At 38.6% G+C, this 472,091-nt stretch overlaps 11 protein-coding genes across 15 annotated transcripts; 4 read left to right on the top strand and 7 right to left on the bottom strand.

Moving 5' to 3' along the window:
* Nucleotides 1-10,083: 10,083 nt before the first annotated feature.
* prkd1 (protein kinase D1) lies at nt 10,084-59,075 on the top strand. 5 transcript variants are annotated; one of them, XM_056767644.1, is made up of 20 exons: nt 10,084-10,256; nt 14,568-14,670; nt 38,248-38,386; nt 44,757-44,888; nt 45,048-45,208; nt 46,146-46,169; nt 47,672-47,879; nt 49,716-49,793; nt 50,281-50,470; nt 50,884-51,007; nt 51,154-51,231; nt 51,430-51,715; nt 53,706-53,758; nt 54,373-54,445; nt 54,628-54,734; nt 54,835-54,996; nt 55,111-55,209; nt 55,868-56,135; nt 57,738-57,823; nt 58,048-59,075. In XM_056767644.1, exons 1-20 carry the CDS (start codon nt 10,192-10,194, stop codon nt 58,264-58,266), a joined length of 2,655 nt encoding a protein of 884 aa, XP_056623622.1. In that variant the 5' UTR covers nt 10,084-10,191; the 3' UTR covers nt 58,267-59,075. The 5 variants fall into 5 exon arrangements, with proteins under 5 accessions (XP_056623622.1, XP_056623626.1, XP_056623624.1 ...); XM_056767648.1 differs by lacking the exon at nt 49,716-49,793; XM_056767646.1 differs by lacking the exon at nt 46,146-46,169.
* Nucleotides 59,076-135,137: 76,062 nt separating this feature from the next.
* On the bottom strand, nt 135,138-136,476 carry foxg1a (forkhead box G1a). Its single transcript, XM_056768405.1, has one exon. The coding sequence runs from the start codon at nt 136,386-136,388 to the stop codon at nt 135,138-135,140; it is 1,251 nt and encodes a 416-aa protein (XP_056624383.1). The 5' UTR covers nt 136,389-136,476.
* A 3,441-nt stretch (nt 136,477-139,917) lies between these two features.
* On the bottom strand, nt 139,918-175,286 carry sptbn5 (spectrin, beta, non-erythrocytic 5). The gene is given in 72 exon segments (XM_056768383.1): nt 139,918-140,837; nt 141,070-141,177; nt 141,278-141,366; nt 141,512-141,625; nt 141,734-141,825; nt 142,557-142,640; nt 142,785-142,850; nt 142,920-143,666; nt 144,931-145,038; nt 145,144-145,320; nt 145,793-145,982; nt 146,071-146,288; nt 146,822-146,977; nt 147,077-147,253; nt 147,714-147,918; nt 148,104-148,300; nt 148,491-148,703; nt 149,502-149,688; nt 149,913-150,169; nt 150,315-150,452; nt 150,536-150,682; nt 151,069-151,159; nt 151,242-151,414; nt 151,819-151,896; nt 151,981-152,169; nt 152,777-152,939; nt 153,150-153,271; nt 153,530-153,643; nt 153,870-153,984; nt 154,088-154,206; nt 154,300-154,395; nt 154,492-154,683; nt 154,792-154,947; nt 155,028-155,219; nt 155,312-155,416; nt 156,128-156,277; nt 156,586-156,789; nt 156,964-157,143; nt 157,806-157,916; nt 157,985-158,099; nt 158,250-158,395; nt 159,054-159,186; nt 159,275-159,432; nt 159,509-159,622; nt 159,701-159,901; nt 160,003-160,189; nt 160,337-160,563; nt 160,848-161,012; nt 161,235-161,405; nt 161,557-161,656; nt 161,741-161,880; nt 161,954-162,197; nt 162,279-162,566; nt 162,763-163,014; nt 163,117-163,247; nt 163,393-163,545; nt 163,650-163,853; nt 163,942-164,078; nt 164,174-164,312; nt 164,452-164,658; nt 164,746-164,946; nt 165,159-165,312; nt 166,248-166,471; nt 166,725-166,863; nt 167,186-167,307; nt 167,309-167,821; nt 169,013-169,241; nt 169,622-169,779; nt 171,679-171,789; nt 172,000-172,167; nt 174,100-174,238; nt 175,014-175,286. Coding segments are annotated over 71 exon segments (12,117 nt in total). The 5' UTR covers nt 174,223-174,238; nt 175,014-175,286; the 3' UTR covers nt 139,918-140,694.
* Nucleotides 175,287-175,396: 110 nt separating this feature from the next.
* Nucleotides 175,397-187,366, bottom strand: ehd4 (EH-domain containing 4). Its single transcript, XM_056767561.1, has 6 exons — nt 186,969-187,366; nt 185,077-185,253; nt 183,856-183,953; nt 181,010-181,422; nt 178,940-179,104; nt 175,397-177,400 (listed from the first exon to the last, which is right to left on the bottom strand). The coding sequence occupies exons 1-6, from the start codon at nt 187,196-187,198 to the stop codon at nt 176,843-176,845; spliced, it is 1,641 nt and encodes a 546-aa protein (XP_056623539.1). The 5' UTR covers nt 187,199-187,366; the 3' UTR covers nt 175,397-176,842.
* Nucleotides 187,367-188,731: 1,365 nt separating this feature from the next.
* Nucleotides 188,732-201,922, bottom strand: traf3 (TNF receptor-associated factor 3). The gene is made up of 11 exons (XM_056767560.1): nt 201,507-201,922; nt 195,066-195,322; nt 193,860-193,911; nt 193,595-193,699; nt 193,178-193,342; nt 192,724-192,804; nt 192,530-192,604; nt 191,933-192,025; nt 191,623-191,763; nt 190,977-191,157; nt 188,732-190,381 (listed from the first exon to the last, which is right to left on the bottom strand). The coding sequence occupies exons 1-11, from the start codon at nt 201,582-201,584 to the stop codon at nt 189,810-189,812; spliced, it is 1,800 nt and encodes a 599-aa protein (XP_056623538.1). The 5' UTR covers nt 201,585-201,922; the 3' UTR covers nt 188,732-189,809.
* Nucleotides 201,923-203,734: 1,812 nt separating this feature from the next.
* Nucleotides 203,735-213,155, bottom strand: rcor1 (REST corepressor 1). Its single transcript, XM_056767562.1, has 13 exons — nt 212,495-213,155; nt 212,338-212,397; nt 211,725-211,805; nt 210,615-210,667; nt 209,807-209,968; nt 209,449-209,567; nt 209,226-209,304; nt 208,980-209,030; nt 206,397-206,600; nt 206,202-206,279; nt 206,027-206,084; nt 205,703-205,938; nt 203,735-205,254 (listed from the first exon to the last, which is right to left on the bottom strand). Exons 1-13 carry the CDS (start codon nt 212,649-212,651, stop codon nt 205,213-205,215), a joined length of 1,380 nt encoding a protein of 459 aa, XP_056623540.1. The 5' UTR covers nt 212,652-213,155; the 3' UTR covers nt 203,735-205,212.
* A 1,410-nt stretch (nt 213,156-214,565) lies between these two features.
* Nucleotides 214,566-216,475, top strand: ankrd9 (ankyrin repeat domain 9). Its single transcript, XM_056767563.1, has one exon. It carries the CDS (start codon nt 215,453-215,455, stop codon nt 216,317-216,319), a length of 867 nt encoding a protein of 288 aa, XP_056623541.1. The 5' UTR covers nt 214,566-215,452; the 3' UTR covers nt 216,320-216,475.
* Nucleotides 216,476-216,934: 459 nt separating this feature from the next.
* Nucleotides 216,935-237,253, bottom strand: tecpr2 (tectonin beta-propeller repeat containing 2). Its single transcript, XM_056767559.1, has 20 exons — nt 237,127-237,253; nt 236,166-236,420; nt 235,951-236,079; nt 235,258-235,389; nt 235,019-235,176; nt 234,621-234,927; nt 234,322-234,454; nt 232,145-232,612; nt 231,358-232,058; nt 231,050-231,233; nt 230,370-230,543; nt 229,006-229,186; nt 228,592-228,733; nt 226,065-226,305; nt 225,895-225,984; nt 225,522-225,755; nt 219,166-219,314; nt 218,587-218,728; nt 218,349-218,498; nt 216,935-218,253 (listed from the first exon to the last, which is right to left on the bottom strand). The coding sequence occupies exons 2-20, from the start codon at nt 236,382-236,384 to the stop codon at nt 218,102-218,104; spliced, it is 4,086 nt and encodes a 1,361-aa protein (XP_056623537.1). The 5' UTR covers nt 236,385-236,420; nt 237,127-237,253; the 3' UTR covers nt 216,935-218,101.
* Nucleotides 237,254-238,646: 1,393 nt separating this feature from the next.
* Nucleotides 238,647-260,148, top strand: ptpreb (protein tyrosine phosphatase receptor type Eb). Its single transcript, XM_056768314.1, has 22 exons — nt 238,647-238,667; nt 249,941-250,024; nt 250,149-250,344; nt 251,284-251,355; nt 251,993-252,089; nt 252,841-252,914; nt 253,068-253,201; nt 253,313-253,403; nt 253,645-253,721; nt 253,940-253,976; nt 254,096-254,193; nt 254,271-254,390; nt 254,554-254,717; nt 256,475-256,610; nt 256,702-256,851; nt 256,982-257,075; nt 257,229-257,305; nt 257,690-257,824; nt 257,943-258,068; nt 258,155-258,306; nt 258,739-258,874; nt 259,032-260,148. The coding sequence occupies exons 4-22, from the start codon at nt 251,286-251,288 to the stop codon at nt 259,104-259,106; spliced, it is 2,043 nt and encodes a 680-aa protein (XP_056624292.1). The 5' UTR covers nt 238,647-238,667; nt 249,941-250,024; nt 250,149-250,344; nt 251,284-251,285; the 3' UTR covers nt 259,107-260,148.
* A 538-nt stretch (nt 260,149-260,686) lies between these two features.
* Nucleotides 260,687-269,263, top strand: kctd3 (potassium channel tetramerization domain containing 3). The gene is made up of 18 exons (XM_056768672.1): nt 260,687-261,049; nt 261,818-261,871; nt 262,209-262,254; nt 262,443-262,516; nt 262,623-262,681; nt 262,872-262,952; nt 263,064-263,219; nt 264,133-264,223; nt 264,289-264,479; nt 264,569-264,684; nt 264,825-264,912; nt 264,994-265,110; nt 265,187-265,357; nt 265,445-265,600; nt 265,728-265,824; nt 266,314-266,510; nt 266,594-266,732; nt 266,853-269,263. The coding sequence occupies exons 1-18, from the start codon at nt 260,979-260,981 to the stop codon at nt 267,424-267,426; spliced, it is 2,478 nt and encodes an 825-aa protein (XP_056624650.1). The 5' UTR covers nt 260,687-260,978; the 3' UTR covers nt 267,427-269,263.
* Nucleotides 269,264-269,304: 41 nt separating this feature from the next.
* ush2a (Usher syndrome 2A (autosomal recessive, mild)) lies at nt 269,305-471,371 on the bottom strand. The gene is made up of 74 exons (XM_056768674.1): nt 471,165-471,371; nt 469,860-470,500; nt 468,340-468,505; nt 455,318-455,453; nt 454,138-454,201; nt 453,513-453,807; nt 452,736-452,920; nt 451,222-451,443; nt 448,357-448,450; nt 445,263-445,458; nt 443,431-443,561; nt 441,376-441,571; nt 436,483-437,130; nt 434,158-434,341; nt 432,051-432,214; nt 430,877-431,035; nt 430,030-430,527; nt 428,951-429,226; nt 426,984-427,153; nt 423,230-423,374; nt 416,689-416,919; nt 408,644-408,774; nt 404,170-404,296; nt 403,654-403,755; nt 403,319-403,507; nt 403,000-403,130; nt 402,611-402,887; nt 402,048-402,251; nt 401,540-401,620; nt 399,874-400,059; nt 397,100-397,213; nt 395,044-395,205; nt 387,206-387,365; nt 381,485-381,647; nt 381,012-381,159; nt 378,796-378,947; nt 378,162-378,309; nt 372,815-373,003; nt 364,421-364,568; nt 362,165-362,307; nt 351,564-352,192; nt 349,256-349,584; nt 348,099-348,221; nt 346,951-347,114; nt 346,650-346,859; nt 343,116-343,318; nt 342,617-342,729; nt 339,783-339,981; nt 336,217-336,385; nt 335,893-336,114; nt 327,058-327,281; nt 325,060-325,324; nt 322,926-323,123; nt 322,117-322,271; nt 319,582-319,780; nt 313,448-313,555; nt 312,890-313,073; nt 309,326-309,483; nt 304,931-305,089; nt 304,331-304,493; nt 300,209-300,563; nt 284,280-284,507; nt 282,687-284,206; nt 280,215-280,536; nt 274,985-275,191; nt 274,668-274,906; nt 274,322-274,539; nt 274,061-274,237; nt 273,704-273,787; nt 272,612-272,847; nt 271,867-271,932; nt 270,951-271,175; nt 270,719-270,850; nt 269,305-270,249 (listed from the first exon to the last, which is right to left on the bottom strand). The coding sequence occupies exons 2-73, from the start codon at nt 470,378-470,380 to the stop codon at nt 270,761-270,763; spliced, it is 15,777 nt and encodes a 5,258-aa protein (XP_056624652.1). The 5' UTR covers nt 470,381-470,500; nt 471,165-471,371; the 3' UTR covers nt 269,305-270,249; nt 270,719-270,760.
* Nucleotides 471,372-472,091: the final 720 nt, after the last annotated feature.

A 472,091-nucleotide genomic window follows, 5' to 3' on the forward strand; every position in this document is an offset into this window, starting at 1 on the left:
TTGGTTGCAACATTACACTTGCTACTATACTAAATTGTATCATTTTCTCTATGGCTGAATTGCAGTTATGTACATATTCAATACATTTGAATTGTACCTTCTAGAATGCCGAATGTAAAGACTCCTTCCTGATGACTCTTGATGGCACTTTTCTTATTTTAATATTAGTTTTGAAAGGTGTGCGGGACATTTTTAAAAACTCCTCATTAATGTATCTTCCACGATGGTCTCTGTCAAGACGGAGAGTCTTAGCGAGGCAGGGGGGCCTGCAGGTGAATTAATTTGTTCTGCCAGGTTCCTCAGGCCTCATGCTAATGAAGAGAAGAACACGGATCAGAGCTAAGGCCAGTGGAGAGCTGTCCAACTCCTCTGAAGCCCTGCTGGAATTCCTGCCTGGATTAACCAATGACTTCCCTACTTCAAGCCCTTATTAGGCAGTGTTGGTATATGCCATGGGAGCTAACCAGGGTGAGCAGGTCGGTGAACAGTTTGGGTTACGGAGTAATGAAGCATGGGCCTTGCTCCCAACAACTCGGTCTCCCCCTATTCCCTGAACACCCCTCCCTCCCTTTCTGTTTTCCCGAATCGGATGTGTTTATAATACAACACGCTCCAGAGAACAAACACAGAACGTGGAGGGCATGTGGATCTCTCCTATCATTTTTTTTCTCTGCTTCATTGTTGATGCAAGGGAGTCTGTCAAACACAGTTCCCGTCAGCACAGTCGTGAGGAGTTGTACGGCTTGCATCTGGCTAAGTGTGAAACTCCATCGTCTCTTTCCATTTCCGACAGCCACTGTTAAATCACGCCTTTTGTTTGTCGCCAAACCTTTGCTCAAAAAATCAAACGCAACGTGATGTTAAATCATTTGTATATTCTACTCAGATATCACACAGTTAGTACCCTTGACCCTTTGTACAATAATAAAAGATTTGCAAAGGATGGATAAGCTGGGTTACAATTAAAGTGTCAGATGTTTTGCAGTTTTTTTTGCACCAGCGCTATGGTTACGGAACATTCTTTTTACACCTATGATATTAAAGTTTTCACTTGATTTAATTGTTGAAGACAACATGTATTTACGTTGCGTATATGCATGATTTCAAGATGATTGACAGCTGGGACAAGAGCAACCAGCGGTCTTCAGATTTACTGATGTACTGAAGATTATTGGCAATATACAACAACTTATTGTTGTAAATCACTTGTTATTGATACGTTAGAGTTGATGGTCTTAAAATTGGAATATTTCGTATTCATGAGGAAAATGTCAAATTCAATTTGTATTTATTGTAAAGTGTTGATTTGATCTACCTGCAAGCTCTTCTGCACTTCCTTAAGAGTAATAAAGAGCGTAAAAAAGTCTCCACCGCATGGTTTTGTACATGTACCCTCGGGATATGCTGTTTGTGTTGGATCATGGGAATGTGTTGATACAGTTAGTGTGGTAACAAGCAGACATCAGCAAACTGACATTTGGAGTATCAGGGGTGTGGTATCCCTCTATCTCCCACTCACATCAGCCCTTGGGGGAGAGCGGGGGGTATGAGGCTGGGGGAAGGATGACGTGACAAGGGCTCAGATCTTTCCTCCATCACTGGGATTTAATGTAATCTATATAGCCATTGGTCTGTTTACGTATAGGCCAATGATACGCCTGTGATCCATTTCTATTGCCAGACATAATGTATACACAAAGCACTGATTCTGTGTACACAAGACAGCAAGATCGCTGGGAGCTGTGTGCTGTCCGTGCTTTCACAGCACACTGTCGCTTTAATAAATAAAGCACTCGCTCCAGTTAGCCGCTCAGTGAGGGCCCCAGCAATGCCACATTGCGTGCAAACCCGGCTCACTGCTCGAGCGGAGGAGCGCTTGAGCCTAATCCAGGCTGACATGTTACAGTAAAAGTACTTTATAAAATCAATATTAAATTCACAGCCTTTGACATCCTGGGACATCTAAGATAAAGGGGAAATAAGGCGTAGGGTAAATAGTCCTGCAGCTGTGTCACTCGCTCAAGGAGGAAGCCTAGGGTAGACGCAGGGGACCGCAGGGAGAATTAGTGCAGTGCTAGTCATGTTTTATACCAAGGTCTTGACATCAATGAAAACATTATAAAACGGCACGCAAACTCTGACGGGACAAAAAAAAGAGAAGGAGCCACGCAGAGGCCGACGTGCAGTGCAGGGCAAGTCTCCGCCCATTCAGGAGGGATCAAAATGAGGCTGGATATGATGGTGTGGATACCATGGGATGAAAATGTTTTAATGCACGCAATGACACAGCAGTGTGTGTTTATCCTCGGAAGTTAATCCGTGTCTGATCATATTGTTGGACAATTACAATGTCACACACACTGATTGCAAACAAATAGAAGTTTCTGGAGCGTAAGAAATTAACGGGGCTTTATTTGCATTATGCATTTGGTGGGAATTATTAGGGTTCATTTGCCGTTAAGGGGGGTTTCTTCAAAGATACAAATCCGACCCCAAAATAAAAACATTTAATGTAAATTTAAAGCAAATGTTTTTTTACTTTTTAAAATAAAAGTTTGTGATGTTATGTTTGCCACGCAACGGAGTGTCAAAAATATTTGTACCATCAAATACAATACAATGTGCACTCTAACTGTAATTTTACAAAAATGTGTTATTAATTTTTTTATTGTTCAAATATTTATTAAATGCATTAAAAATGTTACATTACAGAAATAAACCGCAAATGTACAAGTTTGATGTAAAATTACTTTTCTTTTTTTCTATACAGTTTGTTTACAGGATTTTATTACAGTCATACAAAATATTGTGGTTAGTAATATTATATTTATATAATTTATAATAATAATAATCAAATGTTCTAATAAAAATACAAAACATTTTGGTCATTTTACTTATTTATTAAAAAAGCAGCACATTATTAAAAAAAAAAAACAGAAAAAAAATATAAAAATGAGTAGTGATTAGTTTTGGTTGAACAGTATTTTCATATTTTCCTCTCAAAAACCAAATAAATAGAAAATTCTGATAAGCCACAGATTTGTGTGTTTGTGCAACACTTTTTAGAGATTTAGTTTATTTATGTATCCAGCAGGCTGGCATGTTGAGATACAGCACGGAAGGATTATGAGTGTCCTAGTTTGGCTACAGTAATTTAGTGTCCACAGAGGCGAACATGCTGACAGCAGCGCTGTCCGCACGCAGCTGAATGACTGAGACTCTGGGAGTTTAATAGGTCATCAGCAAGAGAAGATATGTTGTGACAAGGACGCAAGTTGTAAAAGGTCAGAGGAGAGAGAGCAAGCCCCACCCGCTGCTCTCCCTAACTCAACAAGCTATCCAAAACAAACACAACAAACAAAAAGTGCAAAAGGGTCTTTTGTTAACCCTTCACATCATCATTATTTAACAAGTTTAGTCAAAACTTGTGCTTAAAATATAAATTCTGATGTGTTTTAATTGGATGTGCTGGTGGATAATTGCATATTGGCTACTCAAAGGCCATATCTGAGAAAATTGGATATTTGTGAATTGGTGCACATTTCAATTTAAGCTTTAATTTTGGAGTATAATTTCACACCCGACTGCAAATGAAAACTCCTCGAGTGACTTGGTCAATGATTTCAATTTTAAAAGCACAAATGGCTAATTAATTTTTCCAAGTTAAAAAACAACACAGTGTTGCCCTCGTGTAATATAACAGGCAGCTTGAAAACCGTACAGGGAGGTGAACGAGGGAGGTGGATTGTATGTTTAGACACATTAAGACTCTGGAACATGAAGATCTCCCCAGTGTTTCTAGGGAGCTGTTTTCCTTTATTTTGATTCTTGTTCTTCCATGCGATAAGCATAGCACTACATTTAATCCTTAGAAAGCAAGACAAACTACATGTTTTATGGGTCCTAATGTAGCCTAAAAGAGGAGGTCTATTGCCCCGTAAATGAACTCAGTGGATGTTTAAAGTTTAAAGTTATTAAATAATATTATAGCAGATCACATTACATGTTGTTAAGTGAAAATCGGAATTTCTGATTAATTTAATTGATAAATAATCAATTAGTTGAAATTCGGTGAATGAATTTTACTTACCGTGTACAATAGGAATTTGTCATACCACTATTCTTGTTGCTTAACTTCACAGTGGGGGAGGCAGATTTCTCTGAATGCACAAATGACCTGACCTTAAAATCCATGCACATGCACACTGTTGTCCTGTGTAAGAACTATATGATTTATAGCTTAGCTGTTTTTACCGAACTGACTTTACTTTTGTTATATTGATAATATGGAAAGTTTTATATATTTTTTTATTTAGTATATAGCATGTTCAATGTATTTTTTATACTACGCAGATGTCTATAGCTTTCATGTAGCTCAGTGGTAACGCATTGCGTTAACAAGTTTGTGGGTTCGATCCCAGGGGATTGCAAATACCTATGTAAGATGTATAGGATAAAGCAGTGTAAGTCGCTTTGGATAAAAGCGTCTGCCAAATGCCTAAATGTATGTAAATGTCTTCTTTATTACCTTAGAATTAGCTATTTTTACCCAGACACAGCGGGTCCCCTTTGAATAGAATTTGCCATATTGTATTTACATTAGCCCTAAACGTACAAACTGCTCTACAGAGCATGTTTCGTGAATACGTTATCTCCTTCGGGTAAGAAGCGAAAACGTGTCGACATCTTAGCCCTGTGTCAGCCATCGTATACTGCTTCGAAAGGGAGGGCTGTAGTGAGCCGTTGGTTGCAATTCGCAGCCTCACCACTGTATGCCGCTAAATTATATACCCTAAATGTTCTGAGACTCCTAGGTGGTCCACAGAGGTAGGGAGTCTTTGACTATTGTTTGAGCTCAAACTATTTTTGTAAAAACATTTGCCAACTGTTCAAATTAAGTATATTACCCTGTGCATTACCTGTTTTCTTGGTTGTGCAATGTAGTCCTCATAAATCATATAAATACATTTTTATAATGGTACCAAGTTGATAAACTGTATTTTAATACATTATTATATTTATTATAAGTTTACACACAGCTTCAATTTAAAACAATATAAACTGATTATTTTTATATTTATTGAAAAAATGAATTGGCTGAACATGCAGCTGACATCGCTATATTTGCATTGATGCCAATCGGCAACAACGCCACAGCCCACAGTGACACTACCTTTACTTCAACTGTGACCTCAGGGAGGTCTGTGTCATACTCCATCTTTACACTAGACACTCTTGGCTACAGAGCCCCCAAATTCTTGTTTCCATAATTCATACGAACAGAGCACAAAAACCATTAACTCTTAAGGCAGAGCATCTTAAGCTACATTTCTGAATCACAGCTCGTCCGTGCTCTTTTCTTTTCACTCTTAGGAACCAATCAGCACTTAAGCATGTGCAGTATTCTTATGTATTTAAACAATATTCAACCTGGCTGCATTATTAATGGTATTTACCTAAGCTGTGATCGTACTGGTACAGTCCCATCGCCGGTTACCCCAAATCCTTATGCTTTTTTATAAATTACACTTTGCGTTAGGCAATATCCTTTAGAATCCTGCCCGAACGCACTGAACTCATTTGACACAGAATTCTACACCCAACATCAGTGGATTTTGAGGCTCTTGTTAGCACCGGGACTCTCCCTGCCTCTGCTCCTTTCTGTACGGATGTGTGTGTGCGCGTGTGTACGCGATTGTAGAGTGACAGACAGCTTGTTACCCTCAACCTCGAGGCGGCGCCTCGTTAACACAACTCTTGGAATATGGACATAATGAAAGAACCTGGCAACACATCTCACTCGCTCTATTAGCCTCTCAGTTTCCTCTCTGGGAAACTGCTCAGGGCCTCCATTCAGAGTGGCCGCACAAAAGGCCTGATTCTTTAAATGCTAGACAGGCCCACGGACAGCTGGGTAGAAAATGTCACACAGTGCGTGGAATGCCCATTATCAGACACACTCATTTGTTATCCGGGCCCTCCAAACCTTGTCAATCTCCACATCCCCCTCCCCGTCAGCCACACACACAACCCGATACCGAATTGACAAATCAAGCCTTGCGTGTGTGACAGAATATAATAAACCCGGGAAAGGGGGAGCGTCGGGTCCACTCCGTTCTGCCCAATCTAATTGGTTTCGACATCAAAGATGTCAGTCAACTCTAGCCTCCCCTTTTAGACAGATTCGCTCACTCTCTCGCTTTCTCATTATGCCAATGGTCCCATTAAAGGAGCCGTCAGTTCCCTGCGCAGGGATTTGGTGGAAGTCATAATTAGTGATTTCGTTTGACAGAGCAGTTCTGTCTCCATTTAGTTTTTAACACCCCCAGGCCACATTTTTCACATGCGGTTGTCTCAGCCGTGCCGATCGGCATAGGTGCACCTGGTCCGAGTCCAAGCTGTCACACTTTCGCTATTGTCTTTTGTACACTGTGTTCATGGATAGCCTTGGGGGTTGAGTGCGTTCGGCTGACGGTTTTAACGTTTCATTCAGAGCTGGTTAATAAAGATGTTTGCTTAAATCAGATCGGTGAATATTACTCCGGACACTACATACGATATAAACAGCACGATTTTAAAACAACAGAAGACTGTATAAATCATACCGGATGTTGCATTGGAAAAAAGATTAAAGTAGAAAACAGAAAACAGATTATGATATTAACAATAATGACGATAACAAGCAAAAAGTGACATTTTATACATGCTAGCACATAGCCAGTTAAATGCCAACTGTAAAAAATCTCGACAGAGTCTAACCATCAAGATTTCCTCTCTTACATCACATGCATTGAGCAATGAGAGATTAATTGACTCGTAGATTAATGTGCTACAGTAAAAACAATGGACTCTGAATACCACAATTTATCATGTCAATATTTTGCATTTGACAGTATGCTGCTTAAAGAATCCATTAAGGTGAGTAAACTCTTTGGGTTTGAGGCTATCACTCATATCAATCTGTATGTGATACCGCCTCAAAGTCATTTCGCTCCAGGGTGAAAATTAATATTAGTGAAAGCCAAACTCAATATTTTACCACCATGAAATGATGAAGGTCCGTCTAAGCTTTCCCATTTCTTTAACTGTGCAACATGCCTGAGGTTAAAAGGATAAGTTACGGCCCGCGTCGATGGCTTCAGCCCCTCTATGAAATGATTCTGTCTCAAAGTTTAAACACTCTGCGCACTGCACAAACCTCGCTTGATTGGCAGTTTGCATCTCTATAGCACAGTGTCTATCCTAGAAGCATCACCACCTGCTGTTGCAAGACCGCTTCAGCTCCAGCATCATACAATTTGACATTCACAGTGACGACGGAAAACATCAATAAATAAATAACCCAGACAAATAAATCCATAGAAATACTCATTTGAAGGTTCAATGAAGCGCTTTGTGAATGTAATATGCTGTGGATGCATTTCAAATGTAAATTATGGTATTCTGACACATTCGGTTTTCCATCTTTTCCGTCTTCATTTAGACGCTGCTTCTACAGGCTCACAGCTGGACTTTTGTTTGCCACTCCACTCACCCTCTCTGCCGCTCCGTTTTTTTTAAGTTGCCGTTCAGACGATATTCATGCGGCAGGTTGGGAGGAATCAGCGTGTTAGGCCCCAAGTTCATGTGGCAGCACTCAATGGCATAAGCCATCCAAACACTATTACATCAATTGGTTAAGTCATTCGGTTCTGATGTTGGCTACGTTTGTGTGATTGGACGTTAGACGCTATCTGTTTCCTGATACATAATACATTATGTCTTATGAGATGTGTCATCCATTATCCAGGCCTTGATGTTTAATCCAGAGCGTTGGATTGAATCACAGCTCATTGTCATATATGAAGCCCATAAAATAGCATTAGACAGACACGATTAAATTGTGGTTCTGGCTAGATATTTATGCACTGTAATACTTTAATACTGATTTATTCTATAATCATAATAAATAATAGTTTGATTGTGATTTTTAAAATCCTTCAATCCACTTTATGGACTAAACAACGAAAAAATATAGTGCTATAAAATTCACATTTTGTTAGCAAAGGATGCATTTTTACACATGATCTACTTTATTTATGCATAGATACATCCATAGGCAGGGAATAAGACTTTTTTTTGAAAAACAAACACTACAGTATGTTTTCCTATGTCTGGCTACTGTATATCTAAAAGCCACCATCTCTGGGTTGACCGGCCTCTGACACCTTCTGTCAATCACAAGTGCTATATTAAGTGCCATAGTGACAAATGGCAATGTAACACTTTACAGCATCTCTATTTACACTGGTACTGTACTTTAGGACCGGCAGGCTTTCACATACAATGTCAAATACCAACATGTTTATAAATATTTGGTGAACACGATGACCACAAACAACAAATCCTTAGCTTATGTCCTCAAAATTAACTGATTTATTTACAAGATTTATGGATTACCTTGAAACAAGGTTTATGTAAACTGTTCACATACAGGTGACAGATCATCGCTCATTAATTTAATCCATGCATTTCTTTGGTTCATAAAGAGATTCAGCCAATCCAAACACTGATTTACAGTCTAAATATCATTCATACCATCTAATTGGATCAAACACAATGACCTACGACATTGCGTAGACCACTTTCCACTAGGTAATAACTGACCATTAAGCTAATTTATTTTCAAACAAGAGCTCGAGCCATGAGATATATCCGATCACTAGTGGGCATTTGCTTTGCTTAGATATCATGTCCACTTTATCCACGTCCGCTCATCCAGCAAACCTCAGTCACGCAATTGTACTTGCCATAGGGAAGAAATCCCAAGGGCTGCTAACACGTACAAATAGTTTTTCCACTTTTCATTCCACATGAATACATATCAGAGCACTCACCTCAATAACACACATTCAAATGTCCACTCGTACATTGTTGTGATGTAAGCATTTTCACATGTGAATTGTTTTCAATGTGTACATGCCCAGGTGTGAATTACAATTCCCATTTGACTTTGCAGATATTGATTGTTCTTTACTCATCTGTGTTATAAGTGCGAACAGAGGAACAGAGTTTAACAGACAGAGTGATCTGTCAAAATGAGGTTCCGGCACTTTGACAAAGACTATATTCTTTGAAATGTGAAGCTTTGAACGCCAAAGCACTATTTTACCCAAAAATATTTAGCAGTCTATGAGCTGGATTACGATCTCTTTTAATTACACATTTTCAGTGGTCATGAGTCGAGATCAGATGTCAAATCAAAAGCATCCCTCTCTGAAATTGGGGTTGAGACAAAAAATACACAACTTAGGTATACAGCGCCTCCTAGCAGACAGTTTGGTGGCATAAAGAAATGTGTATCCTCTATGCAACACAAATCTTTCAAATTTTTCTTTTTTAATCATTACATCACTTCACAACTGATAAAACTGTTAATGCAGTATCTTTTATGATTTCAGTCACTGATTTCAAGAGGATAGATTTTCCATCAACGCATGCTATGCCTCATTTCGTCTGTAGATGGCAGTGCTCAATAAAGTTTCATCCCCTTCACCGATTTCAGTCTTTTTTTGCAGGAGAAACCTAATTATACACATTCCTTTTGAAACCACAGCTCTTGACACATTAATATATCATCAAAATATTTTTCGCTCATTAATATGACTTGTTTGTGCTACTGCTTACTAATATCTTGTGTTGTTAACATGCCTATTAGAAAAGGCATTTGGATTAAATTTGATTTTACATAAGGCAAAACTCACTTGTCAATTAGCCTGTGACTGCATAGGTGTTTTAGACAAATAAAAACAAGTTAACAAACACGCCGCCGTGGCATTTGAGGCTAATTCAGACCAGACATTCACTTCTCTTGCAGTTTGACTGTATTTATGCATCAAGGTGGTGAAATTAATGTTTTAGAGGCCTTTTTACAGCATCAATTCTTCCCCGGGGGGTTTATTTTCTTACCTTTTATCGTACCCGAACGGCGACCCCGCGCATGAGGCCAACGAATGTCATTAAACGTGGTAAAGAAAGAGCGGGAAAAAGCGAGCGTGAGAAGGGCGGAAACTGTGAGGGGAAACGAGAATTGCTGTGAACTAGCTGTTGAGAATAACGTTAAATAAATTCTTTATTGTTGACTTTCAGAGACATTGCACATGTGAAACGGCGTAACGTGTAAGATTCATACTTTAATTTCACAGTCATTTTATGGATGAATGGCGCATTAGCTTCAGCAATTATTTTGTTCTAAGTAGTTCACCTAGGCCTGTTTGGTAAGTTAACCTCACGACTACAATGTCTCTGTCTTGACTTTCAAGGTGTATTTTGTTTATAGATTTATTTATAGGTAATTATTATTGTTATGGACTAAGCTAAAGCTAGGCTATAGACCTTTATTATTGTATGTCAAAGAAAGCATCACCATAGCAACATCGCAAAACATCAACTACTGCTGTCTGCAAAGTAATAGAGACAGTGATGATTGCACGCACACACATCCCGCAAAGGTTTGTTTCTGTCGAGATTTGTTGTTGGTCCTCTCCTGTGTTGTTTGGCAGTTGCACTGTACATTTTACGGCATTGTTTGTCTCACTCATTGTCTTCATCACACTCACAGATGCTGCGCGGTGTGTTCGTGTGTGTGCACGAGCGTGAGTGTGTGTTACTTGCGGTTTTTAAACTGTTTTAAAAACGTGTGATTTGATGGACAGTTGTTTGTCCACATCAGAAAATAACACTGCTTGTTTTGCATGATCTCCACATCAGATTTTAAACGTCTGCCTTCATTGCGTGAAGCCCAGGGGAAAAAATCTCTTGTGTTTACTGATTTACATTATACGCCTAAGCCAACAACGACCAAATAGCTGCTGGTAAAGATGTTTCTTTTAAAGTACATTTTTGCGAGGCGAGAAAGGTACAGAAAGATTGATGCATGGCATTGAGTATTTACAGCGACGTGAGTGTATGTTTGTGTGTACGATCTGTGTGTGTGTGTGTGTGCTGTTTTGGAACAGAGATCCCACTGTGCTAAATGACCTGTGACTGAAGTCTTTCATGTCAACCCATGATTCACACTGAGCCCCCACGTCACGGCGAACACACATGCTCAAAATGTAGACTTCCTACTGACGCCATACTACGGCCTACGAGGGCATACGCTTACTCCTACACCCGCACGCAAGCTGAGCGCACATCAAAAATATTGTGATTCAGTATTGCTCGCACACATTTCCCTCAATGCATACAATTCATTGCGTTTAGGAAGTGATGTGTCGTGCGAAATGATTACTATTTTGTTCCACCTCTCCGTTGTTTTGTTTTATTGGTACAGAAAGTGAAGGCGGACTCCAAACAAACAAACAGCAAAAGAGAAAAAAGCTTATTGTGCCAGCAAGTCTCCCAGAGATGCAGTAAATGAGACATGTGACTGGTTAATCCTCGCTGACACTACAAACCTGAATAAAAACACAACATCCCAAAATCTCTGTCCTCTCGTTTACATCAAACAGAGTAGTGTTGCCAAATTCTACGCTCTTCTACTACATTAAACAGCAACATGGTTTTTTTATTAAGTCCCCTTTCCTTTTCTCTCACCATCTGTTAAATCATGGGGGAAAGGGGGAAAAGTTGGGAATTAACAAGTTTCCACATGTTGCAGGTGAAAGTGGCACAATTTTTAATTATACCTGGACTCGTCTAATTCCAAATACTTAATATAACAAATGGCAAATCAGCTCCTGGCTGCTCCCCGGATAATTGGGACTCGTTGTACTCCGAGTTTCTTTAGCGTCTGCTACATTAATTAACGCTGCAATGAACTCAGCCACAATATGTTCTGTATTTGTTCAAATTGATTCCCCTGGTAGCGTCTGTGAAAGGTGGGAAAGCGCAGGACTACGAGGCACCAACCTGAGCTTCATTAGTTCAGCTCACAACCCACTCGGCCTGCCACTTCTCCTGTTGAGCTCTCTAGCTCACATATACACAGTTTATGTTTGTGCTCTGGTGGTGGTGTAGTGCTGACCAAGCTCTGCTTTCTCAACTGTCTTAGTGGATAAAGTGGCATAGCTAATGTGCGGGTAAAAGAAATGGCCTCTAGGAAGTCACTGATTTAAAAAAAAACCATCTAGAGTGTAATCTAAGAGCAGTATGCTGGAGAAGCAGATATTGCAAGTTTTTTTTCAATCCAATTGTTTTTGTTTTTATCCAATTAAATTCTATAATGAATTACATGCAGTGTGTTAAATGATCTAGTAAGGCTTATTAAATATTTCTCCTTTGTGGTAAAACCCAAGATACATGCTTATCTTTGTATGTAATAGGCCTTAATGAAAATAAAAACTGAAGTACTTGCCTTTGCAGAATAAAGGATTTATTAAAGGCATAGTTCACCCCAAAATGAAAATTCTATCATAATTTACAGTCTCCAGTCATTTTATTGTTTCGCTGAATCTTTCTGCTTTAAGAGAAGATATTTGGTAGAATGTTTGTAACCAAACAGTTCTAGGGCACCATTGACTTCCAAAGTAGGAAACAAAACTAGTATTGTAGTCAATGGTGCCCCAGAATTTGGTTTCTTGCATTATTCTAAATATCTTATGAATTTATAGAATTGTTCGCTGGTCATTACAAGAATGTATTATCTTACAGTTATTTATTGCATACTACTAAGGCAGAAAAATGAAATTGTTAGTTGGATATAACCCATCCCCCATTTTCTTTTTCTTTTCTCGTCAATTTCTCTCTCTCTATCTCACCACACACCTAGAATAATTATCCTGATCTGTGGTTGAGATTGTCCTTCAGTCTACCAGCAATGTCTGCATTAATGGCCTCTCTTTCCCTCCTCTGAAGCCTCTCTACCTTTTTTGGATTAATTTCAGCGATCCATTCTTTCTCGTTCTCCCTCTAAGAGGATTGCAGAGAGAAGGCTGATGTACGCCCACACGCAAATCTCCTGTCTCCTCCCTTACGCTTTACAATGAGAGATAATGGTTAAGAGACAGGATTTTGAAAATGAATGGCTTTATATTCCATAAACACATTAAAATTAGTTCTCTTTTTGTGTGTGTGTGTGTGTGTGTTAGTGTGTCTAGTGTGACGACAGGGTATGTGAAACAGAAAATAAAGAGAATGAGAGAGAAAGAAAGAAGATCTACTGTGTCTGAGTGTTTTATTAATGTTTGTTTTTTTAAAAGCCCAAATCCCAAAATATACAGAAAGGCACCTATAGCACTCCTTCATTTTTACATTTATACACACCATTATAACACCAATGTTTCGCAGAGATTTTATTTTTGTTTGTGTCAAGAAAAATGTTATAGTCTCATAATTTTCTAAAACAAAATATCATCACTGTATTGAATAGACACTTCTGCGACATTTGTCTCAACTAATTTCCAGCATTGGCTGAATTTTAAAACACGATTATTGCATAATCGATACAGCAAGAACATTATAAACCTATGAGTAAGATTTTATAAATAGAACAGTGTTTTTATTACTAATCTTTCACACATGTATAATTAAGAATTAAAGATGTCTCTGTTTTGATAAAATATGCGCTATACAAACAAATGTGAACTGATCTAAATTACATTCCGTTGGATCGAATGTAATTTATGAATTAAAGTTATGCTATTTTATTTGCTAATGAAATGGACTCTGCATTATGCATTATGCGACTCTGCGACTTGCATTATGATTGTTTCCAATGATGTTTTTTCATTTGATCACAATCTTATTTGGAAAGAAGTTTTGTAGTTATCAAAACTTGTGGTTGTCATGGAGTGCTTTATGAATTTTTCAAAACGCAATCAACTTCAGGAAAATTTTATGAAGATGGAGCAGCTGCATATCTGACACAATATTTGTATGCTAATTTGCTTTGATATAATCCATTCTGTAACTGAAAATGTGTCTGTTGGTTGTGCACTACTTTTAAAACAACTCACGTAACAGACAAAACTATCTGTAAATCAGTAAAACAGAATCCTCTAAGGAAGGAAGGAATTCGCTAACAATTATCTACAGTACAGGATATACAAATCAAATCACAACATATTCTGTAAACTGTAAAAATGTATTTATTATTTTATTTTCATCATGTTCTACATTCTTTTGATTTTCCAATTTCAACTTTGTGGTGACAAAAAAAGATTAACGACCTTATTGCATGTTACAGCATCCATTAACATAAGCTTCCAGTTTTAGTATTATGACTTTTTAACTGTGCAGATTCGTTGTGGCAGCTTAAATATCCTGTAATTTGATTTTAATAATCATTTTTGTATTTGCTTTGAGTCAAGCTTCGAATATCTATTTCTTGTATTTATCTCTAAGCATTATTTTGGTAACCATGCCATTGTTTATTGGTTTAAACAGCTTGTGACAGTAATTCTACTTTGTTTGGAGAACAAGCAAACCAATGAATACTTGTAGTTAGTTGACCCCCCAACACCAGATGTTAGGTGAATTTTAATATTTGATCGATTCACATGTTTTTAACTGATGAAGTGAAGTTGACGCCATTGTTACTGTTTATTGCTAAAAGCCAAAGTTTATGAATACATGTGCACTGACAGGGGGACCGACCAATCACAACAGCCTGAGAAGCAGAAGCTTGCTGATTTGGTATGGGTGGGACATCTTCACACTCTAAGCGGCGAACCAATCACGACAGACAAGGTCAGCTTTACCAATCAGAGCGTTTCAGAACGCGTTAGGCGTTTCTCTTTAAAGAGATTTGAAGAAATCCAGTTGTTTTGTCAAAAGAGGGACAGCGGTGAACAGTAAATTTGAAATATGTGAAATATAAAGCGTTTTTATCTAATTAGAAACATGAACATCCATTGTTAAACACCCAAAAATAAATAATCAACGCCTCAAAAACAGCAAAGAAATGCTCCTTTTTGTGGGAGTGGCCTGATTAAGACAGCGAGACTCCACCCTGATGGTGTTTGCACATTTGTATATATAAATATAAGTAAATGAAGCTGGACGAGGTGACGAAATTTGCGTGAAAGTGTATAAGTAGTGCAGGGGTGTCTGTGAGGACATGACAGAAGATGAATAATCAAAATATAAGAACTGTGTTAAAATAAATATATCTTTGAGCTGTTTTTCTGTCTCTGCCACTATCACATCCACACGCACGCAGTCTCCTCAGCTAGTTGTAGGGATGCTTTTCTGACGACGTGCAGTATGTGTGAGGCACATGTTACGCAAACATTGCCAGCATACCACCATTTTATTGGTAAACAACAAAACTCAGTTTGGTCAATAAATGATCCGTGGGCGCAGCACCGAACTCAGGAAAGCCTCAGTGCTCCCTCAGGAGTGCTCTGCTGCTTTTGCGTCTTTTGTTCAACATTTCTCCAATAAATAACTACTCTTTAATGAGCCTCTTTTTTGGCGGCCATGCGTTTCCAGACATTCGCAGCCAAATGTCTTTTGTTATTTACAGCAGCTATTTTCATGCACGCCTGGCGTCGTCGATGTAAAATAACAGTAATTGCTGGATCGTTTGCAGGTTGTTTAGCTTGTGTACCGAGCCAGATGAGAACAGTTAATGAGCACAGCTTCCAGCGGCAATTAGTGAAGCAGTCGTGTACATCACAGATGATTTGCAATTAGCTAGCTACATATTATATACACTATGCCGGGAGTGCGCCAGGCGCTTTGGTGTGTGTTTGTTACTAAGGGGGGTTCGATTGGCAGGGTAGAAAGCTGTATGGAGACATGAAGGGGCCAAAGGACGATATGGTGGCGAATATTCACACCTATTCCTCATGGGAGACCTGTGCTTGAGGACATTTGGCCCCGCCCACTTTATTCCTCTTTACATTGTTAATTGCCATAATGGACTGATTCAGAGACCAAAATTATTCTTATTTGTGTTACATTTGGATATGAAGCTCGTTACAACAATATTGCATGTGTGCTAATGCCAAGTCACCGTGTGTGGTGCACAACGGAGAATAAACATGTCCTGTGGTATCAAGTACTTATGCTGTTCTTATAGTTGGGTCATTATAATAGCAATCTAGTAGAATCTAGAAAAATGACTCCATACGGGTAACATAATAACACGTCTACTCATTCTTTAGCAGAACGCTAGTTTGTGTAGAAGAGTGGCGGCATGGATTGTGCACAACGCGGTGTGTTATTATGGGTTCTTATTTGAAGGCAATTTGTTCTGTGATAAAACATGGAGATGAATTCAGTCTCCTATAGAAGGAGCATATATGTAAAGAGAGCCAGCATGTTCACGGTTTTTAATAGTGTCGTGCATAGGAGGGGCGGGAAATCACTTTTGAGGTTTCTTGTGTGACATCATACAGCACCCTCTGTGATATTTGGTAAGACTGTCAGGTCCTCTGACAGACACGCCAGATGGCTATGTGTGTGTTTGACGGAGTGTCTGTATGTGTGTGGGGATTATTTCATTGTTGTTGCACTCCAGGATAGCAGAAACGTTGACACCTTTTAGCTGCTAGAGTTCAATCTTTAAAACATTAACATATTACGAGAAATGCAGAAACAAAATATCAGTGTGAAGACCGACATCTCTGGTGTGCGCAGATTTTAATTTATCTAATGGTTGTCTTTTTTAGCAGATCGTTTTGTCATCCGGGTTGAAATAATGCAAGTGCAACTTTTATATTTGATCTCACTACAACGTATTGTTGAGGAACATTCTTTGTTATGTTTATATCACTGTGATCTGACCTCATAGGGGTTTATTATTTATAAACTGAAACATACATTCTGAGCAATCTGCAGAAGTCTTCAACTACTTTGTATATGGTGTCCTATATACATCTCAAGAGCTAACACTGACAGTGAGAGATATATAATGTTAAAGTCAAAATCTGTTTTCTCCACTAAGGCATCTACCATCTATTGGACTTTTTTTACTACAGTAAATGGGAATATATGATGTGTATTTACTGCATATTTTCCGATATCTGACAGAAAACGTGCTGATGTTTGTTTCCCAGCTGGGGCAGAGGAAGGGAGAAATTGAAAACAGTGGGTTGTGTTGGGCATGTGAATACGGTTTCATATCTCCATGACAGGACATGTAAAAATGGCCACTGGGTGACAGATTTAGCAAATTCAGATTAATTAAACCACTAAATATGACACTGCAATGAGCATACTGCTGAACCAAAGATGCATTTTCAAAAGCTAATACATCAGATGCAAAAGTATTTGGAAAAAAAGGAAAAGAACTTTGGTACACCATTCTATTTTCCCTAAACACATATTGCGCTTCAAAGTTTTATATAACCCACTCATAAACAGCTCATTATATAGCAAAAACAGACACATGGGCCACTTTCTCTGCCCTCAAACAGCTAGTTTTCTTCCCACAAACATTATCTTTAGCGTGTGACATCAACAAAGGTTTCATTCTCTAGCATCTGAGTACATCAGCAAGAAAATATAATTGTTTATGAAACGACTGTAAATCTCAATTATGTTTGACATAGATGAATGAAAAGCGTGGAGTACTACATATATTTATATATAATAATCGTAACCAGTTTTCTTTTTTCTCATTTGCATGCATCACAAAAATAATAATAATAATTGTTTATAAAAAAGACTATTAAATAAAACATCCTGAAAGAGTAACAAAACAATGCAAACATTAAAAAAGGGTAAGTAGACGGTTTCAGCAGCAACAACATAAACAAACATTAAGTGTCCCAAACAAACCTCTGGTAGACCTCCGCAAAGATTTAATAACTTTTGAGTAGTTTTAATTAAACTCATTTAATAAAAAAAAAGAATGATAGAATAAATTAAATAGAAAATATATTGTTCTGTGTCTAATTTAACAACGACAGAAAGTAAACTTCGGGCCAGGCGTGTGTACCTGATGAAAGCGTCAAGTATTTGGATGTCCCTGCAGGCACAGTCGGTTTAATTATCAAGAGATGTATACTCCATTACAGGAAAACTACACTTAAGGGAAAAATAAAATTTGTGCCTCAAAACTTGTGATAGAAACCCCAAAGAGCCCAGCAATCACTTGAAAGAACTACTGTATAGAGTTTAGAAGCTGAGAATGGAGTAAATATGCAGCAGTCCACCATATTAAGTGCTTTGCCTACCGTGTAGCTTTTACAGCAGTGTGTCACAAAAGAAGCCATTATTGAAAAAGTGGTTTTTAAAGCACAAACACTGACCAAGTTGTGATCTGCTTTTTAGCCAAATTCAAAGTGATACATAAGGTGCAAATACAACACTAGACTGGTCACACCTCGAAAAAAAAAAAAACATACAATGAAGTAGCATCAAGAAGCTACTTGTCCTTAGTACAGACTGAGCCTCTTATTGAAACGATATATTGATGCCGTAAAATACACAGAAATAGAACCTAAAAAGAGAACCTGATTTAAAAACAAAATGCTTGAGAGACATTTCCGTACAAGATAATACTGCTAGTGATAGGGCTTGTTGTTCAAAGAATGAAAAAGTGAAATTCCCTTGGCACTATTTAAATTCAAAGTGTGCAAACGTCACTCAACTAGTATGAATAAACTGACTAATCTTCTTAGAAGAATGACCTTAAATGTTATTTCAAAAGACGTGACAACCTTGAAAAAGCGGCTCAATGAAATGTTAAAATGTATGTGGTCATTTTTTATGCTATATGTGACATTTTTGAGCTTTGAAACAGAAATATCACATGGTAAAAAAAAATTAATCTAAGAATTATAATTCAGTACATTGAGAGAATTACTAAGCATACTTTTGCGGGGCACTTCATGTGGCCTATAGACATTCCTTGACAAAATATTATGACAGAAACGCCTCTGGAGAGCAGGTACAAATGAAACACTTTTAAAATATGCTTCTTTTATATTCATGCATTTTTATTAGAGCCACCCGCAAGTTACTGGCTAAAGGTCTGAACGGTTTTACAAGACATAATTACAAAATCCACGGTCTGACATTTAGTCAATAGAGCTGTTTTGTTACGCCAGACCAAAGCATGACCAACACGTAACCTAAACAAACAACTCCACTCATTTGTAGAAAAGCGGACGACTTGTCAGGGGACCGCCAATAGAAAGGCCAGATCCTGGGTGTTCAATTTACAGGTTTGAAACTGTAGATTAATGCAGTCTCCCGGGAGTCTATTATCAAGTGTACTCATACATGCAACAGTGACCGCCATCCGCCCTAAATCCAGCCACACCCTGTACCCAATTAGGACTGTCCCTGGTGATTGGGCAAGGGGAGGGCCTGCTGAGGTCTGCCCCGTGCTAACAAGATGGGTGACAACCGAGTCATTAGCGGCCTGTGACTGTAGAACTAGTGATATGAGCCATTAGGGCACGATATCAGTCCCCTTCAAGTCCCAACTGAACGCAGGCTTTGCTTCCAGAGTCCCTGCCTGCCTCCGCAAGCCAATTAAAGTTGTTATTGGGAGACACAAAATAATTAAAGGTGCACTTTGTTGTTTTTTATTTGGGGTGCTGAGGGACCGCCCCTGGCAGTGTTGCAATATGTTTTCTGATGTTTGCTTTTCAATTTCCCAGTTAAGTATCAAAAATAAGCCCTGGCCAGCATAACGAAGAAGCCGTTCCTCATATGAGGCTGTTGTAATCACGTCAACTATTTGCATACTGCCACAGTTGTGTTTCGTCATGATGTTCTAAAGAAATGCCGATTGTTGAAAAAATCATGAGAAATGGAGGCGCAAAAGGCTCCATCTTATGCACATATTAATTATTCATCGACAGTTGAAATCACTATTGTATATTTAATATAGCATGACACATTTCATGCATATGTGCATTTGAATACTTTGTAGATACAGTATATGACTGTATATAGTGATTTTCTGTGGAATCTTTTATTACAAAACAGTTAAATAAAGGCTTTACTTTTTTAATCATAGTAATATTTATTTAATTTGTATGATAAGAAAAATAGAAAGGACAAATAAATGTAACATGCTTTTTTGAATAAACATATTTTTGTGAACATTTTGTAAACAAAATATTCAACACACAGGTGTACTCTGTTTTTATATTTACAGTTGTTTTGCTGTCATGTTTAGTATACAATAGAGTGATTCTGGTGCATTTAAATATATCTTATATTCTTTTATGCAACTATATTTTAATCTAAGCACCCATTGGGTTTATCATGCATGTATTATAATTCTTATAGATTTATGATTGCTCTGCAGAGGGCTCTGTGACTCTACATCTGTGTCACACAGCAAACTTGTTTGTGAGCACACTTTTACCATCAGACGATTCCCAGGGCCTCAAATTAAATGTCCCGTAGGCTCCATATGTAGACATGAGACAGAACAACAAGAAAATACACAACATATGCAAAACACATACAGTGCACACAAACAAACATGCCTAAAAATAGACAAATACATTACAAACAATGTGCCACATCATTATGCTTAAAACAATGGCACACCTAAACAAATACAAACAAACATTAAAGCACGTTTTACATTAACAATAAATAAATAAAATAGCTCAATAAGCTCAACTAGTCGAGCATGGTGCTACAGCAACATCAACATGTAGGCTTTGATTTCCATAAATGGAAAGAAACCTTCAATTCCCATTAAATTTTAATGTAATTTAATTGAATTTACTGTCAGTTGCTTTGGTTAAAGCATTTGCCAATGGCAGAAATGACAAATTTACACATAAAAAAGCAATAGTTTTGTTGAACTTTAAAGGCATATTGGTTCTCTAAACATAAAAATAACAACATTTCAAGGGCATGAATTTCCCTCACCTATATCTTTTCTACCAATCAACATCTCAGTTAAACGCTTCACAACACAATAGACTGAATATGTGCAGGCCCAACCCAAAACACTTTACTTCACACATCTATCGGGGTATTGGCATTTACATACCCTGTTATATATGCTTCCTATTGTTATTTGAATTTCACCCAGCAAAACTACAACATTCTAAACAGGACCTTTTTACAAAGTCCTCAGACGTGTCATTACAGAAAAGGCGTCTTCGCTGTGGGGATTTAAATCGCTGCCAAAGTCACAATCACAATGAATATAAAACAAACGGAATCAGCCAAAAGCATGAAGACTTTTTGCTCAAGGAGCTCTCCAGATATTTAATATGTGTCCCTGTTGACCACACACTAAATAAACAAAAAAGTTTGTTCTGGAACGAGTTCTTATTGCCAATCTCATTCACAATATTATCACCCCAAAACCAAGAACTCCTAATGGTGTATTAAATGAAATCCATTTAATCCTGTAGCTCAACCGAGACTATGGGTTTGATTCACATTGAATTCTTATAGCCATTGAAGGAATAGTTCACCTTTAAAATGAAAATCTGTCATTATTTACCACACCCTCTTGTCTTTTCAAACCTTTATGACATTCTTTCTTCTGCAGAACATAGAAAAGTATATTTAGAAAAATGTTGGTAAACGGTTGGTCCCAATTGACTGGCATTGGCTTTAGGTCAATACTATAGAAGTCAATGGGGATCAACGGTTTTGGGTTACCTACCTTCTTTTGTTTTTTGCAAAAGAAAGAAAATCACACAGGTTTAAAAAAGACAACGTGGTGAGTAAATGATGACAGAATTGTTATTTTAACTATTCCTTTAAACAGCTCGAATTTACTATAGCTTTGGTTAAAGGCGTCTGCCAAATACAGAAATATAATTGAAATTAATGTTGCATTTCCCTGCAAATCTTACACACTTTTATGGAATAAACATACATCTAATTCCAAATCATTCAAACTGTACGATTTTTTTGGCTTTTTAGATGGAAAGCTAATGAATAAGAACAATTGGTCAGTGAATGAACAGCTGAATGAAATTGATCACTCTTAGAGGATGCAGTGGCTGAAGAGGTCCACAAAAGATGGGTGATGGGTGGTTCTTGTTAAACAACAACTTTGCATCAGATGTGCTTATTTTCCTTTTATGCACCCACTTCAACCCTTTAATTTCCAAAATGGGTTAATTCGGGATCTCTGTTTTGTATGTTTACAGGGTATAACATGATAAGGCTTTTCTTGAATGTTATTTCACGGCAGATACAATTCAGAGATTAAATACAGACCTGGTTCTGGTCACATGATCAACGCAAAAAGACTTGCCATGTTCATAGAAGAAACAATATTTGTAAAACATACAATTTCGATCGTTGCTAGAAATGTACTCATGTTTAAAGCTGTATTGTGCACAGCACATACCTAACAGAACCCAAACCACAACATCTAATACCCCAAGATGCTCCATCTGACATTACCAGTATCAGTCAAAACCTCCATGTTACAAAAAGGCTTGATGGAGCAGCCACTCCACTCTCCGTAATTATAAATATAGATATTTTACCCATCAGTCACATGAGCACTGAGGATGTAATGGGCGTTGAGTTAATTGCTGAGTGAGCCACAGCAAGAGAAAGAGAGAGAGAGAGAGAGAGGGAGAGAGAGAGACACTAAACGGGGTACTAAACTGAAAACTGTCATTTCTGCCAAGCCCCTAATCATTTATTCTCCATTTTCAACCATGTTACTAAAACTCTTTCCCACTTATTACATAAATTGCAATTAGAAATTATCATGACATGTTGCTGGGGGTCCTGACCTGTAATGACTCCTAACACAGAGAAACCTTATTATCTGTCAAGAGGTGCTTTGGCATATGCCATTGACTGGCAGCGTTTCCCGCTTTTTCTGTTTGACATGCTCAGATAATCTTTTGACTTTCTGTCTTCTGTAATTTAGACTTATTTCAGAAAGATTATTTTACAGACTTATGGGTGGAATAATTTTAGTCCCCTTTGTCAAATGAGAAATTGCACATTGGGAAGAGTTTCGGCATCAAACAAGAACCGATGCGAACGGAAAGGTCAGTCACCTGAAACGCAGGCAGTGTGAGGGATGTTTGTGTCACTTTAACAAAATCCTGTGCTGCGGTTGATACTTGTTTGTCTTTCGAAGTCCCAAAGGGGGCAGAATTAAATGTAAAACAGAGAAATAATTAAAAAGGACTAGACTAATAATAGGTCTTGGAAAGAAAGAAACTTTTCTTTTAGTACATGCAAATACTTAACTCTGGTGACAAAAAATTTATATTCAGGACGATAATCATGCACCAGATTTTTAAGAGGACATTTTAATCAACTGCAAAAAGGAATCTTCAAACATGTGGCACAGCACAGTTATCATGGAAATGCCACTTACTCTCGAGTGCCCATTCAAACTATTACAGTTAAGAAAAAACACTACTGCCTCCAGTGTTCGTTTGAAGAACTGTTTTATGTACTGTTGAGTTTAGCATTTAAATAAATGCATAAAACAAAAAAAGACATTGTTACCTGAACCAACAGTACTAATTCCAACGATTCAACTGATTTTTTCAAGACACAACCATATCATCCTCATAAAATTGACTGTGTTGGAGTAAGTTGACAATACAAATTCTGCCACAATGCATGTCAATATTTGGGGGTAAAATTTCAGTGTGGATCTGCTTCGACCTAAAACCAGCAGTCTTAGTAGTGATCCGTCTGATTGAACAGAATGATATTAGTGGCCTTCTGTCTCTTACTACAGCAGTGTTCAGCACACAGTTGCACTATGCGTGGGAGGCGAGCATCAGCTGGCCTCTCTCCTAGCAACTACAAGTCCTTGAGCCCTTCTGTTTACGAAATGCCGGCACAAATAGAGGTACAGTATACATGAACACAGTTGGCCCACTCAAACCTGGTCACATATTTTCATCCTTGTGTGTACATTTCAATAGGTTTGAGGTTTGGGTCTGTCCTAATGCGCATCTTTCTGCACTATTATAGTATAAATAGTGTGAGTGTTAGTACGAAATGTCTGACACGTTTGATTTCTGTTTAGATGTTGGTAATGGTGGTAACATGTGAAATTAAGTAGCTGTTTATATAGTATACATTAAAAATCATGTTAAAATCATTGAACATCATGTTACAGCTTCAGTCCCTTAAACTATATATACATATATATATATATATATATATACAGGTACTGATGCTAATGTAAGCTTTTTAAAATGTTTAAAAAAAACTGTTTTTGATTCCTATGAAAACCTTTTGTTGTTTAAAACAACATCTTTTGGGATGTTAAAACTGAATACCTTAAAAACACTGATACAAAGACTATTCAAAAACTATATACTGTATATCATATTTCGGTCTAGAGGAAAGGTTTAGACTCTATTGCAGCTTTTATTGGTCGAGAACCACCCAAGAGGCCATCTGATTGACATTTAAAGCAACAATCACAGTTCAGCTTAGTTTGGTGGAGTGCTAAGAAACGCAACTCTCAATTCACTTAATCAAATCAACTTCAACGACTGTTTCCAGTTTTGTGTGCCATAAAGAAGGTTTCATCAGATGCTCGCGTCTAGCCCGAAGTGAACTTCCTGTCTGTGTTTGGTTATAATACAACCATCTATTTCATATTTAATTTACACTAATATTAAATTGTAATCATAATTTATTGTATATGAATTGCATTAAATTACATTAAAACTACTCAACAGTTATTGATCCTTTGGGGAGCTCTAGCGGAAGTTAAGTTTGTGCCACTAATGTTTGTTTATGTTGTTGCCGCTGAAACCGTCTATACATCAGACATTCAGACATCAGTATGACATCTGAGACTTAGGATCACCCCCTTGACCACCGAGGATAGTTCCTCAATAATTTAAGGTCCAGTTTGACTTGTGTGTCCTCATTAGTGTGAATACTGTACTCCACTGGAGACAAAAGCTTTCATAAAATAAAGTTAAGATTACAAGGAATATCTGCATTATCACCTACAGCAGACTGCCAACACCTGGCACCTACAGCTCTTCTAAAAATGAATCATAACCACAATTGTCTCATAATATTATATTTTTATAATATTAGTGGTCACTATTACCATTGCTTGCAATTGACCAGTGACTTTAATAACCATATGGGGACCAGAATAATGGGGAGGGCTCTTTTAACTTGGGACAGTAAAGCTCTGAACACCTTAGCAACAGCAAACCAACCCTGTGCCAACACTGCCAACCATGAACATAGGGTTTATGGTGCCAACTACAAACCACCTACAACATGACTGCACATGTGTTCAAAAGAAAAGGTAACAGTCTAGTTGTTACAATATAGGCTAAACATCTTTGCTACATTGTTTAAGGAAAATACTGAAATAAATCTATTAGGATTTACACAAAGTACGTTCATTTCAATTTACTGTATATTTTCTAATGGAAATAAATAAAGCAAAAACAAATACGCTATATTGCAAAGTCAAAAGTATTAATCCATAGCATAGAAACTTTATCATTCGTATCTCCGTTCGCCATTGCAGCATCATTTGTGCCTCCGTGATGAAAGAAACAGCCAGGAGGCGGTGTTTTATCAGAGCCCAACATTAAACATATCTGACGTCTATATCTCCATCATCATCATCGCCTCTTAATGTCCAAATAACTCTTTGCGTTCCCGCGTCTCTATCGTTTTCCTTCAAATTCGTGCCTTTCGTCTTTTCCCCCATTAACGTCTTTAGGGACCTGAAGTTTGGCTCAGCTCGCGCAACCGGTGTGTGAACTCGTCGCGGCGCGCTGACCGATCAAACAGCCTCATTCGACCGCTGTCCAGACGTGATCGTTGTGACACCAGGGGATTCATATGAGCGTGCCTCCGGTAATCCGACCGCCGAGCCCCCTCCCGGGGTCGCAAGGCATTTCCTTCCAGATCCAGATCGGGTTGAGCCGGGAACCCGTCCTGCTGGACTCCGGCGAGTTCAGCCTGGCGCAGGTCCGAGAGATGGCATGCTCCATCGTGGACCAGAAGGTAACACTTTCCATAATCCTCATGTTTCATTCAGTGCCATTCACGTTATGAATGCCATGGCTGTAATTATGTCTTAAATAAGTTAATGTCGGAAGTTGAGATATAACTTTTACTTGACGCGTTTTAAAATAGCCTGATCGTGTTGCTCTGAATGTCAAGTTATAATGAACATGATTCTTGATCTAAATGTTGACTTTTGTGAATTTATAGATTTATATATGAGATATTTAAATGACACCCAACGATAGCACAGCTTTTTATATGGCCATTATTGATTCGGGAAAATCGAGTTTGTAGAACTCTGATAAAAAATCTAAAATGAGCATCAAACTTCCAACGCATTTTTCAATGAGATCAAACAATGGTAAAATGAATTAAAAATGAATTCTTGTCAGACTATATGATAATTCAGTAATAAAACACACTGGATTCATGAAGGCTTCTGCATTGTATTTTCCATTGACAGCGATGACGCCATGCTGACGTCAGGTTCTTATTCAACTAGTGCAGGGTTTGTAGCACACAGCACTGCGGGCCTGTTTATTATACAGTTTTGCCTTATTTTAATGGTGTCCAGATATCATGCCCAGAGGTTTGTTGTTTTCTTTTGTTTATACGTAGAAACACTTCACAGATCATATCTAATATAAATCATTATTTTGCATCACGTGATAACTTTTCGCCTGGTGTGGCCTTGTTTTAAACCTGAAAATTTTTATTGACATCAATGAACTAGCACAAATATGAGCAGTGAGCAGTGACGACAAGACTATATTTAGATGACAAAATACTCTTCACATTCATATTAAGGCCAACAGTATAAGTTACAAATTGATTTAAAGCAGCTGATTATAAATCAGAATAGTCTGTCGCCAGAGGTGAACTTTACCGATAACTATACTGGTTTCCACACCAAGATTGCAAATTTTAAATGTGCGACCAACATCAATGAATTTTTAAACATTGACCCAAAACTACTCAGCTGTTGTCCACTCACAACGCTGAAATGTCTTTCATGTTGTTTTTACGTTTAAAGAAAAAATGAATGCTAGACCTATCAAACAGACTATGTTATTTCTAAATATACACTGTTACATTGTTCCAGCTGGCTCATATTGTCGAAATTCTTGAAAATGCTCCTTGTTTATAACCAATTGTGTACCAGCAATAAAAAATATCTACCATATTTTAAGTTAATGTTGAGTAAAGAGTTTGGGTGAAGGATGGGGATCACCACATCGACTTATCTCATTTCAGCCCCAGTGACAGAAAGCCCCACCTAACCGTCTTTCCATATACATCTAATGTAATAGACCAGCGTGTGAACTCACAAGTACTTCATAAAGTTTTGCAAGTGTTCTGTGTGGCTTCATGTTCTCACAACAGCATAACACTATGATAACACAATAGACACATTGTCACCAACCCTTGACAAGCAACTTAGATGGCATCACCACACAGTTATAAATATATTTTAGCAAAAAGGCAGTTTTGTTTTATAAGCACCTGTGCTGTGACACATCACCAGAACGATAGCAGTACTTTTCCCTAAATATTACCCATTGTGCGTGTCTTGCAAAGTTTGCGACGAGGCACGAGGCGTTGACAACAACACAATTTGTCACCATTATCAAATCTTTTTACAATTTTTTTTCTCTCCCTCGCGACATTCCGGTTTATTTGGTGACACAAAGTGCACAGGTTGCAGTTTGTAGTGTTAAAATACGGAGCAGTATTTTGATAAGCATAATAACAACAAGCGTCATGTGACGCTTAACAAGAAACACCTTTTCTCTGGCTTGAAGTTGTCAGTATGTGTTTTTGTAAAACAAAAGTATGTGTTTAAAGTTGCTTAGAAGAAAAAAATCAGAATGAGAACAAATCTGTCTTTCAACGCCTTGCATACAGTATGTGTTCTCAGATAGAGAGGCTCTCCTGAGTTTAAGCACTCACAGCATTTAACACTTTAAATAGTTAATGTGAGATGTTGAACAAGTGTGTATGAAATAAAGGTGACTTTTTGCTGTGCAGGCATTCTGTGCTTGTATTGTTAAGTTGTATTTTTTGGAATGGGGTAGTGGTATGGGGAATACGTTTTGTTTAGCTTTTTGCGTAATTTATGCATTAAAATCAGTGTGAAACGGAAGTAGCGATTGTCTTTTTTCTGTATCGTGACGTATGTCAGAGTGAAACAACTTCTGAAATGAGTAAAAATGTCTGGCAGGACTTGATTTGTTCATCGAGTACTGAATGGATCGTTGAAAGTTTGCAATCAGTCAGTCATTGAACCCGCCTGAGACTCCATTGACTTTAGTTATTAAATTAAAGTTTTTGGTTAAAGATTACAAGAGCAAATGAATTAAAAAGTAATACAGATGTGCACAGATAAATAATTTATAATAAATACTGCAACACTGTGTAAAACAATTAGAATTATCATTTTTTAATGTCATGCTGATGTAATATTTCAATGTTTAAAAAAAATGACACATGTTAGCTTTAAAGTCTCAGCCAGTGAGTTGTTCAATCGCACAAGAGAAGACATGTCTCTTGAGATTGGAGGATCAAGAACAACCCTCACTCAGATCTCAGACAGGCCATGGAAGGTAGAGCAGGACTGCTTGACCATGAGCAAACTAAAGAGACTATTAGATAGTTACACCGTAATTCAATCCTCAAATATTTTAAAACACAGTGATGCTTAGTTTAACAGTGCGGAGAATAATAGATTTATATTTGAGGATGTGTTTGTATATGTTTTTTATGGAGGATCAAGAAATGAGGATATTTGCTACAGTGCAAACTGTTGCTCCACTTTGAGCAAGTTGTAACAGCAACCACATTGGGATTACAGGGTCAGACTGAGGGGGAAATGATTTAGCAGAGAGTGACATAAAATGGCATGTAGATTTGATAGCATTAGTGGCAAAAGGTCTTCACTAAATGGAGACATGTCCAAATGCTCCCTAGTCAAATTCTGAGAGACTTTCTGTCCTGACTTGGATTACTGCCTGATCTTCTATGATAAAATAACATATGGCAGGGGGTACTGTAGAACTATTCTGACTTAGAAATGGAAGGACTACACATCATTTACAACAGAAATATTGACGGATAAGTTCTCAGCTAAACTATATTTAAAAAAAAGATTAAATTACAAACTGTAATAAAATTATAGCTTTTTACAATCTAATTATTATTATAACTTTACCATCTTCTGAAACAACCTTCCTTTCCACATGCATTTAAAAACCAAAAATACAGATTTATATTCAACTATTGTCAGCATAACGCATGCGTGACCCCGGGTGCCCTGTAAATGCTCGGAAACTAACACTTTAGTCAGGAATATAGTTAAATAAAGTCTGTATTTATGGTAGTTTGCGCACAAAATGTATCGTCGTTGCTTTATATAATTAAAGCTGAACCACTGGAGTGACATCGACTATTTCAACGATGTCTTAACTCACTTTCAGCGCTTTGAAGTTTGGTTGCGTTGCAGTCTATGAGTCAGAAAGCTCCCGGACCGCTTTGAAACTATCTTAATTTACGTTCTAATGATAAATGGAGGTCCTAGAGTTGACGAAACGATTTTAGATTTTTAGGAGGAATGTCGCTTTAAGACATAAAAATGGGAGCTGGTATGATACTGTTGTTTCATTAATACGTAACAACTCCCTATAGCTAATAGAATGTTTGGGCATACCAACATGGCACTGCGGTGGCTTCAGTGTAATGACGTCATGAGCAATCCAGTCATTTTTATAGATCAGTGGGTGTATAGCAGACCATCCAGTCCATTTCAGTGGATAAAAATCAAGTGCTGCCCAAATGTTTTGTTATGTCTTGATTTATTTGGAAGTGTTTTTTTTTAAACACTAATTCTCTCCCCAGTCAGAACCTGTAATATATCCTACGCTAATACATAAGATGAATTTCTCACAACATTTGTGTAGCTTAATCAGCAGAGCAATGCAAAGGTTGTGGGTTCGAGTCCCAGTGAACTCATCAACTCAAAATTATACTTCGAGTGCCTTTTGGTGTAATTCTATATATGCATACAAAAAGAAGTGTGTAGAGAAAACTATTTTCACAGACACACTGTAAGACTGTAAAAACAAAACAAGCAACAAAGGGCAGAATTATGACCTGATCTTATAGGCAGTGAAAAGAAATAAAAACTCTTTACCATCTTCATTTCTTTCTCACATTGACAAAAGTCCTTAGTGCTATCAAGGGGCTGCCTAATAGACTGTGAATCCATTAGTGCTCTGGATTATCAGGCTTAATTAAAGTGATAGCGCCTTTGTTTGAAGTTTGCACCTTTTTGCATTACCGCTCTTCAAAGTGTTCTTATTAATCAGCGGGGCTGCCGCACTCTTCATGCTAAGCGCTAACCGATCCATTGCTCAGTCCATAACATAGACGTGGCTGGCAGATGAGCATGAGCTGATGAAGACTGCGCCAAAGAGCTGCTCGCGTTTGATGAGCGATTTCACGTCAGCCTAATGCATCCATCATAGGTCTGAAACGAGTAAAAAATTGATCGTTGTTGTCGCGTGGCTCTGTTTAATGGCACAGATCTTTGGCTTGGTTTACAATGGAGTCTTAAAAGACACCCGTATTTTTGCTATTCAGGTTGTTGAGATGAAATAGGCTCCATCTCGCGTGGAACTCCAAAAGATGTAGATATTAACGCAATTATGCATTTTAATGGTTTTGATATTATACAGGAATTATTGATATTAGCTTATATGGTCATCTCGGCGCTGGTCTTTCTGTGCGAGTCTTTCTTGTTGCTTGGCAACTGATTATGATTGCCTGTGAAGTACTTATCTGAGTGCCATTATGATGACGAGAGCCATGTGCGATGGGGTCACGCACTTGCAGACACACACACAGATGTACACACCCACACTTTGGTAAGAGATGAGAGCTACACACAGCCATTGTCGAGCAGCTGTTTTTGGAGAGTATTCAAAGAGCTGCTTTCATTACCATGAGAGACATCACGGTGTGTACGCGTGCATATGTGCGTGTGTGTCTTCTTTTGAAGGACCATGGCTTCATAGCCTCCCATTCATCTCAATTTTGCAACAACATGTGACAGCGCCACGAAGCACCCAGCCAATCGGCTCGCAAGGTAGCTAAACGTAGAAAGTGGATTTTTGTTGTTGTGTATGATTCTATGGCTCTAGGTAAATCAGGGCAAGTGTGTCTTGGGTAAGGTGGAGCTTCATATTTCATGGCATTGAGACGTGGACTTATGCTCTCCAGTGACGTGGCAACAGAACTAACAAAGAGTGATAACAAAGAAACATGTTAATTGCTTCCAGTAATGAAACAAAAACACTGGATGTTGTAATTGAAATGAATAAAAATATGTAGCGTTTGTCAGTTTACTGCAAGGTTACCTCATTTTCAGGGGCGTTGGTGGAGGGTTTGGAAAACACAATTATCTCCTCGGGAGAACGGTGCCAGGGTCTCACCGAGCGCAAACACAGTTATAGGGTTTGTTTGGGCTCTGATCACTATAGCTTTTCATTAATAGGCATCTATGCACTTGCAAAGGTAAATAGATGTCTAGCATACGTGCAGAACAACCAGGGATAAGCTTAGGTTAAACCTTAAAGAAACGATTAACTAAAAATAAACATTCTGTCATTATTTGTGACATTATTTTCTTAAATAGAAAAGGTGATATTTTGCTGAATGAAAGTGGATAGTGACCACAGTGGTTGTATTGTATGGAAAAAGAGATATTTTGGGCTATTTCCATTTGTAATATGGGTATGAAAGGACAAGAAGGTCAAATTTCACAAAATGGTTTTATTTTTTAACAATTGGTTAATGCATCAGCTAACATGAACTAACAATACTTCCACAGCATTATTAATCTCAGTTCATGTGAATTTTCATATTTACTAATTCATTTTTAAAATCAAAGATATAACTGTTAGCATTATTTAATGCACCATGAAGTAAATTGAATTTTTGTATTTACATGAACTAACATTAGCATTGTCACTTCATGTTTGTTAATGCATTTACTAATGTTAGCAAACACAACCTTATTGTTGAGTCTTACCATTATTTATTTGTGGTTTGAAATCATATGTGGGTGAAGGAGGCTACTAAATTGTTTTTTTATTATGTCTTTTAAAAAAGCACTTAGCTCTTATTTATTTTTAACAACTAAAACAACCTTTGACTTATGCTTTTAAAATGAACTGAAAGGTGTGTATAAAGATTTGAACAGAAAAAATATTCATTTCATAAACCAAATACCAAACAAACATTACCTTCATTTATCTCTCCCAGTAAATATATTCTATTGAGTAATAACTATAGTATTTATTAGAAACAACAGAAATTAGTTTAACGACTACAGAAAGAATACAAATCTCAGCTAACTTGTTGTTTTGCGCTGGTTGCGGCGCGATTTGTGCGCGGGAGTCCAGCTCACCTTACCATAGGCAAAAAATATCGAAAATTATGAAGTCAATTTAGAGATGTACCACCCGCTAAGCCTGTCATGTTATTTTAATGATCTGCTGTAGCACCTCAAAGCCCAACAGAACTTGCGCTGTCTCCAGCCGAGTGCACTTTGCCAGGGGTTAGTTAGTGGGCATGCGGTATTGAGGAAGAGAGCTGCAAAATACTCACTAATAAAGTGTGAACATACAGCTATTAAGGTGACAATGAGAAACTTAGCAGTCATAAAAGTGAGCTGTAATTAGATACAGTGTGCAGTACGTTACAGAGCTGCTCACACAGACGATCTTTCATACTTCATGATTAGGTACATGTACAGTAAACGTATGGGAATGAGATCTAGCATTTACCAGACGCTTTTATCCAAAGCAACTTACATTGCATTATATTACACATTTGTTTCTATTTATGTGCAATCCCTGGGATCGAACCCATGACCTTGGCATTGCTAGCGCCATGCTCTAACCAATGAGCCATAGGGAAGATCTTAATGTCAAGCTCTGAACTGCATCGGATATACCGTTGTGGAATTATAAAGTTTAAAATCTTGCTTAAGTGTAAATCTAATATACAGTAAACAGGTTGATTTTTCAACATTACCTTTAATTAGTCAAATTTTGAGGTGACAAACATTTTTTACCACATGAGTACATCTCATTGTTTTTATTTTAAAATATAAGAAAGAATAGAAAACAGATCAACATTTACTTTTTTTAATATATCTGTATACAGCAGCCATATTTTTGGCAGAACATGCTTCCTCGTGTGTGTATGGGGTGTAAAAATGGAAGAGAAATGCTCCAATAGAATTGATCAGTGGTTGTTACAGCACAGCTAGGAGCTGCTAACCTGCAGAATACACATGGCTTGGGCAGACTGATTGACCGATGGTGGTTTGAGTTCATGCTGTCTAGGGGCATTGACTCTCTGAATTGTTCTTTATTTGAGGTTGTGGTAGATGTGCAATGACAGGCACAATATATGTTCTGCACAGATCATTCTCACGAAACCACTAAAACATGATGGCAGTAAAATTTTTACATATGAAACATAATTTACTGACCCAAAAAATGATCATACTAAAGATTTCTCTTTCTTTTAACACATACATTTTTGCATTTTATTGCAATTGTTCTGAAATTGTAATTACCATAATGCATCCAGCTATGTCTGAGTGCATGATACTGTATGTTGTGCATAAACTTGCCTCATTTAAACAAAACAGAATTGAAAATAACAACTTGATAATCTCAAATGATCTTAGATGTTCTCAAATGATAAAGGAACATTGACAGAATATTAATGCCTTATAAATATTTACATTGAGCTTGATTTAGTTTGTTACATCTTCCAGTACCTTTCAAATAGTTAACAGATTTATTTTTATTTCTCTAGTTAAACGTTTTATATTATCTTGCCGTACTGTCTACACAACATTATTGATATTTTTTACCAATACAGGTAGTTTTCTACATTTAAAAAGATGTTACATTTATAATTTTCTATACTTCATTAATGCCTAATTATGTATGAGCAAAAAAGCTTGCTTAGGCATCAGCTTCTCTTCTTTTTGTTGACTTTGTTAGACAATTACATTTTGATGTTTTGAAGATATTGTTAAATTGATTAAATTGCCAATAAAAGTATATCAATTAATGCTTTAAACATGTCTGATCTTGGTTTTAACACCTAAGAAGAAAAGGATTTTTTTTAAATCATGTTGAAATCTTGAAAACCAAGATATTATGACAATCACCCTTATATACAGATACTCAGATTGTTATGTATTGTTTGACAGCACAGTATATAGAAAAGGTGCTTTTTGTTTTGAATACATGGGTACATACTGTATGTGACGTGTTAATGGACTAATTTTTGTAAACTTAGGAAACAATAAACTGACATTTTCAACTAGGCACACATGAGCGTCGAAACTAAATCACACATACCACAAACTAATATTGACACATAAGTAGATGAGTTCTGAAAAATCACCATAACAAATAACTGAGAGTGACAACAAACTCAAGAAGAACAGTGTAAGAAAAAGCAGCAAACAACAAAACAAAAACTAATGAGCATAATTCATTCATGCTACAAGACAAACACTCTTAAAACAAATAATATGCAGGTATTCTGATTACAGCAAGACAACACTGCTTATAGCATCATTTACCTTAATACACTACACATATCATTTCCAAGCTGATTTGTTTTTGTCTTTGAAGTATGCAGGACTCACTCATGCTTTGCACTAAATAACTACAGTACATTCCATGAGAAGACACACCATTGCTACACAATATATTGCTACACAGGTTTGCAATAATGTAGTCAGATTTGCTTTTCTGTACCACATTATTTTTCCCTTTTCTTTTTCAGCTTTTAAATATTGATTTAGTGTGGAGCTTAAATGGAGTTGAATACCTTAAAGGATTATCATATCACATATTGTATATTGCATTATTTATTTATTTATTGCTTTTGATCTTACTGTATGTTTATTTACATAATCTATTTATTGTCCATAAAAGTCAAAACGGACATAATCACTGGTCTCTCCATTTCATGGCATTGATTTTGGTATCATCTCCTACCACACTACATGCCTGTTTTGTTTTTGGGATTTAATTTGTTTTGGCTGAATTCTTTTCTCAGGTCAGGTGTATTGGCAAGAGAATATTTTATTGTTATGTGAAGTGTCACGTTAATTTGGTAAAAGGGTCCAATAATTTCACATCGAATGTATATCAGCTAGAGCTTCCCGCCCACTCCGCTGCCCCGTATAACAGAACACATTGTCTGACATCGCAGGGCAGTCATGTAGCATATATCAATACGCGCAGTTCTGAGTGCATTATTACAAAGACTGCAGATTAACAATTTCCATGTAAATTATTAAAAATAATTCTTAAACATTGCATACACACACAGTAACATATTTTTTAGGTAAGCTAGAATAGAAACAAGAATGCATTGATATGAAAATGTATTCATACAAGCTGTTGTACTGTAATTGCAATAGAATGTACATTATGAATATATGTTATGTAATGCATGTATAACAATATGACAACACGTTTATATCATTAGTTTAAGTAATTAAAGGGCTTAGGAGTATTAAGATGTCAAAATGGTTCTGGTAGGAAGGAACCGTAGCGTGGCTTTGCTTTAAAAGCAGGGCATTGAGCCTGGTTCGGCGTGGGCGAGAGGGGGTTGACAGTTAATACCGATGATTCACTCCTCACAAGCTCTGAGTGCTTGGTCTCTCTCTCTCTCTTTCTATCCCCTTCCATTTTTCCCAACATACCTGCCTCTTTCCGCACGCACAAGTGCTCGCTCCACCCTGACAACCAGCTTCAGCAACCAGTTGTTTAAAGGGAAGACAACATCTAAATTGATGTTCCTCTCACCGTCCTAGCCTGTCATCTGTAAAACACATACAGCGAGATGGCAGAAAATGACAGTCATGAAAGACCATCAAGCATGGAGGTCTGGGCAGCCCTCTAAGTGGCAATAACATAGAGTTATTGTCAGCGGATTCCACTGATCGGAGCCAGACATCTCCCAAGGGGTTAATGACAAGGATCGGTGTGTCTCCAGCTTTGATGGTTCAGACATGCAGCAGATATATGTGCATCCATTTGTGCCAAACAAACGAATGGTGCTCAATCAGGAAAGAGCCTTGGGTGTCCGCTGCCATGACAACCCGCACTGTTACAGTGAGGCTGCTGTCATGGTGACCTCAAAAGCACACTTGCTTCTGTGGCTCTTCATTGTGTAGCACTCATTGATACAAGAGGGGGAGAATCTGTGCAATTAACTAGCGAAAAGGGGGAAAGAAAAGCAAAAACAGATATACTTTGTCCAGCTAATAGCGTAGATTTCTATCTAATACACAGTATGATGCCATGTGAATATTGGAGAAGTCTGAATCACATGTTTGTTAAATCTGCATCGCTTTGCTTTTCAAATGCGAGTCTGTCACCTTGCTGAATCGTACTCGGTAACTGAATGATAAGCTTACACGTTTTGGTGCAGTGTACATCTCGCGTGGGCGTTCGGAGGTGAGCACTTCTGCTGGGTTGTTAAACAATGCTATGTTGAAATAAACCAATGTTCTAGTCAGAAGCAAGCTCAAAACTTTGCCCTCTTTGAGCTTCAGACTGTATCCAGAAGCTTGAAATTGTGCAAAAATGTGCATACTGTCAATGTGACATGAGTATTCGACTGGGTTGGGAACAAGGCAAGCGATTAGCAGTCATTTAACCTGTAGCCTGATAATCATCGTATGCTATCACAGTCTGTTAGCATCCAGATACATTTTTAATCCCACAGTCGCTTTCTAAGCACACAGATCCTATGTGAGTCACTGGTGTTCAGTGTCTCTATTTAGAAATTGGATTCACTCCAAATTCGTTTACTCACTGTGCCATACTTTCCTCGCTGTGTCTCTTTATGTCTTATTGGAAAAGGCAGAAATTGCAGAATGAAAGGGATAGTTCACCCAAAAATGAAAATTCTGTCTTTATTTACTCATCCTCGAGTTGTCCAATAACTGTTTGGTTACAAGCATTCTTCCAAATTCTTTCTCTATGTTCATCAGAACAAAGAAATGTATACAGATTTAAAACAACTTGAGGTTGAGTAAATAAAGACAGAATTTTCATTTTTGGGTGAACTGTTCCTTTAAATACATATCCGATGGTTTACATGGTTGCACGTTTTATGAAATGTGAAAATCATAAAGAGGCAAGCAGAATTCAGAATGTAGGAATTGTATAGTTGGCTCTCTTTTATTTTATGAATTCACAGTATAGTTCACCACAAAAACAAAATGTGTAGAAAACAGAAGGTTATTTTAGGTTATTTATACCTCCTTTTGAAGAATTTAATGTAAATTTAAGCATTTTAGAAAATTCAAGGGATTATCTGTCATTATTTATTCACCCTCATGTCATTTAAAACCAGCACAACCTTTTCGTCTGTCAACACTAAAGGAAATATTTAGAGAAATGTCTCAACGGTTTTGTGTCAATACAATGGAAGTCAATTGGAGCCAGTATGTTCTTCTAAATATCTTCTTTTGTACTCTGTAGGAAAACGAAAGGTTTGAAATGACACTAGGGTGAAAACAGATTTTTTGTTTTTAAGTGAGTATTTCTTCAGGAGCCCTACTATCATATAAAAAACTGAATAAGGTGGCATTGTAACTTTGATCACAACATTCCATGCATTCATTTTGTCAGTTCTATTTTACATTATACCCGGAACAGTATAACACCAATAATATTTACATGTAACATGTAATTTACATCTTATAATTTGAATGCAAATGCAATGTTCCGAAACAAATGAGCTGTGACAGTCGGAGTAGTTTTCATTTGCGTTCTCGTTGTTTGTGGTGTAATAAAACTCAAACGGCTTTGATGCGAGTTCCCTTTGTGAATTGGGTAGGTTTGAATTGCCGTTACATGCAGGCCGTCTCTGTAGTGTTGCTGCAACTCAACCCAGCAGGGATCAATAGGGAACGAGGCGAGTGAGCCATTTCCCCAGCGGTCTACACGGGGCAGTCAATATGTTGCTCTTTCTTTTGACATTGAATTGATTGTGAGGCTGCTGTTCGTAAAACTGTTTAGGAGCAGCCAAGAAAAAGGAAAAAACATTTAGTTCTATAAATGTGTTGTTTGTATGAGTAAGCCTTTTGAAGTACTTTTAAAAAACTGGATGCATCAGGTATGAGATGTTTCCTGTCAGTTAAACGTGGGTAGGGCTCTGGGATTATTTTCGTCCGAGGAGATGAGCAATCGTTTCATGTAGGCTAACATCACAAACTGCACAGCACAATGCCAGAAAAGTCTTCATTAACACCTGACAGACATCGATTTTTCTCTGTCACAGTTCCCAGAATGTGGCTTCTATGGAATGTATGACAAGATTCTTCTTTTCCGTCACGATCCGAACTCCGACAACATCCTGCAGTTGGTGAGGTGCGCGGCGGAAATCATGGAGGGAGACCTGGTGGAAGTCATCTTGTCTGGTAAGCTCAAAGCTCAACATATTTCTCTCGACATGCCATCGTGCCCCCAAGATGCAAATGTATACCAACAATCTTCTTATTTGTGATGTATGGATCAGTTAAAGATAAGACGCCGTGACTTTGTTGCGACTGAGTTCTGCGTGCTTTTATTTTTGTCTCATAATCTTCCCATTTCCCACTCTGGAAAAGTTGATGCGCATCCAAGTTTTTATGCCGCACCCGGTGTGAAAACTGGAGTTGCTTTGCTGAGGAAGCGATGGAGTTATCGTGTTTGACACCGCTAAAGTGTTTCTCCAAACACTTGGCAGGCCTTCCTTCTTCCCTGCTTCTCTTCCCTTCTGCCTGTGCTATGGCAGGTAATTGAGTGAAGTCTATACTAAAGAAATGTGGGAGACTGACACCCCCCGCCTCCCCAGCCATTCTGCCAGGTCTTGTGTGTTTCTCTATGTGAGTGTATCTGTCACAAGACGTATCAGGTGATTAACACACCCAGATGCACACATTCTCTTTGACGGGCCTTTGGGAGCCCAGAGTAACACTTCTCAATGACACACTTGACAGCTGATTGTGCTGTAAAGTAACAGTTGAGTTCTGACAACTGACACAAAAGTAAGGTCAATGGTTATTAATTATGACACCTCGTGAGGGAGATAAGACATCCATTTGATTATCACATCACTTTTCTCTGAGGGCATAGTTTTTATCAGGTAAAAAAGTACATTGCAAAAGGTTTTTGAAGCAATCACTGGTACAGTGTATTGGCAAAAAACGTGATATATATATATATATATATAAAAAAAATCATAATTATATCGATATCGTGTTAACGTAAATATTGTAAATGATTCAGCATCCATTTAATATTTTGCCTTAAGTGCCGCAATGGCTCCCTACACTTCACAGGGACAGTTCACACACACACACACAAAAAAACATAAAATAAGGTCCCGGCATACTTGACATCCGCGTCTGTGTCCGTCTCTAGCACAAACGCGTCCGCACAGCTTCCTTTGCATGCTCATTACGTAATAAGCACGGATGTCCGAGTCTAAAACAAATGAGTATGTGTGCTCTGCCAGACCGTCAGAGGGTAGCGCTGAGTCGCGTCATTTACAGACCCAGTGCAAATGAATGATTGAGGAAGTGTTTTTTTGCCATTGGAAACAATCCAACTAAACAGCAAGACAACAAGAACAACAACCAAACAGTATGGAGAAGGGTACGCTTTTAAAGGAACACTGCCCTGTTTTTGGAAATAGGCTCATTCACTGATATGATTGGAAGTTTGCTGCAGTAACATGGCCGCAGCAGGCGCAGATGTTACAGCAGCAAACTTCCTTGATTATCACACCGGAATGGGGGTATAGTTCCTAATCATATCGGCCTAGAAAACTTTTCATTTTTCGCCAGTCTTAGCACACGATATAAGTACATGATCAAGTTTTAAATAGGAAAGATATTGAAACTCTTTGGTCACTTTTGAACGTGATGCTACTGGTCTAATTGGGTTCAATGATCTATGCTAAGCTATGCTAAAATTGCTATCGCCAGGCCCGGAGATCGGCTGAATAGACTACAAAACGGCAAAACTTAACCTATTAACTCTGGAATATGCCTATTTCCAAAAAAAGTTGAGTGTTCCTTTAAGCTTACCATTCTTGGTTTCAATTGTGTCCCAATTTAGGGGCTGCAACCTTTAAGGTTGCAGACTTAAAAACGAGTACTTGGTTTTCAAAGTACGCAGCCTCAAAAGTCCAAGAAGCAAACTGAGATGAGACATTGGGATGTATCAGCAGGACACAGCAGAGACGTTTCTGACTTTTATAAAAAAAACAGAGACATAAAAATTATATTTTATTTTCGAGAACATGAAACGTTTATGTAAATTAAAACAGCCCTACAGTATATTAAATGAACCAACCTTACAAATTCATTAAAAACAATAATGCACCAATAATGTTGATTACCAACATCACATATAATATTTAAACACTGAAATTGACCGTTTTTGTGAATTACATACTTTTATTTAAATAAAGTCTTTATAGATTATTTAAAAAATTCTAGCTGTTGCCGGCGCACAATGAATCCTGGGATAGCCAAAGCTGTGAAGGATACATCCCTAAAAACCTGCGGAAAAAAGGTCGCATTTTGGGGCTGCTTTTTAAGCAATCTTTGGATAGGCCTTACCAGCGTTCAGTCGCGCTGCTGTGATGCAATCTGTCTTAAAATTCAGCCTTCAAAGAAGGCAGCCCATGAATTGGGACACAGCCAGCGTTTTGGTTTTGTATCATTCTTCTTCGACAACGACACACTGCACACTTTCTGTGTGTCTATTGACCCCTAGTGGACTAGTGCACTTTTTCGCACACGTGCTGTTGTACGCAGCACGTCTGTGCGGTCTCAAAAAATGGGCAGAAGGAGTGTGCCCACGACCGCGGACCCTTCTGATGACGAAAATTTCGTCATGCAGACGCCGCGCAGATGCAGACGGAGGGACCATACTTCCGCCTTTACACCCTATCAAGTTGTATCAAACATGTATAAATGTCTTTGTTCTGATGAACACAAAGAAGTACAGTATATTTGGAAAAATGTTAGTTACTGACTTTTCTGGGGCATCATTGAATACCAATTATTGTAGCCTGTCATTTTTAAGAATTTAGGAAAGCAACAGTTTTAGGGCACATTCGACTACCATTTAAAAAGTTCCTGGTAGTCAATGATGTCCGAGAAATGTCAGTTGCAAACTTTTCCAAAATATCTTACTTTGTGTTCAACAGAACCGATACATTTATACAGTTTTGGAACCAATTGGGGGGGAATAATTCATGACAGAATTTTTGGGTGAACTGTCCCTTTAAGTGTGATTCATAACAAAGATGAATTTGATTGTTACTACTGTATTATTTATGATTTTAATTTTCAATATTGAAAATATATAATTGTTGCTAATACTGCCACTATAACCGTGTGGTAATAAAAAACTGATATTGTGATAGCCCTATTGTAACCCATATTTCTTTTTTGAAAAGAAGAACAAATTTTCTTTGTGCACTTAAAAGAAAATAATGTCCTTAATGTTGGTCTGTTCATTTCATGCATAATATGACTTAAAATATAGAGCATGATTCATAAATTGTCGCTGTCCTTCCGAAACCAAATGCGCCTTTTCAGGAAATAGATTAATGCTTTGTTGTCAAAGCACGTTTTAATACTTTTTAATGCTTCTATTTGCAAAACCCAGTGATAAACATAAAGGTTGACTAATAATAATGATTCATGGCCAAATAAATAAATCGTAAAACATATACAAGGTTTCAGGAGGAAAGCATAGAAATAATACTTTTATTGTGTAGTACAAGAAAGTTAACTGGTGTAGAACAAGAGGGCAGGTGAACTGTCCCCTTTTTTTTTGCTATATGGTTTTCTAACTACATGGAGCTGATACCTTCTGTGGTTCGTAATTGGAATATTAGAGAGAAAAACAGAATGAACAGGCCAATAAATGTTGATCTCAGATTATCTCATATAGTAATTAAAAAGAGCAGCGTTTTGTAAAAATATGACCTACGCTTTTCTCTGCTGGGTCTCGCTTAGTCTGCTGCATCTTTAAAGTCTGCTTGAAATCAGTTTTTTTATGCTGGATAAATTTAGAGTAACCACGGGTTGGCTCCAGTGAAGCACACTGACAGGATGTTTGGCTGTGCCTGGATCAACGTAATTGCAATAGAGTAAGTAGATAAAAATACAAGAGGTACGCTGAAGAGTAATAAGCGTGGGATTAATAATTGTGCGTGAATTTTAAGCAGAACGCACAACTTTTTGTGTTCGCCAAGGTGATAATGATTGGGTCATTCCTGTTATGCAGCACCTTTCAACTTTGTAACTTTAAAAACTAAAGATGCTTTTGTTGCCATTTAAAACTCTATTTTATCAAAAGTTTATTCCAGACTTTTACAAATATGCTCTGGTCAAGCGCAGACACTTTCCATTTCCATTTTCTACCGCTTATCCGAACTACCTCGGGTCACGGGGAGCCGCGCAGACACTTTATTAATTATAATTTAATATTTACAAAAAATGAACAGGATAGACCCTAACATCAATTACCTTGGTAGGTTTGAACTCCAGCCCTGTTTCTGCTGAATCTCAAATTTCATTGCAGACTTTTTCTGTTGAGTCTTTCACAACCTTGGAGTGTGTGCAGATTAAACTGAGAAGGTTTGATTTTATAACATTTTAAAATGTATGTACTGTAACAAACTTGTATTGCAGTCTGGTATATTATTGTTTTATTGATTTATTGTTTTCCTCACTCTTGTCAGTTGCTTTGGATAAAAGTGCCTGCTAAATCCCTAAATATAATTGTAAATAACAATAAATATGAAATCAATATAACAGAAAATAGCTCAAATTGAAATCACCGAACAACGGTGACTTGATTTTGTGTCTTTACAATAGAGGTGCATGGGTACCATTGTTCTTCTGTTACCAACATTCTTCAAACTTTCTTTTGTCTGTGTTGTGATATAGTCATATAGTTTTGAACAAGACAAGAGGGTGAGTAAATGATGACAGAATTTACATTTTTGGAGGAACTATCCCTTTATGGAACATATAGCCTTTAGGGCCGTTCACATTATATTAATAACAATAACGTTAACTGTAACTACATCTATATTTGCCTCCACAACAGCGGATGATAAAGTTATATTTATTTTAAGCTTGCACGCTACATTGTTCCCAATCACTAAAATGAATGTACTGTACATGACCTGCTTATAATGCTTTGGTTTTGATTCTCCACCAGCAGAAAAGGGAAAATACAACAGCAGAAACAGTTTGCATTAAGTCAACTTAACATCCTTTTTCAGCATCGTGCTCATTTCCCTCAAGCATTTAATGACAGTTTACAGGTAGTTCAACTTGCAAACATATCTTGGCCTTTAAACAAAAGGCAAAACAATAATTTGAATGAATTGAGGTAATTTAGCTGCAGAATGGCTAATCAGAATGTATTCTGCTTGAGCGTGCTAGGGGAAGCCATGTTGGAGAGGCGGCATCATGCTCGTGTCGAGGCAGGCAGTTCTCCCGCTGTGCTCGCCACTCAACCGCTATTGGTCCTGTCAACATGAATCCAACAAGAGCCAATCAAAACACTCCAACCACCCCAAAAGCTTCCCTTTCACAGTACAATTTACAAATATAAATAAAGCTGGGTTTGTTTAGAAGATTTGGGATGCCAATTAAAATTCTTCATCTTTCCTGAATTCGATTTGCTCTGATGTTTTGATGTACAGGTTATGTATTTATTTGGTGTGTTCTTTCTTTTTTAAAGATCATGCTTCAAAATAACATCTCCACTTAAAATAGGGACCGCTGCCATGTACTCCACAATTTTCCACTTTGACAAATGTTAGAGCACTCTGGAAAATACATCCTAAATGGAGCCTTAATTAATTAGCGCTGACCACCAGACCCTCAAGAGGGACCACTGTCTCTAGTCCATTAACCCTGACAGACACACGGTCTGCCCATCTGATCAGAAGTAGTGAAGGCCTGCTGCCCAGGCCTTGTGGCAGTTCTGTGAAGAAGGCCAGAGCGTTCCAGACTGTGCCATTGATAGATCGGGTTTGGCCCACCCTCTCATCCATCTGTACCCCAAGGATACGCATGTCTTGTGGTAGCTCGAGAAAGGACAGTTCATAAAATAAAAATCAAACTCCCTCTGCGACATTTGTTTGCTTTTTTAATCATGACATGTTTACTTAGTGGCACTGGGATTTCGAAAAATGCTAAATCCCTCATGAAGCTGAACGTCCAAATAATGCATATGAAAAATGAGGTTATTTATTCGGGTTGTTGTGAGAAAACAACTTTAATTATGATTTTAAGTCGTAAATTGGGAATTAAGTACTTGCAAGGATCAGTGACTTACTTCAGTATAACAACAACATTCACACACAAATAACAGATGTCTGGGAGTTTAAGGTTGTCAAAACTTGACACTTCTTTTCTTGTATTGCATGTCCTTAAATTAAATTCTAAGGACGAATGTTTATGTTTTTAACAGATGCTTTTTCATCAAAGCAATTTGCAAAAATGCGAAAATCGTGTTAATTGCATCAGTATCCGAACAGGTAGCCGATTTAATGCCATGTTAGAGATATTATTGGTTCTCTGCATTTACTTTCCAGAGAATATTGTGAAAATAATTCATTCACCGGAAAAAAAAACTTGAAATACTATGAAAACTATTACTTGAAGTACAATCTTGCTTTAATATTATAATCAGTGCAATTGATCGGCTGAATTTTTTTTAATGTAATTGACATTTTGGTCTGTGTGTTATGTTTCAAACTTTCAGCCTCAGCTACTGTCGAGGATTTCCAGATCAGACCTCATGCTCTGTTTGTTCACTCATATCGAGCGCCGGCGTTCTGTGATCACTGTGGAGAAATGCTGTGGGGTTTAGTGAGACAGGGTCTGAAGTGTGAAGGTAATAATATTAAAAGTTTTAAGATTTACAATGATAAAGTATTTACAAAAAAATCGCTGCAATATTTCATGAAAAAATTAGGCATTGTAATTTTTTATTTTACTGGGGGGACTTTAAACATTACATTGAAGGCCAACATATGTTTTGTTGCTATCACAGGCTGTGGGCTGAACTACCATAAACGCTGTGCCTTTAAAATTCCAAACAACTGCAGCGGGATCCGTAAACGGAGACTGTCTAACGTGTCCCTCACTGGCCTGACCAACACTCGCTCTGTGTCTGCTGATCCATCTCCCAGCACCTCTGATGAAGCTTTACTGGTGAGTTTTATATTGTGCATTCAGAAAAAAATATTTCAAACTAAAATGGCAAAACAGTGCAACCAATAAATACCCAGGTAAAAAAAATTGTGCACAAAATACACTTGATACACTCTATAAGTGTACCTTAATTTGTATTTCATATACTTAAATATATATATAAATATATAGTCTTTACTATTTCTTTTCATGGTGTCTCAGAACAGCACAGTTGAAGATACTTAGATCGCCTTCAGTTTGAAAAAGTAATCTGAAAAAGTACTAAAGACTAATTTTTTTGTATATCAAGTACAAAATTCGAGTGTGAAAATAAATCACTTTAAATACAGAATACTGAAATATTACCTTAAATATAAATATAAATGACAGATTTTCTGTAGCTCAGTGGTTAGAGCATGTCACTAGCAATGCAAAGGTCATGGGTTTGATCCCAGGGACTGCACATACTCCGAAACAAATGTATAGTGTCATGCAGTGTAAATCGCTTTGGATGAAAGCGTCTGTCAAGTGTGTAAATGTACAGATTGTAGGAGTTTCTAACAAGACCTTGTAGCGCTAATGATCTCAGGTGGTATTTATATTCATCATAGATGTATTTATTTATAATGACAGCATATTGCGCAAAGATGTCTTGAAGCTATACACATCCACACACACTGTTGGCCATTTTACCCTATTCACCATTAAACACTGTTGTGCCGTTGTTTGAACTATTTTAATTATGTCCTCTTTTATTTTGGTGTAATCTCTTTCAGATGAGTAACCAAACAAACAAACAGTGCCATAACCTTGTCAGTGAAATACTATCTACTGCCTAATTGTTTAACCTTTGTGGTTTAGTCAATGTTGTGGCTTTGTGTGACTGACTAGTTGCATGCATTTCCTGTTTATTAACAATACTTTCTCTCTCTCTCTCCATCCTTTCATTCCTGCCCAGTCTCCCGTCAGTCCTAGCATGGAGGTAGGAACTAATTCAGCTTTAACTTACCAACCCAAGGGTCGTTCAATATATGGACGATGATGATGAGTATAAACATTAGCATATTAGCATCCACACCCGCTGATGATGTTATGTTTATTCTAAGCTTGCAAGCTTTAATCATAAAGCATTTCCTGTAGTTTATTGGTAAGAGCATTGGGTTAACAACGCAAGGTCATGGGTTCGATCCCAGGGGATTTCATATACCTAAGTATAAATGTATAGGATAATGCAACGTAATCGCTTTGGATAAAAGTGTCTGCCAAATCTATAAATGTAAATGTATTGAAGTAGATGACCTGCTGTTGCTTTACACTTCACAAAGAAACAAAAGGAAAACTAAAATTTTTAAGGCAAGTTATTCATACTTCCATATCAGTTAAAGGCATCCTAAATATTGTAAAAGAGGACATCAGTGAGAGGCAAACAAAATTAAGGAATTTGTTCAGTGCCAGAGATCGATTGACAATGTCTTCTTGTTCAAAAATGTTGCTGTGCAACAGCGTTGTCCTCTGTATCTTTATTCTTATAGTTATGGTGTGGACTTAAATTTAGAACAAAAAATTAAACTTTATCTTTATAGCTATCGTCCATAGTATGAACGACTCTTGTGATATTTTTCTCAAAACCCATCTGTTTTTTCCAATCTGACACAATGGGGAGAAATTATTTTATAAGAGCGGTAATGGGTACAATATGTGTTTCCAAATATATGTTTCTTAATATATCTACATATTATCTGTAGAATTCAGACACACGTTGTCTTAAATTAATTTAGCAAAGCCTGCAGTTCTTGTCTTTATTGTCTTGAGGTTGAGAGACTTTTTAACCCCACACCAGAGATGTTGTGGTACACATAGAGTTTGTTTGAAGAAAACTGTTAATCAACTGTTGACTGCAGAATCAAACATCTGTTAACTGCTCTCTAATCTGTTCTCTACACCTAAGACAGGTAACAGCAAATGAACAGCATCTGTACTTTAGCTGCACGGAAAACTGAGAGATTACCATACCTTCCACGTCAGTTTACCCGAAGCCATTGACAAAGCATGCAACATGACGATGGGAAGCTATTGATCTTTTTCTTTCTTTAGAGCACATTGAATAGTTGATTAGGCACACCTGCGTGATGTCAGATCCATTCACAACAGGTGGTACGACATCTGCATCTTTGCCAATCAGCAGCACATTAAAGATCAGCTTGATGAGAAAGTTGTTGTTCTGAGGCAGTGCAAATTTATCACAGCTCAGCATATACAACAATCTCCCACAGCGTGACCCTCGGAGGACCGTTGTGTTTTTCTTCGGCTAATCGAGAGCAATGTGCTGCTGACTTTGGGTAATGCCTCTTGTGCTTCAAATCGATCCTTTTGATTGTTTTTCGTGTTTTCACTTTCATTCAGATTGAAAAAAGCACAGGTCTGATTCAGAGGGGTTTGTTAAGTGATGTCACATTTTGATTTTTGTACGTTACTTGTCCACAGCAAAAAACACCATGTGACATCTTTCCTGGAAGAGGCCGTTCCAACTCTCAATCCTATATAGGTCGACCGATAGAGTTAGACAAAATCCTGCTCTCTAAAGTGAAGGTGCCACATACTTTTGTCATCCATTCCTACACACGCCCCACAGTTTGCCAACACTGCAAGAAGCTTCTCAAGGGCTTGTTCCGTCAGGGACTGCAGTGCAAAGGTAGGCTACTACCATCCCCAATATGTCTACAAACGCTTGCAATATTGCTTACTGCTTTTCATAATGAACTTTCTCTAACAATTGTTGTTAATTTGTATTAGCCTTTGTTTAAAATTGTTATCATTTATGTATTGCTTCTTCAATGTCATTGATACAGTGGCAGACAATCTAGAGAAACATTTTACAGGGACAGTTTACCCAAAAATTCGGGGGTCTTCATTCATTCATTTCCGTTCTGATGAACACAATAAAATTTGGAAGATTGTTTGTAACCAAAGTTATTGGCCACCATTGAGTACCATAGTAAGAAAAATTGCTTAATACATTTCCTTGTTGGTTGAACACCAAAGATATATTGAAGAATGTAGGAAAGCAAACCGTTCTAGGGCACTTTTGACTACTCATTTTTCCTACTATGGTAGTCAATGGGGGCAAAGAACTGTTTGGTGTAAAGCATTCTTCCAGATACTTTTCTCTGTGTTCATCAGAACAAAGAAATTTGTACGGATTTGGAACAACTTGAGGATGAGGAAACGATGAGAGACATTTTATTTTTGAGAGAACTGTCCCTTAAATGAATGGTATGTAACCTGTGACGTGACTAACTATTCTGCATGTTTACTTGCATGCTACAAATACATTAGGTAATTTTGCGTTCTTAATTCATTTGGTAATGAAACTTCCTAACTTTGGGCACAAAGTGGATATCCAAAATCGTGGTTGCCTTTTGATATATCCTAATTAGCATACTCAGGGGCAGATTTACTAAACAGGGCAAAATAGCAAGCAAATGCAATTTTAAAAAATCGCAGATGGGAGTGCGAATTTCTTTGGTTGATTTACTAACAAGGTGCACATTAAAAAAAGCAGGCGTAATATTCCCATACAGACCAATGCAATCTTCTACGAGCCGTGCAAATTAGTGTTTAATAGGTTTTAGGTTAGGTTTTGGGCGTTAAATAAAGCAACGTATACCAGTGTAATGACCAACGAAATCTTTGTAAAAAGAGTTGCGTGATTCGTTTAAATACTCTCCTCCCATAAAGTTTGGGCCTGAAGAGAAAACTCCTACAAATAAATATGGAATAAGGTCAATGGCACGCCTTTTCAGCGCTGAATTTCACTGAATTTCTTTAGTAAGTACCGACAGTAGTTTTTACGCCAAAGGGGCGTTTTAACTGCCGCAAGCTGTTAGTAAATCTTGACCTTGGTGCACCTGCATAATTTATTGTACATAATACATAAATTAACTGCATACTGAATTTTTTATGCATTGTGGGATGTGCCACACAGCTCAGAATTCTATTATTTTACAGTAGCCTAGTGTTTACTGCACAGATGACATGTTTTAATTAAAGCTAGTATTAGATCATGCAGAACATACACTTTTGTATACTTTTGCATTCTACAAAAATAGTTTGATTCTGCTGCATTCCAGCCGTAGCCTATTCTAAGCCTATTACTTGCAAATATACTAATGTATACATTTTGATAACACTGCAACTCTCAGTTTAACGGATCGTGGCATTTGTTGATTCGTTTTTGATAACTAGGAGCACGGATATAAAATGACACAACAGCTGTTTATATATATATGTGTGTGTCTGAGTGTGTTGTGTAAGAGGAATGTATGCCATGTGCCAAGCAGTAAAGAGTGCAGTTGGCTGGGCCGTTACAAACAGCTTTAATGTTCATGTGTTCAATGTGCGAGGTCTCAGCCTGTCAGCCACCAGCACAACAGGAACTCGTATGTTTATGTGCCAGATTGGTAGTAAACTCTTCTTGCTCGCTCTCTCTTCCCTTTTCCTTTACTCTCTTCCCTTCACACTGTCTCAGACTGCAAATTCAACTGCCATAAACGATGTGCACCCAAAGTGCCAAACAACTGCCTCGGAGAGGTGTCAAGAAATGGAGGCAAGTCTAACTTTAGCATCTCTATGTGATTCAACGATCAACGCTGCATTTTCTTGACAAAAACAACAATATTAATCTGAACGAGCGTTAGAACACCACCTGAACATCAAACGCTCTAGCGCACTTGCATGAAAACACTGGGTTAATGTTGTAGGATTCAACTTGTTTGTTATTGTTTAGGAATACTGATTAAGCTAGAATTTATGTCCGGTTATTCAAACCAGTGAACTGAACGTGCACTTTCTTTACATTTAGAGTAAAAGGATAGAACCTCCCGCAAAATACTAGTATTGTCACAACTCCAAGTCTCTGTTTTAATATATAGTATGTCCATTATAATATTTTATCCCTAACTTTTCGGAAAGGAAGGTTCTTCTCTCTATTGTCGATGGTGCTAAAATGTCAGCTTTTCGGCACATTTTAAACCATGTCACTTCTTCATAACCTTCCTTCTCTCCAAAAACCTTTTTATATTCTTGCCTCATAGATTTGTTGAGTCCTGGCGCTGAATCAGATGTGGTCATGGAGGAAGGCTGTGATGATCATGATGGTGAAAGACACGGTTCACTTATCGATGATATGGAAGAATCCCTTGTGGTAGACTCTGCGGCACTTTTGGAGGCTGGACTTGGAGATTTTCAGGATCATGACCTAGATGAATCCAACAGAATCATCAGGTAGCTCCTCATCATCTTCAGAAAAAAAACACCCAAAATTAACAAACAACTCTGCGTGGAACATAAACACAACTAACCACTGAGAAAAACCAGAGGACAACAAAATACATTTTGAATCTCTCCATCCCTTTACTACGTTCACTGTGAATATCCAGCATAGTCATTAAAATAAGAAAAGCAAGCATTTTGGTTCTTAATAGCTCATATTATAGATAAACACATTGACAACCAAGAACTGAATTTATTTTCGTTGGTATGTTTTGGTTAAAACGTATTGAAATAATACTGTGCGGTCAAGTAGATGTCTAGTAGACTAGGAAATAAATAGTATGAACATTCTTATGCTATGAGTAAACATTTGACCTGCTATTGACATTTCTTTGACTGTTTTGAAATGTCATTGTGTTTCTTAGTCCTTCAACTAGCAACAACATCCCACTTATGCGGGTGGTTCAGTCTATCAAACACACCAAAAGGAAAAGCAGCAATGTTATGAAAGAAGGATGGCTTGTGCATTTCACCAGCAAAGACACATTGGTTAGTTCTATAGATTTCTATTAGAAACAATCAATAATATGTAAATTACCAAAGAACTTGCAACTGTGAACTATGCCTGGAGTCAAGAAGGTATTCTAAATAATATGACATGTACAGTAAGCAATATTTTTCTTTCTTAACACTAGCGTAAGAGACATTACTGGAGACTGGACAGCAAGTGTATCACACTTTTTCAAAATGATACTGGGAGCAAATACTATAAGGTAAGTTAAAGTTATCTATCAAGAAATCTGCCAAAAGTGAGCTGGTTTTATTAATTATATCCCACGGGTTTTCGATAATGTTGATATCTTGTCCTCATTGTTTTCGTAATGACCACACACACCAAATCTTCATGCATGTCTCTGCGATATAATTTACGTTTCAGTTTTCAGATAAAACCTCTTAACATTATCCAACAGGAAATCCCTCTGTCTGAGATATTGTCTCTTGAACCAGCTAAAACCTTCAACCTTCTCCCTGAGGGTGCCAACTCGCATTGCTTTGAGATTGCCACGACGTCTCTGGTGTATTATGTAGGAGAGAACCTGGCTCGAGTTGAGGGGGGAACACCTGGCTACGGAAGCAACTTGCTGGTCAGCGGGGTGGGACCGGACGTGGCCCGCATGTGGGAGATGGCCATCCAGCATGCGCTTATGCCAGTTATCGCCAAGGGCATGTCTCATGGAGGCCATCACAGCTTTCACAGTATGAACTTCTTGGTGAAACATATAGGGGCTCATACAAGATCCTGGGGGGAAACAAATAAATAAAGTAATGCAAAATTCTTGCTTTAATATTAAGTTTACTCGTTTTATCATAACTGTATAATTTTACAATGTGGGTCCAGTGGGAAAGATTTGGTGCAGCATGACCTAATGTGACTTTCAAAGATGTGATTTTATGGTATTTAATCAATAAGGTACAAGAGGCTGTATTTAATATAGCATGGCCATTGACCAATCAGCATACAGGACCAAAACTAATATTAAAAGAGAGAATTTCCCTCGAAAATGAAATTTCTTTAAGCCTTTACTCACCAACATGTCATTCAAAACCTGACTCTTTAACATGCAGAACATATTTTGAATGACATTGTTAAACAACATTGGTCCCAGTTTGTTTCCATTGTATGGACACAAAACCACTGAGACATTTCTCAAAATTTCATCGTTTGTGTTCTACAGAAGCAAGAGTCTTATACAGGTTTTACATTTCATTTTATTCTAGGAGATTTATACCCAATGCGTAATAGTCCCTTGGATTTAGAACCGAAGGTTTATGGTCATAAATGAATCCAAAATTAAATGATTGGGTAGCCCTTTACAATTAGATTCTATTTGTTAACATTAGTTAAAGGTCCAGTCTATGACATTTAGCAGGATCTAACGGTGAGGTTGTGAATTGCAACCAACGGCTCCACCCCTCCCCATCCTTTTCAAAGCACTACGGCGGTTCACACAGGGCTCAGTAAAGTTGTCACGTTTTTGCTTCTTAATAGTCTCAGCGTCAATCCCACGGACTGTTGAATAAACATTTGATGCACTTTTCTGGAAAACCATTCAGCACGTTTGAAGTCGTCATCTGATTGGTTGAATTTTACAGGATTTTCGCGAGATGTGCATGTCGTGTTCTTTAACCGTAGCCCGTTCCGTATACAGGACACCTAAGTTTGCATCAATATTGTGCACGTAATTTCTAATCAAATCATGACAAACTATATATCATTGGAAAGGTCTAAGACTCTAGAATACAAATTTCTTTGGTGTTTTTTTAAATAATTTATGTAAGGAGAGTAATTGATTCTTTTTTATAAAGAGCGTGCCTAGATTTTTTGTTATCCTTTTGCGACCCGTATTTTTTTAATTTATTTTTTTAATAAAAGAAAAACCAACTTTTTTTTATTTATTTTTTTAGAATAAATGACAAACATACCTTTCATTTTTTTGTTGCAATAATCAGCTACTTTTCTTTTTTCAAACGAGACCAGCCGTAAGTCTGTATTCCAAAGAATTCATGAGTTACCGCCATTTTAGTTCTAACATGCGACCTGCGGTGTATGTAGATACAAACAGCTAATATTAAGGTAATAAAAACATAACGCTTTATTATGTAAGGTCTTTATACACCTCTGAAGACAGTTATGTAAATTATACTTCATTTCTGTCAGTAGATCGTACTAAATATTACACACTGGACCTTCAATGCAGTAGCTAACATGAACTAACAACGAACAATACTTTGACTGCATTAATTAAAGAGGTCACTGTAAACATTAGTCAATGCACAGAAAATTAACATGAACAGTTGTATTGGGATTAATGAACATTAATAAAGATGAATAAATGCTGAAAAATTATAATGCTCATTGTTAGTTAAAGCATGGACTAATGTTAACAAATACAACATTATTGTAAAGTGTTACCAATATTTGATGTAGGCTATAGTATTTTGGTGGCTTTATCAAGACAGGCACATGAGAAACTTTTCACAACATCAATATTGTAGGTTAAATATCAAATGTGGTTTAGAGTTTTCTTTGCCAAGTTTTTAAAATGTAATGTTTATATCCAAACATGTATTCCAGTAGTTCAAATTTGTTCAGGTAGATGAAATTAGCAAAGGTGTAAATATGTGGATATAGCATTTGATATGAATACGCTTTAATGAGTCACACTTCTGTTTTATTAACCAACAGAGGAGGTCTCCATTAGCATCTCTGTATCCAACTGCCAGATCCAAGAGAACGTGGTAAACATCTATGCAATTTGATTATAAGATTTATATATATATATATATATATATATATAGTTCACGAATAAATGTGTCCTAAGGTGTGACAGCAAAACATCAGAAAAAACCTAACAATGAAGATAAATCTCTTTTATGCCCTTTTATATTATCGGCTAGATATAAATATTAATAATATAAAATAATATATTATTAGCAGCTTGTTTTCTAAATTTTTGCTGTGACACCATACATACAACAGTATATTTGTCAACTACTCATATATATTTCCTTATCTTTATTGTTACAATATTTTACATGTTAGCTCTTACTGATCCTACCTGCTTGCCTATACCTGCAGCCTTGAGTTTCAACGTGATATAAACACACAATGCCTCTATTGGAGATTATTTTGATTACCTGCTCGGCCATGGGGTTGCCATGGTTACCAGAGTCTTTCTGACACAGTCCTAGTGAGATGTGGAAATAGCTCCTTAGGCTTCTGCACTGAAATCAGGCATTGTTACAGTACATAATAAAAAGACCACATCATCCATGTATCAAGCAATTCTTATGAGCTTACGGAACAGCCCGTATTGGCACAAACACGTACATTTGTTCTGTTTTTCTTACAGGATATTAGCACAGTGTATCAGATATTCCCTGATGAAGTACTTGGATCGGGGCAATTTGGCATTGTCTACGGAGGTAATGTAGCAGACTATTTACAGCAAGTTTTTTCACATGCAGACCGGGCGAGGAAATGTGTTTGGAATGGTTGAATGTATAATGCTTATTTTAACGTATTGATATAGTATGTTTCAATATAAGGTTCTTTTGACCGTACAATCATTAAATAAATGAATATAGATATTTCTGATATGTTGCAGGGAAACACAGAAAAACAGGCAGAGACGTTGCCATCAAGATCATAGATAAACTGCGTTTCCCTACCAAGCAGGAGAGTCAACTGCGCAACGAGGTTGCCATTCTTCAGGTAAACACACAATAGCTACACAATAAAAATATTATTATGATCCTTAAGAGAGGGATTTATTTTGCATACTAAATGCAGACATCACATCCATCTCTTGCAGAACCTCCACCATCCTGGAATTGTCAACCTCGAGTGCATGTTTGAGACACCGGAGCGTGTCTTTGTTGTCATGGAAAAGCTCCATGGCGACATGTTAGAGATGATACTGTCAAGTGAGAAGGGGAGGCTGCCAGAACGCATCACCAAATTTCTTGTTACGCAGGTACGTCTCGCAGGCTCTGCGTCTTGGCAAGCACAGCTATAAAGTCAGATCGGGTGTATACATAATAAAGAAATTGTAAAGTTGTAATTCACGTGTTACATTTTACGTTTCTAGATTCTCGTGGCACTCCGCCACCTTCACTTCAAAAACATCGTTCACTGTGACCTGAAGCCCGAGAATGTTTTGTTAGCCTCAGCTGACTCTTTTCCACAAGTGAGTAAAAACCCAACAAAAAGAGACGCGGCGACAAAAGAAAGGAAATATGTGAATGAAGAGAGGCCACACCAAAATTAACATAAATGGATCTGTTTTTGTAGATGCACAAGAATAAAAGATGGTAATTATAGCGTTCTGGTGGCGCGCTGAAGGCAAAGGGTTGTGTGTGTCTCTACATTCTAATGAAAGATTTCTAAATTATCCTCCCATTGTTTCTCACGCCTGCCGAGAGAGATGTCTTTGGACGCTCTCGAGCAGAAGGATGACTCACTGTTTGAGACAAACATTTTGGAAGAATGTTAAACAAATCACTGCGTGTCATTTACAAATATTTCCCAGAAAGGATGCAGAGGTTAAGGCAGAACTTCAGTCACGTTTCTTACGCGCTCAGGGGCTTGTTGCTGTTCTTGAGCAAATGTTTAAAAGGTAGAAATGTAGATCAGCAGGAGATACATTGTAACCACATCCAACTGGGTGATAATTTCACTTGACTTTCGTTCAGACCTTGACAACTAATTATTACGGCGTCTGTGGTGTTAAAAGCTAGCAAGAGGAAAAGCATGTTATTGCGTCTCAGTCCTAGTCGAGTTAAATAGCCAGTTTCTCCAGGTGTCTGGTTTTTGAAATGCCCATTGTTCATCTGTGTGACTTGCAGGTGAAGCTGTGCGATTTCGGTTTTGCACGCATTATTGGCGAGAAGTCTTTCAGGCGTTCAGTAGTTGGCACGCCTGCGTATCTCGCCCCGGAGGTGCTTCGCAACAAGGGCTATAACCGCTCGCTGGACATGTGGTCTGTGGGTGTCATCATCTATGTTAGTCTCAGTGGAACTTTCCCCTTTAATGAGGATGAAGACATCCACGACCAAATTCAGAATGCTGCTTTCATGTACCCACCCAACCCGTGGAAAACAGTGACCCCAGAAGGTAGGTTTTGGGTTAAACTGAGATATTTTGTAAGCTTTAATACACTGTGTAATTCACATAGGGCACAGAAAACAAAGAATGTGTATAGGTCAGGATTTATTGAAGCCAGACTTTCATTGCAAGGCAAATGAGAGGTAGAATTGCATTAAAGCCACATAATTTACCCTCTCTTATTTTATTCCAAACCTGTATTACTTTCTTTCTTCGGCTTAACACTAAGAAGATATTTTGAAGAACATACGTATTCAAACAACATAGACGCCCATTGACTTTCACAGTATGGACACTAAAAAGTAATCGGGTGTTGAATGACATGAGTATAAATACATGACGACAGAATCATGACTGATTTATGCCATCATGACACATACTTCTGGCCAAATAGTTTATATCCACACTTTTAGTCTAGTTAAGGGTAGCTTGCTTAGTTTTTGAAGTCTCTTCATCCTTCTTTGAATACTGTACACGCCTCTTAATATTCATATTTGAAGTCCGGTGTTTGTAATTATCTCTGCCCTGTGACTACACAGAGATGACCTTAACCCGCCAAACATCCTTTTTTACTTGGCTCATGAAAATATAGTCCGCATTAAGGTTAAGGTCTGAGATTGTGGCGTAGAATAGGTTATATTTACGTGCAAGTCATATGCAATCTGTATGAAAAGTAATGACCATCATCTCATTATCTTAAGTAGATTTTTGATGGCATCACCTTTGACCCTGTTTATTTGCTAAGGTCTTCTTTCTTCCTCATTAAAATATTTCGAAAACCAGAGCATGTTTTATCTAAGAACACGGGCAGCTTGAACAAATTAATCGCATACTTTTATTTATTTATATAGTTTAGTTGCTATCAAGTATAGCATATTTTTAACAATTACATTCTGTTTTTAAAAAGGTTTTAATTGAATTTGGATTTGGTGTAGTGAAGTAATTAAGTTCCATGATAGTGTGCAAGACTCAAAAAGTGCTTTTGATAAATGTATTGAGAAATTACAGAATAAATTAAGTTTGTAACTACGTTTCATAGCAACAAATATTTTGTCCCATATATACAATTTTATATGATATAATATAATTCATTAATTGTGTGTGTATTTATGTATATATTTCTATAAAATTGCTCTGTTTTATTAATAATTAGAAATAATAATGTACCCTTGAATAATTAGTACATTGTCCTTATGCAACATGTATTCTCGTTCAGGATTCTTTTCAAAATTCAAACTTGAAAGAAAATCTTCAATTAAATGAAGAACTCGTAGTCGTCTTTGCGTGACTACCCCAATATGTTAATGCAGAAGAAAGAACTGAAAGAGACATAAAGGGGAAGCAGAAGATAAAGAGAAGAGAGGCAGAGGGTTAAATAAAGAGATCCTGCTCAATTTTTGTTACGATCCACTCATGTGAGTAATGCCGAACGAGCCCTTAGACTAAAGCACGGGGGCCCCAAGGTTCAGAAACTTTGGAGTGTCTCAGAAATCTCTGACCCCTGAAATAATGTTAACATGATGTTGGTTTTGCTCATTATCCCTCTGGACAGAAAATCCTTAAGGTTTTCCGCCACGGTCTGCTCGCTGACAACCTGTTTTGTTGTTGCAGCAATTGACCTCATTAATAACCTGCTGCAAGTCAAAATGAGGAAGCGTTACAGCGTGGACAAGTCTCTCAGCCATCCCTGGTTACAGGTTAGAAAGATCATTATTTTTATATTCTTTGTCTAAAACTGATGTTACGATATCAACATTACTGTACCATTAACTATCCTGATCCTGGATTACAGTCCTGAGTTTAGCTCCAACCACAATTAAAACCGATTTGCATTTCAAGTAATTGTGTGTTTTAGGGTTGGAGTCAAACTAAGGTTGTCCATGGAATTATTTAGATCACTAAAGATATATCTTTATGACAGGACTACCAGATGTGGCTGGACCTGCGAACTTTGGAGGGCAAAATGAAAGAGCGATATATCACCCACGAAAGTGATGATTTACGCTGGGAGAATTTCGCCGAACAAAATGGCCTTCAGTACCCAGTCCACTTAATCAACCCTCATGCTAATGTACGCGAAGAGGCGGAGTCTGAAGAGGATGTGATGGGCATGCTCAGTGACAGAGTCAGTGTGCTGTAAATTGCTGCCTGTCCCTTTAAGGGCACGATGGAGCTCAAGCCAAACTGTTTACAGATAAATCAACACTTCAACTAACTGCCTTGACAATTCCAAACGAAAGTACTTGTTAACACAATTTTAACACTACACTATAGATTAAGCACAAATTTCACTAAACTCGCAGTGCCTGAACCACACAAGCCAAAATAGCCATATTTTGTGGAACAAACAATCACAATCAAGCTTATAAAAAGACATAACCAAACACAACTACACTCAGACTTTATATTTAACTTTTGCAGGCTTGTTATTTTGTTCATTACTATTGTCTGGTTTCGGAGCTTTAGAATAAAATTCTGAGTATGTTATTTGACATTACTCAGCAGTTCACAGTGACAAAACACTGTAGCAGCAGTATTGTTTGTACATGATAACTCACTAAAAAGAAAAACACTAACTTATATGGTTAATTTATTCTGCTTTGAAAGTTGGTTAATGCCACTGTAATTTTGTGATGACCATTGCATCAGTGGAAATAACTTGAGAATTGATCAACAGAGAGCGTTTTTAGCTTTCGTGGTATTGTGTTTGTGTGCTTTTGAATGTATGTGTGTATGGGTGAGTGCGTGTATGTGCACTTTGAGGGCTGCTTTTGTTAGGTTCTGTGCAATTCAAGACTGCTGAGCAACATTGTCTGTGCACTAGACGACTTTCCATTTGCTTCTTCAGAGATGGAACAATACAGGTGGTAAGCAAGCCGTATTATGACAGAGTTTCAGTGTTTCCCTTCAAGCGAAGATGTCAAAGGTAAAACTCCTCTCTGTAAAATTATTTACTCACCAGCAGCTCTGTATAAAAAGGCTGATTAAATGTTTTTACCAAAATGTGTCTCTGTTTTGGTACTTGTTTAATTATGGGCTGGAATGTGTGCAAGCCGCAGGCTGGTGTTTTGGAAAGTGCAGAGGTGAGTATTGAAGGGACAGGCGGGGTATGCACATACTGTACATGTACTTTGAACTGAATGTCTCTGTATTTTTGGCATTCTGCTTGTTTATGGTCATATCCAGTGCAGGTTTTCTGGCGTCTGGCCCCCTGAAGAGGAGTTCCTAATCAACAGATGGCGCTATATGCTTATGCAGTGTTAAAGCCTAATAGTTGGGTTGGTGGGACAATCCAAACGCCTCTCTAATAAAACACCGTTTGCAGAAGGCTAGAAGAGATTAACGTTCTTAACCAAAACAGTGACGCTGTTTTGGAACATTTTGCATATTTAGGTTGTATTATTATGAGTATCATGAAGGAGACTTTCAAAAGAATAGGAGGTCTAAATAATTGATTTGCGAAATCATTTGCTAACATTTTATATTGGTAATAACAATAACGTAGTAAAATATAACAATACAGTTTATAAATATTTTTAACCCCTGGTTGTGTTTTAGCTGATCCTTTAACACATTTGTCACGACAACGTGAAAACACGTTGTGACATTTAGCTTATACAATTACACGCTTGTTCTCCATCACTTTCCCTGCTTCATTTGCAAATATTCCATTCTGAAACACCAGCCGGTCTTTATGAATCATTTGCACAACGCCATTAGCCTATTCCTGGACAAGATGACGAGCTCATACTGAAAGAAAGGGACAAATCTTACAGATGGGCTGTCTATCGAGTTACGCATGATTTGAGTCTGTTTTCTCTCCTCCAAACTCCTCCCCACAATAGATGGAGAATACGGCCAGCAGTGCAGGTGTTACTCTTGACCGACAACCACTTAAATCATAACAATAAAAAAAGAAAAGTTTTACACGGAAAAGCGGTGGTATCTTTATAAACCCAAATTTAATTATTGTTACAGCAACAACAACAACAATAATAATAATAATAAATGTAACGGATCATTATCATTCATTTATTATCAATAATTTTCATTATCATGTTATTATTGTCTTTGTCATTTTAAATGATCTGATATTATTATTATATTATATTATTATCAGATAATAATATCTGATATTATTATTAATATCAGATACAGTTTACATCCGAGAAATAAAAGCTCTTATACTCACATGACTGTGACTTAACTTTTAATCTAATATAACAATGAAATTGAATAAACAAATGTTCCAGTCTGATGACAAAATGTTCACTCTCGGAAGATATGTAATTACATGTCTTTAAAATAAACTCGCTATAGTAACGCTTTTCCCTTAACAAATGTTAACTAATATGCTTATGCACGAATTTCTCAAACAAATAAATAACCTAATCAAAAGCAAATACATCACAACCAAAAATTTCTGAGACAATCTTCAAAATTATAAATCAAGTAATATCAAAGAAACAAATATATTAAGTCATGCCTTAGTAAATTTCTTATTAACACATTTTCCTTTTTTGCTCCCCGTATAGGCTACGATGTAACTGCTGGAGTTGCACATGTTTCAGAGGGAATGCGTACTTGGAAAATAGTTAGTATGCAAATGAATAATCACAGCTTTGACAGTGAGTAACCATATGTTCTGCAATTGCATATTTTGAAAAAAAGGAGAGAGACAGAGATATATCCTGAAAGGATTGTTGCCGTAGTAACTCCGTTTTTTCTTCATCCTGGCTGCGTTGGCACAGACAATTTCACCAAAAGGAAAACAAATATAATAGTTTCGCACGTCTGAATTATTTGGTTCTGTCAGACAAAACACGCAAATATTTTCCCCGATTCCGTGTTGAGCAACAAACATGAAAGCACACGGTGCAAAAATGAGAAAGATTATTATTTCACGAGTTAAGCAGCTACACTGTTTCCACGTATAGCCCATAGAAGGATTTATGTTTCTTTAAAACAGAAATAAAGGGCAGAATGTAATTATTGTAATGAAACTATTTATTTAACGTGTAGATTTTCAATTTAGTGAGCTATTTATCTATACGTTAACATTTATAATATTAATAATTCCATGTATCTTGAATCAACATGTCAAATTGTGGGACCGACTCAAGCGATTTATCTGGTGGCTGCTGCACGGGAGTTGTGGGCTGCCGCGCGCGCGACAGCTTTCCTATCGATATCAACATGCTGCTCCTTCAACAGAAAAATACACTACAGATGAACCATTCCTGACGTTTTTGTTGTCATTTTTAAATTCTTAAAAGCATAAAGATGCGGCACAAAAATGCTGTTCTAATATAGACAAAATTGTACTGTAATAAGAAATAATGTTTTTCATATTGTAGCCTATCATATAAAATGTCGTTTAGCCTATATTCGTTAGCATTAACACAAATAAGGACAGATTAAAATGCGAATAAATAAATATAGATAAAATTTTCTAAATAGAAAGGGGTATATTATAAAGTAGGCTAGCCTATCTCACATCTCGATATGTAAAATCAGCCTTCGTTTAATTCACATTTGAAGAACATAGGCCACGTCAAATCATAAACAATATTAAAAATGTGAACAGTTTGATTTAATTTTTGCACAGATGGGATTTTATCTCAAAATTACAAAATAGGTGCACAATATTTAAGAAGGGCACTAGAGGACGCTAAAACAGAAATTGAAAAAGATCAGATGCAAGACAAACAGGGCGTAGACTGAGTATAGTTAAGTTAACATATCAATGACACAAAAATATAAATGAAACGAGATTTAAAGAGGAAGGTGTGAAAAAACATTAGACATCTGTATTCATTCATTCACATGGTAAGATTGTCTTTATTGTGTTTACTCATACGCAACAATTCTTGACTTTTGAGTGGTCCAAACATTTTTGAGTAAATCAATCGAAACTAAAAACTAAACCCTCAGTTTTAACCGAAGCTAAAAACTTTTGTCACCAAACTTGGACTGACTGTTGGAATAACTTCAGTGTATCATTTCTGTCATATAACTTAAATTATCTCTCAAAATATGTTCCTGTTCTGAATTTCTACACTAGGAAGTTGTTCAGCTGACAAATTAGACTAGCTAAATATTATGATAACCTTTTCCATCCTAATTTGTAGTGCAGTCTGTACACATGCTAAGATCAACATCAATTATAGAGCAACATTTCAAGTGCAGAGAATGTCAGGGAGTTGGGGAAGAGGAATGTGGGTTTTGGGGTGGAGTGGGGGCTTTGAGGGGCATGGAGGGTAGGCATTCATTTCCATCAAACCCCGATATGTCACTCTGTTTTCGCATTACGTCATCAAACAACTTCTGTCCAAGCATTATTGTATAATCAGTGGCTAAACACGTTGAGGATTTTGCTTAAAACCTGCTTATATGCTTTCATTTGTTTGTCATTTCAGGCAGAGTTGTTGGGCAACACTGTAGATAAGAGGCTCATGCAAATTGTAGCACAGATCGGTCATCAGGCTGGGTAAAATGATTTCGCTTTCCTAGCGAAGAAACCGAAATAGCCCTTTTTATTTCACCACACCAAAAGTGACAATAAATTAGGTTATTCTAGGTTGAGAGACCACTGAGATGTCCCTCTGTGGTTGGAACTCAATAGTTGGCACACTTGTCTTGCACGCAAAGGCTTTACGGCGGAAGTGATGGTCGGATCTATTTCCGCCCACTGAAACCCATCCCCCAAACAAATTACCAACCCTTCATACTAACAGAGGCAATAGCTATCGGCTGGACCTCGGTCTGCTGGGATTGGGCAGAATGGATGTGCAGCGATTCTCTGTATGTTTGCGTGCGATGTGGTGCAGATTAGAGGGATTACAGGTTTGGCAGAGGGTTGTGGTGGGGAGATTAGAAGCCTTCCTTCACACACCAGGGCAATTTTAATACAGCTGCATCAGATGACCGCCCTATAATAGACTGCTATTCTATATGATATATAAAACATATCCAAAAGCATAATATTAGCATTAACAGTTAACAACAAACTAATTGCACGAGTAATGGTACAAAAGGCAGGTCAATGGCCACTATAACAATTTCAATGCATTCTTTGATATTTTATGTATATGTACATTTAGTGTTTTATCAGACACTTTAATCCAAAGCGATTCACAAGTAAGGAACACAAAGTTTGTCAAATAAGAACCTCAAAATCTGGATCAGGATCACCCTGACAAGTTCTAAGAGCCCAAGTTCCATACGTCACGTGAACTTACTTCACTGTGGATCTACCTCAACAATGCAAAGCTGCAGCTGAACACATTTAAAGAAAACTTAACATGCATTCCTTTACTTAAACATGTGCGTCTGCTTACTGTGACAAGCTTCTTAGACCAGCTGTAAGCATGTTATTATGTAATCTTGTTGGGTCTTAATGTGGACGTAACTGTGGCACCAGCCACAAGCATATATTTGGATATGCCTCATTTGAAAAAGTCATGCTAATAGTATTCACAAAGCATTTCTTTATTGCTTGCTCACAATTTTGCATTTGAAACAACACAATTGAGAATGCTTATCATTTTTTTTACTTGAAGTCCCAAGTGCTGCAATTTTCTTATAAGTGGTCCACACAAAACTTGCATTTATGAGATATTACACCCCAAAATGTTTTAGCGAGACCATTGTTGACTCACATACACTATAGATTCATGGCGGATTTAACAAAACTTTAAGTTTTACAGTCACCTTTATGAGCAATTAAAATAACACATTTTGATAGTTCAGTCATCATGTTTCTATTAACATCGGAGCACATCGGAGCACATCATTCATCGACTGATTTTTAATAGTTTATAATAAGGTTAAATAGCAAGAATAACTACAATATTATTGTAAAAAAATTGGATAAAAAAATATTCTGTGTCAGTCTATATGCTTTGCTTGTAAGCTAATTACATTTAATGGAGGTTGCGGTAAAGCTGGGCTTTATAAAATAAATAAAATTGACTAATTTACCAATGTTGTATTTTGACACTAATCACTACAATTTAGCGACTGTGTAATCTGTGAGAATGTTTGTCTGCAGAGGGAACAGGGCTTCCAAAATGAATTTGCAAATTAAACAGAATGCAGATGATTTAATGCAATACAAGATCATTTATGAAACAAGTGCAAATAAATTGTTTGTTTTTGGCACACATTGATAAATGAATGTACTTGTAATGTATTATGCAACCTAAACATAACCTTTCGTACGCATCTTGGATAAAAGCAGACAGTTAATGATCAGTAAATAATTTAGAGGATGTTTAAAATGAAAAACATGTCATTGATTTGACAGATGCTCTCACATATAAAAGATAACTTCTTGATTTTTGCAGGTATCATGTGACAGTTCCAGAAGCTGGATGCCATTTGTCTTTCTATTTGTACTAGCTACTTTCAGTCTTATGTGGTGACTGACAGCTAGTCTTTAATGCCCCTTTTTGTTCAGTCAGTTTTGTCTAAGGTCTAAAAGTTCTTAAACCTCTATTTGATAATTTGTCACATAAAGGATTTGGGTTTTGGAGGTAGTATTTCGTTTCCTTTCTACACTGTACAATTTTCTCTCAGTGCCCCATTGTTTTGTCATTCACTGGCCACAGTTAAAATGACGCACCTGACAAGCAATCCAACCACTCGGACCGAATTAGACATCATTTCTACGAGACAAAAAGCCTGTCTTTCTAGGCTCAAAATGTTCCCTTCAATTTTTAGTTTCTGATGGTTTGGTCAGTGTGTGTTTTCCAATCCAATGCCTCATAGACTAAAGTGTTTACACTTCTTAAAACCACACAAACTTGTTGCACAGCATATATTGTATAAATTGCACTACTGCATCTCATTTCTTGCAATAGATTCTTTGAGGATCATGTCAATGTGAATCAAAACAAAGTTATTTTATATTTAGTGCAAATGTACAATCAGGGTCTTTCCACAACAATCTCAACCTAACTAATGTTGTGACTGCATGTAAACAGCATTAAACTCAGTAAACAGCCATCAAGTCCGCCTCCTAATACTTTAAGTACAATAAAACACAAATAAAACAGATTTTGCTCAAGCTATAAACAACATGACTGCACTGAGTTTCAATTAAGCATATCTTCTCAAGAGGACAAAGAACACTGAGGTCATAATGAAGGGTATGTGCAGCAGTTGATTGGAAAAATTAGTAATTGTGCAAGCATCTTTCAAGCCACTGGCTGTTTTAATGAGTAAATATTAACAGTAATGGTATGCAATTTCCCGCGGTGGTGCTCACCTTGCTCTGGTTATTCGCTCCGGTGACACTGGCTTTGTTTAGACGAGGCTGCGCCTTACATCACCTTGGTAACCATAATCATAAAAGCCCCCCTAAGTGCGAAGGAGAAAATTAGAGTCCAAGCTTTAATAAGGGGTCTTATGATAAACCAATGTTCTAAGGGATAAAAATGAGAGGACATTTTTTGTCCTTTCTCTGTCTCCGCACATATGAACATCATTTCAATGGTAGTCAGAAAAATTCAATAACCGTCCATTAGTGAGATCCAAGGATAGCTCAAACTTAATAGGAAAGGAAAATAATAAAGTCTGTTGATTGTTTTCTTTCTCTCTCTCTCTCTCTCTCTCTCTCTCTCTCTCTCTCTCTCTGTCTCTCAGAACAAAAGTTTTAGGCCAAATTTTTTAATTCAAAAGATGATTTCTATCATCAACACACCTGCAGGGGTGAGTAATTTGGCAGAAATGCTGGTAGTTGGTGGATGGGTGGTTGGGGGGATTATCTTTGCTCTCTGTCATATTAAATAAGGTGAGAAAATTTGAGTTTTTGCATCTGTCCTCTTAACATGCAAAGGCCTCTCCGGTGAAATTCGACATGACAGCGCGCCAACTTAATCCTAAAGCGAATTAGGAGCAAATGGCGTAATGTCTGTTATGTCTTTAAAGGTGTTTTACTGAATTTTTTCCTGTATCTCGGTCCTAAGCAACCGTCTTATTTTGATATGTTCCAAAGGTCAACAGCCTACACTTACAGAGCCATGCATGGACAGCAAAGGTTAATTGAAATGATTTGAAATTATTTTTGGTTACTTAATACCATGCCTGTCAGTGCCCATAGATTTTTACTTTAATTGTCATTCTAACGAGTCTCCAGTAGATGAGACTGTCATCCAGTAACACAGTTCTCACAGAGGGTTCTTCTAAAGCTGTGCGGGAGGAGCTCAGCGTGTGTGCAGAATGCTTCTGAAACCCATCGCTGTCTCCAAAAGTATGTGTTTTATTCCCTAACTTCATCCTCTCTACACAGTGTGGGGCCAAATGAGGCAGAAGAGAGCAAAGTTTACTGTCCACTTCAGTAACTCTGTAAAGGGCTGAAGATGAAAGATGATGTTCGGTTAGCGGGACAAACTGAACCTGGATTCTGCTTTGAATAGATCTCTATCTAGATCTATTTCTGGATCTATCTATATAAGTAGACCTAGCTATCTGGATCCATCTATCTAGATCTATCAAACTATATCTATCTATCTTGCCCTAAAGTGTGCTTTGTATGTAGCCTACATGAAACGCGTTCTTTTTCCAGCATCTCAAACAGTTTGCCTTCCTGACATCAGTCTTGGCATAAAGACTCTAATTAGAAAGTCACATGAAGCGAGTCACTGTATTTCAAGCTATAAGCACTGTCACATGGCTCAAAAATAGCTGCTGTTTGCGCAGTGTGACTTGGGATATTTTACCTGTATTTCAGCATATCAAACACCCTTTCACACCCTTGCTTTGACAAGTTCCCTTACTGTTGCCCTGGCTGAAGTGGCCATGGCAGTTGTTGTGTTTATAAACAGGGTTCCCGGTTGGTAAATATTTGTTTCAACACACATTTGAGTTTGAGGACTCAGATGCTGGAAGGCTCAATATAAATAAATAAAAGAGTTAAGCCCTAATAGCTTTCTATTTTTACATGTTCTCTTTCTTTTGGTCTCACACGTTTGTGTACATAAGATGAATGCACCTTAAGTGGATAGTTAACTCAGAAAAGATATCCCCCCATCTCTATACAGTCTGTCCCTACCTGGGTCTGTACCATTCTGAAACAAATCTGCCTGACAATTCACCTAATATCTTGCATCGAACAACATGTGACATGTCATGCATTTACTGCCTGTTTACAAATATGCCAGTGGTTAAGGATGCTTCGCTCAACATTGTTTACACAGGAGATCCAAGAGTATTTCTCTCCCGTCACTGAAAGGAATCTGAACAGACAGCTTGCATGAAGGAAAGCATAAACAAACAAACCTACAGTGGACTCATGCTTTTACAATAAGACCTGAGGACAGGAGCTGTCAGACACTATCTGGGCCTGTATTGAATCGTGGGACTGTCTCGACTGTTTTTTGAGACCTTGGTGCTCGTGTTTTTTTTTTATTTACTGCAAAACTTACTGTGAATAGTAATGAAAATATTTAGGTCATGGGTGGGTCATTCTTGTTACATGATACATTATAAATAATTATAATAAATATTCAATGTATGCAGCCGCTTATACAATTTAAATAACATTAACCAAAACATTTATAGACCTTTGTAAAAATTTCAAGGGAGTTTTTGTTGCTTACTAGAAATATGCTCTTAGTTTGTTTAGAAATTGCTAAATAAAATAAATAAAAATGTGATATTGATAATAAAGTTATAAAATCATTATAAAATAAAACAATATTCATCAGAAAACATGTTTTTATAAAACATTGTTTAAAAGAGCTAGAATATTTTTGTAATTATATAAACATGACAAAAATATAAGACGCAAAGTAATAATACAACTATTCCAAATGTACTGTTGTTTATTTACTTCAATTGTGATACTGTAATAAAGAAAAATGTGTAAATGCATGTATTTTATTCAACATGATGTGGATCAGAAAATAAATAGCATAACCGGTAAGACCCACGTGATCTACCTTTTTATCACATTTTATACTTATCACAATTCCCTGAAATACAGTTTTACACATCTTGGAATATGGAATTGTCTACTGATGGTAAACCTCTCATGTTGCTTTTCTTCAGTGTAAGAAACAAACAGCATCAAATTTCAGGACTTTTCGTTTCATAAACTTTGTAGACATTGAATATGATTGCAAATGGTTATATGCCTTTTTAATATTTCACAGTCTCTTTGTCTTTCAGGTTTTAGCCAATCAGGGGCAATCATAGCTCATCAATGTAGTGCTTCAGAGAGACTGACCAGTGATTACACTCTTATAAGACAAGTGTATGTGTGAATGTGTGTGTCTGTGAGGGCCTGGGAACTGGCCAACCATTGGCCAACTCAACTAACTTTTTTAAATAACTTTTTTATTTGTTGAAATTATGCCAAAATGCACATTTTTGCATAAACTGTTTCTATTCTTGTTTCCCATAAGTATTTATATATAAAAACATCACGTCCTAAAGGAATAATTCACCTTCAAAATGAAAATTATATCATAATTATAAACCTGCTTGATTTTTTTCTTCTGCCAAACACAAAAGGTATTTAAAAAAATGTACCAAAACCTTTGGTTCCCATTGACTTCTAATGTATCGACACAAAACCAATGGAAGTCGATGCTGACCAACGGTTTTCTGTTACCAATTTTTTGTAAATATCTTTTTTTGTCATATAGGTTTGAAATGACAAGAAGGTGAGTAAATAATGACATAAACTTCATTTTAAAGGTAACTATTCCTTAAACAGAATACCTATTTTTGACTAAAAGTTAAAGGGATAGTTTAACAAATAAAAAAAATCTGTCATCAGTTCTGTTGTTGTCCAGTTAATGGGGGTCAATCTTGTTTGGTCACCAACATTCTTAAAAATATCTTCTTTTGAGTTGTCAGAAGACAAAGTCATACAGGTTTGAAATGACATGAGGGTGAATGAATGATGAGAGATTTTTTGGGGGGAGAATCAAAACAAAAATGTTACATACTGCTCACTCACACAAGTTAACAACCTCAAGGATTCCACTTAAAATAAAGATTGCAAAAATGATATAAGGTAAGAGAGCAAACTCAGATAAACTCACATGACATATATAATTTAAAGTTTTTATTATAATTTCTTCTGAGCATTTTCCACACTGTGTGAGGATATCTACAGTTAACCCATCAGCTCCTCTATGCTATTAACAACATGGACTCTTCTACATAGACCTGTGAAATGTATTTCTTAGGAAAAAAACTTTTATGCATAAATAAACAAATAAAAACAGCACTCATACACTATGTAATTTTTTAATAAATAATAACCAACAATTTTTGACTATTATTATTATTATCGTAATGTAACTAATAATGATACATCACATATTGATACATGAAATGTGCTATAGTCATGAAATTTCCTCTTTTGAATGTTTTTTATGATTCTTAAGCTAACTCACAGTGCACACACAATAAACACAATTTCAAACCTGTCATATTAACCTGATCAAACACCTGAACAACAATAAACAAATCTGACAGATCAGAAATTGTTAGCTAGTGAAGCACAATGCTAGGTTGTACACAAAGCATGACTTCAGAGAAAAGTTTATTTTTCAAGACTTTATTAATACCTTTTGAAGGGACAGTTCTCTGCCTTCTGTTGTTACTCATTTTCAGTATTTCAGTTTGTTAAGAATATAAAACTGAATATAAAACAGCACCTATGTGTCAATGCAGCACCAGTCCCTCCTCTCTTCTCTATGTTTGCTTAGGGGCTGCTTTGTGGCCATTTGCAGCAGACTGCATAACCGTTATTTGTGTTTGTGTTCCACAACTCTCTGCAACTGCATTTTGGAACCAACAGGTATTTACGGTTCATATTAACCCGACGTGCGCAACAGTGTTTGTACCCTGGGAAAGGCCCATCTCCCCGAGGGCTTGCTGGGCCAATCTGGTGGTGTTGTTCTTAACCCTGGGAATCCTTGTCCACATTGTGCACACAGTGAGAAAGGTAATCCGGACGGATGGTCTCCATGAATCAGCGGCACATTAAGAGCCCCAGCCCCCTCATTATCCCGCACCACATTTCCCCCAGGGGGCCGGTACCGTGCCTGAGCCTCGAAACATACAGGCGCTCATTACCAATCTGCCAGCCGAGACCAGGTTCGACCAGAGTCCCTGGTCTTGCACAGGTAAGGGGCCTGGTTCTTTTCTCCACCTCAATACAACATCCACAGACTCAAGGGTGAACAGAAACAGCATGCCTTTCAAAGGCGCTGCAGGTGTCACTATCCCAGAATGCACCGGCACGACCCCTCCCCTTAAATTTGCTGTCAAGAAACTCAGAGGCTGATGGGAGAGAGCTGGGAGAGGCTGGAATAATGGTTCGGTAAGTGTTTGCCTCGCTCGCACATATTCCCTCAAGAGAATTTATATTCCCACAATTCGGAGATACTGATATTGGTGGGAGAGCTTGGGCTAAACGGCCCTCTACCAATTAGTCTTTTTTTCCCAAGGATGTTTCCCAAGGCAGAGATAACTGTCGTAGCATGAGCAAATATATACTCTTGGAAAATAACAAAACGAAAAGCATTTTTAATCGTTTTTCTGAGCGTGCGTTTGAATTTGGTGAAAGTTTATAAATCGCCTCGACTGTGATTAGGTAGCAGACACTAAACCCAATGAGAAAAAATGAGAAAATGGTTCAGCAGGAAATTTTGCTAGGATTTATTAGCAGATGCCATGAAGGGACCTGTTTGTTTTTGCTCTTATTTGCTTGTTATTAGCAAACAATACTGTTTTTTAAACAAGCAGTAAGCATACATTCAACGTACCTAAGCTAGCAATGATAAATAAATGCATGCTTGTAATCAATCATCCTTTTATGTTTGTGAATAAACATGAGCCCATAAATATTGCTATTATAAACAAAATGTCAACAAGCAGCGGTCTCAAAAATAACTGATTATTATTTTTTATTTGTTTATTTATTGTATAAAACCACGAAGGACGCACAACTTTAATTTATCTAATACTGTTATGGATTCAATATTGTGTGTTCCCCACAGATTCAGCAAACATGGTTGGGAGTCATGTTTGTTTCCAAACACATGGCATTGTTCGAGGGAAACTCGACACCAGCATGCCAGTTGAGTAAATGTGTGGGTTTTACAGCGGCCACTAATCCGATGTCTTCTCTTCCAAAGCCGAGTTTACCTGCACGGCCACCGCTTATTGTCTAGAGCCTCAGCTCAAACATCACTTCACCTGACAAGCAGGCATGCTCGACTTTCCCAGGCTCTCGCCGCACCAATCCAACACTCCGCTGAGTGCCGTTTACAAAGTTCCCTTAAGCTTTCTCACTTCTGTGCACTGCATTACTCAGGAGGACATGAAAGGGGACACTCAAGCTAAATGAAATATCCCTCACAATCTAGCCCCGAAGAGACAACAGCAATGCCAAACCAACACGGTTTTATTAGATCTGGGAAATTCCAAATTGGATTTAATCAAGAAACTTTATTGAGTGAAGCGCTGAGGCAAGCGTCACCAGCCATCCGACGGGCAGAAAATCCTTATAATTACATTACGACAAGTGATTACGCAAACGTTTCCCATGACATCTGCACAAGTGGCCAGTGCTCCGTGTCGGTTATTCTCATCGAACAGAACTGAGTATATTGGTCACCCCTCCAGAAATTAGGATAACTCGTGACAGGCTCGCCCATGACAATCTCTCATCAGCTTATTATGTCAATAATTTTGATGAATAAACTGTCTGATGAAGACACTTATGCTACTGTTAAACACTCACTTCTCAGGGTCTAGTGGTCTCGGGGGGTCTGACCTCAACAGAGTGGACTGTTGATGTGTCTGAGCCAGCTGCTTACATGCTACGTGAATTTCAGGGTGTCTTATGCTTATAAATAAGACAAGTTAATGTTTTAGCATTAATAAGCTGGCTAAAAATGATCAACCTTAAAATGTAGGTACAGCATTTGTCTTTTTACTGAACCACCTCCTGTAAAACCACCTCTTTATCTTCAAGGTGCATGAAATTGGTCTTTTCAAATATCGAACTAACAATAAGTAATGATATGAACTTTTCTCTGCAGAAATATATACATATTTAGTATGTTATGTAAATGAAAACTGTGATAAAATTACAAGATAAAACGTTCTCTATAAACATGTACAAATAAAGAATACGAACTTCTTTGCAGTATTTGAGGTCTAAAAAAATACAGAGCATCTTTTCTGATATTCTGTCTAGTTTTCATTATCTGCAGATAGATGCATATAGAAACAATACTTTTATTTGAGATTTAAGAGAAATTTGACAGAATTAAATCAAAATTATAATTTTACCTAAACGCATAAACAATAAATTCTGAAAACCTGAAAATAACTGTAAAATATTTTTTTCTGCGGCTGTTTGGTGTGTGGTGGAAATATTTTAACATTGACAAAATGACACACTTGCCACAAGTTCACACATATTCTGATTATTTCTAAAGTGAAGATTAGGCTTTTCCTTCTTTTTTCCATAAATGGCCATTTTTAATTCTGTCAAATAGCATCACATTAGCACTGATAAACATGTATCGAGGCCAAACAAGTATCTCAATTCTTTGACGGACAGATGGCTGTCAAATCAGATGAGAGTGATAAGTGCCTTGTCCTTAAAAAAAAAAACTTCCTCTTCACGACCCTCTGACCCTTGACCTTTAACCTGACTCTTGTTCCGTTTTCTTAGCTCACAGAGGGGATTCTCCACAGGTGCAGGACCAAGAGGTCACCGAATGTGTAGCAAGTGACCACCAATTGATGCCCCTCCCAAACAACCAGGAAGCAACAGGGATCTGACCCACAGGCTTTGTCTCTGTTCAATGTCACAGGGAGCAAGAAAGCTGATGAGATCGAGTGACTACAAGAAAGAAAGAAAATATTTCAAGCCCAAGCAAACATGCCGGTGAAATAACACCAACACTAAACCAAATGTGAAATAACTTATTTCATGGAGAAAAAAACTATTTCAGCATTGCATATAATGACTGCCCGTTTACTTCAGAACGTGTAGGATTATTTAATTTACAACATTATCTTCATAGTTTTTAATTTAGTTTTAACTGCATTCGTTATTCTCATCCATAATTTACGGAGGTGTGTGGAAATCCTTACTTTGTTTTTGTCGTAGACTCTCTGCTAATGCATGCATCTACTTACTCTGTCTCTCACCCACTTACACGCTCACTCAGGCATGCATGCATGTGTCTGTCAAGATGCTAAGACACATCATCTTTATAACCCTCTTGTGTCCGAACTGCCAACCTGTCAAATGATAGCTACAGTAAAATGTTATGCATACATTCTCAAGCTGGTCTATTTTAAACTGCCAAACTTGTTTACTGCCACATTTTCCTCTGTATGTCCCTACCTGTGACCTGTGCTTTGCCAAAAACAGAATAATATACATACAGTAACATATTTACAGCCAAATCATTCCTAGAAAGTTGACTGTTGCTTTACAAACGCAATCACTCATTTCGTTCAATTGGAGGTGACAACCAGGTAGCTTGGCAACTCCGAGGTCCATATCCTTATAATAGTCTGTTCTGACAAGTTTACAATTAAATCTCGAGTTTTAGGTTATTTCACTGCATCTTTCAACTTGCAGCGCTCGCAGAACGTGGCAAATTGGGCGATTGGGTTCCTTACGAATGATTCTCGGCCAGATTGGTAGAGGGCCTCTTGGTTTAACTTGCTTTTTCACGTTATTTGTCGGTGCTCAATCAAGGCGTCGCTTACCTGCTCAAGTGATTTCTAAGGCTCCGTCCTCCTTCAGTGAGACAAATGAGTGAGCGCATGTTAAAACAGTCATGTTGGAGCCTTTAAGATGTGTGAGCCACACTTCAAGCATATCAAAGCAAATAACAACAATTATTTCTCTCCTTCAAACCCCGGCGATTATTTGTACTTATAGAGGTGTAATGAATAATAGCAGTTTACTACGGTAGGGGAGGGCGCTCTCTCCCACCGGAGAGAGGAAGAATGAATTAATAGGCATCACAGCACTCAGCACAGTGCGTGGTGGAGGAACAGCATGATTACAGTATGCTATCAAGAAAATTAGTTGTTTCAATTGAGTATATCCCCAGCATGCCGAAGCAACATAACAACTTGCTTTTGTTTACAGAATGCTTCATTATGTAAAGACAAGCTCAAGATTCCAAACACCTGCTACCACCAAATCACATATTCAATTATTGTGCTTGCTTAAGATCATCCAAATATTTTGTCCACTTACCAAGAGCAAAAACAGTACTAAAGTGATTATGGCTGCGGAGTCAAATTTCTGCTCCGAAGCAGCAGGGCTTGGGAGCAGCGTGGCAGCAAACCTTTGTGAAATCGACTCGCCCATATCTCCAGAGGTCGTCTAGCGGGGTCAGAGGTCACAACCTGTGGTCATTATTCACCCATAAAGTACTTTGATGAGTAATGTGACACTTTGTCGACAAGGTTTTTGGATAATTCTGCCGACAAAACACCGTGATTGAGTTACTCCCGGACAGCACGACATTTTGATAGAGTCATGAAAACTAGCATTTTTATTGACTGGATTTTATTCGTGGAAGTAATTTGGCGTCCGTTCGATAGGCGTCGATAGGGACGAAGCTTTGACCTGCTGTGGGGGGCTCGAGAACGCTGGGGTCACGAGTCGCTGCTCCCGCACGAATTGTAAATTTACAAATGTAGCATTGTTAAATGCGATCCATTTAACGGAGAGTCTCGGCGTGTACCGGCATATAGCACGCAGAGTCAAGACGGCGACTGCACGAAGACTCCATACTCACGAGTATTGCAGAGGCCAGGTTTTTCACTGCGCTATTGTGTGAAGATGGAGGGCACCATCGAATGATCTGCCAAAGTTGCCTTGTGCGGTTTTTGACTGACAGGAGGCCTGCGGAAACAGGGCGAGATTGGGGGAAAGGCATTGGAATGGGAACTACACTTGAGATTTGAATTGCCTTCTCCACTCCAATCAGCTTGGTGCAAGTTAAATGAAGTGCCTTTGCCGCTCCCCCTCCGCCCCTCTCACTCCCCATCTGCAGAAAGAGCCCATGCAGGAGGCTGACAGCGCCACAATCAGTTTGCCATTCACGGCTGCCCCTATTTTAACTTGTATGTGTGGAAATGGCATTGATTGTTAACTCCGACCTAAGCAATTAGAGCCAAGAGAAATATTTGAAATCGTCAAAGAGTTCAAATAGAGCCACGCGAGGAAAGATCAGTTAAGCATTAAAGCCGTATTTGTTTTCAGGCACATCGGCGAAGACGGAAAGCGCACGGAGGCCGTGCATTGTTTTCAAATTCGATGATGAAGTCTCACCAAAAATAAGCCGGGGGTGTCTTCGAAGCGGCGAAACGTGTGTCTCGCTTGCGTCGAGATGGTTTGTGTGGGAGCTTGCGAGTGAGTCTGGTATTAAAAGATGCACAAGGAAAATACTTCCCCTCGGTTGCACACACAAACACATGCAAATGCATTGACGTGCACAATAGATAACTCGGGCTCGGTGTAGGAACAGGAGGTGCTGACTGAAGTATTTGTTTAAATGAATCGCCGCTATGAAAAAACAGATGCAGCAATTAGGAGCCCCATTGGCGCACACCGGAGACATGACAAGAGTGCATGACAGTGGCTTTCACCCCAGCTCCCCCTTGTCTTCAACATGAGTCCTCTAACAATCCCTGTCAGGAAAACTCTTTGAGAAGTGCTTGCACCAGACAATGGCTCTTCACCCCTATTTTGTGCTCTAAGTAGTGCTGCAGAATGCTGGAAAGAGCTGAAAACAGGGAGTAATGTGAGAAAGACGGGCAGCCATTGTGGGAAGTGTGAAAACCAGAAGGGCCCTTTTCAGAGGCTTGCCTGAAAGTGCTATGAAGACCTTTGGTCCTTTGCTCTCTCCGAATCCCCAATTAGACAAACATTAACATCAATTAAGCCTTTATAGGACACAGGTTCCATATAATTACCTTAATGGGTTGACGCTTTCTTTAGCAGCAAATTCTTAAACAAACTTGAGCCTTTGTGTGACGGGCTAAGAAAATTTTCAGCAGGGAGTATTTGCTTTTGTCAGACTTTCTAAAGAGACAGACGAATTGTTCTATTTAACAACAAACACCTTCAGAGAAGAGCCAAAAGCAGGCCCTGTTCCCACCACTTCTGACTTGAACGGTCCAAGCTGATTATCCAGCGGAGACAAAAAATCTGACCAGCCGGGGAAGCGAGGACACATGCGGTGAGGGGCAGCACACAAAAGGGCCCAGTGAGCCCAGCCCGGCTATGTGAGCAGAGCACCAGAGAAAGAGCCCCTCCACTTGAATTAGCTCTCTATTTAACGTCCCAAAGAGCCAGATCCGTTCCCTGTCTGAGAAACAAAGGGGAAGAATTAGAAAAACAGGAGCTCTCTTCATAAAACAAGGCAAATTCTTGCTGGCGAATCGCAAAGGAGGCGCAGTTAATTAAACCGGACCCCGTTTTGTTTCTTCCCCCTTCCTCTCCTGCTGCCCATTATCTTATCTTATCTGCGATCTGTAAAGAGGATAGAAAAAACGCGTTTCATGTGTCACGGCACCCATCATAACCTGTCAAACTGCCGATTGAATACAATTTACTGTAGAAAAGCTCACAAGGACATTTATTATAAATATGATAGAAAACACGTATGATGACTGCAAGTAGCCAACTTGAAAATACATTTTTGGAACAAGTTGTTCAAGAATCAGTAGTGCACTTTATTTACAAATAGTTTTATTGTACTGACACTCAGGGCCCCTAGAAAGTGAACATTTAGATGGTCCATTAGCATCTGTTTTTGAATCTCAAAATCGTCACTACTCTTTACTGTGGTCATTTCATAAATGTAAAAATCATACTTTATTTTGGACACAAGAACAGGTGTGACTCTATGATTCGTCAGAGACCAGAGAGGTGGCACTTGGCCTCTAGAGGGCAATGGTTCCATAGCCCACACCAGTAAGCCATCACCAGCCATCACATGTATCTGCTCCTTATGTGTCAAGGTCTTAATATGTAAATCACATTATTTGAATCTATAAATGGACAGGCCCTAAAAAAATCTAAATATGGAAAGCTGCATAAGCACTAAATAAAAATGAGCATATATTTTGCATGACATTAGGATATAGATATTAAAAACAAGTGAATAATATAGTCTTCATTGAAACTAAACTGCAAGCCTTTATGCTAATCGTAACGTGTGTGAAATCTTGCTAATGGGAAGCGATTTATTATATCGCCTCCAGTCTTCAAAAATCACAGTCCAGAGGGTGGTATTGTTATTTGTCTCGCACCCTAACAGTTGATGAAGTTGCAGAATGAAACACAAAACTGCTAGTATGGTGAACATGTTTAAAGCTAGCTCTTTTCGACACTTAACCCTTGACGATAAACAAAATTTTGACATTCACAAACAGACAACGTTCAAGTCTCTAAACTATTATACGTATACGGAAAAGCTTGACAAAACAACAGACCGAAGCCAAAAAATCCTGCAATGCTTCTGCCATCGGTTCGGTTAACATACTGGGCTTTGTCTGTGATCAGCACTGTGTCTGAGATCTAACACAAGTTTGGACACAATCTGAGGAACATTTAACAGACAATAACGTCTCAAGGCAGTGCCGTTGCTGTGACTGTGAGAACTTCTTATTTCAAAACAAAAGCTTTTCAGCCCAAATTGTGTTGCTGCCAGCCAATAAAAATGAAAATATTTGGAGACTGGGCTACTACAAAGTTATATAAACAATTATAATCTAAAACTGTTGTATTAAATAGATGTTTAAAAAATACTGCTGGCCTATCTAGGCATAGTATATTAAAATAAAAATATGATATTAAATTATATCTTTGTTCATGTGTCCGAAAAAATATTTCAGTTGTAATGATTTTTTTTAGCTTTATAGCCATGGACACATAGCATTACAGCCTAAAGCAGAAAATGTCACAATAGTTAACATTTCTTTTCGTAAGTGAACGAGTTTTACAACCAATAGGAGTTCATATTCCTTCCACTAATGAGTTATTTCCAGCTTTTTTTTAAGAAATATCACTCACATTATGTCAAAATCACGTAGCAATTAATGTATATTTAGATTATATTAATGACTGTACTACTTCCCGAGTGGTAAAGCTGGTGGTACCAGGCGAGGTGAATTGACAGTTCAATTGAAAATCCCAGCATGATTAGTCTTATGACTGACAAAAAAGAAATAAAGAATATTACAGCTCTTTGTTGAGGCTCCATGTTTTCTATTAACCTCCAATCAATTGGAAATTGATTGCTTAATAACAATTTATTCAGTCTCATAGTAAATAGCATTTTTAGAACTGTAAGGGAGGGTCCTAATAATTACCCACTGCCATATTCTCTCGACTAATCTGAGTGATTTTATGTCTTAATTCAATATGCACTTTTGTTCTTGCCAGTAAAATGAGGTTTATTAGCTCCGGCTCATGCAGTAAGCATTTATTACTTCAATAATTCTACCCAGAGAATAATCAGGCACTTTAATAGCTTTATCTAATGGATTTTTGTGGTTACACGTGTTCTTCTGCGTTTGCATGAGGCACCCCGGCGCCCCCGCCCACCCCACAGATAAGAGTCTCGCTGTAGCCCTGCTCTAAATCACAGCTTGCCCAATCAAATCTACTCTACGCTTTCAATACTGTTAGTCTAACAAACCGACACATCGATTACAAACACACTTTCATTCATGTTAAAACCTCTCGGACATTATTAATTTTGCAAGCCATCTCCCTCCCAGTCGGAGTGATAATAGCCACCACCTTTAAAAGTCATGCTTCAAGGCTTAATCTTCACCAGCAGTAAGTGGCTACATGTCCTACAAATGCGCTGAGGTGATTTTTATCTAGGAGAAGAATGCCACTTGTGTTCAGGTGGTAAAGTAGTTACAGAGACTGGAATTACACGGTGAAACAAGCCTGAGCTCTGTGTCTGTGCTTCTCCACTCACCGTGACGCAGTGGCAAAGCCTGTCGCTAAAACCATTTAATACATGCATTTTAAATACATTAAACAGTTTAATGACAAATTTCATGGTATTAACACAGCAGTGGCTAAAAGTGGTGTGCAGCTTTGGAAAATTGACATCTTTCTTGAAATGTTATTCAAAATGTATTAAAAATCTTGCACGCTTATTGCATAGCTGTGCTTGGAGTGTAAACTGAGACTCGGCTTTAAGAAGAATTTAGCAAAGATTACTCAGTCAAGGCCTCGGAGAACAGCTACCAAATATTACAAGAAAGCCTAAATGTTTGCTTTATTTTCTCTGAAATTGTAATTTTTGCTGCATCGCCTTTTAATAAAATATTTATTCAAATGAAGCCTGTTCTTGAATTTGAATACATTTTGTACTACACACTTTATATTTGATGGTCTAATCTAACCTGAGTGGGCTTAAAAGCAAATATTGTATTTAAATATGCCATCTGCACATCTATTCTGTATATATACACGATTTATACGAATATGTCTTTTTCATTATGACACGTTTATTTCAGAAATGTTGTGCCATGAAAATTTGAAGAAATAAAATATATAAACCAGCAGTTGATATATTTTCCATCAGCTCAATAGAACGTAAAGATATCGATGGGTACCCGATGACAAAATGACATTTTCAAGCGTCCCTCCCTTCATATCAAGTCAAAAGGATGATTGATGTTGCCTCATTTCTGTTGGTGACCGAGTTAATACGCGACATAAATAAAGCTTGAAAACAGCTCCAGTCCAGATTTGCTCAACTAAATAAACACATCAGCACAATCTGTCAAGTCCTCAAATAGTCATCATGCTTGACTTGCCAAAAAAGGCCTGGAAGAAGGAGGCCTTTTTTTTGCCGAGTATCAGGCTTTAGGAAGTGTTCAAACATGGCACCTCTCTATCTCCATTCACACCCTCTCCTCCTCATCACCTGAACTGTCTGATGCCTGTCAATCTGGAGCCGTGGGAGGATATGAAAGACGGCTTTGAGTTGTGGTGGCGTTGATGGGGAAGGGATGGAGAATAGCACACCAGTGGTGCCAGCAAGAGAAATGGTGCGGATTCCTCATTCCTTCCCATCAGCACCCAGGGCACTGTGAGGCTCTTTTTAAAAGAGCAGATTGACTCCCTCTGCCCCCGTCTTGAATGAAACCCCAACCCTGAGCAGATGTCAGAGATGGCAGCCAGAGATGGGCCGCTGAGTCGGCCGCGAGGTGTGAGGCTTTGTGACAGGTCCACTGCTAAAGGACCAGACACAGCAGGGTTTATAGCACATCCATTGGATATCTGAAGTCCCTCAGAAATGGATGGAAGAGCTTTCGGGAGGGGGGGAGACCGTGTACGTGTGTGGGGGTGTTTCATTGTGAGAACCCCACCGGCCTCATTTAGCCAATGTTTACAGATGTATCCCAGGCCGCAGGAGAGCAGTTCAGCGTCGTGTCAAAACTATGATCGTTTTCAGAATTGGTGCTTCTGCGATGGCAGGACGGGGGGAGTTTGACGGAGGTTAAGCAAACTCTGTTCCTGTGGACAAACAGAACAGGTTTGGCCAAAACTTGTACCATCTCGTATATCCTTATTAAAACAAAGTATTGAAGTATTTGTCGCTGTGTTGACCTAAATGCGAGCATGCATGCCCCGCCAGAGGTCTCCTAGGAGCTGGTGGGAGGAACTCACGAGCAGAAAACATTTCAACATGGCACCCAACCGATGGCAGGGACAGAATGTCTGTTATCATTTATGTATTCACGGTTGGTTCTGTGAATGCAAGGGATGAGAGCGAGCGCTACGCTGCGTGTGTACCAACCGAGTGGGAAACTGATGATCATTTGCTTTGATATCAGAGTTTACTAATCACTTGAGGTGATGGGACTCAGAATTTCTTCGCTCCATCTGGAGAGCAACAACAGCAGATTTCGCTACCCGCATGTTCGTATTACTATCCTTAAGGAAGGAGGCATTTCAAATCTTTGTGAATGTGTGCGTGTTTGTATGTGTGTTTTGTGAGCGTGTGTGTGGAAAAACGTACCCCCCGAGGTGCTCGATCAGACAATACCTATCCATATCTCTTTTCTGGCGCATGTAGAAGCCCAGATGGTTTAGTATTCACTTGTGTGCCAAGCAGATGGACCTGAAATGTACTTCAATGGTCTCAATTATATATGCACACGACTACTGAGAAGGAAACCAGAACCAGCGCCGTTTAGGACCATGAGTTCTCGTGTTGGCCCCCCACCAAGCTACGAGACCTCAGAAATGTCAATGTGTTCTAATGTTATGTGTAATTAATAGAAAAATGTACATCCCACAGGTGCTGCGTTTCTTCATTCAAACGGCACAAAAAACGCTTGCCGTGGCAGTTGCCAACAGAGATATTTTGTAAATATCAAGAATGCTTGGGGGTTTTGGGGGGGACAAATCAGGAACGGGGCTCGTGCTGTAACAGTATGTAGACTTGTTCAGAAATGACCCCAAAAAACAACAAGCCATTCTACAGTAAGCATTACCAAAAGGAAAAAAGAGGTGAAATCCCCAACCTCATAAAACAGAAATGCTGTTAGCTTTTCATTGCCAAAACAAAACGATCTGTGTGTTACTTCACAACCGTTGCAGAATGTATCACATTTTGGACAGACTCGCTATTGCCTTTTGGACATAAAAGAGGGTATCTATGTTTCTGTTATGTTTGGTTCTCAGCATCTTCAAGTGTAAACACTGGCCAAACTGATGTAAACACTTTCTGTTTTAATAGAGACTGGACAGGCTCTGTCTAATTGGACACTGTTGATGGACAAACCCCAAACGGAGAAACCTGAGAGGCCCGGGGAAGATTTTCTCACCCTCGCATTCAGACACTATGCGTTTTTCTAATTGTTGAGGTAAATTTTTGTGCAATGATGCACATTTCTAATAAATTAGGCATTTGTTCTTTAAAAAAAAATGATTATTTTCTTTAGTCCTGTTAAAACCTCACATGTCATTTTGACCTTTAGAGTTTTATCTTGATAATAAGACCACAGTGGGAGCTTTTTAAACACATAATTAAATGATATATTGTGTGCACTCCCTTGCACATGGCAAGCAGTTGTTCCATTTAAATGAGCTTAGTAATAAAACCATGTCACATTAAAAATACAGGCATACAGTAATTCTGCAAAGCTGACAGCCTGTTTGAGACAAATAAGTGTTAGCATTGCAACTCATTGTTACATTTGTGTAGACACGTCAAGGCTTGTTTTGTCCTAGGCTTGAAATTTCAACGTACCACCCTGTCAAATGGAATTCGAGTATTTTTGGTTAAACAAATTCTCAGTTAAGCTTGACATGTACAACACGGTTTCTTGCTGAAGCTAGTTGCATGCTCCATAAAGACAAAAAATATTCTATTGTAGATTAATGTTAAGAATGTTATACCGTCTATACTGTAGTCAACTACTCTGTCTTTTATATAAATATATTATTCTCCTGAAAACAGCAGTTCAGCAGTTTCCAAAAGCAGCTTTGGTTGTAGCTGCAATTGCAAACCGTTGACGGGTCAGTGGACGTTCTGCGCTAAACTCTTGAAGGCAGGCATCAGACACTGTGTAATTAGATGGCTGTAATTACCACTATGCCATTTCAAATGTCCAGCTTTTCTGCATTAAAATAAAAAAAGAAACAAACTCCCAAAGCCACCTGGAGAGGTCAGTTGTGCAATAATTAAAAAGGGAAGAACTTCCTCGAATGACAACTTAAATGTTTTTCTAGACTTTCGTTATCAGGAAAGTATAAATTCTAAGTTCGATGAGTTCAGCTGATCCGCTAAAAATCTGTAATGCCTAATACCCTCAGAGTTATGAATTCCTATGTACTGTACCATACTGGACTTATTTGAATGATGGAATCTAAAAAGTTTAAGACAATTTTATCTTAGATCTCTTTTCATATATATTTCTTGTATGTAGCATGAGTGAGAAAATATTTTTAAGGGAATTCCTCTTTTAACAAAAACATTTTTCTATGGTGTTAAGTCCTCTTACCTAAAAAACAATCTTAGCACCTAAAAAAAATGGGCACCAAAAATGAGCAAAAATAGGATTATAAATTATCAACAACCTCAAGGTTAATGCCATGTATGATCTCTCAGTAGCTAATTCTTGAGGTAAATGTCAAATCTACACTGCTTGTCAAAAATTGAGGGTCACTTGACTGATACAGTATGTTTAGATTTAAGGGGTTTATGCATGTTTGAAATTGTTTACAGAATAAACATTATAGTGCCAAAATATTATTTTTTTAAATACAAAAGTTACATTTTCCAAATAATTTGACCAAGGAAAGGGTAGCCAATGAGAGCCCAGGAAAGCGTTCCACACTTGCAAACAGGATGTGTTAATTATTAACACACTGTATGTTATACTTTTGACCTAGTTTATTTTATCGCATTCTGTGTTGTTTTTGTGTTAAATAAGAAAGGAACTGCACAAGTTGAGTTAAAAGTAACATAAAATGTGTTGCCTTTAACTGACCACAAAATGTTTGTTTTAATGGCGGATACCTCAAGAACTGAAAAATGCCAACATGTTTTTTTCATATACTAGGGTAAAGGATGCCTACAAATCAAATCAATTTTACATCACAACAATGAATCTCACTGTAAAAAAGTCTTAAAAGGATTTACAAGTGATTTCAACCTATATTTTATGTTTTGACCAATAGTGAGTTTAGTTAACTTGAAATTCAGTTTATCGCTTATAATATATTAACATTACTTTTATCCAATGCGACTTACAAATGAGGTAAACAATAAAAGCAATTGGAACAACAAAAGGACAACAAAAGGCATAAGTGCAGTAAAAATACTGTTAATGTGTTGTTTCGAAAAACAGATGCGATTCCTTGTAAAGAAAGCCAATTTGATTGTACTTAAAAAGTTAATTTAGCACATTTTAAGCAGCAAAGAATTTTTACAGTGTAGTTACATTGTCTCATCATCAATCCAAATTATAAAGTTAGGCACACTTTTCAGATGCAAGCATTATTAAGCTTTTAGACTCGAAAAGCAAGTTAAATCTCAGTCATTCATGTGACTGCATGGTAGTTACGTCTGCACCCTCTTCACAAGTGCTTTCTGCATGAGCTCCTGTGTCTGATTCCAGCTATGACTTCCTTGTCAAGCGTCTGCTTCAGCACACACATCAGCACCCTGCTGTACCATTGTAGCCTGTATTCTCACTTCCACACTGGGCATTCCATCTACATTCGGACCATTACAATGGCGGCCCAGCATGTTTTCTCCCCAATTCAGCTTAGCCTCTTTAGAATCGTCCATTCCTGTCCCTACATATTTTCTTTGACATGACATCTCTAGCTACCTTTGAGCATTTCAAGACAATCGTAATATCTCAATCTCTGGCTGAATGACCAGAAACATGTCATCGCATCTCTCTTAGCTTTACGCAAATTATTGTTCTTGAAGTTAGCTGGAACGGACGCGATTCATGACGAACATCTTGCAGGAATTTTGACCTCAAAATGTGTCATCGAAACATGGGAACGACCTCGGTTTCACAGAGGATGGATTTGAATGGGCCTTCATGTATTCATGGTCTAGGACAGAGTCGCCTCAGTTCAATGGCAGCCGTGGAGTGGGACTCTGTGGGAGTTAGCAGCGGGAACAACACACCAGGCCCTCAGATAATGGATTCGCTGAATGTCTACCATCTGGTGTTTGTTTAATACACAGAGAAGGTCAAACGGCCAACGATCCTTTTCTCCTCTCCTGCATTCACTTCTTAGATTGGGGAAATCATTGATTTTGCCCCTCAACCGGATGATCTTTGTGTGTTGAAGCTCAGTATGACAGTGACAACAACCTTATTGCTTAAAACAGCTCTCCGTAGGTCTGAAACAACCTGAATTCAGCTCGGGGAGTGAAGGCTCAGTGGTGCGCCTCTGCTTTTGATTGAGCCCCCGAACACAAATTCACCTAACGTCTTTATGCATTTCCACAGGCTTGAACGAAACTCTCATTTGCTTGTCTATAGCGGCCGAGTGCTTTACAGCTCGGAGTGAATTCCACCTTTCATATCTCTACCTGGCGTATCGTATAGTACATTTTATTGGACATCAGCAGGCGCATGCACTCCTAGCCGACACCTTATAAGACCTCACAGTTGTGAAGGACTGAATGAACGCTCACTGCTTCTTTCAGCTTTATTCATGAGACACTCAGTTGCATCATGTACTCGGGCGTGTTTGGCGCCGTCCTCATCGGTGGAAGTTACACATGCTAATGATCTCTTAAGTGCTAGACTGGAGAGTAAACCATGACTAACTGCATAGCTCAGAGAGAACAGGACACGTGCGCAGTCTCATTTGGCAGCAAGGCAGGCTTTCCTCTCAGATGTAAGGCAACTGAATACACTTAATTGAGAGTGAGTGGACGCGGAGGACAGGGGTGAGGAATACAAGCTGTAACTTGGATTTACTTGATTACCAAAACAAATTTAAGGACCGTACTCTTCGCGCTTGTTAATGGGAGACTTCATTTCACGCTAATGAGCGTGAGATATGGTGTTACAACAGAACTTGTGTAGCTATGAATTAAATGCATCTTCTTGCTATACGTGGCGGTCTGAATCTGGGAGGTTGGAAAAAAACTTTTACTTCATAAGAAAGAAATAAGATGATATAAACACTGGCCACTCAGATTAGGGCCATGCATCCGCTCTCTATTCTAAGAACCTAAGCTGCTTCATAGCACCGGCCTCCTCAGGAGGGAAACAATGGAGCTCATTAGGTTGGGCAGGGCTCCTCGGAAGCTCATAATGCTTACAAGCTTCACAAGCAGGAAACACGTTTGAGCCCAGTCCCAGGAGGTCAGTCGAGAAAGTGGCAAAATCATTTAAATCTCCTTAATGAACTGTTAATAGGTCAGGTGTCGGTTTGGCCAGCCTATTTGTGCCCAGGCTGAGCCCGCCTTCCCCCTCGAGTTCCTGTGTCAGTCCAGCCAGTTCTCAGATAGGAAGTGGGGTGGAACAGGTCAGGAGGTGCAACCTGTTACCATGGAGATAAATGCTGGTAGACATTTTTATACGCTGAAAGTGCATTGTGTGAAAGTGTTTGAAGGTGTAGGTGAGAAAATTACAGTTACACAATTTCATGTGAACTTCAAACTAAAAGCTTTAACATCGTGATAAATATGGAGGGCATATGCATTTCGATTTATGATTTGCTTTCTTTTGTTTGACACTAAGGGACACATGTCGTTTATACATATCACAGATTGTGACTGTGTGTTTATACTGTATATAATCACGGATTTTGACTGTGTGTTTCGTAACTTGATTGTTCTGGTCAGGCTATTATCAATAGCACAGTAAAATACCACTTTTCTGCTATATAAGCTTGAGACTTTACAAGAGACCACCAAACAAAGTTTTGCGCAAGTACAATGCAAAAAAAGTTTCAAGTCTTTAGCCGACTTTAACATAATATGGATTTTAATTTTAGAATCGTGTGAAATTCAAATGAAGCCTTCTGGGGATTTCATTATTTAATCAAGCAAGTTTTGTCTAGAATCTTTGGACTCTTTTCCTCAAAGCTTCTTCACATTCATTATGATTCAGTTGATGAATTTCTTACTGCTGTATTGTGTGTCATGGGATCTCGCACATAATTCCCAAATGCGCTGATTTCATAAATATTGTTTACGACCTTATGCTTAAGATAAGATGGGTGTTAGCGGCCAAATGTGAATCAAGTTCTCCCTTTTTTAATTGGCAAACAAAAATGCATGGCTGTGTTATTTTTTAATGTAAAGAAATATAAAGCCACATCTACCCACTATATTTAAAAAAATAACATAAATTAACGAAACATAACGTAATTCGAGCATTATCCTTGCATAACTCGTTTTCAAAATCCCAAATGGGCAAACAAAAACTAAGATCTCAGCCAAAGGGTTTTTAAAATTCAACTTCAAGCTCTCCATCAACTAATTATTCAAACACTTTAACATTTTTACAATGTAACAGAAGAAACCATTAGCCCTTTTTAAATTATTTTTTTATTTCAATTTGCACTGCAGAAACATTTGATGAATTTGATGAGTGCTGTGGATTTAATGTTGCCCCACTGGGAGGAATTATTTGATTCCAAAAAGAAACATCATAATGGAAAATGTGGAATGAAGGAGATTGCAATAGATTGCTGTAATTCAGACTCTTTGGCAACGTCTTAAATCATTGCAAGCTCTAGTCCCAACTTTCAAAGAAACGCTTGACTACAGTGAAAACCACTGTACCACTTTTCACCGCAGGTAGCGATATAATGCAGCCAATGATTAATTTTAATTAAACACATTTTGGAAAATGATATTGAATGTTTGAACCCCTGGTGCTTTAATTACTTTATTGCCTCTCAGCTCTAACTCTGAAATGCTTTGGCTGGATGACATACTGGAATATATCCTAAAAAAACCTCACAGCTGGCATGCAGAGAGCTTCTTCTAATTTTCTATAGTGCATTTGCTATAAGCGTGATACAATCTAAGTATGTTGAAAATTAATGCCACTGTGATTGCTAATTTGAAAGCACCCGAAAGCTGTTTTACATTCGCTGTTAAATTGAAACGCACATCTAAACCGCTGAACAGCTGTGGACGCGCTTTGTTTTCAAATAATGAGAAGAGGTACGCATGACCATCAACGCTTGACCTCAGAAAAGGCCCTTAACTTTGCTCAGTCCGGTCACACCACCGCTCCCATTACATCTGGTGGAAAGCTGGAGAAAGTAAGCTAAGATACCTTAAGTGTGGTTAAGGAGGTAAAGAGGGGCCAGCACTCCAAAAGCTTGAGTCTGGTCCTCATGAGCTCTAATGACCTGACAAAAGTCAGGATTATTGGATGTGCGGAGAGACAAATGGCATCTACAAAGCCTTTGGTCTTAAGCCTCTTGAAGATCCTCTACATAAACAAGACAATTCCAGCAAGCTCTTTACCCATCCTTTGTCTATGGCCAGAGAAGTTGAAACAGTTCAATGGGAGGATTACCCCCACTTGAGCTGGTCTGAGAGAGATGAATTGATAAGTTCCTGTTGGGGTTAAACCAGGAGGGAAGAGCTGTGCTGATGTTTTTTTGTAAGCAGTTCCTCTGTGGTCAAAGAGGAAGTTGTTTTACCACGGGGGAGCTGTTTGTAGTCTTTAACTGGGAAGTATGGCATGTAACGACAGTTAAAAATGTCTTCTTGAAAATCAGCAGGTGAAACAGTATGAAGCATTTTCGAAATTATTCTTGATAATGGGAATAAATGTAGATGGATTATGCTGGTGAAACACTTTTCTTCAGTGGAACAGATCTAAGTAGTACCATACATTATCTGGATGTCACATATGAATGTCCATGCCTCGGTCGGAACGACATTTTCCTATTGCACACTGACACGCCGGCGTGCATCAAAAGAGATTTCCGTAAACCAAGTCGTTCTGGTCTGAAAAGGCCAGAGGCAATGGAACCAGGGCCTGATAAGATCTTCATACTTGGCTAGAGCTGGAGAGCTAGTGAAGAGTTAGACAGGGAAGGCAATACATCAAACCTCGCTCCATAGCTACTGTTGAGTATAAATTGACAGGTTCTCAGGGTGCCTCTTGAAGGAAAATTAGACAGACTTGCACTTAATACCTAAAATTGACTTGCTTTTTTGAGGGGGTTCTTTATCAACATTAGTATGTATTTTACAAACCCAAACAATGGTTGATGAATTTTTTGAAAGGCTTTTGGCCAGATATGCTGGCAAACATGCTAGTATTTGAAAACTTCAGATTAAAACAATGATAGGACGTCTACACCAAACTTTTGTTTAGATGTTTATGCAAAATCTTAATTTCCTGATCTCTACCTTCATTTCCTTATCCCTCTGAAAATAGCAACTGTAAATATGTATATTTACTAAACATATTATTCCTTGTAAATAATTATTAAAATTTGAAGAGACAATTTTTGTTTAACTATTAATTACTAGTTTAATGTGTCTTCATGTTGTGTTTGGATGTCTGCACTGGAAACTACAAGTACAAACGAAATGGGATGATGAAGCTCTTTCTGATTCTAAAATGTGTACAATACCTGCAGTCTACTATATTTATTGTATTGAGGCCATTCCAGTCCAGTGTGTGTTTAATTCCAAAAAAAATCAAACATCAGGAGTCAAAGTCATTCAACAGCAATGTGACAGATTGACAAGACACATGAAAACTGTGATTTTATTTTTACTTTTCTTATAAACATATACAAATATGACTGTTGTATTGCTTAAAAGTGAATATGAATTTATTTACTTTGCAGTAATCTTTGCATCTTTGCATTGCATTGTTTGACCTGTTTCTCGAATTTTAATAAATACAAATTTACTTGAAATTTAAGAGAATACTCTCGTCACAGCATGAAACATAAATGTTCATATTACTTAAACAGATATCTAAATAGTAAATTCAGAACAACTGATTAAAAAAAATGGTCTCTTCATTTTCCTGCGGCTGTATGTACATGAATACAGTATATATGACAAACTCTTTTGGTCTTATTTTTAATTTATTATTATTTGTTTCGTTTTTTTGTATTGTTTTTATGACCTTAAACTAAAAGACTAAATATTTTTTAAGTGCACACCATTAAAACCAGTTAAACGAATGAACTATTATCTAAACTAACAAACTCATTTAAACAAACAATAACAAGTAAATCTAGGAAAAACACAAAATGTCATTTTTTTAATGTAGTTTAAAAACAAAATAGAAAATCCTTTATAAATGCACAACTTCCATGAACATCCATGAGATATCCATGAAAATGTTAATGTGTCAACTGCCCACAAACAAACAAGCTTGTTAAAAGGCTTTGTGAAGAATTTTTTCACACAAGGCAATATAGAGCCATTCTTCTCTTCAACAGCCGAAGGCAGAGATTGAACGTATTGATCGACGTAAATGGCCCTGTCTTTAATAAATACTACATTATGACGGTGAGGTTCAGTCAGCGCGTTGGCTGATGAAGGCATGCCCCTCAAAGTCGGTAATCAGAGGAAGTTTGGGGGAAAGATAATCTTTCGCTCCTAGCATCCTCTGAGACGCAGGCCAAGCAATCAGGGGATAGCAGTGATTGCTTGGGTTGCACTTGTGAAATCACAGCCTGCATTGGTCCCAGACCTGAAGGAGATGCTAAAATCGACCTCTTCTGAGTTTCTCTTTTCAAGAAAATACTGATTGGGGCCTCCATAAACCATGTACCACCTTCTTCTCCTTAGACATTCGGGGGGATTTCGCATACAATCCGTCACATACACAACAATAGGGGTAATTTATTGTACTTCAAATACAAATGTATGGAGACTGATAATGGCCTTTCCGAAGCACGGGGAGGAAAATACAAACAAGCTCCCTGACAGAAGGTAAAATTAACGTAAAATCTATCGGAGCACAAATTAAATATAAATTCTTGATATTTAACACCATCGCGGAAAGAGGGGAAAGTATGTTAAGCGTGTTCCATGTGTAGGTGGCACTTTGGCAAGAACACAAGGAGAAATGCGAGGACCTGCTCCAAGATGGGTTGCATTAAGATTTCACACATGCAGAAAAAGCCAATAAACAAATAGCCATCCCTTGATGGCCTGAAATCAGATGCCAAACGAAGTCACTTGGGATGGAGCCGACAAATGTAGCCAAGGCTCAGAGAGCATCTTAGACTCTGTTGTCTTCTTCTGACCCGACCCCCTAAAAAGCCTTTCTCTGTTTCATACTTCTATGATTCAATTCAGTGGGATCAAGTATCCCAAAGAAAAGGCAATTAGTAGATGACACTGAAATGGCAAAGGAAACAAGCTCTAAACACGGCAGAAGACAGCTGTCCAGATATTACCCGTCGCTCGAGCAAACTGCACCCGATTAAAGTTTAATGCGGCTTTTAAGCGAGGATTTTGCTTATCAGCGCGACCGGGTCCGAGGGAAAATATTGTTATTGATTCCATCGTTTTAGAAGTAACCGATCCTTTAAGTAATTTCTCTGGGTTCCTGTGTGTCAGTTTTTGAGTGTGTGCTTTGCTTGGATCACAGAAGCCCGAGTTCATTTAGTATTCAGGGCTTAATGCACAAAGTGTTCCCAATACGATTTCAGTCACATCTGTTGGAGGAGGACGCTCTTATTCCATTGGACGGCCCACGAAAACATTAACTTCAGTTCAAGTCAGGGCAGTCGAATTATGAAAATTAAATGCTGTTCAGAGGCGTCTTTAATTGATCATTCCAGAGGAGAACATTTTAAAATATTGATCCTGCACCATCTTAAAAGAAAGCTAGCGTCATTTACATTCATTTGTTTTACCAGCTCGTGAATAATGAAGTGAACTGATGCGAAGCATTCAGTTTCATTTAAATGCATCTCTTTTGTTTGTTTTTTACATATTTGTTTTAAATGAGGGCCCCCGGTTATTATTGGCAATCGATTATACATAAAAGCTGTTGGGATGGGGAAAAGAATAATAATATGTGTTTGCCGTTGTAGACTTGCTATTTCCTCTTGATTTGCACCACGTGCAAAAGTATTGAACGTGTACATGTCCGCATATTAAATTTAGGTGAACTTGAAAGTTTATCAGAAGCAATTATAGTCGACCTCAAAAAGAAAAACACATTAACGTTCGAGGTTAAAATTCGAGTGAGAGAGAGACTTTGCGGAAACAAAGTTTGGCTCATTGTGCATGTCCCTCCAATCGGTGAACAGACTGCGGCGATATACAATAGCCCTGCTCAGGAATGGAGGTGTGGGCTAATTTGTCCATCTCCTGCAGTAACTCTCCACTGCTGTAAGAGAAGAAAGACCACATTCAGACCTCAACTGGATTACGCAGGCCAAAAAGAGCAGGATGTTGAAAGAATGGGAAGCTTTTGTTACATTCCCTTTCACATCATATAAGATTTTGATTAAAGAACAGTGGTTTTAATGCATATTGGTCGATTCAAATCCAATCTGAACTTTTTAGACATTAACGTACAAACCAACAACAGTAACCCGAGCCTAAGTAGTACATCTTTGGCACATTAAAGGTTCTTCAAGAAAGGAAACCAAAGACAGAAAATATCGGTTCAAGTTTCAGCCTTCAGCCAGTGTGAAAATATCGTCAATTTGATCAAAAATTTATAATGCAACTTTCCAAGTCTTAAATTTCCTCGGCTGCACTTGAAATGGGCACTTGTTTCCCCATTATGGCTTTTTTAATCCACTTATGTCCGAGTTGTCTTGCTTAAAGATCACTCCAACGTATTGGATGTTCAGTATCTAAGGTATGTGTTCCTCAGCCGTGCCTGATGAAATAACACAACAGTTTACATATTTCTAAACCCGATCTGCAGACCGATTGAAAAATCCATACCGACAATCAAATTTCCTTGAAAATATATACATACAAGTCTGCTTTGAGGTGACTGAAATGAGGCAAATTTGGTTTCAGGAGACAGGAAGAGAGAAAGTCCTAAGGAGCACAGATCGGGCGGTAAATGGCTACTCATCGCGACCAGGAACGAAACTCATCCATCCCAGGAGACACTTAGAGGAGGGTGAGAGAGGCAAGTGGTGAGGAAGGAAGAATATGCGCTGCTCTGTCTTCCTTGCAGCTGGTATGAATTATTCAGCTGGGGCGGGATCGCCTTACATTAGCCATCTTGTTTCTTGTGCCTTTAATGACAGTTGTTGTAAACATACATAGACAAACACCGTTCGCACTCCTACACGGCCCGTCTCTCGTCTCATTGAGAGAAATATCTCAATTCCTTCAACTCTATGACTTCTGTTCCTCCCAAGAGATCGACAAGCTGGCACGATGGCTTGTGTCGCCACAATGCATCTCCGCCCCGTTCTCGTCTAAGTTTAGAGCCCATTGCTTTCGTGTGGCTTGCGACTCTATAAGGTTTCAATGTGTGTTTTCAAAAGCTGGATGGGAGGGAGGGTCTTCGTACGAAACTGTCAACACTACCATTTTCCATCAGGCATAAAATCAGGGTGGCGAATGACACGCAAGTGTTTGTGTGCTCCCCCTGCTCGAAATCGCAAGGTCAAGGGGAGACATTTGGCCCCTGCTAAGAACTAAAGCCCTCGGTATTCAAAACATTTACCCATTCATGTTTAAGAGATGTCCTGCTAAATAAATGATGACTGTTTACGTTAAGGCTAAAGTGTCAAGCTTTTCATAGAAGGAAAAACATTTGGTCTCGCTTGGGTTCTTGTGGCCATGAGGGTAGCACAGATTTCCCGTGAAGCTAAGTAAAGGTATACAGCGAGAGACTGCGTGGAGAGTTAAAACACAGGCTGTGAAGGGGTCGCGCAGGGGGACGTATGTTTTATTTCCTATCTTCACCTTTGGTTTCCTATGTGGGTTAATTGTTAATGCTTATTTCAAGATCCAAGATGACAATGGATATTTGAGAGTGCTGAGATATTCATCTTGTCCACAGCACATTTCAACAACGCTGACTGCTGGACTAAAGATTCATCACAAACGAAAACACCACCTCAAGTTCTTTCAAGTGCCTTAAACTAATACAGACTGTTTAATACTACTACATTTACAAAACAAAAACTTATGGGAATATATAAGAAAATATGATGCAATTATGAAAATAATATACTGTATTTCCATATATTGAAACCAAGTGATACAATTTTTCAATATATGAACGGTTGCAATTCCTTATGTATTATTGAATATATTGTTATATTGTGATATATTAACAATGCATTATTCTACATATTTTAAAAAATAAAAATTGAGGAAAATATACTTTCTTTTCTTAAGGGTAATGCTAGTAAAACAAACATACATATAGTAAATGTTTACAAAAATAAAAGTTTACTGCTTATTTGATCACTTTATCGATAATAATTAAAAAGGTAAAGTTAAAGTTAAAAAATGAAGAGATTGTAATTGATAAATAATAAAAATGTATTATTGTTTGTAGTATATAGTGTGTACTACGTAAATGTTTGTTTACTTTTAAAATAGACCATTTTGCAAGATGCGGGTCTAGCTGGTCTGTTTATTTATTGCTACAAAAACAAAAAAATGTAAAACAAACATCTTTAAGACTTATTTATCAAAGTTAAATTAAATAAACTATAAACATTTAAACAGGAAGTGCTTCTAAAACATGCAGCTTTGTTCACATCTTTCAGATTAATCTAAAAGTTTTCACATTATGTTGTTAATGCCTTGCATTCTCACGAAGAGAAATTTGAAAAAACTTCCAGGCATTTGGTCTGCAGGCGCTTGAGGTAGAGCTGTCTGTCATCGGCCGGACTTCAGGCGCTACCGGCTGAAAAAGAGCACTGAGTTTGCTTTGTCCCAATCTGCCCTTCGCACTCAAGCAGACCAGAGGAATGTCAGGTCTCCGAGGTGAGATTGTGTGGATAGCTTCAGCTGATCACTTGAGGAAGTCCCACGTGTTAAAGTGAGCCTCAGAGGCACCTCGTAGCGGCTTAGGTAAATTGTCATATTGATACACGATGAAAACCAGGGGCCCGACAAGCCCTCCTTAATCCTATAATGCAACGCTGCACCATGGATTTGGTTATCGGACGGTTCTCCAGTGTCGCCTGCAGAGGCGTATCTGCGTGACCTGACATGGTGACCACGATCGCTGACTGCCTATTCAGCTCGACTCAATTCGCTCTCTCAGATCTAGAGTTTCCCTTTTCTCAGCTCGCGTTTTCTCTCTCTCCCGTTTCTATCTGAGAGATCTGAGAGCAATGTTACAGCACCGCATCTCGATTTGTTTGCGTCGTGTGTTTGAGGAACCACAGAGGAAACAGAAGCAAAGAGCCTGAAATTATCTTGCATTATTCGAAACGCTTTGCCAACTAGCACAAGCTATTTTATCTCTATTTACTCCCTGACCCGAGATCAGAAGCTAAGTGGCATATGTATGTCCATTAGCCGCAGGATTGAAGCTCGCGCTCACCCGTCGCCCTGTTTTCATAATTAGCCCTTCTCTGCTAAATGTCAGCATCTACTGCCGCACATCCATCCGACAGGCCCTTGGCAGCATATGCTAACTCCTAAACAACACTGATATGGCTAAGTGTTTCAGGAAGCGAGGCCTCGGTTCCAAGGGGTTACGTAATGGAGCCGGCTTCTTCATTAAAGGCTTCCTGCCTACAGTTGAGTGTGCCTCGGGTCCCTTGGCTCCTTGCATTGCCATTCACGCTGCCCACATGCAAACAAATATTAATTTTACCACAGCACAAACAATAACAAAAGCAGATGTCAGTCAAACACTCTCGATGCCGGCGTTGACCTGCAGTCTAAGGGAGGATCGGGTGGGCGGGACGTGGGAGGCCGGCTTTGCAGAGGCTTGCTTATGTGTTAGAAAGCGGTAGGCGGAGATTCTCAGGAGAACTCAGGGCTTCGTTTTGCTGTTTGCCATCTTAACCATTAGATGGAGTGCTTGCTGTCAGTGGGAACAACTGTTGTCTGTCTGTTTTCAGCTTGCCTCTCACATCATCACAATGAAGTCAGAGGAAAATGATTAGATAATTAGCATCACCATTGATTATGATCATATTATTCAAATGATAATGCACACATACACGAGCAAGATGATTAGCTGATATGTGTGCCCTAAACGGTTGTCTTAATAAAAAATCTATAAGCACGTCCTAATAGGAACAGAAAAGTTTCATTTAAGTATGCTGCATGATTTTAATGTTACATAATTGTGGGAGAGGCGTTCTCTTGAATCACAATCTGTATGATGAAACGAACAATGAAAAATATGATCCAAGAATTTTTTTTTTTTAAATAGGTGACAAACAACAAGTTGCTTTTATAGTGATTGTTATACACACTTGTTTTCCTAAAGGTGTGTATAAAGATATCAGAGGGAGTTCGGTATGTCCAATATCTTAAGCACGGGACAGAAATTAACCACTGTTCAGAAGACAAATACAGATATTTAAAATATAAAGTAAAAAATCTAATATATTGACATATATTTGTCACACTATTTACCTAAAGTATTGCCCTAAAGTGGAAAATGAAAGTTATATTATAATATAGATGGGTAGTTGACAAAAATACCATGAGTCCTGTTGTGTGACGGCAAAAAACTAATAAAGAATGATCTTTTATGCCATTTTATATAATAAATATAAATAATATATTATTACGATTTATTTGTCAACTATCCATACATTGTGTGCATATACATATACAGCCATGAAAAAAATTAAAGGACCATTTCAAAATATTTTTTTTAATTGACTTTCTGATTTCTTCGTATGTGTTTAAGTGAAATTATCATTTTTGTGAACTACTAAAAATATTTTCCCCAAATTTCATTAAAAATATTTTTTCTATTAGTATTTATCTGCAGAAACTAAAACTGGAGAAAAGGTCAAAATAACAAAAAGATGCTCTGTATTTTTTCAGACTTCAATAACTGCAAGGAAAGTTCATCACATTCACTTTTGAGCAATACAACAGTAATATCTGTACATGTCGTACATCTGAAAAAGTAAAAAAATAACCTTGATTTTATCACAGTTTTCATGCGTCTTGTTATACTGCAAGTCTTTCACATTGCTGTTGGACAACTCCTAAGGAATATCCGTTCTTCGTTAGCAAACAAACTCCGTCTGAAACCAACTCAAGTAAGCAAATATTGACCTTTAATAAAGAAGTTTATATCTGTCACTGATGCCCTCCGCTGACTCCAAATAGAAAACATCACCACCGTGGCGAGTTTGCTGATAGATCTCCAAGGTGCTGATGCAGAGAGTGGGGACTCAGCGCACTGACGCTTGACAAAATATTTTGGTAGGAAATAAGTCATTACCAGAACCAATGACAGGCGGACGATGAGTCTGGCATTGATCGGTGTGTGTGTGGGGGGGGTGACGATTTGATCTGTCCGTGCTTGTGAGTAACTCCATAGGGCACAACTCTCTCAGATTTCATCGCCCTGTACCCATATCCAAGAGGTGGCCAGTGTAGAAACAAGCATAAAAAAAATCACTTCATCTCCCCGCTCGCCCCCATAACAGCACGACCCCCCCCCCTTCCAGGGTAAGGCACGAGCTTCTCGGTCTTTGTGCAATTAAACACTCCATCTGTCTGAGGAGCCCACATTCTCCCGGAGAATTCGCAGCCTCTTCTAATTGCAATTCTTATTAGAAATCAAGAGCCGCACCGAAGACACAATGCATGCATTTCGACATCCCCTCTGCGAACGAAAAGTAGACAAAAAAAAAATCAAGCTAATTAATGATTATCCATAAGCTGCTGATCTGCATAACTGCGGCCATCCCTCTAGGGTTCAATTTGAGCTTGATTGTGATGCCATACATCAGCTTACATTGTGCATCATCAGACAAAAGGTGAGCAAACTCATTCGGAAAAAAATGCACACGCTTGCATACTCGATGTATAATACATGTGACAATGTTTCTCTGCAGCACAAAGAGCGTGCATCTTTTGATGTGTTCTTTGGGTGAAGTGTGAATTGAGAAAGGCTGGCGGCCAGATGGGACTGCTGGATCAGGTTACCTGTTAAAACTGCGCATCTGCCCCTACAGTCAATCTCGCTGATGTCTGTGACAGGTCGATGGAGCCCGTGCAGGAAAAGCTGAAGCACAGGATGGGAAGAGCGAACTAGGATGGGCCTGACCAATAACCACCCCCCTCTCTCTGGGGTTTCGCTGGACTCGGCAGGAATTCTGTCAGGCCACTTGGTGCAGTGGAGTCAATGGGACAGAGGGACAGTCGCAGAGTTCAGTTACACAGGGGCCACAGGGCTGTGGCACCCAGTCAATACAAAATAGATTTACAGAGTCTCTTACATAAGTTTTTGAAATGTCACAGGCTCCTCTGCTCCCCTTTGTCTGCAAACATGGTGTTGAGTATTATCGCACGTTCTCTCGTTGAATCGCCTTGGGGAAGATGAGACCATTCTTAGACCAATATCATTTGGGCATGTTATATAATGTTTCTATAATGTTTCTGTGTCTCTCTGTTTGGGGTCCCACAGCCATTAATATCTCAAATACCTACTTATCATAACAGACTTTTAGTGATCTTAGGAGAAAAGATTATTAAAGGGATAGTTCACCAAAAAGGCAAAATTCAGTCATCATTTACTCTTGTGTGGCTTTCTTTCATCTGCAGAACACAAAATAAGATATTTAGAAAAATGCTGGTATCCGAACAACGGCATGCACCCATTGACTTGCATTGGCAAAAAACCCTTATGAATTTCGTTGTTATTACCTACAATATCTACAATGTGACACAACAGACATGTTAAATGTTAAATACTGTCCGTCTGCCTAGTTTTGATCAAGTTGTCGAAAATGTATTTAAAAACGATGCACATTTTGATCTTTCAACAGTCAATTTCAATAAAACACAAGAATTAAAATGAATTTTTTATATGTGATCATTACTGTATAAATACCTCTGCATCTACGAGATCTCAATAGCCATGTGGAATTATCCATAAAACACTTCAGCTGTCAGTCACTTAAAGGTAAAAGTTTGATCTTTAGTCTTTGAATGTCTCAGGCGAGAAAGGGTCCCTAACCCCTTCACTTGCCTTCCTCGTCTATTTTTGATATTCCACTTAAAAGTGATTTGAAAGTTGATTGTGAGTAGACGGTCTGAAACTTTCCTGTCAGCTACTTTAAGGGCAAATAGATAGCCTCATGAATTATGCATCAGAGACAATTTTCTCTCAGCCACTGAGTCATCAATCAGAAGCTTTCCGAGGACCCCAGAATCAGCCAGCCCAGCTACATTCAAAGCCTCTAATATACAGGGGGTGGTTTGGTCGGCATTTGCGAATTCTTCGCTTAAGTCGCCGGCAAGGCGAATTTATTTCCTCGCCATTGCAGACCGTCGCGAGCCAGCTTTACGCTTCTTGTGTTGTTTGAAATGTACAAAGCGCAGATGCAGCATGACTCCATTTTTCAAACAAAGATGTATTTTCATAAGGAAAATACATGCAAATATTTGCACGGTTTGTCTTCTTTTTGTTGTTGCTAGCAGAGACGCATGGCTAAAAGGACCCTCCAGAGCAGCAATTTGATCCATGATTGCATGCATTTACCCATGTAATTGAAATAATGAGTGATGATTGCTTTGAGCTATTAGTCATAAGTTCCTGATCTTTTTGTTTAATCCTGGCATCAGCTGTCAGTGTGCACGTAGGAGCTTTGGGGAAGAGACACTAAGGATATCATTTGCATCACCTCAGACTGTAATTTTTCCCCCCTCTTTCTCTCTCTCTCTCTCTCTCTCTCTCTTTCTCTCCTTGCCTATCTATCTGTCTCTCTGAGTTGATGTTCTTAATTTTCAAAAGCTCTCTAAGGTGCACAAGAGATCTTGTGATGTTTTGATGGGAACAAAGTAAGACAGAGCCCAAATATTCATGGTACTCATAGCCAGGATGTTGTCAGCCGTATGCAAAATAAAAGTCTTGGCAGCAGGTGCAAGGAAGGTGTAATTCTTCCACAGAGGCCATTTTGCCCTAATGGGGACACGCTCTATAAAACACACTGTTACACAAGGCGTTATGTATCGCTCCACCAATGACAAAACCTCACAGCGTTTTACAAATGAAGTAATAATTCCCCATTGTATCGGGACCAGCTGTCTGTGACGATCAAAACAACAATGGAAAAAAAACTGGAAAAAAGACAGAACAGCAATTAATCACAACCATTATCTTCAAGACAAATCAAAAGGTGTCAAGCTGTTTTCTAAATATTACTGTGCCAGCATTATTTGATTATGAATTTGACACAAGACAAGACAGCTACAGCAGGTATCATAAACATCTGGTAATTACACAGAGACAAAACATTCACCTTGTTTATGTCAGCTGCGGCAGGCAGAATGGTTTAATTGACTTGCGTTTTATTTGTTTGGCTCCAACTTGTTTAAAACACATATGTGCATCAGGTGGTTGCAAAACTGTGTTAAAAAACAAAATCATTATGAATTCAGATTTTTTTATTGACACATTCTGTTGAGAAGACGCATCGATAAGCATTGGATAATATTTTTGCATATTTGTTTGTTGGTGGTGATCTGCCACTATTTTAATAACTAATCTGAACTTTCTCTAATATTAGTTGTTGCATAAAGCTATATTACGAAACAAAATTGCACATGACTTTATCTTGTCTGATATTTCGACATCGACCTGATATTTCCCACAAAATCATACACACAGCTCAAGTTATAAATCATATTATAGGCAATTCCATGCAAATGTCAATATTTGGTGGTTCAAATACTCATGTGAAGTCTCAAAGTTTTTAAAGCATAATGAACTGTCACAACCATAAATGTCAATACTTCTCATGCATCGGCACATGAAATTAAAATGACTATTTTGATGTCTATGAGGAGCCATTCATTCTCCATTTGTTAGGTATAAACGCATGTGGTTTGTACATTTCAATTCACAGAAATCCTGCAGAGTAGACTATGTTGTGTCTCAAAATCAGGCACCCTTTTTTGTCACATTCATAACGCATGAATTTTTCTCTCTTTTAAAATAGAAAACTTGTCTATAGACTGATATTTTTCTGATTTCTGTACTCTGGGGGGTTGGGAAAATATAAACAGATGATTCAAACTAATAAATACTAAATATGTATATTTAGTATACATATTTAGTATACTAATATATTTACTAAATAAATACTGGTAATAAATACATTCTCTGAGAATTTATATTTCACGCTTTGGATAAAAAATGTCATATCCTTAATACTGAACTTGCCCCATAAATTCACTGGTGCAAACTGGGGTAACTAGACAGTCACTTTAACGTAATTGCTAAATAATTTTTAGGGAAAAGCTAATCATATCTAAACATAAACATTGAACTTAACTTTGTCTTAAAAAAAAATCCAAAGTGAAGTGAAGTTAGCACATGTCTAATCATAATACGGAGACACTGCCGGCCTCCTAACAACAGACATAAGATCTCTACTTTTACAGCTTATGAAAGCTCTTCCTGGTAGTTGCGAGCACTCTCGTATGTTCGAGTGAGAGAGACAGTGTATTAGACAGAGTGACAACTCCTGCAGGTGAATGTGTGTCAATTCTCCGATGAATGCTCGTGTGCCTCCCTATACTCTCAAAGGTAACAGGTATTAGTAAGAGATCTCTACATATTCCCCTGTAGGCTTTCCTTTAAAGAGCATCCTCTTCAAACGCCTTTCCCATTCAGCCAAATCTTTCATCTAAAGCATCCACTGCAGGCTATTATGAACCCTGACACTTACAAAAGCTTTTTCTAGTTTTTTTATCACATCCACCTGCGTGTCAAAGAAATGATGTGACACACACATTAGGCACTGTATCTCTCTCCGAATCCGGGTTCCCGTCTCAAAGAGGAAGGCGATTCTTTTTTTTTTCAAAGATGGTTCAGTGCTATTCTAAAAGTGCCGCTGTTTGTCTGAGGGTTCGTTTCTGTTCCATGCAAGCTCTATTCCTTCTGTCAGCACGTCCACGAGTGTAGGCAGGTATACATGCGCCAAACAACCAAGGTCACCCGAATACTCTCTGAATGTATGAAATCTCGATACTTTCTGGCAATTTAGTGTTCTTTTCTTTTTTTTGTGGGAGAGAGTGTGAGATCCATAACACGATATGGAATACAGTCTGCGGTCACTTGCCTGAACTCTCGCATTCCAGGTGGCCCCGGTGTGCTTTTCTGCTCAGCGGTATGAGGCTTTTTAGAAGCATCGTCTTCCCCCAGACACAATTTCAATGTTCAAAGCATTATGAAAAGTGATGAGAGAGATCTCACTGTTATCGCCTAACACTCCTGCTACCGTAATTAAATAGAAGCGCAAAGCACAGAGCAATTTGGGCCCCGGCGAAGGCTGGATATTTCTTTTAACAGTTACAATTTAATTGGACCATATCAATTTATTTCACATTTTTAAAATGTCATGGCTTTGCAAGAACTAACAAAATTTGCATCCTGCACAGAATGTTATTGCACAAGAGTGAAATAAATATATAAGTCTAAATGCCAGTGTAAATGCCAAGTATTTCGAAAGCCGCTAAAGTAGGCTTGTAAAAGCACAGCGTCCTCTCTCCTGTGTCTGCTCGTCGCAAAGTTTGCCAAATGCTTTCAGTGCAGGCAGTCGAGCTGGCTTAAAAGGATAGCAAACCGTGTCATGCCATTGTTAGTGTTTTGACATCTGTTTTCAAACTCAAAGAATTACTCATCCTCACAACCAAGGAGCTATAACTCTGACACGCAGCCAATGAGGACAAAGGACTACCAATTTGTCCCATAACAAATTATAAAATACACCAGAAGCCACACTGTAAATTAGCCAAGGTCTTTCCATGGCTCTCCAATAATGAGATAAAATGTGCCGGCGTAATTTAAAGAGGATTTTATATCATATGCTTTCCGTTGCTGTCATTACACTATGACCCCCGAGTGTGTGTTTAAACAGAATTCTCAATTGCAAAGTGTTAAACTAATTTAAATACGAACGATTCGGCAATAACGTAATCTCCATTTACAAAACAAACAGCGACGTGTTACGTTAAGACTGTGGGTGTCATTTTCAAGTACAATTCGGTCTCCGCTTGCTATTTTTATACCTCTAGTACAACAGCATCGGTATTACATTACAGCAATTTTTTTTATAATTCGGTAAATACTGTAACATCAAGGCCTCTAATCAATACACAATAAACAAAACCTCAACATTTTTAACCAAAGTTGTGCCTTCAACTTTTCCTTCACATGACAAAAAGGATCTTTGCCCTTTAAAGTGATACTTTCCCCAAATGAATATTTACTCAACTTGGAGTTGTTCAAAATGTGTATTTCTTAGAAAACGATATTTGGAATAATGCTAATAACCAAACAGATCTCAACAACCATTGACTACCATAGTAAGAAAATTTTCTTTATCGTTTTTATTTTTGTTCTGTTAAACACAAAAGCTAAATAATATGCTAGTTTTGCCTTTATTCCCCTTTGGTTTTATTTTTGCTGCATTCAGTCTGTAGCAAATAAAACTTTGCATTCAATTAGAAATTAGAAATCCTTTGCCATTTTGAATGGGTTAAAAGTTGAAAGATGAGCAAACTGTCACATCGGCATGCTGCACTGGGGCGGCCGAGGAGACAAACCTGCCCGGCATAAAAAACCTGCCTGTTCAATGAGGCCTCAAATTCCAAAACAATTTATCACCAGATTAAATATCCCCGAAGAGGAGTATGACTTGTCCATGGGCTGTTTGTAATTCAATGCGGCAGCAACATTGTCAAGTGCCAAGGCTAAACTAAGAGACTTATTACTCCTCCGTGACAAGTTTAGCCCCCGGGTGTCTGCAGAAAGCCTCTCGTTTCACGTAAAAAGTACCCCCTCCTTATAAACGTGTTGTCCGTGAGTATTTAAAGTCATTATCGCACAGTATTTACAAAACAGCCCATCAAAACAGTTTGACATTTGACCAGCTATTTCACCGATTGTGTACAATAGAGGTGTCACGGTTCTCAAAAAAGCTCTTTGGAATGTGTACAAACTTTAGCCAAAGTTTAGGTTATCATGTAGCACTCAGACGAAATGAAGACGTGCTAAAGGAGAGATAAGAAAGTACAAGGGAACGCTCTCGCCCACATTCCTTACCTGCACGCTGTGGTAAGGAACTAGTTCACTGACACATGATGAATTAGCAAACTCATTACTGAAGATGGGAGTTTTTCTTTCTAAACAGAGGAAAGGGCTCAGAGCTTCGGCTTTTGTCACTGGCTAATGACTTTGTTGAAATGTGGAAGTTTCTTCTTGTAAAACAAATAAGCTAGCACAGGTAACAAAGTGCTAATAAAAACGATTTCTATGTGTACACACACAATTTAAAGGGATCGGTCAGCCGAAAATAAAAGATCTTCGACTATCTTCGGTGGAACACAAAATAATATATCTTGAGAAAAAATGCCAAGTCAATGGGAACCAATGTTGTTGGTTACAAACATTCTTTGAATTATCTTCTTTGTGATCTGCAGAAGAAAGTCATGCATTTTTTAAATGACATATGGATGACAAAATAATGAAAAACTGTTAATTCACAGTGAACTATCCCTATAAATACAGACATAAATCAGCTTTATCAGATTTGGTGGTTATCGTTTTGCAACGACGGCATGTCAAGATCAGGCAAGAGAAGAAGAAGCAGACCAAATATGCCCTGAATCTGTGATATCCATCTGTTTAGAATTAGGTTAAGGATTTAGGAGGCAGTCAGTCATAATATTTGGCTATCTTGGACCTTTCTCGCTGAAAGACCTCCCCCATTCCGTCCTGGGAATCGCCCTCCATTTGCTACTTCAAATAAACTTTGGATTCATTCACCAAGTTTGTTGACAATTGGACGTAAACTGTTTTCATCACTTTAAAAGAGAGATTTGCCTTCTTGCTCTCCAGTGAAAACATCTTTTGACTCGAGCGCACCGCGCAAGTTGTCGAAGAAAAACAAACAATCTGCGAGGGAGCAGACCTCTTTGTTCCGCCCATGGATATGGATGAAAAGCCCATGTTTTGGTGGATAAAGGCATGCGGTCGTGGACACGGTGTACACACCTGTTATTCGTCTCTTTTCTATTATGAACGACTTCAAAACAACAAAGCTGCTCCGAGCAAAAGACACCACCCATTCTTTGGTCCACTGTACTGTTTTCTCCACAAGACTGAATAAACCCCATTAGCACCTTTAGGGTAATTATATCCTCTCAGGTGTCGTTTAATGCCTCGACTTGACAGGTTTTCAAATCTCTCTGTCATGTTCTGGAAGGTCAAAACCTTTCAGCCGACGTCAAAGATGGGAAATTTACATTTGGACAAAAAATACATCAAACTCTGAGTGACAGTCATAATAATTTCAGTGTTTTAAAGCTTTGTGAAACGGGTGTGGCGAAAGGACACATGTATCACCATACACACACACACACACACATTGTTAACCTGATCCTGGTCCTTGTTATCGTCTTTGTTTCCCCTCCTCTGACAAAGAGCCCCAACAAACCGTGTTTCACCTGCAGAAACACAATGTAAACAAGTGACTGATGGCTTCTAATAATGAATGTAAAGAGCCATTGTTCCGTTTGGAGTCATTGCCTCATGTAAAGATTTAGTGTCAAGCCTCAGGGTAGCTACCTAATGCTTGTCTCACTTTTCCTCATAAACATCAAAGAGAAGTTGTCTTCAAAAGTCACAATAAAGCACATAGGCAGACCCTCCCGAGTTTGAGGAGCGCTCATTCAGCAGACTCACACCCATGTCATTCTGCCGACGGGGAGATATCTTAGACGTCAGGGGATGCCCTGCATGGCTTGCTTGAAATGAACTCTTCAGCAGAGGTTTTCTGCCAAATCCCTAAAGGAAAGAAACAGGTTGTGTGTTTGTTGATGCAAAGAGGGCTTGTCTTTTGTGAAGGTAATCATCCAGTGAACAAACACGGGCTTTCGGTTCCGGTGCGAGTACTGATGTGTGTTTTGTTTGTCTTATTTGTGAATGGTAATAAAATAAACCACATGCTTCAAGTTAAGAAGTTCAGAAGGGCTCTTTATAACGTGTGATTATGTGGCTTAAATTGCTGTTTATGTGATGTTTACTGAAACCTTACACCTTTGCTTTTCAGTCAGGATTTTTATAACTAAGTAAATAAATAAATAAACCATTCGATCGTACCGGTTAAATTTGGCTCATATCTGGTGGACTATATTGAAAAAAATTCTCTCCCTCTGTGGAAAAAGGGGCGGGCACTCCAAATTCTGTCAAGGTAAAAATTGAGGTCGTGAGAGCTCACCTCTAATATGTGCTTTGCAGGACAGTTGGCTGTGGGGGCTACTGGTATCCATGGCAACCCTGATAAGGATCATTAGTGGGGTCACTGGTTACTAAGGAAACCCATGAGGCTGTCAGCAGGCGGGGGGGCAATTGGTCAGATTCGTGCTTCAAGAGCACAGCACATCCTGTGAGAAGCAGACTAGAGGCTAACCATAGCAGGGAATGTGGTTGTTGGGGGTCAGAGAGTCTGTCAGTGGTGAATCAGCACCCCTCCTACCAACTTGGCCAAAAGCAGAGCTCCGATAAGTAAGTCCCAACAAGCAGCACACTTGATACCACGCTTTGAGGTGGTCCGTACCCGTCCAGGCATGCAGGTGAATACAGGGGTCTGATACTAGCTCATGAGCAACCCTAGGAAACATCTATGTTATTAGACTATAAAATATAAGCATGGGAAAGCATCTTGTGTAAGAGACAGATATTTTGTATATCATTTATTTACATAATTTTTTCATATATAATTATTATTTGCATTGACTGTTGACCTGGTCTTCAAGTAACAAGTTTTCATCCAGCATTTGTGGCGGCCCATTTTTTTTACATTAACATCATCTGAATTTATTTGTTTGGTAATGAAACTACTCATTTATTAAAAAAATGATTTAACTGATTTGATATAATATCGCTGTCTATGTAAATATAGCAATATAATACTATATAAATGTATATGAATGTTATATATATATAAATATAATATTTATATTTCATTGTTCGAAAGTTTATAGATGTTTGGATCTTCACAACCAAGATCAAATTTAGGGAGGCCTCTGCACATTCTGCATACTATCTCAACATACTCCAGTCTTACAATCACATATGCTAAAGCCCTACTGTTTTTTTTGTACTGTTGCAAAGCATCCATCAACCACGCTAGACCTTTTTTCTATTAATTTGAACCCTAAATGTTTTTTTCATGACACAGAGCATGCAAAGTTTCCATGGCGACGGAAACCGCTGCTCAGCATCTCCTCAATAAAAAGCAGCAGTGATTGACGTTGGGTGAATACTAGCGAAAGAACGCGAGGAGGAAATGTGCACATTAGAATATGCACATAGCATTTACCCTGTGACAACTCCCTGATGTGTTAAACCACAATTTGTCTCGAGTTGGAAAAGAAACAGACTATGTTTTTAAAACACGCACCCACCAAACTAGCCGTATACGTGATAGGAAAACTGATTAAACGCAGCCAAGCCCCTGTTTAGAATAACCACAATCTGCCAAATGAATTGAAACCTTTCAGAGTCACAGATTATAGTTGCACGCCTCACAATAATTCTTCTTGATTCTTTACGATTACATGTAAAGAACAGTCAGCATTGCTGTGTATGTTTGACACCTCCTTTAAGAACATAAACCGGTTGCATTGTTTGTAGAATGATATCCTATAGGTTTTAGTGAGAAATGCAGGTCGATCGGTGAATGTACAATATTCTGTGACCTTTATATATAATATAACTCCTAATTGCCATGCTATACAATGGGTACTTGAGACTTATTGATCATGTGAAAAAGAGTAAGAAAAAGTTAGGAAACGCTGTGCTATACCATAGATGTAAATACTGGAGCTCTGTGCAATCACTATCACGACAACACCAGAGCCTATGGCCATGTCGAAGAAATGACCCCTGCTGACTACCATCCTATCTTTTTTTTCCTGGGGGACAAAGACTGTTGTACCTTTCAAGGGTGATTCTAGGTGTATCCTATTTCACCCCTCACTCTCTCCCGCCCATTTGTAAAGCCAAAGATCATTAGCCTCTTAAATTACGTTCCACCTCTGCTACTTTTTCCAACAGCCCAGATCTTCTCCTCTCTATGACACCTAGACAAATTAAAACAAGCTGCAAATACGATGCTGTCGCACCATCTCATAGTGTTTATTTTCATTCAATAGCAGGGGTTATTCTGAGGTCTCTTTCTCAGCTAATCTTTTAAACGCTCGCTTGTCTTTTAAATCCGGTTTGATGTGACCCACTGAAATGCCACCCACGTAAGGAAACAATATTGGCGTTTGAGTGATCTGCATGACTTGTAAACAGTGTTGCATGGAGATTTGTGTAAGAACGATTTCGATTAATAGATTAAATGTTTGCTATACACTCCTAAAGGACAGTGTAGCCAAGGTAGCCAAAGTAAGAGATATCCAATGCTACTGATGTGTTTGTTTGAGTGCGTGTATATACAGGTTTGGCTATAGATTATTAAAAATGTCACAAAAACAGTAAACTGTAAAAAAAAACTTGTGTGATAAAACATTTTAGATCAGGGATATTCAATATAAGTTCCAAGAGGTTCATATTTTCTTCCAAACAGTGGTCCGGACAGTACGTTTTTCCGAAAATACATAAATATTCAATCAATCAATTTTTAGCCCAGTTTTATCTATAAGATATGATAGTATAGAAGGCCTTTTATATCTACAGTAGGCTATGTATTTCATCTATTCATCAATTATTTGTAAATAAAAATACTATTGACAACATACAGACAGCAAATGTAATGTAGAAATTTAAGAGCTCTCATCATAAAGAGTAAACAAATGTTCTTACTAAATTAGCCTTTCCATGCCATTCATACCAGAACTATCTTTAAAAAAATCCCAATTAGAACATTGCTCATAATAAAATGCGAACCTGCTTGTGAAAACCCAGCAAAAGTCTTTTTACTGTTTCTATATAAAATCACCCTAAAGAATATTCTGTGAAAAAAAAACTATATCTTCAATATTGACTGAATAATGCCCTTTCAAAGATTGAAATCTTTGTGAAATTAATCTTTGATGCTTGTTATCTAATAATTAATTAGATTATGATACTTTAGCCAGGGGTCACAAATGTTTACATGCTGATCAATAATGCTAATGGCTAACGTAGATAAAAACGTAATCGTTCATAAAATATCACAAATCTGATTTGTTTGGTTGGAGACATATAACAAACAGTAAACAGACTGATAGAAACAAATACTTTAACATTAGTGCATTTTGTTTACTGTTGTGTGTCCATTTACCTGCTCTGCTTGTCTGCACTACTGTTGTAAAAATAAGCTTTTGTGCAGTGATGGTTCTGTTTAGGGTAGGGGTTTCAATATTGTTTCATTTTTATTTGTGCACTTTGTAAAATATTTATGAATTTCTCTGTCAAAAATGTCACCAAATGACAAAAAATGCACCATAATGCGGAGACAGATCAGGTTGAATATTTACAATTACTAAACAGTAATGTTTTCATTCTTGAATATTTACAATTACTAAACTGTAATGTTTTGTCTCCGCATTCTGGTGCATTTTGTGTCATTTGGTGACATTTTCTGACAGAGTTCTCTGTGTAGTAGGTAAACAGATATTGTAAATATCTGAAAGCTAAAATGTGTAGCACAGAACAGACCCATCAGCAACCAGCATGCACACTTTCATTATAAAACCCATGCATGTTCAGGGTCTAATCCAGAGAATTATCTACAAGCAAATGCGATTTCAGTGAGATTTGAACTCGATGTGGATTAAAGAAGCAATAGAATACTGTATTGCTTTTCCTTCCATGTTTCCAACTACTGACCAAAATATTGCGGCTATTTCCTGAATCATACCAATTTAGGCCTTTAATTTTACAGAGTTGCTGTTCAATTAGCGGCTTGTTTGGCCCATAGAGGGGTCTTTTATAGTTATTGACTGTGTCTGTGCCAGTCCCGGGGTCAAGTTGTTTCAGTCGGTGGTGCCAAGGCAGGTGCTAAAGATTAGTGCCGGCAAATGTTGCAGTACCTAGAAGAAACAGTGTTTTATTTGGAAACTGAATTGTACGAAGACTTATTCAACAAAAACAGTTGGACATTACAATAATATTGAAAGGAATGTTGTTGTTTATGTTAAAAGCTGGTAATCTGGACTGCTATAATGTCAGGTGTAGCCATTTTCGTTTCAAAACAAAAATAAAGATAACATGATAGGTGCATCAAATCCTTTTAATTAAATGAGACTAAATAAGAGATGTTTTGCATGCACTTGCTAAGTGTGGGTTTTGAATCCCAGAAATGCGAAAGTAAATAATGCATGTCCATGATCATTTTCATTTGATCTGCTTTTAAAAATCTAAAGTTGTCAAGGTACAATCCATGTTAAAAATGCAAATAGCCAGACCTAACACAATGTCCAATAGAAGCCTTACGTGTCACTAAACCATTAAACAGCACTTCACCTCGTTTTTGTTGGCATGAGGCTGTGTCTGTGAAGGGAGAGGGGGGACCAGGTGCTCTCTTCTGATCAGATACTGTATTTCTCATTGAGACCTGAGGGAATAAGGCTAGCCTTTGACTTTCCACTGGGACAGTTATAATGAGAAGCCAGTTATGTTCTCCTGAGGCTAGAACATCTTCATTCTTCCGATTTGTGATGTCTGAGGTTTTTTTCGCTCAGTGACATATTCAGTAATAACCTATATATTGTGGACAGACACACTGATGCTCCCCCACAGGTCTGGTGATTGTTTTTTGTTTTTATCACTTGAAATCTTTGTAACCGATGAATGCTCTGGCTTATAATAACTGTTTCATTGTAAAGCCTGAAATGCTTTAAAGGGATAATTGATCAAAAAAAGAAAATTATTTCATCATTTACTGACCCTCATGTCTCTCCAAACTTGTTTGACTTTCTTTGTAGAACAAAAGATGATGTCTTGAAAAATGTTGGTTGAAGAACCAAACAACACTGGCCCCTGTTGACTTCCACTGTTACAAAACGGAAACGTTTCCTAAAAATATAATAAAATAAATGACAAATGTTTATTTTTGTGTGAACTATCCCTTGACTGCTTTGATTTACTGTTTGATATTTTGTCTATCCAATTGAATTTAATGAGTTATTGCAGCTTTTAAACCATTTTAGAGTTATTAAGAGAAAATTTAGCCTTCACGCTGTTTATTGTCATCTTTCTTTGATACAAAGTGCAATGGGAGATAGAATGCTCTATTCTATCACATGCCTAAATAAGGGATTTGCCATCATGGTTTTGCTAATGAGCACAGAAGGAATTAAAAAGTGAGAGCCATAGATAGGGCTAGTGGCCTGAAGCCATTCTGTAGAGGTGGGGGAAAAACACTGCCTCCTTAAAGGAAAGCTTTTGCTCATTGGAGGAGATCCATCCTTAGCTCACTCTGTCCTTTCTTTCAAACTCCGACTCAGACCGTCGCTGCTTCATAGGCTAGCCCTGAATGACAGGGTCCTTCTCGCTTGCACAAAGCCAACAAAGATCCCGTCTGCCCTTCGCACCCCTTCTGACCCAGACAATGCAGGTAAGGAAAACGTCACGCATTCAGCTGGCCTGGCTTTACCCCCATAGGTCAAGCCCTCTTAAGCCACTCGTTTCTCCTGTGTTAACAGCAATTAACTAGAAATGAAGCAATTTGCAAACAAAGTGAACCCACCATATAGGAAGCGTCCTATCTGGGTGCATAGGGTTGGTGGTTCGAATCACACCACCATCCCACCTCATTGCCCCTTACTCTACCCAATAAGAAAGGAATCCTCAAGCAGTGAAGGAGTGTAAATTAGTTTCCCTTTCTCTTTACTGGTTGCCTCAAAAAAGCCAACAGAACACCTCTCACCCCGCACGTAATGAGGCTGACTACACAAAGCTCTCAAAGTCGGTCAAGGTGCAATATTTAACTTGATTACTTTAAAAAATATGATTTAAGTCATTTCAAAGCAACATCATTATTAACATAGTAAACATGATCAGTCTCTGAAGTCCGTTTCTGCAACTACTCTAATCATGACAATTTTATAGACCTCTTTGGATGACAAAGCTGGTTCAACGCTGATCCAGAAGAACCTGCTTGAACAAAACAAAACCAACAGAATATTTAAACAAATGTACAAATGTAGTTAAGATTTATTTATATATGTAACATTAAAAATACTTCAATAAAAACTGATACTGGAAGTGCTTCTCGATCAGTCTTTACATCTTGCAAAGTGTATTTTTTTTCAGGCAAAGTTTCTTAAGAGACAACAATATTTCTGTGTTGATCCTGTGTAGGTGTTTTTTGTTTTTGTAACCTCTGGTTATATTCATGGCGAAAACCGCAGCCCTGCTTAAGCAATTTCCACAGTTTAATCCACATTCACACTCTTTTGCAATATAACTGTAAATAAATAACATGATGATAAAGTCACAATGCCTAGAAACCGTGTTTCATTATTCATAAGTCTGCATCATAACAATGAATGTAATGACACATCACGATTATCATATGCACATATTTAACAAGAGCCCATGTTTTGTGTCACAGCACCTGCTTTGCTTTACATCTGTATACACAGCGTGCTCTCAAATCAATTTAATAGTTGTCACTTTTCAAAATCAATATTCACATCTTGCAAGTCATTTACAGAATTTCTGCTCACGAAATTGTAATCCGTTTGTTATGTTTTGCCTTTTATTGAACCACTTCAGTGCCGTCCCACAGGGGGATCCATACAACAAGCGTCGGGAGTGTCATCAAAACACCCGTCTAGATTGACAGGTCAAACAAGTGCGGAAAGCGACTTTATGCAGTGACCGGAAAGAAGTGTTGAAGCCAGAACGAGTGTTTGATGTCTTCAAAAACAGAGAGAGAGTGTAGACTGTGGAAAAGAGAGAGAAGAGACCTAGATCCTGATTTTGTAAAGTCTGAAGTGTGAATGTGTTCTTGGCTCAAGTTGCAAGGCGGTTCACTGCTGTCAAATTCAGATGCTAGCTACTAAATAACTCCAGCGTGTTGTGGTGAGGGGACATCTCCAGAGAGGCTATTAATTTTTTACCTCCTAGTTTCCTCTGTCAACAGGGCTGAATATAGCATATGCAACTGAAATGTTCACTTTATGAGTTTAAAGACTAATTATGAGATGTTTAATGTCATTCAAATAAGCCACCATTACATTTCCCATGGAGTTAGACAAATATTGAAGCAAACATTCTTTTAAACATGCATGAAAGTAAGACATTAGGGTTATAATGGTGATGCCCATACACTTTATGGTTGTGGCTCAGTCAGACCAATATCATTGCTGATTTGCAAGATATTTATTTTGCTAAAGTAGGAAAGTCCATGGAGAAAAAAATCAGTCTTCTTTTTGAACCTAAAACAACTTTATAGAACATTTTAGAAACTCATCTGTAACATCAGGTTTTAAAACTCATAAAAATAGCAACATGGTGATATATTCTGAACTGAATAATAAATAACTTTGCGAACTTTTCGAACACTCTGCTGGGAATCACCTTCAAGAACAGCTAGATAACAGTTTCATCCCTGTCATTCCGAATGTATGCGCACAAACTGGGGATTGTTATTTTCAGGACAAAATGTGTGCAAATATTAAAAATGGAAAATAGCACACACTCATCTTCCCAGCTCCCACGGGGGCAGGGTGATATTGGGCACACCACTATGGTGTCAATTTATGCAGTCCATGCTTCTGTTGCTTCGATTCATTAAGATGATTCACGCTGCTGAAATGCTGTGAGGAAAGAGACAGAGTGCAACAGGGAAACATTAATTACATGTGACTTAATTCGCCATACTTTTAAATATACCAGAAGTGCATTTTCCATGATAAAACATAAGGCCTTGAAGTCCTTGAAAGTTTCAGGTTTTTCAAGACCTGAAAAGATGATACTTAATCAAAAAATGCTCAGGAATGTTCAGGAATTACAATTTTATATGAGTTGTTATATTTATTTATTTTTATGTATTGTCCATTATGTTTGCCATATTTGAAGAGTTCTTTGGCAAACGGATAACTCTGTTTTAAAAAAATGTTGTTGTGCATTTCAAGCAGGCCAGGTACTAGGCTGGCTCGACTGAGAGGCAATACTTTGGCTGGGCAGATATACTGTATATTCATAGTTCATTTCATACATCATTTGTAAATTTTTCAGTGATTAAATTGGCAGACCATAAATAATACAAATAAGAAGTATTTAATTATTTTATAGCAGGACATTTATTGAGGGCCCCAAAAAATGTGTAGGTCAATGGTTGGTAGTTACTGAAAAACATAATTGTCACATAAACTACGGATAAATATTATTTGTTTACCATTTATTTTTTACAATGAAAGAACTAAATGGCTAAGTTTGACAAGTTAAATCTCCACTATAATTTGCCTAAAATATTATTAATTTACATCATGCTGCAGAAAGCAACCAAATTTTAATACAGTTAAATGTATATGAAAATTCTGACTTTTTATGAACTAGGATCATTTTATGCTAAATTCTTTACCAGAATATAATAAAACAAAAAACAGGATTTGTGCCTAATGCTTTAAAATAAGTCATGGGATACAAATGCAAAGTGTATTTTAAACATATTTTAACAATTTATTGGATTAAATAGAAATTCAGCCAGTGACCGCCGAGGATTTCTCAGTGAAAGGCATAACGTGGTGGAGAAATCTATACAAAACCATTTAAAGGAAGAGTTCATAAAGAAGGAGTCTCAAAATACAGTGCAGAATCTAATTAAGCCCTAATAAACACAGTGTCTAAAGCCCACAAAGACATCAATACAAATGGAGCTGGAATTCCTGCTAAGCCACTCAGGCCTGTGAGCTCTCATCACAGATTACAAACATCAGGAGAAGTCATCAGCAATATTTGTGCTCCAGATAAAAAGCTCAAGACGTTGTCTAACAAATTCTGAAGCCATTTGTTCATTTACAGTTGTTTTTTTCTATCCGGTCGGGTTACAGTCTTTTCTCTTTCTTGATTACATGTATTAATTTTACCATATAGCAACATTATAGGACAATCTTGGTAACAGATGAATGATATTTTTTACTTCACCGGCAGATGAGCCACATGTTCTATTGAAAAATATTTGATTTAATTCATGTTTGGAAGATTAATAAAATGAGTTTAGGTCTTTTTGTTGTGTTTTCATCCTATCAAAACACAAGATTATTATGTCACTATATCAAAAAAGCACACCGTTTTTGAGAAAAGTGATCCAGTATAGAATTGTTGTATCCCAGCAAAACACATTGTAGAAAATAACGAAATTTGGCAGAGTTATAAAATGTGTGTAAAATGTATTTAGTTAATCCCGTTTATTTATCCAAATTGTACTATACATATCAGCAGCTTTTCAAGTGAAATTCATAAAAGGAGATTATTATTATTAAAGTATAACTTGTCTTGGCCGCGATACTATGTTCAATAAATTTAGATAAACTCAGCACATGTCCTTGTTGATATTACAGCGGTGTCATCATAATTGCAAATAATTGCCTAAATATTTTTCAGCGGACCACAGAATAGTCCGTGACTTAACTCTCCTGACCCTGTCTCCCTCAATCATTACTTCATCACAAGTAACAATGTTTAGTAATGTTTGGTATCATCCTTCTTCTGCTGCCTGATAAATTCCTCCCTAGAGATTCGTGCTAATGCTCTCAAGCACCGGTCCGCTCCCCAGCCCGCTCTTCTCTATCAACAGTCACTTGTTCAAATAATTACAGAGTTATATCTCACTTTACCTCCTTTCTTCTCTCTCAAAACTTCTTCCCCCAGCCTGTTGCTCAGCATCGGCCTGAAGCCCAAACCTTGCTTTGCACCAGGTGTCCCCTTGTGTTTCTTCTACAGTGTTTATGCTAAAAGTGCAAGTCGAGGACAGGACGGTTAACAGATACCGTGTCTGGCCTATCTGTGACGTTTAGGGTTCTCATAAGAACATGCAGAGCTCAAAATATGAAAATAATCCCAAATATAACCTTCAAAAATTGCGATTTCTCAATATTTATGTATGAAAATGAAAAAAAGAACTTCAAGGTATCGTCCAGCTGGAGTTTCTCGCCTGCTGTGTTCTTGCTGAACTTTGTCACACTCACACATCTCACCTCTCCAATCAGCCAATCCAGAAGGTCCTCATTCCTCATTGTCTTGTATATAACATCTGGCCTTCGAAGGCTACAGATGACAACCATCCATTGCGTTGAAGGGCCAACTTATGTTTAGATGTGAAACTAGGCAGAATAACTTTGAACGTCTGGAGCATGTTTGGCTCTTTAAACATGTAAAGACCAAATTCTCATCCAGGACAAAATGATAACAATAACAGTTTTGACTGGATAAACGTTAAGAAGATCTATCGCTGTGACTCGTCTTAAGCATAATTTATCTTTTATTTTTTGTTTTTTAATTTGTGTAATTATTTTATTTATATACATCACTCATTGACAATATATCAGCATGTTGGTAGCATTGATCAGCAAGGTTATTCAAAACAACAGCAATAATATTCACAAGATAAATAAGAACAAAATGAAACGTGGACGCAAAAAATAACATGTATATGACTAGTGCCTTGTTATATGAAATGATTCAAATGCTTTTATACAAAAAAACTGAACATTACAAACACACTCTCAGCGCCATATCTGTATGATAATGTTATGTAAGCTTTACAGCAGCCATTTCCCTCTGGAACTAAAAAATATCACCCACAAACAATCCTTTGGCACTTTGAGAGAGAAAATCTATTCCACTTAACAAACTGCTCGACTGTACTACTATTGTCCTAATACTTGTAAGCTAATTTCGCTCCAGTTAACAGTGCACCATTTCAGATCTTTGACTTCTAAAACATTGTAAAATGACATCTTTCAACAACCGCACGAGAGAAACTCTCATCTCTCTCCTGAAATTCGTGACAGTTCTAAAGGCTTAAATGATGCTAATGTATGCCCTCCCTCACCGTGTGAAACCTATAAAATTGAGTGTAACAAAGAAAAATGTCTTTATCTGTGCTTTAAAATAACAAAACATATTGTTCCTACAATGGATTGGCGCCGTACATCGGAATTAAGAATAAAAGCTCAAATCACATTTTCTACATCAAAAAGTAACTCTGGTCTGCTGAGGAACATTGGCATTAAAATCTAGAAAGAAACTACAAGAATAAACTTGAATTTTTAAATGATCAAATCTTTCATGTTTATCATCTTGTAACACAGACCAAATTTGTATTTTAGCTTGAAAACAGCATATAATACATCTTCTAGACACCTTCCAACTCGATCTCTCGAACATCGTTTTCTTCAATACCTGGTGGATTACACTAATGGGCAAAGCAATCTGTCAGTGATATCTTTATCTCACAGCTGTTCCCAGGTCAGTCAGGGCACCCAGTTGAGTGGTCAGCGATACACCACTCATGCAAGCTGCAGGGCCCATGAGCCCCAGGACATCAGTCTCAGAACTATACGTAAGGCTCGAATATCGCCCCCTCCAACCACCTTATCTATTGCAGAAGTGTAAGATGAATTTGTACACGCAGCCAAAAGCACATCTGTGCACCAAGTGCTTGTGTGTCCTTCAGTATAGTTTAGTTGTCGCTTTAAGCTCTGGGGCATCATCTAAGCAGTCTACATGTCATGAATCAGTCTGTTTGCAATGAATTGCCTCAAGAAGCATGCACGATGTTTATCAAGCTTATCATAGTTAGTCCTTAAGCTAAGTCAATGTAATATAATTGAACATTAACACCACATCATAGAGATCCTAAATAATAATAAAATAAATAAACATATTGTGTGGGTGTACTCATACTTCTCTTATTTTTTTTAGTTCTATTAGTTTTGTTTTCGTACATCGTTTTCTCTGCTGCAAGGTGTTAACATTATGCAGACTGAAACTTAGGTGGGTTTGTGAAAAGGACTCAACAGTTGAATCTCTATCAACACATTTCCATTGCCATAGACAAAGCAAGGAAAAGGGTAACCATTTCATAATGCGAGGTATGTCAAACCCAAAAAAGCGGCTTAAGGCGAGCCCATTTCTGAAAGAGATGCAACTTATACTCGGAGTCAGTAACCATTGTAACTCTGTGAACCTAACTTGGTCAGAAGCATTTACATTTAGTCATTTAGCAGACGCTTTTATCCAAAGTGACTTACAAAAAGTTTAGGGAGCAATAAGCGATATGTCATACAGGAGCAATAATACAGTAGCTGCCAATACAAAGTTGCTGGTTTCAAAAAAAGCTAGAATTCTACCCGTTTATGAGAAAGGTTCGTTTTTTTCCAAGCAGGTTTTTTTTGGTAAACCCAGAGTTTCTTTCTATCTCCTCCCCCTTTTTAAAGTGCTAGTGGTGTACCTCATTAATTAATTCATTCATTAATACAGTCATTCATGGCACACATTTTGATCACACAGAGCCAAATTAAGTGACTATAAAATGTCATTTTATGTGCTTTATAGAGAAACCTGTATGTGAAGACTGAGGCTGCATTAATTCATAGGGATGTAGTGGAATTCCGAGTGGAATTTTGTCATTTCCCTGTGCACTTTTATTAAAACGGTACTATTTTTCTTTACGGTGAATTAGAAATATCAAAACGTATCATTAAATCAATAACATCAGCCTCAGAGCATAGTTTTCTATGGACAATGGGGAATTACTTAATAAAGTGCATGAATAAAGTGCATGAATAAGAAATTAATAAATACAGACATAAATGCAGAAACGAATCGATAAAGTAAATAAACAATCAATTTATACGTGCAGCCATTCCTACTCAAATCTACTCCGAGCACGGTTCGAACAGGCGATCAGTCTTTGAGTCTGACGCCCTACAACTGTCCAATACACCATGATGTTTCACTTTTATATATATATATATATATGTATATAACTAGAGCACTGATGGGGAGTGAGAACATACGTCTTTTTTTATTATTCTGTTTTATTTCTGTGTGCCTCACGCTCAAGGGTTGTTGCTAGAAGGGATACAGCTACAGCCGGAAGTGGTGCAGAATCTCGCCATATAATTACAATAAATGACATTAGTTAGTTAATTAGTTAACGCCTAGACCTACCATAACCTATCAATTTTTTTCAGCGTGACAAAAATAATGCGGTATTGAAGTTAGTTTGCACAGTGGAGGAATCTTTATCCCTTCAAGGCCCTGTCCCAATTGGCGCACGCCAGTCTTGTGGACCTCCTCCGAGTCCACGCTTGGTGACGTCACGCCACGTAATATCGGAGGTCTATTGATCATGGCTTGTCGTAGTCGCGGTGTACGCGATTACCTCAAGGTAAATCTACCCAGAGTTGTTGGAACTAACACAAATCAGCTGTTCTGAAACCATAAAGTTTCGCATCTCGGTGTAAATCAACTGAGAGTTCACATCGCATTTATGGCGCAATAGATAGAAGAACGTACAAATTCAACATACCTGTTTATGACTTCCGTATTTTCCAAATTCCACCTCCTATCCGTTGCTCATGTTTGATATTGACCTTGAACCAATCAGTTACTGCTTCGGAGGCGGAGCGAATCAGCGCATCACAGCTGTAACGGAAACCAATACTTAAGTCCAATAGACCTATTTCACAGCGTGACGTGTACAAACCGGAAGTAGGGTAAACGCTCGTCCGGTCAATGGTCAATTCACTACACAGACCAGTTGCGGAGACTAGAAGTAAGGCATGTAGTGCTCCCTTAAGGCTGATTTGTCCAACTTATATCAGAACTCGATGATAAATAAATATTTTTGTAATATTTGTTTTCCATATTTTTACATCTCCCAGCAAACCATGAATCCATCGGACAACATATATACTTCTGTTTTTGGTTAAAAAAATGCTTGTCAAAAAAAGTGAATGAAAAAAAGTTTCCCTACTTCCGGTCTCTGGCGCTATTTTGTGACATAGATGTATCAGAAAAAAAACATTGCGTTATTGTATCGCAGTAGGGACAGGTAATCGATTTTATTATGTAGACTAAGATAGAATATTTTGTTTGTGATGCATTAAACGCGGAATGAATTAATGATTAAAATGAGAACATCTACACATAATTTATGGCTTGCAGATAAAAAACTTAATGAAGCAGACGATATAGCAAGGATGTTTTAATTGAAAATTGCAGTCAGGATATTTTAATAATAATTGCTCGAAAATGTTGAAGAGGCATTCACCTATAGGCTACTCAGTGGTTGTTAAATAATAATAGTAATTATGTTTTTACCAGGCAAATTGAGAACCCCCAAATCCCCGATTTTTATGAGTGTGATATGAGATATTTGATATTCAAACATGCCTGACAACTTTCACTATGTCTGCAGACAAGGACTGTTATTTTTAGACAGACTATTATATTATATAGTTGTTATCCACATTTCTTGTAATGAGAGGCTGACTCAACTAGCCTAATTTAAGACAAAAAAATTGAAACTCAAAACATTAATTTGGTCCTCTGGTGGAATTGTCAAGTTTAAAAAAAAAATCAATCACATGCTTGTTTGGTTTGTTAAAATCCTTATATTGTTGGTAATAGTATACGCTATAATGTAACTGTCAATTGTGTCTTCAGTTTTTATAAATAATCTCCTCAGTATAGACACTCATGGTAAAACTTTTGCCCTCATAATGTCGGTTCCACCTCCAGCATGTCAGGTATATATTAATCTGTCACATATGACTTTGAAGGTCACTTAATTACTCTCTAATCAGATGTATTTCAGTGGCTGAATGACAGATGTACACCATTCTTACTGATGCTATTCCATTAGTGGTCTTTGTGACATACTGGTCCCTCCCTCCATTACATGAACAAAATGATTGTCATTGCATGATAACCGCTCAGGTGCTTTGTTGCTGCGGCACAGGTGATTCTTGTATGTTTGCAAAAAGAGTAATGATCAGCTTGGAATAATTGCTGTCAACACAACATCATTGCAGTCATAAATGAAATTTATTGTACACTCAAAAACAATGCATGCTGAAATTCAAAACTTCTGAGAATGCAATGCACTTGACAATGTTACACTTACCAAATGGCTTCTATCCAGCCTAACCCACACCCCCAGACAGATCTTCCCCTGGTGACCTCAGAAGAAAAATGCATTTGATACATTGTTTGTCTGTACTCACAGATTAGCTGTCTGAAAACAGATATTGAGCTGGGGTTGTGTATTCTAGCACATCTGTTTTGAATAAAGACTTCTCCTGTGGTCTTGCCCTTACTTAGCAAGACTCTCTGGTTGAATCCAAGTCTAATTTTCAGTATGACACCCTGAGGTATCGCTTACTAGACTTTAGTGGTGGAGCGGCAGCTCTGTGTGGCCAGCAGGTCGATATATGAGAGTGTTCCTGCTAGAGCTGGGCACAGGTGAAAGAAGTAGATTAAGATAATGAGAAGAGTAAGGCTAGTCTTTGTGTGCTCTGCACACAATCTGTGGAGTGAGCATGTGAGAAGGTGGCATGTGTAGTTTAGCTGTTCTATTAGAAAGGTGTAACATGGGAACAGACATTTGCAGGCGATAAAGAGACAGAAAAGATTTGAAAGTGCGCCCAGGCCTGTAAGGAGCAGTGAGAGAAAACACAAAAGCTTTAGATGGATATCAAACTGAGTTTATTACATGATCATATCTAATTTAATAGATCCCAAAATCACATTTATTGTTAAGTCATAATAAAAATAAAATAAAAATGATTTGCTGTTGATGCTATATAAAATGTATGGAAAAAGGAAATAATGTATAAAGGTTTTTTGCACATGACCAAAAAAGGCAAGTGATAGGCTTCTGCATTTATATTTAAAGTCCCGTGAACAGGAAGTTGCGTTCGTTAATAGTTCCGTATTATGACACATTTCCGAGTGAAAAGGAACTTCAAAAGAGAACATTAGTGGGCGGGGTTTGCGTTATTCACTGCAAATTGATTGGATGTGTAAAAACAGCTGTTGCATTTATTTTGAAATGAAACTGGCAGCAGACAGACATTTGAAGGCGAGGAGTTAACGGATGCTACGGCCAAGCCGTCTAATTTGCGTCATTTCAGATGGATAGTCATTTCAGAGCGCAAGTGCATTTTCCGATTTTAACTTAAGGTAATGAGGGTACATGAATTCAATAAAGAAAATGACCTACATTGATAAGCTATTTACTATAAACGCTGCAATATTTCATGAAAAAATAAGAATTGTCATTTTCTATTTCACTTGGACTTACAGAAAAGCTGAGTCTTTTTTTGACCAGAATATATATATTTTGTTGGTTTATTTATTTTATTGAAAACATGTTCATCATATAAGCTGCCGATTTTAAATGTAAGCCTGTTCCATTCTTAAAGCCGGACAGTTACATCAGTGACCTCTAAAGCAATAGCAGAGAGCAACACCCAAAACGACGACCGGGTTCGACTTTCGCCAGTGTACATCTCGCCATCTTAATAGCAGTGTTGTTCGGCTATTTCTATTTCAGCCGACCAGGACAAAATCCGGTTAGTTGAGAGCGGCTCTCCATCGTTTGCCGCAAGTCGACAATCACTGGAAGCGCGCGCAACTTCGTAAGTGAGGGGCTGCCAGCTGCCGCAACGGGTAAGAGCAGGTTGCCATGGCAGCCGCGTTCGGAGGAGAGCTGCAGATTGGCAGGGAAAAGCGTGTCAACAATTGCCCTGTTGCAGCGCAAGAGAGGAGCCGCTTCGTAGCCCTGCACTCTTGACGGCCCAGTGCCTCGCGCCTCAGCCACCCCATGCTGTTTAATAATATCCATTCACAGAATGTGATTGATCTTGGACTGTGTGGTAAAGATCAACAGTCAGAGACTTTCCATTTTCTTTCCTCAAAACTCTCCAAACAAACATAACTGCCGCTGCGCTGCAATTTGCAAACAAAGATGGTTCCCCACTATACGAACGCTTAAACGTACTGAGAATTATAACAAATTTTGCAAACCGTGTGGCTTCATCTCGAACAGGCTAAAACTAAAACTGCACGATTTTTTATTTTGTCGGCTTCTAATCGAAATAATCTGTCAATTTAAAATGACACTCGTATTGCGCCATGAGGAGCGCATGTTGTCTTGGTCCGTGATCGCTCTGCTTGTATTTTCACAATAGCTTTTTCATTGCTCGTGTGTTTTGAATGTTCTGTTTTGTCATGAGGTAAAACACCCGTCTTTCATTTTTTGTCTTGCTGTCTTTATTTTGTCTTGGATTCTCTGATGGCGGTGAAACCAAACCTGTCGGTCAATGTAAGCCCATTCACAAGCTCAATACACAATTGCTTTTAAAATTGCCAAAAATATTTTTCATGAAACGCAGGCGATAAAACAGCCCGAATGTCCTCGCTATCCTACAATCATTCTGGATTTTTACACCTTATAAACAAAGGGATTTTTCTTTTGTGTGCAGACAAGTGCGACTTATTTGCCATACACCACGTCTCTTCCTGAATACTCTCGGATGAAGCTGTGAATTTGCTGTCATCGGTCTAATCACGGTGGCATTGATTTTTGGTTTCTGGAGCCATATCTGCCCTAATAACCACACAAGTGCAATTGTGGTGCAGTAAAATAGACTGTTAGTGTTGTTTATTTAAAATCAAGGCAGAAAAAACATAATAGTTATATACAACCGCAGCACACACAAACGGGGGAGTAATTAAGGCGGGGGAATGATGCATATCTTGAGTTACGTGTAGATGTATTAAATGGACACCTGTTTAAAACACAAAAATAATCGATAAAACGTGTAGGTGATGAAAGCGTAGGCAGGGTGATCATCGGTGGCGCTTTGTGATGTAGAATTGATCTGAGCCGCAGACCGAGAGGGGCGCAGTGGGGCTGCCGTTTGTTTAGTAAACTCCCATGAATCCAAGTAGATAATTGCTCTGTGAAATTGGTGGCGAGGGCAGCTTGGGTTCCGTGTTCCGCCCACCTAGAGAGGCGAATGAACTTCTGCATCTTTTTATTTTTCTCAGATTGTCAAAAACCATCGCAGCATGGCTAAGAGAACGGTATTTTTATTTGTTGCATGTAGTCACTGCGCATAGACTGTGCTAAAAATGGAGCTTCACTGTTTCTTGTTGTTTGGTCTGGGGAAACAAGAGAGGTTGTTACTGATGACTGTAATTGTTTTAATGACTGTAGGAACATTACATATTGTTTAGAGGATCGTTTTCAATGTATTTACAATTATTCAGGGGTTCATTTTTAGGTTGTTACGTTGTTGGTTTACTTTGATCACGCAGGACTGTAATGGTTTCCTCTTGAAATAATTTTTAATACATTTTTACAAACTGCTCATTTTACCTCTTCATAGACCCAGAGTGTTTTAAACGTGTAATAGAAGATTTTCTATATGAATGTGTTTATACTTCCTAAAAAAATTTTTTTAAGAACCTCTTTCATAAACAGAACTTTCTTCTTGTAGAAAAATGGTCATTAATCGGAAAAAGGTTCTGCAGACTGTAAAACGTAAAAGGAAAGAAACCATTTTAGTGTGTAGATCATTCTGATTTTATTTATCTCTAGGCGTTTGTATTAATTTAACTATTACAATTATGCTATTCAATAAAAACAAGGAATTAATTTTGTTTCACAGTATGTTTAAGTGAGGAAATAAATTTATATGGGCATATATAATATACACAATTTACATTTTGAGGCATGACAATTCCACACATTTACATTTTGATATTTTCTCACCTAAGAAAGACCTTCATCTGTTCCATAATGTATTAGTTGTTTTTGAAAGAGACATGTGTTGTTTACTTTCAAGATGTAGACAATAAAAGACACCCTCAAGATGATATCTCTGAGGACCTGTAATGTCTGCAGTGAAGCCTTTGGGTGTTGAAAGTGTGCAAGCTTAAACCTCTCATATCACATGAGAAAATGTGCCATGGCTAGATACACTTTTTTATAAATAAATACATGAGATCTCTCATTAAAATTGCAGCTGCAACATTGATTCTGTGTGTGTATGTGTCTATGGAGACCTTTGTTCAAGGTTTCTTTAAGTTCACACTTCCACAAACACACTCACACACAAATCAGATTATTATTACACATCAGCCTAGCTTGTTTTACCAAAGATGGGAACATTTCAACAAACAGAGAAACCTAGTAGATTTAATGGTCATGCAAAGACCTCTGACCTAAAAGAAAAGAAAGAACAACAGATATTTTTTATCTTCCAAAGTAACAATTTACTGTCACAGTAGATCAGCATGTTTTATCTTTTACAGCAATAACATTAGCGACAAGAGAATACTGTTTCAACAACAAACAAAATGTCACAAAAACATGTTTGCAAAATGTAAAAAATACACAGTCTTCAAATGAAAAGGAAATTGTTGCACAAACACAATGCCAAGGTATCCATATTTAATTAAAATAAAATTGTCCAAATAGAGAGAAAAATTAAACTCATTCTATAAAGGGATGCCAAATAACAGTCTTGGTTTTATACAAAGCCTCTGTTTTCTTTTTCTTTCTTTTTATGTACTGACAGCAATTTAATCAAACTGTGACTTCATGCCCTACTATTTGCAAATTGTATAGCACCTCTAAAACATAAAGGCAAAACATTTCACAAACAAGTTACATGGACCTTGATTACAACTGTAAACATTCTCAGCATGGGTGAGTAACGCATCACAGGGTGGATTCAGGCTACTGCAGCACACACTGCCAGACATCTAGAGAAAGACAATGACAAATTTAAGACTGTTATTTCTCTTTTCAAATTATGCACATCCTTTTATCCCCCTCCCTTTTTGGCACTTAGAAAATGGTGACACAGTAACACTAACAGACGCCAGATCATTCATCGTAAGGCAAGATAACTGTAATATATCTAAATTTACCTTTTTTTTAAAAGAAAAGAAGGAAAACATATGGCACTAAAAAGATACTGACACAATACTGATAAAAGCAAAATCTTTAACATTTGTTAAACTGAAATTAAGATAATTTTATAAAGGACTTTATATTCACAACATACAAATATATAAAATGATTTTTAATTAAAATCATGTAAATGATAAATTCAAGAATCATCATTAAAAATGGATGAAAGAATAAATATTTAATATTTATGATTATTTTATTTCTCTGTCAGAAAGCAGCAAACACTCTCTGATTACCCTTATAGGCACCTCTTTACCTGGACTCTGACATCATGGGTCTGCATTGCGGGTCTGCGTCTCATCTCTTTTTTAATATTAAGTTTAGATATTTTTATTTCTATTTTATTTGCTGTTCATTTCTTATTCATAATAAGGCTTAATGAACTGTATTATTTTACCGTACACTGAAATGTTGGTCTCTTAATACAACCGCTTGATAGGTTTTTTACATGCTTCAACTGAATTTCAGGTTTGTGTCCGCATATCCAAACAATAAGTGTGTCTTAATCTTCTTACTTTGTTTCCCTCCCTTCTTTTGGTGTTCTTGAAGTGCGGTCATTTTGAAGGGGGAAACTATTCAATGTGTCACGGGTTTGAGCACAGAGACACAGAGACACAGAGTTGGGGTCAATAGGAGGCACCTCAAACACTCTTATTTCCTCTCGGTCTCAGAATCCCAAACTTATGATCTATTCCCTTACTAACTTTGTGTAAAAATGCTAAATCTTCCTTTATTTACTGTTTCAAACCCCAATACAAGCATTATTGTTTTTTCAAAAGAAGATCTCTTGGACCTTAAGGCAAACAGGCAGATTTTCTCACAATATCAATACCCCCATTTCCCCCTTATACCTCTTTTAACCTGGGAAAACTCTTGGAGAACGGCTTCTCTATTGCGGCAGTGCCCTGGATGGAGGAGGGGTTAAGGGGACCAGAGTAACATGATGCAGCACTCAACGTGGGGTTAAGTGCTTTGCTCAGGTGCACAACGGCAGTACTATACACTAGGACCCTTCTGTTGCCCATTCATTCTCTTCGATGCCCCACTGGGGAATGAAACCCACAGACCCCCAGTTTGTAGTCGGTAGCCCTGCGTGCTCAGCTACCTACCCTATATAGACATGCATGCTCCCTTAAGATCCCAGCATCCTGCCTCCCAATCCATCCTGCGGAATTCCCCCTTGATCTTAGTCAACAATGCCTCTCAAATTAGAGTGCTACTGGTTTGTGATCTCATCTCAAGTCCTTGTGGCCAAATCCTTTGGGCCTATCTCTGTAACATCCTCAAACAATCAGACATCTTAACACATCTTTCTGTATACAATCTACTGCAGGCTGGCAGCAGAGATGTTTGCCTTGTCTGTTGAGATGCCAAAGTCTGGCTGCAAGGCACCTTTTTGTCAGTATGCAAGAGTGGCCTCCTCAGAAGCCGATGCATTGATGAAATACTCCATGGGCATGGATGACCCACATCTATCTGGTATCTTTGGAATGATGCCAGAACCACCATTTAGAGTATTGTCCTTGGTATTTCTCAGGTGTAAGGACGATCATCAAGGACGATATTACAATTTTTGCATACCATCAATTAGGATCTCCTAAAACTGTAGAGGTGCCTACAGACGAATGTTAACAAAAACAGAGCAGGCACGCATTTAATTTATTTACTTGTTTGTTGCAAACATTTATTAAGCTTGATAATATGTGTAAACAATGAACTAAACCTAAAAACTGAGGAGAATTTTTATTTATTATGCAGTCCATGGGTATATCCATGAGGAGATGTTTTTAAATATTATTTAGCCTAACTGTGTTATTGGCAAGTTTACTTGCGTTTGTATTATTATTTGTTTCACTAAATATCATGGTTAAACCATATTTTTGGTGTAAACATATATTTGCTCGTACTGTACAAAAAGGGTATAGCTTTACCATATTTATCTTAGTAAGGGGTGGATTTAAAGTAATGTAATGACAATTTAAACATCTCCCATAGCCTACCTCCAGTCATAAATTCCATACAAAAGTCATAAATAAAATGTGTAAAACGTGCACTGTTAATCATTATGTTATGTTCTAATTTTGACCGTATTGTTTACCATACAATATTCAACATCAAATTAAGTGTTTTATGCCGTGGGGGTTTGGCACCTGTTTGTTCCGATTTATTAACTTCGGCGTTGTGCATGTACAGTATTTGTGTGTTCCACATAAAATATTATGCTTCTGACAAACGCACAAACATTTGCATTGAAGGTGATGTCCTATTAACAAAGGAACCAAATTAGTCAAGGCAACATTTTCCTCTCCAGCTAAGTTGGCTGTCTGTCAGCAGAGCCGTGTTCAAGGCGCTGTGATAAAAGAGGTGGGCGCAGGGTTGTATGAATGAATCTGTGCGCCACCATCGCAGACGAATAGTTGTACAAGATCAGAAAGTAATCTTGATATGTTTAACAAGCAGCCCAAAGCGCGGTCTGATAAATAATAAAGGAGCTTTTAGTGGATCCAATTTATGAAACATTAACTGGAGGGGCATAATGGAGTAATTAGTTTTATCTCACGTTGGATGTTATTGGACACTGCCCCGCTGAATGAAAACTTTTATTTTCCGCCCTCTAATTGTAAATACAACGGAGAGTAATTTTCTGCATCGCGAGAGAAGGGTGGTCTCTCATGCTGCCGGTGATATCTGGATGTTCAGGTACAACACAGTGTTTATAGTACTCCCAAAAGTGTATCAAAGTTCGGATCCATGGAAATAAAAGAAATGTCAAACAAAACAAGCATTAGACTGCATAAAATAAAGTATGGACAAGGGAAACAGGTGAGGCTTTGTTTAGGTGGCTGAGGTAGATCAATATCTCGGCTTGCAGGCCAGGAATCTTGCCCGTTTTCCTCTAGCACTCTGGAGATCAGCTTACTGCTTGTAGACAGACTGTCGCCTATACCTCACTGACAGACAACCTGCCTCACCCCAAAAGACGGAATAGGGAAAATATCTGCGTGCTTTTCTGAAAATGCTGGGTAGATCAGGTCGTCACCGTAGCTCAGAAATGACCTATATCAGATCGAGCAAAATTATCATAAACATCATCTGTAAACGATGAGCCCTGATGGCAACGCGTGTTTTGATGGAACTATCTTATGGCAAAGCACATCATCCTCTGGGCCTCCTCCGCCTTCAATGACGGAAAACCTGCGTCTTTCAGCTGCAGAAATTACTTGCATGTTGGTTGAAAAAATATAAACATTTGGGTGGCATGTATGTTTACTTCAGATTTGGTCTTAGAGACATTATTGTGCCGTATAATTAGTGTAACCCACATAAGGCTGGACGGAATTCTAAATAATCTATAGAAGCATCTGTGCCCGATCGGCCAAACTGACAGCCAAAGTCTCTCTCTGTGTCTCTTTATCTCCTTCCTACTTTTTTTTACACTTAACAAGCGATTGCGTTTGTCAGGTGCACACTGTAAACATTTGGAACATGCAGCAGAGCCATTTCTCTCTGATCTGATCTTTATGATTAGGCTTTGATGGATATCACATACATGGATTCAAACTCAACCGATCATATTATGTACAAATATTTATTTACTAGAATTAAACCAGGTTTTATAGATTTAGATGGTTCCTCGTGCAGCACACATTTATTTTATAGACCTATCAGAAAAGTAATTGTTTACAGTGTCAAATTTGTTTCTTTCGAGGATGGACCCTTCCCATTGCGCATGATCTGCCATTCACCATCATTGCCATTCTACCATTCTTCTTCGTGTCTTCGCTTGATGGTGTCTTTTGTTAGACCTATTGTGTTTTTGTTGTTTTTGTCTCACAATAAATTCCACTTTATCTTTACACCGCTATTTTATGCAGTTGTTCTTTTTAAACAATTATTATTTTTAATATTTATTTTATAAGATTTATATTATAAATACGGCAAATTAATATTTGATAAAATACCGGCGTTATCGTGGCATAAATATTACGCACAGCTAAAAACACGTTGTTACACTTACATAGAGTCCAAAGAAAACTACTTAAATGTTTGAAACCTCGCACCGATGTGACACCACAAATAAAAGCTTGTTGTATAAGTCGTTTGAATGGCGCAAGTGAGAATTCATTACAATCAGCAGTTCTATTTGTAAGCCTATTGGTTCCGTTTCGGACACCCAACCCGCACAGGGAGTTTGCAATCTGATAGTACGGATGCTGTGATTCCACGCATTGTCTCGAAGCTGCTTTTGACAGATAGTCCTTCATAACTGAAGAAGTGATGTTAGGCAAAAGGTTTGGCACCTGTTGGCCACGTTCAGGAACCAACAAAACTGATGATATTTGTTTAATTACGGCGTCATCAAATACAAATTGTTAACTAGTCTTACCTACAAAAACGATACTATTATAATAATGTTTGCTGTTGGGTAGCCTGAATGAATGTTATTACATCATGCATCCCAGGTGGTGTTTCCTTCGTGTGACTAAATACAACAGACTAAACATATTTGTTTAGCGCATGTCTTCTTTGTGTCACCCAATTCTGCAAAGTGGCTTTGGGTTTTAGAAGGTGAAACATTTAATATTGAGACTATTTTAATTTAGTAGAATAATTTAGAATTCGATTCTAATTGTATTTAGGACAATATAGACAGATATTAGAGTGGTAGAGAGACAGACAGGTGGACAGGCAGAAAGATAAAAATAAAGAAATGATTGCTCTAAAAGCAGCAGTGTCAAAAAGTAAAGTGTACGATAGAGGGAAATATTTAAGAATAGCTAAAATGCCTTGCGGCGTTTTAACACTTTTGTTGTACCACAAAATCTATCAAAGCAATTAGTTGCTGTAGTAACAGAACATATTTTAATATTGTAACTTAAAATGCACTAATATTGAATCAACTATTTTGGCAAAGTGTATTAATTTACGCAATTTACGCATTTTTACGCACCTGGGAATCAAACCCATAAACGTGATGTTGCCAGCACCAGTTAAGTTAGAAAGAGAAAGAGGGAGAGAGAGAGAGAGAGAGAGAGAGCAGAAGAATGGGAGATCTCGAGGACGCGCTCAGGTCAAGGGAAGAACAAAACACAACTATACAAAACAAACCAAATATTTTATGTTTCACTGAAAACATAAAAATAGAGATATACATGTTTTGGATTGCACTTTTAGCCTGGAGTAATAATCTATCTATTTGTGCATTTGTGGCTAAAACCGTAAACCAAAACGATGATACAGGACAGAGAGTAATACATAAAATTATGAAAAATAAGTGATGTTACTGTTATCATTTAAAGCAGCCTATATGTCGTAGCACACCAATCTCACCTTACTGTGCGCATAGACAAGTCAATAACTCGCCACAAGACACCACAAAGGCATATTTTATATTTAAAAGATGATTAGTCTAATAATATTTGATCTTTAATCGTTTTATTTAAATGTTTGTTTAAGGAGGCCTATTAGGCCTACATTATTTTTGTTTTAAATTATTGTCATTTATTTTCATTTCAAATTGCGCCTACCCCTGTTTTTTTATGAAAAGCTTGATCGTTGATCATTAAAAATATTTCATGGAAATGCATTTAGAGTGCATGAATAAGAAGCACATAATTTAGCTGTTTAACAATGCATCGTCACAATGCAAGTTGTTTGATTAACACGACAGGTCCTTTCGTTTCTCGGCAGTCTGGATCTTTACACACACACTCATTAAAACGATTATTCACGATCTGTCAAATGTTTTCTTTTGCAAATATTTTACTACAATATAGACTGGACATATCACAAACAGTTTTTCAGCCTGTTGAGCAAAATACAATTTATATAACTTTTAAGATTAAAAACAATATAACATTTTACTACCATTGTTGGATATTGCTAAAAAAAGGAATTTGTTTAGAGACAAACGGGTGTATAAAAGACATGTGAATCAATTGTTCCGATTTTTTTTAATGTTGTCATTCGTTATACTTTTTTATTCATTTATCTATTGGATTTTACTTTATTATTATTATTATTATTATCATTTACTTGTGTAATAATAATAATAATAAATATGCATTTCACATTTCTTCTGTGCTTTCTGCATAAATTTCCTAATATTAGGAAACTATAAAATGGTTTAGTGGGAGCAGCATTCTGTTTTATCCCTTGTGATTTTTTTCATAGCTTGTAAATGATATTACAGTTCTTCTTGCCACAGGGAAAAGTAAGTTTACGAGAGGCCATGTGTTTCACAAAGATATTTAGTAAATGTCACTACAGTTCTGCGTCATTCTAGCGCCCTCACTCTGCCTGGCTCATATTACTTTGGGAGAGGAAACATCCTTGCAAGTATTTTAAGGGTGCAAATTTCGTTGCTTCGTTAAGCAACGTTCGATCATACCGTGGCGAAATTTAGTTCCCACAATGACCTCCTTTTTTTCTTTATACACTCAAAGATGTGACTTATCCATTACTGAGTGAATGAGCATTAAAGCATTGAATTATATCACTTGACTTCTTCATATAGAACTGTGAAAGCATGTTGATAGGACAAACCAAAACACCAACATAACAATACGCAAAACTGTCTTAAGTGCAAAGGCAGGACTCCAAGATTTGATTTACATGCACATGTAATGCGCACATAGACCAAAGCAAAAAATGCGCACAAGCTGTCCCAGGGAAATGATTCATTACAGATAAACGACGATTGTGCAGATAATACACATTGCTATTTCATAAAATTATCAAACTGTTTTATATTCATAATTATTTATTTTACAATGCCATTTGCATTATGTAGCCTAAACAATGTTTTAAACATATTTTTTATATTTTAATCACAACATTATTGTTTTCTCGCATTTTATTAAATTTGCTATTTCGCGTCATGAATTCATTTTATGTGGGCCTACTGATGTTCTTGATCATTTTCCTGAGAATATACCATTTGTCTATTTATTCGCACAAGCACCGTTGATTCATTTCTTTTGGTGTCTTTGGGCTTGGATGTTGTCCCCATTTCCCCCCACACTCTGCGCCTCGGGGTTATAACAGAAACCACGCCTTTTGTATAGCTCGTGACTAAACCCTGCATTCAAGATGTTGTCAAAAGACAAAAAGAAAAAATAACTATTATTTCAAGCGCATCGCTTCATTAACTCTGCATAAATGTATGTAAAATACAACACAGGCGTTTCGTTTTTAACTGTGGTTCCGCCGCTTCGAACAGAGATTGCTTTATTTGAAGATTTCAATTATTAGCGGATTCCAGGCCTTATTTCTGCTGCAGGTAGATGGATTGTTGGACGTTTAAAAACTCCTGCTTTAGACCGGAAGCATAAAAAGCAATTAAACAAGCCCATAACAAACAACGACTAAAGATCATAGTTTTGCTCTCACTGAAACCCACTAAAAAAAACAAATACAAATAAATAAATAAAATATCCTGAAACATCCATCATGCATGCCCTGCACCCTATATTAAACTTAATTATTTTACTGTAAGATTGTTAGAAATATTTTGAATAGAAAAGTAGCTCTTATATAAAATAAACTTAAATTGAAAATCCACATTTTAAATAAAACACCTAAGGGCAAATAAGATGTTCCTATACTCTATTAAAATCCTCATACGGATATCTTATATTTGACATAGAAGTTTTGCCTTATTATTAGAGAAAAATATATGTTTCTAAATATGACCTCTGCTTTTTCTCCTTTTGTTTTTGAGTGGCCACCCCGTTTAACATTTGAGCGATACTATCTTGGGAGAAGATATTGAGTTCCACCGGTCTATTGTATAAAGCACGGGGGTTATTGCATTACGGAGACACATTTAATACAATGTCTCTTTCAAAAAACGAACAAATCACTGGACTTAACGTGTTGAAAGATAAGTTGATCTGTAGGATTGTAACTAATGATTCTATTGTTGGCCGAAGAGCAAGGGCTGATGGTGATTATCAGGTGTTATTCATCTGTGTGTATCGCCTCAATACGACCAAAAGACGCTCGAAAATTTTTGTTTTGTTTTAATATCAAATATTTTGTACATAAAACAACGTAATAAATTAAGCATTGTAACGATTACAGGACTTGAAGGAGTTTCAGGCACAATTGCTTAGGGCCCTAGAATGGAAGATGGGTAGGCCTATAGTATAGCATATCATATAGTGCTTTTTAAAATAAAAAGTATAAAATAATAGTGTTTTTCGTGTGGTTTCGCTCTTCATAATTTCCCCTTTGAACATCATTTGTAACGCACTGGAAGGCCGGGGCCTTCAAATATACCCGCAAACTGACGCTTAAATGTTCTGTATTCCACGCTATATTCCAATCAATATTGTGAAAAACAGCCAAATGCTAGCTCTTCAAAAAAGACAAAATGTTCGCAATAAATGTACCTTAACCTATTTTTTTATTTTGTTTGGTTAACAGTTTAAGCGACAAACACGGGCATAAGACCACAAAATCACAACCATGGAATTTAAAGACGACATAAACAATCACTCAATATTTTATGAGGCATTTACTCAACACGGGTTACACGTTCGCAAAGTTAACCTATAATTACAACAGGTATTGACATTTCACTAATTACAAAAAAAGAATGTGACCTGCATGGTGGTGACCACATACAGTAAAATATGCAAACACAATCTAAAAGCATTCATTACGTCAGTCTCCTTCAAAACTGCATGTCTGTATGAACGTTGAAAACAAAACTATTTTTTTGCTTGATACCCATTCTTTGGTCTACAAAGAAACTGTGTTGTAGTCATTAAAACCCATTGTAGATGCATATGTTCAGTCTGCATTCCTGAAAATATACTTTTCAGTCTGCATTATTAAAATAACAAAATAACAAGGAGCCACGGATCTGAACGGGTATTGAGCACTTATAGAACATATTTATTGAAAAACGAAAATAAAACTAATTTTCGAAAAATCTCACTCCACCAGTGCGTTCATGATACGTGATAATACTGCAAACATGATGACTGGTGGCTGTTTTTGAAATGGTATTAGATATTTGAACATTCAAAAATAGACAAAACTGCAACCACTATTTAAATAAACATTCTTAAGTAATCATACTGCCTCCCAGAAAACCTACCCTTTACCCTTTTTTAAACTGGTCACATTGCACATTGCTGACAGTGGAATAATAAACCATTTCGCGACACTTGACGTTCGTATACAGAAAGAAATGCATAATAATAATATTAATAATAATAATAATAATAATACAAAATACCTGGAATTCGGCTTGCAATGTCCTTTCTCCTTAATTTGATTTTTTTCTTTCATTTATATATATTACAGTGTAAACTGGTGTAAAATGTTCACTTACAGTCTGATCCTGTGGATGTTAGTTAGTGTATAAGGGGATTTGGTGTTGACCCTTGATTCTGGTGTGTGAAGTAATCAGAAAGTCCGCTTGAAAGTCCGGAGGTGAAACTGGGTAGGGAAGGCCTTAATGAGTCACACTGGAGAGAGGAGGCCGTTTGCGGGGAAGAGGAAGAGGCGCCCCGGGAGCTCATGGACGTGGTGCTCTGGGAGGTCATGGATGGGTGAGGGACGTGGGGGAAGAAATAACTGGTCTGTCCCGCGAGCAGGTTCATTGAACACGGATTCAAAGAGTATGTCCCGGAGCAGGGTACGGAAAGCCCACATGGCACTGAGGCGGCCAAAGCGGCCGCTGTGAGGTGGTGTGTGGCGTAGGGAATGTCTCCATTCACTAGTCTGTCAACACTCAAACCATTGGATGTTGGGAAAGAGTGATTGCTCCCCAAACTGTTTTGAGTTAACATTGTGCTATAGGACATTGGGTGACTAGGGTAAGCCGACGACGTGCCGTTGTAACTTAACGCACTGGTCGCCCTCGGATGGTGAAGCGAGAGGAAAGGCGACATGGGCCAGTATAAAGAGCCAGCTCTATCCATAAATGTCAGTCCCGTGGAGGTAAGCCGTGCGCCCCTTTTAAACGCCAGCTTTGCCCTAGAAGTTGTTGATCTCCGCCGAAGTTTTCCCGTCGTTCCGCCGATGAACACGTCGTCACTAGAGGGGTCAAGCATCCAGTAGTTCCCCTTTCCTGGGTCATCGTAATGCCGGGGCACTTTGACAAAACATTTGTTAAGACTGAGGTTGTGCCTGATGGAATTCTGCCATCCTTGTTTGTTCTCCCGGTAATATGGGAAATTTTTCATAATGAACTCGTAAATGCCGTTAAGAGTTAATCGTTTCTCGGGACTCTGCCGAATGGCCATCATAATCAAAGCGTTATAGCTAAAAGGTGGTTTCTCGTACTTGCCGTTTTTCTTTTCGCCGTCTTTGCCTCCTTCGCCTTCTTTGGAGTCCTTTTTTTCTTCCGGCTTTTCTTTCTCGTCCGTGCACGAAGAGTCGTGGGATGAATTCTCACTTTTAGCGCAAGTGCTTTCCGACTTTGGCTCCTGTGCTTGGGCAGATAAAGGAGTTTTCTCCTCTTCTTCGTGCACCGCTCTGTGCTGGTGGTGGTGGTGATGGTGGTGGTTGTCGTTTTGGACGGCTTCAGGAACCAGACTGTTTATACTGAACGATGATTTAGGAATCATTTTGACTTCTTTCCTTTCTCCCATATCCAACATCACAAGTAAAATAGAGTAGCAACAACCAGCGACAACGGCAGTAGCAGTAGCAGCAGCAGCAGCACAGTCGGTCTTCAAATCTCTTGCTCTGGCAACTCCTCTTATTAAAAAAACACAACAACTATTTCATGTTTCTTAAAAACACGTCGATATGAGACAGCTATCTACAATTAATTACGGAGCCACAGACACTAAGCTGTAAAAAAATTGGTTGAACCTTTTTAGAGACTGTAGCCAACCACAGCAGCATAAGTATTACCCGCGCAGCCAATCATTGAGCAGTTCTTAGCGCCTGTTCCAGTGCGTAAGGATACACAAGATCCACCAATGCTCATGCCCAGTCAACAATGGCTTTCGTTTCCCCCAGCAAACTCCTACCAAGAAAACAGACCACATAACCTCAATCAATTTTTTTTATAATTGTAGAGTGCTGTTTCAACATATCCATGCGTCCTCAATTTGTTTTCATACCGCAGGGGGGAAAACAAAAGGGACTCAAAGGTAGCCACAAAAAAAAAAACAGGTACTACTTCCTGTATCGGCAATTTCTGGCTTTTAATCACGGCTGGAGCACGTAATACAAATACAACACATATACCCACAGCAAGGTGATAGTGAGGTTATAGCCTAGTTGTTTATAATGCAAATCCTTTGCGAAAAACATATATTTATTTCTCATTTACGCATGCTTGTTCGTTCACGTGTATTTTTAATAATGTAAGTATTTTTCTTGATGCTTTACATCCGTGCATGTGGCAGCATTAGCTACTTAGTTGCAAGTTTACGTAAACGATTTTGAACATGGACATTTATAATGATAATTCGTCCTGCAGAGAATATCAGCAATATCTTTATTTTTATAATATATTTATTTCTGGTCTATATTATTTAAAATACCATGCACAGCAACAACTACAACAGAGGCAGCTGACAAAGACAAGTTTAATAATAGTAATAATAATAATCTTAATAAATATGATTAATTATTTATATAATGTGTAGATTTGTTTCCGTTTGTGTAGTTATTTGCAGTTAGATAAACAATGACATATAGCTAGTGCGTGTAAAAACTGTATCAGAATATCAAGACAAAAAACCCATACATTTAAAATAGGAGTATCTTCTTTCTGGATGAGAATAATAAAGAGCTACCAATTTTGAAAATAAAGACAGTGTAGCACTGCTTAAGGCCATCTTATAGAAATTCAGATTACACTTGCAGTACATTACTAATGTTTTAAAAAAGGTATAAATATCTCTTCATGCGGACGTATGAAATGTCGACATGAATCAGGCGCTTTATATTTACGGTTGAAGTTTCTCTAATGGAAGGGGTGAAAGGTGTGTATTTGTGCTAGGAACGTTGCAAGGGGGTTGACTGAACAACAGACACACGCACGGCACACACGCATTCGCATGTGCAAACAAATCGTACACACAGACACACGCACAAGCAAACACATACAGACACGCACGCAAACAAACAAACAAACAAAAAATTATTCTGCATTCCCATAAGGTGGAATTGGGGTAATAGATATGAACATCTTGTTTAGCTCAGGAATACAAAGGATTGACATCACTATATGAACTGTATTTTAAATGCTTTATACGCTATATGTTTGTCTAATGTATTTATCCCATGCTAAAAGTGTTTTTTATTTTTTAAATATCCGAATAATATATTTTTTATACTACAGAGTTTAATGAAAGCACTCGCACGCTCTCTGCGTTATAATCATGCAATGTGTACATTATTTCACTCCAAATGAATAAGAAATTTTGTTGAAAAGAGAACAGACTTGAGCATTATTAAGCAACCGATTCAATAAGTTTGTGTTGTTATATATATTATATTAATTTATTCTTGAATTTTACATAGTTTTTTTAATAAACTGAATTTAATATTAGGTCTAATCAAACACGCATAAATCTCGCAAAAGTTGCTTTTCTGGCTTTAACAGCATTAACCATTATTTGTACTATTAAGTAGAAAATATTTTACACGCCACTGTTGGTTTGATAAAATGTTGACTCTTTCTTATAAAGGACTTTTTTGGTTGATATTTTTTGTAACCTTTATCGCGAGATTGTTTTCATAAATGTAGGTGCGTGTTGCCCCACCACCAACAAACAAGATGTCTCATGTTAATCGATGTCTGATTGTCATTGTCGGACTTGTTTAATGTGATATATAACTATAAATATGTAGGCAAATAATGCAAAAGTTTACTAGCTTTATTTAAATATTTTCCTTTGTATCAGTGCATTAGCCCCGTGGTTTACAAGACAAACATATTCATAATTTCTCGTAAAGCCCATATCACTCATTAGCCTCCCACTGTCGATGCAAAGTAAAGTTTGCGAAAGGTTATAAGAAAATAGAGTTTGATATAGTTCCATCCATAACCTAAACGTGAGGCAAACAATGTGTGTTTAGGAAATTTTAATATTGTTTCTCATATAAACAAAAATGGATGTATTATGAATTATACTGAGGAATAAAGTGTAGATTAAAATAAGAGTTTTTTAAGCATCATGTTTGCTGACTTGTAGGTAAAGGTAAACGGTTAAGAGTTAAACGAATAGCCTAATAAAGCAGTGTTAAATATATTTTCTTAAATTAATCGTAACATTGGCCTATAATAGGCCTATTGCATTAGTGAACAGGTTCCCCTAAAATTTTCATTTAGGCTACAACTTTGGGTTTCTTTTCTGGCACATCAAGCATGCGGTGACGATAGTAGGAAAATAAACGTATTTTTTGCGCAATAATGTGGACTCTTTCTAAAATGTCCTAAAATGTTCACGAGCACGTCGCCTAAATCAACACAGTTGTCACTTACCTCAACAAACATACGCCTGTGTTGAAAATGAGAAATGAAAACAGGGAGGTAATCCTTGACAGTCAGTCCTTTTTAAAACTGTTCATTCTGTCTTTATTGTGCTGCCCTCTAGCGACGAGAAAGAGTGGTTTATTTTGGAGCTTCATTCATATAGCCAAGCATCCAAAAGCTCGATTTTCTCGTTGTAACTTTCTCATTATTATTTCCTGAGAAATGTATCTTTCAAATGGTTATTAAATAATATAACCTCTTTAAACAGGGTCACAAACCCAACATGACATTTTAACCGACTAAACCCGCGTTTAAACTTTCGCAAAATTTTATGAATAAATAAACGCGAATTAAACCGCCTTTTAAATTCACGTTTCATTCAAATTTCACTATGCATTTATATAAATAAGTAAACAACTGTGCTAACATAAATAACTACTGTTAATAAGGCTATATATTTTAAATGTGATGTTGAATTATTGTTTGACTACACGTAAAACAAAATGTAGAAATTGTAGGCTATGCATTTTGTCCAGTCTTGTTCAACCGTGTATTGTAGAACTATACAAAAACTGCTACCTTTGTTATGGCGTTTGTCATTCTGAGAGGAAAAAACAACAACAGCAACAACAATTATGTGTGTATGGCTTGTTGCTTATAGTGGTGTGCACATAAAAAAACAACGACAAAACTAATTTTCAGTACTTTATATTCACAATGTAAATTCAATGAAAATACAAATATTATAAAATTGTATTCCAAATTAAATAAGTAAGTATTATTATCACTACACAATAATTATAATTCGTCTTTTTGAGAGTGGGGTAATTTCTACTACTTACAATTATATAAATAATCAATGTTTACAAAAAAGGATAAAAAATAGATGTGAGATAATAAGTGGTACACACATTTCTCTCATTCTTTCTCTTGTCAAATGAAACATTAGGTTTTAGTAAAACTAAATGTACAGTTAATAACGCCACTATCATTTTTCATGATCTGTAGTGCCATCCTGTGGTGGTTTAACAAATAGTTTTGAGTTCAAATACTTGATTTATTAATGAGTTTAGTATAAGACACACTTCCAAAAGTTTTAGCATATGTTACATCTTTAGTTACCTGTTTATTTATTCGGATTATAACAACATACATGAGCATACAAAAAAATTGCATGAATTGTTAGCACATGAACTTAATAGGAATACAAAATATATATCTAATATAATCTTTTTAGATCTAATAGAGTACTTTTGCATTTGACACTTTAACATAGATGTGGTCTATATCTTTTAAATTTTTGAATGCACACAAAAGCATATGTATACGTTGAGGTGTGTTGATCTGTCTGGAATTACAAATCATTTGTAGAATTTCACAGAGTACAAATTCAAATGTATTAATCATAAATTAAAGTCATTTATGAACTACTCCCATAATAGAAAGCTGGACCTGCTGTTAAATGAAAATCATTTCTTGAAAAACTTCTTGAATACATTCCTATTTTTGGATTTGTCCTTGTTTCCATTCTCTGTCTGTTCCGGTGGAGGAGGTGGAGGGTATAAGGGCGCCTGGTTCCTCTGTAAACTTCTCAAATTATGGCTCTCACTTACTGGCAATACAAAAAAATAAATTCAATACAAACTAGTTTCCTCAAAAGCAAATGTATCCCACGAAAAAACACAAGCATGACACAACATATGAACATTGAATGGAATGTTTGATTTTTTAAAACTTTGTTCCATATTAAAGTTTAATTTCTTCATTCTCAAATCTAGTCAAGACTACAGTTATCTTTAGTTATTGCATTTGACATCAACACTATGAAAACACCGGACTCTCACCTGAGTCTCGGCTTTCTCCTCCGTCAGGGTAGCGGTGTCTGATGTAATAAGTGTGTGGGGGTTTTGGTGGTGGCTCTCTGTCAGTCTCACAACTCTCTGTGGACTCTTCTGTTATTACAAATCTGCAGTAAGTGTTAAGTACAAGCATGCAGATATACACAGACTGGCACAATGTAACAGCCAGAACTAGTTTTGTTTGTTCTCTTACCCTTTTCCTGGTTAGATTCTGAGTTTGAAGTTTCAGTGTTACATGTTTCCGCTGGCTCTGTGCTTTCTTCACTCGTTTCTGTGTAAATTCTGTGGGGGAAACAAGAGTAAAAAAGAAAATGTCCAGTTATTATTATTTTAGTAACTGACCTATATGTTACTGTAGTTTTACACATTTCATTGCCCCTCATATAATACTAAAATTATCATATTGTTTATGTTTGTTTTTTTGTACCCCGGACTGTCCAAAGACGCAGCTTCATTTGTGCAATCCTGCAGCTCCTTCAGCCACATTTGCTGTTCCCTTTGAGATGAAGTAGCGAACAAATAGTGACTGCCATCGGCCAGTCTGAACCAGAGAGTGAAATGAAAACAGATTATATCGGACACGAGCAATGTGAGCAGACGTGCCAATGAAAACCTTTTACAGCAGCAGGAGGAAAGAATTATAACTCACATTAGTTTGAAGGTGTGCTCTTTTCTCCTAAAGTAAGGATTGTCTTTACACACCGCTCCAGCCAGGGAGATTGGCGGCCAACGTGTGCAGTTCTGCAATGAATGACACTAAACATTAATGCGTTAAGGGAAAGTTCACTCGAACATGATTTTTTTTGTCATGACTTACTCCCCCTCAAGTTGTTCCAAAACTGTATACATTTCTTTATTTGGTAGAACACAAAGAATGATACTTGGAAAAATGTTAATAACTAGGATTTCTGGGACACCATTGACTACAATAGTAGAATTTTGTTGTATCATTTCGTTGTTCTATTGAGCACAAAATGAGATATTTTGAAGAATGTAGGTAAACAGTTCTGAGGCACCTTTGACTATCATTTAAAAATGTTCTACTATGGTAGTTAATAGTGCCCCAGAAATGTCCGTTGCTATACTTTTTCTAAATATCTTTATTTGTGTTGTATTAGGTTTGGAACAACTTTAGGCTGAGTAATTTATGACAGAGTTTTAATTTTGTGAGTGAACTATCCCTTTAACATAAAGTATGCACAGTGTAAAAAAGCTGCTCCAAATGCAATAACAATCGACATGCAAGAAGTTGAAAGACACCAAAGAAGAATCTCAAACTGCTATCATCATGGTTCACTAATGTAAGATTTGTCTGCAGAAATATTTGCTCTGTTTGTCTGCATATATACTTAATAAATAATAAACAACACTTATCAAGTCTCTCCTAATATAATCCGTCTTTTCTCCGCCTGTCACTAGCGTGTCTGGCCAAATATATGTATGTGTGAAAACGTGTCTGTGTACAGCCATACCTCACTGGCGGCATCTCGGTCTTTAAACAGATTGAGTGTCTCCTCTTCCAGTACTGCATAGACCGTTTCCCAGTGATCCGAGCCCTGATCCAAATCAACAGATCAATGTTGCACCATTAAGTGCTCTTACAGAAACAAAACCACACTATAAACAAAGAAGTGAACCTGAGGGTGTCAGTGAGAGCTTTTTAATCAATATCACCATTCGGTGTTGGTTGAGGAGCTTACTTTATTTCCTCCTTGTTTCAGTTTAATCTCCAGGGTACCCTCCATTTTGGCATGACCTCTTGTGATCTAGAGAAGCAGGCAAATTATAGACCAAATAATGGAATATGAATAGAAGAGGAGCTGGCAAGTGTTTACCTTGGTGGTTGGGTATTTTGAAGAGTCATCTTCTTCAAGTGTATCGGTCTCTGAAAGGAAAGATGGTGGAGATGACTTGGGGTCCTCTGGTGGGGTAGACGGTGGAAGATTTTTCTCCTCAAAGCTTTGATTGTTGCTAGAAAGCATCACCGTGTTGACTTCATAGGGTGGATCGGGGGGTATTGACTTGGGAGGACCCCGCATCTCTGTATCAGGGATGGATAATCTCTCACGCCTTGGGAAGGTCCTTGGTTTGGGAATTACATCTTTGGGGGGATGGCTAGCTGACTCAGCCTGTTTCTGAGTATCTCCCTCATCTTCAGATTTAGGGTCTTGGGCGGTGCGTAGATAATGAGGTCTGTACAGAGATGTAGAAGTTTCAGAAGATGAACTGGCGCTTTCTGGTACAGAGGTGGACGTTTTGTCAGGTGAAGTGGTGGTATCGCTACAACTGCTGCTGTTCCTCCTGAGGCCAGATGCCACACATGATACCACAAGGGAATCAGTTTTATCATTGCTGTTTCTTCTCAGGATGGAAGATCTGACTGAGACTCTGGAAGGGACAGAGAAGTTATCCACCTTCCTACCGATGCTATTTCGTCTGAGAACAGGATTGGTCAACGTGGGTCGCGGAGACAAAGCAGGACGTTCAGAAACCTTTTTCTTCAGGGATGCCACACGAACTGGCTTCTCGTGGCTGGAGCCTGTGTTATTGTCTCTCTCAGTTTGTTTTAACTTATGTTCTCTCTGAGGGACAAAATAACAGTAGAAAAATAAATTATGATGGCCAAAACTTAGATAAACATGGGACATTTGTATCTTTCAAAGAGCAAAAAAATCTTTTTAATAAGAAATAATGTAAGTAGAGATGACACTAAACTACTCCACCGACACATTTATTACACTTATTATTCAGAGTGATATCTGCAGATGCAGATGCCGATAGTATGGTGGTTAACTCGCAAAAACTAAATTCGGAAGATTAAATGAAGATTTCTTAACTTTCTGAATGTTTTTAATTCATATATTGTCTATTAATATTGAATATCTAACTAGTGATGTTTTTTAACATTTTATTTTCACAAAAAACTATTTCATTGCATTTTCCTGTCCTCTTTTGATTGACAGAATCGATCAGCTCTGATCATCAGCTGGTTTTAAACTTTGGCCAATATATTGTAAGAATGGCTTTAATCGATATCAATTATTGGATGATATATCAGTGCATCTCTAATATAAAGGAATCTTTTTTTTTAAAGAACAGGGCTCAATAATTAAATACGAGAATTTCAGATTAGAATTTAATTCGCCATCATGCCACAGTATTAAATACCTAACTGGGCAATTCCATGAAAATGCCAACCTAACCACGGGAAAAAAAAAGGTTTTACCAGCGATTTTTACTATGGTTAGAGCACAGATAATAACATTTGGTGTTTCATATACCCACGTAAGATCTCTCTTAAAATTTTTAAAGCATTTGTTTTATTTTTAGTGCATGATTTTTCATAGTCAGTTAAGAGCCATTTTCAGGATTGTCACATCCATAACGCTACATATTTCTCATAAATGGACACATGAAAATTAATATAAAGTAACGATTTGATGTTCTATAAAGAGGCACCCCTTCTCCATTCATTGGGTATTATTGCTTCAGCATTGTGCATTTAATTTTTTTATAGAAATCCTACAAAGTTTATCGTCTCCCAAAAAACGTGTTTTTTTTGTCACATCCATAACGCATGTTTATTTCCCTTTTTTTACACAGAGTCTAAACATCAAAAAATGTCAATCAATGAAATATTTCATATTTCAATGAAAAATAATTATATCAACAAGGGTTAGGTAAAACATAAACAAATGGTTCAATATCATCGTAACAAATTCATTCACTGAGCATTTTTATGTCACGTCCATATTTATCACGCAAAATATCACGTCCATAACTTTGGAATTGCCCATTTATTTATACAAAAAAAGGCCTATTAAACAGAAGCTTTTCACATTTTACCTGAATTTTCCTGGCTTGCAGGGCATTAAATCTCTCACTCTGGGCTTGAATCATGGCCTCTAGATCCTCCTGTTTCTTCATCAACTCCAGAACATCTGAGACAGAGTCCTGTTCACGAGAGAAACACAAGAGAGTATATGGCTGTCTGCAGAAGAATTTAAACAATACATCTTTCCAAATATAAATTTATCCGAATGTGTGTGACAGTCTCACCCCATACTCCTCTGCTCTAAGTGCACTCTCATAAGTGTTAAGCCAGTGATCCGCCTGCTCCAGGTCTCTCTGTAGCTGCTGCAGTTCCAGATCCTCCAGATACTGAGCTCTTCGTTCAGCCCACGTCTGCAACACACGCGCCTCCAACTCCTGCAGCTCGGCCAGGCGCTGCTCCAGCTTTAACAGTCATGTAGGCATGGGAAATATTCACAATTTATATTCAAAATAATTATTGGCATCAACTTTGGTCGAAGTTCATGCATTTATAAAAAAATTGCATAACAATTCAATTCATAACAAACACTGTAACATTGGAAAATTGAGAAAATTTTATAGTCTGCACTATTGTTATTGTTACACTGGTACATTGAAGTGAATTGAGTGACTATACAGTGCACTACAGGGACTCTAGTACATCAGCCTATATGTCACTTTTTCAGATGTCCACATAAATGGATTATATAAATGGAATAATTAAAAATATGATTGTTTTTCACGCCTTAAAATTGACAAACATGTAAAGACTAACAAGCAATTGTGTTAAACTCTTTCATGGATGAATTATTATTACCTCAAATCAAGAATAGTTTTTAAACAAACAATCAAATATTATGCTAATTTTAACAGTAACACTAGGTGGGTAACATACCTCCTGACTCATGAAGTTCCCCTCTTCCATCAGACGCCTTCCTTCATTTTTAACAATTTCTGATTTGTCCAGCTGTCTGTCAATCTGTGCACGGTACTCATCATGCCTTTTGATTAGCTGCTCCAGGTCTTTGACCTCCCCTCCAAGCCCCTCCCCTGTCACTAGGGACAACGTCTCCTTGAGCCAGCCACTAAAACAGTATGAGGACAAATGTAAGTGTGCAGTACATCACCTGAAATCACACAAGAATCTTTAAGAACAGAAAAACCATTGCATACATTAGCTCTCTCCATTCGGTCAGATATCTCTGAACGGCTTCAACCTTCTGGAGTCTTTGTCTGCGCTCATTGGCTTTCTCCAGCAGGCTGCTCCAGATCTCCTTCATCTCCTGTAGCCTCTCATTCAGACTGTCCTTCACTTGTGGGAACCTGCGGACCAGAGCTTTGCCTTCCTCATTTCGACGGGACACATCCTCTTCTATCACAGCAAGGTCTCTCTGATAAAACAAAAGGGTACTTCTATGATTTTGTGTTTTAGAAATTAGCTTTTGTAGTTTTACAGTATGTACTACATTTTTTTTGATAATATTGTTTGTTTTAACTATAATTTTGATAACATTTTGTTTAAAATTGGTTTAGCTTAAAATTTGTATTTGAGTTTTTATTGTCAAAATTACAAACCTAATTTTCACAATAAAAACTCAAAATACAAATTTTAAGCTAAACCAATTTTTTTAATTTTCATTTGAAAAACAAAATGAAAAACAATACATCTACTGTATTAAATAATGATCTGTCAATTAATTCACAGAAAAAAGGTGAAAATTATGCAAAATGTGAAAAATATCTGATTGCCCCCCACTCCAGCCAGTCTAGTACCAGACCTGAAAAACTATTTGCCAATGTGGGATAAAAAATAGATAGTGGCCCTGAAAACATTGCAAATGGGCCACTGAGTGAGACTTAAAGCATGGTAAAATGAAGCTGTAAACCAGTTGTAAAACAGCAAACCAGTGTTTGTCAATGTTACCTCGAGGCCTTCATGTTGGCGAATGAGAGCTTGGACACTGAGCAGGTCATTCTCCTGGTCCTCAGAATCCAGAGCCACCTCCTTCTCACTCATCCAGCTCCTGAGTTCATCCAGATCATGGTCGAACTGATGTACCTCTCGAGCAGTATGCAGTTTCTGTCCAAAACAATCACATATTAAAGGCCAAATTTTAATGATGAATGATCCTGGTATGTCAGTACAGAAGTACCTCGATGGTATATTAAATGGAAATACCTCTGCTCTGTTTTTCATAGCTTTGTTTAAGTTCTCCCAAAGTCTCAGCAGATCCGTTTCCTTCAGCTCTGCCTCAGATGAATGAACTGCCTGCCTCAATCTCTGGACATTGCCAAGCTTACTCTGACCGAGGGTGGTGACCTCTTCTGCAAAATCCTCAAACTTCTTCTGCAGCGCCTAATAGAAGCATGTTAAGTGTTTTAAAAAATATTCAGAACATCAAAACGGGTTACAAAATTATAGAAGTAATATAAAGAATACATGACGTAATATAAAGTTCAGGTTAACATCAAGTATGTACACATCTTTACAAAATAACAAACAACATTATATTACAATGGGATTTGTAGTGCGTACACGCTTCTAATACTGGGCAGTCTTAAATTAAGATCTGACAACATAAAGAACAAGTTAAAAATAACATGTACTGTAAACAAACGTGAATCTTAACTGTCGGGAATAAAAGTCCTTACAGCTGACAATAGTACAATATGTGTTCAAATAAAAACAAAACTCATACTGTGCACTTTGAAAATGACTGAGGTCATAAATTCATGCATGAAAGGGTTAAGATGTTTCATATGAAACTTTTTATGTTTTTAGTACTCCTAGCAAAATATTATGGGGTGAATCTTACCTCAACCCCCTCTAGATCTTGTCCAAAATCATCAGACTCCGCGATGGTCTTGCGGGAGAGGAGCCAGTTCTGTAGGTCTGTGGCTTCTCTCTCAAACACATAGAGATTGTACTGATTCTCCAGCTGGTCACGGCGTTCAGTGGACAGTCCCAGGAGCGTTTCAAACTCACCATGAGCATCTTTAAGGCTCTTACTTACTAAATGGCTGCAAAGACACATAATAATGCCAGCATCTTTAACACTTTGATGTATGAACGGATATCATTGCCTATTATATATCATTCAGATTTTCTTACTAGCCGAAAATCATATTTAGCACATAAGTTCGATAAATCACAATTGTCTGTTACTGTAAGCTTGTAGTGGAAAGGTGAACCTATAAGACTGCACCTGTTGGGATGTTTGGATTTCTGTAGATCAGTCCCCGTTTTTAGGAGAGACTCCACTTTTCCACGTTGGTTCTCCAACTCAAGGTCAACTGTGTCTAGTTTTCTCAAGAAACCCTCAGTGACCTCTTCACTTTTTCCATAGTCTCTGGACTCCAGCCAGGGCCTCTGCTCCTCCATCCACTGTTCCAGTTGGGAGACCTACAAAGATCATAATAACGAACAGCCATCGACCAATCAGCATCCAGGAGAGTAACTATCAATTTTATAACCGCACATATTGTGGGCCCCCCTCGAGTACGAGATGTTTCATCTCAAGTGGTTTATACCAATAAATAAATATAAAATGATTATGTTTACTGTATAGAAATGTCAAGGGATTACTGGCGACCTCTAAGAGGAAGGTCTGTATCTTCAGTGCTTCTTGAAGCAGGTGATATTTCTTCTCAGACTCCTTCATCAAAGTTTCGAAGTTCTTCTTTAGCTCAGCAACTCTCTCGCTGATCTCACGGGAAGCAAAGTGTCGTCCCCGCACCAGGTTCTGCCCCGCCTCCTGTACAGCCATCACCAGAGGGGTCCGGCTCTCAATTTCCTGCATCACAACCTAAAGGGCAAAGTGTATCAGAATATCAGGAAAAAATGGATTGTGCTGAAAAACACAGAAAAGTACAAATATATTTGTATATGTTGTGTTTTCACTGTTTTAGCTGAATAAATCACACTCAAAATACAAGTGTAGGGAGGCAGAAAGAGAGAGTTTGTAGCCACTAATGCAAAATTTTACAGGGGTACTGAACAATCTACTATATAATATGTGGAAAATTACCCTAATATCGATAACACAGTGTACCACAATTTTGTTATTATTAAAGTTCTTGTAAAATTCTGTGGTGCTAATTATTGTGCTAATAATAATTTTCATGTAGCATCAATGTTTTAGTAGATATTAAGCTCAAGTAAATTTTGAGCTGATATCATTAATTATGATTTATCTGTATATTGCAAATAAACTAAAACTAAATTGTCAGAAAATTCTAGAAATTTCTGTAGCACATGGAAGATGGGATGTTATGACAGGATTAGTCATAAAAGACAAAAACAATGCCAGTACCTTGTAAGTTTGAGTAATAATACCGAAAAAACCAACGATTTTCATATTCAGCATGTAGAACTTCATAAAGAATCAGTACAAATTAAAGCAAAACTAATTTTTGTTTTAATATTTGAACTTATGGTATATTGTGACACCCTTCAGGTTCAAAAAACAGTAGCATCACTATATTTTTTAATATGGTGCAGTAGTGAAAACTACAGCCAGAGCCCATGAATGTTTTAGATTTATTCTGGGATCTTTTGACAGGCTAGCATAACAGTACCAGTGAGGGATTCAGACCAGACTCACCAGATGTTTTTTGACTGAAGTTTGTGTGCTCTGTAGGGAGTTTCCCAGGTCTTTTGTACTTGTGGCTTGCAGCTTGTCCTGAATCCACGCCAGCTCGTCTTCTAAGTCCCTGTAGAACTGGAAGAGCAGCTGCCAGGACTCCAGAGTTTCCCTGCGGGCCTGCAGTGGCTCGGCTAGGCCATTATACCTGAGAGAAATACCTATCAGTGTTTTCTGTACATTCAACTATTACGACAGATAACAGATAATAATCATTTAACATGAATGCATTTTTATGACCTCATAAATGTTGTGAGAGTTGATATTATGCACTAAAAACTATGTTCAAATTTCTTTGACACGTTCTGTCAAAGATTTATTTATTAATTCTAAATTAAAAGTGAAACAAACAAAAAGAACCAAAAAAACAACCTGTTGACAACCTCCCAGACCCTCTGCTGGATATTTTCTGCCAGGAAATTGCCTTGAGAGCTGAAGTCTTTGGCTGTGTCAACCAGCCCCTGAACTTTCTCCATGTGTGCATCAACCATCTCCTCTACACCCTGTAGGGCCTGCAGCAGTCTGCTTACTGAGGTCAGGTCTCTGCCGTAGTCATCATTGGTCACCTCTACCTCCACTGATCCCAGCCACTCCTCAATGTCATCCAAAGATCTTTGAAACTGCAAGGCCTAGAGCAACAGACACAAAATATGATATTTCAATCTCAGTTTTGTAGAAGCAAAAAGGAACATTACACATTTTTTTCAGTGCACAGCACTTACAGTATACAGTGCCAGGAAGGCAAATACAGACTGCGATTGAACAATTCTGTACCTGATACGCTTGCTGTAAACGTGACTTCTTATCCTTGCAGTTGCTTAAAAGCAGTTCCCAGCTGTCAATTACATCCTTTACTCGTGGTTTAATCTTGCTTTTAGCAGGATGACTGGATGCCAGCATCTGATCTCCCTCCTGTGGAAACATTTCCTGTTTCAGACTGAACTCTGCTTGTGTTAATGCGAATCTCTTTGAACTTTAAGAATCGAATGACATACTTTTGTGAGGGTCTCTACTCGGTTGCGGTTTGCCAGTATCTCAGCCTCAAAGCTTTGGTGTTTCAGTAGCTTAGCCTGCAGGTTGATAGGATCTCTCCAGCTCTCATCAAGAGCCACAGAGTTCTTCTCATTCAACCAGGTGGAAACCTTTCCAAATGAGAAAACATTTTGCATTAACTTCAATTTGTTGATGTATTAGGGGTGTTCAAGCGACAGTTCACAAAAAATGTCATTCAGTCATTTACTGACTGTCATGCCAACAAGTGTTTTAGTTTATGTTCTGCGAAAGACAAAAAAAAATGTTTTTTTGTTTTTTTTGTTTTCGTATATACAATAAAAGTGAAAACTTTAATTTTTCACGGTATAGACAAAACAGCCCAGACGCTCTTTAAATTGTGCATTTTGCAATAAAAAAAATTAAGTAATTGGCCAAAATTGAATGAAATGGCAAATTTTTTTATTTTTGAGTGAATTGTCCCTTTAAATAAAGATTTTTTTTGTGGAGAAACATTGATTTTTTCCCTTTTACGCACCTCATAGCCGTCCTCTAGGAACTTCTGCAGCTGTAGAGATTCTTCTAAAGCTTTTCGCTTAGCTTTGCTCATTTCCAGTAGCTTGCCCTTCCTATAAGAATGCAATTTATTCTAATCTACGATTTTTATTTTTAATAATAGATGCAGTATTGTCATGATTTATTACAGCATACCTGAGCAGAATGGCTTTAGTCTTCTTCTTGATGTTGTCAGAGTCGTAGTGATGCGTCTGGGTGAGCTGTTGAGCGTTTCTCTCAACCTCTGCTACCTGTTCAATCTGAGCTTCTAGAGAGCTCTCAAACAAAGCGTGCTTCCTCTGTAAAGTCTCCACCTCGGATAAAGAGCCCTGGAACACAACATCTTACACCATCAATTTTCTAAATTTCACGATACAGAGATTCACAATTAAAACATCACCAGATTTAAAGGAACACTTCACCCAAAAGTGAAAATTCAGTCTTTATGTACTCACATTCAGTTTTTTCAAATCTGTGTAATTGTTTTGTTCTGATGAACACAGAGTAAGATATTGGGAAAAATATGTGTAACCAAACAGTTCTAAGGCACCATTGCCTACCAAGAACTGTTTGGTTACAAGCATTTTTCACACATCTTTCTCTGTGTTCATCAGAACAGAGAAATTTATTTGGAATTTGAGGGTGAGTAAATGAGGACGGAATTGTTATTTTTGGGTGATGTGTTCCTTTAAGGTTAATTGTCTCAAACATTTTTCTGACGAAAATATATTACCCCAAGATCCTCATTCAGCAGCAATGTCTCCCTGTTACTCATCCAGTTCTCACACTGCTCTGCATAGTTCAAGAATATCTGAAACAAGCCAATATATTATCATGGTTCGCATCATAACATATCAAGCAGGATTTAGTGTCTTAAAATGTTTTCGTCTGTTACCTGGAGCTTCAGCGCTTGATCCAGAGTGTTCTTTCTGTCTGCCCAAGCTTGAGCAAGCTTTTTTTTGGCATCCTCCAACCTGCGTAATGCTTCTTTAATATCTGCAGTATCGCTGTGTCCAGATTTAACAAGATTCTGTCCAAAATTCTCAACCGAATCAATACGCTCACCACGAGCATCAATCTCCGCCTGAAATCATTGAAGCTGCATTACACATTGAAAGTCTGACATCATCTTCCAATATGTTAGAGTTAGCTGTGTATTTCATGACAGCAATGGATAAGAATCTATTAAACTAACACTGTGGCCAAATACAAGCAAGTCTGTTTAATGACATCCAGTTAGTCAGACAAAAGAGAAGGTCCAGTGAGTGAAATTGAGCAGCATCTATCTGTGAGGTTGTAAATTGCAACAAACGGCTCACTCCAGAGCTCCACCTCCCTTTGGAAGCACTACCGTGGCTGATACAAGACTAAGAAGTCATCAAGTTTGATACTTCTTTGCCGAAGGAGATATCATATTTATGAAACACGCTCTGTAGAGCAGTTTGTCCATTTAGAGCCACGATTTTCATGTAAGTGGACCCACGGTGTATGCAGATACAAATAGAAACTTCTAAGGTTATAAAAAGATTTGCTTAATTATGTAAGGTATTTGTACACCTCTGAAGACATAGTTATGTATATTATATTGCATTTTTGTTCATAGATCCTCCAAAATATCACACACTAGACCTTAAATGACCAGATATTAAGATAAGAAATGTAATTAAACATTGTTTTAAAAATGTTACTACCTTCCAGTCCTGGTGCTCTACTATGAAGCTCTCAGCTTCAGTCTTATTTTTAGGTAGACCCTTCTTCACTATCTCATCGGTCTGCTTAAGGGTCCAGTCCAGCAGGAGGCGCTGGTTAGCCTTAAACAGCTGCAGCTGATGAGCCTCCTGCAACCTTTCCTTCCTACCATCAAAGTATATCAATGTTAACCCATTTAACCAGTCTATCATCTCTACAGGCCGGGTTACTGTTACATTGCTAAAGAATTTTATTTCAATATTTGTATATAATATTAATAAATTATAATATTATAAATGATAATGACAATAATAATATAATACAGTATCATATAACTAATTTAATACCACAAGATTGCATCAAATGCTTGCATACCTTCGTTTAACTTCCTTGTCCAGTTTCGCTAAAGCAATGCTGACCACTTCCTGCTTCTTACTAAGCTTGTCAGACAGCTCACTATGTCTCCTCAGCCGATCTTTAGTCTCCTTCTCTAGGGCCTGGTTGTATAAATTAGAGCAATTTGTAACGCTTGCTTCACACAAAGTAGCTTAAGTGAGTTACAAAGACTGACACTATACACAACACAATGCTTTGTGCATGGTTTATTTAGAGGCTTTGAGGCCACAGACAATAGTTCCACTCCATTGAAAAATCCTTTAGAATTTCTCTCAATTCCTTTAAATACAAAGACCACACACAGAGCATTAAATGAGGATGAATGTGTTCTTTGTACAAAAGCTGTGTCATGTACTCACAGCGCCCCTCTCCTGGATGACTCGGGCCTCCCTTTCCATCTCCTCGTGTCTGCGAATGAGGTTCTCCACACTCTCCACATCCACTCCGCAATCCTTGCCCTGTAGCAAAAGCATCTGGAGCCCCAGAGAGCCACAGAGGTGGTTTAACTTCATCTTAAGCCGCATAAGCAATTTGTGTTTCATTTTTGTGAACTACTGACAACATTTCTTCAAAATTTCAACCAAAAATATTGATTTTTATTTGCAGACAATTAAAGTGGAACAAACTTGTTTGCAGATCTCGAATAAAATTTCATATTCATATCTCTATAAAAGTACACATCTCAAAACTGTCCCTCACCTTCTCTCCAGCTCTGTCCCTCACTTCTTCCAACTCTCGGATCAAAGCGTGGACCTCCAGCGCTTCCTCTAGCTTCCGCTTATAGCTGCTGAGGTTGCCATGGAAATCACTCCATCTGTTAAGAGGGCGACAAGAAAGTCAAAATAGAAGACAATATGCTACATAACGGAGGATGAGTGTACGTCTCAAAATCTCAGCTGAAATATTGTAGGACGGACCTCTCGTTGAGTTGCTGCCTACGCTTCCTGACGGTCGCCAGATCGTTGCTGTTCTGTCTCTCTAACCGAGCAGCAAGTGTGTTGATCGTCTTGATGTGAGCATCATCCACAGTCACATCCTGGTAGTGAAAAAATCTTTATTACGGTACTATCTATATACCTAGCTCATCGAGTAATTCAATTTTGTGCTAAAACAAAAGCATCAGCCTTACCCCAGAGCTCGAGCCTCTGAATTCACTGAGCTTCTTTAGCAGCTGCTGACCATGTTCATAGTCCTCGCCAACATCACCGACATTTATCATCACCTCCTCCATCCCACAAAAACAGGCAATGATTAGATTTGAACAATATATATCATGACAATGTTTTTGTTTGTTGTGGAACAACCTCATTTTTTTTTTTACCTTTTGTCTTATCCAAACCTCCACCTGTTCCACTTTCTGAAGGAACTCGAAAAAATCTCTGTCATCCTCCAGAACTTTTCCACGGGCGGCAACTTCCTGCTTCAAATCCTCCCAGTGTGAGATCAGAGCTGAAACGGTCTGTTGTACCTCCTTTGATTTTAGGTGACGCATGTTCACAAGCTCATTTCCAGCCTGGTGACCACAAAATTGCGAGATTTAGGTGAACAATTATAGCAAACTATAGGGACATATTTGACTCTGAATGCTTGACCAGCTTGGGATTTCAGTACAACGGTTCACCTGCTGGACCGATTCGATGATCTTTCCGTGGGCCAAAATCTCTGCCTCAAACACCTGATGCTTCTGCAATATCTTCATTTTGGTCTCAAGGCTGCTTAAGTCCATTTCTGAGTCGTCTTGTATTTTATTCATACGGTCTGTAATCCATTCCTCTGCCTGAAATATTAATCAGAGACCAACAAATTCATTCATTCCGTTTCCTCTCCTGGATCATGTGAATTGGAAATGACCGCTACCTCAAACGCATCTCGGTTGAAGATACAGAGGAGCCTAGAGATCTCAAGATCTTCCCTGCGTTGGGCAGAGAGATCCTTGATGCGCTTCCTTCTTTCCTGGAGTGCTTTCAGTTTGTTTTTAATGTTGCTGTTTTTTTCTTGCTTCAAACCTTGTGTCTTTAAGCGCTCTGCTGACTCCTGAAGAGCCACCATCTACAAGACATTTACAATATTTCATTATAATTAGTCCAATCATTTTTAGAGCAAATACTTAAGGTCATTCGACACGCTGGGGCCCAGTTCACCTTGTCTTCCTGAGAGTTCAGAAGCTTTTCGAAGGCTTCATGGCGTTTGAGTAAAGTTTCTACATCATCCACTGTCATTCCCAAATCACTGTTCTTCAGCTGGATCTGCAAGTTACAGATGGAAATAATAGAATCGGCTTGTTGTCATTTTGTTTAACCAAATGTGTGAAAAAATGGTTGAGAAGAACCACAATTGACTTTGACTTGACTTTAAAGGGGTCGTATGACATGGCTTAAACAAATATTATTGTTTGTTTCAGATGTAATGTAATGTGTATTAATGATTTAAGGTTAAAAAAAGCTGTATTTTCGTAAAGCGAGGTCTGCTATGATTGGCCAGTTAAGCAGAGCATAGTGATTGGCCGAATAGTGCAAGCTTGTGACGGAAATCTAACGCCTATTATCATATTTGGAACATCAGGTTCCAAAGCAATTGTAGTGACAGGTACGCCCACCTTACTTGCATATACATTTGGGTGGTCTTAGTCAAATCATACCACGATTTGTGGGGGTGTGGTTACACAAGGCGTTTCAGACATTTCTGGGTGAGTATTCGCTTTCAGATAGAATGCTTTTGTCCGACACTTTAATTTTTGCAATTTTACCTGTCTTATATATGTATGGACAACTTGTAACACACCAAAGACACAGAAAAACAAGTATTCGCGGCATTTGACCCCTTTAAACGAATCTGATTTGTCAATCTCTCATTAATCTCTCATTAATACAGTATATATTCAAAACAAGGACCCGGGCAAAAAAAACGCTTTACGTAACATAATAAATGTGTCTGTTTGTTTCCAGGACTGCACTTACCTCTTGTGAGTTACTGATCTTTTCCATGTGTTCAGTGTCTCTATAAAACACCTGCTCCAGGTGAGTGTTCTCCAACTCCTTCTGCTTCGACTGCCAGTTATCAGTCATTTTCTCTCTCTCTTCTTGCAGAGCTTTCAATTTCTCCTGGATCTGATGCCCGCACAGAACCGTTTAGCAATAAAAAAATTTGTGGTGCTTATATTTATGTCTTTAAACATTATTTCTATATTTATGTCTTTAAACATTACCATAAATCTGTGACCTCAAACTTGGTTATATACATGTCTTTGATTATGCTATTACTACTTAAGGAGAAGCTAGTGGTTGCCTTTATTGTCAATTTTGTGAAAAATTCTTACTCTGCAAAGTTGTATATTATCTCATAAGCAGTATTCTAATAGAAACAGCACAAATTTGACAAATCACCAAAAGGTGCATACAGAATGCGAGTTACTCACCTCTCTAATATTATGTTTGTCTTGCTCCAGCAGGCCCTGACCCATTGCCACAGCCTGAGTGTACGTCTCCTCGCGAGCCACAATCTCAGCCAACAGCTGCTCGTGCTGAAACAATTGCAGATCACAGGTGGCAACATCTCGAATGGATTCCTCTGCCTTCATCCCACTCAACACCTGCGAGCACCACAGGGAGTAGTCCTGTGCCTGGAAAATAGGACAATATGCAAAATCGAGGTTACCTAACATCTCACCTAACCAACCTAACATCATTTTAAAAGGTCTAATAATTAACATCAATCCGATAAACTGTATATTCTTTATCAGACACTGTTTTAGCTTGAATGGCTGCAGCTCTGAGTATTGTAAGTATATGTGTACCGTGTTAAGGAACATGTAGCGGTCTTTAGTTGACCGCAGCTCCTCCTCTCTTTGCTCCATGTGCCGACGGAGCCCGTCCCAGCTCTCCACCACCTCCTGCTGCTGCTCCTGCAACCCCACCCGCAGCTCAGGAGAGCACATGTCTAGAATGTCATCAATTCCATCCAACTGCTCCTGCAGCTGTAAATAAACGTTAGTAAGAGACCAGGCTCCTTTACGATAAAGCTGACAAAAAATAGACTGTACTATATACTGTACTATAAGCACTGTATTACAGTAATAGAAAAACTGTGTGTTTTTTGCTGAAACAGTGCTGTTTAATGGCATAAATGTCAATTTTAAAATACACATTTATGTGATTTTTTTGCTTTTATTTATTCATTAATAATCCTTTAATAGGATTTTTTGAAAATTATCGGTGTCAGGTAGGCTAGTCTAAAATGCAATGCATTTAATTGTCATAACGTAAAATAGCGCAAAACCTTTTACTGAATCTCCCTTAACCATGATTTTACATTATTTAAAGTATTGCAATCATGTTTTTAACATTTGTATTAGCCTTGCTTTACTACAGATATCGTCGTTAACATATAGTATGGCTACTGTGGTAAAACCCTGGTTAATATTCGTAAGGGATTTCACAGGGCACTGAGGGCATGATTTTTTTTAATAATAAAAACACTGTGATAAAATCCACAATAGATCAAAGAGGCTATTTATTCCAGTTCACCGTTAGTAAATCAAATGTCAAAAAAATCTTGTGTGATCTCAATTACCATCCCACAGATTTTAACTACAGTTAAACAAAATGTAAGATGCGATATAAGGAACGCTTTCAGTACCTGTAGTTCTATTCCAGCCAGCTCATGTACAAGAGCTTCATGTTTGCGTAGCTGCGACAGCACCCCCTTCAGGTCTTTGGCTATATCATCAGGAATGCTCTTATACCTCTCCTGTCAGATAGGTGGCATGTGAGCACCACAGTTATGCTTATAATATTTTGACAGCACGACCACAATACCTTTATTTGCATCAATGCATCGTTGAGATCTTTGCAGAATTTGTGACATTCCTCAGATTTTCTGAGCTTCTCTTTACGCTCTTTGGCTAAATGCTCCAGCTCTTCCCATGATTCTCTGTCATAAAGTAGAAATGTAATCTATACACAATAAAGTAATTGTATACTTAAACAACTTAAACTGTTATTATAAACACAAATCTGACATGTCATAAAATCCTTTAAATTACTGTTAGTATTCACTATTTGCCCAATCGCATGCAGCTACCTGAGTAGATTCTGTTTTTCTCGAATGAAGCGGCTCTCAGGGTGATTACTTTTGATGAGTCTGTCAGCCAACTCTTCACAGGTGTGCATCCTCTCCAGACCCACCTCCAGCTGCTTCAGGAACACCTCAAATCTCGCACGCAGTTGCTGTTATAAAATGAGAGGTGCTTAGGACCAGTCCCCACATAGCATGATGCTTTAATATTCCAATTTTAAATATAAAGAATTTGTCCAAAAGTATTTGAAAATAAAAATGAAAAATTACTAAAGCAGCTTTGTTATTTCAATAAAGTTGTGGTTCTCAAACTGGGGGCCGGGGACCATGGCTCCCTGCAGGGCCCCAAGGTGGGTCCAGGGGGATACAGTTTTTGTGGAATTTTATGAAATATAGAAATTTATCATAAATGTTGTGCAATCAAACATCATGATTATGAGACCACCGACCAAATTAACTGATGTTCCAGCATTTTATAATTCAATATATCTTTGTTTTAATTACAATTCTAAGTATAATTGTAGTAGAGTAGGCGGGGCGAGACCGTGGTTCGAGTCCGGTGAGTAATTGTGCGCACAGCTGGCGCTAATTCACAATTACTCACCGGACTCGAACCACGGTCTCGCCCCGCCTACTCTACTACATAAATATCTTACAGTAAGTTTCTATATAGGGGGCCACAAAGAAAAGCAACCCACACAAAAGGGGTCTAACAACAAAAAAGTTTAAAAACCGAATAAAGTACACTGGATAAAGAAATAAATAGGTAAAGGAGATATCTTTGGAGATGTGGTCTGCCACCAGTCTCACCAAAACGCTTTCGTAATCACTCCCCAAGTCATTTGAGGAGGCAGTCAGTGTCTGCTGAGCAATCCAATCCTCCAATTCTGTAGACTCGCGCTTAAACTCATGCAGGTGTAGGCTCTCTCGCAGCTTCCGCTCTCTGTTGTAAAGAGCAGGCATTTGTAAGACAAACTTAGATGTGCTGGAGGGGTGACACTCGTTTATAGGTTATATACTGTTTTTTATACCTGACGGCGACTGATTGTTGAACCTCGGATAACTTAAATTTGATGTGGTTGTAGGGTCTATTCAACTCCTCTAAAGCCCATACCCGTACAGCCTGCTTTACGTTGGACTTGATGTCTTCTACCTGGGCTGCAATTACTTCAATCTGCCTCTCCACTGCCTGCAGGAACACAACAGTACCAAACATGTATTGAATAGTTAAACTACAATATTAGTACAGGCTAAAGATTACTCACCTGGTGCTGTTTTATCAGACTTTGAGTGGCTAATTCAGTTTTGCCATAATCCGTGCTGACCAAAGCTAAAGTTTCTGACAGAAGGGTCTCCAACTCAGTGCAGTCGAGCAAAATCTGACCACAAAAGTAAAAACCTTAAAATGCGTGGCTTGCATAATAAAAAAATGTGAATACTGTCTGCAACACTATTACCTGCTCCCGTGTAACTGCCTTGTTAAGTTCTCCTGACCGTTTCTCACATAACTCCTCTAGCTCCTCCCACTCCGTCTTCAGTTGATCGCACCTCTGCTTCACCTCCTGACCATTCCACTGATTGGAGTGGGCCATGGCTCGTCCTCTGTCCAGAATACGTTGCAGATACTGGCTATGGGTATTTACTTCTGCCTGCAGGTCCTGGAAAGGGGTTTGAAGAGTACAGACCCTTGCTTGAAATTATAAAAATGCCAACGTGCCATCTTGTTTTTCTTTTGCATCCCAGCTCATATGCATCATACCTTGTGTTTTTGAAGCAGGCTAACTGCCCCAGCTAGAGATCTTTCATAGTTTCGAGTATCAGCGACAGGGTGATGTTCTGATATCCAGTTAAGCTCTAAATCCACATCGTGATAAAAGCTATACAGAGCCACATCTGCTTCCAATTGGCTCCTGCGATGGTCTAGAGGTTTTTGTAGAGACTTGAATCTGGCAAACAGAACAGAAGTAAAGGCTTCTTTAAACATCCAAAGGAGGAGTATGATTAGATTAGATTATTGGTTGTGTGGTTTTTGTATGAAAACAGTTTGGAAATCTACAAAATAATATTTGTGGAAAAATGGTATTAGTGCTAACAGTTTTAGGTAAGTGTCAGTCTCTCTGAGAATGCGCTGAGAATCGAAATGGTTGGTGGCCAGATGTTTGGCACGAGTCACAATGGAGTTGATTTTTTCAGCGAGCTCTTGCGCTTCCTCTTCCAACTGCTTGTGTTCCTTCAGAAGCTGTCGGCTTGAGCGAAGGTCATGACCTCTGATAGCATTCTGCAACATTCTTTCAATTGTCTCAATCTTTAATTTTGCATCCTGAAATGGGCAGTAACATGGGAATATGCAAATATGAATGTGTGACCAATAGATAATTATATACTGTACGTAAATATAGAATATAAAGTGTCTGGGCTTTATCAAAACACAAATAGAAATTCTGTGTAAATGGTTTGAAACTAATTCTTAGAAAAGTATATGTAATAAAATTGATTTATTTTGAAGAGTGGATAAATTGACAGTTTGTCCTGAAATCGTTCTTTTTTATGTTTCATAAACTCCATCATGTGCTGGCCTGCAATAGTCAGCAGCAGAACAAGTACCTGAAGCAGCTCCATGAGTTGCTCCTGCTGGCCAGCCTGTCGTAGCTTGTCCCCTCTTTCTGCCATCTTCCTCTGAAGTTCAGTCCATCTTTTGCCAATGTCTCGTGTCTTTTTCTGAATGTTTTGGCCGTTGTAGCGATCCTCTTTTAACATTTCCTCTCCAGTCTAACAGTGTGAAATCCAAAAAAGTCAAAATGTACTTTGGGGTATTTTCAAATCGGTGTTGGCGCAAAAACGGACAAACCCAACCACTGGGTGAAATGAACCCAGAATACAAAGAATGAGGTAAAACAACCTAGAATACAATGGTTAATTTTCAACCCAATGTTTGGGTTTGTCCCTTTTTAACCCAACATGGCAAGCAATACATGTGATGTGCTACTGTACCTCAATTAGTTTGTCTATGTGGACTTGATTGGCCTGCATCTCTTTTTCTGCTGCTTCGTGTTTTTTGAGCTTGCGAAGGATGTTGGTTGGATCTCTGTATGATTCATCCTCAGCAATCTCAAACTTCTCTTCCATCCACAGCATCATCTCATCTACATCTCGCAAATATTCCTTTGAAAGGTATAATAGAATAATGGTCTGTTTAATTTTCCTCATTTTCTTCTGATAAGAACTTCCATCAGCATTTAATCTGACACTAGACAAAAATATAGCTACTGAATAAATTCATCAGTCAAGTACCAAACATAAAAAACAACCGTACCTGATACTTTTTGGAGGCAAGTAAGTCAAGCCGTCTTAATTTACAACTTTCTTTCAGCCTCCTGAATCGATCTTGAATGACCCTCAATCGCTGCTGAATCCTGGAAGAGGTATATGAAAATTTAACTAAACAAGATTACAGCACAAAATAAAAGGCTACAGTATTATATATTAGCTATACTAACTCTTTGGAGGCAAAGTTATCCTTGTTAATGAGCTCTTGACCCTTGTCTTGAAAGAGGCCAATGGATCGCTCCAGAGCTCCAAGCAGAGCCTCAAGCTCTTCTTGTCGACTCAGCAAACTGTGAACACTGTCCACAGAGTCCTGTGTAGAAACCTTTTTAACTCACAATGTGGTTAAAGGAATTACATGCAACAGAGTAATTTTTTTTATTTACCCCCAAGTCTCTGACTTTCAGCCTGGCTTCATGACCAGAAATTTTGGCCTCTATGCGATCTGCTTCCCTATTCAGCTTTTGGAACTCCAATTCTTGCACAAGCCTCCAGTTGCGACTAGACCACAGTTTGTCCAGTTGGCGCCACTCAAGATCCAACTTTGTGAGGGTCTGCTGAACATCTTTAGCTCCTTTTTCTCCAGATGCCACCTTCAGAGACTTACCCAGCTTCTCCATATCTTTCAATCTGAAACGGTATAAGTATCAATTATAGGAACTGATCACAATTTTTAATCTCAAGGTCAAGACCAGACACTAGGAAACTAACTTTTCTCTCTGCAATTCAATCTCCAATTTCAGATCCTGGTTGTCTTTCAGCAAGGCTTGAGCAGATGCCACATCAGACCCGCTCTCCTCTTCCAGAAGGTGCTCCTGTATCCCCTCGGCCCACAGCAACAGGTCTTTGGTCTCTTTCTGAAAGAGCTGCAGGCGTCCTGCTTCCTCCAGCATCTTTTGTCTCTGAATGGCTTTGGCCTTCAACTGCGCGAGCAGTTGTTCAAGAGCATGCACCTCTTTCATGATAGCGGTACTCTCTTCAGGACTGCAATCCTTTTTCCTGTGAGATAGTCAATCAATGGATTGTAGACTAAGCACATTGTTTTACATCTTCCTCCAGATGTTCTCTTTAACTTCTTTATTGAAACTTACAATCACTGATAGAAGGTGTGTCAGGGCTGGAATTAAGTAGTCCTAACTGCTTATGAATTTAGATCATCATAGAAAATTGGGCCACATATTTGCAGCAAACTTACATTTTGGCCACACTTTTAAGGTACTGTATTTTCCTTTCCAGGGCTTCTATGTCCCTCCCAGCTTGTGCTTGCCTCTGTTCTTCAACCTGCAGGGCGGATGATGAGCTGCCCACATCGGGTGTGTCCAGTTGGGCTAGCCTGTCTTGGAGCTGAGCTTGGACTTCATGGCAGGTCTGTAGAAAGGACTTCACATCAGCTGAGCTAAGCAGCTCATGAGCTATTTTATCCTTCAGTTTCTGAATGTGTTCCCATCTGATGATGCAAAGCAAAACCTTTGACCTCAATATTCGTTGGTTTATGAAGTTATTTTTTTATGGGGAATAGAGATAGTCACTACACTTATGTGGGTCTTACCTGCATGTAATGCTCCCAAGTCTGATCTGAATCTCTTTCTTCTGGCCATGCTGTTTTTTCACAAGCTCCTCTCCAAGTTTGGTGATGTCAGCAAGCTGCTTTGTACCACTGGCTAGCTCAGTAAGAAAGTTCTATGGACATAATTGAAATAGACAAACTGAAATCTTTCAATTGAACACTGCATGTTTACTCCGCTTGTCTCTTTTATATAAGCCTGTATTTTATAAAGGATTCATTGTGCTGACTTCTGATATGTTTTCAGAAATGAGAGCTGACCTCATATTTGGCTTGTGCAACTTCCATGTTATTGGCATTAGAGCTGAAGGTGTTGAGTATATTCTCCTTGTCCCCCATCCAGGACTCAAACTCCTCACAGGCATTGTAGAATCTATGTAGTCGTGCAGTCTCATCCAGGATCTTATTTTTTGACTTGTGGGAAAAAAATTATTCTTTAATATTTAGCGTAACACGAAGAACAAAATACTTCCTAAATCTCCTCCAGAATAATACTTGGTAAATGTTTGAATGTTCACCAGTGCAAGACGATAAAGACTGTTGTAGTCTCGTTCCAGACCAGTCTGTGTGCTTTCTATTGTGTCTTTTTGGAAGTGTGGGTCAGGCAGTGATGAAGTAGAGATTTCAGCAGTGCCACGGCGCATGGAACGAGTACGGCGAGGACGACTCACTTTCCTTTTCGGGCTCTCTGAAGCTCCATTTGTAATTTCAGGTGATGCTTCCTGAGTTTAGTGGCATCAAAACACAACCAACAGTTTTTATTTAATACAATATGGAGATTAAAGATTTACGTTTTTTCTCATGACTTACAGAAGATGGCAGCACTCTGGCATAAGTGGAGGACACCAGTTGTTCATTTCCTTTACTGTCTCGGAGAAGCATCTTATCATTTTTTTCACTGCTGACAATCGTCACCATTTCTCCCCGATCCCAGGTTAATTTTTCCCCTAGAACACATTTAGAATAATAAGCTTAGCAAAACCGATTCATGATTTACACCAGGTAGGCATCACATTTTACCATTAAATGAATGTCCATATACCTTTGTATTTAAAACTTATCATTGCTTGTGGTAGAGGTTTGGTGAGGACTTTGCTCTCTTTGTTGACCCTTTTCTCCCTCTCATCTTCACCATCAGATGAATCACTGTATTGTACCATTTTACTTTGCAGGGGTTTAGCCTAAATTATAAACAAAAATTAAAGGAGCACTGAAGCTATTCTACAGATGATTCAGACAGACTGTAAGCTTTGATTAAGTTGTTAAAAGAAGTCTTTACAGTTTTTGTTGTGCATAATGGTTTTTTTTGTAGTGACTCACAGTAAGAGAAGCGAGTTGAGCAGCACTCTTGGCCTGCTCTCCCAGTCGTTTTACTTCTGAAACATAAGCTTCCATTTCCTTCTCCATTCTTTGGTGACGCTGGAGCAGAGAAGTAGTGCTGGCCTCATCCTTTCCATAGTCCTCATCAGTGAGAAGTGGCTTGCGGTCAGCAAGCCATGAATTTGCTTCAGAAACATCGGCAAAATACTGAGAACAAGAAGGTATGCCAGTTAAAACACATTTTTTACAAATTTCTGCTGAATCTACAGAAAGCTTAGCCAAGTGGTAGTGTACCTGCTTGATGACATTGGCTGCATGTAGCCTGTTCTTTCGGATGATAACCTGGTCTTTAAGTTGCTGCCATTGTTTCTGAAGAGTTCGAATCCACTTTTGGATGTCTCTCTCATTGGGGTGTCTCAGCCGGCACAGCTCTTGGCCTTTCGAGAGAACCCCAGAACACAGAGATTCCTGTGATTGTATCTCGGCCTCCAAAGCCTGCAACACACAGTTATTTTATCAAGATAAAGCATTGCTATGACTGCTATACACTATCACTGCAAAGCACCCATATCATTTTTATTTATGTCAGCTCTGTTAATTTTTAGATGTCAGGAAATACATCTACCAGAAGGATGGCATCCTTCAGAATTTTGTACACAAGGTTTGCTAAGTCCAAATAATTATTTTGATCTTGTTTATAGTTATACCTTTTGTTTCTGGATGGACTGTTGAATTTGACTGAGGTCTCTGCCCAGTGATGCTGCCTGCAGGAGAACCCATTTTTCATAGATCCACGCTTCCACTTCTTCACAGTCATTGAAAAACTCAAAGAGCTTCAGATGCCCCTCCAGGGCTTTCCTCCTTTTATGATAAAAAGCAAGCAATGTTTTCATTCTATTTGTATACAGTGGTTTATTTTAACCTCTCCAAAGCGAGTATTAAAATTGCAATGTATAACCAAACTGGCTAATTTTTTATAGATCACAAAACAAAGACCGTTATATACAAGAAAGATTTTGCATATAGATGCAACTATTAGGCTTTGCTACAGTGTTGGCTGTATATGGGCCCCTGGACAACAAAACCAGTCATAGTTTTTTTTTAGATTTATACATTATCTGAATGCTAAATAAATAAGCTTTCCATTAATGTTTGTTAGGATTGGACAATATTTGTACAAGATACAGCTATTTGAAAATCTTGAATCTGAGGGTGCAAAAAATTGTAAAAAAATAAGACAATTAAAAATGTAAAGCAGTCCATTAGAGGCGCTGTAACATTCCGTTGCTAAGAAGAAACAGGTTTGTTTTAACACTCTCTATTGGCTTACCACTGTAATGACGTTGTGGACAGTATATGAAACCGAAAGTGAAAATTCTAAGCTTTAAATAGATACCGTACTTTTGAGGGTAATTTCCAAAGAGAGGGCAGCAGCGAGCGATGTTTGTAGGCATATTTCCGGCCATTTTTGTTTATTTTCTTCAAAAATAAAGTTTTTATATATTAACCGTAGGAAATATACAAAATATCTTCACGGAACATGATCTTTACTTAATATTCTTTGGATTTTTGGCATAAAATAAATTGATAATTTAGACCCAAACAATGTATTGTTGGCTATCCCCTCGCTACTTAAGACCAGGGTCCAGGGTCACATATAGGTAGTCAATGTAGCCTAGCCAATTCATGACAAATGAATTTAATGTATTGCTTTTTAACTAGTGTTCAAACAACAGCCATTTTTGGTCTTTTATTGGAACTTTTTGAGACATATTCTATTGTAAACAAGTGTTCACCTGTTCTTGCTGAGAGCCAGTAGAGAGTTATACTGGGTATTGAGTTTATTAACTTCTTTCTGGACCTTCGTGGCATCTTTGTGTTTACCCTTTGAGGCACTGTTGCTGATACCATTCAGGGCTTCCCCAAGTGAGATGATCTGAGTGTCAAGCAGGTCCTGCTTTTGCAGTAGAGCAATCACCTCCGGCAGCTGTTTTCCTATATCAGACGAATCTGCTTGGGCCTAAGAGTATGAATTGTGAGAACACAGCATGTTATAACATATGATAATTAATAGCCTATACATTAGCTACTTTACCAGTCATCAAATGTATACGTTTAGCTATAATGGATAGGCTAGTTTGTTTTTGTTTTTGAATTTTTTTTTTTGCTGCGTATTGCGTTTTTTCTCTTTTTTGTCTTAAGGAAAACTAGGACCATGTGGTGTAAGAATTATTTGATAAAATATGCCTTTCTATAAATTTTGCCTTGTTCACCTGTAGTTCTTTGAGGTCCAGAGATATGAGCTGAATGTCTCTGAGGACCGCAAGTGCATTCATAACATCTCCAACGTGCTCTTTCTGCTGCTGCAGCTGCTGAAGCAAAGCTTTCCACTGCTTCATGATTTCTGCCTGCCTGTCACGCGCAAGATAGAAAATAGAGACCATTACTTCATATTTACTCAACCTTAAACTAAATGCTTACTTTCCAAAAATGTTAAGTTTGTTGCAACACCCACATTCAAGGACTAAAACTAAAAACATCCAGTTTAAGCTAATTATAAACCACTTTAGTTCAAAAATAAGCATTCTTTTTTATAAATTAAGCACTATTAAAGACAAAATTATTTTAAAGAGAAGATGATGTTATTTTATAGTGCCTGCCATAGTGTAGATTAGTGGTAAATAGGATTCTAATGTAATTCGTTTTCAAAAACTGCAACCCCCCGACCCCTCACCTGCGAGTCACTTGGGCTTTACTGTGATAGTTCTCCTTCTCAATAACAGCAGCCATGTCACTTAAAGCACTGAAACGCGGCTCGCGAGCCAACACGTCGGCTCCCAGGGCCTCCAGTTTGCGCGCCTGCTCTCTCTGCCTCCTCCAGACTCTGCAAACCTCCCAGATCTTGCTGCCGGATGAGTTGCAGAGTGTCCTCTAGATAGCTCTCCCTTAGCGTAGCCTTACGGCCAAACTTCTGGGCCAGCTGTTCCAGATGCTCCAGCCGCATTAGCTCGCTCTGCAAGTCCCGCTCTCGCTGATGTTCCGCCCGCTCCAGCAAGGTCCAGTTCCTTTCAATGTCCCCCACAGTCTTGCCGTCCGTAGGAACGTAATCCCATTGGTTGTTCGCCCTCAGCTTGGTTCTCAAGTTGAAGAGGTGGGCCTCAATGGCTCCACGTTGCTGGTACCTTGGGGGCTTCTCAACAGTTCGATAAGTCTTGAAGGCGGCCACCAGACGTTGCATGTCACGCAGGGAGTTGGGAAAAGAGCGGTCGTTGAGCTCCACCACCTTGGTCTTGATCCAGCGTAGTAAGTCAGACACCATGCTCTCATACTGGACCTTCATATCGTCCAGGTCTTTCAGAAGATCAACAATCTGTGAGTAGAAGAGTGAGTTTTTTGGATATGCGGTGTTGAGGGTCATCAAAGAGATTAATTGTCTTACTGCAAATAAATGAAATATTTATACTAAAGGAGATTCATAGGGTTAGGGTTAGATTCCATCCAAAAACATGTTAGTTCAGCATCATACGAAAAAGACAGCTGTTTGATGTCATGCTTTAGAAAAAAAACATTAAAAAAATATACATTGTCCTTAACTAGACAACTTAACCCATCAAACGGTATATATTATCCTTTCATCATTTGTTAAGGAATATTTGGTTTTGTTCAATAGCTACAATGACATACAGTATATCTACTCAATACACACCTTCCGCACTGCAGAAACATTCCTTTGTACCTCAATAATTGTGTGTCTCATGTTCTGCCAGCGCAGCCACTGACTGCTGAAATTACCACTGAAGAACATTTTCATCTAGCTGCCCCGCTGCGTCACAGCTGAGATCTGAAAGTCCTAACAAAACCGAGTCCCTGCATCTCGCAGCCCGGCTTGGCTCATGTCCGCTCAGTTCATACGCTGTTCCCAATGAGATCTGTCTGTCATTGTTTAATACACATTTGTGACAGCTAACGCTGCTCCACAGCTGTGACCCAGTCCACACATACGGGCAGTTCTATTCACACGTGAGGACTCGTGCAGCGAGTGCCATTCTGCACAGACAGAACACACTTCTCACCCTTGTTTCCCTCCATGCGTTTCTTGCCGGCATGATAATGGCATCCCCTGACCTCTGAGCTCGTGCTAGATCAACTCCTGTCTGAGGACATCTTCAACTATGCTTTTAACATTCTTCAAAAGCTATTTCTTTACTGTTCAGCCTGAACTACACAGAGTTTACACTGATCTGATTATGGCCAGGGCTCCTCCTTTTGACCAATGTCAAATCCACTAATCTGCACAAGTCAACACCCAGATTAGTGTTCTCATTCAACAACATAGCCGATGTAGTTCAAACTTTCACAAACAGGGGGTGCCAATGCTTCACGTGACCAAAAGGTGAGTTATGTGGGTGTGTAAACACCGTGACATCCAGTGCAAGACAAGGTAAGATGCAAAACTTTGATGTGTGGAGTTTAGAATTTTGACAGAGTATTGGCAATAGTTATTATGCTGTCCTTCCCATTTAACAGTACATCATTACATAAGCTGTGTTTGTGAACCGACCTTGGCTATCCTCTTCTGGATGGTTTGGCCCTGCTTCATTTTGGAGAAGTAGTGGTAGTACAGAGAGACATAAGTCATGATGGACTTCTCATCAGGATGGGGCACCATGATGTCCTCCACATCCAAGAGCTGCATTATACCAAATTCATTCTCTGCCAGGCTGAAAGCATGCGTCAGATTTCTCTTCGCATCGTCCTGGTGTAGTCGGTTGTAGTCGAACAGATCAGGCCTGGAATAACATAATCATAACATATTTATGATAAAAGACTAAAGCAGTGTCAAAGGAACAATAAAGGGATAATACATCATTTACAAGATGCTCATGTCATGTCTGCATGACTTTCTTTTTTTTGCAGAACACAAATGAAGATATTTTGAAGAATGTTGGTAACCAAACAAAGTTGTCCCCCATTGGTTTCGATTGTATGAAAAGACATTTCTCAAAATAGTATCCTTTGTGTTCCACAGAAGAAAGAGTCAGAAAGATTTTGAAAGACATGAGGGTGAATAAGTGATGGCAGAATGTTTGGTTGAAAGTTCCCTTTAAATTTTGACTGTAACCCATTGCTGTTTATCAAAAATGAAAATAAATTCATAAAAGAGAATTACCGGTGAGCATGAATTAGTGCATTAAAGGCCAGTCCATCTCTCCAGCTGCTGGAGAAGTCTTGCACATTTACATTGGCGTAACCGGCAGTCTTACGCTGACACCAGATCAGTAAAGCTTCTTTGGCTGAGCGCCGAGCACCACTGACAGCTCCGTCCACCTGAAACCAAAGCAGAATGTTAGCACAAAGTGGAAAATACATGTCTTGGTTTTCTGTCGTAATGATACTTTTACTTTTTAATAGGGATGCACCGATCCTACTTTTTCCTTTCCGATCTGATTCCGATACCTGAATTCTGTGTATCGGCCGATACCGATTCTGATCCGATACTAGCACTGTTTTTCATGATCAAAGTAGACTTGCATATTTTAACTTTTATTGCCAGAGGTGGATAGTTAAGAATGTTTACTTTCAAGTACATTTTAAAATATATGTACTTTATCAGAGAACTTTGGACAAAAAAATACTTTCCTACAGTATGAAGCACAGCATATTTACTCCACTACAGTCCATACATTTTTTTATTTTTTTTTACCTTAAATCCATGAGTACATTAAAATCTACCATTTTCCTTCACTTAAGTATTTTTACTTAAAAGTATGATTTTTTTTAAATGTTATTTAGTGCTTTATTTAACTTAAAAATACATACAAAACAAAATGTGGTCTCATCAAGCACAGATACTTACAAAATGTTTAACAAATAAATTTCTGTTTATTGCACAAAGCTACCACAATATAAAAGTCTCCAAACTCACTCATGCACATCCTGGACACAAAATGATGCGCTTAATACATTCGCTTCTACGTTATTTAAAGTCATGCGCATTGGACGCAGAATGATGCGCTTAATGCACCCGCTTCACTCACGCACATGCCGGATAGTGATGATCGTGTATTCGCGGGGATCTTTGCTTCCCAAGTTCAAAACAGTTATAACACAAAGAGAAGAGATATGTTATGTGTTTAAATCATAGTACATTGCATCCATCCTAAAGTAAAAAAAAAAGAGTTATAGTGTATGAATGACGCATAACATAGACCGGTTCCGGTGCTTGAATCTAATAACTTTACACTCAGCGAGTACAGTCTCCGGCAAAATGCATTTTAAACAAAACCACAGTCTACTATCTAGTGATTAGGAAGAATATTAAAAACTTTGGAAAGAGTAACGTCCTGACTGTTCCCGGACACACGCATGCTGGATTGAGATTGACAGACGACCGCACCAGCGGAGGTCAGAGTTTTTTATTTATGCTATATTGGTTTATTCCTCGCATAAAGCTATCAAAATACATGACAACGAATACAGTGCATGACACAGTTTATGGTAATTTCCTGATGGATAGTCCTTTATGAAGCTTTAGAGTAACTTCCACGGGTATCGCAACGGATCGGACTGAAGAGAACCCGTCAGTCCGATACCCGATCCAGCAAAAAACATCCGGATCGGCCCCAATTCCGATCCAGAGTATCGGATCGGTGCATCCCTACTTTTTAATAAAGCTCAATTGCAAATTTAGGGCCAGATTTACTAAACAGGGCAACATAGAGAGCGCGATTTCATGAAAGCGCAGATGGGAGTGGAAATTTCAGCGGGTGATTTACTTACAAGGCACATTAAAAAAATACAGGCGCAATATCTCATTCCCATAATGACCGACGCAATCTCCCTTGGTAAATCACGTTGCGTGATTCATTAAAATACTCACATTAAATTTGCATTCGAAGAGAAAATGTACAAATGCATATGCAACAAGGTCAGTGGCAAAAACATTTGTGTCTATGCCTTTTTGGCACAAATTTTACATTGACATTTACATTCACGCGTTTGGCAGACGCTTTTATCCAAAGTGACTTACATTGCTTTATCCTATACAATTTTACATAGGTATTTGCAATCCCCTGCGATCGAACCCACAACCGTGTGTTGTTAACGCAATGCTCTTACCACTGAACTATAGGAAAGCCTGTAGCTCATTTTCACTGCGTGTCATTAGTAAATACTCACAGTAGTTTTCAAGCTTAGGTAAATCTGGCCCTAAGGTCTAAAAACTACCTCAATTATGGATCCAATCTGAAATCGAAGAATGATGATCCAAATGAGGCCCAGGATCAGGGTTCTGTCTCCATCCACAACATTTTCTGGACCAATCAAATCCACCCGGACCTAAAGAAGGACAAACAGAGAAAATTACATTTATTCTTAAATGTACTTGTATATCAGGTTTTATATAGGTTTGTACTATTTATTCACAATGTAAAAAGTTCTGAAATGTCAGAAGAATATGATGTTATTGAAACGTTCACTTTTTAAAAAAAGGCATTTAATTTGTTTTGTATTTCTTTACTTCCCCTAGTTTGATTGTTTTAAAAGTACCTTGGTTTTAAGGAAGTTGATAGCGTTGCTGTTGTTTTCCAGACAGTGAACTCGGAGTGTGCGTCGACTGGGGGTGGGCAGTTTAACCTTAGAGATGAGTTCCAAAAGTCGCACAAGATGCACACCAGTTCTCAGCTCAGTATAGACATCAGTCAAGTTGATTTTTTCCTTGAATATAAATGCACATAAAAAAATAATTAGCCTGTTAACTGTCACCCGTTCCGTATATGGGACACCTACGTTTGCATCAATATTGTGCATGTAATTTCTAGTCGAATCATGACAAACTATATATCATTGGAAAGGTTTAAGACTCTAGAATACAAATTTCTTTTTTTTTTTATAATTTATGTAGGGAGAGTGATTGATTTTTTTTACAAAGAGTGTGCTTAGACTTTTTGTAATCCTTTTGTGACCCTTATTTTTTTAATGTTATGGAAAACATAAACCTTTTATTTTTATTTTTTACAATAAACCTAAACACATTTTTGTATACTTTTCACAATCCATCCTGTCCAATGCATTTCTTCAAAATATACATTTTAAGAGTTTGTGCATTAACTGGGACACTTGCCATGTTGCCATGGCCAAATGCCATGCTTAAGCATGACCAGAAAGCTAGTACATTTCTGCATTAGGCCTATATGCACAATACGTTTTAACAAGTTCAGTAAGAATCCATCAGCTGGCTTTAACACAGTTTTGTTTAATTGCAGCTGTATTCCACTATGGAGTGACTCACACTCACTCCTCTCAGTCAAGCCATGCGTTTTACTCTCTGTTTTCACGCAGAAGTACTGCAACCACTCCCTAATCCATGTGTTGTGGGAATCTAATGTCTCCGAGCAGATCTGCATACTGCTTCCAATAGGCTCTGCTTACCCAGGGAATAAACTGAGAGATTTTAGAGCACACCCTGCTCCTCGGGTAGATCCTCAGAGATGTACTGTAGTTCCCATGCACATTTTTCTTTTCAATAACTCCGAACCATTTTGTTTTTCAGCTTTTGTAATCTAGTAAGAGCAAGAATTATGACCTGCTATTGGCACGTTACCATTAACAACATAAAACTGGAGATCAATCATTAATAAATCAGCACAATTTTAATGTTACAATCGTGAACTGTGGTGTGGAGCAAGCATCTACGCTTTTTGTTTAGTCAAAGTGTAGTTATTTGGAAGGATCGGTATGTCTTTATATAATAAACATGTTACGAACAATGTTGTTTGATACAGAACAATACACAGGAGCAAATACGGAAGAGGAAAAGGAAGGGGATACATTTAAAACACATGTCATTCTTTTTAGATATCTGCCGGTGCCCTGCTATTAATATACTTCTTTGCATTAACAAGCCAGGGAGAGTGAAAGTAGAAACACTCATCTGGTTTAACATCTGCCTGTTGTAATGATTAATTTAATGTTGGGTAAGTCTGGTCTCTTAGACTGTTCACATAATGTCGGTGAATATTTTTTTAGAGGATCTGGATGACTGGAGACATTTAACCACTGCTAAACATAGAACTCAAATAGAAATACAGTGGAAATATCAGCCTAAAGTACATTTTATGTGAGGGTGAACAAGGCAGTGCAAGTTTAACATACTATAGGTGATGTGATGTGTAAGTCGGTGCATTTAAGGGTAAATACTGCTCTTTCTTCTCCTGTGCAAAAGGTTTTCACAACTGTGTCTAAAAATTAGCTTGAGAGTTTTCCTTCCTGTATGCCTGGCATCTCAGCTTTCATCCATTCTTTTTTAAACTCGACCCGACCCGAATTCCTTGCAAAGGAAGCTACATTAACTGTCCGTTTGTCATGAGACTACTCAAAGGTTATAGATAGTAATCGTCGATGATAAAAATAATTATGACTCCAACTGGGTTCAAGGGTTCATATCTAGATGTAATCATAGGAATGAACATTTCATATTGTGAAATTAAAGTCACAAGGCTGGTTTCAGGTTCTGTAACTTTATATCACTACATCTCCATTGTTGCATTGTCAACAGATAGACACACACTCATGCACCAAATGTATATGTAGATTAGAATGTTTGTGTTTTTTGTGCTGATATTGAATTCTGCATTGACCAGCTCATACCCCGTTCTTTGAGAAAACACTGTTCATCCATTTGGTGTAGGTCTTCTTCTGCACCAACATTCGCTGTTCCTGAAGCTCCCGGAATCGCCCATCCGACTCCTCTCCATCTCCTTGTCGAGACATCTCGACTTTGCTAGCACTTCATAAAGAAAAAATTATATAAATGATGGAATAATGTCACATTTCTGCACCACAGACGTTATACCACACAAGATGAAGTTAAATATTAATCTGCACACATGATTCATGCGACCTATGATTTTGCATTTCTTAAATGAATATGCTGAAAACATATGAATATAGAATAAAAGATGTCTTAACAGAATGTCTTTGTGAAAGTGCTGAACACGGTTTGAGATAATTCAATTAGAAATCTGTATTATTATCTGGTGATATGGAGGAAGTGAAAGGGCAATTAAGGTAATCTCACCTCTCGTTGTGACGATTTACAGTAAGTACTTAAAGTCTGACTTTACAGACATATTTACTGCATTGTAAAAATACCTGGTATTTCCATATCAGTTATGGTTTGAATCAAGGAAATCTTAACATTGGTCATTAAATAAATATATAAATTAGTATTATATACTTATATATAAATATATAAGTGTTAAACTGTCAAAAATGTTAAGCCCTTAAATGAATACTTTCGAGTAATAGACGTTACCATCTTTTAAGTTTTTGCGCTGTTAAATGTATAGGAGAAAATACACACAGTGTATAATGTTGTTAAAAACTATTTGCCTAAGAATGTGTATTACAATATGCATGGAATGCATATAAATACAATAAAAAAAGATCATCAAGAAGAACATCAGAAAACACAAAATAATAATCTGTATTATTGTAATAGTTAAGCATCTAAAAAACACTTTGTTACTGTGCACATAAAGTGCAAACTTTCGATCACTCACCCTTCACAAGATTTGCCTTTATCTTTTAACACAGGCTCTACTGACTACAGAATTTCATCATTGGATTGGAGAGTAATCCAAAAAAATCCTCTTCGAGACTGATCAGTGTTGAGAAGTGAACTGAACTTTGAAGCTGTTGTGGGTAATGACGTTCTGCTGCTTGAGGGGTAAAGGTCGCGGATTTATTCAATATTTAATGCAGTTCAGCAGAACACACCTCTCAACAGTCTCATCCAGGTTTTGTCATGTCACGGGGATGGAATTTTAATTGATTTATATGCTTATATAAACTGAAATAACCCTCACTTATAAGTGCACATAAAATTCAACTTGTTCTGCTTTTCGTGCCAATATAAAAATAAGAAAGTTTTAGAAACAAATCATTTCCATTTAAAATGTTATTTATTAAATTCCCTTATACCATATAGAAGGGTATATCAATTTGTCATCTTTTTACAGTGAATTACACATTAACATGTGGCTGAAAGATACATTACCACACATTTTAAAGGCTCATTAAACCATATGTTGAAACACCTTAGATGCAAAGTCTAATTTCAAACATACGTAGTAGAAGTGCCTAAAACAGTGGCTGCAATGTTTTTACAGTAGCCTAATCTTAATGTCACTAGTTTCTTGCACAAAAACACAAATCATTCGGGTTGAGGACAGAACCAAAAGAAGTGACCCCATGTCAAACAGGTGCACAGTCCAGTTATTACCATCCACCTCTCACAATAATTATCTATAATCAATTGTAGTTAAAATATACATATGAATATAGTGTAACGGTGACTGACATACACAATTGTTGTATTTACAATGAAGTTATAATAAAAAAACTGATATTATCGTATAACCATTTTTTCATCCCTTAACAATGTAACAATTTTATGTTCTCAAAGGCAAAAATGTCAGTTACTGTCAGTAATGTTTGTCACAATATTTAACCCAAACATACATAAAGTACAATTATGTTTTAAAGAAAAATATTATACGGAAAAGAAAACGCTTTGATCCCTGAAACAAGCTCCATATCAAAAACAACAGTGGGTGTGATTGTGATATTGGGTGACTAATGTCTCTCTTTAATACTGAAATGATTTTTTGATAAAATTTCCCTTTCTGTATTCTAATAGAAATAATTGACTTCAGTGGATTTCTTGACTTTAGTGTCAGACAAAAATATTATACAGACATTGAAAATAACATGGGAAAAGTTTTTCTTTAATCCATGTCACCATATAATGGGAAGTAAACATCTACATTTTATTAAGTCATTAAAGTAAATTCAGAACATAAATCACCCAGAACATTATCTAACACACAGTGTGAAATATCTCAAAAATTATTTTCCACTTTAACTAAAAAAATCAAGGAAAACCTTGAATCCAGATTTAAATGGAAAATGTAATATTGTGCTGCAAAACTAATGAATTACCCAAGTAACATTCAGGGCGTGTACAGGTATATTGTTTCACAACGACTGGGATAGATGTTTATTCTGTCTGTGACCTCTATGATGGTGTTTCATATATAAGTATTTTATATAAGTGGATAAGTGTTATTACATACTGAGTTTGCAAACATTATGCATTCAGTTCTGCAGCAATAAATTTAAACCTACTTATTCATCTTTGGCATATTTCATTGTGTGATATTAAGGCTTAATTTAGACCTTAAACATGGCGTAAGCAATACAACTTCATCCCTTTCAAACCTTTCTATTTCTTCTTTCTGATTTTACAGCCCCCTTGTTTTAGCAGCTGAATGAAATATATTCAGATTAATAAGGCACCTTTATAAATGGACAGAAATTGATAAAGCATTCAATCCTCCTGGTGGTTGTATAAAATATCCGCAGTGGTGTTCTTCCTGTGCGACGGAGGCACTAGGTGACTTGGTACCACTGTGGGGAGCTCAAAGCCTTCCAGTTTGATCTTAATAAGATGTTGAGCCAATGCAAATTCTTCATCATCCAGCATCCCGTCCTTATCACAGTCTGCCAGCTTCCAGATCTTTCCCAGTACAGTGTTGGGTAGGCGAGAATTCATCATCTCCTTCTTGGCATTGATACCTGTCACCTTACCATTAATAGGCATCAAGGTGTAGAAGATTTCATCATAGCGATGCTTATCGCGACTCACAATCCAATCTTCAGTGTCGGCCCCTGCGCTGATACCCTCCCCGTAACCGTGGCCAAATGGCCCCTCGCTGGAGTCCTCGAAAGCTCCGCCCATTACCATTTGAGATGGCCGTTTGCTCTCCTCCTCTTGGATCATGCTCATCAGACCTGAGATCTTGGTGGACAGCATCCTGTCCACAGATTCAATCAACTTCCCTTTAAAGGAAGGGAATTTGCTGAAGTCATAGTGTAGAAGTTGTTCCTGAATTGATAGATATGAAAAATGTAATGTCAAATTAAAGTGACTAATGTAAGTCATTTAACATGTTTTTTGTTAAATACTGCCATTCACAAGTTCTCTTATTCCCTTACATTTTTTTAACACTTTACTATATATTATAGTATATATAGACTCAAGAAAACAATAAATAAATGCTTGTTTTATTTTACCATCTTCAATGTAGCCACCCTTTGCCTATTGAATTTGCAGAAATGTTATCTTGGCATTTCATCACACATTTTCTTTTGGTCATGTTTCTTGTTTTTAACAGTATCGAGGCACCTATCTATGCTGGGCTCTTATTGGCTAATTTTTCTTCATTATTCAGTCAAGGTTATACATTTCTAAAACATTTCCGTTTGTTTTGCAATGAAAGAGACTAATATGTTTGTACTAGTACCTTTTTGTCTGCAAAATGAATTCCAGAAATATAAGCATATAGACCATTTCAGACGCAACAACAAAAACAAACGTTAAGTGGCCCAAAGTAACTTACATTTACATTTATCCATTTGGCAAACGTCCAAAGTGACTTACATTGCTTTTGTTACCAAGTATGTGCAATCCCTGAGATCGAACCCATGACCTTGGCATTGCTCACACCATTATCTAACCACTGAGCTACAGAAAACGTCATTTAAAATCAATATAATTCATATATTCATTAATATTAATATAAATGAAATATAAAATCAATGTTTATATTATAATCAAACACAGACTGGAAGTTAACTTCGGCCAGCGCGTGCGTCTATATCTTCAGATTAAAAGATTTGTAAGGTCAAGAGAAACATTCACTCAAGTGACCCAAAACATTTAGAACATATTGTTGTTCAATGTTTTGTTATTCATATTTTTATTCTGTTTATCATTCATGACATGACATTGATTTATAAACATCAGGGCTGAAAAAAGAAGCACTGTAGTCCTGAAGTGGTTATTTTGGTTTCATAATGCTGGAGCTCATCAATGTCGCTTTGTCTATTTAGAGCATAGCCTTTATCTTTCAAGTGCTGCCTGGAACCAGTATGATTTGTTCTGTGTTCAGTGTGGTCTAATGGCATTATATTCCACTGTAAACATTTGCAGTAGTCAGAGGTTAAACTTTTCCTCCTTAATCACTGGTATAATTTACAAGCATTGCAGTGATTTTTAAGTGCACTAATTTTGCTCATTTCTATTATAATGTCATTTCTGATCTACGGCTAATTGTGAGTCATGCTGGATAAACAATCTCAGACCTGCCCTAAGTGAAAGTACTTCCTCTATCTAGACGAAAAGACAAGAGCAGGGCTGGAACTCAGTCATAAGATACAATGCAAAGAAAACATTCCTCAAAGCAACAGCTGCAGGCTTATGATGATGTTCTTAATAAATAACCAGCAGTAGCAGAAGGAAAGTGTCTCTAAATAAAAAAACGGATTTTATTCATAAAAGCATTCAGTATATACTGTATTTTAGCAGCTAGTATATCACTATCTAAACGGTAATGTCCCCTTATTAAGAACACAACAGTCTTACCTGCATTTTACTGACGTTAGGGAAATCTCCAGCTGAGATGTGATGCTCCCTCTGCAGCAGCTGATAGATCTCGGGAAGGTGGGCGATCAGTTCCTCTTTCTTCTTCTCCTTTCCAAACAAAGTGGGCATTTCCTTTTTCAAATAACTGATGATGTAAGCATGCACCTACAAGAAAGATGGCACGTTACATTTAGAATGTTCATTATAGGGTGTGATGAATCAATCATTTATGTATTAATTGACAGGTTTAGGGTTTGGTTGAAAATATTTCATGTTCTTTTTTAGTGTTTCATTCCATAATCACCTTTAGTAACCTTTAGCGATTTTAGAGCACATTAACATGAGCAACTATGCATTCATAATAAACAATCATATCATAGTGTTGGCTATAAATGGTGTGATGGGTCTTTTATGCAAGTTCAGCCTAAAAACAAGACCATGCATTTTTAAAGTCTAATTCAAGATAAACATATCCACTACGTGTAAGAAAATTAAAAGGGTCTTCTGACCTAAATACGTGTTTTTCTGTGTCTTTTGTGTGTTGCCCATAAATGTATTATACAATTGCACAAATTACACTAAATCAAGTCTCGGAACAAAAGATACATTCTTTCTAAAAGCAAATCCTCACCCAGACCTGCCTGAAACGTGTCGTATAGCCGCACCTCCACTTATCTATGCTAGTTTGTGATATGATTTGACTATGACCGCCCAAATGTATACGCACTAAGGTGGGCGTACCTGTCAGTGCAATTGCTTTGGAACCTAATGTTCCAAATATGGAAAGAGGCGTTACATTTCGGTCACAAGCTTGCAGTATTCGACCAATCCCTATACACTGGTTAACTCGCCAATAATAGCACACCTCGCTGCTCAGAGTGATGAGCTTTGTTAAAAATCTGCACGTTTCAGAGAGGCGGGGCAAAGAGGAGATACAAACATGCACGGTATGTGGAAATACAGCATTTTTGATCCTCAAATCGTGTATACACATTGCATTACATCTAAAACAAACAAAAAATAGTTTTAGCCATATCATATGACCCATTTAAGAATGATTGTATTATCAGAGAAACGCTTGATGTTCCATTTATTACAATGCAGGATCAATATCAGTCTCATTGTTTAGTGTTGACAATTTGTCTTAGATTTGCAAAATATCCACCCTCTGCTTCTCCAAGCTGGTTACATAACCAAACACCACGTTTATACCTTGAAAACGCCCTTGGTAAAGGGAACACTCGAAAAACGTCTGTATTTACACAACCGTTTCCTAAATATGGAGGAAGCGAACAGAAAGAGATCCAAAACAAGGCTTGGCTTTTTTCCATCCAGGCCGTGTTTATTCTTCTTCTGGAAGACTGACCGACAGAGGGGGAGAGGGCGATGGCGTAAACATGACAAGTGGCAAGACGAGTGGGGTGGAGAGGTTAGGAAAAATAAGGGCTGTGCTCTCCTAATGCAAATTACAAACATTCCTTTGTACCACGGAAAGGGACTTTTCTGGGCCTTTCCAGGAGATGGAGAGGGTGTTTAACTGCCTCACATTGCAGGACGACATAAGCATGAGGCTACAGAATTCCTTTTTGCAGGACGTGTTTGTAAATATTGCGGAAGAGATAAGACACACTTTGTGTGGTGAAGGAATTGTTTACAGTGACCAAGTGCAATACGTAAGCTGGCATGTGTTGATAGAGGTGAATGTGGTACAGTGTGTAAGTTTGTGTAGTCCGGTCGGCCAAAAACAATAGTGGTTGAACTGAGGTCAAGCACAAGACAAAACAGACAATGGGTAGTGATGTTGGAAAGTTTGGGGGTTAAATGCATGGGTCAGTCTGTTATGATAACATTACATTAAATTCTATTATAAAATAAAGGTGATACTACGATTTAAGGTAGTACTGTTTATAATCAACTTTAAAAAATGTTTAACCCTTGATAATATAACTATTATATAACTTAACACATTGTATAAAAGAGACTTGTTTGACACAAGTGTTAAAACGCATTTACAACAATAGATTGTGTACCTGTATGCAGGGTAAAAAGGCAATTGCTTAAAACGATCACCTTAGCAAGACGAGCTCTTTTGATGAGGTCATTCAGTTTACGCAGCGCAGCGTTACGAGGCAGACTTTGGATGTCCCTGAAGAGATCTTGTGTTTCAGCTTCAAACAGGCGACGGTTTTCTGGGTTTTGGAGAGGTTTGGCCCAAAAAGATCCCAGATAGACTCTTACCACCTCTGGGGTATTGATCACCTTTCCTAGTGACCACATCAGCGCGCCGTAAACCCGCATCAGCTGCTGAGTGTCCACCTGATCGGCCTTGTTCAGCACCACACGGATTTTGTCATCCTGTCCGCGGAAAGCTTTGATCGCTTCAGAAAACTCGTCAGATATGTCCAGTTTGTGTGCATCAAAGAGGAGGATGATGCGGTCCACCCGCTCTCCAAACCAACGCAGAACCTCAGAGAAATCGTAGCCTGTTGTGAGAAAATAGCACCTCAGTGAATTGAGATTCTACATTGAGTTGAAGTTATCTACCTATGGGTTTATGTGTGATTAAATTTCCCAGTTTTCCTTCTGAAGCCTCGTACCTCCATATTTTGTAATTTTTAGTCCCCCTTAATGTTTGTCACAAGGTTTTCCAAATATTTAACTTATAAAAAGCGTTTAAAAAGTGCTTGTCAACTTTGAACACAATATTAATCATTTAAAAAGTACAGTTTTTTTGCATTTCCCGAGAAAAAGCAAATTCGGACAGCCGAGGTTTCAGAAGTACGGCGACGATTTTACATTATTTCATGCTAATTTAATAAAATATATTTTAAGGCTACCAGTAGATTTTGCAACTCTGCATTAACTTTTTTTTGTGTGTGTTCCTGTGCCCAAAATCTCTGCATGGCTAGCTACTTATACATTCAACTAACATATACAAAATATCCTTTCGTTTTTAATAAAAAAAAAACATTTCCGCATAACATTGGATGCACCCTTTGACCCTACACAACACTAGACAAGAAACACAAGAATTTATTTCTAAAGACTTGTGTTGTTTGCCTGTACAATTTACATTTTTTCCTCATGCATTAATAACAACTTCCTTTCTGAAACTGTAAGACACGTCAAATTGTCAAGCTGTGTATTGGTGCACAGGTCAATGACCCCATGTGACCATGGGAACCTTAGAGAAATGTCTAGCACATCTGTCTTCATTGACTGTGTGATGCATGTACCTCATTATAAACCCATTATGGACTTATTGGCTGCGTTTCAGTGCAATGGTTGATGGTTACTCTATGACTTGCTTATCCAACCACCCAACAGAGGAAATCATGCTGCTCCAACGACAATGGCATGGTAACATATTGCCATAACATTTTTACGAAAAGCTCTTCCAAGATTTTATAAAGGCAGGGTTTAGAGCTGAAAGTGTGAGAACCAACTTGGTCTATCAGAAAACGTTCCCTAATGAAGTATAAAAAAAGACTAACACAAATATGATGTCCTGACTTCAAGCATCTACACAATTGTGATTTCAGAATTGTGAACTACGAGACTTTAACAGGACTTTTAACACACTGTTCATGCCACTCATGTCAAATTCTAAACTAAATTTAGTTCAAATTCATACACCATAGACACACAAGCACAATATTGTACATGTCTAAAAAGTGCTAGAGAAATGGAAACAGAGCTAAAGCAAGAACAGATGTGCAACGCCCATGCGGCTTATCCCTCATACTCAAAGCAGCGCCTGTTCATCTGCACCATCCTACCGCTCCACCGCAGGGCGTAATCTGCACCCTGCAGGCCCTTTACGCACATTTTTAAAGATAAGACAATGTGCACAGCAGAGACAGACCTACAACTCGCAACTGTTGTGAATTGCCTGGCAGCATCCTTCCTTTAGAGTTCAAATAACAGAACGCGATAAAAAAAGCATGCTGGGATTACAAACATGTTGTGTTAATTGTTTACCCTGTGACACATAAACACTAGCTACATACTGAGGTTCCAGAACGCTGATGTAACCCTTGAAGCAGATTTGGCAAGCTCGAGCTCCAGACATGAGTGAGAAATGCTGACTTCATAACATCACGCAAGCTCAACAGGGTTTCCAACATGTCTGTTGTCGCCACGTAATGGGACGGGCGCGGAAACGATAGAGGAAGTTTTCAAAGAAACAGACGTGAATCTGGTGACTAAAATGAAAAGTAATGACTAAAGCGGTATGACTGTTCCTCACGCTGCAAACAGTCCCCAGGTCCTGAGGGATTACTGAGGGACTGAACCAGTCGCCCCTGCAGTAATGTTATTATATTCAAGTCACAGAGACTTTGGGATGAAGATTTCTGCCACCGATAAACTGCATAACTCAGGCTGTGATGGTCTTGTGACATTTCTAACACTCCTCTAAGCCTATTCAAAAAACAGAATCTTATTTCTGTCAGTATATATCATGCCGGTATGGATAACCCCATTTAGGGTAAACTGAACATACGGTGTCAATAGTTCTTATTGACATTTAAGTGTAACGCAAAATTAAAATGTAACAGACTTATGAAGAGAAATATAAATTTTAAGTGGGGTTGGTGATGGAGGAGGGTAATTTGCACGTGAGCAATACGATAAGCTGCAGATAGCTGAATAAATTTAAAACGGAAGCTGAGATACCGTCATATTTCTATACGTGGATGTGGATCAGCTGATGTGAGCTCCCAGAATTAATGCTATACGCTTGATTTGTGTTATTCAGATCTAAAAAGATTTCTGAAGGGGTAACCATTAAAGGTACAGTTCACCCAAAAATGTATAAAACGGTTAGTTTGGGTGATTGATTCTGATTGGTTGTGCCATATTCTAAGCTGGAGTAAAAATAAAACATCAATGCGCCACTGTATGCAGCCACTGACCTCTGCTTATGCGCTGCTTCTCTCCAGAAAGTATTCCTGGGGTGTCAATGATGCTAATGCTCTGTAGAACCTGGTTAGGCATCTGTGAGCAGATGAACCTGATGAGATAAATGGAGATTTTTCATTACCCTACTGCATGTAAGCACAACAAGCTTCAATGGTGACACAACATTTGTCAGAAATGAAATAAATAATGGAGAAGTAAAACAGCTGAGACACACTTAAAGCCTAGAAGCTTTTACTTTGCATTTCTAGATTTCATCTCAAGAGTATTTCCAATGTTCTTTAGACGTTACATTTTTGAGTATGCTTATGAAAGTGGAATACATATTACACTACTGCCGCAAGTGTTTTTTTAAATGTTTCTTTTTTATGAAAGCCTTAGAGGAAATTGCAACATCTTTGAGAAAACATCAACCGTCAGCTGCAGAGCAAGACACATTTTTTCGAAAAAAAGGAAGAAGTAACAAAGTTTCATTTTCAAGATAATATATATGCCTGTTTTATTAAAAAATCCAGATGGAAGAGAAAAGAAAAAGAAACTGTTGTGCCCAAACGTGCCATCACATGACGCACGACGAGATCCACAGGAAACAAAGTGCATTGTTACTGGGTTCCTCTGGAGGAGAGGTGATGTTCCCTGTCAAGTGTAACTTTGACCTTTCTAGTGGTCGCTGTCAAAGAAATTCTTATCCGTTTCCCCTCCACATAAATATCCATTAAACAGGAAAAAATACCTTGTCCAACTGTCTAGATGCTAAAATTAAACGCTAAAACTTGTAGAAGCTTTATGCGTCCAAAATTTAAAGCGGAGTTTTGTCCGTAATAGAAAAACTGCGTGGGATGAGAGGAAGAATTGAATGGGCGTCAGAATGAAATGCTTTCCTATTTAAAAATATGAACATTAATCTGCTTGAGTGGAAATGACACAACTGCACAGCTACAAAGCACTCTGTCATTGTGTATTTACTGTGAATGCAAAGTCTTTTATACCTTAACTGTAGTGCAAACATCAAAGTGTACCTGAGCTCTGGTAGTGGAAGAACCGGTATATTTCAGGTTTCATAGAACATCTTATAACAAGTATAATGGTTATAAATTGTCTCAATTACCAATTAACCCAGAACCATTTTATGCATGCAAATCTGGTTAAAATGTGCCAGCAGTTTAGCTCCATTTTCCCAAAAAATATATAAGATTTAACACCAAAAGCACCATCACCTGTTTAAGAAAGCATTTCCAAATGCATTGAGCTTGCGGAACGGTTTCTTGGGGTCAACAACCAAGGCGTTGCCGGGTACAACCCCCTCGTTCTCATTATACATCACAGCAATGAATCCATCGGTTGTTGGTTCTGGGCCGATTCTCATCCCTGGAAAATCCTGCTCTAGAAGATATCTGAAGGAGAGAGAGAGAGGTTAACCATTCATTTTAAGGCACTACTTAGTGGAGAGGTTTGATGATCATGTGACGACACATGCTGACAGCAAATCATCTGTGTTAATCAGGAGGCTTTATGTTGGGACAATGCAATGTCAAAATGCTTAAAATCAAAGCCAAACAGTGGACCACATGAGCGGCAAAACAGACCAAGTCATCAGTCTTGCTTTTCCTGAAACTCCCAAACCAAAGATCCTTAACACATCCTGTGAGAGGATGAGAAAGTGTCAAAGGTTTCCAAGCAAAGAAACGCAGAATGCCATTATAATTAAACACAAACATAAGTTAGGAATAAATCAGGCTATGGTCATTTCGGGGGGCAATTGTCTCCTTGCGGCATATGTGTAACGGAAGGGCAACTTTGAGAAGCACTGAATCCAAGTCAAATTGGTTAATGCTGAAAATGGATAAAAATCTATACAAACCTATTTTTCATTGGTCCTTTGTGCCACGCTGAGTTTAAGGAACAGTTCACCCCAAAATGAAAATTCGTTCTTCATCAACTCACCATCAAGTTGTTCCAAAACTGTATAAATTTCGTTTTCACAAACGCAGAGAAAGATTTTTGGGAGAATGCTCGTAACCAAACAGCTCTTGGTCACCATTGCCTACCATAGTAGGCATAAAGATGTATAAAATTCTTTGTTCTGTCGAACATAAAACAAGATATTTTGTTATTTTGCATGTGTGAAAGCCAACCGTTCTATGGAGATGGTGGTCTAGTGGGTTAAACCACTGGTTTAAAACACTGGTAATCAAAAGGTTGCTGGTTCGATCCCAGCAGCCCCCACCAGTGTGTCCTTGAGCAAGACACTTTACTGCATGTTGCTCCAGGGGGATTGTCCCTGTAATAAGTGCACTGTAAGTCGCTTTGGATAAAAGTGCCAAATGCCTAAAAATGTAAATGTAAATGTAAAAAATGTTCTAAGGGACTTTTGACTACCGTTTTTCCTACCGTGGTAGTCGATGGTGGGCGAGAAGCATTCTTCCAAATATCTTTCTCTGTGTTCATCAGAACAAAATTACATACAGATTAGTAACTAGAGGATGAGTAAATAATGACCGAATTTTTACTTTTTGGTGAAATACTTTAAGTACACCCATAAAAAATGACCATTGTGCATGTGTGTAAACTAAAGGTCTCTAATGTATAAGCACGAGTAATGTGTTAAAACAACATTCACCGATGTTTTACATTCGTAATGGTCTATGCTGTCTACAAACAAGCTGGTTCTTATATGATGGTCAATTTGATATGCAAACGATTCTCTCATTCATTCTTAGTCTGCTGCAAACCTGAAACTGAAGAGACTCAGCAATAACATCAAACAGGGACAATATTGACAGTCAAAAAGTCAAGAAGAAGTCAAAAAGAAGAAGAATGATGAGTTATTTGCCCACTCCAGCCTTCTGAATCACTCCACAGATGAATGGACTGTGTGAGCTGGCATGTGCTGTTTTAACACATTCCTTGTGAGGCTTTGGAGTTAGTAACCACAAAGAGCTGACTGTACTCAATTTTACATGTGCATAGACCCAAGTATACATGCGTGTGTAATATCATTTGAATAACCAATATGTTCTGAGCTCACTAAAAATGACACAGAATTGACTTTCTGTGACTTCGCATAAAATGCAACACAGATTTACTGGTTGTAAAAGCAATGCATTACCGAATAAAGGTGGTTTTCCCAGTGGAATACTGTCCGACCAGCAGCACCATGGGTTTGCTCTGGAAGTCCGCCTCCTCCAGCGCCGGTGAGTGAAACTCATGGAAAAGATACGTTTCCTCTAAAGGCAACAGTTTCTTAGTATAAAGACTTTGAAGACCTTCTGTCACCGTCTGAAACATGTCGCCTTCTTTGTTCCTACCACCCTGTTCCTTATTTACCCAAGTGAACATGCTGTAGTTCCTCTTATATCTCTTTTATCCTCGACACGGCGTTAGTTCCCTTTTAATATTCGAGAGAATCAAAACGGACTCGTTTTCAGGACGTGACAGCAGACGGTCAGCAGTCCTCAGCTCGTACTGTCCAGCTGTGATGCCGTATCCGTGACCTCACCTGTGTTGTTTTATCATGTGACGCTCCTTCTCATGACGCTTCATTAATATGCATGAGGTACAGTGACGCAAGGATTTAACACTGGGACGCTCCCTGAAGAGGGCGGGTTGTTAGGGTGGAGTTGTTAGGGCGCACCATCAGCCCTGAACCTGCACTGGCTTGGCGGACTACTATAAGATGTGAATTATTGCTGTTTAGGCGCAAAACAAAACAAAGGGAAACGAAACTCTTCCTAGTTGTGGCATTATTCAAATGGACTTACAAGACGCCGCTGGTTTAAAGCATTTTGGCCATTTTACGTAGCAGATAAATTGACAAATTATCCGTGGATCTGTTAAATTTAAATCTTTGTTTTATATTAGCACACATGGTAAAACCACGTTAAAATGATAACAATGACCCACTCCGCTCAGTCTGTTGCACTTAACTTTGTAAGAGTTGTACATTAACGCCACCTAGCGGTCCGTATATAAACCAACATGCCGTTAAAAAAGATCAAACGAACGCGAATTGTTACAGACTTTGATATTAGCTTGAGAAATCGTGACCTTAAAGTTTAAAATAAATTAGATTAATGTTTGAGACTTGGCATGTTAAAGTTTCTCGGTAGACAAATTAGATGAGTAACTACAGTAGCCTACACGGACTGCAACTAACAAAACGAAAATATGCAGAAAATATTACAATTGTATATAATAATTTACAAATAATTGCACTAAGAATACATCTTTATCAATAGCTCAAGCAACACAGTTTATTAAAATATTCACTGCCCTTTAACTCCAAAGAGTCGGCCTTATTTTGTCCGACTCATTTATGACGTCACTTGTATAAAAATGACGCACGACGACCTGTTAGTTGTGCGAAGCTGTTAGTGAAATTGTAACGTTGAAAAAAATTCAATGAATGGCAGAAAAGTTATCTTAATCCTTTGGATGTATGATCCTGTATCAGATGAGAGATCAATGAAGCAGCGTACTTTGAAATGCTAAAAAAGTGGTGCTCTATTACTAGTATGCATACTTACATTTTGACTGAAACATTTTCTCCTATTTTAAATTTGTAAGTAATATATTATATGTATGAATTGTTAAAGTATAATTATTTTGAAAATTAGTGTAACTTACTGAACAGATAGTTGTTAAAGCAACACATAGAAATTGTTGAGACATGGTCAACTTCACTCAGCACTGGGCATTATGCAAGTTTGTTATAAATTATATTAATATTTGATGAATGCATACATTAAAACATAATTTCCAGATATTTCCAAGACTGGTTTCCATTTGTATACCCACACCCAAAAAAGTACATCACCTTGACACATCCATCCAACAGAATTCTTTACAAGGAGTACAACTTGACAATGTAAACATGTTTTCATCATTTTTATATCGATATATTCATACATATAATACACATTCAAACAATAATTGTGCAAAAACCATCCCCACCATGAAAATGATCTGGATTACTGTATGTGTCTCTGGCAGCATTGCTGGGAGCATAAAGGCATTATTATAAACTGTTTTACATAATAAAATACTAGAAAACAAAAGACAATAGATCTGATGCACAGCATCGATTAATAATAACATTACGTAAAATAATGTGTCAAAGTGGTAAACGCAGGGAAGGTTAAGACATGTAAGAATAGTTTTACATGCATAAAAAACTGAGGTTTTGCTTCTTGACAAAGGAACCCCTTGCGGGGTCCCAGTTTAGTGCCAATAGAGTCCTTCATGAATGCTCCATAGTTAGGTCCTTTAGAATAACTACACAAAACAGAAACACGGCCACCTCTGCCCAAACAAACAAAACTTCCTCGTCATAAAACTTCTCTCCACATTAACTGTTCCTGACACCACCACAATACTTACAACAGATGTTAGCTCAAGTACTTATTTGCATATTGTACAAAACCACCAAAAACCACCAGATACAACCAAATACAGAACTCATCATGGTTACTAAACATGAACGGTTACCTTCCAAACTAACAACCTATACGAGAGAGGAGTATTAGCCTCGAAATGCATTCATACTCATTGAAGGCGAACATGGCAGACGTAAACGGTTTCCTATCATTTAGGGCTGGTTGTTTGCCAAGCGCGCCATGCTATTGATCCGATTTCTCCGTTCTGTAGCTCCAAATACATTGACATTCTCTTGCTTTATTAGAGTTTAAATATCTTTCTCTAAACTGCACCTTAGATGTTGCAGGCATGGGGACATTTTTACAAACCTCCTTTGAAATGCTACAACAACCTGTCCAAGCAAGGCACTGCTGTTTCCCAAGGGGCGCAACATCTCAATAGCACAGGCCTATAGCTCAAACTATATATTTGAAACCCAAACGTATCTGGGTTTCTCCTCTGTCAGCCTCGCCCCACAACCTCGGCCCAGGAGCGCCATGTGACTTTACTGTGGTCGGACCAAATAAAGTTAAAATCAGGGGTCGGGCAGGTCGGAGGTGTCGACAGTCACCTTGATGTAGATGGTATCTTCTTTGATATAAGTTCCGTTCTCCAAGACGGTCTGAGCCACGAAGAGCGGACAGCCCGAGGCAATGTTCATTTCGCCGTTGGGCCGTCGAAAGCTACTGCTGTTGGGGTCCGGCTTGAAGGCGTCACCTAAGTGTTTTCTAGCCGGCCCCTGGTCCATCAGCATCAACGTCACTTTCTGTTTGAACGGCCACGGCAGCAATGGATCGTATTCCCCGCGCATGACCACAAAGAAAAGGGAGAGATGCGTGCCTTTACCCATTCCGTCCCCGTTCAGATAGACACGGGCACACATCTTATACCCAAAGTATCCTGTATAAAACGGCTGGCTGTAGAGCGAGAGAGTTTTGGAGGCAACGGCTTCCTGTTTCCGCCTCTTGTAGTCACGGATCTTCCAGATGAGTGTACCGTTGAAGCTGGCCGTCTCTAGAACCTGCAGCTTCAGGTCCATCTCTGCCAGGCGGATGTCATGAACGCTTAACATGTCGTCGTGGCGTGTCAGTCGCTGCTCGAAAGAGCCTGGAGACAGTATTGAAAAGCATCAACAAGAAGAATTAGATCATCTGCCAGACATTTACATCACAAACATGTCAATATACTTTATATACTACGTGTGTTAGCTAAGCTAAAACCATCACATATCCGTAAAAAAACTAGCTTCAAGTAAATTGTATATCATAAGTTATGAATTGTAACTTCATGGTAGCTGGTCTACAATGTTACAGTACAGTATTAAGTATTAATCAAACGATTAATGGTGATTAATCCCATCCAGAAAAAAAGTTTGTGTTTTCATAATATTTGTCAGTGAACTGTGCATATTAAATTGCTATTTATAAACACAAAAACGCATTTATTTTTTAAGATATTTAAAAAATACAAACATTTATATTATATTGTTAAATTATTGGTAAATCTAAATAAATAATCCGAATATTTTCTAAAGTTATAAATACAAAATTAATATTTTCTACAGTTATAAATACAAAATTAATATGCACCGTACACAGACATTAATTACATAAACACAAACTTTTATTCTGGATGGGATTCATTGTTTCACAATCCAACAACTATTGGTACAAAAATAAGAGGTTTAAAAATATTGGCTGACCCAGTGCCGGACCAGAACTGGATCCAACCCGACCCGAGTCCAGAGAAGAAACCATGGTACGCATGCTTTCAACCGACCCTCTCAAAGCCTCCACCTCCTCCCTTAAAGCTCGCAGTGGACGAAGCTCTCTCAGCTCCATTTCAACCTCAAGCAGTTTCTCTGAGTGAGTGCTCATCAACATCTACACGCAAACATAAAACACCACATCTCAAATGATCAAATATGATGTACTGCATTACAGTATGAAAGCAAACAATATAGCTTTTGTCCACATAAAGAAATGGAATCGTTCTGGGACATGATATCATTCTCAAACTTTATCTCTTAAAAAAAGTCTGTAAATTCATTTGAAACAACACACAACAGTATACAATCAAAGCCTGATATTAGTCTGAGATTAGTGTCTGACATTAATAAAAATCAAACGTTTATGTTATTCCAAATTTTTTTTTATTTGTCATGTTCCTATGTCCCAAAGAAAAACATTGTACATACTTCAATGGAATCAAGAAAATGACACCATGTCTACAATTGAGCTACCACAGTCACAAATCATTTCCTTAGATTTTTGTTAATATTAATTCATTTCATAAATCAGAATAATAAAAATCTTATTAGTCATAGATAGTTTAGTGAACATTCTTACCTGAATGCTGGCTATCTTCTGCTCCAGCTGTCTGTTCTTCTCTCTCATCTCCTCATACTGTGTTTCTACCTCCGCCAGCCGACTGCTGAGACTCGGCAGAACTTTATAGCGCTCCATCAGCTCGCTCTTAATGTCCTCTACCTACATACACACATACCCAGATATATATGTTACATATGAAAGTATAAACAGGATCAGCGAATACATTTTTACACGGGAAACAATTGATGTTATTAAAATAAATAAAACGTGTTGTTTTCTGCTATATAAATATTGAAGTAAAGTCTGTGAGGTGCAGTCTAGGTTTGACCTTGGCTTCCAGTGTGGTGTTTCTGACCGCCATCATTCTCAGGTGCTCCGACGCAAAACCGGACTCATGTTCTCTCATCTCCTGATTCAGCGCCTTTAAAAGACAAATACGTGAGAAATGTGTATAACATTTTACAAAATGGTTTAATTTTCTATATGGTTGAAGTTCATTTCGGCAATTTCAGGTTATCGGAAGTAACATTAGTTTATCTATTATAAACAGAAATAAAATAACATGAAAAATAGTGCTTATAAATGAACATGCATATGCAGTTAATAAAATTTTAGTCTGCCATAACTAATGTTAAATAATGTCAAAAGTAATGTTATATGATTTACTGTATGTTACATGTATATGTAAGCAATGTTATAGTTTAGGTTTAGTTTAAAATATTTTAGTTTCCATTACATGTTACCATTCTAAAATATGACATCAGTATTACCATATAATATTTATATTTGTGTCATTTATAAATGGGTCCCACCACGACCACCCTGAACACATGATGGAAGCAATTTGCTTTTCTAATCGAACCCAAACAATGTTCAAATGCCCTTCGAATCAAAAATGCATTAAATCACAATATTTTAAAGTCACCTTGTAAGAGCATCCATAGCGAATAAAAGAGCACGTCACTTGAGCCTTCGGGCAGTCGTTCTGATGGCTGGACAGCTATTAAAAACAATCAGTTCATCTCATAAATGTTCACAAAGAATCTCCCTTTAACGTTAATATATTTAATAATATTTCATGCTTAAAAAAAAACACAAGTTAGGAACACAAAAGCCTACCTCGCTTCTCAAAATGGATGGAAAGGAGCAGTGGTTAGGACATGCTACAGGAAAAGCTGGACAAACGGTTTCTTTGTGTTTCTGAAAAAGAGATTGATATTAGATTCAAATATGCAGAAATACAAATGACAAATTCATAGTTCAAAACAATAAGGTTTAAAAGATGGCAAGAGATACTGACGGGTTCAACTAGGCGAAGCATTCTTAAAGTGAAAACATACATAAATCATTCTCTGAATGACAGTCAACATTACGGGAGATTCCCCTAAGTTCCCTGTACAAATGTGAAACCAAAGGTCACGGGACACTAGTGGCAACGTATGAGGGGATTACTTCTTTTAGAGGAACTGAGATGTCCACTAATTCCAGGCAAGGAAAATAGACATACTGAGTTCTAAGTACTTTCCATTCAATTTCAGGTCCCTTTTATGGGAAGCTGGGGTTTTTGGATTACCTGTAACTCAGTGAGGGCCATCTTGTGATTGCAGAATTCACAGGTGATCTCTCTGTGTTTGCATTTACGGCTGAGGTGCTCGGACATGTCTTTCCTCATCATCTTCTCCTTGCATTTTCCCAAGGGGCACGGCACCTCGAAATACGGACAAACTTCCAAGTGATCCTGTTTAAAAAAAAATAATAATAATTAAAAACTTGGTTTAATTACTTATTTTTAAGCATTTGCACCATTAAAAAAACTTTATACAATCACTTTCTATATGAAGTATACAAGATATCTGTAAATAAGAAAAGGAACTAGCTAGTCTAAATCTACGCTCCTCTTTCTCGGAGGCATTGCAGACGACTCTGACGGCTTTCATTTGGCCGTAAATATGATATGTATACTATTGTGGCTAAGAATCATATGACTTACCATGACCCGCTGTAAACTCATCTGTTCTTTACACCCATTCTTCTCACTTCGACAGCAGACCTTTAGAGCCATAATTTCCCTATTGCAGCAAACATCCCGGAATATCTGAAGAAAAAAAAACCAGCCATTACAGGGTCTGTATAACAGAGATGTGTTGTGCTGTCTGTTATTTAGCCCACAGTCCTTTCACTTAGAGCTGTGTAAGTCAGAATTAATATTACACTGAGTGGGTGTGGTTATGTATCTTTTGCCTTCACTTTCTCACCTTATCTTCGAAGAGCGATTCAAGATCAGCTGGACAAACTGGGTTAGGCTTACTGTAAAAGAAAATCAGACAGAATGACTGAAACATTCCTAAGATTATTATTGCTTTTTAAAGCATTAAGTTCATAACATGTTTAGGGTCACTTACTCATTTTTAATTTATAGTTTTCCCATGTTTTAGAATGATAGTCCAATGAAAACTATAGCAATAATTAACAAAAATATTGCACCCCTGGAATTAAATCAACCAGTCTGTGTGACCCAAGAGTTGCAAATGACTTCTGTATTATACTGTATATGCATTTCGAATGAGAAAAACAGGGGGCACAGTAGCCACTTCATTTAGAAAGGAATCTTGGTTGCTCAAATGAATTATTAAAGGGACAGTTCACCCAAAAAAAAAATCTGTCATTAATTACTCACTCTATAGTTGTTCCAAACTGTACAAATGTTTTAGTTTGGTTGAATATTTGATTGAAGATATTTGGACGAATGCTTGTAACCAAACAGTTCTTCGACCCAAAGAACCCCATAGAAGGAAAAATTACAACGAAAGTCAAAAGCGCCCCAGAGCTATTTGCTGTATTACATACTTCAAAATATCTTCTTTTATGTTCAGTAGAAAAAAGTATTTTCTCTACTATGGTAGTCAATGGTGGCCAAGAACTCTTTGGTTATAAGCATTCTTCCATATATCTTTCTCTGTGTTCATCAGAACAAAGAAATTTATACAGATTTGGAACAAGTCGAAGGAGGATAAATGATGGCAGAATTTTTTTGGGGGGTAAACTATCCCTTTAACATCAAAACAACTAGTAATCTGCAAAGTAAACAGGTTTTGATTTTATGAAAACTTTAAACAGCAGGAGATTTGATGTATTCTGGGTTCCTATTGTATGCGTTTTCTTTATTATTTGGTCCAAATCATCAAATCAAAAACAATTTTGAACAAAATGAATACAATTATTTTAAAATAAAATGTAACAAAAGAAATTCATGTTGGCACAGTTATATTTTCTCCACATAACAAATAACACAAATACAGGCATATGCCTTCAGATATAAAGGTTTAAGATAACAGAAATTTTTTTGGTAAAGTAACACTAAACTTTCAAACGATAATGTAAATATATCTCCTCATCTTATCATTTTTACCTTACTACAAATTCTACAGTACACAAACTTATAAAGAAGAACTCCAGCCCACCTGAGCAGCTCTGTAATGCAGGTCTCGCAGAAGCGATGTCCACATTCAGTTTGCCGAGGGTTACACAGCACTAGCCTGCAGGACTCGCAGCGGTACTTTGGCTCTGGCGTTGTAACAAAGTGGTCCCTAAAGCCGCCTTGAACGGGAAAGAAGCCTGGCTCGGGCCTGGACCGCGGGGCCATGGAGGGCATGCCGAGAGATGGAGGACGCTGCTGCAGTGCGATCTGCTGTTCCACATTACGCCCTGCGGACATGACCTGGAGAAACACACAAACTCTAGTTATCCACAAAAAATAAAACGCACAACAGAAAACCGAGACGTTGAGGTCTTATAGAAAACGCCTGTGACAAAATGCAAAAATTATAAACAAGGATCTACCACGCATTTTTAACAAGCGACTGATGATCTTATTGACATACACAAGGATGAAACTGGACTTAAACACTGAAAAAAGGCATTCATAGGGACACAGCATTTTTCTCCTTGTCCAGAATGAAGCTTCCTTTAAATTCTGTGTTGTCTGGAAACAGAATTGAAACTAATATGAAATGGGCTGTTGTCTGATTGGGTCCAGACTCACTTGGCAGAAACAAATTAGAGTAACAGACTGAGTCTCCTTTTTCCCCAGAATACAATACAGGCAAAAGCAGAGGATAATGGATTTAAAGTTTGATGACCCACAGATTTACAGTACAGCTCAGAAGAATCTTAAGGCTAATAACCACACGGGGGCCTAACCACAAGATAATCGGGCCGATTTCTTCCGTTCTGACAATCCTATGTCAAGTCCTGATTATCTTAATCAGCTCTACAGATGATCTTATCAGATGTGTGATGTAGGACTGCACGATTAATTGCATTTTAATTGTGATAACCATTTATGGTTCCCACAATTAATTGAGCATAATTGGGATGCACGATAAATTATCGGCCATTTCGATATCGGCCGATAAGATAACATTAAAAATGACACCTATAATAACATTTAATTATGCCGATATATTATTGGCCATAAATCATTTCCTCTGGTTAAACTTCTTCAGCTGCACGCTGCTCACCGTTAAAATACAGTACAGTACTATCTTTCTGTCGTGATCATTCACTTAATGCTGTTAGCAAATCATTGCTGATTAACCCCATATTGGTGTACCCCTTAGCATAATCGTTGTGATGTTAAAGTTTTAAAAGCAAGCACAAAACACAGAAAATCAATCTTGTATCTTTTGAACTGCCACTTTAATTTTTTAAAACTGCATTTCTAATAATTTACTTCTTTTTGCAAAACCCAAAGACAAACATGAAGGGCGAAAAGTAATGATTAATAAAAAAACAAAGAAATCAAAAATGGAGTAGCAAAGTTTCATTCCGAAGGACACAAAATGTCAAGTGTTTCTTATGTTAAGAGTGTTAAGATGATTGACGGTGTTAAAGAAGTTCAATGGCAGCAGATTATAACATATTCACTGGCTGTAACGTATAGGCCTAATTTCTGAACTGATAAACTGAAATTGTTTATTAATCGGGATTAAAATTTTGAGCAAAATAGTTGCGATTATCATTTTACCCATGATCGTGCAGCCCTGGTGGGATGTGTGCTAAGAGTGATGGAACCTGATCGGAAGAACATTCAACATGTTGAATATATACGATCAGAAATCCTAATGTGTGGGGAAAACCCAGAGGACAAACGCACAAGAAATCTGTTGATTGATTGTCACATGGAACGAAACAATATCCAATCAGAAAGCGAGCTGACTACAGCATAACAAGCATTCAAAACATATCATCATCGCAATTACGAATAATTTTGATAAAAAAATGAGGTTATGAGCAAGTGACGGACACAAGGATCTGCTGTATCACAATAGTGGTAGGAGTTCGAGTGTGCTAATGCTTGAAGGCAGATCAGAATTGATTGTTTCAGTTGTGCTAGTGGAGCCAGTGGACTCTTTTAGGTTATAATGTCAAACCAGCTATTTTTACAAGTTAAGTCTTAACATTCTTTTTTTTATTAAGGTTGAATAATAAATTCAAACCAACAATGTAGTAGAAAATTATATGTCGTGCAGTGGCACTTTAAATACTTCAGAACACGCTACTTGAGCAGTTTCTAGAAGATAAATCATATTTGTTCAATCACACAGAAGGTCATATGTTCATGTCTGTGGTGAGCTGTCTTCATCACATCACGGTGGAAACGATTGAATTTAGGATTTTTTGTCCTCATGTTTGTGGTCTCTCACGGTTGAAAACTCTTATTAGACTAAAAAAATCCCCAGCTTTTAGTTTATGTAACAAGTTTATAAAGGTACAAAAATTAGTTTAGATCACTGAATAATTCTCACACTAAATCTGTAATACTTTAGTTTAGGGAATTAACAGAACGTGTAAAATAAATATTACGACTGAAACATCTGTCTGCTACTATATATATTCTATACCAACCACACTTTTGTTTCTAAAAAGCACTACAAGATAAACTTCCCCTATAGCAATATATGTAAAAATCTATTTAATTTATAGATATCATTATTCATTATTATTACATATTTTTATTCTATAAATTACTATATAATATATAACTGTGGCAATGGCAATACGGGTATTGGTCTGGCTTTTGTTGAAATTAGTAACCATACATTAGCATCTATTGTATTATTGCTCCTTTATGACATATCGCTTACTCCTCCATAAACTCTGTAAGTCCCTTTGGACAAAAGTGTCTGCTAAATAACTAAATCTTAACTGTGTCAGCATTTTCAGATAGACCATGACAAAAAAAATTATCCATTCATCTGAATTGTGGTCAGAAGTGTGACATGAGACCTATTAAACGCCCAAGTTCATCTGACATCACAACGTCTCCATTTCTGTCTCATTGCATAAATCGAAATTAGACAGTACAAGTTAGTCATCCTTTCTTACATTTTCTTATGCTAATGCCTAGAACAAAGGTGACGTTTTAACATTGTGCTTACAATGCCACATCAACAGCTCCTGACCGGCAGCTCTCAGACTGGGAAATCCCTTCATAACAGGCATAGCTCTCGAGCTCTAATAATATCTCCCCTACGAGCCAGCAACATGCTAACCGCGCATGCAGGAAGGTCCCGGATCTGCTGTTGCTAGAATTCTTTAAAGCAGAAGATTCCACAGATATCCCACAGCGGTGACTGGTGCCCACAGCAGATGCCGAGACTTTCTCACACAGAAACTTACTCAGATTATAGCCTTTTAGGATACAGTTTTATGATGTATAGTAAACCTCGAAAATAAATGTGGGTAACATTTTACAAAAAGGTTGTATTTGTTAACATTAGTTCTACTAGTATGCATTAGCTAACACTTAGCATTCATATTTTTCAGAATTAAGTAATCTTTGTTCATGTCGATTAAATTGATCATGTTAAATCATTATGCAACTAACACCGTGTCTACACCGGACGCGACATGACAACCTGCTTGCTTTCAGACCGCGCCGCATCCAGTGTGGGTACAATTTTAAATTATAATGGATTCTAATGCATTTCTAATGTCTTCTGTCGTGTCGAGTTTGTCACGTCCAGTGTGGACACGGTGTAATGTTAAAAGTTAAAACTTTTGATTTTAAAAAATGTATTCGTAAATGTTGAAGTTAACATGAACTAACATTAATAAAAAGCTGTAAAAGTATTGCTCACTTCCAGTTCTTGTTAAACTAACTAATGTAATATAATGTAACAATGTAACCTTATTGTTAAGTGTTCAAAGTACTGTAGATCAGTCAAAACAATCTGAAACTTTAGCATGCATCACATCGATCGTACAGAGAGTGTGTTTAGGTCTTACATTTAATTACTTGAAGCAAATGAGAATTATGAAAGTCGCCAGGTGAATTATGAATTGGACTGAAAACTGCAGCAGAGATATAGGCCTAAGTATTTTCAGAATACCATAATGTAGGGTCTTTAGGGTGGGTCACCCCAAAAAACACAAGCCTTTCAAGTTTCTCCAGAGAATACAATAAATTATTGTAATTTATAGTAAAATCAGTAAGGATGCCCAGATAAACGGCTATTGGAATGGCGATGACAACCATGTTTGAAGACACATGTGGGATGCGTTCACACAGTCACACCCATCCAATTATTCTCAAACACTCAGCAAGAAAAGCTAAATCCCATCTGACAAATAAAAATGTTAAAACCTTACCGAGGGGCGTTTCACAAACACTCCACGGCTTCAAACGCCTTACATAAAATTTGAATGACAATAACTCCTTCTTTACCAGAAACTCTAACTTGAAAAACTCCAGAGTCACTTATGGTAGCACAAGCAAATAATCCAAATAATAATCAACTTCTTCAAAATTTTTGGAGCTTGTCCCAGAAAAGCTCAAACCACCTACAAGATAAAACCGCCCCTGAAAAAATACGCTCGATCCAAAAGCGATGGGAAACAAAAACAACTTCACAAAAATACAAAAGACAAATTCCTTCACAGCCGAGCGTAAATACATGTCTAATCTACATACTGGTTGCTGACCAGTATGTCCAGTTCTCGAGGGATTTCCAGGAATATTTAAGGGGCTTTTCCATTTGCTGCCTCATCCCTCTCGTCACTGCTGACAATACACATACACACCCACAGCCACACACACGCTCGCACATAAACACCCATTATGGAAAAACAAGTCGGTAGGCAGCTGCTAGTAAACTTTTGTGTATGCGAGGAATTATGTGGTGTTATCGAAATGTGAAAGAAACTTAAAAGATAACTTGTTGTGCGAACAAACAAAAGTGCAGAAGATTGCATTGTGTTAGTTACACCTTACAAAAAAACACAGATTTAATATATAGTATACCACGATCGGATTGGTTTTTAATACATAGACCATAGCTTAATTATGCTTGTGGAGAGAATGTAATAAATTTGTAGTTACTATGGTTAAACTACAAATAAAACCAAAAAAAAAATGTTACTATGGTTAATTCATGCCCTGTTTTTATAAGCGCAGGTATTGAAATTCTATCATTTGAAAGCTAGATAAAAGAAAAATACCTCATATCTGTCCAATTTTTAAAACGTGAAAAATAAAACCTACCACTCGCGCAAAAAAAACCCAAATCTGAACATAAAGCAAGCATGCATGTCATATAGAACATAATACCGGAGAAAGCTGCAGGTGAAAAGTGTAACACAATATGCTTCAGACTGCAAGTTTAGAGCTGAGGAGCGTGAAGGAAATGCATATTCTTTGACTGTATTTGCACTGCAGGAGATCTCGTAGCAATAATGAAAGAGAAGTAAGAAAGGGAATAACACCTCACTATGGCCTGACCTTTTACTGGAGGAAGACATAAGTGACTGCTATACAGCAGGTCACTTACAGGAATAAATCAACATTTCACGACGCCGAAAGTGCGATGGGTAAAACGCATCTCCGAGGGGTTACTTCAGACTTTTGTCGTTCTTTAAACCGCCTTCTGCTGTCAGAGGGGTGTACAACCCTCCGGTCCAACTTCAGAGAGAAAAAAAATCATGCCCCCAGATGTGTATTCCCTGTAGCGTATCGCAGCACTTTAGTGCGTTATTCTGAAAGTGAAAAACTGGATTCAAAGTCTCAGATCTGAGAAGAGCAGCACATGTTGTACTAGTTTACATGTCCAGACTGCTTTTCTCCATCTATTGTCTATTTATCAATACATTTAAACAAAAGTATGTTATTTACTGTATTAAAACTCGTACGCAGTTCAAAAATAATCGTTTCAAATAAATAAAGATGGCAAGACACTCTTTTTTTTTTTTTTTTTTTAAAGAACTGCATCCAATGGTGGAATACATCATATGCCATCATGGTTTTTTCCATCAGTACTGTACGGGCCTAAATCATGCAAGAATTTTGCAACTTGGGTATTGCCCCGAGGAATAGCACCACAGAAGATTAGAGAAAAGAAAAATTAAAACATCACCATGTAGAGAGGTTATACTGCCTTGAGATACCAAAGCATTATTTAATAAAGCAATTACTATAGCTCAAATGTGAAAATTGAAATGTGTAACACACACAAAACCACAACAATGAACACTATAAAAGCACAAAGTCAACGAAAAGTAGAAGGTGCACCCAAAGACAAAGGTTAGAGCTACTTAAGGTATTCAACTACAACCAGCAATTCATCCACGTCTTTCACGAGCACTTTTAACCTGTTAACATGCTGATAGCCTTGTGTGCTCACAACTTAAAGGATCGGACACTGTAAGGTCCATTCGTCCTGAAGATAGTTGAAAGAGCAGGTGAACATCTCAGATCACAGCAGGACACTCATTGGTATGGAGTAAGATGTGACTTTGTAGGTGAATGTAGCTCCAAGATCTTCGGGTTCGTTTAATCTTACCGTTCACTGACACGAGCAACGCGTTATTGTTCACGCGCCTTTTAAAACAGAGCATTCACTTACATGAATCAATTGTTCAACGACGTCGTCCGATGATCCAACCCCGTTTCTCTGAAGAATATCACCAATGGAGCCACTCATATGACAGACTCATCGAGACAACAACGTCCAAATTTACGCGGCCACGGCTCCGTCCTTGCTTCTCAAACGGGCAACAACGGCCACATGAACGAATCGGTTCATTTTCAGATCGGAATATTTAAAAAACGACTCTGGTAAGGTAAACGAAAAGGTAGAGGAGTCGCCACTGTGGCAGTGTGGTGTTGATACCGAGTCTAGTAACTGGAAAGCCCCCTTGGTCTGACTTCCTCAGGAAATCCCCGTCATGAAAAAAAGCCTAGCTTATAAATGGACGCCATAGAGAAAGAACAGGCTGCGACGCGGCGTTTGACCGCTGGATGGCGCCAGAGCTCACTTTCTACAGTGATAGAATCGCTTTCACTTCAGCAGCAGCTCTTCCACGTGTTTCTGAAAGGTGACGAGCTTACTAGCCGGCCGCACTGTCATGTTTTATTGGTCATGTTTACTGGCAGCTGACATACGTGTGATGACTGAATTGAATAAAAGGAAAAATATTGAATGTGTGCCAGGACACCTATAGTACGGTAATGCGCAACTAAATGCGTGATATTTCTCTTGGTATGTTATTTATTTGGTCGTATTTCTGTCCGGCTATTGTGGCGATGTCATTTGTAGTGGTTAGGTGAGGTGCTACACACACTTTTTAGTCATTCGTAAAGTGACTAAAAAGCTATAAAGACGTTAATCATTAAAAGCGTTTCCTTGAAATGTTTGTTCACTTAGATGTACAGAAATTAAAGGTATTATAATATATATATATTATATATGGTCTGAACACAACATAACGTTACTGTGAAATTACCACATCAAACGTGACGTGCTGACATGGATGCAGATTTATTTTTAAGAAGCTTCCCAATGGAAACATCGACTAGACTAAGGTTGTTTGCACCTTGTGCAATGCGGAATTGGTTTTAAAAAAACTTTCTATCAACATGTAGTGGTCTAGCTTTAGTTGAAACCAGTAAATTTGTATTGGCACCTAATGTATTATGGCTCCTGTATGACATATCGCTTGTTACTCCCTAACTCTTTGTAAGTCGCTTTGGATAAAAGCGTCTGCTAAATGACTAAATGTAAATGTACTGTAGGAGCTCTTCCAGTCTCAAGTACCACCTAAACGCAAATCATCCCTTAGCTAATGCGGAAGTAAACACAAGTACATCTTATTGAACATCATTTATTTTCATCACCAATTATCATAGTAGAATAGCTTTCTCAAGCAGTTTGTGATGCATTTTGGAAACAGGAGATGAGCCCCTGGTCTAATAAGCCACCTGGCTTGAGACACCCGTTCTCAAAGACTTACTTTTAGTCATTATTTGGGTAGCACACATATTCTGTATGCCTTCGGCAGAATTCAAATGAGCCATCTTAATCTAGATTAATTCCAAGATTAATCTAGATTAAAAAAAATTAATCCATGCCCACCACTAATATATATATATATATATATACTGTTTACCTTTAATTTATAAGCAAAGAACATTTATTAATCTTTGTTAAAGCTATTGTTATTACGATATTATAGTTTAACTGCAAAAATTCATTAATTTTATTTATTAATTAGTGTTCATTTCTAGTGTAAGTGAACAAATGGAATTTAAGGTAATTTATATATTTTTTGCATTACGATGACAATTGTGACCCTGGATCACAAAACCAGTCTTAAGTAGCAGGGGAACATTTTTTAGTTAAAACGAAAAATACATTGTATGGGTCAAAATGATAGATTTTTCTTTTATGCCAAAAATAAATAGGATATAAAGTAAAGATCGTGTTTCATGGAGACATTTTGTTACTTCCTATGGTAAATATATAAAAACTTTATTTTTGTGAGTGGATGGCCAGTAACAGTGCCTCTTATTAACAACTTCAAAGGCAATTTTCTCAATATTTTTCACCCTCAGATTTCAGAGTCTTTAACTGTTATATCTCTGCCAGATATATTATCATATCCTAACAACCCATACATCAATAGAAAGCTCAATTATTCAGCTTTCAAATTATATAAAAATCTTGATTTCTAAAAATGTACACATCAGACTGGTTTTGTTGTCCAGGGTTAAAATTATGGATGATAATGCAATCAATCTGACTGGTATTTGATATTATCATGTATTATTTTCTGGTAAAATCCAAGCTTCTCATCACAAATTATAATTTATTATTGATGTTAATGATATAATGGCCTGAATATAACAAAATGTGATAAATATGGGTTTAAAAACCAGTGCATTTGACAGTATAAATCCCTTAAGTTTATTATGACTAATGTGACATAAATCGGTTAAATATATACCGTGAAGTCTATGGCCACAATAGACCACACCCACACACACAGAGACACTATTTCACCCCAACCCTTTACATGTCGTCAGCACACATAATAAATTCAAAAGGAGTTTACACATGTATGGTACCATTACAGTTATTAGAGGCGAAGAAGTTGGTCGGAAAAGATGTGCCTGTATTTAAAATAACTTATTCCATTTAAAATAGAGAAAAAATAGGAACCTTTTAAACTTACAAGCATGGAATAGCAGTAGAAATGTGTGTTCCCATTTCCTGAAATTCTTAACTACATATGGCAATCCCTATAGTATAGACACCCCTATAAGGGTGAAACGTTTGACCTTGGCACAGAGAAACTTATGTCCATGCATAGAAAACACACTTTGAAATATTTAAAATTCAAGCAAAAACAAAATATTTAAAATAACTATTTTCCACTCCATTGCTACACTTTGTCGTGTTAACAGCCTCTGCCAAGAAACCTTGTGGATAAAATATATTTCAACAACCTTAAAATGCACCATGTACAGGGTCCATGATTAAACATATATAATATGACCTAGTACTAATCCAATTCACACAATATAAGAGCTGCAAATCAACTTATTTACTGCAAAATAATATTAAAATTGATATAAAAATTATATTGCATTTCATGTACACTCACTTTTCATTTTATGCATTTAGATACAATGCCATTTTCATAATTCATACCTCAAATTTTATGTAAATAAATAGCTTAACATAATTCAGAGAACACCTAAACTGCCCAAGCCCTCCCAATTCTACACTACTTAACAAAAAGTGTGACACAATAATACACTATAGTAACAAAAGGGTAACTGGATAGAGATGCTTGACCAGGACAAAGTCCTATGAATATAGAAAGAAAAAGATGATCAAGTGACATTGAGCAACACCATCAAAAAGCTCCTTCTGAGTTTTTAAGACCCCAATTTACTGTCTAATGATGCTTGGATGGGTAAAAGTGGGCTTTACTTTCCCCCAGTGACAAAACGATTAGGGCTGAACATGATGCTGGACCACCAGACTGGTAGAGACCAGACAGGGACTCTCCTGTTGGCAGTGACCATAAACAAGGAAGACAGAAGTCCCAGTTTCTGCAGGGTAACTACTAAGTGAAGTTTGCGCTCCCATGTGGTGGCACCCGTGAGAGTCCTGGGTTCAGCGGGGTGGAGGAAGTTGATAAGGGGAGGAATGTCCATTATGAAGAGGCTACACTTCAAGCTTTTGAAGCTTATTGCCTCTTACGCAAAGCTGTTATATCAACTGAACGTAGCTCATTGAACGTTCATCTCTGCTGCTCGAGAACTCAGGAAGCTGAAGGGTTCTGTGTTTCCATTGCCGTTGGTTCCTGAACCAAATAATGTGAAGAATATTTTCAAAAAACAGGCATTTTTAGCTGGATGTTAGAGTAAAAAATCTTACATTTTTAACTGACCTAAAAAGGTTTTATCTCAATCCTTCAACTAACTGACAGTATTTGATATACATCTTGATATTTCTGTAATTTATCATTTTCCAAGATTTTTTTTAAACAGAAAAACCCTAATTTCTAAGTTTCCAAACATATTCTAAATAATAGCTAATATTAACATTGTGACAATATTAAAATCAAAACATATTTATATGAAATATAAAAATATTCAAAGATTGTTTCCAGACCACCAAAAAAAGACAAGAGAGATGTTGTTCATCTACACCACTACAAAAATTTCTACTAAGAGCTACTTGACATTCAATATATAGCCCAGTCCCTTTAACTAAGTTGTTCTAATAGGAGACTTTTCACAGCTACTGACCTCTGTCTGATTTTCTGCAGATCCTGGATTTGTGCCCTCTTCAGAAGACACCTCCATCTTCTCTTCATCCAACCCCTTGCGTTCCTCTATGCCGTGCTCGGCCTCCCACTCCTGCAGCACCTCATCCAGGTTGAAACGTCGACGGTAATTCACAAAAAAGTTTTTCACTTGAACCACAGACTTGTTACCGATCACATCCGAAATGGCTTGGAAATCCCGCCCATACTTCCTTATTGCTGAGAAAGACAACAGGAGATTATACAGATTGAGACTCAAATATTGAACTTCCATAACCTCAAGTAATGTGAAGTAAATCTTGTTTACCTTGTACTGCAAGCAGCTGCTCTTCTGTGGTCCAACGGGTATTAAATTTCTGATTAACCTGAGGGGTGTATAAAAATATACATATCAACTTTATTCATGAACTAAAAAATAAACAAGACGACCATCTATATTAAAATGTTTAGTTGTGAGAAATTTTGAAACTGAATATTTTTACCTCAGAGGGCTTGAATTCATCCACACCTGTGTCCAATTTATCTCTGAGGGCACTATTGTGCTGTTTAACGGTCTGAATCTACAAAAATATGTTAGTGTTAAGTACGTCTACATTTCTTTTTGACAGATTGATATCTGCCCAAAGTCTCATATCAAACTGAGACAAAATTAAGATGAGAAGTATTGACTCTATTACCTGTCGTTTTATGGCGATGAGCTCCATATCGATCTGTCTCAGAAGGCTAACTGCAGCAGAGCCCGTGCTGGACATTGCAGTCACATCGCTGGAGTTTAAGTGCATCCCTTTGGGAGGTTTCTTCTTTGCCCTGTGTAGGTTTCTGCCAGCTGGTCCCTGTGGCTCCTTCTTAACATGCATTGGTTTTTCTGCAGGGTTTGGTGGCTGAAACAGTGGAAACATACAGATAGTAAACCTTGGAGTTGCTTCAGAGTTTTATTTACTTATCACAAGCTGTCCAGTTTATTGAGGAACTAAATGCATTGATGATCTCACTTTAAAGACCCAATGCACAATGCATAACGGAACCAAGTAGGGATGGGCATTTTTCAATAATTCACAATATTCACAAATATTCATATATTCGTTTATTTAAATTTACATTTATGCATTCCGGCCCAGCAAACGCGAGGTTCTGGAATGCTGCCATCTATGACGACATTGATTGATAACCGCCTCCATAGAAAAATATCAATGACTTCTTATCTAGTCCCGCATTACAGAACCAGTGGCGTGGAACCAGATAGAGCGAGCACGTAATAAACAAACATGCCGTGAAAGATAGCAAAATGTTTTGGAAAAATACAGTTGCTGCAGAACATTCCTTCAGATTCCGGTATTAGGAATGGGGGGTTACGTTTATTTTTAAAGACGTTAGAACATGGAGCGTTTGTTCGTTTCATTTCTCAGTGGATTTCTTCGTGAACAAGGCACAGGTCGACTCGAAGCGTTCGTGCACATCCCTAGAAACAAATACACTAAAGGACACTACATTCCAATAGATACATTCATTTGTTCTACCTTTTGGCTGTAAAACCAAACTCCTGAACCTTGGCTACACCTGACACCCGTTTCAGTGTTTGACAAGTAACAGTGTTTGACTAGCTTTTCTAAAGCAACTGTTAAGAAGGTAGCCCATCACTCAAACATTTCCATGGCGATGCGGCGCTGCTTATCATGTGACACACCGCAGAGCCACATCAGCTGTACAACTGATATTTTGCTTTTACATCATTTTTCTTTTTTACTCAAAATATTCACAGACTTGGTAACTATGTCATGAAATATCTAATATTCCGATGGTCAAATATGTGCATGTGTTTTGTTGTTTAAACACTTTTATAATGATCGCGTTAGTTGAGCTAATTCATGTGAATTCATCCATTTCTCTCATAAAACACAAATGAAGTTCCTGGTGAACTGGTAGAAGAATAGAGTGGTCTGAACAATCGCTTACATTGCAGATACTTTGTTTCTGATGTGAATAAAACGCATACGTCAAATTATATTTGAGGATATTGTTATTGCTGCTTCCATAGACATCAGTGTGTATTTAACAAACTCTAGATTAGGGTTGGGCCGTTAGCGGGCTGGCATCATGGTTCCCCTGCATGACGTAATTTTCGTCATCAGGCGGTTCTGCGGTCGTACGGAATTCCCGTACGCGTAAATTACGACAAATGTTGACAGCCAAGTCTAAAGTATGAGATTCTGCTCATGTGTCGAGCTCGTCCATTCACTGTTTTCTGCGGTGGAGTACTTGTCGAAAAGAACGCTGTCTTGAAAACTGGTCGCAAAATGCAATTTGGTGGCAGTCTTGAGCCCTGATATAATTGCTTTTAATGTTTTGGCAGATGGCCATCCAGCAAACTAATATAACCCTGTTCCCCGATGTCATCGTCCGTCATGATGTTTCACAGTAGGCACACGCCCAACCCACCTCAAGATGTATTATGTGCTTGTAGGCACGTTCATTTGTCTGAAACCTACAATAAACATTACAAGCACTGCACAGTTGTGATATGTGACAGAATTGAGTCGGTCTCTGGCTCAGTGCCAGCCAAAGCGCTTAATGTTATTATCACACCGGTGTGATTGTACGCGTCAAAGTAAACGTGTTAAATTATGAAAAGTTAATTTAAGACATAAAGGATGGGCTGGAACTTTGCAGTTGACGGAAATCCGTCGTAGCGACAGATAACTTTAGTCCATGTAATTATACAGTGGAATTTTCATTCAATTTCATTAAAATAATATATATTTTAATACAGACAGTTTGATCGGACAAACACGCCTGCCTCTAAGAAAACTTCTGGTGTTTGTTGATCGGTCTGGCAAGTCGCTAATAATGTTACTATTTTTATTTTTTATTTAAATTTATATTTTGTGGTTTAATACTTGTATAAGTAATGGATCATTTAAGTTTAGGCCAAGTAACGGTTCTTCAACTGGTAACCGAAATATAAAACTGGCAAGACTTTTAACTTAATAGCTAATGTTATTTACTTCTTTTCTTTTTTTGGCTTGTTACCAGAAATAATCTACATAGACTCTATTCTTTGCAGATGTGTACCGGAAGTAAAGTTTGGGCTACAAAAGCGTGAATGCGCAGTAACCTTTTTTATGTTGTTGCTTTGAAACCGTCATAAAAAGGCAGAAAACATGTGCTCAAAGTGATCAATGATGTGGGCAAGCAAAATTCTGATATTTACACAATAGATAATTTTTACATGAACAATACAACAGACTGAAAACATTTTATACCTTTTGCGGAACTGCTGGTTTGGGTTCTTGTTTCTCAAGTCCAGACGTTCCCTAAAAAAAGAAAACATGACTGATCACTGGAGACACGACACCATATATTTAAATGCAACAAAAAGAAAACAAATCAGTTTCACATTTTTACACAAATGACTTTCATCCCGATAATGTAAATACACAACTTGCACTCCGCTGTTAAAAAAGTAGGACAATAAGGTATTTATAAAAAAACGTGCCAGATTATATTACCTCTTTCTTTTCTTCTTTATTTGGCTCAGATTCAGCATTGCCTGGAGAAATGCATCTATTTTCTTCTGCCTCTTCATCACTAGCAGAAGACACTTAATATTTTACTTTTATTCTAAAACAACATCATAACATATCTTTGATCAAGATTTTAACTGTACTAAAAATAATACAGATAAAGACAGTTGTGACAAGCATCCGATGAATACATTCATGCCAAGCTAACCTTTCCTCTCTTTCTCTCTTCTGTTTCCGTGCGTGACGGTCCATCACACTGGTTTTGCTGCGTGTTTTCTTCCACGAGTAATAGAATCTAACCAGGCTTGCAATTGACTTGTCTGGAAGCTGGTATGAAAAAACATTAATTAAATACATAAGCAATTTAAACAACCGACATACTATAAGCATCGTTATTCTTCATGATTAAAGCTGTCAGCGATTCATTTGCTGCCAAGCCAGTGCATTTGGTTTAAGACCTCATTTGGACTTCATATGCAACAGTGACTGTCCTTCAATACGCTTAATGTTTGCGACAGCTCATGTTATGTTGTAATGGTGAATCTGGTTTATGCCATCACACTCACCATCTGCTGAATGCGATGAAACGTCTTTCCGTGAAAGCTGAAACCTTGTTCAAAAAGCACCTTGTCCTCCACTGTCCACTCATCTGGAAAAGGGGTGAAGTTGGGAAGATCTGCCAAAGACTTTTCAATGTTGTGTTTGTGCCAAAACAGCATGCCTAATGCCTGTTAAACACAGAAAGCCTGATTGTAAGACCCATGTTTATCAGAATCTAACCAAAATGTCAGAATGGGATTACTGCACATGGGGCCAGATTTACGAAACAGGGCAAATTAGCAAGAGACCACAATTTCAAAACAGCGCAGATGGGAGTGGAAATTTCTGCAGGTGGTTTACTGAACAGGAGCACAATAAAAACAGAGGGGCATATCTCATTAAACAGCACAAATCAGGGGATTAAATATGGATACAAATACCAGTAGTTTGACCAACACAGTAAATCGTGCTCATTGAATCAAGGGATTAATTGAAATACACTCCTACCATAAATTACAATCCACGCCTTTTCACCATCACAGTCATTTTTTTAATACCAGAGGATATGTTTGCACTGGTGCAAGCTGTTAATAAATCTGGCCCATGCAATGTTAAAATGACAAGTTATGTTGTTTAACGCTGTGAGATGTTGATTACAGATATCTAGTAATGCTGTGACAAATATTGCACCTTTTCCTGTACATGCATGCTAAAAATGATTGATGTGATTTAGAACATTTCTTACACTTTTCCTTAACAGAAAAACACAAACAAAAGTATTCCCATTTCTGCCCTTTAAAGTCGAATACAATACTTCAAACAAGATAACTTTACCTGTTCCATATTGTACCCATGTTTTTCTTTGGCTATTGCAATGTACTCATCCACTGTAACAAATAAAAAAATCAATCTTCAAAACATAACTTTAAACTTGAAATGTGTCAAATATCTTGGGCAACAAATAACAAAATAATTATTTTTGCTATTATTTCCAAAAGGCCACTGTGCAATAAATTTAAGCCAATATCAGGAACCAAACATTTTTGACCAGTGAGTTTAAGCTATTTCCAGTTATTCGCTATAAGTTGGTAAAAAAAACTCTTTATTCTAGCGATATTGGCTGAAAAATTACTTTATTCATTTTGAATTGTTGTCGGTCAAAGATGTTTGAAACAAAAAGTACAAATTTCAGAATCAACCAACAAATAGCTTATTTGTTAATAAATAAAATAATGTAAATAAAAGCTTAGCTAAAGGGGTCATATGACACAAATATTGTATAATTTGTTTTAGATGTAATGCAATGTGTATACGCGATATAAGGTTCAAAAACACAGTTTTTTCCACATACCGTGCATGTTTGTATCTCCTCTTTGCCCTGCCTCTCAGAAACATCGTTTTTAAAAAAAGCTCATCGCTCTGTACAGCGAGGTGATCTATGATTGGCCAGTTAACCAGTGGGTAGTGATTGGTCAAATACTGCAAGCATGTGACGGAAATGTAACGTCTCTTATCATATTTAGAACATCAAGTTCCAAAGCAATTGTACTGACAGTTATGCCCACCTTACTTGCGTATACATTTGGGTGGTCTTAGTCCTCTAAGTAATACCACGAACTGACCTAAATTTGTGGGGGTCTGGTTACACGAGGCATTTCGTGCAGGTCTGGGTGAGAATTCACTTTTAGATAGAATGCATCTTTTGTTTTGACACTTTAATTTTCCAAGGGCAACTTATAACACACCGAAGACACATTTTAGCGCCATATGACCCTTTAACTTATGGTCCATAACAGTAGTATTATTTGAATTAAAAAAGTATTGTAACGTAAAAATGACACACATTTGCACAAACAGCAAACTATTGTAAATTTACAAGAAATGGCAATATTTAATAATGAGTGTTTGTTAATGCTGGTTTATGATTTAGAGACTGATACTCACATTTGGCCTCTGGTATACTCTGGCTCGGAAACCACACCAACATTCCGAGATTCTCTCTCTCTTGGCTTGCCTTTGCTACTTCTGATGAAGAATAAAAATACAGCAGTGCATTAAACAGGAGAACAGGGATCCATTTTTTTAACAAACTCTATGTTTATTCGAAAACATGTTGATGCTAATAGCCTCACAACAACCAATAAAACATCTATCTAACTCATAGATAAAACTCTGATATGGAGGATTGTATAACCACATGATGAAATTGGAAACTTAGAATACACAAGAACGTTTTTTCTTCGTATTTTTTAATCCATTCTCTAGACAGTTATACTGCACAGCCAGTGATGACAATGATCAGGTGCTCGTTTCATGCGTCAGTCAACGAACAACAAAGTTTTACTAGCCTAATTATCGCTATCAACCATAACAATAACAGAGTACCTAATATTTCGTATGTTAGAAACGAGAAAAACAATCAAATGTTATTCCAGTGTCTAGTCTTCATACACACGGACATTGAGACAAACTATTTCAACAACGGACCGTGTTTGAGGCTATTACACCGTCCACCCTATGCTGCCAATGAAGCTTCTAACACTGAAAATTAACAAACCAGGATCATAATCGGGAACAACCGCCTGATACTGTGGTCCAACTCGCATCCCGCCCGCACCTTACGTGTGACAAAAGGACAAATTAGAAGAGTTAAACATGTTCATCAGAAGTGTGTTAACTTGTGAAAAGGGACCGAGGCTACCACCATGACTTACCATGCTCGTCATCACTTGAGGAACCCGAACTTCCTTCCTCCCATGAATTGTTACTGTTCCCATTTGAAGTCAAACTTTTGCCCGGGTTACTTACAGAGTTTCTGCCCCTTCGTTTACCCGTTATCTCGTGGGTGCCCTTCTCTAACATTGCAGGCATCTCGACGATAAAACGCAAAGCGAGCTTGAAGGAACTTCGACTCGGATGCTGCTCGCTACAGCTAAGCTAACTCAGCTCAACTGCTCTGATCTGAACAAATAACACCGTCCTGCACTGACGCAAACTCCCCACACTAATAATATAAGACTACGAAGACTTGAGAAGGCACACCAAACGCATAATAGTTTATCCTGCCACGTTATTAAGTAAAGTTTGCCTATAGATGCATTTAAAAGCACATAGGGATGTAGTGCTAGCAGTGCGGTCGCTGTAGCGTTAGCTCTCTCTCTCTTTCTCTCTCTATCTCTCGCTCTCTCTCTCGCAGTCGCTCTCTGATTGATCTGCTTGAGCTCCAGCAAACGTCAGTTCCTCTTCAAGACATGAAGTTCTCTAGAAAATAATAAATAACTTGGTTGTTTTTTGACCTTTTGCCAAATCCGTTTCGATGTAGAATATTATATAAAATAATCAGGTTCTTCAGTGAAGCCCTAAGAGAATATACCAGGGCAACGATAAAAAAAACATATTACAATGCATAGTGATGAATCGTTTTTTATTTATTTAAAAAGAGTATTTAATTGGCCTGTAAAAGTATCTAAACTGTTTAATGTGTATAAAGTATATAAATAAAGTAGACAATTTATTATATGTTTTATATTGATGTGTATTCTACGTGTATGTGGGGGATTGCTTGAATGGATAGTTCATCCCAAAATGAATCATTTACTCACCATCTTGTCATTTGAAATCTACATGACTTTCTTTTGCAAAATGCAAAAATAGCCTTTATATTTTCAAGAAAGTTGTTAACCAAACAGCGTTGGAGAGCCATTAACTTTTATGCACACAAAACCAATGCAAGTAAATGGGTGCCACTTAACAGCATTCTTCAAAATCACGTATTTAGTGTTTTGCAGAAAAAAGAAAGTCATACAGGTTTGAGACAGTCATACAGGTTTGAAATGAGAGGAGGTTGAGAAAACGATGACAGAATTTTCGTTTTGGGGTGAACAATCCCTAAAAGCACAACTAGTAGTTTATGCACTGGCCTTTTTTTACCTTATTGTATTTAAAGGTCTATTTGAAAAATTATATTTGAAAAATTAAATGAAAGATTATGAGATCTTGAGCACATTACTGAAATAAACGTGAAGCACTATGGATCTGCAGATACATTGTGGTGAGAAAGCAAGCTTTTGAGTGTGACATTTAACTCAAAACTTGAAATATAAACTTTCAGAGAATGTATTTTACCACCATCTGTTTCTATTTACCTAAAGCCCTGTTGATAGAGTTTAGACATATCAGAAGGATACAATATCAGTCTATACATGTTTACATAAAAAAGGAAATGAATGTGCAAACATATTTGTAAAACAAAAGTGTTTTTGAGAGACAATCTTTTTTAGGATTTCTGTGAATTAAAGTGCACAGTCCGAAAGCATTAATACCCAAAGGGTATAGGGATGGCTCTTCACAGAGCACAAAATGTGAAGTTATTTAATTTACTATGTACCATGGAAAATCATCCTTTTCAAATAAAAAGAGATTAAACCACCAAATACTAACATCTTTTTTCATGGTAGCCTAAGGTTGACCTTTGCGTATAATTTCTCATTTAATAATTGGGTAATAGGCCTACCCAAACTACAAATAAATGACAAGCATTAAATGAGCCATTAAAAGTGATAAAATACAAAATAAAGTAAAATTTTAATTAGGCCTAATATGTTTAGTGTCGTTTATTATACTGTAACATGTTCGACACATTGTTCACATTTGATGAAAAGATATATGAATGTATTAATAGCCTCTTTTATAACTTATTAATAAAGTAAATACGTTGAATTCTTAGACATATTATGACCATTTTAACATAGTTTTTTATAGTTAAAAATATATTTTTCTGAAACATGCAATCATAAACCGCTAGATGGCAAACGTGACTGCCGGTAAAAATCCTTTGACATTGGCTTTGTTTCATGGTCACTGAACGCTTCATTCAAACATTCCTATAGAAACCCGGTCATATTACGTATTAGGCTATTTTACGGGTTTTCTTACAATAATTATCTTATTTGGGTAATCTTGCCTTTTATTTTTAAAATCAATAACTCTGATTTATTTACGCACAGCACTAAGATTCAAGTTCAACTCTACAAACATGTTTACACACACAATAGATTTTTTGAAGCAAACGCAAAACCATTTTTAAATAACTAGTCTATACAGAAATAATTTCACGAAAAACCGGTCTGATGGATCGTCGCGTGTAAGCAAACATGTTTCGGTTTGTGCAATATTATGTAACGCGAGTCGTGCTGAATGTACTGAATGTGCGGGGGTCACTCGATAGTGCCCAAACAGACGCACACATGTCGCTCTACACTAATAAGGCAAAGTTGGAGGCACTTTGTACCCTTGTGACGTGCGCGCGTATCCAATAGAACAGACCTTGGCGATAGGCGCAAACAAACATGGGCTGTCTAGCATATATAAACTCTGGCATGAGTTTGTAGTGGGGTTTGAAGGCGGTGAGCTCGATCGGTTTTAGACTCTTAAATTACATGACATTAATTATTTCGTCCGACCTTCTGAACTAATCTACCCGAAGATAGGAGGTCTCGATTATTTATAATCGATCTAACAGAGACCCAAATAGTTGATGTATAGTAAATGATTTATAGATGTTTAATGTCAGCTTTGGCTACACTGAACGTCCAGTAAATAAACTTTGAGGACGCAGTCGATTGTACCGTCCGCAATCTATTTATATCCAAAAACGTTCAATTAACAGCGCAATGCCGTTGGATCTGGGATTATACGACAGTCGTGCGGACTATAAATCCCAAACGCAATGCCAAAAAACCTCGTTTGCGTTCTATCAGGCTGTACGGGACCTGTTACCGGTGTGGGTCCTGGAGGACATGCGGACAATGGAGGTGTTTCATTGGGAAGAGGACGGACGGGCGTGCGCGTATTCCCCGTCGGAGGCTTTTCTGTACGCGCTGGTGCACGATCACCAGCAGTACGCACGTTACCTGCTAAATAGATTCTCCGTGCGCGCGTTGGAGATGCCCAGCAGAAGTTTCTGCTGCTGCCAAGCATCCACTTCGCCGCACCTCGCCATAGCCGTCCGCTACAATCGCATCAACGTCCTCAAAATGATCATGGACACCATCAAAGACTTCACAGACTGCGAGAGGCAGAGTTATCTGAACCGGCATGGGTGTTTCCACACGGATGGCAGCAAGACCGCACTGCATCTCGCATGTGATCTGGTGCGCCCGGAGTGTTTGATTTTGTTGCTTGGACACGGCGCGTCTCCTTACGCAACCGACGTGACGGGGAACATGCCCCTGGACGGTTTACTCAACCAGATCTGTCAGAGTCACTTTGACATGCGGAGTAAGCACATTTGCCTAGGCTACCTCATTTTATTTATGCCCAAATTTCGTTTCCAGACGAAGAGACAGTTGCTGGACAATGCAGTTATGTGGAAGGACCTCATTGGAGAGCAGGCGTTTTGCTGGCTTTCTGGATCATCACCTCCTTCGTTGTTTGTTCAGGCCATGCAGAAACTCAGCCAACAGTCTGTACCCATAGAGCAACTGAACTCGCTGCCTGAGTTTCTGAAGCCTCTTGGCTTCAGACTGGATCAAGCTTAATGCGAACTGAATAATGCACGTTGTTTGACTCCTGTAGTTGTCTTGACATATTCAGGCTAAATGAATGTTGGGAATTATTTGTACATATGTGTATAGTTTGGTGCACACGCTGTCATTGCCTGGACATCTGTAAAAAATATATATTAATATAATTTTTCAAGTTGTTGCCTTTGTGTTCTGTACATCAACGCTACATAATTCAGGGTACATCCATATGCTTTTAAATATCACACAGATGTTTCTCCTCTGTTTTCACATGAATGTTACCAAAAGTTTGGACACACCTGTTCAATCTTGTTTATTATTACAGGGCACCCACCTTTGCCTAACTTACAACTGTGCATATTCTTTGCATTCGATTTAACTGCTTCATGAGGTATCCAGCTGGGATGCAATTCAAACAGTATCTAGACAGTTGACAGGTACTCTGATCCTTGGCTACTATTTTTGCTGACTCGTATCACAATACATCAGCACAATGTATGTTCATCTACAAGACTAACTTCTGAAGATTTAAGGCAACGAAAAACAAATTTTATGTGTCAAAACCTTAAACAAGTATGTGTCAGTATTATCTTTAATACAATTATGTTGAAAATGAACCAAACAGGCAGAGACACTTATATGTAAACATTTTATTTTTGGAAGTTTGTCATGACTAAGCATGGAGGAACGGCTGGCGAGATTAAGTGATGGTGAATATACGAGTTGTCGTTTACCTGCATATCACCTGCGCATCACACAGGCGTAGCAATACATTTCCAGTGTTCCACATTTATCACTTTTATTCCATTTACAGTAAGTGCAAATAAAACGGAAATTAAACATAACGGGGAAAAATGAAAAAAACTTGTTTGCACTGTATATGGCCTTGTCAATCCCTATGTGCATTAAATTCATTACAGTGGTGTCACCATCTCAAAAGAAAGATTTACAATCACTTCACAAAGTTGATGAAAAGGAGAAAATTAAACATAATACATCGCACATTTATAGTTATCCATAGACAACTCATCAAATTATCTTTACTTATATGGATGTTTATAATAAATGCTTGTCCAGCATGAAGTTACATTATTTCATTACAGACTAAGATAGATTCTATCAACAAAGTAAGAAATATTTTTCTTTTTTAAGAGTTAGAAGTCGAACCGTTCTTTTATATGACCTCACATTTATGCAACACATCACTACAGTGTAAATAGAGGTAAATCAGAGACCATGCTCTCTATATGACTGAAGTTAAGCCTTACAGATTTGTGCCCAATGCTACCATGATTTTACTCTTGTCAAGAGTATTTACAAACATATCTGAATCTCTTACCATTCTAACCTAAAGCCAATTTAAGTCTAGTTCCCTTTCTAAAATCAGAGATTTAAAAAAGACCCTGCCCTTTTCAAATGCCCAGTTGTAAGTTAGTTTGAACAATATACATTTGATGATTAGTTTGAACAACATTGTGACTCATATTATCCTATACCTACTGTATAATGATTTGGTTCGTCGACTAATAAACAATTCAGATAGCGTGGCCCTCCAAAGACCTTACAACGGATTCACATTAAACATTTCCTTACATAGCGAGCAAAGTGCATTAGTATATAAACCAAGCCTAAAATAAATATGAATTACAACAAAAAATCTGAACTGTGCACGTGGAAATTTAAACATGGATAAAACAAATGTTCCGCTCAGTAAACCGGTTAAGGAAAAGTGAATAAAGTGCATACAAAAATTCACAGAACGATGATTTTGAGGGGTTATGACACTATTTGTGGCATCTAAATCACCTCCCACTCTTCCTCAAGCTCCTCTCCACTAAGGGAGCCCGTGTTGCCAAGATTTTTGCTCCTATTGTTTTGCAGAGTCTTGGTAAGTCGCTGATTGAGAGCACCAGCGGGAGTCACCGCCCACAGTTCATCCGAAGGAGTCACTGCAACAGAGAGGTTTGTCCGTTAGTGTTCCGTTCATTATCGGTGGAGGACATTTGAAAAAAAATATATATTGAAATTAATCTAAAATGTTAACCTGCAAGCCAGTTGACCAATCCTGGGATCTTCTTCCAGTAGTCACCTGCTGGGTTTCTCTCTGTGATGCCGTACCGGCGAGCCACTTCGCCATTGGGCAGGCGCACCCAGGCGGTCCTCAAGCTCAGAACCAGCTGATTAGCCTGAAGTCCTACAATTTGGAAAAAGTTTCACTCACACACTTAAAACTCATTATTTGGGGTTGTAAACTACAATGAGATTGGGTAATGAAGATGTACCGGGAATGTGTTCCCAGGCGGTCCCGACAGGCATCTCTTCTGTGATGCCGACGCGCACATGCACGTTACCTCTGTTGTCCAGCGCCCACAGCATGCGGTCATTTTGACTGGTCTGAATTCTGACTAGATGAAGTCCAGCAGGCTGTCCAAAAAAACAGAGAGAACATGTTCCTGTAGCTCAACTGGTAGAGCGTAATGTTCACTATGCGAAGGTCAGGGGTTCAATCCCAGGGAACCGTTAAATGTGTACCTTGACTTACAATGTAAGTCACTTTGGATCACATGTAAACATGAAAATTATACCCAAGTAGCAACAATTTTATTATCCAACACTGTATTTAAACCAAATTAAAGTGGGAAAATATTACTAAATATAGATTTTATTTTTAGGATGCTCATAACAATTAAAATAGTTGAACGTTTTTAATTAAGATGTAGCACATTTGACCGATTTGCAGAAAATCGAATATGAAACTTGGCACTAACATTAAATATCATACAAGTAGAAGCAGGTAAGCATCCATAAACCAAGAACATCACAGAGCTAGATACACAGTCAAATAAAGCAAGTCTTTTTACCTGCTCGGGAGGTTCAATGCAGATCCAGGCAGGGAGCATCATGCTAGGGTTCAGAGGTTGAGTTCCAACCCGAAAATACACCATACCGTTTGCATCACACGCCCATACATTCTGACTACCACAGGACATACTGAGAAACCTCACCTGCCCTGTGGGTGAGCAATGAAGGACAGATAGAAACAGACAAACAGAAATAAAACAAAATCATTTTGAGGTTTGAATGTTGTTTAAATGTTGAAACTGCTATTGATTTTTAAGGAATAGTTCGCCCATAATTGTACAATTTGTCATGATTTATTCAACCTCATGTCATTTAAAACCTGTATATGACTCTTTTTTTATGTGGAACACAGAAGAATGGATATTTTGAGAAATTGGTTTTGTGTACATGCAATGGAAGTCAATTGGATCAATGTTGTTTATTTACCAACGTTATTTGAAATATCTTTCAAACGATCTCCAAATCCAGCGTTATATCCACCGTTTATATAACACCCATCAATGAAATGCCGTGAACAAACAGACACAACTTCTCTCACTATCGCAAGAGTAACGAGATACAGCTGCAGGCCCACAATGCAGCCAATCTTGATAAGCAGGTCTTCCTATCGTAAATAGGTTGGCGCGTGGGCGGGGTATTTCTTTCGCTTTGCCGTGGGCGTGCTTTTCCATGAGAATTGCCCAATAAAAGGAATAGAGTCCCTGTTACCAGACTTATAAAAAACTTTCCGAAACAAGTTGGAGTGCTGGTGAGTGTCTAAAGCGCAGAAATTCTACGTCGTACGTTCGACTTGGTTTTAAACAAGTTGACTATGATAAGCATGAAGAGCTGGCACGTCTAACATTGTAAAGAAGTTCAAATTGATGAAATAGCATGTTACCCCATTTTTAACCTCCTGATCCATACTGTACATCACATGTAGCTGCTATTTCACAAATGTTCATGACAAGGACACCAGTGGCCATTTTTAAACTAAAACCTTGTCTAGTAAACAATGTTGGGGAGTAGCCTAAAAGCAGTGGAACCGTGAGGTGGGTTTGTCCTGTATGGAGTGATATGAAGTCTGTATGGTGTGATATGATAGTGTAACCTTGACATGACTCTTACGCGTAACAGAACGTTATGACGACTTTGTGTTAAGAACTCAGATAGCAAATCTTAACAAAACATGTGATATGACATCATGGCACACATTCAGGCTTTCTGTTCATCACACTTCAAGCAAAACTTGCCACAAAAATGTTTTTGCAATATATCTATTTCAAACTGAACAGGCTCTATAACAGTTGATTAAATCTTTAAACTAACGCATAATTGAGACATTCATTAAAATCAATTTTATCTTCTGTGATGCTCCACATCTAATACAAGTTCCGTCTGTCTGTTGAGTCAATGAAAGACAGTTTGAGATTGTGATTAACACAATGAATGAATACAATAGATTTCAAATGTCGTCACACCCGTGGCCTTTGGTCGCAAGAGCTCTTCGCACACTGTGCTGATTCATTACCAACAAAACAAGATAAAGCCAAGCTGACGCTTCAATTCTCAGAATGGACTTTTCAAAACCACGATTACTGTTTTTTGTCTGTTGTAACATTTTAAAGTTTTTCCTGAAATGTGTTGGCCGTAAAAAATAATTTCTTGTTCTGGTTTGTCTAAATAAAATATATTTAAAGGGACCGTTCACCCAAAAATGACAAATCTGTCAACATTTACTTGCCCTCTTGTCATATTAAACCTGCATGACTTGCCTTTTCTGCAGATCACAAAAGAAGATTTTTGATGAATGTTGGTACCCATTCACTTCTATTATATGGACAAAAAAAAGTCCTTTTGTGTTCTTAAGAAGAAAGAAAGTCATACAGGTTTGAAATGACAAGAGGATTAGTAAATAATGACAGAATTGTACTTTATGGGTGAACCATCTCTTACATTTTTTGTGGTCTTCACAGCTAAATAAATATATACAAAATGCATCACATGAAATGCAATATTTATCTATATATTCATATGTGGTTTAAAATTAGTAAAACAATTGAGATTAATAGGTTTTCTAAAATCAGCCTAAGTATTTTATTTAATATAAAGTATTGCAAAATAAGCATTATTATCTCAAGCCTTTTGGCTCAATCTTATAGAGAATTACATTTAATACACTATAAAATAAAAATCAGCAGTTTTGGACATGATGTCCCTTCGCATACATACCAGATTTTCAATTGACATACTGAACAAACAGATAAGATCAGAATCAGTTTTTTTTTATCTGTCCAGGCACAGACTAGACCTTATAGACTATAGTTTAACCTCTGATAACCTATCTAAGGCTATCCATATCTAAATGCATAGAAAACATCATGTGCTAACTCTAAAAATGATCGTATATCCAGGGCTAGACCCAGACTCATCTTTCACAACCCGAGACGGGATGGTCTACAGCTGTTACCATCACACAGCTCTGCCTATTTGCGTCTGCATCCTGTTACAGCACAAACACAACATGCACGTACACAAAAGACACACTTAATAAACAAAAGCCTCATCCTGTTGATTTTACAATATGTCAGACGTAACCGGATTAGATTTCCCTGCATTGTGATTTCACAATTGAGGGGATTGTTTGGTCCCCTTTGGAATAATATAATGCCTTGCTTTTAAATGTGTTTTTCATCGCATTGGTTAACCCAAAAATAAAAGTTCTGTCATCAATTACTCCCCTCAGGTTGTTTCAAGCCTATATACATTTCTTTGTTCTGTTAAACACAAATAAACATATTTGTAAGAATATCAGCAATTTTCAGTTCTGTGACATCATCCACTACCATTGTAGGAATCAAAAAATATTGTATATCATGTAGTTCTGTTGAACACAGAGTGAGATATTTTGAAGAATTTATCAACACAAACAGTTCTGGGGCACCTTTAACTACCATTCAATTTTTCCTACTATGGCAGTCAATGATGTCACAGAATTGAAAAATGGCTAACATTCTTTCAAATATCTGTCTCTGTTTTCATCAGAATTATAATAATAATAATTTATACAGGTATGAAATGACATGAAGGTGAGCAAATGATGACATCATTTTCATTTTTCGGTTAACAATCACTGTCAGCCAAATCATTACAGGATTCAATAGTAAAAAACAGCCCCGAGCTGTTGTTACAGAACACGTTATGTAAGAACCACCTGCTTAAATTAAAAATATGAACAGCACCCTTAGCAACAGCCGGTTTTGATACATGAAACCGTCGCTTGCGTTTTACCCCGCTGGAAGCTCAACGATGCCCAGAGGGAGATATTAGGAGGGGATTAAAATTGCTGTTGCACCTTAAAGCTCTTAAAGCAACACTAGGGAGTTTCTTGATCTTAAAATATTCTCTCTAAAAAAATGTTAGTGGTAGGACAACTCTTAACTGGACTAATCTTGCTGCCGCTGCTACCTAAGCAGCCCTTATTCGGCTGAAATCACACTTGTAACTTTGGTGGGCAGGGAGGTACAAAGGCCCCGCCAATCACCTGCTTTATGGCATATGTCACCTTTTACTCGTAGCATGGGTGAAGTTAGCCAACAGCTAACAATAAGAGGAAATTTTCTAGTTCAACGCAAAGCTCCAAACCATCACAACGGCAGAGCCAGGAAAAAAACTAAGAGGAAAAGAGTGAGAATGATCGGACAAGACCATGAACACTTATCAATATCTGACGGACTTACACTCAGTGGCTCGAGCTGCCAGAGGCAACATGTTGCAAAACGGATGGAGACCTAGCCTTCCTGCTACTGGATTTGAAAGTCTTATATGTAAATTTTTTGTTACTGTCCTGTACTTTTGAGCTTATTAGTTATTAGGCTCTCTCAGGTTGTTCATTGGCGCACAAACGTTACTGGATCACAATTTGTAAACGAAACGTAGACTTGAGGTAAGGTATTGTTGCCTGGTCTCAATAGCTTACGTTTTTTACAAATTTAGTGTTATAATTGTAAATGATGACTTCCATACCATAATAAATGTATTATGGTCAAAAGTGGCTGACTCCTTAGTTCATGCACTTAGACTTATGTTATCGGTGTCTAACGTTACTATGCTAGGCACTATTCCCATAGTGAGCTGAGTGTACGTTAGTGATTGCACCTATTACGCAAAGCACAAGGCCTGGTCGCAAGTGTTTTTCCGAAAATTTAACTACAGAAATATGATTTTTGTCTATTACTAAACATATTCACGCCCATGCGTTGTGTTTATAGTGACTGCAAATGTGCCATGTAGTTAACTTTAGCATGTTAGCTCCTATGTAGCTAGTACGCTATGCGCTAACGGCTAACAACCAGCTGCTACCTCACAATGTAGTTTGAGCTAATAGTATAGCCCAGTAGTATACCCCGCAGGGGCCAAAAAAGTGCTTTAGTACATGCACAGTTTATGAAGTGACATGATGTATCAGTGGTTTCTGCTTAGTCAACAAATTCACATGTATTGCTTCCCAAGGGGGAAGCTTATAGTGCGACAGTGTTTATGACACTGATAACAGACAACTGCCCTTATCAACCATATGGGGGAACCATAAAGAAAAGTAGAGCTTTGGTAGGAGTGGGGTGGTCGTTCGTGAAATATGACAGAAGGAGGTTAGCGGTGGGCCGCGTGAATGGGCAGTGGATGTGGAAATCTGAACGGGGCAAACAGGAGAGGGCTCTCAGTGAGATATGTTTGACATGCGTCATTCCAGCACACATGACCAGTGCAAAGGGCACTTGAGACCCTGGAACGCTGGAGGATACTTTTTTAAATTAGGTGTCAAACATGTCATCTGAAGGACGACTGATTGATGTATTGTTTGTGAGCACACACAGGACATTGCAGTGTCTGAATTTTTCTATTTTGGAAGAAAATTGTATTCCAAAAATGTAAGAAAAAGGTAACACTTTTCAATTGTGATTGTATTTGTTTACATTTGTTAATGCATTGGTCAAGCATGAACTAACAATGAGCAGTATAGTTTTCGTGTATTAATCTTTGTTAATGTTAATACAGTTGTTCATGTTGATTCTCTGGTTCTCTGTGCTTTAACCAACGTTAACAGACACAACTTATGATTTTGACACTGTTTTGCAAAAGCTGGAAAGAAAAGTTGACAAAATATGTCATGATTCCGCTATCATGTCATGTTTATTCTTGTTCTTGGAGCGAAATCATGGCATAGCCTTAGGGTTTTGTGTAAGAAAGTCATGGCTTGGTGTATATATTGACGTGTCATGCTCTTTGTCGTTTCTCGTCAGTGTTTCCCGCCATCTCGTTTCCTTGTTAACCTTCCCATTAGTGCTTGATCCCCAGCACCTGTTCCTTGTTAATTATCCTGTGTTTGTTCCCCTTTAAAACATCCTCGTGTTCATTGTACGCTGTACCTCGTACCTCGTCTATGTCTTGTACCTGGTTCATGTTAGACAGCCCTGAGTCCTAGTCTTTGTTAGTTTATTGTTTTATTGTTGAGTGTTGTTTATTTCCTGGTTAATCTTGTCTAGTCACCCTTCCCCAGTTCGTTAAGATTGTTTTACCCCATCGTAGGCTTTTGTTTTGTTCCTGTTTATTATTTGTTTAAATAAATCTGTTTATCCCCTTCATCAACGCTGCTGCCTGCAATTGGGTTCTTTCCTTGCGATCCATGACAGAAATAATGCTATGGAACTTCATTATTAGTTTACAATTAACTAATGCATTACGTAAATAAGAAAATTGTCATAAAATATGAGAAGCGCATTCTATATGATCCACATTATATATTATCAATATACTGCACGATTAATAAAAATTATTTAACTATAAAGTCTAAAAGTGAATTTTTCATCTTGATCACTCTCTTGTCATTTCAAACCTAGATGACTTCTAGAAGACAAATGAAGATATTTTGAAGAATATTGGTAATCGAAAACTGTTGGTCCCCTTTCACTTATATTGTATAAACCACAAGTTTTCTGTTACCAACTTCCTTCAAAATATCTTCTTTTGTGTTCTGCAGAAGAAAGAAGGTCATACAGGTTTGAAATTACAAGACGTTTCATTCTGGGCTGAACTATCCCTTTAAGTAATTTTAATACTGAATAATTGTAAAAAAAACGTGTTAAGTATTTACACAATATAAGAATATAAACATATACTTAATTTTTTATTTGATTTTCATGTCGTCAAACCATGTTTTCATAAAATTTCCCCAATCACTCTTATCAACATTAAGAATTGAATTTGATGTTACATTGCACAATTGATGTCACACTGCTGTGCACACTGCAAAGTCTAAATTTAGCCGGCATATGATTCACAGATAATACCATTATCTAAGGAATTAAAATAGTCTCACCAAGCTGGCTGAGGTCCAGTAACGTCCAGTGCATTCCAGTGGGACAACTGGATGATAAAGTGCGGATGTGGACGCGACCGTAGTGATCTAATCCCCAGAGAGCATCATGACAGGCAGAGAGCTGAATCATCTCAACGTCTGGGGGAAACTGGATGGTGAAGGGCCGCATCTGGAAGTCTTGATCCCAGATGCAAAACAGGTCTTTCCTGCTCTGACCAATCCAAAGGAAACTTCCTGTGGAGACACCAGAGAGAAAAATCACACATTGAATGTCAGAAAGTCACATTTGTGGTGTTAACGCTAGTTTGATTCATGCCGCTAAAATGTTGTTGCCTGTGAGTAATGCACAAAGGATGATGGGATATCTACATACCCTCTTTGCCTTGAACAGCAGAAGAAAACGCAAAGGCCCATTTTGTGGCTGAAGCTGTTCCTCTGGGTACAACACCTCTCCAAAACGTCCCTGCATGAAGATGAACGTAAAATAAATCTGGCTGAAAGACTCTAATTGTCAATGCAAATGCATGCTTTGTAGAGTCATACCGATGAGGCTGCCCTTAGCAACGTGAAACTCGTTGCGTCCAGAGGCGATCCAGATGCCGCTGCTGTTGACGCTGATGAGGCTGGGCTGGCACTGGGAGTGCTGGGAGAGGAAGGCCACGCGCAGACGCTCGGCGACCCGCTCCACCGGAGCTCTGGTGGCCGTGGCGACGGTCTGTGTGGCCTGGATCAGAGTCTGGAATAGGCTGCCCTGATCAAAAACCACGTAGTCTGTGATGCTCACCTATTTCGAGAAAAATAAATAATAAACAGGAAACACGAGACAGGTGTGTTTTACAGCATATTAAGATTAAGTTAATTCATATAAACGGTATAGTACTGCATCTATGGATGTCAGGGGGGTCATTATTTATGCAAAAATTTAATTATGTTATATGTTATTACGTATGTTATATTTAGGACTGTTAAATGATTAATCCTGATTAATCGCATGCAGAATAAAAGTTTGTGTTTACATATTATGTCTGTGTACTGTGCATATTAATGTTGTATTTATTAAAACATACACATACTGTATATGCACATATTTAAGAAAAATAAAATATATGACAATTAATAAACATTTATACATCGTTCAAATTATAAATAAATATATGTTTATATTTCTTAAATGTGTATAGATGTATGTGTATGTGTTTATAAATACAAAATTAATATGCACAGTACACAGACATATATTATGTAAACACAAACTTTTATTCTTGATGCGATTAATCTCAATTAATCATTTGTCCTACAATTATTAATTTTATTTATTAATTAGTTACACCAGGACAGATATATTCTAATAAATTAGCTGTATGTTATAGCTTGTATAATAAAGCAGTGAACTTTTGCTTTCTTTTAGTAACGCAAGGCATTTGGCACTCGTGCACTCATTCAGACCTGCAATTTAAAATTTGTCTTAAAGTTTTTGACCCATCCTTGTGTTAATGTTTGGTTTCAGAGGCTTAATATGGCTCGAGTTATTCAGCTAAGAATGCTTTCTTGTCATTAAGTGTGTGTTACCAATTGGATTATAAAGGCCTCTAAAATCGTCAAATTTATTATGTGCTGCTATTTATATTCCTTCTTGGCAGTGGGGGTTCTAGACTACTGTAACTGGGGGACCAGGCAGGGGCCACTTATGCTTTTAGGGGGCACAGTAACATGTGTCATGATCAAACTAACATGTGTCAGTCATTTTTTACTGGCATGTATTACCGTTTTCTCCAAAAGTTAACTAATAAGCTAATAAAACAAGTTCAGCGCAAATTAAAGTTGCATTTTCATTTATTTCACAACACATTGTATTTAGTCAAAATAAAAATGACTACAATGATAACATTTAGGCACTTTTTTGCATCTTAAATTTACATACATGTATGTAAAACTACCCACAAACATGATATCCAAAAATTAACTCAAGCAGTCATCTAAATATAAGTCACATTATCATTTATTTCCTTTACATGAATTTCCAATTTTTCACGTGCGATATATGTGGTTTTGGCACACTTTCATGTGAATACCATGTTAACTAAATACTAATGTAAAAACTCGTGTTTTTAACATGGAATTTCAGGATTAAAAAAGTTCTCTGCACAACTAAATCACCTTGCTGATGTGTCCTCTTTCCCCGGACTTTCTTCATTCTCTAAACTTTTGTCTATTTCTGACTCTTTCTCAGAAGCATCTTCTTTCTCCAGCCTTGACTGACTATTATCTTTCGTTTTCTTATTAAAAAAGGACATTACGTCCTTAGGATTTTTTCTCTTCATTTTAACTGCAGATGGGAAAATTATGAAAATGTGTAAATGAAAAGAGGACTCTCAAATACACCACAAGTAATATACCGGACAGTATAGAATAAGCTGTATTGATATACTTGAACTGTGCTAATTTGTCTTTGGGAATAACAGACCATTTATTTTAATTATAAGGCAAAAGTGCATTTTATCAAACAGTCACCCCAATAAATGTAAACTACATTTAATCTCATTTCATTAACAAAAAATGTTCTCTGGCACCAGCTGGTTCTTTGTATAGGCACGGGTCACAACTGCTTTATTTGTAGATTTAACATGCGCAACATCTGAAAATATGGGTCAGTATCTAAATATGATGTGTAATGATATGCATTTTCATTATATTTTTACAAAATATTTCCAATACCATTACCAGCGTAATCTCGCTGAAGGTGCACAGACTCGACAATGTTTGCGTTTTGTTTGCGTAAATTTCATTTTGACACACAAGTATCATTACTGCCACTCGCAGTACAAACTGTGCATTGCACGGCTTTGGTAAAAAAATTCAATTTTAGAACCAACCCTGGTTATTAAAACCCGCATTAAGTTGTTTTTAACTTTTTATGGGCTGTCCATGTGCCTTATGGGTTAACAAAGGTATAACAAATAACAAAATCATTGTCTGGCAAAAAGTGCCTAAGTGCCAATACCGGCCCACCATAATTTGACACTCCTTATACAAGTTTATACATACGTACACAGGTGTTAAATATATATACCTGCCACCAGTGTTCATCTTCACCCTGCGGGTTTTTGGCAGTGACCCCCGTTCTGAACCACAAGCTCCCGCTGGTATCCAGTGCCCATGCTGTGTTATTCTCACCCAGAGCAATACAGATGGGCTCCAAACCTTGACTCTCACTGCAGTCACACACATACAAGTATCTATTACATCACATATTTTAAATAGTTTTTCACAAAAAAATCTACATTGTGCACATGAGACATCAACATCAAACAACTTTTAGGAAACTCGTACGTTTGGTAGCCCATACTGTAAATCAATATTCATAAAACAAGCCAATCATGCAGTCATCACTACACCAGCGTCTGTTTTACAATTTTATTCAACAATCAGATTATTACTGCATTCTCTGATGAGATTCACCTGTCAAGAGCGATGACAGACGTACCTGACGGTGTCATACTTCCATTGCTCCCCCTCTGCGCAGTAGCTGCTGAGCCCCTCTCTGTAGAACACGCCCCTCTGTTCGCTTAGTGCCCACACAACACTGCCACGTGCTGCAATCTGCGCCATGGGACACGGGCAGTCCACCTTTACAGAGCGTGCACATGGCCTGTCCGCACTCAGCCCTGAAATCACAGAAACTCCAACATTTGAGAATGAAACTAAAATGATGAAATCTGAAAGCGGTTCTTGACAACTGGTACTGCTTTCACATAACATTTACAGATACTGTAAATTATTCCTGAAAACTTCGGAACAGTAGGTGGAGTTAGTGGACTTGCGATATGAGCTTCATGACCTATGCTGGACTGGTAGAGGTCATAGTAGATATTAATAAGGGTTTAACAGAGCTGTGAGGTAATTGGCACTGCTAGCACAAGGTTGGGTGACCTCACTGATGCTTTTCAGTATTACATAAGAGCTAAAACTGAGCCTAAAGTTGCTTTGGAATAAATACATCTGTGGCAAAACACAGAAACACCTTTAGTGTAAAATCATAAAGTCATTAATCATGAACTCTGATTTTGTCATTGGCTACAAATTAATTTATTCTTTAAATTACACATTGTTGCTATTTAAAACACTAAATAGCAAAGCACTATAGCAAGTACTTACAGCACCATCTAGTGGTAAGAAGTATCAAAACAAAAGCTTTGAGTTCATATTAGTTTTATCCAGGCAAAAAAAATGCAGTTTCCACATCTTGTAGAATATTGTAGATATTATTTAGCCAATTCTAAATATTTATAAATATATATTTTTCTGTAAATATTATTACACCCAGTTCTTTGTTCTTATATACTCTCCCTCATATTATTAAAACCAGTACTAATTTCATAAGTCTCTAAAATCTCTTTTTGAATTCCATGGACTTGAAGGTTGAGTAAAGAGTACAGAAATGTACTTTAATACCCCCTTAAAGGGGAACTCCACCGAAAGATGAAAATTCTGCCATGAATTACTCACCGTCAAGGCTTTCAAGGACAACCGTTCATCTTCACAATGCAAATTAAGATGGTTTTGATGAGGTTCGGGAGCTTTATGACTATCGCCCATGGACAGCAACGTAACTGCTTTGGAAGTCAGTCGCATTTTTACCTATGGGCGGGAGTCATAAAGCTCTCGAACCGAATAATTTAATTTGCATTGTGAAGATGAACGGACGTCCTAGGTTTGTCGAATGACTTGAGGGTGAGTAATTCATAGCGGAATTTTTCTTTTTCGGCAATTTCCCTTTAACAATTGATCATTTTAAGAAGGGAAGTTATTGTAAAGCGAGCACATCACAATATGCTCATTCTCTCAAACCTGTTTGTAGGTAAAGGTCTCCATTGGTGCGAATGATCCATGCTGTATCATCACCAAGTGCCACAAAAGCTGTTTCATCTAGGGCTTTATACCAGTGTCTCTTTCCTTTGATCGTGACCTTCCCACAAGCGTAAGCAGTCATGGTTTTCTGCTCCACTTTCCATAGCAAAGACCCTAGGAAAGCACACCCCATAGATTTTAGTTTTGTACAATTACAGTAAGACAAAACCCTGTTCCAAATTGCGATATGAATGTTAAAATATGTGATCTTATGAATTACGGAATATGGAAAACATGTATTTTAATGTGTAAGGTGATAATTATTATAACTTTTTGGTTCAACTTCATCAGTATTAATTTATTCACCTTTTTTATTGAATTGAAATTATACTTATTCTGGTCTCCATGTCCTTCAAATGTATTGGTGTTTTTTGTCATAAATGCACAGCTAGTTTGCATTTATTTGTTTATTCCACTAAGGTGAATATTCTTGGGTTGAAGGCTCATGCTTTGGTGTTCCTTTTACTGGAATGAGCTTCTCTTCTAAGCTGGCATGAATTTACTAAAAGCTAAATGTTACTAAAAGTCATGTGCAGAAGTTGGTTTTGGTCCATCAAGTCGTGTTTGTTTTATGAGCCCTTGTTTAATTATACAAAAACCTGAGCCAATCTTCTCCTTACCTGACTGAGACAGCGCCACCTGATGGACATTTTCTTCAAACTTCTGCCAGCTCAATCCACCGTTTGGAAGCCCACTGCAGTAAAGACATCCTTTAAAGTCTAGACACCAGATATACCTGTCTGTCACCACAAGACTGAGGATTCCACAGCCAGGTCCACTGTAGCCCATCCAGCTTTCTGCCAACTTTAAATAGAAAGTTAATATGACATCATTGTCTATCACATTTATTATGTATTAATAACTTAAATCTTCTAGCTCTTATGCCTAATGTCTCACTCTTAGGATGTGATTTGGTGAGCTCTCTTACCTGGTCTGCTTTGAGAAGCTGCATCTCTTCATCTTCTTTCTGTTTAGAAGACAAGCCTTGCAGACTCAGAGCGTTGAGTCCATCTCCCAGACTATTGCTGGATGGCACATGGGCATAGATGTCCTCCTCATCACTAGAGGGTGTCGGTTCGGGTTCGGGGGAGTAACCCAGAGGTCTGATTGGATCATAAGATAAGTTCAAGTTAAAATCCCCATGCAAGCTATCTGTAGAACGCCACTGAGAATCCTCCAGCGGGACAACCTCCTTCATATGTTCCTCTATAACGTCCTGTTCATCAGCTGTTTGCATGTACGAGAAGGTGCATTCCAGGAGCATGTCCACATCAGGCGTAGCCACAATTTGGGGCTCGTTTTCTTCAAACACGTTTTCACTATACGCATGGCACTCCATGTCTTGTAGGGGGAGTGATGTAGGACAAACAGGCTGGGTCTCTGCGGTGTGGATATCTGGATCTTTGGGATTTGGTGAGTGTTCTGGTGGGGTCTGAAAGTCATTGGAACAGTGGGTTTCTCCATAAAAGGACCCTTCATGGTCAGGTGAGCTTGTGCTGTGGAGATCTAGGCTGCTGCACAGGAGGCTGGTGCGGTCGGAGGGAGTGTTGAGAACATCGCTGGCTGCACCGTCCTGACTTAACATGCTCTCCGACCAGCTGCTGCACTCATTGACACGGTTCCCGCTCTCTATAGAATCACACAAAAGACAAACATTGATTGAAAAAAGGGATACATACTAGGTTTTACATAGTATTCTAAAAGCATTTTCTAACCATGTCTTCTCCTCTTGCCCTTCTTCTTCAGCTTGATGGCTTTGACCACCAGTTCCTGCTGGAAGTCCTCTTGAGTGATGGTGCTGTATCGGCTGGAGGATAGCTCTGAGGCAGATGCCTCTGTAGCGGTAAACATGCCAGGTGTGCTTTCCCAAGAGGTGATAGAGCTGCTACGGCTGTGGGACTCTATTGTACCCAAGCTGAACCCGTGTTGCTCCTCCACGTCCTCGGTGACCTCTAGAGCCTCGACCCCTTGACTAAACTCCTCCGGCTGCTGCTCCTCCTGTACCTCCTCTGACTCCTCAACCCCCTCACGGGCCTCATCTAAGCTGGGGGTGACTTGAATCTCCTGTTCTGTAATGATGGGCATGGTCCTGATTGGCTGTGCTGTCTCCACAGCACCATTAGGGGGCAGCAGAATAGTGGGCGTAGAAAGAGGGGACATGAAACGGTAGGAATGGTCCAATACTGAGAGAAAAAGTGATCAAGAAAAAAAGAAGGAAGGGTAAGATAAACGTTTCTATAATTCAGATGGAATTAAAAAATGTATATTGTATATCTGACAAAATATCAAAATAAATTTTATTTATTAAAAGGCAATATAGATCGCTGATATTTGAGATGAGGGAAACACATGTCAGAAAAACAAACACACTCTTTATGTTAAAACTTAAGAAATGAATAAAAATGTAAAAACTTTAAAAGTGGAATATAATGGAAATCAATATACTCAAAATTCTGTAGACTTACTTATTTCACTAGAATTCTTTTAAAATGCTCCCTACTTGGAAAATACATGTCATTTTATATAGTTAAGAGATAGTTCACCCAAAATGAAAATTATGTTATCATATGCTGACCTGCTTGTCATTTTAAACCTGTATGGCTTTCTTTCTTCCGCAGAATACGAAAGAAGATATTTTGAAGAATGTTGGTAACTGAACAATGGCGGTACCCATTGACTTGCATTGGTTTTGTGTCCATACAATAGAAGTGAATGGGTACCACCGTTGTTTGGTTACCAACATTCGTCAAAACATATTCTTTTGTTTTCTACAGAAGAAAATAAGTCATACAGGTTTGAAATGATGAGAGAATGATGACATTATTTTCATTTTTGGATGAAATCTCCCTATCAACTGCAAAACAAATTGTTTCAAAATGCAACAAATAAAGTTTAAAACTTTAAAATCAATAGAAGTTCAAATATTTTCACAATTAAAAATGTTATATTATTTAAATGAAATGAAATGTAATATTTTGACAAAATGTAATGTTTTTCCATCTTAACCATTTGCTGTTCAGTGAAGCCATTTAGTTTTTTCCTCAGGTTAAGCTTAATAAACATAACAAAAATGCCAAGTTGAATCCCACAACGGTCTAGCCTTGGTCATAGACAATGAAATTGATATATTTTCAAGTGTATCCTGGAAGTCATAAGGCTGCTGCATATATGACAGCAATCTTGTATTTCCTCATAAATGTAAAGTTTTTAAAACGGATAGAAAAGGAAAAAAGAGAAAAATATAGAGAGATATACACGAACAATACTTCAATACTAAATTATTACAGAGCAATGGGGAAAAATATGCTTTCTTATACAGTATTCCTTAAAGAGTACATATTATGAGATCATGTCAATTACATTTCATGCAGTGTGTAATGTTGCTGTTTTTGAATGTAAGCAGTCTGCCAAGTTGTAAAGCTGAATGAATAACAAAGTTATTGGCTTGGAAAAAAGGGAGTCGATTCTGAATCACGCAAACGAGTCGTGCCATAGTCCGATTCGTGAACCGCCGCAGATTTACGTCACAAAATAGTCCCCGCCTTCGTTTTAATAGGACTGCCCGCGAAACACTGTAGCTCGTGAGCGTTAGACTAATCATAGCAGACTAGACCATCTGACCAATCAGATCAGAGTAGGCTGGCGGAAAGGAAGGGATTAGACGGATGATTCGCCAAACTAATCATCTAAGAGCCAGTCATGGATAACTGCCTATTATAACAAACTAATAGTGTTTTTACACCTTGTATGTACTTAAACTTGTTGTTGGACACTACCTAAACCAAAATAGGATATTAAAATCAAGGAATATTTACTCTTTAATACACCAAAACCGCTGATGGAGCAGAATGCATAACTAAACTGCCATTATGATATCAGTTCTGCAACTCACAGTTGGAAACCAATCCCTCGGGGCTATTTGAGATCCTTAAAATATCCCGGTCGCCTTTCAGAATGAAGATTTCATTCTCCGTGCATGACACAGACACGATATCCCCACTGCTTTCCAAACCGCCAATAATAACCTTTGAATGAGAAACAATAGCTTAAATTACCTTGTCATTGACAACTTTCAGATCATATATCAATGCTGCTGCTAACTGCACGAAATCACTCAAATCTACTGTTGACTTACTGAACGTATTTTAAACACAGAATCTATCGCCCTAGATCAAAAGTGTGCATTTATACCTGGTTGGTACAGTCCACAACATAAACGCTGTATTCATTCCAGCTGAGGACCCAGCCCTCCTTCAGGAAACAGCTGACCAATCCCAGCTGTCTTTCTGAAGGCCGGTAACCTCCGGTAGAACCCGAACGTGGGAACAGCTCAAACTGAGGGACCTCCTGATTAAAAAGGGGCTTCAGGACGTGGGTTTCCCCCACACGCCCTCGCACATCTGTCCTCCACAGACGCAACCCTGGCCTGGCTGCATAGACCACTAGATCGCTCTGCTTGCAGAGAGCTGGCTGGAAGCAGGCACCAAACTTGCCATTACTTTAAAAAGACAAATATCAACAGAAGTGGAATGAGAAACTGTAGAACTCCGAAAATCTATTTAGTCGAACAGGGATTTAGGGGCCAGTACCATTTTCGTGGTTTAGTGCCCAGCTGCTGATGCGACTGTTCTTGCGTGTAAAAGAGCATCGAGCGCTGGTAGGATGAAACCAGAAGTACTTTTTGACTGTACTCCAACTGAACTATTGCTGAGGACTCCTCGATGAGAATCACAGGGTTACACACTCCCTACACGAAACACATAAACTTGTTAGACAGAAAAAAGGAATAGCCTTTTATTGTTATCTTTATCTCTTAGTAATAGCTTACCTGGTCCAGGTCCACAGCAGAGTAGACCACCTTTCCCTTATCATCCCCAGAGAAGAGCTTCATGCCATTAGCACTCCATGATAGGGCTGTAATTGTGCTTTTGTGCAAACCCACTACATCAAACCTTCTCAGCTGTGACAAGACAATACGACAGTGTGATATGCTCTGTTTCCCAGAATACTTCTTTTATCAGATTGGTCAGACATATGCATTGTATAGGTTTTTCATTTTGTGAAGAAAAAACAGACGGACACCTATATAAAGAATATTAACGTTACAGCACATATAAAAGGAACAGTTCACCCAAAATTTTAATTCTGAACCAAGCATTTCTTGGCCACCATGACTATGGTAGTCAATGATGGCAAAGAACTGTTTGGTGCAAGCATTCCTCTTAATGTCTTTCTCTGAGTTCATCAGAACAATGACATTTATACAGATTTGGAACAACTTGAGGGTGAGTAAATGAAGAGAGAATTTTTATTTTGGAGTGAACTGTCCATTTAACAACTGTTTTTGCAATGAGACATGAAATGTAAATTAAACATGATTGTAGATTACAAATAATATTAAGCCAAACAACTTTGAAGTTGCATACCATATAATTGCCTCTTTTCTTCACTTTTCTAAGTCACTGGATAATAATGTCTGCTTAATGCCTATATGTAAATCCTATATAGAGACATACAGTACCTGTTTATTTCTGCCAGGCAATGGTGACACAAGCTGATAGAAAGCAACTCGGCCTGATGCCGTCCCAACAGCCACAAGATCATCAAAACAACTCAGTAACTTCACAGCAGTAATGGCTTCACATTTTCCCTTGTGAAACAAATTATAACAGACTTATTGCAGAGAGACATTTCTAAACAAAACAGATCACCTGTAAGTGGAGCATTTTATCTTACCTCTAAATTGTATTTATTCATCTGGTTCACTGTTCTGCAGTACAGATACAGCATTCCAATGCTGCTGCCAATAGCTATATAATCTGCGTTGCTGTCCAGAGCTGTCAAGTAAACCATCACTGATCTGAAGCCTTTCTGGACTTTAGCAGGAATGGCATTGAGTAGGTAGTAGAGAGGACAGAATTCCCTCAAGGGCAGCGGTGCTGGATGAGTAGCCATGGTCACCTTATGGATTTGTGTCCCACTAAAGGAAATCTAAGAAAATAATTTCAAATACAGAAATCTTATAAAATGTATGCATTGTTGATCAAAATCAGCTTTTTATTTAGTAAAGTGTGTAGCCAGCGAGCTGACTCCTTCTGATGGAGGGCGTGGCCAGGTACATTGTTCGAGGGTATATAATGTACCTGGCCACGCCCTCCAGCAGAAGTAGTCAGCTGGCCGGCTAACGTTACACGTTAAGAACCCAAAATACAGTGTTAAACTTATCTCTCTTACTTCTGTAGTAATCTTACAGACATATTTAAACAGTGCAGACAGCAAAAAACACAACCGATGAATTAACCAGTGAACACAACCACAAGCATATTAAACACGCCTTAAATACGCAACACAACACAGTACCCTTCCTCGTATAAGATCCGTCTTAAAGAGTGTTGACTTTGCTCAATATGTTTATGTATGACTGGATGCCAAGCTTTAATTTCATTTTTTCACTTGTGGCCTTTGCACATGTAAGTTACAGAATAACAATGAGGATATGTTTCCCAATCGACGTGCCTTTTTGAAACAAGACGGTGACATTACTCTTAACTTTTAGTTATAACGTAAAATCTGCTTTAACAACAAAGACCATTGGCACAGCATAACACAAGTCGTGTACAATATGGATGGATAGGTAGCGAGCTTTCTTTACGCATTAAACTATTATACTCGATTTTGCTAACTTTACGAAACTTACCCCCGGGAAGGTTCACATTAATTCTGACGAGGAAAGGTTTAATAGTTTGGATGAGGGCGATCTGTTGACATTTCTGCTGCTCTGACAGTTAGCTCTTGTTGACAGTAGTGTATTTCTTCTGTTTGCGTTGGGACAGACGCGTGACGACAGCGACACCTAGTGCATGGGAAGTGAAAGGCGGAAAACTGAAGTACTGTAGGGGCTAAATGAAGTGTGCCAAAAACCCTCTTTTCTTTCACTATTATTTTCATTAATGAATTCCTGCTGAAAAGGTAAATCTAGGACATTTGAGGTTACACGCATTTTTTTACTATTCTACTGCTGTGGGGGTTCAAAAACACATTGTTAAGGTGTGTAAACACATTTTATTTAAATATATAAGCAAAACTATTTTATAGAAGTAAATATATTTAAAACAATGATTTAAAAATAAATCTTACTTTTGCTGTCTTGGCAATGCGTTGCTTTTTGCAGATACAAGAATTAAACCAATTAAATGAGTATGTTAAAAGTAGAATGAAGTAAAATAAGGACAGTACCCATAACTTATCTTATCTATACCATCAATTATAAATCTGACTTTTCTCTTACAATCCCATTTTTTCTGAATTCTATGGCATAACAAATACAGTCACAGACTTATACAAGAAAATTTGTCAAAGCCTCACTGACAAAGGTTGTAAGCACGAAAGCTGAGATGCCACACAATTACACTATATTTAATTAGATTTAATATCATATTTCCACTCCATCCAGGGTGTATCCTGCCTTGATGCCCGATGACTCCTGAGATAGGCGCAGGCTCCCCGTGACCCGAGGTAGTTCGGATAAGCGGTAGAAAATGGAATGGAATGGAATATCATATTTCACATTAAGCTGTCATGAAAAAAGATATAGCAAGATCTACAGCAATGGATCTGACACAAACAAAATGGGCATTTACAAAGGCACATTAGCAGTGCCAAAAGGACTGCAGACATTAAGGTTATAACCAGAACATTGCATCCATTACGTAACTGACCCTGATGGTCAAACACAAACATAAAACAATAGAACATTACATGATCATTACTTTTCCAATCAGAATTGAGTTATCTTCTGACTCATGGTAATAAATACATTGTAATGACTCTAAATAACTTTGACTTCTACAGTGAAGTCATAAAGTATATGGTGATACATCCAGCAAAAAATGTGGAGATCAGAAAAAGTGGATTTGCTGCTGATTGCTTATAAATTAATTAATTCTGAATTTTGTTTATTCTCATTTCTGCAAAAAAGCAGCATTGCCAAAATACTGTGCATTTTTCTTCAAATCAAAAATTATTTTAAAAGTATGTTTTTTAATTATAGTAGTCTCCTCAATGTTCTGTAAGAGCAGATAACTAGGAAGATTTACACTTGAAATGTGAGGTCGCACTGGCAGCGCATCGGCGCTCGTAGAGGAGGGACTACATGCATCATTCTGCACAACATCCTCATCCACCAGCATTGAACATCGGATTTTACGGTGACTTCACATGAACCGAGACATCAAACAGGTAATATTGCCGACCAGTATTAATACTGAAAATAGATGCATTTAATGTTTTGATCGCTTTCGTGTTTTTAAATCAGACTGTATCTAACCAAAATCTTCGGGAAGGATTAACATGTTTTTATTAACTGGGTTACGTCCGCGTAATGCCGATGAGTTCAATCTGAATCAGTCGGCTAGGATCCTCCATATGTTGGCGTTCTCTCTCACTTTGTATATTTACTTTAATGTAACGTGTAAACGCGAGATGTCACAAATCCCTTTAGTCCGTGTTGTACCTCCTCTGATGACTACTATGGATTTAATTATTGCAGAATCCTGGCGGTGTGTTCATGAAAAACAGATCCCAGTGGCTGTGTCGTGAAGCCTTGCGGGCTGCCTACCTAGACAGCATGTTTGGACATCAAATCCATGCAGTAAAAATTCATAAAGATGAGTGCATTAATGATGCCAATAAATGTAACACGCCCAAATGCTGTATAGGTAGACTGCTTTTCCTGAAATGATACACGAGACAGAAATTCAGCGCATGTGTTATTGCGTGGTTGGCTCCGCATCTTGTGTTTACACTATGTTATGAGGTTAAAAACCGCAAACCCTCTATTAGGTTGTTATTTCATGTATCAAGCTAACAGGTGCATAGGATAATTGTTATGAGCCTACTGTGCATGTGAAAAAGAGGTCGATAGATTTTGGCCGTGAGGCAGGGAGGGGGGGCACTGACAAGTGATGCTGTCAGTATGCTGCTGTGCTGTATGCTTCATTCATCAGTAAATTGTCACTAATTCTATAGAGCAGTCAGGTAACCTGCAAATGTCTGTGCTTCATGTAACATCCACATCAGCCAAGCAAATACAACTAACGCAATATCAATTTTTATCAAGCCAGTTCAGGTAGAAATAGTTCTGCACGTCACTTTTACTCTGGATATTTATATTATATAATTTCCAACACACTATAGCCTATTTAAAAAATCCCACTTGTCACATTTTCAAAAGTTGAAAGTGGTCAGATATGTTTTTGTGGGTTTGTTATATGTAGATTAAAGGAAAGGTCTCAATCTCAAAATCAAAATTGTTTTACTTTTCACCCACATGACGTTCAACGTGTCTTAAGACCTCCTGGCGTGACATCCGAGAGATTTCCAGGCCTCCTCATAGACATCATGGTTATAGTTTGTCCACAAAAGTATACTAAAGACATCGTTAAATTGGTCCATCCCCTTCGTGGCTGAAGAGAATACTTTATATGCGAAAATGTACCAAAATAACGACTTTAAACCATATATTCTCCTCTGTCTTGTCACCCCAGCGGGCACCTCGATGTCAATTTGACGTCAAATTTCAGACAAGATTTGATCAAGATGGTGCACCACATCATTTCAAATTCAAATCATACATTAAATTCTTCAAGGTTTTTAATGAGGTGAAAATATGAGGTTTATCCCATGCTGAAATTGGTTAATGTAAGTATAGCCCAATATGTTTGACATTGAAATGACGTCAAATCAACGTTGCATTATAGGCATTCATTTGATGTTGTATTGACATCATATTGACATCAATGTAAATCCAGTTGAAATAGCATTTTTCTTCTAACTGGCCCCTCAAAATGCATCTATTTGTCACATCTTTTGAAGCAGTTGTTGGATTTGTACATGAAAGTGGACTGCTGTAACTTCTGTGGTAAAAAACACTTTTTTTAAAAGTATGTAAATACTCATGCTGAAATAAAAGGAAACAGTGATTGTTAAATTTTACAAGAAAATATACTGATTTGCCAATAATACATTCAGATGTAATTACAATTTAAAATATTAAAAACAAAAGCAGCATTTTTGCTGTAACCCCACATAAAGTATTATGTATCCTTATTTTTGTTATTTATAGTGATATTATATTACTGTAAAATTAGAAAAACATTGCTGTAATTGAAAATACTCATAAAATTGTAATACCTTATAATGTATGTACCATTTTTACAGTATTACAACTTCATGTTCATTTTAGTCAAAAAACTCTTATAACTTTTTTATTATTTTTTATAAATTTTTATTTTTCCTTAATTTTTATTAATAATCATTAATTAATCATTAATTTTATTATGAAAAATGTTGGGCCTACAATGCCCATTCATTCTCTGTATTTTAATGCCCATTTATTATCTGTCTTATGTATTTCTTAATACCACCTGTAGACGGCGCCATGGCCTATTTCACATTTCCGGGTTTCTCAGCAGCTGAAGTTAGTGAATGGACTACAACAATTAATTTATTTTTTGTGTGAAATTTGATGCAAATGTAGTATAACATATTATTTTATACATACACGTAAAAATATAAAATTTATAAAAATATTTGGAGGATTTACTACGTTGACCGTTGAAACGTACGTCATCACGTCTTGCGTAGAGGCCAGTGTTTGCTATGCGGTCGAAGCATTGGAGAAGGTTGTCGCTTTTTATCAGGTGAGTAATAAACATCTCATGAAATAAAAAATACGATATATATTGGGTAACTTTGAAAACCTAGAAGATTGTGTTTTGATGAAATATATGACTTGGCGATATATTAGAATCTGGTGAGTTGAAATATCCCGCCAGAAGTACCGTGAAGATTTCTGAGGTAATGTTAATGTGCGATCCATTAAGCGTGTAACGTTGAGTTAACGATTTAGAAATGTCAGTGAGTAATGTTAGTTTTGCAATTAATATTCGGATAAAATAAAAATGCCCTCATTTGAATCTCTTTACCGATGCTATGCGACAAAGCGAAACACCCATAATTATAATTCATAATTTGATACACACTGATGAAGTGTTCTAAAATGTCCTGGTAGATGGTCCACTGTGTCAAGCAGGACCAGCCCACACTACTAAAGGTACCAAAAGCTGGTTCAATGACAATTTGTGTTACTGTGCTCAAAGGAAAACTTCTCAGCTGTTCTGGTCACTTAGTTGTATTGTTCAACAATCTTAACAATCATTGAATACTGATATGGTTGTCTTTTTTTTTCAGAATTCTTACAAACAAATTGATGTCAACAATGAATATGGATGGCTCAGGAATGAAGAAGGCCTTTGGAAAACACGGCTATGTCGTGTTATAATAGGTACTACATTACTTTTCTTGTATGATTAGAGGATGTAGTGTCTATCAACATATGCTACATTTTAAGTAAATTAAACATGTAATGCTTAAATTACAATCTTATCTTAGTAAACTGACACATTTAAAACATTTAACAACTCTTAAATATTTGCAAGTAGTGCACATTTCTAAATTTAACAGATACTTATTTAAACCTGGGAACATCTTAGTGTTAATAAACATTTAAGAGCAGCAACTTGCATTAACTTCTATGTACAAGTGATGGTTGCTGAAAAATGTTAGGTATATTTTAATGTCTTAAAAGGTGTGCTAATTGTGGTTTCATCTTCATTTAGGTGCACTACAGCAGTCCAAACCTTCATTATCAGAGGCTGAAATAAAAAAATACAGCTAAAAAATCTCCGGTCTGCTCCCGATAGATGTGGGGGTATGGGACGACAAAAGGGGAAATCGGCGATTGATGTGTGTTCAGATTCTGAATAAGTAGGCCTTAAGCCAATTGTTTATCAAAATTATTTTTGTTCATTTGGGATATGATCTGGGAAAACCCATCACATGGTGAAATAAAAAATACTGGTTTTAGTATCATATGAAAGCTATTAAGCCCTTTCCAAAACTGTTTTTATTTAATTTACAAATTGTTTTTATGGAGTGGGTGGTCTAGTGGGTTAAACCACTGAACTGGTAAATCAAAAGGTTGCTGGTTCTATCCTAGTAGCCACCACCAGTGTGTCCTTGAGCAAGACACTTTACTCCCCGTTGCTCCAGGGGGATTGTCCCTGTAATAAGTGCACTGTAAGTCGCTTTGGATAAAAGCATCTGCTAAATAACTACACGTAAATGTAAATGTTTTTAACAAATGGAAAGGGCTTGAGAGCTTTCATATGATATCAAAACCTGTAATATGTACAATTTTGTCATGTGATGGCTTTTTCCAGATCACTTAATATTTATATATCAATTTAAATGTTAATATTTAATTAAAAAGTAATTCAAGGAGGATTTTATATTTATTAGTGGTTTAAGAACATTTTAAATTTCTGGAATTGTAGCTGATTGTATTTAATAAAACATGTCTTACATTAAGTACTGTTGTTTCATTATTTATTGGTCTAGAATAGGACATCAATTTGTTAAAAAATGTAAAAGAAATTGCTAATCAAATTAACGTCAAAACTTGATGTCAATTTGATGTCAAATTTTGACATCGATTTGATTTGCATTTTTGACCAATTCTTTGATGCCGATGTTTGACGTCAATTTGATGTCTATTTAACATCAATTGCCCACTGGGACGTCTTTGGTGCGCGTTCACGAGAGCACCTCGACGCATGCGGTCGGGGAAAAAGTATAAGGCTGTGTCTGAAAGCGCTCCCTATCTCCTGTATAGTACACTATATCGTGTTCCCCCATTTTGTAGTGCAGTACGAAGCCTAAGTGAACTACTTAACCCCTTCACTCTTTTTTTATCCACAATGCACTCTGATTTTGAGTGTACATTCGAAGCACGCGACGACCACTTGGTTACAATCAGATGGAGAAGCGTGACCGTTAATTCCACGAATGCACGTTTATACACTTGTGTTTGTTCTTGTTGGCAGTTATTTTCGTGTTTTTGAGATTAAACAGATTAAATGAATGTTATAGAGAGTGGTGCTTTATTTTAAATATTTTACATAATTGTATAAAACGTTAAAGTAAATAAACGTGGCAAACAGTTGTTTTTTTCTCTTTATTAAAAAACTTATACAAAAACGTGACAATTAAACTGAAAATGATCTTCACCATTTTATTAAGCAATCCACAAAGCCACACAGGTGTAAAATAACCGTTATGTCGAATGTCCGCAACAGTACTGTCAGACGCAGGTTATATTACATCAGTGTCTAAAACGTTCACTCATTTTCAATCACTTCCCCATATAACGTTAGGGGACTCAAATATATTTTGCTATATAGGCAATAGTGAAGGAGTGAGTAAAGGAACGGTTTCGGACACTTCCTCAAAAGTCGTTCCTCAATATCGAAATCATCAGACATTTTGGGAAGATCAGCTTATTTAGGCTACAGCGTGTATCCAGTGTTGCCAACTGTTTTCAATGGAAAGTAGCTAAGGCCTGCCCGAAAAGTCACTAAATGTCGCCAGATGACGCCACACGCTAATTTGCAAATCAGCGTTTAATAAATTATTTTTGTGTTTCTGTTGCCAGACAACAAAACTACATAATAGTGAGTGAACTGGACTCCTTAAAACTATACAACAGCAGCGATTTTCATCGAACAGCTCAAATCCGTCAGTGTTCATGTTAACACATCCATAGTCATGGCGTTTAATCACTTTTCGTAATCATAAATGCTCAAATAGGGTCAATAAGGGATCAGTTCTTGGAAACACTGTTTGTAGCCCACAGAATAGACAGAGAGGCGGCACTGGGAAGGCAAAAACTCGCTCTGGCAGAACAGTTTTTGAAAAATAAGTCGCTACAGGGTCTGGAAAGTAACTAAATATGGCGACAAAGTCACCAAGTTGGCAACACTGCGTCTGCCCCCGCCGAATGCGCATGCGTCGAAGTTATCTCGTGAAAACGCATCATTGACTGACAGAGGAGAATAGATCGATTAAAGTCGTTATTTTGTTTGTTTTCGCACATAAAGTATTCTCGTTGCTTCAAAAAAAATCAATCGAGCCACTATGAACGGATGGACCAATTTAACGATGTCTTTAGTACTATTCTGGACCTTGACAGCAACTATAACCATTGTCTGTGAGGAGGGATGGAAATCTCTCGGATATCACCTGAATATCTTTAGTTGTTTTTCGAAGAGGCCGGGGGGTCTTAAAACATGTTGAATGTCATGTGGGTGAGTTAAAAATAAGACAACTTTGATTTTGAGATGAACTTTCCCTTTAACTTTTCTAAAATTTTCCATCTTTACAGAGATGGAACCAAAGCTTTTTAGGACTTGGAAAGCGCATATTAAATCCTATTATCACTATGAATAAACATGCAGAAAATGGATTTAGTAATATTAGCATATCTCACAGATGCATTTTCCTGAAGGTTATGCATTATGTGTAACAATTGTGTGACTTTAACCTTGTTTCTGCTATAGAGAGCACAGCAGGCAAGATTAAAGCAACAAGCGCTTAAATGGAGATTATTTCTTACTTATGCAGTAATTAATATAAGTACTTATGCACAGAACTCTAATCTGAACCTTTAAGATGTTGGTATACACTTTAAGTTTAAGACCCTTGGCTCACATGGTCAGGAGGTCACTCTAAATGAAATAGCAGATCAGAGATTTTAAAGTCTTACTGGAATCTGATTTATTTGCAGTTTCAGAGAGTTCAAAGGAACAAATAAGATCCACACAAAATGGGCCACAAAAGATCAAATAGATTAACTGTCCAGTTTCAGAGAGTTCACAATATTTCATAATCTTATACAACAGAAAGGTTTTCTCTGAAGGTTCATGAGTAACATATGCATCTGACCTTTCCACTGAAGTTATTATATTTTAGGTTTCCCATCAATGTTATCTAATTTTACGACATTCAATTTTACGTGTCCAGTGATTTTGTTCCAAATTGGTTTGTTTCTAGCTATTCAATGATTGTGAATTTTCTTTCTACAATGGTTTAGGAGTTTATTTGCATGTTGTGGTAAACAAAGCTTTTTATTGTACATGAACATTTACATTTATTCTGCATAAACATAATCTCTCTCACACTTTAAAATAAAAAAGGCAATAACATTGTACAGAGAGGTCACACTGCAGAATCAGCTTTCTGTGTGCTGGTCAGCATCTCTCAATGCGAAGCAATTCAATTTGGCCCCTGTGTTTGAAAACAGCGTTCGGGTACTTTGAACAGTAGCTTTATCTCATGCCTGTGTTTACTAGCATTCCTAAAAAAATCCATAAGAAAACTGCTCAGAACATTTGTCAGCTAACAAAGATGTACATAAGATTAGCAGATTGCACTAGTAGAATATGTTCAGAATAATTTAAAGCAGTTTTTAAAGGTCATACAGTGTGTGTAATGTGCTAAGACAACTTGAAAACCTTTCCCTGAAATGTACTGGTTTGTTTGCAGTGATGCCATTGTAAGCTTTGCTCACGAGTTTGAAATTGAAGTAATTTACTAAAAGGTTAAGGCTATGATGATTAAGTTTTGGAATTTATTTAAAACATTTTGCAAGGACTACAAAATAAACAATGAATTTACAGAGACTAATAAGAGGCAACATTCTGGTTGAAGATCAAAAGTAGACTATTGAAGCCTACTTGATGTGAAAGCTATAAAATCACTTCATGTTTTATATTCATAGGTTCTGGCTGATGCATGACATATAGCTTGCTGCTTCTAGTAGAAAAGTGTCCTTTATCTTCCGTGAGAATGAAAAAGCAATTTTATCCCCCAGTATTTTTTTATTCAAACTGTTTGAGCACCGACACTATGCATTCCGTTTCTATATGTGTGATCTGCACTGCATAGCAGGATTTCTCAAGGTCAGAGAATGTCTTATTGACAATCAGATCAGGTTTTGGAGCTTGAGAAGCAGGTTGTTTTATGTAGCGTGTCAGTGCCCGCCGTTGGATCTCAATGGAAGTATTTTAATGCCATAAGTCTGTTGAATTACCACTTAACAGTGCTTGAATTTTTCGATACTGCAATTCAATATGGTTGTATAGTTAAGCTTTGAATATTTAAAATTGAAACATTTCACGCACAATTTCAACGTTAGAAATAATAAAAAATTGCATAAAAAATTCTACTTGTTTTAAAATACAACCTTTAATTTTCGACAGACAATTTTCAGTCCATATTATTTTGGTTTAAAAATTCACTTCCACAAATTCAGTGGTTCAAATTCGGCTTGAAATTCAAAGTTTCGCATCCGGATTTCCCAGGAGAAAGCAATAGAGCCCCCCTGCCGATACATGATCTCTAGCTGCTTCGTGATCTCTTCACCAGCAGGTGGTGCAAGTCGGTTCTGACGAAGACCAAAGCAAGAAATGCAGAGACTTTTTATATGTTGATCGAACTGTCCACTCATCCGCACGTTTAAGTTAATTTATTTGTTCTCATAGATCTCTTCATATGCATCATCAAAAATACATTTATTGACACTTGTACTGGCTGCTTAACTTACCATTATCAGCCCTGAAACGGACATGAACAAAAACGGACATGAATTCAACGTGGCCTGGAATCAATGGACTAGTCACACATTTATAATATTCATTTAATTATTGAAATTTCCTACCCGGTCTCCTAGTTCGCCTATCAACAGTACGAGTTTATGTTTGTATTTGGCATGCTATTTATACACTAAGCATCTTTACTTTTCCTTGCATATGATAAATCTTGCTATTAAAGGGTTCATATGGCGCGAACATGTGTTTTTCTGTGTCTTTGATGTGTTATAAATTGGCCATGCATGTATTAGACACGGAAAATTGCAAAAATTAAAGTGTCGGGAATAAAAGACGCATTCTGTCTAAAAGAGAATCCTCAAACAGACCTGCCTGAAACGCCTCGTAACCACACCCCCACAAATCTACGTCAGTTCGTGGTATGAGTTGACTAAGACCGTCCAAATGAATACATAAGTAAGGTGGGCGTACATGTCAGTACAATTGTGTTGGAACCTGATGTTCCAAATATGGTATGAAGCGTTACATTTCTGTCACACGCTTGCCGTATTCAACCAGTCACTACGCACCAGTTAAATGGCCAATCATAGCACACCTCACTTTTCAGAGAAATTAGCTTTTTTAAAAGTCTGCGCTTTTCAGAGAGGCAGGGGAAAGATTTGATGCACGGTATGAAAATACATCGTTTTTTAACCTTAAATCGTGTATAGACATTGCATTGCAAAACACAATCCAGAATATTCGTTTCAGCCATCGTCATATGATGACATATTATCAGTGTTGGGTGTAACTAGTTACTAAGTAATTAGTTACTGTATTTTAATTACTTTTCCCTTGAAAAGTAAAGTAAGGGATTACTCATATGTTTTTTTACTGTAATTTAATTACAGTTACTTTTGATGTACTTAAACTAAATACTTTGTGAAATATGTGCGTATGCAATAGTGTAATTGACATCAAAATTCAAAGTCTTACTTTAAAATCTGTGCTCACATTTGTAATACTTTGGTCAGTTAATAATATTATTTATTTGAATGAATTAAATAAGCCGTTTCATGTCTATCCTTGAATCACTTAACTAATCAAGGTCGATGTAGGATATAGAAAGTAATTAGTAATGAGTAACTAAATACTTTTTGGATAGAGTAATTTGGACAGTAATCTAATTAGACTATTGAATATGTAATGAGTAACTAGTAATTAATTACTTTTTCAGAGTAACTTACCCAACACTGCATATTATGTAGCATATAGATTATTAAACTTAATCGTAAAATGTTGTTTTATATGTAATTTTAGTATGGGGTAAGCATCACTTAAATTAAACCATAGCCTTATATAAAAGTATTCAAAGCGCCAAACAGCAATATCAACAGATCTAGTATACTGTATGTTGCCAGTGAGCGCTCATTGTTTTCTGATCAGTAGTTAAATATATCTTTTCACTGCTCAGCCATGTAAGACTTGCATTGAGGTGTGTGTTAGAGGTCCTTATTGGTCCACTCCTAGCAGTTTCAGGTCTAAAACTTTGACAAATGCCTTGGGCACGGGTCGATTTCGTTATGGCATCGGGTCTCCGGTAGCCTAATTTAAAATGAATGTGCTTTAACCAAATCTCCCCAAAAAGACACAAATTAAATCAACCTTATGGTATATAAGACAAAACTGGGTTAATAGAGTGAGTTTGTGAAATTTTAGCATTTCATGAACAGACAGCAACTGCTAGCGGTACTTTGACGTGGTTTAGACATACTCTCATGTTCGTGTGAGGCACATTATTCGGAACTAAAGCACTCAGAATGCAACAAAAGTTTTTATCTTTGTGCTTAGAAAACCATCGTACAGCTGTTCTTGCTCGGCTGCAGGGTGTACATGACGTTTTCGGTCCAGTCGGGTTCTAAAAAAAGTGATGTATATTTTATCTGGCCTGTACTTGGCTAAAAGATTTCGTTTTCTGTCCCGTATTATCAAAATAAAAATCGATGAACGTCGCAGAAGAGTCGCAATTTAAAACAAGATCATGTGATGAAAATAAAAAGAAAGCTTAAATTGATACTATAATAAACAATACAAACAGATGCACATGGGAGAGTCCGTGTTAAAATTAGAGTGGTAAGCTGATTGAGATCACAGTTATTTGACCGCTATAAACACAATGAATGTCCTCTAAATGCTGATGATGCATAAGATTTATGTGAACATGATGTGCTGAATGAAAAAATAACTCAATTCGTTCAAGCCAGAGCAGGAGGGCAATCAGAGTCTGAGCATAATAGGCCTATGTCTGTCTATGCAGACTGCGGTGCAAGCATAAGTAAAATTTCTGAAAATGTAGATGATGCATACGAAGAGATCCATGAAAACATTAAATTCATTTCATTAGAGATAGTAGAGTAGAGATCATGCATCGCCGGATTCAGTGCTCTATTGCTTGTCCTGGGATTCGAGGATGTGAAACTTTGAATTTCAAGCTGAAATTGAACCAGTGAATTCGTGGAAGTAAATTTTTAAACAAAAATAATATGGACAGAAAATTGTCCGTCGAAAATTGAGTTGATTCAGTGATATTGTGTGTGAAATGTTTCAGTTTGAAATATTCACCGGTTAACTATACAACCGTATTAAACATTTTGAGATAAAATAAAACATTGAAAATGCAATAATGATAATTCAACATGCTCTTTGCTTCAAAGGATAAAGGCATTAAAATACTTCCATACATCTTCCTGGGACCCGCTGTTTATTTAGTGTATGTTTCTTTTTCATGAAAGATTAGTTAACAGACTAGAATTTTTGTCTCCTGAAGGTAGACTATGGAAAATAATGGAGAGTGGTTATATGTTTTGTACAAAATAAATAAAAACGTTAAAAAATATTTGTACAATTAATTTACCTTCTCATCAAATTGACATTACACTGATGTGATTTTGTCTGACAGCTTTCTTGATTTGATTTGCGTTCACGTCACCTGAGCAGGGCCCTGACATGACCCAGTTTTTTTTTCAGATTAAAAGTCTTGTACAAGCCATAAAGTTTACTACACTCGACTAATAAAGGTCCACAATCCCGTAGAAGCTATTCTCCTCACAGGTATTTTTCAGGTGACAGATCACTGAACTGTCTCCTTTTCATTCCCCAAATTTGCCTCTGTCGACATATTTTACACATTTTATGAGATTTTCTTCTTTTCCAAATGCATCTCTGTTCTTTGCAGGTAGTGGCTGTCTAAGGATAGCCCATCCAGACAGGAAAATGAAAAGAACTGCACTCATATATTATTGAAGGGCAGAAGTGCCTTCACAGATATCATGACACTTGAAGACCTTCTGGAGAAGTATAATAATTAATCCCATCTTTCATTCCTGAAAGCTATGGATTAAGAACTTGCCTCAAGTGAGACATTCACATTTGTGAGTATACCTGTGTTTAAGCTTGCCTTGCATTAAACTTTAATCATTTTTTAAGAATCTTTTAAAATCAGAAATTGCTTTGCTGGTATGATCCGCCTTCAAAAAGTCACATGGGATCAAGAGTGGCAGAGACAGGTTATATGCCCACTCTGTGGGGTAGAGGGGTGGAATATAGAGAATATGTATAGGAAGTGTGTTAAAGGAATAGTTCACCCAAAAATGCTCCCCATTGACTTGACCACAGTATTTTTTTGTGGACCATTTTTGGGTGAACTTTTCCTTTAATAAAAACTCAAGTAGAAGAAGGGAATCCTTTTTCAATGATTGTATGAAAGATGTTAGCTATTAGTTAAATAGGTGACATTGAGAAACACGTCTAACCAAATCTATAACCTAGTTGTTTTTTCATATGAGTTGTGCGTCATATGATGGAAATGATCATTTGTAAGATCCATATTATTATGTTTAATAAATATTGCCTTTAGATGTAAATGGTGCTTTTTAGGGCAAAACACAGCTCTTGTCCTACTTTAAAGTTCCTCAGCTGCTGCCGGTTATGTGTGGTAGATGATCTCCAGAGAATCTCACTATCTGATCTGTTAATTGAAATTATTTTTAGATTTTTTCACGTAGAGGAAGGATTGTCACTGAATGGTGTGAAAAGAAGTTTGATCACTTTAATGTAGGTTAAATCAGTCTCTTTAAGAGCTTTGGCGAATTTGAATAAATATCAGTTCTCAGATTTCTTAAATTTTGTTAATACTTAATTGTGATTAGTTGTACATTTTCAATGTATTGTTTTTGAATTTCAATTGTATTGTATTTGATACTTGATTTCAGTTCTATTTGATTGATACTTTGCAAATAAGGTAATTTGCCAGTTCTTTAATCTAACTCAACGTTTTCATGTGGCTGTTTGTTTCCTCTCCTCACATGTAGCCATGATGGTCCTGTTTCTAGTTTCAGCAGCTTTCATTACAAACAGTTCCTCTCATGGAAATCTGACCACAGGTATATGTCCTCAAGATTTCTTTATATCTTACTTAGAAGAGTGATAAACTCTGCAGAATCTGCAGAACGGTCTTTAGATTTCCACAGAAATGCTAAACCTGTCATTCACAGAGTTTCACAAATCCCAACCCCCCCCCCCCGAACACACGTTTAATCCCCACACTTAACACTGGATTAAAGCTAAAGTAGTGTGAAATCTCAAAACAAAACTAGATACAAGTAATTGAAAGTGACATTTATTCGCCCTTGTCATCTCAAACCTGTATTACTTTCTTTTTACCACTGAACACAAAATTATGTATTTTAAAGAATTTTGTTAACTGGCACCCATTGATTTGCATTGGTTTTGTGTCCATAAAACAGAAAGTGAATGGGTGCCAGCGCTGTTCGAATGCTAACATTCTTCAAAATATTTTCTTTTGTGTTCTGCGGAAGAAGAAAAGATTAAGGTTTGAATTGACAAGAGATTAAGTAAATAATGACAGATTTTCCTTTCTGGGTGAACTATCACTTTAACTCAGGATGAAATATAAACATTGTGAAGCACAGAACAAGATAACCCAGAATCACATTTGACCAGGGATAAATTTAGAGGCCTGTGGAGAAACTTATATCACTTCATTGTGTTGCTGTTCAGAGTCTCCAGCTTCTCAGGGCTCACATGTCTTAGCCTCAGGACTCATCACCTCTGTCCTCCTCATCATCTTTCTTCTCTTCGTCGCCTACGTTCTGAGGTAAGAAACACGCATGCACACACACACTATTCACTTACACACACAATAATTACAAATACAATGACTCTCCATAGGCGTAATCACTTTTATACTGTACAAACTGTATATTCTCTCTCCTACCCCTGAAACCTAACCATCACTATTTAGTATGTTTTTAAGCCATTTGGTTTATGAGGACACAGGAAGTGTCCCGTAAATCATGTTTATGTTGTTATACACGTCATTCTACACATTTGTGTCCTCGTAATCCATATATAAAAGTACACACACACACACGCGCACGCACACACACACACACGCGCACGCACACACACACACACACACACGCACACACACACACACCTATGCAAAACGAAGAGTAGAAAAAGTTTTAATGCATAATACAATTTATACTGCTTTATACTTTTAGTGGAAGCAGCTTTGAAAATGTTTAGCTGTCTTTGCATATTTAGGGGATTGTTAGTTTTGTTTAAACACACACTTCACCTTTAAGGGGAAGGGCAAGAGGGAGTGTGTGTGTGTGTTTATGACCCTGTGTTGGTGCTCCAGCAGCAGCTGCATGTGTAGTGAATGTGAAAGCAGTTGTGATGGTGTGTTAGCGAGTCATTCACTCCCAGCTGCTCTGAGGAATCAGACACACAAACAATCTCCCATGAGAAAGAACTTTAGATTTTGGTGTGTATTTTAAACAATTATTAATTAATGTTTTTTTCTTCTCTTTGAATAACTTTCATATCCCCAAATATCTCAGGCTTAGAGAACAAAGGAAGGACCTTGTCGCCTCAGTTGACAAGAAGTCGCCAAATGGCTTTTTGGAAGATCAAGGTAAGTTTCTTGCCGTTTTGTCTATTTTTACGGACCATATCTTTTTAACAGACGAGGTGCAGGAATATGTCTTATTAATTATCTATTATGATATGTCTTATCTTAATTATGAGAATATGTCTTTCTGTGTCAACACATACTTGTCTCTCTTAGAACAAACGGTGGTACTTCTCCCCAGATCACCTTCTCCATCGAAGCGTTATTTCCCCATCCCGCTTGACTCCCTGGAGGAAGAGTTTCGTCTACGCTTGGCAGACGATGGCAAACTCTTCAGAGAGGAATTTAACGTAGGAGCTTAGACAAACATAAATCTTCTCTATTCTCCACATGGTCACTAGCTCGGTTTTGATATCTTATACTCTTGAATAGCTTTTTTTTCTTCTGCTGGTCTTTTGTAGTCTTTGCCTTGCGGTTTTGGCTGTGGAACCTTTGAAGAGGCAAGCAGAGAGGAGAACAGAGAAAAGAACAGATATCCCAATATTCTGCCCTGTAAATATTCCACACTCTCTTTCTCACACACACACTGACTTGCAAACACTTTAGAACACTTTTTTTTTAAAGAATTTTTTTCTGCGGAACAGAAGTTTGTAGGATGCTGTAGATATTCAGCCTTTTTCTGTGAACTGTCCTTTTAAGACCACTAAGATTTTTTGATTTATTACTAAAAATCATTTGTAAAGGATTTGGAGGGGGTAAAATGTATTAGTAATATGTTCATTTGAATTCACAGATGATCACTCCAGAGTGCTGCTGTCACACATAGATGGATATATGGGCTCAGATTATATAAATGCTTCCTACATAGATGTGAGTACTTCTGCGATCTTTTCAAAAGCTTGAATAGGAATTTGTTCAATTTCTGCTTTTATAGCGTTTACCCTGTTCAGTACACTAAAATGTATTATAGAAAAAAATGCTATAGAATACTTGCACCATTTAATCAGAACTGTCCGAATTAATGACTGAGAATGACTGAGCTCCTTTGATCCTAATGTGATGTTATTTCATATTTCTTTTTCCAATAGGGTCACAGAGAAAAGAGCAAATTTATTGCAGCTCAAGGTACATATAAAAATCCATAGTTGTTTTTTTTCGACTCCTATATGAAAAGAAAGATGAACTAGCTGATATTTTATGTAATCTCTATCTATTGTACGTTTTATCACTGCTTGCACTGACAGGTCCGAAACCAGAGACAGTGGGGGATTTTTGGAGGATGGTTTGGGAACAGAAATCTGCTACTATAGTCATGTTGACCAACACAAGAGAGAGAAAAGAGGCAAGAGTAGACATCATTAGGTCACACTAGGAACATGTACAGTGAAAAATATTTTATTAGAATTATTTGCCCTGCAGGAAAAGTGCTATCAGTACTGGCCTGAGCAGGGCTGCAGGATCTACGGCTGTGTGAGGGTGACAACGGAAGATGTCACAGTGCTGGTGGACTACACAATCCGGAAGTTCTGTTTACAGCATGTGAGTTGCTCCGTCTTAAACATTACAACATCAGTCATGAAATGCTCTTTATATCATACTTATGTTTTGTTTGCTATTGTAGAATTAATCGTGCTATTTCTCAACTGACAATGTTCTTTAGAAAGGGCCTATGTTGACATCTTGGGATTGTCTGGTTTTATAGCACGCTGCTGATGGCTACAGGCCTCCGAGACTGGTTACTCAGCTGCATTTCACCAGTTGGCCTGATTTTGGTGTTCCACTGTCACCTATTGGCATGCTCAAGTTTCTCAAGAAAGTTAAGAGTGTGAACCCGGCCCATGCTGGACCCATCATAGTGCACTGCAGGTACGACTTCTACTTCTCGGAATACAACCCTAAAATATGGACGCTGGGTTCACACCAAATGCGAACAATCGCGTTCCACGCCTTTTATCACTCGCCGAGAAAGTTTGATCTGACAAGTATTTTCAAACTTTGCGGAAGACGAGTTTGACGTTCGTTCGAGGCAGTCGCGCCGCCCGATTCACACCGCCTGCTGCGAGTTCGTGTCTATAAGTGTCTTTGCATTGACATTTTATGTAATTTTTTTGCCCCAAGCGCTTAATTCGGGTTTGGTGTAACACAGTGTATGGTTCAATGTTGGTTTTACTCTGGCAAATGTCAAAATGTGTCAGATTTACAGAAGTTATTAAATTATAAGTATATTGTGGATAATATAAATGTAAATCACCAGTTAAAGGTCCAATGTGTAATTTTTGGAGGATCTATTGACAGAAATGCAATAATATACATAGCCATGTCTATAGTGAAGCGGTATGTTTTTATTACCTTAAAATGGATCTATTTCTATCTACATACATCGCATAGAATTCGCCATTTGTTGCTTCCACAGCCGCCCTAAGCAGAAAAACTGATCTACAGAACGTCTCTTGTAAATACATTATCTTCTTTGGCAAAAAAAAAACGGAAAACGTGACGACATCCCTGCCCTGTGACAGCCACCATAGTGCTTTGAAAGAGGGGGGGAGGGGTGGATTGAGCTTTTGGTTGCAATGTGCAACCTCGCCGCTAGATGCTGCTAAATTTCATACACAGGACCTTTAACAACTATTGGAACTTTAAGTTATCATCTTATGTAGATGTATTGTGTGTATTTAATACAGTACATTTACATTCAGGCATAGACACTTTAACAAAACGTAGACGACTAAGTATGCATTTTCCTCGGGATTGAAACCAATGACCTTAGTGTTGCTAGTACCATGCTCTACTAGAATAAACTACAGGAACTGTTGTAATGCTAATCGACTAAAATACTGAGCCAACACAATAAATAGATTATATTATATAATGTATTATATCAATTAGATGTGTATATAATATACAGACTTCTTGATTAATCTTGAAATGAAGATTAATCAAACCAGACAATTTTTCATTAACACACAAGAGGTAGCTGATGTGCAGAATTCTATAAATGGACATTTGAGAATCCCGGCGAGTTCAGCATCATTTAGGGCACTACTTATTTAATTACAACAAGCCCTCTGAAATGCTTAATGTGCAGGAACAACACCCAAAACAGATGTCCTGAAAGCTTTTTGTGTGCACAGCTCAGCTGTTTTGGTATGACAGCCCCCTCATGTGGGATTGTTCTCAGCCTTGGCCAGAAAGACAAACTCTCCCACATTCAAGCTGTGATGTTATTCAATGATACTTATCAGGAATAAGACTTTTTCTCGCTCTATACAATGTGTACTTAGTGTTAAAGAACAATCCTGGGTTTCATTTGCAGATCAGGGGTGACACGAGGTTTTTCAAGGTGATCGAAGTAGGCACACATGATTCTGTGAAAGTGAGAAATGCATACAGTACATATAAGAAAATGACACTGCAGTTAATAATATTATACAGTTGATACAATGCTAGAAGGGTTTTATTATAAAATTCTTCCCATGTTTGATTTAATTGAAGTGATTAGTTAGCCCAACATAGGAGATACAAACAGAAAGCCCCTGCAGTTTTATCCTCATTATTCCAATATCCTTCCTGGCCTACTTCACATTTCACAATTAACGTTCTCTTTATTCTTATCTGTGTAGTGCTGGAGTTGGCAGGACTGGGACGTTTGTCATGATTGATGCCATGATGGATATGATGCACGCTGAAGGAAGGGTGGATGTCTTTGGCTTTGTGTCTAGAATAAGAAAGCAGCGATGTCAGCTCATTCAGACCGATGTAAAGACCATAATGCAGCGTTCTTTTACAGATCTTGGAGTCATCAGTTTAAAAGCGAGGAGCTGCTGAATTTTCTCTCTCTTGCCCACAGATGCAGTATTCATTTATTTACCAGGCACTTTTGGAGCATTATCTTTATGGCGACACGGAGTTAGACGTCGCATCGCTTGAGGGCCACCTACACAAACTACACAACACACACGCTCACATGGACCGTGTTGGTCTGGAGGAGGAATTCAGAGTAAGAAACACTTTCCTATCAATCGATAAATTCGGTCAGCATGTTAAAGCTGTAGAGATCTTTTGAGGTTATGAGTTGTTTTAAAAGATCATGAATGAGAATAATGTTGTTTTGTCTGGAATCTCTGTAGAAGCTGACCAATGTCCGCATTATGAAGGAGAACATGAGAACCGGAAATCTGCCTGCCAACATGAGGAAAAATAGAGTTTTACAGATTATCCCATGTGAGAAAATATATGTATTATCTTTCTCTCTCCCTCTCGCATTAATTTATTTTGAAAGTTGGATCTCACTGTATAGTTTTTGCAATATGCCATGTCAGACCTGTAATGCATCACTATTTGCTAAAACATTTATCTTCTGTATTTTATCACCAGATGATTTCAACAGGGTAATATTATCCATGAAAAGAGGACAGGAATTTACAGACTACATTAATGCGTCTTTTATAGATGTAAGTATTTCTTTAATGATAAAGGGCTTATGTACAGTACAGCCAGCCAGTTGTTATCACATAATAAACCCTGACAGGTTGATCTTGTATCTATCAGATGGGATTTATTTATTTATTTTCTAAAATTATTTATTTTATTAAACTGTTCTGGTCAAAATGACTTAAAATGAGTACCGAAAGAGTCTGTGTTAATAGTTTAAGGAGTTGTTATTGGGGAATAACATATTTCGGAATCTCCTGACTGTCCAATCAGAATCAAGTATTCCATATTAACAATCAATAGTACATTAGATAGTCAATATTACCTAACATTCATTCAGTTGTTGCTTTTCCTTACAGAAGGCAGTGTAAAAGATCAGTACTGTATATGTGTTATCTGTGCAGGGTTACAGGCAGAAGGATTACTTCATAGCAACTCAGGCACCTTTGGCTCATACAGTGCAGGACTTCTGGCGTATGGTGTGGGAGTGGAAGTGCCACTCTATTGTCATGCTGACTGAGCTAAAGGAGAGAGAGCAGGTCAGTCGCCATATATGTCTTTTTATATTCATATGTATTTGACAAAATGAATAACTTATGTATTACAATATAGGGTATATTAAACTGATGCTTCTCACATGCATTACTCTCATTATAGGAAAAATGTGTACGTTACTGGCCAGCAGAGGGCAGTGTATCATTTGGAGAGTATGTGCTGGAGCTGAAAAGAGATGTGCTGTGTGAGACTTTCAGCATCCGAGACATGCTGCTGTCTTATGCACCAGTGAGTTTAATGTGATGTGGATTTTAGCTTCAGGTATCTTTCAATTTTTGCTGGTCAAATCTGAGGCCAAATTGTGCTTTTTGCAGGAGAAACAGACTCGTCTCATCAGACAATTCCACTTCCATGGCTGGCCAGAGATTGGAATTCCAGCCGATGGAAAGGGAATGATTGACATTATTGCTGCAGTGCAAAAGCAACAGCAGCAATCTGGAAATAACCCTATAGTGGTGCATTGCAGGTACACACTCTCACAGTCATACATGCATATAATGAAGCCTAAAGAGAATCTGCTGACGTTTCCCTAACAATTAAAACATTGTACAATGTGTTATACTAACCTCTACATTCCTGTTGGTAGCTCAAAGCATTATCAAATATTTAAATTGTATTAACACTTTGCATTTAATTTGACTCTGAATACTGATTGGAAGAACCACGCACAAAGCCCACATAAAGGCACATCAGTGCCTGCACATTCTAGAATAATAAAAAGTTGCCATGTTGCTCGGCAACCACAAACCTTTAACATCAGCACTTGCAGTGCTGCTTGATAGAACTTATGGGGCAGATTCTGTGTGGCCCTGCTTACAATTTTATTTGCTTATTACATTCATGTTAAGACAAAAAAGGATCAAGCTATAATGAAAAAAAACTCTTCCTGTGACAATAGTGCTGGCGCTGGTCGGACCGGAACCTTCATCGCCCTCAGCAACATTCTGGAGCGAGTCAAAGCCGAAGGTTTACTGGATGTATTTCAGACTGTGAAGAGTTTACGCACTCAGAGGCCACATATGGTCCAAACTGTGGTATGGACAAAACACATATGTTTACACAGTACTTATTAATGCTTAAATATTAGGGTATATATTGCTAACAAACCTTTTGAAGACAAAATTTACCCACAGTATATATAATATCGCATCGTTGTGTGATTTTTATACATTTTTATTTTCTTCTTCTCAGGAACAGTATGACTTCTGCTACAGAGTGGTTCAAGATTTCGTCGACATCTACTCTGACTATGCTAATTTCAAATGAGTGCATCTTATCATCACACATTAATATTATATTTAAACTGAAAGACAATATTACTGTGGCTTAGTAACACTCCATGCACTTGACATTTCCTTTTTTTTGTTATTTACATGCGGTAAGGTCATATGTGGGATGTAATATCCAGTGGCTTAACCATGTCAAGTCTTTTGTATTACATTTTTGTTACTTTTTGGCCGATTTTTTGAAGCATATTTCATTTAAAAATTATCACTCATCACATGAATTTCTGTTTTTGAATAAGTGTTATGCATTCCATGTTCAGTGTTCCATCTATTTAGCTGCTGCTTGCCTCCCAAAACCCTTTGCATGATGATTTGTGTAAACTACTGTACTAAAAACAAATAGGATGCTTCCAAATTTGAATTCTAGAATGATTTTGGTCTCATCACGCTGATTTGAATCTGCCCTGTAAGTTATTTGTACGATTTATATACTTTTCACCTGACTCTTGTGTAATGACTGATCTCAACCACATAACAAACCTTAACTTGGCTTTTAAGTGTTTGCAATAATGCACATTTATACTTTTCAAGCTGAGCAACCAGTCAAGATAAGGTTGTGACAGATATTCAGTTTGAGATCTTTCAGGTTCCTATTTTTACTTTATGTCTGGCTCACAATAAACACAATATCTATGAACATGATTAAGTAAATATGTTTAAAGAATTGTCAGGTAGCATTGTGCTTTATTTGGTAACAATAATCATTTTTAAAGACATAGTTATGGTTATCATATGTAATATGACAGAATTTGTTGACAGCATTTAGCCAACAATAAAGTAAAGTTAATAGATAAAAAGAGAAAGTTGGATAATTGCTAATTATAAAGAAACAATGTTTTCATTTCGATAAACATTTAGTAATATCCACACAAAGACCTTAAAAGTGGTTTCTGTCTGCTTGTTTATACTATATATGATCAGAGATAAAAGAAAGTTTGAACTACCACAGCAGTATACTCCTACAACAGGGGGATACATTGTGAGGAAGTGAAATATGAGAACAAATGCCTTAATCCCTTCATTCTGGATAACACCATTTTCTGCAATAAATGTTTCAGTCAAACTTGTCTCATCTGTTTTATTTGTGATTTTATTTTGACGTTGTGCACACTTTGAGTCTTAAGCATACAAGCATACTTAAGTACATATCTGAACTTCCACAAAAGAGAATAAAGAAAATGTTTCAATATTAATCTTAAAAACTGCAAAACTAGCAGTATTAAATAAGAAAAAGTAACATTTAGCAGTTCATTCTATCGATTTGCAACACGCTACTTAGTACTTAGTAGACTAAGCTTCACAGTTCTCTGGATTCAGCAAAGCTACACAACAACAGATAGACCATTATTTAGGGATTTATAATTCTTGAAAATATATGTTTTTCTTTCATTTTTAATCCAAGCATCTAACAGCTTTGACATCGTTCACTATGCTCTTGAAAAAGCTCCGGACTAGAGACTACTCCACTGCCTATTCCGAGGCGCGCTCCCAAAACACAGGGCGGAGTCTGTAAGAACGACGCTGTCTGATTGGCTGAGGATCTTATCGCCTCCACAACAACCCTCCAGCATCGCTCAATGGCGTCCACAACACAGCGCGTTTCGATTCCCTGTCTAACAGGCTAAAGAAAGGCCTTTAGTTGTTGAAGGAGATGCTTTAAATAGTTTATTAAAGCTCTGAATATGGCAAACAATGTGTGGGAACAACCTCATGTAATACGCCGTTGTGTTGACGCATAATTTGCAGGGTCGCGAGAAAAGATAAGGAGGACCTTGAGGATTCTGGTCGGATAAATGCGCAAAGCGGATAAAATCGTGTTTATTCCTCCTCGGTAACCGTACGGGATTAGAGGATGGCCGGAATCGGAAACGGTTCAACATCTGGGATGGGTGACATCATCCAGCTAAATGTCGGAGGAACGAGGTAAACTGACGTCAGGACGCACTCTGCGTCAAAACATTGGAGTTTTGTATGACATTAAAGGCCAAGTCACAGAACAGCAGTTTATTAACCTTGTTATATGTTGTTGTAGCTGTACATAACGGTAAAGCGAGTTTTGAGATCATAACTGTAACACAACAGGACCAACACTACTAACGTTACGTTCCCCATCACAAGTTTCCGTATGGCCATGTTATGAAAATGAAATAAATAAAATATATAGTACTGTCATAATTCAAGGGGAAAAAAACGGTAACTAAAGGCAGACATTTCCTTAATAAAAACAAATGAATGCCAGAATATGACAAATAAAATATACATATCAAAGTAACATTGAAAAATAAAGGTTTGGCAATTATGAATTACTTTTTAAATGATGTAAATATTTCAACATAAACTATGTTTGCCATGGTAAATATTTGTGATGATAAATAACTGAAAATGACATGTCTATACAGTAAATGTGAGTTTAAAACAATTGTTGTTATAATTATTGCCTATTGGGCAATGCAACTGTGCTTAAATAGTTCTATTAAGCGGATCAGTAAAAAACTACCCTGTATCCATGTTATCTGATCCTATTGATAACATGTTTCTTGTTGAATAAGATTTTAATTATTGTATTTAAGAAGTTATATTTGAGAAGTTTTGTGCATTGTAATATAACCCCCTTGTTGAGTAGTTGTAACCCACGCAGTAAAAGAGAAATTTGGCAGGAATATAACATAAGGCTTGTGTGAACTCTCACAGGTTCAGCACATCACGACAGACTCTAATATGGATTCCTGATTCTTTCTTCTCAAGGTAAGATGCAAAACGAGCATTCAAAGCTTTTTGAATAAAGATGTGATCAATTTCCATTAAATACATATTAAACTCCAGCGGACCCAGCCCAGGGTCCAAAATCACATCATTCACATGCATGCCAAAAATGTTTGGACCATAAGGGGTAAAGGGATTTTTAAGTTTATAGTGAACTATTGGAGTTATGGTCCAAATAATGACATTAGAGATGCAAACAGTAGTCGGTTTACAGTGATACATTTGCTAAACTGATATATTGTTTTGTGAAATAATAAAGCAAATCTATTTCTCTTTAAGAATTACATTAACTTTGTGTGAATCTATTTTGCGTCCCCAGTTTACTTAGTGGGAGAATATCAACACTACGGGATGAAACTGGAGCCGTAAGTAGAAATCAGAAACCATGACTTACCCATAAATCCCAAGTAACCTCTGTAAGTACCTATATAATGAAAAAGAACATGAACTGATCAAAATACTGAATACACAGTGAAAATGAGCTGGATTGAATCACTTACATTAAAAAAAGGTTTTCATCCCAGAACTGTAAATCAGATCTTTTTCGTTCCAGATATTTATTGACAGAGACCCAACAGCATTTGCACCAATTTTAAACTTCCTTCGGACTAAAGAACTGGACTTAAGGTAAGAAATGGACCTATTATCCATCGTGTACACAAGACAACATTGAACAAAAAATACTGTGTCATATACAGTACAATACGTGTGATTTTCCTGCTTCCTCTGATAGGGGGGTGAACATTAGCATCCTGAGACATGAAGCTGAGTTCTACGGCATTACACCCTTAGGTATGACATAACCGGACTAGATCTACTGTATATGCATCCGGATGTTATTTTAGTTATCTAGGTTTTAGTATAATGAGCCACTTTAAGCTAAATCAGATGTGACTGCATCCGGTTAAGTACATACAGTACAGTATGTTTGTTAATGTATATGTATGATGCTCTTATTTTGCATTTCTGTTTGACACTGTAGTGCGACGTTTACATCTGTGTGAGGAACTGGAGAGATCGTCGTGTGGGAGTGTGCTATTTCATGGCTACCTCCCTCTACCAGGTATAACTACAGAATATCTGTGGAAACATCTTAAAGGTTCACAAAGAAAACCCTTTTCATTCTGCGTGCCAAACATAACATTTGTTAAACAATCTGATGTTTGTTCTCCAGCTCTGCCGGCCCGAAGCAATGCTGGTGGGCAGACGGCAGCTGCTGCAGGCCAAGACGAGCGCTCTGGTCCCAGCGGGGCAGAGGGGGGCTTTCCCCATTCCTGCCCACAGTCTTCTCTCCCCGGGCCCTCTGAGGCAGAAGGACCTCAAAGACTGGGTGAGAAAAAGCACTTCAATACCAAAACGTGGTTCCACTGAAATTGTGAGGCATGTTTAAAAGGTTGTAATGCATTTTTAATTCAAATTAAGCAGATTTTGTTACCGAAAGCGATTTACACACTGTATAATTTGTGCCCCTTGGAGGACTCTGGGGTAATTGCTATGCTCACAGACACACTTGTGAGAAAAAATTATAACAATATTATTAGTATCTCAGTTACACTTGTGGTTTGATTAAAGTGTGGTGTGAAAGGCAAACAAATCACAATTCTGTCAACATTTATAAATACATTATTTCATATTTTTATTTTCACTTCTCTATATTCAAACACGGACCGCATGTATTAACGTTAAATTTAGTTTTTTACCTTCCACAAATATATCTTATTCCTTCAGACATGTAAATGATGTCAGAATTGTTATAATAATTACATTATTTTAATGTTATGTAGGCAATTTCAATTCCGAGTTCATCTCAGACTTTCGCAATAAGTGTTGTACCAGAAGCACCAATAAGAAAGCTGAAGAAACGTGTTTTACAGTACGGATGTCTCAACACAGACAAGAGACCATCGTGTGCTCTACTCTAATGTCACAGAGTTGAAAACATAAAGACAGTGGGAGGGGAGGTCCCATGAAGACAAAGTATTCCACTTATAAGCAGTATTGCAGTAGGCAGGATGAGGTCAACTTAACAGCCTTTTATATCCTCTGTGCTCAGTGAAGTCATGCGAGAAGAATGATGAACGAAAACGAACCAAATTTAATTCACAGGCTTTCTGTTCACCTGTTTCACTACATTCCCTTGCATATATTCAGCAAACGGCACAAAACAAGAACTTCTGAATTCAGTTTTGATGATTTTGGGCACTGAACTAAATGGGAAACTTAAATGTGATCCCTTTTCTCAGGCTCTCCGGTCGACCCCAGGAAGGTGCTGATCATCGCTGGCCATCATAACTGGATTGTAGCCGCCTATGCACATTTTGTCATTTGTTACAGGTAAATATCAGCTGATTTCATAAAAAAATGATTAGGGCTGGACTTAACTTACATTGTGTCTTAAGGATCAAGGAATCTACTGGATGGCAGCAGGTGTTCTCGAGCCCTTACCTGGACAGGGCTATCGAGCGGGTGGCCCTCAATGCTAAAGTCGTAGGCGGTCCACATGGAGATAAAGACAAGATGGTGGCAGCATCTTCGGAGAGCAGAATCATACTCTGGAGTATCCAGGATGGAGGAAGTGGTAGTGAAATAGGTGGGAAAGAAACAAACAGAATTAAAATGCGCATTCGTTGTTATGTGTTCAGCTTGTGAGGGTGTGTTAAATCGCGGTGTGTTCGATAGGTGTGTTCAATCTTGGAGTGCCTGTTGACTCTCTGTTTTTTATTGGGAGTCAGCTGGTTGCCACCAGCCACACAGGGAAGGTAGGGGTGTGGAACGCCGTCACCCAACACTGGCAGGTAAAGCGATTTTCTTCAATATAAATATACAGAAATATTTTGCAACCACTAAATATCAGTTTATAAAACTAGACAGTCAACTTGGCATTATAGTTTAGATATGTTTCTAATGATGACATCTGTACTGTGTGCTTGTGCAGGTGCAGGATGTAGTGCCAATAACAAGCTGTGACACTGCCGGATCCTTCCTCCTGCTCGGTTGTAACAATGGCTCAATTTACTATATTGGTAAGATGCTTGGTTGCTTCTGGGCTGTAATGTCAAATCGGCCATAACAGAGGGTGAAAATGTCACTTTCTCTCTATTCAGACATGCAGAAGTTTCCTCTGAGAATGAAGGACAACGACTTACTGGTGACAGAACTCTACCACGACCCATCCAATGATGCAATTACAGCCCTCAGTGTCTACCTGACTCCTAAAACCAGTCAGTCAAAGCTTCAACAAGTTGAGATACTTATAAATAGATACAAATCTTGTCATTGATCTCGCTCCTTCTGCAGGTGTGAGTGGGAACTGGATCGAGATCGCTTATGGAACCAGCTCTGGGGCCGTGCGGGTCATTGTGCAACATCCCGAGACTGTTGGATCTGGACCACAGCTCTTCCAAACCTTCACCGTCCACCGCAGCCCCGTCACAAAGATCATGCTTTCAGAGAAACACTTAGTTTCAGGTAAGAACTCCCCTCATATGCCAATACTGTAGAAGAGCACATAAGAAAAAATTGAATGGACATGATTGAAATGCTTCTTTGTTAAAGTGTGCGCTGACAATAACCACGTACGCACGTGGACGGTGACACGGTTCAGAGGCATGATCTCAACTCAGCCGGGATCTACTCCGCTGGCTTCCTTTAAGATCATCTCGCTGGAGGAGACGGAGAGCCACAGCAGCTATTCGTCCGGCAATGATATAGGTGAGAGCTTTGTTAGTCGTCTTCCACCATGTCTGGAAAATGACACTCTATGAAAGTTGATAGTATGAACAGCAGATTTATGTGTTATGGAAACAAGGTAGTTAAAGTGTGTGGTGTTTTCATGCAGGTCCATTTGGAGAGCGAGACGACCAACAGGTGTTTATTCAGAAAGTCATTCCTATTACCAACAAATTGTTTGTTCGGCTTTCTTCGACTGGAAAAAGGTACTGGAAACCCTTGTACTATAAAGACTACACACATGCCTCACACATAGAAGTCTTATATATTAAGGATATTGATTGAGAATAACTTCTTAGGAAAAAAATTATATTTGATCATGAATAAAACATGTAAATGCATTAAAAAGCCAGGGGGTACTTGGGAATCATGTGTGAGCAAATGTTTACTGAAATTCTGTGATATTACTCTAACTTTACTCTGAATAAAGATGAAGAAACACATCAACATTGTTCTATTTGCTTTTGCAAAAACATGGTCCAATATACAGTATAGAACATGTGAGCAGGTCAAACCTGGTTAAAATCCAAACACCTCACTTTACAACCTGGTGGTCAACTTACCTCAATACTGCCACTCACAGGTCAATGGTAGTATTGCAACACAAAAATAGCACCAAACATTTGTGCAAAACATACATATCTGATACAAATCTGAAAAGCCTACGTTGTTTTTACATTGATGAATCTTGCTAGGATCTGTGAGGTGCAGGCGGTCGACGGAACCACCATCACGTGTTTCACGGTGCGAGAGTGTGAGGGCTCTAGCCGCATGGGCTCCAGACCGCGCCGTTTCCTCTTCACTGGCCAGGCAAACGGGAGCATTCAGATGTGGGACCTAACCACTGCCATGGACACGGTCAACAAGAACGACGACAAACCCAAAGAACCAGGTTCGGATGACAAAACATCCATTTCAGCTATATGCGCTTGTAAGGGTTGACATTCATTGCGATATTATGTCACCGATTTGCAGAAGTAGGCGGCCCGACAGAGGAAGAATTGCTGAAGCTCCTCGACCAATGTGATCTGAGCACATCCCGTTGTGCCACGCCCAACATCAGCCCCGCTCCCTCCGTGCTACAGCATAGCCGGTTACAGGAGTCCTGCTCCAGGTACGACCACACCATTCCTATATAGCTCACAGTTGTTTTACAACTAAACATTCACATCGAGGTATAATAAAAAATGACTAACGTACCGTTTTGATTTAATAATATTTTGTGTATGTACAGTCTCCAGCTGCAGGCTCATGACCCCATTCCTGAAACAGCCACCTACGGAGCCCTACGGCCATACAGGGAGAGCCCCTTACTGGCTCGTGCTCGACGCACCGAGAGCTTCCACAGCTACAGAGACTTCCACAGCTTAAACCTGACCAAGGCCATGCTTGAAAGCACCGGACACTCTGGATCCAAAGAGGACGACGTGCGTCATACTGCAGGAGAGAACAGCTGTGAAGATGGGGACAACAGGAACTCAACGTTGGAGCTGTGGGGTTGTCGAGTGTCCGAAACGCAGTCCGCAGCTGCAGGCCAACCTCCGGACAGCCCCGGAGACCTGAGGCGAAGGGCTCATCTGATGGAGGAGGGGGCTGCGGACTGTAGATCGGAGGGGGTTAGGAGGAGGGGGACGTTTGAAACAAATTTTCTGAGCAGGAGAAAGGCACCTCCGGTTCCACAGCTGAGCCCTCCACCTTCGGGGGGCGATGGAGGGGGCAGCGACTCATCTAGCACCGCCTCGCCCTCTCCGACTACAGTGTCCACATCTCCACGTCATCGCAAGGGTTCTGAAACTGCATGTGAGTGATGGTTTAACATGTTTAGGGGTTAGAGGTCATACCAAAAAATAATATTTTACGTCGATTGGATGATTTTTGGGAAGAGTTTCAGGTGTAAGTGAATGCGTTTGTTGATTCATTTGGAGGAAGAGCAGCTGGCAGCTAACAAACAAAAGGGAAATATGAGATGCAACAGTTTAATAGCAGTTTTTTATTAGTAAGCATGTAACTAGTCATAATGAATCATTTACTCTTGGCTGTTTAGACTTCAGCTGTGCGTGTCTGCACCTTTAATGCAAAATTTAAGAGCCATGTGTTTGTTTTGCCTAATACTGCCTTGCTATTTGCTTATATGTTATTTTTAATAAGTGGCTGTAGATTTCCTTGTTGCTACTTTCAGCGGTACATTTCAAAACACTGTGATGCACTTTATTGTCAATCTTTACTTGTATCCGTTTATCTTGAATAGAAGGACAATTGAACAACTGAGGTTCAACTAATTATCAAAGTTTAAACGCTGTAGAAACTACGATGCATTTCTTTCTGCATTGATCCTCCGGATATCTGTGTGTATTACAGTTTATTCAGTGCCTTTTGCTCATTTAGATACAGCCATTCTTGTGAGAAATCAAAATGTACTTTGCTTTTTCGTTTTACCCTTTCTCATAGACTTGAGGGTTGACAGTTGACCTTTATCACATATCGCAACTGAAGCAGAACTGGTTAAAAATGTAGTTTTACATATTAAGCAGGGCTTTCAGCCAACAGGTTCAAATTCATACCTAAATATCAGCATCATGTATTATTTGGATTTTTTTAAGAATACGACTGAGTTAATTGTATCCGTGATTTTTCTTATCTTTAACACAACTACAAGGTGAATTGTGTTATTTCTAATCCACTAGCAGTGCCCAACAAACACACCACAACCTCATCTGCCATCGTTGTGAAGTGAATAGCTGCCACTTTCGAAGATAAACTAACACTTAAAACGGATCATGCATCCTGTTTTGTCATCACTATTCATTTATTTATCATTTGCACTTCTGTTGTTAAGAATACCTGGTAAAAAATTATTTATATTTGACATGAAGGACACTAATTTTGCATTGACTCACAAGCAGGTTGATTTTGTTTTTCAACCAATTACACTTTGTATGCACAATTTATTCCTTTAGAGAGAAATGTATAGTATATATAACATTAATGATGCGTATCCAATGTTAATGTATCTAAATGAAGGACAACTATTTGAAGGAAACTATATGATCTCATTATTTCTATGCAAGTGTAACCGTTTACACAGAGAGTGTTGACAGCAGACTACGCCGCCCGAAAACAAAATAATCAAATAAATAGCTGTTTTAACAAACACAAAGGATGATGTATTTCTCCTAAATAATTTGCATGTGACACAAATGACGTATTTGATTGGATCGATAGCAATGTTTTTTGTTACTACAAATGCTTTAAAATGTGAACATTTGGTGAACAAAATTGAACTGCTTAGTTTGTCACCTTTAAACTTAACCCCTCAAAATACTGTGTAGTACTGTATATTAACAAACTTAGCAAACAATCGTGTTTAATCAAATTAACTCATTAAAAAGCTTTCTGTGATGTTTCAACAGAAGGGATTTTTTCATTGACAAGAGTATTGCTTGCTTTCATGAATACTGTCTCGACCTGATTTCTGTGCATTTTCTGTGCATTTCAGCCTTGACAATGAAATACAGGTAATGGAATGAAAGTACGGTTTGTGGTATGAAAATAATGCTTATGTGAAAGTGTAGATTATATTGAAACCTTTAAAGATACATGCGCTACAGTACTCAACTTCTGTCATCTGCATGTGACACAATAAAAAAAAAGCTGCATAAAAGAGTGGTGCTTTCTTTTATTAACAATGGAAGCATGGACATTACAAACATTAACATTTCATGACTTTCTACATTACATCAATTATCACTCAAGAACAGGAGCACTTTATTCCAGAGCACAAGACACCATCGACAAAACATGTTACCGATCCTATTTGAGGAATGTTCAGTTTTACCGGCAAAAATAATATATTATTTCATTAAAAAATAATACTGATAATCTCCACATAAAATTCTTGTTCTGTTTTACTTCACTTACAGGTGAATCAAATAATAACACATGTAAAATAAAATATTTTCACACAATGTAGGTTTAAAACAACCTCTGTTAAAAAAATAAAACATGCCACGTCTAAAATCCAAATGTGACATTTGTGATGATGTTCTGAGTTCCACTCAAACATTTAAGACACTTGATCTATTGGCATCATAGAAAATGTTTATGCTCTATATTATTTAGCCTAGCAAGCAAAATACGACAAAATTTAATGATTCCATTATTACTGACCGTATAGAACAAACACGGACTAAACTACCAACCTTTCTCCAGACATGCATCTGAAGAGACCAATGACGTGCACTCACACTCTGTATTGGCATGAATAATTTGCAGCCTTTTCTGTAATCTATAATGTAATGTATAGTTATATTTGTATTCAATATTTTCTGCACCAATGTTAAGCGCTAAAACATAAATGATGTCTAATAATATCCCTGTTATGAAAACAGGGAGTAAAACAGTATAGAAAAACATCTGCCTAAGTATATTGTAGATTGTTTCTTTCTGAGCTGATTGATTCAGTCTATACCGTAAGTAATCCTTATGTCCCATTCAGTATTCAGTAGGTCTATGTAGAGGCATCATGTGCTTATTTTTTGAAGTTCACCAGTTGCAGTCCAAAGAGTCCTAAATGTTTTTTCACACCTTTTTTGTACTTGGGTAGTTAAAGCTGAATCCATAGGTAGTTAAATCTGTTTAAAAATTAACATTAAAAAAAAAAAAATAAGTACATAAAAAATCTGTGTTCAAAAATGTCTCTATAGTTTACCTCGCACTAGTTTGCTTATAATAATGGTTTATGGGGTGGTTTTCTGTGCAGGGTTTAAGACTAGTCCTAGACTTATCTAAACAGAAAACAGCTTGCGCTGATATATGTTCAAATATATAATTGCTATTGTTTTGTCTCAAAATGCACACACATACTAATATAAATTGACTATAACACCTTACAACAGACTAATAAAAAAGTTCCAGAATGAGGAACTGCTACTGTCACATTCCTCTATATATTTCACTTGAATGTTTTCATATTTAACAATGAAAATTACGTTCATTTCAAACAGTAACCAAATCCTGGTTAAAGTTCAGGAAAATATTTTTTGTAAATGTGATACTCACTAAGCCAAAGTTTACATAAGAGGGAAAAAATATGTATATTACCAAAGATGCTGTCCATGAAGTTCTGTGTACGGTATGAAAACATCACAAATGAGTGTCTGTAAACATGGTTTGCTCTTTCTTCACTGAGCTGTAGCTTTTAATCGCCTCCACAAACTCATCGTCCCCCACAAACTACAACATAAGAAAAGCAGGAAACGTCAACAAGATGTCTTTATAAATTCTTCTCATGTTTATTGTGTCATCAATCATCCACCACAACATTTCATCTCACCATCCCGCTGTCTGTTCCGTGCAGGTCACCGTCCCACGCTCCTCCGCCAAGAGACTTCTTATCTTGAGTGTCGATCAGCTGACTAACACTCCGATGCAGTGAATTCTGGGAAAAGGCATGGCTCAGCTGGCTCTGGCTGGGCACACGGAGCACAGACATGCTGGCCCGGTAGCTGTGCTTGCTATTGCAGGTGCTGGTTCCTCCGATCTTAGTGTCAGTCAAACCCTGATGATAAAAACCAGGTTGTTCCTCACTCACAAATTATTTTATTGCACACAGTAAACTCTTTGAAACACCAGTAGCATTCATTCAACCCGAGTCAGTGAGGACTGAGGAGAGATGAAAACACAGCACTACACACTCCATGAATGTGAATGAACAGGAAGTTATTATAGGCGGCACTTTTAAAAAGACAGTTCTCTAAAAATTACATTTCTGACATCATGCATTCACCATCAGTATGTCATTCAGAATCTTTCTGACTTTTTCTTCTGCGGAACACAGAACAGGATATTTTGAGAAACGTCTCTGTGAATGTGTTCATTCAATAGAAGTCAAAGGACTCCAATGTAGTTCGGTTACCAACATTCTTCAAAATATCTTCTTTTGTGTTCTGCAGAAAAGAGCAAGTCATACAGGTTTGGAATGAGGGTGAGGAAAATACATAATAATATAATTTTTAAGTATAAGCGTCAGTAATACTGATGGTTAACGTATTTACCACAATGAGAAAGAAAAGCTTAAAAAGTGAAAAGTTGAGAATCTTCTAAAAACATTCCAGAGAGGAAAGCAGAGTTGTGTAAGAGCCCTGTACCTCAGAGTGCATGGCAAAGTGCTTTAGTGTTATACTGCAGGAAGCATCCGGTCTGTCAAGCTGGGAAGAGAGAGAGAGGGATGGGCATTCGTGAGCGCTTACCATTGTTTCATCAGGGTGAAGCAGAGCAGAGGAAGCGTGGTTAGAGCAGAGCTCAGAGGAAGATCTCTGTGACAGCAAACACAGCCCATGAAACCAGGAGTCAAAAGATGAAACAGCAGATTTAAGAGAAAGGGGACATACATAGATACAAATTATATAGTATCATGCAATGTAAGTCGCGTTTCATAAAAGCGTAGGCCAAATGCATAAATGTAAAGATTGGTAGTGGTTGGCCTGCTCCTTAAAAGGAATGTCAGGAAGTTATGAGGGTTGAAATATTAAAGTTGATGATGTTTATTTAATATGTCTGATTTAAACTCATTGCTGATATTAATTTCAGGTAATTTATTAAGCTAGAAATAAAAGGTCAGTTTAAATGCACTGCATTGTGGGATACAGCATCCAAATCATTGTTTGTGTTATTCACTGCATAAAAAGTAGGTCAATCCAGGAATATGTGTACATCATAGAAAGATAAGTATTTTATTTATTTATTTGTTATTTTGTTATTTTAAACAAGCCTCTTTCTCTGACATTCCTGTACAGTGGCAGTACAAAAATAAGTGTTGGCACTCCCTCTTGTGGACATTTAAAGCAAGTGCAAGTTACAGAATGAAAGAAAAAAAAAAAAACCTTTATCTTTAACATTTAGTTTGTCGAACAGTACACATTTATGAAACGAATAAAAAAGAAAAGTAGTCTGCAACATGGAAACAGTTCACTCTATGATAACAGTATGTCTCACCAGATAGGAGTCATTAGGAGGATATTTGGTACTTCTCCTCTGCAGAGGGACTATTGGAGGTCTCTCTCTGATGAAGGGGGGCTTGCTTAGGGCTCGTCTCAACACCAGACCCATCAACAGAGCCAGCAGGAATAATCCCAGGAAAGCCATAAGAATGATGAACCATAATTCACTGTAGAATCTGTTTTCAGCCCCATACAAACCTGTTTTACCCCCTGAATTGGACTCCGCAATATCTATGAATATGAAATATGATATTAGCAGTTTAATAATTACCAGCAAGTCCACCACAACGGATCTCATGAAATGGAAAATTACATTTCTAACCAATGGATTTACACATCTGCTAGTTTCTTAGAAGCAAGAAACTTGTTTTTGGACAATTTCTCCAGAACGTCTTAAAAAAACTATATATTATAGTAGATTTAATGGTTATTTTTAGTTTGTAGTTTGTTTTTATGACTTATAAGTATATATTATGAGTCTATGATTTATATTTAAATCATTCTGTTGCTTTGGATAAATGGTCAAGCATTAAAAGTTGCAGGAAAAGACTTAAAATGACATTAAAGGGACAGTTCACCCCACAATGAAGGTTCTGTTATCATTTGCTCACCTTCGAGTTGTTCCAAATCTGTATACATGTCTTTGTTCTTATGAACACAGAGAAAGACATTTGGAAGAATGCTTATAACCAAACAAATCTCGCCCCCCATTGACAACTATAGTAGGTAAAAATAGAATGGTAGTCAAAAGTGAGGGGGCGAGCTCTGTTTGGTTAAAAGCATTCTTGCAAATATCTTTCTCTGTGTTCATCAGAACAAAGAAATGTATACAGATGTGGAACATCGCGAAGGTGAGTAAATGATGAGAGAATTTTCATTTTTTGTTGAACCGTCCCTCTAAAAGCATATGGTGCGTTTTAAATAAAAATACTGGTCAACTTTAGTTTTCTACTATTATATCACAGGGGCACTGGGTGTGCCTACTGACACTGGATTGGCTTTGCTCAGACGGAATGGAGACACAAGCCATTTTTTCTGTTATCATAATGAAGTGTCACCTTCACCTGCCAGGCCCGAGGACACATACCTGTACCGGTGGCTGTGTTGTATTTGATAACAGGAGAGCTGGCACTGCCACTGTCTGTGGTACAGGTAACCTGAAAAACAAAAGCTGAGGACAGGAAGAAGAGAGTGAAGGTGATGATAGAGGAGCATGAAAGAGAATCAATGAGTTTCAGAGCAAGAAAGCAAACAATCCGGCAAGGAGATCAAAACTTGGGAATGAGTTACAGTTGCGTGAATGACAGAGAATGACAACAGAATAAGAAACCCTCGCGTCACATAGGTCTGTCTTAGAATTACAAATTATTGCTGGGAAAAAACTGAACGGGATGTGTTCATTGGAACAGCTGCTGCTTACAATGCTGTGTAACGACAAACGTACTTTTATCAGATGTGCGCGGAATGTGCAGCGAGCTGTGGAAGCCGCTGTAGATGCGCAGGTTGCTCTCGGTTAGAGAATATTCTCTCAGAGGACCGTTGAGAGAGAAAGAGCCGCTCCAATCCACAAACATGGTTGTGATGTTACTCTGCACCACGAAGGCCTCCTTAAACTGAGGGGCTTTAGGAAAACATTGAGATAATAAAAATGGTAATCGTCATGAAAAGTGGTTGTACAGTGTGCAATAAGAAGGAGACTACTTACGTTCTGTCATTGTGGTGACGGAGACCCAGTCAGATACAGTGTTGCCCATGTTATTGTGAGAAACCACACGCAGTTCATAGCTGGCGTAGGGCAGCAGGCCTGTGATGTTGAAGGTCCGTCCAATCCCGAAGAATTTGATTTCTGCAGAGCCGATGACACAAGACACAGCGACTGGCTGCAGCGGTTGGGGACAGCCGGATCGTACGTGGAGCTCATAGCTACGGCGATGCGAGGGAAGTATGGGAAAGATTTTTTGCATTCAGGAGTGGTTTAGCAGGTTTAAATTTTAATACAGCTGGACAACATAAAAAAAAATGATATCACAGAATGGTGATTATTTTTGTACCTCTCAATAATGCCATTGGGCTCAGACGGGATGTCCCACTCCACCAGAGCCGAGCGGGAGGTGATGGTGACCGGGCGTGGTGGAGGTTGCTGGGCGGGTGCAGAGGCCTGGGTGTGGAGCTCACTCAGGGGGCTTCGACTGCAGCACAGGAAACAGGTGCAAGCCTCCACCCCGACAGAGTACAGTGTGAAGGGTCTAAGTCTGTAAAGAGTCTGCTGATGCGACGTCCCCTCAGAAAGCTTAAGAAACACAAAATTTCTAATGAATTCTACAATCACAGTATTCCAGCTAATGTGTTTATGAAGAATGTTGTGTACCAGCTGGTATGAGTCTTTGTTGAGTGTGAAGACCCTATAGAGGCTGATGATGCCGTTTGGCTTGGTAGGTGGGCTGATGTCCACCACAGCTGAGGTGGCGTGGATGTGCAGGAATTTGAGGGGTCCTACTCCCTCTGGAGGAGCCGGACCCGTGCGGCCTTGAGCCCAGGGGCTACTGATACGACCGGCTGAGTTTACAGCCCACACCTAAAATGATGAGCAAAACGATACGTTCACAACACATAGATAACTATAAATGCAATTTTATGAAATTCGATAATTGTAATTATTTGTTTATTATGAGAAGATTTAATTTGTATAGCACTTTTCAAACATAAAGTACAGTTTAAAGTGCTTAATATATTAATTATAATATACAGTAAAAACTTTTATAGTCGGTTTCATCAGACGCCGGTCTGTGTTTGGTTATAGTATAACAATTCACTTTACATTTTATTGAAATTCATTTATGTTTATATTTTATTGTATATTAATTGTATTATTGCAGAAATAAGCCCTGACAGTTTTTCCCGCTTTATTACACGGGACATGAGAAAAAACTGGACATGAAATGTGTATTTGAAATATTTTATTAGCTTATTTATTAGCGAATGCAGACCTGTTTACTTTTGGTTTTAAACTAAGAAACAACACTCAAATGTAATGAGCAGGCAATTTGGTTTAATCGTTTGTAAATATAATGTCATATATGTTACTTAAAGACATATTTATATTAAATTTGTCAAAAAAATATTTGCTGCATCCAGGTTACCCCGTGTTATTCGTTTTGAGAGGTTATCTGGGAAAAACGAACCTGCAAATTTTGTGACTGGCCAATCAGAATCAAGCATTCCAACGAGTCATATTATAAAAATACATAAAATATATTTATATTTTTATATTTATGTTAAAAAGATTTTTTTAAATAAATAAAAATTCTTTAAATTAAATTCAAAATGACTGTTAGTATAGACCATTTTGGACCTGTTTTAGTTGACTATAGTTGTTGAACTGAAACTTCTGGAGTTAACATTTGGCAAATCAATCTAGTTGAGGATTATTTATTTCTTCTGAACAGATCTTTGTCCTGAAAACAACTGAGAAGCACAGATTTGTTGAACTTGACTATACAAAGCTACCATACAGGTGAGTGTATAGACGGCTGGGCAACTCTAACACCTGCACTCCAATATAAAGCTGGATTTGATACCGACACCGGCTTTGAGGTGGGCCGGCAGACAGAACGGAGGCCGGCAGACAGAACGGAGACTCTGCACCTTCCATTTCTTAAAAAAGGAGTCACCTTCACCTGATGGGCCGGCCCGTGGCGCCTCGGCGAAAGGAAACTACCCCTCGAACTGCTCTGAGGAGTCAGTAGTCTCGCACCCTCCAAACCCTGCTGTCACTAATAGCCAAAACACCGGCATCCATTACAGAATCGCTCCGGTCTCAATCTACATTAAAATTAAATTTCACCTTCATCAAGGAGTAAATGAACACATGGAAAGGTGAAGTAATCTTATTTACGAGACGAGCTGTTTGTATAATTACACGAGAAGACCAAGAAAAGGTCAGGTGGGGTCGCTATTTGCATGGGTAAGTAATTTGTAGATTGTCAGTTGTAATAGCGCCGGCAGATGGATGTTCCCGTGGATAGGGTTAAATTAGCTTCAATAATAGGCAATTACACTGTGATCAATCCAGATGATAGATCTAAGTGGCAATACGCGGGGACTGCATGAGGCGCTGGCTGATTTCACATTCCGAACTCCTTCCGCTGCCAAAGTGACGACTAGACGTGTCGGAGTCTTGTGGGGGGCAGTGGAGATGTGGCGGGAACATCTCAGAAACATCTCATTGCCCGAAGAAAGAAAAGGTTCAACAGTTCACGTGACATCCCGACAAAGCAGCGCAATAACCCCAGGTATATCCCTCAGGGATAAATCATAACAAATTTGGTGAAGAGATACCGGCGCAACGTTTTAAAGTGGAGTCGGTCAGGACATTTTTGTGCCCTTGTGTGAGGCGCAGACGTTTTATAGCTACCGAAGCACTTGCATATAGAGCTGTAATTAACGCGGGAAAATAAAACTATTTCATGAGCGAGCCCTAATGGATGTGGGCGGACGTCGCGAGGGCCGAGTCTGCCCGGCGACAGCTCCTCATTGGCCATGGCCACGCCCCTTCGATTGGACACGGGGCCAAAAGTTCTCTTTTCTGTTATGAGCACTAGGCTAATTAAGATTTGACATAAAAGTGTCAATAAAATATGTAGCCTCTTAACATGGGATGGCTTTGGGACACTTGCCCTTGTGTAAGAACTAGTAAAACAACAAAATGGGAGATTGTTGCTAGGCAAAGACCTAAATATGTTCAAAATACTTTTAGTGACAGTCATTTTCCACAATGTTTTGTACTCATGTCAAGACGCACGTGTCCGGTGTAGTTAGCAACCTCCCCGGGGGCAGCCAATAGGCATTAAAAGGTCTTTCCAATACTACATTTGGGAGGCCTAACAGCTAATTCGATGGCTTCGATCGTAATCGTCAGCATTCACCCGCGCCCAGATTAATGGCCCTGTCGCTTGTCCGTCATCACTCAGCTCCGCCCGCCAGCTGTCATAAATTACAGCTCATAAATAAGATGGAACAATCATGCAAACTCTATCAATTTCCCTCTGATCAGCTCACGCCTCTCAGGCCTGACAGTCAAATGCTAATGTTATTTTGCTCCAAAGGCTAGGCTGTCAATTAAAGAAAGGTCTCGTAAGGCGACGGAGGTGCGATGAATATAGCGAGTGAGATTAAATGCCTGTCTGTGTGAATGAAAGAGCGTAGATGAGAAAAACATTTAACACGGATGCGGCACATAATCATGCTAATTTAATATTACTTGAGGACGGCTTTCTGTGGCATATTTAATCACGCTTTGTTTCATGATTACCCTAAACTGTTATGCATAATAAGAATACAGTATCACGAAGTCTTGAGGAATCATTTTTTTATTCATGATCTGTCATTTATTAGTGGTGCTTGCTAATGATGTGCAGTTACTTCACAAAGAGTTGAGATTTACGTTTTTTACCTGGTGAATATAAATCCTATATACAGATATTCATGGCAACCCAGAGAGAAAATAAAGAAAAGTGTGATTAGTCATCATGTTTCACCCTTCCGTCATTCAAAACCTGCATGACTTTTTCTTTTGTCAATACAAAAGAAGATATTTTGAGAAGAGTCTCAACGGTCTTGTGTCCATACCATGGAAGTCAATGAGAGCCAATGTTGTTTGGTGACCAACACTTCAAAGTAAGTCATACAGGTTTGAACAATCAAGGGGGTGAATAAATGATGAAAGAATTTTCTTTTTTGGGTGAACTAACCCTTTAACCATGGTTGAACTATGGAAGCCATAAAAGCATGGATAGGTACCACTCACATTTTTCATCATATAAAACAAACCTCACTTTTTCTGTGTTATAAGTGCTATAGTCGGGCCCCGGGTGCATCTAACATTTCAGAAAACTTGAAAAATAAGAACCCGGTAAGTTTGATATGGTGTGCCAAAACAAGACAAAACTGCCAATGTGAGTAATATTTATCAACAGTCTGAATTTTCGTAAATGTACCGTATACATTGGAGGATAACATTAGTTTATGATAGCGAAGGGAGCTTTCAGTCACGGGCTAAATAGAACATTCAAAGCCAGTGTTAAACTTGATGTATATAAGTGCAGATGGACACTTGGAGTTTAGCTGTATGAATGAATGTGCGTTTATCTGTTTCATTTCAAATGTCTCTAATCATTCGTGCTTACGCTGAAAAATCATTCACAGCATACTAGTTATGCTTTCACGTTGTGTGTGTAACGTTATAACTTGTCAACGACAAGCACTTGCAGGTGCGCAATCCGTTGATTTTAGGCAAGCATACACGCATAAAGTGAGGCTGTTTGCTATGACGGATTTCTTTGTCTCCTGACGAATGATTTGAGATGTTTAAGACGAAACTAACCGCAGAAGAATTCAGGAAACGTAATTTAGCTAAACCATTGCCATGGCAGTACAACTCATGTGTTGAAAAGCCGGACAGAAGGCTGCAGGGTGCGCTTTAACTCATCATTTTTAAAGAGACATGCACTAAAACGGGTTGCTGTGAGGAGAGCTGTTTTTGACGAGGCAAGAAGGGTTTTGTTAACACAGCCATTGAGTGTTTTTAAGCAAAATATGTTCCAGACATTTCATGAAGACCCTAATAAATCATAACAACTTGTTGAAAGCGGTCGTATGAGGAGACCTTTAAAGGGATCTTTTACCCCAAAATGAAAATTCTGTCATCATTTCCTCACCCATCCGTCATTTTCAACCTGTATGGCTTTCTTCTGAAGAACACAAAAGAAGATCATAACTCATTCGCCGCCAGCCTTTTAAAAAAAAATTTGCCAGCCTACGCCAGCGTTTTTTAACACTTTCACACAACTTTAATGGCTCACGGTAAATTTTCTGTAAAGAATATATGGACAAACAATATGTCAAATGAAGAGTCTCTGCTTTTAAACAAAATAAACCGTATTCTTCTATCTTCATTTGTTCGTTTTTATCACTCCGTATATGAGGGTAGGTGTCTACAAAAATGCATCACTTTGATTAAACAGCCGAGATAATTAACGTTTTTGTCAAAGATTCCGCCCAGATACACTCAGAACAATCATTAAAAACCGCCAAAACATATACGTTCTAGGTTCTGGGAATCTGTACTTTGCCCAAAGGTGTGTAATAGCGGCACCTGCTGTACAACAGTACAAACACTGATTGCCGTAATAACTCGTCTTTGGCGGGGAAGCGTTTTTTTTTAATTGACGAGATAACTCGTCAATGGCGTTGAAAGAGTTAAGAAGAATGTTGGTATCCGAATAATGGTGGTACCATTCTCTTGCATTGGTTTTGTTTTAATACAATAGAAGTGAATGTGTACTGCCCTTGTTAGGTTATCCACATTCTTCAAAATATCTTCTTTTGTGTTTTGCGTAAGAAAGAAAGCCATACGGATTTAAAATGACAATAGAGCGAGTAAACGATGACAAAATTTTCAGTTTCGGGTGAACTATCCCTTTTAAAAAGGTAAAAGTCATGTTTTTTTTGTATAATGCAGTTAACTCTTAATCTAACTCAGTTTACATTTTCTTTTGATAAAATGACCAAATAAGTGGATTGAAAAATAGTTATATGACCTGGTATTTGTAGGCTGTGTAGGGTTGCAGTTTGTCATCATGACAAGAGGTTGAGGAGTTACGGTAGACCAATGTTTCTGTAGAGCGGCTTTCTGTGTCTGAAATCTGTTTGCGGTACAACTCGTAGAACAAAAGTTTCCCATTACGCTCAGCTGGAGGTGACCAGGACACCAAGAACACAGTCTGTATGCCCTTAGTGTTAGTCTGTAAGTCCAGCAATGGAGCAGGTTGGCCAGTAGGGGGCGACTCAAGCGTCTGCACTGAAGACCAGTCACTAGCTGCACACCCTAAAAGTGTGCAGGCATCCACTCTCACCTCATACCTGCAATATAAACAAAAATAAACAAATGTCAAACACATTTGTTAAAATATCAGTGCACAATGAGCAAATGTTTTCAATGTGTAAAGTGCATATACATAAAATATGTATTGAATTGTTCCAAAGTATCACATCTGATTTTTTGTGTGAAGCCATTGAAGAAAAAAAGTAGGTAATAACTTTAATATTTTTACATTTATTTATAGACCTCATTAATGGCAAATATAAAAAAGATAAATCACATTTTTGTCCCTATACTAGTAAGTAAATATTTTTTTGTTGTTATGAACATTAAGTATAGACAATGAACGGTCCTCTCCTTCAGAAGGTCACCAGCGAGGGACTGAAGGAGAAAAGGGAGAGATGAGGGGAGAATAAGCGGAAGGTCGTTCCAAAGAGGCAATGAGTTGCGAGTTGATAATGTTGATGAACCATTATCATCACCCACTTATCTAGATTTCACTTCAACATACGTATACAGCCCCCGACTTTGGTCATCCCTCATTTGAGTACCTCCTCCTTTTGACCGTCTTTATCTATGCCACAGATGGAAAAAGTAGAAAAGGCTCAAGGTTGACTACTTTCCTCCCGCACAGGATATTTCTATCCTTCCTCCTTATTTTATAAAGTTTTATCATTGTATCTATTTTTAATGAAACAGTGAGGGGGCTGACACATGTTCAGTTTAAAAAACACCCCATAAAATGCTCTGGAGATGGTGTTAAATTTGAGATTTGAATTTGTAAGGTGTCTTTAACTAACAATCACTCAAAAAATCACCATCCAAGATGCGACAATGTATATTGTATATTTGTCATTCAATATATTACAAGCTACAATTTACTGTAAATTAGTAACTTTTTATTTTTGTGGACTGCTGTTACAAAATAAAAATTACGAGCTCGCTTGTGCAAACTCACTGCCAAAGGGTGGTTTCAAGGACATTGCTGTCCAGTTGCCAAAGTGCTCTGGCTAGTTGCTAGGCAGTTGTTGTGGTGTTTGCTAGGCTGTTGCTAAGCTGTTGCTATGGCACACTGTTCTGTGGGTTGCTAGAGACTAAATGACGGAAAGGTGAGGTGTCATTCATTTAACATAACAATCCACACCTTAAAGTCCCCATGAAATAAAAAAGAAAATGACCACTTTTAATGGAATATTGCAATGTTTATTATAAATAGCTATTTCTGTCTGGTTAATATTTTTAATTCATTTTCCCCAAAAAATCTTCAGGCAGCCGCTGTTTGCACTAAGTGTAAATAGCAATAGGTTTCTTTGCAATATGCTATTTACACTAACCAAAAATAGCTGTTTTTTCTTTGGATTAAATAGAAATAGTAGTTAAATGCTATTTACTTATAAATAGTGGCAGATAATGTTACTGTTTTCACCTCAGTATTGTTGTGCATTAAACATTATGCAGTAATAAAGAGTGTGAATCATTTTGAATTATTAAAATGATGGCAACTTAATCTTCTTATTAAAGCCCTACTTCAACCACCAACCTTACCCTAAACCCAAACATTATGAATAAAAAATATAAATTACAGCCTTTATGATCTGTAAGGTAATAGAAAAAGGTTAAAGAGCATTTTCAGCAAAAGGTGGATTAGTACTTCGGTATCCTATGTTAAGCTATACAGACTTTACACTTTCCACCACTGGAGTCTCTGTATGAAATGGCATTGAATATTCCAAGCACATATTGGTGGGCGGAGCTAGTGCAAATAGTCTCTGCCAACAAGGCGGTGTATTTGTACTCATTGGAGATAGACACTCCGAAATCCTCCCTCTCTCTTTTAGCAAAATCTTCCGCCCTCTACTGGCTATCATTCTCTGAAGACGTCACTTAGACGATTTGGACAGAACATCAATTAACTCCTCCCCTCCAACAGTAAAGTCTGCTTCCAGTTCAATTTCAAAATGAAACGTCTGTTTCTATTCATCCGATCAATTCTCAGTGGAAAACAAAAGCCACACCCATTATTATTCTTATTCTATATTCGGTTTCACTTGGAAATACGTCAGAACGCAGAAGTAAAGTCTATCGCAACTTCTAGTTCCGGGGACATTAATCAGTAATATTTTCTAAGCAGAGCAATTTCTGCCATTCTATTAAACCTAACGTTGTTACTACTGCATGCTGGAATTGTTACCTGTAGTAGGGCTTTAATTCCGTGAGGGAGAATGTTTGGCTCTGAAACGCATTGTGGTGTGAAGCAAAAACAAAGCGTTTCACGTTCGGCTCAGCTGGGTCTCTTTTGTAGAGCGAGTAGGTAATGATAACTCCATTTGGTCGTGCTGGAGGATCCCATTGTACCATAACACTAAATGGCCCTGAAGCCTCTAGTCTAGGCGGTGCCACACCAGAGGGTGCTGAAGCATGAGTCATAGCGACTGCTGGTGGGCTAGTGGCTGCCCCTTGACTATTATTGGCAGTGATGGTGTAGCTATACTCTATGCTGGGAAGTAACGTGAAGTCATGGTAGCGGGTGTCAATCCCAGTGTAAATGAGACTCCCTTTACGATGGAGCTCATACCCTGTTATTACTCCATTTGGATGTTGGGGTTCTCTCCACGTGACCTCTACTGATTCTGGGCCTGTGACTTTAAGAATGGGGGCGGGCATTCCTAAGGGCTGGGCTTCTCTAGTCTTGGCAAAGATGGGCGAACTTGCTGTGCAACCACCATTTGTGCAGGCTGTTAAGATGATGCTGTAGGAAACATGTGGGTGGAGATCCAACACCTGGACGCTCAAACGTTTTCCACGATAGACCTCCTCGTCATTAACTTTGAGGACATAAACAATGATTTCCCCATTTTGGAAAGACGGTACGGCCCATGTCACATTAAAGGTATAGGAAGTGATGTCAGACACTGATGGTTTCTCCACATTAGCAGGGGCATCTTCTAGCGTCCTGATCTGTCTCTGCGTACTAGTAACACACCCGGCTATGGTGCACGCAATGACAGCGTAACTGTAGAGACTGTACGGAGTTAAATCTACATCAGTGTAGTTGTGAACGCTAGAGTCAAAGCTAAAATGAAAGCCAATGTTGTCCCTTTGAATCCTGTAGGTCAGAAGAACACCATTGGGCTCCAGAGGTGGTGTCCAAGATACAAAGAGTTCATTAGGCTTGCGGTCTATATGACTGACAATTGGGACAGCCAGACCTCTTGGAGGAGCTTGTCTGGTGTGAACCACCAGCCAAGGGCTATCAGTATATCCGGCTGCATTTGAAACCCGAATGCGAAATTTGTACTTGCTCCAGGGCAGCAGGCCAGACATATTGTAGAAGAAGTTGCCAGCTTGGGTGTTGTTCTCTGTGAAAACGATCTTGGCTCTCAAAGAGTTGTCTTCTTCACTGCGTACACTGGAGTCTTCGAGACTCACAGCCAGAACCTTGTACTGCAGGATCCTACCATTGGGCTGAGCAGGTGGAGACCAGTGGAGTTCCACACTGCGTGCATGGAGCTGCTGTACTGCAGGAGCTGGCTGGGAGGCAGGAGCTGCTTCCTCTGTCGTTGCGCGTTGAGGTGCGGTACGTGTGCAACCAGCCTCTGTGCAAGCTTCAAGGATGAGCGTGTACTCGGTATAGGGTTCCAGACGGCGGAATAGGAATTGTCGCGCAAGACCACTGAACTCCAAGTTGCCCTCATTAAACACATTGTATATCTGTGGGAAGAAATACGTTAAGGAAGATCCAGACTATGATATTGCAATCTTACAGTTGTAGTGGTCAGCATACCTTGATGACTCCATTTGGAAAAGCAGGTTCAGACCAATGTAGCAGCAGTGCTCGAGCATGTTCTCTCTTCTCAACACTGAAGTTAGCCAAACCACTGGGAGAAGCTTCAAAAGTCTGAATGGTGACCCAGGGACTGGACACCTGGCCGACTCCATTAAATGCCTCTACACGTACGTTGTATGTAGTGTACGGCTCCAATCCAAATATATGAGCCTGATAAAAGCTACCCTAAAACACAAAGCATAAACAAATAGCTATAAACATAAATAATAAAAATATAATATTAAGTAGTAGTAGTGGTAGTAGTAGTATATAATATTATTGTTTAATTATAAATAAATTGTTGTCATATTTTATATATGCAGTACTCAGGTATAATTTTCTTATATCGATTGTATATAAATATAATCTGTCTAAATCAAACATAAATTTAAATCCTGGATCAAAATATAATGTAAGGATAAAATAATAAATAAAATATAGCAGGAATATTAATACTGACAACAAGACAGGAAAAAATGATATTCATTTGGGAATGCAACATTTTACTGGACCCAGGTTTAATCACAATTTTGTAAATCGATGTTTGTTTGGAACAGCAGGCTTTTTCCATTCCTGAAATAAAATTTAATTCGACCAGAAAACACGCAAACATAATTCTCACCCCCAACAATAAACCAGCAGACCCCCTCTCTACTGTCCCTCTGCAGATTTAACGTCCCAATCCATTACATCGCTGGGAGGCACTGGGGCATTTAAAAAGCTACCTTTTTACGTGGTTGAAAAATTGAGAACATTTGGACTATAAACCAGCAAACATATGCACATTGTCAATAGAGACAGCTGTTTCATTTCAGTTTATCTCAGCGCAGAGACTTATATCCTGCCCCTAGATGGCAATGCTATCAAACACTTTCCCAAACACGAGCACCAAGACATTAACAAGCAGTCGTCGCTCATCCAGCGTACTCAAGGCAGCCATTAAAAAGCGACTAAGAGAATTGATTTTTGTTATAGATTTCCAAATAAATGTTTATGGCACAGATTCCTAAAGTGTGGGAAGTGTTTAAGTTTTGATTAAGAGAATCGGTTACGCTGCCTTTTGGTTATGTGCAGCATTTCTCATTATAAAAGGGGATGTGTAAGGTGTATTCGTATATTAGTGAGAAAACACCGCAAATATTACAATCTAGATATTCAAAACCACACACTGATTATAAGTTACCCAATGAAAACAGTATTGAAACATCATAAACTGCATGGATCTGTGTAGTTCTATATAGAAGTCAAAAGCAGTCTTTTGTAAGACAATAGAACAGTTTACACTTTCTCCCGATTTAAAGCCGGAAAGAGTCCTCGCTGTTTGAAACATTAAAGAGGAATCAGAGTCAGAAGCCCATTTAGCGTTAGCTCATAGTATCAGTCATTTGTAAAGGAAAAAAAGTCTTTTAAAATCCCTTTTCTTTCCTCTTTTCCTCTTTCAAGCTAGCGCAGGTCTAGCGTCTCACATATGTGTGATTTCCTGTGACAGCGCTGGGGGCTGTTGGGCCAGGGGATGATTTTAATTAAGAATAACCATGTGGATTTGTCACAACAATTATGCTGATTAGATGAAAGTGGAGATTCCTGACCCTTCAAAGGTGTGGGACTGCTTCATTTGCATACAGTAGACACACTGTCCCGGCCCGCCGTTGCTGACTTCAGCCCGAGCTTGATTTTATTAGTATTACGCTAACAGCTACAGTGCTTGGGAAATGCCTCATCAAAAAGCATCAAATGAAGCCTTTGGCAAAAGAGGTTTTAGGCAATGTTTGAAGTAAACCCTACCTGCATTCTGTGGGTGATTCTGTATGAGAATTTTAGAAAACTGATATATACCGACAACTCAAATAACGGAGAGAACAATGTCTGAATATATTTTTTTAAGTTTTTTTATTTTATTTGTTTCTTAAAGCAGCAATCTGTAACTAAGTATCTATGTTTACTGTAAGTAGTTTCAAGTCAAATTATGTCATATTGATTACTTGCCATTGAGAAGTGTTCAAAAAAGGTCAATTTGATAAAAAAATATTTCTAGATTGTATAATGTATCAAAGCAGCTTTAAAGTAAATACAGGAGAGCTTAGTACAGGCAAAAAATAGATAAATGGTGTATGAAATAGTTAAAATGGTAAAATTACAAAATACAAGTAGCCTGCATTGGCCAACTGCAAAAAAAGTCAAAATATGAAATTAAAATATAAAATATAAAATATGTCAAAATATTAAATATAAAAAAGATAACAGTATCAATAGTGTATATTAACGATGCTTGCTTTTTAAAAATATATGATTTATGATTGGAATGTTGTATTAATGTTGTTATCACAAAAATATGGACAATATTATGTATACATAATTATTGAACACTGATTTTTTATATGTACATGCTAACTAATGCTTTTTGCTTATTTTACGAAAAATATTTACTGATAACAGGTTTCAAATCTTCTAAAATATCTTATATAGAATATTGATCACTACAGTCAGATTATTGGCCAAAAATCCCAAGTGAAGCAGTGCCTCCAAGACGCAGTGATTGGCTAATTACTCAGCCAATAAGATAACGCCTGGCACCCAAATATGTTTTTAGCAAAAATTAATTTGTTTGTACCCACACAGATGCTAAAACACAGATACCCAAATACATTATAGCTAACAGATACCCATAATAAATAAATGCAAAGAATGACATTTCTTTAAAGGTCCAACCCCTCTCTTCATCTCATTCCTACACATTTAGCACTCAACTGTTGAGAGGTTCTACACACTTCATTTCAACCCATCTACACATTTGTTCAGCTATAATGAAAACAGACTATGACCCAGTGCCTGAGATGCCTTTATTTGTGGTTTAGTTGTAAAGTTCTGTTCGGACAGACTCAATCAGACGGAGAGCTCTTGAATCACTGAGATTCTTCAGACCGAGCTGGTGTCTGATGAAGCAAACCCTCACGCATGCAAACACACACAGGCTGAAACAGAAAACAGTACCGTTTACGGCCAAGTGTGTGTGACAATCAAGAATATGAATGATAGAAGAAGCATTTAGAAAAGAGAAACACAAGCATGCACAGTCAAGTATACCCCTAACTTCAGACCCTTAAATCAGAAATTAGATTTAAAAGGCACTCTCAAGTGTTTATGCAGTATTACAAATCAAAAGCAGATTTTTGAATGCATAAAATACAAAAGCAAACCACTACTCTATATTTATGTATGAGTTATAAATATATAATGTGTTTACTATGTTATTTTATCTATAAAACTCCACAGATTATTTTATTTTATTCTTCCTTATAGCCCAAAAGAAGATTTTTTGGGTAACCAAACAACACTGGCCTCCAATATAAGGACAAAAAACCAAAGACACATTTCTCAGAATATCTTCCTTTGTGTCCCACAGATATGGATCACAAAGTATATATATTTTTGGGTGAACAACCATTTAACACTACTGAACATCCATGTATGTAATTCAGATGTTAAAATACCACAAACACTGTGTGTCGCAAGCCCCATTTACCGGCAAACACCTAAAAGATAACAAAACTTCCACAAGCTCAGAGGAATCCACAATGAAAACCCCGCAGCCCGTTGGAAGCTCCCCTACGTTTGTCCTTTCTGCAAATGAGCAAGTCCGGGTTTCACTAGGGCTCAATCGAGCAGCTCCGGGTTCTGTTCGGATCAGACCGCACGTATACGAGGCTACGCAAAGACACGGTCCGACGCGTGGCCATCATGTTTATGCACTCTTCGCTGTGTTCTTAATGATAAACTAACAGATTGTAAACATGCCGCTGGTGTTCCGAACCCCCCCTGGTTTATTTCTTCCGCATTTTTTAAACAATGTCCTTCATGTTAGAGTGGTTACAGGCAGCAGAAGGACATCATTAGAGCCATGGTTAAACTGTAATTTACACCATTAGGAAGGCAGGAGCAATTTTTATTGCCTAGTAAATTTCAGCTCTGAAATATTTGGACCATATGGCTCAATTTGTGTAATAACCTTAATTTCTTGCACCCTTCAGGTCCGCCTGCATCTCCGCTTGCCACTCCGACAGAGTTGGGCTTCTGTGCGCAAAAGGCGAAGCGTCTACGGAACGGTGGTGGAGATTAATAAGGTGTCACGTCCTGTTTGGGTGAAGGCATTGGAACAGCAGCCAGATGGTATCTCTGCAAATGACTGTCAGGGGTCCTGATCTAATCAATAGGATGTATTAATACATCTCCCATCGCTGGGGTTCTCATGGGGATGCTGAGCAACATCTGGAAAGATCAGGAGGGGGAGAGAGAGAGACTGAGAGAGACAGAGAGTGTGTGAGAGAGAGAGCTCACAAAAAACAGAGGGAGAAGGAAGATACTGAAAAATAGGAAAACAGAAAGAGAAAGAGAGAGAGAGAGAGAGAGAGAGAGAGACAGAACACGAAAAACAGAGAGAATTGATAGGTAAGAATAATAGAAAAGGGAGAAAAAAAAGGGAAGTGAAAAAGTGGACGAGAAAACAGCAGAAAAAGTAAAAGATTAAAACATAAACATAAAAGAGAGCTAAAAGAGAGAGAGAGATAGAGAAAGAGGGAGCAGGTATGGTGCTGGCTGTGACTGGGCCTGCCTAATCTCTCATGTAGGCTTGATAAGTGTTTGGTAATGAGGGGCGTCTGCGCACATGGTGAGGGAGGAATCTTTTGGCGGCTCAGACCGCCTGTGCTCCGTAGCCTCATTCAGTCCCGCCGCCATGACGTCCACATTAATCACACACACTGGCACGAGGTACTGCACACAGCACAGCCAGAGATCAATAGCAGCCCCACCCACCAAAATAAAGTGCGATAGAGAGCGAGCGAGAGAGCGCATGGCCGTTCTCAGACCACCGGAAACCTCTTCTCTGCAAAAGTGCTACTGAGAAACATAACACCATCTGCTCCACTATCTGATTGGTCCACTCGTCCCATGTGTCCAAACAGGACAATTCTTATATCAAACAGGAAATATCAAGCACAAGTCTATTTTTATCGTCCATTTGTGAGACTGTATTACTAAAGTCATTTTCTTTGATAATTTGGTACTTACTTTTCTGCATAAAATCATCCTACATAGTGTTAAGAACATTCTGTAAAAAATTATAACCTTGGAATATCTTATATTGACCGAGTAAAACTAAGAATGTCAAATATTAAAATCGTTGTGAAATTATAATAAGGCTATCTCAGAATTAAGCTGTGTCCGAATTCGCTCCCTCCTATATAGAGCACTATATCGTGTCAAAAACTTGTTCCCTACATTCCTTCACTACTTTTACCCACAGTGCACTGCAGATTTTGAGTGCACATCTGATGTACACTCACTGTTTCCCATGATGCAACGTGAATCAACCACTTGGTTAAAATCCCCTGGAGAAAAGATACCGTTAATGCCACAAATGTACGTTTATACGCTTGTGTTTGTTCTTGTAGACAATTATTTTCTACCTCTTTAAAAATGAACAGATTTAATGAATGTTATAGACAGTAGTGTTATTAAATAATTGTATTAAACATTATTGTAGCAAAGATCAAAGTAAACGGGAAGAAGGAGGCGGGGACCGGCGAACATTAACCAACTTTCAATCAAATAAACACACAACCAAACGAAAGCAAAACGCCGACATCTACCTCACGGTCGACTGCCGACCACACAAACATAAAAAACAAAAGTCCAAGCCTGGTTCTCACTCATCGTACACTCGTGTCGCTCGTCAATTTATGCGTCCGATCTCCTCCATGAGAGATGCGAGACCGGTGCAATGTGCAGCTGACAATTATCACTCGAGTCACCGGCTTCGTGCCGTGCCCTCACCGGCTTGCTCATTACAGCTATAAATAAACGTTATGGTAAATAAACATGACAAACTGTTTTTTGGTTCTCCGTATTATAAACTATTACAATAAATGTGAAAAAAAATTCATTACAGTTATAAAGCCATGCAGGTGTCACCGGGTGGCTTGATTGCTGGCCATAACAAGCGGCAGCTGAAGCGAATTAAGCTGCGCTTCATTGAAGCACGCGCTCAGGACGAGGGTGTATAAAAGAGTGGTGTTCTGGGCAAGCAAGGGGTGGTGTATCTGGGCTGGTGTGTGTCTTGACGGCGGCGCAACCGGAGAGAGCTGAAGGTTGGATGTCTGATCGGTGTTCTAGTGGGAAGAGATTACACAGCAGAGGGGAAGGTCGCTGATGTGTTCACGTCAAACTTCTGCAGTCGCCATCCTTGGAGTCATTCACCCTACAGCAAGAGGAGAAACAGGTCGACTAATCACTGTGGAGATGAAGTGAGTTTGCAGTGTCTGAGAGAGTGAAATACACACGTGTGAGGATTCCTAAGAGTGATTTATGCACGAGTGTGGTGAGGTCTAACGACTGTGTTTCTCCAGAAACTGAGATGAATGACAATTGACGTCTGCATATGAAGATCCTTTTTAATTGATCTGCCTAAAGCTGTGTTCAGGTTTTCCTTTGTGCCCGGAGTGGCGACGGACTCAAGCTGAGCTTGAACTCCGTCGTTGTCTGTCCCTCGGGGAAGAGGAGAAGTTGCTGTCCTCCCCTGGTTTGTTCTGTGAACTGACACACCAGCCGAGCCCGAACACCGTCGTTGTCTGTCCCTCGGGGAAGAGGAGAAGTTGCTGTTCTCCCCTGGATTGTTCTGTGAACTTACACACCAGCCGAGCCCGAACACCGTCGTTGTCTGTCCCTCGGGGAAGAGGAGAAGTTGCTGTCATCCCCTGGACTGTTCTGTGAACTTACACACCAGCCGAGTCTGAGCATTGTCGGCTGCCTGTCTCACGAACACTTCCGAGGAGACGAAGGAAGCCACTGTCTCACCCACGAACATTTGCATCACTGCTTTTAATGTTTTAAGTTAATAAAATACTTACCCTTTTAAATCCACTTCTTGTTGTCCGCCTCTTGGTGTCCTCGGGTGTCTGCTCCTCCGGAGTGTGGTTATTGGCCCTCGGCCCTAACATCGGTGACATCACTTTTGGCGTAGTCGGCAGGATTACCACTCGGAGTTGAGCGGCCGGAGGACCCAGGATGGCGGACGAGGACTTGCCAGCCGTCCGGCAGCCGATGGCATCTATGTTCATGGGAGTTCCGTGGGCTCAAAAGTATGGTGGATCTGGCTCTGAGTTGAGTTTTTCGGACTGGAGGGCGCAAGTGGAGTACTTGGCCGGACTGCAAGGGCTCAGTGAAGCCCAGAAGATACAGTTTGTCTTGAATTCACTTGAGGGGGAGGCGAAGAGAGAAGTCCGAGCAGCACCTGAAGCCGTCCGAGCCACCACACGGGCCATATTCGAATTTCTGTCTGGGCAATACGGTGATTCGACTCCGGTGGCAGTGTTACGAACGCAGTTTTTCAATTGTAAGCAGGTACCTGGGCAGACACTGCGAGCATTCGCTCTGCGACTACGGGAACTGTTCTCCAGGCTGAAGAATCGAGAACATCATGGACTGGGAGAGGAAGAGACACTGTTAAGAGACCAGTTCCTGTTGGGGTTACGAGAAGGTCCAAGACGACAGAGTCTGAGGTTACAGCTTCGAAGGGACGCCACCCTGACATTCGAAGATGTACGTAAGGAGGCCCTAGCCTTGGAACAAGATCACCATCAGACTGTAGAAACACCGGTGTGTATGGCTGCAAGTGGAATGAGTGCCCCAACACAGCCCGAACCGACCGACTGGAAGCGGACCCTACGTGCGGAGTTAATGAAAGACGTCCGAGAAGAAATGGCCGAACTCTCAAAATCCATTCTTGGAGAACTCCGCCGTGGACGGCCAGAGCCCCTGCCCCTACCTCGAGAACGTTCGTATTCTGACGGAGGGAGAGATCCGGGAAGACGCACCAGCCGTCCGTTCAGTTCCAGGTTCCAGTGGGATGAGCAGGGGCGCCCGATCTGCAACACCTGCGGAGAGCCCGGACACTACAGCCGCCAATGCGGTTCCCGACGTAGCTCGCAAGGGGGTTTTTAGAACGACCGGCCACTGTGGGTCAAGTGGTCGGGACCCCCCGGATAGACCCTTGTGTGGACTCAGCTCCACGAGACGGCCTAGTGGGACGCTGTCCCCTCCTGGAGATTAAGATCAATGGCGTTACTGTTCGGTGCCTGGTAGACACAGGGTCCCAGGTCACTATGTTGTCTGAGAGTTTGTCCAAAGATCTGTTTGATGCTCATCACTTACCCGAAGCTGAAGTCCCTTGGCTCACCCTGCGTGGGGCAAATGGCCTGCGCATCCCCTACATCGGATACCAGGTCACCAACTTCGAAATTCACGGCACCACAATCCCGAAGAAGGGGGTAGTGATCGTGCGAGACTCCTGTCTGGGAGAACATCGAGCCCTGTTAGGGATGAATGTCATCATGGACTGTTGGGAGGAACTGTTCCAGGCTGGACCTCTTCGTTACACCTCCACAGCCGAGAAGGAGTGGGAGCGTGTTGTGACTGACTGTCGGCGGGTGCAGGTGGCGATTTTCCAACGCGACCGGGAGGACGTGGGTCGGGTGGCCTGCCGGTATGCTGTTTCTGTCCCTGCCCGGAGCGAAGCTGTGGTCTGGGTTCGGCTGCCAGGTCGGACCTATGGCCCTGAAGATTGCCTCCTTGTTGAACCCCACTGGGAGTGCCAGACTGTTGAAGTCGCTCGGGGGTTAACAGTAGCCCGTCGGGGCCGAGTCGCAGTTAAAGTAAGAAACCCGAATACTTACCCCGTCCATCTGTACCGTCACCAACGACTGACCCGTATCACGCCTGTAGACCCCCACCAGGTGAGGGAGGAGCAGGAGGTCCGCTTCTGCCAAGTGAGCGCCACAGTGGTCGTGGTTGGCCTGGCGGAGAAGGAGTCTCGTCCTGGTTCCACTGCACAGGGCATGCCGGGCCACCTTCAGAGCGAGTCCCTGGAAGGAGAGGGCCTAACGGAAGAACAAACCCGCAAACTCCAGAGTCTACTGGCCAAGTGGCAACACGTCTTCTCCACCCACGACGAAGACTATGGGTGCACCGACATAGTCAAGCACGCCATTCCTACTGGAGACGCCCCACCCAGTCGAGAACGATACCGCCCAGTCCCTCCGACTTTGTATACGGAAGTACGAGCCCTACTGAAAGGAATGTTGGGACGGGGAGTTATCCGGGAGAGCAGCAGCCCATGGGCCGCCCCAATTGTCCTGGTCCGCAAGAAGACAGGCTCTTGGAGGTTTTGTGTAGACTATCGGAAACTGAACTTGGTCACCAAGAAGGATGCCTTTCCCTTGCCCCGGATCGAGGATTCCCTTACGGGACTGACCGGCGCCAGCTGGTACTCTACCCTGGACTTAGCGAGTGGCTACTGGCAGGTGAGGATGGAGGAACAGGACCGCGAGAAGACTGCCTTTACCACCCCCTTCGGCCTATTTGAATGGGATCGTATGCCCTTCGGCCTCTGTAACGCTCCTGCGACCTTCCAGAGGCTCATGCAGCGATGCCTGGGAGGGCAGCTGATGGACTCCGCCTTGGTTTACTTAGACGATGTGATCGTCTACTCCCCTGACTTCAATGGTCACTTGTCACACTTGGAGCAAGTCTTCCGGGCAATGGAACGGTATGGACTGAAGCTCCAGCCCGGGAAATGCCAGCTCCTCAGAAGAGAGGTTCAGTTCCTGGGGCACCGGGTGAGCGCTGCAGGAGTGGCTGTTGATCCGGAGAAGGTGTCTGCAGTGCAGGGCTGGGTCCCTCCGAAGACCGTAAGGCAGGTACGGTCCTTTCTTGGATTCGTCGGCTACTACAGACGCTTCATAAAGGACTTCTCAAAAATTGCAAAACCCCTGAATCAGCTGCTGGCCGGTACCGGTACCTCGCGGAGCCGAAGTTCCCCTACCATCACCTGGAGTCAGGAGTGCGAGACCGCCTTCCACCGACTCAAGCAGGAGTTGTTGCAGGCCCCCATTCTGGCTTACGCCGATTTCACCCAGCCTTTCGTCCTCTACACTGACGCTAGCAATAGCGGGCTGGGAGCCGTACTGGCCCAACGACAAGACGGGACAGAAAGGGTCATTGCCTACACCAGTCGGAGCCTCCACCCTGCTGAACGGAACGATGCCAATTACAGCTCTTTTAAAATTGAGCTGCTGGCCCTGAAGTGGGCTCTGTGCGAGAAGTTTAAGGATTACCTGTGGGGAGCCGAAGTGCTGGTAGTAACCGACAACAGTCCGCTGGTACACCTGCAGACCGCGAAGCTGGGAGCGGTGGAGCAGCGGTGGGTGGCCCAGCTCGCCAACTTCAACTATCGGCTACAATATCGACCAGGCCGAGAGCACATAAATGCCGATGTCCTGTCCCGATTACCACCAGCTAGGGAAGGGGGAACTTCAGGGCCAGAACCAGAAGAAGGGCTGATGGTGGGAGTGGTGGAAGCACCTGGAGCACGAGCGGAAGGCATACCAGCAAATTGGGGATGGGACCCCCATAGATGGAGGGAACGGCAAGAGCAGGATGAAGGGCTGGCTACCCTGTGGACTTACCTGGAGAGGAACAAATTCCCTGGGGTGGAGGAACGACAGGGACATCCGGTGAGGGTAAAGAAGCTTCTGGGGCAGTGGAAGAGGCTGAAGTTGCGAGATGGTGTGATCTGTAGGTCTGTTCTGGACTCGAGGACCCATGAGATGGTGTCTCAGGTGGTGGTGCCTGAAGCCCAAATTCAGCCGTTGCTCCAGGCCTATCATGACCAGTTAGGACATCAGGGCCAAGAACGGACAGTATCACTACTGCGTCGGCACTTCTTTTGGAGTGGTATGGAAGAGTCGGTGGGGAGGTATGTACAAGGATGCCCCCGTTGCACGCTGTTCAAGTCCCGACGAGACGTGAGGGCCCCTATGGTTCCGGTGCGACCCAGAGCCCCGTTACATATGGTGGCTATGGACTTCCTGACCTTAAGTCGCCCAGCAGACCGCTACCAGAACATCTTGGTAGTGACTGACTTGTTCACTAAGTACGCTTGGGCCATACCAACCTTGGACCAGACCGCCGCCACCACTGCCGGTGCCCTATGGAGACACGTCTTCCAGCCCTTTGGATGTCCCGAGACGCTCCATTCTGACCAAGGGCCGAACTTTGAGTCCCGTGTCATCCAGGAGCTATGCAGTCTGTACGGATGCCGGAAAACCCGCACCACGCCTTATCACCCACAGGGGAACGGAGGGTGCGAACGCTTCAATCAGACGCTCTTGAGTCTACTGGGAACACTAGATGCAGACCATCAAGGTTACTGGACGGACAGCCTGCCGGCTCTGGTGCAGGCCTATAATAACAGCATCCACAGCACAACGGGGTATGCCCCGACTTACCTGATGTTTGGGAGGCATGTGCGCCTGCCCACAGATCTGCTGTTAGGAGCAGTCCCGGCTGAAGCCCCCGCCACCACCACTGAATGGGTACACCGACACCATCGTCAACTCCACTCTGCCTATGACAAGGTAACCAAGCATCTGGAGGCAGCAGCAAAGAAGAACAAGAGATTGTACGACCGCACCGCTCGAGAGGCTCCTTTGTTACCCGGAGAACGGGTACTGGTGCGGGATAACCGGCGCCAGGGGAAGGGTAAACTCAGCGACCGGTGGGAAACCACCCCCTACGTAGTGGAGCAACAGCAAAGGCCTGACCAACCCGTGTACACCATCCGTCCCGAGGGTAAGTCAGGCCCTGTGAGAGTCCTGCACCGAAACCTGCTGCGTCCTTGTCCAAATTACCTGCGACAAGAGACTGAGGCGCCGCCAGCACCTGTGGCCCCTGTACCAACTTGGGTGGGCTGGCCTATGATCCGAAGGGCCCCCACTCCTGAGCCCAGGGAGGGGGAGGCCGAGGCCCCAGCTCGACGCTCCCAACGGGAGACTAGAGGAGTACCCCCTGCAAGATACGGAGAATGGGAGTCGGGACCCCGTTCTCGGGACTAGAACGGATCCGGTGGGGGAGGGTGTCACCGGGTGGCTTGATTGCTGGCCATAACAAGCGGCAGCTGAAGCGAATTAAGCTGCGCTTCATTGAAGCACGCGCTCAGGACGAGGGTGTATAAAAGAGTGGTGTTCTGGGCAAGCAAGGGGTGGTGTATCTGGGCTGGTGTGTGTCTTGACGGCGGCGCAACCGGAGAGAGCTGAAGGTTGGATGTCTGATCGGTGTTCTAGTGGGAAGAGATTACACAGCAGAGGGGAAGGTCGCTGATGTGTTCACGTCAAACTTCTGCAGTCGCCATCCTTGGAGTCATTCACCCTACAGCAAGAGGAGAAACAGGTCGACTAATCACTGTGGAGATGAAGTGAGTTTGCAGTGTCTGAGAGAGTGAAATACACACGTGTGAGGATTCCTAAGAGTGATTTATGCACGAGTGTGGTGAGGTCTAACGACTGTGTTTCTCCAGAAACTGAGATGAATGACAATTGACGTCTGCATATGAAGATCCTTTTTAATTGATCTGCCTAAAGCTGTGTTCAGGTTTTCCTTTGTGCCCGGAGTGGCGACGGACTCAAGCTGAGCTTGAACTCCGTCGTTGTCTGTCCCTCGGGGAAGAGGAGAAGTTGCTGTCCTCCCCTGGTTTGTTCTGTGAACTGACACACCAGCCGAGCCCGAACACCGTCGTTGTCTGTCCCTCGGGGAAGAGGAGAAGTTGCTGTTCTCCCCTGGATTGTTCTGTGAACTTACACACCAGCCGAGCCCGAACACCGTCGTTGTCTGTCCCTCGGGGAAGAGGAGAAGTTGCTGTCATCCCCTGGACTGTTCTGTGAACTTACACACCAGCCGAGTCTGAGCATTGTCGGCTGCCTGTCTCACGAACACTTCCGAGGAGACGAAGGAAGCCACTGTCTCACCCACGAACATTTGCATCACTGCTTTTAATGTTTTAAGTTAATAAAATACTTACCCTTTTAAATCCACTTCTTGTTGTCCGCCTCTTGGTGTCCTCGGGTGTCTGCTCCTCCGGAGTGTGGTTATTGGCCCTCGGCCCTAACATCGGTGACACAGGTGTAATTTAAGCGGTGTGATGCTAGGTATATTTCGTCCGTGTCTGAAATCATCCACTCATTTTCATTCACTTCTTCCCCATATTGTGGACAATTTAGCATTCGCTACATAGGAAATAGTGAATGAGTGAAAGAGTGCGCAAATTCAGATGCAGCTTTAGATTCTGAGATTTTAGCCTGGTTTTCAATTGATCTATACCTACAGTACAAAATGTTTACGGTTAATCTTCCACAATAAGCCTACATTCTCATCTAGTATATTACGTTTATGCATTTGGGAGACATTTTTATCCACTCGCAGTGGATTCAAGTTATGCATTTTATCAGTATGTTTGTTTCTTGGGTAACGTCTCTTCTAACTGATCCAGAAAAACACTGCACTTCTGAACATCAATCTTACTTTTAATGATCATGTACAAACGTTTTAAAGTGATAGTTTACTCAAAAATGAAAATTCTGTCATCATTTACTCTAACTCTTGTCATTCCAACCACTATATTTTGAAGAATGTTGGTAACCGAACAGTGCCAGAAACCATTCATTTCTATTAAATTGTTGCAAAATCAATCATGGAAGTATCATTAAAATATATTATATATTTTAATAATTTTTATTATGTAACTTTGTGATGTCACCATGATCCTAAGAATTCTGTGAACATTTAAATCACTGTCAGACTGAAAAGCACAGGCTACCGATGAACGCTGATTTTCTCTGTGCATAATCCACAAACACAGAAACAACTTAATTTCATGATAGAACATTAACCTGTGGCCACTCAACAGTTGGCAACAGCAAAATCAATATGATGCCCCTCTGCAGGCCAAGTATTGACATGGCAGACGGACAGCTGATATAGCACAAAGTCAGGGTCCAAAAAAAGACTCAGCACGATCGATGGATTAAATGTAGTCGTGAGAAATTGCACTAAAACCCACATAAGAATTTCGCTGTGGCAGGTGTTATGCGATTGGACAGTGTCTTCAGAAAGTACACATGGGAATAATCAGTACAATGCATCTGAATGAATATTTATATTTTGAAGCCATTTCTTTACATAAGTTTGCTTTTGTGTGGAATATCCAAGTTTAAATTAATAATGTAATTACAAAATATATAGAACGTAATGTATTAACCAACTTTTTATGTTAATTGTTTTACTTTTACTTTCAAGAAAGTGTATGAAATGATAGTCTGAAGGGGGGTAATGTACTGTATACTGGCCATGAACCCTACAAAAACAAAAAACTAAATTTCTAACTAGACTTAAATACACTGACATGTACACTTAAACTTTAAATCTCGTAATAACTATCATGTAAATTAAGGGAAAAAAGTTTGTTTGAAAAATAAAGAGTAAAAATTTACAAATTTCTAATGATGAATCTGTTTTAGCCATTAGAAGCCGGGGTCATAACTCCAGAGGGCCGAGGACACGTGGAAAATTAATTACAAGCTGATTAACTGCAAACTGACGTCACGTATTCACCACAGCGGCCGACCTCTGGAGGTCAAGAAAAAGTGAAAGGACTGCCAAGAGAATAGTAGAAGCGCAACTCTAAATTACTCTGGTAGAAAAGAGGGGTTCTGATAAAGGGCCTATCCTGCCTGACGTTCATTAATTGCTACCAAAATAATTAATTTGCCTATTAGTCGGGCATCTATCTAGAGCTCTGTGGGGGAAGCTGAACTCCTCAGTGGGGTCTGGATTCTTTCCCCTGCGGTGTTGCTGCTATCAGGGGGCGAGCTGGCTCTATTCACAATGGTTGGAACGGGATCTCAAACTGAAGCCTAAAATTTGGCCGATGTGCATTCCCGAGCACCTGCGAAGAATCTGCGAACTATTTTTCCTTGTGTCAAACACAAAATTGTCATGAATCACAGCGGCAGCTTCCGTGGGAGGAAACGGTGGTGGGTGAGGAATCGGTTTGAACATGCAAGTTATGGTCTGATCACTGATAGATGATCTCATGCTGAGACAGTAAACCTTAACATGAAGAAGCTGATCTAGGAACTGAAATAAGTTGCAAGTAGGTCAGTAGACACAGAGATTTCATGTGTGCAGTAAAATATAATCACAGTGGGCATGTATGAAATCATCTTTGTGGAAGCAATCTAGAGCATACACAAGTACAATTGAAAAGTTGTCACAAGGGTTGAATCTCAGCAGTGTTGGGTGTAACTAGTTACTAGGTAATTAGTTATTGTATTTTAATTACTTTCCCCTAGAAAAAGTAAATTAAGAGATTACTCTTAGTTTTTCTGTAATTTAATTACAGTTACTTCTTATGTAATTGAACTAAATATTGTGTAATATATACAATAGTGGAAATGACATTAAAATTATAAGCCTAACTTTAAAAATGAATGCTTTAATGTATCCTTCTTACATTTGTATACCATGTTCAGTTAATAAGAATCAATTACATTAATTTTTTTTTTATTTAATACGCCGTTTTATGTCTATCATTGAATCAGTTCTAATCAAGGTTGATGTAGGATATAGAAGGCGATTAGTAATAAGTATTAAATACTTTTTGGAGAGAGTAATTTGTACAGTTATCTAATTACACTATTGAATATGTAATTAGTAACTAGTAATTAATTACTTTTTCAGAGTGACTTACCCAAGCCTGCATCTCAGCAACTATAAGGTTTAAATAAACCAGTTTCAGATTAATCTTGTTCCGTGAATAGTTTGAATTTACTTAAAAAAATAATTTTCTAAAAATAATTGTGTTTTACACAAAAACATATAGCTTCTTAATTTTACAGATCTTGGAGAAATTCATTTGTGTGGCTGCTGTACGATGCGGCATTACTTTGCATATAGTTAAAATATGACAGCAATCCAAACTGTAAGTATAAGTACATTACCGTTACTGTAAGAGCGGTAATAGTTGTGGAGTTGAACGTTGGATCTTTGGGTATTTTCTGATACACCAATCTGTACTTTGAAATCACTCCATTCGGCACGTTCGGCTCGGTCCAGCTTAGCAGAATAGAGTAGGCACTGGAGGGACGGGCAGTGGGTCCATCCATGCCCTCCGGTTCTGCCTCCAGAGTGCGCGCAAAGGCCCAGGAGCTGGAGGCGGAGCCTTTCGAATTCTGGGCGGAGACTCTGTATTCATATTCTCTGAATGGTAAAAGGGAGTCAGAGGCATCTGTGAAATTAAGGGCACCTTCGGTCCAAATGAAGACTAGCAGCTCTTCCTGAGTTCCTATCGGTTGCCTAAAGGAGAAGAAGTTAAGATGACATTAAATATTATGACAAATCAAGGAAAAAACATAAAAAGAATACTGTTGATAAAAACATTACACTCTAGTCATTCAAATTGAAGCTGCTTGTTCTATAACGTAGTGTTACTGTATGTTGTTTAACCGTAAAACATCAAATGAAAGTACAGCTCCGGTTTAAAGCTAGGCCCAAAGAAAAACAATCAATCCAGTGGGGGTCGCAGAGAAAAGAGGCTGAAGAACACACAGAGGAGGTAAGGGGAAGAGGCAGAGTGCTGTGCTTCGCTCAAGCTTCGTTAATTCCTCCACATCAGAGGCTTGGCTTCCATGCTGCTGGAGAAAATGACATTCAACGCTCTAATGTGGCCCCTGCCAGCCCCACTCGCACCGCAACGGCCTAATCTCACCCAGCGCATTAAAATAAAACCAAACAGAGGCCGGCAGGGGACAGGAACGTCTAACACCATGGAGCTAAACTACAGCACACAGCTGGAAACAGCAGTCTGTTCGCACACACTGCAACTATAATACAAGAACTTTGGGCAAGTCAGGAAACAATTGCGTTCTTAATGCACACTGATGATGTCACTAGTTTTATAACACATTTTTTATTTTCTATTTTCCTATTAAGCTCTTCTTATAACATTAATGTAAGGTTAGGTTTTCTATCTGCACCAACAAGTCATACACTTAAAAACAAAAATGGGTTATTTCAACGGGTAAAAATGGATAAACCCAACCTTGGGGTTAAAGAAAATTGTTTATATTTAAGCCACCCGTGGGTTAAAACAACTGAGCATATTGGGATGAAAACACTGGATAAGTTAAATTATAACCCGACTATTGGGTTTGTTAATTTTTACCCCTGCTGGGTTGAAATAACCCAACGTTTTTTAGAGTGTTGTTTTTTCATTTTATTTTTTAGCCTCTTCCTTACATTTACATTTAGGCATTTGGCAGACGCTTTTATCCAAAGCGACTTACATTGCTTTATCCTATACATTTTACATAGGTATTTGCAATCCCCTGGGATCGAACCCACAAACTTGCATTGTTAACACAATGCTCTTACCACTGAGCTACATATGTGTCAATATGGCACAAATGTTCTGTTGAGTCCACTGTTGTTGTTCCCTTCCTCATATGTGACCCTGGACAACAAAACAAGTCTTATGGATCAATTTTTCGAAAATTAGATTTTTACATGAGTCGAAAGCTGAATAAATAAGCTTTCTATTGATGTATGAGTTTTTAGAATAGGATACTATCAGACTGAGATACACATTTTTAAAACTCAGGAATCCGAGAGTGTAAAAAATCAAAATATTGAGAAAATTGCCTATGAAGTTGTTAATATATAATAAGGGGCACTGTGGTAGGGCATCCATTTACAAAAATAAAGTTTTTATATATTTAAGGTACGACATTCACAGAATATCTTCATGGAACATGATCTTTCCTTAATATCCTAATGATTTTTGGCATAAAAAAATCAATAATTCTGACACATACAATGTATTTTTGTCTTTTACAAAAATGTTCCCGTGCTCTTTAAGACATTTTTTATGATCCAGGGTCACATATTTCATATTTTATTATGTTTAATCTGTATGCCTTAGTATTACAGTACGTCAAATTAATGAAAAGAAGAAAAATATTTATTTATGATATGAAGTCCAGCTGTTTTTAGGATGTAACAGTCACCTAGCGTTAATCACATAAACATCTGTATTGTCTCACCGCCAACATCTGAAACTACATGAATGCAATATAAACAGCGACATTTTGAGAAACTAATTTACAATAATTCTGTACGCCAGCAAAAGACTATCCCAGGTAATTCCTCATTCCCCTGTGTACTGTAGGTTACACACACTCAGAACAAACACCCCTGAGTAGCGGAGACTCGCTTTAAAGTCTCAGATAACCTCCAATGAGCTGAATACATACACAATAGCACATTAAAGCGATTACATTTAGCGCGGGGCTGATCGCTGGTATTAAGATGAGCAGATACAATAATACTCCAAGTCCTTTAAGCCATGTGTGAATTCTCTGCCTCATGAATGTGATGTGGGTTTATCCGCTCCCAAATCAGGGCTGAGGTGAAATCCAGTCATGCGTTCTTCGCAATGCACTGGCATCTGCGGCTATGCTAATGATATTTTCTTAAGATTTATGCGCGCTTAGGTTGATCTGACCTTGCATTTGAATGACATTGGTCAACAAGCCATGATGCCCTTGACTAAAACCTTACCATATTAGTAACATGCACACACAAAACCACAAGGAGGACTTGCTGTACACAATGTTTTTGATTCCTTGGACCAGATGTGTCGAGAAGAGATCTCGATTTGTGGTTTAATCGGATCAATGTCTGAAATCCTTCAACTCAAAACCCGTATGGTTTAAATTGGTGAAGTTTCATGTTCGGGTGCATTGTTTCCGACCATAAGGCCAATGATGGCAGCGCAATGATAGAGTTAGCATCTCCCCGGCGCACAGCTCCCCCAGTTCTCCTTGAAGAACGCAGCTGAGCAGAGCATTCTGATGTGATTGTACCATGTCAGCCAGTGCTTTATCCCCTCCGCGCGGGGCACGAGAATCACGGCATTCTGTTTCATATTGGTCTCTAACGGCAACGAATGTGCCCGGAATAATCAAAGTCAGCAGTGCGATGTCATCTTCCATTTAGAGCTGCCCATCAGCCTCTCTCTCTTCTCCTCGCTCAGATAGCACAGTCACTGATATACAGCTGATATCCACATAAGCACTCCGTACTCTATTCTGCGCTTTCCCGCTGTCAGTCATACAGAAACTGTTGACAAGTGTAACCAGCAGTGATTGGCCTGCTCACCTCAAGGTCACGGCATAATTACTGTTTGTGTTCCGCTACGTTTCCGGCCGTCTTTTCAAACATGCCCTAACATGGACACGCACATATATGTCACGCACACCCAGGCAAGCACTTCGCCGATGTTACTCTGACAAAGAAGTACCCTGATAAAGAAGTACCGGTTTAAAGTGCAATCTGACATCCTCGGTAGTGACAAAATATCTGTCCTTTAGACGCTAGCAAGATATTTTATTTAGAGACTGAACATTTTTTCTTATGTTTATAAGCAAGCATTAACAAAACTACCCACTGATATAATAATGCTTTCATATATGTTGCCGGCAGCAGTTTTATTCTATTGATCCTAGAATTGTTTAAGTCTATAGAGGGTGTGCATGTGACGTCACTTTCCCACGTGAACACCACATGAAAACACAAAAACATGTTCCTTTGAGTGGCGAAACACTCAGCAAAATGGCTGCTTAAATATTCTATGTCAGTCGTAAGTATCACCGTCAAGTCCAACTGCTTTTAATTTCAGTAAATAATTGCATGTTTCAGTCCCGGTTTCTTTGGTTTTCTCCTATTGAAAGAAACATTTTGCTGCGTGTTTTACCACTCAAGGGAACGTGTCGTGGCACTCAAGGTGGTGTGTCCCGGCATGTTCACGTTGGATACCAATTATATTTTTTGGAGCTGTGGTGTGCTGACATTACCTTGTTTTGCTTTGATGTATATGACCAATTTTAGGCATTTTTGCTGGTGATGTGCAAGCTTTTGTTTTTGTGTTTGCCTGGTCTAGACTGACCTACATCCAAAATCCAGCTTTTAATAAACCCAAAGGTGCTCGAAATGAACAACGATATAAAATATGGATACAAATGTCCAAATTAAATAAAAAAAATGCCTGAAATTGTACTGCTTACCTGTATATGAAGTATTTAGTTATAAGGCCATTGGGTTTGTGTGGTGGACTCCAGCGTATTTCAATAACACCTGCACCTATAGCAGTAAGCACTGGGGGGTCCTGAGCCAATGGAGATGCTTCAGGTGTCCGAACAGACACCCCTGGTCCTACACCACAACCATCTGCACAGGCATAGATAAAAGCAGTCTTTTAAGATGGTTAAGTGTTTTTTTTCACATCTTCTGCTTAAAGTGATATAAAAAATTCTATGTGACTTTAATTTGTGTAAAACAAAAGAAGATATTTTAAGGAAATGTCTTGGTGGTTTTGTGCCCATTCAATGGAACTCAATGGGGGCCATTGTTGATTGGTTACCAGCATTCCTCAAAATATTTTCTTTTGTGTTCTGCAGTAGACAGAAAAGGTTTGAAATGACAATAGGGTCAATTTTACTTTAATGTAATTCCTTTATGTAAGAATACTTCCTGTTTGCACTCTCTTATTTGACCATTTCCCCAGCAAATACATTTCTAATGTCTACCTTACATGATTAATTTGTTAAATATTGTCTCTGTCCTGGTGTTTATTGTACTGTATTGGTTAGGTGTCAGGTGAGCACCTGGCTGACAGGCCTGAAGTTGAATGTGGTATTCGGTGTATGGGTCCAGTCCCTGTAGCAGCAGGAAGTGTTCTGGTCCAGCCCGGCGAATGAGGGGTCGCTCTGTGCCCGCATTAAGCAGGATGTTGTATTCCAAAGGTGCACTTGAATTATATACACCTACAAAAAAAACACAAAGAAAGGGTCAACAACTGATATCCACAGCCAATAAGCAGACGATAATTCTGCTCATTTAAGCAAGTGTAAACATGTCAAAACGTGACCTAAATGTATGTAAGAATCACTAAATGATGTTGCCAACACTCAAGCAGTTCAACCTGTCAGAAATCACATTGTATGAAGAGCCATGTGAACTCGTTATTCTTTTTTAAGTGCAAACAGTGACAGAAACTGTGTTTGTCACTCCTGGAATCTTTGCCCTTGATTCAACATCCTTCTGGGAAACCAGACGCTTCCCCAGCCGACCGGCGTCCGAAACACACGCCCACGCACACAATCTCCTGTAATACATTTGAACTTAAGGATGGAGAGTCGCGGCATCCATGCTTTGTTAATATTCCCATCACTAGCGCCTTTCATAATTTACGGCAACTGGAGCCTGATAGGTTATTCAACATTTATGAGACCAGAGATGTATTCAGAATGGGCTGATTATCTTTACAAATGAAAAAGTTAAATTATTCAACTTCCTTCATTGCCGTCTCCCCGAGCAGATGTAGTCTTTTGCCAGAGATACAAAAACCCGCTGGAATTAGACAACGCTTTGATCAAAGCTTCCTGCCTAAGAAGTTCAATCGCGCAGGTCCCTAAGTTCTATTATTTACAACTAATCACCGACTTTGGAGTTTTTGCACTTTCAACTCGAATGAGAGTCTAATAAGAAATAATGGCACAAAGGAAAGAAAAAGGAACATGCCATCAGATCTGATTCATCAAGCACAGGTGCGGCTTAGAAACCGCATCTGGTTTCTGCATTCGGACTTAACCAAGCGTGAGATATTGTAGTTTGAAGCCATAGATTTTTCGCTCGCCTCTCACGGAATGTAAAGTCAATAAGAGATTCGGGCTATGTAAATGTTTTCTGTGGGTATCAGGACTGTTTAAGGGCTCTTATGGGGTAATTGAGGTTGTTTAAGAGGACCCTCTCGCTGGAGAGACCCCTAATGGGGCAATAATAGCAAAAGATGGAACATCTAAGGCAGACAATCAGGACTGCTTGAATGTAGCCTATGAAATCACTCTTGAGAGTGGGAAAACGTGCACGCACACCTTCTTGAAGGAAAACAAATGTGCATACAGATTTGAAAAGAATGCATTCACACAGTTCTGACAGCTACAGGGGGTGGTTGGTGTGAGCGTGCAAAACAGCATTCTGGCTGACTGGCAAGGAATCTATGTACTGTCAGCCCGCAACACGGTCACAGAGCAGCAACGGAGAGAGAATTTACATTGGCTTGCCATGTGGGGGGCGCTCGGGCCATGTGTGGGGGGATGCGCCAAAGAGCCCAAAGCTTCAGCCTCACAGTGTAAACACAGAGACAGATTGATTAGATGAGCTTATGGGCTGCAGTCTGTAATAGAAATGATGAGAACCACAAACAAAACTACAGCCATCCAATAGAGAAGGGATTTTTATTAAAGTAAATTCAAGTTTTTTATTTTAGAACCAACCTATAAACGGATTCAAAGCATATAAACAAACGTTACTGCGCATGAGCACTCTAGTGTCTCTTCACTTCCGGTACTGCATTTAAAAGAATAGAGTCGCTTTAGAATATTTCTGATAACAAGAAAAAAATTAAAAACACAAGTAAATTACATTAGCTAGCAAGTTAAAATGTCTAGCTAGTTTTTTGGGGGGTTACCAATGAACCGTTACTTGGCTACACTTAAATGCACATAGCTAACCGACCCATTCAACCAATTGTTTATATAATAAAATGAATATACAATAAAATATTAATTAAATCTAATATAAATAGTTTACTTACAGCATGAAAATATGATTAAATATCACAATTTGGACTTGACTGGTTTTAACATTTACCAAAACAACCAAATGAGAATTAAAACAACTTAAATCAAGCGAAGTTTTTTGCAAATTACTTTTCTCTACATAATATGACACTAATGTCAAAATATAATAATAATAAAATAATGTAAAAAAACATTCTGTGAAAATATAACAAATGATATCTGTAATATTTACCAAGGCCATGTCAAGGATTGAAATGAATGTTTAGGAAGCCAACTTCTGGCTTTTTTATAAAATATGAATTATAAAATGAAATTACCATGAATGTAATAAAATTAGTGGTGGGCATAGATTAATTTTTTTAATCTAGATTAATCTAGATTAATTCCAAAATTAATCTAGATTAATCTAGATTAAAATGGCTCATTTGAATTCTGCCGAAGGCATTCAGAATATGTGTGCTACCCAAATAATGACTAAAAGTAAGTCTTTGAGAACGGGTTTCTCAAGCCAGGTGGCGCATTAGACCAGGGGCTCATCTCCTGTTTCCAAAATGCATCACAAACTGCTTGAGAAAGCTGTTCTACTATGATAATTGGTGATGAAAATTAAATTATGTTCAATAAGATGAACTTGTGTTTACTTCCGCATTAGCTAAGGGATGATTTGTGTTTAGGTGGTACTTGAGACTGGAAGAGCTCCTACAGTACATCTACATTTAGTCATTTAGCAGACGCTTTTATCCAAAGCGACTTACAAAGAGTGAGGGAGCAACAAGCGATATGTCATACAGGAGCCATAATACATTAGATCTCAATACAAAGTTACTGGTTTCAACTAAAGCTAGACCAGAACCTGTTGAGAGAAAGTTTTTTTTTTAAACCAATTCCGCATTGCACAAGGTGCAAACAACCTTAGTCTTGTCGATGTTTCTATTGGGAAGCTTCTTAAAAATTAATATTCCCTGAAGCAAACCGGGCGGCTTCATAGCTGCATCCATGTTAGCACGTCACGTTTGATGCGGTAATTTCACAGTAACGTTATGTTGTGTTCAGACCAAACGCGAATGGCGTGTCAAGCGCGAGTGATTTATATGTTAATGCAAAGAGCCAATAGACCTACTTGCTGCGCGAATGAAGCCCTGGTTATGAGATGATTAGGCGGCTTCTGCTTCCGCGAATGACACGAATCACGCGAGTTGAAAAATCTCGTTCTCGCCCCGTACAGTGCTGTTAAGCTGGTATACATCCGCGCTAAAATATCAAGGTGAAAGTCATCATAGCTTGCGTAGTATAGACCCAGCTCCCAACCCAACTTTGAGAATAGATTAACGGCGACATTTTTTTTATCGCGCGATAAGAGTCTCACTGCGTTAACGGCGTTAACGGCCCACCACTAAATAAAATCAAATCAAATATTTGAATTAAATAATAAAAATAATAATACGGTGTCTTAATGAAAACATGAATTTCAGCAGAATCATTAAAATAATTAATTTCACTATTATAAATGAAAATTAAAACACAAAATCTATTGTGTACAGCGATAAACACACATTACCTATTTTTGTCATTTTTTGGCTCTAAATATTTTGATGCTTAACCTCATAATTACATTATGACTACTTGAGCCTGACTTTAGCCTGGATTTCAGAAAGAGGGCCATAAAACTGTTGACCGACACTTAAGTGCTATACACCAAGAAAACCTAAGCATAAAAATTTGTAGCGAGATACCCTTTCAGGGTTGGAGCTTGCTTTTCTAGTACATGGGTTCAAGTGAGACCTGGTTTGAGTACAATCAGAGAACCTAAAATAAACAAATACATTCTAGTCTACAATGTATTACAGACCTTCTGTGAAACACCTGAAGAATTACAAAAAGTCTAAACTTGATCTCAGCTTTTTGGGGCTTTAAAAGGAGAGCACCACACGAAGCAGGACAAAATTCATTAAATTAATAAAAATAACAAGCAAGCAAACAAACAAACATATACATGTCGTCTGTCAGGTTCCAGACAATTGTAAATAATCTTCATGAGTACATAACATCCCATACCTGAACTTCCCCTTAACTCCACAGCAACAGCGGAACGAGAGAATGAATGGGACAGTGATGGGAGAGCATACGCAGGTGAAGGGCGAGCACATTACACACAACTCTCCATTAAATCACACAAGATGTACAAAAAGCCGTCACTTAGGTTTGAATGCTAATTGATTGGTGGGAGCCATCTACGTCCGGCCCGCACTGATGCATGTACACCGCTACCATGTTGGGCCCCTGCTAAATTACACCCAACGTTACTCATAAATCCCCACCCCTCGTGCCGTCACTCTCCCGTTCCCGAGCGGGGATAAATCAGCCTTGCATGAGTGCTAAATAGAGAGCCTGCATAGTGTATTAGGTTGTAAACATTACCTGGGGGTGACCAGGCAACAAAGATGGAGCGGGGGCCACGGAGGCTGACATTATACGGCTGAGGAATCCTTCCTGGGGAAGAGACGGAGGTCTGAATGACGTACCCCTCGCTTAGGCTGCTGCCCCCACCCGTGGTGGCCTCCAATTCGTACACGTACCTGCGGAACAAAGACAGATAGGGGATAAATAAGTAAACCACGAAACTAAATTATGCTATTAGCTTAAAAGTCTCCTGTCACAGAAGTTAAATTCGCCTCTGTTTCGGTAATTCTCCATTTCAGGTGAGAGTCGATGCCGCGTTTAATAATTCATTGTACGCAGGAGAGGCGGGCGCATTGATTCTGCCATTAAGTCATGTCTTTCACAGCAAGCGCAGTTTAGTTTGAGGATGCTCGTCTTTCAACAGAGCGCTGAGAAGACGCTAAAGACCAAATGTTGTTGTGTACTGTAAAAGCACAAATGCAAGCCAAACATTTGAATCTTTCTTAATGTCAAACATATTTAGCAGTCATAATAAAAATGATAAAACACAACAATTGACCGATCTGAATCAAGTATTTCAGGGAGTTATTTTGTATATAAAGCTTTGGTAAAAACTTAAAGACCATTTAAAATTTCCATTTAATCAGCATTTCTAGATGTATTGTTGCCATTTCTGGCAAGTGTCTGTTGAATTTCAGCAAAATCAAACCTCAGGAGTTACATAAAGTCACCCAACAGCAATGTGAAATTACTTACAGCATGAAAAGACACGTGAAAACTCTGATAAAATCATGATAATCTTATCACATAAAGAAATGGTTTCCTAACTTCCTAAATACAGTGCAGTCGTGGCCTAATGGTTAGAGAGTCGGACTCGTGTAGGTTGCCGGTTCGATTCTCAGGGCCGGCGGGTAACGACTGAGGTGTCCTTGAGCAAGCACCTCACCCCCACTTGCTCCCCGGGCACTGCAGTGATAGCTGCTCACTGCTCCAGGTGTACGTTTGTTCATGACTTGTTGTGCGTGTGTTTACTATCACTATTTATAATGGTCACATTTTGGGTATGGGTCACCATATCTGACAAATAGGTCATTTTCCATACATAAACATTACTTGTTTACAATATTAAAAGTTTTTAACTTGCACCCATTGACTTGCATTGGTTTTTGGTCCATAATATAGAAGTGAATTGGGTGCTGTCTGGTTACCAACTTTAAATAAAATATCTTCTTTTGTGTTCTGCGGAAAATTTTCTGCGGTTTGAAATGACAAGAGGATAAATGATAAACGAATTTTTATTTTTGGTTTGACTATCACTTTAATATTTTTATTTATATCTAAATATGTATACTATTATTTTATTAAGCTTCTGATATAAATGGAGCGATTACAAAAAGCAACAGCTAAACAGCCTACGCCTTTTAATTTCACTTTTACATTAGACTTGATTCATTGGAAAAGTCTCCACCGGATCGATACGATGTGATACTATTTAACAGATGACACTGTTAATGCAATGCTGATCAGCCCCTTCACTGTGATCTCTGAAAGGCGTGACAGATGCTCCGGACGCACACGCATGTGAATAGAAAGGGACCCGTGTGCGTGCGCATGTATTAACGCTTGATGTGGGTTATAAAAACACTCTGCAGGAGGCTTTTCCTTACAAACATGACTTCACAAGATAGATTTGCCTTTTAAACAGAGATGGGTGTCAGTGCAAAGGTCTGAATAAGCAATGTATGCGGGTCATGTTCAACATTAAAGGCTTTTAATTTGCCATAAACTCCATAGCCAGCCATTAATACCTCCACATTAACTATTGTTCCAACAGTATCCCTTTAAAATAGTCACATCAGTCATTATATACCACGCTCATCACGCGCAATAAAAGCTTTGGAGAGGCATATTTATCAGAGAGCGCTTAACACACACACACATACACTCGAGAGGTAAGAGACCAGCCATACAGAAACAGATGCCGGGTGTATACGTTGCATACTTTAAGTCAAATAAACACAAAGTGGCGAATCAAAGGTGGTGGTGAGCCGCTAACCTGTTTCCCCAGAGGGAGAAAGGTTAATATTTCACTCGTCACAGAGACTTTCTACGATGGTGAGGTAAGTGACAGCTAATCAACATTGTCATAAATAATCAATGAGCAGGAGTGCTAGCAGAACACCCCCCCCAGGCTCACGGTTAACTGTTTCCCCACATCAGACTATAGCTCTCCGGATAATGAAGCACTCGTCCGCCTTTGTAACGCTCCTTATTGAGCTAAATTGGAAGAAGAGAGGAACGGGGAATAGCACAGAGGAAGGGAATTCCTTTTGGCAGGTCATCTGGAATTATGGCAAATTACACGGCATGGCTATCCCGCGGATAGTCTGTATTAAGCTAAACTAGGGAGGTCATGTGACTGAATGACCTGTCCAAACTGTCCAATCAGTGGACACAGATAGTTTTGACTGTTTAAATCATATAGAAATAGATTTGCATACTGAAAAAGGGGTTAAAAAGATATTGCTTTGTCTCTCTCTGTATAGATATAAAAATGCACGGAACAATCTCAGAATCACTGATTGTAAAATAATGAAACAAACAGATTTATCCTGTATCTTAAGCAGCTTATGAGACTGAACCATTGCAAATATTTACACAATATATTGTGCAAACTAACTCATTATTTATCACGGCGTGCCTCTGTGCATTTTTGGATTACAGCCGACCAACAGATTTGCCAGATGCCAAGATATAATTATAAACAACAAGACATTGGTGAAAAAAAAGAATTTCTGTAACGTATCAAAATATATTTATATCTTTTTTTGCAGACGTATTATTTTTGTCCGATGATCATCTAGGTTATATTTTTAGTTATTTCATACACAGCTAAACCACAGCCATCTTAAAAGTTACTTTTTTTATACCTTATGTTAAAAAAAACACCTTATGCCAATTTGTTAGACTCTTTGACCTCGGTCTAGCTGTGTTTTCATCTTACATAACGTAAAAGATGTGCTGAATGGGGTCAGGAGAACCCAAAACAGGTCAATTTACCCAAAGCATCCTTAAAGGGATAGTTCACCCAAAAATGATAATTCTGTCACCATTTCGTTCAAACCAGTAAAAGTTTCTTTCTTCTGCAGAACACCAAAGAAGATATTTTGAACAATGTTAAAACTGAACATCGGTGGTACCCATTCACTTCTGAAACCTCAAAGTCAATGGATTCTGCTGTTGCTTGGTTACTTACATTCTCAAAGTTAAACGCGACATAAATTAAACTTTCATATTTATTCCTGTAAGAGCCTTTTAGTTCTGTCTCCATCAACAGCAGAAAAGTTCTGGGTAGCTGTGCTATCCCGGGTCACGGGGGAACTCGATCAATGCGACTTTCCGAGCCAGCGCTGCTCATTGGCTGGCCTCCCTGCTCGCTCCTCTTAAAAACTTTTAATGATTTGGTATCAGAGAGGGTCTGTTACCAAAGAGCTCTGTTATTGTAGAGTCCCTGGATTCTTTAAGACACACATAGGATTAGATGGCATCGATCATCAAGTGCTAATGGCTCATAGATAGAACCTGGTGTTGGGCTGAAGGCCAGCGTCTGTGTAGCTCGTCTCTTCTCCGTCGCTGCTGAAGACGACCACTCCGTCACGCAGCAGCCGATACCTGGAGATTAGGCCGTTGGGTTTGAGCGGCTGGCTCCAGTACAGCTCCACTGCTGAGGAGTTCACCTGTATGTGCCTGGGAACTGCCCATAATTCTAGAGCGATCAGAGATTAAGAGACAGATGCTTGAAAGAATGCCAGGATGACACATTTAATTTTTCTGTATAATGTAGTACATAGTTTTTTTTTAAACTCTGTGAAATGTTTACGTGTTCTGTTCCAGTACAGAAGACTTACAGAAGTGTAAAAAGATGTTGGTAATACAATTAAAAACGGTGTGTATGGAAATTCTCTCCATTTCTCTCTCTCTCGCCAAGATACACACATACACATGCAAACACACACACACAAATATATCTTACTACCTTAAAAATCAATGTCACTTTATGTAATTCTATAAAAACTTATGAGAGGATGTGATGTGTGTTAGTGACTCAATATCCATGTTTGTGTGAGTGAGTGCATTAACCTGCTGGTGCATCTTCCAGCGTGTGGCCCATAGATGGCTGACTTGCTCCGCAGCCAGCTGCAGTGCATGCCACAATAATGAAACTGTAGTTGGTGTGGGGCTGCAGACCTAAAAATACATATAGTAACAATGCCTTAAACATGCATACTAGATCACACAAGTACTTCTAATGTTTGATTAACAGATGACAAACATACCGTACATGATGATGTGACATAGCAAAAATGTATTAAAAACAGCTGTTATAATAAACTTTTTTATTAATATTAATAAACTATCTTATATAATAAATCATTTTATTAATATTTATAATATACAATAATAATGAAGATACATCTCTCTTATGCTAGTTTTACACATTTATTCGTCAACTAACCCTATTATGTTTGTGTGTGTGTGTGTGTGTGTGTGTGTGTGTGTGTGCGTGTGTGTGTGTGTGTGCGCGAGTGTGTGTGTGTTATAAATAATATTATAAAAATGCATTACTATTTGAACATGTAATACAGCTGATTTAAACATAACTGTTGGAAATGTGTCTGACATGACACCAGTTAATATTCAAGAGTATTTTAGACTGAGGTCTCAAATTATTCAAATAAGGACTAAAATAATTTATATATAATAGAAAAAACGAAAATTAATAAGCACAAATCGTTATTTTTAAAATGTTAATATAAATACCGACATAAAGTATAGTAAAAGGTATTACTTTTCACTCTATATGGGTAATTCTAAATATATCACATACTTTACATTACAAACGTTTATTTAAAATTATTTAAAAAGGTACAAAACAAGGTAAAGTAGGAGTCATTTACAGTCTAACACAAAACCATTAAAATTAGGATACAGAAGTCCCAACTCTAAATCTGGGCCAAATCCGAAGCACTTTAAATCTCCCTTTAATCCTGAACTCTGCGCACCCCATAAAGCTGCGCCTGTGTCCGTCGAGCATTGGCCCACAGTGCCAGCTATGCCTCTTCATTTGGAGAAACGCACGCATCCTCCTGTTTAGTATGCCTGCTGGCCTCTTTCATTTAACCCAAACACAGATCAATGTTTTCAGAACGTTGAGCTGTGTTTGGGTTAAGTAAAGAATTCTGTTGAGCATACTAAATGCAGAGGACAGCAGCTGAACACTGCCTTAAAGCCTAATTTCAGACATTGCCATGCAAAACATGTCCAGGTGTGTATTCTAGAAGGGTTAGGTTATTATAACGTTGAGGGGTAAGTTCTTAGTATTACCCATTGAGCAGGGCTTGGTAATACGGAGGGTTTTAAATCCAACTAAATTTAGTGATCAGTCTACTAGTGGGAACCTTACAAAAAAATACATTATTGGGATAATTAGTTAAAGAAACGTTTTGGGAAATTATTTTCAGAAATATTATTATTTTTCATGTGAAATAATAATAATGATAATAATAATTTTAATAAAATAGAAATGATTGTTTCAAACATGGACTTAGATAAGCAATATTGCATGTTACAAAATAATAAAGATGTAAATAATAATATGTATGTATATGTAAAATAAAAAACAATTCATTAAAACATCTCTCTTTCCAATATCACACTAAGATGTAACAATCACTTTTTTGCTCTCAATTTAAATTCTCATACAAACTCAAGGGGGCACTCTTAGCTTGTTAAAGACACATGCACCTTTAATCAAAACTGCAAATAAATAAATAAATAGGGGTGCAAAAAATGATTTTAGCTAACCCTACGAAGCACACACCGACCCATTTGTAGCACACAGCTAACACAAAGTGAAACAATGCCGTAACTGTCATCCAAATTGCTCTGTACAGCACGGTGAGGAAGTGTGATGTAATAAATGATATAAAAAGGTATTTTATTGACAAGCTGCCATTTATTGTTTGCATTAGAGAATATGAGGAGATGATGGCCGATATGTGCCATCCCTGGACGTGGTGGCTTGATGAGAAAAAGGTCTGCAATGCTTACTCACCTTACCTGCCACATTGATAAAACCTCTAAATAATTAAGTGCCCACTTCCTGTCTACAATTACTTAATGTTTTTTTTCTGTCTGGAGGGGATTATGAAGCGATCTGTGGGCTCCACGTGTCGGCCAAGCCAAGAGACTACCCATGATGCCTTTTATAGGATCAGTTTCCCCCCCGCTCACGCATAATTTAGGAGGCAGGTTCTTCTCTTCTATCAGGCCTCGGTGAACCCTGATAGAGCGGCTACACACGGGAGTCAGATAACCCAGGTAAAGGGAATGCTGGAAGATGCCGGTGCTGCTCATGAACTTACTACTGACTTCATACACATACGGAAGATTTACACTAATTATTATCATCAGATATTAGTAAACACAGTAAAATGTAATTAATATAATTCATTAAAATATAGTGTATATTAATACCAGACACACCTAAAATGATTTGCAGTTATAAATAAGCTAAAATGTGTAAGATCTGCTAATAAATACAGCAGAAATTAGAAAAGTTTGTACTGCATATTAAAAGTCATTAATTTGCAAATGTCCAATTAAACGGATGACTTGAAACATAATTTATATAATTGAAAGCAATAATTCTCACCAGTTAATGAAAAACTATACATATTTTAGATTCTTTGAGAAATCCAAACTTAAAGCTTTTACAGTTTATTTCACGGGCATAAAGTATATAAATAAACCTGCAACAAATAGCACTGTTGCATATTGGTATTTCTACTGTTTTATTATTATTAAGTTTTATTTTCTACACTGATTTAAACAAACAATAACATAATTTACTACAGTCAATACACTACCACAAATACTGCAAGTTACAATAAATGATTTAAACAATCCACATTTCATGTAAAAATGTAAACAAATCATCCCGTGCCCTATAGAAATAAAAGTGACCAATACTGACCCCTGGGATGACATTCATTTTAATTTTCCTTTTAAGTAAAGCTTTTCATTTTTCTATTTTATTTGTCAAACTGTATATATTTTCCAAATGAGTTAAAATCACAGTTAAAACTCATAATGATTTAATTATTGATGTGTTTCATTTGGTCTCCATTCATTACAATAACAAAGGGGACTGGAACTGCCTCTGTCATTGCAAGTGCTGTCGCAGGGCCGGAGCACATAGTGTGCGTGGACGTGCACACGGTTACAAAGGGGAGCAAAGAGATGTTTGAACACTATACATTTTCAATCTATGCATCACACACACTTCAGTTCATTTTCAATGTGAACTCTTTGCAACCAAAATTGCAATTCACGTTTTTTCACAAACCTAAAAAACAAGGTAAGCCTGTAATCCAGTGGCTATGTAGCGTTTTAAGTATTTAAAGCTTTGAAGCCACAGAGAAAGCAAGCAGGAAGCTTGAACAGTATACAGTGTGTGTGTGTTTAATCATGTCCAGTGAGGGAGCGCAAGAAGTTTAAAGGTTTTAAGGAGCACAAAGGTACTTTGCAGCAGCAGTCGATGTGGAGCGCAGAGACGCAGCTCGGCCGCACGGCGCAAAACACTGGAAGGATTTACCAGCTCTGTGCAGAGGGACATGAAAGTCTCAACTCGGCTTTACAGCCTCTCCACAAGGGAACCCGGAGCAAAGGCATTTTGCAACCCCTGCCAGCGACTGAACACCACCGCCGCTGCCGCACCAGTCAGCCAGAGAGTCCGCCCACGCCTGTCACCACCCCCAGCCAAGTCTTAAACACGCCACACTGCCAGACAGCCAAATATGCCGTCAGATTCCCTCTCGGCTCGCCCCGGGATCCAAGACTGGCTGATTGGTTTGGCGAGTGCCGTCGCTGCCAACTTTAGGGCCTTTAGAGGAACAGAGAGAGCTCTGAGAGCCCCTCAACGCCGTCGCAAATATCTGGTAAGCAGCGAATTGCCATACGGAGGTCCCTGGTGGTTTCAAGCTTATTTACAAAGACGCTTCGCTTCTCAGTGTTCCCTTTCGAGTAAACAGACATACAGCCAGTGTCTTAGAGCTGATGAAATCGGTGAGGGAGGTCCGTTCCTTCATCTCAAGTCCAGAGAAGACGACAGAGAACCACGCAACAAGATTCCTCATGAAGAACAGAAGCAGAGAGGTCGCATCCACTGTTTTTAGGCTGCCACTTTACCGTACCTTCACATATCATTTAAACGGTATAGCAGAGCACCGAACATTTCAAAACATTTTAAAATATATTAAAAGAGATCATTTTGTCTGGACACCTGTGAGCTCCGACATTTAAAGTGAGGATGTCATTCTTTCCTGCTTAGTGTAATGTTAGTATTCCCCCTCAGAGGAGCGACTCCCTGCATGCGATTCATTCAGGATTAATCCTGATTGGAAAGAGATCAGACGCTCCCGAAACTACGTGACAGACTCAGGTTTGATAATCACATCGCTGATAGTGTCGACGGGCCGGAGTGAGGAGAGTTCTTTCTTCTCCTCTCCGCATGAATTATGCGTTTCACGGCCTCTAGAGAGAGACTTGTGTATGTGCTGTTTAAACAAGGGTGCGTTTATAAGATGATTTGAAAGAAACAAAATACAGCTAGTGTAAGCCTTGCAAAAATATATAATTATTTACAAATTTTAATTCATTTTAAATGATATACTGACAAAAATAAAATTATAATTATGCTGTATAACTTATCAAATATAATCATCAATTATAATTCAAAAGCACATGAATATATTCAACTATAAAAATATGAAATATGACTTCTATTATTAATCGTAAATACGGTTAACACTAATCAATTTATGTACTTTATTGTTATAAACATATAACAAAAATATATATTTATGTATGCTATACATTTTTTTTTATAAGTAATAACAACATTTTCAAGAATGGTAGAAGATAGGTGTCTCAAAAAGATTAGGGAAAAGTGCCCCCGAACCCCTTGCGATTTAATAGAAAATGGAAATCTTCCTTGGAACGCCATTTGTGAGCACTTAATCTAAATCCCTCTCCCTGTGTGTGTTGGCTGTTGTGCAGCTGTCCGTTGCCACGCGGGTCGGGCGATGCCGAAAGTGGGAGTGAGCCCCGCGCGTACCCTTGCAGTAGTGACGGATGGCTCGGGGCCAAGAACACTGCTCCTCTCCCAGGCAGATAAAAGAAGCCCCACAAATCAGCAGCGGCCTCAGGAGTGATGGGCAGGCCGGCTGCTCATTGCGGGAATCAGGTGTAAATTCAGTCATTAGATGGCTTCCAGAAACAGCATGCATAAATAAAGGCAGGGCACGCGGAGGAGACGCGGCGTATCCTCGCTCACAATCGCTCGCTGCTGCAGCCGTCAGTGCCAGCATGGGGCGGCTGCTCTCCGCTGCTTAACTGATTCATCACTCGATCTTTGCACTGTATCTGTCTTTACTTTGTATCTCTCTCATTCAGTATTCAATACCTCTGTTGTGTTAAAGTCATAGTGCTATTAGGTGCAGCTACATTTTCTTTAGCATCTGATGAAAGCTTTAATGTAATGTTAATTTCATGCGTTGCAGTTAAGAATGTAATCATTAACACATTATTTGTCTGTATTAATATGTTTTGGCATAACAGCATATGGGTAGCTGGCAATAGTGTGGTAGCAAATTTAGTAATTTGATCTACATCTACACTTTAGTAATCCAGATCAAAATGTAAAAAGGGAATCTTGGCTCCTAGAAATTCCACATATCCAAAAGTCCAAATATTCCATCCCTACTTAAAATAAATTGAAAAATGATAATTATAATTTATATATCATACCATAGATATATATTCGTTTTTTTTTATTTCATTATTTATTTATTTTATGACAAATAATATAAATATAAACTAAATAGTTTTAAAATCCAAAACTTGTTAACTTCTCAAAAGTATTTAACCTGAACATTTATGTTAATACAAAATGAATAAGGATTTTCTCTACACCGCTTTAAATCAGTAACTTTTTACTCCAACCTTCTGCATGGAAATTGTAGAATTATTTTGATTATTTCAGACCGCACATATGAAAAGAATCATGGGTAAAAGAATAAAATCTTCAATAAAATTTTACTTTTAGTGACATTTACATAAATTCCAAAAAAATTACTCTAAGCAAGAAAACAACCAGCACGGCTAAACGTCCTTTAAAACTTTACATCAAAAATAAGCACGCCGTCAAGTACCTGTTACATTGTAAGCCATCTTCCCCTCTATATGTCTGTGGATGACTCCGACGCTGCTCTGATTGATGTAGTACTCCCGTATGATGCCGTTCGGTTTGGCCGGCGCAGCCCAGCTGATCCTCAGGGCCCTGGGGCCCAGCGGACTCACCACTGGAGCACCAATACCCTCAGGCTCCCTCTGGATAGTCACTGCCACAACCTGCACACACACCAAAAAGAATTACAGAGCAATTTGCCCTAATGGAGGATTGGATATCCTGCTCTAATAGAATGTCACTAGCGCTTTCAACTCTTGTCTTTAAGAGTGGCAGACTATTAGGAAAGGGCCGCAAGAGGTGGTTAAGGTGTTTTTTCGGCTACGCGTAGGCCGGCCCGGTGCTGGCCTGATGTGCTTGTGAGCCCACAGAGTGTCCACAAAGATTAAATCAGATTCTTCATTCCCAACAACAGAGCTGGCAGAGCAGGGTCCCGCTGAGCGACAACAGGGTGCCCCTTGGTAATTGCTCCCCTTGTATTGGGTTGGACAATAATTGCAACTGTTTGGGCAATGCTTGCAGGTGTACAACTTAATCCCGCTTCACTTAAAAACGATCGTGCACGGGTGAAGAAGAAAGAAGCAGTGGATCATTGGCGGCCAATTGGTGTGCCCGACGAGACCCAGCAGCCGTGCGGAAAGAAAAATGGACCTAACACCGGCCTGAGCGGTTCTTTTTACTTTGCCTCCGGCGCTCTGGCCGACGGCCCAGCAGATTTGTGCGGTTATTGATAATCTGATGCTAGTTAGACATAAAAAGAGAAGATAGACAGGTTAATTTGCTCTTTCATCAGCTGAGCCTGTGACATCTATTACAAGGATACAACAATTATGGCAGGAAGTCAGCTGTTGGTCGGGTTCCATTAGCTTGCTATTAGAAATATCCTGTTTACTCAGCACTAGCTGCATAACAGGAGAATGAAAGGGGGAGTAAGGCTATTGTTATCCTTTACAAGTGTTTTGTAGCTTGGCGGTACAATGCTTGTAAATATGTGCAGGTAACCTTGTGATAAAGACAAAGGACAGCAGGACAATATTACTACCGGCTGTATAGATTTAAAAAGCATTTATTTTATGTGTTTTGCAAATCACGCACACACAAAAACTCATAAGAAAAGTTCATCAATGATTCACCCACAGGTGTCAGTAACTGTGACCACTGTTATGTTGGTTCAATACAAACGAATGTCAGTCAAAGATTTACTTGAAATTGTTTTCAATTAATGTGTAATTTTCTATGTTAAAATGAATTCTTGTGTCACTATTTAATGTGCAAAACTATTTTAATGCAGCTTTTTTCAAGTTTCAGAAAGTGTTTACATGAAGTCTGTTTATTTGACCAATGGCTAACAAGGGAAGTTTTTGGGGTTATTTGCTTATTTTTGTATTTGGTGACACAGTGGCACGGAAATTTTATGTTTATTCAAGAAGTTTTTTTAAATGAAAGTTTTGAGCTGCAGAACATATTTATAATGTGTCTACATCAGACATTTACATTTATTAATTTGGCAGTCGCTTTTATCCAAAACGACTCACATACATTGTACTATACATTTGTTTCTGACTATGTGCAATCCCCTGGGACCGAACCCATGACCTAGGTGTTGCTAGCACCATGCTCTAACCACTGTTATTTAAAGTGTTTGTCCATACCAGCTATGAAGACGATACACGACAAGCTAGAACGGATTCTATACCACAGATGCCATAAACGTTTTTCAGCGCTGGTCCAGAAGAACTTCCTGTTTCCGTTTTTTTAACACGTCACAGAGGTTTAAATAGAACAGTTCAAATCAAATGTTAAACGAATATCTTTAAGATGTAATAATGTATGTAAGATAAAAAAAGGGAAGCGTTATTTAAATAATGTATTTAATTATAGCCTACATTATTTAAGATGTAATAATGTATGTAAGACAAAAAAGGTAAAAGTGTTTGTAAAAAACTTGTCGTATCAGGTGTGGACACAGTGTAAATAAAGGGATTACACACAGTTAAAGGGGTCATATGGCACGAATACGTGTTTTTATGAGTCTTTGTAGTGTTATAAGTTGCCCATGCATGTAAATTGCAAATATGTAAGTGTCGGAACAAAAGATGCATTCTATCTAAAAGGGAATGCTCATCGAGACCAGCTTGAAACAGCTCGGGTAACCACACCCCGAAAATCTACGTCAGTTCGTGTTATGAACCTAATGTTCAAAATATGATGAGAGGTGTAACATATCCGTCCCCGCTTGCAGTATTCAACCAATCACTACGTACTGGTTAACTGGCCAATCATAGCACACTTGGCTTTTCCGAGCGATGAGTATTGTAAAAAATCTGCACGTTTCAGAGAGGCGGGGCAAAGGGAAGATACAAACGTGCACAGAAAATACAGCATTTTTTACCTTAAATTGTGTAAACCCATTGCATCTAAAACAAACGATTATATTTGTTTTAGCCGTGTCATATGACCCCTTTGAATACAGACATAATAAGCAAATACAAAAACTCACTTTAGAGCTGTCAGTGCAGCCAGCAGCAGTACACGCTCTGAGCATGTACATGTACTCCTGAAAAGGTTGGATTCCCCCCGCATCCGTGAAGCTGTGATCAGTACCGCGGTAACGTTCCTGTCCATCACGCAGGATCACATAGTGACTTATCTCTCCTATCAAAACACACAGTCAAAAAGAGACTCAATCGGTTTGAGTGCAGAAAACCGGTGCACTTACTTTCTTCCAAATCACAACAGATTGGGTGGCAAGCGGATTGATTAGAGCCCAGACCGAAGTCTTAATGAGCAATCAGCATGTTTCTTTACATATTAAGTGGCCCAGAAGTTCCCTAAAACCAAGCTTGTTATTCACACTTAGCGTTTATGCGCATGTGAAATTCCTTCTACATAAATTATTCTGCCGAGCTATGCAGATTACGCTTAATAACAGTCAGGTCTTCAGAGGAGAGATGATAAAACAATCAGCTTGTTCCACTCTGACAGAGTCGTATCATTACTGCTTGAAGTAAAAACCTGCTTTGGGGTTTGTTGGGGAAAAAGTGACTGAATCTTCCGAGAGTCGCGGCTGCAGACACGGATTAGCAGAGTTGATTCACTCCGTGATTAATCATTTACATAACGAAACCTTCTACTGAATAAACATATGACAATATTACCATGAGAGCGAGAAACTGAGTTAACTGTGTATCGTCAAAAATGATATGCTTTGATTTAATCTTTGAGGTAAAATGAAAAAAAGAATCTATGTAAAATAGATTATAGTATAGAGATATATAAAAAACAGCACCACCACTTGATGGTAGTTACCGTTGGGTTTGTTAGGGGTTGACCATTCTAGATGGATGATGTCATCACGAAGGCCGACATGGCTCCAGCGAGGAGAGCCAACGCCCCAGGGCACATCTTCGTAAGTAGTCACAGAGTAGGCGGGGCTAAATCCACGACCGTAGCTGTTCCATGCACCGATTCTGTACTCATAACTGGTGTAAGGTTCCAGTTTAATATCTGAAATGATACACATGATTAAGAATAAAATGAAAAACCCGACATTTTCTTTATGAAGGCACAGAAGAGTATTAATAAAAGTATGGCATGGTCTTCACTTTGAAATCGAGACATTAAAACGATAAAAACTAACTGGGGAGACTGCATTTTCTGTAATGCCATTCGCTTGCAGAAAAACACAAAACGTGTGTGTCGGGAATCATGGGTGTAAATCTTTAAGATGGGTTTCGTCAGACTGGTGGCGACATGATGAAAGAATGACAAAATGCTCTTCTTAATAGAACAGAGGACAATCTACAGTCTCGCAACAAATCGAAACAACTATCAAGTTTATTTACAAAAAATAAAAGTACAGTAAAATACAATGTAATGCAAACATGAATGATATGCAAAAAGCATAACCTGTATAAATTTCTTTGTTCTGTTTTGGAAGATTGTTAGCAACTAACGAAACCGATATATATATCTACTGTCACTTTTATCTATTCACAAAATAAAACCAATATAACATTTTCCAAAAAAATGTGCAAAAGATGTGCATTTGCTTGTACACACATATCGGCAATATAATTTTTTCCCCATAAATAACACGCACATGCACAATAACATGCACGGATAAATCAAGCACAACATAACCCAAAATGCACATAAAAAATTAAACAGTCAATTTTTACTATTATGTTGACCAATCTGCAAAGTCCCACACCGGTCTAACACAAGCAGGAGGAAGCAGAATCTTTCATGTCTGCATGGCTAGCTTGTGCAGCATTTGTCCAAGAGCACTCGGAGTGTCATCTTTCTCCGGGGTGTGGGTATGGGGGCGTGAGAAACATCTGGAGGAGCGCAGGGCCACGGCAGGTTTATACGCTTCTGCCCAGATGGTGGCACAGCTCTGAGTAGAATCACTCTCTTCATGCCAGCCAGGCCCCCCTCAACTCCAGCATTAGTCTTGATTAAACAGACGTAACTAACCAAATAAATAACACCTCGGCTGAGGTTGAGCCAGTACGACAGGCCAGTGCTCCTCTTAAAAAGATAAATAAGGGTGGGAGTCAAGGGCCGCTCCAAACGCCGATCTCGGAAAAAAATTAACGATGAGTTGGAAATAAGGGGCGAGAGTTATGACTCGTGACAATTAATACACGGTAAAACATCTGTTAGGGAAAACGTTAAATATGGAAATGTTTTTAGTGCGGGGAACACTTCTGAAATGATTTATAATTGATGCCTTCTTTGTATGTTAGCGGAGCAATTCAAAGCAATTGTATTTACATAAAAAGGTCATGTTGCTTTTATAGTAATGCATGTTTTTTATATATGTAATATTTTATGCTAAAAATGGTTAAAAAGGAAAGTGTGTTGTTGAACCTATAAGTAGTTTTAATACTTAATAATAAGCTTGTTACAAATTTGTATATTTTTTTGACAAATTAGTACAAGTAATGTATCTTATATATATATATATATATATATATAAGGTCATAAAATATGCATTTACAATGATTCAAATATTAACAAAATGCTGTCAAAAATTATGGATATCCCACCAAAAAAAATTTTTATAACAAAATGATGTTAATTGTTAGCATAGTAAGATAAATAAAATTATGAGATACAACACATGTACACAATGTCATAATTTATCAAAACGAAATGTGTATGCAATGTACATTATACATATAATGCATATCGCTGCTGTTCTTGTGAAGTCTTGTGTCTTTAATTTTACTTTTTTGCAAAATTATAATTTTTAGTCAGTGTTTATGTTTATGCAAATATGAAACCAATAAAATGTAGTAAAAAGTGATTATCGTCATTTAAAAAGTACAGTGTTGTTTCCATTTCATGATAAACAATGTGGACGTTTTAATTTAATTTATTAATATTACTTATTTTTATTAATACTCTTCTTATTTTATTAATAATGACTTTGTACCTGTGAAACTGTAGCTGTTGGCCACTCCACCATACACCAGCTCCTCTGAGGAAGGGCAGAGCTGGCTCTGGGCAAGAGAAGATGATGCTGATGTTTGGGTGGAGGCGGAGTCAATGGCAGTGGAAGATGGAGACGGATGCTGCACGTCGATAGCCTCGCCTGGTACCCAAGTACAGATGGAAAGCGCCGGGCTAAAATCACACAAGCCGCAGAATGCTGCAGCGGCCGAAGATGCAGGACACACAGCACTGGGCCGACAATTCTCCTAAAGGAGGCAAGCGCACACACAGGCTCATTACTGACAACAGTAATCAGAAAACTGTTGTTTGTCAAACTACTTCAACCAGCGGGTGTATATGGAGTCCTCTGTCTCAATAAATAGCACGGATGCCCCTTAATGACATAATTACAAGTTAATGACCGCCATCCCAGTTTTCTTTTCTTGGTCTCTTTCTTTTCTTAGCGAGCTCAAGCTGAGCGCGCGATGAGCTTGTGTTACAGCGAGCAAATCTGATTAATGAAGTGTGACTGCGAGTGCCTGCGTCCTGAGGAGAGGAGCAGATACATCACGGCTCTGTGCCTCATATTTCCAAACTCCACTTTACACCACGGCAGCTTGTGTTTTCAACTCGACTACTTTATTTAAACACTCCTGATGCATAACAGTTTGTTAGTCAGCTTGTTTATCAGAGCAAAATGTGGGAAAAATAAATAGATAAAGACAAGATGGGGCTCTTATTCGCTAGACTTGCATAGACAATTTACTGTATAAAAATGTAACAGCAAATTACTGTATGAAAATTTTTTGCTAACAACTCTTATAGACAAATCAGGGCCTTTTAAATTATTAATCGTTATTAATTGCATCGAGAGTGTTTACATAATATATTTTGTATTCATTAACACATGCACATACGATTAGAAAATATGAATCTATGTTGATATATCATTAAAGTTATATATACATTTATTCATTTTTATATTTTTCTTAAATATATACTGTACATGCATGTGTATGTCAGCTGTCAATATCACTGTCAATTTATTTCTATAGCACAATTAAACACAACAGCTGTTGACCAATGTGTTTTACAAAACAATTCCACAGACAGTATGAAAATGGGAAAAATATATATATAAATAACATCAGCAACTTCATCATATTAAAAACAATAAAAGACATTATTCACCAAAGTGCAGTTTTTTATTTAAATCAAATATGGATGGGGCAAATCTAATAGCAGTGGGTAATCTGGGAGCAGCTACTGAAAAGGCAAGGTCACCCCTAGTTTTTAATTCTGATTTTTGAATTCGTAGCAATCTCTGATTAGACAACCGGAGAGACGCAACTGGACAATATCCTGTCAATAAATCCGAAAGGTAAGGAGGGGCCAAGCCATTTAATGATTAAAATACTATGAGAAGTGCAAAGAGCGTACTATAAGAGTTATATGGTACTGTTTTTTAATGCCGTAATACAGTGAATTACAATAGTCTAGCCTTGATGTAAAAAAAATATTTCAAAGTTATTAAAAGAAAATAGGTTTTACTTTAGTTACAAACCGAAGCTGAAAAACGCAGGATATTACCACCGGGTTTATCTGCTTGTCAATTTTTAAACTATCATCGAAAACAAATCCCAGGTTCTTTACCCAAGGCTTTGGAGAGAGTGAAACATTGCCTAGGGTTATTTGACTAGGAGAATCAGATGAACCAAAAATGATGTATGTGTCATGTTTATGAATGCAAAATTAATATTCAATGTGCACAGACATATTATCTAAACACAAACTTTTATTCTGGATGCGATTAATCACGATTAGTCATTGAACACAAGTTTGGAAAGTTAGCGAGTGAGACCCAGATGGCCTTTCCCCAAGCATTTTCTCAATCTGACTTTAAGACACTGCTGTGACGCTACAAAAGACTTCATTTTTGAGAAGTTTTGCTGGACTAACGTACAGTGAATATGTCACTCGGAGTGAAATTGTTAATTACCGGTATGAGGATTCTGGCCGGGGCTCTGTCAGCACAAACAGATGTGAGTGGATTGAAGGCCACTCCATTACAACACTCATCTTCCTGATCAATCACCTCTGACCAACAGCACTTCAGTGACGCCGTCCTGTTCTCCAGTAAGTTGACTTTAGACTCTCCGTTGGGTCCGGTGCAACACAAGGAAGTGGATGTATTGATGTAGTCCTCTCCACAGCAGGCGAATCCTACACACATTCAATTATATACATGATGTTAATTGTGTTTTAACAATTTCTATTAGTGCTGTCAAATAGATTCATCAGGATTAATTGATTTCAAAATATATGTTTGTGCTGTGTATATTTATATGTACTGTATATATAAATGCACACACCTACATGTGTATATGTAACAAATATTTAAATAAATATATACGCATTAATATTTAAATATAATTTACATTAAGTATAAATATAGCTAAATATTACCCCTATTTTCAAAATACATACATGTTTGTTTCTGTCTGAATATATACACGATCCCAGTCCGTGTTTCCCTTGTGTTTGTGAACATTTCTGTTACTTCCTTTGGTCTGTGGTCAGTCATTAAATGTTTGATCCTGTTCACAGTGGTTATGCTCAGTGTTCTTTAGATAATTTTAGTTCATTTTTCCTTTTTTATTTTGTACTTTGTCTTTTTGTTTAATAAATCCTTATGCTGCACGTGGATCCCCTTCTTGCCCAGTTGTTCTACGTTACAGAATTATATAAACATACATTTTTTATGAAAACTGTAAAATAATCGTGCTATTCAAAAATGACATATTGAACATTTTCCTCAGGTTAGAGTTGATAAATGAGTATTATTTGCAATAGGAAATGCAACCAGACTTGAATTTTACATGGAACTTTATTGCTACATTATGGTTGGCCACAAACTGTTATGCCGTTTTTTAATCTAACAAGTCCTAAATTTCACATTCTCAAAACCCATAAACACTGAAGACTGCTGCTTGTTCACGAAGAAGCAATTGTGAATGAGCAGCTGACATGTAAAAGGTGCAGACGGCCGTGTTGCGTTGCCGAGTGTGGAATCAGCTTCACCTGGCGATGCGGCCACTGTCTCCTCCCATCAGCCATCAGCGCTCAGCACCCACATCTGCATCCATTCCTATTACCTCTAAAAGCATCACCACGTTCTCAAAGGTCTGACTCAACACACGCCCACAGCTATGTTGAAGTGGCGAAAAATGGCTTGCACACTTACATTGACAGCCTCTGATGGATCACACAAAACTCATGTTTCAACATGTTATGAACTAAAGTTGGTTTAAGAGTTTCAACAAATGGTTTTGATCCTTCGGCAGTTGAATTATGATTTATTTAAGAGGACTTAGTAGTACGGAAAGAAAGTTGAACTCTTTTCCGAAAAGCAGTTTAATAGTCTTTTAACAGGAAGTGACTCCTGGTTTATTTCCTTGGGTAAACCATCACTACTATAATTACCATCAACCCCCAGTATGATAAATTGCTAATTGTTTAATACCCTAATCAGCGTGCATTCTTTGCACAGATAAACTGTGACAGCGCCATTAATTTAAATAGTAATTTCACTTAACGGCCAAAACGGCGCAGCAGATTTTTATGCAACGTTTTCTAGGGGCCGCATCCATCACAGCTCTGCAGTGACATAAAGACGTCTGACGTGCTCTAACTCACTTAGGGACAGCAGATGTTGCAGCGCTGCGTTCGGTGGCAATTCCCAGGGTGCATTACTTCAGCTCCAATGACTTGCAAATAAACAGCTCAACAATTTTTCCAAAATAGCTCTGCCATCCTGTCCCATCCCTATACCTGCCCCGCTGCATTTTTCATGATATTTTATTTAAACGCGAGTGAACTTTGACACCGTGACCCAGGCCGGAAAACGTCCCTCCCGCTCCTTTCAACGCTTGACCTTGGGCTGTCAGCTAAAATGATGCACTTTCCTTCATCTACGCTTTTTGTCACACTAGTAAAGTAGCTGTCGCAGCCCCCTTCCCAAATCCGGCGTAAAGCCGCATAAACACAAGCGCCCTTTCAGCTCGCACTTTGTTTTTTCAAGCACCGCAAAATGATTTAGCTAATCTTCAGATTTATGATGGATTTGCATACATTCATTAGAGCGCAAGTGAGCGCAAGCAAGCATAAGGTGCTTAGACTGTGTGAATTAAGGTTCATTCACTTAATGATAAGTAAATATTTAGCATGCAATGAACAACTGATAAAAATGTGTGCCGTGGCTTACACCAGTCTTTGGATACCAAGATGAAAACTTAGAACAAATTAATGCACTTTTTAAAACAAAGATGGCTGAATATATTAGCGCACGCTGCCAGACACGCTTTCAAAGTCACAAGTAAAAGGACTTTATTGCCATTGTAACCATGGAAAAAGAAAATCTGACAAAGCTATCAAACGGCCACTTTAAAAAACATCACTCCCTAGCTGTTTTATTCATTTATTTATTCTAGGTGTTCCTGAGGGAGAAGTGAAAGTGCAGCACATTAAACTGACTTTCTTCCCTGGCCTGTGTCTTCAGAAATGTGCGTTTCATCCATTGGCTGCTGTTGCATTTGAACGAAAGTGCTTGTGTAGCAGGAACGTTTTCAGTGCTCTTAGTCGAATCTGAAATGGAGAACAAAGTGGGCGCATACAAGCTTGAACACAAAACTTAAAATACACTTGACGGATAACAAAACAGATACTACTTTGTTTTGAATATTATTTAGTTGGTAGGGATCTGATAATCCAGAAACTCAAATCCAGCCTCTAAAACTCAATAAAACTCAATAAAAATTAGCGGAAATGAATACTATATACACTCACCTAAATGATTATTAGGAACACCTGTTCAATTTCTCATTAATGCAATTATGGTGGTGGTGTAATGGTGTGGGGGATGTTTTCTTGGCACACTTTAGGCCCCTTAGTGCCAATTGTGCATCGTTTAAATGCTACGGCCTACCTGAGCATTGTTTCTGACCATGTCCATCCCTTTATGACCACCATGTATCCATCCTCTCATGGCTACTCCCAGCAGGATAATGCAACATGTCACAAAGCTCGAATCATTTCAAATTGGTTTCTTGAACATGACAATGAGTTCACTGTACTAAAATGGCCCCCACAGTCACCAGATCTCATCCCAATAGAGCATCTTTGGGATGTGGTGGAACGGGAGCTTCGTGCATCCCACAAATCTCCATCAACTGCAAGATGCTTTCCTATCAATATGGGCCAACATTCTAAAGAATGCTTTCAGCACCTTGTTGAATCAATGCCACGTAGAATTAAGGCAGTTTTGAAGGCGAAAGGGGATCAAACACAGTATTAGTATGGTGTTCCTAATAATCCTTTAGGTGAGTGTATATACAGTATATATATATATATATATATATATATATATATATATATATATATATATATAAACTGAAATATTACAAAAAAGAGAAAAACAAGTGAATGCACTTAATCCCTCACTGTGAAACATATACTGATATTATTTAGAGAACCTTTTTGCAACAAAAACACATACACATACTGTATAATTGTAATATCTTGAATTAAACTAAGTAAATGAATAAGTGATGTATTTGACGAATGAATAATCATTGTAATTTGTTCAATTCAAATTGTATTATTATAAACATCAGAAATGATAGCTCTCAAATCATCATATCATCTGTTCAAAAGCAAGCATATTCAGCTCAAAAGCAAGCATCCTCTGTTCAAAAGCAAGTAAATCATACTCTGTTCAAAAGCAAGCCAACACCATTAAAAGGCGAGCATATTCAAAATCAAGTAATGTATACTTTGTTAAAAAGCAAGCATACTCTGTTCAAAAGCAAGTACTGTATACTCTGCTCAAAAGCAAGCAAACACGGTTAAAAAGCAAGCAAACTCTGCTCAAAAGCAAGTGCTGAATACTCGGCCAAAAAGCATCCTCTGCCCAAAAGCAAGCACACTCTGTTCAAAAGCAAGCACAGTCCACTCCGTTCAAAAGTAAGCATGCTCTGTTAGAAAAGTAACCTTTCTCAGTTAAAAAGCAAGCATGATCAGTTAAAAAGCTAGTACTGTATCCACTGCTCAAAATGCATCCTCTGCTCAAAAGCAAGCACACTCTGTTCAAATGTAAGCATGCTTTGTTAAAACAGTAACCTTTCTCAGTTAAAAAGCAAGCATACTCAGTTAAAAAGCAAGAACTGTTTACTCTCCTCAAAACGAAGCATACTGTGTTTGAAAGGAAGCATCTGTTCAAAGGCAAGAATACTCCACTCAAAAGCAAGTAATCTATACACTGCTCAAAAGGAAGCATACTCCTTTAAAAAGCAAGTAGTGTATACTCTGCAAAAATGCATTCTAAGGCAAAAAGCACTGATTCATAAAATCCTGGGGAGCCCTTGCTTTTTTACTTTTGTAAACAATGGTAAGCAACACAAAATGCACACTGTATGCAGCTCAAGAATATTAACAACCATAATGGTGATTGAGGTATCTTAGAAAAACTATAACAGTAGCTAAATTGAAATAGAACGCTTTTTATCCGTATTATCGTTAATCCATTTGAACAAAAACACTCGGCCACATGTTTCGAAATGATTCCATCTCTGGCATTAGTGTCTAGGCATTTACATAGACAGTGTTGGCAGAACAATACGAGGACATATGAGGCTGATGAAGCATCCGCTCGGCAACAAATACATCGGCTCATCTCTGACACTGATGCATTCAGCTGCCGGGATCATTTTCACTGGTAAATGGTCATTGCGTCCTTGAGAACATATTTAATTATTGCACTTTTTTTGACATCGTCACAGCCATTTCCACACTCACTCCTATGAGCTCTCTCTCTCACACACATACACACAGCTCTAAAGCTTTTAACACTTAAATGGTGTAAAATATTCAGATTTAACCTTGACTGTGATACAGGCACTGCACTTTTAAGAACAGCTCTGTATATAAGCAGATATTAACCAAACTCTCTGCAGGACTTTAAGCCTCTAAATGGAAAGAAGACCCTCTAAACTTTAAACAAAACAGCGGGACATTTGCAGTAATACCCTGTATTACTCAATGCTGTTGTCTAAATTGTTTGTCAGGACGGTTGTAACCTTTTATCAAGTCTCAGATGTAGAAATTTTACATTTTAAAATTGAGCAATGCTGTAATTTTTAAAAAGGAATATAATAGATATATTGTCCTGACCAAGTCTTAAACTAAGCACACGATCATATGTGTTTATGACTATTTGTGACCCTGGATGACAAAACCAATCTTAAGTAGCACGTGGACATTTTAAGTAAAAGCCAAAAATACATTGTATGGGTCAAATTTTTATTTTTATTTTATTCCCAAAATCATAAGGATATTAAGTAAAGATCATGTTCCATGAAGATATTAAGTAAATTTCCTACCTTAAATATATAAAAGCTTTATTTTTGTGAGTGGATGGCTTGCAACAGCACCTCTGATTAACAACTTCAAAGGCAATTTTCTCAATATTTGGATTTTTCTCACTCTCAGATTCCACAGTTTAAACGACGTTATCTCCGCCATTTATTGTCATATCATAACAACCCATACATCAATAGAAAGCTTTATTCTTCAGCTTTCAGATTATGTAAAAAACACAATTTCAAAAAATTGACCCATAAGACTGGTTTTGTTGTCCAGGGTCACATTTCACCTTTGTTTGCTTTTTTCAAAAAACTGCACCCTGAACTATTCTCTAATATCTAAGCCCACTTGGTATTCTTAATATGGAGATCAATCAAATCCCGAAAAACTACAGACTCTGTTTGGCAACATAATACAGTTCTAAACTGATTTATTCTCTGATTTATTGATCGATCGATTGCTTCTTTAGTGATTTATACACCGTGTCCAAAAGGTGACATTGTTCATTTTCTTTTGTAATTTGACTAATAGCAGTTCTTTTGAAACTGGTTAAGGAACTGGTTCTCGGGCAGGTTTGCAAACAGCTGATGGCTGTCTCTAACAATTCCATCTCCGCTGCGCCGGAGCGCTGTGAGTCCTGACAGGGTAGAGTGTAATGTGTGACAGATCGCACTTTGGGGACTCGGTAATCACATTTCCATTGGCCATCAGCTGTATCTCGGTGGGACATCCTCAGAAAACTGCCTGTGATTCTATTTTCACAATCTGGAGGAGCATGTGCACCTTAAACACAATGTCACGGCATTTTTACACGACTGAGTTGAGGAAATACAAATAAATAATGTTTTTGATTGACAGCCCGGCCTTAAAAACACATCTGGAGCTCTTAAGTAAACTGCTAATGCAAAATCAAACATTCTTAGTCAAATCTGACTGGATCAGACGCGCTTCAAGCTTTTGTAAAACAACACATCTCTGCAAATCTAGATTTATGTAACAAGTCTACACCTACAGTTTGGTAAATAAAACATATTACTTGGCAAAATAATAACAATTATTACACGTTATTAATATTATTTTTATTAATATTATTATTATATTAAAACACAACAAAAATAATAGTCATCTTTAATGAGCTTCAAATATTCAACTATTTAATTTTAGCAAATAATGCAAACACACCACCAAAAAAAATCAAATGAATTATTCCATTATCATTTTCACCAAATACACTTTTTTTCCAAGTTGATGAACACATTTCAGCCCTGATTCACATTACACCCTCTTCAGCCAATAGAAGAAAACATCAGCTGATGATGTATGCGGCGATAACTATCCATTAGCTTATATTTGCAGTGGCTCTCTTCGCAGCTAAAGGAGAAGGAACCTTGAGGGAGTCGGGGTATCTTTATCAAGGTTAAGTAGCTCATTCAATAATAGAGCGGGCTGACAGAGTCAGGAGCCGGCGTGGGGCTCGCGGCGTGAGCCCCCAGCACCACGTACCAGAGCTGTACGGCTAGCAGGCAAATGGCCTTTAGTTATCCTAACGGTACTATCCATCATAACATATGCTCTCCCCAGGATGCTCTCCTTAATGAGCGATGACTTTTTCATACGCCTTATTTCAGTAAGATGAACCAGAGGAGGAGCTGGAATAAAAAAATCACATATTTGGAGCTAAGAAGAACAAGAGTGAGCCCTGTAGCTTAGTCTGACTTTTCAGGGTTCTAATCTTGAGAAAAATGAATTTGAGGTATGTGGTGAAAATAACAAAGTTAACTGCATATTAAAGACTGTGTTTAACCGAAGACTGAAAATTATTACTGGATCCGACCCCAGGTCGCTGCTAAAGCCACCAAACAACTATAGAGTGTGTTTTCCATGATAAATACACTGGTGTCCATGACCTCACGGTGGCCATTAGTTCTGTTGCATCCTGGGAGCCTGCTGTGGGCTTGGCACAGCTCTGCTTGGTGCTCAGACAGACTCAGCTCCATCATCCAGGCTGACAAAGATGGCTGACACCAGGGCCAGTGCCCATCCAGCCCATCTGTGTCCAGGTGCCCACTTTAACGGGGCACTGCAGGGGAGACTGGGTGACCCCGAGAGGGTTCAGCTCCTCTGACACTTCACCACGGTGTCATTAGAAAGTCACTATGGAGTGAGGGCTAAACTTAGCCATAATGAGTGTCAGTACTTCGGCCCATTTAAAGTTTAGTAGAGACACATTTTCTATTGTGCATTAGGAAAGGATTATTTAAGCTGTTTCCACATTGAGTTTCTTGGTCGGAAGCCAGGCTCAAGTAAAAACAATTTAAAAACAATTTATTTGTAGCTAAGCAAAATGCACGATTCCATATACAGTAATATTTTATATTAAGTGTAATGGAGAGGAAAGATGGATGAAAATGACGAGTCATTAAAGGAATAGTCCATCCAAAAATTAAAAGCTCTTTTATCATTTGCTCACTCACATGCCTTTTCAAAACTGTATGACTTTCTTTCGTCTGCAGAATACGAAATAAGATATTTTAAAGAATGTTGGTAACCGAACAACACAAGGCCCTACTGACTTCCATTGTATAGACACAAAGCAATTCTCAAACTATCTTCTTGTGTGTTCCAAAGTCACACAGGTTTTGGTATCGCACCAAAAGCTTTAAAGGGGTGCTGCAATAATGTGTCATGCATTCTGACTTCTTTACAATGTTAAACGTGGTGTCTTATCATGCTTGACATTGGTCAGCTCGATACACTCCCCATGCGATCGTACTGGTTTCAAAAAGTTTTTTTTGAACATATAAAACTGTTTCGTAACATTTTTTCTTAGTCCCTTATTGCCCAATTCTCCCGGAAAGCAAGTGGTACACCCACGCGGCAGCATGGAGAGTAGGAGACGTCACTTTCACTTGTGTTCAGGAGAGAGAGAGAGAGAGAGCATATGTTCGTGAAGTTCAGGTGTTTGTTTGTTCACTGCATTTGGGTGATGAATGTTATATAAACGGTGGATTTGGAGATCGTTTAAAACTGATATATGGAGACGTCCCAGCACTAAAAGATGCTCGGACATGAACCGCATGCGGTGAGTGAAACTGATGTCTGTGTTCTGTTGGCAACGGGTGCGCACGTGCTTTAGTTCAGACCACCCCTCCCCCCCCACGAGCCGTATGATTTCAGAAGTAATCTTACAGCTGTATCAATCTTTTATAAATGTGATCAAACTAAATATTCTTCGAAGATACAAAGTATGCAAAACTACTCAATAGGTACTCAAGATTAATATCAGATCAGCAGAATCTGAGTGTGTTAGGGCCGCTTTAATTTATGTTATGCAATACATCACAGTTGTTATGTACATTAAAGTAAACAAGAAACTTGTGCTAGTCACATGGCAATTATGTTTTGAAAAGCTCACCCGTTACAGGATAATTTGCGGTTCCTTTATCAGCATCCCCGCAACAGATCATCTCAGCAGGGACTAGCTGTCCTCCACAACACTGGGAGTTGTAACCATCATAAAGGCGTCCCTCACAGCAGATCTGTCCAGCTCCAGACAGGTTAGGACTTCCACCACAGCACAAGTCCCCGAGACCCACAGATACACGCCGTTCCACAGGGTCTGGACAACAGATCTCACCTACAAAATGTATGTATAGATCAATAAAACATTTAAAAACAATGAGAAGGTCTACATTATTATTGAAAAATATTGGAATGTTATGCTTGACATAGTACATACCTGGTTGGACAGGTACATAATATCCTCCACAACACTGATGTTTAGGCAGGGGCTGGACAAACTGACCCCCGCAACATACACTCTCAGAATCCTTTAACGTTGTCAGATATCGCTCTTCACAACACTGATGAGAATCCTTCAGGCTGTGAACGGTTCCTCTACAACAGATCTACAATTATAACCACATGTTAGAATGTACACATTACATCCAGTAATACAAAAAAGTGGACAATATGATTTATAATGAACGTCACATGTAGAATCAGGAAACATGGTTTCCGGTTCAGGTCTATTGTATGTGATTTGTTACAAATAGAGCTGTTTTTTTCAAAATGCGTCAAAAAACGAAAATGAATATTACCTAGAACATGTACAGACTGATATCTAAATGTAATTTTTTTTCACATTGATATTTCAATATTAAAATAGAATGAAACTACAAAATATTACTAGCTAGGCTAGCTGATCATCTTAAAAATCATAGATATTGCTGTTAGTTCATACAGTTCTGCTGTTAACACTTTTTCCAACAAGCAGATACAATGACCAGTTTTCTGGTTTGGTCATGAGATATTTGACATATATTGTTCCATATTCTCATCGCAGTAGAATAAATTAGCAATGTGTTAGACTGATGTTCCTCTTTTGTTCTAATATTATAATACACTCGAGATGCTCTGAATTCCACATGTTTATGCAAAACCTGATGGTTCCAGCAAGATTTGAGAATATTGTGTTTTAATGGATCTAGAAAACTGGAACTTTTGTTAAGTTAAAGGCAGAGTGTCTGATTTCTCTTAGCCGTTGTTGATGTTCAAATTACCAAAACAGACACACCCCTACCCCCATCTTTCGGTTTCGTCAGCGCTTGACTCGACAAATGTCCGTCCTGTGCACCTTACTGCTGATTGGCTACAAGGTTGTTTTGGTACTCGCCTCGACTTTGTCTAAACAAGCGTAATTCGTAATCGGACACCCTGTCTTTAAAGGGATAGTTACCCAAAAATGACATTTATTTTATCGCATACTCACCCTAATGTAATTTCACAGCTGTATGACTTACTTCTACAGAACATCAAAGAAGATTTTTGAAAAATGCTCAAAATATTGTTCATTCGACATTGGCCCCATTAACTTCTACACTTGCACTTGGAGTTTGTTTTGTAATTCAATGAGACATTTCTTAAAATATATTTTTGAATTTTCTTCAATAAAAGAGTCACATACCGGTTTTGAATGACATATAAATAAATAATTTATAAATAATAACAAGTATTTATTTTTGGGAGGGGGTTGGGGTGAACAATCCCTTCAACATTGTCAATGCTATTAATCTGTTGTAACTGAAATTGAACCATTGCTAAATATTTCTTCTTCATTTCAGGGTCCTTTCCAGGATTAAATTGTGAAAAACTGCATGTGGCCCCACACGTTCGGTTCGTACTAGATATGCAATTCAAATACATTGCAACCTATTATCCACCAAAGTTTTCGGCTACTCAAGGCAATTAGAAAGTTAAGAGGTGGCAATAGCTCAGCCCTGAGGGTCCGCAGAGGCTCCTGCAAGCACAGGTAGAAATCTAGCCCGCCTTCTCACTCCATAACGACGGCTATATTTAGCCGGACTCCACTGCCTACTTTGGCGAGAAATCAGGGCAGGATAGATTCTCCACAGCGCTCAGATGATACTCTCGTGGCGTCTGAAAAATCTGTGTTGCCCTAAGCCACTGACATTGTCCTTACCTTCTGGCCCAGCTTCCAGTAGAAAAATGACGTACAGTAAATACCTCCTCTGCTGTGCCTTTGAGAGATCTGAACTTTTGAACTTAATGGAACCTGGTTTGTCAAACTCAGTATTAGAGCCGGTGTGTGTAAAGGCTGAACAAAAGAAATCTGATGGATACATTATAACTGCCCTCAAAACACAATTGTAGCGAGAGTACAACATGTACTGTATATTATACTTTGCCAGACATTTCCGAATAGTGAATGTTAAAAGTTGAACTCTTTATTGCTTTACTATCACAACAGCACAATGGTGTGTCATGTTTCTTGTATCAGACTCATTCTGTCTATTATACAGCTACAGAGTGAAGAGCTCTTGCCCTTATCTGACTTGCGTTCTCTTTGTGTGTATGTCTCCAGTGTATTACTGTCTGATTTAAGCTGTTGGAGATGTATGGCTTGTGTTTGCTTGCCAAGTTGGCCGTGCTTCAATAACACCAGGATGGCAGCAATTGCAAAAGACAAGTTAATCTGTTTACTGAAAACAATCACATGAAGACTACTTCATAGGTAAATACCAGCCTCTCCAACTGCAACAACACCGCTTTGTTAGACCGCTTCATGTGTAGTATGCAACCTAACAGTGGCGGCTGGTGCACAATTTTTTAAAGGGGGACCAACAAACCATTTGACATATGATGTAAACGTATCATCACTGCTTATCTAAAAAAAGGTTAAACTATCGCAGCATGTAATGGTGTTTATTAATAGTAATATTATAAAAATATTGCAGAATACTTTATTATTAATTATAGTAAACTGTAGTAAAATTCCTAAATGCTACAGTGTTTTTGAAACGTACCATAGTAAATATTACGGTATAATACAGTATTATCTACAGTTTATCAATTCAGTATTGTAGTGTCACGTTCACAACATCCATCTTGCAATACCACAATCACTCCTTCCAAAGCAGCCAGGAACCTCGGAGTCATATTTGATGAACAGCTGTCCTTCAATGATCACATTTCAAAGACAACACGGTCATGCCGATACGCCTTATTCAACATTAGAAAGGTTAGACCTTATCTCACTGAGCATAAGGCACAACTCCTTGTCCAGGCCCTGGTAATCTCAAGGTTGGAATACTGCAGTGCTCTCCTTGCTGGCCTTTCTGCATAGGCTATCAAACCGCTCCAGCTGGTTCAGAACGCAGCAGCACGCCTCGTCTTCCAACAGCCCAAAAGGGCTCATGTGACACCCCTTTTCATCTCTCTCCACTGGCTACCGGTTGAAGCCTGTATCATTTTAAGTCACTAATGCTTGCCTACAGGACTATCACTGGATCTGCACCGGCTTACTTTCACACCCTCCTGCACTCCTACACTTCCAATCACATGAGGTCAAACATGTAGAAATCAATATCGATCAGCAAAAGTAGGAGGGTCTGGGCGTACAGAGCTGTGCCCTGCCGACGTTCTGAAGCGAGCCAATTAGAGAGCAGCCTCATGTCACCTGGCTGCCAAAAGTTTGTGTACCTACATAAACACTCATTTGTCCTGCACGTACAATAAATATGTATTGTCTTTATTAACCAAATACAAATTTTAATAATACTTTTAATGAACACAAGTAACATTGTATTGCGAATATAGTAGGAATAAATCTATTTATTTCAAAATTATTTAGCAATTTATAATATATATTGCCCCAGCGCCCCCTTTTGACAGCCGCCACTGCAACCTAAGTATTTTTTTAAGTGAATTCACAAACAAACTCTACAGCAACTTGCTTACTATACTTTATATTGACTGTTAAAGGTACAGAAACAGAGCGCTTACCTGTATCTCAGGCTTATAACAGGTCGGCCCACAAAAGTCTTGATCTGCAGGGCATTCCAAGTATGTGCAGTGAGTCTGAGGAGCAAACGACTGCTGGGCCTGCAGATCCTCACACCGCTGCAGAGTCTTCCGCCACACGTCATATCCTCCCAGAATGCCGTTGGGCTGACCAGGTGCAGTCCACTGTAGCCTTACTGATCTAACACACACAGAAACACAGCACAGGCATAACTATATATCAACAGCACTGTGTTTGTCATAATGTGGCGTAAATTCAACTATGTTTTTATTCTGTCACAGTAATGGGTTAAACTTCACATATAATAGAAAAATGGTGCTAATCACCTCGTTATATAGCACTTCTACAACTTGATATACTGGAGCCAAATACATTCTGCTGTGCAATATGAGTTATGATACGTGTCATCTTTTCTTTTTCCGATGTACTTCTTGTATTGATTTTCTTCTCCACTCATCACACAGGAGAGCTAGAGAGCTTTCCACAGAAAAGAACAAGTTTTGCACACGACTCTTACAATATATAAGGAAGGTAAACCAAACTGTGTGTATATGTATGCAAAGATTGACTTTATTTTAATATTTATTGTAGTTTCAATTTTCTGCGGCCTTCTTTGTATTATATGTAATATATTGCATACAGCCGCAGAAAACAAATGAAGAGACCATTCCAAATTTTCATTTAATCAGCATTTCTAGTATGAATGGTGGCCATTGCTGTTCAGTGTCTGTTAAATTTCAACAAAACCAGACCACATGAGTGACATAAAGTCATCCAACAGCAATGTGAAAGACTGACAGCACGACAAGACACATGAAAACTGTAAGAAAAATCGTCATAATGTCAGTCATTATAAAAAAATCTTTTTGAACTTTCTCCAAATACACATACAAACATTACTGTTGTGTTGCTTGAAAAAGAATATTAACTTATTTTCTATAAACATTTTTGAGGTCTGAAAAGATACAGAGCATCTTTTCTGTTATTTTGACCTGTTTCTCCAGTTTTCATTTTTGGCAAATAAATGCCGCTAGAAACAATATTTTTAATTTACATTTGGTAGAAATATTGCTAGTAGTTCACAGAATGAAACAAAAATTATAATTTAATCTAAACAAATACCTATGAATAGTAAATTCAGAAAATTCATTTGAATTTTTTATATATATTTCCTCTCAACCACCTAAGACCAACACACACATTTCCATTTTCACTTGACTAATCCTTACTGTGCAGCATGATGCCAGAAAATCCTCGAAAAACAAATTGACGAACGAAATGAGAAAAATGCATTTAAACAGCCATTAAAGTAACCATATAAGTTTCTATATTTCCTAAATGTACGGAAATGTGCTTTTGTTTTTTGTCAAGTTTTTCATCCTCGCGGCACCACATCCTCACTCTACAATTCAGCTCCCTTTGCCTTTTTGGTCAACTCTTGTGTTGTGCAAATCTCACACATGTAAAACGCTGGGAATGACATAATTACGCTTAGTGAGGGTCTCTCCGCTCTCCTCTGGCCCCTCCCTGACCGGAAAGCTAATTGATAGTGAAAAACCTCTGATGACTCAAAGCTGACAGACCTCAGTATCTTATTAGGAATTCATGAAATGCGACAAGACCTACTCTTTAAAGTACGGACAGAGAAGCTTTTGGAGATTACCGCGCGCCTTCACAACACAAAATATTATTCATGATTATTTTTCTCCTGGAGGGGGTGGGGGGCGGCGAAGCAGCTTCGCTATAACAAATGCATTAGTATTATATTACAAAGGGTGTCATTGCTGTCCTCCGTTAATCCCTCATGGAGAGAAATAGCTGGAATTCATATTGGGTGGCAGTGCTGGGTAAGCCATCGGTTGGGACGCTTGTCATATTTCAATCAAAGCTTAAGCCAGGCGGCGATTCCTCCGCCCTGCACCCATACAGCACCAGAGACAGAATTAATGAATTAGCTATTGATTAAATTCCACTCGAGCAAATCTAGCGTGGCAAATAAATGAACTGTTTGGGGCATGTGCAGGCCACGGCCAGCCATGTCGGGCCAATCGATCAGTAGTTAGTATTCTATTGGGAGAAAAGTACAGCAGACTGGTGATATGACATGAGTGTGGAGGACAACAAAACAGGAAATATGTGAATTATGGGTTATTAAGACAAACACCCCTATTTACCATGCCTGTCCTGTCACATCTTTGGTATTTCTCATTAGACAGCACAGTTGTTTTATAATAAAGGACTATGACCTTCTCTGCTCTGGAGTCTTAGTATAGAACAAAACACTGAAAAATAATATGCAACTAACCATTATAGTACATACTGTAGTTTGCAAACCAACAAGGGTCATCAACATTTGCAATTTTCTAGCTGTTATCAAAACCTGTAGGTGATATCAAACTCCATTTTAGTGCAAATTCACTTGTAATGCAGTAAAAGGGTTAATAGTAATACAATATTTTCCTCAGTGTTTTTAAAATATACTGTTTAACTGGGAAATAATTTGAAAGTATCACAACAGAAGCTCAGAGAGAAATCTTTTAAAAGACCTTCTTCGTGTATTATAAAAAAATACAAATATAGCTGCATGCAGCAATCAAGGGGTCTAGCCCAACAGTTGCCCAAAGGGAAATATTTGCACATGTGAGATGATCAGATTTTGAAAACCAAGTTTAAAAACATGTGATACAGTAGGCTACTGTGTGTAAAAATTTTTTTTTCAAATTAAATCTTTCGGCCAAAGAATAAGTCAGATTTTAAAACAACATATGCATGCCACTAGTGCGTTGAGAAAGAGATCTGTTCAAATGTGCCTCACCTGGAGTTGAGCACTTGAATCTGAGGTGTGCTGATGTCAGCAGGTGTGTCCTCCACTGTGGTCACCTGAGTGCTGTTACTCTTTATACACGTGTACACAGTGCACACTTCCACCTGTACAAAATATTTAACACACAGTTAAAATCCAGTACAAGTTCTTTAAATAAACAAGATTATAAATAAATAATCTTAAATATGATTTTAGACTTTTGAACCCCATATTAAAAAAAAAACCTAAATATCGTCTCTGTCCTTTCCATAACTTGGATTTCCAAATCCGCTGTTATATAAGAAATGAAAAAACTGTGTACTTTTTAAATGATTAAATACTGTGTTAAAAAAAATTCAAGTTGACATACACTCATTACTTTTTTCGGTTAGATATTAGCAAAAAAGAGTGAAATAATTATGATTTATGACATATGATAAAAACCACAAAATATGATGATACAAGGTTTCAGAAGGGCAGCAGTGATATGTTTACACCCAGAAGGACAGACCTGAATATTGTGAACAGTGAATGGCAGGAGTCCCACAACCTCCAGTGATCCAGATTCATTAGTAATGGTTTCGTAGAGACGGCCATCCAGATACACAGAGTACTCAGTGATGGCTCCATTAGGAACGAGAGGAGCCGCCCACAACACCCTGACCACCGTGCTGTTGAGGGTCACCACCTCTGGAGGAAAGACCCCCTCAGGTTCTGCAGCACAGAGAGAAAGTCACACTAAATCACCCAACAGAGCTCAGCGGACTGTGGCCTACATAAAAACACACAGTCATATTGACATAACCCCAGCGCTTTTGAAGAGCTCAGTTCTCAAGATTTGTTGCTTTAACCTTTGGCCTAACATTAGACGACATCGCGCTTGAGGAAGGGCTTTACTGAAACTGCTGTTGTTTTCAAAGAGTCATACAATGACTTACAGTTGCTGTGAATCTGAATCGTGAGGTTTTGGAAAATAAAATATGGTTCAGCATATTAGTAATAAATATGTTATTTGAGTTTATATAAATATGAGTTTATATTTTAAGATTTGACAAAAAATGTCACATTCATAATGCTGGAACTGTCTACAGTATATAGAAAAAAGTAGTGAAAACACATTTCATTCTCTATTTTTCAATTAATTTGACTTTTAAAATGATGTTTCTTTATTTAAATCACATCCAGTTATTTCCTCAGTTACTATGCTTGGTTGAAACGATAATTACAAAAAATTGAGCAACACGCATATATATGTACAGATATTTATACATGCTTGATGTACGCTTCTGAGCGCACTCATGTGTATAAATAACATAATTTTATATATACTTCAGGGAACGCTGAAAGAGGTACATGAGGGAGGGCTGGCAGAATGAGAAAAAGCTGAGCGTGACACTCTCCCGTCTCGCTCACTTTTGGGGGTTCCTGCAGATGGTTTGTGGGCAAATTGAATCAGTCCTAAAGAAGCGCGCAGGGATTGGAGTGCTTCACCAGGGGCAGAGGGGGTTAACTGGTCCAGTCTGGGGGATTCTTTCTACACCTTGCACTATTTCGTCGTCTCCCCCCTTGGCTGCATGAACGCTCTTCCCTTCCCATGACAAATCACGCACGCTTACAAAAGAAGACTAGAGAAGCTATTTTTCAGTTTGATGTGACTCGAGTAAACAGCTATTGTGACAACTTAAGAATAAAAAAGGGAATCATTGATGAACATTCTTTTTTTTAGGCAAGCGAAGTTGGTTTGGGAAAGAGAGCTGAAAGACATGAGTGTAGTGCTAATGACTGCTGGGAGATCAAATGCTTCGGAAGTGGCTTTGAATGAGCCATTGGTTGACATGACGGGCTGGGGAATGAATTGGATACAGAGCAGGGGTCCTGACACTTACACTTCATCTAAAGAAATGAGTGCTATTGCAATTTCCTTTTGCTCAGAGCATTGAAAAAAAGTTAAGCCTGATCTTCAGGTGACATCCTGCTCCACAGTGTCAACAAGACATAAGATCAGATTTGAAATCTTTTTGTTTTACATTTATAGCATGTGTACTCTCAAGGCAGAGATTTTTGGGGGTTTACTGACTGTTAAAGGGACAAAGTTCAAAGTTTACAGTTCTACTATATCTAAACTAAAATGCATACTACCTATTTATTATTTGAATGTTTTATTACTGGAAATTTTATGCATTACTCTACTTACTTAATGTTACACTGCTTATATTCAAGAATACTTTTTATTTCACATTTGCACCTTGCAAATTTTACTACTTAATATTCTGATATTTATGCCTTATACTATGTGGATTTCACTTGATTTATATAAACTTACTTGATTTATATAAAATGTTTTTCGCTTTTCTAACTATACTTTTAAGTTAATGTTTAGGAAAACTCTTAAGCTTGCTTTAGTAAAAAATGTACAGTATGGTGTAAAGTTGCTCTTTGTGATGTGACTAAAGGTTGGGTTTATCTACATAGCATATCAAATAAAGGTCAAGACATCAATAATCATTATCAAGAGTTACAGTTGTTTTTTCTCCAGACAGAGCACCAATAATAAGATAAGCAATAAGATTTACTTGAATGCATTTGATATCAGTGGTCTCTTCTGAATCATCTCTCTCCATATAATTTGCTCTGCTGCTGTATCATCAATGCAAGACTCCGTCTCTACTCCACTTTAAATTGGTAGACCCTTAACACATACACTGTCATATAACAAAATATCATATAGATGTAATATAATAAATATACCAAAGGCTCTTTGTTTAAAGAGCTGTAAACAATATTTTTAATGCAATTATTTAGTAGTGTTTTATTGCACTCTTTATTATGCTGAAAGGTAAGACTGAAGAAAGTTCAGACGTCTTGCACAGTCCAGCTTCAGACATCTTGCACAGTCCAGCTGCTGTCAACCATATTTCAGATCTCAATAAAATAAAAATGAGGGGTCATCTGCAGAGTGTTTGCATGTGTGTGTTTATGGAAGAGAAATGTGAGGTTTCATCTGTTTCCTTCTATCAGAGCATCAGAGCTTGAACTAAGAGAGAAGGACAGTTTAATGAATATTGATCAAAGCACAGAGGTCAAGATATCAAAATTTAGGAAAAGGCAAATGTTTCTGATGCTTGCGAGTTTGCCTTGAAAGTGCAAAGGGAGAATATTCAATCAATCAGTTTGTTTCCTCAGGTGGTTTTTATCTCCATGAGCAGGGTCTGCTGGCGTGATACGAGAGTCAGGCTGACAGAAATCACAGGAATATTTGATGTGTTGACAGAAAAACCATAATTAGCCAATATCTTCAAGCCAAATTCCACCCACCCTACATACAGATTGTTGGGGTCTACTAAACTGTGCATTTTAGATTTCCTGTAGCTCAGTGGTTAGAGCATGGAGCTAGCAACGCCGCCATCATTGGTTCGATCCCAGAGATTGCTCATACTCAGATATAAATGTATAGTATAATGCAATGTAAGTCGCTTTGGATAAAAGCGTCTGCCAAATGCATGAATGTTGATGTAAATGTAGTTGAATCCAACTAGATTTTGAGTACCATCTTATTAGCGTTGACGACTTGAAATTTATCTTGAAGATTTTTGGACTTAAATACAGTATAAAACGATATCCATTAAGTGAATTTGGTATTCTCAATTGAATATTATTTTATATTGAATTTTGAACAATTAAAATATGATGACAATTCTGCATGGCTCATATGTACATGTTTGTGTTCATATTTACATTTTTATTAAACAAATTAAATGATGTTTGTATAGCCTTAAAGTCATAAATCATGAAATTTGTGTGGCTTTTGGTTTTGTACTCTAATATAGTTTTTCACAAGCAGTTTTAAACTAGACAAAAAAAGACAGAAAGTCTGGAACTCGGATTTACTTAATTCTTGGAGAACAAAAAGGTTAAAGACAAGGTTAAAAGAAGTTAGTTTTAAATTCAGATTGCACTTCAAAAAATAGGAGCTGACAATAAACAAGCAAAACCTAATTTTGTGTAGCCAAGGTGCATTTCAAACACCTACAAGGCATAAACTCACCTCCATCTAAAGTAGTGCAGTTGACCTCAGGGCTGGTTATGTTGTGAGCTGCGTTGGACACAGTCAAAGAGATCTTGTACTTTGTGCTGGGCTGCAGGTCAGAAATTACCACAGACGTCACACTGGGGTCAAGTGTAAGAGTCTGCTTGTAATGGGCTGAGTTCACCGTAAGGATGTAGAGTTCCACACTTCCTTGCAAATCTTGCAGAGCTGGGAACAGAATTATTGAAAAACATAGCATGATTAATTTATGAATCATATTTTGGGGGGCCAGGATAAGGTTAATACAGAGGAATCTTACTGGGAGTTGACCAGTTGACCAGGATTGCTGTATGATTGAGAACTTGGATGGATGCGTTGGTCGGGGTGAGGGGTTGCCCAGCCAGCGTGACCCCAGTGGTGACCTCTTCTGAAGAGTGGCCGACGTCATTGTGAACCAGCAGCTTGTACTCGTACCATGTGTATCTATAGCACAAGTTGACAACATTGAGTGATCACTTTGACAACATCTGGACATCTGATTTTGATTTTATAGTATTATATTTATACAAATTATTTAAGTGAATCATTATAAAAATATAAATATATAAAAATGTTTTTTATTAGGATTATTTATTTACTCATTTATTTCATTTTATAACAATTTTTTAATATTAATAATAAACATATATATATATATATATATAAAGTTGCGAAGTCTAAAAAAATACAGAGCACAATTTCTACTTATTTGACAAGTTTCTCCAGTATTAATTTTCAGCAAATAAAGCAAATAGAAACAATATTTTTATCAGAATTTTACAAATAAATAGTACATTTTAAAATCTCTTTAGTCTCTTAATCTTTCCTCCGGCTGTAAATATAAAAATAATTAGATAAATAAAAAAATCAATCAATTTCAAAAAAAAATTTTACCCAAACATATACCTATAAATAATAGGCTCAAAAAAAATCACAAAAACTATCTGAAATGGACAATTTTTTTCTGCGACTGTATATATAAACAATATATTGATAAATAAATAATTTATTTATACATCAATTTTCTAACGCATACATTCGGTAATTATATGTACCATCACACTTGCTTTAAGTGTAGGACTGCATAATATTTACAAGCAGTTTGTTTGTATTTACCTGCTTGACAATTTCCATATTTTGCATGACGTCAAGTTCAAAGTTAATCTTTCACAAGGACTGAAAACATTTATTGTGACAATCTAAATGACCGAACCTGCGATACATGAGAAACGACTGGGGCTTTTATGTTGGAGTTTTCCAGAGCATACACAAGGAGTGCCAGAGAAAGATTAGCAGAAAACAATTTAATTCTATGAAATATTTGCTCAAAGTATCTCCGAACGGCATTAAAAAGATGGCATCGCTGCACAAAAACTGTTTTGTACACACAAGCAAAGTTTGCATTAAAGCTAATTTCAGTAATCTCACCTGCTAAGGCCTTTATCTTCATGAAACAATTTGGTTCCTGCGTAAACGTTGTACCACAGATTCAAATCTTCAGGGGGACGGGAGGCCAGGGGCTGCTGGGTTTTCCGTCTCAACAACTCAAATCTGAGGGCAGCGGAAACAGGCAGATAATCAGAGCGTGCTTCACTCCCGAGATCCTCCTGCCATTTCGCCTGCACCGGCGTTTCGCTGGCTTCCTGCTTTTGTCTTTTTCTTTCTCCCTCAACAGTAATGCTAATTTCGGCTGTAATCAGGAGAGCTCAGCTTAATGTACGCTTTATAAGCCTAGTTAAACAAACAGAGCAGCGACGGGAAAAGTAGTCATGAATTTTAATCGTCCGCCGTGAACGCAGACCTTTATTTACCACCTAATCAGCTCAAAAACAGACTAAAATATACAGCACCAAAGAAGTTTTACGCTGGGCTTCGCAACGGAGGGAGGCACGTGCCGTTCTTTCGCATGTAATCATATAGCCGGCAGAGTTATTGGATTACTCTCTATAGGTTTTACAAATGCTCTTACCAGAAGAATTGCTCACAATTTTGGATTAGAATTTTGGTAAAACAAATGAAAGGAAATAGCCATTTTGGCACACATTTTACAAATAAAGGCCACAGAAGTAAGGAGGTGACTGTTATTTGATAGTTTGCATTAATGTACAGTAGAATGCAGATATGCACAGCACCTTTGAACTTACCTTATCCAGTCATAACGTTTAAGCCATAGAAATTTTAACAAAAATAGTCGTAAACTGTCACAGAATATTAAATTTAACATTAAAATTAAAACACCCCAGGCACAATAGATTCTGTACCTAATGCTGTGTAAACTGTAAATTATTTGCACAAGAAGATTACATATAGAGTCAACGCAAAGACGCCAATGGTTGGCGAATACAAGGTATTTGCCTCAAACATACCTTCCGCCCAAGTCGAGAAGGAAATTAACGATAAGAATAAAACCATTACTTAAGAGTGTGGAATGCGCTGCTTCGCTTTGGTGTGAACACACCATAAGGCTAAAATGATCTCCGAAGCAAAATTGAATGGTATTTATATGTTAAGCAGTTTTGGCTGATATAATTTCACTCAAATTGATACAAACAACTGAACGTGTTCGCCCCAAAGATGTATTTTACCTTATGTTGGGTCCATTTGGCCTTAATGGCATTTGCCATGAAACAGCCAGGAAGGATTCGCTGACAGCAACCACCGACAGGGAGGAAAGGCCTTGTGGAATTGTGGGTGATGTAGTAACCATCGTTGGATGGCTTTCGGTGCAGCCTCCGACATGGCCTCCACCGCCTGAACAGGCAAGGATGGTGATGTTGTAGTTGGTGTAGGGCACCAGGCTGGAAATAGTCCGATTGAGAATGGCCACATTTGTGTTTGAGATACGTAGATCGGGCATGCGGATCTCATACCGTTCAATTTCTCCATTGGGTATAAGTGGAGCAGACCACGTAACCTGCATTTAAACATGGGATGGATCAGAACCTGGTGGTACCACTGAGAAATTTGACATTTGACAACATCTAACACTAACTGTACTCATGCGGCTATAAACTAAAAATGTTTCTCGAGCGACTCCGAGGATAGGCGTCCAGAGCAGCATCACAACGTGCCATCTCAGGCTTTTAGATCGATGAGATTTTGGAAAGGGTGCCGTGTGATGAAGACACCCTGACTTTGACCCAAGACAGAATATTCCCTTCATTACATTTAAAAGAGGCCTGAGCCCCTGGAGATCATAATGAAATCCTAATGGAATTGCATAGGAAACAATGCTTGTAACGGCAACATGCTCTTTCTGAAAGGGGATGTCAGCAATTGGAAGATGCATTAAAAATATTGTGCATGTCTAGGGAGAGAAGATCAGATGGGAGATTGGATAAATGTTGGGTTTAGGATTAGTTAGAAAAGTTATTGTAATGGATATTAAAAGGTGAAGTGTTGATGGCAAGTTCAAAGAACAACTCAACCTCGCTTCTTCGTGAGCTGAAACTAAACGTTTGGCTGATCCGTACATGCCGCATAAATGTGTCTCAGCTAAACTGTATAGAAAAAAAATAACATTTCTTATTGTTGAGGAAATGGTTGCAGACCAGATTGTAACCTGCTTCATCTGCAGTTGTACAAAAGCACTTCAAATGCTTTACCGCTAATCCGACATAAAAAATAGTTTTTTTTCAACAAAACAACTTAAGAAATTACCTAAAGAAAGAGTTACAACTAATGAAATCATCAACGCTTGCTAAAGCAGTTTGCCACAAGCACCGTGGGGACTGCAAGCATCTCAGCAGAAACTCAACACAGCATACTGTATGCTAATAAGAACACTTGTTTTTTGGCTTTTGCATGTAGAAGAGTTCTCATCCAGTTACACACATAAATGTAGCCGTTAACAAATTAATGAAATAATAACAGTCCTACAATACACTAAACCGGCGGTTAGGGGAAAATGAATAATTCAAGCAAGTTTATGCAAATTCTGCCTTTGTTTGAAGTGCTAAGCATTTCCGTCCGTGTTTCTTGGCACAAGCACACAACAAATAACAAAGAGAGAAAAAGAGAGAGGCGGTGCATGGATGCATTTACTAAGCTGCAAAGCTTGTTTGGTTACATTAACTTCAGTACTTTGTCTGCTCGGTTCCAGGGATCTTTCAATGATGCTTTTTATTTGTCAAGAGTTATTGAAGTCTGCGTGTCTCACAGTATGTCAAAGAAATCTGCGGCATAGTTATCAGAGTTTTGTCTTTAGTTTTGTATATTTCGAATAAGCTTCTTTTACATTTATAGTTTTCATGTCAATTTATTTTATTTATTTATTAAATAATGTATTTTTGTCATTTATCCATTGCTTTCTTTTTTGTATTGCTTTAATTCATCATTAACTATTACTAACTATTATTATTGTTGTTTTTATTAATATTTAACAATACGTTTTACAGATCATATCTTATTTTATACAAATTTACAGAAATGTTTTCATAGTTTTAGTGTTCATAAATGATTATCACGCTAATTTGAGACTCAATAAAGACTTTGTATATTTTATCAACACAAAATAAAGGGCGATCTGCCAATCTAACATGCTTTAAAGAACAAAAGAGTACTTGGGGCCAGCTCATGAGGAGTTCCCAGATTCCTCTGACTGACATAATTGGCCGTTACTCAGAAACCATCTAGGTGACCTGGAAACATCAAGAGTATCAATAGTGTAAACCATTAGTGTGTCATTGAAATAATGATGAAACCTGTGAAAGGAAATACGACAGATTCTTACTAACAATCACAGCAAAGACTTCATTTGCACATCATTGGTAAATAGGCGGCATAAGGCACTACAACCGGTATATGGGCGGGTGGGGATGGGGTTGAGGGTCCGTCACTTAATACACATAAACGCTTTATGCTACAAATATATTTCTCAATGTTGATTTGTACCTGTACTGACTCTGGTCCTAACACCAACACATGGGGCGGTTGTAGTCCTGCGGGTCGTGAGGGCCTAGTGGTAACATTTTTCCACTCACTACTGTTGGATCCTCCCAGCCTTGTGTTTGCCACTATTCTGTACTCATAAGTGGTCCAGGGGCTGAGGGCAGCTGAGCTATCCAGGTAAGTAAGAGTCTTGTTGGGCAGCTGAGTGGCCACAGTGTGGATCTCCTGTACACCAGTGAGCCTCCTCTGTACTGTGTAGCCGTCCAACTCTCCATTGGAACGAAGCGGTGGTGCCCAGTTTATGAGTACAGATGTGGGGGTGTCGGAGTAAAGCTTTGGAGCTGGGACATCTTCTGGAGGGGCCGGGGGAGTGTGAATGGATTGAGACTCAGCAGATAAAGAGCAGCCGGCCGCTGTGCATGCTTCCACCTGTATAGTGTACTGCTGATAGGGTGCTAGTTGAGAAAGAGTGTGATCGGAGCTGTTTCCTGACACGTTGGCACTGAGCTGGTAGTTTTGGTAGATGTTGTAATGGGTGATTACGCCGTTGGGTTGGGATGGAGGAGACCAAGAGACCGAGGCATTTCTGGGCTGGATGTCAGACAGGATGGGTGGGTCAACAGAACCAGGCTCTGAAGAAAAAGAAAAACATCTCTGTATGATTTTTCTAATTGTCTTTTGTACTTAACAGCATTTGCTTATATTTTATATACATAGAGTTTGGTAAGTGATTCTGAAAAAGGAATTAATTACTAGTTACTAATTACATATTCAGTAGAGTAATTAGATTACTGTACAAATTACGCCCTCCAAAAAGTATATAAATATTTATGACTTATTACTTTCTATATCTTAAATCAAACTTGATTAGTTAAGTAAGTCAAGGACCAGGATTAATTCAAATAAACCATATAAAACTACATAAAGTATATATATTATATATATTATTAACTGACTTGTATTACAAATGTGAGAATAATACATAAATGCGTGCGTTTCAGAGTTAGATTTTGAATGTTAATGTCAATTCCACGTTTGTATACATTACACAGTATTTAATTCAGCTACATCATAAGTAACTGTAATTAAATTACAGAACAAATAAGAGTAATCCCTTACTTTACTTTTTAAAGGGGAAAGTAATTAAATCGCAGTAGTTAATTACTTAGTAACTACTTACACCCACCACTGTATACGCTATATTTAATATATTTAAAGACTTTAAAGTGACTATGCCTGTATTTGGCCTCAAATTATTTGAACCAAGAGATGGATGGATAAGTCTGGTTACTGACTGTTTGCTGTCAGAGAGAAGCTGCAGCTCTCTAGATCAGTGTTGGACTGACAACACAAGGACATGAGCTGATTGGAGCGGTCTGAATCTCGGGATTAAAATTTAGAGCAGGCGATGCGCAAATCAGCTCATTTGCCAAAGAGGATGAAGTCGGTCGCTTCGAATAGCCAGCAAATATGAGATTATGTTTATGAATTTATTAAACAGAGGTTATATGGCCAAGAGAAAGCCACCATATGTAAAGAGTCTGTAGTGAATTTGAAGAAATCACTTAAGTTTCCTGCCTGGTAATTTTCTCTAAGTGGTTACAACAACAGTCACCATGACACTTATGATGAAAACCCTTTGTGGATCTTCAAATCTGAGCAGTTAAGGGTATTTTTTATACTCCACATAAAAAAACACTTATGCAGTCTGGGTAAAAAAAATTAAAGGTACTTCATACTTCAAATATCCAGAATATCCTAATATTACATTTTTATGGACTAACTAAAGCTAACATTGTGTTGAACTTGCATTGTATTGTATTGTATTATCCTAAACGTAAATTTTTTCAAACTAACATAATTACATAACAAACGTAAAATATTAGCTTTATATATAAAAATTACCAGTACGCAAAACAGCAGCAGTTGTTTCTAGGGCAGACTAGCATTAAGAAAAACTATGCTTTTTGTTATTAAAACATGCACCATGGGACCAACGGGAATATTTAATCTGACGCACGCACTTGAAAACAACTTTTAATTCGTTCACTGAGTTTTAGTGGCGAAAATATCTTCTATTCTGTTGTTATACATTTCGATTCATTCTCGTGTTCATTTAAACAAGAAAAACTGAAGTCGGTTCTTAAAGTGGCCAGCTTATAGGACCCATCACTACCGGCCAGGAGCAAAACCCTGTGCGGCCGGTCACACATGTCGCACAGCCCTTGCAATGGCGCTGTAAATAATCTGCGAACAAATATAATATAAAGTAATTAGTATGACATCATCATCATGACATCATCATTATTATTTGCTTATTCAATTGTAATTTGTCTTAGCATACACTATAAAAATGGTAATTTAAAGAAATTTTACTTTTCATTTTTACAGAATTTTCACATATTTTGAGGTAAAAATGACAGTTACCGACAGCAAATTTACAAGTTGGTGTAAAATGAAAAACATGTAATTTTACTCTACAAAACATGTTATTTTATGTTTTGTTCTAGTGTCCCAGTTGTGAGAACATTACCCTTTCTTTAAAAATAAGTTTTTTTGAACAGTGATATTCCAAAATGTATTGTCAACTTTTACACAACACAGTGACACTGTTGTTCTTTATGTACTGCTGACTGAAAAATGGCAATGGCTCTGATTACATCTGTGGATCTGCCACAATATTGATATTTTTTTCAGGTGATGCAAAACTATTTTGACTACAACATGTTAAAGGACCCAGTCTTTTGCTGTTTTAGAGATTTGAGTATGTTTTTGGGGTATTTAACAATGCATTTTCATGTTTCTAATTAAAAAAAAGCTTTATATTTTACATATTTCAAGTCTTTTGTTCACCGCTGTCCCTTTTTTAACAAAACGACTTGATTTCTTTCGGTCTATATTATGTCACTCCTTTCGAAACGCTCTGATTGGTAAAGCTGACCAGGTCTGTCGTGATTGGTTCCCTGCTTAGAGCGTGAAGATGTCCCACTTCTGCGAGCTTCTGCTTCTCAGGCTGTTGTGATTGGTCGTTCCCCCTCTTTGTACACGTGCATTCATAAGCTTTGGCTTTTAGCAATAAACAGTAGCAACTTCACTTCATCAGTGTAGTAGAGTAGGCGGGGCGAGACCGTGGTTCGAGTCCGGTGAGTAATTGTGAATTAGCGCCAGCTGTGCGCACACCGGGCTCGAATCACGTAGGAGATAGGAGCATATAAAAGGAACGAGCGACCGGACCGTCAAAGAGAGAGGACCGGGCCCGAACTTATGTTAAGTTTATATTTATGTTCTTGTGTTTTGTATTTATGTTTTGTTCGCCGGCGGTCGTCCGTGAGGGGCGCCGGTGTGTGCACAGCTGGCGCTAATTCACAATTACTCACCGGACTCGAGCCACGGTCTCGCCCCGCCTACTCTACTATACATCAGTTAAAAACATGCGAATCGATCGAAGTGTAACAGAGGTCTGCTAGTGGATGTCGTCAATCTTTGTGAGAGATTGCACATTTCTTTCCTACTATGGCGAGGGAAATGACACCGGACTGATTGGCCTCAAACCGGTTATATTAATAAACACTAATAACAGAAGTGTAGTTTTGCCTTTTTATATTGGACTCAAGATGGATAATAAAACAAGCAGATTGAACAGGAGTCATTGCAAGCAGGACTTAAAATGACGTTTCATAGAAGTGTTTTAGAGGTATGCGCACACACAGACACACACACAGGGCCCTATTTTAACGATCTGAAACGCAAGTGTCAAAGCGCGAAGCGCAAGTAACTTTGTGGACGGGTCTCGGCGCTGTTGCTATTTTCCCGGCAGGATAAATGGCTCTTGCGCCCGGTGCAAATCTAAAATGGGTTGGTCTGAAGTAGCTTCATTATTCATAGGTGTGGTTTGGGCGTAATGCGAAATAAACCAATCAGAGCGTCATCCAACATTCCCTTTAAAAGCAGGTGCGCAAGTTCCATTATGGATTGCTATTATTATGGCGTATTTACCAGGCGCAAAAATATGAGCACGCTCAACTTAACTGGTAAATTGAAGACTAAGGTTTTTAATGTACTTACATTGTGGTAAAGGTGATTCCACAGTCTTTTTTTTTCAGTCTTTCAGTCGATTTTAATTTTTCCTGGTTCTTGACGGACAAACCAATTTGTCAGATGTCCTTATATACATATATGTCTTGCCACTATTGGGCAAACATGTCTGATCCTTAATTACTACAATTAGCCTGAATAATTTGTAAGATAGATTTATGCCTATTTTTGCACATCCTCGTGGCACACCACAATGATTTCCGTCATCTCATGTGTTAATATGTTTTTAATGTAAAAATTTATGATTTGCAAAATTAACTGTTGCATCTGTGTAGATTACATGATCAAAGTGTATGCGCGTTGTGTACGCTATACATTATGGTCAAGCATGCGCCCTTAAAATAGCATAATGAACAACGCGCAACGCGCCACTGACTTTAGACTAGGTTTTTTCTGGTCAGTGGCGCAATTGTTTAATGGAACAGCAAAATAGCACCAGGGATTGTTTGCGCCGGAACACGCCTCCTTTTATGCGCTGAACCGCCCAGGGAGCGCAAGTTCATTCACTAGTTTAGCGACGTGCTTCTGTGGAGGGAAAAGCGCGCTTTGTGCGGGTGCAAAATAGGAATGACACATGCGTCGGTGTACAAAGTCAATTGCGCTGGGTGCAAGATAGGGCCCACAATATCAGTGTATTACACAGAACAGCTTTCACTGCCGATGTTAAAGTCATGGAAGCTGTTATTTGACCGTTTCTCTAATAATCAAACACTACTCCAGCGGCTCTTCCTCTTCACTAAGGAAGACCTCACCCCTTTTTTGGCGTATTCTTTTGGGCGGAGGTTATTAAAAGCACTGGGAATAGTGACATCATGTACCTGGGAAGTAGAGGGCTGTAGTCCGATTCCAGCCGTTCTTTGTAGTCCTTAAAAAGCGAATTCTGTTAAAAGACAATATCTCACTTGGCACTGAACTTTGAGTGTTATCATTTTGCAGGTATTGTTTATGCTCCAACAGCAATATTACACACTAACTAAAGGTTGAAAATGTGATCGCGGGGAATGTGGCCTTTAATAATTTGTCTATGTTTATTTTTATTTAGCATGACAATAAAACACAAACTGTTTGCTAATTTTCAAATGCCCAATATATGCATTCAGGTATACATTAGTGTACCATTATTCAAAGGGAATTTTAAAAAGTGACACAAAGAACAGCTCATAGCTGTATATAGTAAAAAGAAAGCAGTTAGAAGAGGAATATATGAAACGTGGTAATTGAAGTGAAGTTGTTTTGCTGTGTTTTAAGTGTCTGCCGGGAAGCCTGGGTTGTCTGATTGATATTTGGGTGCTATGAAGGCTCATATGAAGGTAATGTTTTCCACCTCCATTTACATCCCACGGTAGCACAGTAATGGCGTGCCGGCAAGGGCGTGTGGATCAAGGTGACTGGCTCTCTCTCTTCCGTGCTGGGCTACTGATGTCTCCCCACAGATGGCCCACTTTCCATCTCCCATCATCATCACATCCCCACTGACTGGCTATGTATAGAGGATACATAACAGGCTACAGTACATGTACATGTCTCAGCTCAGTGGCCCGTATTAAGAAAATGATATATCGAATTTAAACAGACGGGACAAAGAGGAAAAAGGATGAAAACACTGAATTTAAAATTTGTGTGCCGTATTTTGCCCAACCTGCATCTTATTTACCAACCAACAATCTATCAGGTCCAAAAACCAGAGGTGGAGCGACACTGTACGGTCCCTGTATGAGATCCCGGTAGTCATCATCCATAACCCATACAATACTGCAATCTCACACGACCAGGAATTCAGCTAAAACCGGATTTGCACAATTCTGAGTCAAAACAGCCGGGAGTATAAACAAACCATACAGTACACCCAATTTGTTTGGTAAATATTTTTAGTAAATTCCCCGTATGGGTTTTAATAAACTTCATGTACGTAAAAATGTAAAACAAGTCAAATGTATTATTTCAATAAATAAATACATAAAGATAATGTTGCATAAATAGACCAACTTTATTGTAATAACTTAGCTTATTAAATGACGTTAAGAACTAAACTGCACTAATCAGAAGTTAAGTCACCAACAAGCACAATTCATCCCTTCTCACTTTACAAGAAAACTCATGTCCAGCGATTCTTGTCCGACCCCGGTTTGTGATTCCGCCCCAGATTTCTCCATTCATCCGCTTGCCGTTATTTTGGGGGTAATTTTTTTACCACGACCGGGAAGGAGCCCCGCCGATCCGGCTCCTTTTCCCTCCTGATAAATAAACAATGCACAGACCTGACCTTTGGGTTAACAGGTTTTTATGCTCGCTCTACTCAGCACTCAAACTGATTCAATTACCACAAAGGTTCGGGAGCGTCCATGAATACAGAAAAAGCTCGCGGCCGGCGTGGCGAAACGCCACATAGGTGCTCCGCTGGCAAATCCAATGCGGCTCTCAGGAGAAATTCCTTAATTGTAAATAATTTTACCACATGAGACAATCAAGTCACCTTGAACGGGAACCACCCCTCCTTACTTCATCCCCGACCGGCTTTCCTCCGCTCAGCCGCTCACCCTTTCGGTCTGCAGAGGCAAAGTGTTATTTAAGCTTTACTGGTCTGCGTTAAATTCCGCAATTTGAAGGGCTGTTAAGTTTTTCAATTGAAATTTCATTTAAGATGCAGGTGCTTTTGATTTTATTGATGCTTTACTGCTCTCAGGGTACAAGCAAGAACACAGTGCAATAACAGCAGTCGGCCTCAATCAGGCGTCGGCAACAGCTGTAATCTCAGGACATTTGGAATACTTAGAGAGGCCTTTCCTAGGCCACTATAAATCGCTACAGCAGAAGGGAAAACAAGAGCGCGGGCCGCCGAGCCTTAAATCACATTTATAAGGATTTGGTTAGCATAATAATAACACAATCAAGTGACAAGGCAGGGGGGGTGTGAAGGAAAGAGAGGATTATTTTTAGCATTGTAGAGGTCCTTGTGACAACACGATAGCTTTGAAGGTTAGCGCCGCTGATGTCAACCAGGACGGATGTCGGTGTGCTAGTTTCGAGCATTTGTCTGGTATGATGATGCCTTGAAATCAATGTCAAACGTTAAACAAAGGATTGAAAGGAGAGGAGAAGTAAGATTTGAAAGATTTCTTTTGGTTTCGGATGAGGGATAGGCTTGTGATTTGAAAGAACATGTTGGTTCCTCATAATTTCAAGGTGAACCACACAGCCGTGGATCTTTTACCCATATCACAAGATTTGAATAACAGCATAAGGTAATACATAATATGAAGTGAATTAAAAAAAATCAAATGGGTCAAACACGCACAGTGACATTTACTAAATAAAACTAATCATTATGAATACATGCACAATTACTAATAACCCAGAAATAAATGATCAATAAATCAGACTCGGGAGCATTCTGGCTGAATTAAAGAGTTGAACTGTATAAGACTCTGATACAATGAATTTATTACAAATATAGTAAAAAGAAACTATAGGACCCCTGCAATTGACCCTCCAAGCCCTTTTGTGTATGTGTCATTACAAGCCCACAGGCTCATAGACTTTGGTGCTCGCAGACAGGGAAGACAGAGGTAAGAGCCCTTCTACATGCTAAAGTTTATGTTCACAGAACCGCCTGTCAAGTCAAAGGGGTAAAAATTCATGGATGGAATTACATTAAAAAGATGGTTATAAAATCTTAATGGAATGATAAAAAAGGAGAGGAATGGGGGCCTTTTGAATACTTAAAATGCTCATACATCTTCACTAAAGAGATTTCTAGTAGTGTTCTGAGATTCTCATGCAAAAGGAAAGCCTTGAAAGATGTATTTCGAGTGTAGTTTTTGATATATACCTCATAAAATGCTTCAAAGATGAAAGAAACGAAAAACTTTTTTGTAATAAGTTAAGCATTTACATTTTAAGCTTATTTAAAAAAAGATTTGAAAAGCATAGTTCACACCAAACAAATGTACCTAATAAACAAACCGTGACTTCTATCTTTGAATCATTAAATAACGTTAGGCAGAATATAAGTTATTGGAAGACTGGGAAGTGCCTATTCATTTTCATTATGCATAAAAAAAAAACATGTTTTCGTGTAAATGATAGAATTTTAATTTTTAGGGTGGACTATCCCTTTAAATATACATAAGATTAATAATTATATATATATATATTTAAGGAGTAGTTCAATACAAAAACTGCCCCCATTCACTTTCCATAGTAATATTTATTCCTACTATGGAAAGTCAATAGAGGAAATTTTTTGAAGTGAACTACTCCTTTAAAGGAATAGTTGACCTTCAAAAGGAAAAGTCTGTCAAGTCTGTCAGCGTGTCATTTACTCAACCTGTTGGCATTTTAAGCCTATGTGATGTTGTTTATTTTCTGCATAACAGAAAAGAAGATACTTAGAAAATGTTGGTAACTAAAAACCTGTGGTGCCCATTGACTTTTATTGTATGGACACAAAACCAATGCAAGGAAATGGGTACCACTGGTTTTCTGTTATCAACAATGTTCAAAATATATTCTTCTGTGTTCTCAGAAGATAGAAAGTCAACAAGGTTTGAAATATCAAGAGGGCATGTAAATAATGACATCATTTTCATTTTGAAGGTGAACTATCCCTTTAAAGATATATATAGTGGCTCGTGCACACAGCTTATAGCGTGTGCTTTGAACGTCTCGCACAAAGGTGAAGAAAAGTCTCTAGAGGGGATTTCTAAATTAGAGATGAAGATGTGTAGGCATACTGAGACCCCATCAAAGAGCTAAAGAAAATATGACATACGCTTTTCTTCTATTTCACCTTGCCCATCCTTTCCTCTTCCTTTATCATGTGCCCGGCCACATTATTTTGAAGAATCTCCTCAATTCTTTTCCACTGTTAATTTAGTGCGGCTTTGCCGGTACTATTTCACGTTGATGGGGCGGCTGATGATATGTGTGAGAGTGTTTATTAGCGGAGTCGGGATCCACTAAAACTCACGCTTTCCCCATAATCCTGCCGCAGGAGCCGAAGAAGACGCACCCGAAGGCTCTTCACAGCCCATTTCGGAAAAGAAATAAAGGGCTTTTCTCTTTAACAATAACAATCATTTCTCTCCTTCTTGGTAATGCCCACCTGTTCTCAAAGTCATAACCCCTGCTGCAAGGGAAAAGATGTGCAAATAGAGCCAGAGTGAAAGGATGATGGTTCGATGACACATGCAGATGCTTTGATTTATAAAGCACACGCTGATTGGGATTTGACGTGTCGCTTGTTTGGGATTAGGGTGAGATTTAGGAGCACTGCTAATGTAGCATGCAGAGACCACGAGGCCTGGCCAAGAAATGTTGAGGTTAACAGTAGCTGGACGCAAAATCAATGTGACATAATGCGAGATATCCTTCTGCATTAAGCTTATAAACGAAAGGTGTGTTATTCCAATCCAGTGTATGAAATTTAGCGGCATCTAGTGGTGAGGTTGCGAATTGCAACCAATGGCACACTCCACCCCTCACTCTCCCTTTCGAGGAACTTTTGTGTTGTCATCATGTAATCGTTTTTTTACCGAATGTGATAAGGTATTTATGAAATATGCTCTGTAGAGCAGTTTGACCATTTAGGGATACTGTAGATGAACATGGTGAATTCCATTGAAGGGGACTCATGGTGTATGTAGATAGAAATAGCATGAAAAAGTACACATTTGACTTTTAAACTGAAACTGAAAGTAAACCAACCAATTATTAAACTACAAATTAAAATACACAACTGTTGATTTAAAAAAGCTCCCGTATTAAAAGCTATTTAATTCAATCGTTTTTAAACTACTTAGCTATTCAAAGCATGACAATGTATAAGAACCTCTTAGGGAAGAATGGAACTGAAATACGTAATAGACATCCATCTAAGAATACTAAAACATGCATTGACAATGTACATATACACACACAAGCACACACACACCCACATACGCGCACACAATCACACACCACAGCAGACATCCAAAACAGGAAACCGAACAAAACATGTGTGAGTGTTACTCAGCTCACGTAGTTCAGCTCTCAGACAGAGGGAATGTTCATCCCAGAAGCAGAAGTTGTGGAGTGCTGCAGGGCATTGTGGTGAAGGGGGGGGGGGGGTGTCTCTAAGCATGGTAATGAAGGGGTGATGGTCCATAATACAGCGCAATCTGAATGTATGCAAATACTGGCTCAGTAATTATAGTGTATGTGTTAATAGGCTGAAGTATAATTAATTTATAACTTAGCAGTGAGTGTCTGTTATGATCCTTAATATGATTCTATTACAGTAATCAGTCCAAAATGACACCGGCAAGGTCATGTGGAAGAGGCATACCTTTAACTAGTGATCTCTGCCCACTCTCTCTCTCTCTCAACACCTGCTCTTCTCTGTGGGAGAAGACTCACAGAGGAAGTGTCTGATGCGTGCTTAAACACAACGCTCTTTGTGTGCTTAATGATTTTCTGTTGCGTTCCTGGTCATTGTGTGGGTATGCATGTGTGCCGGTTGTGAAACTCACTGTCTTGCGCGGTGAAAAGAGAGACCCAGGGGCTGTAGGTTTCTCCGTGGCTGTTGGACACCAGCAGTCTGAAGTGATACTCTGTAAATGGTTTTAGTCCTGTCACCATGTGACTAAAAATTGTAGTGTCATTGTCCATTAACCTGAAGAGAGAAATATTTATAAATACACGCATGATCAAAAATACTGTACGCGCAAAACTTAACAGCATGCATAAAAATGTTGACTTGTAAAGGAATACTCCACCCAAAAAATTTAATTCCGTCTTGAATTACCCCCCCACCCCTGTTGTTGGTCTGTTGAACACAGAGAAAGATATTTGGGAAAATGTAAGCAACTGACATTTTTGGGGGAACATTGACTTCCATAGTAGGAAAAATGAAATGGTGGTCAAAGGTGCCCCGGAACTGTTTGCTTTCCTACATTTTTGAAAATATCTCATTTTGTGTTCAACAGAACAAAAAAAAGGATACAATAATTCTTCCTACATTGGTAGTCAATGATATCCCAGAAATGTCACTTTCTAACATTGTTCCAAATATCTTTCTCTGTGTTCATCAAAACAAAGGAATATATATAGGTTTGGAACAACTTGAGAGTGAATAAATCATGACAGAGTTTTCATTTCTGGGTGAATTATCCCTTCAATACATGTATTGAAAATGATGTTATTTTAGTTTACTAAACATTTTTCAGTTTATCAAAATCAAATCAAATATTGGCCTAATATTATTGAAAAAAACTTTTTTGAAAGTTGATTGTTTTTTTTACTGTTGCCTCAGAAATAAATATTATTAGCGTTATTTTATTACTAATACTACTATAAATAGTAATACTACTATTAATTACTTATTTTAATTACTAATAAACTAATTATTTTGTTGCCTCAGAAATAAACTTAAATAAGTTTAAGGCACTAAAATTATAATTATAATAATAATAATTAAATAATTAATTAATCGTATATAGCGACATAAAAAATAAGCAAATAAATAACAAAATTCCAAAAGTATATAACAAAATGCTAAAAAAAATGTAACCATAATAAACGTATAATACAAGTATTAATATATAAATTTAATTTAATCTTAATTTAAAATATTAATAAAGCTACAAAAAAACTCAAAACAAAACTGAAATAACTCTGTTTGAAGAAATGTTATTTTTTTGTATATTAAAAAACCTTAAACAAATCTCTGTTTTCTTTTCTGTGTTAAATGATTTTCTTGGTATTTCCTTTTTAAATATAAAATCATTATATTTGGAATATGTATTCTTCAAAGTGAATAAAAATGGACCAAAAGAGCCAAAATTGAAATGTATGGGGTATTTAAAATGATTATAAACTACATCCTTTCTGTAAAGGCAAATCCAAAGTGAGTTTTTCTATTTGAATATGAGCGATTTCCACTTAGTCGAGTTAAGATTAGAATGACATTATTGTGAAAACACAATCTGATATTTTCATTGAAATAGATATGAAAAATCTAAAACCCACGCTGAATTAAATGGCTTACAAGTCTTGCTGATTGGAAGAAATCTTTGCTGGTTTTTAAGCAGCGTCAACTTCAACTCCGGCCCACAATCAAATTTACCATGGAGTATTATAAATAAATCACTTGAACAATGAAATACATTTCTAAAGAATCCCGGGAAATGAGGGTGATATATAATACATGCACCTAGTCATTTATTTATTACAACAGAATGAGAATTCCCCCATTTCTGATTAAATTGCAATTTGTTGTCAGGAAGCATGTAATGCATACATATTAGATCAAACATTTGTTTCTTTTTTCATTTGGGTTTTTTTCCATCAGGAGAACCCCAGTGAAGGCTTGTATATTACATTCCTGTACATCAGCGTTCAACTGCCTGTGTTTCACTTTCTTTTCTTTACATAAAACAGCTGCAGATGTACAAGGTGTCCATATAAATGTGTTATATAAATATGTGAAATCAAAAGGCAGTATACAATCCATGATCATATACAACATGTAAAAAACATTTTTATTCACAAATATGCGTTTTGTTGCCTGCATTGTGAACAACCGTCACTATTTCTAACTGAAGATTTAATGGGATAGTTCAAACTTTGTCATTGTTTACTCACCCTCTTGTCATTTAAAACTTGTACGACTTTTTTTGTGCAGAACACAAAATAAGAAATGTTGAAGAATGTTGGTAACCAAACAACGACACTACCCATTGACTTGCCTTAGTTAACACAGGCCCGTATACAGTGAAAGGTCTTACTGGTGAACTTGTGTGGAAGCTGAGGTCCTCATCTGAAGCCGGTAACGCAGAGGTCCGGGAGCGTTGGGGCGCGCTGGTGCAGCCCAGGCCACCTGCAGTGAGGTGGGGGTGGCAGCTGCAAGCCTGGGGGGCAGGAGGCCATCTGGAGCTATATGTAGAGAGAAAGAGGTAGAGGTGAAGTGAAGCAGAGAAAAGCCCTGCACAGGGCAGCATATGCTGGGGACCATGACTTTTCTGGTGATGTGAAAGTCTTAGGGGTGAGAGACTGTGACATTGTCTACTGCACTGTACCCACACAGCGTGGAATAAACATGTATCATATCCACACTGAGGCCTTCAGTGGATAACCTTTGGAGAGGTTTTGTTTTTAAGTTGTGGCTTTTATGTTGTTATATATGTTTAGACTGATTCCAAATTTAGCTAGTGCAGGAGAAAAAGGGGAGATAAATCCGTGCATATCACAGAAAAAGACCTGAAGATAGAAGATAGACAGAGAGAGAAGGAGAGAGACCTCAGTTTTTACAGACAGAGAGTCAAGAGACAGAATGTGAATGGCACTTGTCTAATAGTGCGGTCAGCTCTCAGCTCTTTTGATTTACAAGGACTTCCTGGCCCCTTCTGAGCCTTCTCGCATCACTTCTGAACCTGATAATGCTGCAGCTTACTGTGAGAGTCAGTGGCTCTCAACACAATATAAATAGTCATGGTCCATGCACGCACAGACACACACAAACACACGTTATGGTTTTAAACTTATGATTTTGAAAACATAAGTATACAGGTAGGACAACTGAAACTCTGATAGTTATATATCTCAGGTGTTCTCAAACTATTTTTCATTTCAAGACTCACATTACAAGATCCCACAAAAATTCTTAAACTGAAAAAGAAGAGAAAACAGTGCACATTCATTCTCTGTTTGTTTTGTTATTTTTCATGTCATTTTTTAAAGTTTAATTGCAATACCAAAATACCATATGGTAAAACTATTGTTCCCATTCTGTCAGTCTCTTGACCTTGTATAATGAACTTGGCGAATGGCATGGCATGCCAGTCTCCAACCCGTGCATGCAGGTTGGAAAGGAAGATGGTGGTCCATTCATTCACCTTTTGTTCTTCGGAACCAGTGAGACATTCGTTTATGATGAGGGATTTTCATCGTCTGAGAAGACTACTGGATCTACAACACAGAGGAGCTGACTAGTCTTTTTATGCGGACCGAGGTGTCTAAAAGAGCAATGCATCACATGCTTGGTTCGCAATAGTGCTGTGGTAGCGTTCTTATATACGACATGTCCGCACTGCGAGCACATGTCCATCAAGGTGTTGCAGTCACTGTTGTCCGTATTCTTCCTAGCTGCAGCCACGACTTCGTCTGCTTCCTGTTCCGCGGTAGCTGCCCATCCGTCCACAGCGGCAAGAAGCGTTGGTGATATGGGGACTCCCATGAACATTAATCCGCCGGTGCCAGCCCTGTGGACCTTCTATGCCCCGCCACGCTCACCAAACCCGTCATTGATGTACGGCAGTCTGAAATCCTTGCAGGCCCCTCACATCCCAAGCGACCTCAACCAGACAGCCAATGTGCTCTCTTGGCAGGTCATTCTCCACAGAGTGGCGCTTCCACCACCGCACCGGCCAGCTCATTTGGAGCAAGCTCAGGTGGACCGGTTCGCCTCCCTGGACACCATCCATTGCATGCTTTGGTACTCCCTGACCGAGGCTCCCTTAGGCATGGATACCTAAGCACACAGCTGGCAGCAGGACAAGTGGAAGTATGCCTTCCCACCAGTGAGCCTCCTTGCACAGGTCTTGTTCAAGGCCAGGGAAGAGGAGCATCAGGCGCTGTTAGTTGCGCCCTACTGGCCCAACCAGACTTGGTTATCAGAGATGATGCTTCTGAAAATGACTCCCCCTGGCCGATTGTCCTGATGAAGGACCTTCTTTCTCAAGGGAAGGGCACATTATGGTACCCTAGACCAGACCTCTGGAACCTCCACATTTGGCACCTGAACGAGACTAGGAGATCCAGAGCTATCTGCCACCTGCAGTTGTGAACACCATCCCTCAGGCCAGAGCTCCTTCCACCAGAGGACTGTATGCTTTTATGTAGCGCCTCTTCTCGTCCTGGTTTTCTTCCCTCAGAGAAGACCCACAGAGTTGTGCGATCGATGTCGTGCTGTCCTTCCTACAGGAAAGGCAAGAGAGCAACCTCTCCCCTTCCACCCTTAAGGTGTATGTCGCTGCAATTGCCACACATCACACGCTTGTTGGAGATAAGTCTTTTGGACTGCATGACCTGGTCATCATATTCCTAAGGGGCACTAGGAGGCTGAATCCTCCCCGTCCAAGCTCCGTACCAACTTGGGATCTTAAAGTGGTCCTTGAGGGCCTAGTAAAAGTTCCCGTTTGAGCCCCTGATAGAAGCCAGTCTACCACATCTCACGGTGAAGACGGCTCTCCTAGTCGCGCTCGCCTCTGTCAAGAGGGTAGGGGATCTGCATGCTCTCTGTGTCCAACGAGTGTCTAGAGTTTGGGCTGGGTGACTCCAACGTGGTTCTGAGACCCCGGCCTGGCTACGTCCCCAAAGTTCCCACCACTCTCTTCAGGGACCAGGTGGTGAATTTGCAGGCGCTGGGAGGAAGACCCAACCCCTACCGTGTTGTGTCCATTTCAACCTCTACTTGGTCCGCACACAGAGCTTCAGAAGCTCTGAGCAGCTCTTTGTCTGCCATAATCTTGGCATACCGATCTCAAGATCTCCCTGCTAACTTGCAGTGAGAGCTCACTCCACTTGGGATGTAGGCTCCTCGTGGGCACTGTCTCAGGTCGCCTCTGTGTTAGACATTTGCAGAGCTGCAGGTTGGGCTACGAGCCGGTGTCAGCCCATGTCTTACACAGCACCAACATGTAAGACCGGCGGCCGGCCGGACGCCTGGGAACCACCTTCTCCCCCTTCCAGGCGAGTCAGTGTGCTATTTTAGCTTGCATACTTTCCTCCACTGATGTGTAGCAAAGGCATTCCATCCATCACTAAGCACTTCTTCTCGTTTATGAGCCGGGCTTAGCAGTTTGTATACCAAGCCCACTATAGGTAGAGTTATCCCTTACGAGGTGAACACCTAGACGTGTGCTGATACTCCATATTTAGTGACTCCCCCTTGGGTCGTCCCGTCTGATATTTTTCTCACTCTTCGGTTCCACTGTTGCTGAACCTGTGACCTCCCCTTGGTGGACCTCCACATCTTCTGTGCGCCCCGCACAACTATTCCCATGAGATCTCCCCACTGGTGAGACCATGCACGTTGTAGTAGAGTAGGCGGGGCGAGACCGTGGTTCGAGTCCGGTGAGTAATTGTGAATTAGCGCCAGCTGTGCGCACACCGGGCTCGAATCACGTAGGAGATGGGAGCATATAAAAGGAACGAGCGACCGGACCGTCGAAGAGAGAGGACCGGGCCCGAACTTATGTTATGTTTGTATTTATATTTATGTTCATGTTTTGTTCGCCGGCGGTCGTCCGTGAGGGGCCGCCGGCTGTTATATTCATTTATTAAATGTATGAAATGTCTTCCGGTTCCCGCCTCCTTCCTTCCATTTTATTGAGATGTGTTACACACGTATTACCACTTATTACCTTTATACGACAGGATGTGGTCTTCCCAGTGTCCCTTTACAGTATTTTTTAATGTGAGGCCTATAATATAACAAAAATAACAAATATAATAGTATTATTATCATAATATAAATAATATACTATACTATAATTTAATAGAATATACAACAATAATTGTTCATAATTGCATCAAAATCTTATTTCAATCAATTATCAAAAGTCATATTTCGTGTTTTTTTTTGTCCGATTCTTGAAACTCTACATAACAAAACTGCCTGAAAGCCTATGAAACGTCCATCACGAAAGCAAACAACTTGATTCTGGGTCTTGTCTCAGTGCTTAGGAAAGACTCCAGGCAAAAATCATCTATTTTGAGGAGCAATCTAGCCAGCATCAGCTTCAATAATACAGCACTTCAATGCCCCAAGTGGAGTCCTTTCCTTAAGTGAAACCTCATTCTCAATCAAGCTGACTCTTGTCCAGCCACAAGAACTCAATAACTGTTGATTACTTAAGTCATTTCGCCCATGCTCAAATAGAATTGCTTCGACAGAATACGAATTGGAATAGAATGTGCCCACGATGGGCGAAGCAATAAAGAAACAACAACAATGGGAGTGATCTACAAAAACAAAATACCATCAGGTGTTGTCAAACAAGCAAAACCTAACTACAATGAATGCATTTCTTGGTACCTATATAAATGAAAACAGCTGGTATTTTGAATATATTAACATTAAATTTGACAGCCCATATCGCATGACCTCATGGGATGGAAAAGCATCTGATGCATACTGAGAAATCTCAGCCTGATTTTTTGAATGCTGAGATTTCAGACATAGTTCTCATTTTGCATACTGATTTTTGCATACTCTAAAGTATGGAAGTATGTGATTTGGAATGCAGCACCAGTTTCACTATCCCTGGTGCACAGATGAAACAATCAAAATAAAACCAACTCATTTCATAGACAAAAAAAGATGTTAATACTTTGATTGATGAGCGACAGAACTGTCAATTATGTCAATAAACAGTATTGATATGCCAAGCTGTTGAGGGACTTTCAAAAGCCTGACGCACCCATGCGTCATTTAGCGGGACAGGGTGACAGTCTGATTGAATGGAGAAGAAAGAGACAATGCAGATGTCCTAACCCAACCCCTCAGGTTGGCATGCGGGAGCGGGGACGTGGCTCTCACTCAGCGGGGGTCAGTCTCATCACTCAAGTCAGCAGTCCAAAATTAGTTTTACTGCCAAGCTGCAATTTTCATAATGTCCATGTGCTTGTATTAGGCAAGGAAAAGCTCAACAGAGGGACGCCGCTGCTCTGAGGACAGTGGATGGGGCTTTGCTGGACAGACTCGAGCATAAAAAGCCATTTTACACTTTCCCCATCTGCCTGTGCTGCTATGGATTGGGCAGGAATAAACAGCCCAAGATCCGGCCAACCAGTCGTAAACATAATGATGATGATGAGCATATGGAAGGGTCTGGACCATGTCCCTACAGATTGCAACAGCTCAGATATGCCAATTTTACTTTAGATACAGTAGTTTGGCCTGGAATGAACACATACACACTGTCTAAAGCTCCCTTCACATTGACCGCAACTTTCAAGTGTCAATGTGAGCCAAAGTCGTCTCTAAGAGTTTGTGATTTTCGGTGACGCGATGTAGCTTGTGACTCAATTTACATGACCGTAAGACCTTTTGTGTGTTGTTTACAGACAAAGTGTTACTTTTTAAAAAACAATACAGGTAGCATTGAAAAATAAAAAATCAACTGGCCTGGCAAGCATAACACAGTGTTTACTCCAGGTGAATGTGTTTTGACAATGTTTGGATAAAGCGTCTGCTAGATGACTTAATGTAACGTTTTAACAACATTGTGACGTATAAGTGAAACTGTTAAAAAAAAAAATTACTACAAACTCGTGTCCATACATACTCTTGCCACACAAACAAACAGTTAAGAGACCATACGTGATATGAAGACTACTATCTAATTTATGAATTTATGCAACTTTTTCAAGACTTGATGAACTATGCTCTGCGAAAGCTGCTATAAGAAGCTCCACACGGCAAAAAATTTCTTTCTTACTTAGTCTTTTTTCTTGTTTTCCAGTAAAATTGTGTACAAATTCTTAAAAGAAGATGCAATTTCTTGATAAGCAAACTGACCAAAGAAAATATGTCTTTTTTTTAGTAAAAAATATGAAATTTCTGTGAATATTTTCATAAATCAATCAAAAAATCTGCCAATGGGGTAAGAAAAATAATCTTGAATTAAGGTTTAAATTTTTCTCAGTCACTCATTTCGAGATAATTTTTCTTTTAAGCACAAATTTACTGAAATTTCATATTTTTTTCCTAAAAACAAGACTAATTTTCTTAGGTCAGTTTGCTCATCAAGAAAATGCTTCTTGATTAAAGAATGTTTAGACATTTTTACTGGAAAACAAGAAAAAATAAATAAAGAACACATCTACAGCATTTCCTTTGACAAAGTTTGTAGGGAGAGAGAAAGTGCGTGAGAGAGACGGTGAGGAGGAGAGTCTTACGAGAGTAAGACACCCCATTGACAAAAGAGTTAATTCCTCAGAGCCTTATTTCATCAAACAGTCGGCATGAAGCTTCCTTTGTTTCGCTCGCCTCCTTTCTCAGGTATATCAAAAGTGTCACTAATCATTTTAAACTATGCACTTTTATGTTTCGTCTGTATCCTAAGCCTTCCACCCCGTCTGTTCTTTGATATAACAAGGACAGTTTGAGACAAGGCTTCAGTTCAGCTAAGACAAACCAAAAGATCTACCGAGAGAAGCGGAGGGAAACGTGTGGTATTTAAAATTTATACTTCTCGTGTCTTTGTGTTGAACTTGAACAATCTCGCAGAACTTTAACTCGGGCTAGCTGCCGTTTGTAACGGGGCCATCGGAGACCGATTGGTCTGTTTCTGAAGGCCGGGCATTAACGTGGAGCGTCGTTTACAGGTCGGCTTCATCATCCGAGAGCATGCAAGGCCATGTCCCGTTCCTCGGAATCAATCCTCGATCCATATGCGCTCCTCTGGGAGCGAGAGCCACGTTCACCTGCGTGAGAGATGAGACAGCGGAGGAGCTCTGCGTTTTCAAATGCTGATGTTTGTTCACGAAACGTGTCCGAGCAACTTCATTTTCTTTTCCCTGTAGGAAAATTGTTCTTTCAGCGGGTACATAGGGAATGATAATTATCGTAGAATGGAGGGATTAAGTTTCACACAAAAAGTAATATGACTGAATCTGAGAGTTTAATAATAGTAGTGTGTTTGTGGCTTTATTGAATCGCTCTTGGTTGTAAGAATATAAAGGAGACAGCGATAAAAAGAGATTTTTTCCAGGTCCATGTTGCTGAATGGGTTGCAGTGAATAGCCACCATCATTTTAAGATACACGTGACCACCGACCCGACTTGCTCCACCATTCCTTCCTCTTAACACAATGGTGGGTCGGTAAAGCAGAAATCACTAGATTGTCTTTTTTATCCCCTTCGTGGTAATTTACCCTTCCCTTAAACACATATAACCCAATGCGTGTCACATGCTTCCCAACAGCCGTCTTCTGTATAAATCAGCTTAATAAGTTCCCACACCATTAACTAAAAGGAAGGATGGACTAAGGCCTATTTAACCAATGAGTTGTTACCTTTCATTTGCCTGAGAAGGTCGTAAAAAGGAACATTCTGGAGCCATAAGAGTCATAATTAAAATCAACAACAATTTAACAGTGGGAAAGTGTGGCTCCTTAGTGCGGCAATAAACTTATAGTGGTTGGTCTTGTGCACGCAGGCTCTTATCAGCCACTGGCATAGAGAGAAAATGGCATGTCTTTAGATCACCAGCAGCGGGCATTGTTCTCTGTCAGCCAGCAGATGTCCAATGTCTCCCCGCTGGCCCCATACAAAGCGATGTTACGGGGCCCAGAAGAGTCAGTCTGATCAAACGGCTCGCTCTCTGCCCGTATGGAGAAATGCGATTAAATATTACAGCAGAGAATCTGCTATTGAAGCTCAGCGACAGGTACGACAAGCCAGATCAAAAGTTTAGAAGCTGTTTGTTAATAAAACAGCATCTGTCTTGGTTCTATGGTTTCAATATTAGAGCTGCAAAATAAAGTGAGATTTTCCTTTTTTCCGTTTCTAAAAATATACTTAGAGATTTCATTTTTTGGGTTTGTGTACACAGCAAAACCCATTGACTTGCATTAGTTATGTTTATACAATAGAAGTGAATGGTTAAGAAAGAAAGTCATATAGGTTTGAAAAGAGAGAGTGAGTAAATGATGACAGAATTTTCATTTTTTGGTCACTTAGAAGTACATCACTCGTATTGAAAATAAATTTTCAATTGAAATTTGTTTTGATATTCATTTACACAATTCTGCACAACATGCGTCAACCAGTATTTTTGCAAAGAAAACTTTCTGTAGGTAGACCCAATTCAAACTAGAAATGAAATGTAAAAATGTATATGTTAGTTTGGAGTCAGAGTAGGCCATTTCAGGAAAGTGTTTAAATTGATGTACTGTAACCAAAACTAAAATATGTGTTCTAAAAAATAATATGTATTACATTTATTATGGTTGGTGTTTATTGGAAGGTATTGTATTTGTGTGAGAGTGTCTTTTGTGAGTGTACATTGCGGGATGCAAAGAACATTGTTTAAAAAATGAATGACAATAAAGATTGAAACTGAAGACTAGCATGTGAATATATCAGCGTTCAGGACAGTGTGTTTGGTACTGACCTCCTGGTGGTATTGAGACAGTGGTGGGCGAGCTCTCCACACAGCCCTGACTGTTACAGGCCTTCACCAGCACGCTGTAGTTCGAATAAGGCTGAAGTCCTCCTATGGACACCCATTGGCCCACATTACCAGTGCTGAGCAGCTCTCGGGTCTCTGTGTCTTGCGTTTCCACACTGCTGAAGTTCTGACCTGAAACACAGAGACAAATTTGAGCATCTGTCCGAACCCCCATTAAAGGATCAGAGCCACGCTGACCCACGGACGTCTTCGGGAACTCACATGATGATCACTTTGCCGATAAGCTTTTAAGTACAGATCCAATTTTCCTGGATCACTGTCAGCATGATGTCACAGGTGATATATAGACATTTGTTTAACAGATCAATCTCGTCCAATGAATAAAAGTCTTATTTTCTTTCAAAAAGCATTTTTACAGGCCGAGGGGACGTCGAGCACACTTATGCACAGTGTGTGCGTATGTGTGAACAGCAGTGCCCTGCTGACACAGGGAAGCCCAGCTTTGGCTGTCTGGGTCTTAATCCAGAAATGGGGATTGATTGCTCTGCCAGCCCAGACATTGATTCAGCACACAGGAAGCTGGGCTCCATGGCAAAAAACACAGCATCAGAATAGAAATACTGTACAATTTTATAAATAACCACAGAAGAAATATCTGTATCAGGGAATATTGCCAATCAGAAGAAAGCATTATAAAAAGCATGAAAAATAGGAAAGGGAAAATAATCAATTTTCAAGTAATTAAGATGTCTACTTCATGTAACTATTTAAGTATTTGAAAATGTGCTTACCTCACAAATTCATAACCCAACTTGGACGCATACACAGACAGAAAAATTCAACTCTTACTTCTTTGGCCATTACCATCACATCACATAATCATTTGTGATGTGAGAACAGTTGATGTCACCAACTGCCACCAATAGAAAAACATGCTGGATAAACCGGTTGAACTCACACGTGCATAAATAATATATAATAACTATATATAAAGTATCATCAGTGCTCAGGTTTCCGTTTCCCAGTGGAAACATGCACATTTCGTCTCAGACATCATTTGGTCAGTCATGGAATTTAAAATAATAGTCACCCCGAAAATAAACTTCCGTCATCGTTCACTTACTCTCTTGTCACTTCAAACCTGTGAGTCTTTCTTTCTTCTGCAGAACACAAAAGAAGATATTTTGAAGAAAGTTGGTAACCGAACAGCGCCGACACCCATTCTTATGTATGGACACAAAACCAATGCAAGTGAATAGGTGCTAGTTAAGGACATTCTCCAAAATATCTTCTTTTTGTGTCTGCAGAAGAAGTCAAAACTGGGTTGAAATGACAAGAGCGTGAGTAAATGATGATAGAATTTCACTTTTTGAGTGAACTTTTACTTTACGAAAAAATCATCATTCAATTATAATAGGTTCAATCGAAATATTCAAAAGCCCATATGGCTGACTTCTTCGGAGGAACAATAAATAAATAAAAACAGCTTTCCCGTAGCTCAGTGGGAAGAGCATTGCATCAACAACGCAAGGTTGTGGGTTCGATCCCAGTGGATTGCACATACCTAAGTATTAATGTATAGGTTAATACAATGTAAGTCACTTTGGATAAAAGCGTCTGCCAAATCCGTAAATGTAAAAAAAAGCATTTTCCATACAAAAGAAAGCAAATAGTGACCACGGTTTTATTAAGCAAGACTTTAAGTGACAAATGTCAGTATGTTTTGGTTACATAAATCATTTGTATGTCTGTAGAAGACATGGAATACACTGTACCTCACAAAAGTGATATGGGTTACTTTCATGACACTTTCATAGAGCTTTTATGCACTTTTTGAAGCTTGACAGCCTTTACCTTTCATCCCCTTTCCACTGTCTCTTTAAAAAAACAATAATATGCAATAATTTCATCCTATAGTAGACTGTCATTAATTCCCACACATCTCTTCAACACACACTCGCTGTAATGCGTTCAGTCAGACCCATGCATGTGTGCACATTAACCAAGAGGTCAAGAGCCTAGCCTCCGAGTCCCCAGCCACCACCACTTACTGTAATGCAATCGACCGCAGGATATACGGCCTTGCTTGCAAATTAAAAGGGAATTAATTCCCCCACGTTCTCACCTCTTCTCTGGACCAGATAGACTTCCACCGCTATCTAGAAGAGTGGTGGTGGGGGGTGTGAGTCCATAACCTGCCCCTTTTCCCATCTACAGGGCCTGAAATCCAGCATCTTACAGAAATCAATAGGCATGAAGTGGCCTGCTGACTGGAAGCCCGCAAATGTATTTCTCTTATACTGCTGTAATGGAAGTCTTTAACAGCTGTTTAACATTACCGAGCAAGCTAGAGCAGAAGAAAAAAATCCCTGTTTAAGCAAAAATAAACAAGCTTAATGAGTTTATCTGAGCCCTCGACCCTCAATAAAACATTCCCTGTCACCTAAAACTAGCTCAGCTTTTTGTTTTAGTCAAATCTTATAATTGCTTTCAATTTTCCTATTCCGCTTTCGCCGTTTAATAAAATGAACTGCTGTAACGTCACCCATTTCATTTTTTCACCAGGGAGTAAGAACTAAGCAGCTAACCCACGCTTTATTTTCTACTAGGAGATAAATGGACAGCTTTGGAGACAAAGAATATATAACGGTTAAAAAGTCACTTTTTCCCCCGAGCTCTACATAAATCACAGGAGTAGTCAATATTTAATAATGCTAGCCCCGGTCCACAGTCCCTTGATCACTCCTGTCATGTGTAATAGCCCCCACTCCGATTTTTTTGACATAAAAGCTTGGCTTTACTGCAGTACTAACATGTAGAGGGTCATTACTGATCGACATTTCCCTTAATCTGTGATCGCCAGCCACCCACCGATAAATTCTCCAGCAATCCACTGGGAGAAATTGCGAAACATTTTCTCTCCTGCCACAAAATACGGAGCGAAAATGAGAGAGACTCCTGATGCCTGCGGATCTGACCTCGCTAGCCAACCGCCAACAAACACTCTAGACGCACTCCAAAATAATACAAAAATAAAACGTCTCAAACTCTCTGAGCCAATGATATCATCAAAAAAGGCAACAGAAAGCCTAAAAACACTACTTCGCGGTCAACACAAGCTATGATCTCCATCTCACATGCCGTAGCGCTTCGGAAACGGCAACAACAGATGCACGTGAAACCTGTGTGGCGGGGGAAACAGGAGTTTGTTGGAAGAGTCCATTTGCGATGACTCTCACTTGTTCCACTCTCTCGAATCAATCTCCTGCACATCATAATCTCGCTCTCTCTGCTCAGAAGAATACTTCAAAGCTCTTGCTCTATGAGAGGGGGGACGTGGCTGTCTTTGTGAGAGGTCACTTCCATCTGCTTGTACTATGAGATTACAATCTTGAGTCCGTAAGCTGCTCGTCCTGCTTGTCAGATAGCTACTTTTAAGTCTCTGGCTCGAGCTGCACGCTACCTCAGATTGGCCTTCAAGCTGAGAGGATCCATCGCAGACCGCAAGTATATTAAGTAACAGATTCGGAAGTAGACAAATTTAATTCTTCTTTGTTCACATCAGCTGCGGAGGTGTAGATGCAAGGCCTGTGTCCATCAAAGTGTCGGACGATTGCTTTGTAAGCGATCTTGTGCAAATATTACCGATCAGGTGAGCTCAGCTTAATTGGACGCTGACACAGTAATACAGTCGCCAGCAAATCAAAATCAGTTTATTTTTTTTCAAACAAGCACATTATGGGTTATAATTTGCTGATCATGGGCGATTATGCGGTATAGAAATGTCAATGAATTCATTTGGGTAGACTGCGGTAAAACCCTTGTATACACACATACGTTACAGCCACATATGGGGCGCATAGAGCAGGATTGAATGTAGAATTGGTAAATTACACAGATATTGAATAATAAAACAGGGAAAGTATATTCCATTGGTCTGGCAGACAAAAAGAAAGGCTGACACACAGAGACGCAGCACTGTCTTTTTTATTTGATGCTAGTTTTTGAGCATGCCTAATAGGTTTTGGTGAAGAAGACGGACAGATGCATATTTATATGGAAGGCATAATAGTTTATGCCCTATTGTTGTAACAGTCAAAGCATGTCTAAGCAGTTTAAGCATAGTTCATGCTTAAATCAATTTTTTCATAATTTTTCACCCCTGTGTCATTCAAAACATGTAAATAAATCTTTCTTCTGTGGAACATAAAATAGCGTTTTGAGAAAAAGTGGTTTAGTGTCCATACAATGGAAGTCAATGGAGGCCAACATTCTTAAAAATCTCCTCTTTTGTCATACAAGTGATACATATTAAGTGATATAAGAGTACGTGATGAAATAATGTTAATTTTTGGGTGAAATATCCCTTTAAACCACAAATTGTCATTTTAAAAAGTCTCTGGCAGCTGATTTGCCAGAAAAACACTATAAAATATTTTTTCTCGTTCTTACAAGTCTTTTTTCCTGTTTTGCATGTAAATTTGCAGTCTTTTTCTTTGATTTGATGGTTTTGATCGTATTTTAAAAGTACTTTAAATCTGCGTGTCAGAGCTGTGGCTCAGGAGTCAGCGCTCTTGACATATACGCATGAACCAGTGGTTCACGGAGACTTCGTTTCGAGTCCAACCTGGGTCATGTCCCGATCCTACACCCTCTCTTACCCTTATGCTCCTGTCTGCCTCCAATATCCTGTTTAAATGAATAAAAATCCCCCAAAATATAATAAATAATGACAGCAATTGTTTTTTACAGTTAACACAAATGCACACCCAGTTTAAAAGCACAGATATTGAACAGCATCTCTATCGCCCACTTTCAGGATGGCAGGTAATAAGTCAACAGGAACGGACAGGTCACGGATTCACATCTATGTACTTGTGTTGAGTGTGTTCCCCAAAGAAAAATTTTGTTGCACCACCATCTCAATTACCACATGCATTTACCCTTAACCCAGTACAAGGGAAGTTCCAGAGATCCGGTCGCTGAGTTTTTTTTCAGAATGTGCCATTAGGCTTTTTAACAAACCTGTCCGCTCTCATCCTGTGTCGAGGAGCTACCGACAAGAACGGGTGTCTTCCCACGGCCCTCTCAACCCGCTATAGTGCCCGGTAGCCTGACTGAGCGAAATAGAGGCAGACAACAATTCATTTGAGCTCATTAACTGGCAGGCGGGGCGTGCCATGGTTCACTGACCTTTCAACATTTTTGTTCAGAAACAAACAAAGGAAAACAGCAGAAGTCAATGTAAAGATGCACGGCAGCGAGCAGGACGACAGAGCTGAAAGAGGGGGTGTGTACAAGAGTGGGGAAGAGGTTGGGTTTGATTTACCTGCTCCGGTGAAGAGGACCGTGTAGGTCAGGTTGCCGTTGGGCTCAGCTGGAGCTTCCCACTTGGCTCGCACCGAACGTGGGGTCTCGATGATGACATCGAAAGTCATGTGACCAACTGGAGGCATCTCTGAAGTCCTGCTTTCCACCTGATGATTGGAAAGGAAAAATTACGCTAAGTCAACATGAAATCAAAATCTATTTAGTTTCATCAAAATGGATTAAAACTCGGTCTAAAGAGACAGCACGAAGAGGCATTATTTTAATCGAAAAAGACAAGAACGGAAAAATAAATAAAAATTCACAGCCTGCACTTTCCCCTTGCCATCTGTCTACTAAATGATCGGATACTTCTCAGCACGACATCGTGGACGCGTAACCTCTCGTCGCTCACTCCAACTTTTGCTGTGTCTGCAGAACTGGCCATTTGACTAAATATTGCACACATATTGGAAAAATGCCCAAATATGGCCCATCAAAGCAGTAAGCAGCCCAGAGTGGCATTTATACCAAATGTCAAGAGTGAGCAGAAGGTGCTTTATTGAACAGAGTGAATCGATCACCTTTATGATGTTGAGCTGCCATCTGACACGCAGAGGAGGAATTAACATAATGTAAATGTGGCGGATTCTCACCAGCGGCCCCAGAGCGCAGCCTTGTGCCGTGCAGGCCTGGACGCGGAACCTATGGGGGCTCCATGGGGACAGATCACCGACCTCGAAGCTCATAAGCGAGGAGTTCTGCACCAGAGTGTCGTCCATCCAAAGGCCGTAGCTGCTGATCACACCTGTGTGCAACACATTGATGTGTATTAAACATATGGTATGATGGTAGGCAAAGAAATGCAGGTGGTGCTTAACGTGTAAAACTGTCATTTATTGTACAATGCTTTCGACGTTATGGGGCAAAAACAGCTTGGTTGTAAGTGATGGGGACATATTTTGGTATCGTTTCAACAGTGTTAAAACATAGCTATCGAATCAATAAAAATGTTTTCGAATTTATAAATGACAAAAATAGGATTACTAGATGAAGGAAAATTCACATTATCCCTGGTTGTCCATGATTCATGTCGCCTTATTCAAAGACACGCTTTTATACCCAAACACTGTTTGCTCCACTGATTTCCCCACATGCCCTGATGTAAACTGGCCGTTTTGTTTAAAGCCCCCTGTTAAAGCCGACCATTAGGGAAAGAGTGCAGTAAAACATGTAAACACTGCTGTTTACCGCTACTGCTGTCTTTATAGCCGCTCATGGGACACACCCCTCAAGATGGACTGGTCAGTTAAAAGAAATGAGAAGGACAACTATGCGTGGCATCATTAGAAACATAGACAATTACGGTGTTCATGCTTATGCATTTAATAATAAAAACATATATTTTCAGCAATCACTGTGAATGATAGATTTAGTATATCATGTGGTTTTAAGGTATGGAAAATATATGTTATATATTTTTTCACGTGGCATTAAAACACTGGCTTATTTAGCGGCCCTCTTGTCCTTTTTTTAAATCGCAGTATTTAAAAAAACAGAGATTTGGTTTGATGTTTCATCCTCTACATTATTTTTTAAACACAATACTATTGTATTGAATCTATCACCCAGCTCAATCTTGTATCATTTTGCATACTAAATGTATTTTATAAACTGAAGAGAATCATACTGCACACCTGCATACTGTACATTTAAAAGGTGCATATATTCATTTTCACCATAAAACTGCAGAAAACAATCATTTTTAAAATATCTTAAACTCAATTATGTTTAAAAATCTTAAAATTAAAATGAATAGTTCATTCTAACCGTTCATTCTAAAAACACTAGCATATAGTAATAAGCATTCTCAGGAAAAAAGCACAAAATCTGGTACAGTACCCTTTAAAAGAGTCCTAAAATCTATCATTTTGGAACATACTGTATATTTATACATCTGGTATGTACCTTTGAGGTACATAATTTTTTTTTAAATGTTACCACCCCATAATCAGCTTTTCTACCTATTTTATGAGAGTGTGGATAAAAAAAAATCCTATAAAAATGACGGAAAGAACGTTGTATTTTTTCATTCTGAAATCTTTTGTCAAATAAAAAAGTCAGAGAAGCCACCAATCCCCTCTAACGTTTTTCACACATTATAAACGGTTTCAGCTGCGACAACATAAACAAACGCAATGTGACCAAAACATAACTTCCAGTAGACTTCCGCGATGAATCAATAACTGTTGAGTAGTTTTAATTTCAGTTAATATAATTAATATACAATAGAATATTGATATAAAATAATATAATATAATAATAATAAAATATGTTGTTGTATTATAACCAAACCCATACCGGAAGCTACCTTTGTGTCAGGCGCGTGCGTCCAATGAAAATGTATATAAATCAATGCTTTATATGAAACAATATAGAAATACTTATAAATGTTGAGTTTATGTTAATTAAGAGTTAATGTAAAATTGAAATAAGTATTTCAAAGGCATTCGCCCTAATCTGTCCGGTCTCGCAAAAGGTGAACGCAACCGTCTCTAACACAGTGTTCAGGCAAAGTGAATAAACCTGCTGCTGTGCCCCTGACATCTCCTGCTAAAGCTGCAGTTCACAGCATCAGTCAAAAGGGAGCACTTTTCATCCACTTAAAACCAAGCACCCCTCCTTTGCTCTCTCTCTCGCTCGGTTCCTCGCTCTCTCACACACTCCCAGTCACATGCCGCACAAAGAGCTCCTCTTCCCTGTACCCCCTCTCCATGTGCTAACCCATCATTAAACATGAAGCACCCTTAACTAAACGGCCATTTGGAATATGAATTCACCTTTGCCGGGCACTAGTTTTAACCCCACTCACCGTTGGGCTTGCGAGGGGGGGTCCAGGACACATTGAAGGAGTGTGGGGAGAGTGGTAGGATGCTGGGGACGGGCACTTCCTCCGGTGAGCTCTCCTCCGTGCGGGCGACGCTGGGGTCACTGAGGGTGCATCCACCGCCAGTGCATGCCTGGGGGTCAAAAGGCCAAATTTATAGCTATACAAATAATAAAATAATATGTTGGTGTTTAAATGGTGTATTCCTTTTAGATCCCATAATAATTTTTTACATACTTAAAAACATTCACAAAATAAAAATCCATGTCTCTTAAAATATAAATAGCATTCAATATACAATAAATGGTTAAATAATACAAGTAGGAAAGTTTCAAATTATATTTAAGGGCAAACTTTTTTGTTCCATAAAACATTAAATGACAGACAAGATTTTATGAGATCATGCTTTTGTAAAGATGTGTATTTATGTGCGGTGAGACAGGTGTGCAAAAACGCACTGCTATCTGAAACAGGTAGGTGGTTCCAGGGACGAGGTTCCGCGCTGTATAATCCTCAAACAGCTCCGAGCTGTTGTACACGACGGCCGCCTCCTCTCCTACGGCAGACTGGTACAGCGTGTAGAACTCTAGAAGTCCGTTCACCTCCATTGGAGCAGCCCACCTGCAGAACATCACAGACATTAGAGACCCTGTCTGAAGCCGCTCCACTTCCCCTAATAGAACTACGAACACCCAAAATCAGCAGACAAGGGGAAACCAATGGACCACCAGGAACCCAGACAGAGTCCTGATCAAAATACCTGTCCGAGAACGTGCGGACAGAAATAGGAAAGCCTGGTGGGTGATCGTCTCACTCTGTAGCTTGACTTTCTCCTGGCTAATTTTAGAACAGAGGACATTGCTATCTGCTGCGAGATCTGAGGGACACAATCACACAGAAGGTCTGACAGGAAAAAGAAAACTGAAGGAGGAGAGAAGCATGAGAGGTTTTACTTCAGTCAATGAACTCATCTTGTCGTCTGTCTGTATTTTGTTGTTTATTAAATAAAACGGCCTCATAAAGTCAGGGATGTTTACTCGGTTCTTAATGTATGAATGTCTTTCATCATAAACAGGCAAAATATCAAAGCAAGTGGCATTTATAAAAAAATACAAACACTATCGTGTGAACTATACCTGCGGTGCAGTTGGTTAAAAGTAATTACCCAACAGTCTCAGAAAAGTGAAGTTGGTTCTGAGGAAAGGTCAAGCATAATTTATCTGCTGCGGAAGGATGGAAGGATATTTTGGGATATCTTATAAACAAAAATGTACATTTCAATGCACATTCTAATTCATACACACTGTATATTTAGGCAAAATTGTGTTTCTTTTTTTTTTTTTAAGTGTCAATGCTATTTTATACTTTTTGTTTGTTGTCATATTCCTGTCAGAACTGAGTGACACAGTTTTTCAATTCCTTATAGTAGCCTATAAGGACTATTAGAGTCAACCTTTTGTTGAAGGTAACAGTAAGACATGAACGTAAATCGTCTTTGTTGGCCTACCAGGGAAATAGGACAGCAACCTCCTGTGTGATGAGAAGAATCATCTAGCGTCTAAGTACAATGAGTTTGACCTGATGTTTCTCCGACCCTCTTAGTTTCCTTAATTTAGTACAAAGCTCACATGGGCCTCCCGGTCTACATGGAGCAAACACACCCGCAGGTGACCTTATTCATTATAGTGATAAATTTACTTTAGGCATAAATTAAATTCCATCTTAAACGGCAAACGACAATGGCCATTAAGACATTTCATTACATAATTGATAAGCAGATGGGTCTATTATTTATAGTATATGTCACTGTTATTAATTATAATACCGCGACAAATATTGTTTATGAGGATTTTCAGGGCTGTAGTGCGAGGTTTTATAGTTAAACAAAGTCTGTGTAAACTTTTCTTTCAGTAAGAATTATTGTACAGTTGACTGTATATACAGCCACTATTTTATATGTATATGGCCCTATTCACATTTCGCCTCAAAAACTGCGCACTGCTTTCTCTCTTCAAATGACCCGCGGTGCTCGCGCAGCACTCTATAAAACGATTTCCATCTCGATGCGGCACCGTCGTGCCTAGAAAAATGTTGCGATAGCGTCGCCCCCTAATTGCGCGCGCCCGCGCACATTTAAAATAACATATATGCGGTCGGAAAAGACGCTTAATGTGAATCGGGCCTATGAACGGAGAAATTATAATTTTTGCTTTATTCATTTTTTATTATAAGCAATATTTCTCCTAAGTTTCAAATTTCTGTTTGCGTTCGTTTGCAGAAAATAAAACAGGAGAAACAGATCAAAATAACAGAAACCTCAGACCCTCAAATACTACAAAGAAAACACGTTTTTTTAAAAGACAGTTTCATGAAACTTGTCATATTGTCAGTCTATTACATTGCTGTTGTGTGACTTAATGTCACTCCTGATGTTTGATTTTGTTGAAATTCTACAGACACTGGACTGGAATGCCACAATACATTTAGAAATGATGATTAAATAAAAATGGTCTCTTTTTTTGGCGGCAGTTTTCACATTTTTATTTGCAACTATGTGGCATTATTTATTATTTACAGGATTTTAACATCGTACTGTATAGCTGTGAGTGCAAAATATATCATTATTCAGAGCCAATTGGGATATTTTGTCATTTACTGCTTTATAATATACAATTATAAAATACATCAACTACAAACTGCCAAAAATCATAAAAAACAACATGCACTTTGTTTTTCCTCAAATTCCCATTTGGGGTGACATTCTTGCATACTTCTGTGGAGCCTGTTTCTGCTGATACTGGTTTTGTGCATATCCTGCAATCCGGGGTCTCGCAACCTCTCTCCCAGGCAAATCGCAACACAACAAAAGAATATTGAACACATATGATCCTTCGCCCTCTCCTATTACGATTCTGCTAACAAGGCAATACCTTTCAAAGGCACTGTATCTACAATTAGACCCTGAGAGAAAAGAGAGAGAGAGTGAGAGAGAGATATCATCTGTAATGTCAAATTACAGCGCTGCCGTTCTCTCACAACCCCCCAGCCCCCCATCCATTGCAGCTTCTCTCCCTATTCAAATTGAAATATCCAATGGAAATAAAGCAATAACCATTTGCTCCCCTTTGGCGGATGAAGACAATAAATAAGGTGAGTTTCCCTCCGAGACGCTGCCATCAGGAGAGAGCAGATACATAATGAAGTTATGAAAATCGGTGATGAGACAAATTGGGTAATATACATCTTTTTAATAAATGACTTACAGAGATCAAAAGCTCTCCACTGCCATTAATACAGAGGTAGAGGGAGAATAAAGAGGAAATAGCTTTTTCCCCTTTATTCAATTATCCTTATTTCAGGTACGGGAGAAGGCTGTTTGGTTTTGTTGCTATTGCTGAAGACGAGGGATAGTGGAATTCTATTGCAACATTGCAGGTGTGTCGAATTGAATAATACAATCGCCACTCTCAGAAAGCAGTGATTTGCAATTTTTGCCTGTAGGTCAAATATTTTTTTTGCCCTATCTGCCCTAAGGCTCAACACTCTGGACTTACTTACTTTTAACTGGTTATACAGGACAGTATTTCATATTGTAATTATTTTGAATAAATTTACATTTTAACTTTGCAGCAAAATGTAACTTTAACTAAAATGAAGGCCAAAGCCCATAAAATGTGAGTGATGTTATTTACCTTTGGAGATGTATATGAAAAGTTTAAGATAACTCCATTTTTAAGTTGTGTTATCATGTTTTTATCGTGTTTTATTGCGTTAGTTAGCTATATATTATTTTGAGTTATAACTACCTAATCAAATCTACCCACCTGGAGTTGTAAGATTGTAATTGAAATGCACAATAAAAAAAAAGATTTTTAAACACGTTTTTGCGAATGAACTCTTCATTTAGATGTTGATGTTTGCATGTCCATACTTTCATGCAAATGAAGAAATCTGTGTTCACTTTCGATGTTAGTAATGTGATTCCATCATATGCATGAATTTAAACATACTGACAATTTTAAGGCTCTTTTGGTTTGTTCAAAAACTATTTAGTATTATAAAATCTATTTTGAAACTCCTAATTCCTATTTATTGGTTTAATGAAGTACAATTAGTTTCCACTTTACCTCTCTATTTTGTTAAAAAAGAATACAATTAAATGTATTGCCCCTTTTGGGCTTTTATGCATATGGCATCAACATTCACTATGCACTGCATATACCCACTTTCTGTGCCCTTGGGTACACACACCCCTGCTATGGAAAGACTGTGTAGGTGGCAACCTAAATATGTATTCTCCTCGTAGCTCTCTCAATCTTCACCTGTGATCATTCAGTAAAACGACGACATTTTCCTTCCAACACAAAGCAAGCACTCCTGGCTAAAACAAAAGGGTACATACGTTTGCTTTCCTGTCGCCCCCTAACTCTCTTACAGTTCTCTCATGTGTACTGTGCAATGCCCTCTCCACACAGTTCTTAACTAATGGCGATGGGGCAGCAAACAATGAACCTCTAAAGGCTTTCACATAGATTGCTATAAGCCTGGAGCGGAGACTTCTGGGGAAAAAATCTTCCTCTTCCTCTCTCTATATTTTCAGAGTCAAGAGGCATTCAACACGCGGGTCAAACGCTGGAGAAATTTCAGCATGCTAAACAGGCAAGAAGAAGGTCGTAGTCTACAGTTTTCATGCAGTTCAATGAGACGGTCCGGTGTGGGTGCTGGAGTTAAGCATTAGCCCCTAAATCAAGGCCTCCGTTCCTCTGGTCGCTCAACTGCAGCCAGAGGACACGCAAAGACAATAAGGACAAACAACCAATGGCGTGACTGGCGGATGGGACGTTCTTTATGATTATATGGAAAACACTCAGTTGATTAATGCACCCGCACAGTGGACAGGGACGCCTTCTAAATTTTGACATACGGGTTGGTCAGATAAATCGCCGCAGTGTGGGATTTTGTGGTGGGCACCATTCTTATTTTGAACAGAGGTTATGCACCACGTCTTCGGAGTGTTAGTGTTTGACGTGCGAAACTTGGCTTTAGCATAATGGTGAGGAATAACTAGAGCTAGAATGTTTTTTTGTCCTCTTAGAGAGAGCAAATGTCCGTCACCTCATTAGTGTATCACTCTGATAAAACATTATAATAAAAAAAGGTGAGGACCACCACCTTCATCGATGTTGACATCTCATTAGTGTGCTCGTGTGTAAAAGTGAGTGCTCAAGGACAGGACCTGAGAACGGAAACTATACCTATATTAGCATCCACACTAGCTGGCATTAACATTAAGTTTATTCCAAGCTCACGTGCAACAGTCTCACAGCTTAAATGCATAAAAATGGTTATAAAGGCTATTCCAATGATATGTTTCCTTACCATAATAAAATATCGTATTACAAAAAACTATCATAGGATACAAAACATTAAACATGAACTGATTCGCCGCCAGCCTCTTTAAAAAAAAATGTTGCCAGCCTACGCCAGCGTTTTTTAACATTTTCACCCAAATTGAATGGCTCACAGTAAATTTTCTGTAAAGAAAATATGGACAAACAATATGTCAAATGAATGAACAGAGTCTCAGCTTTAAAAACGAAAGAAACCGTATTCTTCTATCTTCATTTGTTCGTTTTTTATCACTCCATAGATGTGGGTAGGTTTCTTCAAAAATGCATCATTTTGATTAAACAGCTGAGATATTTAACTTTTTTTGTCAAAGATTCCGCCCAGATTACACTCAGAACAATCATTAAAAACCGCTAAAACATATACGTTCTAGGTTCTGGGATTCTGTACTTTTCCCAAAGGTGTGTAATAGCGTCACCTGCTGTACAACAGTTCAAACACTGATTGCCGTAATAACTCTTCTTTGGCGGGAAGCGTATTTTTTAAATGACGAGATAACTCGCCAATGGCGGTGAAAGGGTTAAATCAAACATTTTTCAGGCAGTGGAATGAGTGAATTTCTACGGACCAGCCCCGTCTGGTCACCCGTCGGAGAAAAAAAAAATGTTTTAGAATCTACGATCATGATTACGAATTACAAAACTGTGGCCAAGGATTTACGGATACTTGATTTTTTGATCTCCGACGGGTGACCAGAGGGGCTTCTTAAATGTAAAAAATCAAAAGACGGAACTTAATTTAGTATGTTTATGGTTGTACATCATACTTACTGGATGTGGATGCTGCTGGCATCCAGTACGGTCAGGGCGGGCGGCTCTACATGTGTGGGGGGCAGCTGGCCGGTAAACAGGGTGGTCTGTGTACTGTTGGTGCAGCCTGCCTCGGTGCAGACACTCAATGATAACTTATGAGGAGTGAACACACCAACACCTGGAAAACAAAGAGCGAACGCTGTCATGTAGTTTACAATAGTAAATACAATTGGCAAAGATTAAGAATGTTAAAACACGTTAGTTTGGATTTAAATTTGCATCCAAACCGCCTCATCCAGGACCACGAGGGAATTTGTAACCATTTACTTTGAATAAGCAATACACTTCCAGCATCCATTGAAGTTTTGCTACAGGTGTGATGGCATCATAATATTGGCTACATATTTACAGTCCTCAAAAATCCACAAACTGGCCTGTGTTAATAGTTTATCACTTTTTGAACATTTTAATTATTTTTTTATAGGTGTTATATGCAATATGTTAGCAATGCAAAGCACTGTGTAAAAAGTCTAAATCTAAACACGTTTTTCCATTAATTTATGAAATGAAGTTGAAATAGGTTAAATTGTTTTGATAAGTTAACAAGTCCTCCAAAATTTTGTTAAAGGTGGGGTGCCACAGTGTTTCATGCTTTCTGACTGCTTTACAATGTTAAACGTGCTGGATGCTCATGCCTGACATGGTCAACTTGTCAAAAAAGGAGTTGGACGTATGATGTAGTATTTCTGTGCTAGATACACTTCCCCATCATGAATTTGAACATGAAAATCCGTTGCAGGAGGTCGTTTGTTTTCTGAAATAATCGTACATCTGTATCTATTTTTAAAAAAAATGTGATCAAACTAAAGACTCTTCAAAGATACGAAGTATGCAAAACTACTCTATAGGTAGTCAAGATTAATATGAGATTGGCAGAAACTGCGTGTTATGTCCGCTTCAAGGCTGTCACCTTATATCAGATTGAAATCTAATTTAAATTATTGATTGTACACACTGTGTATGCAACTGTGCAGATCCGATTTGAGTGTCCCGTGGTGGCCTCTCTATTTTTGCAATATCTGATTTGGCCCTATGGCAATGACAGGAAGCGTTGAACTTCATGCGTCGCTGTGCAGGCCGATCTGTGTATGACATCGCAAAACCGCGAGAGCGATTCCAGAGCACACTGCTTAGTATGGTGATGTCATATGCTGATCAATCTGAGCAGTGCTGCGTAGAGTCGAACACATAAACATGTCTAATGAACCTAAAGTGTATATAGTTGGTATGTGTGGCTTTATTCAGTCCTCCCGTCTCCTCCAGCACACAGACAACAACATAGCAGCCTTATAACTGCAAAGACGTCTGACGTGCTTTCGTTTCAACGTGGCATTTCACGTGGCATGAGAACGCAACGTAAGACAAAAGCTACTCAAATCGGATCTGAGCGGTCAGACTGAAACGGATTTCTAGAAATGCGCATTTCAAATCACATCCTGAAACAGATTTGTAACAGATTTCATGTGATTTTTTGCTGTTCACACAAAATTCGGATTTGAAGTGACAGTCTGAACGTAGCTTTTGTGACTTACAAAGCCAATTTCAAGTGACTTAAAATCATAAAACCTGAAAAAATGAAGGCAGATTTTGGCCAATTTTTTTATTCATTTAGTGTTGTACAACCATTTGATTCCTAACGGAAAAAACTTGTTAAAGTAATATCTAAACGTGCTCGCAGGTGCACAAACATGCACAGCGTCTCCAGCCTCTGCATGTCTGGAATAATTTGTAAATCATTTGTACTGGTATACAGAAGTCTCAAACGCCGGCTGAGAGCGCCGTGTTCCAAAGACTCCTCTTGACAGCATGGAGGCGCTCTCTTTGAAGCGTCAGAAAGCAGTTTACCATCAAGGAGGAATAAGAAAGGTGAGAGATTCCAAAAATCACAGCGGGGGGAGCATAGAAGTCAGGCTAAGATATCCTAAAAGAAATTGGAAGCCTAGGTTTGAGTATGTCACGGGTGAAAGGGAGGTGACGGCAACCGCAGCAATCCACCGCTCCATAGCTTCTTATCACATCAGACCTCTGCCTTTACAACGGCCCACAATAAATAAGGGATACCCTGTCGAGCAGACTGAAAATAACATCATGCCACACAATAGGTCTTATGAGAAATGCCCCTTAAGGCCTTAAGTGTATTTTCTGCTCCAACCTGGGTTGTAATACTTAAAGTATGTTCTCAGGCATATCTGTAAGCATTCAAGAGAAAGAAGCTCAGTCCATTCAGAGAGACGGAAATTGTCTGAAACCCTTGTGTAGATCCTCTGAGGGTTTCATGTCTCAAGACTCAAAGTGAAATTTGCTTTGGTACATCTCTCTGAATGTGACCGGTTAACTTCAGTGTGACCTTTGTTTTTGTGGGCTTGCAGGGGACCAGCAGGGAAAAAGTAATGGACACGTGATGAGGAGAACTGATCAACATTACAGTTGGTGCTGTTATAAAATGATATCCGAATACATGGACGCCCTGTTTATTATTTTTAGACAAGCTATAATTTGTAATCTGGCTGTGGAATGATGCCTTGTGTTCTCACTGATTCGCTCCCATTATAAGAGGGCATTCGATTTTTTACAATTGAAGAGATGCAGAGTTCACCCAAAAATGAAAATGATTTGATCATTTACTTATTCTCATATCATTCCAAACCTGTTTAATTTTCTTCTGTAAAAAAGAAAAGAATATATTTTGAAGAATGTTGGGAACCAAACAACACTGTACCCCATTGACACCAAACCACAGAGACACTGCAAAATATCTGTTTTTGTGTTCTACAGAATAAACAGGTTTTGAACAACATGAGGGTTAAAAAAAGGATGACAGAAATGTAATACTGTATAAACTATCCAATAAGCCTTCCGTTATTGCATCGTTAAATGCAAATTATTATTTATTAATAATATTGTTTATAACAATAATAACCACAATACAATTGAATTGATATTAATAATAATAATACCGTGCAATGTTTATCAAATTATGGAACATCAAAATATAATTTCAATCAAATATTGGAATATACCACCAAGAAATACTTATGCTAGCCACAGGATCAGTTCAAGGATTCTCCTCAATACAGCAGTCTGTGTGTGTGTGTGTGTGGGTAGGAGGGAGCTGACATTCTGAATGATTCATCTCAGAAAGAATATACCTGTCCTGAGTGTAAATTGGCCTTTTGGGGGCTTCATATCATTTAGGCATGCCTCTCACCCCGGGTCAAACAGCGGCTGGAGCATTGAGCCTCTTAATAAAACATCTCACAGCATTTCATGCGCTACAGCCGAGAGCGGCGACTGCCACTACTGGCAGAAAGAGCACACGGGAATTAGACAAAACAAACAAACAAACAATGGCTGGCTGGCCCCGACTCTACTGGCGAGACGAAATACAGTAATACATGTGACGCAGTGGAGCCGAGCATCTGCTCCACCTATTCACTTCAGGATTTGATTAAATCAAGAGGAACACAGAGGAATCCATTTCCCCCGTTCATTTCACCATGCTGTCTGAATGTGTGTGCGCGTGTGTTTTATCAAAGTCAGCCAGTAAATTCTCCATCCTCTCATTAATTGTTTATATTTATAAGGACTGAATTAAAATGAAAATTAGTCAGTCAGTAGCCTACCTGACTAACATTTTAAGTGCACTGTAATCTGTTTAAAATGCATGGCCCATTTAATCTGGTACTGTACGTTATAGATACCGCACAGTATGTGTCCTGAGCATTACTATGTGACTGATACCATACCGTAAGCATTCATTAAGTGCATGTTCTCAATATCAGGGTAGTTTCTGTCTGATTCCTGTATGATAATACGAAGTGCTGCGTTCCATATCATCAGGTGCATTCTGTTGTGTCAGAGCGGCACTTTTCACATCATTGAAGTTTAACCTGGTTCAAAGAAACATCCCTGGGCAGGTGCGGTGGCTCTTTCAAATGTTAATCAGACACTTACTTTTGTTGTCCTCCCTTTTCTTGCATGTATGTGTAAACATGTTTACACTGGGGAACCATAAGTGAAGAAGTTAATGCACCTTGCATATCACAGGACTTTAAAGTGATAGTTCACCCAAACATGAAAATTCTGCCATTATTTGCTCATCTTCTTTTCAGTCGAAACCTGCATGATTTTCTTTCTTCTGCAGAACACGAAAGAAGATATTTTGAAGAATGTTGGTAACTGAACAACGGCGGTACCTATTCACTTCTATTGTGAGAGAGACGATTTCTTCTCTCTCCGTGTCTCGTCTCTGGCCCCGCCCCTCTCTCTTCTCGTCAGCTTTCCCTGAGTGCTAATCCCCAGCACCTGTTGCTCGTTACCATCCTCTGTTTGTTTCCCCCTATAAAGAGTCCTCATGTTTCTTTGTCTCGTTGCTCGTGCATTGTAAGCTGTACCTGTGTTTGATGTTTGCTGTGGATATACCTTGTGAAGATACCTTGTGGATATACCTGTATGTTTTCCTTGTTCCTGTGTCTTTGTCAAGTAAGTGTTAGTTTAGTGTTTGTATCCAGTGTTTATTTTCTAGTCTAGTGAGTTAGTGTCCTTGTTTTGAGTTTAATATTATCCAGTCTTGTTTTCCCCATTGTGGGTTTTGTTTTGCCTGTTTTGTAGTGTTCTTTTGTTTAATAATAAATTATCTGTTAACACTGTCATCCCTGAGTCCTGCCTGCAATTGGGTTCTCCCTGCATTGTCTTCCTTGCAATTTCATGACAGAATGCACGAGCCAGAAATTAACCCAGCAGGCAGCAACTCGTCCCAGGCTTGGTGGCAGTCAGCCATCTATGATGTGCAGAAAGGCAATGGCCCTTTTCCTCCCCAGGGTGACCGGACCCTGGAAAATTATGCACAGGGGTCGTTGGCTAGGCGGGGCTTTCTCCCAGAGGTTCTGCTGAACTCCTATTTCCTGGCTGGCCTGGTCAGTCCTCCTCCGCTGGAGGAACGGGAGAGGATTATCCAGGGGTCTTTCCAGGACCTGGTAAAGAATCTCTCGAGCAGTGGCCCCCAGGACTCCACCCACTTCCACCTGGATTCCGTCCCAGAGGACCGGGTGCTGACCACTGGGATGGTGAGGTTCGCCGGTCCATCCCACTCACCTCCCATCTGCATCCAAGGGAGACGCCCACGGAGGCAGTCGTGGGACTCCCCGTCCGACTCATCCTGCACGGAGCTAGCCGTGTCTCCCACCGCCTCTCTTCGGTCGGCCACAGTCCCTGTGGGCCGCTCCCGGAAGAGGAAGCCCAAGAGGGGAAAGCGTTCGAGTACTGCCCAGCATCCGGTGTTCCCGAGGCTGGCTTTCAAGCCGGTCCAGCAGCCGGCACCAAGCGCTGCCCAGCCACCGGACAGCGCTGCCCAGCCGCCATTCCAGCTGGTCCCGTCCGGTCTTCCCGGGTCTCTACAGCCGGTCTCGTCCGGCCTTCGAGGGCCTCTCCAGCCGGTCCAGTCCGGCATTCCCAGGCCTCTCCAGCCGGTCCAGTCCGGCATTCCCAGGCCTCTCCAGCCGGTCCAGTCCGGCATTCCCAGGCCTCTCCAGCCGGTCCAGTCCGGCATTCCCAGGCCTCTCCAGCCGGTCCAGTCCGGCATTCCCAGGCCTCTCCAGCCGGTCCAGTCCGGCATTCCCAGGCCTCTCCAGCCGGTCCAGTCCGGCATTCCCAGGCCTCTCCAGCCGGTCCAGTCCGGCATTCCCAGGCCTCTCCAGCCGGTCCAGTCCGGCATTCCCAGGCCTCTCCAGCCGGTCCAGTCCGGCATTCCCAGGCCTCTCCAGCCGGTCCAGTCCGGCATTCCCAGGCCTCTCCAGCCGGTCCAGTCCGGCATTCCCAGGCCTCTCCAGCCGGTCCAGTCCGGCATTCCCAGGCCTCTCCAGCCGGTCCCGTCCGGCATTCCCAGGCCTCTCCAGCCGGTCCCGTCCGGCCTTTCCGAGCCTCTCCAGCCGGGGTCCAGCCCAGCAGTCCTGCCAGGGACTAGGACAGTTCCTCCAAGGACTTCCCCTGTTAAGCCCTCTGGGGCTCCGTGCTCTAGACCCCCCACAGGCTAGGACTACCCCACCCAGCCCTACCCTTTCTGGACTTCCCCCTATGTTCTCTGGTTTGCCAACACCCCCCCTCCCTTGTTTGTTATTTTTATTGTCACACCCGAGTCCACTCGTTGTCATGTCATGTATGCCCCTTATCTTGTTGACCATGTCTGTCTGGTTCTTGTCTTTGTCTAAGTCTGTCTTGTCTTGTTTGTGCCTTTGAGGAGCATCAGGATGCTGCTCCTTAAGGCGGGGGTTCTGTCATGATTCCACCTCACCTTGTCAGGTATTTCTTGGTCTAGAGGTGGAATCATACAGAATCCTCTGTTCATGTGGGAGAGAGACGATTTCTTCTCTCTCCGTGTCTCGTCTCTGGCCCCGCCCCTCTCTCTTCTCGTCAGCTTTCCCTGAGTGCTAATCCCCAGCACCTGTTGCTCGTTACCATCCTCTGTTTGTTTCCCCCTATAAAGAGTCCTCATGTTTCTTTGTCTCGTTGCTCGTGCATTGTAAGCTGTACCTGTGTTTGATGTTTGCTGTGGATATACCTTGTGAAGATACCTTGTGGATATACCTGTATGTTTTCCTTGTTCCTGTGTCTTTGTCAAGTAAGTGTTAGTTTAGTGTTTGTATCCAGTGTTTATTTTCTAGTCTAGTGAGTTAGTGTCCTTGTTTTGAGTTTAATATTATCCAGTCTTGTTTTCCATAGACACAAAACAAGTGCAAGTCAATGTGTTCAGCCGTTTTAATTTTTGGGTGAACTATCCTATTAAATAAATATTTAGGGTTCAATACAAGTTTACTCAAGTTTGTATGCAATAACAGACATTAAACAGACAATGATTGCAATAATCATGGTTACAGTACGGGAATTGAGCGTAAGATGGAGAGTTTTGAAAAATTTGAAGATGAAGATATTTAAAGTTTGAGATAGAATCATAAACTCTACTCACCTGTGTCCTGCTTTGTTTTTAGAGAGGCCCTGTAATGATGTGTCATGCATTCTGACTTCTTTACAATGTTAAACGTGCTGTCTTCTCATGCTTAACATGGTCAACTTGTCAAAAAATGAGTTGGGCGTATTTCTGTACTCGATACACTCCCCCACACAGGTTTGGGAACGTTTTTTTCGAACATATAAAAATGTTTTTTAGTCCCTTATTGGACAATTTTCCCGGAAAAGCACGCGGCACGGCCCCCGGGAGAGAAGGAGCATGCGCAGACGTCACTTTCACTTGTGTGCAGGAGAGAGAGAGCATATGTTTGCAAAGTTCAGGTGTTTGTTTGTTCACTGCATTTGGGTGATGAATGTTATAAAAACGGTGGATATAACGCTGGATTTGGAGATCGCTTGAAATTGACACATGGAGCCGTCCCAGCGCTAAAAGATGACGGACATGAACCGCTGCGGTGAGTGAAACTGATGTCTGTGTTTTGTTGACAATGTGTGCGCACGTGCTATGGTTCAGCCTACCACTCCCCCCGCACAGGCCGTAAAGCTGTATCTATCTGTTATAAATGTGATCAAACTAAATACTCTTCGAAGATACAAAGTATGCAATATAGGTACTCAAGATTTATATGAGATTGGCAGAAACCCTGTGTGTTCGCCCGCTTTAAGGTTTTCTTTGGTTATCAACATCACTCCACAAATATCACGGATGTCAACTTTCTAGTGTACTGAACACTGAACTAAGGGTCACATATAACATCACTGCATACATGACCCTGCCGCACACCTTCCATTGAAGTACGAATACCAGGTAGCTCACGCATTTTATGTTTTACCTGTGATATTGAAGTAAGTGTTGTTGCCCTGGTACACAACAGCATTGTCTTTGTAGAGGATATATTGTGTGATGATGCCATTTGGTTTGGATGGAGGGTCCCAGTACACATACAAAGAGTTGGGATAGGAGATTGCAGCAGGTGGAACAACATCTTCAGGAGCTATTAATAAGAAAACATTATGGTCAAAAATTATATTATATTTAGCATTTTCAACAGTGGGCTCAGACCTTCGGACTGCACATTCAAAGCATAACAGATGACATAGGGTCTATTACAAACTGATTTTAATATGGAGCTAATTTAGATGAAAGACATTCCGAGCAAAACTGAAAAAGTTGAAAATGAAGTTGGCTGTGCATGGCATGTTAAAATTGATCTAACAGGGATCGATACAGTAATTTGTGCCTGTAATCAAGTTCACATCGGATTGATTTTTGCACTTGACGACGACTCTTAATGTGATACTATCCTTAAACAAAGCTATTCAGCCCAACTCATATTAATGAACAGACCTAAAATGGTATCCATATATTTCTCCCTTCGCAACAAAATGGGGAATTCTGATGATATATCAGCTAGTACAAGCAATCTTAATAAGCAAGTATTATATAAACAATTTCAGCATTATGGTTGTGACATTTTCAGTCAAATCTTGAAATATAAATTCTCAGAGAATGTATTTATTACCAATATATTGAGGCATCTGTTTTTATTTTACTAAACCACTGATGATAGTGTCCATACATCAGAAAAATATCAGTCTGTGAACGGGTTTTCTATTTTAAAAGACAGAAACATTCACATGTTGTGGATGTGCCAAAAAGGAAACATGCTTTGTAGGATTTCTGTGAATTAAAATGTACAAACCAGAAGTAATAATACTAATAAATGAAGGGATGCCTCTTTATAGAATATAATATATAGTTACTATGTTTAAATTTTCATGTGCCAATTTATGAGGAATACGGACCGTTGTTATGGATGTTACATATCTTTAATGGATGTGACTATTCACTTTTCTGACTGTGGAAAAATATGCTTTAAAAACTTTAAGAGACGTCACATAGATATTAAAACCGTCAAATATTGACATCTGACCAATCAGTATGGTAAAAACTAGATTTTTTCATCTTAAATTTGACGTTCGCATGGAAATGCCCAATTGTTTTCCTGTTATATTCACATATTCTAATTGAAATCATTTGCCAATCACGATGTTGAGCTGTTTTGGCAAGTCTTATAACAAGGCAAAACTTAAAACATCATCTCATCAAACAAACAGTTTCATCTGTAATTTTGCTGTCTAGACCGACACTAAATCAGACAGTGAAAATAACCACTGCTGACGACTAATCTGTCTTTATTCTTGCTGTTTCATGTAGGAAAAAGGCTCTCGGTCAATAGACATGACATTTTTCCCTCTGACTGAGGAAGACGGTTCTTTATCTCGCCCGTGCGGTCAGACAGATGTGAAGGCAATAAAGAATGAGTCCTGGACGTGTTGAAAGAGAAAGAGGAATGATGCTTTCCGCAGCGCGCTCATGCCGCAAAGCAGGGTCTCGCTGGATTGGCCGAGAGCGGTGCAAATGGACCACTTGATTCTCGATTTCATACTTTCAGCGTCACAATCAATTCTTTTTAGCCCAAACTGTCTTTGGATTTACTTCTCTGGTTGAGTGAAACGAAGAGGCTTTCATTAATCTTTCCGATGCCTTGCATTAAGACGAGTCTCTCGCACGAACAATGTAACAGCAATTAAAAAGCCCATTAATCTGCATTACATCTATTAAAGATGCATGTCATTAAAGGGGAGAGAGTTCATTCCCCGCACTTACCCCCGTTCTCCAAACCTCTCTCTCCGAAACGGGAATACGGACAAGGCGGGGAAATAAAAAAATAAATAAAACTGAGCAATTACAGGCTGGCATTGCACTTTGTCATCAAATTAGTTTGGAGTTTTCAAGCAAATGGCTCGGCTCTATTTGAGCTCCTCTCGTCGGTTTTATTATTCATCAAAGAAATGTGGGAGTCGGGACCTTCTAAATGGCTTTACCCTCTTGCGGTGTGCTGAAGCTGGTGGCGAACGGGCTCTCCCCGCAGCCGGCCTGAGTGCACGCCGTCAGGGTTATACTGTAGCTGCTAAAAGGAGCCAAGCCACTTAAAGTGCCTGCGAAAGAAGAGGGCAGAAAAAAAGTGTAAGATCAAGAGGCAAATGTCATTCTTTTCACTTCAATATTTCAAACAGAGGGCCTCCCCAGCTCGGCTTCCTAATGCGAGGGCTTTTCAAACACGGCATAATATAACCATCACTTCTGATAATAGGTCTGGATTTAAAAAGGACTTTATTATCAAACAGTAATATCTACGATTAATCACCGAGATGGAAAGTGATGCAGCCCGTCGCTATTCAGGATATGGGACACTAATGACGTTGTTTAATGGATAAAGTGGCCGATGCTATTTAAAGAAGGGTTCTTGCTCACTACGAGCGTCACTAGGCAGGCCTGCTTTGATCGATATGATTGTGATTTCAACATTTTACAAAACAACCGCTAATGGTTCCATGCTTGGTGTTGAAGTTCAATAAGGATTCAAAAAGGATTTTTGTAAAGTTTTTTTAGTAATCTTATGACAGGTTTGTCTGAGAACAGATTAATTAATGAAAGGAATTGTTGAAAAAAAAAGGAATACTCAAAATATGTACTCATGCATGTTAGGTGTGAAGGACTTTTTTTAATTATTTCCCAGATCTATAATATAATATAATATAATATAATATAATATGATATGATATGATATCGGATCATGTTTGGCTGAAGACAGGAAGTCAAATACACCAAGTATGGCATTAGGGTGAATAAAATCACCCAAATACATGTTGTTTACAAAAAAATAATACGCATTTCCCCATTAAAAAGTCAAGTGAGATGAATTTTTTTTATTCCTTTAACAACTTTGAAAGACAGAATCCAATTTTTAGTCCACATATCAAAAAATCAAAAGTCAATCAATGTGGCTTCATCTGTGTCCATTTTTAGTCTAGGTTGAAGACCTATCTTTTCCTTTCTTTTCATTTAAAATACTTTTAATATTTAATTTAAAACTTTCAGTGTGGTGTTCTTTTTCGATGCTATATTGACTAGATTCTTTCCTTTTCAGAATATATTTGTCATTTGCCTTATTGTTCTTGTTTTTGCCCTTCGTTGTAAAGCACAATGGTCAACTTTGGATGTAGTAAATAGTGCTATATAAATAATTTGCCATTGCCATATTATAGCTTATTTTTGCATGCAATGTCTATTTAAAATCACCTTGTAAAAAGCTGAAAAAGGCAATTTTATAATGAATTCAGTTTCAAATCTAGATGTATCGTTTCAAATCTGTCATCCAAAATAAAGGCAGGATCTTTTTAATAGAGTGTATGAGTGGATGTTTGGCCGGCGTCCAGCATGTCTTCGCAGTAGACAGTTCTCTGTCAATGCTGGAAAGTAAACACTTCAGCTGAGACATAATTGGCCAGGTAAGTGTAACTTTTTTTCGTCAGACGTCTTTTAATTCAATTAAGAGGCTGACCCAGTCTCCTCTCGTTACCCACTCATTTGCTTTCCGAGTTTTTATCTGCCTGTGTAATTCTGCTTTTGGTGTCACGGCTATCATAAATTAGCGTGGCTCGGGCTTGCGCAGGTTGGAGCGTGCCAAGATCGAGGCAGAAAATGATCTTCCTGTTTCGATTTGCCCAGAGACAGAGTCTATTCATGGTGATTGGTCATCGGAGAACGCAATCGTTGTTTCGAGATCCCCATTTGTTCATTGAAGCAATTTCAAGTAACTAAGCAGATTCTCAGTCTGTAAACTTGCAATGTCACATTGACACGCAACGCTGTCTTAAAAACTTGACCAATAACTGTCATGAGCATTTGTCCTGGGGAACGTGAGTCACTACGGCGTCTTTTCCATCGGAAAAGGTGATCTTTGAAGTAAGTAATTCTATGATTTTAATATCTTAAAAGAATGAAAACTCTGTCCTGATTTAACCAGCCGTATGTTGTTCCAAACCGTTTGACTTTGTTCCTTCCACAGAACAAGAGAGGAGAATTTTAGGATTGATAGTGCTCTTTTCTATTAAATAAAAAAGAAAAGTGACTGGAACTGTCAATCATGCTTTCTCAAAACTAAAATATGTCATTCCAAATGACAGCTTGCAAAGTTTTAATGTTAAAGGGACAGTTCAACCAAAATAAAAATTACTTGCACTCATTTGATTACATTTGGTAACCAAACAACACTGGTTGTTGACTTCCATTGTATGGACATTTATCAAAATATATTCATAGTCATATATAGATTTGAACGACATGACTCTGAATAAATGATTTATTTTTGGATGAACTATTAATAAGTAAGAATTATGTTAAAATATGAAAATAAATACGATATGAAAAGTATATTATAAATATACAGTAATATATACATCATATACATTTCACATAATATAAGTATTACAATATTATAATTATTATTTAAAATAATAAAAATAATATTAGAAAGCAAATACATATTTATGAAAATAAAACCTTGGCACAAAAAGTATTTCATATTTTATGTTTATAGTTAAATTTTAATTACTACACCGCTGCGAACAGCGTTTTTTTCATGCACATTTTACTTTATCAAATGTTGTGGAATGAATTTGTTGGTAAAAACCTGTGGCCAAACAGACTATTGGTCATTTCGTACAGGGTATGTCCAGTGTAAGTTAGCTCTCCCGTGAACTTGTTTAAAATGTGTACGAGCCGAGCTCCAGGCGGCCAGCAGCACGGCCCTTACCTGTCAGGTGCTGAGAATGGGGAAAGGTGGCGCTGATGGGGGACGAGGAGGGACGTTCCTGGCTGTACGCTTTCAGTACGTACTTCTCAATTACACCTCTGACCTCCGCCGGCTCCTCCCAGCTCACCTCCACGCTGGAACCATTTACACTCTCAACTCTGGAGGGAGGCAGCACACTTTGTGGAACTGTACAGGAAATAATAAGTGAGAGAGACACGTGACGAGAAAGAGAGAGGGGAGGAGAGAGTGTGAGAATCCAATTGGGAAGGAGAGAACGTGTGTGTCAGGCCAAAGAAAAGCAGCACACACATTCTTTACTTTTAATAGACACAGTAAATCATATCTAACCATTAGCATAAATACAATTTATTAGAGTTGTAACTTTTTCAGCACTGATTTAATATGACTGTACATCCAGCGTTCATTCTGGGCTATATTTCACGCCCATCAAGCCGCGTCTTGCTTTCTCTTCAGGATTCACATTTTAGGGGGCATAAATAAAGCAGTCAAACATATGCAGAAATGCAACAAGCATCAATTATGATGCGCCGTTCGCTAAAGAATCTCTTTAACACTCGTTTATCCAGTCAAAACAACCCAGACAACAAACGTGTGTGATATATCCACCATAGAACGATGGCATGACCTATGATACATGTATACAAATGTAAGTAAAAGTCTTAGTGATTTATCATTGAGATGGGGAAATTACAAATTAAAGAGGTGTTTTAACCTAATAAAACGGACCCAATGGAAGAAAACAAACACAAAAAGGATATTTAAAGAAATGTGGGTAACCAAACAATGGAAGTACCCATTGACATACATTGCTTTTGTTTCCACACAATAGAAGTCAAAGGGTACCGCTGTTGTTTGGTTAAAACATTCTTAAAAATATCTTCTTTTGTGTTCTGCAGAAAAAATTTAGTTATACAGGTTTGAAATGACAAAAGGGGGATTAAATGATGACACAATTTTTTATTTTTGGGTGAACTGTCCCTTTAAGTCTAAAGATGGACACTATGAACACACACTCCCTCTCTTCCACACCCGGCATCTTCATCTATAATAACCCAGTGTCCATGATGTACGCTCTCACAACGGGCTTCACGATAAGCTATCACTGAGCACCATCGCATCTCCTTGACTGCTACATATATTGTGCAGATAAGAATAAAATGGCTTGGCCTGAAAACTATGACACAAACAAATATCAGCACGGAGCCTGTAGCGCTCGCTGCTCTAGCTCTTTTTCTGTCCCAGGTGAGAGAGAATGATAGTCTGTGTCAATGCGTGTGCTCAGCAAATATCATCGTAAGGTGAGGACAGCAGCCAGACAATTCTCTATTTATGGAAACATAAAATGAATCTGTAATTACGTGCGCAACTATAAAAGTTTTTGCCAGATTATATATTTGCTGCCGTTTCTGCTCAGATGCAACCATTCAGAGCCAAACTGGACCCTAGTACAGCTTTTAACTTTTAAGGTACATTCATTGCGTATAAAATCCTTATAACTGATTTGGTAAGGTGCGTGACATCACGCTGCAAAAGGATAATCAGCAGAAAATACATATACAATAATCATGTTGACAGATTTTAGTCTTTTATTATGAGTGACATTTGACATGTGACCTAGTAGCCCAAAGGATTGTAATAATCCTACCTGTTTCTCTGCTGCGGCCCCGCTGCCACGGCCCGGCTGTCCATCCCCTTTCTCCTGATGCCATTACTCTGTACAAATACTCTGAAAACCGAGAAATTCATAACAGTCAATTCATATTCTATATATACCTCTCCTACACACTGTCTTGCGTGAAAATATCTCTCCATCACTCACAGGAATAGCAGCTTTGCTATATTTGTCAATGTGCTTAAGCTAAGGTGCAGTTCTCAACAGTTTTACAATACTGCTGATTAAGGAGACACCGGTAGCCGTTTTAGACGACCTTTGCGCGCCCTCCGTGTCGTGTTTGCGTCCGTTGCTGTGGTGGACGCATTTTATTGTTCTTCTGTTGGGACTTTACAATAACAGACCCCGAGCATAAAGGACAAATCAGGCCAAACAATCGCCTGACACAGAGACGAGGCGAGCAACACGAGGCCAAAATAGCCGCGGGTCAATGAGGCTTGGCTAGCGCGCGCTCAAGAAAGGGGCGGGGAGGCTGCTTTACCCGTGAAGGGCTGTAGTGTCAGGTCGTCTGCGCTCCTGTCTCTGCCCGTGTACACCAGAATGGAGTCGTTTCCCCTGCAGTTAACGCTGGTGTCAGCTGACAGGCATCCATCCAGATTGACTCTGACAGCACCGCTGGACACAGCCGCCAAGCTTACGACAGGCCCGCGCGCGAATCTAACATCCCTGATGCAGCCGCCAAAACCTGCAGAGTGGCAGGGAGGAAGACAGAGAGAACAAAGAGAGAAAGAACAAGAGCTGGATGGTATATCTGAAACAATAAAAATGTAAAATGAGATTGATTATAAAGCACAGACAAGAGCACGTAAGCAAAGGTGCTGATGGGAAAAACTAGTGCTTTAAAAAAAGCTTTCCTGTAGCTCAGCATGGCACAAGCAACATGAGTTCTGAACAAAATGTCAAGTATAATGCAATGTAGGTCGCTTTGGATAAAAGCGTATGCCAAATGAGCAAATGTAAAAAATGTAAATCTACTAATGACAATATATTTTTTTTTAAATATAACATCTTTCTGAAATGTTCACCTCTAGATGTGTTTCTTACCATGCAGAAGACTGTGTTTGTTCAAGGCCGGGTGCAGAACTTCCGATGGGACTCCACCCAGATAAAGTGGAGAGTTTATTCTCAGAGGACCACCGTTGACCTTTCTCTCCTGTTCATAAACATCATTGAGACCAGCACTGACCAGTGACCCTCTCTTCAGCACATTTAAAGTGTTCCAGGCCCCGTCGCAGTAGGACAAGCCCACCCATACGCTCATTTCTGCTGTCTCCTCACCCCAGCGCAACACCCAGAAAAGAACCCCCCCCTGCAGTTCCACCTAGATATCACGCACACAAATAACAGACACACACAAATAATGTTTAGAAGTACTGTACTTAGTAATGTACCAAAAGAGTTACACTTGATTGTTTATGTTTAAGCAAACTCACCAAAATGAAATCTTTCCCACGAACATCGTAGGCAAACAACAGCAGTGCATTCAGTTGATCAGTTTTGAACTCAAATGATATTTCAAAATAATCTCCACCAGCGAATATTTCAGGTTTAATCTTCAGGAAACCTAAGCATAAAAACGAAAACCTAATGTTAAAGGTGTAGTTCACCTCAAAATGAGCCCCCATCGACTGTCCGTAGTAGGAAAAAATGACTATGGAAAGTCAATGTGGGCTTATTTTTAAGTGAACTCATCCTTTAAAAACTCCTCAACATAAACTTTGAAAACTATACTATCCCACTATATGAAGGTACCGTGTCCTAGGAAGTACGCCCCATCTTCAGAGAACGCAGGACAGCCCTCCCAGCCTTCATAGGTCTCGTGATTTTCTACAGATGAGTCCCAGTCCAGAGGCTCCCAAACATCACTGGTGCCACTGGATTTCTGTACCAAAACATCCTTCAAACACCCAGCAAACCCCTGCTGCACCAGCTTAGCTGAACCTGTACAACAAAAAACAAACAAACACACACAAATATTTGTGTAATGCTTTCACAATAAATAATAGACATTTTACAGACAATGTGTGTTTCTATTTTGTAGCATCCAGATTAAACAGCAAAACAACAAACTCTGGAGGACCCCTCACCAGTGTCCTGTCTAAAAATGGTAAAATTCTCCGGAATGCCTCCTATGTAGACGCCCGTGTTCTGACCGATGATGGTACTTCCACTTGTAGCCGATCCAGACCCTAGAGTGGAAAAAAGTGACCCGATGTGTCTGAACACGTGTCACAACTAAATCAATACAATATTGTTCTTTTGAGACTGTACCTGGCTGCTCTTATAAATCACAGTGGGGTTAAACTCTTCCAAAAGAGTAACTTACACTTCTAAAGAGTAACTGAGATAAAGCTACGCTTCCTCTGGAGGAAAACTCCCGTGAGACTCTTTCCAGACACCTCCAGCCTTAATTGAAATGTAAGTTCAGGGAAGGAGAAGCTTCTTTGGCCTAATTATTCTAATCACACAGTGAACGATTAACCTTGATAATTCTTTTACTTAAAATCTGTTCAAGTGAAGGCTCTTCATCCACAGACTAACAGAATAGAATAGAAGCAGGCGTGCATGGCCAGCCTATGAATGTCATACGTGTGCGTCATTACCACTGTATTGACTGTCGACAATCATCGTTCCCACGGCCTGTTTTCTGGTAGCGATCAGATGGTGCCATTGGTTGTCGTTATAGCGTCTTCCTCCATCATTGCGAGGGCTGAGGGCCACGGCGGAAGCCTAGCATCAAAGGCTGAGGGTTAATCGCTCGGTCAGAGTGAACACACACACTCACTGCATAAATGAAGCTGATCAGCATGTTTAGGAGATGTTACCATCTCTGTGCCACAGTACCCCGAAATAATCGACAGACAATTAAAGGATTAGTTCGACCAAAATTTCATTCACAGTTTACTCACTTTATGCCAGCTCTGATGTACTGTATATGACATACGTCTTGTGACTAGTTGTCAAATGGGCATTTTTTCAGAGACACACGAGAACCAATTTGAAGTTTTCGATGGGCAGCAAATAAGAACATATTAAAGTGATAGTTCACCCAAAAATCTGCAGAACATAAAACAAGATATTTGTTTTCGATCACTGACCAAGAGCAAAGACGGACGACTTGTTGTCACATTAAATTATTTACAATACTTAGTGTTTAATGCTAAACTTACATCATCACAGTTTGAAGTTATAGCTGCACTTAGTTACATTATGCTATGACTATTTTCCCAGTTTATCTCTGTTGTCTGGTGTTGGTCACAAAATGAGACAAAGGTAGAACTAAATAGTTTCAACAAATGAATGTTCCTAGTTCACAACTAATAAGGTCTCCCTGTTATTCATGAACATTTACTCAAAGTCACGAGTGCAGCTGTGACATTTCAGAGGAGACCTGGCCCTCCCAGCTGAGATTGATTTCTCCCAATTTTTTTTATCCATTTATTTATCATTAAAGTTTGGGTTCCTCGCCACAGGGTCATGTTGGTTTGTTTACCGGGAGACTGCCGGTATAAGATTAGCATAGAGGTTCGGTAAATTCCGTTAACATCACTTTATTAGAATGATCTTGCTTGTTCTACAAACACCATGCACTGTACTGTGTTTCACCTTTAATGTGATTTCTGTTTTTATTTTTTTCTCTCCTGTAAAGCTGCTTTGAACAATGCACATTGTGAAAGCGCTTTATACATAAAAATTGTATATCTTAAAAAACACTGGTAAACGACAGCGGTACCCATTGACTTGCATAGATTTTGTGACCATACAATAGATGTGAATGGGTACCACTGTTGGCTACCACATTTTTCAAAATATATATTTTTATGTGTTCTGGAAAATAAAGATAGTCATACAGGTTTGAAATGACTAAGAGTGACTTTTTTTCATGACGTTATCATTTCACTTTAGAAGACCCATGGGGTCATTTGGATTATGTTAATAATGGATGTGTGTGATTTTTTGAAGCTTTACCATTCTGACAACATATAAGAAAATAACATGAGGTCATTTTAAAAAAGTGAAAACAAGCAAAAACAAGCAAATTTCAATTGCCAGAGCCCAACCTTATGTCTGAAAATATAATATAAATAATTTTGATTTCAACCTAGGATTTTAATCTTTGACATGGCCTCACTCAGTCAATATTAAAGATGTCAGTTATTTATTTTTACATATGTAGGATGATTGTATGTAGATAACAATAAATCCCAAGAAACAACTTTATCTGGGTTTTAACTGGTAGTGTCACATACGCTAAGCCAGTGGTTCTCAAACTTCATGGTTGTAAGGGCCCCTTGTGTGGGCTGAACTGCTTTGTGACCCCCCAAATAAAGACATATTCATTTATACAATGCTGAAAAATAATGTTGGTTGGTGGTATTATTTTTCTGATGTTTTATTGCACAAAATTTATGATGCATTTCTATATTTCATAAAATGCCAAAAAACGTTTTGCCCCACCGGACCCATCTTGAGATCCCCCAGGGGGGCACAACACCTAGTTTGAGAACCACTGCGCAAAGCAACTACAGTATATGCAACAGCTAGGAAAAGTGGGTAAAATCAGCGTTAACACGATATCGCAATAGTAATATCATAATTAGCACTCATATGTACATATAACCAGACTTTGACTTTGACCTTATACTTTCCAATATCTGTGTTTATGGAGGAGAAGTTAAAAAGAAGTTGATAATCTATCGCTAGGATCTCTCTTGGCACAAAACTCGAGCACTGAGGAATTCTGCCCAGAGATAGGACATCCCCCAAAAGCAGTAAATTTCACGGGCTGGCACCATCAACATAAGATGGGGTTATTGTCCCGCTAAAATATGACATCATTCAGGTTCATACACTTAACAGCCTGACTGAGTGCTCTGCAGTGAAAGCGCCTAGACACAAAGTATCGCATCTCCTCTTTGTGATGAAGATTTAATGATCAAATCAATATGTGTGTGGATGCTGAGGAAAGTCGGCCCTGTGATATGCTTACTGCAGAGGGCAGGAGAGAGAGAGAGGAGAGAGAGAAAAACCAGCTTTAGGGAAAAGACAGAACACACACAACACTGCATTATTATCCCTCATCCCTTTGAAAGTATTCAATGGGGCTTCTTTACAATCAGAGATCAATTCTGTCACAACACCTTAAAGCCTCTTGGAATGAAATCTTCTGCCAGCAGTTCAACAAGTCATTTTAATGATGACAGGCATCAAATAAAGATGCTATTTTAGGTAAAAGTGTTTTAAAAGAGTGTGTGTATATTGGTTGAATTTTTTTTTTAGTAAGGAATAAAGAACCTCATACCCCAAACATCTGATCTTATGTTTTCATTACGCATTCAGCCACATGACATTTAAAGGGACAGTTCACCCAAATTTATTTTGGATCATTTAAAACCACATTTTGTCTCTCTAAACCTTCTTTTTCACTTTTTTAATGTGTAATGCAAAAAAAGAGCACACAATAAAAGCGGATAGGGGCCAGAATGATCAGGTAAACATAAATATAAAGCTTAAAGGGTTATTTCACCCGAGAATGAAAATGTTGGGACACCCACTTGTCATTTCAATCCTGTATGACTTTCTCTCTTCTAAAGAACACAAATGAAGATATTATGAAGAATGTTGGTATCCGAACAACGGCGGTACCCATTCACTTCTATTGTATGGACAGGAAACCAATGCAAGTCAATGGGTACTAAAAAAACAAAGAGTTTATAACATAAATAACTGCATTTGTGGTCTGCAGATGAAAGAATACCCTTGCAGGTTTGGAAACACATGCGGTTAACCAAATAATGAGGGCTATTTATTATTGGTTAAACCATTCCTAAACATCTAAGCTAGGCAGTCCTAATGACTAAACCCCAAATGTTCAGTCACAGCATTCATCAATTAAAAAAAAAAAACAAGCTGGAGGATATTTACACCACAAATCACATACTCGCATATATTAATTGCTAATTACCCTAATGAATAATCAATTAGCTCTTGTTTCAAGGCATTTTCTCAAGTACAATTGAAAAAAGAGTGATCGCACTTACAATTTAAAACAACACAGACAAACAAAAAAATGAGCTACATAATTCTGAAAATACGAAAGACCATTTAACCATAATGGCCAATTATTAAATTAATGGCCGATGGAAAACAGCAGGCACGCTGAAAAGATTTTACGATTTGACGAATTTACGTACTTATACTCCAATCAGTCAATTAAAGATTTGTTCCACAACAGTTGTGTGTAAGCTTCAGCTATAGGTTTTAGTGACAGAGCGCATGTCATTAACACAGCGTGCAACACACTCTTGGTTAATAGCCCTTGAGTTTGTTTAAGATTGAAATGGGTGCTGTCCATGGTGCTAATGCAACTAATCATGCCCATGGGCCTCAGAGAAACACTGGAAAGCACTCATCACTCGCTTATCTCCAATACGGAGACATTGGAATAAAACGGCATCGTTTGTGACAGCCTTTACAGGAACTAAATATGCTTTCATGAGACAGTGTTTCATAAAATGCTCATTAATTTCATCATTAGAAAGAGTGTGTGGGGAAGCATACCGGTTTCCTGTGTCACGCTCAATTAGCATCCCATGGTGCTAATCCCATTAGAATTGTTGAATTCGTTAATGGGGGAACTAATGGGCACGCTATCAGGGGACATTAATTGGGCATGACACCACTTTTAGTTATAATTATCAAACTACCCCGACAAAATGTGTTTACGAATGCAAAACTGGCCATATTTGGTTATTGGTGGGGAGAGATTCTCGGTGGTCTCCTGGACACTAATGTGAAATCATCTTTCATCGTTGCTTTCATCATCAGGGCAATAGATGCAACTCTGCATGCAAGTGCCGCAGTGTGGGGTAATTAGCATGCTATTGCTATTTCTATTGCCACCTGATATCTGCGGGTAACAAGTTAATTGGTCTCCAACTCTCTTTCGTCTATTTCTTTAAATGTACAAATATCATTCTTTCCAAAAAACAACTTTGTTGATTGTAAAGGTTCGATCTTTCGCATGTGGTGGATTCAAGCTTTAAAGGATCTTTGCAGCAGGCTTTTGTGACGTACCTGTGGGTCGAAGAGGAAGTACGGACGGCCTTTGTGTATTTGCAGAGCGACATACTCCTCCTGCTCTCCGGGTGAAATTGCATACAGGATCAGTCCCTCCTCCGCCCGCGTCCGGAAACTCAGCTGCAGGCCTGGAGAGAGTGTCAACACGTTCTGTATCGTAAGCCTGATCGACTGCCAGTCCACTCAACTAATCAAACAGCCAACTTGAACACTGCTCACCACATGAGAACAGGCTATAAAAGAGTCATTCTGACACTAGAATCACTTGTCAAAGTACTATAATGTACACAAGACTGTTGCTTGAATTTATAGGGACCAGGAGAAAAATACAGTATATACTGTATAGTTTGCTTTGCAACGACACACTTTGTTTTGTCAGTGAGGACTCTAAACAGATTTATAGTGCCCTAGCAGCTCTACCCTCTAAAGATTCCAAATCTAACAGAAACCTGCTTAAAAAATTCACGGAAACTGTTCTGTGAAACCTTCCACCAGCTAAAATCAGATGTACAAAACACCTTTGAAGTGATATCCCTCTTCAATACAGGCTCATTAATATGTTGAAGGGTGCGACTACAAACCCACTTAAATACAGACACCTCAGATTAAAAAGATTCCACTTAATCTATCATTAAATCTCCAGTGGATTGAAGTGGTTGTAAATCTGGTTGACCTCATGTAGAGCAGCAAGATTTTTCTTCAGGGCTTCAGATTTATACAACTGATAGAGGGATTATACCATCCGAATACAAACTCTACAGAACTGAATTCCTGTGTACATATGTGTACAAGATGTTGTTCCAAATGTCTGTTGTTGTGTGTACACTTTTCGTATCTCCAAAAGTTAAGGACCACTAATACAAGACTTTTTTAATATGTAGAAAGCAATACTCATGTTATGAAAAAAGGATTTAAAATGGACCACAAAACCTTGTGGTTTTATGGATCAATTTATTTTAATTAAGACTTATACATCATATAAAAGCTGAATATATAAACTTTCCATTGATGTATACTTCAAAATATTGAGAAAATCACTTTTGTCTATTTGTCTATGTCTAAGTTGTCTATCAGAGACGATGTAGTAGGCCGTTGCTTAGAAGAAACAGGTTTGGTTTAAAGCTCGCTATTGGCTTAATGCTGTAATGAGGTTGTGAAGAGTAGATGAAGCCGAAAGTAGAAATTCGAAGTTTTACACAGATACTAAACTTTGAGTAAGCAGGCAGCAAGCGATGTTTGAAGACGTATTTCCTGCCATTTTTGTTTGTGATTTTGCTGCATCCACTTACAGAAATAAAGTTTTGTAGGATATTTACAAAATATCTTCATGAAACATGATCTTTAGTTAATATCCTAAAGATTTTTGTCATGAAAGAAAAATCAATAATTTTGACCCATACAAAGTATTGTTAGCTATTGCTTCAAATATACCCATGCTACTTGCATGAGGGTCACAAATGTGCTTACAATTGTTAATGAATATAGAAATACTGTGTCATATAATCACAGTCCTTTCAGTGAATAGCATTCAGAAAGAGTGTACCCTAGATTTTCCCACACATGTACTGAACATAGTTATATTGAAAAATATATATTATACAACCCCCATATTAAAAAACACACTAATCTGATTAAAATCCAAGTCTTTCCATTTTCAACTGATCACATATGAATTAAACATCAGGTTAATGTAAAATCTGGTGTCTTGCAGCACCACCTTAAACAAGGTGTTGTGCTAAACACACCAAGCTCCTGTCTCGTGTTGACCACAATAAGCCTCCCCCTAGCCTCCGACGGTGGGGGAGAACCTGGATCAGAAGTTGTAGGTTCAGCAGAGCAGATCTCTCTGGGGTGATCAGCTATTTTTTGACAAGTGCTTCACATCCATCAGAACGTCTGGTCCATTACAGGAGAGGAAACGTGGAGGCTAAAGGGACATCTGTGGGATTTGAGATCCCCTCGGAGCGGCGTCGGGCCGTACGCACTGACAGCCCTGTCCAGAAAAGCTGCGGTCAGAGGTCTCTCAGGCGCAGGGCTGGTCTGAGTGGGCTGATGAGGAATGAGATTCACCTCTGTGGGTCTCAAAACTAGCGCTAAGACATGGGGAAGATGTGAAGCACTTTTACACGGGTACTGTATCAGCACTTTACTACAATCCTGCTTTGGGTTATGCATCTGCCAAATAAGGACAGAGGCTAGCAGAAAAAATATAAAAATTATATTAAATAAAAATATGAAAAAATAAATGTTAAAGTTTTTAAATGGTCCCTTATATGTTATTAAGCGGGATTGTGGATCGCAACCAAAAGCTCACTCCAACCCCACGCTTTTGAAGCACTACGGTGGCTAACACAGGACTAAGATGTTGTCACGTTTTCGCTACTTTGTCGAAGGACAAAAAGTTTTTATCAACGCGTCATTTACGTATTTACGAAATGTTTCTCCATTAAGGGCTCATATAGGAACAATAGGGTGACCCCCCATCCCGCTTTGCATTGTACCGCACAGCATTTTCACACCTTGTCCTGCACGTTGCATATTAAGAAAATGTCCCGCATTTTAATCAGTCTGTTGGTTTTAGTTGTCACATTAAGAAACGCACATGACACTTGTTTCCGCCATTGTTTGTTTACTATTTAACAGCGGTGTGTCAAAAGCAGCAACCCGGTGCAAACCAGTGTCCAACGAGCGCAGAGAAACGTAACTATTTTTTAAAGCTTGACTTTTATCCAATGTATGAGAAGACTGCACTGATTTAAATCATCAAGAGGCTGCGATGTCTGTCAGTAGATCAGGTGGCGATCCTCTGATGTCAATTTGCCGAATGAAAATTGATTCGTTCATCGCTTAGAGAGTGAGTGTGAAGATGTCCCACCCGAACCATATCAGCAAGCATCCGCTTCTTAGGCTGTTGTGATTGGTCGGTGCCCCTCTCAGTGAACGTGTAATCATTAACTTTAGCTTTTATTAATAAACAGTAACAATGGCGTCAACTTCACTTTATTAGTTAAAATATGCGGCTCGATCAAAGTGTAACGGAGGTCTGCTAGTGAATGTGCATACCTCAATCTTTGTTGATCGATTTTTTCCTACTATGGCGAGGGAAATGACACCGGACCGAATGCCATCAGAGCGGTTATATTAATTAACAGTAATAACAGAAGCATTTGTTTTGCCTTTTTATATTGGACCCGAGATGGATAATGAAACGAGCAGATTGACCAGGAGACATTTGCAAGAAGGACTTCAAAGGACGTTTCATAGAAGTTTTTTAGAGATATGCACACACAGAATATCAGTGTATTACACAGAACAGCTTTCACAGCCGATGTTAAAGTCATGGAAGCTGTTATTTTACGGTTGGTTATCTTAGAATGTGTGTAGCTGAATTCTTATTATCAGCTGTAGGACTGTGATGAAAATGAAAGTAGTTTAGCGTGTAGCTCAGTCCAATGTTTAAGATCTCTGATAACCGAACTCTACTCCAGTGGCTCTTCCTCTTCTCTAAGGAATACCTCGCCCCTTTTTTGGCGTATTCCTGTGGGCGGAGGTTATTAAACGCACTCAGAATGGTGACATCATGTACCCAAGAAGAAGAGGGCTGTAGTTTGGTTCCAGCAATTCTCTGTACTCCTTGAAAAGCAAATTCTGTTTAAGACAATATTTCGCTTGCCACTGAACTTTGAGCTTTATCATTTTGCAGGTATTGTTTATGCTCTAACAGCAACATTACACACTAACTAAAGGTTGAATGGGAATGGGACCTTTAAAATAGAAATTATTTGCAAATCATGAAATGCATTATTTAACAATAATTTTAAAAGATAAACTCCTCATCATTAGTCGTTTGTTCTTCATTCCGTTAGTTTTCTCTTTTTGAGAAGATCTTCAAAGTTTACAAAATGATAACTTCTCGGATGATCTGTGTTAAAAATTTAAAGAGACAGTAAACCTTAAATTGAAATCGCCGTTAATTTCTTTTATGTTATATACCATTTTATCTATGCCTTAAATATGTTGTTGTTGAATTTGAACTAAATAACACATTCTTTTATAAGTTAAAAAATAAGAATGTTTATTATAGGTTATTATATCACAGTTTTGAGGTTTCTTCAAGACATCTCCAACATTTGGTTTGTTGGGTGGTGGTCACCCTAAGAAACAAAAAGGGAAAATTCCATGCAAGGGGACCTGTATGTAGATAAAAATGGCTCATTCTAAAATAAAAACATAATGTTTCATTTTGTAAGATCTTAAAACAGCTCTGAAGACAGTTATGTTTATTATATTTCATTTCTGTGAATAGATTTTCCAAAGAATTACCCAATGGACCTCTAATTTAGCTTGTATTTATCTACAGGATTCATTTAAACTTTTTATATATGGTGTGACACCTGAAACAGTTTGGAGAATAGGTGACAAGGAATTATTTAGTAGTTTGTGGATTATAAGAATGAATGGCAAAGCAGTTCACTCCAAAATATTTTTCTTTGCCAAAAAACATCATATCAGCCATAAGTAAAACAAACAGGGCTATTTGAATATAATCTGCTCAGTACATAACCCGAATAACTTCAGTCATGTTGGTATTATTGCGGCATTAATCAAGTTGTTGCGTATTGATGAGTTTTCAGGAAATGCTAATTACTGTCATAGATTCTGCAGCACCCCATTAAATATACAAATTACAGAATTAAAGAGCCAGAGCTTTTCATGATTAATCTTTAAATGGAGGAAAACTAATGATGTCTGTACAAAGTTTCCCTCTACTTTCCACTGACTGCGGCCGTTTAACAATCAATCAAATTAATTAAGGAAAATCATTTGTATCATTTAACATTCTGTGCTACAATAGCATGTAGTCTTTGAAAATTGCTTTATTCTCATGTATAACTGCCTCCCATTTCGAAGCAAATGGTACATTTATTCACTGCCACTCCATGCAGATTTGACAAAAAGATTTGACTAGGAAATACGTTTTTTAAACAGAATAAGTACGACACACAATATAAGGACAAGAAAAAAGTAAATAAATTACAAATAAAACAAAACTGAAAGACTGGGCTTGTCAGTAAGCACTTTAAAACATAAAAACTGAGTAAAAGAAAAACACTGCTAAATATCAATGAGGATCAAAACTTGAGTCAATTCACCTAAACCACGCTGCATTTTAATCTTGTTTTTTCTTTGATTTGTTCCAAAGTTGTATCCATTAACAAAGTTATTTCCAGCACAAGATTAGATGACCATTGATTTTGCTTAATTTATTGCTTTGGCTAAATTTCAATAATACACAAAGTATTTGTCCCTGAGCATGCTATTTGTTCATTGCTTTTTGTGTCATTATGCCTCATTTCAACCATCGAGCAGGACGATTTCTCCAGAGCTCGATAAAACAAACATCTTATTTAAAAAAAGTTAGTTTCTCACAAAGATCACCACAACACGATTACGTCTGACTTTATCTGTTTATAATCTCATGTTATAAAACCAGGAGGAAACGAAGGTGTGCAAATCAAGTCTGCTAAAAGGGGTGTTGTCCTGGTTTGTTCTTCGGGTCCCTTCATTACTTGCTGGCCATTTATAATCCCAGCAGGCCCAAGGACGAGCTCACCACTTTGACTGCACCCATTGATCAATTAGGGAGTGAGCTGAACTCAACTCAGGGCTTGATTTATAAAGATTTATCCGTTTGTCATTATTTAAGGAAAAAAACTGGAAATTGCAGTGCTAAATGTTAATAGAGTTAGAGGAGGAAATGGCCATTCATTTCCTGAAATTGCAAGGTCACGAAGGGTCACCCATTTATATGCACGATCCTTAAGGAGGCAATTTAACGTCCCCGACTTCTAAGGGAGGATCTACTAATTGCCTCGTTTTAATATAAATAAAGTCAGATTTCCCTGATATCTCAGAGCATGTGTCCAATAAAAAGGGCCGACGACATGACATGGTTTCATGTCCGTTTGTGGGTTATGGAGAGGGAGGCTGGGGAATAATAAGGTGGAAATTAGTTCAGCGGTAGTTCTCTTATAGGGAACCTGCTGGAGTCTAGGGGGCCCTGATGTGCCAGAAATGGACGGTTCTCAACAGGTTTCTTTAAAGGGATAGTTCACACAAATATGAAATGTTATCATTTCAAGCCTGTATGACATTCTTCGGTAGAACACACAAAAAAGATATTTTGAGGAATATTGGTAACCATACCATTGTGTTGCTCATTCACGTATTGACACAGAACCATTGCAAGTCAATGGCTACCGCCTTGTTCGGTTACCAAACATTCTTCAAAATACCTTCTTTTGTGTTATGCACAAGAAAGAATGATATACGGGTTTAAAAAAAGGAAGGCCTACTGTAAGTATATGATGACAGGATTTTCATTTTTGGGTGAAATATCCCTTTTAGAATAACAGATTTTTCATCAAATATAATGGGGACACGGCACCTAAACTGAGTTATAATCATGTGTAACATTAAACATTATGTCTAAATAACTTCCAAATATCCTTCTGATGTCACTCAGTGAAGAGGTCATCTGATGTTTGCCTCCGCTGTCAAATCACACTGACCAATCTGATAAGTTAAAGCGACGCCTTCTGAGTATTTAACGCAATTAAATTGCAAGTAATCTAAACAAATGGCGGGCTGGAGGATTTTTGCATTAGTAGATGAACCGGAACCTGTATTCATTTGAAACTCAATTCCCCAATTATGTTTGTAAACAAAAGTATAATTGCCCTTTGTTTAATCATGGAAGTCATTAATACGTCGGGATGCAAAGGAGTGAGGAACGGAGTGAGAGATGAATAAAGAGTGTTTGGGGCGGAGTTATGGGGTGGGAGTGGTCCGTTTGAGCATTTTTTAAAGCTGAGGAAATACTGTTTTGATTTTAACAAAACTAGTTTTGAGTGTTTTAGACAAATCTGAGATGTTTATCGAATTCATGACATTGACATGGGCAGTGCCAGAGTATACCAGCTGAACAACAGGAACACTTGCTTTCCAGTATTTCACCTATTAAAGTGATTATTCACCAAAAAATAAAGATTCTGTCATAATTAACTCAACATCTTGTCATTTCAAAACTGTATGACTTTCTTTTTTCTGCAGAACACGAAAAAATACATTTTGTGGAATGTTGGCTTGAAGACATTAGCTTTCCTGTGGCTCAGTTGTTGGAGCATGGCACTAGAAATGCCAAGGTTAATGGCTCGATCCAAGGGGATTGCACATAGGCAGAAACAAATGTATAATACAATGCAATGTAAGTCACTTTGGATAAAAGTGTCTGCCATATGCATAAATGAAAAAAATGAAATTAATGTTGGTTACCGAATATTGGCGGCATCCATTCACTTCTTTTGTATTATTTGACACAAAACCAATGCAAGTCGATGGGTACCGCTGTGGTTGGGTTACCAACATTCTTCATAATATTTTATTTTGTGTTCTGGAGAAGAAAGAAAGTCATATACCGTAGGTTTGAAATGACAATAGGGTGAGTAAATGATGACAGAATTTTCATATTTGGGTGAACTATGCCTTTAACTGAGTAAGTTATAAAATCCCAAAACATTTTGTTGCTCTTGACAACTAACAAGACTTTAAATGCTTTTTAAAAATAGAATTTTAAAGTTTTACATAATTAATATTGCATATAGGAATTTATATTCTGTTTAATATTTGACCTGTGTTTCACTCTCCTTAATCTTAAAGGTGTGCTTTCACTGTGCATGCGTGTGCGTGTGTCTGTGTGTGTGCATGCTTGTCTGTGTGTGTGTGTGTGCATGCTCGTCCGTATGTCTGCGCGTCCGTGTGTGCGTCTATGTATATTGTGTGTGTGGATCGTTTGTTTGTGGGAATATTTGTTTTCTGTGTATTCACCTTTTTTCTTGTTTATTATATTTGTCAATATGTCTCATGTATAGCTGCTTTTTAAAAATGAAAATTGTAAAAAAGCGCTACATAAATATATTGAGTGGAGTTAAATCCCTATCCTGTACAGTTTGAACAACATAAAGCACTGATGTGACCCATACCTGTGAAGTCAGTGTTAACCGGCAGCGTTGAACTTGGAAATTTAAAGTATCCGCTCCCTGTGAAGCGTCTCCCCCTTATAACCGGACCCTGGGCATCAGAAAAAGACACATCCATCCGCTCCACGTGATAGACAGGCGGAGGCCCGTTCAGCTCGGCCGGGGCATCCCAAGAAATCTTCATAGCAGTCGTATTCAATGGCATTAACGCTGGGGCCTTCAGACCTGCGGGAGCTGTTGAAACAGGAAAGAGAAAAGGATGAAGAGATATGTGTAATGAAAAAAAAGAGATGTGCGTTTATAGTCATGGCTCGGTTTCATACATGCAGCTGTAATGATCTAATGGGGCTCTCACGTAGGTACAGAGGAGGTAAATTACCTTGGCCTGACACATCCTCCGTGCATTTAGCCCATTCTGGCTGTCAGGCCGTCCACACCGACAGCGCTAATAAAAACCCTCCGTAGGGAACGAGCGTGTTGTCTTCCAAGGCCCATCATGGCGCACGAGTCATAAATTACATTCAATCAATAGCACTTGAGTCTATATAATTGAAACTCTGATATCATTTGAAATCCCCCCGCTGATTTAATAGGATTTGTGTGAAGTCTCGCCGGACGTTTATCGTTTTTGCCTTAAAACATACAGCGGTAAAATTGAAGTGTGACTGACGTGGCAGTGCATACACTTAAGCACTACAAAGGAAGCAATCATTACATGGTGAAAAGATGTTTATTTTCAACTTTAAGAACAGGAGAGAAAATGATGTATACAGCAAAACAAGTTGAACAAAACAAATTCCTTAGTATCCAGCATTTAAACATTACAGGATCCCATCTAACGGTGCTTGGTTTGTGTTTCAAATCAGCGCATTTAATGTTTTGACATGGTTCACAGGCTCGGCAAAAAGGTTAATATTGCCATCATCATATTAATGACTAAGTCAAAGACGGACATGTCTAGCGCCAATTACAACCCAGTCTGAGTGTTTGCTGTTTTATACGCCCTGATGTTTTCCGTGGAATATCATACTTATTTCTCTAACAGGAAAAGTATTGATTTATGCATAATTGTGTAACCTTCTGGGGCGGGGGGAACATATGCACGGTGTATTTCGAGTCGATGCGATGTGTACATGCAGGGTCCGCTTGTTCTGCTTGTCTTTATGGATGTAATATACATTGAACATTACCATCAACTCTTGATTAGCTGTTCACATTTCAACAAGATCAATAATGGGAGCGTGGTCCTTTTTAAAATGCTACAGGCTTATGTCCCCATCAGAGAGGGCATGTGAGTGTGCTCAAAAGAGAATTATGATGCCTTTTTTATGTGGAAAAGGGAAAGGAGGGGCAAACTGAAGCATTGCCTGGTTTTTGAAATTATGGATGTTGGTTTGACATTGATACATGCAATATAGCAGCTAAAAAATAAAAAAAATTGGTAATATTTTGGTAATATATATGGATAATACTGCACATATTTTATAAAAACAATATGGATTCTGATTGGCCAATACAGCGTTCCTGTTGTGATGAACACAACACCTTTAAAATGAAAATTCTGTCATTATTTACACTTCCTCTTGTCATTTCAAACTTGTATGACTTTCTTTTTTTTTCTGCATATCACAAAAGAAGATATTTTGAAAAATGTTGGTAACTGAAAACCGTTGGTTTATAAAAGATATCACAAAATATCTTTTGTGTTTTGCAGAAGAAAGAAAATCACATGTTTGAAAAGACAACAGGGTGAATAAATGATGACAGAATTTTCATGTTGAATGTAAACTATTCCTTTAAAACACCGCAGCACACATAAAATAATGTTCTTTTATTATTTGTATATTGGGACTATAACTTCTGAATGAAATAACTAAAAACAATAGCATATTAAAGGGATAGTTGACTCAAAATCGAGCGCTCTTTCTTCATTTTTACTCATCCTCATGTCATTCCGAACCTGTATGACTTTCTTTCTTCTGCAGAACTTAACTAAAGATGAAGAATGTTGGTGAACAAAAACATTGACTTTTATTGTATGGACACAAAACAGCTGAGACATTTCTGAAAATATATTTTTTTGAACAACATAGGGATGAATAAACAATGACAGATTTGTTTTAGGGGGGTGGGTTGAACTGTTCCTTTAAGTTGTGTATATTGTGTTGCCTTGTAAAATCGCAATGATTTTGACTCTCATGCTGCTTATGTACAATCCTGTTTGATCTTTTCTCATATTCCGCCTTGTTGATTAATGCAATTTTCATTGATTATATACGAGCAAATCCCAGACCGCAAACAGGAACAAACGATCAAATATTGTTTCTGCTGAGATCTTGCTGGTCTGTTCAATAGAAATTGACACTTCTGTGCATTCCGGTGACGATAAATCAAAAACAATTTAATCTTGCCTTAAAGAATGTCCATTAAAAGAGAAATGTAGGACATAAAATCCAAATGATTAAAAACAAATTGCTGGATTTATTTCCACAGCTGTGCTCTGTAGAGATGACAGACATTCATCTAACTATTCTGCTGTAAAAATATGAATAACTTAAGCATCTTTCCGTTCATTTCGGTGGTGCGATATTTAAAGCAATTTGATGTCATTTCGCTTAGAGAAAGCAGATGTTGACTTCTCGCTTTGAACAGATGGTAATTCTGTCTAATAGTGCATTGATGTAATAGTGATGTGCATTGTGTATACAGACAGTCATAAAATGGAGGTAAGACTCAAATAAATTGCGATCATCAACATTAAATCCTGGCAGAGGAGTGGAGAAAACAAGGCTTGAGGGAGACATAGTCTTAAGTGGACCAGACAACAGGTTGTGTTGAGTCAGTCAGCGTGCTGTTTGTTCAGTCATACAGGAGGTGTGTAAAGACGTTAAAAGTAGCTTGTTGTGTGCAGAACTTTGATGAATTAGGCAATACATTTGTGCTAAACTAGGAGTAGGAGTCAACAAAGACCTGAAATTACGGTAAAAAATACTTGCATCAACAGGTACGTATAGTTATTACAAATTGCAACAAAGTGATTTTTTAAAAAAATTATGTCATTATTTACCTCACCCTTGTTCTTAAATTGTATATGATTCTTTCTTTTGAGGAACACAAAATACGATATATTGAGAAATGTCTTTTCTCAAAATGTGGTTTTGTTCATACAATGGAAGTCAATGGGGGCCAAAGTTATTTGATTACCAAACGCTTCAAAATAGTTTTTTATCATTTACTCATTTACCCTTTTTTCATTCCAATCTTGAATGACTTTCTCCTGCAAAACGCAAAAGAAGATATTTTAAAGAGTAAAGTTGGTAGCCAAATAATACTGGTTCACATTGACTTGCGTTGTTCACATTGACATTTCTCAAAATATCTTATTCTGTGCTTGTTTTTCTTTTTATGAATACATTATGGTAAATTAATAAATGATGAAAAATCTGTTTTGGCTAAATATAACTTTTTGATTGCTTTTATCTACTTTGCTCAATTTTATTCTTATAGTTTGGAGAGTACATAAAAAGCATCAAACCACCCAGTAAGCAAACAAGAAATACACTTATATACGAGAATATGCACACAATCTACACATGTGTCCAAACTAACATGCAATGTTAGCATAATAATGTGTATCTACTGTGTTGTTAAAAGCAATAAACAAACAACAACTGCTATACTTTTACTGTTTTTTAGCAATAACAATATAAACAGAGGCAAAGCGTTAAGCGCTTCATGCCATATGGAAGAGCCGATGACATCGTCTGCGGCATATTGAGCTGACCATATGTTAGAGCAGAGCTGTGCGCCTTACTGATTCATGCCCATCACATTCCACTGTATCAATTAAAGCCCCTTGAAGGCCGCATGATTTGTGCCTCTGTTATTAAACCCTGCTAATTCATCCTACTTACATATTCCTTATAAATCTCCAGGAGTGCGCGGTGATTCACAGCAATCGGCGAGAGCGATACGGCACATTTTTCTCCTTGTAATTAACAGTAAATTGTTTTTACTGCCGCACAATGAATTTCTGGGCTTGGGCCGCAAATGAAGTAGTAAGAAGTGGACTGTAGAATCCAGACTGAGGGGTTGGTTTGACTCATTAGCACGTCACGTGAGCACAGAGGGAAACTAAAGGCGAAATAAAAGAGAAAATGAGAGAACTGAAGGGGAAATGATGACTGGTGATTGTCATGAAGTAAATGTGTACTTCCTTACATTTAATGTGGGCACTGACAGAAATAAATACTGTAGTACAGCGGTCCAATCGGTGAAATGTGACTCAAAAATGACATCAAATGCAAGAGAGAGAGAGAGAGAGAGAGGGAGAGAGAGAGAGACGGTCTGATAAAAACTAGCACTCTTGATGACACAGTTTCAGAAATTGCGCAAAGAACAAACCACATTTCCTCGGACTGCTTGACTATTCAAAATTCATCAATTTTAAAGTATGAAAATAATATAGAGATAACCTGAGAGTGAATCTAAAATAGCTTCAGTTTGTATTCCTTTGAGATAAAAGACTTTCCGCTAAATTGAGAGCAGGCCAGACAATACTGAATGTGCTCCACTTTGCCAATGGGTTTACGTACACAATTAAAGGTGGTCCGGCCCGGCCTTCACCGAGGGGGACGTATTCACCAATCTGACGGTGAGTAATGACAGACACTTTCCATTAAAGGCAGTTCATTAATATTAACATAAGAATTAACACCTATTGGGTTCTTCTCTCTTGGATGGAAACATATATCGTAGTTTGCGCAGGTAATTGGATGTTGAGCGTTCGCCCCCAAACGCATGTGCATATTGTATGTGCATTTATTATTGCATTATGAAAGTCAAAGTGCTGGGATTGGTTCTTAGAGAACAATGAGGAATGAACAGCATACTTAGTGATGTGGGCTGTAAAGTCAAATCAGTAGGGGAGAATTGAAAGCACTTCTACTCTAAAGTAATACAAATATGTTGAAATTTGTACTGGAAATAAAATAATATTTATATTTTTGTCATTAAGGGGGCTTGTATTGAAGAATAATCAGCAGTGTGTAACATGATAACCATTTCAACATTGACTAAACATTTAAACATTTCAGAGAGACCCTTAATTTGGTAGCCCCAGAGTCATGAGGTGAGGCAGGAAAAAGAAAAAAAGAAAACTACATCCAAATATGTTAAATATATTAAAAAAAAAAAATGAAAAAAAAAAAAATTTGTTTATGATATAATGATTATTGATTTAATTGCTTAGACATAAACTGTCTGTCACTTTTAAGTGTATTTAATGCACATTTTTAAAAACTAAATTATTGTATGCTACATTCTTCTTTGTTTTAACAACTCAAATTGCATAAAGAAAACACAATTCCTTTAAAGTCAGTGAGATTTTGGGCCCATCCTTTGTTGTTTGATCAAAATTATAAGTGGAGATCTTTATTATCCAAGCTGCCCCTTTAAGAGTGAGAATACAGATATACGGATCTAATACTGTGACACATGCATTTTGTTGCGACTCCCCTCAAAACAACTGCTGTGGGATTCACTAACTCCCTCCCCACACCTTATTCTAAAATTTAATGTAATGGGCAATGGTGGAGTCATAATTTCGCTGAAAATTTTCGGCACCACACCGGCTCTTCACAGTGCACCCGCGGCAAATTACGTCTTTCAGGGGGCGGGGGGACAGATAGATAAGCGAATGGCTGAAGGAGGGGAGACGAAATGACTGGATTCGCCACTTGCACAATATAACACTTCTGCGCATTAAATTTATAACGCGCAAAAAATATATATATTGATGATCAGTATGGCAATCGCATCGGTGCAACCATTGAGAAAAAACATACAACCATTTGGTTACAGACTAGAGCCATGCAGTGAGAGCAGGTATTTAAGAAATAAATTGCTCAAATTGCCCAGTAAATATATGCCTGGTTTAAATGTGCTTTTTTTATCTATTGACAGAAGTCCAATATAATATACATAACTATGTCTTCAGAGGCTTATAAAGACATTACATAATGAAGTGTTATGATTTTTATTCCATTAGAATGAGCTATTTCTATCTACATACATCGCAAGTCCCCAAGAATGGAATTAGTCATGTTGTTTCTATAGTAGCCCTAAACAGACAAACTGCTCTGCAGAGCGCGTTTCATAAATACATTATCTCCATCGACAAAGAAGCGAAATGTGACGACATCTTTGTCCTGAGAGATCCGCTGTAGTGCTTTGAAAGGGAGGGGTGAAGTAAGCCATTGGTTGCAATTCGCAACCTTACCACTTGATGCCACTGAAATCTCCATATTCCTCATTTAAGAAAATGAGCGACGCCTAATGACTCAATCACATTAAGGCACCAAATTGCTTGAAAAACTTTCCCCCACAAACTTTGTAAAAACAAAGAAACGTTGGTTTCTTTATTGTTGTTTATTTTCCTCTAGTAATCAACAAATGTTATATGTTCTCTCATTTGTAAGTCGTTGGATAAAAGCATCTGCTAAATTAATAAATACACAGTGTGTACAGTAGATGTGGTACTCACCAGAGGGTAGAGTTCGGCCTGAGCCAGGCAAGCTGCTCACACAACCCTGTCTGTTGCACACGGTCACAGTAAAACTGTACTGCTCATAGGGCTTGAGTCCTAATACTGTGTAACTCCGCTCCCGCGCTGAACCCGTGTATAACACCTGTCAAACAAGAAATAAACATACGCAACCTTAGGCAAAGTAACTCAAAGCATAAAAATCAATTAAATGTTTAAGATGAGTATCTCTGTTTTTCTACAGTTTCTACAAGTTCTTTGAGCAAGAGAGCAAAGACAGCATAGCCAGAGCTGTGAGCTAGCATTTAGTAGATGTGGATGCTCAGGTAAAGATCATGTTCCATGAAGATATTTTGTAATTTCTCACCGTAAATATATATAACTTTATTAAACCACCTGTTATATCGCCTAAGATGGACAACTTTAAAGGCGATTTTCTCAATATTGTGATTTTTTCCCCCCTTATATTCCATGGCTGCGTTTCCCGATAACCTTGTCTCTAGCACGCTACAAAGACTTTAAGAACACCTTAACTTCAACCTTTTCTAGGGTTTTCCCCGAACTATACCATAGGAGGTTACCTTCCTACGGCCACGTTACCAGGTGCTGTCCATGGTAGTGGTGCTGAATTAATGGATATCGATTACTGGACAATCAAAAATTCACTCTATACAGGGAGTGCTTCACTGCTTTATGTGAGGCAGTGGCATTCTTTATAAAATAAGCACTTTGTAAATAGTTGAAGTTGCATTTATTAGGACTCATAGGATAAAAAAACAATTGCAAACTAAATCCAACAATGGATATTATTTAATTGTGAAATGAGTTTGCGAACCCGCAATCTTATGCCCAAATGTATCAATCCACCACACTAACTGGCAGTATAGACATTTAAATTAAAGGTTCTCAAACTTTGGGTCATAAGGAGGGTCAAGCTAAGCCACTTTCTATTGCGGTGCATTTAATTATTTTATTCCACCAACTAACAATTACACTTAAGCATTTATTGTAATTGGACACTGGATGCGCAAGGGGCATATTAACAGCCCAAGGGAAGTGGATTATGGCCGCATTTATTAAAACATTAAAATATATTTAACAAAATCAAGAGGCATAATATAAACAAGTATGCCATAATTGTGCAGCCCTACAAGATATGTAAGTAAGATATGTTGAAATTGCAATTAAACTTATTCATTCATGACCAAAAAAAAGAATTAAAAGGAAGTGAATGTGTGTTTTTCCCCATTTTCCATTTAAAAGGTGTGCCATGAGATAACCTACCTTTGATTATACCTGTGTTTGGGAACCCCTGATTTGTATTATCATTCTATATGTTGCTATATTCTCTTTATTTACTCAATAAAACCCTAGAAAAACCCCTAGAGCTGAATTTAGGGGCTGCTTCGTTGAGTTTGTCTTGAAAAAGTCGGACCAACAAGATCCGAAAGCTGGTGAATTTGCTGCCGTGGCAGGTTATCTTTTATTTTCATAATTGCAGCATACTGTAAATTTTAGGCAGATATTCTTAGATTAAACGCAGATACACTCCGTGGATGGCGCCATCTTTGATTTAGCAAAAATATTCACTGCAGTTTGACTAAACTTCCTACCACAACCATTCCATTTTCTACCGCTTATCCGAACTACCTCGGGTCACGGGGAGCCTGCGCCTATCTCAGGAGTCATCGGGCATCAAGGCAGGATACACCCTGGATGGAGTGCCAACCCATCGCAGGGCACACACACTCACTCACTCACTCATTCACTCACTCACGCACTCACACCCTACGGACAATTTTTCCAGAGATGCCAATCAACCTACCATGCATGTCTTTGGACCAGGGGAGGAAACCGGAGTACCCGGAGGAAACCCCCGAGGCACGGGGAGAACATGCAAACTCCACACACACACAAGTCGGAAGCGGGAATCGAACCCCCAACCCTGGAGGTGTGAGGCGAACGTGCTAACCACTAAGCCACCGTGCCCCCCCCCTACCACAACCATTCTCTTTAAATATAGGCTAATCTTAATTCTTTGATTTGCTATCTTATGCACCTTTAGATAATATAATCTTACAACCATCAGTGTGACAATTATCTTCTTTGAATGAAAACACATCAAAATACTGGCGTATTAACTTTAGATTTTATTTGTATTGACGGGTGATGTAAAGAAGCTTTTTTTCACAGTGGTCACTAGCGGGGTGAACTGTTAACAGCGATAAGGTATAGCTAAGAGCGCTTCAGACCAACCTTCCGAACGTATGATATACAGAACGTATACTTAACTATGAACATTTCGGGAAACACATATTAACAATAAGGTACAGCTTAAGGTATAATTTAAGAACAATGTAGCGATAAGAAGGTTTCGGAAAACGCTGCCCAGATTTTTTTATAGTTTCTCTGCCACATCTTGCCATTCTTACAAACCCAATGTTAAGTTTTATTTAGTCAGCTTTCAGATAATGTATAAATCTCAATATAAAAATAAATCCTTATCACTTTGAGGTCTAAGGTCAAATTTCTTGTCAGTCTCATTCCTCCATGTTCTTACTTTCAATGCAGACCAATTGCCAAAACGCCCGAAACTCTTGTGTGTCGCATCGCGCCGCATCCGGTGTAGACATGATGTACGATAATGAAAGCGAATTAAAAAGATGATTGTTCAGTAGAAGTCATCTAAAAATATCCTTGAAACATTTGCCATGAAGACAGTAAAGGTGATCCTGATATGGAAAGCAGTGGTTTAAATATGGACTAACATTCGCGAGATGGCGTTAGTTTAACCTTTAAAGGTTTTCTACCTGAACGAGAATAAAGGAACACAAAGATTCACATGAGTAATAGAGGAGACCTTTCTGGACAGTTCGGCCCACGCCACATGCATACAGGGACACAAGCCACAAGCTTTGGAAATCAGAAACTGGACAAAAATAAAGGTTACTAGGGACAAAAAATGCATTTGAATGGTGCTCAAAGTATTAACTCCACCAGGTCCTAGCCTGCAGTGAGTAAACTCTTGTAGATATGAATGCGCCAATAAACACATACAATAAGTGGCATATGTTTAACTCAGTAAAACATGTATTAATTAAAGTAATGAAAACAAAAAGTTAAGAAAGCCAGGCTAATATAAACTCACATCTGTCTATTACAGAGCCTGTTTGGGCAATTCCATGCAAATGTTTTAAGATGAAAAAGTTTTTACTAGAGGGTTTCACCGTACTCATAGCTATTATGTTTAGATATTAATATTTAGTTGTTTAAATACTCAGTCTTTTTAAAGTAAAAAAAAGTGTTTTTAAAGCATCATTTTCCATTGTCACATCCACAAGGGGATCATCACATCCATAACAGAACATATTCCACATAAATGGGCACATAAAAATGAAATGTATGTAAGAAGGCATCTTTTCTCTATTTATGGGGTATCATTGCCTCTGTTTTGTGCATTTTAATTCACAGAAATACTACAAATTATGTTGTCTCTTAAATCCTGTATCCTTTTTTTGTCACATCCATAATGCTTCCTTATTTCCCTTTTTTGAAATAGAAAACTAGCGCATAGACTACTATTTTTCTGACGTCTGGACTCTTATCATCAGTGGTTTAGTAAAGTATAATTGGTAATGCAGTAAATACAATCTTTGAGAATTGATATTTCAAATGAAATTCTCAATTATATTGACTTGAAATGTCACATACATGACGCTGGAATTGGATTTTTAACTTGTGCTGCACTGGATACCTGTGTTATTATTGGAGGCGCATATGGGTTGTTCTCTTGTTCCTTTTGAAGGTTGATTCTGTACTCAGTCACTTCACCCCTTGCGTCTTTGTCCCGTGGCGTCTCCCAGCTCACTCTGAGAGAGGATGAGGACACGGGGATCACTTGAGGGGGAGTCATAAACTCTGGCACTAAGGAAAAATCAGAATTATTAATGCGTTTTATAACATTTCACAGCAAAAATGTATTAATTATTCTAGTGGGAAACAACTTTAACCAAGACCAAATATATTTCCTTTAGAAGCAAAATTATATTGAACACTATTTAAACTTTGCAAGATGTAAACATTGGTCCAGAAGCATTTGCGGTTATTTATTTGTGTATTTAATTAAATTTTTCGTACATATATAATGAAATCTTAAAAATGCTTGTTTAACTCTATGTTGCGGTTATAAATGTTCTGTTTTATTTATTTATGTTCAAATATTTGAGTAGTGTTAAAAAACTGAAACAGGAAGTGCTTCGCGACTAGCGTTCCTTGCATTTTCCGAAGTGTTCTACAAAGAACATACTTTGAATTAAATACTTTAAGAATGATTTCATTTATATCTTGCAATGTTCAGTGCAGGTTGTGTTTCAAAAATAAAAAAGAGAAAATGCCAATTTGCCAAGGGGGTTAGAAAAAACAAACTGTATCATAATTTTGCTAACATATAAACATATAATTTTAATTAGTTTAAAAACAAGGCAATAATAGTGCTGTGATAAAATAATTTTGTCTAATTTAGATTTAAAGTATAATTCCAAATTCTTTCCAAACAAACACTGTTCTACAGATACTGTTGACAAAATAATCCAGCTGTATCCTGCTTAAACTCCAAGCTTTTGTTTGGTTGCCCTCCTAAAACAATGTCTGACATAAAAACCTGCAAACTTGTCAAAAACAAGGCCAAAAAACAAACAAAAAGTGTCAAAATACAGAAAGGAAGTTGACAGAAACACTAAATAGATCTTCAACTGTCTACTATCCAAGACTGCGCCAGCTTCTTCCTGTGAAGCACTTATGGTGAAAATTTACCCGCACAAACAATCCCTTCACATGTTTATGCTAATTCCCTGCTTCCGTTTTTCAGGAACTGTCTTTCCGTGCTGTAACTCAAGCCAAATATCCTCTCTCTGCTTAATAAGCATCCACTCAAAATCATTCCTCATAGGTCCTCATCTAAATAAAGACTGAGGATACAAAGTTTTCTCTGAGGGACGGAACACTGTTTGCGTCCTATGAAACACAATACCTGTTTACTGCTAAATGTTCTGAGTGTTGTTCAGAATAATTGGTTTCATAATCTCTTATAAAATAAAGTGAAATAAAAAGAGTTTACTGGCTAATATGATCATATCATCAGCTTTACCCAACAAGGGCCTTTAAAATATAAAAACAGCGAGTTTAAAATCATTTTACAGCTAAAATATCCTGTTACTTTATGAATTGGTGAAAACAAAAATCTTGTCGTACTCATTAAAGAAACAATTCACCCAAAAATGAAAAATTCCCTCATCATTTATTTACCCTCAAGATCTTCCAAATCTCTTTGAAATGTCTTTGTTCTGATGAACACACAGAAAGATATGTGGAAGAATGCTTGTAACTAAACAGTTCTAGGCCACCATTGACCATAGTAGGAAAAGTTGCGTGATAAATGTCTTTATTCTGATCAACACAAAAGAAGATCTTTTGAAGAATGTGGGAAAGCAAACAGTTCTGGGGCACTTTCGGCAACCATAGTCATTTTTCCTACGATGGTAGTCAAAGGGTTTGGTTACACGCATTCTTTTAAAATGTCTTTCTCTGTGTTCATTCTAAAAAAAATTATACAGATTTGGAACAAATCAAGGTTGAGTAAATGATGACAGAATTATTTCCTTTGGCTAAACTGTACCTTTAAGTAGGTTTGTTTGGTACTGTAGGCCAACATTTTAAACTGACCTCCTTCTGCTGTACGCCCCACGGCCCACTCTGACATGGCACTGCCTGCCATGTTAACCGTGAGCACTCTGAAGCGGTACGTAGAAAACGGTTGGAGATTCGACACCACCGAACTGTTCTCAGGTGGAGTCAGAGCATTCTCATTGGCTGAACTGATCAATGGCCTTGGGTCCAGCCAACCGCTACTTAGGAAAACCCTTTGCTCCGGATTGCTAGGTTGATTTCCCGCCAACTCATTTAGCAGCTGCATGAAGAGCTCGTACCTAATAATTATACCTGAAAGATATAATAAGACACGCATGAAACATATACGCCAATAATACTTCTACAATCCCATATTAAGCCTCAAAAAGAGACGGATGAAATTTAGATGTAAAGTTGGCCGTGGACAATCCACAATTACAGCTTCTGCATGAAATTATGAAGAAAAGAGAGGAAGATGGAGGGAATCAGATAGACACAATTAAACGGAGAGAAAATTCATTGAGAGAATTCTCCGAGGGCACTTTATAATGGTCCATGTTAATGAGCTAATTTGGGAAAAAGCATGATAACTGGCATTAAAGCCATTGATATACAGAGGGCCACGCTTTCAATGGCGCGAGGCACAATGCGTAATTGTATGCGGCAATCAACTGTTTTAAATGTGAAATGTTTCTTTCTGCCTAGTACTCCCATCAGTTTATATTGCGAAATGAAGCATAGCCTGAGCCTTAATCAAGCCTCTTGGTTGTAGATTAAAGTTCGTAAGGAATTCATTTTCATCCCAGCTCACATCAAATGGCATCTCTGTAATAGTATATCTCATTATTGTAATGATGTAGCTGGAGACAGCTGAAAAGGAAGCGCAGAGGAGCGTTTCAGCCCTGCCATATACATTTAAGAATCGCTGCTAAACTAAATAATTCAAATGTAAAACAATCTTGCCACTCCCAGGGATGGAAACACTAATGGGTTAAACTCAAATAAACTATCACGTGAAAGATTCATTTATAAAATCTGTCAAATCAGCCCATGGTAAATACCAACCGTGACACCAAAATAACAGAAACAGCCAAAAAGGTTTGCAGTGTAAATACCATTAGGCAATGCTGGAGGTTCCCAGTACACTTTGAGTTGTGTGGGCCCTAAGGTTGTGATTCTGGGCGCTGTCTGTTGCTGGGGGGGTATTTGAGCGGTAAGCACGATCAGACTCTCGCTGCGAGAACAACCTCCATTAGTACACGCCTGCAGACTGAAGTTGTATCGAGTGAAGGGATGCAGCTCCTCAGCAGAAGCCTCTGTTTGAAGTCCTGTGTAGTGGATTCGCTCTTCTCCAGTCAGATCTTGTATCGAGCTCAGCGTGTAGCTTTCCACGGGACCTGTGGTGTTCAGAGGTTCAGTCCAGTTGAAGGAGGCTCTGGTGGGCCTCGCCCGACCTGTCAGGGCGAGTTGGAGATCGTCGCGCTCGGGTACCGCAGAGAGGGTGCGCAAGTTGACCACGGCGCTGCTGGTGTTAGAACGAATATTGCTTGTGATGAGCTGGTAAGAGTATGCGGTGTATGGTGACAAGTCAGAGTCTGTGTAAAACATGATGCCTGTATCAGAGAGAAGACAAGAAAATGTTAAAAGATATGATGCTGTTTTATAATCCTATATCAAGTATCTGTTGTTTTTTGACAAAGTGTAAAAATTTTAATATTGGTTTACTGCACCATTATTGCAAACAATATTTGGTTAAACAAGACCAATTTTGACTCTCCTTACCCTTAGAATAAAATAGGCTGTACATGCTACTGTACCTTTGAATCATCAATACTATAACAATAGATTACTTTAAAATAAAATATGTGATTAAAATTTTAGACTAATTGTAAAACAAAATAGCATCACACAGACAAAATCATGACAACAGCACACATGCTTGAAACATCAGGGTTGACTGACCGAACGGAAACCGACTGTGGCTGACATGCACAACCTCTGAATCCCGGAGTAGCGTGTACACCAGGGCGTTGCTGTTGGGTGAATCGGGGGTCCTCCAGCTCAGCTCTATGGCTGTGGAGTTTAAGGGTTGGCCGAGTGGAGGAGGCTGCTGCCTGGGATCTGTACATGTGTGAAAGTGTATGTTCAAACATAACAGTAATAAATCTGCTCCATAAAACAGACATAACTGAGGAGGAAGACACAAGGTTAAGGCACCTGCGAGTGAATTGGAAAAATGGACCTTGAATGAAGTAAAGCAATTTTTTTTAAATGGATAACTAATGAAAACACAGTATTGGCGAGGTACATTAAGGCCTTAAGAGTTTCTGTGAGGTAAAGTCCAGGAATGAAGCCATAAACAGGTCAACTTACAGTAAACATGCTGAATGTTTAAATATCAAATATGTAATGAAGTTAAGACAGCATATGCTTGCGGAAAATATCAATATCACATACAAATGTTGAGCAAATACATTAGGATCAAACGTGATTAAATTTCAGTGTCAGCTCGTGGGTAAGTATGCTGAATAAAATATGTAATAAATTTCTGTTTAAATACCACTGTATTTGATTGACAGTAAGGGGCTCACCCTTACATACGTCTCTCTTGCATTAAGCAATCAGACTATATTGAGAAAATCTGCATTCAAATGATACAGTCGCTATAATAAAGAAACTCTGTAATGTGATTTAAAAGAGGGCTTTTCCTGTTTTTGAGCCAAATGGAATGTTGAGCCAAAGGGATTTATAACCTCTTCAGCGTCTCCAGTAGGTTACCACAGTGCTAAAATGAAGTATTTTAAAGACCCCATGAATGGGTTGATGAGCACAGTTTTCTTTCCAGTGTTAATGCATTTTCTGCTAAAACGAGAAGTTGGGGTAGGAAATCCCTTTTAAGAGCCAAAAGCCACGTCACAGCCTGGCAAATCACTTTCAAAATCAATGACATTTAGCTATTTCTTTTGAAATGAATTGACTTTGGAAAAAGTAACAAAGTATTAAAGATACTGTGTTCATCAGAACAAAGACATTTATACAGATTTGGAACAACTTGAGGATGAGTAAACGAAGACAACGTTTTTGGGTGAACTGTTCCTTTAATGTTTGAACAATGATATATGGGTCAAATCCAGACCTTTACTGCAGCCCAGGTAGTTGTTTGGATCCATGTGACTGGCTCCCTCCACACAGCCGGCACATTTCTCTCCGGTCACATACGGCTTGCACAGGCACTGCCCCGTCTGGGGGTGGCACGAGCCGTTGAAGCCCCCCACGGGATCACATCCGCACGGCTCACACCTAGACACACAGAGATCACATGAGAAACAAAAAAAGTATCACTTCTTTTGACATTGTCTGTATCTGTAAAGGACATGAAATCAGGAAATTAACCAAAAGTAACAGGTCTGGTTTAGTAACCCCAACCAACCAAAAAAAAAAAACTGGCATAAATTCTACAAGTTGCAAAAAATGAATGTGTGTAAGTTTGTGCGAGCACTAAGGGAGACACTCAGTCTAAATGGAGACATTCACAGATTCACCTATCAGTGACACTTGTGAGAGGGGTGTATAGGGGATGGAGGAAAGGCCTTCAGGGGCCAGCGGCGGTTGATTTGGGGGGCAAGCGCCTGACACCCTCGATAGCAGCTGATAAAAGCCACAGACTCTTAATGAGCTGAAACATTTTCTGTCAACGAAAGGGCCGTTTTAGGCCAACCCACCCGTTTCCCAATGCGGTTCGACCTTGACTCCTCAGGAAAAGACGGCAAACTTTTTTCCCGTTATCAACGAAGCAAAAATGAAGGCCGACCTCCAATTCTGTTATCATTATCAATATTGCCAAGTTCCACATGCTCACGCTTTCCATGTTGAAAATATTGTATATCAATAGCTCGCAGCTATCGTGGTAAATAACTCCAGATTGTGCCTGGATGTTGATTTAGAACAGGTGTTGCAAACAGAGCCGCCTGCAAAGTTTGCAGACAAGACATTTAAACGTGATTGAACAAGTTTGAATAGCAACAACAATAAACATGTAGATTGCATTCTGTTAGTGTGAAGATATGAATACGACCTACTCCTATGTAAAATAAACCTTATTTTTTCCCCAAGGTTAAACGATTACCCAAACGCCGCTCTCCTTTTGCCGTGATGGGTAATCTTGCCTAACCATATTGTGTGTTTTTAACTACCTCTATTAGGCAGCCCGCAGCGGATGAGCCAATATATGAAAGCAAAATAAGATGCATCGTCTTATTGATTCAGGGCGGACAAATGAGTTTATAATATTTAGATAAAGAAATCTTTATTGTGTAAAATCTCCTCATGCAGTTCAAGCATCTCCTCTAATCAGTTTAAATAGTTCATTTTTCATCCTTACGGGCGAACTGCGGCTGGATGGATTGCGTGAGCGGTGATCTGTCACGACTTGTATGGATTAACAATTTGTGATGTCCGGTAGCTCTGTTGTTGATATATTGAAAACATGTGCCTGTGCTATTTGCATCTCACCAGCCAACAATTAATGTCCCCCCGCCTGCCGCGCATCCCAACATATTTTTTATTTTCGGAAAACGCTTAAAAAGGTAAACGATGCTTGATATGGGAACCGCTGATGATGTTCCCCACTGTTCCCTTTCTTCACCCAGCATGGCTGGCGTTGCTAAATGTCTCCTACGAGCCCACAGGAAGGTCATTCAATGAGACTTTCATCCAAAACACAGACACTCTAAATCAAAGAAAATCTGCTACATGTAGAAAAAATAATTTTCCAGTCCACTCACTCCTGAGAATGGCAAGTTGTGCATCTTTAACTTAGGCCATATGTTCAAGCAGGGGAGCTGAGTTAGAGTATATCATTAAGATGGCTAACATATGATGTATTTACAACCTAATTGATGTATCCAACAAATCAACTATGTGGAGAGCATTAAAATGCACCCGCGTTAAGAGGCAGGAGACCTTAATGGCTAATTTGACCTTTACTGCCTTCGTCTGAACCTGTGGACCAGTATGCAGCTAACTGGCTCAAATCGCTTTGAAAAGTGATGTCCTTGATTTTCTAAATTGGCTTTACTCGCTTGCAGTTTCTATTACGCTTGGGCGGTCTAGATTGATTTTGCGCAGTTATTAGCGCTTCCATGAGGGTGTTTTTCGCAGCAAGATTTATTTTTATGCACTATAATACATGAACACATCTTGGTTGAACATGAGTGAAAGTAGAGTGTTAGTTTGGCACTGACCTGCCAACACCTGGATTAAAGCCAAAGAAGAGATCCTGGCACTGGTCACACCTGCGGCCAGTCACTGAAGGGTGAGCACAGACACACTGCCCGAAGTGGGCGGCACACACCTGGCCCACTGCTCCGACCGAGTGACAGTCGCATACTTCACAGTCACTTAGCCCTACCTCGGACAGAAAGAAACCTGTGACAACATGCAAAAAAACAGACTGTCATTCTGTGATTATTGTGTTACCTTCTTAATTTACCGTCTTGCAATTGTGTTAAAGGGACAGTTTACCCAAAACCAAAATTTATTAGCATTTAAAGGAACAGTTCGCCCGAAAATGAAAATTCTGTCATCGTTGACCCTTTTTCTGATGAACACAGATATTTGGAAGAATGCTTTTATCCAAACAGATTTGGCCAGCATTGACTACCATAGTAGGAAGAAAGGACGATGGTTGTCAAAAGTGCCCCAGAACTGTTTGCATTCCTACATTCTTCAAAATATCTTTCTCTGTGTTCATCAGAACAAAGACATTTATACAAATTTTGAACGACTAAAGGGTAAGTAAACGATCATTTTTGGGTGAACTATCCAATACCATGATATGGAAAAGTGCATAGGATATTCTGCCTGTTGCAATTCACAGAAATAGTTTATGAGGGCGAGTTAACATTGACCAAATTTTATTTTACGTGACTTGTCCCTTTAAGATCGCCCTGGTCCACTTCTCCGTCTATATCTTTATAAGATGAAAGAACGAATCAAATCTCAAGGGCTCCGTCAGGCTCTCACGCGCATCAATCAGACAGGGGGCGCTGAGTTTGAGATGTTTCAATCACAGGCTGCTTCCCCTGCGGTGAAATACGACAGAGGGCCTCCGTCAGGAGAGCCGGGGGAGGGCCCGCAGAAACACAGTCATCAGTCCCCCACCCTCCTCCAAATAGATCTCCCTCCTTTCCCTGTGCTTTCAATTTACTCCTGCCAGCCCCACTCTATGTACACATGCTTTATGTTCCGGCATGGGCGGCAGAGGCGTTGGTGAACAGTGGGTACGCCCGCATATTTCATCATGTGTGGAGGGGCATGAGTTGAGAGGGTGGCTGTACATCCTTGTCTGGTTAGCACCACAATAGACTTCGTACAAGCCTGTTGGTAGATGTTGAAGAGTACACTTTTGTTTTTTTAGAAAAACCCTCACTGGTTCGGAAGGGTTACCATGTTTCAGGCACGTACATGCTGGTCAAAATATGCATAAGCTGCATTAAACCAGTTAAAGGGATAGTTCACAAAAAAAAAATCTGTCACGATGTACTCACCCCTAAGATGTTCCAAACCTGTATACATTTCATTGTTTTGCTGAACATAAAGAACGATACTTGACTTAAAATTTGTAAACAAGTTCCGGGGCACTATTGACTACCATAGTAGATAACAAGCTTCTATTGTAGACAGTAGTCCCCCAGAAACTGTTCAAAATATCTTCTTTTGTGTTCAACACAATGAAATGTATACAGGTTTGGAACATCTTGTGAGTAAGTAAATGATGACAGAAACATCATTTTTGGGTGAACTATTCCTTTAATACATAGTTTATGTTGATGTAAAACACAGTACTGTCCTTATTCACACCAAACATATCCAAAATTCTAATAGTGCCAAATCTCTCAAGCAGGAGTAACTTTTAGGAATTGGAAAACTTTACTTGGCGTGAAAACCTGCAAGTTGTTTTTACAGTAAACTGAGATTTCTGACGGTTAATCTTCATTACAGAGACAAAGGCACCAGCTGGTGCTGCCACGCTGACCCTGTAGCCCCTGGCAGTGCACTTGTAGCACTTACTATAGTACAGTATGCTGCGAAAAAAAGGTACCAAAACATATCCAGCCCCTCAAGTGCACTTGACCCATGAGGCCAGCGCTGGCCCAATAGCAAGTGAGCGGATTGATTAAGGGTGCATGAGGAATGGCCCGTAGCTATGCTGGTTAAACGCCGTGGGCCAAAGTGACTGCCAAAACACACTCAATTCCCAGGCACAATCTAGGAAAAAACAAATAAAACAAAGCAACAGCTCGGGAGCCAAGATTGAATAAGAGGGAGTCATTAGTTAAGGAAAGGAAGAGGGCACTTTGTAATTCAAAAGATGTTTATGCAGATATTTCAAATGCAATGCGCAGCGGCAAGAAATCACAGGAAACAACAAAAGCGATGAGTCCGCTGGCATCATCAACATGGTATAATGAGTTCACAACAATGATGCACCTTCCCGTACATAAATAAATACACGGTTAAGGAATACAGATCACATGCACTGCAGATACAAAGTCGAGAGAACCCACCTGGTTTACAGGTTCCGCAGTTTCTGCCATAGCGGGTGGCCAGGCACACACACTGACCACTACCTGGATCGCACACGGTTTCAGGCACGGTGCCCGCAAGGTCGCAGTGGCACGGTTGGCATCCATGCGTGACATTGGCAGAACTCAAGTTGTAGGTGTGAGGGACACACTGGTTACAACGCAACCCCTCTACGTTGCTCTTGCATGCACACCGCCCTGAGGTCTTATCACACACGCCTGAGCCGTTCACTGTGCCTTTGGTCTCGCATTGGCAAGGCAAGCAGCCCAAAGAGTTTCCGCGCTCCAGGGTGTGGTATCCATCACGGCACAGGTCACATCGTTGGCCTTCCACATGAGGTTTGCACTTACACTGTCCGGTAACCGGGTCGCAGGAAGTACCAGGTATGGATCCGATCGGACTGCAGTCGCAGGGCATGCAAACTCCGCTTCCGTCCGGACCGTAGAACTGAGGGACGCAAGTGTCGCAGAGAAGGCCTTGCATGCTGTCTTTGCACTCGCACTGGCCTGTGAAAGGGTTGCAGAACTGGTGGAGGGAGCTGTGTGGGTCGCAGTCGCAGGGAATGCAACCGTCAGGATGAGTGTGATTGAGGAACTTAAAGCCGTAGTTGCAGCGGTCACAGGTTAGACCTAATGATGAGAAAGGGGCTTACTGTTTAGTCATTCAAAATGTATTTATACACATGTCCTTATGGAAAATACTCGGAAACAAGGACGAAACTGCTGTGTTATAAATTGAACCATGCTAGGTTGTTCTAACCCAGGATGACTGGGTCAAATCGGGACATTTTCTATGTTTATTGAACCTTACCATTGGTTTTGTCTATATCTGACTGAACTATGGGTTGAAAATAACCCAGCATTTTTTCGAGCAAAAGTCACTTGGTCAGCTGGCAAAAGTTGTGATTTTAATTTTTTTTACTTAACACGCTTTACAAGCCTTTATATAATGCATGTATTTACATGTATAAAATGATTTTATTGAAATTGAAAAAACTTGCTAAGTGTAATTTACAAAACAAGAAATATACTGAACATTACAAATAAATCACTTTTTATATCCCCCCAATATGGTCTGTGTTTGTTTGATGTATTCATAGATAAGTCAAAAGTCTTTAAACATTGGCTGGTTAAATAAAAAAAATATCTGCCATAATAAAAAATGTCTATATTTGTCTGGAGGCATTTGTCTAATTTGCCACTTGACCATATACAATATTCCATTCCATTCCATTTTCTACCGCTTATCCGAACTACCTCGGGTCACGGGGAGCCTGTGCCTATCTCAGGAGCCATCGGGCATGAAGGCAGCATACACCCTGGATGGAGTGCCAACCCATCGCAGGGCACACACACTCACACATTCACTCACGCACGCACTCACATCCTACGGACAATTTTTCCAGATATGCCAATCAACCTACCATGCATGTCTTCAGACCAGGGGAGGAAACCGGAGTACCCGGAGGAAACCCCCGAGGCACGGGGAGAACATGCAAACTCCACACACACAAGTCTGAAGCGGGAATCGAACCCCCAACCCTGGAGGTGTGAGGCGAATGTGCTAACCACTAAGCCACCGTGCCCCCCCATATACAATATATTCACATAAATTTTCACAATCTGTAATTTTTATTTTAAATGTCCTACATTTAAACGTATTAAACTGGCCTTTGCCTAATAACTTGTGTAGCATACAGCAAACAAATAAATAAACCTGTGAAATATTACACAAGGAAAAAAGAAATTGCTAATGTCATCATTAAGTGAGCCCCTTTCCCAATGATGAATGACCCACCCCAGGCATAACACTTAATTTCTCTAAAAGGAAAATAAATAAATTAAAAGACCCAAGAAAGCCAGCGCAAGGAAAAAAGTAAAAAAAACTGTGAGGCTAAAAAGAATTACAGCTCATTTGGAGGTCCCCAAAAGTGGTCTACATGGAATCAAATCATATCAAGTTTCTTCAAATGTGTGCGGTGCTTATTTGAATATGCCATACATATTCCTGACAGGTAATCTATTCCTAATGTTGCTGAGCAGAGCCTAAGGGGGCAAACCGTTTACAGCTCTAAGTACTGAGAGCTCGGTACTCCTCCACTGCTGTATATTCCACTACAGAGCTCTGCTTTAATGAATTTAGATATTAATATATTGCTCCCTGCCCACAGTTAAACCTCATTACAACATTATGTTAAATGCACAATGTGACACAGATGAATACCCCAATAATATGACGCCAAAGGAGCCTCAATTTATCATTGGGCTCATAGATTTTGCAAGTTGGAACGTTTGTGTAACTCTCAAAACGTTACGATTGCTGCTTCGCCCAGCTATAAATATCATTACAAATGAGACTTTTATAAGAAAGTCAGAGTAAAAATATAACTATAAATCTGTTTCACATTAATTTTTGTAAAACAGGAGTGCATTCTCTTATTAAAATATTGTTATTTTATGATTATTTTTATGTTTATTTTACCGCCTGTTGGGGCAACCATTGAGTTTGGTTTGCTCCAGCTAAACCCACATTTTTTCAGTAATGCTTTTCCGCATAATATTCTCATTCATCAACATTTCAAAGCACATTGTGTGCGCGGAGTTCTTTTGGATGCTTGATAAATTTTGTCCTTATGAAGCTGCGGCTGGCCTCAAACGCGCTGGAGGTAATAAATTGCCTTAATCAAATCTAATTTCTGAAAAATACCTGTGGGAACTACAAACAAAGAAGCAGGTCTTGTAAGAAGAATGAAAAATAAGGAAGACAGGGGCAGTTTATAATAATCAAGTTGGCATTGAATTACAAAATTAAAATGAGGTGGCCCTTGATATCCTGGCTTAGCATCACACCGGATTCTCTGAGTAACATTCTTTTGCATTTCATAGGAAAATGGTTCAAAAGGTACAAAGAGGAAAAATTGAAGAGATTTATCGCAAAGGAACAAATGCCTAGAAAAGCTGGAAGAAAAATCTTTTGGGGCCTGCTCGCAACAAATTTGTAAAAAAAAGAACTGAATGATGTGCTAAAATGTTAAGTAACTTAAAAACTGTGTTATACAATTTTCATGATAATTAACTGTAATATAACATTTTCGTTTTTTTTAACAATTAAAAGGACAATTCTATCATCATTTACTCAGCCTCAAGTTGTTTCAAACCTATACATTTGAGGTGGGCGGAATGACCAAAAATCAATTTCAAGGAATGAGTCATTTTATTTCACGGTAACAATCTCCCATTATAATTCTATATCTCATACCATATTTTTCTTAGATTGACTTGATTAATTTATTTATTTATTACAGTTCATTTGAATGCTTACCATAGTTATAATGTACTGTAGGCAAGTTATGAAATGAACTAAAGATATCAAATTAAGTTCTGATAAAGAGATTATTATTTATTTATCTTCTGGCTATATCATATGAATACAGTTGGAAGATAGACAACAAGTATAACAATGAAGTATGAATATATGCACAAATAATGAGAGTACAGTATATGCCTGGTGTTATAAATGGTGTTCATGGGGCCTGTACTGTAGGTCTTCATCGCTCTTTATTTTTAGTGTGTTGCGACTCTCTGTTTTTAGGTTTGTTTATTCTCATTCTTGTCTTTGCACTGCGAAGAGTATCTCCACACGCGTCTCCCAAAAAGGGGGTTTGCGGCACATCACGTCAAAGTGTGAGCATCATCGGGCATTTGCGCAAGTTTTGCCACAGCTTGCCTAAAGTTGAACTTTATTAAAACTATTAACAGCTTTACAAAACAATCTGACTTCTGAAATACGTGAGAATGAGCTTTTTTAACATCCTTGTGCAGATCCCTGCACCCCTGCTCAAGCACTGCAGGTTAGAGAGAAAACTCCGGACTGGAGCGAATCACAAAACTAGACTGAAAGAAGGTCAAAAGAGTATTTAATTTGCTACTTTGTTATGGGTGCATTAATTATTTTTTTAATCATAACTACCAACAGAGCGAAGAGTTAACCACGCCTATTTATTTAAATTCCACGGAGTACACGGAATAGAAAAATCTCTTACGGTTGACATTTTATTCTGCGGTAACGGAATATTACGTCATTCTGCCCAGCCCTAGTATACATTTTATAGTTTCACTAGAACAAAGGCAGATATTCCGTATATAATCAAACCGTTCTGGGGCACCATTGACCACCAGAGAAGGAAACGATATTATTATGGTAGTCAATGATGCCCCATTGGTTGGATTCCTACATTATTCTAAATATCTTATTTTGTGTTCAACAGAAATAAAAAATGTATACAGATTTGAAACCACATTAGGGTGAGTAAATGAAGACTGAATTTTCATTTTTGGGCGAACAATCCCTTTAAGTAAGAAAAACATTTACTTAAAGGAAAAGTCTATTCAAAATTAAAATTGGTTTCCGTACAACGGAAGTTAATGGGGGCCAATGTTGTTTGGTTCCCAACATTTTCTAAATATCGTCTTTTGTCTTCTACAAAAGTTAATCATACAGGTTTTGGAATGACATGAGGATAAGTAAATGATTGAATTTCAATTCTAGGTAAACTATTCCTTTTTTACAAAAATGATTTCTAGTTGCTTCTGGGTAGCTGACAAGGCTCACGTGTACATGACATACTTCTGGAAATAAAGCTTGACTTGTCGTCTTGCAGTGTGTGATTTTATTTTCCATTCTAATCTATTTTAAACTGAACTTTTAATTCTATAATAGCTATTATTCAGCCAGTTTAATGACCACATACAACATTTTCCATATGTTTTCCCCACTGAACTATATCTTAAGTACTATATATGGAATAACAGTGAGACACAGAAAGAGAAGAAAGAAAAAGAGAGATGGAGTGTGCAATGTGGCCTGATACGTACCGATTACGTTTGTTTTGCACTGGCATTGACCTGAGTCCTGGTGACAGGTAATATCTGGCTGCACGGTCCCGGCGGTATTGCAGCTACAGGCGCGGCAGCCATCAGCCAGTGTCGACTGCAGCTTGTAGAATCCGTGTTGGCACTGATTGCAGTGTCTGCCAGACACATGTCGCTTGCACTTACACTGGCCCCCGATCTGTGGAGGAAGGAAAACGTCACGTGATCGCGCTCCAATTAGTCAACATGTGCCAGGAGTGCGAGTGCGTGCGTGTCATGGATGGCCAGGTTTGTGCTGTCTCAAGCCCCCCCCCCACCCTGTCTGATCTCCACTGGGGCAGTGGGATTCTTTATATCTTTATTAAAGGAGTGGTTCGTGGTGAGGGAAGGTTGTGTGTGAGCCAGTTGGTAAAATAAATGAATTTAACTCTCAAATCTTAAAACAATTGTCAACATCGTTGACTGGATACAAGAATTCCAAACATGAAGCAAACAATCCAATGCCTACTACATTAAACAGAACTGTGGTCCAATCCACAGTGTAATCCATTAGCATGTGTGAGGAAATAATCATTCTGATCATTTAAATAAAGTAACAATCTAACCTGGGTCTGACCTAGCCATTGATTTTGAATTTGTCATCCAGTATATCTATCGACACGGATCTGTTCCACCAAAATGGATTTCGTGATACTCAAAGGAAAAGGTGGGGAAGAAATCTCTTGAGAGAGGCTCTCGCGACGACACTTTTACATACTCCTAACTGATCACAACAGTGATAAATGCTGTTGTGAATACTAAAGTCTTCAGCCAATACATCAATGCAAATCTCTCGAGTGAGAACGGGCCAATATCCTTGTCTGAATCTGAATTCTTGAGTCCATCACAAAGGTACGTATTAAAGCCTCACATGTCTTTCTTTTGCTACAGGTGGGTCTAGGGTTCCAATTGAGGGGGGGGCTTGGGAAGGTCCCGGACCCCTCATAAGCTTCAAGGGACCCCTCATAAGGTTTAAAAAAATGAATTTGTTGGTCTTCTTGTTTTCCATTAAATCTATACTACTAAAAACTCAACAAAAAAAAAATTGGCAAAATGATCACGCTAAAACAAAACACTGTTGTCAGTTATATGTCCAAATTTCATAAGATTATATTTTAATCAGAAAAATCCATGCAGTAAAATCGATAGCAATTTCTAAGGGCTGGTTAGGGGACCCCCAAGAGCTTTGACACAATTCGAAAACTGGGTGGGTCATTCTTATTTTTAAGTACCATTTTTAATATTTACTTAATTTAATGGTCAAATTGATATTTTTATTCTCTTGGAATCTGACAGGCTTCAGATTTTCTTAACTGAAACATCACAGAATTCATTTCATACATAATTTTTGTGCTTTTGCTTCACAATCACTTCCTGGAGGATGATACTTAATAGTATATTATAAAATAAGATATTGAAAGTATGTATTTATATTCCATTCCATTTTCTACCGCTTATCCGAACTACCTCGGGTCACGGGGAGCCTGCGCCTATCTCAGGAGTCATCGGGCATCAAGGCAGGATACACCCTGGATGGAGTGCCAACCCATCGCAGGGCACACACACTCACTCACTCACTCACTCACAGCCTACGGACAATTTTATGTATTTATATATTGAATAAAAATATAAAAATAAATGAATCAAAAAACATTTTGTTCATTTAATTTTGAAATTGTGGAAAAAATTGCATTTTCATCATTAGCCAACATATTAAATCATATAATATACAGTACATAGATGTTTGATTAAAAAAGAATACACACACAATAGTAAAGAATAGTAGAAATGACCCAGTTACACTTTAAACTGAGGGGTTTCTCTTTTTCTCCAGTTCATGTATCATCAAATAAAAAACTGTGCGGTTGAGGGTTAACATTAAACCTTTTCATCAAACTTTCCACATTTTTTGGGCATGCAACAACAGATGATGAACATGATGATCATGAACAGAGTTGTTCAGAATCTTAAAAGCAGTATTTTTGCTGGCATGTACACTGTGTGTTTGTCTAAACTTACCGGCTCACATTCGAAACTTCCATTGACAGTCCCAGCACTGTTGCACTGGCAGGATTTGCACACGTCCTTGGACCCCAGTGGCGTACCTGCCTCTCTGTAGAACTGACTCCGACACTGCTCACAGTTCCTGCCTTTAAACCCAAAGTTCATATCCATGAGTGCCTTGTGCTCGCTTGTTCGGAGGAAGAATGGGGGAAGGGGGAAAATTGATGTCAACCTATTAAAATTCAATCATATCTTAGCACTATGATTTCAAATTAAAAAACTGCAGTCTTGGGAGAGGTCTGGCGAGAGATGTGTAATTTTCTAAGGTGTCCATTTTAATGTCCTCTTTCATCTTTACCTGCCACTGTGCCTGATGCCCAGCATATGAAACAATGAACCTGTTAGCATGACCTGATTTACTTCATTAAATGTCCATCTGTTTTCACGCTGATGTATTATTTCGACTTTCTGCTCTGCTTTTTGATGCTTTCATTATATGGCTGCTATTTCTCCAGATGTCACAATGAAATTGAGGTTTTTAATTCAACTCTAATGTTTTAGGTATGGCATATTGGAAGAACACAGAAACGTTTCATACAACATATGAAAAGGAGTAAATCAATAACTTTAGCCGGTTTCAGAGTGACAACCTAAACAAACGTTTCTGCGCAAGCGCGTTCGGGGACAGCCCTTAACTTCCGGTACACATTCACAAACAATAGAGTGCCTAGATTATTTTTGATAACAAGCAAAACAAACCGAGAAGAACCGTTACTTGGCTAAACTTGACTCTCCAACAATTAGAATTTTGACTGCGATACAAAGCTGAACTGTAAACTGCTAAACTGTTTCTTTAAATGCGACCAAACTACAGGACCTATTCAACAAATTGTTTACTTAAAGGGGGTGTGGAACGGTGTTTCATGCATTTTGATTTCTTTAAAATGTTAAAAATGCTGACATAGTCAACTTGTCAAAAAACAATTTCTGTGCTCAATACATTCCCCCAGCGAGTCAGAATTTTTTTTCGAACATGAAAATCCGTTGCATAGCAGCTTTATTTAGTCCCTCATTGGACAATTCTCCCGGAAAAGCACCCCCACGCGTCAACCCGCCAGAGCGAGAAGAAAGAGCACACCCACACGTCAACAAGGGAGAGTGGGAGAAGGAACATGCGCACACGTCAACCAGCGGGAGCAAGAAAGAGACAAGACTGCGTTCGCAAAGTTCAGCTGTGTTTGTTGTTCACTGCATTTGGGTGATGAATGATATATAAATGTTCGATATAACGCTGGATTTGGAGATCATTTGAAACTGATAACTGGAGGTCGCATGTTTTCGGAAATAATCGTACAGCTGTCTCCGTCCTTAAAATGAAATGAACATATAACAAAATTCATCAAATCATTGATATAATACAATTATTATACGATAACATAATAATATAAATTAATATTAACATAAATTAAATAAAATATTAATTGTTATAATATTAGACACTAGCCAAAAACAGACACGAAGTTAACGGCAGTCCCTTAGAACGCGTCTGGTGAAACGGTCTAAAATTCCTATTCCTAAATTAACCAATATAAAAGCAAACGTTTTACATATTTAAGGGTTCAAACATCAAGAATTATAATGCTTTAATAGTCAATGTTTCAAATTCCATTTCTTATTATAAAATAGCACATAAGCATGCTCAAACAAATTGCTGTTTACTACTAAAGTTAAAAAGTGTTCCAAAATCCAAAATCTCAGACCTACAGTGGGGTCCAGTTGTCTGAGACCACACTAAAATACTAGCGGCACATAATAAACATACAAACACTAAAAACATGTTCTGTTACCTGTGGTGTTATGTGTACAGTTGTCACACACCCCTCCACCCCCACGGAAGTGATCGTTAGGTTGAGGATCCAAGCTGGCGTTGTAGTGGCATGAAGAGGCGTGGCTGTAGCACTGGCACGGGCGGCAGTTGTACGCCTGTATCTGATCTCCAGCTCTAAAAGGTTTATCATTGAAGAGAGGAGAGCAGTGCTCGCACTGTTGGAAAGAAAACATTTACATACATTATCAACATCTACATTTATCAACTATCTCCACATGTGACCTCAAGGTTCAATGATAAAGTCCCCAGAAACAAACAACACAATATTTCCACAAGCACAGGCCAGAAAACAGCTCATTTATTATAAGTGACTTTGACAAAAGACAACCAAAACTATTTATCACGACATTTCAAAACTTCTAATAAATGGATTTTTGTTTTGCTATTTTATGTCTTTTTGTAAACATTCTCAACAAATTACAGAGAATGCAAGAGGCAATTAAAAATATGTATCATAAATAGCAAAGAATCCCCTGTGACTACTCAAGCTGTGACAAAGGCTCGCTGTGTCAGTCAGCTGTATGGGCAGCCAGAATGGGTCACGAATTGCTAATTCATCAAGCTGGACGCAGGAAGATCTAAGCACAGAACACCTGCCAGTACATCACTATGTGCCAGTCAGAGGTCCGACAAGATGCTTCCGTATTATTATTTTTCTATACATATGGGTATAGAATTTCAAAGCCAGCAAATAAGGATACAACTGTTTTGGCATTCCAAGACACAGCATAGGAATCATTCAATATGATTCCAGCATCTTACAAAAAAGACAAAACGTGTTTCACAGAAACTACAAGATCTTTTATTCTTACTAAAGATTTAACAACCACTTTTGCCTAATAGGACTGGTCTGGAATGAACAATCAACCTGAAACATTAGTAATGACACATTGGCGGCATTTTTAATAATTGAACATGATGTTCACGAAAAGTGATATTCCAGTACACGTAAACATCTGCCAGGAACAAAACTGTAGAGGTAAATAACCTACACAGCTCTCAATATCCAATTTACTGAAAATGACAAATCAAAGGTCATCAGTATGCCCAATGCAATTAGGCAGTTTGCATGTAAATCCAAGATTAACAGAACACACAGGTATAATGTTTTGTATTCGTCTCCACTGTGCGGGATCGGGCTCCAGTGAGGAAAGAGCCTACATCATGTGTGAAAGACCTCTGTGAATGCCATGGCTAATTTCACGCTCCCTCAGGAAGGGTCTGCGTGGCTGCACCGAGGAGAGAGCCTGCCGTTAACCTTTACCCCGTGTGAAACGGAAGGTTTTAACAGTGCTTTGCCTAAAATAGCCTTTTCCCCTGTTCATTCAAGATAAGATAATACACATCAATACATGCTGTGTCATGTGACACCTACTTTTGCTTTCCCTACTCCGTGATAAGGTAAGTAAATTATATATAAATAAATTATATAATATATTGGTAACACTTTTCAATAAGTGCTATTTGTTAACAATAGTAAATGCATTAACTAGCATTTTTCAGCATTTATTAATCCTTAAATCCTGTAAATTGTTAATACAGTTATTCCTGTTAGTTCATGATGCATTCACTCATGTTAACAGTGGCGATGTTTGATTTTAATAATGCTTAAGTAAATTTTGAAATTAACATGAATTTAGATTAATAAATGCTTTAGAAGTATTGTTCACAGATAGTTCATGCTATCTAATGCATTAACTAACTGTTAACAAATAGCATCCTATTGTAAAATGCTACAATAAAATACAGTAAAATGCAATATCTCCATAATCTCAAATGTATGATCAACTTTGGCTTTTCTATAACTGAACCATCATGCAGTACTGTCTCCGGTAAAAAGCCGTTCACTCAACGACCAAATATGAGAAATGAGACACCAGAAGCACTTTCACTTGCTCTGGCAATCTGTGACGTTATGAAGTAGTGAACACAAGCCGGTCCAGTCTGTAAACACAGCAGATAGCCCTGCGGCACGAGGTGGTCCCACCTCGAAGCCAGGTGTTCTAGTCTGGGGGCGTTTAGAGCGGGGAGACAACTCGTATTTATCATATTTACACGCACACACATACTTTCCGGCATCTACTTGTTAGATGTGGCCCTTGTTTGTTTGGTGAAAACAACAACAGTAGTAGCAGCGGAGAGAGCACGCAGTTTCTGCGGCTGAATAATGCATGACATCTGGTGAATAATTTAAATCACCAAACATCAGGTTTAAAAGTTTAATCTTGGGACTTGCTCCCAATGTTCAGAATTATATGCGGCGATGTGGACAGTGCCGGGACTCTCAATAGGAAAGGAGGGGAGAGACAGTGAAGCTGGAGACTACTAAGATTTTTTATGCCAGATAGCAGGTTTAAGCCTACTTGTGTTTTTGGTCTTGCAATCAATTCAAAATTGTTTGGGCCTTTTTGTACTGTAGCTTTTTTGTGTAGAGAGAAAGGAAAGGAGAGAGAGAGAAAGGGTACAGAAGCCGGGAAAGGGCCACGGGCCGGGCCCCGATCCTGGGTGGCTCAATTGATTCAATATTTAATTAAATACATAAGATGATAAATTACTTGAATTTCACTGTATTTATTTATATTTCATCACAATAATTTAATACCAAGCCCCTTAAGAATTATTGTTTAGCTTGTAGTTTGGCAAACTTGAGTTTCATTGTGGCTTCCCCAGCATTGGTGAGCCATGGCACAACTAAAACTGGAAGCACTGGAGCCTTGTGTCATCAGAGCTTTCCCTGAGATATAATTACCTTTACTGGACTCATCATCAAGACACCCAGGGGCTGATGGGACAGGACGATTAGAGCACTGCTGCCCACAAAACCACTTCCTTGTCTTCTTCCTCATTCATTTTTTCCTCTTTCTTCTAACCTTCTTTCTATAGGAAACCGGAGATGTGCGAGAACGCTCTCTCTGCTCTCATCTATCGGTGTGCTTTCTTCCTGTCATTCCATTAAGGCCTATTTTCAAGAGCGCTGTTCATTAAATAGGACTCTTGCACGTCATTAAAAGGAAGTGGTTAATTAAAAGGGGGGCCTCCCCTTTGGGACTCACATTAGCTCCATGTGTGTGGCTCTCTGGGAGGCAGGCGCAGCGGTATGGCCTCATGCTTGTGTCACAGCTGCCTGCATGGCCGTGGCACTCGCACCTAAAGGGACAAAGACACACAGTTTTAACCCACAACTTTCTGGAGGATCTTCACTGCTATAATGGAATGGGGTCCCAAGGTAAAATGGGAATCTGATTTCTATAGTTTCGCATGCTTGAATTTGAGGAAAGCAGGTGTTTGGTGAGATCGAGAAGAGAGATGGAATTAGCTCAGGGAACATGATATGATGACAACGTACAGTAGATTGCGATGGTAAAAGTGCTTTATTGTGTTCCACAGGAATTTAAGAATACGGATAGAATGCTTTTCTAAAATGGATATTCAACAAGAATAAAAGCAACAAAGTGAGGGTCCTGATTTTATCACTGGTTATGAAACATTGATTGTTAATTATAGGTCTTTTTTATAAGTTATATGTTATAAGCATTATTTAAAAAAATTTCACATAAACTTTATTTAGATGGTTTAATGAATTCATTAACAACAAAAGTTATGCATTTAATAAACACAAATGAATATAAATATAATGGAATAAATATAAAAGAACATAATGTATATTTTTCGAGGTAGGTTTAATTCTAACATTTGATTTCCAGCGGCTCCAAAATGCATTTATTTGAGTCAAGATTTTTCATTTCACTACAAATGACCAGTTGTAAAATAAGCAGGTTTGAACAAAGCAATACGGGTCAGCAACATCAAAATCCCAGTCTGTCTCTTTCGCGTTTGTCATTCTCTAGATCTCTCCATCCGTCTTTCATTCCTTCATTCTCTCTGTGCATGGTTAATAGGACTTTCGCATTCAACATTTATAAATGCCAGTGGAAATATCAACGGTGTCGCAATGTACAACAGCAGACCTGACAGTTCTCCATCAGACGGAACACGCACCTGCGGGTCACGCCTTTAATTATTCATTCTCCAGGGCCCTTATTCGGCATTATCATGCGCCCATCTTTACACGGTTTCCTTTAAAAGCGGCACCCTTCACCTCCTTTACCAAACAAACAACATAAGCAAAACTAAGACGGGTGTTATTACCGCTTATGGTTATTACCGTATGAGCGTAAAGCAGACGCTAATGCTCCCAGACACAGCTTGACACCCTGTCAGAATTCCTCAAAGGCAAAATTTAGTTCCCAAACACACATACAATCTCTATCAACATCTTGCGGGTTTGAACTGTCGGTCTCCCTCAGGGGTGGGGGGTGAGGGGGTGTGTGTCTACTACTGTTTACTCTTACCTTTGTTTCGTCAACGAGACAAAGAGCGAGGAGAGCAAAAGAAAAAAGAAAGGCGAGCCGTGCGTAAAGAAACGAAAGCGAAAGGTGGGGAGGGTGGGGGACACCTCTGAATGTCAGGGGATGATGAGATTTCACAGTCTCTAAATCTCGATTTCGTCTGTGCCAGTTTAACTAGCTCTTAATTAAAGCTCCCTTCTCTCTCTCTCTTACTCAGACACACTCGCACAGCGAGAGAAAGCCAAGTTACAGCTGCCTGCATAATGACATAATTACCATAGTCGTAAGAACAGTGGCTGTTTAATGTATGAAGGTATACATGGATAAAACACCATGTCTTGGTTCTAGAAAGACAAAAGATTCGACATCCTTGAGAGGCATTCTGAGTGATTAACTACTTCCCTGAAGCCTTTAAGAAAGAGGACGCAAGCTACTTTTGAGTTGCTCTGCCTGTTCTGTCAACAATTTATTTCCTTTACAGCAAGTTCTCTACTGTGACATTTAGATATTCATTTCTTAGAATACACTATTACGCACAATTGAAATATCTCAATATTCTATATATCTCTATGGAAATATCTTGAAATTAGTTTTTGTATTTGTCTTTTTTAAATACAATTATTTTTCATATTTTGTACTATTTTATAATCTTTTGATTTTGTGTTAAAGAAAAAAATAACTTAAAATTGAAAGAATAACTAAATCAAGTTGTGTTGTCTTCCATGAAATTCCCAAATTACCTAGCAACTATTTTCCGTAATAGTGAAAGAGGACCCGGGTTTTTCGAACTCAAAATTTACAAAAAGAACATCATTTTCATATAAATGGTTCGTACAAAACTGCTGCAACTTTGTGTCATATGTCACACATTTTTTGTGGTCTTTTAATTTCATTTTGCATCGTGACTGTCTCAGTCCTCATTAGCTTTCTTTATATGGAAAATACAACGAAAATGGTGTGTTAGCATTAACCCAACCGTTGTGTTAAATTAACCCAGAAAATGTTAATATTTGACCCAACAATGGGTTATAACAACCCAGCATTTTGGGTCTAAGCAACCCAACATATAGGTTGACTTACAACCCAGTTGTTGGGTGCATACCATTTTGACCCAACGCTGGGTTGAAAAAACGCAGTATTCTTTCCAAAGTATTAAGCATAATTTATAATAAATTATATTTAATTTACGTGTGAATAAGTTTCCCCGCCAGTGATTTCCAAATGTTGCCTCTCTACTGTAATTATGTGGCCATTAACCAAAAGACTAAAACTATGTTAAACAAGCCTTTACCCTCTTTTGACTAATAACAGATATCTCATATTTCTCACAGTAATGTAACCACAAGACATCTTCTCTTCTATCTCAACCTAAATGTCAAAGCCAAAATCATCCTGTAATATCAGCTAACTTATTTCCCCACCAAATACAAAAATCCAATCAAATTAAAGTCTACAAATGTATGTCGAGTTTTGTTATTGGGAGTGTTAAACATGGGGTGATAGGGAGAGATTATGTTTTGTGATGGTTGAGTGGAATTGTCGGGTGTCAAGGTGCTGTTGGTGTCTAACCTTCCACTGATGGTGATCTCATCCACAGCATAGTACCTATGACGGAAGAGGATTGTGGGTTCTTGAGTGTGGTACTGGCCGTGCATGTGAATTCTCACATGTGTGGCTCTCACAAACTCCTGCAGGGCGGCGCTGTTGTAGAAGTCATTGTAGCCTGGCCGCAAGTTCGGCTCGGGGGTCAGCATACTGAAGGTGATGTTTCCTCTAGAGTAAGGCATGTCACTGAGGAACAAACACAGATAAATACATAAACGCAAAAAAGCATTATTCTACTGAATAAAGAGAAATAAAATATACATTCCTACGATTTAACCTTCAAACGTGTGAGGATTTGAGAGAGATCAAGAAATTCAAGTTTTGACATTGCTTGTAACACCCTGTCAGGTTAAAAATGAAACCTGTCGCCAGCTACTAAAATGAACAAACATCAAAGAAATTGGAAACGTAAAGATCTGAGAACTACTGAAAAGAAATTTGACTAATACAGGTTTAATATTTGACACCTGAAAGGTTGATTTCGGAGAGGGCAGAAATAAATGGGCTGAATGAGAGAGTTCTTCGGGTATTTGCAGGGGGCACCACATGTACGTTATTCACTCCTACATTATTCACCACTACCTTTCCTCCCTCTTCAGAAAAATACGCAGAACGCTGGATGTTTCATTCCTAATGCTGGTAGACTTATCCAGGACAGACCTGTGTGAGGAAAGTCTGTCGTCTTTGGTAGATGGAGAATGTGAAAGATGGGGACCAGTCTCTCTCTCTCTCTCTCTCTCTTTAGACCCGTTTACCCTGATGTGGCATGTCTGAAGGGTCTGAGTGCCCTTTATTCCACTGGGTCCAAGTTTTTGTGTTTAGACTTTTGTCTGGTGCATTGCCTAAAGGGCTTATTTATTTTCAGCATTGCTTCTGTACAGAAATGCACAATTTTAAACATGACTTAATTTTACTGTCATCTTATACTTATTATTGCGTGCAAATATTTGTTCTTATTACATATTATTTTGCTAAGTTCTTTCTTTCATAAAAGGTTCTTTATATAATACTCACTGCATCAACCGTTTTCAAAGGCCAGCAACCTGGGAATTTGAACTACAGGTTTCCAGAAAAAAAACAGTAGATTATCGTAATAAACAGTTGTAACAACTTTCATATCCCACCCTCATTAAAAGAACTGTCCTCGTTTGCTCTGTTGAAACCAGGTGCTGGTGTGGTTCATAACAGTTTAGCAGCTTTGCTGCGTTCATTACAACCAAAGGATGGCGGAGATCAAATCTGAGCAGCCTGGACTGCAGCCAAGAGCAGCATTTTCCTCTCCATTCTCCTCCCAGATCCTCCAAAGGACCACAGACTGCCACTAAACTGCTTTATCAAACAGGGAACTTGTCTCAACCTACTGTGATGCAGGTTACCTGGCAGGAGTCATTTGTTGAAGTACTGTTATCAGAGTCACAAGCCACTATGAGTGGACTAACCGCGAGTGCACAGAGGTACCTGTGTCGTTTTTTTTTTACCTGGGTAACTGTAGACAGTTCACAGAATCCGGACGATCCAAAGGCCTGTTATCCTCCATGCCGAAGTAGCTGCAGTTTTTGGCCAGGAACTGCCAGTCTTTCCACTCGGAGCTCCCGATCGTCCTTCTTTGAATGCGCACCGCTTCAGGCTGAGCGTTGAGGAACTGAAGTATCACGTAGAAAACCTGCAAAGCGTGCAAAATGTACAGAGAGGGAAATATGCATCAAATACTAAACAGCTTTGGATTATCTATTATCTGCACGGCGACAGTCAATGCTACGTTGACTCCTAAAGCACATCGGATGCTTTGAAGAGGAGCTTGAAGCACTGTTTTGCTCTCTTCTCTCTCCCTCTGTGACTTCATTTAAGGGGTTTGTCAAGAAACTGGTCGCAGCTTTGACTAAGTGGACGCTTCAAAGTCTGTGTGCTGGTGTGTTTTATCTGGTATTGAGAGGCAAAGCTGCATAAATCCACAACTTCTTTACAGCTGGACTCTTTACTTGACTTGACTTAGCCACATGGATGACTGGACGACTCGATCACACACACAAAAAAGGACTTTGGGCCGGCTTTCGTGTATTCAAACGAAAAGAAGTAACTCTGTATCTGGACTTCCGAGGTGAAAGCAGCCACACACAGAGCGATTCAGGTTTAGTATATTTTAGCTTTCTTCAAACCAAAATGGCTTTAATTTTAAGTGTAAGATATAAACCTAAACTAACTATAAACCCAAAATAACAACCAAAGTAGTACCATTTTACTGCAACGGTCTCTACCTGGTACTGTCCATTCTCCAGATCTATGGTGATGGTATTTCCTTTATCCAGTAGCTCTAATGTAGGGAAGACAGAGGATATCCAGGTGGTCCCGATGTCGTTGTCATTGATGTAATGCAGCGGGTGAGCATCCTGGTTTAGACGGAGCACTTTATGAAGGGTGGTGTCATTGGCTGCATTGGGGATGCAGTACCTCTCCACTAGGGGGTGCACTCTGGAGTGGCTGGCGGGACAGCGGCATGTTGACTGGCTATGGAGGTAAAGGAACCGTCCAATGAACACCTTTTCTATTTCTCTGAAATACAGAAAAAAATCATTTGCATCCGTTGTTCTCACATTGTTTTGCTCCAGTGACGACACAGCATGAGTGGAAACAAAATAAAACATTTCATTGTTTGATTTTAAAGGTCCAGTTTATCAAATTTTCATGCAAATTCCATGTAGATAGAAATACAAAGAGATACAAATGACAAATGTATATCTTTGTATACAGCCTATTTTGAAGTCCATTGGTTCAGAGACACAGGTCTACCAAATCCAAACATTACAAAAGCATCTTGTACATTGCAGTAAAAATGTCTGTGCGGCTAAGTTTGATATTAATTCTTTGTGACCTTTTGCTCACCTGTTGGTTAATGTCTGTGGATAAAATCTAAAATCCTGCATCCTTCCAATGAATTGATTTGACCCTGGGGAGAAGAAGAAAGGAAAGTCAATGGCCGCTATTGAATACGGTCTGCGGGATCCATAGAAACTAGTGGATTACCTTATCTGTGTCTTCATTTGAGTTAAAGAGACACTTGCTACATGGTGGGATCTATTATGCTTATTTAAAGTTCTCTGTGAGCAGTAATCCAGCCGTCTGAAAGGGCCGCATAGATCTGAAACTAAACGTGCGGCTCCATCTACATCAGCAGATAAGATATAATCACCTCTGGTCTAACAACAATCACTGATTGATACGTCATATATGGATGTTTGCCCAGAAATCTTTTCATCTTTGTGTGCTGACTGTGCTTTCTAATCTAATAGTGATGAAAAAACATTGTTTTTATACAGATTGTTTCATTCATAAAAACTAAAATTAGGGATGGGACAAGAAAAAAAAAATACTATTAGATCACTAAAAATGAAACAAAGATTCTCATGTTGTTTCTAAACATGTATTCTTGTTTTCAACTTTAGAACACAAAATAAGGAATACTGAGGATCACACAAGTCGCTATTCCATACAATTCCAATGAAAGAGGGTCTTTAAATTCCCCAAAATGTATCATAAAGAATTGAGCCTGTCAAACAATTCATCGCATTTAATCTTGTCCAGTTTAAAAGGTTTTGATATTTTTTATTTTTGTCTTTCTTTTGTCTTTTGAGTTTTCTATGCAAGTGACCACACTATTTGGGTTCCTGTAAGAATACGCAGGTAAGGATATGCCATTTGTGGATGTGTATTTAAAATCTGTGTGTGTATTTGTGTGTCCATTTTCTTCCCTGGGGGTATTACAGAAATCCCATCTCATCTCATTTATGAGGAGATTATTTGTTGCCATATGGTCACCCTTGACCTATATAAACTCCACCTATGATTAGTTGAAGCCTTATGAATATTTCTATAATGGAAAAATGTAACCACTTTGCAAATGAGTGTGTCCTCTCCTTCCCTCAATTTAAGTGAAAGAACTGTGTCATTTTGTGGCGAAACACAGCAAAGTTAGATGAGGACAGCTGGACCTCTTAAAAGGTGACTGAAATATACAAATACATGAGTTATATGGGGCAATATACAGTAGGAGAGAAATCATTACCATTAGAACTCGTGCCAATCCACACAGTACCCGCTGAGGTGATGTCATCGACAGGTCTTGCCAGTGTTTGTGTGTCAAGTGCGGTGCCGTCCTCCTCCTGGCCATTCAGGAACAAGCTCGCACTTGTGTTGTATACCTGTGAGTTTATCAGACATATTCCAACAGTTACAGATTTTGATAGATTGCAAATTTGTATGTTTTCTAATGGCAATGATGTTGATACGCTTCATAGATTCTAAACATTATATTCATATTTGCATAGCTTTTTCCACAGACTGTTTTTAAACGAGAGACATGGAAATGAGCCGATTGCAAAATTCCAGACAGATGAATGCGGTAGACTGGAGCATCCTTAAGCGGCTCTCTGTCATTGCAGCTGATTGAAGACTGTAGAAAGGCTATTCTTGAAATCTCAAACCGGCCAATGACTTGCAGCTTGAGATCTAAGAAGCAACGTCACAGTGATGTAAATGAATCCTGAAGTGCTTTATGCAATTTACCGGCCCTGCGGACTCTTGAGAGGCCTATGATGCTCCTATTGATGCTTTCCTAGCAATTATTTCCTCTCTTCTTTGTGTGAACAGTTTGAGGCTATTTTTCCCTTTTGAAAGGGAAACTATGTTGACATTTTTGACAACACAACCTTATACTAGTGACTGAAAATAAGAATAAGCTTAGCAAACGTTTGTGTGTTTGTATGGAGAGGCTGGTATGACCTGTCTGGATCGCTGGCATGTGATCAGAACGGTGTGGAGGTGGTTTAGGTTATGGGGCAGATTAATAACTGAGCATTTCTGGGGAGCTCTTAGTAAGGTACTAATCAGCAGGTGCTGACATCTTAAAAGCTGCTCTCAGCTTTCACATTGAAAGGATCATTTAATCTGCGCAGGGATTTAACAAAATGCGCAACAAATTCATGCCATTATTTATGCAACAATAGCTATTCAGCAGTGGTCCAACAAGGAGCAGAGAGGCTCCTAAAACTTGTAATGGCATGCTATAATGGTGATTATAATAGTGTGGCCACAAAACATTTTTAGGAACTGAAAGATTAAAATTAAAATCATTTTAACCAAATATTGATGCAGGAAACCTCTTAATAACGTTTATTTGTCACATAAAAGCATATAACCACAACGGCCTTAAAAACACTGAGCCAAAGGTGTAACTCAATCACTCCAGCTGACATTAAGAATTAGAAATTCTATCTGGCTGCTAAAGGTCTTCTATCCATCAGTCTTGGGAGAGTAAATATTGAACAAACATTTACTAACTTGCCTTGCAGCTTCTGTTACAGTGCATCTGGCGACACAACAGCTTCTTTAAAGCATTTAAGAAATTTTATATCATCAATGAAATTATAGTATATAAGGAAGAATTCTAGTGTGCTGTATTTAGAATGTAGTTCAGCAAAGGCCTTTAATTGGAAAAACGCCTGTTCCAGTTGTTGGGTTTCTTATATAACCTGAATACATTAACCAACATGACCACCCACATTTACACAATAATAATGTGAAATGTGTTTTTGACTAATAACCAATAACAGTGCATGTTCAAAAAGGAAGACCACAGCCATCAAATTAAACAAGAGAGAGGGTAATTTACAACCCAATGGTTCGTCGTTTTTGACCCAACAATGGGATGAAAAAAGTTGCAAACAAAGCACTGAATTTAAAGGGACACTCCACCCAAAAACGAAGATTCTTTCATGAATTACTCCTCCACCCAAGTTGTTGCAAACCTGAATAAATGTCTTTGTTCTGTAGAACACAAAGAAAGATATTTGGAAAAATGTTAGCAACTCACATTTATGGGGCATCATTGACTACCATAGAGGGATAAATTCTAATGGTAGTCAATGGTGCTGTTGACCTGTTTGCTTTCATTCTTCAAAATATCTTCTTTTGTGTTCAACAGAACAAAAAAAGATTATACAATACATTTTGGTAGTCCATGATCTCCCGGAAATGTCAGCTGCTATCATTTTTACAATTATCTTTCTATCAAATATATTTATACAGGTTTGGAACAACTTGAGGTTGAGTAGATGATGACAGAATATTCACTTTTGGGGTTTAACAAGATCATCAGAGTTTGCCAGGAACCAAATATCGGACTTGACTTGGCATTGTTACTCATTTCACATGCAAAGAGTATTTATATTCTTTTAAGGCAAAGCAGCAACACATTTGTTTGGTTAGGGAGCCAAGCGGTGGAAAGATAAAGATAAAAATGCACATATATATATAAACCATCTGACACAAGATATAAGAAATACTTAAAACCCTTTTCCTGTGTAATAAGGGAACAATTTTGGCCTCAGGTTTTGTTTCCAAGAAAACAACAGAACACAATCTTTTGAAACACAAACCGAAGGGCTTTTCATAGAACAGATTCCCTAATTCACACATAAAACAATGTTGTGATCTTTTGGCTTGCACCGCAAAGCGGGGCGCAGATACAAGCTTAACCTGAAGCCAAGCTGCATTCGGTACCAATGAGTGACAAACCATTCCATGATAAAGCCCTTTCCATTTCAGCACTGGAGGAGCTGTCAGGGCCTCCTGAAATATTCCACTCTGGATGAGGGTATCAGCGCGGGCAATCCTCCTCTTTTAACGCTGATACCTTCCAGAGCCCTGTCCTTCTATCTAAACACACACACACATACTCTGTCTCGCTCATACACAATCTTCCATACATAACCACAAACACATGAGATGTTTTATTTACGGCTTATAGCTGGAGCTCAGTCTGATTCTTATCATTTAAATGAAGCCAAAAGGCTTTCCTGTTTGTAATTTGTTATATTATCACATTTCATAATGCACTGAGGGCCAGTTCGGTGAAGTGAAATATAACCTCCTCAGACAGGAAGTCGCAGTTTCGCTCCTGACGCGTTGGAGGCGACGGCGTCTCTCTTCACCACCATTACAGTGAGAGGAAAACTGATGAAAAGCCAATTTCCCCTTTATCACATTAGCGCAGCCACGAGAGTGAAACATTTGTTCTACTCAAGTACACTAAAGATACAATTACCAATCTCACATATACATGTTTTATATCAGGCTTCTCTCTCCTGCTGTGAGGATGGCAACAATATATTAAGACTAGCATGACAGTTTATTTAAGAAAAGAAAATTGTCTCTGTGGCGCTGGAGAAGTCAGAAATATATAAGGCAATGTGTCAGTGCTTTTAATAAAGGTAATAACTCTTGAGAGGATATACTTTACACAGAAAGCATATACAGAGGTTTTCTTCTCTTCAATGGGTCTGAGAGGTGAGCAGAATTTGTTTTTACTAACTTGGTTTGCAATACAACGCATTAGACACTGTTATTGTTGTGTGTCAGTAAAGAATGTCCACATGTATTTTCATATAAACAAAAAGCTATGATGCCAAGAGTCCTTTAAAGGCAAAACAAACACTTTGCAGTGATAAGCAGCTTCCTTTTTATTCTCTTTAATGCTCTTCGTTTATTTGACTCTCAACACTGTAATATGTATTTTTGGGTACATTAACAGTATGTGCCACAAACTTCAACAAACAAAACTGGACCAATAATGTAGTTTAACAAACAGGTTTGACAAAGACTACCATCATCATTGCCATCACTGCATGGCGCCTCCTCAAACACAAGCCAATGTTTTTATGCCGGGCTTGACTGGGATGCATAACAAACACAACACGTGTTGTGATTCTTCACAGCTTAATTATGAACAACAGGCAAAACCGATATTTCTCTGGCTCTTGGTTGAAATTCATATTTACAGTACATTTACATTTAGTCCTTTAGCAGACGATTTTATCCAAAGCGACTTACAGATGAGGGAAACAATGGAAGCAATTGCAACAACAAAATTTATTTTTTTGAAAGAGTAGAAAAGTGATAGAAGTCAGATCTGATCAGTCAGGTGTTGACGGAAGAGATGTGTTTTCAGACGATTTTTAAAGATGGCTAGAGAATCTGCTGATCTTGTAGCAGCGGGCAGATCATTCCATAAATGTGGAACCGATCCATAGAAGGTACGTGAGAGAGATTTTTTATCTTTACATGTGAGAAACACTTTGGCCAGGTTTCACAGACATGGCTTAGCTTAAGCCAGGACTATGCCTAAATTGAATTAACATTTAAGTCACAACAATGGCAATGATATATTTCTGGGCAAGTTATATTCAGTTAAGACAGGAAATACATTCATTAAGTCCTGGACTAGCCTTAAAGTCCCCTTGAACAGGAAGTTGCCATTGTTTTTACTTCGCGTTCTGACACATTTACGAGTGAAAAGGAATTTCAAAGGAGAAAATTAATGCTTTTGTTTTCACTGCCATTTGGTTGGATGTGTAAAAACAGATGTTACATTGATTTTGAAATGAAGCTGGCAGCAGACTGACAGTTTAAGAGGAGGAGTTAACGGATGCTCCGGCCAAGCCATCTAATTTACGTCATTTGAGATCGATATTCATTTCAGGGCGGAAGTGCATTTTCAGATTTTAAAGGTGCAGTAAGTAACAATTGCTCCCTGACTTTTGCGCTGAATTTTTTTCATTTTTAGTGAACGAACGTAATCAGTGCACTGGAAGCATATGCGATTGAGACAGCCCTTAAATGGCTGACTGACTACCTGATCAGTGCCCTGACTACTGAACAAGGGAGCTGATTGAGACACCCAGTAAGAAAGCTATACAGAAGAGCTACACAAGCTAACGCTAATGCTAAAACATTGTTATTTTAAATTTAGCAAAAAGGGAATATTTATAAACCATAGTGTCTGATGAATATATGCCATAATGGTTTTTATTGAAATGTCATTTGTTTTTAGTGTCATTAATGGACCTCTGAAGCAAAAAAACTCTCTCTCTCTTCATTAGGCTATTTTTCATCAAAATAGTGATTTAAAAAGGTATAGATCACACACCCCCCCCAAAATAATTGTCATCATTTATTCACCCTCATGCCATTCAAAACATGACTTAAAAAAATTAAGATTTTTTTTTCTGTGGAACACAATTGAAAGTCAGGTCTGCAATGAAATGAGGCTGGCTGAGTAAATTATGAAAGAATTTACATTTTTTGTGTGAAATGTCCCTTTAAGTAGACCGTTGGTAACTAACATGAAATTAACAAGAAACTTAAAACCACAAATGTTGCTAATCGGTTTGTAATAAGAATATTAAAACAAGCATGAGTTTTAGGGGCCTAATAAAACTGTACACGAGCAAAAAAGACCCTCAACCAAAAATAGCATTTTATTCCGAAATATGGACACAGGGAATCGGGTAATAAGCAATGATAATGAACGCGCTGGCAAGCCTCAAGTCTAATTTATTTATAAAGCCCTTTTCACCACAAAGTAGACAAAAGGGCTGTATAATATATATATATATATATACAAATAATACAATAATAGAAAGACTTAAAAACAACAAAGGTAAAAACAAAATCAATATCAGAAGAATAAGCACAACGGCAACAGCTTAGCGACTCTCTAACAACCTAAGCAAACCATAGCAACATGCTGGCAACCATCCAGAACACTCTAATGTAGACATCTAGTCTAAAATAATACATGCAGCACTGTAAAATCATCTTTAACCTCTTGAAAATCATGTGATGTTTAAGCAGTTCAAAATGTTGATATAACCTTTACGGAACTGAAAATCACACCAAGTGAGCGAGCACATACATCATGCACTTGCAAGATTACCAGTCCCGAACAACCATCAAAGTGAAATAACCAACCCCACATTTCATGCTGCGTCCCATAATTTATGACCACCAAAGATGAAATATATAATTGAGCCAATGTAGTGCATGTACAGCGTTTTTCACTTGATGAATTGCCGCTTATTTAGAAATGCCGGAAATGTTTAACATACCTCCGCGTTTTAGCGCCTGACTTATTGCTGTCCGGCCTTATTTATGTAGTGCGCTGAGTGCTGGTGTGTTCATATGACATTGCTGTACACTTTACAGATTGTGGATACGGGGGCAGCACGCCACGTGCTGCTCATCCATCTCCCGACAGACCTCAGATCCAAGTGCGCGCTCTTCGTTTTTCCGCGCCAGCCATCTTTCTTGCGCTTTTCACTAGCAATAAACACATGCTAACTAGGCAGAAGGGCACAGGCAGCTAAACAGAGGAGATGTAATCAGCTTCGCCACATCTGCAAAGAGCCGCGACCCCGTGAGCAATGACAGATTACAAGACTCTGTCGCGGCCACGCCGTGTATTTGATCTGTCTGATCATCACGGGTGATTTCCGGGATGGCGCTCGCCCTGTGGCTGTACGCCCGTCTATCATCATTACTCACGCTTCAGTGTGAGAGATGTAATATACAGTGAAATTCCTCATATCGACTTATACGGCCATTACCAGTTTTGCCGGAGCTCCACCACTCGCCGTTGCCCCTTTTGATTTTTTTTTGTCCTGCGCTGATCCTCTTTGACTTCAATCTGAATAAAGACTCCTGAGAAAACTCGCCAAGGAAAGCCCGTCTCAGGGTGCTTGTTTAATTCCGTCTGACATTGATGTGCTGAAAGACACCTAAATGCCTCAACGGACCAGATTAAACAATGCCCTGCGCATCATTGTTGGGGTTCTCAAAATGCCAGCTTAATTTCTAACACGCCTCATTTTAAACCGCCATATTCACGAGTACAGCCGCCCATGTCCTGTAAAAGTCAACTCTAGGAACTTAAAGCCACAAAGACTCTAATTTCCTGTCAACACTTTGGGGTGATTTATTTGGTGCTGATGGCCTCGGGTGCCCGTGGACAGTGAGCTGGGGAAAGGTGGATCCTCTCCCTGCCTCCATCCACCTTGCCTCACCTTCACTCGCACTGCCAATCAGTCTCCATCACTCTGGGTGGCATGAGGAGCTCTGAAAGGTCAGCTGACCCACTGCCAGCTCCCCTGCCAGAGCCAGAGGGCAGCCTGATAGCAGCACTGATGTCTCCTCTGCTAGAGATTTACTCCTGCAAACTTTATTCACAGCACATCTTTATCTGGAGTTACACAAACATAAACATCCGCATTGAATTTGTGATCTTTGATAATAGAATTCTAAACATTTTAACATTTCCAGTTATTTAAGAGATAATTACATTTCTCCTTTTAAGTTCACGTAAGTTAGCAGATTCACAAGTTGTTTATCACTCACAAAAGAGGGATAACATTTATATAAAAAAGATAGGATAGCTCAAAAAATCTGTCAATGCATTTTGACCCTTGTCTCAGTCAAAACACCAAAAAGAACAGTCTCAATGGTTTTGTATCCTTATGATGGAAGACGATAAGGGCCAATGTTGTTTGGTTGCCAACATTCTTCAAAACATCTTAAATGACAAGAGGGTGAGTAATTGAAAGAACCCATTTTGGGGTTAACTATCCCTTTATGAAAAAAAACATAACAGCTTCTTTCAAAGAAAACAATTGTTTTCAAAATAGAAGTATAAAGAAAATTTGGTAACACTTTCCTTGAAGCATGTATGTATAATGCATAATAAAGAGTTATTAAAGGGTAAAATGCATTTTTATTCTAATGTGGTAATGCAATATATGTAGTTGTAAAGAATTTTAACCAATTTAAAATGCGTACTGTAACAATGAATTGCCAAGTGTTATAATGTATTAACTGTAATAACAATTATTTATAAGACATTACAATGCATTAAAAGGTGCATTACAATGCTTTAAAACTACTTTCATAATGCATTATACATACATGCTTCGAGGAAAGTGTTCCTCAAAATTCTACATCTTAAAGATTCTGTCACTTCTATATTCTTTTTTAAGTGTAAAATTGTTAAATAAAGTAAAACCTCCCTTAGCAATCACAGCTTACAACCATGAACGTTTTTATAAAGAGTGGTAAAAGACTGTATCACTGAAAGCACTTCATATACTGAGAGCGATCTGCCTACAGGGCTATATTATACTGCATGATCTTTTTCCTCGCATTGACGGTTGACTCGAGGCAGCAAGCAACGGTCGCCAACCCCACCACCTCACTCCAGTTTCAGCAGTCCTCTGGCTCAAGGGGCCCTGGGCCACGGGTTGGCTGCCCTACTTATCTTTGGGTGGGGTGAAGTTCACGCAGGGTGATGAGGCATGTGCACATTCGGGTTAAGAGCCTCAGACTCGGCAGCTCTTGGCCAAAACAAATGTCCCCGGAGAATAAGGGTCTGCCGCAGAACAAGCCCGCGCGATCGAAACGGCACGGCCGAGGCCCAGACCCTTGTGGAAGCTCTAATTGCGCGTGAAAATGTTCATTAACTTGTTGGATGCTCACGAAGTTCGAAGAGCCAAAGACAACATATAAATAGCCATTAGAGCACTGTTTTGGAACGTTTCTCCCATGAGGCAGAAAAAAAATAGAAATATTCTGGGATTGTAGATTAAAGAAGATCAATAAACATATCTTTAAAACCAAAGTTTTGGTAATTTCACGTATATGATTCTACATAAATGAGTCTGTGATACCAATGCCGTTGCTTTAGCAAATAAAAAGGGTATAAAGGGATTGTTCACCTAAGAATGAAAATTCGGTCATCATTTACTCCCCCTTGAAGAAATGAAAACACAAATATTTTTGAATTACAGCTTCTTATAAAGAAACCAATTGATTTCATTAGGGTAAATGAATAGAAGTATACTGCAATACTAGTAGCACACTAAACATCTGTGTGTCTGCTGTCATCACTCGGCTTTCTAAACCGTAACCAAACCCGAGACCTAAACGTGGGAGCAGACATAACAATGTCTGTGACATGGATACCATGAAATGTACAAGATGTAGAGGTGATAATACTCCAGAATTACTTCAACCTTTACGCAAAAGAACAAAGAAGTTTTAAACATTTATAAGAGCGAGTTCCGTAGTGACAGCCACCTGACGTTTATTGATATGATAATTTTGATATACGTTCAAACAAATCCTGAAGGGGTTCATCTAATCACTGTTCCTCCCTTTCATTTACATTTTTAACTCTCCCTCGTCTGACTCTGTTCATGTTTCATGTGTCAACGTTCATATGCTATTCCAACACAGGTCTGTATCGCTGCTCAATGTGAGACAAATCGAACTTTGTAGTTTTTCCTCAATAATTTGATTAAAATCACAGCCCACATACAGACAAATAATAAGCATGGCAAAAAAAGGTATACTGTCAATTCTGTCAACAGCGCAGGTGAAATAAAAAGGATATTACTTGTGCCCGGCTTTTCCTGCACTGCCAGTCTCTCTCCTCTTAAAGTAATGACTACGGACAAGCACCTACAGATCAACTCCTCTTTTTTCCCAGAAGTCTTTCTAAACGCTGTAATGTTGTATTCTGTTTGAGTGCTTTTTTCTTTTGCTCTCTTTATCTTCTGAATAGTGAGGCTTCTTCAACAGACAGCTACCTGTCAAGGAACCACATTTTTTGGCTGCTTCATTTTGACCAAACCGTAGGCCTACCATCAGACAGAAGCAAAGTTGAAGACAACAAATCCTTTTTGGTAGCAGTTTTTGTATAGTATATAGGGACCTATATATATATATATATATATATATATATATATATATATATATGTGTGTGTGTGTGACCATGGACGACAAAACCAGTCTTAAGTGTCAATTTTTCGAAATTGAGATTTTTACATCATCTGAAAGCTGATTCTAAGCTTTCTATTGATATATGGTTTGTAAGGATAGGACACTATCTGGTGGGACAAAAACTGCTTACATAGCTGAAATCTGTGGGTGCAAAAAAAGCTAAATATTGAGAAAATCGCCTTTGAAGTTGATAATTTGAGGCACTGTAGCAGGCCATACACTCATTTGTTTTACACTCAATACATTTACGGTAGGAAATATATGAAATATCTTCATGGAACATGATGTTTACTTAATACCTAATGATTTTTGGTAAAAAGAAAAATCAGTAATTTTTACCCCTACAATGTATTTTGGGCGTTTACTAAAAATGTTCCCGTGCTCCTTAAAACTGGTTTTGTTGTCCAGGGTCACATATACTGTATAATATATGTGTATACTGTTTGACTGTGGCTCTTTAGAAGGATCACAGGCTACGTTCACGCATTTGCCAGACATCAAGGGACGTTTTCCAGGACAGGGATTAGCTTAAACCGGGATGTAAGCATTAAATAAATGAAATATTTAAATCGTTTTTAAAAACATACTTTACATAAAAACATGACTGTGTGCATCTTGAGACAAAACAATCACACTAATATATTTTAGGATATGTCGGTGGTAGTAGTTTGTTATCAAGACACCTCTAACATTTAAATTAGTCTGGACTAGGCTTAAACCCTGTAGAAATCTGAAAACCACATTACCTGCGGTGTATAAGCGTCAATTGTTTATAAAGATTATGCCAGTGCTTTAAAAAGTAAGAAATTCATAGGGCCAAGAGAAGGCCTTCAATTGAACTAACATTCAACAAATAAATAAAAAGGCTAAATAATCATTTATATAGTACACAGAATGCTCAGTCTTTATTTTAACTGCTGCTAAAACCATTACACTGTCAGAGACATGCCAAAAGTTATACATTTGTCTCTTTTAAAGAGCTATACAAAATCAAAGCACCTTTTCCCTGCAGTAGTTCACCACCTTCAAAAACAAATTCATGATGCATACTTATGCCTGATCCATACGTCTCTTTATGTTTACAATTAGGGTTGTCACGATTTACGGATTCATCAGATTTTCAGTACACGTTATCATGGCCAAAAAATTCACAATAGCGAAATTATTGCAATAGTATCACTTTTTATAAAAAAATTATGCTATTATGCCATTTTGTGATTTATTTGGTAAATTAATCACATTCGAAATAAGAAGGCAGAGCATGGGTTTGTATCTACTGTGACTCTTAAGGCACAATTTTAAATAGTTGCTGAATAGTTTACAATATTTGTGGAATTGCCATGGTATTAATAATCATAATTAAATATTAATTATTTAATATCACAGTTATTATCAATAACGATATAGTGTGACACCCCTATTGAAAAAAAAGATTACTGTTATTTACATTTATTTGCATAATAAAGGACATGCTTAGGCTATGTTCAGACTTGATTTTTTTACTCTGCTAGCGTCTATAATCCTGTGGAGTAACCTGTGTTTTCAAAAAATGTCCTGAGCCCTTTTTTAAACGCCAGTGTCAGCGGCTTTTTCTGTAGCTCAGAGTGTCTTTTCTGTTGAAAAATTTTTTAACTTTTCTGGAAAGAAAATCCTCAGTTAAGCTCCTTTTTACAGCTAACTAATGACAGAGACCTTTCGTTTCCATGACAACATGCGAGGAATGTGATTGGTCGAGGACGCTCGAGCTGGAATAATTTAAATGGCGGCCGAAATGCCTGTTGGGGTGTAGTTTTGTATAAATGTACGTTTAATTTCCCCAAAAAGCATAACGGCTAATGCTAATGCAGTGGCGTTAGAGAATCAATCACAATACCTCGGTTTTTCCATCACTCGGGTGTTATTCGCATACGAGCATGAAAGTACCGGCCACACTGCACCCCCTTTATGTTTGTCACTGGGTTTTGCAAAAATATCTAACCAATAAAAAGCATTAAAATGCTTGTCAACTTTGACAAAACAATATGTTATAATTTAAATAACTTACTGAAAAACTGCGAATTTGGTTTCAGAAGGACAGCGTCAATTTATTATATAACAAGACAGACTCAAGGGTTATTTCAATACCTGGAAATGCAAACTTGCACTAGATCAATATGTCAGTTATAGCGCTCCACAAGTAGACCACATCAAACAGCTAAGGGCTGAAAATAGGCTAATACTGTCCCTGGAACAGACTAACCGGACAGCATTTTAAAGTCCTAATGGGTACAGAGAGTGTATCTTATAAATCTAACGTCGAAGCTATCACAGGAAAGGAACATATTACCTCTGAATTTGTGGGAAGGATCTTATTAACATAATAATGTTTTCTGTCCCAGAAGTCAAACTGTTATTCATAATCTGAACGATTGCAATTTAAACCCATAATAATCACTACTATTGTAAGGTAGCTATACTCTCCGCAGACAGATCACCCTGTTTTCTCATGAAGTTCATCTTCGGCCCTTTCTGCTTTTATTCCTGACACAGTCACATGCAGCCGGCCTTTTCAAAAGCTGAGCAATGCCAAAGAATCCGACCTGATGGGTCTGTAAAGAAAACTGAATAGCTGAGAATGAAACATGACCAAGTAATTCCACAGTCCATGTGCTCTTCATATTTGCATTTTTTTACAACAGATTCAGCTCATTCTGTGAAAATAAAGCGCAGATAGAAGCAGGAATGACTTGAATGTGGTTCTAGTGTGTGTGTGTGTTGATATGTATTCAGCGCAGGGTGCGTGTGGGCCTGACCTGCTCTCTTCCCCACATCCTGCCCTAGCAGCTGCAGGAAAGCAGATGTTTACCACTGTAATTAACGCCTTCTATTCATGCATCTTGTCCAAAGTGGAAATCTGTTGTGACACGGGTTCAGCGAGAACCTGCTGTGGGTTCTCCCGACACAATATTAATATCAATATTTTCCAGCAGCTAATTACCTCAAATATGAATGGAGGGTGATTTAGAGTTGCCCAAGCAGCTTCTACATGACACCTTACCAAGATGATTACGCTGTTTGATTTGTACTGCGGCGAGTCAAACTATTCATCACCATTAACACTTCAGGATCATATACTTTAACACACAACAGTTATTTACCTTTTATGTACCTATTATCTTATGTCATACTTGTTTAAAGTGCGGTCAGGTTTGCATACAACTTCGAACTCATGACCTTGGTGTGTCAAGTATCTTACCCAACTTGGGTTGAAAAAGTCTCTATAAAATATATCAAGTAATCAACCAATAATATCACAGCTATCCAACTGTCCTAATATATTAAATAAAAACTCACCCCCACATGATTTCCCCTCTTTGCTTGAAAAGTAGACATGCGACACATACAAATGACCAGTAAAAGACCAAGATAATAGAAACCTACCTGTAAAGCCATGTGTGTCCACTGGCCTATGCTAATGTGACCTGCGGTCTTCATGCTTAAAGAGCGGGTTTGTCCTCCCTGAACGCTGTAGTGGAACTGAACATCCTCCTGTGAGACTGTTACCAGGAACACCAGTCTATCCACAGTGCTCTTTTCAATTAGAGTCCTGTAGAGAAAATAAGCACACACTGTTTATCTGAGAGCAATTGAGATGCACTAAACAGATATGAGAAAACATAAAGCAGGTGCATATTTATATGAGATACAGTATGGGACAATACATGAAGCATCTCACATTACCTCACAGACACTATCAATCGATACGCCTTCAAAAGATCGACTATGAATTTATGAAAGCCCAGCGGCGCACTTTTTCTAGGAAATTCCTTAACGTCTAAAATGAACATCACTCTGACATTTATGCATGTTGCATCAATATTTTCCATTTGCCTTTTCTTGTTACTTGAAAACGCCCCCATACGCTGTCATATGAAACACCATTACGGGCGTTTTACAGGAAACGGCAGCATTTACGAACACAGTCCACCGCATCCAATAAATCATAAAGCATTTGTACTCGGGTTGCGCCTGGCCCCGGAGTCAGAAACATCTCACCTACAGCCAAGCGTTCCTTGTTTGCTCCACTTGCAATTAGGCCAGGCTTCTCCAGGGAAAGCCATATTTTAGTATTCAATATGTCTAGCAAGGCAAGTGTTCCAAAAAACTAAGCCGGAGCGGTGTATATTTTTATGTCATATTACCAAGGGGATCTCAGGCAGGTATTAAACACAGCAGGCCTATTAATTCACCAAAAACGGAATAAACATGCACGCCAGTCGACTGCTCCGTGCCGCTTTGAGGAAGGAACGCTCGGCGCCTGGTGAACTGCCTCGACCACACAGAGTCACTTATTTATTTTTCAACACTACACGCTGGTGTCTTGTCTTTCTTTTCATGCTCTACACTTGATATAAAATGCTGAAAGAGTTGTTCTTCTTCTGGAACCTCTCTGACTCTGAACCTTTCATCCCATCGCCCACTTTCAACTATATCATTTTCTGTGCTGTGGAAAAACAAAGTGGCCTTTGAGTTGATGCCTTTTTTCACCAGTGCTCAGGAAACACTGTGGCAATTTCATTTCATTGATCTAAAACTGGCCACAGCTGGTCTTGCCGGAGCAAACAGGGCTCACAGCTTTTTCAACTTGGCAGGGCTCCTCGCAGAATGTGTTCCATGTACCAAAACAGTTTCAAAGTGTAGATACACAGAAAATGTCTGAAAATGTGGTAAGAAACGGAGGATCAACTGTGATGAATAAACTGTTTTGTATGAAGACAAGTCTGGGCTTGTGGCCAAGCTAATCCATATCTGGTTTAGATCACACAACAAGTTCAAAGTCAGTCTAGAAAGCAGGTATTGTAACTGATCTAGTAGATTTAGTTAGATATTCACTCTCAAAGTGACAGAAACACTTGCACTGCTTCTCTTCTTAAGGAGAAATTCTGGACGGGTCTACTTACATTACGTCGTCTTCCTCGAGTTTCAGCCACACTGTTAGAGTAAATGAGCTCTCTGGACCCAAGTTTACACCAGAAGGGGAAACAGAACAATCTCTCAGGTTAGGAAAGACGAAGCTGGTGGAACCAGGCTCCGCACCTGGACGGTGGTCCTGCACGTCACCCTTCCAGCACATGTCTAGTAGGTTGGTGTAGTCTGGCGTGGATGATCTGTACGGACACTCATGGATGCAGAACTTTTGCACGCAGGTTAGAAGGTCCTCCCGTACCTGGGCGGCCTGGCAGAAAGCACTTCTCTCAGGTATGCCACACGTGGCTCTTGTCGGAGTGATGCTGACTGATTTATATGCCCCTATGTTCTCGAGCCTGGGGAAGATGCCCTGAGGGGCAACCAGGCTGAGGGACGCATAAAAGCCCAGGGTGTACAGTAATAACATAACACCTTTGTGCCCAAGGAGCCAATACGTCTTTGGTGGCGACGGTGCCTCCTGATGTAGGGATCTTAAATAAGTAATGATGGTCATGCCTGCGGTGACATTTTTACAGTCCAGTGCCTTGGGTAAGGCAGCACAGCTTAATGGCACGATGTCAGGGAGGGGGCCAAAGCCTTCACATGATAGCTAGGATTTGGGCCCGTAACAGACCTGGAGAAAACCAAAGGGAGACAGGAAGAGAAAAATCATAAGTGAAAACATATTTATGGAAAATATTATACCCTGACATCCTTCCTCGAGGTGTTCGGATTCCACTTGATGCAAGAAAAGCTTAACAATTACTTTTTGCCGCTGCATCTGAATTGCACGAAGCATGGCTTTGTGTCAACAACAGCTCCCTGAATTCAAGTGGCATTGCGAGGAGGAGAATAACAGCTTTTGTAAAGTGCTCTAATGCTGTGGTGAAGACACAAAATGCATGCAAAACTACTGAAACACGTTCCTTTATAAAAATCCTGTATAAAAAAGCTTAAATCCTGCCATGGTGAAACAATACAGATGACGTTTGACCATCAATCTCTTTCATGATACGCCACAGAAGGCTCTTGCCAACAAATATTCAACAGGTTGCTGAACCAAATCGTATAGACTTGTTAGGGTTTCTATTAAAAGAATGACCAAATGAAAAGAAAAACCCGTGGGATATTCCGTCCACTTCAATGAACAAAAGCACCGATTGTTTTGCGCTCATTATAGCGTCTAAAAGAATGATGCGCTGCCGCATTAAATTAATTTAATAAGCAAATATAACAATAAGCCAACACATAAACATCCACAAGTTACACTTTAAAAATAAAATAAACTATATTCTTACCTCCATGCGTGATGCATTCATAGAGCTCGTGGCCGCTCTGAGCAAAGCAGATTATGAGAGTTTGCCATCTGTTCAGCACTGACGTGTGACACAAAGTAGCAAGAACTTGAGTGCTCGATCACCCTAAAAAGAATTCACCAAGATGATGATAAATAACTCGCACGTACACGTCGAGGTGGTAAGTGACAGTATAAAGAGAAAAGCCTGTGGTCATCATTGATCAGAGCCGCTGGCGGAGGATGACAGTGTTACGTTACGTCTCGATTGAACAAGTGGATCTCTTGGCTCAGGAACGCCACTCCACGTCGCTAAGCAACCCAGCACAGAGTTGCACATTCAGGTGGTGGACTCCAGGAGGGGAAAGCAGGACAAAGGATTAAAGAGAGGGGGCTGAATGAATGCACAATGTGGGGATGTTTCGGTATTATTATGGTTCATGACGCCATGGTGCACACTGATCAAACACTGGGATGTTGTTACATTGGCCAACTGTTGCGTCGTGCTTGAACCCACGTGATGTGGGCCTAGACGGGACGACCGTTACAATTTTGTAAAGTAATAGACTTTATTAACACATTAAAAATGGCTGCTTTGAACTTGAACATGACATTGTAGGCAGTGAGCCAAGCAATAACTCTATGTTAAAGAATCTATTTGTTTTGTGTTGTTTGGATTGCTTTTGTTTTGTTGATCGCTAAACAATTTCAATCACATATGATCTTGAATTTCAAAAAATACATTAGTTTTATAATAAATTCCTTTAAACTTACTCAAGACTAGGCTATTATCTATTTCAAGAATTGAGTTTAAGATATGTGTACATTTTATTTTTCCTCTAAATTAAATGCGGTGTCCACAGCAAACTGTGCATGAGCTGAATACATGCAAAAACAAAAGATGATTATATGAAGCTATTTATTATCAATG

The sequence above is a fragment of the Triplophysa dalaica genome, chromosome 15 (assembly GCF_015846415.1).
Source record: "Triplophysa dalaica isolate WHDGS20190420 chromosome 15, ASM1584641v1, whole genome shotgun sequence".
Taxonomy (NCBI): Eukaryota; Metazoa; Chordata; class Actinopteri; order Cypriniformes; family Nemacheilidae; genus Triplophysa; species Triplophysa dalaica.

Bases quoted from the DNA above. Each gene is read 5' to 3' on its own strand.
- prkd1 (XM_056767644.1), top strand. From the start codon at position 10,192: ATGGATGAATGGCGCATTAGCTTCAGCAATTATTTTGTTCTAAGTAGT. The intron at 44,889-45,047 runs GTAATAATATTA...TTGCTATCACAG, and splicing joins ACAGGGTCTGAAGTGTGAAG to GCTGTGGGCTGAACTACCAT. The intron at 54,735-54,834 runs GTAAACACACAA...CATCTCTTGCAG, and splicing joins ACGAGGTTGCCATTCTTCAG to AACCTCCACCATCCTGGAAT.
- foxg1a (XM_056768405.1), bottom strand. From the start codon at position 136,388: ATGTTGGATATGGGAGAAAGGAAAGAAGTCAAAATGATTCCTAAATCA.
- ehd4 (XM_056767561.1), bottom strand. From the start codon at position 187,198: ATGTTCACTTGGGTAAATAAGGAACAGGGTGGTAGGAACAAAGAAGGC. The intron at 179,105-181,009 runs GTGATCGTTTTA...TCTTTCTTGTAG, and splicing joins AAAGAGCTCGTCTTGCTAAG to GTGCATGCTTACATCATCAG. The intron at 177,401-178,939 runs GTAAGACTGTTG...CTATCAATTCAG, and splicing joins CTAACGTCAGTAAAATGCAG to GAACAACTTCTACACTATGA.
- traf3 (XM_056767560.1), bottom strand. From the start codon at position 201,584: ATGAGTGGCTCCATTGGTGATATTCTTCAGAGAAACGGGGTTGGATCA. The intron at 193,700-193,859 runs GTGAGAAAGTGA...TTTTTTCTTCAG, and splicing joins AATCGCTCTTCGAAGATAAG to ATATTCCGGGATGTTTGCTG. The intron at 190,382-190,976 runs GTCAGCCAATAT...TACTGTCTCCAG, and splicing joins CAGTTCTGGTCCGGCACTGG to GCTCTTTCGAGCAGCGACTG.
- rcor1 (XM_056767562.1), bottom strand. From the start codon at position 212,651: ATGCCTGCAATGTTAGAGAAGGGCACCCACGAGATAACGGGTAAACGA. The intron at 212,398-212,494 runs GTAAGTCATGGT...GTCACACGTAAG, and splicing joins CTCAAGTGATGACGAGCATG to GTGCGGGCGGGATGCGAGTT. The intron at 205,255-205,702 runs GTCAGTAGCTGT...TATTTGGTTCAG, and splicing joins CTGCAGAAAATCAGACAGAG to GAACCAACGGCAATGGAAAC.
- ankrd9 (XM_056767563.1), top strand. From the start codon at position 215,453: ATGCCGTTGGATCTGGGATTATACGACAGTCGTGCGGACTATAAATCC.
- tecpr2 (XM_056767559.1), bottom strand. From the start codon at position 236,384: ATGGCTACTCATCCAGCACCGCTGCCCTTGAGGGAATTCTGTCCTCTC. The intron at 235,177-235,257 runs GTAAGCTATTAC...TGTTTCGTGTAG, and splicing joins CTGCTGTGGACCTGGACCAG to GGAGTGTGTAACCCTGTGAT. The intron at 229,187-230,369 runs GTTTGAGAGAAT...CTGTGATTTCAG, and splicing joins AGACCTTTACCTACAAACAG to GGCTGAGTGCGGACAGGCCA.
- ptpreb (XM_056768314.1), top strand. From the start codon at position 251,286: ATGATGGTCCTGTTTCTAGTTTCAGCAGCTTTCATTACAAACAGTTCC. The intron at 251,356-251,992 runs GTATATGTCCTC...GTTGCTGTTCAG, and splicing joins TCATGGAAATCTGACCACAG to AGTCTCCAGCTTCTCAGGGC. The intron at 257,076-257,228 runs GTGAGAAAATAT...TTTTATCACCAG, and splicing joins AGTTTTACAGATTATCCCAT to ATGATTTCAACAGGGTAATA.
- kctd3 (XM_056768672.1), top strand. From the start codon at position 260,979: ATGGCCGGAATCGGAAACGGTTCAACATCTGGGATGGGTGACATCATC. The intron at 262,682-262,871 runs GTATGACATAAC...TTGACACTGTAG, and splicing joins CTACGGCATTACACCCTTAG to TGCGACGTTTACATCTGTGT. The intron at 262,953-263,063 runs GTATAACTACAG...TTTGTTCTCCAG, and splicing joins TGGCTACCTCCCTCTACCAG to CTCTGCCGGCCCGAAGCAAT.
- ush2a (XM_056768674.1), bottom strand. From the start codon at position 470,380: ATGACCATCATTACTTATTTAAGATCCCTACATCAGGAGGCACCGTCG. The intron at 400,060-401,539 runs GTAGGATTATTA...TTTCCTGTACAG, and splicing joins GGGCCGCAGCAGAGAAACAG to TTCCACAAAGTGTGCTGCCT. The intron at 336,115-336,216 runs GTATGTACTATG...TACATTTTGTAG, and splicing joins TTATGTACCTGTCCAACCAG to GTGAGATCTGTTGTCCAGAC.